This window comes from Emys orbicularis, chromosome 1 (assembly GCF_028017835.1).
Source record: "Emys orbicularis isolate rEmyOrb1 chromosome 1, rEmyOrb1.hap1, whole genome shotgun sequence".
NCBI lineage: Eukaryota > Metazoa > Chordata > Testudines > Emydidae > Emys > Emys orbicularis.
This window is the reverse complement of record NC_088683.1, coordinates 128,301,769-128,797,858: the sequence shown is the minus strand read 5'-3', so window position 1 is coordinate 128,797,858 and position 496,090 is coordinate 128,301,769. Positions and strand designations below refer to the sequence as shown.

The following is a 496,090-nucleotide window of genomic DNA, read 5'->3' as shown; positions in this document are numbered from 1 at the left end:
ATGGCAGCTGGTAGAAACAACTGACTTGGGTATACTACAGTGCAAGATGCTGTACCATGCTCTTACTTTAGGAAGAAGGGTAGCTGGCACACAGGCTTTTCTTCTAAATAAATCAGCATGTCACATAGTCAAGTTTCATCTACTAAGAAAAGTATGAAGGCCACAGGTGATGATGATGATGGCTGGATCAGAACACAAATATCATGTGAGTACTCCTTACTTACATTCGTAACTGCTGACCATTTAGCGGCATAGAAATAGAAATAAAATATAGAGCTTCAAGGTGATTACATAGCAAGTATAATGTAATGTAATTACTAAGTAAAGACATGGTTTATTTCTTTCTTGATATATGATGATGATTTTTAGAGTCACCTGGTGTAATTATTTAAGTAATCCATAGGATCAGTTAATAAAGAGTACTTGCATGATATTTTGTCTGTCATATTTTACATTTATATGGAGATTGCTGAGGTTCTCAAAGCTTGGTGTCACACTGCTGAGATCCAGTGACCTCTGGGATGGGAAGGCAACCATTTCACAGCACTTCATAATAGCTGGGGGAGGGAAAACTTTGACCAAAGATGCTGGAGCAAATATCTGCATTTATAAAAAGGGCTTACAGATATTAAAAGTCCTCTCAGAGCAGACAGGACTGACTTTTATAAGGTCATCCGAAAGATCTCTGCAAAGACTCCCTACTCTTGAATACTATAGAATCTTCAATGGTCACAAATGCTCAAGTCCTTTGTTTCCACCTCTTATCTGAAAGCCAGCACGTCCTGCAGCACAGGGTCTCCTAGCACCATATTGAGGCATTGATTCAGTGCTGATGCAGAAAGAAAAGTGCCACCTAGAGCCTTGCAATCTGACAGGACCTGATTACAAGTCAGGTTCAGATGTGAAGACAACCTGACTCTCTCAGACTTGGGTTGGGTTTTCTGATCATCTCCTGCTGCCTCTGGGGTTGGCAGCTCAGTGGCGGCTGCATGCCCTGTTCCCACTGACTGCTGCCACCTCGCTGCTCTCAGTGTTGTGCAGAGTGAGTGTGACAGCGAGTCACAGCACCTCTCACTCCACAGTGCACACACAAAAGTGAGGCAGGAGCAGGGCACATGGGCCCACGTTGCCAACCCCATAGGTAGGAGACAATTGGAGACAGATTGCAGTCACAAGATGTGGGGAGCAGGAAGCTTCCACCAGGCCAAACCTCAAGGATGAGGCCTACGTTAACACAAGTTTGGGGGAAGTGTTAGAGTCATGTCTGAAAGCGGCTTGACGTGAGTTTGGGCCAGCTGTGGGTTAGTTGGGTTCGGGATGGGCTTTAAAATTAGGCCAGAGCAGACCTGTACTGCCATCCTCACTTCTTGCAGCACCTAAAATTTTATGGCAGTTTCTCATCTTAAAATTTACTCAGCCTGAGATCACTATCTGATGTGAACTTCCTCCTGTCTATACTGAAGAAGATTTTAAGTCTAGAAGCTGAGCATTTAAATGTCAACATTCAGCATTAGTTTCTGTTATTTGTAAAGAAACATCAAGCAGAAGTGCTTATCGTTTGTATCTGGGCATTTTCTACCTGTCCCATCCTAATGTTCCATAAATATTAGGCTGCACACTTAAAATATTTATGTGAATATTTAATCACATGAAGAGAAATCCTGCATGTTCTATTAAAAACAAACATACTGCATAAACAACCCAAATAAATAGCTACACATGATTCAGTAAAAATACTTTGCTCTTCTGAAGTACCTTCCATACAAAATCTCAAACAAATGGGCCCCAATTCTCCAAGGCACTTTAGCATGTGCCTAATGTTAAGGACATGAGCAATCCTATTGAATTAATTAAGGTATTGATACACTTCAAAGTAAGGCATGTGCTTAAATTTCCTGCTGAATTGGGGCCATAATTTCATTTTAAGCTTCACAACAATCCTGTGAGGTAAGTGAGCTTGTTACATGTATTATATGCTATATTAATTATCTTTGTTCTGCCCTTTTGACGCTTACCCAACCCCACCTTTCCCCTGCAATAGCCCCTTTGAAGCCTCATACCCCCTCTCTAGAGAGGTTTTAATAAACTTGCATGAGGTGGTCTTTTAGGTCAAGATATTCAAACGTGGACACCAAAATAAATGGCTGGATATTTTCCTACAGCTGAGCACTCAGCAGAGATGGCGTTCTGGACTTTTAACAGAAATTAAAGGTTTGGGTGACTTTCTGTCCAAACTTTTACCAAATTTTAACCCGTTTTAACCTTTTAATGGCGGTTCACTAAATAAAAAAATAACACTGTCATTTTAGGTACAATACTATATTTAAGTGCTGACAGCATGGTTGATGCTGCACAAGAAACACATGAAGACAGTCCCCTCACCATGATTACAATTTACGAATAGATACATCTATTATAGTAGCACCCACAGGCCCCCATCAGGATTGTGGCCCCGTTGTGCCAGATGCAGTACAAATGCATAGGCACGTAGTCCTTGCCCTGACGCTCTTACAATCCAATTTGAAACAAGACTCCCCATGTGAGTGTACTGAACAAAAGGAGGAAAGAGGGAGAGGGATGATAACAAGATCCTGCTCCATAGAAGTCAATGGCAAAATTCCTATTCGCTCCAGTGGTACAAGTTCAGGTACAGGTTGACTGTTCAAAATCATTTGACATTCCCAAATGTTGTTCAGCCTACCAATCAGAGGACCAGGTCCTCAGCTGGTGCAAACTGGCATACCTCCATTAATTTCAATGGAACTATTCTGATTTACATCAACTGGAGACCTGGTAACCAATTGGTTGGCTTCTTGTAGGTGTTTCAGCAGTTGACCTGAGGAAACTTGTGGATAAATGCAACACTATAATCCTGAACTAGTGCCATCAATTCATACAACAGATCATCCTTTGATTCTAAACCAGACTATTGCAGCCACATTCACAATGATTCAATTGCTGTTACAAAAAAAAGCCATAGCTCATTGGCTAGGTATAGGATGATACGGTCAACAATTTCAATGCTTCTTGTCCACACCAGCAACTGGTGCTGTTCTAATAGTCTTCAATATAAATTAATGATACATTATCGTTAGCTCTGGAAGTACATTTTCCATAATGTACCCGGTACGTGCAGTCACAATGTATAGGCTGATGAAGAAAGGGGGACATTTATAGGTAGTGCCGATTGGGGAAAAAAAGCCAGTCTCACCATCCGCTATCAAGCAAGTTTTGTTACTTCTATATTAATCCATGTTTTATAGCTCTATCGAGATTGTTCTTTTTATTAACTATTTCATTGTGTTCTAAGTGCAAAATATCATTACTTTTACAAGAGCACAGCATTGGCAGAGAACAAATAGCTATCCTAAGAGGATTTACTTTGTAGCTGTTGGTAAATTTAAAGGATAGACATATATTTTTCATAGTTACAATGCCAGTGGGTCTCATGGCCCTTTCCCATCAAAATCTTTACTACTCTTTTAGCATGGTGCAACATCACAGCAGAGTGCATTTCATGGATGGGTCCTTTCCCAGAGTGATCCTATGGCATTTCAAAAAGCATAAAATGGAAGGAGATGCTAATTTGAGGGAGAATTTCTACAAGTCTACAGAGGTATATGTGAATTAGTGAACGATTTAAATATCTTATGTGTTAGGTGATGAACTTTCCGTTTGTTGGATATACACCTTACATATAAATTCTTTTCATTATGGCTTCTTTGAATATGTTGTGGCACTGGAACCAAGATCTTGAGCTGGTCTTGTCTACAGTGGAGCATGTGAGCCTGTGCAGTTTTCACTGGCATAATTGCCCCCGTGATCTTCCTTTAAAAACACTGCTTTGCTTTTATAGTTAGCAGTCTGCATTGCTCTAGTTTACGAAATGGAATTTGTGTGTGTTTTTGTATTATTTTTTGTTTATACCTTTTTAAATACAGGTTTGAAAAGATTGGGATACAGACACTTAAATATCCAGAGTCTCCAAGAGTTTCCTCTTGCTTCACCCAAGTTAGGTCTACGCTACGAGGGGGAGGGTCGACCTAAGATACCCAACTTCAGCTACGTGAATAGCGTAGCTGAAGTTGCGTATTTTAGGTCGACTTACCTGGCTGTGAGGATGGCAGCAAGTCAGCCGCTGCCGCTCCCCCGTCGACTCCGCTTCCGCCTCTCGCCGCAGTGGATTTCCGAAGTCGACGGCAGAGCCATCGGGGATCAATTTTATCGCGTCTACACTAGACGCGATAAATCGATCCCCGATAGATCGATCGCTACCCGCCGATCCGGCGGATAGTGAAGACGTGCCCTGAGATGAGTGAGTAACAGGTAAAATTTTCAAAAGCACCTAAGTCCCATTTTAAAAAATAACAGGCATTCAGGAGCCTTTGTTCTATTGACTTTAAGTGAGACTTGGGCTCTAGGGCCTGGATCCTCAAAGGTATTTAGACTCCTAAATTCTAGGAGCCGAAGTACATTTGAGGATCTAGGACAGGGGTCGGCAACCTACGGCACGCGTGCCAAACATGGCACGCAAGCCGATTCTGAGTGGTACGCAGCTCCTGTGACGTGGTCCCGGCCCCCAGCCCCACCGCTCTCCCCTGCGGGGGCAGGAGGCAGAAGCTTGGTTCTGCGGCAGCCACGCTTCCCCTCTCCCCCGCTTCTTCCCCCAGTGGTGCTTTCCTGCCCCACCTCCTCTCCGTCCCTGGCCAATCAGCTGATGGCCCTAGTGAGGGGGAGGGGGAAGAGCGGCAGCATGCACACAGCTCCGTAGGGGAGGCAGAGAGAGTTAGGGACGGAGCCTGGGGGAAGGGGGTGGAACAGGGCATATCCCTTCCAGTCCCCTGCCCTGAGCTGCTCAGGGCAGGGGGCTGGGAGCACCCTCACGAGCCGAGCACCCCAGTCCTCTGCCCTGACCCACACACACACACTCAGCCCTCTGCCCTGAACCCCCCCACCCCAACACACACCCAGCCTTCTGCCCTGCACCCTCACAGCCCCATCCCTCTGCCCTGAACCCCCACACACACTCAGCCTTCTGCCCTGCACCCCTATACCCCCAGCCCTCTGCCCTGCACCCCCCCCACACCCCAACACACACCCAGCCTTCTGCCCTACACCCCCCACACACCCCAGCCCTCTGCCCTGATCCCTGAACCCCCCCCCCCACACACACACACACACACACCAGCCTTCTGCCCTGACCCCTGAAACACCCACCCCCAGGTCTGGGGTCCCGGCCGCAGGCCCTACTCAGCCCGCTGCTGGTCTAGGTGAACAGAACCCCAGGCTGGCAGCGATCTGAGCAGTTTGGTGGCATAAGATCAGCATTTTAATTTAATTTTAAATGACGCTTCTTAAACATTTTGAAAACCTTGTTTACTTTACATACAATAGTTTAGTTATATAATATAGACTTATAGAAAGAGACCTTCTAAAAACGTTAAAATGTATTACCGGCACGCGAAATTAGAGTGAATAAATGAAGACTCGGCTCACCACTTCTGAAAGGTTGCCTACCCCTGATCTAGGACAATGTCACTTATGTGCTTTTGAAAAACTTAGCCAATATCTAGAAAAATGTCTGATTACGACCTAATGGTTAGAGAAAGAGACTTGGGTTCTTTTCCTCACTGCCATCACCAACTTGCTGTGTGACTCTGGGGAAGTTATTTAAGCACTCTGTAAAATAGGCTGATATTTCCACTCCAGTTTTTCAGAATGTTCTGAGGCTTGACATTTAAAATATATTCAGATCCTCAGATAAAAGGTGTGAAAGTGTAGTATTTGTTATTAATAAAGAGGGAGAAATCTTTCATAGAGTTGTAGAAATGCTATTCTGACCTGAAGAGGTCATTTAAATCAAGATACATATTTCTCGGTGTTGTAATTGTAGGGGTCCTGACCCAAAAAGGAGGTTGGGGGTGGGGGTCGCAAGGCTATTGTGTGTGGGGGGTGTTGTGGTACTGCCACCCTTCTGCGGTGCTGCTGGCGGCAGCGCTGCCTTCAGCGCTAGGCATCTAGAGAGCGGAGGCTGTTGGTTGGGAGCCCAGCTTTGAAGGCAGTGCCACCACCAGCTGCAGGACAGAAGTAAGGGTGGTAATACCATACTTCTGCGCTGCTGCCTGCAGAGCTGGGCCCTCAGTCAGCCTCTGCCACTCTCCGGCCACCCAGCTCTGAAGGAAGCAGCGCAGAAGTAAGGATGGCCTGGGAAGGTATTGTCACCCTTACTTCTGCGCTGCTGCTGGGGGGACGCTGCCTTCACAGCTGGGTGCCTGGCCAACAGCCACCATTCTCCGGCTGCCCAGCTCTGAAGGCAGCGCAGAAGTGAGAGTGGCAGTGTCACAACGCCACCCTAAAACAACCTTGTGACACCCCCCTGCAACTCCCTTTTGGATCAGGACCCCCAATTTGAGAAACACTAGACTCCTCCATGAAATCTGTGTAGTATAGGGTAAAAGCACACAAAAGACCAGATTTCACAGGGGGAAACCAGATTTCATGGTCCGTGACACATTTTTCATGGCCATGAATTTGGTAGGGCCCTATATATAGGCACTGTCTGAGCTGTGTCAGTACTTGCCTCTTGGCAATCCTTCCATATCAATCTGTTGCCACAAAACAAACCACTAACCTTTTGGTTTTGTAACTAAATCTGTTTCTTTTGGCATCTTGCATTAATTGTTAGTTCCAGAATTCTATATTGTGATATCACGTTAACTTTTAGGGTTTAACATCTTTTTCAAATTTAAAACAGAATACAAAGTTAAGACGCTTATCATTTGTGCATTTTTTTCCTGAGTAATAGACAAATGTGCCTCTTTTGAGACAGATTCTTAGTATAATCCAGATTTAGGGTAATCTCTTCTGTGAATATTGCCTTGATCACTGCGGCTAGTAATATCTACTTTGTAATGAGGTGGGAGTTGATATTTTGGAGGCTGGAAAGGCGGTAGAGACTGAGGCAGTCTTGAGGCAACAAAAGTTACATTGGGCCTGCAAGGTTGCTGTTGGGAAGAAGGTGGCACGGGTATCCATAAATGTGGTGAGGGTGAAACCTCCCATTGAAGTACAGGCGCTTTGCGGGGTTTCAGCATGTCCATTTCCAGGTCAACGTAGTCAAATAAGGGTCTTCCCTGAAAAGTCATAGACCGTGATTCAAGAATCTTCTTGTGATATTTACAACAACGGTGGGCAACAATTATCAGAGCCACCATGATGGTTGCACATAAGCTAATTAGCAAGACATTTCTAATCCAGGAATTGCTCTCTTCATTATATGTAGGGAAGGTACTGTTTAAAGTCAAGGATCCATTAAATGGCTTTGTAGTGGGCAAGCAGATTCCTCCATATGAAACATTCTCAACTATGTCAATTTTGTATTCTGGCAACATTGCCTCAGCAAAGTATGGGCTGACATTCCCATCAGGTACTCTTAGTTTATTCAGCACTTCCTGGATTTCATCTCTTGAGCACAGGCTCAGTGATCTGTTGGTGCTTGTACACAGAGACCTATTGTACCATGAGATTACAGTGGACCCAGGTCTGAGGGCAGTCAGTGTGATGTTCTTAAGACTGCTGGAGTTTAAATATTTAAAAAGCTTGTCAAGGAATAAACCAACCCTTTCTCTCTCTCTCAAGAATGAGTGGTAACTATTTTTCATTCTGATGGTATAAATATGGCATGGAATGCTGGTGGGCCTCAAAAGCTCAATGATGAGAGGTTCCCAAACAGTCAGACCCCCTGAATCTGTGGCAGATAGTACAAACTCCTGAGGTGAATATTGAAAATCAATACTGAGTGGATAGCCATACATGGCTTGGAGAGACGCATTAAACTGAAGCCAGCTTTCTGGCCCTGATGGTGAGCCGTCGACTGGGTTTATTCCAAGGGTCAACTGAGTTGAGTTGCCATCTTCCTGATCATAAAATGTGTCAGCGGGTACTGAAAAATGGAACTTGCATCCAATAGTTGCTGTTATGAATTTAATGGAGTTAACAACTTTAGGGAAAGTGTTTGTTTGACCTACAAAGGATGAAGTAATGGGGAGGGAAAGTTACAAGAAACAAACAGCCTGGCTGACAGTGAATGATGATAAAGAAACCTTGTAAAACTTATGGCAACTAATTAGTTTCATAGATTTTTTTATCTGGGGTAAGTATGCCCCTGCCCCCTCTCCAGTGCATCCCTTGACCCATCCTTTCTTGAGCACCACAAATGACTCTTTCCTATGAAATAGGTAACTTCTACCACATGCAAAATGATGCTTGTACCTATGCTGAAGATAGCTTGAAGTCCCTTCAGTCACTTCCCCTCTTACTGATTCATCAGGAAGCTATAGCGTTGCACTTGGGTTTCTATAATATCCGCAACAACTACCTTCCCTTTAACTAGGAGGGTCACTTAATCTTACATGGCAAGGTATGATTCAACCTCAAATATCTTCTTAGATGAAGAATGGCTCATGTTCATTAAAGCAATATCAATTTCTGAAAGATCTGGGCATCACATACAGACTTCATTAAAGTTTCATATTCTAGGACAGATGTATCCAAAATCTAAATCCCAGACTTGAACTACTTTTCATTGCTTTGAGTCTTCTCTAATTGCTTCTTATTGGTTTCAAGTTTGACTTTTTTTGGTCTACATTCTTTGTTTCCTTTACACTAATGACAGTAGTTCCTCAGATTTTCAACAGGAAAAGAGCTATTTCACTTTTTTTAATCTGCATTACATTGGGTGGCTATACAGGCTTTTAAAATGACTGGCTGACAACCACCTTGCAGGGCCTTTTGAACTTCCTTTCTGGGATATATGTCCTTGGTTGTTCTCTTTTGGTCAGCAACATAGGGACCAACAACAACTGGAGGCTTTCACTGAGGAAAGGACTTACCGCACTTATGGGTTGATTTGACTGATGCTATAACTTTGATCTGTAATGACACTGAAATTTTGTCGGTAGTATACTTCAGCTAGAATTTTGCATGTGTGTTTTGCCATGTATTTGCATGTAATTTTAAAACCACATCTCTCTCTCCCCCTCTCTCTCCATATATATATACGTATATAATATAAAATAATTATATGTAGTATATAAATTATTGTTACTTTCTAGTCAACATTACTACCTGGCTACTACAATAAAATGTGTTTTTGTATGAAAGGTTTAATAGAGTATTGCCACAGTATGCTTTGCAGTGAAAGCTGCATAAGGGATCATCACCAATATGAAGCCCCATTTCTGCAACCATTTTACTCCCATGGTTTCCAGTGCAATTTTGTTTGACCTTTAAGACATTGTCTCTACTAGGCAACCAATTTTGGCTGTTCTCACATGTGACTGCTTAAGATAGGTTTCATTTAAATACAATTATGTGACTTCAATATTGCATGCAAGTAGAAGCTATAGCTATAGTGGGGTACCTAGGGCATGTTTTAGGTGGGATTCTTGTGGATTTGGGCATTTCAGTGCCAGGGTTAGGCATAAAAAAAATCAGTGAGTTATGAGCAGAAAGGCCATGAGGTGCTTCCAAATGGTGGGTACAAATGGGAGAAGGGAAGAGGAGGTGGGAGAAGGGAAGAGGAGGTGGAAAACTGTGTAACACTCCAAGAGGGCAGGGAAGGAAATGGAGATAATATTCCCTTTTCTCCAGCAGTGCAAGTAGGGCACTATGGTTTGGAACGCCGTACCAGCAAGATATTTATAGCTGGTACGGCGTACTGGAAAGAGGAGCAGCAGAACGTGGAGCCGTTGGGCGGCCCCACACCTGCAACTCCTCCGGTGCAGCTGTACCGCCTCCAGCCCTTCCATGCAGGGTCTCCTCCGTTTGTACAGCAGCCACACCGGAGGACAGGACTGGGGGTAGTACAGCTGTGCCGGAGGAGCTGCGGGCCTGGGGCCGCCCGGTGGCCCCATGTTCTGCTCCTTTCCCCGCTGCGGTTCCTGGGAGAACCCTATGGGGACAGGGCTGGTGGTACAGCCACCGGAGGAGCTACTGGCATTCTGTTCCTTTCCCACTGCGGTTCCCGGGAGAGCCCTGAACCACAGGGCTCTCCCGGGAACCGCAGCAGGGAAATGAGCAGAACATGGAGCCACCAGGTGGCCCCATGCAGGCAGCTCCTCTGGCGCGGCTGTACCGCCCCTAGCCCTACCCCCAGCCTTGTCCTCCAGCGGGACTGCTGTACAGATGGAGGAGACCCTGTGTGGGGAAGAGTCAGAGATTAGATCAGAGGGGCAAGAGATTTTAAATTCCATGGTGGAGCATGAAGAAGTAGGAAGGAGATGTCTGAATTCTGGAAAGTGCAGGGAGGCAGAGAGATCTTGCAAGACTAGAAAACTATGTTCCAACTTCTGACTATGGCTGACATTAGAAGGGAGGAACCACTCTGCATTTGGGAGAGACTGAAGTTTGTTATGCTTGTGCTTTCCAAAGTAATTGTGTATATTACCTGGAGTTATGTCCTGAGGCACCTGTGACACAGAAAACAGAGGACGAACCCATGCAACGTGTGTAGATTGCAGTGATTCATATGTAGAGAATGGCAAGCTGCTTGTATCTTGATAGACCAATGAAGATGACATCTGTAGCAGCTCTGTGAAAATAAAATGATTAATATTTATTACCCTATTAGATGAGATATTCTGGCTTTAAAAAAAATTGTTTTAATAAGTTCCAGTGTTAGTAACACAGAGATAAGACTTTTTTTAGCCATGTGATTTAAAAAAAAAAAAAAATCGAGTGGAAAAAGTGTGTGTGTGAGAGGTAGAAGCCACAGAAGAATGGAATGTGAATTTCCCCATTTATGAGTGGCATCTACCTGATTCTGCCATTGATTCATTGTGTGGTCTTGGTCAAGTTACTTAACCTCTCCATCTTGATTTCCCATCCTTAAAATGGGGGTGATGCCAAGTGGCAACAGTGGTGTTAAGAATCAAATAATTAGTTAACATTGAATGTGTAAAGCCTTTAGATGTGAGGCATTAATTTATTTTATTATGCAGTGAGTTGATATTAAAGGTCCCTTTGGTCTCAAGTTGAAAATACGTATAGCCAAGTGTTCAATGGGAAGAGGGTAATGGGAGATTTTCTTGACTCTGGAGCACATGCCCTCCCCCCCGTAGACACTACTGACTGAACCAGGCACCAGGATGACTGCTATCATTGGATTAGAAAGATACTTTTGAAAAGCACCGAATGGCATGTCCTTTCAAACATATTGGTGGGAAAATCTCCCTAGGGTTGTGTTGCTCCCCTGTGGCCTTTGATAAATGACTGAACGCTGGCAGCCTCAATAGTTAGAGCTACAAATTTTCACTCCTAGTGCATCAAAATAGGGACTGAGCTTTACAAAAACCCTTTTGTGAAGGGCAGTTACTGGGTGGTACATTGAAAATGGCCAGACTGGCATAGGCACCCAATTCATTCCAAAATCTATAAATATTTTGACAACCAAAATGCTTCACTTAATTTTTCTAGTATTTAAGATCTGCCACAATTACCACTTGTAGTTTTTTTTACAGACAAATTATTATCCACAAAGGAAGCTGCATGAGCTGTGGCAGTGCAAGCTTCTTCAAATGGCCTCAGAAATGTACCACCTCAAGATCCAAGGTATACAGTCTGAGTCCATTCAATTGCTATCCCCTCTCTTCAGGTTGCTACAGTTAGGTGTTTTGATGGTGGATGTGGGCTTATGTCCGCTAGTATCAGGAAAGAATCCACCAACCCCCTTCACATTAGTCAGCATTTCCATAAATACCATGAATGACAAGACACAAACCTTAAACGTACCTTGTGCATTGTTGTACAGATGAGAAGTAGCATTAAATATAGTTCTCACAGATATTTCTGCAGTGTAGGATGGGATGTTTGACATTTTAGTCAACTCCAGGGTAAACACTGTGACGTTTGGCAAAATCATTCTGGTTCCAAGAGATTTGTCTGAATTTAAATCCTTTGTGCCACTAGGTAAAGCACTTGGGAAATGATTTTGTGTTCTGAGCTTGCTGCTGTCATAAGAAGTAAATATCTTTGTTGGTCTGGACAGCTCAGAGCTGTCAAAGCCAGCAAAATCTGTAGGCAGAGTAAGCAATGGAGCATTATCAGGATAGGACTGCGCTGTCAGACTTGTTTCATGAGAAGGTCCAGCATCACTGGGGAAAGTGCTACTTAAAATAGAGGAATCCAATATTGAGGTAACATAGCTTAAGTTGGATTCTCTATCCCAAATCAATGTGTCCATGTGGATTATAGAAGGAACTGAGGTTTCTTCTTCAGTAAATGGAAGTCTGTCTGTCTGTGGGATAGTCATAAAAGAATTAGACATGTATTCATAGCCATTAAATAGCTCTTGACTCAGATGGCTACCACCTGACAAAAGTAGAAACATGTCATCAGTGGGAGGTGTAAAACCAAATAACGTAGTCAGTTGTACTGAAGTCAATATGGATGCTGAAGGCAGCTTTTCTGGAGAGATGATTGCACTAGATGGTATTCCAAATTCAGGAAAATGGGGATAACCAAAGATGCCGTCCTCCTGACGGCTATAAACCGATGTCATTAATATTTCTTCTGGAAAATCTGTTTGAGGTGCTGTCTTAACAAGAGATACTTCTGGAGAGATTAGAGGCCATTCATAATGTGTCTCTGTCATTAAAGTGTAAATGGGTCTTGAAAACTGGCCTTTACCAGTTGGCTCAGTGATGTCAAAAGAAAGGACTGATAGAAAATGATGCCTTGAAGGCTCTGATTTGCCAGATTGCAAGAATGCATCCAACTCTTGCACGTGAGATTGTGGTTGCTCTAAGAAGAGTGGCATACTGGAAACTGTATTCTGCAGCCCCTTAAATTCTGTTGAAAGAGAGGTTGCTGTCATTATCAAAGAAGGTGAAAGTTCAGGAAAAGCAAAAGCAGAGAGGTCTTGAAAAATAGTCCTAGACATTGGTCTTTTACTCAGAAAGTTCTGTGATGGGCCCATTTCTAAGGCCTCTAAACTCACTTGGCTTGTTACAAAAAGTGGAATGAGATCAATGTAACTGGTGACAGCTGTGCTTGCTTTGTGGAAGGAAAACCAAGTCTGAATAGGTGATACCACAGTGTCTGTGTGTAAGTAAACAAGTGAATTTGGTGGCAAAGTAGTGAAGACCTCTTCTCCAGTTGGTTTCACCATGATTTCAGTCATTTTCAGTGTAGGTGTTGGTGTAACCATTAACTGTCTGCGTTGTCTTCCTGAACGTTTTCTTTCAAATCCTTCTCTTTTAATTATTCTCCAGCCTGCAATTTCATATCCTAAGAGCTGTGAGAGATGGTGTGAATCAACATTGTGTCTTAGAACTTGAATTAATTCATAGAGCATTGCAAAAACTCCACATCCAACGGGCCAATAGAGTCCTATGTAATGGCTTTCCATGAAGCTGACGTGTCTAATATCTTCAGCCAGTATTGTTAGGTTCCTTCTGCTTCTGTGTATCAAACCCTGATATGGATTTAGGGCCAATGAGGTGGGATCCAGATGGAGATATTCTGCCATGGTGCATACCAGAGAGAGGCGTTGCTGAACATCCAGCGATTCAGCCGCAGCATGGATGATGATCTCGGCAGAGGTGAGAGAACTGTCCCTTGTACATCTTTCAGAACTGATACTGAAAGTCCAAAAACGTAGACAGTAAAACTCCTTTTATCTGACCCCCTTTTATGTGATAAAGCCTAAATTCAAACAACAGGAAATGTCCCCTGACATACATCAATTACATGGGAAAACTCTACCTCTTAGCCAAGCTCCCTCTTATCTGGATAAATTTCAGGTCCCCATTCCATTCAGGCAGTATTTGTATATAATTACAGTTGTTTATATTTAGCTTCATGATCCCCTATTCTGATCTCACAATAAACAGTTTATCAACCATACTTGTCCTTTCCCCCTTTTCCCCCCGCCCCCCCGGGTCAGAACAGGTCCTGGCTCCTTTCTGGTCCTACAACAATGTGGTACTCATTTAGTCACCATTTCCTCCCCTCCCCCCCCCCCCCCCCCCGTATTTGCTGTTTGTTTATCTGTAGGTTAGGAAATGAAAATCTGAAAAGTATTTCTTCCCTTCCCACCTCTTAGCTCTCCACCCTGGTGTTGATTTTTTTAGACACTCCTCACCCCATATGTTCCTCTTAGACCCCAGCTTCCTTGATGATTACAGCCCCCAATCCAGTGCCCACTAAAGTCAATGGAAAGACTCCTTTAACTTCAGTGGGTACTAAATCTGGCCCTGTGTCTGCCTCCTTCCATTCAACCCACATTTCCTCACCCTTTTCTTCAGCTTCATGTTTCCTCAATAAACAAATCCTGCATCAGGTAGATGCATCCACATTTTTTTGGTGCTTTTGGCCAAATGCATTTGTAAGTTGCTGACATTAAGGATACTCACATATTGCCCTTGGGCATGTGACTTAAGCCAGTCTTCTTTTCTGGGATCAGAATGCTGTCCTGAACATGAAGGGTGAAATTTACATTGGCTTTTGGTGTTTTCTGAACACACCCATCTTCATGGGCGGCTACATTCAAGTGGTATTCTCCATTCTCCTCATTCACTGGCAGTCCTTGCAGTGTACTTGTGTTAGGATTGAACTCCAACCATTTTGGCAAATCTGCACCATTAGCCAACGTAATCTATTCCATAATAAGACAGAAGATATACTGAGTTCTAGGAGCAGCACATGGACATCACTATTGTAGCTGAAAATTATACAACAAAAACTTTGTGCAGAAAAGACTAAGCTAGTCAACAGAATCAGCTGCAGATGTTCTTAAACACAGCTGTAAGCTATCAATAGGGTTTTATTTAATTGGCAATTGGTTTTTTGTCATTTTGCTTTGCAACTTTTTATTAAGGCAAAGTTACAATAAAATGTTAACGTACTACATCATTTATTGCTTATTCAGGATCAGCTTAATAGTCAAAGAAACTGGGTAAAGATTCTGTTTTGCTGGCTGGGGAGTCCTCCTCCTGTAAGTACAGTAAAAAGGGTAACCAGATTTCTAAAAACCTGTCCTCCTCTTGGCCTATCTCTTGCATACATTCTTGGTGTGAAAGCTTTTCCATTACAAGGACAGTCCATATTTTACTATGCCACAGTTCCATTGGAAGAGAAGTCACGTTTTTGCAGTAGTGTGCAAGACGAAGTCTTGTTGCTAACAATAAAAAATAAATTTGTCTTTCTGTCTAAAATGTAGATATTGGAGCATTAAATGAGCAGGTCAGGAGATCTCTGGAAAAGCTGATGTTATTAATGTTTTTGAGACTGCAGTCAGCAGCCATGTTTGACATTAAAGACTATTTAGTGCCTAAAATGTGTTTTGGGTGTTTCTTTACTATATAATTAATTTAATTGTTATGCTGAAATCGAAGTTAGGTTTTAAAATAGTCTTATTAAAAATCCCTCTCCATGTAGGTACTCCTGAGCTGTATTGTAATTAACTAGACATTATTGCAAAAATCTCGAGTAAATAATGTATTATACAGAGGAGTGTATTTAACTCAGTATTACCTTGTACTGGGTTATCTTTCCCTGAAAGGCAAATGGTGGTACTGGGTAGTAAAATACTTTCCCCATAAAGGCTATTGTGTCTGGGATGCCTCGAAGGATCTGGATCTCCTCACATGTGTTGTTTGATTCCTTGGCAACCGCAGCAGGCATGATTCCTGAGAGAGATATCAGTGCAAGAAGCAGTAGTGTTGGTAAAACTCGCCTCTCCAGGGGCAGATGGGACCCAGAGACAAGAAGCCTGTCATCAGTACCAATGTGTATCCTCAAGGCATCCATTCTCACATTGTATGTATGTGCCTCTGAGGTAACCAGAGGCTGCTGCTTCATTGCATTTCAGAGCTGTAGGAGGGAAGAAAAAAACACATTTACAGTTAGTCCGCGTCTGCTTGTGAGGAAGCAGAGAGATTTAAAGCTTCCTAAGACTTAAATTGTGTTAATTAGAACCCACTTGTTTAATTCTAGGTGAGCAATAACTAAAATGATTGATTGGTTTACAGACTTCGAGCCACCTTTAAAAAGCCACAATACTCACTGTTACTGCTCAGCTCAGCTCAAAAGTCTTTACTGAAAACACCATAGAGCCACAAACAGCCCCTTATGCTTTTTAACATGGTTTCCTTTAGACACAACGATGCTCCCATTTCTGCCTCTGTCATGAGAAAAGACCACCTGGTCTCTAGGAGGTGAAATGCTAGACTAGGGCCTCCTGAGGGGGGCCTTCAACATATGGCTTAGAGAAGTGCCTGGGAAACTGCAGTGTAGTAACCTGACCTGGCAGCCTGTTTTTTTTTAATGGTAGGAGGGGGAAAGGCATTATTACAGGACCAGAGGCAGTTCAAGGGTTAGCATGTTGGTCCAGTTTCATCCCTGATGTCACCCCATTGAGGTTACTGGAGTAGCAGTGGAAATAAATTAGATCAATTGTTTTGAGGTACCTTTTTTCACTGGGGATAAAACTACTACAAGTAACACACAGCATAAAATAGTTCCTGCTGATGCAGATTACCTGGCTATGGTGGAACTGTCAATGGGTGTAAAAGATGTGCTTTACTTGTCCAGAGAGAGTTACAGTATGTTTGGTCTGTACTGGTGGCCAGGCAAAGCATATTAAAAAAATGGGTACAGGCACCATTCTTAAATGGTGTTTACAATGGTCTGTTAATGCCGTTTTCTCCCCACTGTAGATGAGATCTTTAGAATACCGCTGTGGATGGAAACATTGGTTAAGATCCTATCAGGGCTGACTCAGTCTTTCATCCTTTTAGTAAAGTAAGTAGTTTATTGTGTGGATTGGATGAAGGCTTACAAACTAAGATGTTGTCCCCTCTGCACAGGCATTCTTGCATCTCTGAAATGCAGCCATGGTGGTCGTGGCCACCATGGGAGTTTTCCTGCAGCCACTACAGACTACTGGGCAGAGATGAGGGAGGGGGCAAAGCAGCACCCAGGGGCTCCAGGGGAGGGCATCCGTCCTTCCCTCCCATCTTTAGTCACGGGACTCAAAGGGTGGGCTTCAGTTCCCCTTCCCTGGTTCAGCCAGAGGTTCCGGTGGTGGGCTTCAGCCTCTCCCTTCCCCCCACCCCCCGCTAAGCTGCAGGGCTAAGGGGGTGGGCTTAATCCCCCTTTAGCCTTAGGCTCTAGTGGCAGGATCCGTGCTTCAGCCCCCCACTGCAGGGCTCTGGGCTTCCACCCCCCAGGGTGGCAAGGCTTCAGCACCCCACAGCTCCAGCTACAGCACTCCAAGTTCGGGGCTCCGGGCTTCAGCCTCTTCCCCGGCTCCAGCCGTGGGGCTCCAGCTCTGGGCTTCACCCCAGGGCAGCGGGGCCAGCATTTCTTGCCAGCATGGTCAAGGGGCAAGGAGCAGGGTGAGCTTGGGGTGCAAGGCTATTGAAGGGAGCTTGGGGTAATGGGGGGGTGGAGGAAGCAGCAGGGCCCGGGGGGGCAATAGGTAGCCTGGGGTGGGGCTGGAGGAGACAATGAAGGTCAGGGGGAATCCACTGGGGGTCGGGGGAGGCAGCAGGAACCAGAGGCGATGGGTGGGGAGTCAGGGGCACCTAAATACAACTGTACACTATTTTTATTGAGTTTCCAAAAAAACCCACCCTACATAAATAAATTACAATGATTTTGGACATGCATATGCACATATCCATTTGTTTTTCCTAAAGTTAATTATATTTTAGGAAAATTTGTCAGAGCAGCCACCAGCAAGAGTTGGTGTCCGCACTCTGAGGCCACCAAAAAAATTGTTGAGAGAACCCAACCCACTGGCACTTTTCATGAGAGCACTGATGTGCCCTGTTGTCTTTGGCCAACGTTTTTGGTTTTTCATTGGGCTTTGTATCAATTGCTGGCCTTCCTGCCACCCTCCACTCTACAGGTGCCTGTATTTTAGCAATGGTATTCTCTGAAAAGCTTTGGGATCCTTTGAAAGATCCTGTATAAATATAAATTAATATTCATTCGTAGATAAGACCACAAAATCCTGTGACATGGAAAGGTATGTCCAGCTGCTTGAGCCCACAATGTGTTATATTTGTTATAGGTGACACTCTGTGCAGCAAAGCAATATTTATTTACTCTATTACTTAGCTGTATACGGCTCAGTGAATATGCTTGAGGCTATGTAGAATTACAGGACTCTTTTGGAATTAAAAGGATCTATGATCAAACTAAATGTTGACTGCAAGGGTTTTTTTTAGTTAAAGCCATGATTGGCTATGACTAAATCTAAAGTTCTCTTCTGTATGATTATGGTTAATTGTTTTGAGAAAGAAGTTGCGACACTGAACTCACTGTTTTTGCCAGTCTCAGCAGCATCCTTCAATAATCCCTTAAAACAATTTACTTTATTAGAAGTGATTGGGGGAGGGTGGAAGTACTAGTTAGACGTGAGACTTTTTATTTAAACTATTTAGCGCTTGTGACAGTTGCTGGCTTGACAAGTCTGGAAACTGAAACCCTGTTTATTTATAATTAGATATAGCATAAGCAGGTGTCCTCTAGAAGCCCTGACCCAGCAAAACACTTAAGCACATGCTTACCTTTTAAGCGTGTGAATAGTCCCATAGACTTCAATGGGGCTACTTGCAGGGCAAAAGTTAAGCACGCACATAAGTCTTGCAATTTTATAACGAGTCTCGCGATATTGGGTTTGTTTTTTTTTCTTAAAGTCCCAGCTCCTACAGACGAGATTGCATGAGAATCTCAGATTTCATTAAATAAATAAGACTCCTAGCCCTCCTGATTGGGGAGAACAGCCTGAAAACGTGGAGCAAGCATTTCCTAAAGGACCAGAAAACATAAGGCAACTAAAAAGAACTGAAAATGTATTTGTCTTAAAAATTAGATTGTTTTAAAGCATTCTCATGATTCGGGGCAGGGGGCTAACTTATGATTTTTGAATGCTTGGGATTGGTGATTCTTTGAAAGCTTTGCTATGAAAAAATATGCTGTTTGGTCTGTTGGGATGGCAATAAAAGCTGATCTACAGCATCACTAGATTTGTAATATTTTAAAACTTTTAATTTTGTTAAATGCCCAATTTTGTTTAGCATTGTAAGGCTACAATAGCTATGACATTGTGTTAGTATGGGTGTGGCTATGCACATGAGATGTCATATAAAAGTGACTTTGCAAACATCTCTCTTAATCCTGATCATGCCCAGTTATGAACTAGATATTTCCAGATGGCTCAGCAGACTCAGAATGAACTGGGTCTTGGCTGTTGCGTAAAAGTGCTGTGCCTCCTTTCTTAACTGATCTGGCTCCTGAGTGTTTAGTAACCGTTATGTAATAACATACTGGTCATCTATCCCCTCTCAAATGGTGGGAATTTTGTGAGATACCCTGTTGTCACAAGATTTCTGCCATTTTGGGCTGAATCCAAACCAAATCCAGAAAAGAGGCCCCTTAGAGTTTTGGACATAAAATCACAGAGTAGAATTCAGATCCAGAGATTCAAATCCAAACCCTGAAATTCAGGGAGGGGGGAGTTGAAACTGATGTTTCCCCTATTTTGGTCCCTCTTTAATTTCCATCTAATTAGTGACCTGCTAGAGCTGACTGTAGCAAACAATGCTTATTCTCAATTTCCTTTGTGTGTGGTTTCAAATGCTACTGAGCCATTCATCAGGAAATGTATAGACATATATTTACCCACATGACATGCTACCTCAATACTCCAAAGGCAAATATGCCAGTACCTTTGTATGAAGGTGGTAAGGAAGCTGAAAAGACAATCAAATCTCCAGGAGGTTGCCAGCAGTTCCTGCTGCAGTACAATCACTGAGCTCAGTTAGCTCATCTTTCATTTTACACTTAAATTGTAACAGTGGCACATAGGCCTGAATTAGGTCAATGCCATTTGATAAAGCAGAAGACAACTTGTACAAAGTGCTATCAAACGCAAAAGGAAAAAAACCCTCGTCTGTTCACACTGTCTCCTTCCAAGGCCAGAAGTGACAAAATGTCTCAGGTAAAACTGGCATAACCAGAAGCAAGTTATTTCTGGCCAAACTGGATAACACCAGAAACCTCATGAAATATTCCTATTCTCACAAGACGTCCTGCCCAATTTTGCAGACTCAGCTGGCTCAGGTATTTTAGATAAGGACGGCTAAATGTAATCCAAAGCTCTGGGTACTTATCTGAACCAAACTGAATTTTTAGAGTGTTCACCCATAAGTACTTGCAATGAAATAAACAATAAAATTATTTAAAAAACTGAACAAACCCATTGCTCCATTTCTAGATATGAGTATGCGCTGTTTTCCTAAGCTGTCAGCTTTACATTTTCATATGTGAGATTCTGAGAGAGTTTTTCACTAGGGATGAATCTTCTCTATCAAATACACTCGAGCTACACCACAATTTTTCCAAAAGCTTACATAGGATCAAAAACGAGAGACGAAAATAATGATTTCTATTTTATGGGTCTGTTAAGTTGTTTGTTTCCTGTGCTCCCCCACCTGTCTGGCTGTATCCATCTGTTGTTCTCTCGTCTTACACTTAGATTATGAACTCTTTGGGGGTGGGGACTGTCTTTTTGTGATGCTTGTGCATTGCTTAGCACTATGGGGCTGGAGCCTCTAGGTGCTATCGCAATACAAATAATCCCAAATTGACAAGTCTCACACTATTTGGTGTCTTTTTGAAAGCCCCAGTGGCTGGAACCAAAAGATGGCTTGAAAATCTTGGCTTTCATTTCAAAGGAAGAGTCTTGTCCTCGTGGCATATAGAGAAAAGCTTGAAACTGTGAAGCTAGTGTAGCCCAAATATTCAGAAACCAGAAGGTAAATAAAAAAATAATTCAAAATGTATTCTTTTAAAAAAAAATCCTCGTTTTGGGGGTAAGGAGGGCTGACTCACGATTTTGAAATGTTTCGGCTTAGCAAAACTGATAACCACAGGTCCCACAGCTGGATAATTAGGCTGGCCATTTCAAATTGTTTTGCAGTGACGGGACATTTAGGAAGACCAGTGACAATACTTTATCGGATGAATTGCACGGTATAGAAAAGCTGGAAAGTTTGTTCACCTGGTTCCTTCGACTTTCAGCATGTTCCAGGAGAGGCCTCTGCTTGAGTTGCCTGGTAACATATATAAAGGTACCTGCAGGTTGGTTCTCTCATTGCAAAAACTTTCTAAGCACGCTAATTCCTGTGAGAAATATCAGAGACGTTTTTGTTTGGATTGTTGCAATAAACATAATCCTGCAAGACAGAAACATAGTAACATTGACATAGATACATGAAGCACAGGGGCAGAATTTTATTTGCGTCTATGTACTGAAGATTTTCTTTTGTTTCTGAATTGGATAGAGTTCTCAGTGCTATAGGCTAGCCAGAACTAGCCCTAGTCAACACACCCTATAATGCAAGTACAGGAACCTTCAGGGCACTAGGTACATTAATCTTACAGTTATTTTTGCTCTACCTCAGTCTCCTTGAAAGTGTTTATTTTTAGCAATTCCTGATGTGCATGTATGATTTAGGTTAGTGACTTTCAACCTTTCCAGACTACTGTACCCCTTTCAGGAGTCTGATTTCTGTTGAGTACCCCCAAGTTTCACCTTGCTTAACTACTTGCTTACAAAATCAGACATAAAAATACAAAAGTGTCCCAGCACAATATTACAGAAAAATTGCTGAGTTTCTCATTTTTACCACATAATTTATAAAATAAATCAATTGGAGTATAAATATTGTACTTACATTTCAGTGTATAGTATATAGAGCAGTATAAACAAGTCATTGTGTGTATGAAATTTTAGTTTGTACTGACTTCGCTAGTGCTTTTTATGTCACCTGTTGTAAAACTAGGCAAATATCTAGTTGAGTTAGGGTGACCAGATGAGAGGAAGAAAATATCGGGACACCGGGGGGCAAAAAAAAAAGAAAAAGCAGAGTGCTGCCGGCGGAGCGAAATATCGGGACAAACAGCTAAAAATTGGGACGGTCCCGATTTTATCGGGATGTCTGGTCACCCTAAGTTGAGTTGATGTAACCCTGGAAGACCTCTGTATACCCCCAAGAGTTCACATACCCCTGGCTGAGAACCACTGCTCTAAGGACTTGTCTACATGGGAAAGCTAAGCTAAGGTAATAATATAAGCTAGATATGAATTTAAACTGATACACCAGAATTAACCCTCCACATCATGTGGACACTTATTCTGATATAAAAATGCCTTTTGTTTGGTTTTGCTTCTGTTGCTTCAGAAGCAGTTTAATCTAAACTGATAAAAAACACTCTTCCTTTGAACTGAGAGCATACACGGGGGGATTAGGCCATTTTATAACTATAGCATTTTACCTTCTCTGATATAATTATACTGATATAACTGGTAAAACTTCCTCATTTTTACCTTTCTCTTCAAACTCTCCCTCTGCCCCTCCACTCTTTCCAGTGTGGTGAATATGGGGGAGGTCTTAAAAATGGAGAGAATTTTTCCAATATTTTGAAATGAGTTTTTTCAAAAATGTCAAACTTTGACAAATATTTCCATTTCAATTTTTTTGAAAAAGAAACAAAAATGTGTTTTTAAAAAAAAAGAAAGAAAGAAATTTTGCATGAAACAAATGTTTTATTTTAGATTAAACCCCATTTTTTGGTGGGGAAAAAAACTTTGATAAAATTTCAACCAGCCTAGAAATTTGGGAGCTAAGCCATCTGGCATTTTCTTGGTTACGATCTTCACTGATTAAATGGTTTACTAAAGTGTATCTGATATGGGAGACGCACACAGTGTTGGGAAGTGTTTTATTATATTGTTGCAGCCTGCAAGCTTTTAATTTGGCCCTATGTGTAATAGGGAGAGAGGGTGTATAAACTAGTGGTTAGAGGAGACTGCAACCCAGGTCTTTGGGTTCTATTCCTCACTCTCACTAATTCACTGGCTGACTTTTTAACTCACTTAGTCTCTCCCTGTCTCGATTTATTATATCAATAACCTTCCCAAAAGAATTCTCAGAAACATGTATTTTTTACAATTGTTCTGAGCAGTCCTTCATGACCCACATGGCTGCTAACTGCCAGCTTTTAGCAACATACCCACCCTCCTTGATTTGCCACTTTGTAAAGTTCAGAGGGCTGAACTATACAGAGGTTTGTATAAACACTGCTACAGGATGGGAACCTGTATGCCAAGTTTCAGCCTTATGTGATTTTAAATGGGTGGGGTATGTACGAAACAACTGAAACAGGGCTTATAATGGACATGCTGACAGAACCTTATATATATATATTGCCTGGTGCGACGGGGCTCCACTTTATATTCATTTGGCGTTTCTGGCTTCCCACTGCAGACTTTCAAAAAGGTTGTTGTAATATCCTAGTTACGTTTCTGTCTCAGTTGGTGTGCAAATTTTAGCCCTGGTGTTAGAGGATGTGACTCCATTGGACAGCACTCCATCCACGGGCACCAGGTCTGAATTTAGCTCAAAACATTTGGTGTAATTTTAGGAGTTTTTTTCCACGCCCCTTCCCAAAGCCAAAGCTGTAATTTTTTCTCCTGAAATATAGAGGCTGCTGTTATTGGCTGTGCCATGGTTCCATTTTCATTTTGACAGTTCCTATCTCCTCTGCTGGGAAGAAGTGAAATCACATTTCCCATGAGCTGTTGTTTTCAGACCTTTCTGATGAACAATGTTACTTCTGGATGCTGGCCAATTTCTGAAAACCATGAGAGAAATAAATATCAAACAACAATATTTCCCCAAAGGTGACAGGTTCATGTAGCAGAACAGAGTGAAATGCAGCTCAGTAGCTGATAAATTGCTATAGAGTGACCTGCAAATAGGGGTTAGGAAATTGGACTTGTGCCCACTCCTCTTTTGCAGTTGCTTCTTTAAGATGTATAATAAAGTCCTGAAAGAGTTTTTAAAAATATCCCCTGGTTGTCTTACCTTAGAATTTCAGGTCTTTCTGCATTGGCAGAGTTTAGTTAAACTGTAACATTTCAGAAGCCATGAGAGGGGAGGGGAAGAGATTTTCAGCTGGACTCTTTAAGTAACTTTATTTTTTGTAAAAAGCAACAAAGAGTCCTGTGGCACCTTATAGACTAACAAACAGACATATATTCACCCACGAAAGCTTATGCTCCAATACGTCTGTTAGTCTATAAGGTGCCACAGGACTCTGTTGCTTTTTACAGATCCAGACTAACATGGCTACCCCTCTGATACTTTATTTTTTGTATGGTTTGATTAATGCATTTATTCAATCATTAATTTAACATTTGGGATGAAAGAAGCCTTTGTTAAAGGTCCATTCAATTACGGTACAGGCATTCACAATAAAAATCCTTGATTCATTCATAGATCCTTTAGCACAGTGGCTATCAACCTTTCCAGACTACTGTACCCCTTTCGGGAGTCTGATTTGTCTTGCATACCCCAAGTTTCACCTCATTTAACTACTTGCTTACAAAATCCGATATAAAAATACACAAGTGTCACAGCACATTATTACTGAGAAATTGCTGACTTTCTCATTTTTGCCATATAATTATCAAATAAATCAACTGGAATTAAGTATTGCACTTACATTTCAGTGTATAGTACATAGAGCAGTATAAACAAGTCATTGTCTGTATGAAATTGTAGTTTGTACTGACTTTGCTAGTGTTTTTTAATGTAGCCTGTTGTAAAACTAGGCACATATCTAGATGAGCTGATGGTACCCCCTGGAAGAACTCTGCATACCCCCATGGGTACACATACCCCTGGTTGAGAACCACTACTCCAGCAAAACCAGGAACGGCTGAATTTGACATACCTGATTGTGATGGGTGTCCCCCCCCCCTTTGGGGTGCCGCCTGGGACTGGGGTACCACTGAGCCCACCTAACCCACGAGTCTGGGTTCCCTTTACACTGTACTGCTATGCAGCCTGTCAAACCCTTCCCCAGGCTTCAGACTGCACTTTTCCAGCACACATACAGGTAAGAAAATAACCAGCTGCAGCTATACACACAGATGCTGAGATCAGCTCTGTATGGGAAGGAATTGCCCAGTACTCAAGTGCGCACCTCCCTCTAGAGGGTAAACCCAAAATTGTACTGTCTTGCGCTGCACGGAGAACTGAACAGCATAAACTCATGAAATTCGCCCTTCCCTCAGTGTGGAAAGGGATATACGTAGCTTTCTGCCCCAAGTTATGATTTCCACACACTGGCTTTAGACCAAACAAAACAAGTTTATTAACTACAAACGGTAAGTTTTAAGTGATTATAAGGGACAACAAACAGAACAAAGCAGATTACTTAGATTGTGTGTTTGTTTTATTTGCTAAGCTTAATATACCAAAGAAACTGGTTATAAGTAGCAAATTCTCACCCTAAATGTTGTTTTAGGCAGACAGTTTTGAAGGCAAGCTGCACTTGCCAGATAAAACACCAGATATTCCTTTCACAGGCTAGTCAACCTTCTAGCCTGGGCTCAGGCCTTCTCCCCTAGTCCAGTCTTTTTGTTCTCAGGTGTTTCCAGCAGTCCTCTTTCTTGGGCAGGGAGTCAATGAAGAACGAACCATGATGTCTCTCCCCTGCCTTAAATAGTTTTTGCATATGGCAGGAATCCTTTGTCTCCTAGTGTGATCCCCACTCCCGATCAGTGGAAAAATACTAGTATTATCATGGAGTCTCCAGTATCAGGTGACTTGGTCACATGTCCCTGCAGCCATAACTCAGAGGCTGCTTGTAGTGTCCCCAGGAAGGCTTCCTGGAGATTAGCAGCTTCAAAGACCTATTGTTTTCCCTAATGGTCCTTCCCAGCGAGCCATCCAGGCTGATTGCATTCTGTCTCATGGGCATTCCCCGTGTGTAATCACATTTGTAATAGATGCATAGACAATATTCCTAACTTCAGATACAAAAATGATACATGCATACAGATAGGACAATCCTATTCAGTAAATCATCACCTTTTCCATGATACCTCACATGACCTATCTGGTATAAAATACCATACATACATTTTATACCTATCTGGTATAAAATACATCATAGTTATAGCATAATCATAACAATATCTCTATGAAGAATATGGGGTGTAATGCCACAGTGATATTAAAAACTTTATAACAAACATTTCAGACAGTTTTTATCATTAAAAAAGCGCAAGCTCAGTTTTAAAAAAAGTCATTTATAGGCTATCTTGAAATCAAAAATATTGTAAGCTGTTTGTGGTAGGGGCAGACTTCTTGTTGACCATTTATACGAAGATGATTGACATTTATTTTCAACATGGCTTACCTAAGTGCGATGATGGTGGGATTTGGTTCCTGCCTGTAATCACTCTGCTCCCTTCCTCCTACCTAACTCAGCAACCTACTTGCTCCTTGATGATCTGCATCGTTTCCTCTTCCAAAAGTGCATCCCAGTCTCTTCTCAGTTGTGTGTAGCCACACAGATTGCCCAGGTAAGTCATAGTCAAAGAAGTGCTCCTCTTGGTGAGTTAATACAATGGTCTCAGAATTATTGGGGCTTACCAGGAGAGAGAGCCATAGCGGACTGCTTCCATATTATCAAGAAAATGGTGACTTACCTCCTGGCCTAGTTTCATAGTTGGGTTCTGATGAAATAAAAGAGTATTGCATGAGTAAAGGAGAAAATAATTGTCATATTTCAGAGTAGGCTTGGACTTCTGTTGTAAACAGCAGTGAACAGGTGGATGACTGACGTGGGCTACTCAAGGATCTTTCATCAGGGATCATCCGAACATGAAGGGGACCCTCAACAGTAGACCCATCAGAAAAAGGGCACTGTCTGTGGCCTTTGCTTAACATTGTTTTGGGTGAATCTAGTGCTGATGAAAGTAAGTGACTAACAATGGTCAGAGCCATGTATAACACAAGCAGGTGCTCTGAAAGCTTCCCCGACAGAGCTCTATCAATGCCTCTGTCTTGGCCACTTTCAATAATAGATACTAGCTGTTCTACAGTTGATTTATTCTTGAGCAAAGACTGTGAATTGTGCCCATTTGTGAGGTGTGGTTTTTGTCACGTTCACCAATAGAGACTAAGATGTGGCCCACCAAACATATTGTGACCTAAGCTACCATTTGCACCCTTTTTTCCACAGGTAAAAGGCTAGTGCTATAACCCATTGCACCTAGCCCTCAAATGGGAAAGGTTAGGGGGGGATGACCAGATGAGTTTTGACTTGCATAACTGCTTTTTGTCTGAAGCAGAATAATGGGATAACATCTTTGTTTAGGTCTAGAAAACAATTTCACAAAAGGACAACACTTCCCATATGGGGTCTAGATTTTCAAAAGTGGAAGCCTTAACAGTAGGTTCTTAAATCCACAATGAGGCACCAAATAAGAGGTCTGACTTTTCAGAGAAGCCGAGCATGCAACAATGAGGTCGGCTGGAACTCTGGCTGCACAGAACTTCTGGAAAGCAAACCATTTATTTAAGGATTTATGGATTTAGAAGCCTAATGTTAAGCTCCTACTTTTGGAAATCTTGCTCTTGATTCTGTGGGACTCTTTTTGCATGGTTGTGGGTGTGTGGTCACTTGAAAAATTAGGTATGGTACTCTTTGATACAGTGGCCACTATTAAAAAGCCATTTACCAGCAGTTACCACACCACAATAATGCTGTTATTTCCTTCTTAGAATATAGACAAATATTATAGCGGAAGAAGCAATGTGGTCTAGTGGCTGGGGCAGTGGACTGGAAGTCAGGGGAGCTGGGTTCTATTCTTGGCTCTGCCACTGAGATGCTGGGTGACTTTGATCAAGTCACTTCACCCCTTTGTGTCTCACTTTCCCTTCCCTGCCCTTTGTCTATCTTGTCTGTATAGATAGTCAGTGCCCTGAAAATTTTATAGTGTGATTAGAACAATAATTGTCTCCAATACCAGTGTGGGCAACTAGGTAAATTTTGACATTCTATTGGCACGGACTCCCAACGGCTTTTGAGGAAAAGAGTTTAACTCCAATCGTCCTATCGTTCATCCTGGTGCCTACTTTGTGTTCACACTCTGAGCTGTCAAAATGATAATTATCCTCATACATTTAATAAAATGAACTACATGCTTTTTGATAACACCACCATCCCTTTTATACAGTGAGTTCTCTTCACCAGTAGATCTTCAAGCGCTGTACAAAGGAGCTCAATATTATTCTCACTTTAAAAATGTGTAAACTGAGGCACCGGGAAGTGAAATGACTTGCCCCAGCAGGCCAGTGGCAGAGCCAAAAATAGAATCCAGGTCTCCCGAGTCCCTGTTCAATGTGCTACCCAGTGAGTCACTCTGCCTTATGTATTGCTATGGCATTAATCCTGACAGGATCAGGCCATTGGAAGTGTCTGTGATAGAGCCTGTATATCCCCAAACTGTGCTTCTATTTCTGTGTGTGACGATTAGACCCAAACTCCTTAGCTCATGGACCCGCTTGGGGCATGACTGACAGATTTATGATAGAACACAGTTTCCTCTGTTTGTCTGGCAGGGACTGATCAGGCTTTGTGATTATGCAGCTGACTTCTTGCTTGGCTAACACTTCCAGCTGGATTCAGAAGACAGGAAATGATTTAGCTAAAGGCTTTCAGTGACAATTAACAGAATTCCTGCTGATAATTTTTCCCTCCAGTGTATTTTTTTTTATAACAGGCTTTCAGTAGCTACAAAGTGCCATTGTGTAGATGGGTGCAATACAAATATTTGAGTACTTTTATAAACAGCCTTTCATTTATGTTTCTGTTTAAAATACTTTTTCATCCTCCAACTCCTCGCTATTCCAGTCAGTGGCCACAGCAACACTAACACTTGCATTTGTTACCAGACAGTCATCCTGAAGAGCAGCCCAGCTAGTGCTGACTTCCATGTGTCAGTTTGATATATAGGCTTGCTCTTAATTTCTGCTGTGCAGGTCAGCCTCATGCAAGAGGGTAGCTATTGCGAGATTAACCTAAATAAGTGTGTTATCTGGGAATCGCAACCTCTGGCTCATGATCCTGGATCGGGGCCGTTTCATGCCTACATCAGAAGTGTGCAGCCTGAGTTGTAAACTGCTGACTTTGGCAGGAGTGGATTTGGGATTCTGATATAGGACTTGTGGTGTATAAAGAAAGGGGCTTGAGCTAATGGTGTGGGGGTAGCAATGGCATTGTGAACAACTGAAATTGTGTTTTTAAAAAAATGGATTTCTATGGCACTGTCTGGGGTGAGGTGTTTGCTCTTGTGAAGAGGGAAAATGAGGCTTGCTATTATGGGCTAGCAATGTATGGCTGTGGTGGAGAAAGCAGCATATGGATCCTGGATATGCAGGTTAGAAAACTACTGGAGTTGGGCCCAGGACACTATGACATTCCGGGGTGCAATCCAGGCCAGGGAGGGACTGTCACCACTTGCCCTGCAACTTGGGTGCCTCACAATGCTTTGCTGCTGCAGCTCCCAACCTGGGCTGCTCACAAACAGCTAAACAGCATGCAGGTCACACCCTGAGTGTGTGTATAGCCACAGCCCTGGTCCAACACACTCTTCATCCCTCATTTCCTCCCTAAAATGTCTGTTCTGCGCTGACCAGCCCTCTCCTGGACAGTCCAGATTTGTTAAGTCTGTTGCCCTTCTAAGGGGATCAATATACAACAGTTTGCTTCTATAAATGGAGTTACTCACGCAGTCTAAAGACAACACAGCATTAGTTTTAATTAAAAAATAAAACAAGTTGATTTAAGTACAAGGAGAGAGATTTTAAGTGAGTATAAGTTATTAAAGTCAGAAGTGGTGACAAGAGAAATAAAGATAAAACACATCCTACTGCTAAACTTAACAAGCTAGACTTGGTTCAAAGTAAAATTCTTACCACATGCTTCCAGCAACAGGGCTGCCCAAACTTCAGGTCAGGAGCTCTCCCCAGAGTCAAACAGGCTGGTTTCTTTTGTCTTCTTAGGTGAAAGAGCGAGAGATGGGTAGGGAGAGATAACTTGGGGTGGTTTTGCCCCTCATTTTTATAGTTCAGTCACCCTTGTAATGCATTTTCCTGTGGGTTACCCCTACATAAAGTGCATTCCCGCTGGCAGGACAGAGACAAGGCATCTTGTGGTGAAAGAGGTTTCATGCAGCTGTTTGCTAAGATGTGAATGTTTGTTCCTGCCCGCCTTCCTTGACAAAGCAAGGCCACTCGGTAGGTGATTGCCCCATCAGTTTTGATGACACCTGGCTAGAGGTGTCAGCTTTGTCTTTGAGAAACAGGTTTACCCACTCCTCAGACTTGTCTGGTAAACACACTTCAGTCATAATTTCAGCTTAAGTTCATGAATTTACATTGGCCACAGAGGCATGGTTGGGATCCAAACCTTTTTAAAGTTTGGGACTTTTCCTATCCAAGGTCTTATTTGGCTCTTTAAAAAGAGACTGACCAGCCACAAAGCTTGGATCCCTTATTTGCGTTTTGATTTGGGTTGGGGAGGAAGCCTAAGAAATTATGCAACTGGGGAATTGACTGCAACAGTCCAATTTTTAACAGAACCATTACAATTCTGGAAGTAAGGTACAAGTGAAATGGATATTGACAGTAGGGTAAATTTACCCCTGTTTGGAGATCCCTATTTTGAGAGCTTAAGAGGTGCATAGGCTTTGTGCTGGGGGTGTATTTCACCCAATAATGTTTATTACAATATGGTTCTCTGAATAGGAAATCATTAAATTTTTTTTTGCAAGCATGATAAAATATTTATTTTAGGCTTGTAATGTGGTTTAATTAATCATAATTTCTTTATTTTGTCATTAACACATTATGAGGAAGTGCTGTATGTAAAAATGACAGGGGCTTTCCTTGTATGTATATGGTGCACAGGAAAACTGTTTTTGCTTAACTTCACACCAATTTGAATATTGAGGGTTCAGATATTCAGCTTCCCTTAACCTGACCATTATGGGATTTGCATTCTGTGTAGAAGGAACTGAGAAATGAAGCAGAGATGGGAGGGGTAGAAGATAGCACAGGCTTCCCTTCAGCTAGGAAAAAAATGTATTTAAGTTGAGTTACTGCTGTAAAAAAATACTTTTAGATAGTTGGAGTAGGTGGGCAGGGAGGTGAGAGAGATGCTGGTTTTGAAAATTAAACCATTTTTAAAAAAAGAAACCCAAAATAGCCTGTGCGATTTGCAAACGCTTGACTTCCACAAGGTTCCCCCATCCCTAATTATAAGTGATATCTGGTTCATATTTGTGTTGCTATGTATTACATTTGTGGCTTTGTGTGACACTGTTTTGTGGTTAAATTCTAGCTATTTTTAGGTTTCTGTTTATCTAGAGGTTTTATGGCATCCCTCCCCATGGTGTCTGAGCACAAATAGGTAAGCACAACAGTTGTAGCCAGCCCTTATGTGGCAGAAGAGTGGGAGGGCTAGGAGTAAGAAGACCTTGTGCCCCCACCCCCTCTAACATGGCCTACATAACGACTGCCCAGAATCATAGTTCCTTCACTCAGAGGAGAGGGTAGAAGGCAGAGTTGTGTCAGAACTGGCCAGCCACACAGAATGAGTTTGCTGATCCCCTTAAAGGGAGTGGAAAAATACTCCCCACCCTGTCCCCCACAGCACAACAGAGATATAATAGGACAGCTTAACCCTTTGTTATTAAAACAATAAAACAGTCTGAAAATACTAGACTGTCCCTGCTTGATGATAACCTGTTTCTCTTTAGTCACTTTGGTGTAAATCCTGTGCTCTTTACTTAGGCCAAACTCCTGTTGGCCCTGTATCAGGGATATGTGCCACATATGCGCTACTGAAAAAATTAAATAAAGGTCCAATGATCACAGGATGTTAAAATAACCAGATTCATAACTGAACTGTGAATCCAAATAACTACACGCAGTACAGTGAACCCACAGGCTGCTGATATGGGAAAACAATGAGGACTAAATCTTTGGAGGTGACTATGTCAAAGGTCAAGTTTGAAGGAAAAACTGTAATGGCTGAGCTAATTACTCCCAATATTTTAGTCATAAATCTCCACCAAATTCCAGAGGAACCATGACAATTTTTGTCTCTGCGTGCAAAGATTGCTTGGATATCGATGCTTATTGGGGAGCTACCCAACTGCAGTGCTAAATTTAATAATCCTTTTTAAAAGAAGGCTAATGATGTATCATACTCCCATTTCACTGGATGCAGCTGGAAGAAGGAGACTAATTGGCAATGCATTCAGCTGTCTGTAGCTCTCCAGGCCTGCCTATACCCATCCTTGCTCTTAAACGCCAGGTGCCGTTGGAGTAGAGTGTCTGTCTAAAACTCTGAAAAAAAACCTTTACTTTTTAATCTCCTAATCATACACCAATGCTTCTTCTCTGTGTTTGTATAAATATAGGTGTAATAGAGATACACACGCTATGGAGTGTGTGCGTGCGTGCACGCGAGCGAGTGCTTACATGCTGAAGGGAGGATGTCATTGGAATTTGCACCAGTGTAAATAAGAGAGGAATCTGACACCCTTGTTAGGTTAATCCTCATCTTCTGAAATTACCATCTCGTCCCTCTATAGCTGGTTCCTAAGGCACAGTAGAAGGCAGTGTGGGCTAGCTTGCTCTGCCAGGATAGCAGCAATATTTCTTTTATGCAAATAACAAGAAACCAGATCCTGCAGTCCTCACTCAAGCAAAACTCCAATTGAAACAAGTGTGAGAGGTTTTTTGCTTGATTCAGGTCCACAGGGATTGAACCGGATCACAGGATTTTCAGCGCTCTTCCATTTCTGTATGTTGGTCTCTCTTCTCTGGTTCTGATCTTCCAAACCATGACTGGGGTTTCCACCTCAGTTTAGCTGCTGTCAATTTACAGACCTCTTTTATGTCACTTGTGGCATTATGGACGACCTAGTAGAATTCTTCAACATCTCCAGAACGCTTTTTCCTGGAATAGAATGGCTACTGTTTTAGACCCCAGAGGTGGCTGAGTGATCCTTGTGTATACCTCGTGAAAATCTATTTTCAGTTAGCCTAGGGCAACACAATTGAAACCAACAGAATTGCACTGGTGTAACAGAGAGTAGAATTTGGCAGACATTTTGTAAACCAGCTTGGAAACTTTCTGGATGAAAGGTGTTCAATAGATGTTGGAGAATTCTATCAGTTTTCCTAGTAAGGATTAGGTAGTGGTAACTGACTACTGAAAAAAAACGGTAGCTTTTGTAGCAACGAGTCTCTATTCAAGCAACAGTTACTGATTTTTTTTCCAGATAGGTTGAAATAGAAGATGATGGTGACAGATAATTGTTACTTTTGCTTTGTAGCTGTATGCTAAGATTTCTCCAGTTGATCGTGTTACACTTCACAAACTCAACCTGGCCTCACAAGTTAAAAGACATTTGAGAGCTGATCCTGCCCTCATTTAAGTAAATGGGAGTTTTGCTATTAATCGGAACAGGATTGGAACCAGGGTATTGTAGGTGGCTTCGTGCCAAGTGATATAAAAAAAGGGAGGGGAGGAGACATCCAGCTCCTAGAAGCATCTGCCTGCAATTTTGTGTAGGCAAAAGGCAAACCAGTATGTCTGTTGCTTGAGTTAATGAACCAGTTGTTGGAGTTGTTTATACAAGAGGGTTCTCTGAGCACTTACTTTTGCTTATATATGGATCCCATCTGCTAATCTGGTGGCAGGGCAACAAAGGCTGGAATGAGAAACAAAATGTCTATGTTAGAAATATTCGCTGTGCATTCCTCAGTGCCTCCAGGCAAAGATCTACCTGTGTGGACTTGATTAGAGGACTGAGGTTTACTTGTGGTGTGTATGGAGCTTTAAGAACCATGGTGCAATGGTGGTAGTGCAGGGGATCTGAGCGTGGGATTCAAACTCTCAGCCCCTTGTTCCCAGGCCATCGGGAGGTTGGAGGACTGCACTCTTTGCAGGAAAAGGAGGACCCTTTGCTGCATTCTATCCTCCTGTCTGACTGACACGGGAGTGGCAATGACCAGCTCCAGAGAGAACTGTGTCCAGGCATCTTTAGCTGGAAGGCTGGCTGTCCGGATGCAATGCTGAGTTGAGAAGGTTGAGTCAAAAGGGCACAAGAAATTATTTTATTTTGACTTTCTGAAGAATGCTTTTAAAGGATGTGTGTCAATCAGAGATATACAAGAACCCTTTGCTTTTGAATGATCTTAAATAAATAAATAACAGCACAAAACAAAATATCATCTTCTTCGAGTGATTGCTCATATCAATTCCAGTTAGGTGTGCGCGTGCGCCGCGTGGAAGGATGTCGGAAACTTTTACCCTAGCAGGTACCCGTCGGGCCGGCTAGGAGCCACCTGGAGTGGCACCGAAATGGCGATCTATTAAAGCTGCTGCCAGCCCGACCCCCTTCAGTTCCTTCTTACCGCCTGTGACGGTTGTTGGAACAGTGGTCTCTTGTCTCTTCAAGTGTTCCACTTATCCCTAGCATTCCACTTATCCCTCTTATCCTCGTTGTAAACAGTTAGTAGTTAGTAAGTGTTAATCTTTCTTTTATAGTGTTAAGTGTAGTTTAGCTGTTAAAGGGCGGTCTTGTCAACGACTGCCCTGCGGGGCCCTGGGGCATGCCGTCTCAGGGCTTCAAGCCTTGCAAGTCTTGCAGCAGGCCCATGCCCATGGGCGACCCCCACGACTCCTGTCTTAGGTGTCTGGGGGAGGGCCATCAAGCAGATAAGTGCAAGATTTGTAAAGCGTTCAAACCCCAAACGCGTAAGGAGAGGGAGTTCCGTCTTAGACAACTCCTCATGGAGTCGGCCCTGCGGCCCTCTCAAGACGCGGGCCCGAGCGCCTCCGTGCGGAGCACCCCTCCGGCGGTATCGGCTTTGGCACCGCAGAAGATCCCCCACTCATCTCAGGACCGGCGTTCTCCCGGGCCACAAAAACGCCCACCTCAGCACCGCTCCCATTTCCTGGTTGCGACCAAGAAGCAAGCTATGGGAGGACCTTCTCGTAGAATCGAGACAGTTGTCACGGGCCCGATGGTGCAAGACCCTGGACAGACTTCTGATCAAGTCACCATGTCTCGATCTCTTCAGACCCCACCCCTCCACATGAGACGGTGCAAGTGGAAGAGATCATTCTTCCTTCCACGCCGGACACCTTTGAGGCAGCGAGAGGCCTCATAGAGATGACAGCTCCAATTCGGGTCTCGGTGCCATCCAAGGGCAAGCCAGCGACATTCCGGCTGTCAGACCCCGGACCAGCATCTCAGCGTCCCGGCGCCGTTCTGAGTCCCGGCACCGCCCCAGGTCTTGGTCTGACTCACGGCACTGGTATGACTCTTGGCACTGGTCCCGCGGTCTCGAACCTTGGAGCCGCTCACGCTCGAGGTCGTTTTCAACTGCTCATACATGGTCCCGCTCGAGGTCCAGATCTCGATCTGTGATCTCGTGGCACCGTTCGGTCTGACGTGCTGCGGGTTCCCGATCCCCGGGTCAGCGATCGCCATGGCGGCACCGCTCTCTGACTCGACACTGATCCCGGTTGCGGCACCTCTCAACATCGCGGCACCGCTCACCATTGCAGCACCGCTCACCACTCCGGCACCGCTCACCGCCCCGGCACCAGTCTCCAGCTCAGCACCGCTCAATGTCACAGCACCGCTCGCCAGCTCGGCACCGCTTACCAGCTCAGCACCGCTCACCATCGCGGTACCGGTCGCGGTCACAATCAGCCTCACGGAGCCGATCACCACGTAACCCACATCTGCCAAGAGACTCGGTGCCTGCGTTGATCCACTCCCGCACCGCCCCTCCTTGGCCATCGCAGTCTAGATCTCCTTCTGGCAGGTCGGAGAGAGCATCTGGGGTCTCGGACATTCCTCACTCTGGCCCAGGAAGCCTCGGTCAAGTCCCTCCAGCGACCCACTGGCAACCCCAGTGGCAATTTTGGACACCCTGGGCATACCATCAAGCCCAGGGCGCTCCCCCAGTTGCCCGGCCACCGTCTCGCTCGAGCAGCAGGCCTCCTGAGGCAACCCTTAGCTGCCCTCCTCCTGACACAGATCAAACTGTGGATCCAGCGCCTCCGACAGAGGCTACTCCAGCTCCCCAGGAGGAGCCTCCCATGTCTGATCAGGATGTTCCATCCGCACCTGTCCTGCCTGTGGAGTCATCCCCATCCTCTCCTGACGAGGCTGTGGCTGGCACGTCCACGTCTGGACCACCTCCTATGGACTTTAGGGTCCTCCAGGAGCTGTTGAGGCATGTTGCCCTCAATATGAACCTCCAAATTGAGGAGGTTGTGGAGGATGAGGACCCCATGGTGGACATTCTAGGCACAGAAGGGCCCTCCAGGGTGCCCCTTCCCATGAACAAAACTATACAGAACAATGCAAAGTCCCTCTGGCAGACCCCTGCCTCCATCCCCCCCACAGCTAAAGGGGTGGAGCAAAAGTACTTTATTCCCACCAGGAGTTATGAGTATCTGTTTACCCACCCTGCCCCATGTTCGCTGGTGGTAGATGCGGTAAATGCCAAGGAGAGACAGGGCCAGCAGGGGCCTGCTCCCAAATCAAAGGATGCGAAATGGCTGGACCTTTTTGGGAGAAAGGTTTATTCTACTGGGGGTCTCTCGCTGCGGATCGCTAACCAGCTGGCGATCCTCAGTAGGTACAATTTTAATTCTTGGTCTGTGGCCCTTAAGTTCCAAGATCTTCTCCCAGCAAAGGCTCGTACAGAACTGGGGGCCATTGCTGAGGAGGGTAAGCTGGTTGCTAGGACTTCCCTCCAGGGTTCCCTCGATGCGGCGGACGCGGCTGCGCGTACTCTGGCGTCGGGAATCGCTATGCGGCGGAATGCCTGGCTTCAGTCCTCCGGCCTCCCGCCTGAGGTCCAGCATACCATCCCTTTCAATGGCCAGGGCTTGTTTGCAGATCAAACTGACTCCCGCCTGCATACCTTAAAGGACACCAGAAACACAATTAAGTCCTTAGGTATGCATACCCCGGTTACCCAGAGGAAGCCTTTTAGGCCACAGACCACCCAGCAACGTCCTTTCCCTCTGAGACCGAGGCAGGACCCTTCTCGTCAGAGGAACAGATACTCCTGACGTAGGCCGTCTCGTTCTCCCTCTGGACAAGGACAAGGACAATCTAAGCCACCCCCGGGCCCTAAGCGCCCATTTTGAAGGTGCGCCAGAGGACAGACTACCAGTTCTCACCCAGGACAGTCATCCCTTTCTCAATCGTCTATCCTGTTTCTACCATGCCTGGTTCCATACTACCTCGGACTGTTGAGTCCTCCACACGGTGCAAACGGGATATTCTATCCAGTTCCATTCCAACCCGCTCTCCCACCCCCCTCCCTGTCCCTCTTTAGGGACCCTTCTCATGAGCAACTCCTCATCCAGGAGGTTCAGTCCCTCCTCGCCCTGGGAGCAGTGGAGGAAGTTCCTCAGGAGTTCAGGGGCAAGGGTTTCTATGCCCGCTACTTCCTTGTTCCCAAGGCAAAGGGAGGCCTAAGACCTATTCTGGACCTCAGGGAGCTCAACAAGTACATCGTCAACCTGAAGTTCCGTATGGTCTCCTTAGTCACTATCATCCCTTCACTGGACCCTGGAGACTGGTATGCCGCCCTCGATATGAAAGACGCGTACTTTCACATTTCGATTGTCCCGCCTCACAGACGTTTCCTCCGTTTCGTGGTGGGCAAGACGCACTATCAATTCACAGCCCTCCCGTTTGGCTTGTGCACAGCCCCCCGCGTCTTTACCATGTTCATGGCGGTTGTGGCTGCTTTCCTCTGCCGACACTACGTACACGTCTTCCCGTACCTGGACGACTGGCTTATATGGGGCCGATCTCATCATCATGTGCAGTCGCAGGTACGCCTACGCCTGGACACATTCACTCGCTTGGGCATCATGGTAAACCTCAGCAAGTCCGTCCTCGCCCCTACTCATACAATAGAGTTTATAGGTGCGGTCCTGGACGCAAACTAAGCGATACGCCTTGCCTGCCAAGCCTTTCTTCCCCACTTGTGGGGTCACTGCGTAGCAGTCCTAACGGACAGCACCACGGCCATGTTCTACCTGAACAAGCAAGGCGGAGCCCGGTCATCACCGCTCTGCCAAGAAGCCTTCTCTCTGTGGGACTTCTGCTTAGTCCACTCCATCAACCTTCAGGCCTCGTACCTGCCGGGCGTCCAGAACGTCCTGGCGGATACTCTGAGCAGGCGTTTTCTGACTCGTGAATGGTCCATACGCCCGGACATCATTCATTCCGTTTTCCGCACCTGTGGGTTTCCCCGAATCGACTTGTTCGCTTCGCGGACCAACAGAAAGTGCCCAGCCTTCTGCTCCTCCCAGAGTCACAGCCCGGGCTCATTAGCGGACGCCTTCCAAATCACGTGGTCGGGACAGTTGTTGTATGCCTTCCCACCATTCCCTCTGGTTCACAAGGTGCTCCTCAATATCCGCCGGGACAAGGCAGATGTAATACTGGTAGCTGCTGCCTGGCCGCGTCAATGTTGGTACCCGACTCTGCTGGACCTGTCAATTCAGGCTCCTCTACATCTTCCTCTCGACCCCGACCTCATACCCCAGAACCATGGTCGTCTCCTTCACCCGGACCTCCAGTCGCTCCATCTCACGGCCTGGAGGATCTGTGGTTGAACCAGGCTGAACGTGCCTGTTCGGACTTGGTACGGCGGGTCCTTCTGGAAAGTTGCAAGCCGTCGACTAGGCTTACCTACGAGGCGAAATGGAAGAGGTTTTCCAGCTGGTGCGCTCAGCGGCAGGTGCTCCCACTCCAGGCTTCCATTTCGTGCATTTTGGACTACCTGGTGTCCCTAAAGGACCAGCACCTAGGCTTTGGATCCCTTAAGGTCCACCTTGCGGCCATTTCTGCATTCCACCCAGGTGCGGCGGGGCGTTCAGTGTTTGCACATCCAGTCGTGTGGCATTTCCTCAAAGGCCTGGAGAAAATCCATCCTCCAACGAAGCCACCCGTGCCTGCATGGGACCTCGACTTGGTCCTCTCCTGCCTTATGGGCCCTCCTTTCGAGCCGCTGGCCATCTGCTCTCTTCTCTATCTCTCCTGGAAGGTGTCCTTCCTAGTGGCCATCACTTCTGCACGTCGAGTCTCCGAACTATGGGCTTTCACGTGTAACCCACCCTATACCATCTTTCATAAAGATAAAGTCCAACTAAGACCTCATCTGGCCTTTCTACCAAAGGTGGTATCCCGCTTCCACATGAGCCAGGATATCTTCCTACTGGTTTTCTACCCAAAACCGCATGCTGACCTACGTGAACAGCGCCTCCATTCTCTCGACATTAGAAGGGCACTTGCCTTCTATATAGACCAGACAAAGCCCTTTCGTAAAACAGCCCAGTTGTTTGTCGCCATTGCAGAGCGGATGAAAGGCACCCCGGTCTCCTCTCAACTAATATCTTAGTGGATCACCGGGTGCATTCGTGCTTGGTCCCTCCGCCTGCTTTTACAGCTCACTCCACGAGAGCTCAAGTGTCATCAGCTGCCTTTCTGGCACACATTCCTCTCCAGGAAATCTGCAGGGCTGCCACATGGGCCTCAGTTCATACTTTCACGCCCACTATGCCATCATCCAGCACTCTCGGGATGATGCGACCTTTGGCAGAGCGATCCTTCAATCTGCGGTTCCTTGACTCCAACCCCACCTCCGAGGTAAGGCTTGGGAGTCACCTAACTGGAATTGATATGAGCAATCACTCGAAGAAGAGAAAACGGTTACTTACCTTTCTATAACTGTTGTTCTTCGAGATGTGTTGCTCACATCTATTCCATTCCCCCCCACCTTCCTCTCTGTCGGAGTAGCCGGCAAGAAGGAACTGAAGGGGGGTCGGGCCGGCAGGGGCTTATATAGATCGCCATTTTGGCGCCACTCCAGGGGGCTCCCCAGCTGGCCTGATGGGTAGCTGCTAGGGTAAAAGTTTCCGACATCCGTGCATGCGGCGCGCGCGTACACCTAACTGGAATAGATATGAGCAACACATCTTGAAGAACAACAGTTACAGAAAGATAAGTAACCGTTTTTTCCTCTCCTGGGTCATACTTAAAGGACAGATGCACTCCCTTTTTCTGTGACCAGGGCCGGCTCTAGGTTTTTTGCTGCCCCAAGCAAAAACATTTTTGGCTGCCCCCCACCCCAGCCCTGGGCTCTCTTCCCCCCCCCCCCCCCAACTGCACCCTCCTTCCGCCGCAGCCCTGGGTCACTGGTAACTCGCTCCCAGGGCGGGTCATTCAGCAGGAATTTTGGATGTGCACAGAACACAGACAGGATTGGTTCCCATATGGTTACAGAACTGCAGTGAAGTGGAACAATTTTCAGCTTGTGTGATTGGAGGATATCTGGATGCATATTATAAGACTGTCCCTACATAAATGAGGAAAAGTTGAGGTGCCTTTATTATTCTTTTGTTCCATTCTTTGTTTCTATGGGGAATTTGCCAATGCAATATCACTGTCTTCCTTTTAAACAAATAAAACTAAAACTAAAACAAACAAACAAAAAAAGGCAATGGCTGTTGAAAATAGCAATTCCAGTCCTAATAACCACTGGGAAGCATTTCTTGCTCAATTTATTCTACTTTTCCTACAGCAAGTTACAGTGGATCAGTATATTTGATTTGGGAGAAATGAAGTAACAGCTGCCCAAATTGAGCTTGAGCACTCCTGAATTTTGAGAGTGTTCAAATCTGGAAAAGAAAACTCAATTTCTGCTTCCATGGCTCAGAAGTGGAAATCCTGCTACGTGCCTGGTACTGTATCTAAAACTGCCCAGTCTAGTAGAGCCTCCCCTCCCTTACTTTTCATTTTAAATTCTAGTGGGATCCACGTACCTCCCTTGCTAGGCTTCAGATAGAGAGGGGCACTGTCCATTTAGTCAGGGCCGGCTCCAGCATTTCTGCCGCCCCAAGCAAAAAAAAAAAAAAAAAAAGCCGCGATCGCCGGCGGCAATTGGGGGGAAAAAAAAAAAAAGCCGCGATCGGCGGCGGCAGTTCAGCGGCAGGTCCTTCGCTCCTAGAGGGAGTGAGGGACCTGCCGCCCCCGAATTGCCGCAGGTGCCGCCCCTCTCCCTTGGCCACCCCAAGTACCTGCTTGTTAAGCTGGTGCCTGGAGCCGGCCCTGCATTTAGTCCACCCAATTCTTTCTTTGGGGGAGAGCCCAGGGCTGGGGCGGCAGGAGGTGCGGGTGCGGGGGGGAAGAGCCCAGGACTGGGGCGGCAGGAGGTGCAGGTGGGGCCCAGAGCTGGGGCGGCAGAGGGTGCGGGAAGAGCCCAGAGCTGGGGCGGCAGAGGGTGCGGGGGGGGGAAGAACCCAGGGCTGGGGCGGCAGGGGGTGCGGGAGGGGGGAGAGCCCAGGGCTGGGATGGCAGGGGGTGCGTGTGGGGGGAGAGCCCAGGGCTGGGGCGGCAGAGGGTGAGGGAAGAGCCCAGAGCTGGGGTGGCAGGGGGTGCGGGTGGGGGCCAGAGCTGGGGTGGAAGGGGGTGCGGGTGCGGGGGGGGGAAGAGCCCAGAGCTGGGGCGGCAGGGGGTGCGGGTGGGGGAAGAACCCAGGGCTGGGGCAGCAGGGGGTGCAGGTGGGGGCTAGAGCTGGGGCGGCAGGGGGTGTGTGTGGAGGGGGAGAGCCCAGGGCTGGGGTGGCAGGGGGTGCGGGTGGGGGCCAGAGCTGGGGCAGCAGGGGGGCGGGAGGGGGAGAGCCCAGGGCTGGGATGGCAGGGGGTGCGGGTGGGAGGAGAGCCCAGGGCTGGGGCGGCAGGAGGTGCGGGTGGGGGGAGAGCCCAGGGCTGGGGCGGCAGAGGGTGAGGGAAGAGCCCAGAGCTGGGGCGGCAGGGGGTGTGGGTGGGGGCCAGAGCTGGGGTGGCAGAGGGTGCGGGGGGGGGAAGAACCCAGGGCTGGGGCAGCAGGGGGTGCGGGTGGGGGCCAGAGCTGGGGCGGCAGAGGGTGCGGGGGGGGGAAGAACCCAGGGCTGGGGCAGCAGGGGGTGCGGGTGGGGGCCAGAGCTGGGGCGGGGGGGGGAAGAACCCAGGGCTGGGGCGGCAGGGGGTGCGGGTGGGGGCTAGAGCTGGGGCGGCAGGGGGTGTGTGTGGGGGAGAGCCCAGGGCTGGGGCGGCAGGAGGTGCGGGTGGGGGCCAGAGCTGGGGCGGCAGAGGGTGCGGGGGGGGGAGAGCCCAGGGCTGGGGCAGCAGGAGGTGCGGGTGGGGGCCAGAGCTGGGGCGGCAGGGGGTGTGAGCGGGGGAGAGTCCAGGGCTGGGGCAACATAGGGGTGAGGGAGGAGTCCAGGGCTGGGGTGGGGGGCGGCAAAAAACCTAGAGCTGGCTCTGTCCCTACCATTCACAGCAAGCTGCAGGTTTCAGTTCCATACTCCTTCTCCCTCCCTTTCCTGTTACTAACGGCCGAGGGAATGCTAGGAAATGTAGTTCTTTCCCTGCTCCAGGGCTGGCTCTATAGGCAGGGAGCTAACCAAGGAACTACGGCTCCCAGGGCTCCCTGTTGGTTCTCAGCTCCCATGCTGGATTCTTGCGCCCCTGCAAATATGCCGCCCCAAGCAACTGCTTGCTTTGCTGGTGCCTAGAGCTGGCCCTGTCTGTGACACCCACTCAGCAGAACAATGGAAGGGTTAGTGTTATGCCCAATAGAGCTGTAATTTAAAAGCAATTGTAACCTTTAGCAGAGGGGAGGTTCCCATGGTTCCTACCCTGCTTGCCACCTAATTAATACAGGAGTTTGGAGTGCTGTCCGCTTCTGTCTGCCCCATCACCTGCCACCAGTCACCTACTGCTGTTGGGTGGAAACCCAAAGTTGGACACTTCTCAGACATCATAGCAGGAAGTTGTGCTGTACTGGTGGACAGTCTATTCTGCAAAGCTGAAGGCTCCAGGTTCAAACTCGGATAATGCATAACATGAGAGAATTTATTTTGAAGCAGTGTAGCTTAGTGTAAAGGGGACTAGACAAAGCCTCAGGAGTCCTGGTTCTAGTCCTGGCGCTGCCAGTGGCCTGCTGTGTAACCTTGGGCAAATTACTTTATCTCCATGTACCTCCATTTTCTCATCTGTAAACTGGGGATAATGATGCTTTAAAGCATTTTGAGATCAACGGATGATAAATACTGTATAAGAGCTAAATGTTATTGTGAAGATCCAGAGAGTAGGGCTGGTTTGAAAATCAGGCTCCACGGTTTCCAACCTACCCAAAGGATGTCATGTTTTCAAAAACAAACAGAAAACACCCCTATATTCTCATGTTGGACAGTTACTAACCCTGACTGGGTTTGGCTGTGGAATTCTTGTTCTGGCCCCTCCGTTTCAGAGGAGTAACAATGCATAATTATATAGCGTGAGCTGCAGCTACATCAATGTAAATCACCCAGGCATGTTATCTCTCTGTTTAATCAATTATTTGTTTGTCATTTGGGTACAAGAAGTGCTTGGGTCAGTTTTGTTAGAAATAACTTGGATACACCTCTGTTTAGGAGCATTAGCATGAAATATCGCAGCATTCAGCAGGGGAGCTATAGCTAAAAAAAAATACATCTAATGTTCTTCATTTCCCCTTAATACTTCATGCACTGAACAACCAGCTAGCTGTGCACAACTCTAATGCAAATTGGTGCATGCTTCTGCACCTCTCCAGTTTATGGCCTTTCCAGTTAATCTTTAACTTTTAGAAACAAATGTACAGTTCTCCTGTTCTTGGTGGGAGTTCACCATGATTTGAATCCTGCTTTTCATTTTTTGGGATGTCTGTTTTTGTTATTAACCCCCATTGTATATTACTGATCATCACAGCTCCTTTTCTGTGGGTCAGAAACTGAATATTGAACAACTGGGGTAAGAACCTCCCACCAAGCTGTTACCGGGCCAAGTGAATTTAAATTGTTCTTGTTATGACTGGTAACCTAGGTACTTTGTGTTCTGAAGGCAAGGCTAGAGAAATCCCTCAGCAGATGAGTGTGTGTGTGTGCGCGCCGGGGATGAGCAGGTGGTATAACTGCGCTATGGAGCTGATTCAAAGCCCACTGAAGTTAATGGAGAAACTTCCACTGACTCTGGATTTTGGATCAGGCCTTAGGTGAATACTTCCAATTTCCCACGATTATTTCATAGTATTGGCAAGGAATGCATGAGAAAGTCTTAGATTGCAAGCTCTTTGGGGGCAGGGACCATCTTTTTGTTCTGGTTATACAGTGCCTGAGGGCCTGCTCCAAGACTAACACTCCTAGGCACCCTAGTAATACAAATAAAGAACAATAGTTTTAACTCTCAGGCCTTTCGGTAGGTGATGGTTTTATTCTTCTTGCATGGTAGACAACTAATGTTTAACTATTTTTTCATTCGTGAATGCATTGCAAACCCTATATTTCTGAAATCCTTGACCTCTCATGTATTAATTCCACAATTTGCTGTGTGATGATAGGTGAAAGGAGTAGCTGAGAAGTTTTCCACAATGTAATGAGTGACATAGCAGCTATTTTGCTGTTTGTCATGGCGGACATGGTGGCAAACATTTGATTCTGGGTGTAAAGAACTGAACCAACAAGTCTCTTCCACATTCCCTCTCCCTGGCAGCAGGAATTTTAAAATGAACCCTTAGAATACTGGGATGTTACAATATTACAACCAGCTGGTTTCCTAACTGGGAGGAAGGATAGTCCAATGGGTAGGGCTAGGACACCAACCTGGGACAGAGAGACCTGTGTCCAATTCATGCCCTGCCATGGATTTTTTGTGAATTTGGGCAAGTCATTAAGGCCTAGATTTTTAAAGGTAATTAAGTGTTGCTCCACTCCGCATTGTAGCCCCTAATTGACTTAGATTACTAGATTCCAAGGCCAGAAGGGACCATTGTGGTCATCTAGCCTGACCTCTGGTATAAAACTTCCCCAGCATTATTCCTAGAGCAGATCTTTTTGAAAAACAATATGTACCCTTAGTGTCATTTTCAAAAGTGACTTAGGCAGTTAAGAACCTGTCTCAATTAAGGCCAATGGGACTTAGGCTCCTAAGTGCCTCAACCACTTTTGAAGATGAGACTTAGGGTTCTAAGTCAGTTAGGCATAGCAACGCCTTACAGCCAGATTTTCAAAGATATTTAGGCACCTAAAGATTCAGAGAATCCCACTTTTCAAAGTGCCTAAGCAGGTTAGGTGCCTAAGTCCCACTGAAGTTAAGCACCTAACTTGCTTAGGTGTTGTGGGACTTTCAACTAGGTAACTATATGAATTTATAGGTACTTAAGTACCTTTGAAAATCTGGTCCTTAGTCTCTCTGTGCCTCAGTTCACCATCTCTGTATGTGTGTTAGCTAGCTAGCTACACGCGTGTGCTCACACACACGTGTAACAGCACTTCACTACCTGAGAGGGGTATCGAGATTAAATACATTGATTGTGAGGTGCTCAGTTACTGGTATGGCCCACTTTACTGTAGTATCCTTTACATAGTGCTCCCTTTTAGCTACCTAGGGGGTCACTAAGGGACAGGTATGTCTACACAGCAGCTGGGAAGTGTGATTCCCAGCTTGGGTAGATGTCTATGCATTAGTTCTGCTTGAGCTAGTGCCTAAAAATAGCTGTGTTCCTACAGTGGCTTGGGCTAGCTGCCTCAGTACAATCCCGTCTGACCCCAGGTACATACTTTGATGGCTAGTCTGAGCCACTGTGGCCACACTGCTATTTTTAGGCGCTAGCTCAAGCAGAGTTAGTGTGTGTGTGTGTGTGTGTGTGTGTGTGTGTGTGTGTGTGTGTGTGTGTGTGTGTGTACACCTGGGCTGGGAATCCTACCTCTCAGGCTGTGTAGATGTGGCCTAAGGGTCTATGGCTCCTGGAGTGAAGGTTCCTCCTCTCCACCCAGGCTGGAAACCCTCTCTCCTTCTCTGTCCTAGGTGGAAAGTGCCTTTCCCTGATGCCATGACCCATCTTCCACTTCAACAGTGTTGGGGGAGGGGAAATGGGGCTCAGAATGGCAGCTGTGGACAGAGGCTTCCTGCCACAGAATTATGGAGTGGCTCCAAAGGGGAGTTAATTCTAGGAGGTGGAATGAGAATGAGTGTATGGTATTTAAGGATTAGATTCTGGAGCACAATTTTGCAGCAAATTCCACAGCCATGTAATTGCAGAATCTACAGGGCTCTGACCGCTGCAATAGCTTATTCTTCCTTTGGATGCAATAAAAATAGGTTTGTTTTGCTTTTGTATTCGAATGCATACAAAGTTCCTCTAGTGCAATAAAGACCTTTAAGAACCAGAGTGTCTGCCACTTCCACAACAATGGAGGTGCTTTAGCAATTGCTTTACTCCCTTCTGCGATGTTGTATTCAGATAGATAATTGCTTATCCCTCGCTGCATTATTAGAGAGCCACCAAATAGCCCCATGTGGGAAGGAGAATGTTCTGAGAGTTTCCAGAAGCATACCGTTGCTACGGGAAACTGCCTCATGTATCTACATCTTAAGTATGTTTGTTTCTTTCTCTTGGATCTCAGAGAGGAAATTGTCATGTTTTAAACAGGAAAATTCAACTTGTCTTTACATCCTTGTCTTTACATTCATATTTTCCCTTAGAAATTAGCATTCTCCCATCCAGCCTGTGGGAGTAATCTCCCATCTAGCCTGTGTTCTGGCATAGACTAGCCCCTGCTCAACATTTGAGATTTATTGAGATCATATCTTGATGTAATATAGCTGCAGGCATTAGGAGAAGGCAACACAGGTTAAATCACCTCCTAAGTGAAATTCTGGGTGTAAAATTATGATCCAGTCACTGAAAAATCATACACTGGCCACAGTCAGAGACATGATACTGAAATAGATGCACAGACTACCTGGGCTGGTGTGGTGAGCCACTGAGTCTTACATTTCCCAAGCGCTGTCATGTGTAACCTTAATATTAAATCACGGTGTCAGTGCTGTAATAATTTAATGTAGCACTGATCAGGAAAGTTCAAGTTCCAACACTAAAGCTATGTCTAAATATATATATATAGCTCTTGTTGTTTTCTTCCTAAAAGCTGATACAGATTCTCCCATATGCAGATGCTTGTAAGTCTTTACTATCATCACTGACTATTTAATGTTTCATTTTCTACCCAGGGATGAATGTCACCTTCTGTATTGAGAAAAAGGAGAAGGAATAATTGATCCTAACTCCTACTGGGTGCAGATATAGCAGAATAAGGATTATTTGTCTTTCTCCACCAGTGGAGTAATTTATCCCCTCTGCTGCTGATTCTTGCTTTTTCTAGATTAATAGATGGGTGGTGATCATTTTAAATGATGCTATTTTACTGTTACCTTCATGTGTTATATAATTATATAAAACTTGTCTCTAAGTGCAACAATGAATAAAACCCAAAGCATTTTGCAAGAAAAGTTAAGTCCTCTGGATGATTTATCTTGTACAAATATTGAAAGAGTGGTTTGCTTCTTTAATTCATTAAGTGCACACCTCATTTAACCATTTAAATATTATGTAGCTAAAGGAGGTAAGATTACACCTTTCAATCTGCCAGGGCTCAAATGTATTACACTAGTGAAGACACCAAAATGAATTTTCAGTTTCTGGGTTTTCAGCTTTTTGACAAAAAATGTTGAGGAAAGCAGACACTTGCTGTAAAAACTTTTGTTTAGTCAAAACCTCAGTTTTCAGCTACCAAATTAAAAAAAAAAAAAAAAAAGTTTTGACTGAAGATTTTCACCCAGGCCTAAAGCATGAGGCTTTCATCAACTAGGTTGAATAGGCCTGTATAGTGCTCAATGTGGTGAAGGATAGAGAGTAATTAGGGACAATTCGCCACTTACAGCTTATTCCAGTGGCTCTCAACCTTTCCAGACTACTGTACCCCTTTCAGGAGTCTGATTTGTCTTGCATACCTCCATGTTTCACCTCACTTAAAAACAACTTGCTTACAAAATCAGACATAAAAATACAAAAGTGTCACAGCACACTATTACTGAAAAATTGCTTACATTCTCATGTTTACCATATAATTATAAAATAAATCAATTGGAATATAAAATTGTACTTACATTTCACTGTATAGTATATAGAGCAGGATAATCAAGTCGTTGTATGAAATTTTAGTTCGTACTGACTTCACTTGTGCTTTTTTATGTAGCATTTTTTAAAACTAGGCAAATATCTAGATAAATTGATACCCCGTGGAAGATCTCTGCACACCCCCAAGGGTCCATATACCCCTGGTTGAGAACCACTGTCTTATAAGACACTGACTTTAATTACATGGCAGTTGCATTTGAATTACAGTGATTTTACACCACAGTAATTGTTTTGTTTTTTGAAAACTAATTACCACTGATTCATATAACTGGAATATTAATTGCATTATGGAACTCATTATTGCTAGAGCTGGTCCAAAAATGGGAATTTTTGTATGAAAAATTTGTCCTTTTTTCCCATTGAAATATTTAATTTCAGTGAAAAAAACTGTCAAAATTTGGAAAATTTCAACCAGAATTATTACCCCTTTTGTTTTATGTGCAATAGACTATTTTTTTTATTTTGGGGGGGGGGGGGATACATTACAGTGTAGATGTAATGTAGTTAATCACTGTCATAGTTAAATTTTCTTCTACGAATTTAGTAATTACAGGCATCCTAAAGTAATTACTGTCATGGTATTATGAAGTGGCACTGTTCTTTCTGGATGTGGAAGTGATGGTTGGGGATGGATCAGGACTAGGGAGGAGACTGGTACCCCTGTAATGAGAAGCTGAAAAATGAGGATATTCCTTTTCTTTCCCTTCTCTGAGGAGGATTCTATTTGTTGCCCTTGTTCTAAGGGTTAAATCTTGCATGTGGTAGCTCCCACTTTTTGAGGGTTTCTAAAATGCTTATAAAAGAGAAAATTAAAACAATGTCTGTATATCTATATCTTATAAAGAAATAGTTCATTCTATACAGTCAAGAGAAAAGAAAACCTGAAAAAAAATCCCAAACCTCATTGATTGACAAGCCTCTTGCGACTGACAGTGGATTCTACGTGGTTGAATGCAAACTTTAATGTTACTATTGGCCCTCATTCTACAAGGGAATAATAACTTCATTTTGGTTTGCTTCCTGATGCTAGCCCTGCGGTTGTGAGCTGCTAGAAGGCAATGCTTCTACTTCCTGAATCCTCTAAATAAAGCGTGCTTTCTGCACAGATGCTTTTAAAGAAAGGGAACATTGTATTTTCTGCTTTGATAGATGTTTATGTTGGTTCTCTGAATGAACAAGGTTAGTTAAAAAGTAGAAAAATACTTGAACAGGTTTAAATATATTGCACTGGAGCATATCCTCACGTGAATGGTTTAGAACAGCTGAGAGAAGTTTATTTACATCACTATTGCTTTATTCTACTATTTGAAAGGTTTCCATTTTGTTTTGTCTAAACCCTTTTTATTTAGACACTAAGTTGGCAGTATTTTTCATTATTTCTGGGTTTGCTATTTTCAAGAAAATATTACAGTAAAACAACAAACTTCCAAATCCTAAAATAAAAATGCAAAAATTAGCATGTATAAATTCAATGTTGAGAGGAGCAAGTGAATCTGTCCCATATATTGCATAGACGTTATAATTTAGGGCAGGCAACTACTGTGCACAAGTAGTAGCAGACAAACTCATCCACACCCTCCTCAGCCCGGAGCAGGAAAGATTCCCTCTGAGTTGAGAGGGTTATTCATTTTCCATGGTCATTCATTACTTAGGCCTATTTGCCTAGAATGACAGTGATACCAGGCAGCCCCAGTTATGGTGGGAACTAGAATGAGCCCTCCAGAGACAATTCACACAGATAACTGAATTGGAGAGCACTGGACCAGGACTGAGGAGATCTGGGTTCCATTCCTGGCTCTGCCTGCTGGGTGACCATGAGCAAGTCACTTCACCTCTCCGTGCCTCAGTTTCCCATCTGGAAAATGAGGATAATGATACCGACTTCCTTGTAAAGAGCTTTGAGACCTAGAGATCATTATATTATCAGGTAGCCATAATTTTGTCACTCCAAAATGGCTTGGATATAAACTGACAAACTAGAGGTAAAAGATTCTATATTCCATTTGTATCTCTTTCTTGATCTGAATTATTTCCAAATAATGATCCTTGTAAAACTCAGAGCATTATTTTATGTGTTCCACGGGTTTCTTAATGGAATAGGTTTATACAAATCACATTTACCATGTTAAAATATTTATTTTTTCAGCAAATTAATCTCTCTTTATTCATAATTTTCAGTACTAATCAATACCAAGGTGTTGATTAAAAAAAAAAGACAAGTTAACCCCAAAAGGAGAAAAAAGGACAAGAATCAACCCACATAGCTATTTTTAAAATTTATAAACCAAGAAGTCATATAGAGCTGTATTCTGGCGTTAATTGTAAACAAAATAAAATAAAGCATTGCCAATGATAAATCTATTCATATGCAGGTAGTGCTGAATAATCTATCACATCTTTCTCTGACCCATTCTTAAAACAGGTCCTCTTGGTCATCCCTTTCTTTTATTTGTGCATCCAAAAATTCTGTAGCATTATCATAATCAAGGAGGACATAGATTATTTTTATGGTAACATTCACAGTGAGCTAGGCACCATGTGCCTGTATAGAAAGACATAATTGCTTACCCCTAAAAACTAAGACCACCTTGTCTTAAATCATGCTTAATTATACAGAGCTTGAGATAAATCTATTGAAATATTACAACGACAGCCCAAGCCACAACATTCAGATCTGGTTTTCAAATATCAAAAAGTTCTGGAGTGTTCAGAGTCTGGTTTTATTCTGACTCATTATGAAGACAGGAAATAGGAGCAAGATTTAGGGTCCAGAATCTAAACTATGCTCCACCTCCCTTCCAAAGCTCAGGGGTGTTTGGATTCAGGATTTTGGTCCTGTCTCATCTCTAGCTGTTAAACTATGCTTCAGCAACATTCCTTTCCAACTTTTCTCCTGCAGCTGGAAAGCAATATACTCTGTTTCCATTAAACAAACATCAATGCTGCTTATTGTATAAGCCTCTAATTGCCCTGGTCCGCTGTCACTTGAATGCTGTGTTTCTATAGTTTTAAACAAGAGGTGTATTGTGTAGGTGCAGGATGAAAGTCTTTTGAATTAAGTATTTTGCACAGCAATTAAATACCAGGCTTCTCTAAGGAACCTTTTCAGTTTATATAGGATGGAAAGGAAACACAAGCATCTTCCTAAGAGTGAGGAGGAGTTAGAATGTGATATCAACATATTTAAGTTTTGTTTTATAAAGTTTAAAAATAAAATTTTAGAGCTCATATTGCACATTTTTGAACCTAAGTTGAATGCCCAAATCTTGCATTTGGATGCTATTATTGACATTTAGGTAATTAAATGCCTATATTTTATGCCTAAAAGCTGATTTAAGCATTCAGATCTGGGATTTGGAGATAATGATCAAGCTTCCCTATGGCAAAATTGGATCCATGGTATTGCCATTTCTTTCCCCAGATTTCATATTAGACATCCCTCTAAATATAATCTAAAACTGCTCCTTGTATGAAAATAAATAATAGACTTTGAAATAAATTTGAGCAGGAAAAGACACTGACGCATACTTTCTGCAGGGTAGTTGATGCACTGAAGCACAGTTTATCAGCACTAACTGGTGACTTTTTTGCATCTGGGCACTATTTAACAGAGAAGCATGTATCTTTGCAACAAAGGATTATCAAAAGTGAAAAAAATGGAAAATTTGTTCTGTCTATTGACTCAGCAGCCTCACCCTCACCCCAAGCCTCCTCCCCTGAGCTACACGTCCCAGGGGACTGCAACAGGGATCGGGCCCGCCCTGCACTCACCAGGCGGCAGGAAGTGGAGCGACCTGACCCCAGCCCGCTCCGCTAGCTCCCAGCCGCACCTCCCGGTGAGTGCCAGGGGGCAGTCCCACCTCCCCCAAAGTCTGGGAGCCAGGGGAGCAGAGCTGAGCGGATGGGGCCGGGTCACTCCACCTCCCGCTGCCCCGTGAGTGTGGGGTCGGGCCCGCCCTGCAATCACCAGGCGGCAGGAAGTGGAGTGACCCTGACCCGGTCCCAACCCGCTCCACTCTGCCAGCTCGTGCTGGGAGGTGGTTTCCCCTCCTACCCCCCAAGCCTGGGGAGGAGATGGAGCCGTGGGGAAGGGGCATGGGTTGGGGAAGAGAAGGGATGGGGGAAGCGGGGGCAGGGGGGAAGCTGGAGCCCAGCATGCAGCATCCCCTTGGCAGAAGCTGGGGCTCCCCTGTTAAGCAGGCCCATCAAATCCTCACCCTGACAAGCCCCACCTCCCCTGCATCTGTACCACCATGATGAGACACCCTCCCCACTGAGCCTCAGCCACCTGCACCTGGACCCCCACCCAAATGAACCCCACCTCCCCTGCACCTAGACCCCCCCTGCTGAGCCCCAAACACCTTCACCTGGATCCCCTGCAGAGTCCCATTGCCCCTGCACCTGGAACCCCCCAATGAGCTTCTGTGCATCCAGATCTCCCACTGAGCCAACCGCACCCAGATTGCCCCACAGAGAACTCTCTTACCCCCACCTGGATCCCCCCACACTAAGTCCCTCTGCACTTGGATCCTGCTGCTGGGCTGAGCCTGCTCACCCAAACCTGGTGCGCCTGGCACAGGGGCAGGGCCCCAGGGTGTTTCTGAGGCAGGCCTGGCCCTTGCCCTGACACAGTGCAACCAGTGGCCTGTGCTCCTCACTGCCATGTTGGAGCCTCCACATTTATTTATTGACAAATAAAATTTGCAGAATTTTAAAATATTGTGCACCGAATTTTTAATTTTTTGGTGCAGAATCCCCTCAGGAATATGGGGTTCTGTGCCACTGTGATGGTGGGACTGTGAGGAAGGTGGTGGGCAGTGGGGCGGTCTATGCGCGGGGGGCGCTGGGCGAGCGGTGTGGTGTGCAGGGTGCTGTGCAGTTGTGGTGGAAGGCCAGCGGGGGAGGTCTCTGGGGTGGGGTGAAGGCTGGGCATAGAGATCTGTGGTGGAGGTCTCTGGGCGAGGGGGTGCTGGGTATAAGGGTAGGGCACTGGGCAGGGGGGCGGTGTGGTGCAGGCCCGCCCTCAAGGAGAAGGGGCATGCTGGCAGCACAGGGCTGGGCAGGCCAGTGTGCGTCTGGCAGCTGCAGGTTTGTAAACAGTGCCCTCCTGCTGGGCTGTGCGGAGCGGGGCTGCTCCCGCCGCGCTGTGCCTCATTGCCCCCAGCCCGCCCTTCACTCTGGAGACTGACCATCCTGCCCCCCTGCACCTTGCCCCATGGGGACCCACAAATATGTTTGGCGCTGGGCCCACAAAAAGTTAATCCGGCTCTGATTCCATCATCATCTTGGACCATATTCTCCTTTTTCTTGATAGGCTTGTTATGAAAAACATGTCAAGTTCAATTATATTTTTTTAGCCACCATCTTCAAAAAATTTACATTCAGAGATGAACACCCATTTTTGGAAGAGGATTAATGCTTATTAATGGTGCCATATGAGCAACCCTTAAATCTGAAGTTTTCTCGCCATAAATGGGCATTGGCAATGCCAACTTCTGTCAGGTTATTTTCCCCAGTCAGCCCTTTGACCAACAGATTTGACCCTATTTTGGAGAGAATCCACCTAGGAATATGAGTAATTTAGTCATCATACTGATTTAAGTCCCAATCCAGCAAAGCATTTAAGTGTGTAGTTAACTTTAAGCGTGAGTTGCCCAGTGACTTCAGTGGGGCTATTCTTGTGTTACAAGTTAAGCATGTGCTTAAATATTTGGAGCATTTGCCTTAACTCTTCCCTTTTTTAAGCACCTTTTAAGGAGAGTTAATTAGTGCTAATTATCATTAACTGTGGGCACCCTTTTTGAGGGAGTGGGGGGAGACTGCCAATTCATTTCACATATGTCACTGAACTGCCATGAGAGGGTAACAAGTTTCAGTCACTACCACCTACTAGGCCCAGATTTGAACAGTTAGCCTAGAAATGAAAGGAGATGGGCTCCATGCATTGGCTTTCTTGTTGAAAAAGAGACAATCCAATGTGCCCACATACTCTGCAAATCAAAACACAGCAGGTGGCACCACTTCTGTCCTATCAGCCTTGACTCTGCCCTAATAAGTAATTCCTTAGTATTAAAAGAAAAAAAAAGACTAAAAACTTAGTTAGCCCTCGCTCTTGGAATTCTTGAAACTCAAAATAACAGGATACTGTGTATATAAATACTGTGAAAGGGCAATTTACTCCCAGGGCCATTGTATGACAAGTTTTGGCCCAGAATGAACAGTAGTTGAGGTCAGGCCAAATTCTAAAGTTTTTATTCAGGAAAAACTCCCACTGACTTGAGGAACTTCAGAATTTCCTCTGCTATTAATAAACACTGATGCAGGGCCATTTATGTGCATGACACTTCACAGAATATAGAAAAGATAATCCCTGTCCTGGGGAGTTTACAATCAAATCAAATGTGCAATAATACTTAATTTGTAGCTGAATTATAAATTGGTGACAAACCAGTTTCAGTAGTGTCTAACTCAACGTTGTCCGCATCAGGCGTCATATTTTTATTTTGCTCACTTAGAAGAGCCTCCATAACTCCACTCTTTCAGCTTACTAGTCAGTTCCACAGTGAAGTCTATCTACTTCTGAAGGAATTTCTACATAATCTTGCTCCACCTATATATCACTCTCATTTGCCCCTCCTCCTCCAGTTCCCTACACTCTTTTTAACTTCCAAATTTTACTATTCTGTCTTTTTCCCGTCTTCTATCACTCTTCTCACTACTCCTAAAACACTATCCCAAACATCATCTCTCTCACCAAACGCTCTCTGGACCTGCAATTGGATCTATGTGGGATGGACCTCTCTGCCTGCACAAAGTCCTGTAGTCTTCAATGGGACTCTCTATGCGTACAAACCATGCAGATCCCATTGCAGGCATGGGCTCTGGGTTTGCAAACAGCTGTGCAAATTTGACTGCACAAATATTTTATAACGACTCTTTGAACACCTTGCATGTATATCATAAGTTTAACCAGTTCCCCATTATATGACATAGTGTGCCTACTGTCGGTCTACATTTCCAACGTTTTCTTGTCTTTTCCCTAAGGAATGTATGCATTGGAGCAGATCCTCAGCTGGTATAAGTTGTGATAGCTTCAGATGGAATGAAGACATTTTACACTAGCTGAAGATCTGTCCCATTATCTTTGATTTTTTTTTTTAAAATCTTTGGTGGAAGGTAGGCTCCATGTAACAGTCTAACATTTTAAAGTTTCATTACATTAGACTTTGAGACTGTCACATTTCTTTCCCATACCTGTTCCTATTTGTTTTATATTCCAGACTAGTTCCAAGCCCTTAAATTGTAGATTTGATCCTTTACATTGCTTCTATCTACTGCACATGCAGACAACATACAAATGCCAACTTGTGATGATGGTTTTTAAGTAAGTATTGTTAGGATATAGATATTCAAGCCTGTCTGCAAAAGCCCATACTTTAAGAATTTAGGTGTATTTTTATCACTTAGCTAGTTATAGAGGTATAAAAGAAAAAATCAAAATCACTCTCTGTATGTGTAAGGAACAGTCTAAGGCCTGGTTCTTAGGCTAAGGCCTTCGGCTAAGCAGCAAAGGCAGCCATAAACTGGGAAATGTATGGTTACATCCTTACATTCCAAACTAGTCACATTAAAATAAGGTGCTATTGGGCTGTTAATAATACAATCCTGTCCTAATATTCCTATCAACTCCAAAGAAAGGTAAGAGCCTAAAAGATGTAAAAAAACCCCTTAGTTTAATAGCATCCTGTCTGGCAAAAACTCGGTTATCAATAGCTGGGATGTGAAATCCTCATTTCTGTATTGTTCTATCACTGTAGTCTCCACTTCCCTATTGTTTGTCTGTATAATCTCTGTCTGGTTCTGTAATTGTTTCTGTCTGCTGTATACTTAATTTTGTTGGGTGTAAACCAATTAAGGTGGTGGAATATAATTGGTTAAATAACCATGTTACAGTATGTTAAAATTGGTTAGTTAAATTTCAGTAAAATAATTGGTTAAGGTATATCTAAGCAGAACTCAAGTTTTTAACCCAAGGCTAAGAAAAAAAAAGGGGTGGAGTGTTAGGATATAGATATTCAAGCTGTCTGCAAAAGCCCATACTTTAAGAATTTAGGTGTATTCTTATCACTTAGCTACTTATAGAGGTATAAAAGAAAAATCAAAATCACTCTCTATGTGTAAGGAACAGTCTAAGGCCTGGTTCTTAGGCTAAGGCCTTCGGCTAAGCAGCAAAGGCAGCCACAAACTGGGAAATGTATGGTTACATCCTTACATTCCAAACTAGTCACATTAAAATAAGGTGCTATTGGGATGTTAATAATACAATCCTGTCCTAATATTCCTATCAACTCCAGAGAAAGGTAAGAGCCTAAAAGATGTAAAAATAAACTTAGTTTAATAGCATCCTATCTGGCAAAAACTCACTTATCAATAGCTGGGATGTGAAATCCTCATTTCTGTATTGTTCTATCACTGTAGTCTCCACTTCCCTATTGTTTGTCTGTATAATCTCTGTCTGGTTCTGTAATTGTTTCTGTCTGCTGTATACTTAATTTTGTTGGGTGTAAACCAATTAAGGTGGTGGGATATAATTGGTTAAATAACCATGTTACAGTATTGGTTAGTTAAATTTCAGTGAAATAATTGGTTAAGGTATATCTAAGCAGAACTCAAGTTTTACTATATAGTCTGCAGTCAATCAGGAAGTAAGGGGGGAATGGGAACAGGGACTGGGGGTGGGGGAATTGGGATCATGTTTTGCTAAGGGGGGGATGGAAACAGGGAATGGGAACAGAAACAGGAACACAGGCAAGGCTCTGTGGTGTCAAAGCTAAAAAGAGGGACACTAAAAAAGAAAACTAAAATCATGCTTGCTAAAAGTTCACCCCAATAAACACTGAATTGTTTGCACCTTTGGACTTCGGGTATTGTTGCTCTCTGTTCATGCAAAAAGGACCAGGAAAGCAAAAGGGTAAAAAAAATAAGCCCCCTAACACATATGTAATACTAAAAGAAGACACAAAATGAAAAAACAATGAAAAATTGCAGAGGGAGGAATTTGGAATGTTATAGAATCCATTTCTTAAAATGCTAAATGGGTAAAGCTTTCTCTTGCCCTCATATTGAAGATTCAGCAATTTCCGATGTAAACATTTACATTAATAAAGAAGGAGAAAACACTTGGTTTTGTGAAGGTGGGAAGTTAAATGAGTGGAAAATAAAGTTGGCACACTTTCAGTTTGTTACTCATTCCCAAAAGGTTGGAGCCTCTCTCACGCAGATGTACGTTCTTATTACTTTGAAGTAAGTAGTTGATCATGATATTCATTTGACCACTAGGGTGCATGTCACAGCTTGCATCGAATATGGTCCTGCTTTATACAGGCAAGAGCAAAGGGAAAATAACACAATTTTGGGGCCTTGTGCCCCACTATCAAATTCTCATTGGAAATTTTTGTTTGAGTGGAGACTACAAGATTAGGTGTTAAATTACAGTCATCTTTTATTATGCTACAGGTCTTTCTGGAGCTCCTTCTATTTCTTAATCAGAATTTTGGCCATCCTTATTAAATCAATGGCAACTTTCTAGAGTCAGGTATTTAATTATCTGCTCCAGTAATTCCTCCTAAAGTGATCAGAATGAAGGGTAGAGGTTATTTTCTTTTTAAGGAAAACTTTATTTTTGTTTTTATATAAAATATAAACACAATGAAACAAAACATATATACACACATGCACAACACGGAAATAGCATATAAAAATTCCATGTACATTATCTGTAAAACCTGTAAACAAACAAACAATCCTCAGCTTGTACAGGTCATGCAGGGCATTAATTATTAAAGTGACTAAATAAATGAGAGCATAACCTATGCGCAGTGGGAACTATACTAAACTGCAAATGTATGCAATAGTTTCATGTGCGACCAAGAAGTTATTTTCAATAAAAATGATTCGGTGCCTGAGGTTTGCATCATATTAAATGGAGGATCAAATTAAGTGCATTGGAAATGCTGACGCCCGAAAACGAGACGCCCTGAAAAAAAGCAGAGTAGGAAAAAACTATACATGACACTACATTTCCTCTTTTCCCTCTACTCCACTCTCTCCTCCAGCCTGCCATGTTCTACGAGTTAGAGTGTGGGGTCAAACAGTAGGAAGCGATCCTCTCACTGGTAAAGTTCTGCCTGGGCAAAGTGTTGTGGGTAGGGGAACACATGGATAACTGGTGAAGCTAAGGTTTAAGATAGATGAGAGAGAGAGAGAAGGGGAAATCCGATGTCTGGGACTGGGGGCAGATGCAAGCAAGGAAATACAGCCCTGCAAACAACTAGGCACAGATCAGGCCACCCCAGCTCGGAAGGGCTCCTGGCACTGATGCCCCGGCAGCCCTGGGTGAATCTCCCCCCAGCTCAGGCACTGGCCGGTGCGACTGGGAAACACACACACACCTTGTTGCATTTCGGCCGCCTGTGTCTCCTCGCTCTCCCCCCAACGCTGCCGCGCTCTGATTGGCGGAGACGCCCGCGCGAGCCCCTCCTCCCGGGCGCTCAATGGGAAGCAGCCTTTGCAAAAAGTTCAGTGGGAGAGAAAAACTGCGAGCGCTTTAGGGCAGCGGCGGCAGGAAAGAGACCCGAAGAGGGGCTGAGGGAGGAAGACGAGAAGGCGGGAGGACGAGGGGAGAAAGCGGAGGCAGGAGGAGGGATCCAGGGGGACATCCCCCATCCCGCAGGAGAGGGAGAAGGAAATGAGGAGAGGACGGAGGAGTGCAACAGCAGCAGCAGCGCGGCGCAGATTTCCCGCAGCAGCGCGAGCTCCGCGGGCGGCGTGGTGAAAGGAGAAGGACACTGCTAGAGAAAGGAGGCGGCGGCTCAGGATCCAGGCTCGCCCAGCAGCTCCGGGCGGCTCATGCCAGGCTGCGGCCGAGGGGAGGCAGCTGCTGCCACTTGGCTGCTCCCCCTTCGCAGCTTTGCAAACAAGCGTCGGGCTTTGATCGCTGCCGGGCGGCCCCTCCCCCTCGCGTGCGCTGCGGCCCCCCCACCCCCAGGCTGTTCTGTGACCGGGGGAATGAACGGAAAATGAGCAAAAATGTCTGACAAAATGTCCAGTTTTCTGTACATCGGGGACATCGTGTCCCTCTACGCGGAAGGCTCAGTCAGCGGCTTCATCAGCACCCTAGGGTAAGGAAAGGGCTGGGGGTGTGTGTGTATGTGCTCAGTGTGGGTGGCTGCTCTCTCTGTGCGGCGCATGTAGCTGTTTTCTGGGATCTCCCCCCCCCCCCCCCCCATGTAAATGTCAGGCTAAGACATCTAGCTGCAGGACAGGGACCCGTGGAGAGAGCATTAAACATTGCAGCACAGGAAACAGCGGGGAGAGGAATGTGCTGTGTAGCAGCAACAACTTCACAACCTTCTGTAACGAGAGAGATAAAAGTAGGAAGTGATTTAAAAAAAAATGTTCTCGAAAAGGCCTGGGGAAGTAGAGCACTTTAGCAGCTTTGCTGGCAAAAGGCTGTTGCACAGCGACACTTTCTTTTATTTATTCTCACACCAGCCCTTCCCTCCTCAACTTGATTTACTAGCTAGAGCAGAAGCTGATCATGTTAGGGAATAAGATTAGCCCTCTCTGAAGTTCAAAATCAGTACATGGAAAGAAAGAAGAAAAAGTTTCTATGGATTTTTTTTTTTAAACAAGTTAGGCCTATTCTTTTTTTTAAAAAAGCAGCATATCCTTCTTGGGGCTGTTGTTACTGAGCCAAACCTGCTAATCACATACATTTGGCCAGTCCTGGGAGCATTCAAACTTCTGGAAGACGTATTCCCTAGCAGCTGTTTGTCACCCTTTTAATAATTAAACCACCAGCACCTGGAATCCAACAATCTATTATATTTAAATACCTCAGGGCAATGGAACTCACCATCATAGAGCCTTCAGGATTCTAGAACCAAGAAGCATTTAGAACCTTCTGGGTTTTAGTCTGTGTGAGTGAAATCCTGGTCCCATTGAAATGGCAAAACTCCTGTGGACTTCAGTGGGAGAAGGATTTTATTGTGTGCCTATGCAAAACTTCATAGACCCTGGATTCCTCTTGACCCACCTCTGAGAGCACCCTGAAGAAGTTGGTCAGATAACATGGTAGTAGAAAAGAAAAGAATAGAAATAGAAGAAGTCATAGGTTCTAAACTCTAACAACTTGAGTGTTCAGGTTCTGTTGCGAAACGGAAAAGAGTAATTTCTTACTAAAATCTTATGCTTAAAATATTAATGTAGGCATCACAAAATATGGAACTTGGCTAGGGTTTCTGATATCTCTTGATAAATAATGCCGTTAACATTTGTATCAAGTTGGTGTACAACAACAAGTTGATCCTGAAAACACTTATTCACTGCTTAATATTAGGCACCTGACTAGACCCATTAACTTCAGTGGAGCTATTCAGGTGCCTAGATTTAATCATGTCTTAGTGTTTGCAGGATGAAGACCTGAGGGCCTCACTTGGATGGTGCTGAGCACTTACAACTTCTGTTGAATCCAGTTGAAATATTGTCTGATGACTACAGACTCGTGTCCCAAAATTGCTCTGTCCTGTAAGGAGTGCAGCATGGGGGCTCTTTAAGACCGTATTTTAAAAAAATCCAAACAATACGCTTACATTTTGCAAGAACTTAGTTCACAGAGAAATCTAATTCTTTAAAACAAACACATTAGGAAAAGGGAATATGTTCATTATTTTTAACTGAAGCTACTAAACTTGTTCTAAACTACTTCATACATCATACTTTACAATTGTTAATAAAAGCATTCAGGGGTGAAAACTTTGAATTTCTTGCTCCCCTTTGTAACCAACTTGTTAAAAATTCTTCAGCTGCACTTGTCTAATTACATGTTTGTTTATCCATTTGGTGGTGGATTTGATTTGCCTAAAGTCTCTCTTCTGTTTTTAACATTGATCAGACATTTACATCCCTGTGGATGATTTTTCCTGAATCAATCTCTCTCTCTCTCTCTCTCTCTTTAAAAAATGACTTACTGAAGTAGCTTTTCTTCAGATTTGTCATTAACCTGAATGTTTTGGATCATCCTTTCAGTTTTATTTTGAAAAATATCCACTATTGAAAAACTCTATTGTTGATACATATAAAATGACATTGATATTACATTATTATAAAACCAACATTGTTACAGTGACATGTCCAAAGGCTTTGGTAGTCCACACTGATGTCAGTGCAAGAGTCAAAACAGTGCCAGTGATTTTTTTTTTTTTTGTAGCAAGTCCAAAGCAAATGTGTCCTTCCTTAATGATCTGTCGTTAGAAATGTCTTATGGATTGTATTAACCACAATGATTCCATTGGCACATATTGGAACAAAGCAGCTCCAAACCTAAGAGTTCCAGTGTGGGTTGTTTTTTAAATAGTGGCTATTAAACACCAAGCACTATATTCAAACTAATAGTTAAGGTCTAATCTATACCAACGGAAGATAAAATTCACTGTTAAGGCTGTGACTTCATCCTCTGCTAATTAACCCTCTTGTACCTAAGTGTTGCAGAACATATGTAAGATTGCTTATATTCTGAGACTCCTACACCAGGAAAATTTGTGGTGAAATAAGGATGGAGTGGAAGCTTTAACAATCAATTTCTGTGGTTTTTGTCTGTCACTTAGATGTTTGATGTTGTTATTGGAAGGCAGTTGGTGTTCAATGTCTTTCGTACCTTTCATCTTACTTCCTGTTCGCTCACTTAATCTGCTTGCAAACATCTTTCCATGATGTATTCCTCCATGTCTAAATTTTGTCTTTCTCCTTCCACTTACAACTCTGGTATTCATTTCACATCTCTATTTTGCTGACTCTTGGAATTTTAAATCCCATCTCAAAACTTCCCCTGTTTTCTGCACCTTCAAATAATTGGATGGCTCTTCCTGTTTTTGCAAGCTCTGTATTTCTTCTCAGTTAGGACCTCTTGTTGTTGAATTGTTTGTTTTATTTGTGTCATACAGCTAGGGCTGCAGGTTTGTCACAGTGGTAAAAATGTCACAGATAGGATGATTTTTCTGTTTGTGACTTTAATAAAGCAAATGGTGCCTCGCTAGGTGAGGTTTGGTGGCGGAGGGGTCAGATTAAATTTGAGTGAGTGGCATTGGGATGTTGGGTAGACCTGGGAGTGTTGAAGTTATGCTATACCCTGTAATATGTTCTGTGGCAGTGGTTGCAATCATTCCCTTTAGGTTGGTAGCAGCTATGCAGGGGTAGTTTCACCAGTAGTAGTTTCTGGGAAGAATTCTGCTAGGAAATCTGTCCCGCTGAAAGGGGAGCATGCTGTGCAGTGTGATTGTTTCTGAGTTCCTTTCCCTATTTACCCTCAGATCTTTCTTCCATTATCCAGAGCAACAGAGCCTCTTTCATATACAGGTGCTTCTTATGTGTCTGGAGGAAGTGGGGAGCAGGCAGTGGAATTGCTGCTCTCTTTACCTGACTGATTTAGGCCCTCATTTCCACATTTTGCTACCATTCGGACTGCATAGTAAATGGTAGCCACGTAGCCCAGTATTTTCAGAGGCAGTAGGAGAGGGAGATAAATTACCTCGTCACCCAGTGTCTAGGTTATTATTTAGTTCACCAGGTAGCCTAACACAGTTGCAGTAACTTTAAATCCAGCTCAAGTATACTGATTGTGAAGAAAAGACTTAGTTCTGTTTTATTTTAAGCTGCCAAAGGCTAATTGTTCCTTAAACAAAGCATGAGGGAGGCAGATCTATAAATAAGATGTAAATGTGCACAATACCTCTCTAAGCAGGGAGGTCTGTCACGTAAACGGACATCGCTCCTTACGGAGTTGAATGAGCCAAGTAAGTTTGTTTGAGGAATGGAAGTTTTAAGTGGATGCCTAATTCCACAGGTTTGTCCTTTTTTTTTTTGGCGGAGGCAGCACTTTCCACACTCCCATTTCCTCTGGGAAACTTTAATTAAAAAAAAAAAATTATAAATCCAAGGATGAGCGATTTAAGGTTAAGTTGGGGATCAGTTTAGTGCCTGGTACATCCTAGAGCCTAGAAAAATTTATTCTGCACTTGCAGTGTGGATGGAACTGATAAGCTAATGATCATGTAGGAGCTCTGGCACTCAGATGCAAATGATTGGTACAGTATAAGAACCTAAATAGACAGCTAGTTGTTTCTACCTTATGATTTTATTGTTACTTTAAAAATAAAAAGGAAGCCCTCCTATGCATAAACAAGAAGATCACATTGCAATGTAGTGGAGCTGGCCATGAACCAGAATTTTCATTGCATGGGAAAATCTAGCATTTTGATTGTATTTTTTCGTTCCAAACCAGAACAAAAGGCTGAAATTTCCCACAAAATGAAAATTCTGAACCATTTCAATTTGGGACCATCAAAATGCTTTGTTTCAATAATATTTCAATTCATTTTGTTTCCACTTTTATTTTAAGTACAATATACGTTAGACATATAGGTATAAATATAATATTGAAATTAATATTTAAATATAAAAGTGGAAATTAAATGAATTAAACCAAAAGTTTTGAGTTTGTCAAAATGAAATGTTTTGACTTTTCCTACTGAAATTTTGTTTAAATTGATACATTCCCATGACACATTTTGATTCTGATGAAACTGTTTTTTGACAGAACACTGTTCCATCAACATTTTTTTTTTTTCCAACCAGCTCTACAATTTAGATGAAAAAATCAGGAATTTTCCCCCCTTTTTTGTATTCCAGTGCTGCTTGGTGGCTTCTACAAAGATTGTGGCCCCCTTGTGCTAGGCGCTGTATGGACATATAATAAGAGACAGTCCCTGTCATGAAGAGCTTATAATGCAAGTAGCTAAGACACACAAAGGGTGGGAGAAAAGAAGTATTGTTATTATTGTCTATAGTTTTGGAAAGAGAGAATGGAGGCCCAGATTCTCAAAGGAATTGATTTCAATGGGTATTAGGTGCTGGTCACACAGGAAGTCTTTGATAGAGCTGGGAAATGAGCCCCTGTCTCCTAGGTCCTAGTCCAGTGCCTTAACCATGAGACCAGTCTTCAGTGTTTTAAGAGTAAAATTGGAATAGTATATTATGAACATTTTTATGAATGGCGAATTAAATTTCTGTAGTCTTCTGGTACCATGGGAAGAAAAAGTGTGTGTGTGTTAGGCAGACACTGACGTGGCTCGGGGGGGGAGAAAAAAAAAAAAGTAATGCCAGCTCCCAGCCTCCTGGATGGGAGATTTGGCTGATCGATCCATTAGTCAGAAATCCAATGGCTATATGCCTTGTCTTGCCTCAGTAATGCTGCTCTGTGCAACTGCAGACAGAAACCTCATGGAACATTGCTATGGAGTGTACTGCCTAAAAGGCAGCTCTTGGTGGGGAGGGACAGGGTTTACACCATTTTTGCTCTTCTTTAGGGGGTAACATTTCAGCATATGCATATTTTTTTTCCTTTAGTTTGCTGTTCTGTGTTGTCTTTACCTGCTTCTGTTAGCCCCTTGGGACAGATACCATACCTTTCTACATCTTTCATGAAGTCCCTAGCACAATTTCAGCCTAGGCTTTGTAAAACCCACATTTAGCATGATGTGGCTTTATTGAACCCAGGCTTCGTGCATAGACTGTATTTGTTGGACTCTGTGAGGCAAAAAGGTTAAGTAGAAAACTGAGTGTTAGTGGAAGAGTGCTAGCTTGAGTACTACAAAGACCATGCAAATTAAAATTATTATCGCTGGTGGTGACCTGGGGTGCTTAACAATCGATGTAGCATACATGCTATTCCCACTCCCTGCAATCATACTGCCTGAAAATGTGTGATTGGTGAGGCACATGTTGCACTGGCTTCTTTATTAATGAAGTTTTATTCTGCTTTTATGAACTAGAGAAATGTTAATACTTAGGATGAATGACAAATCAGTATCAGGTGCAAGTCTGGTAGTTAGTGATGTCAAGCTGTCTAGAGTGGCTCACAAGCCTGAGTGCCAACCTCAGGGCAAAGTGGGTGAGGTACACCTCTACCCCGATATCATGCGACCCGATATAACACGAATTCGGATATAACGCGGTAAAGCAGCGCTCTGGGGGGTGGCGGGGCTGCGCACTCCGGCAGATCAAAGCAAGTTCGATATAAAGCGGTTTCACCTATAACACGGTAAGGTTTTTTGGCTCCCGAGGACAGCGTTATATCAAGGTAGAGGTGTAATATCTTTTATTGGACAAGCTTCTGTTGGTGAGAGAGACAAGCTTTCGCACTTACACAGAGCTCTTCTGGGAACCTAACTCAGACTGTTAAGAAACAGATCCCAAACTGGTTGTGTATTCTGTACTTAGATTTCACCAACTAAGCAGCAAGTGTGAACTCCTCAGGCACTATAACAGCCTTAACATGGAGTCACAGTCAGTCCTCTTGGGCACTCCTTTATCTTGCCACCCAGGCAACCCTGCCTTTGTGATAGATGGTCCCTTACACCAAAAAAATCACAACACTATTTAGGTTACTTCCAGTTCCAAAGGACCAGTCACTTATCCCAGGTCAATTGCACTTCAGATCTCAAACCAAAGACAATGCTTGTAGCCAATCATATAATACTAAACTAAAGATTTATTAACTAAGGTTAGGTCTACACTATAAACTTACATTGGTATTACTCTGTTGCTCAGGGGTGTGAAAAATCTACACTCCTAAGTGTAGACCAACCGAACTCCCAGGGTAGACAGCACTATCTCCATGGGAGAGCGTCTCCCATTGATATAGCTATCACCTCTTTTGGAGATTAACTACACCAATGGGAGAAGCTCTCCTGTTGGCATAGCAGTGTCTTCACTGAACCGCTACAGTAGACCTGCCCTAAGAAAAAGAAATATTTACAAGGTGAAAGCAGGTAAACATTCTCACACAAATGAGATACAATCTTAGGTTCCAAAAGATAATAGTAGCTGCTATAATATGCAAGGTCTACATATCTTTTAGGGCTAAGCCAAGCAGCTTGGGATCCCTTGTTCAGACTTAGAAATGTTGCCCTCTCCGAATTCCAAGCAGCAAAGAGATCTCAATTTCTCCTTAACAAAGATTTTTATTCCCTTCCCTCAGTGTTCAAGCTATGATGGGACGAGGGCCTTTGCATGTATCCTCTTCATGGGTGTGGGGGAAGCAGTCAACAAAGTCTTTTTTCAGTGATGTTTGGTCAAGATGGTTTGACTGGTAGGCCTTTTGCTGGGGAGGAGACACCACTTGTGGTAGACTAGTATTTCACACTTGGTCAGGCTGCTTGGTTTACAGTCTTAGCAAACATTTTTGATAGTTACAGAGCAAACACTTACATGTTACCTTATAACATGGGATACAGATATTACAAGTAAGAGTAATACATGTAGCTTCCTACAAGCATTTCATAAAGTCTAAATACATTCTTATAACTCTAATACCTATTTTAACAATATCAAGTCACAGGTGAGCCAGACTGGTTTCCAGCCATGCATTTGTCAGTGTTCAGTGAGGCCTAGGGGCTTGGCGTAAGCTGGCACCTGGTCTGCCAGTGTCACAAGTGGTACAAATACTCAGAATTGCACCCATAATTTATTTTGCAGGCACAGTTTTATCAAGACAAACAGCAGCCCCAAAAAAAGAGGATGAGCCTCAACCCTGCTGAAAACATGAGTCTGGGGTCAGAGGGTGTTTTATTCTCCAGGCCCTTTGAGTCACTGCCCTCCATGCTGATGGTGCCAATGGGGGTGCTGGTTTTGAGGGTGCATTTTGTGATGCAGACACTTGTTTGCTAACAACTTTCTTCTCGTCAGGGCCGGCTTTAGGGAAAATGGTGCCCTGGGTGAACTTGTGTTTTGGCACTCCTCCTCCCACCATCACCCCTGGCTCCTATGGGCTCCACCCTTCCTCCCCCTTCCCCCCCGGGGCGGTTACCTATACTTCATATGGAATGCCCATCTACATTGAATGGACTTTCCTGTGGACATCTCCTAGGGTGACCAGTCAGCAAATGTGAAAAATCGGGATGGGGTGGGGGGTGGGGGTAATAGGGTAATAGGTATAAGAAAAAGACCCCAAAATCGGGACTGTCCCTATAAAATTGGGACATCTGGTCACCCTAGCATCTCCTGTGGTCCATTGTGAGTTAAGTGTCCCTTGATGAGCCACTTACTTTGACTAATAAGTGAGATGTGCTGGATAAGTACCTTGTGGGCGTTGCCCTAGGAGCAAACATTTGAAATACAGGTATAGATCCAATACTCATAACTTCAAATACAAAAATGATACATGCATACAAATAGCATAAACATATTCCGCAGATCATAACCTTTTCATAGACATCTTATGCCACATTTTGTACAAGATTTATTGCAAATGTATAACAGTAGTTGCAACAATGATCTACGTGGTCATGTTTTAATCAGATAACATCACAATGAGTAACTGCTACAACTAGCAAATTCCTAGGCCACTGTCAGCAGAAGTAAGAGTGGCATGGTATATGGTGTATTGCCACACTTACCTCTGTGCTGCTGCGGTGGCTTGTGGTGCCTGGCGCTTGGCCTGCGGCTCAAGGCAGGCTTCGCGCTGTCACGTGGGGGCTGCATCTTGCCAGAGCCCACAGCCCTCCTGCAGCCCTCTGGCCACTCCTGGCTCACCACGAGCATTTTGACAGGAAGTACCAAGCAGTAATAATAATACAAGTGTGTGTGCACGTGAGAGAGACAGAGAACGAGCCTGTGTGTGCGTGTGAGAGACTTTGTTGGGGGGATTGTGTGACAGTTTGTGTGTTGGGGAGTGTGAGACTGTGAGTGACACACAATCTGTGTTGGGGGCAGAGCCGTAACAAGGAATTTTTGCGCCCGTGGCAAGGGCCGGCTCCAGGCTCTTTGGCGGCAATTCGGCGGCGGGTCCCTGAGTCCCTCTCAGAGGGAAGGACCCGCTGCTGAAGAAGTGGCAGCGGTAGAGCTGCCACCGAAGTGCCACCGGTCGCAGCTTTTTTTTTTTTTTTTTTTTCCCCTCTGCCCCGCTTGGGTGGTAGAGCTGTGCCCCTCCGCTTTGCGCGCCCGAGGCAAGTGCCTCACTCACCTCGCCCTTGTTACGGCACTGGTTGGGGGACTGTGAGAGACAGAATGTATGTGGGTGTGAGAGCCTGTGTGTGTGTGTTAGGGAAGTTTGAGACAGAAAGTGACTGTGCGCTTACTGTCTCAAAGTGCTCCCTCCCTCCCCCCCCCCCCGATGTGGAAGTTTCCCTCCTCCTGGCCCGGCCGGCCCCCGCTGGAGACCAAGCAGCACAGCGCCAGAGGCAGGGAGGGACTCGGCTCCGCTCTGGGCAGCGAGCGGTGGGCTGTGCCACCAGTGACCGACCCCAGCTGCGCCACTCTGGGCTCCTGAGGCTGGGGCAGAGCCAGAGCCCTCAGCTGGCCAGCTGAGGAGCGAGTGAGGGAGGAGCCAGGAGGGCGGGAGTTTGGAGAAGCCCGAGGGCCCAGTGCAGGGGAGGGGCTGGAGAAGAGAGGAGTCTGGCCACAGCCAGCCAGGGGAAGCCTGAGCCCCTTGTGGTGCCCCCTGGCTATGGCGCCCTGGGCGTGCGCCCCGTTTGCCCGGCCCTGCTTCTCGCTGATATATTAAAGGTTCTAGAAATGTGTTGCTCTGCATGTCTTCCTATTGTAAAATGACTGGTCTGAATTCTGCTCTGATCAGTGGAGTTACTCTAAATTTACATCATGTAACTGAGAACAGAATTTGGCTCATTAAGTATTATTTTTCAGCTACCTGGTACATTGCATTTCTGATAAGTAACTATTCCTACTTAAACACAGCCCATAATATATACTGTACTAGATATTTGTATTGATTTTACAGTAATCTCAACACACACACAGATGTAAATATATAAATAAAACTCAGTGGCTTCCATTCCCTGCAATACAACACATTAATCAAAACCTATATCCATTTTAATGCTCCCATTTGAAGTAACAGCTATAGAACACTCTATTTTAACTTAGCCATCCATAATGAATTTCTTTAAATGCCTATCTGAAATATTCTATTAGTGGTGCCATCTTTAGTTAAACTGTAACAAAAAGCTTCACATAAAACTCTCTTATGAGAGCTGCGCAGGTGGTAAACTCCAGAGCTGGATTGTCTGTATCGGAGGTTTTTGCTCCCATACACTTTCAATGTATAGGAGCAAAGTATCAGACTTAAACAATAATTCTTATTTGTGAGAGCACCCACTATGTGTGGATGCTTTCTAAATATTTAAGTAGTACTGTCCCTGCTCTGAGGTGCTCACAACCTAAGGAAAGACAGACAAGTCTACAGACAGTAGAGGAAGGGGAGAAAAAGGCAATTGATTTATATACAAGTTGATTCAAATAACCATAAGCAGAATGGAAACAGTGGTAAGAGGGACTTAAATGAGGATAAGAGAAAAGGGTCTTACCAACACTTATAATTCTCAATAAGGTTACAGGAGATAGGGGGCCATAATCAACCTCTCCTTAGTCTTAGGACTAAGGCTCAGATTTTTAAAGGTATTTAGGGGTTGCTGTGTTCAACGTTGCAATGCGTAACTGATTTAAGCACCTAAGTCTTGTTTTCAAAAGGGATTTAGGCACTTGGGAGCCTATATCCCATTGACAGTCAATGCCTAACTACTTCTAAAAATCAGGACCTAGCTGCATTGTGCCTCTACCTTTCCCACACGCAGGGGGAAGAGATTTATATAAAACACTTCTTACTCTCATAGGTACTGTCTCGCCAGCAGGACCGCTTACAGGTGCCAACCTCATTGGGAGTCAAAGGTGATATGTAGAAGATTGGATCCCAGGGAAGGGTGGATTAATTACAAACCAAGTTCTACTTCTCAGTGTGGGACTCATTACTAACTTTATCTAAGGATTTAAAATCCTTAGATGCATATAAAACCTCCCCCCCCCCGCCCAGTTTTCTTGCTGTTATATGGAAGTTTGTGTTTGTGTCATGACTGCCATCTAGGTGGAGAGCAGAGATTGACCCGCTGATCTGTAGTGTTAAAAGGATGAGTCTTGACATGTTGAGTTAGTCATGCTTCTCACCAGAATCTGTTAGGCTTCTATCCTCTGTTGATTTGTCGCAGATGGGGAGATACGTAACACATTGAGCAGAAAGTTACATTTGCTTTGAAAAGTTAATTATTTCTTGCAGGGAAAAAACTCAGATGCACTGGTCTATATAAACATTACTATTATTTTATTATTTGTATTGCTATAGAACCTAGGACCTTAGTCAAGGACCAGGAACAGATTATGCTAGGTGGTGTACAAAGACAAACAAAAAGACCATCCTGTGACGTTGCACTCTATATGATTTTATGAAAGTATGCTAATATGTGTGAATATAATGTAACTAAAATATGCTTCATGCAAAAGGTCTCTTGTAAGGTATCATTACAAAGCCTATAATCTACTGAGTGTGATCATCCTATTTGTATAAATGTATCATTCTTGTATCTGAAACTAGAAATATGAAATATAACTGAGGGCCTATTGTAATTATGCAAAATGTGGGCCATTAATGATGGTTTGGAATCTTGATGGCTCCCATCAGCCAGGACAATTGACTGTGGATGGCTCTGTTTGCAGGCAGGCCTTCCTGTGAGTCAGGCTGGGAGGAATGAAGGCTTGGGGTCTTAGTGACATGTGATCATGTCACCTGAACTGGAATCCATCTTTAACCTGGTGTTTTTCCATTGAGAAGGAGGGGTGGGAATCCAGAGGGACAAAGGATTCCCGCCTTATGAAAAAGATATATAAGTGGGTGGAACAGAACAAAGGGGGCTCCAATCATGAGAAATCCCCTAGCTACCACCTGAGCTGGAAGAAGGGCTGTACCAGGGGAAAGAATTGTGCCCAGACTAGGAAGGCATCCAGTCTGTGAAAGAAACTTATTAAAACATCTGAGAGTGAGATTTTTATCTGTATTCAGTTTTATTACTGTACTAGGCTTAGACTTGCGTGTTTTATTTTATTTTGCATGGTGATTCACTTTGTTCTGTCTGTCACTACTTGGAACCACTTAAATCCTACTTTCTATATTTAATAAAATCACTTATTAATTAACCGAGTATGTATTAATACCTGGGGGGTGGGGGGAAACAGCTGTGCATATCTCTCTATCAGTGTTATAGAGGGCGAACAATTTATGAGTTTACCCTGTATAAGCTTTATACAGTGTAAAACGGATTTATTTGGGGTTTGGACCCCATTGGGAGTTGGGCATCTGAGTGTTAAAGACAGGAACACTTCTTAAGTTGCTTTCAGTTAAGCCTGCAGCTTTGGGGCACGTGGTTCAGACCCTGGGTCTGTGTTGGAGCAGACTGGTGTGTTTGGCTCAACAAGACAGGGTGCTGGAGCTGGCAGGGAAAGCAGGGGCAGAAGTAGTCTTGGCACATCAGTTGGCAGTCCCAGAGGGGTTCTGTTATCCAACCCGTCACACATCCCTGCTCCTAAAGAGTGTACCGCCTAAGAGGGATATGTTGGGGCACAGAGGGAAGGAAAGTGGAGTGGCAGTTCATGAGTTTTGGGGGGATGGTAGTACATTTTAGTTATGCATTTGTTCAGTTTTTGTTATTTGTACATAGATGTCTATCATTAAAAATAGATTGAGAAAACAAATAGGAAAAAAATTATGTTCTTTAAACCTTCATACACACCGATTATAAATCAGATTCCATCTAATTATTGGAGCTGGTAGCGTTACCTACACTTAAGATTGCCTAGCGCTTCCCATTATGGATCCTGTTTTCAGTTTCCTGTAACTTTGCAAAAGTTTGACCATTTGGGCTGAAATCTTTCATACCAGGTGTTTTGACTCAGGCTGATTTTTTGTGTGTGTGTGTGTTTTTTTGTTTTGTTTTTTGTTGAAAAGTTTTAACTAAAATGCTTCAGCCATTTCAGAGAATGACATTAGGAAAAAATACATTGTTTGTACAATGTTTTGTTCTTTTTAACATGGGCAACCCCATTTTTTTTTTAAAGAAGCTCTTTTGCTACCATGCTTTGGAGCAGTCTTGAAATTTGGCTGAGGTGTCGTCCTAGCGTCAGGGACGGGCCTTTTGGAATCCCCATGAAAACTTAGCCAAGTTATAAGCCTCTGACAAATTTCAGTTTGTACGTAGAGACTTGTTAGAATTTGGCCGCTAAATTCACCAAAGATTCTGTCTGTGGTGAATATGCTCCAGACACTCAAGCTCCTATATGCTGACCAGACTGCACCAGGGCCGGCGCAACCCATTAGGCGACCTAGGCGGTCGCCTAGGACGCTACAATTTGGGGGGCGGTGACCGTGGCGGTATTTCGGCGGCGGGACCTTCCGCCGCCTCTGTGTGGGGGGGGGTGGCATTTCGGGGCGGGACCTTCTGCCGCCTAGGGCGGCAGAAAAGCTGGCACCGCTCCTGGACTGCACATTTCATTCCTGCAGAACAAATGAGCACACTCCATCCCAGGGCTACAGGGGTAGAGCCGGACTTTCCCTGCCATTGCTCCTCTCTGCAGCTGGGAGGGCCACTGTGGCATCAGACACGGAACTGAGAAGACAGACTGTCTCTCTTGGGCTCTCAGTGCTCCCCCAGATGGGGCCTAGGTAGCAAATAGGAAGAGAAGGTAGCCACACTGGAATGCTGAGGGGTGAGTGTGTGGAGGGAAGGAGAAGGGGTTGAAAGAGGATGGGGGTGGGGGGAGCAGAAGGGGAGGGTGACAGCTGGTATGTGAAGGTGGATAGTAGTGGGGTGGGGGAAGAGGAGGCAGAAGCCACTGTGTGTGTGTGTGTGATGAATAGGAACAGAGGAGCAGGGAGCCAGTGACTGGATAGGAACAGAGGAGAGAAGGGGAGAAACTGGGAGCTCTACATTGCTCTGCTGTCTAACAAATAGCTATGAACCCACTAGCAAAGTGTGTGTGTCATCCCCTTTTGTGATTAGTCCACATAGAGGATCTAAAAGTCCAAACCCCGATGATGACCCAAATGGGGGGTTCAAGATGGTTCCATGTATTAGAATTTGTGGGGGGGGGGTTTCCCCAGGCTTTTCTATATTTGGAAATTACATTAAAAAACACCTACATTAAAAGAATGTTAAGGTTGCAAAGTGAAGCTCTCAAAAGGTAGGAAATGCCAAAGTTAAGGTAGCCCATGCAACCTTAATTTGCCCCCTTGTGCATATGCATTATGACACAGTCTTTAATTACATGATCACATGTTATTTTTCCACAAAACCCCTACCTCATTGAGTACGCAGGGTGGATAATGCACTCGGAATGAATCAGGGTTGTGTAGTGAAGGAGGCTGTTGTAATCTCAATATAAGAGAGTTTTGGACTGACAGGTTTGTAGGAACTTCCTTTAGTTTGATGGCCACCACATGCCAAATAGCACACTGTTGAAACTGAGGTGAAAATATTTTGAAACCGAGGGAGACTATAAAAACATGTTCAAATGTGATTTCCAGTGTTTATCACATTGAACTGGATTTACTGTAGCTCCACTCTGTACAAAGAAGAGGTTTCAAGACAGGAATTGACTTTTGGTCTTTGACCTCCTGACATATAAAATCATTATCACAAAAATAAAACTGAAACCAGACAACTATAGTGAATCACAGAATATAGAAACTTGCTAATGATGCATGTTTGGAGTTCTTATCTTGATGTTTTTCTTTTAATGGCTTATTTGACTTTGAAACAGTAGGTTTTTTTTTTCCCCCTGCACTTGGTACACATATCTAACAAATGTACTAAAGGGAGCTAAAAACGTACACGCATAGGAGAGTAAATAGCTCTTAAATGTACTGTTAGCCCCAAATTTTCAACCTTGTGAGCCTACAATTAAAACCTAGTGCCAGATTTTCTCTGTGCCAAGATCTGTTTATGCAGTTGTGTGTAGTGTGGAGGTCAGGTAGGCAAAGGTGGTTATAAGTCACTCAGGTCACACTCAGAGGCTTGCTCTGTGAAAGGGGTCACCAGTACAAAAGTTTGAGAACCACTGTATTAGTGGGACTCTCGCTAGCATGCTTGGGCTCTGAAGCCTAAGAGAGTGGGGTGGGGTTTGAGAGCCTGACTTCCAGCTTGAACCCGAACATCAAAGCAACGTCTACACAGCTATCTTTAGCATGCTAGCCCAGGCCCCCACTAAGACAAGTCTGTTGACCCAGGCTGTGAGACTTGCTCCCAGCAGCTGTGCAGACATACCCTTAGCAGCTTTTCTGCCTCCCTTTATCCTAGGGCTGAACCAACCCTTGGTATAAGAGTACCTACAGAGACTGTTCTGCTGGCCCAGGATTGCTGGAGCACAGTACACTATAGCCCCACATCCTTTATCCCTAGTTGTATCCCAGGAATCCCTAGCTACCCTTTCAGGGCAGGTTTTGGGTTTGGGCTGAACATCTGGTCCCTAAATTCACCTGCAGCTCAACATCTCTGAAAAATCAGAGAACTTGTTTAGGTGTTTAAACTTGAGGCACTTAAGTTTGACATATTTGGCCAATTGGTTTTAGAGAACTACCATTTTCAGTGTTGCCAACAGGATTGTCTCACAAGTCCTGTCGATAGTTGGTGTTTTTCTTAAAGCCCCAGCTCCTGGTATTCTTGGGATAGCCTCAGCTTTCATGTAAGAAAAAGTAAGCATCTAGCTGTTCTGACTGTGGAAGAACGCTTGAAAATGTGACTCCTAAAGGTTCAAAACCCAGAACCCAAGTAATTCTTATTATTTTTAAGAATCTCATGATTTTTAGCTACGCTCCTGGGTTTTTTGGGACTTGATTTATAATATTGGAACCCTTGGGGTTGTAAATGCTGCTTTTTGCATGACCTTGCTGATAATGTTTTTTAAGTTTGCTGTATTGAGATTGCCAAAGTGTTATCAAACTGCTTCAGACTAATTGACCAACAGTGCACTTTGGCCAAGTAGTAGGTAATTCCATATTGCTTTTTTAGTACAATAGGATTTAGAAAATAATTAAATAGGAAAATAAAACTGATGTACTAGGAAGGACTGGAATGGAAATCTGTAGGGTAGTCAGAGCAATGTGATTTAAAAAAATCAGACCGCAAATTCATTATTCTAACAATAAAATAAAAATAACAAGACTATCCACAAAGTTTTAAAAAGGATTAAAAAAATTCACGTAGAGTGAAAAGGTTAACTGCTTATTAAGAGTATTCACTTTGATGCCTTGGACAAATTCCAACTTGGGTAATTGTGTTTTGCCAGTTTAGAGTCTATTCTTCAGTTTCAACTGAATGCATTCTTCTTCACTTCCTATCCTGAACTGTGTACGTAACTCCATAGACTTCAGGTGAATAACTGCTGTTATTTATAAGTGAGAGAAGAATCAAGTCCATTAATGCTTGATGTTCCTCACCTATATCTATGTTTGTAAATCATGAGTAAATGAACAGAAGTTTGAATTACATTGTTCTAAGACCAGTGCAAGTAAGAACAGAAAAATTAAAGGAGGGAAGGTGTCTGGTGCTCTTCAGGTCAAATACAGATCTCAACAGGCCAATCTTAAAAGTAAAGCAGGTTTCTAAAGTAATAAACTGAAGACATCATAAATGTTGCTAATTCTAATTTCACTGTATCATCAGTCAAGGTTAGGGATGCAATGAATAAAAGAATTTCAAATCTCAAATTTGACTTAATTAGTCTTTCAGATATTTTAATGAGTCAAGTTGTTTATAAAATCCCTTTGAATATAATTAAAAATTATAAAACATGCTTCCAACTTAATTTATTTTGTTTTTGTTGGCAGTGTTGAGGCAGGAATTTTATTATTATACCAGACTACAGACTGTGTGTATTCTGATTCACAGCCATAAAATAGTGCCAGAGTCACAGAAGTTAATTTTTTACAGGTGTGCTGCTTAAAAATAATAAATAAAAGCTGTTTAAGGCCCTGTATCGTTAGAATACATCGACTTACAAATTGTAAGTAAATTTTAAGACAAAATTTTGGAAAGTCCTTTCCTCTTTCACTTATCTGTCAAAGATCTGAGTTAAAAGTTCTGTTTTTCCTGCTAGAGTTACAGGCATTACTAATATATAACTTAGGCCTCGATCCTGCACATTGCACAGGACTTTTGTTGACTTCAAATGGGAGTTATCTGCAAGGAGCTGCTACAGGATTGGGTTGGCTGCTTGCTCAGTTTATATATTAGTGGCCTCTCTTGCAACAAACAAACAAAAACCCACTAACACTTCTGAGGTTTTGGTATTCAGGTCTTGGCAGCTAAAACATTTTTGTTTGCCTGTTACATTCGTAATTCTTAAATCTAAGTATGATTCTCTGTTGATGCATTTGGATCTCAGTTACTTCATATTTTGTGTGTAATAGCCATGAAATAGTTAATCCATTATATGCAAAGTTCTGTGTTACACCTTTGCATTTGGATTAAGATTGTACGTTTAATCTATAGGAAGTGCTTGTACCAGGTTGGGGCTGCTTTTATAATCATCACCCATGAATATAACTGGATGTTGGAGAGTCCTGATTCTAGCACTCTAAAGTGCTGATTTAAAGGGGCGAGGAACTATCTCCTGTCATTTGGTTCCTACTGTTTTCAGGAAGACAGTATTTCCTATGTTCTTTGTGTTTAAATAGGATTGCATCTGCAAAGTATCTGCTTCCATCATCAAATTCTTCTTCTAATGGAAATAATCTCTAGACCCATCCAAATTGGCTAACTGGTGAGGTCAAAAAGAGATAATGTTACTGTCTTTGATACCCGAGAGAGTCACAGTGAAAATTATTGAGCAATCTGTAATTTCTATAAATGAATGTTGAACACAGCCCCAACTCCCAGTCCAAAATGTTACTTCACTGTTTTAGGATATCTGTCCATCCATCCAAGGGTTTATACTGCTGCCCATCACCATAGTATTTGAGTGCCTTCCACATAAAATCAATAGCAAAGTCCTTAGTACACTTCATGAAGTCTCTGGCACTTCTCCCTTTATAGGGTAAGAACTTTGCTTGGAGTAGTGGTTTTTTTGTGTGGGGCGGGGGCACTGGGGTTGATAGGAGTTTTGAGAATAGAAAGGCGTGTTCATAATGAGAGTGTCATTTATAGTGGAAAGGCTTTCTCAAAGAGGAAAGTTTCATAACATTTCCTAAAGATGATCAAACTCTGGATTTGCCTGGTCCCTTCTGGCAGATTGTTCCATAGCCAGATATCCTTGACAGAGAACATTTTGTCCCCAGCTCTCATGTGCTTCGTCCTTGGTGTTGCATTGTCCCATAGGAGTGCAGCTGCTGCAGAGGTTCATACTGTGCTTCATTTGTAATGAAAGAGGTGCCGGGGCTCAAGCAATGGTTTACTTTCATAACTGATGTGCTAAGCCCAGTGGTGCTGGGGCTATGAACTGCCAAAACTAGAGGTGCCAGCCAGGGCTCAGCTCTGGCAAGCCCTGGCACAAATTAAGCACTGGGTTTGTAGATCAAAGTTAGTGTTTTGATGTAGCTGGGGCGTGATATATTAATTGCTTTGAAAATTGGAGCCAGGGCCTCACACTGGCATTGGAAGCCAGTGGAGGGACCTGATGTGCTCATGGCAGCCTGAGCCACAGAGAAGATGGGCAGCTACATTCTGTATCAGCTGGAGCATGGGCGTCCTCTTCACGTTCAGTTTGATACAATGACTATTTCCATTTTGTAGAGCATGTAGTAGTAGCCCCTCCTGTCTGGTAAAAGCTAGTGAACATGGCTCCATTTCATACTCAAATATTTTTCAGGGTTTTTTGAGCTTTGGCATATGTGATGGGGCCAAACTCAGTCAGGGGTGGCAGGGCAGATAATACAATCTGATTAGGGTGGAATTTTCTTTGAATTAGTTCAATATGTATTCAGTTGATCTAATCCGTGAAGTATGTAGAGAGCTCTCTGCAGTGGTTGATGGTTAGGACTGGTGTTTGGATTGTGCACCCTGGGTTGATTAGCGGGTTCACTGTGTGAAATAACTCTGCTGGCTGTGATTCTGCCACGTTCTATCTGAAGGAGCAGAAGGCTTGTTTTTGCCTCCTTTACTGCAGTCCTGTAAGAGTTGTTTGGTGCTGCTGGTGGAGGGGTTCAAAGTGTCTTTTGTGCCATTGGTATTTTAGCTTTCTGCCTGTGCACTTCATCTGCCATAGTTCATCTGTGAACCATGGTAATCTTGCTCGGTGTGGGGGGAGTGCATGGCTTGGGCCAAAATGTTGGTGGTACTGGACATCAGGTGAGTTACTCTCCTAGGGCAAGTTGAAAACCTATGGGAGTTCAGGAGTCTTCAGGGGTGGACTATCTTTTGTTGATCACTACCCTAGTGGGAAGTAGGGAAGGCTCTGACTTTTGCTTGCATGAGGTGGTGATAAGGCCAAGAGAGTGGTATGTTGGTCCTAGGCTGAAGATAGGGTCCAACATATGTCCTGGCTGCATGTGTAGGTTCAGACTGCTTGGGAGAATCCCATGGAGGCCATGATATCAAGTACTACTGTATCATTAAGATTATCTATGTAAAGGCTGAGGTCTGGGGGATTCCAGTACCATCATGGGTGGCAGCTCTGTAAGTTCATCCAGGAAGCTGACAGAATTGTTATCTGCAAGTCTACACACCACTAGGAATCCTAGGTTCCTCTTGTCCTTTACCTCACAGATCATATGGATGTACTCCTATGTTTTTGCTTCTGGGATGGAAAGTCTTCTGTAGCTGAAGGGGAGCAGGACTACTACTCTACTCTCCCTCCTTTTGTATGGTGCATTCTGAGGTCTGTTTTGGCTTCTAACATATGGAATATCCTGGGAAGTCTATCTGTGCTAGGATAGGCATTGAATGATGTCTCAGTGATGCAGGCATGCCCAGGTGTTCAATCCAAATGAAATCATGGCTGGCATATTGAAGATGTTTCTCCCTGTCTGTGTGAAAATGATAGTACTGAGTTGGCTCTAGGCCTGGTTATAAAGGTTTATGTTCTCTTCTGTTTACGATCTGATTGGGAAGGGTGGAGTGGCCTGTGGGAGCCATTTATGCTCCGTGATTTTTCTGGGCTGATCCATGCCAGCCCCATGATAGGTTACATCAGCTTTGAGGTTGCTCTAAGATATATCAGCTGTTAATAGTCCCCAAGTGATTGTGTCCGCTGGGGCTTGCTGGAGTGCACTGTGGTCTAGCTTCATCTCTGCCCCTCTTGTGCAGCCAGATGGGGGAACTGGCACCAGGGTAACTTGTACCAACCGAGAGCTCCTTCACAATGGGAGAATTCTCGGCTGGACAGATCAAGCTGCTTTTGGGCCGCTTTGCAGTGCCAGAGAAATGCAGAAGAGGATCTGTCCTGAAACCTTGGCAGAATCTTCTTAATGTGGTTTCCAGTAATTTTTGCATAGAATTAGTGAGCATAAATATTATGGTATCTCTTTCCTGTATTGGGACTGTAAGTACATAAAAATCTGTCTTTATGGCACTTTTATATAAAAATTATAATTATTTTGGTTCCCTTTTTGTGGTGCTTTTAAAGTCACCCACTACCTTTAACAATTTAAATAAATCAGAATGCAAAATAAAATAAAACCTATTCAGACTCTGTGCGTGCACATGCGTGTGTGTAAAAAAACAAAAAACAAACCAAAAAAACCCCCACCCACAACAACAACAAATGTCCAACCTTATCCACAACACCTACACTTGCTAACATGAGAGCAGGTGCAAATCACATAAACTTAACATTACAGTGAAAACAAAAAAGTATTCAGTATTGGCTTGCAAGACCCCAAAATCAACCTCCATGGAGACAGAATATCAAACATGCTGTCCTTTTATGGAGTTATTCCTGCTTCCTGGCCTTTCAGAATTGTTTGTAATTAGAGTTTCACCAATTTCAGTTATATTAGGCCAGAAGTCCTCTCCCAGAGTCCTGTTTAGGGCATTGCACTCATGTGAAATTCATAGGTGAGTGGAATTGTGGCATTAGAGGTTATTCATCAAGAGATGAGGCCTGATAGTTTTCCAAACCACTAATTGATCTGAAAGGAGTGAACTAGTCCAAAGTACACCTTAACTATTTCATTAAATCAGGCCAACAATATCTCACAGGTAGTGTTATCAAATGTAGCTTACAGAATGAGCTTTGGAGCGGAGCCCGGAGCTGGAGCGTGGAGCAGCTCCGGAGCAGTGGAGCTGCAGGTTTTTGCCTGGAGCTGGAGCAGAGCCGGAGCACAGCTCCAAAGCCCTGGCAGACATCAGTATGTAACTGTGTCTCAAACTCATCGCTGACAGCGAGTCATATAGCCTGCAAACAAATGGTGTGTCAATGTTGTACTGAGGCCTGCAGCCAAGTCAGAGATCCCACGTTGCCTGAAATAAGTTGGCAATCACCATCTCAGAGACGAACATTTGAATTTGGCTGATAATAGAATAATAAACATTTGAGAGGGCTTTCTTAGCAGGGGGGCCAAACCTTGATTGACACAGCTTGACTGACACAGTGCCCTCTGACAAGGGGCAGGTGGAGGTAATAATAATTTAGCAATTGAACTGTTCCATGGCAGTGTATGAGAGTATTCAAGACAATATATTGCAAAGTTGCTGGAACAATTTGTATCGTGGGGGTGCTGAAAGCCTTTGAACTAACAGTAAACCCTGTATATGATGGAAATCACTTCAAGCCAGGGGGTGCAGCAGCTCCAGCACCCCTAGTTCCAGCATCCTTGATATGTTGCTTTCTTGGGGAGAAGAAAAGCTTGTGTAATCAGTACGCAAAGCTCTGCTGCAGAGAGGGCTGAATGGCTTTTGATTATGCAATGAAATCTAGAAGAGTGATTAAAACAATCAGAGCTGATATTGGGTGGGGTGACTTTAGCTGCACTGAAGAGATAGTACAGCATAGTTTATTTTTTGGGTACACATGAATGACTTGGGGAATTGTAACCAGGGTGATTAGAAGGCTTTTAATCTCAATGCTCTAAGCATTTGTATAGCTACTTATAATGGTATCTAGCAGTCCAGAAAGGGGTGTGGAACTGTAAAGAGAGGATTAGAATAGTTTTACGCTTCTGAATATCATTGCACAATATTAGATTGACTTCCACAAGGCTGTTTTTAAAGGGGGGCTGTGTACATTAATTAGCTTAACTAGAAACTAGGTTTAAGCTTTGGTACACTCTTTTGGCCTCTTGTTTGTAGAGAAAGGATCCAATAACACTGCAGCCTTGCTAGCACCATTAGGTGTGACTATGGAAACCAAAAGGGTGTGGATTTCACCCTTTGAGTCCTAAGGTTGAATGCAATTGTCCTTAGGAGTACATGTTGGAATAGAGGAGCTGAGTTAACTAGAATAAGTTGAAAAGTGGAATGTTCCCCAAAAATATGTCCCTTAATTTTTTCATTGAAAAATTCTGAATTTTGACATCTTTAGACCAGCTCTAAGAGGAGTTGTTGTTGTTGTTGTTGTTTTTATTGTGTGTTTGTACAGTGCCTAGGACAGAGGGGTCCTGGTCTATGATTCGGGTCCCTAAGTGCCACCATAATATGAATAATAATAATAATTAATAAACTCATTTCTTGCCTTCTGCTCCTCTTTCCGTCTTTGCTGTGGTCCTGTGGCCCTCTGCAACCCAGGTCTCTCTCTCTCCCTCTGGTGCCTCTCCACTCCCTACCTGTCCCATGTTATGATCATTGCTCTCCTTCCTTCTCCCAGCAGGTAATGAACCTTCCACACTCTTCCTGCCTCCTCTGCCACTGAGTGCTTTAGGGCTCTCTGCCAGAGTGTCCCCTTCCTTGGCCTACCCTTCCCAAGCAGAAAACCTCCCCTAGCTGGTTTCCAATTTGAGAGCATGTGGGCACCAGCTGTTGGTCACAGGTTGTTCACGATGGCAGGCCAAGCTAGGAAAGCAGGTGGCTCCTTGCAAGGACAGCTAGGACTCTGTGTAAGGGATACAAATAAATTAACCCTGTCTCTCAGTGGCTAGAAAACTTCCTTTCTGCTGGCCCAAACTAAGCTGGCCAGTGTTTAAATAGGTAGCAGAGTGAATGGAGAGTGGGAAATGTGCTTTTCTATGTATGCAATAAAAGGAAACGTAATATACTGAGTGAAATAAAAAGCTTTCCCAGCACATTACCTCATAACATTTTTTTTTTCATCCTGTTTCTCTGTTCCAAGCCCTTTTTGGAAGACCTGTGCTGATTACTAATTTCTTAGGAAACACTGAGAATGTTCACGTTAGAGTTTGGCCTGGTGACAGCTTGCTAGTTTTGCTGCCAGCTGTTTGAGGCTCAAGTTTCTCAGCTACAGTAGTGGGGATCTGGTGCTCGGTATAGGATGAGGGGCCTGTGAGCATCACGCTCCTCCAGGCTACCGCAGTGCTTAAAGTAGATTGATGAGAAGCTCTCAGGTCACCAGCCAACAAGGAGGGGGAGCTCTGTGTGAGCCCTGCTCTGCCAAGTTGGGGAGAGGAAGGGAAGCTTTTGCTTTGATTTAAGTAGATGAAGAGGAGCTGTGCTCCTCTTGCTCCTGTTTGCCTTAGCCCCTGGCCGACGAGCCAATTGGAGCGGCACCCTGCTTGCTGTCGAGGGTGTGGGAACAAGAAAATGGCTGGGAGTAATGTTTTGCAGAGTAAGACATTTGCCATGTTTCCAATGCTGGTTGTGCAAAAGGCCTGAGTCAGAACCCCCCAAGTTATGAGATTTGGTGTAAAAATAATGGAATTTAAAAATAATAAATTCTGAGTTTTTTTTCCTTTGGTTTTTGAGCCTCTATGATGCACTTGCTTTTCTGAACAACCAGGAGGGCTTGAAACTTTAAAAAAAAATCTAAAGCTGAGATTCCTACGTATTCACTTGACTCCAGGAGCTAAAGCATTAAGACATTCTCCTAGGGCTCATTCACATTGACTGTGGGTCAGCCCCCATCAGATGCTGTTGGTTTTTCCTTTGATTTATAAAATATTTTAATTGGCATAGATAAAGACAAACTGGACTGTAGGCAAATACTCATTAGAGCGTGTTTGAAATAATAATGTGTTCAACTATATAAATCATGATTTCAACAGGGAGAGGTCAGAGTCCTCTTGAAGGACCTCCCAGGTTTGGGGCAAGACTTGGGAGTTTAAACCTTTTGAAACCTGTGCATTTGATGTGGACTGTGCCATCGGTGTTAAGCGGAAATGAGTGCATAGCACTAATATACCGATCAGCAAGAATAAAGTGGACTCCATTCATTCATTTACTGTACCACTGAAGTACAGGCTTTGCAAAGGATGCCATCTTACTTCCTCTTTGGTTAACCCTCCAATTAGCAGTGAGCTGTTAAAGAACTCCAGGAGTCTCTCCAGGTAGGAAGTGATTATTTGCAATCATCTGTGGTCTCTTTGGAGGCCAGTGTAAACACTTGTGAAGAGGGCTGAAAGTGTTTGGGTTTGAGTCGAAAGAATGCTGGAAAGCCAGAAGAAACATGAAAGCCTTAAAAACAAGGGGCCAAATTCATCCCTGTATAACAAAGCTTATAGTGAAGCTACTCCTTAGTAGTTGGTTTTTGCTTTTGGAGAATTGACAGCACAGCCATAGCATCATTGTTCTGCACAGTTAACACTGAGCCATAGCATTGGTATGCTACCTGGTAGTAAAAATGCCTGCAACAAGTCAACACTAATGCTCTCATTATTGCTAGCACGAGTGGAACTGCTAAACCATTGGTGGGAGAATTGCCTACAATTCTTAAAGGGACACCCATTAACTTGGAATCTGATTAGTTTAAGAAATGAGTTGCAATCAGTATTTATTATGAAACCTGCCAATATGTCGTCATGAAAATGTATGGTATTTAAAAATGTTCTGTCTCACCAGTTGCTGTGTGAAAGACCCACACAAACAGCAGCCGAGACTGATTAATTAAGTCTCTGTTGCCACTAAACTTTTTCCTTCCCCTTCTATTTACCACTGTTGGTAACCAATGGGTGCCATAGTGCAGTGGCTCTGAACCTTTCCAGACTACTGTACCCCTTTCAGGAGTCTGATTTGTCTTGCGTACCCCCAAGTTTCACTTAACTTAAAAACTACCTGCTTACAAAATCAGACATAAAGTGTCCCAGCACACTATTACTGAAAAATTGCTTACTTTCTCATTTTTACCATACAATTATAAAATAAATCAATTGGAATATATATATATATATATATTGTACTTAGATTTCAATGTATAATATATAGAGCAGTATAAACAAATCATTGTTTGTATGAAATTTGTTCTGACTTCGAGAGTGCTTTTTGTGTAGCTTTCTGTACCTTGTACACCCCCATGTTCATCCTTATAATATGATTGTGTGGTATCTAATGCAAAGTTTGTCATGTCGGGTGTCTTGAGAAGGCTCATGATGTACTGAGCATTGTTGTTATGGTAATTTTATAGTAATTGTTTTTATAGTAACGTTATAGGTTGTAATTTCATGTATATTAATTATGAGGCTGAAAATGTGTCCTCGTGGCTTAAAGCAAGCCCAGGCAAAAACTCCCCAAGAGCAGAGGGGAAATTCACACCTCATCAGGGTATGTATGGGACAAACCCAGCCCAGCCTCACAGGAACAAAGAACACTGGCCTAGGCAACAACAAAGCATCTGTTGGACTCTTGAGTGAGTCACCCCCCTTCCCTTGTTCAGTTTGGGACTGTGATGAGGTAATGCTCACCTGACTCTGAAGTGTGGGGAGGGGGGCGAGGCCAAGAGGGAAGAAAGGACATGATAAAAGGGAGAGATGTTTGCCATGCTCTTCCTCTCTTCCACCTCCAGCTACAGACACCACACCAAGCGACTGAAGTGCTGATCAAAGGGGTGAGCCTGGCTGAAGAGCAGCCAGCCAGTCTGTGGTGAGAAGCCTCTAAGTTTGTAAGGGCATTGAAAGTGTTAAGATCAGCTTAGAATGCGTTTTGCGTTTATTTCATTTGACCAAATATGACTTGTTATGCTTTGACTTATAATCACTTAAAATATATCTTTGTAGTTAATAAATCTGTTTGTTCTACCTGAAGCAGTGCGTTTGGTTTGAAGTGTGTCAGAGACTCCCCTTGGGATAACAAGCCTGGTACATATCAATTTCTTTGTTAAATTGACGAGCTCATATAAGCTTACAGCATCCAGTGGCCATTACTGGACACTGCAAGACGGAGGTTCCTAGGGTTGTGTCTGGGACCGGAGCTATTGGCTAGTGTCATTTGGTTGCACAATCCAAGGAACAGCTTACATGCTAGAGCCTGTGCGTGAACAGCCCAGGAGTGGGGGTTCTCACAGCAGAGCAGGGTAAGGCTGGCTCTCAGTGTCGAGGATTGGAGTGATCTAGCAGACCACCAGTCCAGATAACACCAGGGGAATGTCCCAGTGTACCCTGTTGTAAAACTAGGCAAATATCTAGAGGAGTAGATGTACACCCTGGAAGACCTCTGCGTTTCCCCAGGGGTATGCATATCCATGATTAATAACCACTGTCCTAGTGTAGGCAGCTGTCTGCTGAGAGCAGATCTGGAGGACATAGTGTTTAAAACACCAGCAGCTGCCAAAGCCTTTCCACAACAGCACCCCCATTATTGCTGCCACCAGCAATTCTTCCTATTGTGGTGGGAAGATTTAAGAAAGGATCTAATGTATAATCAGTTAGGTCTTGTTTACAGGAGAAACAGTGGAACTGACTATCTACAAATGTACAAAACAAACTAAGGGTGGGGGAAGGGATGGAGGTCCCTCTAATTTTGTTGTTACAGCCATCTTAGGGGTTACTTGTATAACAGGGGGATATACAGATATATATAATTTTTTTTTTTTTACCTGACAGAAATGTGATTTTTTTAAGAGTATGGTGTTCCTCTAGTTGGGAGCTGCTCTACAGGGATCAGTATGACTGGTCTCTTCACACTTTGAATGACTATCGGTTGCTGAAGACTAAGAAGGGCTTTTTCTTTAGTTCACCAGATCATTTTGTGGTGTGAATTCCTCCACTTGCACATTTTACTCTTCTGCTCAGACTAGGAGGAGAACCGACAGCTCTGTATGAAGGTTATTTCTGTGTTCCCAAAGGGGACCGTTTGTCTAGAGCAGGAGGAGTAGGAGTTCTGGCTTTTGGGAACTACTCCGGCATGTGCCTCTGACATACTGTGTGTGTGTGTGGCTGTCAGTGTTAGCCTTACAGGGGTCTTCTGAGGCTAAACTAATGTTTGTAAAATGTTTGCTGTGATTATTCATTATGTATTTCAGCAGTGACTAGAGGCTCCATTGTGCTAAGCCCCATAGATCTATTAAGAGACAGTCCCTGACCCAAAGAGCTTATGGTTTAAATAGAAAAGACAGGAAAAAGGAAGGATTTTTATCTCCATTTTACAGATGGAGAACTAAGGCACAGAGAGATTTAGTGACTTGCCCTGGGTCACACAGGAAATCTGTTGCAGAAGCTGGATTTGAACCCAGATTTTCTAAGTGCTTGAATAACAAGACCATCCTTCCTCCTTCATGCCTTAAGATCATTGTTCAGTGACCAGGCAGAGAGAGGCTGGTTGTGGGTGGAGCAGAGACCTCTGAGGACTGCTCCAAGTTAATGGGAGAGCAACTCTGAAATGATCTGGAACAGCTCCCAAAATGATCTGCCAGTAGGAAGCAGGCTCACCTTACTTCAAGAACAAGTAAACAAAGTCTATGTAATTTCTCCACTGTTTTTCGCCTGGAAGGCGATTTTTTTTTTCTGACGCAAAAAAACAGGAAAGCAAAGAGAATCTGCAAGTTACTTGGCACAGCCATTAAATTTTTTAAACATTTGTCATTGCAAGGCAAAATTTTAAAAGTCTTGTTTAGGAAATTGAAACGTGTTCATGTGTGGGGTTCTTCTCTTTTTGAAAAGTGTGCATAACTCCCATTCACAACAATGACAGCTGGGCATATATATCAAAGGATAAATAGACCTCTTTCAGTGGATTCTTGCAGCAAGTCATTGCCCATGGAGGCAGAAACAAATGCTGAAACCAGAAGTCGAATTACATGTTTGGTACTGCTTTGGGATTGCTGTTCGGTTAAGTTGCAGGCTTTCTAATTCATCAGAATGCCAGGCTGGCTGAAACAGACTGCCAAACTCAAGAACCTGTGTCTGCAGGGGACCCCAGGCTCGGAAAGGTTCTTGTTCCAAGTGCTAAGGCCCAGATTTGCTCTCCCCATTCCTGGCAAGAACAGTGCATTCCGACAAACCGAAGAGAAATGAATCTGTAATAGAGCTAAAAAATCAAATATCTACAAATCATTTACAGGCATCCTAGCGGCCCTATTTCTAACACTGGGACGTAGCAGGTATTTTGTTCTGAGATAGTGTTGTTATAAGAAAGAAAAGTAGCACATTAGTCCCTTCACTTGTACAGCAAGATTTTCAAAGGAACTCAAGTGTGTTAGGCACCCAGCTGGAAGTTGGGTGAACGCAAGAATGGCCAGACTGGGTCAGACCAATGGTCTGTCTAGCCCAGTATCCTGTTTTCTGACAGTGACCAATGCCAGGTGCTTCAAAGGGAATGAACAGAACAGGGCAATTATCAAGTGATCCGTCCCCTGTTGCCCATTCCCAGCTTCTGGCAGTCAGAGGCTTAGGACCACCCAGAGCATGGGGTTGTACCCCTGACCATCTTGGCTAATAGCCACTGATGGACCTATACATGAATTTATCTAATTATTTTTTGAACCCAATTATAGTTTGGCCTTCACAACATCCCTGGCAATAAGTTCCACAGGTTGACTGTGCATTTGGTGTACATCCTTTTGCTTGTTTTAAACCTGCTGCATATTAATTTTATTGGGTGACCCTGGTTCTTGTGTTATGTGAAGGGGTAAATAACACTTCCCTATTCATTTTCTCCACACCATTCTTGATTTTATAGACCTCTATCATATCCCCCCTTAGTCTCTTTTCCAAGGTGAACAGTCCCAATCTTTTTAATCACTTCTTGTAAGTAAGCTGTTCCATACCCTTAATCATTTTTGTTGCCCTTCTCTGTACTTTTCCCATTTCTAATGTACCTTCTTTGAGATGGTACTGCACGCAGTATTCAAGGTTTGGGGGTACCATGGATTTATATAGTTATGATATTTTCTGTTCCTTTTCTAATGGTTCCTAGCATTCTGTTTGCCTTTTTTTGACTGCCGCTGCACATAGAGCAGTGAGGTGGTAGTTTACAGATGGTACAAAATTACTCAAGATATTTAAGTCCAAAGCAGACTGCAAAGAGTTACAAAGGGATCTCACAAAATTGGGTGACTGGACAACAAAATGGCAGATGAAATTCAGTGTTGATAAATGTATATTGGAAAACATAATCCCAACTCTACATACAAAATAGTGGGGTCTAAATTAGCTGTTACCACCCAAAAAACAGATCTTGGAGTCATCGTGGATAGTTCTCTGAAAACATCTGCTCAGTGCAAGGCAGTGAAGAGCCATGTCCCCTACATGTATTCAGAGCTGCTTACTTTAGGGACAAAATTAGATTTTTAGACTTAAATTTTTACTAGATTCCAGATTTTTTTTTTTCCAGTGTCAGCCCTGAAAACTCAGTTTAAAATTTATTTCGCTTTGTCTGTGTTTGATTTCTGTTGTAGAAATCATTGAGCACAATAAACAGAGGACTCCAAAAGATGCTTATAACAGAGTTACCTTGGTGAGATTAGGAGTGCACTTTAAGCAACAGTGTACTTACACCCTGGCCTCTCCGGTTTTGTGACGCACCTTTGTGTCAGTGCAAAGCCTTTCTATTGTTTCTCTCCTTTGGCATGTACCTCCTTTTTATATTATGGGTTGACTTTTTGATGTTTAAGTGTGAATGCCTTAATTAACACATGAGGTCATTTTTTGATCAGTGAACAGATTATGGTATTTCTCAACAGGACCTTTTGAGTACATTTATTTTTTCAGACCTTTTCTATGCAGTTTGTCATTGTAAACCCTATTTAACGAATCACAGCCTTTCAATTTCTTCCAGGTAACATTTAATACTTCAAAGGAATTGTTTGAACCTGGAGTAGATGTTTAGCAGTTACAGGCATACTGCTTTAGGAAATGCCTAACAAAAATAATTAATTCTCCTAATGTGACTGTCTGGGCTGGTCTTGGAATATTTTTCAGTTATACTTATGTTCTCTCTCTATACCCAAGTTCTCCTTGCAATCTCTTTCTGAATGGTTAGCCATGAAACAAGATTTAGGGTAGGATTTTTTAAAAAGCTCCTATGTCATTTAAGAGCATAAGTCCTATTGATGGTCTGTGTTCCTAAATCACTTAGGTACTTTTGAAAATCCAGCCTGTAATTTAACAGTGGTCACAATCTTAAAGTAACTGTATATCTTCAGTAACCTCTTCATATTGAATGAACAGGGTTCTGTTTGTCACAACGTGCATGTTAGAAGTCCTGTGTTACAAAGTTATCATCGGTAACTGTAAAGAGGTAGAGCAAAGGGTACATACTCAATTTTGATTTTCTCATTTCCAGATACTTGCATGATTAACTAAGCACCCTTAACATTGTGTCCACATACAGCCAAATCCTGCAGTTCCTAAACATGTTTTGTAGTCAGTAGGAATCTTGCTTGTATAACGACTGAGTAAAGGGATTGCAGCAGTTAGGTCAGAGATTTTTGCACGTGTGTCTTAGAAATGACTAAAATAGATAAATGATTTGTAGAGTTCCACAGGTGTACATGGTGCTTTGCCAAACGCACACACAATACAAGGATCTGCCTTGAAGAGCTTAAACCCTCCATCAAATACTGTATGTGGGACAACAATTCGAGAAGTCATGTAGACACAGTCCATGAGCAGATAACGTTTATTGAGTTATATATGGACAATTATATATCCATTGAGCTACAATATATTTCAATAGTGCAATATAGAAAGGCTTTAAGATCCCATTTTTAAAATGTTGGCTTGGAATTACTCAGTTTCCAAGTTCAAATGTAATGAGAATTAATATTTTTTGGCAATCTTTCCTGCAGATTTCCAAAGTTTTGCTTAGGTTTAACTCGCAGCTTAGGTTTAACTCACAGCTCTTGCTGTAAGTGAGGAATAGTTTAGCAACCTTAACTTAAAGTTAACAGAGGGGTTTTTGCTCGGTGTTAGTATCTTTTGAAACAAACCATTTCAACTAAGAAATATACCCATGCATTATGAGACAAATTTGATATGTTTTCAGGGAAGACTTAGCAGCTTTGTTTTGAGGGACATGTTCTCAGGGCGTAAGCATGTTAATGTGTGTGTTCTTTGATCACTGCAAATCTGGTGATGACACTATGCTCTGAAACTGCGCGGTCATCAGTCTAATCCAACTCCGTGTTAGACAGATGTTCTGTTGGTAGAAGAGTGCCTGAGGAACTTCTCACCCATGCCCGGCATCCACAGATTACACTGCACAGGATAAGATGTCAGCATTCTTGTTAAAGCTGGGAGAGGGGCCTACTAACGTGCTTCCTGGTGGTCCACAGTCCCAAGAGTACATGGTCAGATAGGGTGACCAGATGTCCCGTTTTTAAAGGGACAGTCCCGTTTTTGGGGATTTTTTTCTTATATAGGCGCCTGTTACCCTCCACCCCGTCCCGTTTTTTCACAGTTGCTATCTGGTCACCCTATGGTCAGACAGCTTGGGGATGTGTGCAAGCACCCGCCCCATCTGCATGTAAGCTGAATTTGGCAGCAGGTGTGTTTGTAGGAGCTATGCCAACCATAACCATACTGCTGTGTGCTAGCAGACTGGCTCCCAGACTCACCACTTCACTTCATTTCCGCTTTCCTCCACAGTGCACCTTTTGGTGAGTTAGAATCGGGGAGTTTTGTCATTGCCTTCAGTGGGGTCAGGGTTGTACATGTGCATTTGAGATTGTAATCTTCTGGCCAATGCAGAATTGTTCTTTGATCTACACTTAAATTAGATGGGGCAAGACTCTATTAAATGTCCCAAGTGATGGGGCTTCTACAACTTCCTTTGGGAGACCAGTCCATGAGCTAATGGATCTCACGGTCAGGAAGTTTTCCTGGTATTCATCTTAAACTTTCCATTTTATAATTTCTAAATAACTTCTCATAATTTCATCCTAAATAATGTATTTTCCTTTGTGGTTTTTAGACCCTTCAGATATTTGTAAGCTGCTATTATGCCCTTCTAGTAGGGCAAGATTTTTTGCCCTTTATTTTTTTAAAAATAAGAATTCTTCTTCTTTATGTTACAGGAACGTTCTTTGGCTTCAGTACATAGTAAAATGGATTCTGAAATAGTTAAATTAAATTAATATAAATTTACCGTATATGGTCCTTTTGGTGCAAGGGTTTTAAAATATTGTACAAACATTAATTTACAGAATCCTGTAATATTGACAGGTATCATGATTCCCTTGTACATATGAGGAAGCAGTCACGAAAATTTAAGTTACTTACCCAAGGTGTCATAGTAAGTCAATGGCAGAATTAGGGCTAGAATCTAGAATTCTGATTCCTGCCTCCTACTGTAAACATGGCATAACACTACCCAATTATTATTAATTAATTTATATTCTTCATTTACATAATGTTATAAACATGGTGCTGAAAATAGATCAAGTCTAATAAACAAATCCCTGAACATTTTACAGTCTAAAGGCATGAGTGGGTACAGCATAACAGAATGACTTTAGGATGTTATAGCTGGAATTGTTCATGGAACAACTGAAACATCCTGCTTTTTCTCTGGTACACAAGTTTACAGGAATAGTGACTGATAACAAGAATGTTTAAATTTTACTTGCATGGTCAAATAAGAGAGAACCTCTAACAGTGGCTGCTCTTGCTCTATTCCACACTTTCTGTTTCTGCCACCTTGTTTCCTTGGTATTCGATATGCTTTTGCAAGTCACTTTGAATTGTAATATCTCAGTATGGTAAATGCAGTTCTTAATCTGGCTCAGATACACTACGCTTGTATTGCTCTTTTATATAGCAGAAGGTATATGCTTAATGATCACCTATTTAAGACACTTTGACAGGTGCAGGATATTTTTAGGTGTGTAGAACTTTCTGTGAAGAGCTGGCATTTATTTAATAGCATGTTGCAATCTGGGCTGTAATAAATTTGTATTTGTAGCAGTTTAAAAAAAAATGCTTCCAAAATAAGTGGCATAAAATTACTAAAGTCGGAGGCAGCAAAGACTTGCAAAATCAGGTTCTCTAGTCTATTTCCTGTGCAGTTTTACTCAGACATGTAGTCTATGTTGTCACACTGTCTGGAGTGGCTCACGACTGAGAGTGCCTACATCAGGGCAGACGCCCCAAATTGGTGGTATGTTTGTTTTATAATTCGATTTCACCAACTCAGTACCAAATGTGAACTTCCAAAGTTCTACAATAGTCTTATGGAGTCACAGACAGTCCCTTTAGACACTCCAGTCTGTCTTGCCACCTGGGCAAGATGGACTATGTTAGAAGTGGTCCAATCATCATACACAACGACCACTTGCTTTGAAATGCACAAGAATTAGCACTTTGCTGTTAAAGTTCTTCATTTGCCTTACACAAGGTTTCTTTCTCATTTGATGGGTTATTTAGTTACATGGGTATATATAATGTAAATGTTTGCTATTACATTATAACCTGTAATAATGTAATAGCAAACATTTAGTTAGGTAAGTGAAAACAATGCATACAGCATCCTATTGGTTTTCATGAAGTTTAAACACGAAATATATTCCTATATGGTTAACAATCTCTCTGATCTATATTAAAACACAAGTGAATTGGCCTGGCTTCCAACTGTGAGTTTGTCAGTTCTCTGCTGACACCTAGGCTTTGCCCAGAGCAGGCACTTGGCTTACCAGCATCACACACACATTTCTCGGATGAGCTTGTATGGAAGTCTTAGAATGGATTTTTGATAGTTAAATCTGTGACCAGGAATGCTAATCTGGAATATGTTTGTGTGTGTGTGTGGTTAACTACAGACCTTGGTGGAGGGCTCTCATTGTAATGTGTTAAGGTATGGAAATATACAGTTAAGTCACCAATATAATGTAATTCTGTCCTATAGTGACACTAGGGGAGAGGGAAGATAATTATTTTTAAAAATCAGTTTAATTTAATTGGGAATGGTTATTGCTTGGTGTGACGACAGGGCAAAATTAAGGTGGTTTGGCAGCCTTAAAACCTACAAAGATTTTAGGCTTCACAAACTTTTACTGGAGGCTTACTTTGAATTTTTCAAAACAACCAGAGGCCCTCACTGCTCTACTCTGATAAAAAGCCCAGTTCCATTGGTTGCCCAAGGCCCAGCATGCATTTGAGCAGTTGAAGCTTGCCTTCACCACCACTCCAGTATGGCCCACCCAGACATGATGCAAGTTTTCATTGAGGAAGCTGATACCTCTAGTACGGTGATTGTGGCAGTCCTGTCCCAAAGGCACGGACCCAAGCAAACACTTCACCCCATCGCATACTACTTGAGGAAGTTTACCCCGATGAGCAAAAGTATGAGATCTTGGACGAGGAGCTCCTGACAGATAAGACCACTTTCAAAGAATGGTGATGCTACTTGGAAAGGGCCCGTCATCCAGTTCAAGAGTTTACCGGTCATAAAAACCTGGAGTACCTGCACAAGGCCAAGGCCCTAAACCAGTGACAGCTCCAGTGGGCCCTATTTTTCTCCTGGATCAGCCTTATCTTGACCTCTGTCCTGGAACCAGAAATTGCAAGGCAGATATTTCCAAAGAGATGGCTCCAATCCAGGAGGCCCTGGTCTGGAGTCAGCCCACATTGTAAAGTCACATAATTTCCTCAGTGTGACTTGCTGCCAGGACCTGCTCACACTCATCTGTTCTGCTTCTGTCTCCAGAATTCCACCCAATGCGTTGGCCATTATAAACATAAAACCAGGAAGGGAGCACGTTCCTAAGGAACACTGCAACTTTGTTTCCCCCGGACCTGCCAGAGTGGCAGTTCTTCAACTGTGCCATGCCTCCACCCTGGCAAGACTCTTAGGGTGATATAAAACCTGACGATTAATGTCCTGTTTCTTCTGGTGGCCCTGAGTGTGCCCCAGAATAGAGTACTTTGTAGCTTCCTGCCAGGTACATGCTTGCACCAAGATCCCACTCCAGAAACCTTCTGATCTCCTCCAACTTTTGGACACTATATTTCGGCCCTGGGGGGCTATTTCCTTGCACTTTTGGGGGGAATTACCAGGATCCAGTGGTTTCATGACTATCCAGACAGTGGTAAATTGCTTTTTCTAGTCCCACTTCATTCTGTGCATGGATTTACCCTTTTGGGGGAAACCGCTTGGCTCTGGATAAACAATGTAGTCCAGTTGCAGGCTGGAAGATTCTGTTGTGGGTGGGTCGGCTTTTGTGGCCTGCATCATGCGGGAGGTCAGACTAGATGACCATATTGGTCCCTTCTGACCTTAAAGTCTATGAGTCTATGAGTCTATCTTCCTGGCCTCCCAGATTATGTCACCTGTGACGGGGGGCCCCAGTTTACTGCCTGCTTCTGGCACAAGGCCTTATGTTTATTAGTAGTCCATGCACACCTATCCCCTGCCTACCATCCTCAGTTGATTGGCCAAATGGAAAGAATCAACCAGATCCTCTAACAATACTTACGATGCTATATCAACCATCACCAGGATGACTGGTCTTCATTGTGACCCTATGCTCAATTTTAGTACCATAACACAGACCATGCATCCATAGGCCCCATCCCCTTCTTTATCAACTATGGGTACCACCCCCAATTTCACCCACAGTTAACCACATCCTCCCCCAACCACATCCTCCCCCAACCCATCTATCTTAAACCTAGTACAACACATCCATCACATCCAAGAGGAGGTGAAGGGACACCTTGAAAAGGTGAGGGAACACTACAGGAAGCACGTAGACAAGGGTAGACAAAAGGACCTCACCTATTCCATAGGACAAAAGGTATGGCTTTCTACAGAACACCTCTGCATGGACAGACCCTCTTGGCCCATACTGGCTTCAGCAACAAATCAACCTGGTCACCTTCAAGCTTCAGCTCCCTCAGTTGCCCAGAGTCCATCCTGTATTCCACATCTCACTTCTAAAACCATACACCGAGAACACATTTTCCCATAGAGCCCAATCACCACTCCTACCGGTGCGAGTACAGGGTCAGGAGGAATACATTGTTCACTAAGTCCTCGACTCTAAGATCAAGATCAAATTATGGTGCCTGATAGATTGGGAAGGCTATGGCCTAGAGGAAGTTGGGACCCAGCTGAAAATGTTTGTGATTCCACCCTGTTTCGGGCCTTCAACAGGAGCCACCCTGAATTAGGCTCCTGCCTCAGACCATCTGGTATCCTGCCTGACTCTTGTTCTTGATACTTGGTTTTGATCTCCGGTTTCTCTTGCTTCTGACCTCCCAGAATCCTGACCCAGTTGACACACTCATCTCATGACTGTGGACTCTGCTCTGACTACTAGGCTTGGCTGCCCATGACCCAACTATGACACCCCTTTAAAAAAAAAAAATTAAAAATAAAACTCATGGCAACTTCAAAACAACAAGTGGTTTTAAATCAAAAAGTCAATGTTTTGAATTGAAAATGTCAAAATGAAAAGTTTTGACTACTTGGCGCTTTTTTTTTAAGCAAAACATTTTGCCAAAATTGACATGAATTCACAAAATGTTTTGGTTGACCTGAATCCCCATTTTTTTCCCCAAAAAAGTTTTTATCAAAAACTTTCACCCAGCTCTAGTAACAGGTTCCCTATGTGAAGGCGACGAGATTGCTGCTGGTTGGGTAGGTGTTCTGTGTGTTGGGGTGTGGACGGTGATGGGGGTAGGAGTGGAGCAAAAGAGGCCCTCTATATGGGGAAAGTTTGAGGGCAGATTCTTCATGTGTGAGAAGGGGTTGAGGGCAGGTTGTCTTGGAGACGTGTCTTGAACATGGTTTGTCCTTGGCTATGCTTGTAGTTAAAATGTCCAGCTCCACCTGTTGCGGACACACGTAGGCAACAATGTCCTCTCTTCCTGTGCTGACAAGGCTTATGCTGATTGGAAAATGAGTGAAACCATAACGATAAGGGCTAAGAGAGTGAAAGCTGAGCAACTGAGTGAGGAGGAGACTTTTAGTCTGTCTATCTAAAGCTCTCTGTCTTTGTGTACCCAACTGTTTGAGGAGCAAGATTTACTACTCAGAGTACAGTAAGTAAAGGTATCAAGCCTGCCCCCTGTGCATGTTCCTGGTGATTTTTAATAGTCATATATTATTTGATGCTTATTTATTTTGTTGACCTTGCACAAAATAAGATGGAATTAAGTAATTTAATCTTTGTTTTTAACAAAACAACATTCAGCAGAGCTTTGAGGTCAAATTCTTCTATGTGTAACTTCAGTAGTTTTACATCAGAGATTAATTTGGCCTGTGAGATATCCGAAGAGCTTAGGAAAAGTTTCTACAATTCATCATCTTCTTCTTTCTTCTTTTTTTTTTCTTTGCATAGAACTTTTTTTTACGTACCATGTTGTGTGGAACTCTAAGTCCCTTATGGCTTCCAGAATGTGTGTGTTTCAGTAGCAGTTTTAATTAACTACACAGCTACAATAAAAATTCCTTGGCTCTTTCACATCATCCATAAGTCCCTTAAAGTCTCCTCTGATGTGCTTACGTTAAGGATGTGCCTTCAGTTGGTAAACAGGATGTAATTGGCCCTGTGCATTTTGGTAGATCATGAAAGAACTGCCACTTCCCCAGCACGTGTTCCTTACCCCCAACCAACCTGCCCCTCTCATCATTAACCATTCCTGCTCTTATTCCCATTCCAGCTCCCCCCACCACTCCTTCTTGCCCCTCTCACATACACCTCCTCACTCTAGCTGCCCCATATGCATATTCCCTCACCTTATTATTCCCATACCCCTACTCCTGCTTCAGACCCCACCTCTTAACAGACTCCACCTCTTGAAACAAAATTCCTCCCTTCACATATCCCTGCTGAAATCCTCCTGCTGCCCCCTCTTGCTGCTTCCCCCAATAGTGAGACGGGATTTCACTCCGGACTTGTGTCAGAACTCCAGGGGAGAAGGCGGTCCTTGGAGGTGGGGGAGAAGATTGGAACTGTTTATGTTAGGAGAATAAGAAGGGTTATAATAAAGGTGTTTGAAATAATGAATGGTATTACAGTAGCTGGAGCACTTCTGTTCTCATAGTACAAAAACGGCAGGACACTGAATTTGAGAAGCAGCAAAAATAAAACTATAAAAGGAAATACTTTTTCACACAGTGTGCAGTTAACCTGTGGGATTAATTGCCACGAAACATCGTTGAGGTTGAGAGTTTAGTCGAATTCAAGATAGGATTTGACATGCGAGCCATATCTACACTGCACTTTTCTGCTGGCACAGCAATGTCAGTCTGGGCTGTGCAGGGGTGTGAGCTCTGACAAATGTAGCTGTGCTGGCATAAGGCCCAAATGGAGTTTTGCCAGTATAAACTTTGTTCACAGTAGAAGCGCTTTGCCAGTATGCTATACCAATATTCCTGTACCAACAAAGTGCTCCTAGTGTAGACATGGCCACATCTGGATAATGAGAACATCCCGAGTTACAGTAGGTAGGATTTAAACAAATGTCTGGAAGGGATGTTCTTGAGGGTATAAGCGAAACCCTCACTAATGGGGATTATGAAAGAACTCTCCCTGTGGGCAGGTTATTCCATAACTGCCTACTGCAGGCTTCTTGAATCTTCACCTGAAGCATCTGGTCCTGGCCACTATCAAGACAGAATGCTAGGCTAGATAGATGAGGGCTCTGATTCAATATGACAGTTCCTATGTTCCTAAAAATGACCACCACCTCCCTAAAGTCAAGGAATGGGGAACCATTGGAAACGGAAGAGGAAATCTCCTAGAGACTTTTGCTTTATGGACAGCGAGGAGTATGTTGTATCTTCTAGGCATATAGATTATTATTTTCAATGGTTTCCATCTTTGTGTAGCCTGGTATTGTACACAGTAGCATGGAGTACCGTAATGCAATAGAGGCCAATTGTACTGAATTCACCAGATTCGCAAAAGAGTTTCCCACTGAAATAAATAGGAAAACTTCCATTGACTTCAGTTGCAGCAGGATTTGGACCCAGGATAAGAGATCCCCATTATATTGTTGCTTTCAGAATCTGATTCCATAATGGCTGAATGCAGGGGTGTAAGTAAAGGTCCAGTGTCATAACTGTTGTCTTGTCTTCCAGAACACTGATGGTATATTTTAGGCTGCACTGAATTACAATACAACTTAATGACTACAGTTAAAAAATGGGTGTACAGCATTCACTCATAGGCATTGTACATAAACCAGATATTTATTATGTTCAAAAAGAACGTGCACAAATAAAAATCATGCCATAAACATGCAGAAGATTCCTTTGTCTCCTATAAGTAGCCAACATGTGCAGAACTGAAATGGAATCATGTTGTACCTGCTATGTACTGTATTACAATATACAATACAGTATTGTCTGTTTCCAGTGAGCAAAAGAATAAAGCTATTAAGCTTTTTTAAGCTTGCCAAAAATTCTTTGATGATATAATGGCTAAAATAGTTACTTTATAACTTAGGTGTAGAAACATTTCCATATATTATATGGACAAATTGGAATTTAGTCCAGGTTTTGTGTGCTGTTGTAAGATGTTTTGCAAGAGAGAAAGTGGTTAATGGTTAAAGCGCTGGACTGAGATTCAGCAGATGTAGGTTCATTTCCCAGCTCTGCTACAGACTTCTGTGTCATCTTGAGCAGGTCACTTAATCTTTTCATGCCTCAATGTCCCATCTGTAAAATGGGAGTGATAACACTTCCTTTTTCCTACTCTGTATCTCTCTGGTCTGTTTAGACCGGGGTGGGCAAACTTTTTGGCCCTAGGGCCACATCGGATACAGAAATTGTATGGAGGGCCGGGTAGGGAAGGCTGGGGGAGGTTATGCCTCCCCAAACAGCGAGGCATGGCCTGGCTCCTGCTCCCTATCCAGCCCCCCAGAATCCTGACCCTCATCCAACCCCCGCTGCTCCCCACCCTTGACTCCCCCCCCCCCCCCCCGGGACTCCCGCATCCTATCCAAACACCCCTACTCTCTGCCCCCTGACCATCCCCCCCGGGACACCCGGAACCCCCGCCCCTATCCAATCTCCCCTGTTCCCCACCCCCGACTGCCCCCCTGGGGCCCCCCTGCCCCCATCCAACTCTCCCTGCTCTCCCCGCCCCACGTTACCTGTGGGGTGGGGGGAAAGGGGGGCTCAGTCCTTTCCCTGTGCGTTTCCCCTGCTCGTTTGGCTGCTCTCCCTGGCAGTCGGGCAGGGCTCGCTCCCTGTCTGGACTTGGCTGCTGGGGACAGGGCTAAGCATGCTGGGAGTGGAGGGGGGCTCTTGCTTGCTCTGTCCCTGTCCCTGGCAGCAGGGCCCAGGCCCCTTGACCGCCCCCTGTAACCCACCCTGCTCCCCACCCCCCTGACTGTGCCGCCCTGGAGCACCAGGTCTGGCGGCGCTATAGCTGTGCCGCCCGGCCGGAGCTGCAGCCACACTGCCCAGGCGCTGGGGGAACTGTGACTGTGAGGGAGACAGGGAGGGAGGGGAGCAAAAGGGGAGGGGCCAGGGCTAGCCTCCGTCCCGCGGCTAGCCTCCGTCCTGCTCACTGCGCTGCTGGGGGGTTGGGCTGGCTCCTCGGCAAGCCTGTCCTGACCCCGCTCCCTGACAGGAGCTAGGGGGTCAGAGGGAAGGGTCCTGCAGGCCGGATGTGGCCCGTGGGCTGTAGTTTGCCCCCCTCTGGATTAGACCCTAAGCCTATCGTGACAAAAGGGACTTTTTCTTTCTATGTGTCTGTATAGCACGTGAGAGGCCCTGATTGGGGTGGGGCCTCTAAGCAGTCCAAATAATCAAGGTCACTGAGGTTTGGGATAGAAATCAGTTATGCAAATTTATTTCTTGCACTCTCAGAATACCAATCCAGGCTCATGGCGAAAGCCCACCCATAGGCAGCTGCGAGATGTAGGAAGCTCCGTTGTTGTGAGAGTGGAAATGTAGGGTTGGTTCCTGTGGAGTCCCTGTTCCTATTCACCCCCTTTACTCCACTCTTAACAAGAGTCCCATCACACTCCCATCTATTTTAAAGGAGTTAGGGTCTGAGTCCCCATTGCCTACGCCCTGTGCATGTTGACCAGTATAAAGTGGGTGTAAACCACAACTATTCTCATTTGCTAATGTTTTACACGTACTTTGCATGGGTTTGAATGTCTGCACAAGGTGTGAGACAATGGTGAGTCGAGCCCTTTGTTTTTCTCTGATGGAACACCAGAGAATGGCTCTTTTGTTAAGAACCAGGAGGCCTGGACCAGAATTAGAACGGTGAACATGGCTCTTTCTCTCCAGGTATTTTCCCCTTATTCTTCCAAGCATCTAAAGATTTATTCTGTAATCCCTCCATCTCCTTTCATGGATGCTGTACCATCCATTTTAGGTACTCTTACGTAGCCCCCCATTACCATACCATCTTTGCACCTAAACATCTTTAATGTATTTATCCTCACAACACCTCTGCAAGGTAGGGAAATACTACTATCCCCATTGTACAAATGGGGCCCTGAGCCCCTGAAGAGCTTACAATGTAAATAGCCAAGACAGACACAAAGTGGGAGAAAAGTATTAATATAACTATAGTTGCTTTGTATCTGGGGAGAGACTAAATGGCTTGCCCAAGATCACGCAGGAAGTCTGTGGTAGAGCAGAACTTGAACCTAAGTCTCAGGCTAGCACTTTCATCACTGGGCCATCCATCCTCTCCTTTCCCGATTTGGGGAGGTTGGGGCACTTACATCAATGTCTAGCATAGCTAGTGCCCAAGAATCTTCATTCCCGAGGAATGGGCTTCCTAGACTGGAAGATCTAAAAGATTTCCGTTTGAGAAATCATTATATTAAAAATAGTTTGAATTATGTTTGAATGGAGAGAGAGCCGCCTGCCTGTCATATGCAGTACAGTATCAAACTAACCAAGAGTATTGCATGTGTAATTGAGAAATCTTGTATGTCGCTTGAGGGCTAATTAATCCTTGGTGCAAATCCATTTACATTAGGGACGATTGTGGTTGCTAATTACTGTAATACAACTTTATGGTATTTATCTTTATGCCTTCACAGAACATACAAAAGAAAGTGACTAATATTAATTAAAGTGTACTTTCTATTATGTTTCAACGCCTTGATCTTGAGAAGTGCTAAGTGCCCTCCACTCCTATCAACAAATGGCTGTTGAGAGTGCTTGGCATCTGGAAGGAAGTAGTCAGCACCCTGCAGGATCTAGCCCATAGCTGCGTATTACTTTGCTTTAATGATGTGGCTCTGTAATGGAGAAGGTAACAGTCTCTCTATAGTTAATGCTGCAGTTGAGGTCTTATTAGATGAGCATCCTTGAAAATCATACCCCAAATCCCCTTCTTATGGTGCTAGTTCTGAAAACCATGGAGAAAATGTTGCGTTAGTTTTGACACTAAAATATTTAGAAATAGCTTCTTTAAACATTTTTGCAAAAACAGTAGAACCACAGAGTTACAAACACCTTGGAATGGAGGTTGTTTGTTATTTTGAACAAAACGTTATGGTCGTTCTTTCAAAAGTTTACAACTGAACAGTGACTTAATACAGCCTTGAAACTTTACTATGCACAAGAAATATGCTGTTTTTAACCATCTTAATTTAAATGAGACAAGAACAGAAAAAGTTTCCTTACCTTGTCAATTTTTTTAATCTTCCTTCTTTTTTTAGTAGTTTACATTTAACACAGTACTGTACTGTGTATGTATATATATATATGTATATGTATATATAAATAATTTTTTGGTCTCTGCTCCTACCTGATTGCATACTTCCAGTTCCAAATGAGGTGTGTGGTTGACCAGTCAGTTCGTAACTCTGATGTTTGTAACTCTGAGGTTCTACTGTACTCTAATGTTTCTGATCTTCTATTCTGAATTCACTTAATCCCACAAAATTTGATCCATAGATGGATTTGGACATTGGCTCCTACAAGTCATTTCAAAGGGCAGAGATAGTACAATGTTTATAGAATAAAACATAAAGATCCTGTCCCCTTTTATCCCTCCGTGACCAGAGGAATCTAGTGATGGTCTCGTGCTAGAATAGAAGATATTTTGCAGCAGAGGAGGCCTTAAATTCTGCCCCTAAAGTCCTGGGGGCTTCCTGCACTGTAGCTGGGAACGAGCCTCCGAGCCCGGGTAGACAGACTCATGCTAGCAGGGCTGGAGCTAGCACACTAAAAATAGCAGTGTGGCTGTTGCAGCGCTGGTGGAGACTCGGGCTAGTCAGCCAAGCTCAGATCCAGGGGGAAGGGGAAAGGTGGGCTTGAGCTCGGCTGGCTAGCCTGAGCCTCTGCTAGTGCTGACACATCCACACTGCTATTTTTAGCCTGCTAGCTCCAGCCCCGCTAATGTGAGTCTGACATACCCTTAGCTCTGTATTGGATGCTTCTGGGAACTGGGAGCCGGACTTCACTCCCTCAGGCATCTGCACTTATTGGTTTGCAGTGTGATTTTTTTCCCCCACCTCCTCTCCCCCCCCCCCCCCCCTACTCCTAACTAGCACAGCTATTCTAGCAAAACTTTTAAGTGTAGTTTGGGCTCTACTGTCAAATTGCTTATTGAACATTAGCTGTTGATTTCCATAGTTATTACTCGTAGTTGTTTTTTACTTTTGTTTTTGGGAGCAAAGATAAATCTGAGCAACCTGCTCTCTTGTTCCATATGCCAGTGAGCTGCTTGTTGTTGTATTGTTTGTATTGCTATAGTACTTAGGACCCATCGTCAGTGACCAGGACCCCATTGTGCTAGAGGTGGTACAAACGCAGAACAAAAGACAGTCTGCCCTGAAGAGCTTATAATCTAAGTGTAAGAGAAGAGACAGCAGGTGGAGATGGACAGGAGAGTACAAGGAAGCAATGAGACAATATTGGTCTGTGTGATAGGCTGTGATCTCGGCACGCCAGCAGCCTGGAGGTGGAAAATGCATGTGCATATTGAGAGGTTGCTCCTGCTCCCATTGTGGCCAGTGGCGCAGCTCCCATCGACTTGAGTGGGAACAGAATCAGGCTCTTCGTTTGAATGAACCAGATATTTAGGCTTGTCAGGATCAGGTTTTAATCGATAGGTGTTGGCAAACGTTGTTTTCAGCTGATACACTGATACCCATGAATATTTTTTTTCATCAGTAACAGTTGGTGTGAGTGCAGCCTCTCCCTGCCACCGGCCTGTGCCTGCAAGAATCAGGTGTCACCAGCCCTGCCGCACAGAGAGCCTGTCACAGCCCCGCTTGCTCACTCCTGTGACAGCATGGCTGCCTAGGGCGCCCCTGCTGCAGGGCCGGGGACACCTGATCTCTGCAGGCGCAAGGTGTGGGGAAGGCTCACTCACTCACCAGCCAGACGTATGGGAGCCATCCCTGGGGCAGGAACCTCCAGGGCTGGGGGGGGGTCCATCGTTGTCCTTGGTGGGGGTCTTTGCTCTGGGCTAGGATTGCAGCATCTCCACATCTTGTGCCTTGGAGTCTTGGGCCCTTCGGCCTTGCAGGGAGCCCCCTGTGTCCCCACTGTCAATGCCGCTCTGACGCTAACCTCTGCCCCTTCCCCACCTTAATTTCCAATAACTCTAAAAATAAAAAGTTTTTAAAATCTTTAAAACTCTTAAAAATAAAACCCAATAAAATAAAAAACCTTAAAGATAAAAGTAGATATTATTCATCTGAATTAGAAAGAAATAAAAAATGAATTTTGCCAAGTCTACAGATATTGCTTTGTCTGATGCCTTCTCCCAGAAAAGCTCATAGAACTGCTATCAACTACTGATAGGGTAGCAGAGTTTACTTAAATATGATTTTCCTGTGTAATTGTTTTAAATGGGGCAGATTATTTACACTAGACTTCCTGAAGGCAAATTGAATTTGTTTATAAAGAATAGTACTAAGGTTAATGGTTTTTCTATTAAATGGGCTTATAGTCATTTAAAACTCTCTTGTTTATTTCACTTGTAAAATGTCACGACAGCCACTTTGTTTTTTGAGTAAACATATGAACCCACATTAGCATCTGAAAATATGTTCTTGTTGTCTGCGACCAAAGATTCAGACCTGTATTTCACACCGTTCCAATTAAAGGGGAAAAATGGAAATTTAAAAAAACTAAAGTATTAAAACAAAAAAATCAGGAAATCTTAACAGTGTAATCAGCCTGATCCTGCAGTCCTTTAATTCAAATTGCCAAAGCACTATTAGATCAGGTTCAATAATAGGTTATATGCATTTAAGACTACGTTGTCTTGGTGGCACCAATTTATGTATCACTATCAATCAGTCTAGGAGATGAGTCAAAATAATGTCTATGCTTCCTATGTGCAGAACAGGTGGCATATATAATGTATGTAATAGTTATAGTTAATTTGGTGCTTGTAGAAATTGGTTATTATGAGTACTACTTTCAGAGGGAATAGTGTCTAATGGTTAGAGAAGTCAGTTGAGAGTCAGGATCTCCGTGTTCTAATTCTGGTACTGCCACTAGCTTGTTTGTGTAGCATTGGGCAACTCACATAAGATCTGGTTAATCGATACAGGGAAGATAATAATTGGCTACCTCATAGGGGTGCTGTGACTTCCAGTTCCCTGATCTTTATAAAGTGCTTTGAGATCCTCAGTTTATTAATTATTTGTATTACTGTAGAGCCTAGGAGCCCCAGGCCTGGATCAAAGCCCTGTTGTGCTAGGTGCTGTACAAACAGAACAAAAGACAGTCTCTGCCCCAAGGAGCTTACAATCTAAGTATAAGGCAAGAGACAACAGATGGATACAAATGGAGGAGTGCAAGAAAAGAATATACCAGAGAGAATATTGGTCAGCATGATAGGCTGTGGTCTCAGCACACCAGCGGCCTAACTTAACATATGTCCCACTCACTACAGAACTGCACAGAATTATTATAGCTTTTAAAAGACAAAGTTTATTTTGTAAAATATAAAGTTAAAACTTCAAATTTTCAAGTCATTCATATTTAAAAAAAAAAGCCTCCTGGCTAATAAAGATAAAAGCCATTTTGCCTCTTCTGTGTCAGAATCATTCAATTTCTCTTCACAGATCTGGGTTCTATCCCACCATAATGTACAAGGCAATATGTTTGGGTAGTTAATAGATACCATTCATATCCGCTTAATTTTGGACAAATCATTACTCCTGAGGGCATTCTGTGCCGAAAATTCTGTGCACAATATTTTAAAATTCTGCAAAATTCTTCAAATTGTATTTGTCAAATACATGTGGAGGCTCTAGCATGGCATTGGGGAGCACAGGCCACTGGCTGCACAGAGGTGGGAGATCATTCTGCAGCTCCCTCCCAGGACACAGATTCAGCAGTGAGGCTGCACCCAACCCTGACACAGCACAAAGACCTGGCCTGCCCCTGAAACACCCCAGGGCCCTGCCCCTCCGTGCCAGGTGCACCAGGTGTGGGCAGGCAGGCTCAGCCCGGTAGGGTCCAAGTATGGAGGGGCTTAGTGTGTGGGGATCCAGGTATGGGTTGAGAGGGTTCTGTCTGGGGCAATCTGGGTGTGGACAGTTTGGTGGGGATCTGGATGTACAGAGGCTTTTGGGGTGTTCTCGGTGCAACGGTAATAGGACTCTGAAGGGGGTCCTGATGAAAGTGGTTGGGGCTCAGCAGGGTGGTCTGGGTGTGAGGGGTTCAGTGGGCGGTCCAGATGCTGGGGGAGTGGGGCTCAGTGGGATCAGGATCCATGTGCAGCTGGTTGGGGCTCAGTAGGGTTGGGATCCGGGTGCGGGTGGCTTGTCTGGGTGGTCCAGGTGCAGGGGGAGTGGGGCTCGTTGGAGGGGGGTATGCTCTGGATAAGGCTTGGTGGGTGAGGATTGGGTGGATGGGGGAGCAGCTCCCCATAGAGGGATCCCTCCCCGTGCAGCTGAGGCGTGATGGGCGCAGGAACGGGTGGGGGAGTTTGCAAAGCTTCCTGCAGCCTGGGGAGAAATCTGGAGGTGGGTGTGACGTGGCCCCGGATGCCGGGAAGTCCCATCCTCCCCTGCCCAGCTGGGACTAGCAGCTGAGCCTAGCGCACGGTAAGAGCCACCAACCAGGTCTTCCCCAGTCCCGCCCCCTGCCCCACAGTGATTTACCTCTCTGCTGGCTGTCCTGGGCACTCGAAACATACTGCTGGGGAGGGTCACATAACTGCTTTTGTGGCTTCCCTTTGCTTCCCCCTCAGAAAGTCATTTTTCTGCAGGGAGGCAAAGAAATCTGTAGGGGACATGAATTCTGTGCATGTGCAGTGGCGCAGAATTCCCCCAGGAGTAAAATAATGTAATATCTTTTGTATGACGCCTCCCTTCAGATGCTCTCATTGTGATTGTAGACTATATGTGTGCCCTCCCGTTGCCTCTAGTGGTTGGACAATCAGACCTGCTCGAGTGTATGTTGCCATTTGGCATTCAAATCGGTGCGGTCTGCAGATCATACAGAATGTGTGAAGTGTTACTTTTGTATTTGTAAAGGGCTGTCCACAACCTGTCCAACATTTCACTATCCTGTGAGTTTATTGGAAGAAAGTTTCATCATCGCTTCCCCCGGGAGCATTTGGAAGAAGTATTGGGCAGCAACAAGTCACCAAAGAACATATGTCCCAGTCATGTAAACAACCTCCTGAATGAACTCCTGCATCAGCAAGGAGCCCCATTGCAGTTGATGAATTTAAAGGGGCCCTGTGTGGATGTAGAGATTGCATGGAGTTGCTTGCAGAACTGAGGCCAAAGTTAGCAAGTTGTACTTTAAATGTAGCGCTTTAAATCCTTTTCTTTGTGCTGCAAAAATAGATACCTCAGCCTTCCTCTTCAAGGCCTAATCCAGAGCCCATTGAAGTCAGTGGGAATCTTTCTATTGACTTCAGTGGGCTTTGGATCAGGCCTTGGGAGCTTGGCTCTGAGAATCTGAGAGCTGCCCAGAGACAGACTGTTTGTTTATTATTCAGGGTTAATGTACCACTGAAAATGAAAGCTAAGAATTTTGCACATAATATCAACATGCACATTGCAATGAAAGGAACTTTAACCAGATTTAAAAGAAGTGGGATCTGAAATAGCTGCTTTGAATTAGTGCTATAAAAGAAATCCTCTTATGCAAGGGGAGAGCACAGATATTTGTTCTTTCATTGTGCTGACATAATAAAAGTTATGCTTTTTTTTCTTTTCTTTTCATGTTAGTGACTCAAAATGGAAATGTGAGAACCCTGATACCCTTAAGTGTTATGGATATGTCTACACAAACATACATATGACAACAGTGAAAATAATATTAAACATGTTTGTTTTTCTAGGTTAGTGGATGACAGATGTGTGGTTCAGCCAGAGGCAGGTGACCTTGCCAACCCTCCTAAGAAGTTCAGAGGTAAGTGAATGAGAGTAGTTTTAATTTCACACATGGGGCTACAGCTGGATTTGTAGTTTATGGAACGGATCCACATTCTACTCTCTTGGGCAAAGATTTGCATTACAACACAATGGAAGTCTCCAAATTTGCCAGTGCTGTAGGACTGGGTCACTGACTCTTGAAGTTGCAATATAAATGAAAAATTAATGTACAATATAAGAAGGTAAAGAACATTAAGAACAGTTGGGAAAATATTGGGAGAGGGGTTAATTTTCATTTAAACTAAGGCCCATTTACACTACTCTAGCAGTCTAACATTTACAGTCACTTTAAGATCCCTTTATGCTTCTGAAGTGCCATTAAGACTCCGGTTGTAAATAGGAAGCAAGTACAAGATGTTCACAACTACCAGAAATGGCTGATTTCTTGCGCGCGCGCGCTCTCTCTCTCTCTCTCTCTCTCTCTCTTTTTTTTTTTTTAAATAACAGACAACAATTTTCTTTTTAAAAAAACATTTCCCTCTGTTTTTTGTCCAGCTCTACCTATAACCTTTCTTACTTTTCTCCACTTCTCTGAACATACACGTATGGATTAAACTAATATTTTTGGGAGGCTTTTTCCCCCCCCTTATGCTCAGTTTTCATGCTAATATAATGTGTTGGGGGGCGGGGGAAGGATGCATTGGCCAAATGCAATTTCTGTTCCTTTAAAAAAAATTATTTAAAAATGAATACTTTAAATGCAGCTCTGTGTTCTGTGTGCATGTGGTGGGAGGGAAATAAAACCTTTTAATGCCTTGTCCACACTTGAAATTATCCTCGATTTCAGCCATCGATGTAACTGCACCAAAGTAAACCCAAAGTTTCCTGATACAGAATCCTTTGAAGTCAGTAGTAGGTGCTGTTAAAAGAGGGGAGTGCTACCTGGAGTTTATATACCCTTATGCCCCTGCACCCTCCACCTACAGCCTGTCTCTGTCTTAGGGTGACCAGATAGCAAGTGTGAAAAATCAGGATGGCTAATAGGTTGCCTATATAAGAAAAAGCCCCTAATATCAGGATGGTCCCAGTAATTGGGATGGTTCTGATAATATCAGAACATCTAGTCACCCTGCTCTGTCCTGCTCGCCTCCTAATCACACAACCCAGGCTCCTGCCACCTTCCCCTGCCCCTCCTCCTCTTCTCCTCTCCAATCTCTCCCACCAGCTTCTATCCCCATCCCCTTTTTCCTGGCTGCCTGGGCCCAGCACGGGGGAAGCATTGAAAGCACAGGAGAGAATCTCCTGTTCTCAGTTCCAGTACCTGGTACTGCAGCAACAGTTGCAGAGTCAGCCCGTGCATCCCTAGAATGGAGCATGCTCAGTCGATCTGCAGGGATGGTGCATGTGGAGCCTGGTCAGCACAAGGAGCTGAGAGAGGCTTGAGTATGCTCAGTGAAGACGGAATCTTTGCTCAGTGAAGACGGAATTTAGCCACCAAGCTCTTAAATCTCTGCTGAGCATGTGCAACAATGTGTTTTCTCTAATCTCGTTCTCAGAAACGGCTGAACCATTTTAACTGAAACTTAAAATAACTAAATCAACCTTAGGCAGACACGTGGCATGGAAACTTAAGCCTGAATGGTTAAAGTTTGGCAAAGTTATAAGCAACTGACAATAGGGTCTAATAACATGACGTGTCGGGCAACTTTAACTATAGGTATTGCTACCTGCACTGGCAATACTGTTATCACTGGTGGCTGAAATAGGGATGGATTCTTAGGAGCCAAGGAACCGTGAAAGAGTTTCTAATATTGCTCTTACTTTCCGAGAGCTGGCTCTGAAAAAGGTATCCTGGGGGACCATGATCGTTGTTTTTCAGTGATGCCTTCTCAGTTTTGCTCAGTTTGCAAATAACTCTTTTTTTGTTTTGTTTTGTTTTTCTACCTGCCATACAGTACCTCTCCTATAGCGTTCGCACAGTTCAAAATTGAGTACAGCTGCAGGCCTGAGTTGAAAGCATGTCCCAAAATAGTATACAGTTTCATTGTTGTATGTGTGTATACTTTCTCTTTTAGGGTGAGTGGTGGCTGCATTATGTTTCTGTTTCAGATCACCTGGGATTGAGTATTGTTCAGTTAAACAAAGCTGTGGTTGCCTTTCCTTTTGGGGCTATTTAAAGATACCATGTGCCAAATTCTGCTTTCAGTCACAGTCGTGTAAATCTGGAGTAACTGCACTGATGTCAGTGGAGTTACGCTAGGCTTGCACCAGCATGCATGAGAGCAGAATTTGGTCCCTTGGGTGTTTCCTGTAGTCTGTTGTCTATTCAAAAGAGCTTTTTGTATCTTGTGGTTGAATTAAGCCTGATTATGTAAGGTGCTGTGGGCTCTTATTTCCTATTGAAGTGAAAGGGTATTGAGGGCTCTCAACACCTTAATGGAGGTGCTCAGCACCTTAAAGGATTAGCCTTCTAGTGGTTATGAAAGGTGCTGGACTGCCAGCCAAAAGTCCTCTGTCCACAGAACAGGTACAATGTGGGCAGCAGACGTGCAAGCTTCCTTAAACTGCAACCTCAAACATACTTTAATTAATTTAACATGTAGTTATCTCCATTGGGAAATAGTTTTAGCCTCCAATAGACTACAATATGCAATAGACCACAATTAAAAACACTTACAGCACAAATTTGGCAGCACTGAGGCACACAAGGCCCTTCATTGGTATCATAGAAGCGTAGAAATATAGGGCTGGAAGGGGACTTGAAATCATCAAGGCCAGCCCCTGCGCTGAGGCAGGACCAAATAAACCTAGATCATCCCTGACAGGTGTTTGTCCAACCTGTTCTTAAAAATCTCCAGTGATGGGGATTCCACAGCTTCCCTTGGAAGCCTATTCCAGAGCTTAACTACCCTTGTAATTAGAGAGTTTTTCCTAATATCTAGCCTAAATCTCCCTTGCTGCAGATTAAGCCTTCTTGTCCTTCTTCTTGTACTACCTTCTGGTCATGGAGAACAATTGATCACTGTCCTCTTTATAAACAGCCCTTAATGTATTTGAAGGTCCTCCCTCAGGCTTCGTGTCTCAAGACTAAGCATGCCCAGTTTTTTTTTGTTACCCTTTCCTCGTAGTTTAGGTTTTCTAAACCTTGTCTTTTTTTTAAATGGAGATATCTCATCTCCTAGAACTGGAAAGGACCTTGAAAGGTCATTGAGTCCAGCCCCCTGCTTTCACTAGCAGGACCAAGTACTGATTTTGTCCCAGATCCCTAAGTGGCCCCCTCAAGGATTGAACTCACAACCCTGGGTTTAGCAAGCCAATGCTCAAACCACTGAGCTATCCCTCCCCTGGACACTCTCTCCAGTTTATTCACAAGTTTCGTAAAGTGTGGTGCTCAAAATTGGACACAGTACTCCAACTGAGAACTCACCAGTGCCAAGTAGAATGGGACAGTTACCTCTCATGTCTCACTTGTGACACTCCTATTAATACCGCCCAAAACGTATTAGCCTTTTTTGCAACTACATCACATTGTTGACTCTCATTCAATTTCTGATCCACTACAACCCCCAAATCCTTTTCAGCAGTACTACCACTGAGCCAACTTTCCCCATTTTTGTTTTTGTGCATTTGATATTTCCTTCCCATGTGTAGTAATTTGCACTTGTCTTTATTGCATTTCATCTTGCTGATTTCAGACCAATTCTCTAATTTGTAAAGGTTGTTTTGAATCCTAATCCTGTCCTCCAAAGTGCTTGCATGCATAAATACTTCAATTGACTTGACTTTTCTGTTGGTTTGTACCCCCCCCCCCATGAGGCATTTAAAATTTATGAGTAAATCAAAGTTTCTTTTCTGACTTTTTCCACCCCTATTTTGATATATTCAGTTTGTTTCAATTCTTTTTCTCACAATGTTTTTCCTTCAGTTCGCTCTCTTCCTTCCGTTAGAATCCCTTCTGTTTACCCTGATTTTCTTTCTCCATCCAGCCCTGCCCCCTTTCCTTTCTCCCTCCATCCTACTCATTCCTTTATCTCTCCCTCCACCATTCTCCCCTTCGCCCTCTTCTCCTTGCCATTTCCATTTTGTCCCTCAATCTCCCTATTGTTTCCTCCATTACCCTCCTCCTCAGTTCAGGGCCGGCTCCAAGTTTTTTTTGCCGCCCCAAGCAAAAAAATTTTCCTCCGCCCCCTTACCCGCCCCATTCCAACCCCTTCCCCAAATCCCTAGCCCCTCCTCCTCCCCCGGGCGTGCTGCATTTCCCCTCCTACCCCTCCCTCCAGGGGGGAGAAGCGGAGCGGCGGCCCGCTCGGGGGAGGAGGCGGAGGTGAGCTGTGGGGGGGAGCGGTTCCTCTGGCCCCCCCAGGGTTACTTCCAGCAGCCCTCCCCATGCCCCCGCACCTCTGCAGCTCACCTCCGCTCTGCCTGCTCCTCTGAGTGCGCTGCCGCCGCTCCGCTTCCCCCTCCCTCCCAGGCTTGCCGCAAAACAGCTGATTTGCGTGGCAAGCCTGGGAGGGAGGGGAGAGAAGCGGAGCGTCGGCACACTCGGGGGAGCAGGCGGCAGTGGAGCAGAGGTGAGCTGGGGGGGGAGAGGTTCCTCTGCCCCCCCCCCCGATTACTTCTTGTGGTCCTCCCCGTGCCCCCCACCGCCGCAGCTCACCTCCACTCAGGGCCGGCTCCTGGCTTTTTGCGCCCCAAGCAAAAAAAAAAAGGAGCCGGAGTGCCGCCCCTTGAAAAGTGCTTCCCCAAGCACATGCTTGGAGCACTGGTGCCTAGAGCCGGCCCTGCCTCAGTTCTCCCCCTTCCCTCATGGCTCTTCATTGCCACCATTTTCTCCTCAAAAGTCTCTCGCTGCCTCCTCTCTTCCTCAATTTAACTGTTGCCCCTCTCCTTGGCCGCCCTCTGTTCCCCCCTTTCCTTCTTCAGAACCCAAAGATTTGTAAGCAATATGATTTAAATATCCCTTATCTTCCCAATTGCTCAGCTCTCAGCCTCATGTAATGTTGTATGACAATTTCACTAGATCTCCAGTCACTATAGAGTCTTTCAGGGCTGAATTTCTCATGTAAAAAATGGGCAGGGAAAAAACAACCTATGTTTAAAACCATAACCCTTTTCAGACCTCTTTTTATAAACATACAGAAGCAAAAAAAGGCATGAGCTATTTCTTTTTTCTTTCTGGCTCCCTCATTGCAATGGCTGGGTGAGCAGGGGTCCTGTTACACTTGCTCGCTCAGGTAATATTGCCTGCTGTATTGAGCTTCTGGGCTGTTGGATTTTGTGCCCCCTTTCGGGGTCACATGGACTATCAAGTGATATTGGTTGCATCCTCTGAGAACTCTATCCTGCATTTGCTAGGGAATGGCCTCAGTAATATAAGTGGATGTCTTCCAACTCTTGATGTCTATGACTAATAAATGACTGTTTTTTGTTTAAATAAAATAAATCAATGCTATTATTTAAATATAAAAATACTGTAGCTACCTATCCATCCTAAAACTTCTTTACCCCATCTCACTTTCTCAGGCACCTACAGATGACCAATCTCTCCGTCTCCTTGCATCCGTTTTCTAAAAGGATCTTTTGACAATCCAAAGCTTAAACCACTGTTTCAGGAGAATTGTAGAAGAGGTGGTTAGATTTATAGTAATCCTAGATTTAAAGGTGACCCGCAAAGGAAAAGAAAAATTGACTTGTGCTCTTTTTGGAGTTTATATGATTTCGGAAGTGTGTGTGTGTGTATGTGTGCGTGCGTGCGGGTGTGTTTCTTTAGAAAAGGTCCCCCGCTTGTTTTTTTACTTTAGACATTCTGATTATGTCTAGGCTGGAGGATTTAATAATGGCTCGAGAACTAGTAAAATGGTGACATCACAAGAGTGAAACAAGTGAAAGTTGAGCAGTTGAAGTGGCATGGGCTTTTTATTTCTACTGTTTTTTGCTCTGTTTGTTTTTTGTTTATTTAACTTCAGTGACTCAATAGCCTTTTAAATAAAGGAAGCTTTCATTCAAGTTATGTCTCCCACTTCCTCAAATAACATGGTGAGAGTTTACAATAAACAACCCTGAAGGTGCCCAGAGGTACTCCAACAAAACCAGGAGAGACAGTGCTGTCAAGTGGGTAGGGCAGTGGACTGGCAGTCATCAGGAGAGCTAGGTTCTATTCTTAGTTCTGCCACTGGCCTGCTATGTAATCTTGGGCAAATCAGTACATTTTTCTGTGCCTCTGTTTCCCCTCCTGCCCTATGTCTGTCTTGACTGTTTAGATTGTAAGCTCTGTGGGCAAGGACTGTCTTTTATCATGTGTTTTTGCAGTTTTTAGCATAGCGGGGGCCCAGTCTTAGTTGGGATTTCCAGGCACTGCCATAACACTAATATTATATATTGTTTATTACTCAGGGAAGATCTGACTTGACACATTTCTTTTTTTTTGTATAATGTAAGAAATGAGCAGGGAGAAACTTAACCAACCAAAAACATTCAGGTTTTTTTGACACGTTATCAAAAAGCAAAGCAGGCGCACAAGCCAAGTTTAAATGAAAGAAAAATTCCTTTTATAGGTCACCTTTAAGGCACAGGCTTGGGACTAAGGAGAATTGCATTCACTTCACAGCTTCACCGCAGTCTTTCCTATGTGACCTTAAGCAACTCACCTAGTGCCTCCTTTCCTATACCAGGGAGAAAATAGAATTTCCCTATCACAGAGGGAAGAGAACAGAGGGGTATTGGGCAGATAAATTCATTAATATCCAGGTAGTACACAGATGCTGTGGAAACGGGGGGCTATATAAGTCTAGATGGGCTCCCCATGTTCTCTTCCCCATTTAGTTTATCTGAACCGTGCATGGCAAGTTTTTGTCAAGTATTTCCTTCTGTAAGGATTGACTTTTTTTTTTTTTTTCATCTTGATAGGTGAGTAATTAACACAGAGCATGTTTGTTCTGATTAAAATACACTTTTAACATCAAGTGTAGACATTCTGACTAGAAATGATATTTAGGAGTATAACTGTGAAACAGCTGGATGACAAATGTCTGTATTTAATAAGGAAATGGTGTGATTGTAGCAGCAAATGCAAAAATGCTGCAGTGACAGCTCAGAACATGGCACTGCAATTTCCCTCTTTTCACCTATTGGGTTGTGTCAAATCTTGAGGAAGTATTTCAATTGCACTACTGTTGAAAGGTCACGATGTTTGCAAGATTTGTTCATGTGATTTTTGGGGAGATCTGCAGAGTATGTCTTTGCATTATAAAGCAATGCTTACCGGACTTCAGAGTTCAAAATACCAGTGCTGCCAAATGCCACTGGTGTCCCACCTTTTAGAGGAGTCTCTGGGTTGGGAGCAAAGTTTCCCCAGGAATCCTTGAGTTCTATGAGTTTAAAGAGCCAGGTCTTCTGATCGCTTTCTGCTGCTACAGAGCTTTCCCCTGGTGAGTGAAATCTGCTGGGATTTTTGATTCCTGGCTTTTTTTTTTTAACCACTCTGAAGTTTTCTCTTGGGAGGATAAATGCTGCCATAATGGTCAGTAAAAATTTGATTTCACATTAGTGTCATGTTTCTGTGCTATATAATAAAGACTGTACACTGTAGTGGAGACATTGCATGGAGTTGTTTGTTTACACAACTTAAGAGGATATGGATGGGGAGTAATTGGGGCCTGGAAGCAAAGCATACAAGATGGTATTTGTTCAGAAAATACCGGGCATCAGGGATATAAGTGTTGTATAAAGTGTTCTGAGAATGAGAGTTTTTATAATTTTATAGAATATAGGTTGTTATGGAAAATAATAGCTGACTTTGATCTAGAGGGCAAGCCCTGGATTCTCAAACTTACTTTTTCAACCTACAGTATGATTTATTGGTATGTAATGTTTTGTATTTGTTGTTTTTCTTCTTCTCAGAGTTCAAAGTATTGTAGAAGTTCTACAAACAGCTGTCATGTACCCTAGTTTATATATTGTGGTTTTCATTGTAAATATTCCCACTTCAAACTAAAGCAAACATTGCTGCAAGGTGGCACGGTTTGCTTTGGTAATGCCTGGTAACTCTTTCTTTTAAGGAGCAGCCGCACAGAATTGAGATTAGATACCCAAAATCCTCACCGTTTTGCTAAGTGCCAAGGCAAGCACCACCACTGTTGGTTTGAATATAAATCCAGTTTTCGAGCCCTTGAATGCCCAAGCAGGGCCTATTGCTAGGAGAAAAAGGGAAAGGAGAAGTTTCAATGAAAGACTGAATTTAATATAGTGTGATGTCTGCCATCTTGGTCAACATATCAGGGCTTGAACCAGGGATCTCCAGAGCTAAAAACATGCGCTGCTACAACTCAAACTAAAGAGCCGAGGCTCCTTAGTCAGCAATGTAACAGACTCTTATCCACTAGGGATCAGGCATAGAGGGGTGTGCATAATATACGCTTACCAATGGGCTACAGTAGTATCAGAAAATTAGTGTCAACTGAGATGGGCTATAGTTGAGTAAGGTTGTGACAATCCGGGCCCCAAAACATCAGACATACCTGCATTTTAAAAAATATAAATAAATGAGAACTTATTTTGCTTCCCTAGGAAACATAGGGACTGCCTGAGCTGTACTCGCCTCCTTCCCCCTTGTGTTCATGCTGTCCTTGGATTTCTTGCTGTGTTTCAGTTTTGCTGACTATTCACTTGTTGAGTGTGAGAGGATGTGTAAGGTGAGCCAGATTCTGTTCTTGTTTCCACTGTTGGAGAACTCCACTGAGTTCACAGCAGTGAAACTGTGTGGGATTTGCATCTATATCTAGTATAGCCTAGAGATAAATTATGAATTTGACACTTGGATATCACCTATAAGTCTCTAGTGATGAAACAGGATGTACTTCCTACTACAAATAATGCGTATGGGACTTTCCATATGTATTTTTTACAGATTAATAGGCTATGCTCGGGAACTAGATACTGGGTAACTGCAGATGTGAACCTCTTTATGGTGCAGTGTTATCCAAAGCTGATCTAAATCAGTGGTTAAAAGCAGCACATTGCCTATCTTTAGTTCCCGAACATCTCAGATGCTGACTCTTGTTCATTTTTTATTTTTTTTTATTTTTCTGATGGTAACAAGTAATTACCTACCTTTTAAAAATACGCAAATATAGAAAATATACAAAAATATATAAGCTATATTTTTCAGTAAATTAAATTGAGACATTTAGGCACTGATCCAGCGTAGTATGAAGGTATATGCTTAGCTTGGGCATGGCATATGCTTGTTAATATTGAAGTACCTGGAGCTACAGTCCTAATTGGGATTGTGTGTAGTTGTGGGAAGAAAGCATTTTTGGGGGTAGGGAGAGCTGGGGAGAGTCTTTGAGGCAGTTTATTTTGAAATGATTTTTGATGAATATGCATTATGACTGTGTGAGCACCTAGGTATAAGTGCAGTAATGAATAAATAAGCAAACATGCCCATGGACCAGGATTCTCTAGTCTGCTAGGAAACAACTTGTACCACATAAGCAGTGCAAAGTGGCCTTAAAACTGCTAGTGAAGAATTCCCACTCTGCAGAAGAACTCTCTGCTGGTGTAAAGGAGAGGAAGTGGCTCTGATTACTCCAGCACCAGCTGCCCCCTTGTCCCTGACATAACTCCCTCTCCTTTCTCTTATGTGGGTGACTCGGGAGGGCATGGGGGAGCAGAGCTCTATTATTCTCAATCCTCCACTGAAGTAAGATCCAACATCAATGCCATAAGTCAAAGCTACCCTTGTACACCTCCTTTGAAAATCCCGGTGGTAGGTTATTAACATTGATTCAGAAATAGTTATAAAATTTGATCATGTCTCACTATTATTTTTTAACATTTTAGTTTAAATTACCCAGCGTTATTGAGTGGGGAGGTCTGCGTTTAGGCCCACCACCACACACAACACCCCATAGGGTTTTATTAGCTCTCAAGCAAAGTGTTTTTTTTTTTTAATTCTGTCTGTAAAATTTTCATTGAAAATTGATGCTTTTTTCTGATTGATTTTTATATGCTGAGGGTGAAACACCAATTACAACATTTGCTGTTTAAAACAGAATTCTTCCGAGCCTAGCTTTGATAACGGTTGATGATAAGAGTACATAGGAATAAAAATAGTTAAATATTTGTTGTTCTGAAGAAAGTCAGACTTGGGCAAGTCACTTAATCTCTCTGTGCCTCTTTCCCATATATAAAATGGGGAAAAAGTCCCTTTCTCCTGCCCCTTTTCTGCTTTGTCTATTTTGACTGTAAACCCTATGGAGCAAAGGATACCTCTTCTTATTATGGATTTGTACAGCACCTAGCATAAAGGGGATCTATTCTTAACGGAGGCCTCTAAGCTCTACTGTAATTTACTAGTACTAGAGAATACACTGTGCTGTGTGACGTTGGCTGTGCTAGTCTGCTGAAAGAGTGGTCCTGTGGTTAGGACACTGACTTTGGACGGTAGAGCCAGAATTAAATTTTCTGCCCCACCACAGACTTCCTGCGTGACCTCAGACTATTCACTTAGTCTGTCTCTCCCTCAGTTTCCCATCTGTGAAATGGGGCTAATGCCAGATAGAAGTTCTCTGTCTCACAGGGATCTTGTGAGGATAAATACACCAAAGGTTCTGAGATGCTCATATCATATTGTTAGAGGGGCTGTGTAAGATAGGTCATTACTGAGGTCAGTAAAAAATGTTTATTGTGTATGTGACTGCGGTATTGTCGTGTATAGTCAGTGTATGTTTTCCATTTTGCCTAGAGCAGCAAAATGCCCTGTAACCAACCCTGCTACCATGGAGTAATGAGCAGATACCATTTGCGACTTTTATATGTAACATTCTATCTCCACTAGGTGTTAAGAAACCTTAGGTTGGAGAGCAACTTTTGTTCCTTTGATACCGTCTTGTTAACCAACCTTGAGGAAAGTACACTTGGAACTGAACACAGTGTTAAAATTCCTAATATTCCTTGCATCTGAGAGGCCATAATTTTTTATTTTAGCACTGCCAAGAGGATAGGAGGAGCAGATCGCTGAAGTCAAAAAGTAGGGCACGTATTCTCAGGGTTTCAGACGTCACACATGTTCAGTATCTATCTATCTATCTATCTATCTATCTATCTATCTATCATCTCCATACCAGAGCAAAGAAGAATAAAGGGGAAAAAAGCATGAAAGCTTGCACATTTCTTGCAGGCTTATGGCCTACAGCCCTGCATTGGGTGTTCAGAGAACCTGCGCTGAGTGGGAGGGTGTAGGTGTCATTGAAAGATTTATGGTTGTCTCAGCTATTTCCCCCACATTTATGGTTTCATTACTGTCAGAATGTTTTCAATCTAATCCATGCCCAGACATTGTGGTATCTAGGCATTGCTGGAAAAACAAAACAAATGAACCCCACCCAGACAAATAAGGGAAGCATCTTTCAACATCACTTTTTTTATAGGTATTTTTTTCAATTTTCTGCAGATTGCCTTTTCAAGGTGTGTCCTATGAACCGATATTCTGCACAGAAGCAGTACTGGAAAGCTAAACAAGCCAAACAAGGAAACCATACAGAAGCAGCCTTGCTTAAGAAACTACAAGTAAGAGGTTATCTGAATCTGTAGGCGGTGGTAGAATTACAATAGAATGAAACAACAACAAATACCTGGAGAATTGTCTTGATGAGTATTATGCTACTATAGCAACCCTCCTTATGTACCCCTTCATCCACCCTCCTACCTCCTTGACTGGCAGTGTTGCCCTTTACATCCTGTCTGTCCTGCCTTAGATTGTCAGTCCTTTGGGACAGGGATTGTATCTTTACTCATTGTGTGAAGCACTGGGGACGCCCATGACATAATATTCATTTATCAAATAACTGACTTAATAGGAGCAGCCCTTTCTTTTAATTTACTGTGTCATTTTAGGTCTGAATTCTAGGAGTCAGGCAAAGGGACATTTAGAGAACCTTTTTCCACACCTTCAGCCTGAAATATCTCCAGTAAGGCTGTTTTTATTGCCTTCAGTCTAGGTGGTGGCACTTTCTCACCTAATTGTCATTGGACACTATACACCTCCTCCTTTGCATCAAACACTGGATATGAGGAAAGGGTTCCTCTATCACTGAAAAAGGGTCTGCACAGACAACAAAATCAGAGGGATGATGCTGGCTGGGTGAAACGTGATTACCTGTAGACATAATTTCACACAATGAAGGGACAGCATTCAATGCTACTTTCTAAAAGCAATGAAGAAAACCTCCAATGGAAGGTGGTGTAGATAGAGCAGGAGACTAGGAGTCAGCACTCCTTGGTTCTATATCCACCTCTGCCACTGACTCTGTTTGACCTTGAATAAATCACTTTAAACTCTGAACCTGGAACATGTAGTTTGTGAGCTGAATGCTTCACTTGAGCAAAGTCCCATTAAAGTCAGGGGGTGGGGGCGGTCTGTGTGGTTACAGCAGCATGCCACACGTTGTAGAATCAGGGCCTCAAGCATCTATAAAATCACTCACTAAAACTTACACAGTATTGCAAAGATTAATTCTTTAAAGTTTTTAAAAATATTTTTGAGAATCTTGGGTGAAACATACTATATAAGTGGCATTATTACTGTGCAATTCTTTTTCCTGTAAGTTACTTCTGATATAACCAGAAGTGTGTTGGTTTATACTGACAGGTTTCAGAGTAGCAGCCGTGTTAGTCTGTATCCGCAAAAATAACAGGAGTACTTGTGGCACCTTAGAGACTAACAAATTTATTAGAGCATAAGCTTTCGTGGGCTACAACCCACTTCTTCGGACCGAAGAAGTGGGTTGTAGCCCACGAAAGCTTATGCTCTAATAAATTTGTTAGTCTCTAAGGTGCCACAAGTACTCCTGTTATTTTTTTGGTTTATACTGTCCATATATTTTATGCTTTTTTAACATTTCAGATCTTAAAGGAGAAGATGGGAGGGTGGAACTGCTTTTTTTTTCTTTTTCTTTTTTCCCCCCTTTCCAAAATTCAGGATGACATAAAGCACCAGGAAATATATTTCTTGTTATTGAACTTCTAAAATAGCATGCAGCTAGGACATGATCCGTAAACTATGAATCATTTTATTTTGGGGAATATAAGCCCTGAATGATTGTATGGCATCTGTGTGTTTATAGTGCACAAAATTATGATGCAGCAAGAGACTGGTGCTAAATTGTTTATATCAATAGTGCAGTAACAGCTGTAAATTGAAGAAGGCATTTTTAATGTGATGCCATTTCCTTTACTTCCTCACCATCCCAATAGCTGAATCCTAATATTGATTTCCTATTGAAATAAATGATTCTTTTACAGCATGCGGCAGAAATGGAGCAGAAGCAGAATGAATGCGAGAACAGAAAGTTGTTGGGCGAAATCGTAAAATATAGCAATGTCATACAGGTAAGCTACTGAGATGCATCTGCATTCTCTCAGAGCTGAAAGAGAAACAGATGTTTCATGTCAGGGGTTATTGGGAACATGAAACTAATGTTGCAATTCTGGTTGTCACAGAGCAGATAAACAAAACTTGGTAAAAGGTGTTATACTGTGTTTTTCTTTTTTTAAAGAATACCAGAAGGAGTGTATGTTCATTTTCTAATGGTGTGCCACGATAGTATTTATCAATATGTAGTTATTGTTACTTCAGTCTGGAAAATGGATGTAAATATACATTTCCATGATATATGTTGATATCATCATTGAAAAAGTGCTGTGCAACTTCATCTAAACCACAGGAGTCATTCTTCCTTCTTGACATAAATGTGAAAGATGTTATATTCTCAAGCTAAGTAAAACCTTTTCTTAACATACGGGGGCCTATAGTTGAATGATCTCATTAAAGGGGTAGTGACATTAAGAACAGTCCCAGGGAAGAGGGCAAGGGGCACCCGGATCTCTAGCGATGAGTTTCAACTGGCCTGACCATTGTATCCCAACTCACTGTTGTTATACTCTGTATCTAAGAGATGTTGTGTAATATGTCATTGGAAAGCTCATAACTCACCTGCTAATATCATTGTGTAATGTTAGGTGCAAACAACTGATGCAAAGTTACGGACATAAACTGAAATCATAATTCATAAAATGTGTTTGCCAGTCAAACAGGAGTTACTCCACCCTAAGCAAAGGAATGTAGTTTCACCTCTAGGCAGTTACTTCTAAAGTACTTTTGAAAGATCATGGAAATATATTTACAAATCAGATCAACACAGTTATCAAGCTAACAAGTGGGGGGAAGAAACAGCATGGCTACACCCCAGCAGGGAGGAGAAACTTTATCTGAGCTATAATGATGGAGGAGGGGGGTTCTAAACCTCAAATAGTAAGCAATTGAATCAACGGATTGAATACAATTTTAGTGTATCATATAAGGAGGGCCCTACCAAATTCATGGCCATGAAAAACACATCACGGACCATGAAATCTGGTCTCCTTCTGTGAAATCTGGTCTTTTGTGTGCTTTTACCCTAGACGATACAGATTTCACTGGGGAGAAAGTTTCTCAGATTGGGGGTCCTGACCCAAAAGGGAGTTGCAGGGGGTCACAAGGTTATTTTAGGGAGGGTAGCAGTATTGCCACCTTACTTATGTGCTGTCTTCAGAGCTGGGCGGCCAGAGAGTGACGGCTGCTGACTGAGGCAGGCAGCAGCGCAGAAGTAAGGGTGGCAATACCATACCATGCCATCCATACTTCTGCACTGCTGCTGGCGGCGGCTCTGCCTTCAGAGCTGGGCTCCTGGCCAGCAGCTTCCGCTCTCTGGCTGCCCAGCTCTGAAGGCATTGCTGCCGCCAGCACCAGCACAGAAGTAAGGGTAGCAGGACTGCAACCCCCCTTACAATAACCTTGCGACCCACGCCCCCAACCTCCTTTTTGGGTCAGAACCCCTATAATTACAACACTGTGAAATTTCAGATTTAAATAGCTGAAATCATGACATTTATGATTTTTTAAATCCTATGACTGTGAAATTGACCAAAGTGGACCCTGAATTTGATAGCTCCCTAAATATAAGGCCTTTTATGAATGCTTGTAACAAACTGGTGATTAATATGATTGTAAAATGTAGGTATTAATACTGTAAGAGGAATTATGGATATTTATTGATATTATGTTTTAAAGTGTGTGGCTGAACAAAGGGAGGAATAGTTCCTGCCCAGACAGAAATGGGGTTGGGGGAGGAGGTCTAGGGAAAGCTATTTACCTGTCTTCTATGTAAATTAAGCATGGTAGGACCAAAACAATGGAAGCCCCGTTTATATACCAGGGGAAGCCCGCAGGAATGGAAGAACAGCATGAGGTCAGCTTCCTGATGGGCACAGCATGGGGGGCACACAGGAAGGCTTCCTGCCTCCTGAAGCAAGGTCGTTGAATTTTGGGAGATACAAGCAAGGACAGGAATCTGTTTTAGGCATCCATCATTAGGCAGACACAAGAAGCCAGCACTCTTGAAAGCTGTGAAAGATGGGTCCTTCACCCCACTCACCCACTCACACTTGGTTGAAGTCTCTGGAACTGAATATAGGTGGGAAACCTGCTTAGGCAAAGAACTTTCACCTAGGAGGACAAGGGAAACCAGCCCCTTGTGCTTCTGAGAAAGGTCCTGACTGAGGGACAGTCTGCCACAGCTTGGAAGAGAATTGACAGATGAAAGAAACAACTTGAGCAAAGCCTGTATCTTGCTAGGTTAAGTTTTAGACTTTTAGATGCCTATTGTCACTTTTATTTGCTTGTAAGCCTTGCTGACTTTATTCCTTTTACTTAATCTCATTTAACTTATGTCCTATTGTAAAATAAAACAAGTTTATTAACTACAAACCAACTCAGTGGTGTGTTTAAAGGGAAGGGCGTATTCACACCAGTTAAGTTGTTAAACTGTGATGTGTTTTTGTGTCTGGAGGAACAAATGAACCATATTATTTCTCTGACCTGTGCAGGGGAGAGCTGGACATTGCAGAGCACATGGTTTTGTGAAAATATGGGACTGGGAGTGTGTTGGGGTCTCCTTGCTGGCTGTAACCAAAGCTGGTGGAAATTGCTGGGGGGCTGCTGGGATCAAAGGTGCTGAAGCAGGGCTGTCTAGTACACAGACATTCAGGGTGTGACCTGCATGCTGGTAGGCTGTTGGTGAGAGGCTGAGGTTGGCAGCTACAGCAGCAAAGCATTGTGAGGCACCCAAGGTTACAGGGGGAGGGTGATGGTCCCACCCCTCACTGGTCTGGATTGGCACCTTGCACTGGCCAGACTGTGAGCAAGGTGTATATACTATATGCCACATAAGTGATCACTACACTGTTTTCTTCTGTTTTCTTTAGGATCATATACAGTAAATATTTCCTTGGTTTATTCTAATGTACTTCAATCTTTTTTCTAGTTCGATTTTTGTCTTCGTTTATTTGTTATGAAAAATTGCCAAAAGCTTTTTAAATAAACCCCTGACAGAAAGGCAGAAGGAACCCTAATTATTTGTTTTATTGACAGTTACTGCACATAAAAAGCAACAAATATCTCACCGTCAATAAGAGGTTACCAGCTCTCTTGGAGAAGAATGCTATGCGGGTGTCTCTGGATGCTGCAGGGAACGAGGGGTCCTGGTTTTACATCCAGCCGTTTTGGAAGCTGAGGAGCGAAGGTGACAATGTAGGTGAAAATACTGAATCTCAACTAAGTTGTTTAGGGAGAAAGCAAAGGGATGCAAGAAGAAGAAGAATTTCTTAGTTAATGGCATAAATCAGGACTCAAAAAGCACACAGAGTTATTTCTAAACAATGTCTTTGCTGAATATACAGTACATAAATATATAATGCCACCTCAAATGCCAGAGGGAAGATAACGTCCCGGGTTTGGTTCTACACTGGTGATGCACAGTGGGTAAGAATGTCAGCTGGTGTAAATTGGTGTAACAATGACATCAGTGGTGCTACACTGATTTACACCAGCTGAGAGTACATCCTGTTGCACATTGGGGGGGGGGGGAAGGAAGATGATATAGGAAAAGAGCCCGTAGATTCTGAAATGAACTCACAAAAAGCAAGAACATTCAGCATAAAGGGCAAAATTCTGTTCTCAAGTCCATAGAGCAGATCTCTAAAAAATATGCTGCACTTTTTCCATGCATTGAACTTCTTATGCCCTCTCAGGAAAACTTTGCCTAACTCCGAGAGGGAATTGGATTTGATAATCAGGTGGGTCCTTTCCATCTCTATCGAGTATGATCCTACTATTGAGTCCAGGCGAGTCTTGCATGTTAGTTAAAGATAGAATGTAAGTAGAGATCATGACTGCAGATCTAAGAGAATTGTGTCCTAAGCTTGAAACTCACTCCTTAAATCATGATCCACATCCACTATGCCAGTTCAGATCCACCTCTGAGAGGGCCAAGTTCCGGATTTGGCAGCTTCACATTGCAAATCTGACTGGGGATTCCTGGGCAGGCTCTTCAGTTGTGGAGTGCTAAGCAAATCTCTCATCAGCAAAAGCCACGTACAGTAGTGCTTTCTTAGACCGCAGTAGTTTCTTATGAAAATATACTGGAGGAAAATGTTGATAAAGTATGCTAGAGGGAGTTGTTACAATGTATTTGATTTGTCTGATAGGTCACACTGTAACTCAGGGGTAGGCAACCTATGACACGCGTGCCAAAGGCGGCACGCAAGCTGATTTTCAGTGGCACTCACACTGCCCGGGTCCTGGCCACCGGTCCAAGGGGCTCTGCATTTTAATTTAATTTTAAATGAAGCTTCTTAAACATTTTAAAAACCTTATTTGCTTTACATACAACAATAGTTTAGTTATATATTATAGACTTATAGAAAGAGACCTTCTAAAAATGTTAAAATGTATTACTGGCATGCGAAACCTTAAATTAGAGTGAATAAATGAAGACTCGGCACATCACTTCTGAAAGGTTGCCTACCCCTGCTGTAACCTTTGATTCAGATTTTCCCATTAATATATTTAGATGCAAAATTTAAAAATAATATAAACCCAAGGCTGGATCCTTGATTTGGTTATAGGTAATACATTTAAATTCAGTTTAAGAACTGTGAATGACACAATGAGGATGACATTCATATTTTATTATATGATAAAACTAAAGCAAGCATGTTTTAAAGAATTACAGTCTAACAACTGAACTCTGCATTTATGCTCACATTCCTAAGATGAAAAGACACTAAGGGGTGATCAGTCCCTTGATGAAAGAATGGGTGTCGGGTACTTCCTTTAAGCTCTGTATGATGGTGTATGGAACGCTCCATAAATTGGAAGCTACCCTATTTATAGTAAATTATAATATATTAAATCTACCTTTTTACCATGTGTGTTCTTCAGCTGCCGTATTTAATTATCAGTACCTCAGAACCAAAATATCATTATCTTCTTTTTTGGCTATTAATATCAAACAACATTCTAATTGTCATTTGCGTCAATCAATATTCCAAAAGATCCAAAAATTCCCCTACAACACTTGCTAAAACCGGTTAAAACAAAAACATATTTACTACATGACCCAAGGTTATGCCTTGAGTCACTACTATTAATACCTTTTTATTCACTCATACTAACAAACTTAATTTTAGGTCTAAAGTTTAGGCTTCATATTAGCTAAAGGCCTATGCCCTACTTGCATTTCAACACATTTTCAGTTAGCATAAGTAAATATTACCCTTGTGGTTTAGAATAGTGGCTGCTTAGCATTGTGAGATTTTTCTTTTTAATAATAATAATAATAATAAAAAAATATTTGTAATTTGATCTTACACTGACTTCTTTGGAGCACTTCCATAGATATTTGGCACCACGATTGAACCATATTACTTAATGCATTCTAGCAGTCTAGTTTGGATTCATTTATTAATATCCAGTTAGGTAGATGTTCTAGAAACTGATAGTAGTTTTGTCCCAATTCTGCAGTCCTCCATCAAATAAAGCTCCATTTGACTTCTATAGGAGATTTGATTGGTAAGGACAGAAACTGCTCTGATTGAAATGAATGGCAAAGTTTGCACTGACTACAGTTAGTGCAGGATTAACTCCTTATTGACTGCTGATTTTGACTCTCTGCCAATTAAACTTGCTTTGTGTGTGGTATTGTGATAAGCCAAGGGAGATAGATATGCACAGCCACTCACAGTTGGTGCTCAGAAGTCTGCAGAATAGTGGCCTAATCCATCTGTCTGATCTAATTATAGTAGTATCTCAGTAGGTGAAGTTACTCCAAACTCCTATTGGACTTCAGGGTTGCTCTAAATTACCACAGCAGCAATGGCCCCCTAGGGGCCATTTTGCTGGCCCAAGATTGCAAGAGTACAATGTGTTCTGGGCGTGGCTTCTGCCACTCCCACCACATCCTCTGCACCAGGGGGCTGGGCAGAGGAGGATTGCATAGATCTGGTGATTGCTCTTTGCAAGAGGAGGCTTCAGATTCCCTGTTAAATCAGCTTTCCATAGCCTTTGCATCCTGAGATCTGGCCCAGAGATTATAGGGACATAGTTAGGCTCTCATTAAAGTCAAAGGATAGATTCTCATTGACTTAATGGTGAATTGCATCAAACCCTAGAAGATATCTATTTGGGTTGGAAAGTGAAAGAGTTTAGACAAGGGACTCGTTAATTAATTACTGCCACAAAGTGAAAGTGGGAAATAAAACTAAACCAGTTCAGGTATTTGTAGGAGTTACAGTTCCTTTCCAAATCTGTGCCTGGGTCAGCACAGCTGTGTGCCACTCCTTACTTCTGGCCCTCCCACCCCCATATAAAATCAGATGTTAGCTCTCATGAATAATACCTTTTTTAAAATGGGATGCTTGATTATGTGTTCTCAGTAATTTTGTTGTTGTTATAATCCAGCTATACTTTCAATGGATTTTGAAGTCCTGATTCAATTCGGCAGGATACAAGCCTGATGGTTTATTTTGGTTAATGAATTGTCTGATCTTAACTTCTTACATGGTGTAAGTAAAGTCTGTATGAAGCATGGCATGCAGGAATGTATTGCATAAGTAATGCACTTTAAAGGCACTTTTTTCATCCTTGTTTTGGATTCCTTTAGTAAACTTTCTTGTTTTGGATCTGCTAGGATTTTGACATGTATTCTGAGCATGATGACACCTTGTTTTGTTACCAGTATTTATTTAACTATTGTTAAACAACTTGAAACTTGTTTTCACCCCCCCCACACACACACCACCAATGGGCCAAATTCATTAGCTTTGATTTCAGTGGAGTTACATGAAGGATGAATTTGGCCCAATGTGGTGTCAATTGCATTAAGTTAGCAAATGCAGAAATCAACTTTGTGTGTTTGTGTTCCAAAAAAGCATGGCTCTCTCAGCATTGCTCAGGACACGGATCACAGTTTTTAGTAGTCACTTCCTAGTTTTTGCCTATATGCGTGCTTAGACTTGCTGTGAACACCAAAACCAAATCCCAGAATCAACACCAAAGTTTGAGCAGGGCTAATAGTATTATTCTACTTGGATTTAAAGTATTTCCTTTGTTAGATTTGAGTAGAATTCTTGTCACATAAATCTGTGGTTTTTTAGGTTGGAGACGGTTTTCCATGTTGTTTCCCCCAGATCTGGCTGTTTTGTGCAGCTCAGGCAGTGCACAAGAGCTGGAATCTGGCTGTAGCTGACTGGCTGGCAATTCCTCCAGTAGGGAGGGATCCGTCAGTTGGCATAGCTGGCATCTGTGATGACCACCACCCATTGTGTAGGTGCCTTTCAGGACAGGGGGGCAGACCATAATTTGATTTTCAGTTGGTATATGATCCTTTAGGGCCCATAGCCAGCTGGGGTAAGTTAGAGTACTCCTTAGGCTGCTCTAAGTCAGATCAGGCCTGGGGTTGGACCACAGCCACTCACTTAGGCTGATCTGATGTTGCCCCTCCCCGCCCCCCAATAAACCTCAAAACAAAACAAAAAAAACCCTGGCCCCAAGCCTCTAAGGCTGTTGTGAAATCAAAGACCTAATGATGGAGAATTTTGATTGATAGCAAGGGCTGGAGAGGGATCTTCCTCACAATCTCTGGACTATTTTCCCAAGTTTTACCTACCATCTGACTGGCAGTGCATGGGAACGAAGAGCAGTTAATGCAGTTTTTATCTGGATTGGTTTGTTTTTACAGACATGGAATTGATAGGTTCATAGGGCCACTTTTCCACCCACAAATGCCTGCTGAATCAAGCAGCAAGCTCACTGAGAGTGCTGAAACTTGTTGGGATGACACTTTGAACTTGAGCCGCTCACTGGGGGATGTACTTGCTTATCTGGTTGAAAAAAATTCCATGGTCTCTGAATTGTCCTCAGAATAAGTTGGCCAAGCAAAGGTCCAAGAGCATCATCTGAGCTGAGCCCTAAAAAATGGAGCATTGCTCCATTTTATTGGATAATTACATGTGACTAAATTGACATTTATTTCTGGCCTCCAGATAGTTGTGGGAGACAAAGTTGTACTGATGCCAGTCAACGCGGGGCAGCCTCTGCATGCCAGCAATATAGAGCTTCTAGATAATCCAGGCTGCAAAGAGGTGAGTTCAGCAAAAGAGGGATAGTTGGCAATTCAGAATGTGTACGCTTCCTCCTTTTTTGGTATGCTCAGCTCCCGCATGGGCTAAAAGCCAGCAGCATACACCAACTCTAACACTGTTGATACTACCCCTGAGAGAATGGCCCAGCTACTTGACAACCTAAAGGCAAAACATGCCTGATTCTGCAAGGCACTGACAGCTTCCTGGGAGTTATTGGGTACTTGACACTCTTACTGATGTCAATGTGTGAGGCAGGTGTTTAGCACCTCTCAGGATCAGGCCTTTAGGCTCTCCTGTTAGTAAGCACTATAACCAGTCATAAACATTTGGGCCACTCTATATCCATCATCATCATTGTCACCCATCATTATTTATTAGTGTTACTGTATTAGATGGGAACCCTCGTCATGGACCAGGATCCCATTGCCCAGAACAAAAAGATCTTACTGTACCGTTTTATGTATTAAAAAGACTAAATCCGTGTTAAAAGAACAAACAAACCCTCAACCTATAGGTGTGTATATATTTTTAACAGGTAAATGCTGTTAATTGCAACACAAGCTGGAAAATAACTTTATTCATGAAATACAGTTGCTACAGAGAAGACGTTCTTAAAGGAGTAAGTATGAGTCACATTTTTGTAATTTTGTTTGTATTGAATTTTAAAATTTGGAACAATTATGCCATATTCAGGTTAATTGCACCTAGGAGAAATATTACAAAGAACTAGAACCGGAAAACCACCTTACAGGAATAACCATAGCTATCTTGCATTATCTAGGATCCTCCACCAGTGTCCCACACCAGTCCTACATAAAAATGCAAAGGAAGAATACTGGCTTACTGTTGAATAATCTTAAGTTTTTATTTGTATTGTAGTATATCCCAAAGGCCCCCATCAAAATTGAGGACCCCCAGGGCAAGATATGGTACAAACACATGACGAAACCTGTGCCTTGAACAGCTTACCCCTTAGTTTCAGCCAAGATGCAGAAAGCGGTTGTAACAGGTAGTAGGAGGGAGTGGGGCATGAATGGTGGGAGCACCGGTTATAAGATGCTGCTGCTATAAAAGTGAATGTTGTGCACAACTTGAGGGCTCTGAATCGCTTAGTTTTATTTTAAATAAATTAATATCAGCAGTCCCCACGTGCTCCCTAACTAGCTATTATCAACTGGCAATTTCATGGTGGCAGTGGGTTTTGAGGAGGAATGTGAAGGAGGAAAGAATAGGTGCTTACAGAACTGTTTGGGGAGGGTGTTTCATGCTTACAGGAGAGGTGGAGGACAGCAGGAAGATGCCTGTGGAAGAAGCAGATGCTGGAGACTGGCATTGTTAGCATAGCAGAGGGGGCAGGACACAGGAGCAGTATAACACACATGAACAAATAAGTAGGGAGGGGTCGACTTGTGAAGTGAGGGCAAGAAGATAGTCTGATGCAGTGGAAAAGGGGAAACCGCTGGAGGGATTCAGAGTGAAAGAGGGTTTACGACAGGCAAGGATGTTGACCTGGAAAGGTGGAGGGCAATGCAGGTGCCAGGGAGTGCTGAGAGGAGGATGTCGTAGTAGTTAGGATGGGAGGTGGTGAGGCTGGAATAAGAATTTGAGCTGGGTGGGCGGAGAGAGAAGGTGGAAGCTTTAAAAAGTTGTGGCGGAGGAGGAAGTAGTGTGACTTCAATGCAGCTTGGATGTGTGGGGCAAAGGAGAGGGAGGAGCCAAAGTTAACACGGAGTAGCAGGGAGGACAGAGAAAGCACAGGGAGTGTGTAAAGTTTGGCGGGGAGGGACCAAGGTCCTGATCTTCCTCCATCCTGGAACCTTATGCAGTAATCTACACTTGTTCCGAGGCCACTTGACATGATGCCAGATCAGAATTTCTAGAAGTTTACATGCATCTGGCAGAGGTGTAAACGACCACACAAAGTATAAGACTGTGGAGGATTGGATCCAAAGTTCAGCTTTAGTCAGCTTTAGTTCCAATTGACGGTAAGACATCCATGAGGAAACGTCAGGGAGAGACATGCTGAGATGAGAGAAGGACAGGTCAGGAATGGAGCATAAAGATGGTAATTGAAGCCAGGTGAGCCAGTGAGATCCCCTAAAGAAAAAGTGGGGAGAGGACAAGAGGGCCAAGCCCCCTCTCCACTACCAGAAGTGATGGGGGAGAAGGAGAAGGCCCCATTGAAACAGACGTTGCTGGAGCAACCAGATAGGCAAAAGGAGAACTGGGAGAGCACAGAGTTGCAAAAGCAAACGATGATAGGTTGTTCAGAAGGATATGATCAATAGGGTCAAAAGCATCGAAGATTTCAAGGTAAATGAGGATTGGGTTGAGGCCTTGCGATTTGGCAAGCTCTGCAGTGAATGTGACTCTCCATCACCACAGCACCAATGCTCAATTCAGCATAATTAGCAATCTGTGTTAGAAAAGGCCTAGGACAGGAATAACTGGGTATTGCTGTCTGTGTTGAGGTGCATTGGCAGAACTGTGTGAAGGGGAAGCTTGTACAACCCCTGGCTACAATATGCCTTATTCACACTTCTAGAGTATGCTGTCAGCTATTCATTTTCACCAAGCACTATTTTTGATTAAGCATAGTTAGAAAACCAATTAAAAAAATTCCTTAAACTTAAAAATTACCCCAAGGTTGATGTGTCATCTTTTCATTGTCATGCTTTGAAATAGATTTTATTTTCATTAACGTTTCACAGGGTTTCTATAAGAATAGACTTGCAAGTCAATAGCCTGTCTACAGCCTACAAAACCAAGACGTCTTCTCCCCTTTCCATGAGGCCCCAGCAACAGGAAAAAAAAGTCAAAGGTCCCACTTACACAAGTGAAAAGTAATGTGGACTCTGTTGACGCCAGTGGATTCATATGGCTCAGATTCTGGATTCATATGGATCAGACTCTGGCCCAACATTTCCAATCATCTTGTCTTCCATTTGGTAATACTTCCCTTTCCTGTTCCTTTAGGGGGATGTTGTTAGACTCTTTCATGCGGAACAAGAGAAGTTTCTGACCTGTGATGAATATGAGAAGAAACAACATATTTTCCTTCGTACAACATTGCGTCAGTCAGCCACTTCTGCAACAAGTTCTAAAGCACTGTGGGAAATAGAGGTATTTTTGCCTGTTATAAATATTTTAGGATGCAAAGGGCAGCACTCAGTAAAAATGTATCATTCCTGGCCATTTGGTATCACCATATACCTCCCAGTAACTTTTCTTGTTTTTATGAAGCAGTGTGTGTAGGATGAACACTTAAGAGATGCTTTATTGCTACAGTCATGTGGGGGAGAAGATGTTTTCTTGCTATATATATAGCTGCACAGAAGCAAAGTAATGGAGGGTCAAATTCAGACCTGGCATAAATGGTGCAACTTTATCAAAGTCAATGCAGTGACACTGCTTCTCCTGAATCTGACCCAAGATAGGTATATATGGAATCTCATGGGATGCACATATTTGCCATTAATGACACATGGCAATAGAGTACGGCCCCGATTCAGCAAATTGATTGAGTCCATTTCTCTTCAGCAGAGCCTGTGCTTACAGTAAGGCTTTGCTGAATAGGAAGGCTTTGCTGAATTAGGGCCTAGATTAGCAGGAGTTTTTGTTTTTGATAGAAGAATAGGGGCAATTGATATGTCTTAGAACCTTACTTCCACAGTGTGCAAGGATCCCAAACTGCTAGACAAACGTTACACTGTGAAAACAAAAGGCTTCTTTCTTGGTCAAACCCGCATTTTTGCCTGGGTAGGGACTGCAGGAGTGGGCCCTGCATATCTAGGGATCACTTAACTCATTACTGAGAAAAAAGGCAACGCCAAACTGGAAAGTAGTAAGTAACACTACAAAACAGTGGAAGACGTAAAGGAAAGAATACCCTGGCCAGCTCAACTGACACTGAGGAGATTTGGCCAGACATAATGTAATTATCCTAGTGTCCTATATCCAGAACACCCTGATAGTTAGCAAAAAGGTGCTATGCAGTTTATATTGTTTGTATTGGTGGTATAGCTGTGTTGGTCCCAGGATATGAGAGAGACGAGATGGCTGAGGTAATAGCTTTTATTGGACCAACTTCTCTTTCAGCAACAGAAATTTTTAATAAGAGAAGGAGACACAGTGTAATCTGCTTTTAGTAATGCCCATGTAAATGTGGAGTAGTGCCATTTACTCTGTTGGATTCAATGGAGTAACTCTAGATTCACACATTATAGGCGGCAGGTTTCTTGCAAGCAGTGAAATATAAATGTAAGTAGTTATGATCCGTGGCAGATTTAGTGTAATCACAGAATTTCACCCTGTAGTAAAATATTTTATCATTCCATGATGAATTTACATTGTACAGAATATTAGCTATTAAGGTTGCCAATTTTGGTTGGACATATTCTTGGAGGTTTCATCACATGACATAATCTTTAATTTAAAGATTATTCTTTAATTTCTGGAAACTCCAGGGCAATCCTGGAGGGTTGGCAACCCAATAGCTATAGTAGAATTAGTATTTCAGCATAATGAAGACAGCAGTTTCTCTGAATGGGCTGTATTGTCCATGAGGTAGGTATTTTTGTGTGGTCCTCATGATGGCTGGTATGACTAATAATCTGTATTTCTGTCTGTAGGTTGTACATCATGATCCATGCCGTGGAGGGGCAGGACAATGGAATAGCCTGTTTAGATTTAAACATCTAGCCACTGGGAACTACTTAGCTGCAGAGGTAAGAACAGCATCTAAATAATTGGAAGCATGTAACAAAACTGGATGTGATCCCCACATACCAGGCAACCTTGTGCTGTGCATTCTTCTAATTCAGAACTGCCAGTATTTTCTCTATTACTGGACAAATATAAGCTGGTTTAGGACAACTTCTGTCTTTAGTTTCAACTGTGTCATTCACTGTTGGGTCAGATTTTGTCACCAGTTACATCAGTGCAAACCCTACTGATGTTGATCGCTATATTTTGATTTAAGATGGTTGCTTTTTTTTATTTCGGTGTTCTTGCTTCCACTTGGTCTTGGGAATGTTGTTAGGATAAGTCAAATATTAATTTTTGCTGGCCCAGACAGCTGCATACAGATTAAAGCTTTCTGAGTTCAACTGAACACAGGATAATTACTGAGGCGGATCAAAGAAATGGGAGAAGGGACAGTAATGCAGCTTCTGTATACTGTGCTGACAAAGGAGAAGCCCTTAGGTGTTTTTTTTTTTTTTTTTCCCCCTCTCTCTTTTGGGTTGAAAAAGATTTCCATCACGCTAATGAAAACTAGGGGCCAGATCTTCAGGTGATTTAAAGTTAATGGAACGACATCGATTTACATCAGCTGAAAATCTGGCCCGAGGTATCTTAGAATTGTGCTCCATAAGAGCTTGTCTTGAGGGACAGACTCGTTATGTCCAAATATCCTGGTATTTGTATCACGACAATATGTCGTCATTAGACCTGGTTGAAGTTTTCTAAAATTCAATTCACTTTGAATTTTGACCAATAACCCCCCGCTCCCACAAAAAAATCCCTCCCAAACACCTACCAGAATGTTCCACAATTTTTTTATTTTTTTTTTGGGGGGAGGGTGAGAGCATTTTTTAATTAACTTTAGTTCTGATGTGTGTTTTGCCTGCCACCAAAAAGCAACAAAATATCTTCACACACACACACACACACACACACACACACACACACACACACACACACACACACACACACACACACACACACACACACACACACACACCTGCCTCCCCTCCTTCCCTTCCCCCAAAACAAAAACCATCTGGAAAAATCTGGAGGAGATCAGTTACTGAGAAGCTTCCTCAGTTGTGATCCTGAGTTTGTCTTATTGAAGTAGTTATGAGCTTTATTGATCATGTTTATCTGCTCCATTTTAGGCCTGGTTGTACATGTGACATTGTACTGATATAATTTAAGATATGATTTTCATATTGATCTGGTTAAACCAGTGCAGTGCTATGTGTGGACATTCACATCAATTTAAACCTGGCTTATAGCAATTTGGCTTGTGCTTGCAAACTAGCTTGTGCTTGTAAATGTTCACGTGCAAGCTATACTCATTTAACCAGTTTTAAACCAATATGAGAGAGTCCACACACACACAAGTTGTACTGCTTGAACTAAACCAGTATAAGTTAAGCCACTTCTCTGTTTGTAGACAAGTCCTTATATCTACACACTACTGCCATAACTCCCAGAATCCTGTCATGACATGCACTGAGTTCAGAGTGAAACCAGTTGTGGATGATCAGGAGCATTCTCATATCTAGTTATTGCCAAACCAAGGTCAAGAATACGAAGAGTGTTCTCCCCGGGACATTAAGATAACAGTCCTATTTTTACTTTAAGAGCTGTTGAAGTTAGTAACCTTTTAAACAGCTCTGATATAAACTGTGCATAGTATAACCGGGACTCTGGTAAACCTAAACTCCCTGTCTGGGTGAATGTGGAGCAAGGTACCTGAGACAGATATTGCAAGCACCTGCAGTGTCTTTGGGGACCAAACTGTATTAAGTTTATGGATGGTTTATGTATCATTGTGGACCAGGGATTGTATGCAACTCTGGGGAGGGTTACCACAGCTCCTCCAGGAACTACAAACAGCAGGGGGTGATTAAGGCTAATCATTGACACTGTGAACATCTCCAGAGAGGTACCACCTCTGGGTTGGCTTGCAGATACTGGGTCTTCCAAGGACCAACAGACACAGAAGGGGTTTTTGGTATAAAAAGGCTGAGTTTAAATTGGCACAGGGCTTTTTTTGATTCAGTAAATGGGATTCTCTGTTCAAGGGGGGGTGGGGAGAAACCTTTGCAGAAGGGTTGGAAGGACTTTGGCTTACAAGGGCCCATAAGGCTGATGCGTGGCCCCTGGTAAGCTTTTAGCACAAGTATGGGAACGTTTTTTTATTTGTTTTTGTTTTCTCTGTACTGGTTTTTACCCTCAGAATAAACGTATTTTGCTTTGTGAAGGCTGTTTGGTTACTGGTACACACTATTGTATCTTCTGGAGAGAGGTTAACCACAGGTGCTGGACCTTGGTCAGATCTGCTGGGGAAATCACAGTGAAGTGCAGAGGGACTGAAAGTCTAAATCCCTGGTCTGGAGGGGGAGAGACATAAGTCTCTGCCCGAGATAGGTGGTGGCTGGGAGTCTGAAACCTTAGCCCTCAAGGAAGACCAGGAGGGAGATCAAAGGTGCAAGTTAATCCTGAAACTGTGACATATATAGTGGCAGCATGTGCTGTCTACGACAATGGGGAATTGCCAGTAAAGTGCCAACAGCAGCACTGAATGCAAGCCGTGTAGAAAGGAAAAGCACAGAGAAAATCCTCATCTTTTCAGGAAAGGGATAGGAAAAATAGAGATGTGGGGGAAAATAGGTTATGAACAGCTTAAAAAAGTCAGCTGGTGGAGAAATGCAAAGAAAGGCAGCTCAACGCTGAGGAATGGACAAAGGCACAGCTGGTCAATCTGATCTACTGATATACTTTGAGGACCGGAAAAGGAATGATTCTGAAGGAATACAGGGAATGCCCAGTCCACTTGCAGAGAATCCAGTGGGCAGGGGGAACTCTTGGAGACACCTCCCTAAAGGGAAGCAGTGAGGAGGCTGTCAGAGGCTGCAACCGTGCTGCATCCAGACTGAAGGCACTGCTGCGGTAGGAATTGTGGACAGACTGACAGTCAGAGCAAAAGAAGCTACAGTTGGAGAGGGACAAACTGCATCTGGAAGCCCAGCTGCTTGTAGACTGGGAATGAGAGAGAGCAGACCAGGAGAAGCAGCATCAGCATGAGGAGAGAGAGAGAGAGAGGAGGACCACTAGGAAGAGGGGGGAGAGAGAGAGAACGAGCGTCAATAGCAGCTCAGTATGGAGCGACTGCACCAGCAAAACTCTGCTCCAGTAGGTGGAGGTAGACTCCACGTGCCTATTCCAGCTGGGTTGCCTCCAAATTATTTCCCTGCTTTAGGAAGGGGTAAGAAGGATGGATTTCAAAATGGGGTGTGAATTGAGCAAGGTGGGGCAGGAGGACATAGTACGGTATCTGACTCCATTGCTGTCGGAGAAGGCCCTAGATGTTTTCAACCATACGGACATAGGGGACTGTGATGGAATATACCAGGCCCTGCCACACCCCACCCCACCCCAAAAAAGGGCAGTGGAGAGGGTCCTTCAGGCTGCCTAGAGTGGCTGACAGCTACAGAACCCCGGGCAGGGCAGTGCTGCTAGAAGCTGGGGAGAGCGAGAAGGAGCCCTGAGCTGGTTGCTGGGACTCCATTAGGACAAGGCCCTGTGGTCAGGGTGAAGATGGTGCGGGGCCATGGGGAAGTGGTCCAGGGAATTAGAGAAGCCGTGCAACATAGTTAAAGGGACTCAGCAGATGGCTGCGATCTACAGGGTTGGTGGGCTGGGAGCTGGAGTAGTGGGTGGGCCCGGGTCTCCCCCAGCCCCCATTAGCCAGTGGGGGGAAGTGGCCTGTACATTGAGGCACCCCAGAGGGGGAACTGAACTATAGTGGCCCAGCTGGAGAGATGAAGCTAGGAAGCCCCAAGAGGGGGAAGGTGTTGTCCCTGCTCTGGGATAGAGCAATGCCCCAGGGTTCCCTCCCTGAAAACAAACAGAGAGAGTGTACACGCGTGTGAACTCGGCCGAGCGGGAGCTCACAAGAGGTGAGTGCACCCTGTTACAGGGAATATAAAGATTAATTTATAGGCGTATAAACTAGCCTTGTTGCGAAAGTTTAAACTGACCCCTGAAGCATGTAGGAGAAGGTTTCAGGGAGTTTATATAAAAAAAAAAAAAAAAAAAAAAAAAAGAAAGAAAAGGGGCATATCACCTATGCTGAGGTGTCAAACCAATTAGGAGTTGTGTAACAAACTGGGGAACTGGTTGGGGGTTTACCATAGTCGATGAAGCATATGAATTAATGGGTTTAGAACAATTCCACAAACTTTGACACTCCCACCCCCCCAACCTAAAAATCATTGTTAACAGACAAGGACCCTAGAAACGAAACTGGCTGGGACATGGGCCAACCAATATGTGGATAGTTGACCTGAGTTTGATTAAAAAATTCAAGCAAAAGCTGACCCCAACCGGGACCTGAAGGAGAATGGACTAAACACAGACTTGGGGGGAGGCAAACCCTAACTGGGTCTCCAGAAAGGAATCTGGGGATCTGAAATGGTTTTATTGCAACAAGAATAGTCATAAGGCGATACACTATATGGGCCCGGATAGACCAGGGGCTGGTGGTAACCCGCAGTGCTGGCAGGTGGCAGTGACCCCACCTATAGCAGAAGCAGATCCGGCCTTGATGGTTCAGTCAGTAAATCCTGACTCTTTCAGCCCCCAAAGGGGACTCAACAAAACATTCTTTCCTGATTGAGGTGGTTGGGGAAAAAAGCCGAGGGATACTGGACTGAAGTAACTCTGGTGCTCCCAGAGATGGTGGACCACCAACTATCCCTTATAGACTCTTAACTATTCAGGGATAATGGGAACTTTCTTTCCAAGTCCTGGCAACTCAGATCTATCTGAAACTGGGTGACAGTCAGGGACCTAAGGATGTTGACGTGCACTCCCAGCTGCTGGTAGAGGTCTTGTTGGGGAATCCTGGCCCCAAGCCACTTGTTTTCTACTTTTGGCTGTGAGTAATTACACTGCTCTACAGCCAAAATGCTTCTGAAATAAATGTAGTCAAACTTTACTAATTCTGGGTCACTGAGAACGAAAATGATGCTTAAAATTGTTGATTGGCTCTAGTTTTCAAGATCTGCTATTGGGTCAGTATATACAACCCTTGACTTGGGAATGGCGGAGGATAAGTGAGTTATAAAGGGAAGGGATCTCAATTTAAACCAGAAATGACTAAAATACATCTTTGACTGGATCTATGAATAAATCTATGACTGGGTTTGGACAGTACTTGCTTTTTAGGCAAAACAATGAATGATGCAATCTGAAGCTGGTATTGCGTCATACATGATATGAATTGCATCATGTTATTCCTAGAAGTCATGGATGATGCAATCATAACGAAGCTTACATCACTCTGCTGAACAAATTGCCCTATATCAGCTCTAGAAATCATACAGTGTCGTGCTCTCTTATTTATCAGTGTTTGATTTTGCAAAGGGACACATTTCAGTTTAGCCAAAGTGAGCAGAGATGCCTCGTACTTGTGTGAACAGTGCAGATAACTTCTGCTATGTTTGTGGTGAAGTGACTTTTGCATCACAAAAGCGCAGTATAACCACTATGGTTAAGAAAGCCTATCACCTTTATTTTGGCTGCAAAATTGGAGATCAGGACAAGAGGTGGGCCCCACACATATGCTGCAACACTTGTGCAACAAATCTTCGCCAGGGGTTGAACAGGAAAAGGAAATCTATGCCTTTTGCAGTGCCAATGATTTGGAGAGAGCCAACAGATCATACCAGCAATTGTTACTTCTGCATGGTGCCTCCAGTTGGGAAAGGTGTGTCAAAGAAGAAAAAGTGGACTGTGCATTATCCAAACATTCCATCAGCTATACGCCCAGTACCCCACGGAGAAGGACTGCCGGTTCCTGATGCACCAGAATCATTCTCACTTGAGTCAGACGAGGAAGAGGATGAGGATGAAACTTCTGGTCCTGAACCATCAATGTCACGGGACCCACATTTTCTCCCATCCTCCTCCTCTGAACCACACCTCATAACACAAGGTGAACTGAATGACCTTGTCAGGGATTTGGAACTACCCAAGAGTAAGGCAGAGCTGTTGGGCTCCAGACTACAGCAGTGGAATCTCCTGGCAGGTGATGTTAGGGTTTCCATGTTCCGTGACCGTCAAAAGGATCTTGTCCCATTCTTCTTCATGGAAGGTGATCTTGTAGCCTGCAACAACATCGATGGTGTGATGGCAGCCCTCAACATGGTTCACGATCCAGATGAGTGGAGACTGTTCATTGATTCATCGAAGACGAGTCTTAAAGCTGTTTTACTGCATAATGGCAATGTTTTGCCATAAATTCCAGTTGGTCATGCAGTCCATATGAAGGAAACCTATGACAACATGAAACAACTTTTGAGGTGCATAAACTATGACCAACATCAGTGGCAGCTTTGTGGCGATTTGAAGGTTGTTGCTCTCTTGCTTGGTCTGCAGACTGGATACACAAAGTACTGCTGTTTTCTCTGCGAATGGGATAGTCATGCAAGCGATTCCCACTACATCAAGAAAGATTGGCCACTCCGACAGTCATTGGAGCCTGGGAGGAAAAGTGTTCAGCATCCACCACTTGTTGAATCAAGGAAGATTTTGTTACCACCCTTACACGTCAAGCTGGGTCTGATGAAGAACTTTGTCAAGGCCATTGACGAAACACAAGCAGTTTTCAAGTACCTCCGTGGAAAATTTCCAAGGTTAAGTGAAGCTAAGATAAAGGAAGGTGTCTTTGTTGGTCCTCAGATTCGTGAACTTCTTCGAGATGATGCATTTGACCATGCAGTGCGTGGCAAGGAAAAGACGGCATGGAAAGCCTTCCAGTTAGTGGCAATAAATTTTCTCGGAAACAACAAGGCAGACAACTACAGGTTGTTGGTGGAAAACCTCCTCAAGGCATACAAAAGCCTTGGTTGCAACATGTCACTAAAGATACATTTTTTGCACTCTCATCTAGATTTTTTTTTTCCACCGAACTGCGGAGCAGTGAGCGACGAGCACGGCGAGCGATTTCACCAGGACATTGCAACAATGGAGAAACGCTATCAGGGCAAATGGAGCCCATCAATGCTTGCAGACTATTGCTGGACAGTGACAAGAGATGCTCCATTAATGAATACAAGAGACAAGCCAAGAAGCGCCGAGTAGACCCTGAATAGGACTAAACTATGTACAGAATAGTTTTTTGCCTTTTGTTTCATAATAAATTTTATTTATATAACCCTTTTGCTGATTTTTAAAGTGTTACATAAACAGGACAGGTGAAATATTATCATGTAAAGCAACCATAAACACATGAAAAGACCTAGGTTTACAATTTATGATTAAAACTCTACTATCTACACAATATACATAGATATAAAATGTAAAAACTTAAATATCTTAGAAACAGTAGCCAATCAGTTGTTTTAATTGTCATATTTGAATTCAGCACATCAAAATACATAATAAATAGCACATTTTATCTCTGAAGCAGACGACTTCTCAAAAATTGTAGACCAGTGTTACACAACAGCTAGGAGCACCAGAAGCTCCCAAGAAGTGGGGGCACAACCGATACCCAAATGGTGGCCCCTCCCCCCCCCCGAGGCCCTGCCTGCCGCTCACTCCTCTTCACCACCTCCCAACCCCCCCTTCCACCTTCGCTCGCCCTTATGGCAGGCAAAAAGTGGTGGAGTCATGGCCCACTGGACCCTCCATTCCAGCACCCCTGACAACAGCTTTTGGCTTGGACTCTGATCTGAAAGCCGACAGGTGGAGAGGCAGCTCTGTGCTGCTGCCTGACACTGTGAGTGCATGCCCTAGGGCTGAGCTGGGTCCTGCTGATAAACTGACCTCAGAGGAGGGGAAGCAAGTCCCAAGGAGCAGGCTGAGCCTAGCCTCCCAGCTTCTGATCTGCAAATCAAGCAGGAACAATTGAGTGACCCTACTCTAGAAAAACCTAGGGTGGCTGCAGCTGACTCCCTTATCGCCCTGGGACGGGAGGGCACTTAGAAATGTTTCTGGGGGATCGGGGACTGTTCTGTAGAGTGGAGGTCCCCCTAGGAGTGTTGAGATTGTTGGTAGCACCACAAAAGTACTGACTTAGGCTACTCAGCCTAGCCCATGATATATCCTTCTCAGGGCACAGGGGAATACATGCACTTACTCCGGGATTTCCACTGGCCTGGGTTTTTGAGTACAGAAATATTGTAAATCTTGTGACTTATCCCAGAGCATGGGGAAGGGCCAGGACAAGGGTAAGGCTGCCCTAATCCCTCCTTCCCATTCTAGAGGAACCCTTTCAGAGGGTTGCTGTGGACATTGTGGGCCCCTTAGCAAAGTTACCTGGCTATGGAAAAAGTGTATTTTGGTGCTAGTAAATTACCCCATCTGCCCACCAGAAGCACTTGCCCTGTCCTCTATAGAGGCAGAAAATGTGACTGATGCTTTGCTAGAAATATTCAGCTGGGTCAGGTTTCCCCATGAGGTTCTGACCAGAGAGTGAAATTTGTCTGCCCTACTTGGAGGTCTTTGGGAGAAATGTGGGGTTCAGCACTTCTGGTAATCTCCCAACCCCCCCAGACATAGGGGCTGGTAGAGAGATTTAATGGAACCCTTAAAATGATGATGAACATTTCTGCGGACTAACACCCTGGTGACTGGGATAAATGTTTATCTTACCTGCTATTTGCCTATCATGAGGTTCTCTAGGAATCCACAGGATTCTCCTCTTTCAATCCACTCTATGGGAGGAGGGTATTGTCCTCATAGACTTAATGAGGGCTGAGTGGGAAGGTACATCCTCTCTGGAGTGGGAGTCAGTGGTGGAATACCTGTTCGCCTTCAGGGAAAACTCATTGAGATCATGAGGGTCACCTGAGATAATCTAGCTATAGCTCAGGAGAGACAGAAAGTCTGGTATGACCGAAGCACATGTGCTAGGACATATTATACAGGGGACCATATTATGGTGCTCATTCCAGTGCCAAGGAATAAACTCCAGGTAGCCTGTGAAGGCCACTTTAAAATAATCTAATAGCTCAGTGAAGTGAACTATGTGGTGGAGCTGTCTGATTGCTCACGCCAGATCCAACTGCATCATGTGAATGTGAGGAAACCATATTCTGACAGATGGAGCATCCTCCCCAATAGATCTGGTGGCAGGAACAGGGGCCAACCTCTCCCTAGACTGTACATGCCCACACAGCAAGCAGTGATCACGAGGGTACTGCAGGCCAATCACCAGGTGTTTTCCAGTAAGCCTGGATGCACCTCGCTTGCTGTCCATCAGGTGGAGATGGACCTAAGGGTCTAATTAAAAATTCATCCTTTCAGGGTTACTGGGAAAACAGCCCAGAACTTGGGGGAAGAAATCGCTGACATGCTAGAGTTAGAGGCGATCCAGTGATCAAGTAGTCCCTGGTCATCCCCTTTTGTATTGGTACCTAAGAAAGATGGGTCAATGAGATTCTGTGGGAATTATTGAAAGCTCAATACCATCACTCTGTCTGATGCATTCCCCGTACCTAAAACAGACGAGATACTGGACTAGTTGGGAAGAGCCCAATTTCTGACCACAATTGACCTCACTAGAGATTATTGGCAGGTGCCTTTGGACTCCGATCCAGGGCTCAAATTGGCGTTTTCCACCCTAGGAGGGTTCTCGGAGTTCCTGGTCCCATCTTTTGGCCTCAAGGGGGCTGCGACTACCTTCCAGCAGCTGGTAGATCAGTTATTGGATGGGGTGGATGAGTTTGCCCTGGCATACATAGATAATATTTTTAACTTCAGCCAGACATTGGAAAAGCCCGTGACCCATGTAAGAAGGGTGCTGCACAGCATTCAGACAGCGGCCCTAACTATAAAGATGGAGAAATGCAAGGTGGGCACAGCAAAAGTGGTATTACAGGAGATTTGTCCCTTGCTTTAGTACTCTGACTGCTGCTGTCACTGATCCGTGTAAAATAGAGAAGCCAGACAAAGTGTCAACAAGCCGTCTGTGATCTGAAGGAAGCCCTTAAGTACAGACCCGGTTCTGGTAAGCCCAGACTTTAACAGCCTTTTATGGTGTTCACAGACACCTCTGACGCAGGGTTTGGGGCTGTGTTGGTGCAAAATGATGAAAAGTGGGGAGACGCCCCATTGAGTATTTGAGCAAGAAATTGCTTCCCCAACAGAAAATACCATTCAACAACTGAAAAAGAATGTTTGGCTACAGTGTGGGCGCCCAGGCAATTCCAGCCGTGTCTATTTGTCGACATTTAACTGTGTACACTGACCACTCATCCGGTTGCATGCGATGGAAGGGACAGATGCCAAGTTGCTATGGTAGAGCCTGATGACCCAAGCTTATGATGTGGAAGTGATTCATGGGAAAGGAAATGCAAATTTGGTCTCCAATGCTTAATCCAGAAAATAAGCCAGTGGGTACCCCTAGGGTACCAGACAGACACCTTTGCTACTAACTGCTACTTTATGGGGGAGCTGTGACAGATACTGCAACCGTCTGTAGTGACCTTGAGCAACCACATTGTGTGAAGTTTATGATAGATTTTATTGTATTGTTGTGGGCCAGGGATTGTGTGCAACTCTGGGGGTGGGGGAGGGTAGGGTTAGCACAGCTGCTCCTGGAGGAACTAAAAACAGTCGGGGAGGGGGAGTGATTAAGGCTAGTCGCTGAAAGGTCAAACACATTTAGTGAGGTACCCCTTCGTTGGCCAGCAGATACTTGTTCAAACTGGGTCTTCCTGCGACCACCAGACAAAGAAGGGGCTTTTGGTATAAAAAGGCTGAGTTTAAATTGACACAGGGCTTTCTTTTGATTCAGTAAACAGACAGGACCTTCTCTCCAAGGGGGGGCCCCAACCTTTGCAGAAGGGTTGGAAGGACTTTGGCTTACAAGGCCCCATAAGACTGATGGGTGACCTCTGGTAAGCTTTTAGCACAAGGAACATTTATAGCATAGGGAATGTTTATTGTTGTTTCATATTTTTCTTTGTACAGCTTTTACCCAAAAGAATAAACGAATTTTGCTTTGTGAAGGCTGTTTGGTAACTGCTATGCACTGTTGTAGCCCCCAGGGAAAGGTTAATCAGAGGTGCCCGACCCCAGTCAGACCTGCTGGGGAAATCACAATGAAGTGCAGAGGGACTGCAAGTCTAAAACTCCAGTCTGGAGGGAGGGAGATGTGGGTCTCTGCCCAAGATAGGTGATGGCTGGGAGCCTGAACCTTGAGCGGGTGCCCTTGAGGAAAGCCAAGGTGGAGATCAAAGGTGCAGTTAACCCAGAAACTGTGACAATCCCTTTGCAGCTTGCTGGCCAGTCTCACTCCACTGCACAGAGTGCAGCTGTCTAGCTTGTCTGAAGCCAGCTGGCTGTATTCTATATTTATTATTTCTATTACAGTGGTGGCTAGTGCCCCCAACCGAGATCAGAGCCCTGTTGTACCAGGTGCTTTGCAGACATGTTGTAAGAGACAGACCTACCAGGAAGAGCTTGCACACTAAATAGACAAGCCTAGAGTAGAAGAGAGGCATTTCTTCACTGCCCTTTTGAAGATGGGGACCTGAATGGAAATTTTCAAGTGCACTTTCAAGAGTGCTGGCTGGCTCTGCTTTCATCTCAGATGTCATGTGTCCAAAGGTTTTAACAAGGGCATCCTAAATCTTCAGGTAAATGGGGGTGTACGGCAATGTGTGCTGAAGCGGAGTTTAGAATCTTTAAACCTCTGTATTGGCTTTCCTGAGGAAATCACTGGCAATAAGGTTCTCAATATGGAGAGTAGCATAGACGCAGTGCAGTAACAGCTGGAAAAGAGTTCAGGTTGAACAAAGGTTATGCACTGTGCCTTGAAAGCAGCATTAACTACTGCATCTGTGAAGTGTAAAAAATATGCTAGTGGAGATATTAAAGGTAAAGCTGTAATAAAAACCTGTGAACCGCTTTTTGTACAGTTCACATGTCAGGCACGACACGCCAGCCAGGCATCCACCTCAAAGATTTATAAACAAGCAGGCAGACACGTAATGTGCGTGAGGTAACTTTTAAATCAGTGGGCAAAGCTTACTGAGTGCTTATCTGTACTCTTGCAGCAGAGAGAGATTACTCATGCCATGAATTAGCAACCCCGTCACATGCTGGCATCACCTGTTTTTGTTTAAGCCTCTATGATAAAGATATCTAGCGTGGAATAATAAACACAAACAAAACAAAAATTCATGACTAACTTTAAACTTTTTTTCCTCCCCAGCCTATTGATACAAGTTCTGTCACAGTTGAGCTATTGTAAATCATGTTTCACAACTGGTGTTTACTTGTTGCATCCTTCTGTACGTCGGTTTGGTACGTCCCTCGGAGGGCTCTGCGGTAAAATGTGGGTGGATGGGAATGACTCCCAAGTGATCAGTGTTCAGAACTCTGATCCCTGAGGCCCAAATGCTCCCCAAACAGTGAAATAATAAAGCAGCACTGAGCCAAAACCCCTGCTGGAAATATCCAAGGGTGAAATCCTGGCTCCACTGAAGTCGAGGGGAATTTTGCCATTGACTTCAGTGGGGCCAGGATTTCACCCCCAAAGAACTGAGCCAAATCCTCATCTGAAGTCAGAGGAGCTAGACCAGTTTGCACCAGCTGAGATCCAGCTCACAGAATTTTATTCTGATCTTCATGGAGTCAGTGGTGTCTAAGGTTCTTTTCTAGTACTGGATACAGCACGGATTCTGCAAGTCAGTTTTAAATTATTCCCTCCCCTCCCCCCCGCCCAGGTGACCAGATAGCAAAAATCAGAATGGGGTGGGGGGGGGGGGTAAATAGGTTGACTATACAACAAAGCCCCTAATATTGTGACGGTCCTGACAACATCTGGTCACCCTACCTCCTCCCCAGATGGTTTGTAAAGTTAGGTGAAAAATTATGATGTGTCAATTTCCCAATTTTTGTAGTTCTTTCAGGACATGTATCCAGTGTAGAATGCTCCCAAATCTGTCTCTGTTGGCTTGGAGCTGGCGGCATTCAACATGAACAGCATTTCAGATGCTCTGGGTTAGGACCCAGGCAGCTGTGTCTTTCTCATGACCAAACCTAACCTTTTCGGTATTCTAATCACCAGGATAAAAGTCTCTTTGAACTGGTGGTGGCTTATTGACTGTGCTAAGCTAAAACACACACCTCTGATACTCGTGCATGTGGGCCACTGGTTCTGTGATTACAAAACTGAGAAATCTCTATTGGAAACTGTACCGACACTTGCTTTTTGAAGACTTTAAAGGCACCAAGCTAGAGATTCAGGGTTAAGACTATCATTTCATATTTAACTTCTCCAGTGGGACTCATGCATTACCGCACTAAAATGAACATAAGTACTTGTACGAATATCAAGGCAGACCCTGTTCAGAGACCTCTGGGTAGACAACCATAATACAACGAGACATTGTAAACGCAGACCAAAATCACAAGACATCCTGGAATTTGTTAGGAGACTTCCTGATAATTCTCCTTTACTTTGTTGAACAGAATGGGGCTTTTGGATACCATTGCCAGATCTGGCAGTAACGGTGTCTTTTTCTCTGCCAGAGCTATATTCTGGTTGAGTTAAGCTAAAGGGGTTAAATTAGTAACTTTGAATTTTATAGGATCTTAGAAATTCAAGATAGAAACAACCTGCTAGATCATTAATCCATCCTCTTGCAAACGCAAAATACAGTCTTCAGATTATTATTTTAGTTATATTCCAGTAGCACCTAGAGGCCTCAACTATGATCAGATCTCCACTTTGCCAGGTGTACAAACTCTGAATAAGAGACCACCTGTGCCCTGAAAAGCTTATAGTGTAAAGAGATAAGACAGACAAAGGGCTAGCAGGGGAAACAGATGTGAAATGACCTGCTCAAAGGCCAGTGGTACTGAACCCGGATCTCCTGTCTCCCAGACCAGTGCCATGTCCACTGCGTCAGCAAAGCCCTTAAGCATGTGTTTATCTTTGAAGTCAGTGGGACTTAAGCACATGCTTATGGGGGCAGAGGACTCATCAGGTATTAAATTCATGTGACTGGGGTCTTCACTCATGCAAAAATCCCATTGACTTCAGGGGGAGTTTTGCATGAAGACTGTAGGATTGAAGCCTTGATATTAGCCAAAAGATCGCTTAAAATTTGCACCTATAAATAGTATATATGATGATATCTATATTCCTCTGTGAGAGCTATGCATATCGTGGTTGGTTTGATGGGTTATTGAGGCATATATTACCATGTTCCATAGATCTCTTTGATTATTGGGCTATGTTGCCTTTTTGATCTTCTTGGGCAGATTTTTATTTGTTTGAGATACTTTATGGCATCCAAGTACATAAAAGTATGAGTGTCCCATAAATACAATTTATTACCCCTTTATTGCTGTTGCTGTTTTACATTTAAGTCAGATTCTCAGTTATAACTTCCCATATTTTACTTTTGATACCTTATCACAAGGATGCTGGAAATATAAGTACCAAGGGCCAAATCCTGCTCTCTGGCACACCAGAGTAATTCCTTCCAAGTCAGTGGAGTTGCACCAGAGATGAACCTGGCTTGTTATTTCTCACTCAATACAGGCTTAGGCTTGGATCCTGCAGTCTGATCCACCTGTACAGACACATGTGCCCATGTGAAATTCCAGTGACTTCAGTGGGACTTTGCACAGGCATCTTGGTGTGCCTGCGTGGATCAAATTCAGGATATGGGCCTTGAACTGGAACAGTCCAAGAGATAGAGTTGTGTTCTGAACTACAGTCTAGCTGGAGGAATCGTTCATTACAAATACCAAACCACACAGAGTATGCTCAGTTTTGAGGTTCATTGTACACGTGCAAATTGGGCCAGTTTCTTCAAAAGGTTAGCTGTGTTTCAGGGTCAGCTGTTGTCTAAAGTATGGGTTCGTGTTCAGACTAGGTGAAGTTTGGCAGCTCCTGGGGTTTGGGTTTACGGGCTTGTTTGGAGTTTCTCTGAGTTTCAGATTCAATCAAAACTAGTGAGTTTCACAAAACTCTGTTCTAAACTACTTGCCAGCAACCCTTGCATCAGAAGTCATTAAAAGTTATTCACATTCCTCTTTCTTTCCGAGGTAATTTCCCCTCTCTCCCTCCCATGTACTTATTCTAAATGTCTGTAGAGAAGCTTGTGTCCACGATGTTTGAGAGAAGTTGATAGTTCATTTTCTCTTGAAAATGAATTTGAGAACTGCTGTTCTACATCCATTAAAACTTATTCCTGTTCATATTCTGTCTCTCAGTTAGTTTAAAAAAAAAAAAAAAGCTTTAGTAAACCATACAATATAATAAATGTATGGCCTTTATGTGGATGGTCAGGGTCAAATGAATCCTGCTGTATCAGTATTAAAGTAACTAGAGTGGTACCAGATGTGAGTTTATGCCAATGCAATTTAAAATGAAAACTGATAGAACACACCACATAATTCAACAACACATAATTAACCCATGAAGCAAACCATTACAAGGTATTGAGGAATGTAGTAGGCTTAGAAAAAGAGTTAGATATCTTCTAGGAGTAAGATCCACCACGCTAGCTAGGATAAAAACATAAAAGGGAGATCAGTCCTCATGCTTTAGGACATAAGCAAAGATTAACTTCTTGGAGTAATGCAGAAATTTCCCCATATGTAGGTTATTCTGTAATGGGTTTTCTTCTCTTTCTTTTGAAGCAGCTAGTGCTGGTCACTTTTGAGACAGGATACCAGACTACCTAGTCCAGGAAAACAATTCCCGGGAGAACATGCAAAGTCCATTAGCTTTGACTTCCTCTCGTCCAATTTTTGGTAAGGGGAGTTTGAATTTATGTCAGGGATCTTCATGCTCAAGATGCCAAAAAAGAGGCCAGTCTTTGCTGGCAACCTTCTTGCCCCCTTTTTCAAGGCACCGTGCAAGCATCAGCCTTTAGGTACTGTCGTAATGGTAGAAATGCTTATACGTCTGTTACATGGATAAGGCAGATAATGAAGACTTAGTCACGTGGGGACATTGTGACATGAAGCTTGCCACAAAGCTTGGATAAACAACTGTTATTGGTACGGAAGTGAAACATGGATGCTGAGGAACGCTGAAGAACACTGGGTTGACTTTTTTGATTCTCATTGTATTTGTCAGCTGCTCCATATTAAATAACAGGACAAGATCAAAACCAAGGATATTTGAAGCTGAACCCAGCAACCATCAGCACTAATTCGGTTTCGACTGCTTTCTTAGTATTGCCATATTATTAGAATGGCAGACCAACAAATTCCAAAGGAACCAAGGAATGCCACTACAAGCCCGGTGATCACGTGGGTGACAAAAGTTTCAGGGACACAATAAGATTGCCCATGATAGACATCGGCTAAATATCCAGCCAGGTCACCTTAAAGACCTAGCTGGAGATTGATCAGGGTGGTGCTCAAATGACAAGGATGCCATGTCCCCTTGGGATTTGCCATGATTAGTAGTGAATTCTGCAAAGTCCCTTATCTCAATGAAGCAAATCACTTGGAATGAATAGCTTTATTTGAGCGTGACTATAGATTATCTTTATCTTTTTCTTAGGGTACCTGTCAGTTTTTTGCAAACAAGGAAAAACCACCACCAGATGGCAGTCCACACTCAATCCTTAACTCATCAGATAGCCACCACACTGGAATAATTGTTTTTTTTTAATTTAGTTTCATGATCCAACACAGTAGAACTCAGTTATTTGAAGGGTGCTTCAAAATCTGCTCTTTATTAAGACAGTGGCTTTATGTCCTTGTTAAAAGTCAATATAATGTTCCGATAAATGGTATCAGTTGGGTCTTATGATCAAAGGGAGTGCCAGAATTACAGTGTGTATCCAGCACTCTGCAGGGTGTATCTTTTTAACTGTCTCATGGGTACAAGTTTTTTTATAAAAGAAACCACAATATATAAGGAATGAAGAATAATTTAGTTATGCACATAAAGATGAAAGAAGTACACAGACTAAAGAAGTGAAAATGGATTACTGATTTACAGAGGCACTTTGACCTGTTCTGCAGAGCTCATGAACCCTTGATTATAACTCTTTAAAGAGACAATGTTAGCAACTACTTTGCTCGTTGAGTTTTAGTCTCTGTTGTTTCGAGCTTATAGATAATAATTGGGACATTCAAGATCCCATGTTACTAAGAACCAGATTTTTAAAGCGATTTAAGCACCTAAAAATGCCAACAGGTGCCAAGTGGAATTTTCAAGAGCACCTAAGCAAACTAGACATCTAACACCCATTTAAATCAATGTGAATTAGGCACCTAGCCTATTTTTGGGCACTTCTGAAAATCCCACTAGGCACCTCTCTGCATCTTTAGATGCCCAAGTATCTTTGAAAATCTGGCCCTAAGAGCAAGGGCTTTGTCTAAGTGTGCTTAGCCAAGTTGTATTGTGTAGTGAGGTGTGTACCAGTATCCTACCAAGTTATTTCCATCCAGCCCAGTGTTGGATGTATGTCAGTGTTGCTTGTGTGTGTGTATATATGTATGTGTGTATATATGTGTGTGTGTGCTTTAGAATGCAAGGCATTGTAGAAGCATTAAATATTATGTTGATTGTTATTTAATGGTTATAACAACTTATTTTCATGAATGTAAGTGGTTATTTGTTGGTTTTTTCCTTTCCTGTCTGGCACTCATTGAATTTTGCTTTATTTTCCGGGTAGCAAAAACTTAGAGGATTTGTCCACTAATTCTTTTCTTTTTAAAAGATGACCTGAGGATTTTTTTTTAAAAAATTGGACTTTTCCTTCCTCGTGATGTATGAAGAAGATCCGGAAGGATTTGAGAGGCTTTTTTTTTTTTTTTTTAAAGGGTTTTATTTCTGTTTGTTTTTCACTGTAGAAATATCAATAATGTCAAATCTGGTCTTCCCTAGTTGTGTTGAACGATAACTGGAAGGTATAAAGGATACTTAGGGTGAGATCTTAACCCCCCAAAGAGGTGAATGTGTTTTTTTCCGTGTGATCGATATTGAGGCTAAGGACCATGAGGCTGTTCTAGCTTATGCTGTGGGACTACCCTCACATACAGGAAAGTGCAAGGGGAGCTTGCACTTTCCTCCCCCTCACATCCTGTGCTTCGCAGACTTTGGATGGAGCTGAGAATCAGAACCCATGGGGCAGGTTCTCCACCATGCCCGAGTTCCACTAGGACAATAGGGGACGGGGCGGGGGGACTGTATGGAGCCAGCTGTGGCTTCCTGATCCTCAACCATGCTTCCCCTGAACAAATTAGAGCTTCGTAGGAACAGCTGCAGTTGATGCCACTGGAACAAGGCCCCCATCTTAAATCAGTGGAAATTTGGGTATAGCAGAGTTGTGCTCTGCTACTTCCCCCTTCTTCCTGAAATACCCCTGATATGCCGCCTCCTCTTTCTTCTTACACCAGGGATTGGGGAAGAGCTGGCACAGGATGGATTAGAGCTAATTCTGTTCCAGCTTTCCACTGGCCTATTGTTTATCTGCACAGGGGAAATTCTCCATTGAGTGTCTCTGTCCAATTAATACCACTTATGCATCACAAAGTAGCTTTAACTGGTGTTTTCTCCCTGGACACTGCTCTGGTCTGTTTAATATGTTTTCAAAGCAGTGCCTTCAATCCAACTCTTCTTCAGCCAGGAAGAGAAAACAAGGCTTATTTAAAAAAAATCCCCCAGTAAAGGCTTTGAGAATTTAAACCTACTTCCAAGGAAGATTGTCTAGAGTATCGTATCTAATGATCAATCAGGAACTCTGTGCCAAATGCTTCAGGGATGTTGTACAGAATCTATTTAAGCATAGACATAACCAATATTTCTCCAGAAAGTTAATATAATAACAAAAGTTCTGTTGAATGTGTGCAAAAGTCCTTTGGATGTATTGAAAGCGAATCAGTGTACTGTTAGCAGAGAACAAAGCAAGCCTAATGAAGATGAAAGATTTGGGAAGTGTATTTTTTTTTTCTTTTAGCATGTTGCTCCTGTTGATTGGGTACAGTGTTAATGAGTTGGATATCAAATGAAATGGAAACTGCTTTGTGTTTGAATGATCTCCTTTCATTCTTTGTCAGTGTTTCCATTAGAAATCCCGTTTTTAACCCAGCCATTAAAATGCTTCTTGAGTTGAAATTTGGCAACTTTGTTTTTTCCCCGGATAGACATTTTAAATGTTCTTTTCCTTTGAAACAAAATTTGGTTAAAATCAGTATGGCTTTTTATCTTCCCCTTAATTAGGGAGCATCTCCAAATAGCCTTTTCAGGCACTTTAACTGTATTTCCCTGTTTTTAAAAGCAACTTATTTTCTAAATGTGAAAATTTCAAGCCACTCATCTGCAATATAAGCTGAAATATGTAATTTAAATTGCTAGATGTAAAATATATCTTATGACACAGAGATGCAGGAAAATGGCAACAAAATATTAACGAGACATTAATATAGCCAACAATATGTCCTTAGCAGAGGATTCAAGATGATTCACACCCTTAGGAAACTCAAAAACTTTATTTTGACTACAGTAAGTGTGATGAACCTCCAGTTGTCAATGGGGGATAGAGCTTGGGACCTTCAGCACTAGGTCTTTTACCATTTGATCTAATAGAGTAGCTCCCTTAACTGGTGGTAATAGCAGGCTCTTATCCTTTCTATGGACAAGCTCCTATAGGTAACATACAACGTGTTTGGGCACAGTATTACATGCTCCTCTAAGCAAATGAAATGTGAAGGAAGATGCTCATGTGGGTAAGGCACTGGGCTGGAATTCAGGAGTTCAAGTCCTGGCTCTGCAACTGACTTCCTGTGTGGTCTTGGGAAAGTCACTTAAAAAGCACTGTCTCTGACTCAGTTCCCCATTTGTGAAATGGGAGTAATAATGCCTTCTGTCTTTCACTCTTGGTCTGTCTTACCTATTTAGATTGTAAGCTTTTCGGGGTAGGATGACCTTTTACTAAGTGTTTGTAACAGTGCCTAATACAGCAGCCCTGATCTCATCTGGGGCCCCAGGGTGCTCCCACAATATGAATGATAGGTCATCTCATGGGCCACCACTTTGTGAAAGTCTCTACCAGCGCACACTGTCAACAGGTGTTGAGTATGGGAACTTCAGCACCAGCATCAGATCTTTTCAACTGGAGCGAAGCTCTTATCCTTTACATGGACTAGCCGCTAGAGTGAGACATCTCACACTTAGCCAGCATGTTACATAAGACATACACGGGTCACAGTCTGAGTATGTAACACTGCAGATGACAGTATTTACTAGTACTGTCTAGATTTAAAAGAAGGTATTACATTCTGTACACTGTGAATCCCTCTTATTGTAGATGCTGAGCTAGTGAATTCTGTTTCATTGAAACTCCTTTTTAATTGTTCGATCCTGTGAGGTGCTGAGAGCCTTCAGGTGGTGCTGAGCACCCTCTCTTCCTTGGATTTCCATTCAGTAACCACTCTCAAAGCTCTCGTCCCCCTGCAGTTTCAGCTCCCTAGTGAACTAGAATCAGTCACAAACTGTTCCAATGAATTACACGGTGCAAATTGCAGTTACAATTACCAGCGTGCACATGCTCGTAGGACCATATTCTGGAGGAAAACTCTCACAATGCCTATTGACGTCAGTGTGAGCTGTGTGCGCACACTTGCATCAAGGCAGAATATAGCTCATCGTGCTGTTTTATGAAAGAAATGAAACAGCTGTACTTCATCCACTCCATGAGAATCTGATGGTTAGAGGTGGGCTGGTTGTTGTGCAGAGCTGGGTCTGATGAATCTGTGACTGCTTAACTACATGCAAAATCTCCCCCATATGCGTGCATCGCATCCACACTGATTCCGCTAGCTCTGAGTCTGCAGGAGTTGCTGCAGAGTGCGGCTTTCCTTATGACTGCTTAGTTAACCCTCTTTATTTGGGTATGGCACAGGAACCAGGATATGCCCTTAGAAGATGATTGCTCTATAGTTACTTGTGCATTTGCTGGGTCAGTCTTTAGGTATGGAACTGAAGTGGCACAAAGCTTGCCACATAATGAAACACATTTTCTAGTCTTTCTCTTAATCGATTTTCAATAATTAGAGGTCTGAAGCCCAGACTATTATTTTGTGGTACTTTTTTATTTATTTATTTATTTATTTATTTCTCGCATAAGCTAAAAATGCCCAAGTCTGAAATTGTTGAAATACAAGCTGTGGAGGCCTAGTATGGTTGAGTTGTTCTGCATTACAAAAGGAGCTGTTGGAAACATACTGTACCTACTTCAAAAAAGTAGCACACAATGAAGCTGTTTAAATAATGATTTATACAGTCCCGCTGATCTGAGCTATGTAATTCACAATACATGGCAATCATACTATATATTGGCTGCATACTTCTCCTTGTGCTGGCTGTTTTGTTGAAATACAGTTCTGTATGCTAAAGTAACACTGCAACTGTAACAGCTCCATTGACCTGAAAATGCCTGAAGGATGATTTAGCTCAAGTAGGGCCCATTTTAGTTCTGTTTTCATATTTACAGTCTAAATATCTGCAGAGAAATTCTGGATTTCTACAATAATGGAGGGAATTTTTTACTAGCATTCTATTTGCGATTCTATTGTTTGCTAGGCTGTTTGAGGGACCCTGAAAGTGTATTTTATAAATCAGGGAAAGGAGTGGATTTGAAGCATTAAGACTTTATCCTAACATAACTTTGTGGTGGTTATTATGGCTTTTGTGGTAGTAGGAAGAATACTGTAATTAAAGATGCACCTCAGATTTTTTTTTTTTTTTTTTAGTCTTCTGTTTTCATTCGATCAGTTCAAAATTGAATTATTCTGGAAAGTTTGAGCATAATCTGTTTAATCATTTTTAACAAAGCAAGTGGGGAAAATATTTTACTGGTTTTTATTGTTTTTATAAAAAAAAAGCCTAGTTTTTCTGTGCAGAAGTAACTCAAAAATGGCAAAATTGAAGGCCCCAATCCTGCAGTGTGATCTGCCCAAGTAGACTGCTAGCCCCATGGGGAGCCCCATAGACATCAACAAGGCTATGCAGATTAATGTTAGCTGAAGAATTTGCTCTGTATTTAAAGTTTTCTCTGATTCCTCCAGTACCAAAACTAAAAGTTGAGCCAGTTTGCTTTTCTTTGTGTGTGTTATCAACAGAACTGTTAACTAAGTTCTGATTGTAGGATCAAATTCTGCCCCCAGTTACACCTGTGCACTTTTGTTGAAGACAGTGGAGTTTGCATAGGTGTAATAGTGCAGAATGTGGCCTGAGAACATTTATTGCTCCTGATGGTGGACCAAGCGGGAAGAACCCATCTTGACCTCGAGAATCAGGTTGTGTTTTTGGAACTGGCACTTAAATTAATCTTATTTAAGTTGTTTGTTTCAAGTTCCTTGGGGCAGGGACCATCTTTTTGTTTTGTGCTTGTAAGGCACCTAGCCCAATGGAGTCCTGGTTCATGACTGGGCTCCTAGGGGCTGTCACAATACAAATAATAAATAATAGTAATAACATTTGATTTGGAGTAAATGCGAGAAAAAAAAAATCTATTGTCATGCTGTCTGGTGTGGCTCACCACTGAGAGTACTATCCTCAGGACAGACTGTCAAAAAACAATGCACAAACTCCAAATTGGTTGTGTGTTCTATACTTAGATTTCATCAACCACGTAGCAAATGTGAACACCTAAAGCGCTGTCACAGCCTTAACATGGAGTCACAGATGATCCTTTTGGGCACCCTGGTCTATCTTGCTGCCCCGGCAAGCTTGCCTTTTGTGACAGATGGTCCCTTACACCAAATGTCACATCAATATTCAGGTTACTCACAGTCCTAAAGGACCAGTCACTTACCCCAGGTCAATGGTACTTCAGATCTCAAACCAAAGGTAATGCTTGTGGCCAATCCTGTAAACTAAAGGTTTATTAACTAGGAAAAATAAATTAGTTATTTACAAGGTTAAAGCAGGTAAACATACACACACAAATGAGTTACAGCCAGGTTTCAAAAGGTAATAGAAGCTGTTATAACATGCCAACTCTGTATGTTTAGGCTAACTCAAGCGAAACAGCTGAGGACCACTTGTTTATGCTTAGAAATCTTCACCCCTCAGAGTTCAAGCAGCAGAGGAATAAAGTTTCTTCTGGTCAGGCATTTTTATTCCCTTCCCCCACTATTCGAGCTGTGATGCGACGAGGGCTTGTGCATATACCCTCTTCAGAGGTGTGGGAAAGCAATCAACAAAGTCTTTTGTCCCCTGATGTTCCACAATGCCTTGTCTGGTGTCTATAGGCATTCTTGTGTTGGGGAGGAGATGACACCTCTTGTGGTAAACTAATATTTCACACCTGGTCATGCTTCTCCCCTGACTGTAGGGGGTTTACAGTCTTAGGAAGCATTTTTATAGTTACAGAGCAAACACTTAAATATTTATTGTAACATGGGATACAGATATAAGTAAGAGTAATACATGCAGCATCCTACAAGTATTTTATGAAGTCTTAACACATGTTCAAATACATGCTAGAGTTATAAAAAATACTAACACACAGGTGAGCCAGACTGGTTTCCAGGTATGCATTTGTCAGTTTTCAGTGAGGCCTAGGGGCTTGGCATGAGCTGGCAACTGGTCTGCCACCATCACACCTATAACAGCACAAGGTCATTTTGAATAAGTCTCTTATATTTAGTTGTTTGGTTGTTCAGTTGACTCTCTCATTCTTATAAGAATGGTCATAGTGGGTCAGACCAATGGTCCACTTACCCCAGTATCCTGTGTTCCAACAATGGCCAGTACTTGAGCTTCATGGGAAGTGTACTGAGCAGGGAAGTTTGGAGAGATTCACCCCATCTTCCCCTCCCTGCTCCTGGCAGTCAAAGACTTATGATTGCCTCAAGCATGAGGTTACATCCCTGACTGTCTTGGCTAATAGCCATTGATGGCATGAGGTGCCTGAATCAACAATTATCCTCCATGAACTTATCCAGTTCTTTTTTTGAACCCAGTTATACCTTTGGTCATCACAACATTCCCTGGCAATGAGTTCCGCAGGTTAATTGTGTGTTGTATGAAAAAGTATTTCCTCTCCTTTGTATTGAACCTGCTACCTATTAAAGTCATCCTGTCCCCTCTGTTTTTTATATTGTGGAAAAGGTGAAATAACCCTCATGATTTTATAGACCTCTATCACATACCCTCTTAACTGTCTCTTTTGTAAACTGAACACCCTAATCTTTTTAGTCTCTCCTTGTATGGAAGCCATTCCATGCCTTTGATCATCTTTGTTTCCCCTTTTCTGAATCTTTTCCAGTTCCACTATATCTTTTTTGAAATGGGGCAACCAGAACTGGCCACTGTATGCAAGGTGTGGGTGCATCATAGATTTATATAGTGGCGTTATAATATTTTCTGTCCCTCTCCTAATAGTTCCTGGCATTCTGTTAGCTTTTTTGACTGCTGCTGCGCACTGAACGGAAACTTTCAGAGAACTATCCATGATCTCTTTCTTGAGTGGTATCAGCTAATTTAGAACCCATTGTTATATATGTGTAGATGCAATTATTTTTTCCAATGTACATTACTTTGCACTTATCAATGTTGAATTTCATCTGCCATTTTGTTGCCCAATGACCCAATTTTTTGATATCCCACAGTAATTCTTTGCAGTCAGCTTTGGACTTAGCTATCTTGAATAATTTTGTATTGTTTGCAAACTTTGCCACTTCATTGTCTGACCCTTTTCCAGATCATTAATGAATATGCTGAACAGCACAGATCCCTGGGGGATTCTACTGTTTACCTCTTTCCATTGTGAAAACTGACCATTTATTCCTACCCTTTGTTTCCTATCTTTTAACCAGTTACTGATCCACAAGAGGATCTTCCCTGTTATCCCATGACTACTTAGTTTCCTTTAGAGCCTTTGGCGAGAGACTTTGTCAAAGGCTTTCTGAAAATCCAAGTATGCTATATCAACTGGATCACCCTTGTCTACATGCTTGTTGACACCTCAGAGAATTCTAACAGATTGGTGAGGCATGATTTCCCTTTACAAAAGCTATGTTGTCTCTTTCCCAACACATTGTGTTCATCTATGAGTCTGATCATTCTGTTCTTCACTGTAGTTTCTACCAATATGCCTAGTACTGAAGTTAGGCTTACTGGCCTGTAATTGCCAGGATCACCTTGGGAGCCCCTTTTAAAAAATTGGGGTTACCTTCGCTATCTTCCAGTCATCTGGTACAGAGGCTTGTTTTAGTGATAGGTTATGTACTACCATTAGTAGTTCTGCGATTTCATATTTGAGTTCCAAATTTTAAAGGATGCCTTTTTGCCCCTAACTGCCTCCATTACTCTGCTGCTTAACCAGGGTGGTATTCTTTTGGTCCTCTGTCTGTCTTTTCTAATTTGGGTTATACGTTTAGTCTGAGCCTCTATTATGGTGCATTTGAGTAATCCCCATGCTGCTTGCAAGCTTTTAATCCTTGTGATAGCTCCTCTTAATTTCTGTCTAACAAGCATCCTCATTGAGCTCCCCTTTTTAAAGTTAAATGTTACCGTGGTGGGTTTTTTATCACCTCTACCAGGATGTTAATTTTAATTATATAATAGTTGCTATTATCGAGCAGTTCAGCTATGGTCACCTCTTGGACCAGCTCCTGTGCTTCACTTAGGACTAAATAAAGAATTGCCTCTCTGCTTGTAGGTTCCAGGGCTAGCTGTAGCAACAAGCAGTCATTTATGGGATCTAGAAATTTTACCTCTGCATCCTTTCTTAAAGTGACACGTACCCAGTCAATATGGAGATCATTTAAATCCTCCATTATTATTGAGCTTTCTGCTTTTGTAGCCTCGCTACCCTCCTGTAGCATTTCACAATCTCCATCACCATCCTGGTCAAGTGGTCAGTAGTATTTTCCTTCTGCTGTACTCTTATTGTTCAAGCATGGAATTTCTAGCTATAGAGATTCTGTGTTACAGTTTGTTTCATTTAATATTTTACCTTATTTGACTCTGTGCTTTCTTTTACATATACTCCCCCACCAGTGTGACCAACTTTGTCAGTCCTATATATTTTGTACCCTGGTATTACCATGTCCCATTGATTATCCGCATTCTCCCATTCCTGTTTCTGTGTAACAGAGCTATCTGGGAGTTCTAGTTGGGACGTTATGGGGAGCAAGAGCTTGAGACAGGATTTAGAGTGGGCATCATAGCAGGAAGAAAACAAGCTGTTAAAACAGACTTTCAAGCCTGTCATGCTGGCTAAAGGAAATACCGAAGTCAGACAGAGCAGCAGAGCAGTCATTTGGTCAGTAATCTTACTGTGATATCATACCATAAAATCATGACATCATTACATAGGTAATTTTCTAGGAGTTCTAAAATAGTATTGGTTAGCACTTTCCTCTCCCTCTCAGGCCTGTGCACTAGGATGTATGGCACAAGGGGAGCCTGGCTTTACAGGGGGAAGGATATGAAAAATATAGTATCAATAAAATGTTTAAGAACTCAGTAAAAACATTTCTACAGTAGTTTTCTGTGAAATATTTGGCATATCAGAAATCATGATGGTGTGGTATAAAACGGTTTTACTGACACTTAATTTGGGTTGATCTATTAAGTTACACATGGCTTCACCACTTTGGTAATTTTGGGTATATCTACACTGGAAAACGCCCCCCCCCCCCCCTCCACCAGCCTGTGGCATTGAGTCTCTGCACCAGGCCTACAGACTTGTGCTTGTGCTATGGCACTAAAAATAGCAGTGTAGATGTTCTCACGTGTAGTGGAGTTCAGACTCTGAGACCCACCTCCCTTGCTGAGTTTCAGAGCCCAAACTCCAGCCTGAGCAGGAATGTCTATGCTGCTATTTTGAGTGCTGTTGCCTGAGCCAAAGTCTGTACACCTGGATTCTGAGATTTTCTGCCATGGGTGTGGTGGTTTTTTGCAGTGTAGATGTACCCTTGGCTACCTCAAACTTATGCCAGTAAAACCATTATACATACTTATAACCTTCATACATGCGCACCCACACTGCTCATGCTTAAAACTGACTTGTTTAGATAACTATATAATGTCATCTCAGTATTTGCAATGTTTCACAGGTATTTTTAATACTGGGGAATGCTGGAAATACTGAGGTAGAATTGTTTCATTATCTTTCTCGAAAGTTTTTATGTGCAACCATAGTGTGTAGGTATTTGTCTGGATTTATGTCTACCTACATAAACGATCATCTCCTTGCCTATGTCCTCCAATGCCAAAAGTTAAATTGTATTAAATGCTGTTAAACAATAATACTTTGTGTTTATTATTGTGTAGCATCTTTCACCCAAGCGTCTCGCACCACTTCACAATAGTTTAATGCATTAAGCTTCACAACTCCACTACGACGTAAGTAAGCATTATCATCTCCAGTAATAATGGCTAAACTGAGTCCCCCAGCAGTTAAACACTGTCCACTTGACTGTCTTCAGTGCAAAAGAATGTGTGTTTAGTGTGCTCTCTCTCTTTGTAAAATTTTAGTTTTACCTCTGTGTAGTTAGTCAAGGGCAACCCCAGGTAGGAGGTGAAGAGTTGAGTTTGACTGGCTACATTGAGATAAAAATTACCCGTGCCTTGTCTAGACTAGGATTTTACACAGTTAGCTCTATCTCGATGGAAAATCACCCCTTTTTTTGCAGTGAAGATGTAGCCAGTGGAACTGAACCCTGGAATTTTGATTTGCAGATGCTGGCTTTAACCGCTGAGCCAATGTACATAATAGGTGACTGAGCAAAAATAGGATACTTACTGAGTATAAAATCAGTGTAAAAATAATGAAACAAAGTTATAATGAATGCTTTTCTTTTTCAGCTTAATCCACACTATCCAGATGGGAATACTGAAGGAAAGGTCATGGTAAGTGGAATGTTTTCTTTAAATGTACTGCAGGATATTTTGTTGTATTATCAATCTAATATAAAGTATCAGCCCCGGGTGCAAGGGATATTTTTGTTTTACTCACATATAAAACACAAATTATTCAGACTCTTGGTGTCTCATTGTAGCCCATCAGGGTACTGGGAGGTGTAATTCATTAATGTTCGTAAAGTGCTTTGAAATCTTTGGGTGGAAAGTCCTATAGAACTGCGAAGTGGTGGTGGTGGTGGTATTTGCCTATTCACCTTTTCCTATAAGGCCGAAACATTTTCAATTCTCCGTAAAGCAGGAGAAGGAAAGGGAAAAAGAAGAGGGTCACAGAGTATTGAAAAGGTTATGGCAGCACTTTTGATTACCATAGCCTCTATTAGAGTAGATTTCCTGCTGCTTTGAATTCTGCTACCACCAAGCTTGGGCTCTCTCATCTACTGTAGAAACAAAAGCACAACTAAGAACTATTTGTTAGGAAAAGTTTTCTCTTACTTAATAAAAATGTGTTTGGTTTCAGATGGCAAATGGAACACTGTGACATCTCTATACTAGATTGGGGACTGAGTTGTTCAGGGATTGGTAACGGGCTAGGGTGTCTTTCATGTCTAAGTTACTTGGTTGAATCCGGTGTCATATCGGCATGTACCAGCTGGTAATTGGTATTAACCAGTTGATACTGCCTGGTGGTTGCATATGTGACATTAATTGGTTGTCTTAATTCTTCTCAAAGTAGACAGATTTCCACATTGCCCTTTAGCACTGGGCTCTTCGGCAAAGAGACCAAGGACAAAATAAACTTGGTTATTTGTTGAGTTCTGAATCTGTGCTTAGAGCTGTACAGGTCACAGAGCAGACAAAGTCTCGGTCCAAAAGGAGCTGACAGCCTAAGGTCTGACTCTCAAACATTTAATCCAGTGCATGATACGTACTGGCAAAGTCAGTGGGGCTTTTTGTAGCAGTGTTACTCCCAAATGTGTTTGCAGGGTTGGACCCTCATAAAGAAGTTTATAAGCTAATACATGGAGCAATGAGACTGAGCTACCCTAGCATCCCTAGAGATTTTCTTCAGATCACAGTAAAGGCACAATAGAGAGTGTAAACGCTTTGGCTTACAGATCCTACCCCATCCAAAGCAGAGCATATAGACGCCGTGGGTATGTCTACACTACAATCAAAAACCTGTGGCTGACCGTGCCAGCTGAGCTAAGGGGCTGTTTAATGAAGTGTAGACACTCGGGCTGGTGTCTGGGCTCTAGGATTGGCAGGGTAGGAGGGTCCCAGGGCTTGGGCTGCTGCTCAAGCCCGAACATCTACACCGCAATTAAACAGCCCCTTAGCCCAAGCTCTGTGAACCTGAGTCAGTTGACACGGGCCAGCTGCGGGTTTTTAATTGCAGTGTAGACATACCCTCTGTGGCCTAGTCTTGCCTAGGATTTAAAGATGTGATAGATCATGTTAGCTAGCTCGATCTAACTCTCAACTTCTAAAACTCTAGTCACGACAAGGCAAGTTGTATGTTAGCACATGCTAAGGTGGTTGAGTTAAAGCCTATTGGGAATCTGTTACCAACCAATCCAAGTGTTCAAAATAGTCAGTCAGTCCTGTCTCGCTCACCGGCCACAAATCATGAGACTGACTTAAAAACCACAAGGTTTTAAAAAATAAATATGGGGACCTTTTTATTTGCCTCTTGTTTTTTAAGCCTTTAGGGAACTCGTTTTCAAGCTTTTCTCTGTGCTAAAAACTTTTAAAAATGATTGCTGAGGTTCTGACATAATCACATGACTCCAGGAGTTGGAGCTATAATAAAAATGCTCAATGCTGTGGGGATTGACAACACACTTCCTGATGTATGGCTTTATTGGTAACTCAGCAATACTAACTCAACATAAACCTCAACCTCCTCTGTCCTAGTTACCTCTGGACCCTCCTTCCCTTTATATCCAGGTTGGAGCTAGTTGGCCCCATCTGCTAGCATGATTCAGCAGTAACTACTTTGAATCTTAGTGCAAGCAACTGAACCTAGTGTTTCTTAACAGAAGAACTGTGCATTCTTATGCAATTTTCCATTCTGCTATCCAGTTACACTGTGGCAGTATTGGCAACTCATGCTTTTATCCTGAGTCTTGTGTTAATTAGTGTTTTTTCAAAGCCACAACTCCTGCAGCTAAGAATCTTCTTTGTTTCTTTCTTTTTTTTTTTTAAAGATATATTTCTAGCCCTCGTGGTTGTGGAGAAAAGTCTGTATATGTGAACCAAGTGCACCCTAAAGGCACAGAAACCTAGAAGTCTAATAAAAAGAACTCAAATTTTTTTTAAACAGCTCATGATTTTTAAGCCAAACGTATTACCTTTTTGGGCTTGGCTTATGATTTTTGAGTGCTTACCATTGACAAAGTGGGCATGGGGAAGCCTGTTCTGTTGCTTCCCAGGCTGTAGCTTCTAAGGTAAAATAAAGTTAGAGGTCTATGGTCTGTAGGTTTGTCAGTTTGGAAGCTTTTCCCAATGTATATAAAAAACGAACCAGAAGTAACTCACTCATCCCTCTATGCAATATTGGGGTTCATTTTCCAGTGCTCTAATAATTAGAGCTCTGCGCTGGTGACAAACAAGCACCCTATTTGCAAGTTAGGCACCCCAATTCCATTGGATTTCAATGGGAATGGGGCACTTAATTCTCTTTGGATAAAATTTTCAAAGTGCCTAAGTGACTTAGGAGTCTTAAGTTCCATTTTTCAAAAGTGAATCTGACACTTAGGAGTCTCAATATTACAAATATATTACAAATCAATAAGATTTAGGCTCTTAAGGGCCTAATTCACTTTTAAAAAGGGAGTTGAGTCACTTTGTCTCTTTTTTAAAAAATGTTACCTTTAGGCTCTTTTGAAAATCCTGCAAAATTGCCTAGTGAAGAAGAGTTTTAAAAATCCTGTTTTGGTTTCTGGTAATATTTGGCCTTACAATGAATAGGTCAATACACTTGTTACATATTTTTCCCCTCCAAAGCCCAAGAGACTATGTAACATGAAGGTCTTCCTGTAATTTAGAAGCCTTTATTAAATGCTGCCTTCTCCAGCTTTTGAAGATTGGAAGGTTATAATGTATAGTGCATCAAAAAGTCAGCGCTGTATGTTACAGCTCCCATTTAAATTCAGAATTGGTGTATTATGCTGCAAAGAAGTCTGTTATTTCCAATCACACAAATGTACAGCATCCACAGGGACACCATAAACATTGGGAAAATGTCAAGAACAGCTGGGAACCTGGGATTCATTAATTCCTTTCCCTTAAAAGGCTGCCGCCTTTGGAAGGGTAAACTAACTCCCTCACAAATGAATCTTTGTGAGATAGCACTAACCCTAAGCATTTCCAAACTGGCATTTACTGATGTTGTGATTTCTTGGAGGTGATTAATATTTATTTATTTTTGCTTGAATAAATAGGGCATTTCTGCCATGGAACCAAAAGGCCAGATCCTCAGTTTGTGTAGTTTGGCATAGCTCCATGGAGTTCAGTGGAGTTAGGCTTTACACCAGCTGAGGATCTGACCCAGTGAGTGTTTTCTTTCATATATAATTCCCAGGTGGAATTTTTTAAAAAATACTGTGTCTCTAAAGGCTTTTTCCTTTTGGCTTCCAGCAACTGAGCTTGTTTAAAAAAAATACTCTCTTAATTAAAATTTCATTATGTGTAATGCAAGTCATCTGGTTTAAACAAGTGGAGCAGTATTTTAAAAGGCTCAGCTAGGAATTAATTTGGTAATAAATAATCCAAAAAGCACAATTTAAAAATAAGTGTCTTTAGCTTTAAAATGGTAGTGTGTCTGTGCTTCTATAAAGCCAGCAGTCAGACCACTTGAGAGGCTCTGCACTTGCAGAGAGAGAGAGAGAGAGACACACACACACACACACACACACACACGGATGTTGGCACTTTATTATTATTCTGCGGTTGCACACAGGTCTGAATCAGCTCTGAAAACGCATACATTGTTTCTTACAGAATGTCTCTGGCTCCTAACAACAGAATTGCAACGTGATGTCTCTGCTAAAAATGGGATGACTCACAAATGAGTCAATAGGGAAGGTGTTATAGGAGGCTAACTGCCGTGCTGTCTGCCAGGGTTCAGTAAAATGCAGGAGCCAAGGGTGGCCATTAATTTACTCTACTCGTTTTTCATATAGAATTTTTTAACTCGTCTAACCTAAAGAGTTCTGTTCACATTACTGCCATATGAAAATGCTGGTTTTATAAGAGCCTACTAAACTGGGTTAACATATTGAGATACTACATTGTACTGGATTTAACAGGCATTTTCAGAAGTCTGGCTGTTAAATTTAATTTCTACTGAAGTCTGTAGAGTATTCATACAGGAATAGGGCATTATCCCTGTCTTTCTCTATGCCACAGGAGGTGGATTTACCCATTGGAATTGTAGATTGGATTTGCATTCTAAAAGAAAAGATCTTCCAGGTCTGTCGCATTTTTGCACTGTTCTGTGCAGTTAAAATGAATGCTGCTCCATAAGTGAAGCCACATGCAGGTCTCCTGAATTTTAGGTATAAAAGACGCTGGGGATAGGATGTAGTGGAATAGTGGGGTCTCTTGAGATCTGTGGTGGTGCATAGTTACCAGCAAACCATGCTAGTGGCTGTGAAGTAAAGTAGTCTAGTGGGCACTTGGAAATATCCAGGTATTGGGAAGGAGAAGTCTGATTTTGCCTGATTTATGTTACCTCTGGTTGGACTATAGTATTTGGCTCCAATTACATTAAATTTCTGTTTCACAACATAAACGAACATTACATGTTTTAGAAAATTCCTTCCTGTGTAATGTGTTAAACCAATGGCAGTAATCCAGTAGCTATGAGATTTTCTGTATTTTATATATAATCTACTGTAACTGGTTTAAAAAATATGCATAGTGTGCTGAAATTTACAAGTCATCGAGATTTTGTGCTGATGCTCTTTTTCAGATTGCATGCATTACAGTGTTATCCTTTGGTTAGGAGTACCGACTCCATAAAGCTCATTGCCATCCATGACCTCCTCATCTGTCACTCCTCCAATCTCGCTGTACTCAATGAAACTTGGACCCCCTGAAATGCTGCCTCTGCAGCCACTCTCTTCTCACACACCTCACCCCATGACTTTAAAAACAAACACATAAACAAAGATTCCCTAGCAAGGGTGTTAGGCTTTTCTTCTTCCACATTTGATGCTTCCATTCCCTCCCTTTCCCCACTCACTGTCCTCCACTGAATGGTACACCAACTGGATCTCCTTTCCCCTACCCATCTACGTAGCTAACTCTGACCACCCCTACTAGTGCCTCTTGGAGTATTCTCTATATTCCCACACATCCAGACTGCCACTTTTTCTTTTCTAAGGGCAGGTCTACACTACAGCTGGGATCAACGCTCTGAGATCGATCCACCAGCGGTCATTTAGCGGGTCTAGTAAAGACCCGCCAAATCGAGTGCAGATCGCTCTCCAGTTGACCCCTGTACTCTATCCCCGACGAGAAGAGTAAGGTAAATCAACAGGAGAGTTTCCCCCTGCGGTGTAGACCCTGCAGTAACTCGACCTACGGTACATTGACTCCAGCTACGTTATTCACATAGCTGGAGTTGCATAGCATAGGTCGACTTACCGCGGTAGTGTAGACATAGCCTAAGATCCACCCTTTTCCTTTTTCTCCAGAGACCTAAAACTCTGGTCCAGGTTCTTGTAATGAAGACATAAAATGACTATAATCTCTTCCTCCCTACCCTCCTTACCACCCACATCACCTCCCTCCAATCCATTCAAAACAGAGATGCTGAGATCATCTTCCTTACCTGCCCCTCTGACCATATCACTACCCTCTCTGCATCCATCTTTGTCTCCCTCTTCTCACTGCATCTAGATCAAGCTTCATGTCCTCACCTTGAAGGCCCTTCACAATTCTGCCCCTCCCTACCTGTCCACTTGTCTTTCATTCCAGTGAAGGTCACTTCATTCACTTATTTGCCAATTTCTCACACGTACAAACAAATAAAATGCCTTCTTCCATGCTGCCCCTTTTGCACGAAATGCCCTTTCTGCACTGATCGATAAAACTGACAACACAATAGGCACTGGATGCCCTGGAAGAAAGTGCAGCTACAGGAGGATTTCTGCTTCTCTCCCTTGTTTAAAGCAATGGGATGTAGTGTTAGTATTTTCAGGCTTGATAGAAGAAGTGAATATTGTGCAAGGATTTGAAAAGTTTCTTCTCCACTGGGCTATGAAGGGGAACTAGTTTTATCAGATCTGGTGAAATTCATTGCTAATTGTGATGGGTAATCAACAGGCAGTATCAGTAATCAAAGCACTACCCTGATTCTCTCTTGCTGTATAGGTCTTATCAAACAGCTAATACAAAGCAAGTGTATCCTTTTTATATTGCTTAGCACATTCCTTGGTTAGTGACACACTAGAAATCACGTTAATCACATTTCAGATCTCCACTGTCTGATTCTCTTCTTTGACATCCTTGGCTCTCCTCTTTTTCTCTCTTCCACACCATATATTTTGTGTGCCTGATGTGCCAGGAATTGTTAATCTGAAACTGATTGCAAATCTTTGGTAATATATATAATTTAAAGGCCTGATCCTGCAGCCCTAACAGAAGGAGTAACTGTTACACAGACCAGAAGTCCCATTGACTTCAATGGGGCTACATATGTGAATATGGATTACTCCTTTCAGAAAGGGTTTGCAGGGTCAAGCCCTGGGAATTTAGCATTTTGGGCCACATTTACAAAGATGCAGATAGGCATGTAGTGGGTTTTAGGTGTCTAACTCTCATAGGTTAAAAAACTGGGCATGTGTAGTCTTGAGAAAAGACTGAGGGGGCCTGATAAGTCTTCAGATATGTTAAGAACTGTTATAAAGAGGAGTGGAACCTCCGTGGCCACTGACTGTAGGACAGGGAGAAGTAGTAATGGGCCTCATCTGCTGCAAAGGCGATTCCGGTTAGATATTAGGGAAAACTTTCTAACTGTAAGGGTAGTTAAGCTCTGGAATAGGTTACTAGGGGAGGTTGTGCAAATCCCAGCATTGGAGGTTTTAAGACAGTGGTCCCCAAAGTTTTACCTCGTGCCCTCTCCCTTACTCCTGTCCGTGTCCCCTCCCCCTGGGGCCAGGAGTGGGGCTGTGGCTCCGGGATGGGGGGACGCAGACAGGGGTAAGGGGGCTGGGGCTGGGAGCCAGGGGCGCAGGGCAGGCGTGGGGCTGGCAGCCGGGGCCCTGCCCATTGATTCTAGGCCCTGTTTCTGTTAGATGAGCTCCCTCAATTCCATGGACATCAGTAGGATTTGGGAACACACAGCACCAGGCAGGATCCAGCCCCTAATATGCTGGCAGTTTACGCTGAGAATTTTAATAGGGTCCAGCTGGCTGGCTGTACCACTGCCACTCCATGCAGTGTCAGGTTGATTTTGAATGGAGCAGCTGCCTTGGCCACTCTCATTTATCAGGTGCTATGATTATGACCACTAATGGGAAAAGAAAATGGACTCTTAAAACGGCAATTGAACTAATCTTTCTTTCTCTTTACATTTTGATTTTCATCCATTCTTTGCTTTTATCTTTGGCCCCCTCCAAACTAGTGCAGTGTAATTACATCTGATGGGAGACCAGGGTCTGCAACTACAGCAGGTTTTTGAAGTGCTGGTGTCAAGTAATAATGTACGTGGTACTATAGTCTCTCTGCAGTGTGTGACCTGCTCCTGTTATAATGACTTTCTGAGACGCTATGTCCACAGGGCAGATTGCATCCTCTGTGTTACATGCTCCAAAGCTGGCCCTAACACATCCTCACTGGAATGTAAAAGTAAAATTCAAATGTATTACTTGTCCACAAGGTAATTGGAGAATTTATAATAGGGCCCAGTGCAAGCAAAAACCCTTGTGCCTAATCAACAGAGAGACGGCGACCTTCCTGCTTCAAAGAAGAAACGGCAAGCAGGGGAGAAGATTATGTATACTTTGGTCTCTGTACCACATGGAAATGACATCGCATCTCTCTTTGAACTGGATGCCACCACTCTTCAGAGAGCTGATTGCCTGGTTCCAAGGTAAAAAAAAAATAAAATAAAAAAAAAAAATGCTGCATTGATAAGGTTTCTCTCTAGCATTATACTGGTGAGTAAAGCAGAAAAATCAAACATATGCTAGTGTTGTTCCTCAGTTGAAATTGAGGAGCCTTCCCAGATAAACAAGAGATGTATAAAACATGATCCTGCTGCTGTGACTAGATAAAATAATTATAAGGATAAAACAAGTAAGACTTAAAGGGAGACTGTCAAGATATAAAAACAGTGGTGCAAATGTTGCACAGGTGTAATTGAGAGCAGAACTGGGCCCAGTATGCTGCTTGAAAAAAACGTACCATTAATAAATCTGAGAATCATTCCCAGTAAATAATTTATGCAATGAATTTTGCTTTGTTTTCTGTGCATGCACTGCCCATGACACAGCATGGTTTCTTGGAATGTATTTGTTGTTCAAATTCATTGAACAAATAGTTTTTGAGGTTTTTACTGCAGAAATTAATTGTGAATATTTGAAATTTGAACAGTATTGCTTAATTGCGATTGGTCAGATAAGTCATAAGGGTTTTTTTTCTGTTCCATGATTGAACGTTCAGTCACTTGGGGGACAAATTCTCCTGTGTGTCAATTTAAAATTTGGTTTCTGGTAATATTTGTGTATGCAACTTTGAAATTTGTTTTCTGTGCTCCTTTTTCCTAGCACAATTCACTTGCATGAATATTCACAGACTGTGAACATGAAAAGGGAGACTGAAAACTTGGCCAAAGTGAATTAATGTAAAAAAGTAGAATGAATAGTCACTGAAAAATGTTTGCATTAATTGCCCATCTCTAGTTTCTAACAACACCACAAATTGAAAGAATTAAAAAAATCTAATTCATGCTGTTTGTGCACTTGATTCTCAGTTTGACTGATATTATAAGTGCTTATTCATGTAAGCAAACTTATCGAAGTCAAGCTTACTCACATGAGCAAAGGTTTTCAGGATCGAGCTATTAGACTGTGACTATTAATGTGTTGCCGTTCTTTGAGGGTCACAACTCTGCAGAGGACTGTTCAAATAAAAGAAAAAACATGTTTTCATACTTCGTTGAAATTCACAGAAGTATTTCTGTTCACACTAGATTTTAAAACCTTCCCCTCATCATCTTTTCCTTAAATAAAACTTTACTCGTGGTCTCTCCGTCCTATTGTCTCAAAACATTCTACAGAACAACGAAGTGTGTCGCTTCCATCACTTTTTCTCCAGACCTGTTGTTTTACTGTGTTTGTCTTTAGGAACTCTTATGTTCGGTTGAGACACCTATGCACTAATACTTGGGTGACCAGTACTAGTATTCCTATAGATACAGAAGAAGAGAGGCCAGTGATGTTGAAGGTAAATATTGATACAAGTGTGCTAACTTTCCAAACTCATTCCTATAATTGTCTGTGAATGACTTAACTTCCCTACATATAAAGATATATAATAATTCAGAGGAAGATAGAGGATTGCTCACCAAAATTAAACTCTGTTGAAAAAACACACTATTTCAGATTGGGACTTGCCAAACAAAAGAAGACAAGGAAGCTTTTGCCATCGTATCGGTTCCTCTGTCTGAGGTCAGAGACTTGGATTTTGCCAATGATGCCAACAAAGTTTTAGCATCCACTGTTAAAAAGCTGGAGAATGGAACAATAACACAAAATGAAAGGAGGTCAGTAATGGGTTTTTTTTTTTCAGATCACTTTCATATAAAATGAATATGTATGGTATCCAAACACCACAGTAATGGACACACTAGTAAAATCTAGATAGATCGGTAGGAAGGAAGGTGGTTAGGGTGCTAGCCTGGGGCTTGAGACTGGCTGTGCCACAGGCTCCCTTGATGACCTTGGACAAGTCACTTAATCTCTCCTGTGGCTCACTTCTCCGTCGGTGTAGGCACTGCCCTACCTCACAGGAGTGTTGTGAAGATGAAGGCATTGAAGATTGTGAAGTGCTCAGATACTATGGTAATGGGGGGGCGGGACTTAAAATGATCTAAAATAGATAAGGAGAAATAATGTGAGTTTCAAGATTTACCTAGATTATAGAGCAAACTTTAAACTGTTTGCATTCTGTAACATCTGCATCCAGTGAGCCTGATTCTCGTTTACATTAAGGACCTTTACCCCACTCTGGCAGTGTAATTTACACCCCCTTTACGCTGCCAGAATGGTAAATGAGTGTAAATGAGAATGTGGCTCAACATCAACTCCTCTCCCTTCTATCTATAACCCCCTGTCCTCTTTGTCCCTCCTACTTTCCATAGTCTCTTCTAAAGGCTGTTCATAGAGGGTCTGCCCTTTGCATTCATCCATACGTCAACTTCAGTGCTACTGGAGTGTCTGCTCTTTACACCCTCCCAGGAATTAAGAGACTTCGTTGCACGTTGCTGCCAAATACATCATACTGCTGGGGGTGTAGTATGTTAGTTATTTTCAACGCTCCATGGAAAAATTAAATATTAGACAGTATCTCTGTGCACTGTTTAATTTGTAACTTTCATTCACAGCTTTTTATTGAAAATGTTAATTTTTTTGGTGATAAAATTAAGCTTCTGTCGACTATTGAATCAAGAGGTTTTTGTCAATAATAAATGGAACAGAAGGTTCAAGAGTAGATAGATAGATAGGATAAATCTATTTATCTATCTAACATGGCATGCTATAATGGCCTAGGCATTGGTAGTTAACCCTAAAGAGCTGACAGGCCACTTCATCACTGACTAGAGCCGGAGAAGCACAAAGTAATTAATTGGGGTGTAATGTAACAACAGTGCGTCTCACTATTAGCCTTGTGACCGTGAAACATTGAGATTCAGCATCATCCGGTAGTGGGGCTATTGCTGTGATATAATGCTGAAAATATTTCATAGTGCTTTCTGGACGCTGGCATTATTTGTGTGTCTCTGTGATTTCCTGGGGAAGAGTAGTAGTCCTCATTCTTCCCTTCCCTGTCCCTTTCTGGCTTATAAAGGTAGGGATCCTGCCAGTACCAAACAAGTTGCTCAGCCCTACATCTGCACCCTTCACCTTTTGCTGCTTGGGCAGCACTCGTGTACTGTGAGCCTTGTTCTGCTCAGACCAGGTTCCAAACAGGTTGATGTACTCCAGGAGATCTGCATATGGGCTGAGATTTTCAAAGCGGGCTAGGAGATTTAGCACATGGTTCCTCTTGAGAGTAATAGAAGTTGTGTGTTTAAATTCCCTAGTCTGTTCTTTTTTTAAATCTCAGCTGAATATCCACATGCCTCTAGACCCTATAGTTTAGAAACCTGGGTGTAGGATATATGTACTAGGCCAAATTCATCGGACACTTTGGAGGTCTGTGGGTTTAGCTGCAGGCACAATTTAGCCCACTCCTTGTTGAAAGCTTTTATTTTTCTTTCCTCTGCTTTCCCTATGAGCTGGTCACAAACACCCAAGGTTTAGTTACTGAGCCCACATGGGATCTTCTTGGCTTTTTGCACAGCTGCTCCTGGAAAGCCTGTAGCCCTTCTCAGGGATGTTTGTTAAAGTGGGGTCTGTTGTCCATTTGAAATTCAAAGTTCCATCTATATATGTTCTGCCATATACATGTACAACTTACTGTTGCCGTCTGCCTCCTCCAGGATGGAGAAGCCATTTTCTAGTATTAGAAGTACCCCTGCCCTTTTGGTGCTCTTTACCATCACCCTTTCCCTTTAGCAGGGAATGCAAGACGTGGTCTTTTGCAAATCCACCTTCAATACCTCCTTGGCTAGTAGGTGTACAGAATAGGAGGTGGATGCTTGCATGCTCTTCGCCTGCATGCAGTGCTTTCTATCTAAAGTGGCCAGCATTAGTGGTTACCTGAAAAACTAAGCTGCATATGAAAACATCTTGCTGCTGTCGCTGGTGTATTTGTGTAGATTACTTGTTTCTGGATACTGTCCATCAGTTCAACTTGCTTCCTGTTTTGTTGTGGTTCTTTAATGCTTTGGTAAACATCCTTGTGATGGATTTAAGCCTCTGCTGATCCAAAGTCTTGAATCCTTAAGCACATATCAGGCTGGGCTTTGCAGTGGTTGAGGTTCTGTTGTGCCACAGAAAGCCTGTTCTAAAATGTATGGATTTTTTTTTTTTTTTTTAATGAATCCTAGCAAGTGTTGAACTGTATAGTAAGGATTTCTCTACTCGTTCTAGGTTTGTAACCAAGCTGTTAGAAGATCTCATTTTCTTTGTTGCTGATGTGCCTAATAATGGGCAGGAAGTTTTGGATGTGTTGATCACCAAGCCAAACCGGGAAAGACAAAAATTAATGAGGGAACAAAATATATTGGCTCAGGTATGTTTTGGATATTAGCAGTTTATATATGTACATATGGGGGAGCTCCTGAAGGAAGATGGTTGTTTAATTAACGAGGCTACATAGTCCTTTGTTAACATCCACTTGGGATTTCTAGGTGTTATTAGCCGCACAGGGCTCACCGATTGTTGTCTAAATGAAAAAAGGAAACATTTGATGAGGGAACAATTGAATATAAATGGCTATATTCTGTTCTGAGCTACGCCTGTGCAACTCCACTGCATTCTATGGCTATAAGAGAGAGTAAAGTCTTGCCCAAGGATGATAAAGTTGAAACAAATTTCCTACTCTAGTCCCCAGTACTGTAAATGACTCCACATCTGGTGAACCTCTGCATTCTCATGGAGCTGGAAGGACCCTAGTTCATGCTAAGATCTGTGCACTTGTGAATCAGACTTAATATTCTTTTAAAGTAGCTTCTTGAATAAACAATGGTGAAGAGGCTGGAAAAGAGGAATAACAGAATTGTCCTCCCCTTTGACTGTAAATTTATCCACATTTTTTCTGCACGATGTCGGTGAGTAGTTCGATGGGACAATGTCACTGTTTTAATGTCTGAGATTGTCGTCCCCCCGCCCATCACATTCAGTCCTATGTAGATGGCAAGAGTGGTGCCCTATTTCTTACCTGGCTTAAGGTACTCCTGCGACATTTAGTGTAAATATGAATAGAAATGGCCAACTACAGTCATACAGAAATCTCGGTTTTGTTCTCACCCTCAGTGATTTTAATTCTGAACAGATATTTGGGATCCTCAAAGCTCCTTTTAAGGACAAAGGAGGAGAGGGATCGATGCTGAGACTTGAAGATCTAGGAGACCAGAGATATGCTCCATACAAATACATGTTAAGGCTATGTTACAGAGTCATCAGACATTCCCAGCAGGACTATAGGAAAAACCAGGTCAGTTGTAGCCAAGATATTTTCCCCAAAATTGTTACAGAATTGTATACTCTAGGTCTAACCCTGTGCTCTGTACTTGTATTTGGAATCCCGTTGTATTCCAATGAAACCACTCTTGTAAGAAGGGGTTGGTGGACTGGGCTCTGTGTGCATTAGTATATAGCAAATCAATCATTAAAGCATTGACTTCTCATGCTGAACAATGGTATTTTTGTTTAGGAATTTTTATGAGACCAGTGAACAGCTTTGAAATGTTATGGTTTCATTTCCTGGGCACATGCTCCATACCATTTCTTCCTCTTTATAAGCTCCACAGGTTCAAACATGAGAATGGGACTCCCAGTTTGTGGGTCTCTGCTGTATCACTAAAATTATGCTCTTGGATGTCAGACTAGAAAGTGGGAGAGTTGCATGGATTTTTGAATTCTTCTCACTGCCAGATTTTTGAAGCAAAGAGTAATAGTGGTCTCGGAAGCAGGACAGATTCAGTCAAGCTGCCCAACCTACCACCGCAGGGTGCCCTTTATGAGTGGGAGAAAGTTCAAACCCACTTGGTCCAATATTTTTATGAACTAGAGTGGAGAATGAGTCAACCCAAGGACTTTGCTGGCATGGAGGACTCAAGATAGTGTTGAAATGCTGTGTATGACTTCTATGGTTCCTTTCTAGAGCCTTTGAAAATATTTCTTGCCTCTAAAAACAAGAAGAAGACTTCTTCAAAATAATGTAAATCCCAAATTTTCCTTTTATTTTTTGTGCATTTGGAGCTGGGGGAGGGGATTGTAGAAGACTCAGAAGTGTTGGCCACCCCTAAGACAACTAATTTTTTCTTGGCGTACATTATTCAGTGATCCCAGATTTACTTCACTTCATGCCACTAGTAAGAGATGTGGTTTTGAGTATCAGTTGGAAGGATCAATTGAGCTGATCCTAAAAGAAAGATACTGCTTCTTACAGGCTGTTGTACATGTCATCCTGAGGCTTTTTTATTTTTCAGGAATATATTGCCAAGAACTTCTGCATCATGCAGTCCCAGATTGGTTATGATATTCTGGCAGAAGACACCATCACAGCTTTGTTGCACAACAACAGAAAACTACTTGAGAAACACATCACCTCTAAAGAAATAGAGACATTTGTTAACTTACTCAGGAGGAATCGAGAGCCAAGGTTTGAAGTAGCCCACATACCTTTCTTCTGTATTGATAATCTTTTATTCTTGTAACAGCTGTGAATCTGCCTTCTATTTGCTTAAATTTTTCTTAGCCCTGGCAGAGGAAAAATAAAATAAACCCACATTGTGTATAAATTGTTACACTAGAGAGAGCAGAAATCCCTGCAACTCTCTTGGTTTCACCACTGCTTCCTGTCCGAGTGTAAAATAAATGGAGTGTCTAATGAAAAAAGTAACTTATTTTCCAAATAAGACGTCCAAATGTAAATATACAGTAATAATGTAAATGTATGAAGTCCATGTACTGAGGGCCAAATTACTTTTATGGGAGCTATTTATAGTACCGCTGGGGGCTGTTGCATTGCATCACTGTAATTACTTTGCATATATCTGCAGCCATATCACCTGAAGCTGTGATCTCATCACATCCCCCAAGCTAAGCAGTGTTGGGCTTGGTCAAAATTAGAAGAGGAGGCCATATTGGTACTCCAGTTCCCTGGTTCGTTGTTAGAAGGGAACTGTGCCTTGTAAAGGGTCCTATTGACCTTGTTTATTTAAGATCTCTCGTCACTTTTTGCAAGAGGAAGGATCTTAATTTGATTGGCTGAATTTATTATTTGAATGCAAAACCTTCAGTTGGGCTTATACCTTAGGTGCAAAAACAATTCAAAGTTTAAAAACACACCTGACAAAACAGTTCAGGATGACCCACTGTTAGCAGTTGGGTCCTGCCCCACAGCATTGACTCATGTGGAAAGTCCCATACACTTCCATGGCCTGGTTTGCATGAGATGAGGTATGCAGAACTGAGCTCCACAACACACACACTCACTCTCTCTCACTCTCACACTCTCAGCATACAATCAGGGTATGTACTTCCCACCTGCCAAGCCTAAGTAATTACTTTCTGCCTACTCACATTTCCACCGCATTTTCAATCAGATGCAGTGTTTTTTTTGTTTTGTTTTGTTTTAATTTTTGCTATAAACTGTTATGTAATGTTGCTATGCACTGTTACTTCCATCTTAGCAAGTAGCAGGTAATTAACTTCATTTTAATGGTGGAGTAACTGGTTCCTGAATATGATGTACTGTTGTATTTAGACCTTTCATTCAAAAATACTTTATGAACACAAACATTCTAGAGTTCAGAAAGCTTTTGGTAATGAAAGTGTAACCCAGGGGTAGTCAATTTATTTTTTGTCAAGATCCACTTTTCTTGGTCAAGGTATAGTCAAAGTCCAGACTCCAGAAAAAATAATAATTGTAATAATAAGTAAATAAAAAGATTTTGGGGTCTGTTCAAAAGCATCTAGCAGACTGGATTTGGTCCACAGTCTGCTTATTGACTACCCCAGTGTAACCTATGGTAACGCAATGTGGCAATCTCTCCCCCTTTAGTGGCTAGACTACATAGAGAGTTTTATGAACCGGCTACTCGCTTCAGGCTAATGGGCCTGGTCCGGGTGGCAGAGGCTCATGTTTTCAGATAGAGGTCTTGGGTTCATTCCCTGATCCTCACTAAGTGACTGTGGGGCAGAAAGCATTTAAAGTTGCCTTAAACAGGTAGTTGTGGATTACTGCAGCATAGGGGATTCCTTGGATGGCATAAACACAGCTCCACCTGTTTTGTCAGTCACTCCCCCATCCTTGGTATTTAGATTAGGGGACAGTAAGTGGCGGGTGCACCAGGGTGGGTAGGTGGTCCACTGCGCACAGCACTCCTCTTGATCCTGGGCCAGTGATGAAGTCCTTAGTGGAGTAACCCCACTGGCACATCTCAGAGCATCCTTTAGGCTGCTGTAAATTACAATAGGGGCTGTTTGGGTCACCTTTGCCTCACTCGCCCTGAGCTGCAGGGATTGAGAGCTCAGCACAGCTCAGGATTGATCTCAAGATTGATCTTCAGCGGTTAGAGGTTGTAATAATATGAATAAACAATGATCAAGATTTGAATACAGCCTGTATTTAGATAACTCTAGCACTATGGGCTCCCTTGTGGCGAATATTTCAGAGATGGGCATTCTAGAAAAACCGAAGATAGATAGGTAAACAGATTTCCTTTGTGATGCTTCTGTGTAATATTTTGTTAAATTTGCTTTTTTCCTGTCCAGATTCTTGGATTATCTATCAGACCTGTGCGTTTCTAACACAACTGCCATACCGGTAACTCAGGAACTGATCTGTAAATTTATGCTGAGTCCAGGAAATGCTGACATCCTCATCCAAACCAAGTAAGCAGCTGTAACTGAAACATACTTGTCATTGTTACCTTACCTTTCTTGCCACATTGGTAACAGGGTTTATGTGTAGCTACAGTATGCGTTATTTATTTGAAGGCTGGTTTCAATGCAAATAGACAATCCCTTGGAATGCTCCATCATCCCAGAGGATATTGATGAGGAGGAGGTCTGGCTCTACTGGATTGACAGCAATAAGGAACCACATGGCAAAGCTATCAGGCATCTGGCCCAGGAGGCTAAGGAAGGCACAAAGTCTGATTTAGAAGTCCTTACCTATTACAGGTAAAACAATTTTTTTTACTATTCAGGGAACCTGATGCTACTCCTATTGAAATCAATTCGGGGGGAGGGATAGCTCAGTGGTTTGAGCATTGGCCTGCTAAACCCAGGGTTGTGAGCTCAATCCTTGAGGGGGCCACTTAGGGATCTGGGGCAAAATCAGTACTTGGTCCTGCTAGTGAAGGCAGGGGGCTGGACTTGATGACTTTTCAGGGTCCCATCCAGTTCTATGAGATAGGTATATCTCCATATATTATATTATATTATTAATTGTCATTGTGTGAAATTGGAGCAAGGTCAGATCTATGGTCTGTTCAGAAACTGGAACTAAGTTTGTTTAAAAAAAAAAAAAAAAAAAAAAGGAAGGATCACAATTTATTCAGTATTTTCCAAAGAGTGTTGAGGCTTTGATGCATCCCTGTGCTCTCAAAATGCTGTGGTTTTGGCTCCTCCCTTTTCTAGCAAGTGGGATTACACAACAGCTACTTCAGTATACTCCTGCAGACAAGGTGTGCTCTGAGCTGTTGTCCAGAAGCACAGAGAAATGAGCACCATCAGCACTTCCCGGTCCCCGCCACTGGAAGGCAGGGGCATGAAACAAAATCTTAAATGTATTGAAAGTGAATAGTTCAAGGGTTTTATCCCACAACCGCTGTTCTGCGTGTGGGACTTTCTTTGAACTCCAGTGTGAGTTGGGCATAAAATTCAATGGGGATAGGAGCCTAATACTAGTGTTTGTAATGGCAAGTCAGCTTCTTTGCTAACAAAGGGGCTGTATTATTTTCATTATGTTATATTGGAATGGCATAGATCAGGCTCCTGAGAATATATTCTCAGGTACGTTGCTCTGTGCCATTCAAAGAAATCTAAGGTACTACTGAAAGTGTACCATTATTTTTATTACCTTAAGGTACCAATTAAACCTCTTTGCAAGGATGTGCCTGGATCGTCAGTACCTAGCCATAAACCAGATTTCAACACAGCTCTCAGTAGACTTGATCCTACGATGTATGTCTGATGAAAGCCTCCCTTATGACCTCCGGGCTTCTTTTTGCCGTCTTATGCTGCACATGCATGTTGACAGAGATCCTCAGGAGTCCGTAGTACCCGTTAGATATGCCAGACTGTGGACTGAAATTCCTACCAAGATCACAATCCATGAGTAAGTTTAAAAAAAACAAAACACCCCAAAGCATTTTAAATGGCTCAAACCTACTCAGAGTAAAATTGTAAGTGGCTGTAATTTTAATGCAACACATGTGAACAGATATTTTGCTGCAGAACACAAACCATTAAGCACTATTAACCCTGGAGATTTAAAAGGGTCACTTTATTTGTAAGTGCGTTTTTTAAAATGCATTATGATAAGGGAGATGGAATGGCCTTTTCCTGGGAACTACAAAGCGTGAAGCCATTACATTCAGTTAAATATTACACCCTCACTAGGCTGAACCTTAGTTTTACAATTAGAGCTTTATTGTGGCTTTAAAGCCACAACCTACAGTCAGTTGAAGCAGTTCAGAGGCAGTAGCCTCAATCCAGGAAAGCGCTTAAGCACATGCTTCATTTTAAGTATGGGAGGAGCTCCATTGACTTCAATGGGAACTCTCACCTGCTTGATTGCTTTGATGCACTGGGGCCTTTGTGTAGGAGGCAGGCACAGTAGTTCTGGGGGGCACGAGCCACAGTGCAGCAAATACTGCTGCATTCTTTCACAGGGTGCAGTGTCTGCTCCCCCTCCTTACCAGCTCATTTCTTTTTTTTTGGGGGGGGGGGGAGGTGGATTGTGCAAAAAGGGGAGTTGATCATGGATTTAACTTCTTACCGTCTTTTCTACTATCACCACTGTTATTGAATCCCGTAGACTGGTGCCACAAGTGGAGGGAAGATTTGTTTGCATCCTTTGCCTGCCACCCTGGTGCACACAAGCAGGACTAACTGCAATCTAGCTCTTTTCTGTACAAATAAGGTTAAAATAAGGTTTAAGCATCATGAATAGTTGGGGGATTTGGTTATTTTTTACATTACAGCTCATCGTATCCATGGAAGAGGTTACTTTTGCTTCTCTCTGTTTTGCCTAGTAGGTATGATTCTTTCACAGACTCCTCGAGAAATGACATGAAGAGGAAATTTGCTTTGACCATGGAATTTGTAGAAGAGTACTTGAAAGAAGTTGTAAATCAGCCATTTCCTTTTGGGGACAAAGAGAAAAACAAACTTACATTTGAGGTACTTTTCAGTTAGCTTTGTCACAATTTATTGTACCCCTTGAATCAAACAATGAAGCAGTAGAGCATAACTGTTAGCTGTATTAACCAGGTTTTCTTTTGAAAAGAAAAGTTTAAGAACATATTTGATTATACAGTAGAACAGGGGTTTGGACCCCTCAGGGGGTCGCGAGGTTATTATATGGGGAGGTCGCGATCAGTCAGACTCCACCTCAAACCCTGCTTTGCCTCCAGCATTTATAATGGTGTTAAATATATAAAAATGTGTTTTTAATTTATAAGGGGTGGAAGGCATGCTCAGAGGCTTGCTATGTGAAAGGGGTCACCGGTACAAAAGTTTGAGAACCACTGCGAGTAGAACCTCCCGAGTTATGAACACCTCAGGAATGGAGGTTGTTCGTAACTCTGAAATGTTTGCAACTCTGAACAAAACATTATGGTTGTTCTTTCAAAGGTTTACAACTGAAAATTGATTTAATGCAACTTTGAAACATTACTATGCAGAAGAAAAATGCTGTTTTTAACAATCTTAATTTAAATCAGTGGTTCTCAAACTTGTGTACTGGTGTCCCCTTTCACATAGCAAACCGCTGAATGTGACCCCCCCTTAAATATATAAAAAAGTGTTTTTAATTTATAATACCATTATAAATGCTAGAGGCAAAGCGGGGTTTGGGGTGGAGGCTGACAGCTCGTGACCCCCCATGTAATAACCTCGTGACCCCCCCGAGGGGTCCTGACCCCCAGTTTGAGAACCCCTGATTTAAATGAAACAAGCACCGAAACTGTTTCCGTACCTTGTCAAATCTCTTTTTAAAAAAACTTTCCAGCATGCTTCCAGTTCCAAATGAGATGTGTGGTTGATTCATAACTCTGAGGTTCTACTGTAGAATGTTCTTTAAGAAATATCTTAATACCCACTTCCTTAATTCCACTCTTTTTGCTTCCCACTTTTGTTTTATACTGTAGTGTTGCTGTGTGCTGTTAAACAGCTGCAGTTCCTCACCACACCAGAGGTGGCTGCATTTCAGTAGCAAATGAAGTGATTTGTGTGTGGGAGAGGTGTATACATACACTCTGTGTTAGTTAAGAGGTTTGAGATCCTTGGTGAAAGCAGTGGCGTAGCCAGCTTCTAAGAGGAGGGGGAGCAAACCTAAAAAAGGTACCCCCCTTGACTCCTTCTCTGGCCACACCCCCCTTGGCTCCTCCGGCCGCTCCACGCCCCCCCCCCCCCCTTGGCTGGCTCCTCCGCCCGCACCGCCCCTCCCCCCCCCATGGCTCCTCTGGCCCTGCCGGCCCCCCCCCTTGCTCCTCCGGACGCGGCTGCCGGCCCGCAGCCAGCCTGCGCCCCCCCCCCTCCGGTTGCGGCTGCCGGGCCGCCAGCCTGCGCGCCCCTCCTCGCTCCTCCGGCCTGCAGCCAGCCTGCGCCCGCTCCTCCAGCCACGGCTGCCAGCCCGCAGCCAGCCTGCGCCCCCCTGCTCTTCCGGCCGCTTTTGGAAAGGCGCCGCTTTTGCAAAGTATGCTGAGGGGAAGCGGCTGCTTCCTCTGCACCCCGCTAGCTATGCTACTGGGTGAAAGGTGCTGTATTCTGTGTCGGATGTGATAATAAAGGACGTGTATTGCACCACATAATCCTGTCCTTTATTACTGTCTAGCACACCTGACCGAAGAAAGGTTACGTAGGATTGAGTCTTCTAGAATCAAATTAAAGGACACTTACAGCAGCCCTAGCTTAAACTACCTCTGGCCATGCAGCACTGCCTTCACTCTACATTTACCTTACCACAGTCTGACTGCTGTTTCAAGATGCTTCTTCGCTGCAGCTGTTGCCATCTGGAACAGCCTTCTGGCATCTCTCTGCCTCATAGACTTTCCTTCTCATTTCTTTTCTCAGATGGAACTATATCTCCCCCCAGCTCTGCCTAAACCTCATGCTGTTTTCTCTCCTGCTTTCATTTAACCAAGTAATTGCATTATCTAACTCTGAAAAGCATTTGACAATTAGGGGCCTGGTCCTGAGCCCATCAATGGAAAGACTCCCATTGAATTCATTGGGCCTTGAATCAGGCCCATAGTCTGTGTGAAAGACAAAAGGACAGGACAAAATATAACTGTATTGTACAGTTCAACACCACTAATGTTGTAGAGGTTGTCTTCATCATGATGGTTTTTCTTTTCCTGCAGGTGGTGCATCTGGCTCGAAATCTCATATACTTTGGCTTCTATAGTTTTAGTGAGCTGCTCAGACTGACCAGGACACTGCTGGCTATTCTAGATATTGTTCAGGGTCCTATGTCGTCATACTTCGAAAGACTAAGCAAATTTCAGGATGGAGGTGAGAAAAAGCAGTGAAAAGTTTTTATTAAAATGCATTATTCACTATTTGGGAAGGAAGCAATTTAAGCTATATGTCTTTGATCTGTCTGTACACCCATCCATCCAACTATGTGGACAGCATATGATTTCAGAACACATAAAAATGATCAATTTAAAAGAACTTTTAGACTGATTGACTGATACAGTGTCACATGGGATACTGAGGCCTGGTCTACATGGGGGAGGGGATCGATCTAAGTTACGCAACTTCAGCTATGTGAATAACATAGCTGAAGTTGACGTACTTAGACCTATTCACTGCGGTGTCTTCAGTGCGGTGTGTCAACTGCTGCTGCCCCCCCCGTCGACTCTGCCTGCACCTCTCGTGGAGTTGGAGTACAGGAGTTGACAGGAGCGCGCTCGGGGGTTGATTTATCGCGTCTAGTCTAGATTGCTGCCCGCCGATCCGGCGGGTAGTATAGACATACCCTGAGGCCTGGAACCTGATTTGGAACGGTCAGCTCCGAACAAGTGGAGGGAGTAGCAGATTTCTGGGTGTGGTGCAAGCAGTTGCGTGTTTATACCACAGGCATTTACCAGTCAATGAGGAAGATGCTTGTCCACTATTAAGTGAGGTGCTGGGCTGGCAGCTGTTAGTCATAGTATCATAGAAGGAGCAGATGGAAAAGCCCTATTAGCCATCCTGTCCGTCTTCCTGCTGATGCAGGATTGTTCCCTAGTGTACACTTCCTTGTATTTTGGCTAGGTCAGAATTTAAATGCCCTAAACAATGGGGCTTTCACACCTCCCTGAGGAAGAGTATTTCACAGCCTCACTGTCTGAGAGTTAAATTTTCCTGTTCTTAATTTTATTAGATTATTTGCACGGTCTGTGTCACCCCCTAAACAATTCCTCTTCCTCCTTGATGTTTATACTCTTCAAATATTTATAGACTGTTATCATGTTTCCCCCTTTTGTCATCTCTGAGCCAAGCAATACATATTTAGTTCTTTTAATCTTTCCTCAGTCTCTGGTGTTGCTCTTCTCTGAACTGCCTCCTATTTGTCAAAGTCTTTCACAGAATGCTGTGCTCTGTACACAACGCTATATTATAGGTGGAGTCACATCAGAACTTTACAGAAAGGGACTATTATCTGTGACTTGTGGCCGCAATTTGAATTGGCTGTTTTTGCTGACATGTCGCATTGCAAACTCACTTCTAGAAATGGCCCTAAGGAACAAAGTTTTTGTTTCTAGATCCAAACTTTCACAGAGTTTGCAGGAGCTGGGCACTCAGATCTGTGATTTTTAGGTCAGTCTGATCTCTATGCACGTCTGTAAAGCTGGGGTCCCACTCCACTCATTGTCTTTACTCACCACTATCACCCATGGCTCTGTTTCACCAATTCTGTTTTCTCCCCCCCATTGACTGTATGTGTTTCAGGCTACTCTGGAGGAAGGAAAGTTATTTATTAAGCACAGAGGGTCAGATTCTGCTCTGTTATGCTGATGTAAATCCAGAGCAAATCTGTGAAAACCCAGAGCTACCCCGATATAACTAAGATCAGAAAGTCAGGAGTTAGAGCAGTGAAAGATACGAATAAGATCTGTGGAAATAACACTGCATCTATGGGAATAACAGGTACTGATGATACATATATCAGGGAACTGGGACTATTTAGTCTGCAGAAGAGAAGAATGAGGGGGGATTTGATAGCTGCTTTCAACTACCTGAAAGGGGGTTCCAAAGAGGATGGATCTAGACTGTTCTCAGTGGTACCAGATGACAGAACAAGGAGTAATGGTCTCAAGATGCAGTGGGGGAGGTTTAGGTTGGATATTAGGAAAAACTTTTTCACTAGGAGGGTGGTGAAGCACTGGAATGGGTTACCTACGGAGGTGGTGGAATCTCCTTCCGTAGAGGTTTTTAAGGTCAGGCTTGACAAAGCCCTGGCTGGGATGATTTAGTTGGGGATTGGTCCTGCTTTGAGCAGGGGGTTGGACTAGATGACCTCCTGAGGTCTCTTCCAACCCTGATATTCTATGATTCTATGATATAGTACACTTCAGTATAGTGCTATTTAGAGAACAGTGAAAGTTGGTGGAGGAGATCAAACATAGGTGGGGTTTTTCCCCCCACACCTATTCCACTGAATTAAATCTATGCACAACACCTAGGCTGGTTCATTGGATGCAGCACTGTTCTGTAGTAATGTGTCACATGCCATTTCCTCCATCTTTATCTCCACTTTCTTCAGCAAGAGGGTGCTGGACAAAGTGTTTTGGTCCCTGTGGGTAGCCTCCACCTTTGTCTGTGCTGACCCTTTTTAGTTTCCTTCTTGGATGTAGTTGTTTCCACAGATGTAAGTCTGATGAGCACTGCAGATAGACTGTAGACATGTGCAGCTGTGGGTGTAACGGTGAACCTGTGTGTGTGGGACTAGCACTGCCTTGAAAAGGACTGACTTCTTAATGGTGTTTGTTGGGACATGACCCCTACTCTGCCCTCCCCTGCTAGTCAAGTGGCTAGGAATCCTGTCTCTTCTGAGAGAGTTCCTTGCCAGTTTGAGCTGGTGTCAGTCTGTTCTGCATCCTTAGGTGCATCCTGCAGGGTCATTTGGGTGTGCTGGCATGGCCTGGAGATTTGCAATAAAATCTTGCTGTGTAGAGAGAGTTGTTCTTAGGTTGGAATAGCTTGAGAGACTTTCTGGACATCCCACACAGCCATTTCTAGAAGATGAGAATGTGCATTTTCTCAGGTTGACCATGCCTTGCTTCCAGTGGGTGTCTGCCCCTTTTCTAACTTATGTAGCCACAAGAATATGAGCTGCACATTAGTCTCACTATTGATGTGCAGAGTGGTACTGAATGTGGAAAGGCCTTTACCCTTTGTGTAACCTGGCGTGCTCCCAGGCAGCTCTGCATTTCTCCCTTGGTCCTGTGGATGTACATGCTTTTGGCATGGACAAAATTAGGCCCTCAGGGTACATATATTGTGGGAATGCTTTCCGAGAGTGATTTATCACTGGCCATTGAGTATTCTCAAGGGCCATGTTCCAATAGATGCATCTCTGAAGATCTTAGTGCAGCAAAAAAGGAAAGTGCTTTTTTAAAAAAAAAACCCAAACCCAAACAATCATTGTTAACTTTAGCAAAGATTAAAATGAAAAAGGGAAAAGTAGAAAGCAGTTCCAGGTATTGTAGTTGTTGACATTCAAAAGACAGCTGGTGTGGCTGACATGTCAACTACTTATAACTTCTTCATAAGTTGGTTTCTTGCAGTAGCTTTCTGATGAATGAATGAATTGGATCCAGGTGCTAGGTCCTCAGCTGGTGTAAATTGTTGAGTTCATATCCTAAAACTCAGGATCAAAGAGTCACTAACTAGGTTGTGACATGATACTCTCTTCCTATGAATCGTGTCAGTAATATATCTTGAACATTAAGGAGTCCTTAAGTATGCATTGCAAAGACAGGAAGTAATGGCCCAGAAGCAGTGGAATAGCTGCTTTTTCTTTTTCTTTTTTCCACATGATTCTGTGTCTTAGTCAGAGACATGAACATCCCCACTTTTTCCATCCCAACCCTCTTTTCCCACCCTTAGAGGTCCATATAAGGAACAACCTCGGTCCTTGCAACCATGGAGGAACTGACAAAATTTCATCAAAGTCCATCAGTACAGCTTCCTGGTTGGCTAGAAGGATTGCTGTTGAGCACTTATTCCTCCTTTCTACGCCCAGTCTTAGGGCTTGTCTTCACCACCGGGGTAAGTCGACCTAGTTACGCCACTCCAGCTACGTGAATAACGTAGCTGGAGTCGACGTAGCTGAGGTTGACTTACTCTGGTGTCTTCACTGTGCTGCGTCGACGGGAGACGCTCTCTGGTCAACTTACCTTACTCCTCTTAGAGAGGTGGAGTATCGGGGGTCGACCGGAGAACCCGCTAAAATTGATGGCAGAGCGTCTTCACTAGACCCGCTAAATCGACACCCGCTGCATTGATTTCAGCAGCCAACAAGACAAGCCCTTATAGCTGTAGGATTGGTTTGATGCTATTGGGAGTCCTGCTTATGGAAGGGCTACTGGAAAAGGCCTATATGGGCTGAGCATGCAATCACCATGACACTCTCACTCCTTTTTACCCCAGGGAAAAGGAAACCATGGACCCTGTTCCCCATTACCCTGCACCTTGTGCAGCTATTTGCACCAATGTGAAAATGTGCTTTTCTGATTTAGTATTTTACAGCTACTTTGCACTGGTGACTTTGCAAGATGCAGGGCATCGGAGAATCAGGCCCCAAGAATTGAGCCGAGCCCTCCTGTAGAGAAGTGCTATCATGAGGCTAAACCACCAACAGGGTTATGTTGTGATTTATAACCTGAAGTAATTATTTTTAGGGGTTCCATTCCCCTTTATACATCTTCACTCTCTACCTGTTATAAAACTGAAGTGTCTGGATTCATCTGCCGGTTTTTATCTGTACCTGCCCTGCCTTTTAATTCTCACTTTGAATTTATAATACCCATTTCTTAACTTATTAAATAAAAAAAAGTCAGCATTACACTAGAAAACAGCCCAATCTGCATTTCCCGGCTATAGGAAGATGTGTTGGCAGCTTGACTTTAGAAAACACCACATTGATTTTTCAGTAAGCGTTTGATCATACATTAATAGTATATAAACATTTAAAGGATGGGTTGTTCCTTGCCCTTATTAACAGTGGAAGATCTCTGGTGCCAATAACAAGGGACAGAGACAATCCCAGATCCTAAGCTCATGGGAGTACAGGTACTGCTCCCTCTCTGCATCCAAGGGAGCTTACATCCCTCTCAAAGGGGCAGGGGGATTGCCATGACTCCCCCTCCACATGGAGCTGTACAGGGTTTGTGCAGTCTGTGCACCCACCATGCAGGCAGAGACGGGGTTTTGCTTTTGAGGCACGCTTTGTACCCCATGTTACCCCTAGGGATGTGTGCTTTGCACAACTCCTCGCTCAGGGCTATGCCTACCTGGACTGCAAAATTTGAGCCTTACGTTAATCCTTTTTAAAAAATACACGCTAAATATTAAAAACTAGATAAATAAAGGTCCCTTATGCAATTGTTAGGTTTTATTTTGGGGGGGCTAATCATTAGTTTTTGAGATCTTCAAAAGTTTTATTTAATCCACCCAGTCACTAATCATAAATGTCTAGGCTATGGCTGTAATGCCGTAAGAATGCATGGTTCGTAATTAAAGCTTAGAGCTTTTACTGTAGCACTAAACCCCAGCTGTGGCACAGCACTGAAATGCCAGCTTTGATACCTGAAACTGACAATTTAACAGCATAAATAAATTTATTTAAATTTTAACATTGTCTATAGGTCCAATCCTACAGCTCTAATGCAGTCAAAACTCCTGCAAGATAAGAGTACAGTGGGAGTTTGCCCTGGATTATAAATTCAGTCACTGCCTTATTGTACATTTACATTGCTTGATCTTAAATTGATTCTTCACTTGACGCAAGGTTTTGACAGTAACTACACCCAGTTGGAAACTGATTTGCGGGTCCTGTGATAGTAGGTTTTGAGAAGAGGTGTGACCAAATGGAAAAGGTGTACAGCTCTGATTTTTTTTTTTACCCTGTTGTAAATCCAAGGTGGAAACTCTAAATTAGATCCTATTTCATATTCATATCCTATTTGACTGTAGAGAAGAGTGGTTAGATTTTATCTCATTAATTAGTATTGATTTCTAAGAGGGACTGACTAGCCTAAGAATTTGATGATGACAGACAAAGCATGCCACCTCTGCATCACTCATCTGAATATGTCCTAGGTCAATAGGGAGAAGTTTTTCCCATCTGATCCCAAAAGACCTGGAGCAAAGAAAACAACGTAATTACTTATTACTGTTTGCTTTACCGTAGTGCACAGGAGCCCCCTCATGGACCAGGCCCCCGTTGTGCTAAGTGCTGTACAAACACAGTACAATAAATGGTCTTTGCACCAAAGAGCTTACAATCGAAGTATAAGAGGAGACGAGACTGATTCAGACAGACTGACAGGAGTGCAAGGAAGCAGCAAGACAGCACTGGTCAGTAGGAGAGGCTTTGGTGTCAGTGCAACAGTGGCCTAACCGGTGTCCAGTTTTTTGTAGGCATCGCAGCAGGAGGATAATGGGTTAGTTTTGCAGATGTTGGAGAGCTTTTCCTAGGCATGAGGGGCAGCATTGGAGAAAGCACAAAGGTGCTTGTTTGAAAATGTAACAGGTGACCAGTGGAGCCTGGCATCGTGGGCCAATCACAGTGTGTAAAGCAGCGGGAGAGCTCCACAGCCACTACTGCGTCCCTGAGACCTCAGCAGCCCTGGCTGCTTTTACACACCTTCCATGTGAAGGGTAATGGCTGGTGGATCTGTATGTGGTGGGTCCACTGGTACGCCCCTCACTCCTTTCCTCCACCCCTCCATGGCAGGGCACATAGACCCTGCATTTCCCCACCCCCCAGATACATCAAGATGAAGCAATGTAGAGAGCCCCTCTGACTAATATGGTGCTGGCTGCTCAGAAACCAAAGCAAATGAGCAGTATTAGAATAGAATAGAGGGGATTTGGACCCCACATACGGACTCCAGCAATCCTGCCTCGTCTCCTGCACCTGGGTGGCCTCTGCCATCGAGGAAAAAGGGGCTGGATTTCATCCAGGGCCTGTTGAATTGATTAGATGGTTTCTAAGTCTTGCATATATATCCATTAGCTGCTCCTTTTTATTGTTAACAAGTCTAAACATCATTTTGAGGCAGGCTTTGATTAGCAGCACTAACAAGACAGTTCCTACCTGTCAGACTGGAGAGATAATTTATCCCAACAGTTTAAAAAAAATGATTCAGCAGACTATTTGAGGATTAACTCTTGGGAAATTTGGGCAGGCTGATCACAGATTTCTATAATGCAGTAATTGCTACTTATTTGACTATTATTTGGACAAAAGAAAGCCAATACAAATGGGAGTTACCTCCCCTCCCGGTATGTTTGATTTTCTGGAGTGGAATATTTCTCTTTCATAATTGTTTTTTCTGCCACTAGGCCTGTGCCCCTATGTGATCCTAGAGCACCCTCCTTTTCCAGGGACCCCACACAGCATACATTTACCCATCTTACCAACTAGAAGGCCCACTGAGATTCCCATGACCCTTTATGACTTCAGGGTCAGCATGCTATGGCAGAGATTAAATTCCCTGCCTTCCCTCCTCCCCTGTTGAAAAGTTGAACTTTGGCAACACTTTCTGGTTTTCTGGTCCACGTAGTGGAAAAGGAGGTCCCACCACAAATGGCAGATCCTCACAAAAAGGGGAGAGTTGGTGGAGTTTCTTCGTAGCCAGAGTAGGTTGCTAGCAAACTGGAGGTGTTTGAGGTGTATGTGTTGTGAATATATGGAGGAGATCCAGTTTTATTGGGGAGTTGGGAGCTGAATGTGGCCTCACGTGTATTTTCAGATAGGGCCCCATGGAATGTAGAGCTGGCCCCACTCTCTCCCCTTTAACGTTATGTATTATATTTCTAATAGGCTATCCTGAGGTCAGCTAGTTATTGAGGGGTAAAGTATGGTTTAATGAAGAAATAAAGTGTGCTGTTCGTTTGTTTATGGTACGTTCTGAAGCCTTTATGAGCAAATTCTATGGAAAACCTGTAAAAATTAATACCTCTTTCACAAATGGAGCTATAAGACTTTATGTTCCTGGCAAATAATATATAGCTCAAAGGATTCGAAATAAAATGTGCTCCTTTAAGTATCAAAGTGGTGTTGTTATATGTCTCATAAATGGCTATAACTTTTCATGCACAAAAAATTAAATTACATGAAGAAATGCAGCCAGATCAACAAAGGCAAAGACATTTAGAGTTAAAGCTGCTATGGGGTTTTTAATTTATCTTATGGTAACTGGTCATTACAGCACATGTGGCTCTCTGCCAGAGGACCCCATAGTTCTGGCGACTGTTATATGCCCCAGGCTAGTTCTATATAAATAAAATTTAAAAAGCATACACTGAATCAGTATTAAGGGTCTCAGGAATCCACAAAAACAAGGGCATTTGGAGTTAACTCCTGTTCCAGCTGTAATTCACCTAATTGCAGAGGCACTTACTGGCTAAGGGCCCATTCTTGATGCTGGTTTGGGCCTCCTGTGAAGCACAGTCAGCCTTCAACTTCTGCCGCTGACTTCTGTGGAAGTTGTGGGCTCTTAGCAGTTCATGTGATCAGGACCAATGTAGGGAGGAGCTGCCTCTGCTGTGATCTTGGTTAGAGTGGGGAAACAGGCAATCCTTTGGAGTCATGGGTTCTAATATTCAAGTGATATCAGATATCCAGACCTCAGAATCTAATCTGATTATCCACCACAGCTCAATCACCTCCGGAACCCCCTTTTTCCTAGGCCCCAGGGGCTCCCTTTCTCCACCAGCCTTCATCTGTTGCAGGAGTGAGAGAGGAAACAGCTGAGACATTTAGGGATGCTGAGTGGCTGCTCCCCCCATCTTCAATCTTCAAGGGGCAGTGTCTTAGATCCTTCGGTCCTGAAAGAGGCTCTGGCAAGTGGGAGGAGGCCCAAGCCTTGATAGAAGAGGGACAGTAAAACCTCTAAGTGTTTAGTATCCCTCCCATGGTTCTGACAGAATCTCATGCACAATACCTAGGGAAGCTGGTGTCAGGCTGCAGCTGAGCAGCAGCCAGAGACTTTTTTCCATTCTAGGAATGGACCATCTGCCCCCTCTCTGAAGGAAAAAGGATCTTTTGGGCGGGGGTGTGTTCTGAGTTTTTTGGTATCTTTTGTGACTGTCAGACAACACCAGTTTTCAACCTTTTTTCATTTGTGGACCCCTACAAAATTTTGAATGGCGCTGCGGATCTCTTCAGAAATCTTAGACCTAATCTTAGGACCCCCAGGGGTCTGTGGACCACAGGTTGAAAACTACTGTCCTACAGAGAGAGAGTTTTCTGGGTAGGAATGGGTTAACCAAAAATGCAGAATATAAGTAATTTCAGGATGATATTCAGAAATATTTGGCCCCACAAACAGGGATGATATTTGGGCTCATTGGGAAGTTTATTATCCCGTTTACCCATCCTTTCCTCCCAGTCTGTCAGTTTGGGTGAGAGATGAGGTGCCTAAGCATGAATTTTCTAAGTAGCACATGCTGCCAGGTTCTTATCACACTGCAATGGGAGTGCAGATATCCAGAGGACATAAGCACCATGGCAATACAGAATATATTTGTAAGACCTCAATATGTTTGGCTGTACAGTACTCAGTAACAAAAATGCGTCCCGGTTTTCTGAGGTAAAAATGTTTCATAGAGAGTTTGGTGTTATGTGAGCAGTGCAGAGGCGTAGCGAGCGTCCTCCGACCGGAGGGGGCCCCGCAAGGAAGGGGGCCCCTAAAAGTGGCAAAATAAATACCGCATTCCAGTTTCTGCGTTGTAAGGGGCCCCGCCCAGACCGTTCGGAGGGGGCCATGTTCTTTGTTGCTACGGCCCTGGAGCAGTGTCACACAAAAATAAACAAATTTGTCTGCAAAACCACTCATTTGTCCTCCCTTTCTCTCCCCCCCCTTTTTTTTATAAATAAGATTGACCGATGTGTTGCCCTTTTACTGGACAGGTTAATGAGCAGTTGTCGAAGTGATTGGCCCAAGTGCATTTGTTCTCCATCTGATCATTAAGCACCAGATTTTAAAAAAGAATCCATCACCCAACAACTCCCATTTAGGCACCTAAATAAAGATTTCCAAAATTGTTCAGCACCCAGCAGCTCTGTGTTCTTACTGGGAATTCCTCGCTGCTGAAATCTGTCTGAAAACTTGGCTGTTTTTTAAAATGCCTTATTGAGAGCTGAACACTCTTGAATATTTCGCTCCAGCAGTGAGTGCTGGAGCACTTTTGAACCCTAGGAATCCAATCTTACTTGTTAATGGCCAAACTTCCATTGATTTTTATAGCAGTGGGAACAGGCTCAGTCCCTTTGTGACTGGTACAAGAATAGAAATATATAACTGGTAGTACTAGGTATTACATTTAACCATGTTTGATGTTTTGGATTGAGTCTTGTGTTCAGTCAATGATATTTCCGCAGAAAATATTTTCAGGCTATTTTTTTGTAAAGTATCCTCAACAGTTTTCTATTTGCTACCTTCTAAGGTTTAAAATAAACTAAGGGCCAAATAGTGATACCCTTCCTCATGTGGAATAGCATCTTTCGCCAGGAGTGGTTCCACTGATGTCCAGGGAGCTACTTGTGCAGCAAGAGTACTACTCACTCTGAGTAAGGGCATCATAATCTGGCCCTAAGAAACATTAGGGTAGGTAAAAGGTGTCAGCTAACCGTGGAGACTGAAGTCCATTGTTTATTTACAGCCCAGGTATGGCATAGGACACTGCTCTCTCTGAGCTTCCTCACACTAACCCATATACCTCATCTACATGTACATCTACTTCATCTTCCATATCAGTCCTAGCCTCACCACTGAGACTGCCAACAAGGGTTCCTAATTGTGCCAGTTGTGATGCTCCTTGTAGTGTTGTTGCTTCTTGTCCACTGGGAACAGGACTGAAGCCACCACATAGCCACTGGCTGGGAACAATATTAAGACACGGCATAGTTTGCCAATTCCTTTTCTAGTGGCTTTTCTCCCTGAATATAGCTTTGTCATTTAACATCCATGCTATATTGCATAGCACCTAGCCGTTTGTTTTTATTTTGCTCTTAGAATTGTTCAGACCAGTACATTATTTATCAGGACATATGTTTTATGCAGGCAGTGAGGTGTCCTATTATCCAACATGTCGATTGCATGTTCTTTATAACTTAACTCCTCTGAACTCTCTCTCGTCTCAGAGAGGCCATTGTGTTGTCTGTCATGCCAAATTGTATGAGCTTATGTGCCACAGTTTTGTGACAGAAACTAATATTTATGAGGAAGTTGTGATCACTATAATACAATGCAATGAAAAGGAGGTGCGCAGTTGTCTTTCCAAAAGGTGACAAGCATTCTCTCTCTTTTAAGCCCCTCATTTTAGTACCTGTCAATCTGTAACTCCTTTAAAGGAGTATCAGAACCTACGTTGATTTCACTCTTTCATTGTACTATATATTGGTGAGTAGATCACTTATCACTAACTCCCTGGACATATTCTACACTAGAATTGTGAAACCATAAGAGGATGCACTTGGGGTTCTTGACAGTGCAACTCTGGGTAAGAGTCTCACAAAATACATTTTGTGCTCTTTCCTGAGAGGCATCTGCTCAGTAACTCTCAGGATTTAGCCCAATTAGTAACAGTGGAGGTGGTAGGTTAATTTATTATTTATTATTGTATTGTGGTAGCACCTAGCACCCCAGTGTGTTAGGCGCTGTACAAACACTTAATAAGACACAGGCCCTGCCCCCGAGAGCTTACAGTCTAAATAGACGAATGAGACAAAAAGTGGGAGGGGAAACAAAAGCAGAGAAATGAAGTGACTTGCTAGGAATAGAATAAAGGGCCCTATCCACTGGACCATGCTGATTGTATGTAACAGATCTGAAGTACATACCTACTCTTGGTTCAAATTTTCTACAGATCTGATTTACCCCTTCTTCCTTCTAAGGCAGATACTGTATTTACGTTGAGTGGCATGTAGATTACTGTGTTTAGGTCTCTTGGAGGAGACCTCTAAAATCAAGTTTCTGTCTACTCTTCATGGATATTCCTAAAGCACAGGTTCCTCTGAGTGTCTTGTGCACCCTCTGGTGCCCCCTTGTTGTGCACTGTATGTACTGGTTGGCAGTCACCCACCATTTGTGGGACAGTTGTGTTTCAGTGGTGGTCTGCATCTATATAGCTTGTGAAATATTTGGGGTTCTTTCAGGTTGAAAAGTATAATTAATTGTTCTAAGTGCCATTTCATTTTCATTCCAGGAATTTTCTCCCCCAGACCTGCTGCGTGCTAATTTAAAATATAATTGCTGATATCTTGCCATTTGCTAAGATGCTGTATGAGATTGAATTGCCTGTTACTCCCAGCCTTGCCGGTATTGTTGACAGAAAGAAAACTATATTGGTTAAAGAGGGTCTTAGCCATTGCAGATATAAATACTAAAATTGATTAAGCAAGCTTTTTCCCACTAAAAACACTTTCTGCTGTATTAATGAAATACAACAAAAAATGACAACGTTCTTTAGCTGATCTTCCTCTAACTTTCAGTCGCACAAAGGTTGATGTTCAAGGAATGTTTGGGAGGAAGGAGTGTAGTGAATCCAGTGTAACTTTTCCTTTGTTATAGGTTCAGTTGTGACGCTGCCTTGCAGCCCCCTTATTCTCTTGCACTTCCTACCTCTGTTGCTAGTGCATAGGTGCTGACTCCAGGGGTGCTCTGGGGCTGGAGCACCTACAGGGGAAAAAATATTGGGTGCTCAGCAGCCACCTGTCAATCAGCTCCTCCCCCCAATGCCTCCTCTCAGCTGTTCGGCAGTGGGTGGGAGGAGAGGAGTGGGAAAAGGCAGAGTGAGGGCAGGGCATGCTCTGGGGAGGGGGGAGGGTGGCGTCTCGGGAGAAAGAGGGGCCTTAGGACCAATTAGGGGTGGAGCATCCCAGGGGAAAACTGAAAGTCGGCACCTGTGAGTCGGGGCAGGGAAGGAGCAGCCTGTTTTATTTTCTTTGGTACTCTTATAATTCCCTTCACTGTAGTATGGAGTTCCTCCACAGTATATTTATCCTCACAATAGCACTCTGAGGTAGGGAAGTGCTATTACTAGCCTCACTTTTCAGACCAGGGAATGGAGGGAAAGAGATGCTAAGTGAGTTGCCCCAGGTCATGCAGGAAATCTGGCAGAGTAGGAATTGAACCTGGGTGTCTCATGTCCTATCCATATCATCCTAACCACTGCACCAACCTTCCTCGGACAAATGTGGGGTATCTTCTCCCCTTCCACGTGGGTGGGTGACGAGTGAGCAGAAGTGGGGATTGGGCATAATCTTGATTCTGTTTCTCCTCCCTCCTCCCCCTCTGAATGTACAAAGCAGCACCGCTGATCTGTTGCAGATGGGGAAGTGATTACTCTTCACTCTGGAGTAAGAGAGGAACCAGCCCACACTGTGACTGAGTCACAGTTTGATTTCTGGTCTGCTCCTGACAGAGTACAACTATGCATTGCCCTTCATCAGAGCTCACGGGGGGGGGGAAGTCTAATCCTATATGGCACAGTACCTGGGCCTTTGCTATTTCAGCAGGATTTATTTTAGAGGTTGGAATGACTGAAATATACAGAGAATTTCCAAGCAGAAATTGCACACGTATATACTGAATACCTACGTTCAGTGGATCCATTCCTGAGAGGAATGCCAGGCGCTTGCAAATCCCATTGAAATCAATTAAAAGTACCTCTCAAAATTTGCTTTTTTAGAAAGAAATTGGGATTGACATAAAAATCTAGAAGACTATCTTCTTGTCACTTCTTCAATTTATGCGGCCTAGTTCTTCACTCTGCTGTACTGGTTGTATTGTGCTGTAACTCCACTGACTCTTTTTATGCAGAATTCATTAACTTTCCAAATACCAATGAACTTACTGAATAAACACTCTGACTCACTGATGAATGGAGTTCAGAAATCTCCATTACTAACTGGGAAAATTTTAACCTCCATATACATTTTTCAAGTAATGATATGACAGGTCACCAAGGAGTGATGCAGTCCAATGATCTTGTACCGTGGTCTTTAATTTTGTTGTTGCTCTATTTCTTAAACCCAGGGGATACCGAATAGTACTACAACCGCACTTCACTGTTAGCAGACTATGCAGCTGAAAGTACAGGGTGTTATGAATGAGATCATCTATTTCACAAATTGGTGGTAAATACTATTTAAAAAAAAAAATCCCAACTTAAATGGAGCCACTTCAAAGGTCAAGGGGCCTGATTCTCCTCTTCGTAAGCCTCTTTTACACTGATGTAACTACATTGTAATCAATGCAGATAAACATTGTTTAGCACTTTGTGGGGAGGTGATCCTAGTCTCATGTTTCATGCAGTTTAAAGATCAGTTCTGCCAGATATGCAATTTCCAGCACCATGCAGTAGCCAGGAGGATATTTGGAAAGATTTTTATTACCTTGCTTATGTGTAGGCAGTTAGGAGGATCTGCCTGTGTATGACCCTGATGTTAGGATTTAGTCTTCAGTCTGATATCCAGTGTTTTTCTTCCTAGCATGATGCAAAAACGGTCAGAAATTATTTTGCCCCCTTAACTTGTATGGAGGTGAAGGAGTATTTTCAAAAGCCCAATTCAGACAGATTGCACACCAGACTGAATGCTGAACGGGACCTGAAACGTGACACTAATCTGTCTCATTCACTTTGAAAAAGCAAATTATTTCTTCTTTTTAAGTCAGGGTTAAAGGCCCCCTCTTTCCTCACATACAATATATGAACTCCATGAATGGTGGCAAAAAGGCATAAAGGGAGGATATTGCTAGCAAAATATAATAGGATGTTGACCTTTTGCAGCAGATTATACAGAAAGAGGGTTATTGTGATGTTGCAGTTGCCTGGTGATTAAAGTATACAGAAGACATTCAAGGAACTACTTAAGCCTTCCTCTGTCAAATTAGATCTTCTCTTCCAGCCTTTGGTTTGCTTTTGCATACTCTAGGTATTCCCACTTATCATTATCTCTGCTTAGAGGGGAGAATCTCTTTCCACTGTCGTCTCATTGTCTTATCCATTAGTCATATCTCTGAGTTACGAGTTATGAAAAGACTAATTCACACTGGTAGGAACCATTATGTCCTGTCCAGAGCAAGACCCAAATTCCTCCTCCTCTCCCTCCTCCCCCATCCTAGAATGAAGATAGTCATTCATTCATAGAACTGCTGTTCATGTCAGAAGTCAGAGTAGAAGAAGAACAGCCCAGTTTGTTTGAACAAACAGCATCCTCATGTGGTGGTTGATCCAACTCCTAGCAGAGTCAATAGAATGGATGGTTGAACTGGGCTCTTAGGGCTAGATTAAACTGGAACGCTTAGCTCTGAGGAGAGTGAGTTTCTTCCTCGGAGGAGCCCAGGCAAGGAACTGTAACTGTAGAGCAGCAGTTCTCAACAAGGGGTCCAGGGCCCTCTGGAGGGCCGTGAGCAGGTTTCAGGGGGGCCGCCAAGGAGGGCCAGTGTTAAACTTGCTGGGACCCTGTGTGGGGCTGAAGCCCAGAGCTCCCAGCCCTGCCACCTGGGGCTGAAGTTGAAGCCTGAGTAACTTAGCTTTGTGGGGACCCCTGTGGTGTGAGGCCCTGGGCAGTTACCCTGCTTGATACATCCTAATGCTGGTCCTGGCTTTTATAGCAGAAAAACAGTTGTGGCACTGGCAGGCCATGGAGTTTTTATGGTATGTTTGGGGTGGGGGCTCAGAAAGAAAAAGGTTGAGAACATTTTGACATTCAGGTCAGGCTATAAGGTCTGTCCCTTTCCCAGGATTTTTCTGAAGTGGGAAGGTTGAGCAAATAGGGCTGAATGGTGGGAGAATGCGGTTTGAACATTGGTTCAGCTTGTAGGCTGTGTACATTTTATGGAGTGTGTGTATGTGCTCAGAGCCGTGGATGGGAGTATGTTGAGTACATCCAAATAAATGTTCCAAAATGGGTGTTCTTTGGTGTTCAGAACACTGATTAATTTAAACAGAGGGAGTAACTGTGCTGTAAGTCAAGCAATTATTTTCTATCTCTGTTAAACAATTCAAAAATTTTTTTATATGCCCCTATAGATATAGATGTACACAATAACTAGTTGATTGGTAAGGTGATCAAATGGCCCAGGCTTTTGGTAATAGGGGACAGCATACAAAGCTTTTTCTACCTCTAGGTTACTGGTTAAAATCAGATTAGGTCTGTAGAGACCAAAAGTCCTTACAAACTGATGGCTTCTTAGTGTCACGTTTAAAATCATTTGTTGGTCTCAGTCCAGTTCCTAAGGTGCAGGTGTCTACATCCCAATCATTGGAGGTTTGTAAGAATAGGTTGGACAAATACTTGTTAGGGATGGCCTAGGTATACTTAATCCTGCCTCAGAGCAGGAGGCTGGACTAGATGATGACCTCTCGAGGTCTCTTCCTGCCTTACATCTCTGTGATTCTACAATTCTGTTACCAAATCCACCATCTCAATTGGCAACCTTGTGGAAAATCTTGATGGAGAAGCCCAATGAGAGTGAGCATGGAAACTGAACTATGCACACTTCTCCTGAGGTGTTCCCTGCAGAACAAGGTGATGAACACATTGATGGGGTGAGTGAGTGTTTGGGGAACCTTGTCTCTTGGCCTTTCCGCTGGCCTGCAAGTATGTCCTCTGCGGAAGGGTGATGTGGCAGATATATTTGGCTCCAAAACCATAAATACTTTGACTTTACTCTTTCCCTCTTGTGCAGCTTTAGCTGGAAAGAGATGATTTAGTCCTTAGTAGATTTATTAAGATTGTTGGGATATTTTTGCCACATGAACCTTTCTTTCAAAACCACACACACTCTTCACCAGTTGTATGATTTTTTTTTTTTTTAATACCTAGGAAACAATGTTATGAGGACCATCCATGGTGTGGGAGAGATGATGACACAAATGGTACTGAGCAGAGGATCTATCTTTCCCATCAGCGTACCTGATATACAGCCAAGCCTCCACTCGAGCAAGCAGGCCAGCCCAGACAGTGAAGATGTGACTGTGATGGACACCAAATTAAAAATCATTGAGATCTTACAGGTAAAAAACATGATGGAAAATTACAAAGCGACTAGTTAATTTTAATCTACTTTATTCAGTTAGGCCAAATTCTGCGACCCAATCTTTCTCACGTTGAGTACCACCTTTCTCTAATGGTCGCGCCTCAGCATGGAGAAGGATACTGCTCAGTGTCTGTAAGGGTGGCAGAATCTGGACCTTAAAACTATCCCAGAAATATTCTCTATAGCAGTGGTCCTCAAACTTTTGTATGGGTGACCCCTTTCACACAGCAAGCCTATGAGAGTGACACCCCCCCTCCCCCCTTGTAAAGTAAACGCACATTTTTAAATATATTTAACACTGGTATAAATGCTGGAAGCAAAGCGGGGTTTGAGGGTGGAGGCTGACAGCTCGTGACCCCCCCCCAATAACCTTGTGACCCCCTGTTTGATGAGAACTCCTGTTCTAGAGACAAAGGATATATTTCCAGATTTACTTATACTTGTTTTACATCAGTATAATTTAATTGACTTCAGTAGTTACTCTTCATTTACACCAGTGTAACTAAGAACAGGACTGAGTCCAGACACACCGGAGAAATGCGGGGCCAGACATTCTGGAAGCCCTCTCCAGATGTTCACTGGTGGAACTGAGAACAGAATTTGGGTCAGTGTCATTTTATCCTAGCCATTCCATGAGGTACATCCACTAGCATATGTCCTTAGGGTTCTCACCTTGTGCTGCTGTAAGTTATGTGCCACACAGAGTCTATTATTCTGCATATTAACTCCCACGTCCTGTAGGCACACACGCTCTGTAGAAATTTTTAGTATTTTTTGTAAATTCTGCTATCTGTTGATACAATTTGTCACTTTTGAAGCTTTCCATTTATACTGAATGTTTGTGAAGTACGTCTTTTATAATTCCTTAATTATAAGTTGCTGAAAGATGAGCAATTGTTAGGTTATGCTTACTGTAGCATACATTTGTTCCAAATGTGATAGACTGCATATTTCAGAGCTCATAAATGAGCATAGGGTAGTGCTAAACTGCACTACTTTAGGGAGAGCCCTGAGAAGATATTACTATCCAGAGTGTCACTCCCACTTCCTTTCTCTCTCCTTATTCTGAGACGGGCAGTAAGCTATGACACCGCTTTTGGGATGCAGCTTACTTTCCCTTCATACCTGGCCGGCTCTGTCCGTTGGCACTTGGGAGGGCAGAGCCATGGTTCCAGTTTCTTCCTGCCCACTCCCCACCTACATGCTCAAAGAAGAAAGAATCAGGTGAGGCAGCCCCTCCTGTCCCTTCTTCACTCTAGCCTCTGTCTGAGCAGGTCTAATGCCGTTCCACAGGGAGTTGGAGAGGCCATACCCTCCACCGTTCCTCTCTGACATGGCTACGTAACACTAGGGCACAATCCTGTCATATACAGGAGAACCTCAGTGTTACGGACCCCTCGGGAATGGAGGCTGTTCGTAACTCTGAAATATTCATAACTCTGGTTCTAGATCCAGCAGCTGACACTCCAGGCCAGGATTCAGCAGCAGCTGAGCTCCCTACTCAGCCCCAGCATGAGTTTTCAAGCTTGGCCCCCTCCGGGCAGGTGGGGGTGTGTGTGTGTGGGGGGTGTGTGTGTGTGTGTGTGAGAGAGAGAGAGAGAGAGAGAGGCATGTCCCCCTCGTAGGGGGGTGGGAGAGGAAGGGGATGGTGAAAGTTGCGCAGACCCCGGGGCTGCTCCAGCTGCCTTGGGCTAGCAGCCCCAGCGTCTTTCTGTAAGTGGCTGCCCTGTGAGTGGGGGTGGGGTGGGAGGACAGGCAGCCCAGATGTGCTTACCTTTAAGATGCAATACAGGCACAATACAGTACTTGCTGGTTTTTTGTTTTTTTTTTTGGTCTCTGCTGTTTCACGTGGTGTCTGGTTGACCAGTCAGTCTGTAACTCTGATGCTCGTACCTTTTGAGGGTCTACTATATACTTGTGTTAACCCCCCTTCACACCAGTTTTATACCACAATACAGGCACAATGAGGGTTAAGCACACCTAAAACAGGAAAAAAATGTATATGGCTCCAAATCCTGCTGCTCTTACTCATGTGAATATTTTCACAGAGCCAGATTCTGATCGCAGTTACCCTGGTGTAAATCCAATGAGCAAGTTACGTTTGTTTAAAAAAGTAAACCTCAGAAATAATCCTTTGTCTTTAGGTATATATTCACCACAAAGTATCCTCAAAAAGCAAATTCTGGCCAGGATATCACCACTAGTATTTTGCACTGAAAGATAAATGATTTGGCTTTAGTGTTTCCATGCAGCTTTGGAATAGTCATCTGGTACCATGGGCAGATCCCAGAGCCCCTGGACAAGTCTGAACTGACTAAGATATTCACGGTGAGGGAGGTGCAGCCTAAATGCAGCAGCGTGGTGTGGGAGGCCAATTCCAGGAAAGAAATCACAAAAATTACCATTTGAAAAACATAGCTGTTTTATTTTCAGTAATGGACTTGAGCCCACTTAAAATTAGCTCCCTCCCCTCTCACAAAACAGATTAGAGAGAAAAAAACTGTATCTTATTTTAAACTCTTGTCTTGTAGTTTATCCTTAGTGTTAGACTGGACTATAGAATATCCTACATGCTGTCTATCTATAAGAAAGAATTTGGAGAAGACAGCGAGAATGTTGATAGCTCCACCATCTCTCCACCAGACACACCAGGGCTTGCCTCAGGTAACTACTGCTGTTGTATTGCAGTTTATTGTTGCGGTAATTTTAGTAAGCAATGAACAAAACTACTTCAGAAAGCTGCACGTCACTCCAGATTGAAAGCTAGAGGGGAGCCCACAATAATGGATATTTGCTGGGCTGCTGCTCTCTAATTAAAATTTGATTCAGTTTTCCTATGACGGTGATTTATTATTCATTTGTACGCTTCCCAAAGGTTTGCTACGTGACAAAACAAATGAGAGTGAGATCGGACCATGGAGGATGGAGTGGGGATGGATAGTTACGCTTTGCTCTGTTTTTCTTTCTTGGGTCTTGTGTGCCTTGTGGCAGAACTGAGGTTTTCAGAGGGCTTTAAATGGGGGTGGGGCTGATGAACCATTGGCAGAGAATGTTTATGGATAGAGCAGTGGCACAGAAAAAAGCCTGGAACGGTCTATGAAGAGATTTGAAGCGGGTATTCTGGTTTTGCTGACACAGCTGAGGGGGTGGGTGCAAAAGAAATGGCAATTCACACTAATTCTTCAACAGGTTTGTGTCATTGTCTGCTAATTTGAGGGGTTGGTTACATCAAAGAAAATATGAAAGATGCAGCTTGCAAAGTCTTTGGGGGCATGGATCTTTGTTCTATTTGTACAGCGCCTAGCACAGAGGGTACATGACTGGGGCTTCTAGACTACTAGGCTACTGCAATACAAATAAGAATAATTAAGGCCTGATCCTTCCTTCTTTATTATGGCAAAATTTCCATTGACTGATTCAAATGGAGTTTTGCCTGGCCAAGGACTCCGTAGTTGGGCCTTCAGCTTCTTGCACATACTTAAACAGAGACAATAGTTTCTTTAGCTGTGAAAACTAAATTATGGTCATGTGCTTTTGGGTTTTTTTTTTTTTTTTTTTTTTTTGCAGCAATTGTTCCTGACATAGATGAAATTGCAGCTCAAGCCGAGACAATGTTTGCTGGCAGGTATGCTTTCTGAAGGTTATACATCTGTCTGTATGTGCTCAATAATGCACAACATCTTTCTATCCAGATTTTTGTTTCTAATTGACTAGGGTTACCATATTTCAGCAAGCAAAAAAGAGGACGGGAGGAGCTCCGCCCTAGCCCTGCCCCCATCCTGCCCTAGCCCCGCCCCTGCCCCTTCCACTCCCTCCCACTTCCCGCCCACCTCAGAACTCCCGACCCCTCCCCCCATCCTAACTGGCCCCCTAGAACCCTACCCCCTACCTGTACCCTGACTGCCCCAACCCTTATCCACACCCCCACCCCCAGACAGACCCCTGGGACTCCCACGCCCCATCCAACCACTCCCCACCCCCTGACAGCCCCCCCCCAGAACTCCCGACCCATGTAAACCCCTCTGCTCCCTGTCCCCTGACTGCTCCGATCCCTCTCCCCACCCCTGCCCCCTGACAGCCCTGCCCCCAGAACTCCCAATCCCCCCCCCGCTCCTTGTCCCCTGACTGCCCCCTCCTGGGACCCCTGCTCCTAACTGCCCTCCAGAACCCCACCCCCTACCTAAGCCTCCCTGTTCCTTGTCCCCTAACTGCCCCCTCCTAAGACACCCCCCCCCAACTGCCCCCCAGGACCCTACCCCCTACCTGTACCCTGACTGCCCAAAACCTTATCCACATCCCCCCATAAAGCCCCCCCCGAACTCCCGACCCCCCCCGTCTCTTGACTGCCCCCTCCAGAACCTCCCTGCCCCTTCTCCGGCCCCCTGGCCCGCTTACCCTGCTGCTCATCCCGGCACGCTGGACAGCAGGGGAGGAGGAGCGGGGGAGGAGCTCCAGACTGCCGGAGGCGATCTGCGAATGCAGGGAGGGAGGGAGGGAGTGATCTCTGCTGCAGGGGAAGCGGAGGAGGGGCTCTCTCTGGCTGTCGGAGCCCCATGTAAGTGGCACCATCCGGCCGGCTGCCCTGTTAGCCGCGCGCGCTCTGCATGGGGGGGAAGTCCGAACATTTACAAATTCCCCCCGGACGCTATTTTTAGCTCAAAAAGCTGGACATGTCTGGGGGAATCCGGACGAATGGTAACCCTATAATTGACGATTTCTGTTTATTTTTTTGTGTATCTTCCTCTCCCTTCCTCTCCTTTCACTAGTTCCTGTTGTCACATAACATGATCTCCTAGAGAGGAGGTGGTGGGAGTAATAGCTACCACTGCAGCATAGATGTTAGACATGGGCCAGGGCCATGAAGTTCAGATCTGGGTTCCAAACACCCTAAAATTCAAGTGTGTATGGATCTGGTTTGGCCAGTTGTGGGATCTGGATTGGACACTCTACCCCCAAAGTTCAGAAGGGTTTGGATTCAGGTTTTTGGCTGGTTCCCATCTCTGTTGGGGCTTGTCTGCGTGGGAAAATTAAACTGGTATAAAGGAAGGCGTGGATTTGAAGCACTATAGTTATACCGGTATAACTGTCTGTGTGGATACTCTCATTCCAGTAAAAAAGTGTTTTTCTGGTTTAGTTTTGTCACTTTGGAAGTGGTTTAAGCTAAGCCAAAAACCCCACTTTTATTCTGGAATAAGAATGTCCACATAGGGGAGTTATGCCGGTATAACTATATCAGTTTAACTCTGTTGGTACACTTGTATGAGGGCTTGTCTTCACTACGCCCGGATCGGCGGGTAGAAATCGATCTCTCGGGGATCGATTTATCGCATCTCGTCGGGACGCGATAATCGATCCCCGAATCAACGCGCGTACTCCACCAGCGCAGGTAGGAGTAAGCGCCGTCGATGGGGGAGCCATGGCGGTCGATTTGCCGCCGTCCTCACAGCAGGGTAAGTCGGCTCGGATATGTCGAATTCAGCTACGCTATTCGTGTAGCTGAATTTGCGTATCTTAAATCGATTTCTCTCCCCCCCCCCCCCCCCCCCCAGTGTAGACCTAGCCTTAGTATAACTGGAAACATTTCCTGTGTAGACAAGCCTTTAGACTCTAAAGATTTTCCCAGAGCTCAGGAGAAGGGGGAAAGATGTCTGAGATGGGTATTCTTAACTTTCCTCACTGAGTATGTCCCCTATGTGTTCTTAGTCTTTGCCAACAAGAGGAATGTCTTCAGTCCTGTCCCTGAACTCCCATAATGAAAAACAACACACAGTTCTGGTGTGGCTCTTGGCACCTGTATCTTTCAGTTGAACACTTAGGCCTGGTCCACACTAACCCCCCACTTCGGACTAAGGTACGCAAATTCAGCTACGTTATTAACGTAGCTGAATTCGAAGTACCTTAGTCCGAACTTACCGCGGGTCCAGACGCTGCAGGCAGGCTCCCCCGTCTATGCCGCGTACTCCTCTTGCTGAGCTGGAGTACCGGCGTCGACGGCAAGCACTTCCGGGATCGATTTATCGCGTCTAGACAAGACGCGATAAATCGATCCCAGAAGATCGATCGCTTACATCCGGACCAGGAAGTAAATATAGACGTACCCTGAGTGTGAATGGCTTCTTGGAAACATTATTTCTGCTTTGATATGCTAAGTGTAAATCTGCTTGCTGTCCTTCCAGATTATAAATATGATCCAGAAATATGATGCCTTTGGCAATTTTTACTGGCTTTTTAAAGTTCATTTTTCCTACATTAAATTTTAGTAGCAGCGGATAGGGGAAGGAATAAAAAGGACAGAGCCAAATTCATCTCTGGTGCAACTCCATTGACTTCGGTGGGCTTGTACCAGCGATGAATTGGTCACCCAGATGTAAACTGACGTGTTTGCAAAATGGAGCTTAATCACAGTGTTTGTTGCATTTCATACGTATTTACTTGCAGCCAGTACTGGCCATTCTGTTACAAGCATCAGATTGCCACAAAGAAAATAACCCTGACATTGAAGCTCCCATAAAATGAACTAAAATGGGTTTTTAATTTACATCTCACAGTTTGTCCTGTTTGGTTTTAAGAGTGCCATCGAAGAGTGAGTGTGTGTGTGTGTGTGTGTGTTTTACACCACAGGTTTTAACTTATTTGGGCTTTTGCAGAAAAGAAAAAAATCCAGTGCAACTTGATGACGAGGGGGGCAGAACATTTCTACGAGTCCTCATTCACCTTATCATGCATGACTACCCTCCTTTGCTGTCAGGGGCCCTACAGCTGCTATTTAAGCATTTCAGCCAAAGAGCAGAAGTTTTGCAAGCATTTAAACAGGTACAGGTCCAATGGTGTTCCATGAAATCTACTGTGCGAGGAAAAAGAAAGTCGTCTCAAAGTCTAGTAGTCTCACTTACACTGCCAGTTACAGTATTAGAATGTCTCTTCCTTATAAATTGAAAGTCCAAATTCAGCCCCCTTGCTCCATGGGAGCTGCACCTCAGTGAGCCAAGCTCGAGGTGTCTCAAGTCAGACACCCAAAAACAGAGACCCCTGGAATTGGAGCTGCTGTTGACAGTGTAGCCCTGAGTGACTTGCCCAAGGTTACATAGAACAGCAAGTGAATAACAGAGCCAGGCAGAGTACTCAGTTGTTGTTCTGGCTACTAGATAACACCCTCATTTCTGTATAAATATTTAACATGTTAATAGATTAGGGTTAAGAAACCTGATGTAATGGATAATAGAGGACTCTCTTGGTTATGGTGACTGATAACTTACTTTTTTTTAGGTCATTTGATGCTTATTTCAGGAGTTCACTAGCATGTTGCCACCTCATTATGTAAAAGGTGGAGGTTTTTCTTGTCATAAAACCAGGCAAATGATAAATAGCTGGAAAGCCTTTGTTGTAATACTTTTGCGGAGTTGCATACTGGCCTCCCGCCAGGATATTAAAGTGGGACCATGCTGATTAGGTGCATAAATAGCTGCTATTCCCAGTTAAGTGAGAGTTGCGTACCTAATTGTTTTTTGTAAAAGAAAGGAAAAGTCTAATTGGCAAATAAACAAAAAAGGCTGTGGAGGAAATGGAATGTGAATGTGTGGACAAGCAGCACTCATCAATTCAGTAGGATAACAAGGCTGTATGCTGTTAAGCAAGCAGACTATGAGAACTTCAAGATTATATTATAAAATAGTGAATATTTGTCTGCGAACAGCCATTAAAAAAATATATTATCCATGTTCTTATCTGCCATATGACCATATTAACTTGATGTGGCATTTTCTTTTACATCAGTTTGATTTCTTAATGGCGGTTATTGGGTTATACAGGGATCATTGTTAGGTCAAATTTTGTTTAATCTCCTCATTAATAATTTAGGAGAAGGAGCAAATAGCCTAATAAGAAACTTTAAAGATGATACTAAATCTGAGGAGTTATGAACACCAATGAGCAGAAAGAAAGATTAGATATATGGTCAGGAAATGAAAAAACAGATTCATCTGGAAAAATGCAAGCAGTCATAATGGGGGGTAAATGATGTGAGACCTGTCAAGCATCAGTGCTGAAAGAGACTTAGGTGTGGTTTCCTATAGGTGGTAATGAAAAGTAGGTCACATATATTTTGTTTTTTCCATTTTTAGTCAAAATGTTGATGAAATTTATAACTGACATTTCAATATCTGGAAAATGTTGACTATCTCTACAGTTCACGTTTGGATCTCTTGATTTCTTGTAATGTCAATCTTGTCTTTCCATGAAATATTATTTACATGGGATAAACTGCTTCTTACTATATTCTTTTAATACCAGAATGAGCATAATCCTGGTGTCCCCGTTAGCTCTGCCTCATAGATCTCAGGGGTTTATAGACAGTTGTTTACATTGCAAACATTTTGCAGCGTGATGATAAAGGAAGCAGAATGTTTTAAACATTGTAACCATTTTGCTTCGGGCAAAACAGTCTTCAGTGGCAATAACTTCAGTTTGACTTAAGTATGTGATTTAGGGCTTTGCTCATCTGGGGCCAAAGAGACTAAGGATGGAAAATTTCAGTTCAAAAGATGATGATCATTTCATAAGGTCATGAGGGAGTGAAACCAGGGCATTAAAATGAAAACTATTAAACAAACTTGACTGTAGAGGCTGCAGCTGGCTCTGCTGTAATATAACTGTGGATTACTGTGTTTCCAGGTCCAGTTACTGGTGTCTAATCAGGATGTGGACAACTACAAGCAAATCAAAGCTGATCTTGACCAGCTCCGACTGACTGTAGAAAAATCTGAACTGTGGGTCGAAAAGAGCAGCAGCTACGAGAGTGGGGAGCTAGGGGACAGTCAGGCGAAAGGGGGTGAAGAGCCGATCGAGGTGTGTTTCTAAAGTCCTAGGCCACCTGTGTTCCTATATAGTTAACATATTATTAAACTAGAAATTCAAAATGGTGCTGCTAGCAAGCAGGTGATATCCAAAATGCTGGGCAAGCTTTAGTATTAAAGAGGGGGAAAAGACAAAACCGAAGGTGCTTTAATAAGAGCTATATTATCTCAGAGGGAGTCTCCTTCAGTTTGGTCCAGCGGGAGTGCCACAGATCTGGTTGTGACATCACTGCTGCCGTGCCGGTGATCCAGAGGTCACACTTTCATTATTTCAATGACTTCATTGCAAGCTTGAATAGGAGGGGAAGAATAGACTTTCCCCAAAACTTTGGCCAACCCCAAAGTGAGCATTGATGTGAGAAAGGGGAAGGAGGTAAAGGACCCTTATTCAGTCATGCTGGGCGGTGCTACACTTCTATCCAGATCTCGAGTCTCATGTAGTTACCTTAGATACAGGGGATTATAGAAAATATTTTCAGAACAAGATGATGGAACCAACTGCCAGGCAATGCAGGGTGAGGCCCAACAATGATGCCATAACCACAAATCACACAGGGAAAATTATAAGGGGTGTGAGGGGGAAATAATGATCTCTATGAAATAGAGCCTATGCTGGCATAGCTCCCTACTGTAGATACTATGTACGCTGACAGGAGTTCTTCTGCTTACTTAGTAAGATCAGCTCCCCAAACTACTTTAGCGAACTGTACAAAAGCACTCTTCTTTCAGCTCAGATGTGTCTACGCTAGGTGTTCTGCTGTCCCAGCCGTGTCACCTTGGGGTGTGAGTTTTTCACACTGCTCTCAAACATGGCTACGTCAGTGGAACTTTATGGCGTATGCCAGGCCTGAAATTCAGTGCAGGACACTTGGCCACCCTTGTCACTTGAATGGAAGAGACAACATTTAAGTCTTGTCTACACTTGTAGATTAATTTGGATTAAGGTAGCATGTGAATTTAAAAGTTCAATAGCTATTTCTTAACTCCATATGTGGATGCTCTTATTCTGGAATCAGTGTGCCCATACATAGTTATTCAGGAGTAGTTATGTAGAAATAATTATAACTCCATGTATAGAGAAATCTTTAGGCACCTCAGAGTTCCCCCGCTCTGCCCCTGCTCTGGCTTCTGATAGGTTTGATTGTTGCCCTGAGTATGTTTTGGGGAACATTAATTTCAAGCATTATGTATATTTTAGGATTATGGGCCCAATCCTACAAGCTTTACTCATGTAGTGAGTAAGCACTGCTCACTGAGGGCTGAACTGTGCCACCCTTACTTGTATGGAACAGTAACATGCCATCCGTAGTCCCACGGAAATTAATGAGCCTATTTCAGTAGCAAAGTATAAGTCAGTGTAAGAGTGGCAGAATCTGGCCCTGGCTCAGGGCTGTAGGATAGGATCCTATAACTGATGATACAGTAGTAATTGCCTGTGAATTTTACAAAGAAAGCAAGGAGCCATTTTTAGAAATTCCCACTCTCTAACAGCACAGCTATTCAGAATAGAACATAGATTAGTACAGGCTCTGTGACTTCTTTGCTCCCTATGGGAAAGCATGACAGAGAACGTCTATCACAGGGCATAATGAGGCAAGATATGCAACCAAATGCCTCTGATGTCCCAGTGGTGTGATTATCTCTTGATAACTACATCCCTGGAATACTCTTACAGGTTCAATAAACAGTTTTTTATTTTGTTAAGAGAGAGGATGGATTTAGTTTAATGCTGATCAGCACTTCCAGATAAGACGTATAGTTCTCACGGATTATAAAACTACTTTGAGGAAAAATGCTGATAAACGTAACAGGTAAATTAATCTTGGTTAACTAACAGTCCCAGGGCAAAGGACAGTGGTTAAATTATAGCAAAGAACCTAAAATATCTTCCACAACATCAAGCCAAACAGCTAGTAAGGAGGCAACATGCATACTAACAAACCCTAAACAAATAATAGTCTGTTGTTGTTGCAAAGATCAACACAAACATGCCAAATAACAGTGCTGACATTGTTAGGAACTGTCATGAATGGCCGAGCAGCATAACTGCTCCTTGCTCCTCTAGAAATTAAGACCAGACTGAATTTATTGAACTCCTAATTGTAGCAGCCAGGTAAAGAAAATTCAGAAAGAGGTTTCAAATTCAAATTAGTTTCTGGGTTTTTTTTTAATGTAACTATTCACTAAAACATTAGAAAGTTTGAGGACAGAGGGAAACTCAGAATCCCATCTGCTTCATTCTCTTCAATGTGATTTACAGTAGTTTCCGCCCTAATAGTGATACTGAGGCGGAGTCGTGAGACCTCCACCACCTGTTTTCTTCTAGATTCAGTGCCCTCAACATCATGGCCCAATCTTTCAGACCGCCGTGCTGCCAGACTAGAAACACTGAACAGAACAGGTGGCACAGAGCATTACTGCCAATTCACCCAGCAGGAATACTTGCTTCAGTATCCTCTCTCTTTATTGGAATGTGGGTGGAGAGAGCAGTGGCTGATGGCAACTGCTTATCGACTGTAAGTCTTAAATTTATGGCTTCCCCTTCTAATCACACACAGATGGGGCTTTTGAGGAACCGGTGTCCCCAGTTTAGGCTTATTAGCAATGTTATCCCAAGTAAACCTCCCAGCTCAACAGGAGGGTCACGTTTTCCGCTTTTAAATCCATTTCCACATCACCCAGAGATGAGTGTTGAAGCGTCATCTCTACTGGAGGAACATCTTCAATCCTCATGGTGGCAGGCTGGTGCCAGATTATCAACCTCCATGCACCTTAAATTCTTCATGCTTTTGGAAAAAAAAATCTATTTATCTCAACTACAAAGGTTGTCTTCATCTTATTCTCCAGATCTGCTGTGTTACACTCACTTAACTTCAGTCTGTAATCTTTCCAGGCGCATTAGAAATAGGGTTGGACCAACTACTATCTATCTAAGGTACTCATGGCTCCCATTGTTGTCTCATTTAAGCACTTTACAACCTTTAGTACGTTTAACCTCATAACACCCCTATGAGGTAGGGAAGTGCTATTATTATGAGGAAATGAGACAAAGTAAATTGTCCAAAGATCACACAGGACATTTGTGGCAGAGGAAGGAATTAAACCCAGATCTCCCGAGTCCCAGGCTTGCACCCTAGCCTTTGGACCATCGTTCCCCTACTCTATACTTCCACTTTGCTCTTACCTGTTCTTGTTGCTCCTCTTCATTTGTTGTTGTTAAAAAATAGTTCGCTGATATTCAGTCAACTGCACTAAAAAACATTTGTGGTTGTGTTTAAATTATAGGAACCGAATATTTTAAGCCCAGTACAGGATGGGACCAAAAAACCTCAGATTGACAGCAATAAGAGTAATAATTACAACATTGTTAAGGAGGTTTGTATACCTACAAATGAGGTGCGGTAGATTCATATTTGTTTTGATGGCACATTATATCCTTTACATTTGAGTTTTGTGGGGGGGCTTTGGGTTCTTTTTTTTTTTTTTTTTTCTTTCCCCAGATTTTGATTAGACTCAGCAAACTCTGTGTCCAGAATAAAAAATGTCGGAATCAGCAGCAGCGATTGCTGAAAAATATGGGAGCTCACTCGGTGGTGCTGGACCTCCTGCAGATACCCTATGAAAAGGTTAGACTAATATATACTTATAGTAAGTATAGGAAGTCACTGATTGGACAGTCCTAAAAGACCTGATCCAAAGCCTTTTGAAATCACTGGAAAGATTCCCATTGACTTCAGTGGGCTTTGGAGCAGACTCAAAATCATGATATCCTAATTCTCTACTTTGAGAATAAGGAAGCCGAGCTGAATTTTTAAGCATGGGAGCCGAAATACTGAGGACATAATTGAAAACATGAATATTCATCACCTCAGGTACTCCAAATAAAGGTGGTGTCTTCTCACACTTTGAATAAGAGATCCTGTACTACAGCAGTCATTTTGGGGGAGAAAGGACAGGCATTGACTAAATGGAACCCCACAGCAGGATGCACAGATTTGGGTGCTCAGATTGGCACCGTACATACATAACATGGGCATTTATATGTCTCAGGACCAAACCGTGTAATCCTTATGAAGTCCCTGCTCTTGCTAAACTCCAGAGTTTTGCCTCAGAAAGGATAGCATGATTTGGCCCCGATTTACTGATCTGACCACCAAAATGAAGGATCTCGATGTCCTTTTCAGGAGCCCTTGTTTGAAAACTAGGTGCATCCATCTGTAGTAAGCACTAAAAAAATGTCATGAATCCATTTGTGATCTCCATTTACATTATCCTGAATTTGATGATCTGCTGTTCAGACTTTGACACTGGGTTCAGTTCTCTTCAGTAGGGTAGTAGCTGTAACACTTGTTCATAGAATGGCTCACCACATGCTCGTTAACGTGTTATTCTAAGTGTAGAAAATAGGTGCCTAAATCTAGTCACCTAAATGTATATTTAAGCACCTAATTGGTCTGATTTTTAAAAGTCAGTGGGAGCTACGGGATGCACTGTACTTTTGAAAATCAGGCACTTGATAGGAGCCTAAATATGGAATTAAGAGCCTAAATTTAGGTACTCATTAGAAAATCTTGTCCTTAGCTTTATTATTTTTGATGTACTCTATTTATTATATTATCTAGTGGTAGAGCCAAAATAAAACCAAATCACAAACAAAAACGGGCAGACAGGAGCACTGGGAATTACAGCACGTCATGCCACTCTGGAGAAAAGTGGCTTCAGCCATTCTTGCTAGAGGGAGAGTTGCCATCTTTGGAAGGCACAGGAAATTGGAGGAGAATTGGTACATTACTGATCAGATTGTGTTGTGGAGGTTTAGCAAATATGTTTTATTTTTTTCCCCTTTTGATGTTTGATGTTTTTATCTGTAGACTGATGAAAAGATGAATGAAGTTATGAATCTAGCCCACACTTTCCTTCAGAATTTCTGTCGAGGAAATCCTCAGAATCAAGTTCTCCTCCACAAAAACCTCAATTTGTTCTTAACTCCTGGTGTAAGTATTTCACATGATTTATTGTTTAAAATAGATTAAGCTGATTTTGATTCACTGACATGTAATGCCAAATAAATAAATAAATACATAATTTGTTTCTTTTGTTTCTTCTCCATTAATTCTCTTTCCCTTTCCTACTTCCTTCCTTTTTCTTATTGTGATTCTTTGTACTTGCTTCTAAAGAGATCCATTTCTGAAAGTGAAAAGCAAAATTGCATTTATAATTTACTGAGTGTTATCTGCAAGCATGATGTCTCATTGTCAAGACAGAATATCACACGTGGCTTGATTCTGATCTCACTTGCACCTCTGTAAATTAGGAGTAACTCCAGTGAAATCAGTGGAGCTACTGTGATGTAAAGCAGTGTGAATGAGATCAAATCAAGCCCACAGTATTTTACTCCTACATTCAGAGTGCTGCTGCTGCCAATATCATTTTCCTAGCCCGTCACTTTGACCATATCACCCCGTTTTTATATCCCTCCATTGTATCTCCCTTCTCTTTGGTATCATACATAAACTACTTTGTCTTCACTTTCAAGTCCCTTCATAATCAATTCCCACCCTACCTATTGTTTCCCATTCGCTATCGCGCAGTCGATGCTAACCTCCGATCAGCCCAGGATGTCTGTCAGCCTCCACTGCCCAGCTTGTTAAATTTTCAAACAATCACCTTTGTGCTTTCTCCCATGGGAGGCACTTCCCGTAAACATCCACAAAGCTACTTCATTCTCCACCTGCCAACCCCTCCTCAAATTTCTCCTTTGCCAAGATGCCTACAAAAGATGACATGGGTTAGATGGCTAGTGTGCTGAGACCACAACCTATCATGGTGACTGGTATTGTCTCATTGTTTCCTTGTACTCCCCTGTCTATCTGTATCAATCTCTTGTTTTATACTTCAATGATCAGCTCCTTGGGGCAGGGACTGTCTTATTTTTTTATTTATTTTGTGTTTATACAGTGCCTAGCACAATGTGCCCTGGTCTATGATTGGGGCCCCTGGGCATTATGGTAATACAAATTATTATTATTATTATTAATTTTATTTATTTATTATTTATTTATTAACTAATACATATTTCTCGTGTGTCCTCCTTCTTCAACAAACCTAAAACTTGACCTCTTGTTTGGACAGGCTAAGATGTGAAAAGTGTGGTATTAATTCACTTCCCTCCCCTTTTAGTCAGTCTCCTCTTCCCATCTATCTCCCAAATGTTTTGATTTGTTTCATTTGTTATTAGCGAGCCATGCATTGTCATGCAGAGCCAGGATCTTTTCAACTTGCTGGTTGAGAGGCCTGCTGAGCAAAACCCCACTTTTGTTAGAAATAATATAGTCATATTAGAAGTACAGAATCTTGACAGGCCATAATGGCCTAAGTACATCCCCTAGAATTAATATGGCCCATTATTTATTTTTTATTTCTGTGTGAATTTAGTGCTGGTAAAGGGTGCTGGGCTGAGAGTCCTGGAGACCAAGAGCTTGATTCTCAGTTACCCTAAAGTCCCTGTACAGTGCTCTAGCAGCGTATAGATCCTTAAAGTGGGTATGAATTTAGTTTATGACAATTTTAGGCCTTTTTGCACTTTGGAAAAGTAGCCTAAAGGAACGCCAGTGTAAATAAGAATCAGTCCCTGAAGCTTCTGTTTACCCATTGAACAGGCACATGTTGGGGATTCTGCCATGATGCCCTTTCAGTGTGCCTTTACTCTGACCTGGAGACTTCTGATCCCCTCACCCAGTATCCATTCTCAGTCCATCATATAAACTAGCTCTGCCATTCTGATGAGGCTGTTTGATTTAAATCTGTTTAGCTGCTTGAAGCTGAAACCATGCGGCACGCCTTTATGAACAATTACCACCTGTGCAATGAAATTAGCGAGAGAGTAGTTCAGCACTTTGTACACTGTATAGAGACACATGGCCGACACGTGGAGTACCTGCGTTTTCTGCAGACAATTGTAAAAGCAGATGGCAAATATGTGAAGAAATGCCAGGATATGGTAATGACAGAGGTATGTTTACTGTTCATATTATATCTGTTTAACACACATACTAATATTCTGAGGTTGCTTTCCTCTGCTGTTAATGCCAGTGAAACATGCTGGCATTATATGTTTAGAATTTTAAATGTTACCACTAATAATGAATATTTTAGCATACATATTTTTGAGTTAAATCTAATTTAGAAAGGCCATCTGTATAAGTACTAGCCGTAAAATGCAAGAGCTACAGTGATGGTATGTAGAGCTATAGTTCTGGGACTTGCAACAGAGAAATATTTGAACTCCATACTCAGATCTTCATTCTCCTGTGCTGTATCCCATCTACCCAGCAAAATTTACCATTTTGTGGCACTATATTCTAACAAAACGTGCTCCTGCTTACATAGATTCATCCAAACTTTGTTATAATCATTTTGTGGAACTGCATTACAATCCCAAAGGCCAGATTCTGATCTCAGTTCCATTGGTGTAATTCTGGAGCAACTCTGCTGAAGTCAGTGGAGTTACTGTGGATTTACCCAGAGTAATGGAGTTCAGAATTTGGCCTGGTAAATTTTACTGTGTAGACCAGCTCTTGTAGGGCCAAATCTTTATGCCATTGAAGTTAGTAGGAAAACACCAATTTGAGTTCTCATGGGAGCACGATTTGATACACATAGGGGCGGACTAGGGTTTTGTGGGATCATGGGCCAGAGCAAGTGGGGGCCCTCCCTACCCCTTCCGCCTGCAGTCCCCCCTGCCCCTCCACGCTCCAGCTGGGGAGTTGGGTCAGGGCGCGGGGACTTGTCCCGCTCCGCCTGCCCGGCTCTCCTGCCAGGGAGCGGGGTTAGGGTGCGGGGGCTTGCCTGGCTCCATCCACCCAGCGCTTCACACACTTATTCATGCATCTAACTGTAATTATGTGAACTTCATTAACTTCAATGAGACAACTCATGTGAGTAAAATTAAATATGAGTTTAAGAGTTGGTAAGATTAGGGCCCAAGTCTTATTTTCATTCCTTTGCAATTTTTTTTCCTCTTGGGAAAAGAAACTTAAGGAAGAAAACAGAGATGAGCTGTAGTCATGATCTAAGTAGAGTTGAGATGTACAGAAAATTCTCTTTACAGCAATAAAGAAGAAAAACTTCTAATTAAGAAAATAAAACTTCATCCTACATGGATAACCTTTAATGAATTCTATTTCAACTTTTTCAATTTGACTGAAGAGTTTTAACATGTAATATCAATTGCAAGCCTTTGATTTATGTAATTCAAACAATTCTTATGCATTAGCGCTTTTAGAGTTCCTTCCCTCCTACACTCAGTATCATATAGGTTTTGAGCTTCTCATCATACACAGTTTTTCTTTCTTTTTTTTCAATTTAAATATATTTTGTTAGTGATGAGAGATATTGCCATATTTCCTCTTCAGAATGATTGCATGATGAAAAGAACTTAGCTCTGACATTTGGATCACAATTCCTTCAGGAATTAGCAAGAAAGGAACCATTTTGAGGAGAGGGGTAAAAAGATGACCATTGTGATTTTAGGCAAATGACTTATCTTCCTACGCTTCAGTCGCCCCATCTGTAAACTGGATGTAATGATACTTACCTAGCTCAAAGACTCCTGAGAGGCTACTGTTAGGGAAGTGCTTTGAGGTTCTTGGATGAAAGGTTGCCATAGCAGCACAAACATTATTACAAAAAAGAAAACAGGACTTATTTGGGGCCCTTTGACCCAATCAATGGATCAACAGAGCTTTCTAGTATGTCTTTGTTCCAGAATGATGTACATTACAGAATGTCAACAGCTAATCCAGAACTGATCATCCTTGTTGATATTTACCTAGACTGCTTAGTTGTGACTTACTCATATGGGACAAAGTGCTGCAGCATTTTCTCAGTCACAACTGTGAGTGGGAATTTTGTCTGACCTTATGCTGGAGGCTTCTTAGAGTTTCTTTAGCGAGGACATTCAAATGTATAATTTTATGCTTGGATCGATGTTTGGTTCCCTTTCCAGATCACCTTTAAACTGGAGGGGAAATAGTTGGGTGGGTAACTTGGAAAATAAGGTACTTTTCTGCTTCCATTACTTTTATGATGATCATTTTGTTCCACTTGCACTATACTTGCTGATGCAGCACCCTCTCTTTTCTGTGTGTTGTTCATGTCTTCACATTGAAAGTTCCCTCACGGTCATGACACAAGTAGCTCTGTATTCCATTGCCTTATCCAACATCTTGCTTCATGCATTTAATAAATTAATCTCATTTTTCAGCAACTGATCGTTCTGTACACAGTGTAGGGGATATACGGCATTCAAGGCACATTTTAGCAAGTGACTCTGGGCCAGGTTTTGTCTAGCTCTTAAATGGGGCAGCATGCAAGGAATCTGTAAATGGCTTATGTAAGGGACAGATACTAGACTTGGCTGACATACGGAAAAATATTCCCATGAAAAATTTCAAAGTTGTTTCCCTCTTGCAGGATTTGATATGGAACAATTTCTTAATTATTTTGTGAATTTTTTTTTTTAAAAGGTCAAAATTTCACATTTTTGAATTTTTATTCCCTCCATTTCTCCCTTCTTTTTCATTTTTGTCACTTAGAACAATAAAATAAATGATGTTTGGGTTATTACTTTCCCCCCAACTTTATCATTTTTCCTTTTCTCACTCTAATTTTTCCAAAACTGAAGAAGTTTTAAAAACTTTTTCAGTTTTGGAAAACTTAAGATGTGGCAAAAGGGGGTGGGGAGAAAAAAAATGGGTGGGGAAAAAACCCTAGATGACACTAATTCTGTTGCATTCAATGATTAAAGGAGAAAAAATTAAAATTCAGAAAATTCTGAACTTCAAAATTTGAAATTTTCAAGTTTTGATGAAAAACTGGAAAATTTAATGAAAAGTTATTTTTTTTTTTAAGTTTTCTTTTTCCAAAGAGCCTATTTTTCATCCCTGCCATGTGCAAAAAATGTCAAATGAAAAATTTCAGGCAGCTCTACCAGGTACAGTTGCCACCCTTGCACTTGGGGATGCATAAGGGCTGCCCGTCTCTCCCCCCCCCCCCATCTCCCCAAAGGGTGCATTATGCCCCAGAGGGGATGGGGAAAATGCAGGGCTAAGGCCATGTATGCACTCTATGCCAGCTGGCTAAGTAGCACTGGCACAGTAGAGGGAGTAAGCTGCAAGCCCCCAAGGGATGTAGTAGCAGATATATTGAGTGCATTGGGAGAGCTCAGAGAAGAACTCTGTCTACTTGGAACAAAACTTTTCCCTGAGATCCACCAGGATTTTGCTGCACCACATGTACCCTGACTCTGGGATGTGTCTACCTGGCATGTCTGAGCCTTCCAGGATGAATGAGTTACTCATATTACTCACATCTCAGATATCTATAGCTGCAGCCTTTTTTTTCCTTTTAAAAGGAATCACTGGCCTTACATTAACAATACTAGGATACAGATGGTCTCTAGTACATAGAGAAGGGAAGGATAGTTATGTGTTTAAGGCACTGGCCTGAGACACAGAAGACCCGGATTCAGTTCTTGTATTTGCCACCGACTTGCTGTGTGTGAGCTTTGGCATGCCATTTAATCTGTGCCTCAGTTCCCCATCTATGAAATGGGGATGATAATACTTCCCAACCTCACATCAGTGTTGAGGTTACATTAACGTTTAAGTGACGCTTAGGTGCTCTGATGGGAGCGGTATACATACTTAGATAAATGTAGACATAGAATCTGGAGTAACTCTGTTGAATTTCACTCTGAAGGAACTGACTTCAGTGGAGTTATTCCAGATGTATGCAACTGAGATAATGTACGCTCAGTTAGCCAAATTCTATTTTTCCTAGTGCTCTGTATATAATCAGATAGAAATTTTGCACATTGCGAGACAAAACGAATCATTTGAAAGTGAACACAATGTGGGGCACTTGAGCAGTTGGGCAGACTTTCATACTATCATTTCAGCTGATCAATGGAGGTGAAGATGTGTTGATATTTTACAACGATAGAGCATCATTTCCAGTCCTCCTTCAAATGATGTGCTCAGAGCGAGACCGAGCAGATGAGAGTGGACCCTTAGCCTACCACGTCACGCTTGTGGAACTGCTAGCAGCATGTACCGAAGGAAAGAATGTATATACGGAGATCAAGTGCAATTCACTCCTGCCACTGGATGACATAGTGAGAGTGGTAACCCATGATGACTGCATACCAGAGGTAAGCCTGACGAGACAATGCAGCAACTGAAGAATTATTATAAATAGAAAAACATTTGCAGAGCTTCTAAAAAACAAATAGGTTGAATATTTGTCCAGAAAGCAGTCTCACCTGGTCACCTGTGCTGTTTGTTAAGCTGCACAAATGAGAGAGTAAATCAGAACATTTTCCAGAAGTAAACTGTTACATGAAACAATACGATGATGGTTGAGTTTGCCATGCTAAAATATCCCCACTGCATGAGTTGGGAGGTATGAGGTGAAGTCCTGTCCCTGTTGAAGTCAATGGGAGTTTTGCCTTGGTGGGGCCAGGATTTCATCCAGGGTGTCAAGTGCCTTTATTCATAGCAACTACAGGCTCAGTCTTGTGAACACTACCAAGCATAGTTCAACACTACTGTGAACTAAACTGTAAACCATGTATACAATAGAAACCACTTCAAGCCAGGGGGTGCGGCAGCACCCCTAGTTCCAGCACCTGTGTTTCATAATTCAGCAGGAGCTGGCTCAGACTCTACACTTTGGTTGATAAAGTCAGCGGGACTTTGCACAGCAATTGGCCCATGAGTTATTAGTTGGGGACTGGGGATCTATGATCTTTTTACAGGATCAGGTAATTTGACAATAAAGAAGCACATCAGACTTTGTGGTCATCCCTATCACAATAAGATATTTTCTTGGTTGAAAATATGTAGATTTATTTAAATTGCTGCCATTAGTTTAGGGGAAAAAAACAGCTTTTCTGTTTACTGCATTAAATTTATTGTCTATTATCCCTACTTTGGACTGTCGAAAATGATTTAAAAAAGTATTATATGTATGTTACATCCAAAGTACACCGCTACCTTGATATAATGTGACCCGATATAACATGAATTCGGATATAACATGGTAAAGCAGTGCTCCGGGGGGGGGCAGGGCTGCGCACTCCGGTGGACCAAAGCAAGTTCAATATAACGCGGTTTCACCTATAACGTGGTAAGATTTTTTGGCTCCCGAGGACAGCGTTATATCGAGGTAGAGGTGTATGTTAAAAGAATATTAAGATTACAAAGCCAAGCATTCAAAAGCTAGAAAATGCCAGAACTAAGGCTGCCTGTGCAACCTTAATTTGGCCCTCTTGTGTGTTATGGATTATGACACAGTTTTCACATGCTCACATACTATTTTTTCCACAAGACCCCTGTCTCATTCAGGGAACAGGATGGACAGTGCTCATTTAATGAGCAGCTCTTCCATATTTTGTTTTATCCTCATTATTTAGTATGTGGCTCTAGGCCTTATTTACTGCATTAACATTCTTTTAATCTAGGTTTTTTTGTATATAATACATATATGTTCATTCACCTCCTGCATATATGAAAGGGCCATTTCTCTATCCTTATTCTCCTTAACGTGGCTGTTACCTTCAACATGGTCACGCTCTCATTTTTTGTCTGGACTTGGCTTCCATGCCTCTTGCTGATGGTCTCTTCTTCATTTCCTTTAATGGCTCCTTATCCTTCCCTCTTTCTCTTCTGATGGTCCCTCCATGGCTCTTTACTCCATCCCCTACTCTTCCCTCTTGGCAACCACCCTGTTGATGTACCCCAACTTAGCCCTATCTGTCCAGTCTTACATTTCGAGTAGCCTTTCTGTCAGGCACTGTAGATCTCAAACTCAAGCCCACGGGGCTGCTGAGCGGGAGCTGCACCACCACACTGCACAGGCTGAGGAGGGAACTGCTGCTAATACCCCACCACCAGAAACTGACTCAGTAGGGTCAGATGACTAACAGCAGAATGTTGATTGGACCCCGCTGGGTATAAAGCTTCCTTTTCCTGTCCCATCCCTTGTCTGAGCAACTAGACACTAAGCCTGTTGCTTCCCAGACCTCTGAGACCAAGTCCCAAGCCTTGTTCCTGCTTCCTCACTCTGGCTTTGATCCTTGGCATTATCCCAACCTGGACATTACTCCTGGCTCAGACCACTAGGTCAGATCACCCATGTTAGGGGCCCTGACAGCTTGCTCAGACCAACCTCAGTCTCCTCCGAGACTTATCATTGAATCCCTGGACTGAGTATGGACATCGCAGGGGTTCTCGCCTTGCCATCGCTCCAGGGCCCTGAGAGTCCACAGGAGTAGATTGTTGCCCTCCAAGCAGAAAACCAGAAATTGAGGGACAAAGTACAACAGCTGCAGATGGGAAATTGTTCCTTGCAGGAGCAAACTACAGCACTCGTGTTGAATTTTTGGGGTTCAGCCTGTCAGTGGATGAACCCTCAGGAAGTATCTGTAGTTCAGGATTGGGCCAAATCCTGGAGCATCCAAAACATCCAAAGGTTCATGGGGTTTGCCAACTTTTACAGGAGGTTTATTCCAAACTTCTCAAAGGTCATCGCCCCTGTAACTGGCATCCTCTGTAAACCTGCAAGTTTTCACTGGGCCCAGAGACCCGCTAGGCCTCAAATGCCTGAAGATAACTTTCACATCTGCTGGATGTCCAGTTGCCATCTCAGATTCCTTCTCTCCAAACTGGGCTTATCTTTCCTCCTAACACATTTTTTCTCCCTCTCTTTGCAATTCTACTATTCATTCTGTCTCTTAGGCCTGCAGCCTTTGTCTAATCTTTACTCTCCTCTGAATCCTCTTGCTCCTGCTCCCAGTCCAGTCTCTTTTGAGATCCTGTAAGTTCTTCCTTTTTAACATCACCTAAATCTACCCCTTTTCTCTTTGTCCCCCCCATCATTCTCAGGTCCTCTTTTCTTTATCACTGTAACCTCCTGTTTGGCTATTCGGCACATCAACTGGCACATTTCAGTCAGTCCAAAATGCTACTGCTGACATCATTTGCCCTTTACTCTTCTTCAAATTCTGCATTGGCTTCCTGTCTTTCTGCATCTCGTTTGTGCTTCTGTTCCTCACCTGCAAGATTGTATGTAATTTTGCCTCCAAAGACATTTCTGCTGTCCTTTCCACCTACTTCCTTTCTTGTTTCTATTACTCTTCCCAGTCTTCTCACCTTACTGCTCTTCATCTCTTCCTCTGCCAATCACCCTTTCTTCTTCAGCTCTCCCCCTTGAGACGTAAGCAGTCCCTCCTGTCTTCTCTTTATTAATAATCCCCACATCCTCCCTTGTCTAAACTGGTGTCTGTTACCTTGTCCTATTTGTCCTGGCTTAGACTGTAGGCTTTTGGGAGATTGTCGTAATCTCTCTGCAAAATGCCTTGCAAATAAATGGCATTATATCATAACTTAATATATTGAGTGAGTTGTACAGAAAGGCGAGCATATATCATGTGTTATTGTGAGCAGTGAACCACTTTGTTAAATTCCAAACGCAGTAGTCCTGTTACTATGTTGCATGCAGATTGTGAGCATTCGAGGAGTTGAAAGAGTTGAAAAGAGAAAGCAGGGAAGGTGGCATGGCTGTATGCAAATAGCAGACTGAACTTTCTGTGAAATGGCCTTACAAAGTTTCCTTTTCTGCACATTCCAAAGACTCTAAATACAAGAGACCCTAGAGCATTAATCTGCCTAAATTTTGAATCCCCATTTAGTGTTACAGGATGATCTGGTAGAGACACCTATTATTAAGGCTGCCCATCACTTTTGCCATTAATAGTTCCCATTTTCAGTTCCTTGTATCTTTGCCAAATTTGCCATAAGAATTGACATTTTCCATCTTTGTGCTCTACCTCAAGCTGCAATTATTTTGGTAGTTTCCACAAAAGTGGCTGAAACGCCCAAGGGAAAATAAATGGTTTTGCCAATGTTAAATTTTTCCAACCGTTTCTTTGAAGTGCTCTGGTGCCGCCAGGGTTTGGATCAGGAGCTTGAATTTAACAAGCAATGATCCTGTCATCAGAAAGACGCCTTTTGTCGTCCCCATGAAAATACACCCAGATTTGGCAGTCAGAAGCCTCTGAAAATTGCTAATGCTCAGTAGAGATTTTAGTGGCAAACCTCTAACATTTCATCTGCATTGAGAATGCTCCAGCTCTACAAATCTCCCTAACATGCCAGGTGCATGAGCATGTTCCAGGCACAGAGCTAGAGTTCCAGTTGGCAGGATTATGCAGCAATAATAGCTACAGCTGCCACCCTCTGCTTGGGCCTAGGTGAGATGTACTATGGACCAGGAGGAGACTGAGTTAGTCTTATTTCTTCTCCTGACTGGTATTAATAATTATTTGTACCTTACACTCCTTTTTTTTTTTTTTTTTTTATTGAGCCAGGCTTCATAACTCTTCGGGGGGCAGGCAGGTATCATTCCTCCATTTTACAGCTGAGGTAACTGCGAGGTTGCACAAGGACACTTCTAGCAAAGCTGGGTATAGAACCTGGGACCATATTCAGTACTGCCTCCCCTAAACGATATAGCATAGAGCGTGCAGCAGGACTTTAAGTTACTTTTGTGCATCCTAGATTCTGGGCTGCTTAAGGGACCAGCCAAGACACCAGTATAAGCTAGAGCGGCTAGCAGCCCTAACTTAGAGCAGTGTTACCTAGTTGCTTATGGGCTTCTCCATAGCCCAGAATTGCTGAAACGCCCTGTGGTCTGGCCACTCCATTGCTTCCCCCAACATTGGGCTCTATGAGGTAGATGAAAGTCAATGCTGATAAATGCAAGGTAATGCACACTGGAAAACATAATCCCAACTATACATACAAAACAATGGGGTCTAAATTAGCTGTTGCCACTCAAGAAAGAGATCTTGAAGTCATCATGGATTGTGCTCTGAAAACATCCACTCAATGTACAGCAGCAATCAAAAAAGCTAACAATGTTAGGAACCATTAGGAAAGGATAGATAAGACAGTAAATATCATAATGCCACTATATAAATCCATGGTGAGCCCACACCTTGAATACTGTATGCAGTCCTGGTTGCCCCATTTTAAAAAAGATATATTAGAAATGGAAAAGGTACAGAGATGGGCAACAAAAATGATTAATAGAACAGCTTCCATGTGAGGAGAGATTAAAAAGACTGGGACTATTCAGCTTGGAAAAGAGACAACTAAGGGGGGATATGGTACAGGTCTATAACATCATGATGGTGTGGAGAAAGTGAATATGGAAGTATTATTTACCCCTTCACGTAACACAATAACCAGGGGTCACTCAATGAAATGAATAGCAGGTTTAAAACAAACAAAACGAAGTACTTCTTCACACAACACAGTCAACCTGTGGAACTCGTTGCCAGGGGATGTTGTGGAGGCCAAAAGTAAAACTGGTTCAAAAAGGAATTAGATAAGTTTATGGAGGACAGGTCCATCAATGGCTATTAGCCAAGATGATCAGGGATGTAATCCCATGCTCTGGGTGTTCCGAAGCCTCTGACTGCCAGATGCTGGGACTGGATGACAGGTAGGGTGACTAGATGTCCCGATTTTATAGGGACAGTCCCGATGTTTGGGGTTTTATCTTGTATAGGTGCCTATTTCCCCCCCCTCAGCCCCCCCCCCCCCAGCCTGATTTTTCACACTTGCTGTCTGGTCACCTTTAACCCCTTTTCTGCCAGTGAGGGGCAGCTGTCCCATCACAGAACTCTCCTAGGGAACAACTCTGCCCTTCATTTTAAAGCACTAGATTAGGATGCAGGAAATTCTGAGTTGTATTCATAGCTCTGCTACAGACTTCATACGTGATATCGGGCAAGTGTGTCATAATGCATATGCAAAAGGAAGTCAAATTACAGTTGCATTCAAACATTTTACACGCTAATGGCTTTCATTGTCACATTTTCATGAGGTTTTTTATATTTGCTGCTCTTACAGGTGAAGATTGCATATGTGAACTTTGTTAATCACTGTTATGTGGACACTGAGGTGGAAATGAAGGAAATCTATGCTAGTAACCACATTTGGAAATTATTTGAGAACTTCCTTGTTGATATGGCAAGGGTAAGTTTTATGATGCGTTGCATATTACAGTTTGCACATTTAAGATAGCTGAATGGGCAATAACTTTTCTGCTTGAACTTCATATGTTCTATTAACCATATTTTCAAATGGATGAGACAGTGAAATGAATGAAATCTTCTTTAATGGTGCATAATTTCGATTACAGTTTTCTTATTATTTAACCTGTTTTATCTCAAGCACTGCCATCCTTTTAACAAGGCACATCAGAACCCTGGAGATATTTTCATTTTTTTAAGATAAAGGTATAAACTGGATTTGGCTGGGTTGTGGGTGTGAGAGACTCTGTGTATATCAGCAAGATCAATTTCATAATTACTGTGGGTCTAGGAGCATTTATTACACATCGTTATACGGGTCATTAAAAATGCAATTGTCCTTGGTGCTCCTGTGCTCTTAGGATGGTAGGGCTCACAGGGCAAGAGACTATATCCTTGGTTGGTCACCTCAGCTAGCTGATTTATCCTACTGCCATCCCTGTCTGCCCTTTTTCATGTGCGGCTTCTTGAGAAAAGTGGCAAGTATAGTTCCACACTTTTTCAAGCTCCTAGCTCTTACTACCTAAAAGAGTCTATGGCATCAGGCTATGTGACACTGTCAGTTAGTACTCTAAGCATTATGTGAAAGCCTAGGTTTAGAGCCTAAAGGCGTTTCCTGGGCTATGTCTATACTACGGACCTCACAGCAGCACTGCTGTAGCACTACAGCTGTGCCGCTGTAAGGTCTCCTGTGTAGCCACTCTGTGCCGGCGGGAGAGAGCTCTTCTGTTGGCATAATTAAGCCACTGCCGCTCATTGGGGGTGAATCTATGGTGGCAGGAAAGTATGTACCGCTGACACAACGCTGTCCACACTGGCACTTTTGTCGGTGAAATGTACGTCAGTCGGGGTGGCTTTTTTCACACCCCTGACTGACAAAATTTTACTGACAAAAGCGCTAGTGTAGACATAGCCTTGGTGTCATCGTAGTTGCCATTTAAGTACATTAAGAATGGTCATAACTGATAGTCTCTGCTTACAAGAGGCCTAGGAGGTAGAATAACAGGTGTTTTTGCAAGTTTAGGAAGATTAAAATGCACTAGCAGAGACATGGGGAAGCTTGTGTAACCCAGTGGTTTAGTGTGTGTTACGTGCCCCCTTTCTAGAGATTGAGCCGCATAAGTATAAGAGCCTACAACTAATGCTAATGGAGTTACTCCTTTAGTTTAAGTGGTAGAGGTCCAAGCTTTTAATGCTGAAGGCCCTGGATTCAATCCCTGATGCAGAACAACTGTTTGGAGGTGAGAGCTGTTCTGCTTTTACAGCACACCTCTAAACTGGGTGCCTGGCTTTGTCCCTTACATTTTATGGCACTAAATTCTCACTCCTTGTGTTTTCTTTAGTTTAAATAAAAAAAAGAGGTGAAAGAACCGCAATTGAATTCTGCAGTGGGCTTTCACACCAAAGTAATAGTGCCTCATGAAATAGTTTCTTTGAAACCTATCAGCAGAAAATAGCACACTCCTGTAGTTAGCACGATTTATAGCCTAGAGAAGAATAAGTTCAGATATTTGTGCAGTACAATAGGTGCTCGAGTCTCTTCACCTCTCTGTGAAGCAGACAAATAGATTTTTATTTATTTATTTTTTTGCTAAGTGTTTCAGGGAACAGGATAATGTGACCATGTCTGCGTGCTTCTCTCTTTTGGAGAAGGCCATCAGTAATGAGACCTCTGCAAACCCTACACAGCTGCTGTCTGTCTTGTTTCTGTAGCTGTTCCTACAGTGAGGCCCCTTCTGGGCAATCCAGGCTCAGTTGAGAATGAAGATCAGAAACTTCGTTGGAGGGGATTCTGGGCTTTAACCTCTCTGACTTACAGCCAGCAGCATTTTCTTCTGCTTAATCCCTTTCCCACAGAGGGGTTGCTCTTATCTGACATGGTGCAATTCTGATCCTCCAGTAGCAGCATCCACAAACCTCTCTTTGCTTTAGCTCTGTAATAGGACCATTTTTATAGAAGCAGACGTATATAGGGAGGCACTTCTCTACACATTCTGCTACTCCAACCCAGAGACTTTCCTGGGCAGAGACCACCCATCGCGTTAAATTGTGCCAAATGGTATAGAGGTACAACGCGTGGCACTATCAAGCTCATTTGCACTTTGTCCTCTAATAAGAGAAATTAAACTCCAGATCTTCAGAGGGGAATAGTGAGTGTGTTGTTAATGCATTGTGCTGCCTAGCCCACCAACCGTCCCTATATTCTTTTTTGTGTGTGCCCTTTCCCCTCCCTTCCCCCCCCCCCCCGAAAAAGAATGGCAAAAGGGCACTTTTGTGTTGCTCTCCTGCAAAGCCCTCTGGGTAGCTGCCTAATTAGTTCCTTTCATTTCCTGGTTAGTAGCTCCTTTTCTTTTTCCCCATCACTAAAAGAGCATGTCAAAAATGCTCTCTTCTGTTCCAAGCTTCAGCCAGGCCCTCTGGGTAACCAAATTTTCTAGATTGTTGAGTGTATTTGCTGAGACCTGCTTTTCGGGGCTGAGGCAGTGTCCACATGTTGCAAATACATCAGCTTTATGTAGCCATCAGGACTGTTAGAAGGCTCTTAGCTTCATGAAAGGATATTATGGCAGCTCTCAAAATAGTTAGAAAGAAGAATCCTTTGATCCTCTATGTTCCCGTGAGCTAAAAGAGCTGCCATTGGGGGGAGGGAGGGAGGGAGGGAAACGCTTTTCTTTTAGCTGCTACAACTGCCTGTCAGTGGTGAGTCTGGGAACTAGGAGTCTGTGTTATTAGAGAGCGCTGAGGTGGAAGATGGCTAGTGGTATCCTCCGGCTGGATTTCTTTCTTTTTCCACTTGAGATGTTGACCAGTTTTGTTATCGGATTCAAGATCCAATAAAGGGTGGATCATAGGATTGCCATTCTGTTATGGGACCTGTGATGGAAGAAGATGGACCCCTTCAATGGCTTTCCAGCAGTGTTTTTTTAGACAAGTGAGGGGGAAATCTTCAAAGCATTTTGCGATTTAGTTTTGGCAGTTGGTAAAATTGCCATGCCAGCACCGTGCAGCTCCCTGTATTCCTGTTGGGATCCTGAACGTTGAGCCTTCGAGCTACTGGTTCCAGTAGAAATTGGCATGCAGCTTAGTTAAAAGCAGGAGCACATCCAGATGGATTTAGGTCTGTGATCTTTTCAAAAAGTGTTGATTAGTAACTGAACCTTCGTTTACCTCCACTAGAGCGGTGGGAAAAATGTCACCCCTCTACTGACAATAGTGGGTTTATTATCTCAGTTTTATGCTATAGCTACTGTTGCTTTTCTGTCTACATAACCATTCCCGTTCTTGCTGTTGGGGAAAAAACACTACACACGCTCCATGCCTTGCTATTCTTATACATTACAATCAAGCAAGCCTTTTCCAGGGTCCTTCATGCCTAAGGGTCTTACCTTGCTCTCTGAAGACTCCCCTAACTGACTCATGCCTATAATGTGCCTTGTATTGTCCACTCATATGGTGTTCTACTCAAAATGTATTTGTATTACAGTAAATTGTTTTTTTTTAAGTAGTGTCCCTATGGGTGCTCCACTGTAGCTGTTCTTGCATTCCTGTGCTGCTGATCAGAGAACTTTGATAGCAGTGTCCGTTCGGCCCACATATGCATTGTCCCTCTCATTGTGCTCTGCCATGAGGCTAACCAGCATTGGGTGAGCAAATCCTCCACCGTTCCTTCTCAACCACTCCTGGCTAGAGACGGTGCTTTTAGATGTCCATTTATTGGATCATTAACCCACTAAATACTTGCTAATCACTCTTTTAATGTCTTGTGTTGCTATTACTTAGGGCTTGTCTATACTACCTGCCAGATTGTCGGGCAGCGATCGATCCAGCGGGGGATCGATTTATCGCATCTAGTCTAGATGCGATAAATCGACCTACGAGCGGTCTTCTGTACTCCACCAGGCCGAGAGGCGCAGGCGGAGTTAACGGGGGAGCGTCAGCAGTCGACTCACTGTGGTGAGTAGATCTAAGTACGTCGACTTCAGCTACGTTATTCACTTAGCTGAAGTTGCGTAACTTAGATCAATTCCCCCCCCCCCCCCCCCCACACACACACCCCAGTGTAGACCAGGCCTTAGTTTCCTTTGGGTTTCTTTTTCTTTTCTTTTCTTAACATTTATTTTTTTATTTTAATTTTTATTCACCCCCCTCCCTTGTCCGGGGACCACCTCAGAACAGGGTATGCCCGGTTCACCGGGCTTTAAGAGGTGTCTCAAATTCAAAGAGGCCATCCCGGTGATGGATGGACACCCTCATTGTGTTTCTTGCCTTGGGGAAAACCACATTCCCTAGAAGTGTGGTTTCTACCAGCAGCTGAAACCGTGGTCCCAAAAGGACTGAGATCTGAGACTTAAACTCCTAATGGAAGCAACTCTCCAACCATCTTCAGACCTGCATCAAGATTCACCCAGGCAGCAAGAGTCTCTTCATCACAGCCCTCTACATCTAAGGGTAGTGAGCATACAAAGGCAACTATGAGCCACTCATGCAAGGCTTCTAAAAAGAGAGCTGTGAATCCCCAGAGCAAGCCCTGAACTAGCCGAAAAAGATCAGCAGCTCGTTTGGTATCATCAGCACTGACAGCACCGAAGCCATCCAAACATGGATGGAGCACATTGGGCTGCCTAAGGACCCAATGGGCATAGGCAATGAAACATTACCGGTTGGCCGAGACAAGGACAGAGACCTTGCTTTGGGGAAGACTCCATCGGTGTGGACAACAGCATTGGTACCATCAACGGTACTCTAAACACCATTGGATCATTTAACCCAGACTACATCACCAACTCTATCGATCTAGTTATCCCAGCACTGAGCACCCCTACTGGTTCTGGTACCTAGGCACCACAAGACTTCAGATACTCAAGAGACCTTACACTATCTGACATATCTGAGTCTCCTTTACTCGGTACCGGGGCTGCCTCGGACTCCAGATTCCCCTTCGGCATTATGCTGTGCACCCCTATTCTCCAGAGGGGAGTCAGACAGTGAGCAGGAGGAGGTGGATTCCCATCGCTCCCTCCATGCACCTTATAGTGCTCATTACCAATCTGGACCTCCTCAGCCGTACCGTCAGTCTGATTCTCAGCTTCCCTGGTATGGACAACAATGATTGCCACCATCCTAGTGGCCTTATTGGGATCCATGGCAGGCATGTAGACATCGTGCCTCCCGAAGTTCTAGCATGGCCCACTAGGAACCTATGAAGTGCCCTCAAGAGGTGATGGAGGAACAGGAGGCTGATATTGAGGAAGAAATTACACCTTAGACCAACATCTCATCTTCCTCACCAGATGAGGCAGTGATGCCCCCTCCATTGTCCTTAGCAGAAGGTTTTTTTTTAAACTTTTTCAAAACCTAGCTAAGAGGGTGGCTGACAACTCCAAAGCGCCAGCCTTCCATGAGGGATACTGCTCTGGAGTCACCTAGAGTGGACCACCCATTGGGATGCTACTTGAAGAAGAAGTTACTCACCTTGTGCAGTAATGATGGTTCTTCGAGATGTGACCCCCTATGAGTGCTCCATGACCCACCCTCGTCCCCTGTACCTTGGAGTTCTTATCATGGATTCTGCAATAGAGAAGGAACTGAGGAGAGTTCGCTTGCGCAGTGCTGGTCAGTCTTGTGGCAGAGCACAAGGGAGAAACAGCACATGTGCAGACTGAACGGATGCTGCTACCAAAGTTCTCTGATCAGTAGCAAAAGGATGCAAGCACATCTACGGTGGAGCACCCATAGGGGACACATCTTGAAGAACCATTGTTACTGCACAAGGTGAACTGGCGCGAGAAATTGCAAGCCCGTTAGCGATAATTTTTAATGAATCTGTAAACTCGGGGGTGGTACCGTTGGACTGGAGAATAGCTAATGTGGTTCCTATTTTCAAGAAGGGGAAAAAAAGTGACCCGGGTAACTACAGGCCTGTTAGTTTAACATCTGTAATATGCAAGGTCTTGGAAAAAATTTTGAAGGAGAAAGTAGCTAAGGACCTTGAGGTCAATGGCAATTGGGACAAATTACAACACGGTTTTACGAAAGGTAGATCGTGCCAAACCAACCTGATCTTCTTTGAGAAAGTAACAGATTTTTTAGATAAAGGAAATGCGGTGGATCTAATATACCTCGATTTCAGTAAAGCGTTTGATATGGTACCACATGAGAAGTTATTGGTTAAATTGGAAAAGATGGGGATCGATATGAAAATCCAGAGGTGGATAAAGAACTGGTTAAAGGGGAGACTTCAGCGGGTCGTACTGAAAGGTGAACTGTCAGGTTGGAGGGAGGTTACCAGTGGAGTTCCTCAAGGTTCGGTTTTGGGTCCGATTTTATTTAATCTATTTGTCACTGACCTCGGAACCAAATGTAGGAGTGGGCTGATAAAGTCTGCGGATGATACAAAGTTGGGAGGTATTGCCAATTCGGAGAAGGATCGGGATATCCTGCAGGGAGATTTGGATGACCTTGTAAACTGGAGTAATAGTAATAGGATGAAATTTAATAGTGAAAAGTGTAAGGTGATGCATTTAGGGATGACTAACAAGAATTTTAGTTATAAGCTGGGGACGCATCGGTTGGAAGTAACGGAAGAGGAGAAGGACCTCAGAGTCCTGGTTGATCGCAGGATGACTATGAGTCGGCAATGTGACGTGGCTGTGAAAAAAGCTAATGCGGTCCTGGGATGCATTAGGCGAGGTATTTCTAGTAGGGATAAGGAGGTGCTGGTTCCGTTATAAAAGGCACTGGTGAGACCTCATTTGGAGTACTGTGTGCAGTTCTGGTCTCCCATGTTTAAAAGGGATGAATACAAACTGGAACCGGTACAGAGAAGGGCCACTAGGATGATCCGAGGAATGGAAAATCTGTCGTATGAAAGGAGACTCGAGGAGCTCGGTTTGTTTACCTTAACCAAAAGAAGGCTGAGGGGGGATATGATTGCTCTCTTTAAATATATCAGAGGGATAAATACCAGGGAGGGAGAGGAATTATTTCAGCTCAGTACTACTGTGGATACGAGAACAAATGGATATAAACTGGCCGTTGGGAAGTTTAGGCTTGAAATTAGACGAAGGTTTCTAACTATCAGAGGGGTGAAGTTCTGGAACAGCCTTCCGAGGGAAATAGTGGGGGCGAAAGACCTCTCTGGCTTTAAGATTAAGCTTGATAAGTTTATGGAGGGGATGGTTTGATGGGATAATGTGATTTTAGTCAATAGGTCAATAACGTGCCATCGCTGGTAATTAGTAACAATGATCAATGATGGGATATTAAAAGTTACTACAGAGAACTTTTTTCCAGAGGGTTTGGCTGGAGAATCTTGCTCGCATGCTCGGGGTTCAGCTGATCGCCATATTTGGGGTCGGGAAGGAATTTTCCTCCAGGGTAGATTGGCAGAGGCCCTGGAGGTTTTTCGCCTTCCTCCGCAGCATGGGGCAGGGGTCGCTTGCTGGAGGATTCTCTGCGACTTGAAGTCTTTAAATTATGATTTGGGGACTTCAACAGCCGAGTCAAGGGAGAAGATTATTCCAAGAGTGGGTGGGTCAGCTTTTGTGGCCCGCATCATGCAGGAGGTCAGACTAGATGATCATAATGGTCCCTTCTGACCTTAAAGACTATGAGTGACTTGTTCATCTTCCAGCAATGACTGGTGCTGTTTGAAGTCTCCATAAACTTCCTTTAAACACTTCTGACTATATTGCTAGAGTTTCTGGCTTACAAGGTTCATGTGCTACTACAGTACTGCATAATCAGAAGGATGGATGGCCTGACCTGGGATACAGGTCTTTATGCTCTTTCTAGCCCTGCCAATGAGTTTTTCTCTGTGAGATTGAGCAAATCACTTACTCTCTCTGTTCTTCAGTTCCCTAGCTATCAAATCTCCTCCCCCACCAAAAAAAAATCCTCAATTTTTTTTACCATAATAAATGTATGCCGCATAAAATGATGAATGTTGTACAAGAATGTTATCTTCTAGGATACTGTACAGAAGTTGAATCATTCCACATTCTTTTACAGCCCATTAATTGGCCTTAAGAAGTATTTCAGTTCAGCTCCAACCCTCTCCCAATGTCCTCCTCTCCCCTCTTCTCCTTCTTCCTTCCCTTTTGCACATCTCTCATGTCTTACACTTAACACTGTGACATGATGAATCTACCATGTAGCTCACCTGGCAGAGTGGGTGGGTCTTTGACTGTTTTTGCAGTTTGTTCCTACGGAGGCTGCTGCTGGCCTCTGCTGACTGAACAGATAGGATTTTGCTTTTGTTATGGCTGTGCTCGCTTCGTACTTGTCCTTTTTTGTTTGCTTGTTTGGTTTTGGGTTTTTAAAGTTTTTAAAAACTCTTCCTTTGAAGGAGCTCCATCGTTCTCATCTGGCTGTAATAATTGAAACCAGCTCCAAATTCAGCACCAAATGAGATCTTTCTCACTCTTCTAATATAGTAGGTTTATCTTTCCATCTCTCTCTAAAGTCTCCTCCAACTCACCTGGAGGAATGATCCTTTTTCCTCCTGAGTCTGTCTAGATACGTAAGGTGGCATGTGATGTGTGGGCCTACAGTAATGACCAGTGTTATCCAACAAACTCCTTTGTTTCATGGTGAGGGAAAGAGTAGCCAACTCAACTGGAGGATCTAGTTCAGGAAAGGTAGGGATCAGGAGGGAGTGGAGCTCCCAGGAACAAAGATAATTAAACAGAATACAACTTGACCACAAGGTAGGTATCTTGATAATATATGTTTAATATAAAAATTAACATTTTTGAAAAAGGATTAAATATCAATACTGTGTGTGTGTTTCTCTTTTAAAATGTTAAAAGATCACAAGTAAACAAAAACTAATATTTTCATTTTCATTGTAGGTTTGCAACACAACTACAGACCGGAAACATGCAGACACCTCTTTGGAGAAGTATGTCACTGAACCAGTAATGAACATTGTGAGTGGCTTCTTCAGTTCTCCATTTTCAGATAACAGCACCAGCCTCCAGGTAAGAACAAGGGAGACTGCAACAAATATGTAATTCAGATCATTAATGGAGTCATCTTCTACTCGCTGGAGGGGAGTGCTGCAACTTTCTTTCCTCCTTTATTTCCTCTCTCACTCCTCATGATTCGCACTAACAGTGTAACGCCTCCTGTAAATATGCTCTTGACAAATCGTACTCCTGATGACCCTGATCCAGCAAAGGACTCTTTCTCCACAGAGCATCACATCTGACTTTTGTGACTTCATTGGGCCTTTGCGTGACTATCTCTTTGCAAGATCGGGGCACTTTTGTTTGTGTTTCTAAAAGAGGAAATCTTTGTGGCCCAAGTTGGAAAGTTTCCCACATGTTTGGAACCCAAGAAATCTCCCCATTTTTTTCCTGCAGTATGCTATTTTGTTTAATATCAATGGGAATTTTGATTGAGTAAGGACTGCATGGTTTGACACACTCTATAAGAATGCCAAACTGGTTTATTTTGCATCCTGTACTGAAGAGTGACGATGGTTTAATTGAGTTCTAATTTGAGTATAGAGGCTAAAAGTCATGCATGTAATTTATGTGGCGCATAACTTAGACTTAAAATCATCCTTATAATTACCCTAAAATTAGCTGTTTACCTTTTTGTTTTCAGACACATCAGCCAGTTTTTATTCAACTGCTTCAGTCTGCTTTTAGAATTTACAACTGTACCTGGCCGAACCCTGCACAGAAAGCCTCAGTGGAGTCATGTATCAAAACTTTGGCCGAAGTGGGTATGTGCCAAGTTTTTATTTAATTATTCTTTACTGTGTTTTAAATAAGCCTGAGTTGCGATCCATCCATTGTTTTTTGGGTTGTAGCATCCTGGAAATCAAGGCACTGATAATACTAGAAAATTGTGTTATAATTTCATAAGAACAGCCATACTGGGTCAGACCACAGGTCCATCTAGCCCAGTATCCTGTCTTCCGACAGTGGCCAATGCCAGGTGCTCCAGAGGGAATGAACAGAACAGTTAATCATCAAGTGATCCATCCCCTGTTGCCCATTCCCAGCTTCTGGCAAACAGAGGCTGGGGACACCATCCCTGCCCATCCTGGCTAATAGCCATTGATGCGCCTATCCTCCATGAATTTCACAATGTAAGTCTCAGAAGCTCTGACTTTCAAGTCTCATTTCTTCCCTCTCTTATACCCCATTTGAATCTGTCCCATTCAATGGGGTTGTTCAGGTGAATGGTGGTGTTCAGTAGTGTAAGTGAAAGTAGAATTGGACTCCAAGCAGGTGGTATTCGTCTACGCTATTACATTATGACATAATCTTCTCATACAGAAATGATCTTAAACTGTGTCAGATCATAGGCATTCATAATCATTAAGGCAATACCAAATTCACGGCCATGAAAAATGCATCACGGACCGTCTCCCCACCTGGCAAAATCTGGTCTTTTGTGTGCTTTTATCCTCTACCATGCAGATTTCACGGGGGAGATCAGCGTTTCTCAAATTGGGGGTCTTGACCCAGAAGGGAGTTGCAGAAGGCTCACAAGGTTATTTTAGGGGGGGTAGCAGTATTGCCACCCTTACTTCTGTGCTGCCTTCAGAGCTGGGCAGCCGGAGAGTGGTGGCTGTTAGCCAGGCATCCAGCTCTGAAGGCAGCGCCCCACCAGCAGCACAGAAGAAAGTGTGGCAATACTATACCACAGGGGTAGGCAGCCTTTCAGAAGTGGTGTGCCGAGTCGTCATTTATTCACTCTAATTTAAGGTTTTGCGTGCCGGTAATACATTTAAACATTTTTTAGAAGGTCTCTCTCTATAAGTCTATATTATATAACTAAACTATTGTTGTATGTAAAGTAAACAAGGTTTTCAAAATGTTTAAGAAGCTTAATTTAAAATTAAATTAAAATGCTGATCTTACGCCGCCAGCCTGCTCAGCCCCCTTCCAGTCTGGGGTTCTGTTCACCTAGGCCGGCAGCGGGCTGAGCGGGGCCTGCGGCCGGGACACCGGCTGGCAAGGGGCCGGCAGCCGGGACCCCAGTCCTGGGGGGAGGGGGGGGGGTTTCAGGGCAGAGGGAAGTGGGGATGTGGGGGGGTTCAGGGCAGAAGGCTGGGTGTGTGTGTGGGGGGTCAGGGCAGAGGGCTGGGGGTGTGTGGGGGTGCAGAGCAGAAGGCTGGGTGTGTGGGGGGGTCAGGGCAGAGGGCAGTGGGGTGTGAGGGGTGTAGGGCAGAAGGCTGGGTGTATGGGGGGGGTTCAGGGGTCAGGGCAGAAGGCTGGGTGTGGGGGGGGTTCAGGGGTCAGGGCTGGGGGTGTGTGGGGGTGCAGTGCAGAAGGCTGGGTGTGGGGGGGGTTCAGGGGTCAGGGCAGAGGGCTGGGGGTGTGTGGGGGTGCAGGGCAGAAGGCTGGGTGTGGGGGGGGAGTTCAGGGGTCAGGGCAGAGGGCTGGGTGTGTGTGTGGAGGTGCAGGGCAGAAGGCTGGGTGTGTGGGGGGGTTCAGGGCAGAGGGCTGGGGTGCTCGGCTCGTGGGGGTGCTCCCAGTCCCCTGCCCTGAGTGGCTCATGGCAGGGGGCTGGAAGGGATATGCCCTGTTCCACCCCCTTCCCCAAGGTCCCGTCCCCACCTCTTCTCTGCCTCCTCTACGGAGCAGCGAGCATGCTGCCACTCCTCTCCCTCCCCCTCGCAAGGGCCATCAGCTGATCGGCGCAGGGAAGAAGAGGAGGAGGGGCAGGAAAGCACCACACTGGGGGAAGAAGCGGGGGAGATGGGAAGCTTGGCTGCTGCAGGACCAAGCTTCTGCCTCCTGCCCCCGCAGGGGAGAGCAGTGGGCGGGGGGGCTGAGTGGGGCTGGGAGCTTGGACCGCGGCAGGCAGCAGCGTGCCACTCAAAATTGGCTTGCGTGCCGTGTTTGGCACGTGTGCTGTAGGTTGCCAACCCCTGCTATACCATGCCACCCTTACTTCTGCACTGCTGCAGGCAGCGACTCTGCCTTCAGAGCTTGGCTCCCAGCCAGCAGCCGCCACTCTCCACCTGCCTAGCTCTGAAGGCAGCGCCACTGCCAGGAGCAATGCAGAAGTAAGGGTAGCTGTACTGCAAACCCCACTCCCTACAATAACCTTGAGACCTTCCCACAACTCCTTTTTGGGTCAGGACCCCTACAATTACAACACGGTGAAATTTCAGATTTAAATAGCTTAAATCGTGAAATTTATGATTTTAAAAATCCAATGACAGTGAAATTGACCAAAATGGACCATGAATTTGGCAGGGACCTAATAATCATTGTAGACTCCATTCTGTGGTAAGGCACAGCCCGTAGTAGTAGGTGGTGTATAGCTGTGTCATCTTTGGAAACATCCCAGGGAAGGAATTGTGGACCAATCAACCAACATTCCCTCCTTTGCTCCTGGGAGATGTTAAGTTATTGCTCGCCTGACTCTCATGCTAGCTCAGTTGTTCTGGCCAGTGAGTTGAAACCAAACCCTGAACTTCCCTGATCACTCTTTACTCTCCTGCTCAGGGAAAAGAATAAGCAGGTGCCTTTACTTACTCTTTCACAACACTGGTCCAGGTAGCCTGCCTAAAGGTGTGCAGTGGATTCTTACTGCTCTGCCTGTACACATACTCCAAATCAGAATTTGGTCCTTAAGTCAACTACATAATTTAGTAGTACTGAGCTAGAATTCATTAAGGGCTAGAGTATTCAACCCTTACTCACTTTGAAACCAACGAGACTACTTGTGAGAATAAATGCTCACCCACAAAAGTAGCCCCAATCTAGCCCCAAACAAGTAAATGCTCCAGAAAAAAAATCTATTAAACAATTAATCCATAACCATTAGAAATTTTTTAAAGGAATTAAAATATCATGTTGTCTGTGTCAAAGGAGAAGACTTTAATTTTTCTTCTGTAGGAGTTTAATCCTAAAGAAGAACTGTCACAGATATTTAGCTAGCATTGGCAAAGGTTCAGTTTTAGGATTCAATTTCCACAAAAACAGTATTTTAAAATCTTTTACTTTGTCATGGAAAAGACGATTTGATGTAGATATTTTCTAAAAATGAGCCATTTTGATTGACATTTTCCAAATTCTTTCTGTTTTGAAATCTGCTCAGCCAAAGCAAGCCCAATCAGTGCTGTTATTCTAACCGCATTTTTGTGGCACTACACACTTTGGCCTGGTCTACACTTACCCCCCAAGTCGAAGTAAGGTACGCAAATTCAGCTACGTGAATAACGTAGCTGAATTCGACATACCTTACTTCGAATTTACCGCGGTCCACACGCGGCAGGCAGGCTCCCCCGTCGACTTCGCCGAGCTGGAGTACCGCAGTCGACGGGGATCACTTCCTGGTTCGATTTATCGCGTCCACACCAGACGCGATAAATCGAACTCGGAACTTCGATCCGCAGCCGTCGAACTACCGGGTAAGTGTAGACTAGCCCTTTGAGTAGTTTTGAAAGCAGCTAGACAACTTGTGGACAACATGAATAAGAAGGGGAGGGAGGGACAGAATCATGATGTTAGAAGCTTGATAGATATAGTTGCTTTAATTTTTTTAAAAAGTTATAGTAAATAACCCCACCACTCTGAGATGGTCTCTTGGACGTTTGCTGCGTCTGTAACATTGCAACAACTGACTCTAAATTTAGATTTCAGATTTATTTTACAGTAGTTTCATTTAATGCTTTTGCCAAAGCATCTCATTAACATTTTGTGTGAATTAGTCTAGCAATTTAGCAGCGTACAATTTTTATTTGTTGTGCAAACTGGCTTAATTATGGATCCATCTGGCAGGAGAAGTTAAAAAGTTGAAGATGTTCTTTGTTCCTTATCCCACTGATTTTACAGCTTCAAATAAAGGACCCAGTCCTACAAACCCTTAACTCATATGACTAATGCTCACTCATGGCAACAGCCCTTCTCTGCTCCCCTCCTGCACTCCTGGTATAGGCCATCAGAAAATTACTGCCTTTGGGAACTAGGAGCAAACAGGGAAGGAACTAGGGGGCTGAAGGATTTTTGTGTCATAATGTCCCCTCGTGGATTAGTGTGTTACCAGTTGTTCAGATCTGTACCTAAAGTCAAAATCCAGCCCACTTAAGTCAGTGTGCCACTTCATATCTACATGGGTACATAAAAGGTTTAGTGTTCTCTTGTCTGTGGCTCTCTTTTGTTTTTTTTCCGGGAAGGCTTATGTGCTGCAAGTAGCAGATGTGAGGTTGACCTTGACTTTTCTTCAAATTGGTGGATTTTTTCCATATCTTGTGGAGTTCCTACATTCCTCTATTGTACTGTAATCTATTGTATTCTGTTTTCTCATATATCTTGTATTGCATAGAGATATTTAAAATAACCTGCTAGATTGTGCTGTTCTAAACTGGAAATCCAATAAAACAGAGGGCCAGATGTGGGCTAACCCTTGCATTGGTACATGAGGGAGAGGAGGATGGCTCAAAGAACCTCCCTCATACTTTGGCTTCTCGCACATGTGCTGACTGCATCTAAAGCCCTTGCAAACCTTCAAGGGCAGTGGATGCTCAAGGCTAGCTTCACCCAAAGGGGTGGGGAAAAGATGAGGCCATGGCTCATACTACTACTGTGGGGTTGAGCTGGGCTGCCACTGAGGAGCCTCACACTGTATCCTTCTTAGGGGCTTCCTTAAGCACAATCCCTCTTGCAGCTCCTACTGGGGCAGGGAATCTCTGTACTACCTTCTACTTAGGGCAGGGGTCGGCAACCTGCAGCTCCAGAGCTTCATGTGGCTCTTTGGCTGCCCCCTTGCAGGCAGCCGTTTTTTGAGGGGGTGTGAGGTACAAGCTCTGGCCGGGAGGCGCTTACCACAGGTGGCTCCTGGCCGGCAGCACAGCAGGGCTCTGGCCCCATGCCACTCCCGGAAGCGGCTGGCTGCTGGCAGGTCTCTGTGCGCCCCTTGGGGGGAGGGGAGCAGCGGGTCTCTGTGTGCTGCCCGTGCCCGCAAGCACCACCCCCGCAGCTCCCATAGGCCAGGAACTGGCCAATGGGATCTGTGATGATGGTGCTGGGGGTAGGGGCAGCATGCGGTGCTGTTTCCCCCCCCCCCCCCCGCCAGGAGCATGTAGAGACGTGCCCAGCAGCCAGCCGCTTCTGGGAGCAGCGTGGGGCCAGGGCAGGCAGGCAGCCTGCCTGAGCCCTGCTGCACCACCGGGCAGGAGCCACCTGTGGTAAGCACCTCCCAGCCAGAGCCAGCACCTAGCACCCTCTCCTGCATCCCAACTCCCTGCCCCAGGTCAGAATCCCCTCCTGCACCAATCTCCCTCCCAGACCCTGCATCCCCTCCTGCATCCCAATCCCGTGCCCCAGGCCGGAGCTCCCTCCTGTTTATATTCAAATTCAAATGGCAAAAGTCACATTAAAAGTATTGGTGAGATTAAAGTTATTACTAATGTTCAATCGTTATTAGTTGATAAATTCTAACTCTACAAGTAGCTTTGCGTGTGATGTGGCTCTCGAAATATTTTGGTCAAAGACAAAAACAAAAAAAGGCTCTTCTTCTTTGAAAGCTTGCCGACCCCTGACTTAGGGCTATGTTCAGGGGCACAGTCTGGCGATGATGTGCCTATTTCCCAATCTGCAGGGACATAGTATTTGGGGAGTTAAAATATGCATGAAAGCATTGTTGTTGTTGTTATCTTGCTGTATTTGCACACCTAAAAGATTGTGATGGATGAGGAGGAGTTTTGATGAGGAGTGAACAAGTGAAAGCAAAGGGGGGGAAAAATTAGAGCTTTTCACTAATAGCTCTGTATATACATTTAGCTAAGATTTAAACCTAGTGTTGTGTGCAGAGGTTGTAGACATGGTGCTAAATCCTGCTGGCCTTTCCTATGTGAGTCTGATTCTGTGCTAACTGAAGCCCACACAGCCAAATTGAAAGCTGTAGGTTTGCATGAGGGTAGCTGAAGACAGAACTTGGCCTACTGGAGAAGGACTAGCTGTGAAAGTAAGGGAAGCTAAGTGAGACAAATTCTGCCTTTACATAATTGCTATACAATCCCATTGAAGACAGTGGAGCAAATCCTACATACTTTACTCATGTGGATAGTCCCATTGACGTCAAGTACTCCTGTAAGTCAAGGATTTGGCCCACTGGGGTTGCACAGGGGTCACTGCAGTATTTAGCTAAGCATAGCCAGATTTTCCAACTGTTCAGCACCCACACTGGAAGCCAAATATTCAGAAGAACTCAGCATCCACTTAGGCACCTTCATAATGCTTGGTACTCAGAAGCGTCCATTGTGGTGCTTATTTTGTTGCCTAGATAGGAGCTTGAACTCTTTAGGAAAATCTGCCCCCAGATGCAGTTGTGGAGCACGTTTGAAAATCTGATCCCTAGTGATAATGTATATTGTACTCCTTTTCCTGTATGCTGCTCCATCAAGCACAAAATTCTGCTGCATGTCCACATGAGATAAGATAAAGATTTCTTCGTTAATACAAATAGCCGTACCAGGCTTGACTTTAGGCTAGATATGTGAGCACTCTCCTATCTGTTTTTTTTTTTTTTTTTAATTGAGTGTTTGACAGTTTCAATGTTAGGACCTTCATGTTTCACAGCATGGTTTTTCTGAAAAGATTTTGCCTATTTCAGACCAAAGGTGTATTGGGCGGATTTATAGCAGGGACCAGAAGTTTTTGCTGGAAAATAAATTTAGTGTAGCATTGAATGAACAAACATAATTTTTATTTATTTCCTTTTGTGGTAGCCCTGGGTTCAGAAATGAATCCCAGCAGGTACAAAGATCATACACAGAGTTCCCAGGATATCAAAGATCCATGTGACGATACACTTTTAAAAGCCCTGTTTCAGAGTAAGTTTAAGAAATGTACATTCTGCTCAGTGCTGGCAGGTGGATGTAAGTATTGCCTTAAGAGTTTAAGATCATTACATCTGTCGTCTTATGAGCACTGCAGGAATGTATGTGATCTTCCAGGCCAACAAAAGGCAAGGTGCAAAAGCTAATTTCTTATTGCCCTGAGACTTCAACTCCTCTTGACTACCAGGGAAAAACTTCATAAGAGTTTCAGGCTTCACTTACTACTTTTGTCTCCAGGCAGATTTATCTGCCTTCAGTTCAGAAAGGAGCTGTAGGGACTTGTCTCCTTTTGCAGACCTTTCTCAGGCTCTACCCTTCTCACCACTGATACTTTGTGTGCGCTTCTTAACGCCACCTGTCTTTAGCCATCTGTCCATATTTCACTGTCATGTACAGTTATAGTGCAACATATACAACCAAAACCCCCCCTAAGTTCTGAGCTCAGTTAGACTGGATAGTTGCTGGGCAACTGAACCCGCTCTGCACAGTGACTGGAGGTGAGGGCTCTGTGTATCTGTGTTCTCATTGGCACATCTTGAAGTAAATTAACTACCGTATTTTATATAACAGCTTCATCTGAGTAGACTATTATGGGTATGCATACCACAGTTTGGGAACACCTGCCCTAAAAAATCTGGAGGGCTTGAGGCCAGTCCTGACTCTTCGTTTAAAATGCAAAAAAAAAAAAAAAAAATCTTGTGAAATATCCGTTTTTCCACGTGGTAACGTTGCAAGATGTCACCCATCCTCACGCCAAAGGGACTGGGCAGTAGGCATCCGCTTTCTGGTTACAGTTTTCTCATGTTCCACAACCCAGTCGTGTGCCGATTTACTCAGGTAAAGAAAAGCATGTCTGGGTAATAGAGCCCAATCCTGCTCCCATTGAACTCAGTGGCAAAACCCACATTGATATAATGGTGTGGGATCAGACTCTTAGTTTCCAAGCTAAACAATGTTCCAGGGTCCCTTTCAAATAGCCAGCATTGCTGCTTAGTTAAGCAATGACTGTTAGTGCATCATACTCCAACACATGCTTTTTCTGCTGCTACGAGATCAAAGAACTGCAATATATTGAATTACATGCTGGCTAAACCTGAATATATTATCCCCATTTTCTATAAAGTATCTATTAACATTGTTCTGTATTTCTCCACCCGCAGGGAATCAAAGATATTCGCTCTAGAGGCTTTTTATACAGCAATTTTGCATTGCACACAGGATGTCTGCTAATCTATTTATAAAGGTCCTCGTTATAGCTTTTTATTGTAAAGGTTTTACTTATGCCATATTCCTTGTATGCATTTTGTCTACATCTCAGATAGAGAACGAGGTGTAAAGGACCTTTCAGTAGCAGGACCATGACTTTACCATTACCATCGTGACTGAAATTAATGGGATTACTCACACAAGCAAGCAGTGGCAGGATCAGTCCCTACATTTTATTACTTCACAATAGCGGAGGTCAAAAAAATCTTCTGGTCTATTTCTTTAGCACTTCCAAGCCAAGTGATGTCAGTCATTACCAACTCAGATTCTAGGACAATAGGTGGTAAGATGCTGTATGAGAGAAACAAAGAGAATTCCAATTCCCATCCTATTGGAGCAGTGGATGCTAATTATAAGAATGCTATTTCAGCTCACTGCAATTCCACTATACTGGTATATAGAATCTGGGGAAAACCTGTAAGGTTTGCATACATGTGCTGTAAGGTGTTTTTCTTCTACCATAAAAAGTTACAAATAGGAAACATTAAACTTGGAATCTAGGCTCAATATTATTGTCTCTTTTTGAAATGATTATTTGTGTGTTAATACCCATACAGATGGACTGTCCTAAAATAATTCCTTCACCTCAGCAGACTTCATTTTACTTCCCATTTGAGTTTTTCACAAAATGGAGAAGGAAGAACACTCATCTTCCATTTTCAATTTTTTTTTAGTTCAAATCAAATTATTATAATATTGTTACATTTCTGACAGCAGGGAGAATACATTTCAGACAAAGCACATATTTTATTCTATTTTAACTGTTTGTGTTTCCCTAATTGCAAGAAAAATTCAATGATGATCTTTTTGTGAAATGATAAATATTTTAACTTAAGTTTTCAGCTGGAAGAAAATATATGTGCTGCCAATGAAAGGTACCAGATTGGCAGCCTTGTGCATTGTCTACACAAAGCTTTTATTTCCTGTAAAAACTTCCTACCATTGCTACCATCAACGTCTTTCCAACCAGATTTATTTATTAAGCAGTCAGTAAATGATTAAGGAGCTGGCGGGACTGATTTATGAAGCAAGATTAATTGAACTAAATATGTATTGCTCAGTTAAGTGGCAACAGGGCTGGGTGGGAGAACACAATAGCTGTCTGTTTACACCCCGTAGGTACTGGTAATGAGGGAGCGGGAATGTTTAGGGTGGTACAAGGGGGTATAATTACTGTAAAAGATAATGGGATAAAAACCTCCTAACTGTGAGAGTTTTTAGTCTGAGGAATAATCTTCCTAGGGAAGTCAATGGTGAGAGCGCCGTCCATGGAAATTCTGAAAATTAAATTGGACGTAGACGTAGACAAGATGGTGTAGTGGAAGAACAGTCCTTAACCAGCAGGGGAATGGAATAGATGTCCTACTGTGATAGGCCTGGTCTAATTCCAATTTCTATTGTTCTGTGAAAGAACCTACATGTACATATTATTTTTCAAATATAGACACCCGGCTTCCAGGCCAGGTTTAGCCCTGTTGCTAGTGAGTACAGAGTGCTCTTTTGACTTCAAAAACAAGGTGTCCAGTGGCACCTTAAAGACTAACAGATTTATTTGGGCATAAGCTTTCGTGGGTAAAAAAACCTCACTTTGCCCACCTGCACGTGGGACCTGAATTTAGCTATTGCTTATAGTGACTGTAATGCTCACTCTTTATTTTGGGTCCCATTCTGCCTATATACCCAAGCAGTTTGCACGTTGAAGGGAGCAGAGAAACTGGTGCATTGAGTTCACAAGAAACCATTCCAGAATTTTTACATGTTGGTCTAGCTGAATGCATTGTCAGCGTCACTTTTTTCAGCTGGCATCATTTACTCATTGGTCTTGGTGCTGGACTGTGTTTGTTGCTAGTGGGAATGTGTGTGCACTGGTGCAGGGGTTCTCAACCTTTTTCTTTCTGAGGCCCCGCTATAAAAACTCCACGGCCACCAGTGCCACAGTAATTGGTTTTCTGCATATAAAAGCCAGGCTGGAGTTAGGGCAGGACAATTGCCTGGGGTCCCATGCCACAGGGGCCCCCATGAAGCTACATTGGTCAGGCTTTGGCTTCAGCCCTGGGTGGCAGGGCTCAGAGCCCCAGACTTCAGCCCCATGCGGTGGGGCTTTGGCTTTCTGCCCTGGGCCCCAGCTAGTCTAACACTGGCCATGCTTGGAGGCCCCCCTGATACCTGCTTGCAGCTCCCCAGGGAACCCCGAGACCGTGGTAGAGAACCACTGTGCTAATGGGAGTATATGTGTGCGCACCAGCCTGGGAGCTAGTCACATCTGTTTCCCAGCAAACCAGGCTTCCTCAGACAGTGAAGAACACCCCGAGTTATTAGAGGTGAAATTCAGCCTGGTGCAGAAGTGGGACTGAGATGGTATATAGGCCTGTGCTGACCCTCTGCACAAGAGTGAATTACACTCTAGATGAGCATATGTTCTAGTCCACTGTGGTGGGATTGTGGCTGGGTACACAAGTGACATACCAAGCTGCTTGTGCAATCACACAATCGATTGCATCCTTTCCCCGCACTGCACATCAGTCACCCCAAGGGCAGGATTTAATCAGTTTCTGGCCTCATCTTCTTTTGATTCTGACCCTGGTTTGCAAGTTGTTTGTCTGTTTTCCAAAAGTATTCCAAAGTGGAGCAAAACCAAACATGCTTTTAAATATTTTATTTTCATACTTTAAGGGAGATTGACACGTTTTGAAGAGGAAAGCAGCCTACAACACCTAAATTAAAAATAAATATTTATGTTCACATTTGTTCGTCAGCTTTCCAAAATGTAAAAATATGTTTCATGTTGTTTTAAATAATGAAATGTGAAACAAATGAAAGATAAACTTTCTACAAGCTGCAAGGAAATAAGAAGACAAAGCCTTTGTTTATAGCTTAGATTTCAACAATGCCCTTTGACAATCAATACAACTCTTAATTACAAATGGAATTATACATATAAGAACTGTTCAAAACAAAGGAGCATTTTTTTCTGGTTTTCTTTGTGATAGTTTTAATTAGCTGCAACTCTTTGAACAATCATAGCCCTTGACTGCTATTCAGACACTGATGGAAGTTGTTAACTTCAAATAATATCTGTGGGGATGTAGAAGTACAGGGGTTCCCGCACCACATGCTCCGCTGTTAATATATTCTCAGGTATATTGGAATTCTGCATACCTAATATTTAAGTGCAAATTAACATTATCCCATAACTTTCCAGTGATTGACATGATAGGGAAAAATAATCCAGGTAGAACAACATGCAGAAACAATAACTACAAATAATGGCCAGTCATACATTGTGCTTTTCTCTTAATAACCACGTACCCCTTCTCCAAAACAAATAGAAGTTGGGGGTGCGGGGGGGCAAACTGGGCTGCCATGTGAAAGCAGCTTCTCTTGACACTGGCGATGAATGGGTTGTGCAGCTGCTGGGAAATGCATCTTCCCATATTTGGCACAACACCACTACTTAATTCCCCAAGGCAAACTCTCTTTTAAGGAAAGTGTCTACCAGAGATGCAAGTCTATTCAAGGGGAGCTGCACCTCCTGCACCAGTTTGGCTCAGCTGCCTGTGCTCCAGACACAAGCACGGGTTAGGCATTGGGATATGCTAGTGTGGAGTCTTGCAGAGTCCTATTGAAATCAATGGGTCTCAGCACTAATAGGTCCCACTGCAGCATTGGGGATGTGGAAGGTAGAGCAATCTTGCTCTAGTCCAGAATATCATTAGTTCAGTTCCATACCAGGATTTGGGTTTATTCCAAGTGCTGGCATTGCAGTATAGTACTTGGGGAGAGGGGGAGGTCCCTGTTGGTCTTCAGAGATGCATTGTCCTTGCCAACGGTAACGGGGCGATGACTCACCAGTGCGGTGCCTCCTGCTGGTCATCCTGGGAATTAGCTCTTGTCCAGGTCCGGAGCGCCGTCTGCTGGGCGATGTCTTGCTTGCCGCTGGCCCTGGTGTCCCTCCCGGACCCTGGTGCCCCTTCTCTCAGGGTTCTGCCCCCTGCAGTACACCACAGTCTCTCTGGGTCTCCCCTCCCCAGGGAACCCCCAACCCATTATCCCCACCTCGCCTCAGTTTTGGGCTAATGCTAGTCACCATCTAGCCCCCGCTCACTGGGGCGGACTGCAGTATAATTGGCAAGGAGGGTTTGGACCTGCTGCCTCTGCCTGCCCTTGGGCTGCCCTCTGCAACCCCAGTACCTTTTCTGGCCTTTAGTAAGGCCTGCAGCCTGAGGGTTTTCCAGGCTGGAGCTCCCCAGCCCCGCTGGCCTTCCCCCAGCCCTGCTCCACTCTGGGTACCTTGCTCAGCAGCCAGTCCCCTCCCTCTCAACAGCTAGAGAGAGACTGACTTAGCTCCAGCCTAGCAGCCCCTTTATAGGGCCAGCTGTGGCCTGATTGGGGCATGGCCCCAGCTTAGGCTACTTTCCCAATCAGCCTAGGTTTTTCTCTCAGCCCCGGCCCTCTCCAAGGCTGCTTTTACCCCTCCGGGCAGACCACCCCGCTACACCAACGTATACCCTGATACAATAAAGCATTTAAATGCCTGCATAACTTTAAGCATGTATGTAGTACTTTTGAGGCTGATGCATACGCACTGAAGTCAACAGAAACACTCCCACTGACTTCAGTGGGGTTTGGATCAGGCGCAGTGGTACTTCTCGCATGATCAAAGCTGTACATGTGTTTAAATGCTTTGCAGGATCAGGACCATGTTCTATCTCTCAGTAATGTGTACTAACTATGCTAGAAAACATTAATCTTATTACAAAATGCTTTGGGAATACCTTGAGTATCAAAGGAATCAAACACTTCAGAATTGCTCACTCAGGTTTTAAGTACTTACTTCAAAGGCAATGTTGGTGTAATAAGAAAAATAGGCAGCTTTTAGTTACTGGTTTATTTACCTGAAGAACACTAGCAATCTAGAATATTTTTTCTGTTGCTCAGACATTTATTAAGGATAACACTGTGCTATGGAAATTAAGTAAAGTCGTAAATAAAACTAATAGGCAGCAAGGGGGTGATTCCTAACTTTTCAAGCACGTCAGCAAATCTGCCTCCTATTGTCGCTGTGTCTACCTGACATTACTTGTTGAACCTCAAACATTCCACACAGACACTTAAAAGAATGCCACTCTGGTCCATTGCAGCATGGAGGGATCTGTGTAACCCAGATTTCCTGCGTAGAAGATAGTACATCAGAATTATTTATGGCATTCCCCTTTTTTTGAAAAGGCCGTCACAATTAACATGGCATTAGCTGAACTATTGGTGCCTTGTAGGAACTGGTGCAAGATTTCTCTACCTCTTACCTTCAAGCCTAAAAATCAACTTGTATAGTTCTTCGGCTATTTATTAATTATTACTCCTTTGCATTGTGGTAGAACCCAGGAGCCTCAGTCATTGATCAGGACTGCATTGTGCCAGGCATTGTACATTATGATCACATAAAGGGTAGAAGTGGACGGGGGGAACAAACGAAGCTGGAGTCCTTTTATATGTCTAAGTAGTTTAAGTGCATAAAACATGCAGGCAACACTGGGATATATGGGGTACATGCATATCTATATCTAAGAAGACTAAAAAGAATTTTCAAATTTACTCTTAAATGGATAAGTAGCTACTGAAATAATAATTGCTAATTTTGCTGCTGTTGCTAATGTCTTTGTAATTGATTTCATCTGAATCATTTCAATTGATTCATTCTTTAAAGCAGAGGTGTACCTTTTACCTATGAGAAATAAGAAATCATGGACCAGATCTTCAGCTGGTATAAATTGGTGTAGCTTTATTAACTTAAATAGTGCTACACTGATTAACACCAGGTGAGGATCTGGCCCTTATTTTTAAAGGGTGAAATCCTGGCCCCACTGAAGTCAAGGGCAAAAGGCTCCTTGTATGGGATCTGGATTTCACCCAAAATGATTTACAGAGGACCCGAAAGCATTCTTTATTGTAAATGTTGTCTTCTGCTTAAAGCAAAGAACCGTGGGATTGCAATTCCGGTGGATTTAGACAGCCAGGTAAATACCCTGTTCATGAAGAGTCATTCCAATATGGTGCAGAGAGCGGCCATGGGATGGAGAATGTCTGCCCGCAGTGGACCTCGTTTTAAAGAAGCTCTTGGAGGGCCTGCCTGGGATTACAGGAATATAATTGAAAAACTGCAGGTATGGTAGCAAATGCCTGATGCTGTGTGTGTGACCGTGCGTTTTGTCTAGATATGTTCGTGACAGTAAGAACAACCCAAGGACAGAGGGCAAGGGGCACTCTGATATCTAGCAGTGAGAGTCAGCTGGCCTGAGCAGCTCAGTATATCTCAACTCGCTATTGTTATAATCTCTGTCTAAAAGGTGTCATGTAATATGCACACTGTTTTGGTGAAATTTGGGGCTGTGGGAGTGTGTTGGGGTCATCTTGCTGTTGTAACCAAGCTGGTGGAAGCCTGAGTGGGGTTGGGGGTGTAGACAAGCTGCTGGGGTCAGAGCTGCTGAGCCAGGGCTGTCTAAGCACCCAGATATGCAGGATGTAACCTGCATCCCTCTTCCTGATGTGAGCATCCCAGGTTGGGAGCTACAGCAGCAAAACATTGTGAGACGCCCAGGATTGCAGGGCTAGTGGTGACACAGCCCCTCCCTGGTCTGGATTGCTCCCCTGAACCCTGATTGGACCATCACAATGTTGTATACACCTATTCAAAGGGAAGCCAACACCTTGGGCCTTGCACTCCTATGACCTAATTCAGCCCCCACAGGAGTCAATGGGAGTCTTTTGCCCCTGGGCCATTATGATTGCCAGAGCAAAGCAAGACCAGCCAGGTCTTATTTCTCATGACCATGCCCCTACTGCAGGTACAAAAAGTTAAGAGTGGTGTAGGAATCGCTACAGTGCTTCTGTATCACTGGAGGATCCCCCTGTGCTGGGAGACCATCCCGTGGTGTGAGATGTACTGGCTTTAGAGACACTGTATACTCCAAAGAGCTTAGAACCTTGTCGGCGTGGTACAGTAACGCACACTAGAGGGTTGTGGTTTCTAAAGCGCGGCAGCGTGTTGTGCACTAACTGGCCCGGCAGTCCTGCTGGCACAGACTAAAAGTTCCCTGGTGCACGTCAACATGATGCTCTTTGGAAAGGGATTATGTTAATGTGCACTAGGGAACCTTTAATGCACCCCGGCAGGATCTACATGTGCCAGTTAGCATGAAACACATTGGCACCCTTTAGAAGTCACACCTTTCCAGTGCACATTGCTGTGCCTTGTAGACAAGAGGTAAGTATAAAACTAAGAGACAACAGGTGGATACAGACAGATAGGGGAGTATAAGGAAAAAAAGATGCAAGGCAGGGGCTTCAGCACACTGGTTTCCTAACCATTGTCAAGTTTTTTGTAGGTACCATGGTAAGGAGAGTTTTGAAGGAGGGCAGTTAGATAGTTCTGTGGAAGTTTGTGGGAAGCTGCTGGCAAGTGTGATGGGCAACAAAGGAGAATGCCAAACAAGCACCTCCAGGCTATGTAACAAGTGGGTGGTAAGACTGGCACCATGGGTTGATGGGAGGCGGGATGACAAATGACAACAAATATTTGTCCGATATTTCATTCACATAATATGAAATTCATCAACTAAGTCATTCAAGTGTCATTGGACCAGCTTTTGCCATAATTGACCTTCCTCTTCTGCTTCTTTATTTAGGATGTAGTCTCCTCCTTGGAACAGCAGTTCACCCCCATGATGCAGGCTGAATTCTCAGTGTTGGTTGATGTATTGCATAGCCCTGAACTTCTCTTTCCTGAGGGGAGTGATGCAAGAATAAGATGTGGTGCTTTCTTGTCCAAGTAAGTGGCACAGAAAGCGTCCTGTTTATTTTTTTTTCTGAAAAGACGACAGAGATAACATTTTCAGAAGCGCCTAAGTCCCACTTACAAAAGGCACTTAGGAGTCCAAGTCTCACTGATACCCTTTATTTATATATATTTTTGTTACATAGTTTACGTGTCCCATTAGTAAGGGAGTTGTATGTGTGACATGATTAAAACGAAAACCCTTGCGGCTTGCTGAAATTAAGACAGTCTCAACAAATTTCTGTTTTCCTAATCACCATTTATGTTAAATTGCCCCCAAATACGTTGCAAGGTCTCAGACATTCCATGTTAGAAGGGTGTGTTTTTAATTCATATTCTTTGGGGGCATGCTGAGCTACCTTTTGAGACAAAGTAAATAAATCCTTTGGTTTTATTTTAAATTGCAAACTCTGAAATAGCTCTTCTAAATGTACATTTCACTGGTGCCTTTGCATGGTTTTGAATTACAGGTGGTTTTATTTGCAGTTTGGGCATTGGAAGAGAGCCGTTCGGTTTTGCTTTATTAGTCCTTTAGTGAGATGCCCTATTTGCCCTTGAGGAACTGTATAATTTAGAGGTAACTTGAGGGCACTGAAAATTTGGCAGGTTTCCTGATTCCTCAGCTTTTTGCACATTCTGCACAGGTAGCATTATATACTTCATATGTTTCTCCCTTCCCCCCCCCCCAAAAAAGACTAAACGTTGCATTTTTTGTCCCTTGTGTCAAAACTTTCACTGGAAGTTAATGGGAATTTTGAATGAGTAAAGACTGCAGTATTTGGCCTATGGTGTACAAGGAATACATTTTCTTTTAAATGATCTACTGTTGCCCAGTGATACTTTGCAATGCTATATAAATGGCACTATTAATATGCAGTCATTTTAAAATTATGGTTAATAATAATATGACTTACATTTAGACCATGATGAGCTCATCTCACGAGCCTGGTCATCACTTGAATGGGAGACTTCCAAAGAAATCCTGGCATGCTGCAGGAAGTGATATTAGTAGTGAACCCAGCATGATGATAGGGGGCATGGTGCTGTGGCTGATTCTCTCTTTTGGATTAGATGTAAATGATGCTTTATGCAAGAATATGTATATTCGCTCCGGTGTTTTTGCTTAATTCTGATTTGAGCAATATTGTTTTGCCTTCCTAAACTCCTATTGCAGTTTTATTTGGATGCAGAATTCTACTTTACTTCCTGCCCTAAACTGCCCTGCAGAGTTCCTGTGTGCACTTAAACAGCTGCTGCATTCCATCCAGAGGTGACTGCATTTCTGTGCTGAGCAAAGTGATTCTATTACAAAAATTTTTGTAAATTACTTTGGATCATTTTGGGTGGAAACCACTCGATAATTGTAGAATAAGTATTATTACTACCATGAAACTTAAAGTTCCTTTTGAAGTTTGTAGGATAAATGATGGGCACTGCAGGTAACGTAATAATTTTTAGAAAAACATAGGCCCAGGTGGCAGAATTTGGATCCTGGTCTGGATTTCAAACCCTCTAAAATGTAGGTGTATTTGGATCTGGGATTCTCTTTCTGCTCGTTACTTAGGCACCTGCAGCAAAATTCGGTGCAGACTCCAAACACCCTCAAAGGCCAAGAGAGTTTGGGCTGGGGCCCATTTCTTTTTCATGGTACCTACCCGGTCTACTTGTATTTCCTTCAGGAAAAATATGGTAACAAACAAACAATTTCTGTATAACGTGCATGTTGTCTGGCTTGGAGATAAGGTGCAATACTCTATATAAGGTCTAATGTTTTACTTTAAGGTTGATTAATCACACAAAGAAGCTAATGGAGAAAGAAGAAAAACTTTGCATTAAAATTCTTCAGACATTACGGGAAATGCTCGACAAGAAAGACAGCTTTGCGGAAGAGGTACTGCTGCCCTTTTAATATTAAAAATAAAACTTTCATCATGGCATTTTCAGCAGAATGTTATAACTCTGAACTCCTCACATGTTACAGGTAATACATTGTCTCTGAAACACAAGTTACATCATAGAAATTTAGTCCCCTTTTCCTGACACTCCTGGCCCGTCGCAGTCCACGTGTTGACTAGAGTCAGTTTCAAGTGTCCAATTCATCCTTTCTCCCTCCCGCCTGGGATCCCAGCCCTTTATAGTCAGTAAGCATTTTTGCAGCTGAAGGTGTGGTAGGAAGTAGGTAATGTTTAATGAGATGTACCACCTAGCGGGGGGAGTGGAATCGACTCTATGCTCTCTACAATGCCTACTGATTTCTGTATCTGCTAACATCCCCCTTGTTTAGCTCCAGAACTGTTTCTTCTCTCAACATCTAGGTTTCCAAATGCCCCTTTGATCTTACATGCACCTTAGGGTCATGGTGACTGGACCCTGGTTTTCATAACAATTGGTCCATGGCTAGAGGTTTTAAACTCATTCAAAATCCATCTGTCTTGACAAATTTTTCACGTATAGTTGTATAGTTTCCTCTCACTGGTATTTCTTATCATTCATTCTTGATATTAATGCTACTTTATATTAAAATGAATCATAGTGATTAATTCATCTGTCACAGAAATCATTTATGTTTGTCAAAATCAGCACCTATAGTCAAGTATATACACTGGAATCACTTTAAGAAAAATTGTTGACCTCATTTCTCCTCTCCTTGCCCCCATGCGCCGATATGTTCAGATTTTGATGATATGCTGGTCATCCATTTTACAGTACCTAGCAGAATTATCAATCAGGATATACCAGGTAGTTTAATTTTGAATATTACGCTCCTAATGATGAAGGGAAGATTTTGTGTGTAGCGAGATGGGTACATATTTCTGGGTCATTTGGATTTTACACCTTAAGTTCCGTGTCTCAGTACTGTCATAAGACAACAATACTTCAGTTTCTTCTCTTATGGTAGATAAGGCACATATGAGAAATATGGTGTATTCACAGTGTATGTGTTTTGATTATACACTGTTTTGATTTCAACATATGTCACACAAAAAGAACATTTTGCTCAGGCTCTAGGCAGCCTAGTAGATAGTTTAAAAAAACAACAACAACCCAGTCAAACCAAGACCTTTCTCTTCACAAAAACAACCCATCCACAAAGAGTGAATTTACCTCCTCCTCACCTCCTGCAAAGAATTTTGCTCCAAGAGCAATGCACTCAGTCCATGGCAGATAGTGATTTGTTTTAGTGTTGTAGCAAAAGTTTCATGGCTGAATCAGATATTATTATTATTCATTCGTATTCAAAGAGCCTTAATGCTTACATCCCCATGAGTAACATGTAAAAACAAAATTTCCTTTTGAAACTGTTCACATTGGGGAACTATGCTAAGCCTTTCCAAAATAGCCACATACCCACCAGAAAATAAGACCTCAGGAAAAAGAAGGAAAGAGAAGACAATACCTTACTTTATAGATGTTCAGCAAAGGCTTGTCTGATCAGATACACCTTTTACCCTGCCCTGGAGGCTGAGCCACTGAGATTAAGGCAAACCACCAGAGGGAGTAAGTTCCACAGTTAGGGATCCTTTAACAAGACAGCCTGGCTTCCAGTCCTCAAGAGTGCACATCTGGGACTTCAGCAAATGCAGCTCAGTTGTGCATTGTTATCTTGACAGTGCATAGGGAGATGGTACATGTTAATGGTTTTAGGGAAAAAATAAAAGACTGATATCCCCGCTATCCCCTAAATGCTGTTCTTTCTGAGACCCATGAATTTTATAGTGGAGAAGGATAATAAACCAAAACATGTGACTTACTGTATGGTTTTGCAAGTCCTTTCCTCACTTACCACTCTTGGGAGTCATAGCTTACGTTATGGACTTCAGAAAGGCTAAAAATAGCACAGTGAGCTGCCTTTCTTGTGTACTTTTCCAGCTTTCCATGAAACAGTACATTACTGCATGCAACTGTATTTTGTGTGATCGAAATACTGAAAAATACAGAATTAGGGTACATGGGGCCAAATGAACTTTTGACAGCAGAAGGCCTGAATGTACGTTAATCATGAGTCTGTATTTTGTTCTGTACTGTATTTGGAGCATTACATTGGGCACAAACTATAAACTTTCAGGTAAAGATTATTGCAGAACTTCTCATGATTAGAAGCCGGGAGAGAATCATAATGCAATCTATTGATCAGTTATACTTGTGTGGGCCCCATTACTTTACTGTCTGAGCCCCTCACAATCTTAAATATAATTATCCTCACCTTACCCTCGGGAGATAAGATGTTATCATCACCCCTATTTTATAGAGAGGGAACTAATGCACAGAGAAACTAAGTGACTGTCTTTTTAAAGGTTTCAGTGGTAGCCGTGTTAGTTTGTATCAGCAAAAAAAACGAGGAGTCCTTGTGGCACCTTAGAGACTAACAAGTTTATTTGAGCATAAGCTTTCGTGGGCTAGAACCCACTTCATCAGATGGCTGAACTTTGTGACTTTGTCCTCACCCACAACTATTGCAGATTTGGGGACAATTTATACGTTCAAGTCAGCGGGACTGCTATGGGTACCCGCATGGCCCCTCAATATGCCAACATTTTTATGGCTGACTTAGAACAACGCTTCCTCAGGTCTCGTCCCCTTACGCCCCTATTCGACTTGCACTACATTGATGACATATTCATCATCTGGACCCTTGAGGAATTCCACCAAGATTTCAACGATTTCCACCCTACCATCAACCTCAGCCTGGACCAGTCCACACAAGAGGTCCACTTCCTAGACACTACAGTGCTAATAAGCAATGGTCACATAAACACCACCCTATACCAGAAACCTACTGACTGCTATACTTACCTACATGCCTCCAGCTTTCATTCAGACCACATCACACAATCCATTGTCTACAGCCAAGCTCTAAGATACAACCGCATTTGCTCCGATCCCTCAGACAGAGACAAACACCTACAGAATCTCTATCAAGCATTCTTAAAACTGCAATACCCACCTGGTGAAGTGAAGAAACAGATTGACAGAACCAGAAGAGTACCGAGAAGTCACCTACTACAAGACAGGTCCAACAAAGAAAGTAACAGAACACCACTAGCCGTCACCTTCAGCCCCCAACTAAAACCTCTCCAGCGCATCATCAAGGATCTACAACCTATCCTGAAGGACAATCCCTCACTCTCACAGACCTTGGGAGACAGGCCAGTCCTCGTTTACAGACAGCCCCCCAACCTGAAGCAAATACTCACCAGCAACTACACACCACACAACAAAAACACCAACCCAGGAACCAAACCCTGCTACAAACCCCGGTGCCAACTGTCTCCACATATCTATTCAACGGACTCCATCATAGGACGTAACCACATCAGCCACACCATCCAGGGCTCATTCACCTGCACATCTACCAATGTGATATATGCCATCATGTGCCAGCAATGCCCCTCTGCCATGTACATTGGCCAAACCGGACAGTCTCTACGCAAAAGAATAAATGGACACAAATCTGACATCAGGAATCATAACATTCAAAAACCAGTAGGAGAGCACTTCAATCTCTCTGGTCACTCAATAACAGAGTGGCAATTCTTCAACAAAAAAACAGACTCCAACGTGAAGCTGCAGAACTGGAATTAATTTGCAAACTAGATACCATCAGATTAGGCCTGAATAAAGACTGGGAGTGGTTGGGTCATTACAAAACCTAAACTTAATTTCCCCAATACTAATTTCTCCCTACTGTTACTCACACCTTCTTGTCAACTGTCTGTAATGGGCCACTCTCTTCAAACGTTATTTCTCCTCCCTTGGTATCCTACAGTTAATTGATTTATCTCGTTAGACTGACTTATCACTTGGTAAAGCAACCCACATCCTTTCATGTATTTATACCTGCTCCTGTATCTTTTACTTCATACATCTGATGAAGTGGGTTCTAGCCCACGAAAGCTTATGCCCAAATATATTTGTTAGTCTCTAAGGTGCCACAAGGACTCCTCTTTTTGTTGTTGTTGTCTTTTTAAACTTTCTTTAGAAAATTTAAGAGCTTGATTTCTTTTTATTCCCTCCATCCCCCCCAAAATGGCTTAATACAAATTGTATTGGGACTATAGATGTTCATATACATTCACTTCTAGAACACTAATAAAACATAGCAAGCTAATGAGGTGGTGGTATGTAGTAGGCTGGTGCTTCTGAAAAGACAAAGAATGCTGGGAGGGTTTATGGCAAAGTTTCCCAAGATGTGGGACAATACCCATGGGGTGTCATGGAAGATGTATACATTTAAGCTGGGTATGCCTTTACCAACACATGGTGAAGTTGTGGAGGGGTTGGATGGGGAGGCCTGTCAGTTTCATATTCCTGAAAGGAAGCTCCCCTTTCAAAAGTGTGGTTTGGGGAATTACAGTAATAATGGGCTATAAAACCTCTTGGTCATTGATTTGACTTCGATAGGTAATGACAGAAAGCTGTTAACACCGTAAGTCTCAGTTCAACACTTGGTGAATCACTAGCAAAATTAGTGCCTTGCTGACTGGGCATGAAGACTGAAGTCTCCTTTTGCTTCTTTAGGCAGTCTTTCCAGGGCAAGGTTGCAAACTTTGGTAAGGCATTATGGGAGGAAGCTTGTGCTACCATTGCCCAGGCTGCGATTGTGTGGTGGATAAAAGTGGGCTTTGATTTCCACAAGTTTTTTTTTTTTAAAAGAGAGAAATAGATTAAAGAGAATAGGATTTTGTATTCGCTCTGTCCTGTCAAAGTTTTGATTTGAGTTCAGTTCAAGCTGTGTGTGAAATCTGAGGTCAGTTCTTACTGCAGACACAGTTCCATCTCTGCTGTTGAATGGGTAAAATTTTCAAAAGTGCCTAAGTGACTTAAGCACATAAGTCCCATTACCGAAAACACCTAACTGACCTAGGAGCCTGGTCCCATTGACTTCCAAGGGAATCCTAAGAGTTTGGTGCTTCTGAAAAATTTACCCTCTGGATTATGTGAGTATGTATTGTGGCAAACCCAGGACAAACAGCTACAAAGGGGGTAGTAATCAGTCCCAGGGGGTTAAAAAGGCCTCTCCCAAGCCACTGAAGAGAGAGAACCATGGGGAAATAAGGTTCAGCTGGGCAAGGGGTTACTAGGGAACTAATTAGGTTCAGCTGGCTCCAACTGCTTGGGACCTTTTTAAACCCTCCCCAGCGTGGAAGGGGGGGGGAGAGAGAGTGAGAGAACCAGGGAAGCTGCCAGTAAGTTAGGAGCAGCAAGGCTCTGAACCCTTCCTGCAAGGAAGGCCGCACTCTGTCCCCAGAAGGGAAGATAAACAAGCACAAGGGGCTGACTGAGAACAGGAATAGCCAAACCCTGTGCTACCTGCAAGGATTTGCCTTGCCCAAGCCTGTGTCTCCAAGGCTAAAAAGGACTGAGCCTGCTGAGGAGAAGAAGGTACTTTGCCACACTATATGTAATGTATTCATATCGTGATATTATATGTGCTTACTGTGATATTAGTTAACTGACGGATATGTTTAACAAATGGTAGTACATTTTGAAATGCATGGTAGAATGGTAGGAACCAAACATGCAACTCTCACTTACGCTAATAGTTCCCACTAAATTTAATAGTATTACTTGCATGAATAAAGACGATATGCAGAAGTAAGGGCTTCTTATGCTATGGAACACATTTTATACTGTTTTTCCAGGTTTAGATGTTGAACCACAGTATGAATGAAAAATAAGAGTACTGTTTAAGTATCAGTGGGAAGGAAAAAACCTACAAGCTGTTTAATTGTCTATCAAAAATATGAGTACCCCTACTTTTTTACCTTTTTTGGAATACTCCTGAAAATGATTGCCCCACTTCTAAAACGTTTTCACTGTTTCTTTTTCTACCACGCAACTAGATTTCTAGCTCTATGTGGTGAAATATTAAGATTTCTTTATTCATCTTTTAGCTACACAATAGGCAGGTCTACTCTACAGCTGGGATCGACCCTCTGAGATCGATCCACCGGCAGTCGATTTAGCGGGTCTAGTGAAGACCTGCCAAATCAACAGCAGATCGCTCTCCAGTCGACCCCTGTACTCTATCCCTGATGAGAAAAGTAAGGTAAGTCGATGGGAGAGTTTCTCCTGTCGACCCTCTGCGGTGTAGACCCCGTGGTAACTCGACCTAAGGTACGTTGACTCAAGCTACGTTATTCACATAGCTGGAGTTGCATGGCGTAGGTCGACTTACCGTGGTAGTGTAGACATAGCCAATGTTTACAACCCTTTGCTTCTTGTTTTAGCAGTGACAACAACAACAAAGAAACAGGTTAGAAATCTTTTTACAAATGTACATTATTCCCTTTAGAATCTGTAGGTCACCTGTTGTGGTAATATTTGCTGCCTTTCTAAGGGCCTGATTCTTTTCAGTTGATATCAGTGGCAAAACTCCAATGATTTAATTAAGAGGCACATTCCAGATTCTTCCCTCATGTACATGAAACCGAAGGGAGTTGGGTCCCTTTATCTGTTGGGGAAAATGTCTCCCCATATCCCTTAGTAATCAGTTGGTGTTCCTGTGAGCTACAGCAGTATCCCATTGTTGTTGCTGTTGTTTAAATCAAATAAGCTCTTAACTTAACGTGCACTCCATGATCTAGTCTAGTTCATTCTAGATCACTTTACTTATTTGCATGTATTGAATTAAGCAGTATTCAGATAAATCACAATAAATGTAGGCAAAAATCAATGGAAACAGGAATAATTCTGAAAATGTCAGTCTGTTGTGTAGTGTAGTGTAATTTAAAGAGACTTTATTATTTCAAGTGGCAGGGTGGGGAGGAAGGGAGAGGAATTCCCTGACCTGTGTTACTAATAACAGTTTGGATTAGCAGCGCTGCAAGTATTTAAAAAAATCAAATTTAATTTTCACCACTTTTATGCTGTTTTGTTTTATTTGTGCTCTCCTTTAAGAAAGACGGTGCACTAGCCAATTTCAGTTTTATTTCCAGTTAGTGGACCAAAAATTGCTCACTTTACTCTTTGATTTAGCTCACTGTGTTTTTCAGATAGTTTGCTTCAGTGCTGGGGTTGCAAACGCTATAGGGAATATTTAAATCCAATCTAAAAACTTCTCATTGAAAATTCAAAAACCCAGTGATATTTATTACTATTGGGTTTTGTGAAACATTTTAAAACGTACTGTAAAACACCCTAAACTGACAATATCCCTTTAAGGTCTTTCTAACATAAAATCTTTTTGCTGTAGAAAAAGAAAATATTGGATTTGGAAACGAGAAAGTATTTAAATATGTAAGAAGTCACGAGCAATCAGCAATACATTTATAAGCAACTAGAGTACACCTTGAGTGGGGTTTTAGAACATAAGGTAGAAGGTCAAATGACTTTTAACCACCTAAGAAGTACAATGAAACTGTAGAAATTCACCACCTGGATTGACTTTTCTGTTGTTATCTAATGGAGTTTATAAATGAAAGTAAGGGAAAGCATCAGACCCGTGCATTTATTGGATATCATTGGCAGAGGGATGATGTCATTGACAGCCAATCAGAGAGGACCATTAGTGATCAGTGTTCAATAGAGATTTCATAATATGCTGACATCAATGCAACCTTCTACTTTAATGGTTTCATAGGTCACCTGCTTGCTGATTGTTTCCTGCCTGTCATCATCATATTGCCTCATTCTAATCTGGAAAGTGCTTACAGATGTTGACTGATTCGATGGAGTTTAATGAAAAACTGAAAAGATTTGGCTTTTAAATGCATGGCTTGGTCCAAAACCCTGTTGGGTTCCTGTGTGCTTGTTCTAGTGCTTGTAGCTTGTAGATGAAATTTATACATTAAAAGTCAAATTATAAATAAATGGTAGGGGCCAATGAGGACCGATACAGACATCTGGATTTTTTGGACCCATAACCATGCCTTTACCTATCTGTTATAAACATTAAAATATGATACAAGGCAGGGCATTGAAGAAAAGGCTCAAAGGTTCAAAGAAAAGGCTGAATTTCTTCTATATGCCTATTTCTCAGCACCACATGAGCCTATGGCAGGGACCAGGGCTACCCAATGAGAGCCCTTCTCTTAGATGAATTACCCCAGTGGCTGTTGCAATAGGACAACCCCAAGGGTGTGTGGAGTGCCCTGTGGGCCCCGTTCTGCAATCCCATGCTGGCTAGGAAGGCTAGTGTATGCCTTTACTTAGACATTCAAGAAGCCAAGGTAGTGCATGTGGTATGTCGATTTAAGCAACAAGATGCGACAGTTTGGTTGGGGCCGTTCTGACATTCAGGATAATTCCATGTGACACAATGATGGCTTATACAAAGTTATGTGTTCTGCAGGGCCTGAGGCTGAGCCACTGTGTTAAGACGGAGATTTCAGTCTCTTCTGTTGCAATGACTGAACAAAGCAACTAATTTTAAGCAGCAGTCATGTGAGTGTGTTGGGATACATATGACCAAACACAAAGTACTTTCAAATCCCCTACATATGGTAATTTCTCACCATACCCACATTGTGGCACTTTAAAAGGAAAAGAAATAAAAAGTACGGAGAAACAAATCAACACAATTTGACTCTCTCCCCTCCCCCCCCCACTCTAAGTTCCAAGCTGTAATAATTAAGGAAACAGATACCGCAGAGTATGTGATGTTTGTGTATTAACTAAGTGTTGTTGGCCATGATGTCATCCACTGACATCATCCACTGAAGCATGCTGTCATTGCATATTTGTGTGTAAAAATGTGCCAGACACACACTCACTCACTCACTCACTCACTCACTCTCCTCTCCCTCCCTCCCTCTCCATGGTCTGCAGTAATCTTGCCAAACCTTGTGGCATTATGTAACATATAGTGTTTGGGACCATTACAGTAGACTACTGCACTACTGTATTTATAAGGTAAAGTCCTTGAGTGTCCTACTGGACTATGTTCATTTCTTTAATATTTATAGAGATGTTTATTATTTGTCCATTACAATAATCTCTAAGTGCATCTTCATAATCTTTGGGGGGAAAACTCCATAATGACAATTTTGTTCTTAGAGGCAGTAATAATAGACAAGCCTCCTTGCTCCCCTTAATATATGTCCCTTAAAACCTCCTCACTGAACCCAAGATTAAGCAGATGTTTGAACAAATTGATGAGGTTGGCACTGACCTCCTGAAGGTCAAGAAATACAGCAGGCTCTGGTGGAGCTTAGAGGAGGCAAGCGCTACAGCAAAGAACTTTGCATCAAGAATGCTCTACAGAGTTAAAAGCTAGGAATGGTCTGCAGAAGCACCTCTGCTAATCTAATAATTAAGAATGGTGCCCAGAGAGAAGTATTCTCATACGGTAGGTAGCCAGCTCAGGGAATATGTAGGGCTTTATAGATTAAAACGAACACTTTGGATTATCCTCAGAAATGCTTAAAAAGCCATTCTTCTACTTGGAATCGGGTAAGGTGCTCACTGTGGCCTGCTTCAAGGATAGCCTCAAGCAGAGCACGTTGTGCTAATCCACCCGGAGCTGACAAAGGAAAGAATATTTGCCCGGTCCATAACTGAAATGAGAAGTCAGGACCACAACCCTGCCAACCACGGATAGCAAAAGGCACATCTGGCCCCTATTGCAATGGGCGGCCCTGATCCAGCAGAGCACTAATGCACATGATTAACTTCCAGTACATATATCCATTGACTTCTGCTTGTGTGCTGACACTTAAACAGATGCTTAATTGCTATTTTGCATCATCATCTGTGATGATTTTGCCTCTTTTACTATAACTGTTAGTTGCCACTATTATCCAAAATATATTGCTCATTTCCAAAGAGTTAACACTACTTGCACCCTTTCAGCAGCAAATAATACAGTAAGAAATAATGCTTCCTGATCTTAACTTTTCCTCTTTCTGTCCTAAAAAACTTGATGTTTTGGGGTGGGGTTTTTTTTTGGCATTCTCTAAAGTTGTAACCAAATCCAGTTGTAGGATACCATGTGCAATATCTTTCTCAAGACTGAGAAAACATATGGATGTAAATGTGCTGCTTCCTATAGACAGTAATCTCTCAACCAGACATATTCTATTCCTTTCTCATAATATATTTGAAGCTGTTAGTCAGAACTGTTTCAAAATTACAGTTATTAATCTCCAAATTCTGACCGTTATAAGATCCAAAAGAATTTGGAATTTATCTTCTTTCTTCTCCACATATAAAGTACATTTCACCCCCATGGGATTGTAAAATAAATTTGTTGTTGTTTTCTGTAAACTCTTAATTTTGAAAACACCATCGAAAGCACAAACAAACAGAAGTTGTTTGATACTATTTCCAGTTTTCCAAGCACCTGTGTACCAAATACTGCCTTAGGTTGCATACACACAGATCCCATTGATTCAAGATACATTACATATGAAAAAAATAGGATTGGGATATTTGTAAGTGCATTCCTATCTATGGAGGATCCAAAACCCAGTAAAGTAGATGGACAGACTTCAATGGGTTTTGAACCAGGCCCTATTACTCCTGCTATTGATTAGAAGTCATTGGGATAGGGGAAAGCTGTTAACCGGTGAAACCTTCACCAAGATTTGGGTAAAATCCAGTTCACCTTATTTATGTATATAAACTCATGGACATCAACACGACTACTGTGTTAGAAACACCAATGAGATGTTTGCCCCTTTTTTCTTCGAATGCTAGTCGTAATAATTTCACTAAATACTTCTAGTTGTCTGGAATTCAAATAACAGGCCCACCATAGCTAGTTAGATCAAGCACTGCATCATCAAAGCAATTGCAGTTACAGATAAATCAATTCCAGAAAGAATCAGACTTCTCTGGCAGGGTTGTTTTTTTTAATGGCAGATGTATGAAGCATCTAAGTGTTTTTAGGAAGCTAGAATAAATTCCTAGCGATGGATTAGGGGGTATAGGGAGGTGAGATGGTCAAAGGAGCATAATAAATTAATTTATAACAAGGCTCTGTAGTTTAGCACATGGACCCTCCCCTCTATATGTGTGAAAATAAATAGTATATATTTTGATACCTTACTCCCTTTCAATTTCTCTTTCTCGTGAGAACTGCATTACCTGAAATGTGGAGTTAAGTTACTTGGTAGGGATTTTAATGTGCACGATATGTGGTGTTCTAAAAGGAATAGATGTTGCTGAACACCCTGTGAACGATCTTCTGTGCATTAATGCTCTCTGAGTCACTGCAAACAATGGAAATGTAATTTCCTTGGCCACCCATTTTTAAGTGATCGTGGCACTTGTTTAAAGTGTCATCACTGGAGACTTGAGTCCTCTGGTGATTAGGGTGACCAGATGTCCCGATTTTATAGGGACAGTCCCGATTTTTGGGTCTTTCTTATATAGGCTCCTATTACCCCCCCACCCCGTCCCGATTTTTCACACTCGCTGTCTGGTCACCCTACTGGTGATTCACAGAACTGGAGCAACACAGGCAGCTACAGCACAAACTTTCCCACCCTGCCTTGCTAAGGTGCCTTCCAGGGAGGGACCACATTATGGATATGGGGACAGAACCAAATTGCAGACAACCTGGAGTTTGGGATAGCTGTGGTTTTACCTGTACGTATAAAATTAAAAGAGAATAAAAGCCCCACAGGGCACATTCAAAGTTAGGGCTGGCGTTGTCCCCTGAACATCTCCTGCATGCTTACTTCCTTGCCACCATGTGAGTTAACCTCTTCTTCTAGATTGCAAGCCAGCAGAATGCTGAGGAGGGCTTTCATGCAATGGTTGCCATTAAAAAAGTCCACATTTACTAGCAGCTACCATGCTATGGTATTTGAGTGACTGTAGCTATTTTCCTTCGTGCACCATTTCTCTAGCCTTACTATCTCAGACACCAGTCTGTGGCAACTGTGGACTTCTACAGTATGACCCCGGGGTCTCTAGGAGAGGCTCAGCTATCTGTCTTCGCACCAATGGACTCATTTTACAGTCAAATGTCTGCAGCACACAGAGGGTGAGAGAGGAAATGTCTGCTCTAATTTTCAGCTCCCTTGGGAGGGGAGGGTGGATGGGTCTTGTTGACTGTCACAAATTTAATGTTGCTGTATTTAATAGGTTAGCGCAACAGCCCTGTTTGTACTTCGCAGTTGCACCAGATATAGCAGTGAGCAGAATTTGATGCACTGTATTAAGGATAGCCAATGAATATTTATGATAGTCCTAGGGAGCCAGTAATAAAAATGAAATCGGCATGATGCCACTAGCTCCAAATCTTTGACCTGTTTTAAGAGGAAGTAGAATAAAAAACAGGATAATGGACTTACGATAGTGGAATGGTTAGTTAGGGTTGGTTAGAGCAATGAGAACAGTTAAGCTTTTGTCACTTTTGCAGAAGTCTCTGTAGTCTGAGATGTATGACTCAGCAGTATGCATTCAGGAATCTAGTTTACATGGAAAATCTCAGTTTATCGTATTTTTTTTAATTAAATAAAAAAATGTACCTCTCTTTTAGATGTCGGGGTAGATTGTGCCCTTGTCTTACTCAGCCAAGCAGAGGAATAAGGAGGAGCAAGGCCTCCCTCCATCCCACCCACTCCTTTGCTTGTGCTCTGATTATGAAGCACAATCCCGGCTCTCCAGATACTTCTCCTGCAAGCAAATGGGTGGGATGGGAGCGAGGAGGCGGTGGGGGCCTTGGCTCCGCTCACTCAGGGGATGTCTACACTGCAGTTAGACACCCGGGGCCAGCCCATGTCAGCTGGCTCGGGCTAAGGGGCTGTTTAATTGCAGCGTAGACATTCGGGCTGGAGCCCAGGCTCTAGGACTCGGTGAGGTGGAAGAGCGCTCTACACAACAATTAAACAGCCCCTTAGCTCGAGCCCAAAGCAACTAGCACTGGCCAGCCGTGGGTGTCTAATTGCAGTGTAGACACACCCTCACTGCCAGAGTTACGCAGACAGACACCAGGTGATCACCACCTTTTAAATAGCTGCAGGAGCTCACTCAATGCTCCCAAGCAAGTGAGGAGTGGGGCTGCTCCTGGGGCACAGGCCCAAGAGTCTGTCGAGCCATAAATGATTGAAAAAATGAAAAATGGCTATTTTCTGATTGGTTTCCCGCGTGTGTAATTTCAAAGGGGTGTGATTTCACTGATTACATTTGGCCAGTGCTTAGTCCATAATGTAGTTTCAAAAGCAAGTATATACTGTATTTGACTTTGAAAAGCAGCTGTTGTGCAAACCCAGTAAGTGCTTCTGATGAGGCTTTCCCCCTGTCTGTTTGGCCTGGGAGGAATGCCTGGATGATATTGCCAGCTGGGTGGGTCACAGCTGCTTTGTCTTCAGTCCCAGAAAAACAGAAGCCTTCCGGGTGGTGGTTCTCTCTTGTTTTCATGTCTCCACTTACTCAGTTTTGCCAGCCCCAACTGCTCAAAAATCACGAGTCAGATTCTTAAAATTATGAGATTGGCTCAAAAATCATGAGATTGTAACAAAAAAGTAATATCTTTGGGGTTCTTTTTATTTGCTTTCTGGTTTTTGAGCCTTTAGAGTTCATGTTTTCAAGCTTTCCACCGCAAGCACAAAGGATAGAAACTTCGTGTTTACTAAAAATGAAAGTCGAGAATCTCTTGTAATCATCTGACTTCAGGAGATGGAGCTTTAAGAAAAATGGCAAATTTCATGAGACTCATGATAAAATCCTGTCAGGTGGCCACACTGCTTATTGAGGGCTAAGAGTCTTGGTGTCATTTTATTCTTTGCCCTTTCTGTGAAAAAAGCCAAGGTTTGAAGGTATTCTTTAACTTCGTTGAATTGTGCAATTTGCACAGGTTCTGCTTCGTTTATCGTGTTGACAGCCTTTCACCAGCAACACACGTCCTCATGACAAGTCCTGATTACTGCAGGTACTTCCCGTTAGGGCTTCACCATTGTTCGTCGCTTGTTCCGAATGCAGAAGTGCAGTTGCTCACGGCCTTGAGCATGTTATGCTGACTTGCGTGCTTTGCACTGGACACCTGGGAGACGATAGCTTGACTTCAAATTGGCATGATTGTCAGGAAAGAAAATTTATGCTACTTCCTGTGATTCAGAAGCAGCAGCTGAGCTGGCATTTGGGGTAGGGGAGAGGACTATGTTGCCCTGAGACTTGCCCTAACAGAACTTGGCAGAATTCTGGTCTCCAAGAATTTGGTCTCCAAGGGGCTACAGATGTCAATAGCAGCTCTCCTTCAGACTTCGTTTCCCCCCATCTTTTATACTCCTTTGCCCCCTCATCTGTGAACTTTTTCTTGATTTTTGGACACTTTAATTGGCTTCAGTGGCTTTTTTTGTTTCCCAGCTTTTCCTTCTATCAGCTCCTCTCCCAGCCATTTCTGGGGTGGGCCTGTGAGACATTGCAGCAGGTTAGACTCTCATTACCCCGAGTGTGTCAGGGGAGAGATGTTATCCCCTTGTTTTCAAATGACCCCAGTGGAGAGGGAATGGAGTTCTCAGAGGATGGGTAGGCAGCAGCTGCAGGGCTCTCACTCGCTATCTCAGATGTTCTCAGCAAGGACCATAAAGGGGAAGAAGCATGATGGGAATGCCCCTCAGCTGGCTTCCCTTGCCGAATCAGACTGCCTTCTATCCCCACCCCAGTCGTCAGGAAAGCACCAGATCTCAAACCCTTCTTCGCCATTTCTCCCAGCAGGTCCCCAGGTGTCTCACTGGAAGTGGTATGTGCTGGATGTTCCTGGCCATAGGAAACCTGCCAAATCCCAGGGGTGCAGTTCAGTACCTCTGAAAATCCGGCCACATGTTTGAGCGTGGATTTAAATCCCTGCCTTTAGGTCACCTCAGTGTGAACCTCTCAGCATTAAAATAGGGCTTAGAGGGGATCATAGAGCCTTGTGTGAGCCCTGTGCACTGGCGTGAGTTTTGCCCTCTTTGATTGGCCCCAAATATCTCAGTGCAGCACTAGGCCCTACACAGTTTGTGTTTTTTGTGTGTTTTATGGCCTGGAAAACATCACTGAAGAATGGAGTATGAAGTTTCAGCGCAGTGGATTATTTGAAGAATACTATGGTAGCGAAGTTTGTTTTGCTAGCCAAAGTAGTAATCGCATTGATTCATTGTTGGCAGTGCAAGCGCGTTAGCTGTGATGGTGTAGTGAAAGCTAACATAGGGTTTGTACAGTGGGCTGTTCTCAGTTGTTTCACACTCTTTATGAAATGTTTTCATTGTGGTTGGAAACATTTTATTCTCAACCTTCCTATATTAATCTGAAAAAATCATGATGAAATAAATGTTATTTTCAGAAAGCACTGTAAAAAGTGAGAACTGAGCAACTGTTACTGTCCGTTCGTTTCTTCCCCTCCCTCTCTCTCCCCCCCCCTCCGAATACTTCAATGTTCTTGCAGTAAATAAAGTTATATGCAGGAACAGCTGTCTCATATCTCCAGTTTTCTTATGTGGGTTTGGATCTTTGTCCTGGTGCCATGTGAGCTAATGTCTGCATGAAAAAAACAGCAAGAGAAAGAGTCTGAGAGATTTCCTTGGATTCTGATGTGCTTTATTCAGAAAAAATAATGTGCAGTACAGAAATCTAGTCAAAGCATTGCCTACTTCTGTCTGCGTGTGTGCAAATAACCTGCTACTCCACACACCTAGAGAGAGTGGAGTCCAGAAGAAAATGATACCTTCAGAACACATGTTCCATATACAGACCTTTATGGATTAGCAATAGGTGGGTTTATTGGTTAAGGTTGCAGTCTCACCTGATGCATTGAGAAGTTATATACAGGTGTTAACTATCTAGGATCCTGACCTAGCAGTTATACACTTGTGTATCTTTACTCACATGACTTAAATGGGGCTATTTACATGAATAAAGTTGGTATTTGTATATGTTTTTGCAGGAGCTTGGCCTTATTCAATATCAAGTACTAGCACATTGGATAGTATGCTAAAATATAGATCGTCTACGTTTAAAAACAATAAGTTACTATGTGATATAATTTAATACATATAAAAACATTATTTTTGAAGATAACTATACCATGTATTTCACTGCATAAATAATTCCCGTCACTTTTATAATTGCCATTCTCTTTACTATTTTCCCACACTTCCCCTTTTTTCCCTTTTCTCTTTGTTTTGATCTGATTTTGTGACTGAAGAAAGACTGTTTGAATATAGGAAAGCAAGTGTTCAAGGGATAATGTTGTCTTTTGAGCCAGCCAACAGGTTATGGCTTCTGTGTAGGTAAGTTCAGTACTTTGATCACTAATTTGTCAGTTTTCCACGTGAGCACTATGTATTGGGGTTTTGCTATTGGGGCAGCTGGAGCACTGTCCTTCTCAAAACCGTAAGGTAATAAAATTAGAGTAAATTCAATGTGCTTTCTCAAAACCCTATGTGTCATTCAAAGATGTTAATTTAACATTCCAGCTTCTTCAGATGAAGTGGGAACTGCTTTATTGCCCTAGACCAGTGGTTCTCAGCCAGGGGTCTGGGGCCCCCTGGGGGGCTGCGAGCAGGTTTCAGGGGGTCCACCAAGCAGGGCTGGCATTAGACTTGTTGGGGCCAAAGGCAGAAAGCCAAAGCCCCACTGCATGGGTCTGAACCCCAGTGACCCAAGCCCCTCCCCCCGGGCTGAAGCCGAAGCCTGAGCAACTTAGCTTCGTAGGGTCCCCTGTGGCGTGGGGCCCTTGGTAACTGCCCTGCTTGCTACCCCCTAGCGCTGACCCTAGCTCTTATATGTAGAAAAACAGTAGTTGTGGGCCATGGAGTTTTTATAGCATGTTGGGAGGGACCTCAGAAAGAAAAAGGTTGAGAACCCCTGCCCTAGACTACATATTGCACACATTCATTTCCAGCAGGGGGCTCTAGAGTAGCAGCAGGAAGAAAACTAATAGTCTGTCAGCCACAGCAGTCTCCAGAAGTCTCTTTCAGAATCATCTTTAATAGACGAGCACATGTGCAGCTAAGACAAGTTGTGGTGTCCCACCTAAGATTTTGACCTAAAGCTTTCCCCTGTGAATCAAAACTTGCTATTGGTGAGCATAGATTCGAAGGCCAGAAGGGATCACTGAGATCATCCAGTCTGACCTCCTGCATAAGACAGGCCAAAGAACTTCCCTGAAATAATTCCTGTTTGAACCAGAGCACATCTTGTAGAGAAACAGCCAATCTTCACTTTAAAAGGACTAGTGATGGAGAATTGTAAATTGCTCCAATCTCTCCACTGCCTATTTATGGCTTGATTAAAAATCACGGGCTTAAACCCATGCAGCATTTAATTATACTTTTTCCACAATGAGGTAGATAGTTGATGATCTGCTTGGGGAAGGACTGGTGGAAACCTCCATCTCTTTTCTCACCTGTGCTTTAACTAGCTACAGATAAGCTGCTTATTTTGAGGTGAGGTTCCCTTTGGAACTTGTCAGTGCAGCACATTAAACAGACAGAGGGGGCACTGCTGAGCAACAAGAGAAATTTCCTGCCTTAGTTTCCCTTCCACAGGGCGAAATGAACTTCCTCCATGCTACAGTCTGGAAATGGAACCTGAGCCTCCCATATGGCACTGCAGAACTAATAGGACAGCTGGTGTGAACCCCTCTTTTTTTCTCTATAAATCAAGCGTACACTATGCCTCTACACTTTGTGAATCAAAGATTCATTGAAAAAATGGTAGAAAGCCTAAATAAGTACTGATTTTTTGAATGAATTTGGCTTTTTATTAGCTACATAAATTCTTCCAAACTTGGCTCCGGTTGTAAAAAGCTGTGGGGTTTTTTTCCTGCCTGAAATACTGGCATTTATGAAAAGACTCACTTCTTCTCTAGTGGCATGGACTTCAAAGATCCTGCCTGCTAAATTGGTCTAACTTGAGCTAAAGTGTCCTTTCTCCTGGAAGAAGAATTTAGGGTGATACTGATTCCAAAGACCTGCAGCTGCAGCAGGTAGTTAAAATGACCCGATAGGAAACATACAGGGATGCATATACAACCCCGCCTCCCCCTTCCCTTTTGTAGAAGCATTGTTATCAGGGAGGGTATGATTAGGATGACCAGACAGCAAATGTGAAAAATCAGGACCGGGGTGAGGGGTAATAGGAGCCTATATAAGAAAAAGACCCAAAAATTGGGACTGTCCCTATAAAATCAGGACATCTGGTCACCCTAGGTATGATGGCTACAAGGTTCTGATTTGTTAGATGGCACACGGTGTGAAACATATGCAGGTTGGGGTGCTCATTAACTACTCACGTTGCTCAATCTCTGTCAGATGCAGTTTATATTTGGGGACAGTTCTGCAGCTAGTGTAAATCAGGGGAATTCCATTGATTTTAGGTGGATCTAGCTCTTAATTTCCCACCTGGGAAGGAGAGTGCAGCATCATTCATATTTTTTAAAAAATATTAAGCAGCAAATATTAGCATCAGGTCCGGTGGTTGAAAATCCCTCCAGGTAGATATTCCCTGTGTTGTGTGCGTGGGCCCATGAAGAGGAAGAAGGCACTCGCCCTCATCCCAGTGCACTCGGCTGCTAGTTAAGATTACAGCCTGGCCTTCCCGTGAGCAGTAAGCTGGGAGAGCAGCTATCCTGCCCGCTGGTGCTCCACAGCTCTAATGGGGGGTGGTCTGCTGGGTCAGGGGTTTGCCAGACTGCTTCACAGACACAGTGGCAGGCACTAAATGCATGAGGTGTGTTCATGGTGCTTCTTTCGGTAGCAGCAGTAAGCTGTGCTGCACAATGCGTTCCCTGTAGATCCTCTCCATCAGCAGGATGGCTCAGAGCCCCTACATGAGGCCAGCGTGGTGCTGCTGTCCCCTGCGGTGGTCTGGTGAGTAAGGGGCAGGGTTTTGCCCTTAACGTTATCTATCTCGTAGCCAGCTGTAATCTTCTGTGCCTTGTGAGTGATTTAATGAACTGTTTTGACTTGTAGAGGAAAAAAAGTCCCCTTCTCATTTGCTGCTGCAAAGGTCCTAAAACATGTGACTGTACATGTGAACGCTGTGTGCGGATTGAAGCTGCAGGGCATGATTGGAGGAGACGCTGACTGCCAAGTCGATGAGGCGACTGAGAGTGCAGTCCTTCTCAGCCAACAACAGCATGTGATTATGTAACGCCTGCAGTGTCTGGCACTGTTCTCCACTGGAGACACATCACGTGTTGTGCAATGCTCTTGGCTCTGAAATTCAATTAGATTGGTTTGAACGATCGTGAGTCTGCATGAGATAAGCTTTTAGTGTTATACACTAGAAAGCAAATGGGTTGATTAGCTGCACATGAATTGATAAATTGCTGTTAGAATTCCAGCAAGGATATTTGCATTGCATATACATCATCATGCCACCGAGAGCTGAAATTAAGCATTATGTAATTTGGCTGAACAACAGCAACAACAAAAGGAAATAAACAATCTCCCCCCCCCATCCCATAGATTGCAGAAGAAAATGTCTTGTTACAGACTCTTACCCAAAGGACTTGGATCCTCATACTGTATGCCATTGCATTGAAGAAGCAGTTCGACAGGCTGGGAAACTGATTTTGTCCTGTGCTTGGTGGATGATTGACGGTTTGGTAGTTATGTTGACAGTTTTGGCAAGGGATGTTGGTTTGCAGACACTAAAGTTTGTGAATGCAGGTGGCCTGCTAGCGTTCTTCATAAATTATTTTATAGGTGAGGCTCCCTCGTGGCTTTACAAAGTGCTATCTCCATGAAATTGCAAACATTTCTGCCAATAAACTTCTTACCTTCTAGCAAGGGGCACTGAAGAGAAAATGTACTGTGACTGCGGAGAAATGAAAGTAACCAGGGCACGGGAAAACAATTTTTTATTTTATTAACAAGCAGTTGAAGAACAAATTGACGTGACAAAGCTGATGGCACAGGAGGTGATTTCCACAACCCCCCCCCCCCCCACGTTCTCTTGTTTCAAATAAACTTTGAAAAGTTCACAAAAAGAACAGGAGTACTTGTGGCACCTTAGAGACTAACAAATTTATTAGAGCATAAGCTTTCGTGGGCTACAGCCCACTTCTTCGGATGTAGCCCACGAAAGTTTATGCTCTAATAAATTTGTTAATCTCTAAGGTGCCACAAGTACTCCTGTTCTTTTTGCGGATACAGACTAACACGGCTGCTACTCTGAAACCTTTGAAAAGTTCAGTATGCTGCCCACCCTCCCACCCGCCCCGAAGAGAAGCTGATGTTTGTCATCTGACCCTTGGAAGGAGTAATATAGTTGCATGGGAGCTGAGAGGAAACTGAAGGCTCTGAAATGTTAAGCAGTGTGAAATTTTTTTTGCCTTTCAAGGGCCACACTATACAGTTGATGAGCCGCCAGTTTGCAGGGCAGCCAAAGCACACTTTTTGAGTATAAGAAGAAAATTGGTCTTGTCCACTTTGTAAAAATCTGTTTGGGATAGGGATTTTCTGTGCTGATCTTGCATTTGGGGAATTTTCAGTGGGATGATTCCTTAAATGTATAACTTTATTTGAACCCTACCCTCCAGTATTGTATTTACAAGTAGCAGTCACGGGAGTCATTTTTTATTAACTGGCAATCACTAATCATCATAATTGTGATGTTTCATGAGGATTTCTCTTTCTATCAGTAACTTCTTTTTCTGTTCATTTCTACATAAGCAGTTAACATGCTGATGTGTTCATATGAATAGCAATGTAACTGTATACTTACTTACTTAAACCTGGCTTGTAAAAGCTGAGAAAAGATCTCTGGCTTTCTCTGGTTTCTTAAAAGTCAGTATAAAAGATATTTTTATGGGTGACCTACCACTGTTTAAAAAAACAAAAAACAGAAAGAAGCCTACATAAGAATCATTTTATATAAGTCAGAATAAAATAATGTCAATTATGGTTCAACAAATTTCATATGCTACACCTCTGCTAGCCAGCTAGTCTTAAATTTAATGCCAGACTGTATAACTGTGTTTGCTACTGAGTTGATTTAATGAGTTGGTGATGCAGTTAGTGACTGCTCGTTATCATCAGAGAATTTAACTTGCTGCAGCAATTCAGAAAATAAATGACTGTAGTTCGGATTGGACTATACCATAATTGAGTTGCGATCTTTCTCTCTGTGTGCCTTTTGGGTGACGTGCAGTTACCATCATTGTAAATTAGGCTGGGCTCCTTGGGGACTATTTGGAATCTTTTTGCCAAGCACTGCTAATTAAGGAGGAACATTTGGGTGAGCTGGCTTGGTGGCTCAAAATACCTTGCTCTTTGCAGGCTATCAGTGGCTTAGGAACAGAGGCAGCATCCCAATGGGTAGTCAGTCTAAGATTTTGACAGTTGGAGGTTAAAACGATGCATCTTCTCAGAACAAATCACCACTGCCTTAACAGTGGGTTATTAGTAAGACTCCACTTACTATACAATAGAGATTTATATATACAGTACAATGTTATATGCTGAAATTTGACCAGTTGCATTGCACAATATATAGTATTCAGGAACATTAAAGGTACTGCATACGCCAAACGTAACTATAGCAATTGAGAAACTGATGTAACAGGGTGGTTAGACAAGGAGACTGGGAGTCAAGATTCTTAGATTCTATTTCCAGCTCTGCCACTGACTCATTAGGTGACTTTGGACAAGTCACATGGTAACTTTCATACATTTCAGGTTACCATATGTAAAATGGGCATAAAAATACCTACTTTATCTCATGGCTATTGTAAGGCTTAATTTGTTTGTGAAGGACCCTCAAAATCCTTGGATTAAAAGATTCTCCCAAAGTGCATTGTATTAATAATAATAATAATAATAATAATTCTGAAGTTTATTATTTTATTGTTAATATTAAATAGTCTTTTGGGGAAGCCAAATATCACATGCAAGAAAAAATACAAAAATTGCAAGATATTTGTATAAGATTCTTAGAACTCAAGTTCTTTTTACTATATCATTAAAACATAGATGGAATTGAGTTGTCTTGGAAGAGATCACGTTCCCTCCCCTTCCCCCTCCCCCGAACAGAAGCAGAATCTGGCTCTGAATGTTAGTGCTTTGGTGCCGTTGCAGGATTTTAACACAGCGCAGGGTCTCCTGGAGGTAAGTAATGAATCTTTAAAATTGCACACTGAGTTTTGGGTATGTGAACCCTGTTTTAAAAAAAATCTGCCAACCTACAGAGACTTTTAAAAATAGCCCAAGTCCACCAGGAATTCAATTAGAGATGCCTGCCAGCTGCTTCCTCTGCCTGGGACTAGCATATTTCTAGCTACTCTGTTCCTCTGGATGTTCCATACAGACGCACAGTCGCTGTGACATGACTGAGGAACAGGCACACAGATTGGAGAGAGTGGTGCTCAGATGTGGCCCCCTCCCCCACCTGCTGCTTGGGCTGTCCTTTCACAGTCACGATTTGGACTGTGTGATTGTGGTGCAATGTGGATGCTGGCTGAGCAGCTACTGCTGGGACAAGCACTTTATTCTCATGCTCTGTGCAGGGACTTTTTGCAAAGCTCTTTGTTTAGGCCCTCTAGCACTGCATCTTACAAAAAACACAATGGGAATCCCAGCCCCGTGGATTTATATTCTGGCGGAGTCTACAGACAACGTACAACTTTACCCCCCTTTTGCTAAAACACGTAAGTGCAGACCCCATGCAAAACAACAGGCTTCTTTCCCCATAAGGGAACGTGCAGATTTTAGTGTATTTGGCTAGAAATACATAGATTGGGCTTTCCTTAATAGAGTCTGTATTGCTAAGGCATTGCTTCACACCTAGTGACGCATCTTCAGAAAAATCTGTGCCTACTTACTAAATTACACGTACTGCCTTTTGTTGTCAGTAGACTTTTTTTTTTTTTTTTATGTTCTACTGGAGCTGGCTGCAGATGTGAAATTGCTGGTTAGATAATTCAGCTGTCCAGTTCCGGGGAAAAAGTATCCAGTAATGGCATTTGGATGTAATCTTTTTATATCCTTCTGTCTTACCCCAGATACTGTGTGTGGGGTAATGGATCTGGTCTGTCTGCAGGATTTCACTGATTCTGCACTGTGTTGCCTTCTTAGGTGTCATTTTACTTTGTGATTGAGAAGCATATGGTTTGACTGTAGCAGAAATTCTTATGGGGGGGGGGAGGAATAATTCCGTGTATTATGGACCAGGATGTAGGTGGTCTAGCCTAGTAGTCAGAGCAGGAGTCAGGCCTAGTGGGCGAAGCAGGTGTCCAGGTTGGAGAACGAAGCCAAGGGTCAGCACCAGAATCAACTATCAATTACCTGAGCCAGGAGTCAAGCCAGAGTCAGAAATCAAAGCTGTGGGTCAGAGCTGTGGTCAGATGCCAAATGCCAGAGCCAAGGATCAAGCTAGAATCAGGGTCAGAAGTTGGAGGCTAGGGTTAGAGCAAGGACTGGTAACGGATGATTGGAGTCAAGGAGTAAGGGCAGGAAGTGGAGGAGAGTCAAGGATCAAGCACAGAGCAGGAGCATGGTGGGAACAGGAGCGAAGGCAGGGATGAAGCAGGAGCCAGGAGTGGAGCAGGAATGAGGAACAGGACTGGGTGCAGCAGGCAGGCACAAGCAGAGTCTGATGCAGCCACCGCAGGAAATTGCCTTGTTGCTCAAACAAACTTCCTGTGCTGCCTCCTGGCTTTAATAGCATGGTTGGAGCCAGGCAATCCTCCAATCAGGGTTCCTGGGAGTGGTGCCTTGGCTGAGGTGATAGTCCTACTAGCTCCTCGGCCCACCAGGTTTCAGCAGATACCGGGTGGAAGCCAGGATGCAGCAGCTGTCTGGGGACTCTTAGGCCTGGGTTAAAGACCTGAGACATCACACCATGGTACAGAGCGACAGTCCTCCAGTGACATAGTCACTGCACTTCGTGTGTTTGTTTTTGAATCACATAGTCACAGAATCTTTGTATTTTCTAAGTCTATTATATTATGAATCCAGGGACAGATACTGCCATCCTTATATTGTGTAGTACCCTACTCCAAGAGTGGTCCCATGGATTTCAGTGCGATATTACTCATAACCTGATAGCAGAACTGGGCCGCCAGAGAGCAGAAGGTACAATATTATGTTTGGCTGTCAATTTCAGTATATTTTTAATTTTGATGTAGGAATCCAGACTTAGGTTAGTTCACTAAAGATCTGAATGAAAGCTTGTTGAAATCAACTCCCGTTGACCTCTTTGGGATTTGGATCAGGCCTTTAGTCTCCATTGATGTAAACAAATATTTGTTGTTAAGATACAGGATTATTTTATTTTCCTGAAAGATTTAAATTAGGATAAACATGCAGTCTCCAACATTGTCCTTAATTTTTTTTTTTAATCTGTAGTTAGCTAATAAGTAAATAAAGCCAATGTTTTGAGAAGTGTAACTGCAGAGAGCAAGTCACTGGCGCTGACAGGTTTCAAAGTGTTGTAACTGGTTATATAAGACACTAGAGATTGTTTGATGTGATGCTATTTCCAGATGGAGCTGGGATTGCATGTGCCGGTGCTGTATGCTGCCAGACAAAAATCACAGCAATTTACCCTCAAAATAATTATCACCTACAGCAAGTCTAGAAGCTTATGAATAAAAAGGAGTGGGATTCTTTATCTAAGAAAACACCAGCTAGTGATCTGTTCTCTCAGCTAATTCTGTTAGCACATCTACACTTATTAGAAAACCAATGCAGCTGCAAGGAATCGTGGGGCAAAATATGGAAGGATTCCATGATTTCTGATTACAGTTGACTGTTGGAAAGCTCTCCAAAAAATGAAATGAATGCATGTTGTTTGAATATGAAATACTCTAGATACACACATCTGCAGTTAATTGAATTGATTATGTTGAACTGACATGCATGTATCTGAATGAGATCATATTAAACTCAGGGCTTGTCTCCATTTACTGGGGGATTGATGCGCAGCGATCAATCCACTGGGGGTTGATTTAGTGGGTCTAGTGAAGACCCGCTAAATCAACCACCAGTCGCTCTTCCGTCAACTCCAGTACTCACCTTATGCTTCTCGTTCCGGTGAAGTCGATGGGAGAAATTCTCCCATCGACCCAGCGCAGTGTAGATGCTGCAATAAGTCGACCTAAGGTACGTCGACTCCAGCTACGTTAGTCAAGTAGCTGGAGTTGCATAACTTAGGTCGACTTAGCCCCGTAGTGTAGACCTGTTAGTGTTTCCTTCTTAGTTTATAAGCAGCAACTCCGCAGGCATCTTCTTGGTTGCATGCTACATATTGCCAGAGACAATTGACCAGCATAGTTTTGTGCATGTAGATTTTGCAATCCTATTGGAAAACAATATTCATTAGTAGTGTAAATACAAACTTGTGTTAGCCACATGGGCTGTCCAGCAGACCAGGAGCTGTGGGTACCTTGTACCATCACAGTCCTCTTTGGGTGGACTTTCTGTCACCTGATGCCTTACACCACCTTAAACCAGGGCTGAATCTGGCTGTATATGTGTAATTGAATACCAAATACAATAGGTGTCTTTTTTTTCTTTTTTTTTTTTTCAAGTGAATATTAATGATTGGCAAAAGAGGAGACAAATGACTTCTCTGGCTGAAAAATTATTGCATATTTGAACCAGGATCAAGTCCTGGTTCCCTTATGTATCCCATTAACTGAAGTAAGACGTGGTTTTTCAGAGCACCCACCTGCTGGCTGGAATGATATTTCAAAGAGAAGATTAGAACTGAGTGAATAACTGATTTTTTTTTTTTTTTTTTTTTTTTTTTGATTCAGTGGCCGAAATCTGGGGGGGAAAAAATTCATTTCAGTTCAACTCAACACGGAAATGTTTTGGTTTCTCTGGCTGAAACAAAAAAAAAATTGGGGTCAAACAATCAAGCTGAAATGAAATTTGTTTGATTTTTCATTTTGTTTTATTATCATGTATTTTATACATTCACACCTTTTTAAAAAAACAAACTAACTAGCAAGATTTCAAATAAAACATTGGAAACAAAAGGTTAAAATGTTTAATTTCAAAAATGTAAAAAAAAAAAAATTAAAACTTTTTGAAAAATGGGTGGGGTTCTTTTCCTGCTGAAACTATTTGCCTATTGTGACCTGAATTCGCTAATAGTTTCAGTCAATCTAAAAATGCATTTTTCGGTGAATAAAGTATTTCTTCTTAAAGTAGATGCAGCCGTGTATTGCACTTAGGTGCGTGTGCACAGCACACCGGGAGCCAGAGAATTTTGACTAGCGTGACCTGTAAAGGGGTGGTGCTTGTGCCTTGTAGTGGTAGCCCCTCCCCAGGCTATCTGAGGCAGCGCTGCCCTAACTCCCCACCACCACCAGTTCCTTCTTACTGCTCATGGCTGGAGTCAGAGCTATGGGTGGTTTTCACCTCACAATCTCTCTATTTTTAGTGAGGTTTTTTATTTTTTAGTTGTATATAGTTAGTACCCTTAGCATAGTGTTAGATAGACGTAGTGTTCATTAAGTGTAGTTTAAATGTTTCCCTGGTGATGGCCTCGCCAGGGTTTTAACACTGTCCATCAGGTAGGAGAGCGATCTGCAACAACGGTCCCCACAGGCGGTGCTTGCTGTGCCTAGGCGAAGCCCATGTCAAAGAGCAGTGTTCAATTTGCAGATCGTTCATCGAATGGACTCAAGTGGTGAGGGGTCTTCACCTGAGAAGTAGCACCTGCTCAAACAGGCTATGCGGCCTGCTTCGGCACCAAGGCCCTTGTCAGATTGGAGGTCGCTCTCGGGGTTCTGAGAGTGCTGCCACTTTGCATCCTGGAGCTGGCGCCTCTCTGAAGAGACAGAGGAGTCGTTCCCTGTTGAGTACACCGAGGAAAAGGTTGCATTAGACTGACCAAGCCTGCTCCAGGTCCTGTGGTGACTCGTCTCCTTCCTTCAGAAGAAGCACGGATTGGCACGGGGTGAATGGCAGTACGCGGGATGGAGCAGGTCCCATCAACTGCTCCCTGGTACTATGCAAGGAGGTCAGAGACCCTGTATCATTGACTCCAGTTCCAACCCTGGGCCATCCATTGACTCTGATACTGAGGAAGGTGATGCTGGCACTGGCTGTTTCCATGCTAGCAACGTATTTAGCAGCAATGGACCTCCTCTGTGTTTCTGTTCTGACCTCCCATTCGGTCCAGGACTTTGCCAGGGCTGCATCATTTATATCCCTGTTGGCTGGGCCCCTGAACCTGTGAATCTGTCCACACCATATCAGAGATCTAGGGCTACCCTACAGTCTTTGGGGGGATCAGTGCCGAGGTGCTATGGCAGTCAACAGTAGCAGCAGTATTGTTGGCCGTGCATATTTGAGCAGCTTTTCCCTCCCCTGAGACAATAGGGATACCCCAGAAAGGGGCATAGATCCCATAGGAGGAAGCAGTCAGATCCGAGGTTTAGCCAATCCACCTGCCCTCCCCTGGCGCCCTTAAAACACCCATTTTGACTTCTTGGACTGGAGCAATGTTCCATTCAGTGCTCCTTTCTCCCTATCCCCTCTGTTTGGGAACAGACTGGCCCACTTTCACAGGGGGACTTGTTCACCACCAACAACTGGATCCTAAGCACTGTCAGATCGGACTATGCCATCCACTTCCCTTCCATCCCTCCTTTCCACCCTCCCTCCCCATCCCTCTTCAGGGGCTCGTCTCACGAGTTACTGCTGCTCAAGCATGTTCGCTCTTCGCTGGATTTGGGAGCAATGGAGGAGGTTCCACTGGAACGGGTCATGGCTTCTATTCCTGGTACTTTCTGGTGCCCAGATCCAAGGGAAGGATGGGACCCATTCTCAACCTTCACGGCCTCAACAGATCTATCAGGTACATGAGGTTCTGAATGGTCATTCTATTGACTACCCTTCCCGTGTTGTTTCAAAACAACAGGTTTGTTGCTCTGGACCTTCAGGATGCCTACTTTCATGTGGTGATTTTCTTGGGACACAGAAAATTCCTTCGATTCATTATGGTGGAACGTCATTTTCAGTCCATAGTGCTTCCATTTGGCCTCTCTTCTACTGCTGGGGTTTTTTACCAAATGCACGTCATTTTGATGGGGTATCTGAGGAAGAAAGGAATCCACAACTTTCCATATTTGGATGACTGGTTACTGAGGGGCAGGTCCAGAGAGGAAGTTCTTGCTCACATTGACACTACGCTGCGTTTGCTCAAACTTTTGGGTCTCATTCTAAATACCGGGGTGTCAACTTTTGGCTCACACTCAGAAAATTGAGTACATTGGGGTGCTAATAGATTTTACGAATTCGAGGGCATTTCTGCCAACCAGCCGTTTTCAGGCGATTCGCCACCCTTGCCACAGTCTGCAGTCTCAGCCTTCCAAGACCTTTCTGATGTGCCTGAAACTGTTGGACCATATGTCCACTAGCACGCAGGTGGTCCAATTTGCAAGGCTGTGCCTTCGCCCCTGCCAAGTATGGCTCAGAATGGTTTACTGTCATACTCTTCATTCCTTGGACAGATTCCTCAACTGGTCCTGGACTCCTTGCAATGGTGGATACACCCTGAGAAGAAAAAGTTTGGCAAGGGCCGGACAAAGTGAATGCCCTAGCAACCAGGTCTGTTGTCACTGATGCCGCCCTGATGGGTTGGGGACCACACCTGGGGTCTCTGAAAGTCCAAGGTCTGTGGTCCGAGCAGAAGTCCTCGCTGAATATCAAGGTGCTGGAACTTCGGACCGTCTACAATACATATCATGCTTTTCTAGACCATATCAGGGGCTCAGTGGTTCACATTCTTACCGGCAATACCACCGTGATGTATGATGTGAAAGAGCAAGGGGGAGCATACTTCAGGATGCTCTGCCAAGAGGAGATCAGGTTATGGCAGTTCTGCATCGAGGAGAGCATTACTCCAATAGCCAACCTCTTGCCAGGGGTCCAGAATCATCTTGCAGACCATCTCAGCAGGAATTTTCCCCCGAGTCACAAGTGGTCTCTGAAGACAAGCATCCTCCGGGTTATCTTCGCAGCTTGGGGCATCCTGATGATTGACCTGTTTGCTGTGAGGGACACAGAAATGCAATCTGTTCTGCTCTCGAGGGGGCCTCAGTCTAGGCTCCCTGTCCAACACTTTCCATCTCAGCTGGCAGTCGGCTCTCCTGTACACTTTCTTCCCCAATCCCAATCATCCCACAGGTCATCCTCAAGTTGAAGTTGGATTGGGTCAAGCTCATTCTCATTGCCTCAGCATGGCCGAGGCAATGCTAGTTCTCTGACTTTTCATGCTAACAATTCAGCCTCCCATACCACTTCCTTTCCATCCCGACCTACTCAGAATTATGGCTGCACCTTACATCCCATGCTCAGCTCCGTGCATCTCACAGTGTAGCTACTTCAGGGCTAAATGAGGAGAAAGAGGGGTGTTTGGCAGCTGTTCAACATATCTGACTCAACAGTAGAAAGTCCTCTAGCAGAATGGCCTGTTCTGCAAAATGGAAGCTGTTTTTGGTGTGGTCGTTGGCCCATGGAATTCAACTGATGCTGGCTTCTAACCAGGACATCTTGGAGTACCTGCTGCTCCTTCAGTCACTGGGACTTGCGCTTAGTTCATTGAAAGTGCATCTGGCAGCGATATTGGCATTCATCTCCGCATTCAGGAAAGATCCAATGCCTTGGGACAGGGCTTCTTCATCTCCATCCTCTGGTCCAAGAGCCGGTTCCTCTGTGGGACCGTAACACAGTCCTACTGGCTTTTATGAAACCTCCATTCAAGCCCCTGGCATCTTATCCTTTTCCACTTTTGTGTCAGAAAACTGCATTCCTGGTAGCAATAACGTCTGCAAGAAGAGCGTGCGAGTTGCAGGCTTTGATGACTGAGTCTCCTTATACACAATTCTCCAAAGATAAAGCGACTTTACGACCACAGCCCAAATTTTTGTCTAAAGTGGTTTCTCAGTTTCATTTGAACCAGATGGTATATTTACCTGTGTTCTTTCCTAAGCTGCATTCATCTCTATGTATTGGATGTCAGGTGATGTCTAACCTTCTATCGGGACAGAACTAAACCATTTCATGCTTTGCCTCGCCTGTTTGTGTCATATCCAGATGATATGAAGGGTCAAGGTGGTCTCCTCACAGATGATCACTAAATGGATAACGTCCTGTATCAAGACTGCATATGAAATAGCTTTGGCTACATCTCCTCAGCAGGTCATTTTACGGGAGCGCAAGCAACGTCAATAGCGTTCCTCAGTGACATCCCAATGCTGGATATTTGCAGGGCTCCTAGATAGTCATTTATCCATACATTTATGAACCACTGTGCCTTTGCCACATCTTCCAGGGCAGATGCAAGTTTCAGTAGGGTGGTCCTGCAGTCCTTGTTTAGGTAGACTCTGAGCTCTGCCTTCTGGGGGGTACTGCTTGTGAGTCACCCTTTGTGGAATACACAGCAGCATGTACTTGAAGAAGAAGAAGAAGAAGAAGAAACAATTACTTTCTGTAACTGAGGTTCTTTGAGATGTGATGCAGATGTTTATTCCACAACACACCATCTGTCCCCTCTGCATTGGAGTCTTTGGTCATTCGTTGTGAAGGGACTGAGGGGACTCAGGATGGTGCCACCTCATATAGCCAGGGCATGAGGCACAAATGCGCCCCCCCCCAGGTACTGGTAGGCAAAGTTCTCTGGCTCTGGTGTGCTGAGCATGCACCCACCTAAGTGGAATACATGGCTTCATCATATCTTGAAGGACCACAGTTACAGTAAGTAGCAGTTTCTTGTCTGAAAAATTTTGACCAACTCCACAGTAGATAGCTTAGTCTGGCTCTTTCTCCAGCTGACAAATTGATGTCCTCCCATGAATCTGGGTCAGAGGTTGCCAAAAGCATTGTGCAGCCTGGCCGACGCAGCAGGAAATTTTGGTGTCCTTTCCTGTATGTAATAAAAAGGGAACCTAGATGCTTGGTGAGATCTAGGGCTATTGTGTGTTTTAATGTATGTATATGATTTAATGTAAAATGATTGGCTTCTAATATAGCAAAATGACACATTGTGCTGGGTTTTTATAGGAAGAAAGGGAGTGGTGGCAGGTGTGATCACCTTTTTGTACTACCGTAATGGAAATTAGTTTGAGAAGAACTCGAAACTGAAGTTTCCACATTAGCCAGGATATTTCAATACCGTACTGTCTGGGTGTATCAATCCACTAAAAAGACTATTCTTTTGTGTGACTACTTGGTAAAGGAGGCTTATGTGGGAACATAGGAATGATGAGACTGGCTCAGATCCAAGGTCCAGCGAGTCCAGTATCTTGTCTCTGATAGTGGCCAGCACCAATTGCTTCAGAGAAAGGTGCAAGCACAGGGGAAAGCCTGTCCCTAAGGAAAGTTTTTTTGTTTGTTTTGTTTTTCCTACTCCTTGATGGAAGCGTTATTTAAACTTTGGCTGCATCTTTTGCTGCTTATGCTGGATTGGCCAAAATCCTTTAGTCCTCACTTAGGCGAAACTGTCAGTTAAGTAGGACACGAGGGCTGTATCTTGAGAGAAGCTGCACACCTGCAACTCCCTTGTCTGCAGTAGGAGCAAAGAGTACTTGCACCTCTCAGGAATAGGCCTAGAATAAGGCCTGCAGGAACTGACAATTTTCTCATCAATCTGCTTTTGTAATTTGCCTACAGTATGAAATTCTTATTCACGTGTCAGAAAACAAATCACAGGCATTCTCTCCAGATTCATCGTTCGTTTTGCAACATTTTTGAGGAGGCTAGTATTCTAATGCCACAAAGTTGTTTATAATATTTAGCTTATACACCTCAACTAGCGAGGTATCCATGGTAACTGTCTAGCCTATACGTGGTACTCTAGTCTGCCTTCCCACACAGGTCAAGGCACACACATTCCCGGATACTGACTCAATTTATTGTGCCTTAAACATCAGGCAATTTTAACAAGGAACTGGTTCCAAATTAACGCATATAATTTCATATTTAATTAGCAGCTTGAGCCTCTGCATTTTGCTAGCAAATGTAACATGCAAAGCCTCTGCCATTGTAAATACATCTGTTGCCCAGACCCGTTCAAATTAAACACAAAACTGTGCTGCAAATATTGTTAGGAGTTTTGCAGCAAGGAAGTTCAAACGTAAAGCTGCTGGTGTGCCATTAAAGAACCTCATAGCCATTCTGAAGTGAACTTTAAAACAACAGCACCCCATTTGGGGCTAGATCCTATGAGGTGTGGAGTGTCCCCAGTTCTCATTGACTTCACTGGAAGTTGAAGGAGCTCAGAGTATTACCTACATGCATGTTTTGTATTTCCCTCCCAATCATTGTTGGGGAGGGATAGCTCAGTGGTTTGAGCATTGGCTTGCTAAACCCAGGGTTGTGAGTTCAATCCTTGAGGGGGCCATTTAGGGAACTGGGGTAAAAAAAATCTGTCCGGGGATTGGTCCTGCTTTGAGCAGGGGGTGGGACTAGATGACCTCCTGAGGTCCCTTCCAACCCTGATATTCTATGATTGGCAAGAGAGCCATGTGTCAGTGAAACTCTGTTCCCATTCTGATCAGTGTGAGCCTTTTGCCTGGTGTCAATAGTGCTCATCTGTGGTATACAAGGCTGCGTAAAATTGGAATGCCACATTTGGGACTTTTCTACGCTGTCAATCTTCTCTAATCTCCAGCCAGTCCACTACCCTCCACCCATCTTTTCCGTCTACTCTGGGCTGCTCTGTCAGTCCAGTCCTCTCCCTCGTTTCTGAAATATGCATTCAGGGTGGGGAGCTGAGTGCGCAGAGGGGAATGTTCCATGCTCCGTTTAAAATACAAACACTCCTCTAACTGGAGCTCCGCTCCCCTTCAGCTGTGTCAGACAGGATAGGGAGTGAGGATGACTGGATTTACTAAGAGAGTGTAGTTGGTCATCAGGTTGCAGGCGTGCGGTCTGCCTACGTAAGTACAACTAGAGGGAGGTGAGGAACAGCAGAAGATGGCTAGGTTCAGGAGGGGCAAGGGAAAAAATTTGGAAGAAAACAAAGCAGGAGGAATTCAATCCAAATCCCCATCCAGTCTTGTACAATGTCCCTCCTGCACCTCCTTATAAATCTGTCTGTTGTCTGGCTAGAACTTGGCAGCTTTGGATATAACAGCAAGAATGTTAATACTTTCATGTATAGCACCTTATGGCGGGAGAAGGACGTTAAGTATGTAGGCAAAAGCGTCTGGATAAGTGACATTCAACCTTTAGCAGTCAAAAAGCCACTTCATCATCAAATGGACTCATGGAGAGACAGAAAAGAGTTTAACATGCATAGGAAACAAATGTGCATAACAAAGTCATTACACAGTTGTAATTAATCAAAAGAACTAAATAAAGGTGACAGTCTGGACAGTGTTATTTAGGACTGAATAAGAGGCCTGGCATTCATAATCTGTCACCAGCATTGAGAAGTCTGATGCTGTGTCTGTCTCTTCCATTCAAAGACATTTTTCAGTGTGTTTCAATATCTATGGGGACTATGTATTTTGGACTTACTTGTACCGGCAGAGAGAAATCAGCTGTAGTAGGTGGAAGAAACCAGGGAAATGTAATGTCTGACAAGCTTAGAGACTTACCCACACTCAACTTTTCACACAAGTATCTGGGTACTTTTGTTTCCAATTGCTATGTATTATTGCGGGGACGTCATAAGATGTCTCACTCAAACCCACAAATGCTGGGTTGTGAAAAGCTGCATGTGGCTCCAAAGCTGAACGATTGAGTGCCGCTGTCCTGTATTTACTCACCAGTACCTAAGTAATAATGAAAGCAAAGATCGACACTATGGGGTTTGGTTTTGTTAGCTCATTAAAATAATCTGTTTTGCTTGTGTGTAGCAGTTACTCTTTTTCTGATATTGTTGTGCCTACATGTTGCAGCAGATATGGTACATTATCATGATTCTCTGTTCTGAACACCTTGGCACAGTAATTAAAAAAAAATCTTTTATTGTTACTGCATTGTACTGTACTGTGTATAAGTCCTTTGGATCGAATACCACACACATAGACATGATATAACAAGAGTGTTGGAAGGGAGTGAAAACCTCCTTTTTGTTAATATATTAACTAATATAACTCTGGATATTGTCCAATCCCTCTTTGAATCTTGCTAAATTCTTGGCCTCAGAAACTTCCTGTGGCAATGAATTACCCAGTCGAATTCTGTTTTGTGTGGAAGAGTATTTCTCTTTTTTTCTTTTTTGATTTTCCTATCTTTCAGTTTCATTGAAAGTGACCCCTTCTTCTATTATTATCAGAGAGAGAGAGAGAGAGAGAGAGTGGAAGTTCTGATCTAGCTTCTCTACACCATTGTTTTATATACTTCAACCATGTCCCCTCTCACTGGTCTCCTTTCAAAGGTAAATAACCTAGTCTTTTCCATTTCTCTTTGTGTGAGAAATGTTCCATATAATCATCATTCTCATTACCTCTCAGAACCCCCTCAGATTCTGTAATATCATTTTTAAGATGGGGTGACTACTACTCCACACCCTATTCCAGGTCACTGATTTAGAGCATAGAATTAGAATTTTTTTGGTGGTATTCTCCATCCTCATGAAAGCTCTGACCAGGTCTTCCACAGCAGTGTTCTTACTATGTATTGATGAGAGGCTATATTAAGGCTAACAGGTTTTGTTAGTATATTGTAATAAGAATAGGTATATAGGTTATGGAGCCTAACAGACTTCAGTTGGATGTTGGTTAGTATTCTCCCAAAGCATTGACTGAATGAACTGTAAGCAATATATGTCTCAACAGTTAGCTGAACTGGAAGGTTCATCTTGGGTTTTCAGTCGCTGTTGTGGCATTTATCACAGAGATGTCATAAGTGGTGATGTCAGTACCCTTGCAACATTGTAGGCAATGTCACATTATAGGGTCTCCAGGTCTGGATTCTCCCAACACTTGGGTTGATGTGTACAGTGTTTAAACGACTCCATAGAAGGCTATAATGGTGTGCAGTTTCTTGGCTATACGCTGAAACAATCATAATGTACAATATCTCTTTGGAATCAGCAAGAATTTGTGTATTGAATAGTAACAGCTCCATAACAAATGTGTATTAAAATGTGTTCTGGTAGAACAGCTACCATACATGTGCAGCAGTCTGATTTCTGTCATAAATAACTCAGCAGTTTTAACAAATATTAAATGCTAAAAGAGAGAGCTTAGTATTATGGGCTAACAGCTTGCATATTAAATTTTATATAAACATGAATCTGTCTTTTAGCTGTGGGAATACAAAAAGCTAATACAGCCAGATGAAAATGTATCTCTCTTCTCCCCCCACACCCCTAATTTAAAACTGCTGGTTTAATTTCAACCACATTTTAAAACAAATTCTTGGGGTAATGACATTGATTTCTTTAGTTCAAGCTAGAAAACTTCAGTGGCTGATTTTCCTCGGCCTATGAAAGCTGGCATTTAGAAATGGCTGTTGTTCCTGAAATACCACAACATCTAAGAGACTATTGAGTCTTCGTGTGACAGCCAATATACCTCTGAATAATATTAAAAACAAAATGTTTGTTAAATGTCTCAGTTTCATTCTGCAGCTCCAGTTAATAAAAAGGTTTATGAAACCTCTGCTGTGGATTTATGCCACAGAGAGTCAAAATTATTTCCATGACACACTTCAAAAGACTTTATTAGGTTTATTTGTTTAAAATGATGAAATGCTAGAATCCAAGAGTAGGAAGCTAATATCGGAATCTAACTTAGAAACAGAGGATGAAAACTGCTTCACAAAGATTTCACAATGAAGAACTTTTGCTAGTAACAATGCCTTTAATCTAAATGTTACATCATTTGAATGTGAAGCACTGTTACCGTGCGCCCTTTGCTGTGCTAGGAAATGAAGGCACCGATGCCAAATCATTGCAGCTTTGTGAATCAAATGCAAAAGTCAGGTCACATCCTAAGGCATTCAGATTGCCTCCTGCTAGTGCTCTACTACCATTGATTTTAGTGGAAGTTGAGGTACTTCAGCATCTGGTCCTAGAAGAGCAACCAGCCCTACACTCCTGGAGGGCAGCCATGGCAATTTGTATTTCCCGTATCATAAGGAACAGCGGTCTAAGATATTTCCCAACCTTAGTCTCCCAAATGGCAGCCCATCAAGCTGCCATGAAACTAAAGGGGGCCAGACCTCAAAAAGGAAGTTAATTGTGAATTTGTTTAAATTCCTTCCTTTTCCTGATGTCTCATACTCACTTTCTAAAAGGCCCCCCACCTTCTATGGTTTGATGGGATGGTCTTACCCCATAATTCTAGGATGTCATTAAATCTCAGTTGTTTCGGCCCCATCGTTGGCTCTGTGATGATTTACTGAACTGCTTCTTGAGCAGGAGAAGTGGTGCTTTGCCGCCTTTGAAACTGTAGCCACGTGTCCTTCTGTCCATATACAGTACCAAGATCTGAATAAGAGCCAGATTGCTGACCAGGTCATGCACCAGTGAGGATCCAAGCCTCTCGCAGTGCACAGGATCAACATCTCTCATCCAGGACATTCCTGAATTCATATTCACTATTGCCTACCTCCAGCATTCAAAATAATGCGTCAGGCTCCAAAAGTCATGAGATTGACTTAAAAATAGTGAGATTTTAAAAAATACATTTTGAGTTCTCTTTATTTGCCTTCTTGTTTTTGAGCACATAGGGTTAATATTTTCAAGCTTTTCTCTGCAACCATGAGTGCAAGAAACTTTGATTTTATTTTTCACGTTGTAAGAGCTGAGATTTTCATGTAATCACGTAACTCCAGAAGCTGTGGCTTTAAGCAAAACACCAAATGTTGCAAGACTCGCAATAGAATTGAGAGCTGGCAATAATGCATACCCAAGCGCACTACAGGAGGAAAGTTCAAACTACCATTGCTTCATCAAGGACACTAATTCTAAATGTCTTTAACTCATAGTTGACCCCTATGACAGTTATTAAAGACCATGGGCCAGATTTAGTGCTGTATCCAGCTTATGCCGGGTACAGTGAGGTGTATCCATCTGGAAGCTCGGTACAGCTCCCTGATTCTCTGCCTGCCTCCAGCCCCAACTGCAGGTTAGAACAGTGAGCACATTGCAGTCTGGCCACTCCTACTTCCCCACCCCTCTCTGACCCAGATATGCTTCCTGTGCTCAGGGCTGCAGTGAGGTCAGCATAGGTGCTGGCTGTACTCCAGGGGGGAATTGCCTATCCCCTGGTAGTAAGTTAATGAGTCTCTGGTTCCTTTGTGCTGCCTGCACAGTGCAGAGGGAGTGAAGTGGCAGTGAGATTGCGTCCGTATCTGCAGTGTACTGCAGCGTAACATCCATTACCTACAGCGTACTGCATTGTTCTGAGGCTCTGTCCACACTACAATTTTTAACCCACCGTGGTTGGCTCCGAGCATGGTATGTGCACACATACCTGTGGTTAGAATTCTGTTAGTAACCCTGGCAATTTATGGTGTTCCTTCCCAGCCAGAAGCCTAGACTGGCATGAGTTTGCTTCCTTTAACCATTTCAGCACAGTTATTTTTATAGTGAGGATGGACAGGAGCTTCTAAATATGTTTATGTAACTGGTTCTGGCCAGTTATCCTCCCTTTTAGTAATCTGAGAACATCCCAGAGTGCATTTCTGTACATTCTGTTGGCATTGCTCTGTGTGCATGTCCTTCAGGCACTCAAATAAATGGGGACTTATGCTCCTAAGTCACTTAGGACCAGACTTTTAAAAGCATTTACATGCCTAAAGATGCAGATAGGCCTCTAAAAGGCTTTTTGGAAGTGGCTTGATTTCAGTGGGATTTAGGGATATAGACATTTCTGAAAATCCCAGTAAGCATCTGTCTGCATCTTTGGACTCTTAAAAACATTTGAAAATCTGGTCCTTTTGAAAAATTTAGCCAGGATCTCTAACCAGTTTAAAAAAAAAAAAAGATTAAAAACTGTAGTGTGGACAGGATCTTTGTGACTATTGCATATGTACATATTTTTTAAATGGTCTGTGATTTGTAGGAAGGAGGCTCACTAACAGAAAAACAGATGTCTTTAAGGTCTCAGTGCTGACTTAAGAACAAACGTCTATCCAATAGATTCTTTTGCAGTGTAGTGAACTTTTGATGGTTAGTCCTCCAGTTAGTATCTCATTGTAAATGGCATAGAGCTGCTCTAGCTGAAATAACAGCCATTAACCAGGTACCTCTGTAAATATTTGGGAAACTATTAACCATTAGAACTGAATGAATCTCCCATAATGAAACCCCAAAGTAGGAAAAAATTTAGTATTTAGTTACTGAACAAAGCCAGTGCTTGTGCTAGGTTCACTGAAACGTTTGCGGGGGTTAATGAGCCTGTGCTTTGAAAAAGCAAGCCTGGGTTACCAAAACTTGCAGTTTTCTCGGAATGAATGAAATTTGGGGAATTAGAACCCATGAAAACCAATCCTGATGAAAGTTTGTACCAACTCCTGCAAATTGAAACTGAGGTGTTATATAACTCAGTGGAGCTAGTGAGTGGGTGAAATTGACACACAAAGGTGCCCTCTGAATCAATTAGTATCAGCAGGTGGAGATCATAATGTATCTGATTCAAAGTAGGGTAGACAATAAGTACTGTCTGCCTTGTGAAGCTCCCACTGCTAAGCATCCATTATCTAGTAGATCCAATATCTATAGTACTTTAGCATTGAAGTTCAACAAATAGCAATATACTGAAACAGAATAGTGTGATGGAAACACTTTTTAGGTACTCCTGTTATTTTTTCCAAGCTACCTATCTAATTTTATCCTTAAATGTCAAAGCACAGTAGTGCTCATAAGTATGTAGCTGGAAATTAAGTGTGTGTTTTGGTAAACATTCACATTGCCAGGGCACTTAGGCGTAAATTTTCCTAGCAGGGCATGGAGAGTTCCTCACACAAATCCTGTTAACAAATAATAGGATTTGTGTGGAAAACTCCCTGTGCATCACTTTGAAAATTTACCCCCTGCAGTACAAGTTAGATGATTTTAGCCTTCAGAAATTATGCATTTCAGATCCAGTCTGTTTCTACAGTATATTATTGATGCTACAGACACAAATGTGTCTCTGAATAAATCTTGATCAGATCTCAGATGGCTTTCTGTCAGTGATTTAAAAACTTGGGAGAACATCAAATATGAACTTATTACAGTGCATCCTGGTATTTTAGTGTCTAAATGGCAAATATTTAAAAATTGTGTAGGTGTAAAAATTGACCTATTTTATATATGCAAGGGTTATGATTTCACAGAGAAATAAATGTAATCATGCAAGCAAATGGATGTGCAACTATGATTAACAATAACATTTGATGGACTAATAGTAAAAATCTAGACTCTACAAAGTCAGTCTATTATTTTGAATGATCCAGTTGCAGCACTGGGTGCAAATAAATCTGAATGCCCCAGTGTTGAGGTGCACTTATCCCTAACTTATATTCTATGCTGCTATATTTATATTGGACATATTAGTCTTTTTATAATTTAGTTTATTTTTAATAATATTTTTGTGTCACTTAGTTTAGTTTGTATAAGTACCCCAAGAGTTCAGGCACTTTCCTGAACTTCTTGGGTCTGCAAAATTGGGCTTAATACCAGGCAAGAACCAGTTTTCATGCAACACATCTAGTGCTCCCTATCTAGACTAGATGTACCCAGGCAGCAGCATTTGTTTTTGCAATATTTTGGCACTTCTGTTTCCCTTCTTAACTGGTACCCAGAATTGCAGAGGCAAATAAAATCAAAGAACAAATACATCAATAATAAAATCGAAATGTTAACTATTACTTTTTTAAACCACAGCAATTTGGTTTGAATTCAGATTGAGTTTTGAAAGAAGGGGTAGGGCATGTTTCTGGATTCTTATTTTACCTGAACTGATTCACTCATCCCTACAATAGCTGTAACCTCAGCTTTAATCATTTAACATTTCTGATGTAGGCAACTTGGATTAAGACAAGTGGGATTTAATACCAGATTTGTGTAGAATTAAAACAATAGTATGTTTAGAATATGGAGCATCCCTACTTAATGAGAGAGAGTTGAGAGGGGTGGGTCACCAGTTCTCCTATGCTAGGAGAAACTGTGTAATAAATTCTGGTGCATATTTTGGATGTTCTTTTTATGGTTATGTAAAAACTTTTGCCAAAGCAAAGTACAGGCCTGCTCCTTCTACTGAAGTCATTGCCATAACGCCCTTGCTTTAATGGAGGCAGGACTGGACCTGAGATGTACATGATCTGATTTTTAAAAGCACACTCTCCCCATAGAGAATGAATGCCTAGGTGCACAAATGTTAGCTTTCAGGTATCATACATTAACTATCAGTGGAAACGTATCAGTGTCGCCCAGTCTATTACTGGTGGAAACATCTTGTTTATAAAACAGAATCTGTGTTTTGCTGGAATCACACAGGATAGAATTTTTCCACTGGTTTTTACAGATGGAGATCAGGGGACCAGGGTTAGGACTTAAAGATTCTATTCATGGCTGTGCCATTTACTTGTATGTTATTGGACACCTTTGTGCCTCAGTTTACCCATATCTGAAATGGGAAGGTAATTATGCTTAGCTACCTCACAGGAGTGTTGAATCTTAATGAAAAATTATAAAACTTTGAGAAAGTTGGGAAATGGGAAAGATAAATATTATTGTTATTACATACACAAAAACTCTGGTTAAAAACATTTAGGCTGCAAAATCAATCGCTCAAAAGTTAGGAGATGCCAGATTTAAGGCTGCCTGTGCAAACTTAATTTGGTCCCCTTGTGTGAAAACATTATGTTACAATCCTTACATGATGAAGTATTTTTTTCCACAGGACCCCTGCCTCATTCAGTGCACAGGATGGTCGCTGCTCACTTAATGAGCAGTTGTTCAATACTTTGCTTTCTCCTCATTGTTCAGTGTGTGGCCCCAGGTCTTATTTACTGCAAATTATTCAAACCCTGCTCTGAAGACAGAATTGTTAATTTCCTCATGGGCTTTTCTATGGTGTTTGTCACTATGGTATCTGAGTGCTTTATAAATATTAATTAATTTTCTCAACACCCCAGTGAGGTGAAAATGTGGTATTCTCCTCATTTTACAGATGGAGAACTGAGGCACAGAAATTTAAGGTCAGAAGTATCCCAATTTGGATGCCCGATTTGAGACACTTAGGACCTGATTTTTCGGTTTTCTTAGTGATATACAGCACTTCATATGTTCAAAGAACAGAGCACTCAGCACTTCTGCAATAAGACTCAGGGTCTGAAGTCAGGAATCCAGAAAATGCAGAATGTGCAGTTAGTGATCGCATGTGAAAAGTGTGGTTTAGGTGACTTGCCCAGCATCACAGGGGAGCCCTGTGGCAGAGGCAGGGATAGAATCCAGATGTTCATGACCTTATTTAACAACATAGCCATGAGACCATTCTTTCTCTTCCAGCAATCCTCTGCTTCATTCACTACACAACTTTCAATTTCTGGAACAAGTGTAGCAAGGGTCTAACAGACAACAGCCTCTTTGACTATTCAGCCCTTATTCATCCCCAAAGCAGGACCATCCTGTGCACTGAATGAGTAGTTGTAGGTTGCCATCCTATATATGGATGGACATGAGAAGGGGATGGAACAGTTTATCGGGGGTTCACAGATATTTCCTGACAGCAGAGGAATGATGGGACTCAGGAATCTTGGGGAGTGTGCAATAGTCTTTTCTGCCCATTGCCCACAGGCTTGACCCCTTCTGCCCTTTCCCTTGCAACATCTCCCAGCTCTGCCCCATCCCTTCCAACCTCTTCCCTATCCTTGACTCCTTGTCCCAGTCCCATTTTCTTCACTAGCCAGTCCTGGTTTCTACTTCTCAAGCTTCTCATTCCAAGCCCAGTCTTGTCAGTCCCAGTTCCCCCTCCAGCTCCTTATTTGATTTGTTTCCCCCCTCCACCCGCTCAACATTTCCCATCCCCACTGACTCCCAGTCTTACTTCCAGGGCTCCTCATCCAATCCGTGTCTCCTCCCCACTCCTGACACCTTGTCCCAATCCGTTTGCCCATCCAGTCTGTTTTTTCCCGTTACCTCCGCTCCTCATCAGATCTGTCTCCCCTCCCCACACAGCATTGGCTTCCAGTACCAGTCTCCCCCCATCTCCTCATACAGTCTTGGTCTGTGTGTGACTCAGTGACGCCCAGTCCCCCACACCATTGTCCTCTCCAGCTTCCAGCCCAGCAAGTCCTAGTCTTCCCCCAGCTCCCAGTCCCAATCTCCTTTACAGCCAGTCCCAATCCCGCTGCAGAACAGCTAGTCCCAGTTTCCCTCTCTCCTCTGTCAGCCTCCAGCCCGAATCATGCCTCCCAGGCTCCTGCTCTAATGTACTCCCTCTGCCCCTCCACCTCTCCCAGTCAGGCTCTTGTCCACTCTGCATTCAAACCAGGTATTTTCTTCCTCAGCATAGCCCTGGCCCAGCAGGGGGGAGCAGTTTCATTGAGAGCACAGGAGAGACCGTTTTCCTGCTCCCAGTTCAGGTGCCTAGTCCCAGACTCCGCGCAGCCTGCAAAAGCCCAGTTCTGCAGTTGCAGTGAAAGTCCTGCTCAGCCTCGGGCTGGAACATGCCCAGTGTGGATGGAATCTTTAGGGAATTTAACTACTAAAATCTAAGAAGTCTCTACTGAGCATGTGCGAACTGTGATTCCTCCCCCCCACCCAGAGGTTTATAACTTGACCAAATGTGGGCAGATTTTCATGGGGAAGGCAAAAGGCACTTCTTTGACACACAGCACCCTCTCTGCTGCCATGCCCCCCCACACACACACACACATTTCAAATCCCTGTTCTAGAGCTTCTCAAAGAAAAGGCCACCAGAACTTTTTAACATGGATGAGAACACAGTTAGTTGTTTTAGACACAACTGGAGTGTTTTGGCTGAAGTTTTCTAAAGAACGTTCCACCTGCTGCAGACACCCAGTATGGAAAATTGAATGGTTGGGGAAAGCTATCAGCAATTGAAAACTGTTTCTTATAATGGGAGGTGTTGGGCAACCTTAATAATAGGCTATGCCACTCATCTTGCCTACAGTTACTACAGTGAAGGAATGGCAGCATATGTATAGGGTTCACTGAACCATCTTGTTTTAGCCAGACTTTAGTAGGAAAGCAATTAAAAAATTAGGCTTACAGGGTTAACTATTCTCTTTTACAACAGTAATGAGAAGCATAATGAAATATGGACTGAGAAAAATAAAATTTGTACCTACTTGCTTCTATTGAATCCATTTTTCCCTTTTGGAAATATTTTTCCGTCAGTCAGTAGCTATTTAGAGCTCCAGTAAAGAAATATTTGTAAATTGTTGTTGCTGTCTTGTGTCCTCATGCCTTTTCCCTTCAGTAGCTTTTGTTAGAAACAATGCAGGGGCATTCACAGATAACAATAGGACTGTTATGTTTTATTGCGTTTCTTCAAAGCTGTGATCAGCCTATTTTAGCTATTCATTACACAAGAAGTGAGGAGTCAGCTGAGTTCTGTTTATATACCACTTCCATGTATTAATAAAAGCTACAGAAGAAATTCCATTGTAACCAGCAGGAGGGAGAATCAGTTAGGCAGGATTTGGGTCCAAAGTGTGAAGAAATACAATAATGTGAAGATATCGCTGCACTATCTGCTGTTTTTGGACTCTGTGCCTATATTAGGAGTTGTGGTAATGTTTGTTGCAGACTGCTAATTCAAATTGCATTGGTGATTGTGTGTTTTCAGTCTGCTTTGGTACTGAGCAAGGAAACTGTTACAGGGACATCGATTGCATGAAATGGTTGGTTGTCTCGTTAGCTTCCTTAACTTTCTGCATCCACATGACATCCCTGTTTTTGACTGACCCATTTTAGTCTGCCTACAAAAGCCCACTATACAACCAGGGCTGTCCCAGTGCATCCTGGGATTGTCCAGTTACCTATTCCATAGTGTGCAGCACTTTTGCTGGGAGCAGGGACTTTTCAGCAATTTCTAAAATGGTGCCCCATGGAGTGAAGCTGTGGGAGCTTAGGGGCATTCTTGGAATTCTGCATATCTCAGAGTTCCCCAGGCCCAGTCAATATTGCTACACTGCAGAGAAACAGTGCTTGCTCTTTGCACTGGCAGCTTATTTCATAACAGAATGGATGGCATGGGAGAGTCATGTGACTGTTAAAGGTCAGAAATGAGGTAGGTGAAACTCATGTGGAGGCTGAAGATCTCAAGATTGCAATCATATGGGACAAGCTCGAGGCTGCATTTTTGTCACAGCTGTCACGGAAGCGAGGGATTCCATGGTCATCTTTCTTTTCAAACAAAAATGTCCTTGACTTTTGACATTTTGAGAACCGTGAGAGCTGCCAACTCAAAGCCTGAGCTTTGTGGGAATCTGAGAGAGAGGGAGCGAGAGAGCGCCAGAAAGCAGGGACTCTAATAATTAAAGCTAGTAGTTTGTCATAAGAAGTGGTGTCAAGGATTCTGTGATTTCTGTGGGGAGGGAAGTCTTGGAGTTACTGTGACACCAAGTACCCCTGTATACATACTATTGTAATAATCTTCGTACAAGATATGCTTTATGAGGTATCATCTGAAGACTAATAACTCACTGATCATTAATATTCTTGCAAGATGTATGTATGCAATGGGTATTAAGAGTTATGAATATATGCTGGAATTCTAACTAAAGTGTGTGTGAACCAGGTATGTCGGGGGTGATGTTAAACAGATCTGTCGTAAACAAAGGAATGTGTTTATCTCAATTTGTGTATAAGTAGTAAAAAGGGTCCTTGAGACAGCATGGGCAGGAGATGGCAGGAAACAGGACAATTTGGATTTCAACAAACACAAGTGGGGGAAGAAAGAGCACGGAGCCTCCTTCATCACCAGACTCTGTCGCCTCCTCTATTACTTTGTTACTTTGAAGGGTAACCCTCAGAACAATCCATGTCAAAGGTTCACTAGAGTATAAAAGAAAGAGGTAGAGAAATTCTCTCTCTTTCAACTAAGATGACAAAGGCACCAGCACCTTTGGAACTCTGGGAGAGATCCTGACCAAGCAAAGGTCAGGCCCCATCTTGCTGGAAGACTGTGGGTGAGAAAGGCCATCTTTATCAAAACTTTGAACTGAAACTTGCCAGATTAAGTTTTAAACTTCTAGGTGTGCCTTTTCACTTTTATTTGCTTTATCTCTTATACTTGGATTCACTTAAAATCCTCTTCTTTTGTTAATAAATTGTATTACTCTTAATTATAAACCAATTCAGTGCTGTTTAACTGGAGTTACCAAACAGCTCAGCTTAAAGTAGCAAATTGTTGAATATTGACTCCTTACAGTGGCAATGGATCTTAGTATCTGAACCCTCCACGAGAGGACTGGACACACATTTTGGAAAAATTTGGGACTGGGGGTGCGTTGGGGTCACCCTTCAAGTAGTAACTAAGGCTGGTGGAAGCCAGAGTCTGACTGGGGTGTTGCTGACTGGCTGCGGGGGGTCAGAGCTGCTGGACCAGGGCTGTAACTATACACCGACAAGCAAGGTGTGACCTGCATGTGAGTGGCCCAGGTTGGGAGCTATAACAGTAAAGCATTGTGGGGCACCCAAGGTTAGAGGGCAGGGGGTGACAACCCCTCACTGGTCTGGATTGCACCCCAGAATGTGACCGCTGCAGAGCTGCTTTCAGAAGTGTCTCCATAGCATTGCTCTACTGCTGTCTTTGTAGAGGACAAGACAGGTAAGAGAGGATGAAGAAGAGGCAGCAGTTGCTATCTCCCGAGCAATAGGACTGCAGTTGTAAATCATTCTGAATTATTAGTTAAATGTTATTACATGGGCTTAAACAGTTTTTGTTTTAGAGTGAGGATGTTTTGATTGAATAATGAAACACATGACTTTTGACATTGTTTTTTAAAACTATATATCAATGCCTTTTGGCATTCTTTCCCATGACTGCACTGTGACTTTTGGGATCACTTACCATGGCACTTTATTAGTCGTAAGTCCATTGTATGGGTTGCTGTCTAGGATGTTGCCCCGAGACAAGTAGTTAGTCAAGTGGCCTGACACTGTCCTTTTCCACTGTATGGCCGTTAAACATTCTCAAATGTATTGCCCGTTCTGGAACAAGTCCCAGTCTATGGAGATGGGAACCTGGAGTGTCTGTGAGTAGCTGAAGTTAATCGGAATGAAAGAGGACACTTTTTACTACCTCTGTGTAAAGCTTTGCTTATAAAATGAGAAATTCAGACCCTATGGACTAGGAAATAGCTATTGTTTTGTGTAGGCTGGCTACATGTATAGAATATTGCATGCTGGTACTTGCTTGGTTCTAACAAGTCCATTGTGTCTGAGATGTGTATAGCAATGAAGTCCTGCAGAGTCCTGTGATTACTGTTAGAAATATTGCTGAGATAACAGAAACATTGAGTTGGGGCTTCCCAGCCATTCTGGAGGTATTGGTGAGATTCACTTGCCTCCTTTCTGCCTACCAGAGTAATCACAGGAGTATTATCAACTGGAAAGTCTACTGTCCCATTGCTATGCAGGTCCTGGAGGCCATTTCCTGTTTCACTGGTTTTCAAAAACTGGTTTGCACCAGAAGGCATGGAGAAGAATTTGTAAAAATTTAATAGTGTGCAGTGAGAATAGATTCTCTTTGTATGGCAATTCTTGGAGACACTGCCTTGCTTCCTTGGTTAACTAAACCAAACATGGATTACATCAGCACCTGTCATGATAACTACTGTCTCATTAAGAGCTTAGTTTTGTCTGAAAGTGTTTTTTGGGAGGATGAAGGCAAGATGAAAATGCCTGCTGAAAGGCAGTGACAAAGACAATGCCTGCATCCCCATTTTTAATTCCTCATGTCATGTTTTGCAGAACATTTTGTGATACAAAATGGGAGGAAAGAAATAGAGTATAATGCTTGATTATTGCTTTATATTTAGAAGTGGAGGGACAAGGAGGTACAGGAATACTTTTGTGACAGCTTATTTATCTAGTTCTTTGTTACCTCTCTTTTTTTGATACTTCAGATACAATGAGCTTCCTCTAATTGGTTAATACAAATGATGAAAAAGGTTTTATATCAATCACACACACACAACATGGAACTCTGGGGAGGAATATTCTAGAGAACAGTGTTTCCCAGCTTCTTCTGGAGGTAGTTCTGCTTCTATCCATTGTTTTATGCCAGGGGTTGGCAACCTTTCAGAAGTGGTATGCCAAGTCTTCATTTATTCGCTGTAATTTAAGGTTTCGCGTGCAAGTAATACATTTTACATTTACAGGGGCCGGTGGATGGAACCTCAGACTGGCAGCGGGCTGAGCGGGGCCGGCAGCCGGGACCCCAGGCCGGCAGCGGGCTGAGCAGCTCAGCCCATCAGCCGGTCTGGGGTCCCATCCGCCGGCCCTGCTCAGCCCGCTGCCGGCCCGGGATTCCGTCCATCCAGGCCGGCAGCGGGCTGAGCGGGACCGGCAGCAGGGACCCCAGGCCGGCAGCAGCGTGCCATGGTAAATCAGCTCGCGTGCCACCTTTGGCACGCATGCCATAGGTTGCCAACCCCTGTTTTATGCGATCCTGGATTACGTAGACCCGACCTTTGCTAACATATGATATCAGGATAATAGGAGTAATAGTTACTACACTCTGTTATGTCTCACTTCTTTGGTCAGGGCAGAAAAATTCCCTTCTTCAAGCCCTCCCATAAATTTCTAGTCATTCATACATCATCATTACAAATTTTCCATGTAAGATCAGTACTGTGTTAGCCAATTGCTTTTAACAATTCTGCAGACACGTTGTCTACCCTTGGACACAGGATTGATGACTCTGGCTCTGTACTCTTTTTGTTGTCCTTTATTATGAGTGGCTGTGGTGAGGCATACAGATTGGCACGGTAGTCTTTCCACCTGAGTTTATTATCGTCCCCCTCCATGAGGACTTAGCCATTGTGACCTTTTATTATGTTTGTTTGAGGGGAAAAACCGTGTGGTAAAAAATCTGACCACAGTGAACATAGTTTTTATATTATTACTCTCTTTATAATTCTCAAGTTCCATACATTTTGCTCTTGTATGTTCACTCGTCTCATTTAGTTTGCCTTTGAATCAGTCTGTTCAATTCCTTATGTTCTTTCCTACATTCCTCTGTCTCCAAGCCATCTTCTTTCATTCTTTATCATTAATTGCCAGCTCAAACACCTTCTCCATTAATCCAGGATCATATGAAACAAAGGATAGAAGCAGAACTACAACCAAAACAAGCTGGTTTCAGAGAAGGCCAAGGCACATGTGACCAAATCATGAATATTTGTTACATCACTAAGAATGCAGAGAGTACAGTCAACCATTGATCTTGTGCTTCATTGACTTTTCAAAAGCTGTTGATATCATTCAGCACAGCCATCTTTGGAAGATACTTGCAGACATGGAGATTCCAAAGATTCTCACTGAACTCATCACAAGTAGCTACCAAAAACAACAGGCAGTTGCATGAACAGGAGTCTGCGATAGTGAGTGGCTTTCCATTGTGCAGTGTGTGAGAGAGGTTTATTTTGTCTCCACAGCTTTTTAACTTATATGCAGGATTTATTATGAGGCAAGCCTGTGAGGTTTTGACAAAGTGGAAGGAGCTGGGATCTCCATTGGTAGACACCTCTTAGCTAACCTCAGATATGCTGATGACCTGATGCTCTTTGCTACAACCACCAAAGCAATGCAACAAATGTTGGAGTTTGTAAAAACAGTTAATGAGGAATATGGACTATTCCTAAATGCGATGAAAAGAAAATGTCTGTATATTGACATGACTACAGAAACATGATGCAAGCAGGTATCACAATTAATGGACAAGCTGTGGAGGAAGTAGATTAATTAAATTATCTGAGGTCATATATAGCCAGCCAAGGAAGCTGTTTCAGAGGAAGAAACTGTGGAAAAATCATGGCATCTCAAAATGTCTGACGGTGTGACTGGTGAAAAACCTATTTTTTTATGGGATGTGAATCCTAGGAAGTTAATGCTGCTGACAAGAAAAAAAATTGAAGCTTTTGACATGTGGTGCTGGCGAAGAATCATGCGTATCTCCTGGATTGAAAAAAGACAAATGCCTATGTTGGAAATATTATGGGAGAGAAGCAGACCCTGATGTCGGAAATCAACAGATGTATACTTGGTTGCATTAGGCGTAGAGATGGAAATAACTTTGAGAACGTTATTATGAAAGGAATGGTGAAGGGTCATTTATAGTAGGGTACAAACAGCGAGGAGATGGATGGATGGTGTGTGGAAGATCAGCTGCTCAGTGCTTGAAGTTAGTGAGGGATCATGAAGGCTTTAGAAAATTATCACCGATATTCAGACATGAATACATTTTTTACTTATTTTAATGTTTCCCAAACCATGTGTCCCAATCAGGCACCAGATCACAATGCCACTCATTCAAATTTGGCCCGGTCACCCCTCTGTCATGATGGAGGGGTGGCCAGACCAGAGTGGCACTGTGCCTCTGTGTTCCAGGCAATGCCCAGAGCGGGGAGTCAGACCCAGGTCCATGGGACAGGAGCCGTCACTGCGAGGGTGGGCTCGTTCTCTTACTCTCTTCCCCCCACTCCAGTGCCTCCCCTCTGCACTGGACCGGGATTAGGGTTGTGGTGCTGGGGTGGAGGGTGCATCTATGTAATGTTGGGTTGCAAAACAAGACCAAATGTAGTTGGCGGGTTGCCTTATTAAAAAGTTTGGTAACTGCTCTAGGTAATAGTCTAGGAGTTCATACAGCTGGGATATACAGTGTCAGACAATCTGAGTAATATAAAATGACTCAAGCACGGAGGGGTAGGAGACAGCACAGTCCATGATAGGTAGGACAAAGAGAAAGGAAGAACACGTATCTGTCTTTATGGATCCAAGTGAAAAATATAGGCCTTAAAGACCATGATTAAAATATTTTTTAAAACGCTTGATTTATTTTGAGTTTTTAAAAATAAATGTATTGAAAAGCAGCTTAGAAAATTTGCCATGAGATTTGTTAGGTAAAACCATACTTCTCTCAGCTACCATCCCCATTTGTATATTTGCTGTTTGTTTAAAACTGAGTTAGTAGAATATTACTGTGGCAAACAGCTTGTTTTCCAGAAATCAGAAATTGGCAGCTCCTGTAACATCTCATGCTATTTTTCATCCTTCTCCTAAAGGGCAACACTCTAAGGAAAATACTTCTAAATCGTTACTTTAAAGGAGACTATGGAAGTGGTATGAATGGGCCTCTGTCCGGCAGCTACAGCAAAACTGCACAAGTGGGAGGTAAATCAACAGCAATCATTTAAGAAAAATAAAATATATGTCACCCTATTTTCTACTCAGGTGCATGGTAAATGCTAAGGGGATTTAGTCAGTAAATAGTTCAAACAACTGTTGACCTGTTGGGAGAGTAGCAGCGCTAAACTGTGTTAAATTGCATGCACCTGTGTCAGACAGTTGGCTTGTGTTTGGCAATCCCAAAGTATAAAAAATAAATACACAGCTCAATCCAAATTCAGACTGGCTGTGTGTAACCGTATGCCAGAAAATCCGCAGCCAGTAGCCAGAGCAAAGCACAGAAGTTCTCCACACTGTCCTGGTGTCCCTCAAAACTCATGGAAAGGATTCTTGGCTTTACAGACCTTTCACTACCAAAGCGGTTGAGGGGTCTTCAAGGAGCATGATCTGAAGGTCTGTATGTTGACAGTAGTAATTTAAGCAGGGCATGAGGAGGGGACTGTGCATAGAGCCAGATCGCGATGCACCTTAATGCTACTTTTGCAGCATATACTGTATGTGTGCCTGCTTCTGTGGGCCGCATTTCCAGGTGCTGATCCAGATGTTCCTATATAAATGTCCAGATGTTGGCCCTATGGAAATATTTACAGTCGATACCCTGTGGACCAAATTCTGCTCTGTCAGACCCTTGCATACATATACTGTATGTGTGCAAGAGTAGAATCTGGCACTGTACATTTACATTGTGCATCTGTATGTTTGTACAGTTCATTTGTTAGTGGATATGGTGGTGATTGTGTGTGCATTCTGGTTAGCTACAACATAGATGAGTTCTGAAGTTTATATGGTCCAATGGAGAACATAAAACGTAGCTAGTATTGCTGAGACATCATATGGATAGACACATTCATAATAATGCTACTATGTCACTTGTATAGTAATATGGGTGGTTGCGGAGGGGCAGGGGTTTTTGTTTTGTTTTTTGCTTGCTTTTTAAATTATAAACACAGGTCCTATCAGGACTGGAAGACTTGTGGATGACTGGAGTACTACAGAAATGGTGGCATCATGAGCTAAGCAATGGAGAGGGAAAGTGATTTTCAGCCAGACTGCTTAAAACCTTTTGTTTTGTTTTGTTTTTATTAAGACACATTTAATTTAAGTGATTAATTAACACTTTGAACAAAGGTAGCCTTTTGTTCAAGATCAAATACCGTTGCCCCTGTGGTTAGTGTCAGCGCTCACAATAAAGATCCTTAAGACCTCCCAAAGGTTCTCCAGCAGAATCAGGGAAGACAGAATTTGACATTCCTGAAGGCTTATCTACACTTAAAACGCTGTAGTGAGCTGTGCGTTGTAGCACTTCAGTAGAGACACTACCTACATTGACAGGAGGGCTTCTGCCATCAGTGTAGGTACTCCCCCCTCCACGACCATCAGTAGCTAGGTTGACAGGAGAATTTTCTCATCGAAGTAGTGCTGTCTATACCAAGGGTTAGGTCAGTTTAACTGTGTCGCTCAGGGGGTGTGGATTTTTCACACCCATGAGCGATGTATTTACACCGACCTAATTTCATAGCGTAGACCAGGCCTTATCTTTTTAATGCCTTGTTTACACATAAGCTGTAACATTTTACTGTAGCAGTATAGCTAAAATGGTACAATCGCCCTAGTGTAGATACAGTTATATCCATATAGGTGTTTATACCAGTATAATACCTAGCTCTTATGCACCTTCCCCATAAGGGAAGGTGAATAAGCTGTACTTGTGTAAGGCACCTTTATACCAGTATAATTGCGACCAAACTGGGGGGGGGGGGGTTGTATTTTTTAAAACTATTTCCACCACTAACCAAAACAGTTTTATCACTACAAAATCTGGGTGTAGACTGTGCCTTAGGTTAAAAAAAAAAAAAAAAGTATCAAGATAACCTTTCAGCCCATGTTGATGATTGATCAAGAAGCAAAAGAGGACACACAGCTTACCTTTTAAAATATGCAGTAATGCAATGAAAATGCATTTCTGTGAACAAATCACTGAGGCTCCATCTTCTTTGTTGTTGGAATTACTCAGTGTTGCTATGGTTTTGATCGTATGTTATTTCATGTTTTTTATTCTTGGGGCCCAGCACTAAAGTCATTATTTATTCAAAATTATAATTTAAATCAATGATAAATCAGTTATGAGGTAGTTTATTTTAACATGTATACCACAAATACAAATATGAATGTACAGGATATATATTTGTTGTATTTGCAGGTGGCTTTTCAGGACAAGATTCAGATAAGTCTGGGATATTGATGTCTGATATTCAGTGCCTTCTGGATAAAGAAGGTGCATCGGAACTAGTCATAGATGTTATAGTAAGCACCAAAAATGACAGAATTTTCTCAGAAGCCATCTTACTTGGTATTGCATTGCTTGAAGGTGGAAATACACAAACACAGGTATTTACTTATCATTCATTGCTTTTGAAATGCACATAGTGTGGAGACAAATGAAAATAATTTTTGCAGTGACTTTTGTGAAAAGTTTCTCTCATGAAACAATGTATCATCATAATACAAATGCAAATATGCTTTTGCTAATAATGCAGTATCTCATGCTGTAGACTTAATAGCGGAAAACACTTTTTAACTTTCTTTATGTATGCAGTACAGTACTTTTTTAACTTGTTCTTTGCCTTATGGCCATATGTTGCTTCATGTTTGTGTTTCTGAATTTAAGAGTTTTGCAGTGGTTTTAAAAAAACATACCATCAAGTCAAAAATAGCAGCAAAATTAAGTTATTTTCTGAAAAAGTTTAAGGACACTTCTCAAAAGCCTCAAAAACAGAATTAATGTAAAAGTGAGTGGTTTCAGAAGACCAATATTCCATTTTGTAGGTAATGTATAGGTAATACTTTTAGCTTAAGGATTCTAATTTTTGTATTTTTGTCCTGCAAGAATGATGCATCTTAGCGAGCTGATCCATTCTGCTTCCCATTGAAAAATAGTATCCCTCTGAAAAAGTCTGTAGATTTGAGTTTGAGAAGTAGCATCTGACAAAGAAAATTTAAAGAAATTGTGTAGTTTAAGCTATAATGCCACATAGACATAATTATTATTGTTTTATTATTAAATGGGACTAATAAGTCACTAGAACTGTTAGAAAAATGGGAAATTTCACAAAATAATTTAACTTTCTTTCTCTTTTCAAAATTTAATATTTTGAAATGTGAAAAATTGCAACCTACTCAACACGCGGTCAAAATAGCATTGAAATTTCCCCCAGTTTTTCCAAAATTTCAAAATGTCATTGAAGTTTCAAAATTTGAAACATTTTGACCTGCTCTGTATAATAATTTATAAAAGAATTAGGTTCTCAGTACCCAATATTTGTTTTTGGTTAGTGTAGATCATTTAACGATAATCTAGAAATTAATAGTTTTGCCAAAACAGTGTATTTCTCCTTGTTTAAAATACTGACATCTAAAGGATACCTTTTCTTGCAGTATTCCACTTACCAGCAACTGAACGAGCAAAAGAAGTCAGAAAAATTCTTTAAAGTTCTGCATGACCGCATGAAAATTGCTCAGCAGGAAATACGATCAACAGTGACAGTCAACACTATTGATTTGGGTAGCAAGAAGAAGGATGATGATAGTGACCTAACCATATCTGCTCCAAAAAAGAGAGGTAAAGGGGATTTTCTCTAAAATAGAGGCAAAAGAAATGCTTTGTATATGAACAGCATGTTTAGCATCACTGATACCATACCTGCTTTTCAGAGCAACTACAGCAGACTCTCGGCTGCTGAAATAAAAGTAGCTGTTTGAAAATTGTCTCTAAATTATGGGCTAGAGCCTCAGCTGGTTAGATCAAAACAGCTCTATTGACATCAGTGGCGCTATGCCGATATACAAAGTCAAAGGATTTGGCCCTGTATTTTCATATAAACAGAAATAAAGCTGAAACGAATAGGGCTGTTTGTGAAAGACTTATTCCAGCATAAGAACTGAATTCCCAGTCTGTGGTTCATCCATTGTTCTCATTGTTCACTGTATGTGGCAGAAAGATGGTGGTTTTTTGTTTTAATTTTCTGTTTCAATGTTTGAGGTTTATTTGGAAAATGTTATTCTTTTGTGAACATTGCTCTGATATTTTTTTATATTTTTGCCCAGAGGTCTTTAGGGATTGAGTGCAAAAAAAACCCCAAACACGTGTTGTTGTTTGTTGTTTGTTTATTTATTAATGAATCAAGCCGGGGGGAAACAGGAATTATTGTCTTCATTTACAGTAAGGGATTCAACACTGCACCTGAAACAAGGTATGAAGGGGCAGTTAACAGAAGCGTCTTCTGCAACATCCAAAGCTTACTCTGTGTATAGAAGAGAAATGGACCCAGAAATAGATCTCATGGGCTCAGGAACAGATGCTACAAACACAGAAGAAAAGTCCACGGAGGAAGCAACAATGAGCCCTGCTATCACAATCATGCAGCCGATACTGAGATTTCTTCAGTTGCTATGTGAGAACCACAACCGAGAGCTCCAGGTATGGTTCTGTAGAATATGTGGAAAGATTGTGCATTTGACTTTAATTTTTTGTATTTCCTGAATTTTGAGTACTTAAATTTACCTTCTTTTTTATTTATTTATTTATTTTATTTATTTTGTGTGTGTGTGTGTGTGTGTGTGTGTGTGTGTTGAAATCTTCACCTGTTCGCAAGGTTTCAAGGCTGATTCCCCACTCTGGCACTTTGAGTGCAGAAGGTGGGGGCCCGCAAGGATTCTAAAAAATTAATACTGGCCACTCCAGGCTTGTATTAAACTCCCACGGTTACGGCTTTTCTCTGACTTTGGATGGGTAGATGCTGCCACCACCCAAGTGCAAAAACCCTTTGAAAACCCAGGTAGGCACACTTGGGAATTCCTTCCAGTGGGGTACCCTCAAGCCCCTTCACACACACCCTCCGGGGAAGAGCTAAGAAAGAAAACAAAGGAAATCAGCTGTTGCCATCAGCTAATTAAACATGTGCACAAACCTCTTAGGACACAAAAACTCAATCTTGTTCTTAAAGGTAAATTTTATTAAAACCAAAAAGAAAAAAACATCTGGAAACTAGATTTAAAAAAAACCCACTTACAAAAACTAAGCATCAAGAATAACCTTCTTGAGGTCCAGCTTAAAGGTTACAGGCAAAACAAAAGCATTTGGGGTTAGCACAGAGGAGTCCACAAGCCATAAAAAAATAAAAAGAAATAAACCTGATTGCGTCTTCCTAGGCATTTCCTGATCTACTTACATATCTGGGGGTTTCAAATGAGTAGTTTCTAGGTATGATTTGATGCTTTTTCATACCTGGCTAAAACTCTTGCAGCATAACTATAGCCCTGTTTTTCTGCTTCTCCCCGAGAACCACAACAGACAGACAAAGGAGAAGTTTTTTCCCAATTTTAAAAAGTTCTAGCCTTCCCATTGGCTCTTTTGGTCAGGTGTCCACTCTCTTCCTTTTACCTATGCAGGGAGACTTTTTAACCCTTTACAGGTAACGCAAGTAGAGAACTACTACTAAGAGGGATTTTATACCTACCTGGCTGGCTGGGTCCATAAAAGGGAGCTACTCTCTTCCCCCCCCCCCTTCATTTATCACACAAGGCAAGTGGAGAATTACCATTTAAAATGTAGAGCTATTCTGGTGTGGTGCCTGATCTCTCTTATTTTATTTTCAGACCTTCTTAAGAAATCAGAACAACAAAACAAATTACAACCTAGTGTGTGAGACTCTCCAGTTCTTGGACTGCATTTGTGGAAGCACGACAGGCGGCCTGGGCCTCTTGGGGCTGTACATCAATGAGAAGAATGTAGTTCTGGTGAACCAAACCCTCGAGAGCTTGACTGAATACTGCCAAGGCCCCTGTCATGAAAATCAGGTAGCTAAAATCATCGTTTTTTGGTGAGGAAGAATTTACCTGCGTGTCCACGGGCATTACATAACCCTTTCCTAGTCTTAATAATTCAGGACCTGATTCAAATGATATGGCTGGCTGTAGCATACTTGAAGACCTCACAAGGTTTAATATGCCTTTGAAAACGCACTTTTATCAGAGCTTGGACTCATTTTGTCTAATCAGGTCTTCTCTGTAGTACAGTCTCTCAGATATAGGTGGGGTGAAATCCTGGCCAAATTGAAGTCAATGAGAGTTTTGCTATTGGCATAATAGGGCCAGGATTTAATCACAACACCCCCCTCCCCCCCAGTTTGAGAGTCCTTTCAGGTTTTGAACTGTAAGTGTGGCAGCACATGGCAAACTCATTAGTAACCAAATAAGCAGTAAAACCTAAATCTCACTCATTTCTTAGCTTTTATCTGTGGTTGTCTCTCTGCAAGTTTCTAGAATATGACGACTGTAATTCATATAGTTCCCAAGTGTTTAGCGCAGTGTCCTACTGTACTTGCAAGACCAGCATCTTCAAGACTGGGTAGTGGTGATGCAATTCTTCAGTCAGATGTCAGGGATTTTCCAAAAAAAATACTCTCAGGAAGAGGCAGGTGTGAGGTGTTTGCTGCCATGCTTTTCTGTACTCAGCAGTTACTTTAAGGTGTGTTCCGTGTTTGCTGGCACAGATTTAGGGACCTAAGCTTGTTTGACTTTAAACACATGAATGGTCCCGTTGAGGACTTATCGTTAAGTATGTGCTTAAGTGCTTTGCTGGATGGAGTCTATAAAGTTATATACCTGAGTCTTCTGGAGGGTGTATTTTCCATGCCAATAGGCAGGGTAGAAAGAAAAAGTAAATGGTTTTACATCACTCTACTTGGCCTGGTTAAACGAAAGAAAAGATGTAACAGCAGATGTAATTTCACAACTTTTGTTATGGATTAACAATGGAGAAACTTGCAGTGGACAGAATTACAAAATAAAAACCTGTTCCTTAATGCTAAAATGGTTAGCTGTTGGATCATACAGTTAAATATTAATGTTACTTCCTAGTATATATCTTGGTTAACTACAAAGTATTTTTGTCTGCAATACTGACAATCAAGCAGCCTTAATTCATACTTCAAAAAAAGCTAAAGTACACTGAAAGTTAAATAATTATATTTGCTTAAAAACTCATGGGTCAAACTATTTGAAAATACAGAGATAATTAGAGCACTGTAAAGGGAAAGAAAAATGTGTTTTCAAGTTAACTTTTTATCTAGCTTCACAGAGAACACTGGTAATGGAAAAATATGATTGATTGTTTAGACTTCATTACCTAGACCTGCTGTGAAGTAACTAAGGAATGAAGTTAGGCTCTTTTACATCAACTGAAGATCTGATCTTGTGTATTTCAGAGGCAGATACCCAATGCTGTCATTTCCATCTCATTTTTCTCTTCTTTTTATTTTTAAGCCTTTTCTTCTCTAGTGTTATGTAATGTTGTTGTTTAAAAAAAAATAAAAATCCAAGAGCTTTTTTAGCCTGATGTTCGTTCTAGTTGAAAAGGGCCAGAACTCTAGTTGTGAAAATATTCAGAATTACCGTTGGCCACAGTTGCAAATTTCAGACTCTGTATTTAAAAAACAAACAAACAAGCATCCCCCCTAGAGTGAGTGTGTGTGTATATGTATGTATGTGTGTGTGTGTGTGTGTGTGTGTGTATCTATATCTACACATCTTGATAGATATATATATACACACACACACACACACACATAGAGAGAGAGAGAGAGCGCATCTGTGCACACAAATCATATAGTCACATAGGCTACATCTATACTACTGGTGGTAGCATGTAGTGTATGTGTAGCTTACCCGCTGCAGAGAAAAGTAGGTGGTGTCCATACCTCAGTGTGTACCTGTAACTAGACAGGTCAGAGAGAGGCTCTGGCAGAGGGGAGACAGTTGGGAAAGGCTTCACCAGCTCCCCCACCATTCAGAGTCTCTCCCCGATGCTGGAATGTTTCACTGTGGAGGGGGAAGAGCTCTAGCAGGGGGGAGCTGGTGGACCTTTCCCCGTGGCCAGAGTCTTTTCCTGAGGCGAGGAAGGGTTCTGGAAGGGGGGAGGCAGCAGGGAAAGGTTCATCAGCCTTTCCCCACAGAGGGGAAATACTCCATCAGCAGGGAGCTGGTAGAGTCTTTCCCCCTTGCTTCCCTCCTGCCAGAGACTTTTCCTACTGGGGGACGTTGTTCCCTGTGGAGGAGAGAGACTCCAATAGCGGGGAATCAGTGGGACACTGCAGTGCTAAAAAGAGCAGCAGGAGGTAGCAGGGACTTGTAGCAGGGATGGGTGGTGACATGTTGGCTCTACACAACAGAGAGCTCCTGCTCCATGGGGGTGATCCTCCCTCCTATGGCCAGCTACTGTTGCTTTAGGGGCACTTTGCACTGGCCATCGGGTACAATGCTGCTACAGAGCAGCCTAGGATCTGGGCCCTTGTTTTGAAAATATGCTCATATGTGTGCATCTCTCTTTTCTTTTCATTTTAAAAAGAGCTGCATTGCTACCCATGAGTCTAATGGAATTGATATTATAATTGCACTGATCCTGAATGACATAAACCCTCTTGGCAAATATTGCATGGACCTGGTGCTTCAGCTAAAGGTATGGAAAATATTTTTATTTATCTATTCAGCTTCAAGTAATAATAATAATAAATGCCTATGCAAGAGTAGTAGGCACCCTGACACTTACTTAGTCTCCTGATAGCATAATATACCCGGTGGCATTAGTAAACAAATTAACTCGATTCAGCTCAACTGAGCCAGTGACTCAGGGTACGTCTACAGTACGAAATTATTTCGAAATTATTCTATTCGAATTTTCGGAAGCAATTTTATACATTCGGTCTTGTGTGTCCCCACTAAAGCATGTGAATTCGGCGGAGTGCGTCCACAGTACCAAGGCTAGCATCGAATGTCGGAGCGGTGCACTGTGGGTAGCTATCCCACAGTCCCCGCAGCCCATTGGAATTCTGGGTTAAGTTCCCAGTGCATGATGGGGCAAAAACATTCTCACAGGTGTTTCTCGGTGTCTGTCGTCAGTCGCTCCTCCCTCCGTGAAAGCTACGGCAGACAATCATTTCACGCCTTTTGGGCATGCAGACGCCATACTGCTTTCAGCAGACGGCGCAGTACAGTGCACCGCTTCTCTCCTGGTACTATGAATCCACCTCGCATTTCCGCTCGTCTTTCTATGTAATCTCTAAGTATCTGCTCTTTCTCATCGACCGCTTCCGCTGCCAACTCTGCTCGGCCATCGTGAACCAAGCAGCACAGCTTCAGCCGCCAACTATGCTCTCCCACTCTTGCCACGCTACCGAGCTTCTCCATGTTGTCTGTCCTGGGCTCCCGCCTCCATGAAAGCTACAGAAGACAACCATTTTCCGCCTTTTTTCGGCTATTGTGAACCAAACAGCACCTCTTCCGCTGCCACTCTGCTCTCCTACATTTTGCGCCCTTTTTCCAGGATTACCCACTCAGATCTCCGCTGCAGTTTTGACCATTGTAAATACCTCACACGTTATCCAGCGGTATGTGCAGTACCTGCAAAACCGGGCGAGGAAGCGACGACAGCACGATTACTATACTGATGAGGACATGGACACAGACGTTCCTAGAAGCACGGCATGTGGTGATTGGGAGATCATGGTGGCGTTGGGCCAGGTTCAAGCCATGGAACGCTGATTCTGTGCCCGGGAAACTAGCACAGACTGGCGGGACCGCATAGAGTTGCAGGTATGGGATGATTCCCAGTGGCTGCGAAACTTTCGTATGCATAGGGCCACTTTCATGGAACTTTGTGACTTGCTGTCCCCTGCCCTGAAGCGCAAAGACACCAAAATGAGAGCAGCCCTCACAATTGAGAAGCGAGTGGCCATAGCCCTGTGGAAGTTTGCTACGCCCGACAGCTACCGGTCAGTCGGGAATCAGTTTGGAGTGGGCAAATCTACTGTGGGGGCTGCTGTGCTGCAAGTAGCCAACGCAATCATTGACCAGCTGCTATCAGGGGTAGTGACTTTGGGAAATGTGCAGACCATTGTGGATGGCTTTAATGCGCGGGGGTTCCCTAACTGCGGCAGGGTGATAGACGGAACGCATATCCCTATCTTGGCCCCGGCACACCGGGGCGGCCAGTACATAAACCGCGAGGAGTACTTTTCCATGGTGCTGCAAGCATTGGTGGATCACAAGGGACGTTTCACCGACATCAACGTGGGATGGCCAGGAAAGGTGCATGACGCTCGCATCTTCAGGAACTCTGATCTGTTTGAACAGCTGCAGGAAGGGACTTACTTCCCAGACCAGAAAATTACTGTTGGGGATGTTGAAATGCCTATAGTTATCCTCGGGGACCCAGCCTACCCCTTAATGCCATGGCTCATGAAGCCGTACACAGGCACCCTGGACAGTAGTAAGGAGCAGTTCAACTATAGGCTGAGCAAGTGCAGAATGGTGGTAGAATGTGCTTTTGGACGTTTGAAAGCGCGCTGGCGCAGTTTACTGACTCGGTTAGATCTCCGCACAACCAATATTCCAGTTGTAATTGCTGCTTGTTGTGTGCTCCACAATATCTGTGAGAGTAAGGGGGAGACGTTTATGGTGGGGTGGGAGGTTGAGGCAACTCGCCTGGCGGCCAATTTTGCACAGCCAGACAACAGGGCACGCTGTGCATCAGAGAAGCTTTGAAAGCCAGTTTCATGACTGGCCAGGGTATGGTGTGACAGTTGTTTGTTTCTCTTGAAGTTACCCACCCCCTTTATTTATATATATATATATATAAAGGAAATAAAGTCATAATTGTTTAAAAACTGTTCTTTATTATTTGTTGCACAACACATTGAGAGAAATCAGAAGGTAGACTGGGGGGGGAGGGGTATTGGGTTAGCGGGGTGGAGGAGGAGGGAAGGACAAGTCCAGAAACCAAATCAAAATTTCGGATATGCCAGCTTTCTGCTGCTTGTGCAATCCTCTGGGGTTGAGTGTGTGGGTCCCGTAGCCCTCTTTCCCCCCCCCCCATGTTCTTGGGCATCTGGGTGAGGAGGCTATGGAACTTGGGGAGGAGGGAGGGCGGTTATACAGGGGCTGCAGCGGCAGTCTGTGGTCTTTGTGCCTTTCCCGCATTAGATCCACCAGCATGTCAGTTTGCTCCCCCATGAGCTTGACCATAGCATCCTGCCTGCTCTCATCACGCACATCCCTCCTCTCTTAGTGTTCATATAACGCTTTACGAGACTCCGCAATTGTTTGCCTTCACGCATTCAGCTGGGCCCTATCAGTGCGGGAGGACTGCATGCGGGAGGACTGCATGAGCTCGGTGAACGTGTCGTCCCGAGTTCATTTTTTCCGCCTTCTAATCTGGACCAGCCTCTGGGACGGAGTAGATAGGGGCCGCGTTGAAACATTTGCACCTGCAGGAGGAGAAAAAGGGAGGGTAGTATTTTAAAAGATACATTTTAGAGAACAAAGGGGACACTCTTTCTCAGTGAAACAGGCAATTCATAGTACACAGCACATGTTCTTTTTGTACAAGGTCGCATTTTGCCTCTTATACTGAAGTGCCTGCCACTTTGGTGTGAGTAAGCCATCACACGCGGCCGGGCAACAGAATTCAGCTTGCAGGCAGCCATGGTAAGCCCTGGGGGCATGCAGGGTTCTGCTTCTTCCGCATTCATTTCAATGTTTTCAAACTGCCGGGCCCCCCTTCCCATAGCAAGCAATGCCTGGTGGGTTTGCCATATAAAAGGAGGGCCTGCGGGCTCGCTGGGATAGTCATTTCACACAACACAACACCCCCCCACCGTGTGGCTCCGATGAGGCTCTGAGCAGGGATAGCTCTTTAAACTAAATACGAACAGCCCAGCGCGGCTGGGTTTCCCCCCTGCCTCCCACCACGTGGCTCCGATCAGGCTCTCACTCACCAGAAGTGCCTTCTGCAGGGTCATGGTCCGGGAGCCCGCCTTGGGAGTGGGGGGAGGCTATTGGCTCCAGCTTTAAGAATAGTTCCTGGCTAGGGAGGAAAACGGATTCCCCACTTGGCGCCTGTGCACGGTCGTCCTCCTCCTCCAATAACTCATCCTCCTTGCTCTGTGCAACTCCCCCCTTGCAGGTGTCCAAGGACAGTGGTGGGGTAGTGGTGGCATCATTCCCCATAATTGCATGCAGCTCACGGTAGAAACGGCTGTGACCCAGAGTGCCCGTTTGCCTCCCTGGCTTTTTGGTACGCTTGCCTGAGCTCCTTGATTTTTGTACGACACTGCTCTGTGTCCCTGGAGTAGCCTCTTTCCATCATGGCCCTGGAGACTTTAGTTTTTTTGGAACGTAGTTCTGCCATAGCAGATTCGTCTCCCCAACATGCGATGAGATCCAGTACCTCCCGTTCGGACCATGCTGGAGCTCATCTGCGAATCCGGGACCGTGTGATCTCTTGTGATGGTGGACTCTGCATGGTCGCCTGTGATGGTGGACTGTGCTGATGGTCACCTGTGCTGATGGTGACCAAACAGGAAATGAAATTCAAAAGTTCCCAGGGCTTTTACTGCCTACCTGGCTAGTGCATCGGAGTTGAGTGTTGTCTAGAGCAGTCACTAGGGAGCATTCTGGGATAGCTCCTGGAGGCCAATAACCTCGAATTGTGTCCACAATACCTGTAACCCGGAAGTGCGATCTCAATTTTAGCACTACTCTACTTGCCAAGGTGAGGTACAGAAATTGGATTAAAGAGCCCTTTAAATCGAAAAAAATGGTTTGGTCGTGTGGACGGAATCAGTTTTATTTCGAATTAACTCGGCTAATTCTGAAATAACTGCGTACTGTAGACCAGGCCTCAGACACAGAGAAGTTCCTTTCTACCCACCATCATCTCCAGGAACTTACCGTCAACTTCCTCCAAAAACCTGATCAAATAGATACTGTATATCTAGTATGAAGATTCTGTGTTGCGGATATAAAATCTGATGGTGTGCTTCTCAAGTAATGTGACACGTAGGTATTACTACATATGAACAGAGCTGGTTGAAAATTTTTCGTCAAAAATTACAAAATGCCAGGAACAAGGTTGCCTGTGCAACCTTAATTGGGCCCCCTTAGACATCTGCATTATGATACAGTCTTTATTTATATGATCACCTACTATTTTTCTCATAGGACCCTTCATTGCACAGAATGGATAATGCTTATTTAATGAGCAGCTATTCGGTCTTCTAATTTCTCCTCATTATTCAATGCCACACTAATTTGGGGTGCCCAATTTGACACCTGAGACCTGATTTTTCAGTGTTCATAGCATTGTAAAGCACTTTATATGTTCTGTAAATCAGTCCTCAGGGCCTCAAGTTGGCCACTCAGAAAATGGGCACACAGTGACCAACTGTGAAAAGTTTGGTATAAGTGACTTACCCAGCATCCCGCAGGAGCTCTGTGGTAGAGGAGCTGTGGTAGAGGAAGGGATAGAATCCAGTTCACCAGTGCAGTATTCAACTGCCTTAACCATGCAACCATCCTTTCTCTTCCTGCAGTCTCCTGCCTCATTCACTGCACAAGTTCCAACTTCAGGAACAAATGCAGCAGGGGTCCTACAGACAAGTCTCCTTCCCTACACCACCCTGATACATCCCCAGTGCAGGTCCATCCTGTGCACTGAATGAGGCAGAAGTCCTGTGGAAAAAATAGTATGTCATTATGTAAATATTATCTCATCATGCTTGATTCCTCCTGCCCCGTCCCCTCCAACCTGTCTCTGTCTTCTTGTCCCAGGCCCATTCTTCTCATATACCCAGTTCCAGTTTCCACTCCTCTGGCTCTCAATCTCAGTCCCAGTCTCCTTGCCCAGGCAGTTCTAGTCTTACTCTCTAGACATCCCATCCCAACACCTATCTTCTTCCCACCATATCTTGTGCCCAGTCTCCTTGCCCAGTCAATCTCTGTTTCTCTCCCCCCCCCCCCCCCCGACTCTGTCCTTTCTGTCTCTCCCATACTCACACTTCCCTGTCCCCATGGGTTCTCAGTCCCTCTCTCCCTCCCCAGGCGCCTCATCCAATCTCAACCTGCCCTCACACCTTCTTTGGTTCCTTATCTCTGGCTTTGTCCCACTGCCTTTGCACAACTAGTGCCAGTTCTCCCCCTGTGCCCTGGCTCCTCATCAGATCTGTCTCCCTCCCTCCCCACCTCCTTCCTTCCACCCCATTGGTTCCCAATTTCAGCACCCTTGCTTAGCCAGGCGCAGTGTCTTCCCCAGCATCTCATCCAATGTGACTCCCTCCAGTCTATGGCTCCATGCCCAGCCAGTCCTACTCTGTCCCCCTCCTCCCGTCCCAGTTCCCCCCTAGGGTTCCTTGTCCAAATCTGCTCACTCCATCCCACCCAGGTCCAGTTTTTTTTCTGGGGTCTGTGGTGGGGGGCTTGAGAGAACAGGAGTTCCAGTGACTGACTTCAGCACAGCCTTCAGCAGCTCAGAAAGATAACTGTAGAGAAAGTCCTGCACAGCCCTGAGCTGGAACATGCTTCAACATGGACAGAATCTTTTGAAGATTTTAGTTGTAAAGGTCTAGCAAGTCTCTACCAAGCATCTGCAAACTGATTTTTTTCAGAGGCATATAACTTGGTGAAATGTAGGTGGATTTACATGTGGAAAACAAAAGGCCTGATTCTGCCACAAAGGCCACCCCGTGCCAAATTTCAAATCCCTACTCCAAAGCATGAGGGTTATAGAACTGCTCAAAGTAAAAGTCACCAGAACTTTTTAACATGAAAAAAACAATGTATTTTCCCCTTTTGCCTCATTCTTGAAAAAGGCTGAACTTTTTTGGCTGAAATTTTCCAAAATAATTCAGCCTGGGGCAGGCACCCAGCATGTCAAATTTCAGCCCAAACAGGCAAATTCATAAGCAACTGAGAACAGGATCTTTTAATGGGAAGTATTGGGCAACCTTAATAATAGGCGCATTTCCAGCCTTGCTTCTAGTAAGGGACCCCATTCTGCCTTCACATTTTCATACAAGGGACCTCCTGGGGTTAGCATAGTATCTCAGCACTTCAGAAACACATTTAGCCTCACAACACTCTTGCAAGGTGTAGATGTATTATTATCCCCATTTTATAGATGGGGATCTGAGGTGCAGAGAGTTTGTGACTTGCCTAAGATCACACAGGAAGTTTGTGGCAGAGCTGGGAGTTGAACCAAGGTCTGCTGAGTCGCAGTATAGTGCTTGAACTATGAAACCAACCTTCCTCCCTGTGGGCTGAAATTGATTTTAATTGGCGCAAGATCGGGTCCCAGATTCTCAGACGCTATGGAGTTACTACTGTTTAAGGACATGCTATTTTATCCCTGGGAGAGAACTGGGTGAAAAGCCGATAGTTAACACTCCCTCCAGGAGTCCAGGAATATGCTCAGTACTTGGTATTCAGATTAAATTTGAAGATTATGAAATGCATGAAATCTGTTGATTTTATAGCCTTTCGGGTAATTAATTATGTTTTAAAAAACAAAAAGGGAAGGAAATATGCGTCATAGGCAAAACCTTTTGTTTGGTACACTTTGTAATTACTTCTGCTCTCAATTGTTTAACAAAATGACAAAACCTGTGAGCTGGGCAATAAGCACAGGAAATGGGATCTCATTTATTGTGCACAATGCAGAATAAAGCTTTGTATTTGAAAGTCAGATATTTTTCAATATTTAAAATACCCCTTCCAATGTATTATACGTACTGTAGTTAGCTGCCCTCTGACTTCAATGTCAATGTGCTGCAAAGCTAGTTACTATGTCAATAACATAAAAGATGCCAGCAGTTTAAAATCGTATCCACTAAAAAAAAGTGGTCCTAGTAATACCAATTAAAACGAATGTAAGGATCATTAATCCATGAAATAGAGTTTACATTTGCACTAACTTGGTTTTGTATCTTTAGAACAATGCCTCTAAGCTTTTGCTGGCCATTATGGAAAGCAGGCATGACAGTGAGAATGCAGAAAGAATCCTTTTTAATATGAGACCAAGGGAACTGGTAAGAAAACTTCTGAATATTCATAAAACTTTTGGCTATATCTCACCCTCAATAAATCCTGTCATCAAAATATTTTGTAAAGGATCTGTGTCTAAACTGAATAGCAATAACCGCATATAGGGATATAGCGTACTAATTCTCCAAAGGTATTTTTGAAGGATCAAGCATGCATGATTTCATTCTTTACGACTTCATTATTTTTATCCATTCCAAGCACTTTTCTGTAATTGTTTCCTAACTAAATTATCATACTCCAGTAAACTGTCTTCAAGTACATTTTGTCAGTAGCTGTGAAATTAAGCTTGTACCATTTGTGATACCACACTAAGAAGAAAAAATGCACCTCACAGGCAAAACAAAAAAGTCAAAACCACGTTTTTTACTTTATCTTTGAATAGGGATAATATTTGTAATTGTCCCCCATGAATTTCTGTCATGGTGGAAAAGCTGGGGGAGTGGCCAGGTCCATCCAATATGAACAATTTGGTGACTGGAAAAACCATGATCCCATCCCGCAATATGATCTGTGTGGATTTACCCTTCTGCCTGTGCAGAACACGTTGAGTGAGTCAGGCTCCACTCCGCCCCCATTTCCGCTCCCCCAGATCTCATTGCAGGATCAGGGCCTATGTGGGGTACAAAGAAATGATATTTTCTTTAAACTCTCTGGAAGACCTTAATATCCCTGACCCTCCCAACATCCTGTCCCGGATTCCAACCTTCCCTTCCTCTTTGACTGCTCTTTTATACACAGCTTGCTGGTGAGCAAATGAGATACAGTATGTTGCTGCATGCTTCCAGCCAGGAATAGGTTGCAAGTGTCCTGCATTATAAGTCCCAACAACAAGGCACTGCCTGCAGTGTCCGCAATCTTTCTTTAAACATGTTTCAAAAAGCACTCTCTTTCGAGGCCCAGGATTTGTGTTATTTCTCACAGAAGTTTTGTTAGTGAAAAATGTTGTCATTTTGAGCTTCACAAAATGTAGTAGAAATTAATGGTTTTTTCCCCTAAAACAGATTAGATCAGCGGTCCATCTAGTCTGGTATCATGCCTCTGGCCTTGAGGCTTTGAGGATAAGCCCAAATAAACCATGTAATTGTGCAGTGTTGTACATGAAGAGAGAAATTCCTTCCTGACCCTTGCAAGGCCTTAGTTTATCCCTTGAAGCACATGATATGATTAGCTTGGGTTTTAAAAATGGAAATGGTGAATTTCACAAGCTCTTCCACACAGTTCATTGTTAGATTTTAATCTTAATTGTAGATAACTTAATTTTTCTTGCACTCTCTCCCAGAAACCCATTTTTATACCTGTTTTACTGCTGACTATTAGGGGGGGGAAAATCAATGCATGGATTCTTGGCACTACTGAAGTCAGTGAGAGTTTTTCCATTGACTTCAGTGGGCCAGGATTTCACCCTGTCAGCACATAAGATATTCAGAAGGTTTAAAATGCAGCCCTCCCTGTACAAAGCTTAAGAAAACAGGGGTGGAGTGGTACAAACTTCCCTCCCAACAAACAGCTAGGCCATGAGACTGTAACACAACCCCTCCAGGGCTGCTATTCCAGCCTATGGGAATGCTAATCACTACCCCTCTGTGCTCTGTGTAAGCATGGATCCAGTCACCCTACTCTGCCCCGTTCCCTGTGCCCCCTTGTATCAGCTTGTTTGGTATTAATGCAGAAATCCCATATGGTGCATACAGCTGGGGGAGGGGGGGGGGAGTAACCTGCACAACCTCCTCTTCACTATCTGTCTATCTAAAGTACCTATTGGGCCCCCATTACTGTAGTAGATGGGCACCTCACAACCTTCAATGTATTTATCCCAGCAACACCTCTGCAAGGTAGGGAAGTTTTGTTATGCTCATTTTGTAGATGGAGAACCAAAGCATAGAAAATATAAAGCCCAAATCCTCAAAGGTGTTTAGGCACCTAGCTCCTATTGGAATCCATGTGAGATAGGCACCTAAACACCTTTGAGGATTTGGGCCTTGTCCAAGGTTACACAGGAAGCTGTGGCAGAGCAGGCAACTGAACCTAGGTCTCCTGGACCCAGGCTCGTGCTCTAGCCATGAACCATCCTTCTACACTGGTATCCAAAACCCTCCACATCTGGATTAATTTCACCTGAAATACACAGGTAAACACCAGACTCGATTTTTACTGCAAACTTGGCAATTTGTCTTAAAATGGCAAAGAGGAAAACCAGCAAAGCAGAGTGCAAATAGTTGAGATAAGAATAAACCGAACACCTTCTCAGGTGTCTTTTCATTCTGAATGTGCTTTTTAGAGTACATCTCCTTCTTGTAGGACTTCACAGGCCCTGTCCAAATTTGAGCCGAGCACAGTGAGCAAATCTGAATGCAATTCACATTTTCCATAGAATTAAAATATTTGACAGCCCTTCAATTTTATTTGTTTTAAAGGTGGACGTAATGAAGAATGCATATAATCAGGCTCTAGAATGTGATGAGGAGGAGGAGGAGAATGGAGATATTTCACCAAAAGATGTTGGCCACAATATATACATACTGGCACATCAGGTATGTCTTTTGTTATTGTGTGTCTGAGTCCATAAAAGAGAAGCCTTAAAGGCTGCAAGATGTCATTAAATTCTACCCCAGATCTGTGTGCATTAACCATTGAAGTTTTGCCTATGTAACGTCTGCAGGATCGAGCTTATATAGGATATCATTTTCTCTAGAGTGTCTTTGGGGCCAGGATCAAAGTGTGTGTGGTTTTGCTGTGTGTGTGGGCTGTGCCCATGATGTGTGGGTACTGTTGAGATGTAAATAACATAGAATGGAGCAGGTAATGTACACTCAGTTTATCTTCTTTTGTCATTTCCTACTCTGGGAGTCTTTGACTCAGATCGGCATGTAAAAATAATTTATCTTAATTAAACCATAAATTGAATCAGATTATCATCAATTAGATTTTAATTCATGTCTTCTATTCTTATATGAAATGAATGTTAATAAAATATTAATTTTATTTTACAGCTATTAATTTATACAGGCAACATTAATAGTATGGCCATATGGGAATTTTGTTCCTTTTAGGATATGCTGTTGTTCCGTTGGGCTCTCTTATCACATGTCTTTTGTGCACTGTAAAGGTGAAATACAGATTTTTATTGGTACGCCACAAATGAGAGACAGTGAGATTTTTTTTTTTTTCCCTGTGGAAAAAGAAAAGACTGCAACTTTAGTAATCAAGCCCTATAATAAAGATGGTACAGGCAGATAGTACTTGCTGTTCCATGTTAGGGACCTTATCTTTTGTTTTTAATTATTTTTTATTAAAGCAGGTGCAGTTTAAAAATGTAGCAATATGGGAGTATTCTAAATAAATTGTCAGAGAATACAAAGTTAAGCATATTCCTTAAAATGTGAGTAATATTGAATAGAAGAAGAAAAGAGGACAGGTTATAATTACACTAATAAGGTGAGAAATGTAAATTATGTACATTTTTGTGTCTTCAACATGTTCAATGAAGGGCTCTCATTCCTATTATGTTATGGAGAGCCATGTTCTACTCTTACACTACCTGCAGTGCCCCTATTCAAGACAATGGGAATTTTGTGGACCTTGCATCTTGTATAATCATTTGCACCAGTGGGAACATTTTACACCCACTTTGTGCTTACCGTTCCTGGTATCAATGACTACACAAAGTCCAGGACAATGGGGAATGAGGTCTTGAGAATAGAATATAGGGCTAAAGCTATATAAGAAAAGATTGCTGGGATACTGCCCTGCCAGGGGCTATGCAATCACTACTAAGAAAGCAACACCAATTCCATATGTCTGATCTTTGGTGAGGCATTTTGGTCACATCCTGGATCTTGGCAACAATTTACTGAGCCCCTTCGTGCCCTGCAGAAGAAGGCAGGGATATCCGTTTGGCAGGAAAACCTATGCTTGATGTACAGATTTTACAAAACTGACTGATTTCCCTTCCTGCAGTTGGATATCCCAATAAACACATCTATATATTATTATGTGTACAGCCGTGCAGAACACCATACAGCCACATAACAGAGCATTAGACGACTAAACCATGCTGTTTAGCCCCCCCCCCGGTGTTAATGGAAAGCTATAATTTTTGGCACATGAAAACAAATCGTTGACTACCAAACTCTTTCTACATGTGTCCTTTCAATCACTCTGGGCTGGGCAGGATATGAACTTTTGTCCCTCATGAGTAAGATCATTGTTGCCTAGTTCCTATCCTGGCTCTGTTCTCTAAACACCCTCTAATGCTATCTTATATATAAACAGCTTACTGGTGACTGTACCCTCCGCTCAGTGTAGCTGACCTAATTTACATCATATTTCTTTGCTCTGCTCCTTGCAGTTTCATTGTTAGTTTTTTATCATTTTCACAATTGGTACAGCTTTTCAGCTTCTTCCGTGTGGCCACCTACTCTGGTTACAGCATCTGTACCATTCTAGCAGCAGAGTCTAGATTAGAGTTCCTCTTTTTACCATCACAGACTCATACACAGACAGTTTATTTTGGAGCACTCAGACTTTCCGTTTTTGTCGTTGCTCTTTTAAAGGCTGGAGTGGGTTCTGCATTTTGCCACCACGACATCCTTCCCTGCCCTTCCTGTGGTTGGTTTTACCAGAAGCAAAAGACTTTCTTGTAAATGTCTGACCTGCTATGCACAGAAAGATATAAATACATCACAAGAAAGGTTGAGGACTGAGTTATGGCCCCACACTGCAGTGCAAGACACAGAAGACCCCTTACTGTTAACTGTGCATCATCATGTTGGTCAACATTTCTTCTTTTCCCCACCCTGCCCTCACATCTCTTGTCTATCATCCCCGTCCTTCTCTGCAGACCCTGTGGGACTATTGTTCATCCTGGTTCCCTTCCACTGACTTCATCCCTTTCCTGGCACTACTGCTTCCCACTCTTCCTGTCCCGTGCATTGTAAGCAGAGTGGGGAACTCAAACCAGAGAAAACAGAACTGAGCCACCCCCAGGGGACCAGCATAATCTGCACTCCTATACTGGAGTGGGGGGCTGGTTCCAAATGCAGCCTTTCTGTTGCTCACAGCAGTACAGAGTAATGACGCAAATGGGTACTCGATATCGTGTGCTGGAAACCCCCCGTTATTACCAGATGTTTCACAAGAATCTACTGTGGCCAAACATTCCATTTGTCTGTGTCGTGTTCAAGCTCCTTGCTCAGAGCCAAACTTTGAGTTTTTCTCACTTACTTCTTTTTCAAGTTCCTCCAACACTCTTGGATGAATACCATCCAGTTCTGGTGAGTTCTTGATGATCAGTGTTTGTTCCAGTACCTCCTCTTGTCACACCTCAATCAAAGGGAATCTGCACGGTGTTTATAGTAATAATTTAAAATATAGATTATGCTAAATCAAGCTGACTTCTCTTTTGTGATATTAGAAAGGCTCTCAGAAAGGAGAACTCAGATAACGTGATGTGTCTGTGATGTGATGTAAATGTAGACTTTACAAAGGCTTCTGAAACAAGTAGCACATAAAAGTTTGATCTGTACACTGGCCCTTCTACGTCTGGAATGTCAAACCAGATAGTTAATTGGTTAAATGGTGCAACAAAAATGTCACAGTGTATAGCACAAAGAAACCATCCTGATTTTCACATTACTGGTTCAAGACTGCACAGCTGGCTATTAAAGGCTTTCAAAAGTTAATAAACTGAGCAAACTTTGCTGTTGGAGTCATCTAGGATAATAAAAACAATGAGGAGTCCTTATGGCACCTTAGAGACTAACACATTTATTTGGGCATAAGCTTTCGCGGGCTAAAACCCACTTCATCAGATGCATGGAGTGAAAAATACAGTAAGCCGTATATATATTACAGCACATGAAAAGAGGGAGTTGCCTTACCAAGTGGGAGGTCAGTGCTACTGAGGCTCCTGATCCAGCAAAGTATTTAAGCAAATGCTTAATATTGAGCCCATGCTTGAGTGCTTTGCTGAACTGGGGCCAGAGAGAGAATAACTATGAAACGCCACAATGTCTTTTTTGAGCAGATTATAACTTCCTAGAAAACAGAAGATTTTTTATAAGGTTAAATTAAAAGTTTAGTTAAATACCAAGGGAGTGCCAGAACTACTTTTGTAAATGCGACAATCTCCTGATGGCACCGAGACCTGATAAAAGGATGGTTTTCTCCCACCCCGTGTGATTCGAAGAAATTAACACTGCTTGATATCAATGCAGGTATGCAGCATAAACAAACATCAGCTTGAACCAAACAATCTCCTGATAGCCTGGCACAGTTGGAAGTTCCCTTTCATTGATATTTTCTTAAAATAAACAAAGGGAAAACTAAACATACAGTAGCAATTTGAGTTAATGGGTAACTCATACACATTCCCGTCTGGTGCTAATTATCAATGGAGTGAGGGAAACAAGTAATTCAGCCTTGTACATTTGAATTGCTAAAATATATTAGCTGTAGAATAAAGATTCCTTGATCAAACGTAGCATGAAATATCTAATCTCCTTATTGCCATGTTTACTATGTGTAATGGTAGATTAATAGGTTATATGCATAAAGAATATTTGTTAAATAGACAATTGATGGCCTGCATTTATATTTTGGGAATAATAGTGCCCTACAGTCTATTCAATAAAAATAATTAATAATTTTGTCAGTTCAAATAGGATTGGTTTGATAATGAGACCTTTATTAAGGAAAAGTTTCAAGTAGTAGTTGAAATTCTGGTTATCCACATAGTTAAAAATATAAGCAGCACACGGCCATATAAGGTTCTATGACTATCTACTTAAACATATTAAACTGTTATATTTCCTCCAGTAGATCTGAGCATAGCAGGGGCAGAGACCATCCTTTGTTCTGTGTTTGTATAGTGTCTGGCACAACAGAGTTCTGGTTCACAACTGGGACTCCTAGCTACAACAGTACAAATAATAATATTTCTGGAAATATTTAGGAATCACGTTTGCCTTTTATAGCATATTCTTTTTGAGGGCTTCAAATCACTTTAAAACATTAACTGCTTACATTTCCCCAACAACCCTGTGAAGTAGGATGCAAAAGAGGTGATGGCAACAAGTCATTGGGAAAAGACTTGATGGGAAAAGAAGCCAGGTTGCCTGATTCCTAATCCTTAGCATTAGCTGGTCCGCCTCTCATGCTAACTCAGTACCAGGTACTATACTAATGAGGATGAATTGGCATTCAATACATCAGAAAGGCATCATTGCTGGTATCTTATCATTCCTTAAAGGAGACTGTTAAGCCTATTTTTAAAAATATACTTTCCTGTGCTGCTAATAATATAGATTGTTAAAGCTGGGAGAACTTTAGTCATATGATTGGCTGTTTGTGCGTGGGGGGAGGTGGTATTGATTTTTACTGGGGGAGTTATTTTTGGTTTGAGGGTGTAGAGCAGCTGTTGGCTTTCTTGGGTTGGTAACACTTGAATTTTGGCAGAGGTACGTATAGCTTTGCATAGGCCCTTTCTTGTGTATGTTATACATATAAATAAATAAGTAAAAACATATTGAATACAGACAAATATAATTGTGTGTCAGGGCAAAGGAGAGTCACAGGTAGGAGATTGAAGTGATGGAGCTAAACAGGCTTTCCATGATTCAATGGCTGTGGAAGCTAAGGGGCATTATTGTGGTTGTGTACAACCAGATACGAGGTAAGATCACTCAGTGCATCTTGGCCTTTGGTACAGGAATCCAGGGTTTCTGAATTGGCTGTGCAGCCAGCAGTAGACAACAGAGCAGTGTTTCCTCAGGAAGGAAGTGTGACCAGAATCAGGAATACATTTGTGGTGAAATTGACTGACTGGGCTGAAAAGAAATGCTGCTGAAGAAGACAGAAGTGGGTTACTTAATGAAGCATTTAAAAGAACCCACAACAAGACCAAAACAAGGAAATAGGGTGGGAGAAGGGCTGTAGTTCCCACACTAAGGGTCTCCATTAACTGTGTGACACATGAACACCAGGTGATTCCAAGGAAAAGGGGTGGATGGGAGCCACGTGAGAGAGGAATGTGACTCCATGGAATGTCTTTTGCCCGCTCCTCACTAGTGTGTCAACATTCCCTCAGTACCATCTGTGACATAAGTAAGGCACTACTGAGGTTCACTGTGTTCCAGAGGCTTCCAGCTGTGAGGAACAGCCTTAAGTTCCAGCAAGAACCCCTTGGTTCATGGTACATCTACGCAGCCCATGGCAGTGAGCCTCCCAGCCCAGGTCAACGGACTTAGGCTCACAGACCTCGCACTACCGCGCTAAAAAACACAGTGTTGATGTTGCAGCTCGGGCTGGAGCTTGGGTGCTGACACCTAGAGTAGGGGGGATGGGCTTCAGAGCCTGAGCCCCAGCCTGAGCTGCAGCTTCAGAGTGCTGTCTACACAGCTCTTTTTAGTGTGGTAGCGCAAGCCCAAGTCTTGGGAGGCTCGATTGTGCAGGCTGTGTAGACGTAACCATGGAGAATGGCAGTGGAAAGTGCTCATAGAGTCATAGACGATTAGGGTTGGAAGAGACCTCAGGAGGTCATCTAGTCCAACCCCCTGCTTAAAGCAGGACCAAGGTCAACAAAATCATTCCAGCCAGGGCTTTGTCATGTCACATGGGACATACATACTGTATCAGTTCATCTTCCTGGTCAGCACTGCCAACTTTTGTAGATATGCTGGCTGCTGGTGGACACACCACCACCACTGGAGGGGAGATAACCATTTTGTGCCTTAATAGCCCCACTCCCCATTAGCAGACTTAGTGTTGTTGGGGCTGTGTTTCTGCTGACAGCTACCTGCTGTTAAATGTGACCCATGAACTATTTAAAATTGTTGTAATCATTTGATTTTTTTAAATAAACCTGTGCCTAATTTACTCTAAAATGTATCTGTGATATATGGGAGCAGGAACTCCAAAAATAAGGCACAAGTACAAAGTAACTGGTTTGCAGCTGGTGTAAATGAAGCTACCCTGATTTACAACAGGTGAGGACCTGACCCTTTTAATCTATAGGTAGCGCCAATTTTTGTACAGCCGACTATTTCCACATTTTGCAGCACAGTGTGAGGGTTCTCAAGACGTTTAATAGGAATGTCTCCTCCCAAACAGCTGTTTGTACGTAAAGAAAAGCATTGTACATACTTACAGGAGCATTGCTAAGTTTTTCGTTCAGAGCATGATCCAGTGGAGATGGCACTGGACTGGGAATGAGAAGATCTGGGTTTAGGTCGTGGCTCCGGCCCTGACTTTCTTGTCATCTTGGCCAAGTCACTTCACCTGTTTCCCCTCCCACCCTTTTATCTGTCTTGTCTATTTAGGTTGTAAGCTCTTTGGAGCGAGGATTGTCTTTCATTGCGCAGGGCCCTGATCTTTGTTGAGACAAATAGTGAAGAATAATAGAATCTTAGAATTCCACCAGTCCTGTGGGATGAGTTCCATAGAGTAACTCAGAATTCCTTTGAAAAAGTCACTCTCTCCCTGCAAGGCAAGTGGAATTTAAGGCTTCAGCACTATACTTTTAGTGGGCGTTTGCTGAGGCTTGCAGATTTCCTTCCTAGCAGAAAAGCATTAGCTGATCACATTGCCAAGGCAAGGAGCTAATGGGGACCTGTCCCAGGAACCGTGACTGTCAGGGGACTCGTATCCTGGGCTGCCAGACCTGAAACTTCTTGTGGAACTTTTATTTTCCGCATGTTGTTTTGTAGTTCTCATCCTGATGAGACAGTCTATGGCATCAAAATGACACTGGCTAATTAAATGTCAGCAGAATCAGAAGCTGTTGCAAGGCTTTTACACTCAGATTGCCAAGATTGAAACAGAAACCAAGGAGGCACATCACCCTCCCTGCAGCTCATTAGGAGGGTCTATATCTCTACCTTCAACCAGCTCCAGTGTATAGATCCAGTATGGAGGCTGCCACAGGGCCTTGACACTAATGAGCCCCTGAAAGCTTAAGCAAATGTCTGAGGCTGCCGTTCATTGGCAGGTAGAATCCTTGGCAACTTGTTCTGCAACTTTTTCTTTTCCTATTTTGTTGACATTGGCTTCCAGCTATTACCCCATCATTTAAGATCCAATTCCGAAATGGAATTGAATAACATGGGTCCTAGTGCCCCTGAGGAGTCCCACTGACTTCAGTGAAGCTCCTTGGGGTTGGAAGTGGCCATGCTTAGACCAGTGGTTCTCAAATGTTTGTACTGGTGACCCCTTTCACACAGTTAGCCTCTGAGTGCGACCCCCCCTTATAAATTAAAAATCCATTTTTATATATTTAACACCATTATAAATGCTGGAGGCAAAGCAGGGTTTGGGGTGGAGGCTGACAGCTCATGACCCACCATGTAATAACCTCGTGACGCCCTGAGGGGTCCCGACCCCCAGTTTGAGAACCCCTGGCTTAGAGGATCCCATTAATAGGCTTGGGTCCAATGGGTGGTGCTTACTTTCATTTCCCTCAAAATTTAATAAGGTCAAATGTATCAGTTGATATCACATACATCCTCTGTTTGGGGACTATATTGCATTAACATGGAGGTAGACATGATTAACCGGGCAGGGGGTTTCCTATCTCTAACTTCAGTTATCCTGTGTCCATATGATTTGTGGTTCTTAAGATCTCTGTATCTGGGAAATACAGTTTACTGTAGAATAGGGGCCCATAAGGCGTACTAGAGGGAATACCGCTAGTATTGATGTGTGGTTCTGCTCTGAAAAGTGGCTGTGTAAGATGCCAGAGAAACTTGCTGCTCGCTCTGTGTATCCACAGTCCTATCTGCTCACCTTAGTGACAAAAGTAGATAGTTTGTTACTTTTTTGGGAGAAGGAGCTGGATTTCCTTCTGGCTCCCCTTTCACCAGCAGAATTTTTAGCTGAGTTCCTACTGCAGGACCAGTTCCTTATTGGACCAGATCCTCAGCTGGTGTAAATTAGAACAGCTCCATTGCAGTCAACAGAGCTACACTGATTTGTACCAGCTGAGAATCTGTCCCATTGCCTTCATGTTCTGCTCTCGGTTACACTGAAGCCATACGGCCAGTAACAGTGTAACGAAGGGCAGCACTTATCCTGCAGAATCTTCATTACTGGTGGCAATCTCTGAACCAGCAAGAACACTGCTCAGCTTTCAGGCTGAGTTTGCAGAGGTGAGAGTTATAGGGAGAAAAATCATTCTACCTGTAAAGTGAACAAATCTGATCCAGAAGTCTTTGAGAGACAATAAATGAGGAACCCCACAGCACCATTTTTACAGTCACTTTTCAAAGTGGACTGCACTTTGTTACCATAAACCTCGGTGCATAATATTGTCTGCACAGAAATATATGTAATATACCACTGCCACTGCAGAGGCAATAATAGAAATATACATGGTATTGAATTGTAACCATACTGCCATAGATGAAGTCTTAAATCAGAGGCTGAGCTGGGACTCGTGCGTTACAGGTGATCTGCAAAGGACTTGCATAAAATGGGGTTATTGCCCTTTCGTGGGGAGTGCAATCATGTTGAAATTTCCAGCTAGCAAACTCTGGTTTAACAGCTGGCTACGTTTTCTTTACCTCAAGAATAAGATGGAAAATTACTTAGGACACCAGTAGTATCTCAGGGTAGAAACAGACACTTAATCATGGTGGCTCTTGCTCTCATGCATAGGATTGTACAAACTGGGGTCCAGTTTTTCCACCTGGTGTATGGCCAGTGACATTACAATGATTTTTCCTCTGGATCACCTGCTGAGATGAGGCTGACACATCCCGCATCATTGATTTGCTGTGGTTGCCAAGAGTGAGCATCAGTTGCCCACCAGTCTCTTCTTTCTATGTTTCTATCTGTTGATCATCATTTAGTTGCTGGCTAACACCAATAGCTCATATCTGATGAGTAGGACTAAGATGTGTCTGTCTAGGATGAAGGTTGCACCTCGACCGCTCACTTTCCTTTGCTTTCTTAGCATATGCTGCTAATTCATATCTGGCTGGTTCAAATATTGTCCAGATGACTGCAGTAAAGAGGTGGGATTTGGAAAGGGAATATCATCACATTTTGGTCCTCTCCCCATTACCAAGCCCTGAAAATAGCTATTCTGTTTTTTGTTCTGTTAAGTGGACGGATGAGGCAAAAGTCCAGCAGCACTATTTAAAATAGTGGGAAGGCTGTGCCATACTGGCTGCTGGAAGAAGCATCTCGTCTGCTCTCCTGCTCCTTTCTTTCACGTGGTCAACCCCCCCACTCCTGCCTCACCTTCCAGAATGTGCATAACAGTCCCCACTGGTGATTAGAAAAAGGCGAGTGAGTTTGGACAGTTGTGAATTCTCTTTGCAGGGCTCAGCTGCCTATTCTCCACTTTAATCCAATTTGTCTTTGGGCAAGAAAACTTTTGTCAAGAAGTAATTTTCTGTGCTTTGAGAAGTACCTGTTAAGGAGGTTGGGATACTAACAGGATTTGCCATATAATTTGGAGGACCCGAACAAGAGCATGGTCCCAAGCAGGAGATATCATGCCATAAGTTGCACTTGTCTTGCTGCCAGAGCAGGGGAGGTTGTCTGGCAGTAACCTTTTTCCTCTGCTTCCAGTCCCACGGCTGTAGAAGGCGGCAGGGCCATCCCAAGACTTAGAGAGGATGTGGGGGCCCCAAAAGAGCAGGGTGGTAAGCAGCTGCCTACTTTGCTTGTGTGGATATTTAAATTGCTTTTTTTTTTAGACTCTACTTGTTGGACAGCTGTAGATAGAGAGATTGCAGAGAAGTGCTATTTCCCATTCTACTTCTGCTCAGAATAAGAAACCAAAAGAGGAACATGCTTTCAAGCAATAGAATTGAGAGCTCCTGGAAGGGAGATGCTTTCTTTTCTCCAGTTTTTAATATATTGTCCTGGTGGCCTTCATGAGGAGGAGAGAGAAGCTCTTCAACTCTGCAGGTGGGGGATCCTGTGGGTAGGAACCTACCTCTGCTTGGGGTGGGCACTGCTTTCTGCTGGCTGGATGCTGCTCAGTGTACTGGGCTTTCAGATGAGCCTATAGTGTCCACTTATTCTGGGCACTTTGGTTCATTGGCCTCTCAAAGAAGTTGCAAGTGATTGAGGTCTTTCCCCTTGGAGTGGCTGTGAATTAGCCCTCCCCCCCCCCATTGGTAAGGAGGGGGTCTTCCCAGTCCTGTCTCCACTCCTTTGTCCTCCACCTCCCCTCATTCATTCTTTGCTCCTCCTTCATCTCCTAGGTCTTTCCCTCTTGCATCCCATCCACCTCCTTCACTCACATAGTTCACAGAGGTTAGTCTAAAAAGGCTGCTATGCTACGGCCTGATACTCACACTTCCTCCACAAATGAATTTTGTTTTGTCATGAAACAAATTTTAGCTACGGGCCTGAAAATAGTTTCCCACAAACTTTGCTAGTAAAAGGGGTGATGAATAAGACAATTTGCAGTTGGGTTTCTAATTCACTGAAGTATGTGGAAATAATTTTTCCTGGTCTTCATGCTGCTCTCATGAGGCATAAAAGAAGCAGAGGAAACATGACTTCAGAATGCTCAGAGTTACAAACTGTAGAGGTGCGGACTCACCCCTGCACCGCCTCCTGCTGGTCGTCCAGGGAATTAGCTCTCCAGCCTCTGGAGCGCCCTCTGCAGGCCAGTGATCCGCCTGTCTTCTTCTGGGCTCCCGTGTCCCTCCCAGGACCCCAGTGCCCCTTGCTCTGGGTGCTGCCCCCAGGCAGTACCTACACGCTAGATCTCCCCTCCCAGGGGACCCCCCACCCACTATCCCCACCTTGCCTCAGCACTAGGCCACTGCCAGTCACCAACTAGCCCCCGCTCCCTGGAGCAGACTGCAGTATAGGCCACTCATCACTGGCAAGGAGGGTTTGGACCTGCTGCCTTAGCCTAGCCCTGGGCTGCCCTCTGCAACCCCCAGTACCCCTTGGCCTTCCGCTAGGCCGCAGCCTGGTGCCGTCCAGGCTGGAGCTCCCCAGCTCCTCAGCCTGTCCCCAGCCCTGCTCCACTCAGGTACGCTATCCCTAGCTTACTGCAACCAGGCCCTTCTCTCTCTGCACTCAGAGAGAGACTGCTGAGCTTCTGGCTGCCCTGGCCTTTATAGGGCCAGCTGAGTCTGTTTGGGGCGTGGCCCCAGCTGCCGCCACTTCCCCCAATCAGCTCAGCCTAAAAACTGCTTTCTCCAGCCACAGCCCTCTCTGGACCTGAGCGGGGTTACCATCCCGCTACACAAACATTATAACAAGAATAATTTGTACTTAACTACAGTAGTCTCTCTCATGTGAGAATGTCAGTGTTTCACAGGCTTTAATTCTTCCTACCTTGTAGGCTAGATAATTTATTCCCATCTTACAAATGTGGAAACGGAGGCCCAAAGCGGTTGGGTGATTTGTCAGAGGTTACACAAGAAGTCTGGGAAAGTCAGCAGTTGAGAATCCAAAGAGCCTGAACTTCCAGTGCCTGGCTGATATCACAAGCTGCCAGGGGAAGATTGGCTCTGAACTCTTTCAACTACTATATACTGTATAATCATCTGAATTGAAAATCTCTTAATACTTGATTCTAGGGTCTCCCTTTGCTCAATCCCAGATGTTCCCAATGTTTGTTAACAGACTGTTTGCTTTGGGTAAAGTACAAAGGTGTTGCTCTATGAAACTGTAATGACTTTTGGAAAGGAAGCTGTCCTGTGCATTGGTGAAAGCTCTATTCAATTCTTATTGGAACATGGGGAGTTGAGAAGTCATCATTACTGTTTATCAGAGCCAGCTGGAATAAAAATTTCTGCTTAATTATGTTTAAGGTGATACTTCAGTTTTTCTTTCTTTCTTCACTAATGGCTCTGTCTTTTCTCTCCCATATACAATGAATTGGCCTATGAGCACCCCTATACTCCCATGTCCCATAACCCTGTGCCTCATTTTCTCTCTCCTGTCCTTTTCTGTTTCCTTCTTACCTTGTTTTTTACTCTTTTTTTGTTTTGTAGTCCTTTTTGTCTCTCTGGTTCCTTTCCTCAGTGGCTTCTCTTCCTCATTCTATCTCTCAGCAGAACGCTAAATGTTCCTTGGGTTGGCAGGAGGAACCATCAATGGTGATGCTGTGGTAACAAATCTTATGCAGCTTGGTGGCTCTATTGAGTTACCAAGAGGCCTGGGGAAAAAAGGGATAGCTTGCACACTGTTCCCTAGAGCCTTCTTCTTTAAGAGGCAGTGCACAAGCAGTAGCAGCTTTCAAGGATCTATCTACTTCTACTCACAGCTGCAGGAGCATTTTTGCAGTAGCAAGGTGGGACAGATCTGAGATTATGCAGTTTACTCTGCTGCTCTCATTTGATCCCTTTCACCCTGGATAAATTCTAGTGTTATGTAGGTTGGCAACACAGTCTGATTACCAGTGGAATAAATATGAAAATGTTTTATGAATAATTTAAATAGGAGAATTTTTTCCAGTTTATAATATCATTTCTTAATAGTAAGTGATGTTAAACATTATACATCCTAAATTATAAACACTTCTAGACACAGAAGCTGTTTTTGTTTATATTGGCTTAAGAACATAAGAATGGCCAGACTGCATCAGACCAATGGTCCATCTAGCCCAGCATCCTGTCTTCCGACGGTGTCTGGTGCCAGATGCTTCAGAGGGAATGAACAGAACAAGGCAATTTATTGAGTGATCCATCCCCTGTCATCCAGTCCCAGTTTCTGGCAGTCAGAGGTTTAGGGACATCCAGAGCATGGGGTAGCATCCCTGACCATCATGGCCAATAGCCAATGATGGACCTATCATCCAGGAGTTTATCTAATTCCTTTTTGAACCCAATTATACTTTTGGTCCTCACAGCTTCCCCTGGCAATGAGTTTCACAGGTTCACTGTGCCTTGTGTGAAGGTGTACTTCCTTATGTTTGTTTTAAATCTGCTGCCTATTGATTTAATTGGCTGACCCCTAGTTCTTGTGTTATGTGAAGAGGTAACACTCTCCACTCCATTCATGATTTTATAGACCTCTATCATATCCCCCCTTAGTCGCCTCTTTTCTAAGATGAACAGTCCCAATCTTTTTAATCTCGCCTCATATGGAAGCTGTTCCATACTCCTAATCATTTTTGTTGCCCTTCTCTGTACCTTTTCCAATTCTAATATACCTTTTTGAGATGGGGCAACCAGAACTGCACACAGTATGCAAGGGGTTGGTATACCACAGATTTATATAGTGGCATTATGATATGTTCTGTCTTATTACTTGTCCCTTTTCTAATGGTTCCTAACATTGTTTGTTTTTTGACTGCTGCTGCACATTGAGTAGATATTTTCAGAGAACAATCCATGATGACTCTAAGATCTCTTTCTTGAGTGATAACAGCTAATTTAGACCCAGTCATTTTGTCTGTATAGTTGGGATTATGTTTTCCAACGTGCATTACTTTGCATTTATCAGCATTGAATTTCATCTGCCATTTTGTTACCCAGTTTAGTGAGATCCCTTTATAACTCTTCACAGTCAGCTTTGGACTTAACTATTTTGAGTAATTTTGTATTGTCTGCAAACTTTGCCACTTCTTTGTTTCCAGCCACTTCTTTGTTTCCAGATCATTTATGGATATGTTAAATAGCACTGGTCGCCGTACAGATCCTTGAGGAATCCTATTATTTACCTCTCTCCGGTGTGAAAACTGACCATTTATTCCTACTCTTTCTTTCCTGTCTTTTAATCAGTTACTGATCCATGAGAGGACCTTCCATTACTATTCCTGTTATGCCTTGACTGCTTACTTTGCTTAAGAGGTTTTAATGAGAGAACTTGTCAAAGGCTTTCTGAAAGTTCAGGTACACTACATCTGCTGAATCACCCTTGTCCACATGTTTATTGACCCTCTCAAAGAATTCTAATAGATTGATGAGGCATGATTTCCCTTTCCAAAAGCTGTGTTGACTCTTTCCCAAGAAATCATATTCATCTACGTGTCTGATGCTTTTGTTCTTTACTGTAGTTTCAACCAATTTTGCCTGGCACTGAAGTTAGGCTTACTGGCCTATAATTACCAGGATCGCGTCTGGAATCTTTTTTTAAAAATTGGCATTACATTAGCTATCCTCCAGTCACTTGGTACAGAGGCTGATTTAAGTGATAGCTTACCTACCACAGTTAGTAGTTCTGCAATTTCATATTTGAATTCCTTCAGAACTCAAGCCAGAGTTTAAAGCACTCTTCCCCAGGAATTAAAACATATAAGATAAAATCTACAAAACTTTTATTCAGCACGTTTCCAGGGAACTGACTCTCTCAGAAGAACTCAAGACATTTTACCCAGTTATTTTGTAAGATACCAGGCCTGACTCTCATTAACACCAAAGCCCCTTTACACCCTTCTGGCAGTGGAAAGGGGCCTTAAAGTTGGCATAAATTATATTTACATTCTCTTTTGCACATTTGTTTTGCTATAGTGGTATAAAGGAACTGTAATATAAATTGAGACTCATGTCCACCATCTATATCAACCTGTTGTTTCTAACACCTATTTATATGACCCCTCCCACCTCACCAAACCTCCGTTAGAACCTGATGGATCCAAACCCAGTGAAATCAATTGGCATTTTTCAATTGATTTCACTGGGTGCTGTATTAGGCACCCAGTTAAAGTTTTTTTCTCTTAATTTTTTTTCCTCTTACTTTTTTTCTCTTACCAACTCTTGAGAGGCCAATTAAGTAAGACAACTCCCACCTGTTCATGCTCTCTGTATGTGTGTGTATATATCTCCCCTCAATATATGTTTCATTCTATGCATCCGAAGAAGTGGGCTGTAGCCCACGAAAGCTTATGCTCTAATAAATTTGTTAGTCTCTAAGGTGCCATAAGTACTCCTGTTCTTTTTGCGGATACAGACTAACACGGCTGCTACTCTGAAACCTACATTATCACTGTTATTACTATGGCCTTGATCCTACGGAAAGCTCTGCACGGATGCAAGGGGCTGCTGGCATAGAGTGCTTTACGCATCTGGCCCTATAAGTTCTTTACATAACAAATGTACAGGCATGAAGATAGAGCTATAGACAATGTTATGGTTTGCTAAAGTAAGAGACTTGTGCTATCTTGCCTTTATTCTCTCTCTCCTATTGGTCTCTGTCTTTTAAATGTGGACCTTGGCAGGTTGTTGCCAGTACCATGTGTTAGTTCATTTTATAATTATATTTTATATATATTCTAATGCCGAGGCTCCCCAGTCATGGGCCAGTACCCCATTGTGCTAGGCGCTGTATAAAGATAAAACAAAAATACAGCCGCTGCCCCCAAAGAGCTTACAATCTAGACAAGACAACAGAAGGATATAGATAGACAACAATCCTATGACTACTGAGATTGTGTGTGACTAAGAACATGTTACATTGAACCACGGTGCACAATTTTAAAATGATTTTCCTTTTGCTCTGTCAGGGCTCCTTAAATTGTGTCAGCACTTCCCAGTCTTTCAAGAATGTTCTTTATTAGCAGCACTCAAACCATCGTTGAAATCCCAAACCTATTCTTCAGATCATTTTGCCTCTCCCCAATATTAACTTTGGCCTTGTCAGTACCCCATTCAGCAGTCAATCAGTTTCAACAGTGTAGTGCACCAGTGTAAACCCTACGAGTGGACAAGAAAAGCCACCATTTATACTAGTTGAGTTTACCCTCATTTTAGTCCTACTCAGATTTGCACTCCTGCAGCGTTAAGGTTGCTGCCCACTGCCTGCTGAATCCCAAGTGTTGTTATAAAGCCTAGGAGCTCCAGTCAGGGCTCAGGACTCCATTGTGCTAGGCGCTGTACAAACACTGAAGAAAAAGACGGTCCCTGCCCCAAAGTGCTTGCAGTCTAAACCAAGTGTAGTCAAAGCCTTTGTTTGCCCAAGTTTTCAGAGAACCTGGGTGTTCTTCACATGCACAATGATCTGATAATGAATTATACAAAGGTTTTCAATTGGTTCTGAGAATGCTTCTCTCAAAACCATTAATGATCTGCTAATATATTTATTGTACCCAGTATTTCTGCTCACCTGACACAGTGACTCATTGCCATCACTAGAGATATTCAAGGCTACACTTGATATCCATCTATAAATCAATGATTGGGTATAAAACAGTCAATCCTGTCACAGCACAGAAGAAATGGGATAGAGGTTCCTTCTAGCCCAAATGATTCTGTGATTAATCTGAGCTTCAGTTATTGATACATATCGTGGGATATGTTTACAGTAAAATGTGAAAAGTTTAAAACGCAACTATAATAAAAGGAAAGTGCTATATTCTGAAAGTTCACATGGTTGGTATGAAACATTTCCTATATTGTGGGCAGTGCATGTTCTAATACATTTATAAGTGAAGCTTTTCATTATGTTGATGGATATTTGTGAATTTATAGATGGTTAGTAGTCACATCTTGCTGCAAAGCAACATCATTTTTAAGACTTGGACTTCCAGTCATAAGACATTGTAAACCAATTTCCAACTATTTTTCTATTATAGAGAAGAAATTCTTAATGGTTAACAGCGGAGGAGAATGGTCAATATAGAGGCAAAGTTTTTCTGTATTATAGCAAGATGAAAATTTGCTTCTGTTGGTAATAATTCATCACCCAAAGCAGTTCTCTCTTCAGTTGTGTTCATTCTGTCTCAAATTAAAGGTACAGCCAAAATAGAGGGCCATTGGAGATGGGAAATAAAAAATTATTTAATCACAGAGACACTTCTGTATGAGGAGAGAGTGTTTTTTTTTCCTTTGTATTTGAAAAGGAGACAAGAGAGGACAATATACTGATATATACAGCATGATAAATGGTGTGGAGCAGTGGTTCTCAAACTTTTGTACTGGTGACCCCTTTCACATAGCTAGCCTCTGAGTGTGATCCCCCCTTATAAATTAAAAACACTTTTTAATATATTTAATACTATTATAAATGCTGGAGGCAAAGCAGGGTTTGCGGTAGAGGCTGACAGCTCGCGACCCCCCATGTAGCCTGTTGAACTCATTTCCACAATATATCATTGAGGCCAGATCTTATTGCGCATAGGAAGATTTGAAATTTACTTGGGAATATGTTGGATTCTCCTTTATTTGAAGGCTTTAAATCAAGACTGGATAGCTTTCTAAAAGATATACTATAGCTCAAACAGCAAATATGGGCTTGCTCTAGAAATTACTAGATGAGGTTTTATGGCTGTTATGCAGGAGGTCAGTCTACATTATCACAATGGTCCCTTCTGGCCTTAAAATCTGTGTAAAACTATGAGTAATGAGAATATCCACAGTTGTATTAGGATAAAAAAATGCATAAGGGATCTAAACCCTTCTGCTTCGTGGCATAAAACAACCACTGATTGACGGATGGGGGAGAAATTTTCCCTATTGGCAGGTTACTCCATAATTGTCTACTGTGTAGTTACTTGCATCTTCCTCTGAAATATCTGCTTCTGACTGTTTTCAGAGACAGGGAACTGGACTAGATGGACCAATGAGCTGATCCAGTGTAGAAATTCCAAAGCTCCAGCCTAGGAGCAGAACAGCATTTTATTCAACTACAAAGTCATAGGAAATACGTTTTTCTGGTTGGGTTTTTGTTTGTTTTTTTCCCCATTCTCTTATTTTCTGATGCATCATTTAATATTTGTCATTTTTACTTTGTAAGTACATTCCCAGATTAAGAATAAATTCAATTTGTCCACTGGTTCTTGGCAATCTCAATGTACTGGATAAATTGCATACATATGAGTTGTTATTAGATAAAAAATGGAGGAATGAGGTTTGCAAATATCCTAATAGCCTAGCAATAAGCTATCCTTTTCAGACACAGATAGTGTAACATTTGTTCACACCTGTGTTACTGCTAGAATGGATTATTGCCCCTCTTTGGGGCTTTAAAATCTAAATAAATTAACAATCTGATAGCGTTGGCGCTTGTAGTTCCAAACTACATTCTGTAATGATCATTGCTAGTTTACAGCCTTGTTACATCAGCCACTTTGAGGAGGGTAGGTTTAGGTCTTATACTATGCCCACTATTTTTTTGTGGCTTAGTAGAGCACTGGACTTGGACTCAGGCGAATTGGGTTCTGTTCCCAGATCTGCTACTGTCCTGATGGATGATCTTTGGCAAGTCATTTCACCTCCCTGTGCCTCGGTTTCCCCATCAGTCAAATGAGGCTAATGATACTGACTTCCTTTGTAAAACGCTTTGAGATCTATTGATGAAAACTGCTACAAAAGAGCTATTTGCCATCTTCCATAGCAGCTCATCAGTTTTTAAAATTAGGTTCAAGTTTCTCATTCGGTAAAGGACTTGTACTATAACTTCATGAGTCTATTTGCTGTTGTCTCAATAACAACAAACGGTTTGCATTTAAGAAGACCTTTAAACATCTAACAAGACCTAAAGTACTTTATTGAATATATACCAGGGCTTGGCAACCTATGGCACACGTGCCAAAGATGGCAGGCAGCAGCGTGCCATTAAAAATCCTGCCCGGCCCGGCCCAGCCTGCTCTTCTCCGCCCTCCGCCCGCCTCCCTCCCACGGGGGCAGAAGCTTGGTCCTGCCTCTTCCCGCAGTGTGCTGGGTTCCTGCCCCTCCTCCTCCTCTCCGTCCCTCCCTCCCTGCCGGACGATCAGCTGATGGCCCTTGCGAGGGAGGGGATGGGGGAGGAGTGGAGTCAGGGTGCTTGCTGCTCCCGGCGGAGGCAGAGAAGAAGCGGGGGCAGGGCCTTGGGGAAGGGGGGGGTGGAATAGGGGCATATCCCCTCCAGCCCCCTGCCGTGAGCACCCCACGACCCCAGCCCACACCCCCAGCCCTCTGTCCTGAGCCCCCCACACACACACCCAGCCCTCTGTCCTGAGCCCTGCACCCCGCACACACCCCAGACCCCTGCCCTGAGCCCTGACCTCCCCCCCACACACCCAGCCCTCTGCCCTGAACCCCCTTCACACACACCCAGCCCTGAGCCCTGCACACACCCCAGGCCCCTGCCCTGAGCCCTGTACTCCCCTCACACACACCCAGCCCTCTGCTTGACTCCTTCACCCCACCCACAACCCCAGCCCTGACTCTGGCACCCCCACACATACCCAGGTCCCTCACACCACATGCCCTGACTCTTGCACCCCCCCACATACCCAGTCCCCCCCCCCCATGCACCCCCCCACATCCTGACTCTTGCAGCGCCCACATCTCCACCCCCACCCTGAGCAAACGGGAGCTCCTGCACTCCCCCCCACACAAACATTCCCACCTGCACCCCTTGCACCAAATGGGAGCTGCCCAGGTAAGCGGTCCACACCCAAATCTCCTGCCCCAACCCTGAGCCCCCTCCCTCATTCTAGCTCCTGGCCAGACCCTACATCCCAACCCCCAGCCTGCTCCTTCACCCCCAGCCCTGTGCTCAGTGCACTCCCACCCTCAGCTCAGTGCAGAGAGAGAGGAAGAGAATGGGCCAGAACCAGGGAGAAGGTAGGTACCCACTGTATATGGGCAGGACCAGGATCCCAGACCGGCAGCGGGCTGAGCGGGTCCGGCAGCTGGGATCCCAGCCAGCAGGAGCCGGCGGATGGAACCCCTGAGCGGCAGCGGGCTAAGCCGCTCAGCCCACTGCCGGTCTGGGGTCCCGGCCGCCAGCCCCGCATAGTCCGCTGCCGGTCTGGGGTTCTGGCTGCCGGACCCTTGCCAGCCGGGGTCCCGGCCGCAGGCCCCGCTCAGCCCGCTGCCGGCCTAGGTGAACAGAACCCCAGACCAGCAGCGGGCTGAGCGGGCCAGCAGCGTAAGATCAACATTTTAATTTAATTTTAAATTAAGCTTCTTAAACATTTTGAAAACCTTGTTTATTTTACAATACAACAATAGTTTAGTTATATAATATATAGACTTATAGAGAGAGACCTTTTAAAAACATTAAAATGCATTACCGGCACGTGAAACCTTAAATTAAAGTGAATAAATGAAGACTCGGCACACCGCTTCTGAAAGGTTGCCGATCCCTGATAGATACACTATATGAGTCATTTTGCCCAACATGGAGATGCAGCTGTCTCTGGGGTAGGAAAACATCAGTTATTTAACAGGACCAGGAGCACCACACAACAGCATATTGAAGAATAACTTATCCATTTGAAATCATGGGGGAAATTTAGAATGTAATTACCTACTTTGGAAAAGCAGCACTGTCCAAGGTATGCAGATTTTGTATCTGAACTTAACTGGGCAGTGCTGCTGTTCTAACTTTTTGGTGTCTCTGAAAAGCTCTCCAAAAAGACATGGACTGCTGGCAGAGTTGGCATTCATAAAACTTAGCTGAAGACTTGCTTATTTAAACTGGCTTTTTAACACCAAGTTATTTATGTGGTTATCAGCAAATGGCATTTTGGGTTATTATTTACAGAGAGACGCCCATTGGGATATGTTTGGAGGGTGGGTGTAAGTGGAGATGGTAAACCAGAGAACAGGAAATAAATCAGATGTCTTCTTTTTCTAGTTGGCTCGCCACAATAAAGCATTGCAGCAGATGCTGAAGCCAGGGTCTGATCCAGATGAAGGAGATGAAGCCTTGAAGTACTATGCCAATCACACAGCACAGATTGAGGTAAAGAATTGCTCACCAAAAGGGAAACTATTGTGGTCTGAGGCCAGTTTGCTTCCTACTAGAGCTTCTCCTTTCGATTTCTCCTGAAGAACAAAACATATTTAAATAGGGTAGCTTATTTTGAAAGGGAAAAAGCTGAGTAATATCATACTGGGAAAGGGAAAAAAGGCCTGGATATTCTTTAAAATTGGCTTGGTGTATTTCAAACAATTGTCCTACTGTTGCTCCCCTGTGGGATACGGAACATTTCTTGTTATGGAAATGATGACTGGGGATAGCAGCAGTGTCTTAGAGACAAGAATAGTAGCACGTCAGTCACATAAACCCTGCTTTTCAAGCTAAGGAGGTTTATGGATCAAATGAGAATTTTGGCTGTGGTTAAAAAGAAGTTTTTGAAATGGTGTGAAGATTCCGTGCAGTCTTTGCCTAACAGGATGAGGTGGGTCTGGTTCATCAGCTCCTTTCCATATTGTAAACAGCATTCACCTGTTGGATGGAAAAATATTTCATGACTTTGGCGGTAGCAGAAGGTGTAGAGTTCAAGGGTGGCAGCTTTAAGGGGACATGCCTGCGAGGTGCGCAGGGCTGTTATTTGGAAACTATGACTATCTGATGCAAATCTAGTTGATTAAGGGTGAGTAATTGCACGTAGACTCTCATGTCAAACCACATCCTTCTTGGGGTCTGGTTTATTAAAAGAAAATCACAGTTCAATGTCATCTTAAATGAAAGCCATACATTCCCCATTCTTCAAAGTTCTGTCAGCTCCTGCTGGGCTCACTAGCTCCTTCCCAAACCCAGTTTTTGCTCCTGGCATTTCCTAAAGCCTCTTCCTCTTCAGGCCTCTGCCCCTTGTGGCAGGAGGCATCAGCCAAGCCTGTGGAGAGCCCCTTCACAAATCCTCTCTCACCGTGGGTCTCATGCAGGTGTCTCGCTGTGGAGCATCGCGCTCACAACCCTCCTGCTCCTCTGGTTCTCTTTCCTGACTGTACTTAGGCTGCCCTTATATCCCCCCAGCTGGCCTAATTGCTAGTCCTAGGCCCCCATCACATGACCCTGGGACTGAGAGGTACAGGTGAGGTGTCACCCAGGACTCCCTTAAAGGGTCAGCTCACCCATGGACAGTGCTACAGTCATTGCGTGCGCGCACACACACACACACACACACACACACACAGTTTTGCTATCCTTGAGGTGAACATACATAAATATATTTCTCTTAAATATCAAACCATTTCAGAAGGGAGAAATAAGGCAATTTTTTGCAAAACAGCCACAGCTTTGGGGGCTTCCTGAAAGTGAGGATGTAAATGACTCTGAGCCCAACACTGCTTCTGTTGAAATAAGAGAGAGGTTTTCCAGAGCTCGGCTAATTGTGGAGTTCCGGATGTATATTCTCTCAGCTCAGCATACCCAGTTTGTTCAATTTGTAAGTCAAATGATGATTCTGTGATAGCGAGCTCTACAAAAAAACCTGGGATCTGAGATCCAATGTGTGTTTTCCGCCTATTACTACTTCACCAGTAATACAGGCTCCAGTCAGATTCAGCAAACAGTTTTAATGGAATGGAATCCAGCTCACTCTCAAGTAGCTCTGTTGATTCTGAAGAGCTAATAGTAGCAATATCTTGGGTTTTGTCAAGTAAAGGCAGGTAGGAACTGGCACTATCCGAGTAACAAGGTGCTCCTTTCGCATAGCCCCTTTCATGATTTACAACCTCATAGAGATGGGCTCAAGCTACAAAATTAAGTTCTTGATAAAATGCTAAACCCTTTAAAGTCTGAGAAAGTTTGGATGTTGAGTTTTGCTTTAGCTTATTATAAATATGGGGGCAGTTTGTAGGGCTCAGATTTAGAACATCCTCAAAGATTGGGGATACTTGGATCTAGATTTTTTTATTTGAGGCACACCTGTATAACCTCATTTTAAGGCAGGTTTTTGAAGGCAAAGACAATTTTAATATAAATTACTTATGTAAGTGTTTTTTAATATAGTGTGTTGGTGTAATTGAAATTTTTAAAATTAGTTCGAGACCAGTTTGTAAATAAAAGCAAACTCTGAGTCAGAAGGGAATCACAGTATGATTGAGAAGTCTCTGACCCTGAAAAAGACACAGAATAGAATCATAGAATATCAGGGTTGGAAGGGACCTCAGGAGGTCATCTAGTCCAACCCCCTGCTCAAAGCAGGACCAGTTCCCAACTAAATCATCCCAACCAGGGCTTTGTCAAGCCTAACCTTAAAAACCTCTAAGGAAGGAGATTCCACCACCTCCCTAAGTAACCCATTCCAGTGCTTCACCAACCTCCTAGTGAAAAAGTTTTTCCTAATATCCAACCTAAACCTCCCCCACTGCAACTTGAGACCATTACTCCTTGTTCTGTCATCAGGTACCACTGAGAACAGTCTAGATCCATCCTCTTTGGAACCCCCTTTCAGGTAGTTGAAAGCAGCTATCAAATCCCCCCTCATTCTTCTCTTCTTCAGACTAAACAATCCCAGTTCCCTCAGCCTCTCCTCATAAGTCATGTGCTCCAGCCCCCTAATCAGTTTTGTTGCCCTCCGCTGGACTCTTTCAAATTTTTCCACATCCTTCTTGTAGTGTGGGGCCCAAAACTGGACACACTACTCCAGATGAGGCCTCACCAATGTCGAATAGAGGGGAATGATCACGTCCCTCAATCTGCTGGCAATGCCCCTACTTACACAGCCCAAAATGCCGTTAGCCTTCTTGGCAACAAGGGCACACTGTTGACTCATATCCAGCTTCTCGTCCACTCTAACCCCTAGGTCCTTTTCTGCAGAACTGCTTCCTAGCCATTCGGTCCCTAGTCTGTAACAGTGAATGGGATTCTTCCGTCCTAAGTGCAGGACTCTGCACTTGTCCTTGTTGAACCTCATCAGGTTTCTTTTGACCCAATCCTCTAATTTGTCACATACATTTGTATTTACAGATTGTCCGTCATGATAGAACCATGGAACAAATAGTCTTCCCTGTCCCCAATATCTGTGAATTCCTCACTCGAGAATCCAAAAGTCGTGTATTTAATACAACTGAGAGAGATGAACAAGGGAGCAAAGTGAATGACTTTTTCCAACAGACAGAAGATCTGTACAATGAAATGAAGTGGCAGAAGAAAATTAGGAGTAAGTACTATCTATAGTTTCAAGGACTTTGTTTTAGAGCTGTAAGTCACCAAGCAAGTATTTTACGTTTTCATTTTTACTTGTTTCCAATCCCTTTGATATTACAAGAAAACATTTTCCGCACCCAAGATTGCAAGTCCCTGGAGATGCGCCACCTGCGAGAGAGAGAGATACATACACAAAGAAGAAATAATATGGAAAAGTGACTAATAAAATCATCTCTGGGCTCTCGAGACCAGAAATGAGTGGTGAAAACAGTAGAGTTGCACCCAATTATGCCAGATGGAATTTTGGCCCCTAATGTTTAACAAGAACATGTGTAGCTGTATACTTATACTTTCGAATATAATTCACTGAAAACATCTTTCACCTTGGGCCAGATCCTCAGCTGGTGTAAAACAATGTGGCTCCCATGAAGTTAGTGGAGCCCTGCCAGTTTTTATACCAGTCCTCTTTGCACTGAGTCATTATTTACTATTCCTGGAGAATGTTTTCTTAGTAATAGTACTTTGCATCCCAGCATCTTTTAAAGCAATTTACAGAAATTCAGCTGGATTAATTCCCAGCAGAACCCAGTCTGTGACTCCTTGGCCAAGGGGACATACCTACTCAAACTGTTTACAGCTCCCATTCCACTGGAGGGCACAACTCCAGCTGGCACAGGCAAGGAAGTGGGTGGCGCTAGTTTCAGAAGGGACATGGCTAGAACACAAAGGGTAAGCTGGCTGGTTCCATGGGTGTGTCTCCCAGAAACCCCGCACAGAACTTAGAGCTGCTCCACCAGGATGGAATTCATAGGGGAGGCAGAAGTGGTGCTACCATCTGACCTCCCGTAGGAGTGAAGTTGCTTCTAGCATCTCAGGAGGTGGCAGATGGCAGCCCTGTGCACCTTCCAGGGTAAATCCAGTCTTTTCACCAACTCCTGATAAGGAAGTGGGATATAGCTATAGATATCTAAGGATCTCTTCACCCACCATTAAAATGCAGATGCCTCAGAGGTAGAATACAGCAGCTCTTGAACAATTCACAGCAACATTACACAACTGATTAGGAAGGAAGTGAAGAATACCAGATATGGGCAGAACTGCAGGAGGATTTGGCTCGCCAGAGTGGAATGAATTAACTTGAAGCTTTTACCACCGCTAAAAACATGACTTTGGGTTGTAGTTTTTGTGAATTTAATTCTCAGGCTGTAGTTTCTATTTCAAAATAATTTTGCTCACAAAGTAGGACTGGGATCCCAGTTAAAAGAAACACCAACAAACAAACAAAAGCCCCTAACCATTGTCTGAGAGAGTGCAGACTTGGATTAGACCTCTGTAATGCTAAGCAAGCATAAATTAGGTTTTTTTTATCCAAAAGAGAAATTCCCACATTTCCTTTCATCTGTGGAATATTTAACAAGCCTTCCTATTATTTTGTTTGAAAATGCAATATACATTTTCAATCTATTGAATCTTTACCCCAGTGTCTGAGTTGCTATGTTATCGTACAATGCTGCATTGCTCGAAAGGAGAGGATGCCTCATGCAAAGGCTCCAGATCCTTAAAACCCAGAAGTTAACAGCCTAATTTTACCACAAGTGAAATCTTAATGTTTAGTCTGAGCTGACTCTAATTGTGGGTAATTAAAGCCAACCTTACTCTGAGACAAAAAGATCCAGTTTGAGGAGTTGTCTGTTTCTAGGAGTCAGCTATGTTCTTAGTCACTTTCAATAGTATGATAGCAAGTGAAGCCCAACAGCTGGCGGAAAGGTCCAGGAAGGTCAAGGGTGCCTTTTTCATGCGCACAGGAAATTCAGAGCACTCTAGGAGTCTTTTTATAATTTCCTAAGAAATACATAATCTTCAAATAGTTAAATGTCACATGTTTTAGAGATTTTTAAATACCATATATTAAGATATACTTCAAAAATGTTAATTCCAACCAGTACCGGATTTACCATGGCGCCAGGCCCACAGTCCAAAGGGGCCCCAGCCTGGCCCACTCTTCTCTGCCCTCTTCCCCCTGCTCTCTCCTGTGGGGGCAGAAGCTTTATGCTGCCGGCTCCTGCTACGGCAGGGCAGGCTCTGCCATGCCTCTTCCCCGGAGGGTGCTACGTTCTCTCCCCTCCCCCTCTCCCTGCCGCCGATCAGCTTTTGCAGGCAGGAGGGAGGGGGAAGAGCGGAGCCTCAGCATGCTTGCCGCTCAGGGGAGGAGGAGGAGAAGAGGCGGGGAAGGGGCTGGAATCGGGGCATACCCCCTCCAGCCCCCTGCCATGAGCACCCCCACGATCCCAGCCCACACCTCCAGCCCTCTGCCCACCCTGACCCCTGCACCGCCCACACTCCCCCAGCTCCCTGCCCTGACTCCTGCACCCGCTCACACCTCCCCAGCCCCCTGTCCTGCACCCCCCCCCACATACCCAGCCCCCCCACACCCCATGTCCTGACTCCTGCCCCCCCCCCCATATCCTCACCCCACCCCTCGCACCAAACAGGAGCTGCCCCAGGTAAGCGCTCCACATCCCAACCTCCTGCCCGAACCCTGAGCCCCCTCCATCATCCTAGCTCCTGGCCAGCCCCCGCACCCCAATGTTTTTTTACATTTTTTTTTTATAAAGCGCTCTTATCCTTATGCCTTTATTATTCTTTTGTTCCATTCTTTGTTTCTATGGGGAATTTGCCAATGCAATATCACTGTCTTCCTTTTAAACAAATAAAACTAAAACTTAATAATAATAATGATAAAAAGCAATGGCTGTTGAAAATAGCAACTCCAGTCCTAATAACCACTGGGAAGCATTTCTTGCTCAATTTATTCTACTTTTTCCTACAGCAAGTTACAGTGGATCAGTATATTTGATTTGGGAGAAATGAAGTAACAGCTGCCCAAATTGAGCTTGAGCACTCCTGAATTTTGAGGGTGTTCAAATCTGGAAGGCAGGTGCTGGATTCCCTTTCTGAATATTAGCTAAATCTGGAAAAGAAAAGTCAATTTCTGCTTCCATGGCTCAGAAGTGTAAATCCTCCTATGTGCCTGGTACTGTATCTAAAGCTGCCCAGTCTAGTAGAGCCTCCCCTCCCTTACTTTTCATTTTAAATTCTAGTGGGATCCACGTACCTGCCTTGCTAGGCTTCAGATAGAGAGGTGCAATGTCCATTTAGTCCACCCAATTCTTTCTTTGGGGGAGAGCCCAGGGCTGGGGCAGCAGGGGGGGCGGGAAGAGCCCAGGCTGGGGCGGCAGGAGGTGCAGGTGGGGGCCAGAGCTGGGGCAGCAAGGAGTGCGGGTGCAGGGGGGGGGAGAAGAGCCCAGGGCTGGGGTGGCAGGAGATGCGGATCGGGGGAGAGCCCAGGGCTGGGGCAGCAGGAGGTGCGGGTGGGGGCCAGAGCTGGGGCAGCAGGGGGTGTGGGTGCGGGGGGGGGGGGAGAAGAGCCCAGAGCTGGGGTGGCAGGAGATGTGGGTGGGGGGAAGAGCCCAGGGCTGGGGTGGCAGGAGGTATGTGGGGGGGAAGAGCCCAGGGCTGGGGCGGCAGGGGGTGTGGGTGGGGGCCAGGGCTGGGGTGGCAGGAGGTGTGTGGGGGGGGAAGAGCCCAGGGCTGGGGCAGCAGGGGGGTGCGGGTGGGGGGAGAACCCAGGGCTGGGGCAGCAGGGGGGTGCGGGTGGAGGCCAGAGCTGGGGCAGCAGGGGGTGTGGGTGGGGGAGAATCCAGGGCTGGGGCAACACAGGGGTGCGGGGGGAGCCCAGGGCTGAGGTGGGGGGCGGCCAAAAACCTAGAGCTGGCTCTGTTCCTACCATTGCAGCATGAGGTTTCAGTTCTACACTCCTTCCCCCTCCCTTTCCTGTTAATTGCGGCCGAGGGAATGCTGGGAAATGTAGTTCTTTCCCTGCTCCAGGGCTGGCTCTATAGGCAGGGAGCTAACCAAGGAACTGCAGCTCCCAGGGCTCCCTGTTGGTTCTCAGCTCCCATGCTGGATTCTTGCACCCCTGCAAATTTGCCGCCCCAAGCACCTGCTTGCTTTGCTGGTGCCTAGAGCCGGCCCTGCCCCTAAGTCCGCCCAGCAGGCTATTAATTGCTGGCAGTTCAGCTGTCCTTCCCACCACTGCCATGTGCTGCTCCTGCCCTCTGCCTTGGAGCTGTTTTTGGGAGTCTCCTGCTTGCTGTGCAAGGTTGGGGGTGGGGGGAAAGAGGGGTGCTAATGTCTGGGTGTCCCCCCTCTTTCTGGCCCCCTGCTATTTTACCCCACAGAGAAGTGGGGGACATGACAGGGCTCAGGACGGAGGCAGCTTGCTGGCAGCAGCTGCTATCTCAACTTGCTGGTCTACTTAAAAAGGCAGTGTACTTAGAGTGGGTCAGCGTACTTGAAGGGACAAATCACATCACACACACGCACGTACGTCTCCCCTCCCTCCATTCGTGTTGCCTTGTAGAGTGTGAGGCTACATTAACAACAATGTATTCACCCTTGAGGGCTCAGCCGAGTGCCAGTTCATCATTTGGCAGCAAGGCATTCCCTGGGAAATATCCCTCCCTCTCCCACCCTCTAACTTCACCACCTCAACCAAGCTTCACAATCATCATAGCTGTGAACAGTATTAAATTGTTTGTTTAAAACTTCTACTGTGTGTGTGTGTGTGTGTGTGTGTGTGTGTGTGTGTGTCTATCTGTAATCTTTTGTCTGGCAAAAAAAATTTCCCTGGAACCTAACACCCCCTCCCTCCCCAAATTACACTAATTCTTATGGGGAAATTGGATTTGCTTAACATTGTTTCGCTTAAAGTAGCATTTTTCAGGAACATAACTACAACGTTAAGCAAGGAGTTACTGTAGAACAGATCTATTTATTTAGGAGGGAGGACTTAGAAGCCTGAGCACTGCATGTAAAATACTAAGACTCCCTAGAACCTTATTGGCAGGGTTGAGCCTTCCCCTCTCCCTTAGGTAAATTGTGATTTTATGTGGTTTCAGTGGGTCATTTGACTGTTCTGTAAGGTCATAAAAAAACCCATTGCATTTTTGTAAGGGAGGGTCTGTGTTCCAGTATCTTTGACCAAAACATCCTCTTCCCTCTACTCCTGTGCAGCATACAGGGAGCCATTTGTCCACAGATTTCCCCTCTCCTTTCAGTGTCCAGTGACATGATTCCTTCACAAAAGGTCCAGGCCTCCAAACTTAACATAGGTAAAACTCTCATTAGTAAGCCCCAGAGGGTCGTAATTTAGAATAAAGAGTACTGGGATCCTTCTGGGTGGAAAAGTGCCATGTAAATAGACTATACTAGGACTATTAAACCTGTATTAAGTATTAATTTTTGAGTTCATTATGGATCCTGAATATTTATTTTTTACTTTACTGTTCTCCATTAAGCTGCCTTTCTTGTTTGCATGAAGCCGTTGCTCGTAAGCTCATGCATCTCCTTTTCATTTCTCCAATGCTGTTTTTCTCTCCTTCCTAGATAACCCAGCCCTGTTCTGGTTCTCCAGACACATCTCCCTCTGGGGGAGCATTTCCTTCAACCTGGCTGTATTCATCAATTTAGCAGTTGCTCTCTTCTACCCCTTTGGAGATGATGGAGATGAAGGCAAGTGATCCTTTTTTTTTCTTATACTAGTGAACATTTTCAGTTTTAAAGCAACACAAGCCATTACATCACTGCATCTTAAACAGCAATTCCTGTGAATCTCCTGCCTTGCAAAGCTCTTGAATAACATAATCAGCACAGTTAAGATTTTCAGAGTTCACTAGTCATTTTGGATACCCAGTTTGGGACACCTTAATGGGACCTGAATTTCAGAGGCAGGACGCTCAGCGCTTTCTGCAGATCAGGCTCTGATAAGATGTCTCAAGTTGGGCACCCAAAATCACAGGCACAGCTGAAAATCCTGTTAAATAGGCTTATTTTCTCCTGAACATTGTTGTATGATATAATATGAGTTGATTCTATGGTGTGTTTTTATATATTGTAGGAATCTCATGGGGAAAAAAATGTGCTGGAATTGTTAGACATAGTATTAATTGCTGCTATGGGTTTGGGCAGTTGCCAATGTGGTATTTGGTATCAGTCCCATGAAAAGGACAATATTGGTGACCAGAATTACAGAAAAAAACCTCTAGCAGTCATTTGGGTGCTATCACTAAATGAATATTAAGAAAAAAAAGAAATTTGCAATACTGGCAAAGGAATCACACAGTCATAAATTTGTGAAAAACATGAAACTTTTTTGTTCTCGCCTCAAATTTTTTGCAGAAATTCAAAGTTTTATTTAATCCTCTCTTGTGTCTTTGTATGTGTAATCTGGACTCTTTGCGAAACAAAAAAAAGCAACACTGCCATACATCAGAGAATATGTTTTAAAATATAAGCCTCGAATATAAGCCATGCCCCAGAGAATGGAAAGGTTTTCATTGATGTCAGAGGGTTTTGGATCTGGTCAATCATCTGCATCTCTTTGAAAACGTACGGAAATATTCAGTGGCCATTTAGGAGAGCATGATATGGAATGAAATGATTTTAAATGTGTTTCATTTGTCAGTTTTTGACTGCTGTGCTTATAAGGATAAAATAACACATCATTTGCAAATGATAGATTTAGTAGATAAAAAAAGCAATGATGTATTTAAAAGCAGTGATTTTTGCCTCTGCTTCATCATACATAAGAAATATATTGAATAATATATTCCATCAAATGACTACTGTAGACTTGTTTTTGTAGCCTAAACATGCTTAATGGGGATAAAGGGGACTGGATGACTCGAGATTGGTAACGGAATAGAGAGCCATTCACCTCTAGGTCATTGGTTCACATCCAGTCCAATTAGTAATGTGACTGAAAGTCACTTCCATCTGATGGCTCATGTGATTGGAGTGGGTGGAATCAGTCCAGGGTCTAGTGGATACATGTGCTCTTCCCAAACACCACTGCCATAATTGGCGCAAACAGATGGGTCTGGTTGGCAGACTCAACAGCGAGGCAAAGGATTAAAGTGGATTGGCAGGGAGACTGAACTGCCCTTTCACCCCCTGAGGTGGTCTCTGCAGGTTACAGCGCAGGCACATCAGCAGGGTTATGTAGGGAAGCTTTTAGAGCTGAGATTCCTCCTGTATACAGGGCCGGCTCTAGGCACCAGCAAAACAAGCTGGTGCTTGGGGCGGCACATTTTTAGGGGCGGCATGGCCGGCGCCAGAATGCCGCCCCTAAAAATGTGCCCCGGCCGCCCTAGCTCACCTCCGCTGCCGCTCGCGCGCCGCTACTTGCCATCCCTCCCAGGCTCTCAAGCCTGGGAGGGAGGGGGAGCAGCAGCGCGCAAATCAGCTGTTTCGCGCGCCGCGGCCGCTCAGGGTCTCCCCCTCCCTCCCAGGTTTGAGAGCCTGGGGGGAGGAGGCTGGGAAGGGGCGGAGTTGAGGCGGGGCCGGGGGTGGGGTAATTAAAAAACGGGGGGAGGCGGCCAAAATTGTTTTTGCCTTGGGCGGCAAAAATCCTAGAGCCGGCCCTGCCTGTATATACCTGCTCTGTACAGAGAAGATTTTAGTCTCCAATGCTCTCAATTTTCTAAAGTCTAAACTTGTTTCAAATGTATGTGTTCCAGACCATTAAAGAATAACAGAGAAGAAATAAAGAGTTAAAACTAAACCTTTTAAACTAAGACATATTTAGCTAATCTGAAAGTTTTACTCTGTAAAATCCTCTGGGCTGCAATCAGTAGGTATTAACACTTAGTTTGAACTACAAGCATGTCTAGTATTAGTTTAAGCAGCCCCAATAATCCAGTGGTTTCAGTGACAGTGCAGTTCACTTTTCTAAATCCCATCATTCCAGGCAATTGTAGATGTAATTAGAGATTTACTGACAATAAACATGGGTGTGGCCAAGCAGGAATAGTCATGAGACAGACTCCTTTCTCCCTCCTCCCCCTCCAAAGAAAACTAACTCTAGAGCCAGGGTTTATTTCACTCCCCCCCCCCCTTTCTCCTTGAGTAAATCAGCCCATAGCCATGTGTCTGAGGTGCTCGGGTTGATCTAATCAGCCTAAGAATGTTCTTTTAATTTACTTCTGCAATTCCAGCATCATATGATATAAATGAAACTGCTCTTCAGACAACGGCTCCTTGCCTCAACTGTGCATGTCTGCACGTGGTGTTACCAGTCCAAGTCCTGTTAAATTAAATTGATTGACCTGAACCGAGGAGGGGGGGGAATGACTTTTTTTAAAGAAATATTGAGGGCTTTGGACCTATCTTTTAATGAAGACCTCATGTCCAGTTTAAAGGTATATTCCAGATTTGTTAGTTTCCCATTCTAGTTGGTAACAAAATTATTTTACAGAGCTGGACTTGAACCAATTGCCAGCATATAAACACCTTATAGTCTGGAGAAAGTTTGGATGCACTCTGAATTTGGAGACCAGGGGCTGTCTCTGTTTTTTTCCTAATCCCAGTGATATTACTTAGCACTGGAGCTGTTGCCATTGTTTCTATTCTGAGTCTATTTTAACTGCCCTCTTCGCATTTCCCAGCCACCATCATTTCGCCTCACCCATGCTGGCTGTGCACTTGATAATGTGAAAAGTAAGTGTAGTATATTGACACAGTCCAAATATTTGACTATACTGTGTCATGGTAGGACATAATAGGATATTTCTGTATTTGTACAATCATTACACTAGAGCTAAGGTGCCCTAATGAGCTTTGCAAAAGAGAACTGATTGGCAGATCACTACAACAGACTGGCAAGTTGTCTCTTCCGAGCAATCCACAGATTTAATGAAGATTTTATTACCTACCCTTATTGGAGCTGTGTGAAATTAACCCTAATATGTTAACAGTATTTCCCACTATGATCATGCGAAGTTATGGTCAGAAATTATGTTGCATGATTCATTCACTTTGGTAGGTAAACTGGCCAAGGAACCAAGCTTTGCTCGGATTTGTTTCTTGACACATAACTGATTTTCCAAAAGGGTTGTGGAAGCAGAGACCGGGTTAACGTTTCCCTTTCTTCCCTCTCCAGGCACGCTTTCTCCATTGTTTTCAATCCTCCTTTGGATAGCAGTGGCAGTCTGTACAGCTATGTTGTTTTTCTTCTCCAAGCCTGTTGGTATCCGACCCTTTTTAGTGTCTGTAATTCTCAGGTCTATATATACAATAGGGCTTGGGCCTACGTTGATACTTCTCGGTGCTGCTAATGTAAGTACTTTAAAACTAGCATAATTTCCATTTCCATAGAAACAGGAATATTAAGGGCCACACTTTAAAAAAGCAAAGTCTGAGATCTGTGTACTGTTTCACATCTGCTTTTGCACACACATTTAGCACGACTGGGTTTATGATAGTTCTAATAAGTATCTGTTTAAGTTTCTGTTGAATCACAGCAGCTTTATGTTACATCAGAGCTGGGATGGGATTGGGTAGCTGCAACTAGTCCCCTGGCAGTCTCACTTGCCTTTCCCCCCAGCCCGCCTGCCCGCCCCAACATACCTGACCAAAGCTCAGGTGCAGTGAAGAATCTGGCCCTGTAGCTCTAACATTATAGTTCAGAAGTTTGATTGAATAATTTTGTAAAGGGTATTGTAACTAAAAATCGAGTTGCAAAAAAAAAAAAAAGACAGTCCCACAGCCACCAAATGTGGATTACAGTCCTATTGTTCATTTCATGGTGGCATTTCTACATACTGTAACGCTGGTTCAGTTCCAAATTCTTTGAAAAGATTTCCTTCTCTAATTGTTTTTTAATGTTTTATGACATGAAAGAAGCCCTAGCAACCTACCAATGACATAGAAATATATCACATAGTAACTAAGTACATTTTGCCGTGACCCCAGGGAACTGATCATTGTATAGATATACTTCATATATATACTGTTGCATCAGACAGGTATTGAAAGTACAAAGACCAAAAATGGCAAGTTGTTAGAGGCATACAGCTAAGAGGGACGATCAGCTTCTTAAGCTGAGCCAGGGGACTAAAAGAAAAGGGCAGGAATGCTATTAAAAATTCAGTATTTCACTGTAATCAAAACATTTCCCAAATCCTGATTCTGTTTAACTTTCAAGGGACAATATCAAGGTGCATACAGTGGTTGTCTTTAAAAACTTTACTATTTGGCCTTTTCAAGTAGATAATGCAAATGATGTGGTATTTGCATTAAACCCTAACTTCCCTGTAATTAGTAAAAGGAATACCTAAGAAATTGAGCAAATACTGACATAACATTTAACTACAAAGATAACCAAAAAGTTTTAAAAGGAATATCACAGTACACAGAGGTGCCGACTTTCTGATTCCCGGGGGGTGCTCGACCCCACCACTGTGCCCCAGGCTCCGCCCCCACTCAACCCCTTCCCCCAAGGTCCTGCCCCCGCCCCTTCTCTTCCCACCCCACCTGTGCTCCTCCTCTTGCTGCCCCCACTCCTCCCCCTCTGCCCCCCCCCCAGCGCCTCCTGCCCGCCTCTGAACAGCTGATCCTCTGCAGGCGGGGGAGGGAGGAACTGATTGGCAGGACCCGCCAGTGGGTGCTGAGCACCCATGGAGTTGGCACCTGTGGCTGTATATACTCTAAAACAAATTTTGGAGGGGAAAGAACAGAACCAAGAATTCCATAGTAAACAGCAGACCAGCTATGCGTACTTAAATCTGGAACAACTCCATTGACTTTAATGGAGTTATTCCTGATATATGCTTTATAACTGAGATCCAGTTCTGGCCCATGCTGTCTAAAACTTTTGGCATTGTATGCAGTGCTAAGATGCAGTATTTTTAATTTGAATGTATGCTATAGGGACCTGATCTTTTACCCACTGAAAGCAATGGGAGATTTGCTATTTACTTTAATGGGACAGGACCGGGCTTGAGGCTACCAAAATAAAGTCACTTAATCTATATCGAAAGTAATCTCCATTCTATGGCTTTGTTTTCTTACCTAATGTGCAAGCATGTGTATGCTACACATGACTGATACAGTGATATATATAATGTGAATGACAGTTCACCTGCCTTTGCACCTAAAGAGGGTTACCTCTGATTTTGCAGCACCCCTTAAGTATTCTATGTATTAAATATAGAGAACAGCTTTAGTAACACTATTTAGGTGCCCAGTGTCACGGAGTCCCGAGGCGATGCTCTGGAACTGCTCCCTATGAAGCCAGTCAGGACTCTGGGGAAGTCTCCTCTCTGTGAGCAGACTGTCTTCAGGGCAAGAAGCTCACACGGCTTCCACCCCCTGGGTCTGACCTTTGGAGCATTCAGCATCCTCTGCCCCTCCGTGCACTTCCCACAGCGAGTCTGCCCAGGCGGGTCCTGGGGAAGCCAGAGGGTCCTGCACCCCAACTTCGCAGTCAGACTTGATTCTTAGCCAGCCAGTAAAACAGAGGTTTATTAGATGACAGGAACACGGTCTAAAACAGAGCTTGTAGGTACAGAGAACAGGACCCCTCCACCGAGTCCATTTTGGGGGGCAGTCAGCCAGACAACCAAGTCTGCACTTCACTCCATGTCCCCAGCCAGCCCCAAACTGACTCACCCTCCAGCCCCTCCTCCTCTGGGCTTTGTCCCTTTCCCGGTCCAGGGGTCCAGGAGGTCACCTGATCCCTTTGTTCTCCAACACCTTCAGCTGGCACCTTCGTAGAGGAGGGGCCCAGGTCATTAGTTGTCAGGAGACAGAGTGTCGGCCATTTTCTGTCCAGACAGCATCACATCTGCCCTCTAGGGCTCTGCAACAATCACACCCCCTTCTCCCACCACCTAGATACTTAAGAACTGCATAGGGGAAACTGGGGCACCCACACAGTATTCAGAGAAAACATTAAGAACAGTCCCACTTCATCACATCCAGTCAATGTGAAAAAACTCCTAATGGTGGCTGCTCCAGAGTAATGTTGTTCAGTGTGTTGTGTGTGCCTTATATGACATTACATAGTGTCCATGTGCATATTTAGAATGAAGTGGAAGGGCAAGACAAGGGCTTTTGTGCAAAACAGCTCTGCAAACTGCTAGTGAAGTCTGGCCATCTGCACCTGTCGTCTCTTGTCTTACGCTTCGACTGTGAGCTCTTTGGGAGCAGGGAATGTCCTTTTAATCTCTTCGTACAGCACCTGGCATCCTGGTCCATGACTAGGGCTCTGAGGCGCTATCACAATATGAATCGATGATGGTAATATTGTTCTGATGTAGTAAACCTAGCCTTGTGATCTCCCCCCAGCTTTGTAACAAAATAGTATTTCTGGTGAGCTTTGTTGGAAACCGTGGCACATTCACTCGAGGCTACAGAGCCGTCGTTATGGACATGGCCTTTCTCTACCATGTAGCGTACGTCCTGGTCTGCATGCTGGGCCTCTGTGTGCATGAATTCTTCTATAGTTTCCTGGTGAGTATGTGCCGCCGGGGAGCGGGAGACCTTGCAAAAATAGAAAATACCATTACCCGTGCAGCTGTCTTTGATTTCTTCCTGACAATCATGCCAAATCATGGGTATTTTTAGCATACCGTTATGTGGCTGCCCGTTAGTAGCTACTGTTTTTGTTAGGACTTATTGCCTGTGTTGCAGAGGTCTACACATTTCATTCCAGAAAATCATCAAACAGCCTTCTCTTTGCCCCCATCCCTCCCCAACTCTACGTTTGTATGCTGTATCCTTTCCACTACCCTCTGTTTGTCTTGTCTAGTTAGACTGTAAGCTCTTCAGGACAGGAACTGTCTACTACAGTGCCTAGCACAATGGGCTCTCCTTAGTCAGTAGGGAATAAATGTAATTATTTTAATAAATTGATGGGACTGTTTTGCAGTTGGTGAGAGATTGGATGCTTCTGACATGTAGCCTGAAGACATTTTAAATATGTTTCCTTCATTTTCTTCAATTCTACTGACACAGGTGGAATTCCTTTCATAATACAATACCGGTGTACTGAAAGTAATTCCATACAAAATATGATCTTGAAACTCAACTCTTCAAGCCGAAGAGCATTAATAAAAGCCCTTTTTGATGCTCTTAAGTAGTTTTTAATCACTTCCATTTTATTCTGTGGTGTGTAAACCTTTTGGACAGATTTCATAAACCCCGGTACATTTCAATGGCTTTCACCTTTCATTATACTCAGATTTACATTTTTCTCAGTTTCCTGAACAATCGAGTCTGTCCAGTATTTACAGAGTTTCATATAGATCCTGCTTTCAACGCTAAAGGGCTTCAGTCCGTGCTCTACTAAAACCCCTATTGAAATCAAATTTTCAAAATCTAGTTCTGTGCTTACATAGATCCGTCCTATTGTCACGAACGTTAACAGGAGTTGTGCTAATATGTGAGGACATAAGTAGGCTCAGTGGTGTAAATTTTCAAGATGTGGTATGGACTCTCCGGATGAAATCTTGGCCCCAGTAAGTCAATTGCAAAACATCTATGGACTTCATTAGGGCCAGGATTTTAGCTGCTTTAAAATTAATGTGACTCTTGTTCCTGAAACAATATATAAGGCCTGGCTTTAAAAATGTATTCCTGAAGAGTCTATTATTTGTTATATAGGGTGGGATTTTTAAAAGTACCCAAGTGACTAAAGAGTACATGTCCCATTGAAAGTCCCCACCCATCCCACCTGTAACTCATTCATGCTGGCGAGTACTCACATTCTCAGTGTAAGAGACCACTAAACACCGTGTAACTAACAGAGAGATTCACCAAACCAGCAGTTAGTTTTAATATTGGAGATTTTTTTTTTTTTAACCAAAAGAAGTGTGAAATGTAAGCTTTGCATTTGAGGGGCATAAAACAGGCAGTAAAGTCTATTTGTGAAGATCTGTCTTACAGGGTCTTTATTTGGTATAAATTCAACTGTGATCAAACTTTTAAGTAACACCAAAATTATAAGCATAGCAAACACCCCAGATGATACAACCAAGTGTCCAAGTGACCTGTATTGATTTAGAGCAGAGGGGGGTTACAAGACATGAAAGCGGGTTCTGTTCCAATAGTGTAAAATCCTACATCCAGGGAGAATAAACAAACAGCAGGGAGACAAAATGGAGACTGTAACTGACCCCCTATACACAAGGCGTTAAAGAGAATTTATTTTAATTTTGCCTTTGTAATATTGTCCTGATGTCACTATGTTGTAATATGGATTACAGTAGCTGCCACCGAGGTGGTGTGGAATCAGGAACAGTCTATCAGGAGGGGAGGTTGTCCATGGAAGGATCTCAGTCCTAAGATCTAGACCTCACTGTGAAAAAGTTTTAAGAAATACTGATATGACTAAGTTTTTACTGGTTTTGAATGACAAACATCCATGATTCATTCATGGTATAATTGTAAACATTCCCTAGTTACTTACACATATATTCACTTGGTAGTGGAACTACTCAAAACTTATTTTTGTTCCTAATTTTAGGCTTCGTATATTATGGCATGAATGATGGTTTTTTTTCCTTTTTTTCCTCTATTATTAATCCTCTCAAGTATGTGGATTTTAGATCTCCTGAATTATGACTAATACCGTCTACTATGGACGATTCTGATAAATCATTCTGTGTCATCTCATAGCTGTAATCTGTGTATTTTGGAGTTGAAATACATATATTGAAGATAAGACCCAAAGAATTATAGAACACTAATACAAACCAGAATTATAAAAGAAAAAAGCTATAGTTTCTTGAAATGAATTCATCATTATTAATTGTTATGCTTAGGAACTTGACATTGAAAAAATGTTATCTTTATGTATATTCCCCTTAAAGTTAAATCCTAGCAACACAGGTTATGCTACACAAATAATACGAATTTTACAGGGTTATACGAAACAGTAAAATTATTTTTACTTTTTCATAACAAAGTACAGCCTGCTGACACATGTGTAACTTTAAATACCAAAGTAGCCCCGTCAGCTCAATGGACTTTAGGTTATTCACGTGCATGTTTGCAGAATCGGGGGCTTAACTGTATTTATACAGTAGATGGGCCCAAAATGCAAAATTTTAAATCTAGATCTGCACTCTTCTGCATACCGTGGGGACATTGGGATCTGGGATTTTGGTCTAGCCCATTATACATATGGGGGGAAACTACTAAGTTTGGATCCTCTTTCTGAATGTTACCGAAGTCTGGATCAGCCCATATCTGATGTATAGTATTCCTCTTAAGTTGGTTGTACAATAATGTGTGTTAATAAAGTTTATCATATGCCAAATTCTGCCCTCTGCCCACTGATATCAGTGGGAATTGTATGTGCACGTATCTGACGTCAGGATTTGGCCTAGGTATATTTCCTGAGTTGAGGAGGTGTTCCCAACTAGCATCTGCATATTATCATCTTTATTCGGATTTTCCTGTATTATATTTTTTTCTAGCTGTTCGATTTGGTGTACAGAGAGGAGACTTTGCTCAATGTCATAAAAAGTGTTACCCGAAATGGCCGCTCCATTATCCTTACTGCAGTGCTAGCTCTCATCCTGGTCTACCTCTTCTCCATCGTTGGGTTCCTGTTCTTGAAAGATGACTTCATCATGGAGGTGGACCGGTTGAAAAACAGAACACCTATTGCAGGTATTGCTTTTACCTCAAATTATCATCGTCCTGCTGAAATTTAGCATTTCTATGAGGATAATTCTGCTCCCTTTAAAGTCAATCCAAGGGTTTTTCCATTGATTCCAACAGGAACAGAATCAGTGCCATACGGCTTGTTAATAGATTAATTCTAGTAGGTAAAATTTTTCTCCATAGGTTTGTTTTGGACCTAGGCTCATCTTTTGAAATATTACTAAAAAATCACACAAGTTAATTCATTTACTTTGTTCCCATTCCAATTCACGTTGGAATTTTAATGAAACATTACACACTTCACTATTGTTCGAGAAGAGTAAGTCATAGCAAGTTAAATATAGCTTTTTAATGCATCTTGTACACGGAATGTATTGTTTTATGCATGGTGCCCTATGCTGATGTATACGTCTACTAAATCGGTTAAAATTGTATGACTGATTTTTTTATTTTTTTTAAATCCAGGTGGAAATTTATTGTTAAATCTACACCGTGTGTATGGAACTTTCATAGAACTTCTGTTAAATACACTGCAAGTTCTATACACAGACTTTAAGGGTAAAATCCTGGCCCTAGTAAAATCATGGAGTCAAAATTTTACCCTTAGACCAAACAATATGGGCTTGTGATTAATTCCTTTAGGGGCTGATCCTTGAATGCGCTGAGCACCTTATACCTAACAAAAGGCACTTGGCACCTAGCAGTATCTAGTCAATACTGCACATGCTCTGTACACTATCCAAACATTCATAACTTTGGTACTTTTTAAAGTTATTTCAAAACTAAATGTATTCAAATAAGGCAAAGCTCATTCAGGATACTGAGCATACCAAGGGAGAAGTATTAATAAAGCCATTTTGGAGCTATCTGACATTTCTTAACTACACCTTGTTTTCCATATTTGGATCACTTGAAAAGGTTGAGTTGGTTTGTATGTAACTTTAAAAAAAAAAAAAAAAAAAAAAAAACTTCCAGGCTGAGATCAAGAACTTGAAATTTAATTTCAGAAAGTTCCTGTGACCACTGTTGGAGACAAGATACCTGACTCTATGAACCACTGGTCTGATCCAGGGTGGCAATCCCTATGTTTCTGTGTTCCCCTTGTTGGGTTCTCTGGAGATTTTGTGTGGCTTGTTGTGTTCTTGCTAGCATTCATACATGAGAATCTAGTCAAGAAAATATACGGATGGCATTAGAAGATGTCAGGTTAGCAGAATATTGTACAGCAAAAATTCATTTAAAATGTTAGCTTAACACTCCTCAGATGGGAAAAAGTCAGAATGAATCCATTTTCACTGCTTAAACAGCCTACTATACTTTGGACTATTATTTGGAGTGAATGATTTTTGCCATCATTTTTGCTCCTTAAACTTTTTGCAACACTGATTTGAAATGCTGTAATTGTCTGCAATGCACAGGGTGAAATTGGTGTTTGATAAAATCAAGCTGATGTACACATTTACCCACTTTGGGAATGTTAAATTAGTGTTTTACTCAAACCCATACATATTTACAAATGAGTACCAAACTGTGGTTTTTATCCTTGAAAACTCCTAAATATTCTAGATTCATGAAGACTGAATATCAGCTCGGTGTCCTGCTTGTCAGCCTTTGTGAATAATTTATCTAATGGTTTTAAAACTGACATTATTTTCATATCTGATCGTTGTTTGAATACATTTTGTTCCAACTAGAAGTAGCAGCATTTGATGTAGATTCATTAATTTACGGAAATGTAATGGTGGAATAGCTGTGATGTACTGTAACTGTAAAATAGTGTGTAATTCTTCCTTGACATAGTTCTGAGCTGTTCATGCTGAATGCTTTCTTTCTGCCATGATCTAATTTGTTCTTCTTGATTTTTTTTAAAAATAAATCAAGAATTCATTTCAAGAGATTTGTGATTTTAAACTTTGTCAATGCGGTTGGTATGTCTAATAGATGTACTTTACAGCATATGCCTCTTGATCAATATCCTGCTTTTCATTTTGTCAGGTATTGGTGAAGTTCCTACCACAACTCTAACGTCCATGATGGAAACATGTGCAAAAGAAAATTGCTCTACTGCCCCACCTATTACCAACCCAGGTTAGTACAAAAGCCCCCCCCAAATGGTGATACATTTAAAGTAGAAGTGTTTGTAAATTACTACTACACAGGAGAGGTTTTTCTTGTCAGGAAAATTGACTATTGTTATTCGAAGTCAGAAGTGGCCACATTTTTCTACACTGAGAGATGTGCGGGCAACTTGCCTAGAGTGTGAGTGCTTCCCACACCTAATTTCCAAATATACGGACATTTATTTGTTATCAAAATCAAATTTTGAATCTTAATACTGATGTGTACAAATATCTGCCTTCTAGCTGAGTTCATGGATCACAAAAGCCAGCAGCTGATCAGCTTTATCCTTACCTTTAGTGAGACAGCAGCTGTTAGCTCCAATTTAGGATCTCATAAGTTGGTCTTAGTAATGCAGCATATGCCACTGAATGTCTGGATACACTTTGTCTGCAGTCCTCATCTCAGATGAAATTTAGCTTGAAAAGCTAAGTTGAAGGGACATTGTCAGCATGAAATCTAGTCAATTAAAAAAAAAACTTTAAAAGTAGTTTCACGTACTATAGCCCGCCACTACTAATGTGCACTAAGTGACTTTTAGTAAGTATGTTTTTCTCTCTCCTGTTACTGAGAGAGAAAAACAACTGAGGAAACTAACTATATAGGGGAAATAGTGAACTAGTTTGCTTATGAGAATGTCATGTGAGATTTGTCAAAAGCCTTACTAAAAATCAAGATATATTAAGTCTACTGCTTCCCCCCTATTCATAAGGCCAGTAACCCTGTCAAAGGAGGATGTTAAGTTGGCTATAACTAGGTGCTTACAAATTATTTAATTTGTTCCAATATCTTTCCAGGTATCAAAGTTAGGCTGGTGAGTCTATTATTCCCCAGGTCCTCCTTGTTCCTCCTTTTTAAAGATACTATGGTACTTTTTAAAGGTACTATGTTTGCCCTTCTCCAGTTCTTGGGGACCTCACCCCATGGCCCATGTGTTCCTGAAGATGATTGCTAATGGTTCCAAGATTGCTTCAGCTAATTCCTTAAATATCCATGATGAATTTCACCAGGCCCTGCTCACTTGAGTATATTTAACTCAAACCTTTTCTTCCCTATTCTGGCTTGTGTTCATTCCCCCTTGCTGTTAATATTCATTGTGTTAAGCAATAGTCACCATTAACCTTTTTAGTGAAGACTGAAGCAAAATAGGCATTAAACACCTCAGCCTTCTTGATGTCTGTTATTAGTTCTCCTTCCCCATTAAGAAGTGGACCTGCACTTTCCTTTGTCTCTCTTGCTCCTACTGTATTATAGATCCTCTTTCTATTGGCTGATGTTCCTGGCTAGATGTGACCCATTTTGTGCCTTAGCCTTTGATTTTCTGCCTACCTGCTTGTGCTGTTCTTTTCTACTCATCCTTAGCAACCTATCCATGTTTCCACTTTCTGTAGGATTCCTTTTTAATCTTCAGGTCATTAAAGAGCTTCTGATGGAGCCATATTGGCCTCTTACTGTTCTTCCTATCTTTCCTTCATATTGGGATAGCTTGCTGCTTTGCCTTTAATATTGTCCCTTTGAGAGTGCCAGCTCTCCTGAACTCCTTTTTCCCTTAGTTTTAATTCCCATAGGACCTTACCTACCACTTCTCTGATATTATATTATTATTATAATCACATCTGGTAGTGTATTATTATTACACTCTAGGAGGGAAGATTGACAAATATCTATATCGATAGTGTATTAGTGGCATAGGTCTTTGGGTTCAGGGACTTACCATCCATTGCTTTGCCTTTCTTTCTGCTAACCTTTATTTAAATCAATATTGATATAAGGCATTATCCGTAAGGTGAATTTTGGTTTACTGAACAAAGGGTTTTCAGTCAATCAAAGATATCTCAGAGCCCAGAGTGTGGCGCCTTCACAGTAATTTCTTATGTATACCATTTCAGTGAACCAGGGAAGCGGAAAATTGACATTTATTAAATTGTGTTATTTCTGAAATCCCCACACTAAAAATCAGCACATGGGAGAAACGCTGACCTTATGCAAGGCAGGCACACAGCATGAGCAAGTGCATCCCAAAGAGAGAGGGAAGAGTAGGGGCAGGAGAAAGGCCAGCCATGATTCTACTCCCTCTGCACCAGTCACGACAGCACACTGTCCTCTTTGAAAGCTGATCATACTGCCACTGCAGCATGGGAGTCTCAGGAGGAATTCTGGCTGTTGGTCAGGATTCCTATGACAATGCAGCCCCCCCCCGCTGCGCACTCTCATGCATAAGGCCCAACCTACTTCTATGTAGCCTGGCTGCAATGACTCAGCAATTCTGTGGCATACATAGGAATAGAACCCAGATTTCCAGGCCTATATTGCCCAATCCAATACTTTGAGGTCAGTGGGGGTCTTTCATTTACTTCAGTAGGCATGCTCTTAGTTCTTTGCCCTAACCCCAATCACTGCTAGAATGAGTCACACATAAGCCAGCCGCTGTTTAATAGCTGGAAATGATAGCATGACTTGGTTTATACGAGCGTATGTAGGGGAATGATTTCACAAGAGACAAACTTTTGAATGTACCTCTAATTCCCATACATCACTTCTCTCTGTGTCAGCTATGCACTTAGGGGTCCATTGAAGCCAGTGGGAGTACTCGCATGAGTAAAGAGTATTCTCATGAATAAAGCGTGCAGACTTGGGCTATTAGCTGGGTTACCTGTGGGAGAACAAATAAGGATTTTCACCACCTCTCTGTCAGGTTAAGTGTATTGCTGTCAAAAAAGCTATAATGTTGTGGCTTCAAAATTGATAGGGATGATAAATAATTACAGATGTAGAATGATGAAAGGTAAATTACTGTAGCAGCCACTTTTTCTAATAAACAGAGTGTCTATTGCTGTGTTGGGAGTGATCAGTTGATGCTTTGGTTTACAAGCCTTTCTTTGTTGTGGTTATAGGTGAGGAAGAAAAGGAGAATGGAATTGAGAGGACCTGTGACACTCTGCTAATGTGCATCGTTACAGTATTAAACCAAGGCCTGAGAAATGGTGGTGGTGTGGGGGATGTGCTAAGAAAGCCTTCCAAAGACGTAAGCATTTGTCTAACAGAATGCAAGTATATTTTCTCATGCGCCTGGTGAGCTCTGAAATCAACTTTTACAGGATATAGGAAATATTTGTATCTAGTCGACTCGAATGTCACGCAGATGACTTATCAAATGTAATTTTAACATACCAGATGGAATGCTCAATGAGAAGAGCAAAAGCTCAATGCAGTGATTTTACATGAAGAAGGCAACTCCAGGTGCTAGTTACCTTTCTGGAGAGCTGGAGCATATTATAACTTTCCAAGCAGTGCTAAGAAGTGTTGCCCGATTGGATCAGTTTCCCAATACAGTAGGAATCAAATGCAAACCTTTGAATGGGGTTGATTGATGCATATATGTCAAGACTCTCGGTTGTAGTATATCAGGTTTATGGTTAGCTGAGATTTAGTCTAGCATCTGCATTGGAATAGATCCTATTATTTACTCATATCAAGCAACATACTCTGCTAACAAAGGCAAAAGAGATTTTCAAATACACCAATAAACTTCCAAAAGTTAAAAAAGCAAAGGGGACTTGCTTTTGTTTTAATGCAATAAATTTAAAATAAAATCAATAACTTCAACAAAATGACATTTTCATTCAGAATGCACAGAATGTGCAAGGACACCATAACAGCCCCGTGGTTGGTGCTCTGCACTGCAAAGCTCAGGTCTAAGTTCACAAGTATGTTCTCTTGCTAACCAAACAGTGAGGGATGACGAGAATGCAGTGATAGAGCACTCAGCTTTGGGGGGAAAGAGCTCCTTGTGTTGATAATAGTAATCTAGGTCCTGATCCATAGTCCACTGGAGTCACTGCCTCCTGTCTGCCTTGATGGGCAGAGGGCCTTATGGTTCTCTTAAGAGTCCAATCCAGCCTCGCTCAGAAGGGAACCTTACTGCAACATGGAACCAGGGAACGTTGGCAGCAATAGAGAACTACAGAAAATCCAAAGAGGAGGGGATAAAAGCATATAAAGCCAAATCCTGCTTACTCTGCTCATATGAGTAACCCCTTTGGCTTCAGTTAGACTGCTGAAATGAGTAAGGTGTGCAGGGTTTGGCCTAAGACCTGCATCTGTGCCTTGCTTTACTGTAGCTAATGTTCTGAAAAGGTACCTGGTGGTTTAATATTTTAGTTGTGTGCTATTTTATATCACACTGAAACCTTCTTATTGTTTCAGGAGCCCTTGTTTGCTGCCCGAGTTGTTTATGATCTTCTATTTTATTTCATCGTCATAATTATTGTTCTGAACCTCATCTTTGGAGTCATCATTGATACATTTGCTGACCTTAGGAGTGAAAAACAGAAGAAAGAGGAAATCTTAAAGACAACCTGTTTTATTTGTGGTGGGTGCTATTGAGCTACAGTTGCATTTGGTGGGGAAAGCTCCATAAATGAGAGAGAGTCTGAAGGGCAGTCATCCCTTGAAAAGTAACTGTAAAAATGATAGAGTCGGATTCTACATTTCTTCCTTCCTGGCAGCAATTTACAAGTCAAAAGATGACTTTTCTAACAACTGGCTCTGTGAGTTCCACTTGGGATCTGAGAGTCAAGCTGTATTCATCCCACTGTTTGCACCGTCACCAATAATGAAGGCTCTGCAGTTGGAGCGCAGCTATTGATGTTGTCAAATAGCAAAACAGATAAAAATACAACACACTCTTCTGTAGCAGTACAGGCTCCAGGATGTTAATTGTAGCACAGCCTGTCCACTTGATAAGGAGATGTGACTCTGAAGAGACACAGGAGCAGATAAATTGAATAAGAGGTGTCATTACATAGAACTTTTCTGATTATGATTCGCCCTTGCTGGTGCAGAGAGATGCAAATCACACCTCCCCATTCTAAGAAGGGACCCTATACCCACTGGAAGATTTCACATGAGGGAAGCTTTAATCTCTGCTCAGGTCTCCATAGCAGAGCAGATTGGGGAAATTGTAACAGATTAAATAATTCCATGCATCCCTGTCCTCCCTGGGCATGACACTCAGCCATAGTTTTTAATCTATTGCACAAGTGGTTACAACGAACAGTTTTTCTCATGACTTGAGTCTCAATCCTGCAAAGACTTACATGCATTTAAGCACACAAGCAGCCCCTCTGAAGCTTCAGTAGGGCTATTCACATGCTTAAAACTAAGCATGTTCATAAATCTATGCAAGATCAGGGCCTATGTGGCAATACTACATGTTAACTTACACAGCTCGTATCTATAGTCTATTTTTTGCAGGATCAGAGCCAAAGCTTGTAAAGCACTTTATTCCTCAGGACAGAAGGCACTATAAAAGTGTAAGATATTTAATTATATTGTTGTTATTAAGAAGGAATATCATGAAAGAATAAATATGGGGCTGAAATAATTTTGTCAGAAATTCTTTAGTGGCTGGAGGTCTTGCATAGCAGTCACTGTTTGTAATTATAGCTTTTAAATTAACATCCTTTCTCTGACATTTTTCAGAGTTTATTTTTACACTGGCAATGAAGATAAATGTTGATCAGGTGGAATATCACGTTATGTTTTGTGTCTTTTGCAGGACTTGAGAGAGACAAGTTTGACAATAAGACCGTTTCATTTGAGGAGCACATAAAGTCAGAACACAACATGTGGCATTATTTGTACTTTATCGTTCTGGTCAAAGTGAAAGACCCAACCGAATACACTGGTCCTGAAAGTTACGTGGCTCAAATGATTGTGGTGAGTCATTTGCGTGAGCTGTGCTTTATGCAGTTGAAAGTTGTTCCTTGCAGATATAGCAGGGGTGTTTTTTTCCTTAACAATGAGAAGCTTTGATCTCTATTTTTAAAGACATTTTTATATGTCTGCGATGGACTGTAGCAAAGCCCAATCTCCATCATAATGAACAAGATAAAGGCTACAGTCTTTACATTGGCTCTCCTTCTCTGTGGGTTCCCCTCATTAGCCAAACCAGCCCAAAGAGCATGGATCAGAACATCTGCTACTGCTCCTTTGTCCAGGATCACTGGGCTGCTGTCCAGCAAAATAACCCCTGCTGAGTAACAGAATACAGGGTCAGCACTGAAAAGTAGCTCTTTCTCCTACTCCTCCACTGAACTATTAAAAAGACCAAGTAGAGCTGCTGTGGTGATCAGAAAAGCTGGAGGATGTCCTTTGCGGTGGCTTGCACCAGTTTAGATTCCCAGGGAATTACATTCCTGCAGCTGCCTGGCAACCTAGGGGGAGCCATTTGAGGGAGAGATGGCAATGTTGCCATGGTCACCCTCCCTCCAGAGATTTCCACTGGGAAAAGTAGATTTCACTCATAGGCCTGGTCCACACTTCGAACTAAGATACGCAACTTCAGCTACGTTAATAACGTTAATAACGTAGCTGAAGTCGAAGTACCTTAGTTCAAACTTACCATGGGTCCAGACGCGGCAGGCAGGCTCCCCCATCGACTTCGCGTACTCCTCTCGCGGAGCAGGAGTACCGGCGTTGACGGCGAGCACTTCCGGGATCGATTTATCGCGTCTAGACAAGACGCGATAAATCGATCCCAGAAGCTCGATTGCTTACCGCCGGACCCGGAGGTAAGTATAGACGTACCCATAGTCAGGAATCCAGAGCAGCCCCACCAGAGGCGGCTGTTCAGGAGATATGCCAAATTGGCACAGCCCTAGCTCTCCCTTCCAGATTTCCACTGTTGGCGTCTTCCACTAGGATCTATAGTAGCAGAAGCTGACCTATGAATATGACCAAGGATTGGTATATTTATATCCCAGAAAAGGATGTAGGCAAGAGTGTACCAGGCCCTGTGTGCATTTTTCATTCTCTAGAGCACCATTTCTTCTGATGACTGGCTGATCTTTTGTTGTTGTTAAAGCCTTTAATTAAATATACTGCTCATTCTCACTAGCTGACTTCACTTGCTATTTTAGTCCACAAATCACTTAAGTACCTGCTTAACTTTAAATGTGAGAGTAGTTTCTTTGACTCAAGTGCTTAAAGTTAAGCAGGTGCTTAAGTGCTTTGCTGGAATGGAGTCTTGTTGAATATGAGACATGTAATGGTGTCCTGAGATGATACGGGCATGCATTGGGCAGGGACAGAAGAGCAGCCATGTACATAGGAATTTCAAATTGTCTGAGACATCCCCAATCTCTGATTATGAATGCTGCAAGGAAATATTGAATCTGCACTTTTCAATAGGGTGGAAAGAACAGAAAATCAGAGTAAAACTATGTGCACTGCTCTGTGTGGATAAACCATTTGAACATAGTGGCAGAAGCCTTTAAAAGTTACCCTTTGATCTGTTTCCACTTTATCCCAGTGCAAGTCGGTATTTAAAATCATGGACTGACAAAATTACAGGTTAGAGAGTTCTCTCCTGTGCAGTTTCCTCTCTCCCCCTCCAACAATTTTTTGTTTTTAAACTTTGGAAGTATGTTAAGTAAAGTATTAATATTTATTCCAATGTGTGTATTGATATTCATAGTACATGTTAATCCTCTGATGCCAGCAGTTGGATTTTTCCAATGCAATGCACTAATGTATTTTACATTAGCCCTAATGGCGGGTGCTCCAGATTCACATCTCTAAAATATTAACAAAGGCATCAAACTACCTTTAACCTCAAGTGCTGAATTGATCAGTTTGAAAATCCCACTCCTGTGCTGAGAAGCAGATGGCTTAGCTTGTGGAGGAGTCCGAGTTTGTTACTGGGGGGAATTTTTTTTGAATGGGGAAGTATTGTTTGTTTTTCATAGGGGTATTTAAAAGCAATCATGACTTCAGTGTAAGGAGGCTGCTTCATGCAAGTGTCTACATACTGCTGACAATGGGAGAGAGCAATAACTGTAGGCCACGATCTAGGAGAGAAAGGAAGTTGGAGGTGGTTGGAAGATGTTGGGAGGGAGGGCAATTTATTTCTCTCAGTGTTTGTTGAAATTCAATTTCCCTGGAAACTTTTTGGCCAGTTCTAGTTAAAATGTCAAGCTCTATGCAGCCACTCCAGCGGCGCTCGCTGTGGAGGGAAATACAAGGGCTGTTCAAATGGATATGCAGCACTGGAGGGAGAAGTTCTACACCTCAGCACCATCAAGTTGCTGAGCACCCAGTTCAGCTAATTCAGTTGGTGCTGAGGAGCTGATCCATCACCCTCCTGGACCATGTCACATTTTTCCATTTACAGTCCGTCAGATGGTGATTTTTTGGACAGCTTCAGTAGCTGTGTAAAACAGAGAGAGAGGGATATGAACATAGTTATTAGCTGTGTAATGGGGTGAACCAAAACCCTGAGTCCTCACACTGATGAACTTTGAGAGATCATCTCCATACTTTGGGCCTCAAGCTGATCTCTAAGACTCAGACCTTTGGGGTATCATTCAGTGAATGCTGAGGGTTAATGGAGCTCCGCTTCAAGTAGCCTTCCTCCGCCCACCTCCCAGCAGGTATGGAATAGCACGGTATTATTTATTAATTTAAATAGCACTGGAAAGAGGATACTGGAAACATCAGTATTGCACAATCACTGGGGGGAAATAGACAACATTTCTGGCTGTGCTTGGACTAGAAAATATGATTGGTTGGTGAGACTGATGTATCTTAATCTGTGTGGTGACTGTCTTCCTTCTGTGTCAGTTGTCCAGTGCACTAGCTGTTGTGAGGTCTGGTTAGAGTATTGAGTATATACTTAGAAGTAAAGACCAGATGTGGTGGTGTTTTTTATAATTTGATTGTAAAAACTTGTACTAGGCTAAAGTTTGGCAAACCTGATGTCAAGAAAGAAGGGAAGTGTTTTCCCATGGCATTGAGCTTCATTTTCCCAATTCCTTAGTTAAAATGATAAAGCTATAGCTTGTCTGGTGGTGTTTTATACTCCTGTTAACTCAAAGCACAGGTTTGTAAGACTACTGCACAAGTGATGAACATGAAGATTAAAGCTTAAATTTTCAGGCCTTTCTTTTATGGGCATAAACTGCACCCCTGAAACTTGGACCTGCAAATAAAGTGGATGCAAAAGTTTGCTGCAGTAGCCATTGCATTCGTTCCTAGCAAATCAGGTAGATGTGAATTAAGCTACTTCATAGTTGTGGGATTAAACAAATGCAGACAAATTGTGCCCACAAAGTGGGAGACTAGACTTTCTAAAGCTAGCCCTGAAAGTTCTGTTCTGCAGGTGCACTGGCCACCTTTTGTAGCAAGTTTCATAATGGTTTTTACCAACTTCTCACTACATGTCATAATATAATTAGATGGTATAATTATGTAGTTATTGCTTATTTACACAAATTATGTAATGAATGTTATTAGTGTAATTACATAATTCCACAATCAGCTAAATACTGTTCTAAAAACCAAAGTGATTGAGACAGTCAAAAGCACAGACAAGGAATGTTGGGTTAGGCCACCCACCTAAAGTAAGGGAATCCACGGTGAAAGATTATAGGCCCTATCTTGCTCCCCTTGAAGCCAGTGAGAGTTTAGGCCCTTCATAGCTAGCTGTAATGGAATACTGCTGTAAAATATCCCATTTCAGCTTGGTGTTCATGCTCCTCATTCTTATCATGGACTTAATACTATTATGACTTCCCCCCAGGCTCATGCTTTGACACATTTGTTGCCAGAAGTGCAAAGCTATATGTAATGTAAAAACCAATGAAAAATAAGAAAGCCATTTTTTGGGAGTTCTCAGAACAAGTCACATCAAACATCCCACATATTCTTCTATAAAATCCCTGCCTCCCCTGTCTTTAAAGTTGAGTACTGCCACCTCCTCTGAGCAATGGCAACGTACTCCTGTTAGGCATGCAGCAATTCTCCAAAAAGGGCTGTAGTTTTAAAGTTTAATGCGCAGACACCCACTTGGTATCGTTAGATGAGGTATGACACAGAGCTGCCGAGCAGTGCTGTAAACCTGTAGGCAAGGTGAAACAAAGTACCCAAAATGAGTCTGTCATTTTTGCACAATTCAAGAAACACGACTAGTTTACTGTTTGTTAATTTCAACACCTTAAATGTTGTGTTTATTGGTCAAAGCTACCCAACAAGATATTAAGATTTGTATTGGTTTTGGATGGGAAAGTCCCCCCCGCCCCCCAGAAATGATGAGGCAAAAATGGCAAATACCAACATTTTATGATTTACTAACATAAAATGTTTTCACATTGGCTATTCTTAATTGTCAAGAAGCATCTCACAAGTCAGTCATTTTCCTCACACTGCAGGTTGTGTAGCAGTAGATTGCATGTCTGTAGTTTGTACAGCACAGGGGATAGATAATGTGAATTCCTACTGTAATACTTCTCCACTTGTAAGCTTTTTGTATATACAATGTAGCACCTAGTTTGCCTGCTAGAAAGTTTTAGTTTGTAATTGCCTATGCATGCACTACTAGCCTTTGAAATATTCTAGAAACCAGCCTTTTATTTCACTGACACTTATTGCTAACACTGACCAGTACATAACAATACTCACCTTCATATTATGAATATGCAGAAGCTATGAGAGAAGGAAGTGGCCTGACATGAAGCAGTGAAGGCAAAGTCACATCTCTGCCCTGAAGAGGGTTGAAGAGCATGTTACAGCTCTTATCAACAATGTGACAAACTCATTTGACCCTGCGTCACATCCAGGTGCGCTTATCAACATATCTAGTGGCTTGCATGTAGTAGCAGATGTTGGTGAAGAACAAGTGGACAGATTGAGAGGTGTACTTGATTGTGATGGGACATGGCGCTGCTTCAGTCCAGTCAAGAAATCTGGCATCAAAGAACATTTGCTGACATAGCCAAGATGACCAAATTGAAGTCTGGCAAGAAAGGGACAATCACAGGAGCTATCATTCCAGAAATTGTTTTCCGCAGAGCCCTTTCCTTAGCAAGATGCAGAGGTGATATTTCAATGGCAGTTGTTCTTAGTCACCCAATAGGACTTGTGTCTATACCTCTCCTCCATACTTAAGGAATAATGAGATGGACAAAGTTGAATTAGGGCATCAACTGGAAAAATCTGTGAGCTAAGAGCAGTGTACGGCAGAGATGCCATGGCTGGAGACAAATTTCACACATTCAGCTAATTGGCTGCTGAGTACTTGAGGCAAGTCCTGTAAGGATTTGACAAAGCTAATTTTGTAATCAACCTCTTTGACAGATGTGAAAACTGCAGAAAGACAGTGCTGGATCTAAGGTTGGATGCAAGAAATACCAGGTGATTGGTAGATGCCCTGTGCCTCCATGGGAAAAGCTTCTAAATGTGGCATCCAACAAGTAATCACTTATAAAAGTCTTCTGTGAATATTTCATTCAAAAATGCATCTGAGTGTAGGAGCACACCCAGAACAGACTCCAGCTTGCTGGAGGTTTTGCCTGTGGTGAAGTAGCAAAATCCATCACCAGTAGAGGTACTGAAGAAGCTCAAGACTTCTACAGTACTCATGAGCAAGCAGACAAAGATTTTTCTGCATGCTGTATGTGCCGATATGCTTTAGATCATCTGAGATAGATATTTTGATCCTTGCTGTTCACTACTTCCCAAAAATGGAACACCCAACCCATGGATAAAAACAGGCACCATTACCAGCACAGTGGACAAGTCCCACTCCATACCTGTGCATGCAATTTGTGACGCACTCACTCTTGACTTCTGCAACATAGTTTCTGCTGTATGTGCATTAACTGGATGTGTCTGTGTCATCCCTATTTGGTATTGAGGAAAAAAACATCTGTTTGATGTTGTCAAAAGAGAAGAAGCTTACCACCTCAGAGATCTTGTTAAGTTGGGAGAGAGTGACAGACAAGCCACTATTTCTGCAGCAAGGAATGTGGTAGCAGTGCTGTGTGACCAGAGTGAGACTCAAACTGCTTGTACTTTTTTGATGGCTAGACTGAGGCTCAAGTCACCGGCCCAACTCCCACCATGTGAGGTCAGTTTGGAAGAACATGTCAAAAGAGCATCTTGGCAAACAAAGAATTGGATGTCTTTGCACATAGGGGAAGCTAGATATTGGATCACCATTGCAGCATGGGTGGAAAAATGTTGATGAACCACTTCCTGTATTCTTCAAGGGCCCAATGGCATCTGAGCTTCTACAAGACCTTATTTGTGCCTATACCAATAAGGGTCACTGCACAATCAACTGTGTCTTTGTCAGAACAATTTTCCCTGCACAGAACTGTGTACATGCCAAGGCAATGAAGACTGGTAACTCATGCACTCTGAGACCGTAATGATGAACAATGCTGTTGACTAGAAATGTCACCAGCACTATTGCATTTCACGGTTACCTATACACATTTGTTGTTAGATTTTCGTTTTACCTTTTAGATTGTGACCTCAAAGCATCACAAAAGAAATCTAGTTTTATGTCTTGAAATAAGTCATTAAAAAAAACCCCACTTTCAAATATCTGCATTCCTTTAACATGTTGGTATAATTGTTTATCCCCATTTCTATGGTAACAGCACCATGTGACAACTCTCCATCATACCTCATTTGAAAGTAGACAAAATAAGCTTTCAGATGATATGTGAGGGTGTGGTGAGTGAGTCAAGGGGGTAGATTAAGTTGACCAAATTGGTGGTGTCTGCTGCTCACCTGTGTCTTCAGGCCTCAAAAGTGCCCTCAGATACTACTGCCATCAGAGAGGCTTGAGCCCCAAAGGCAGTTGTCAGGTGCTGCAGGGTGAACAAACTTCCCTTTAGAGGAAGTAGTTAAAGAGGAAGTTACTGAAATAGATGGAGAAAGAGAAAAAATATGTTCCAAAAGCCAGAAGAATGGGGTTCTCAAGGCAAGCCACATTGGAAGAGAAGTAGTTGTGGAGAAAGGGAAGAGCTGCTCTTTCCTTCCCAATTATATTTAAGGTTGTAATAAAAGTATATATATTAAAGGGGCTGCTTAGTTCATAGCCAGGGATAGTGGCCCCTCTGGGTTTAAAGTGTAACATCCATTGGGTAGTAATACTCAAAGCTTTGACTTCCAGGATTTCTGTACCTTGCTATCAATCACTTTTTCAACTCATGGGGCAGTAGTTGTCCTGTTAATTCTGTACACCACTCACTAGATTTTATTACACTCTTCGATTGCTAAACACAATCCAATGGCTGAGGCAGAGTCCTACATCTGAAACAGAGAAACTTTTTAGCGTACGGTGATACTGCACAACAAACTCAGGTCTGAAAGACACTTTGACTGGCTCAATATAAAAAAGCTGTGTTGTTCAATTCTCATACATACTAGTGCACCTCTAGGTTCCTGATCCAGTAACGCATTGACTTTAATGGGATCATTCATCTGCTGGATCAGGCCTAGGTTGGCTTTATGGGATACTAATAATGCATTTTACTTTGAAATCCAGCCTTCTTCCATAAAATTAAAAAAAACCCCACAGATGTTATCAAAGCCTCAGTGGTAAGAGAGTGAAACTTATGTATATATCAGAAAGCCATTCAACTTTTTGCTTAATTACTTTTTAATGACTGATAAAATGCATGCCACATTGAGTAATTAGTTACCGAAGTAGTTATACCAAATAGCACAAAATCCTGGTGTTAAATAAGATCTGAGGTCTCACTAACAGGGTAATTTCCAAGGAAATGCAGTGGGTTTTCATAAAATAAGCAATTAAAGGAATCTGCCTAATTTTCTAACTTATAGCTTGTTTTGAGCCTTACAAAACAGGAAAAGAGTTAGCGTACACAAACCCATGTCATAGAACCTAATAGAATCAGACCTGTGAATAAAGTTATAGGATTTGTTTCAGGTGGTCTGAGAGCAGGAGATTCTCTCATTTCTCTGTTTATTTGTATATTTCTGCAAGGAGTGAGTAAAACTCTCTCTCGGGGGTGGGAGGAGGGGAGGGGAGAGAAGGGGAACTCATCAGGCACTAGACTCGAGCAGTTGCAATATGTGGTCCCCAAATGCAAAAAAGGTATACTTGGCCCTATCTCCCCAGTTTAGCAGGATGTTATCCAGTTCAAGCATGTGTCAAGAGTGAGAGGCCACTGATCTAGGTTACTCTTTAGGGGTATTCCCCCACCTTGTACTAGATCCTTTCCCCTGAAAATAACCAGTCCATAAGTTCGCATTACTGTGCAGGGATCCTATCCTCCAAGATGCTAAGCATCTTCCACTTCCATCCAAGGTTCTTCAGTCAACCCACAAGTAGTTTGCTGACCTGGTGTTGTGAGACAGAACAGCTCTGCTTGGCTAGATGAAGAGTTGATTAGACATGGGCCCTTCAGAATATGATACAGGAGGGTAAATTGAGGGATTCCATAGGCTAAGTCTACCTCCAAACAAGCCTGGTTTTGGTGGCTAAAACTTATGCAAGTTATTTCCAGAAATCCAAAATTAGTTATCCACATGCTGTTGGAATTTAAGACAAAGGGCCTGTTCCCTTTGAAGTTAATATAAACTTTTATATTGACATCAATGGGACCAGTATCCAATCAGGCTCACCTACAGATGTCATACTAATTTTTCTGCAAATAGCTTTTGCCTTACACATACACACACCTCCCTTGCAGCATGGCACAGGCAGAAATCAAACCAAGAGTTTGTGGGGTTTTTAAAAAAACAAAACCACTTCCTAGTAGAAAAGTTAGCCCATTGCCTGCAGCTATAATGAACTCTTTAAAAATAACAGTCCTGAGATTTTTTTTTTTTCCAGGGAACAGAAACAGTGATTTGACATAGCCCATGAACAACTAGTCTTTTTGGTCCAACTGGTGGTAGAGTGGCACAATTCCAGGCTGTCTATTATTTCCTCTGCATTTGAAAGACTTTATCTAGTGACCAACACTAACAGCTTGTAAGGGGCTTACTTCACCTTTAGGCCTTCAAGACTGGTTCTGCAATGAGAAATACAGGAGAGCGCACCGCTGACATTCTCTGAGGCTAGGTCTACACTACCCGCCTGAATCGGCGGGTAGAAATCGATCTCTTGGGGATCGACTTATCGCGTCTCGTCAGGACGCGACAATCGATCCCCGAATCGACGCGCTTACTCCACCAGTGGAGGTGGGAGTAAGCGCCATCGACTGGGAGCCGCGGCAGTCGATTTTGCCGCCGTCCTCACAACAGGGTAAGTCGGATCTGATACGTCGAATTCAGCTACGCTATTCGCGTAGCTGAATTTGCGTATCTTAAATCGACCCCCCCCGTAGTGTAGATGTAGCCTCAGAGAGGTCCTCTATTTGGGAACTCACATCCCCTTCTCCTCACTCCCACTTCTTCCCCCCCAATCTGCCAGAGTCCAGGCAGACCTTCCACACATGGCAAAGCTCCTCTTCTTTAAGGCTGTGAAGGAGGATGTAGGCTGAGGTGGGCATAGTTATGGGCAGACTTGTTTATATTGTGATTCTAATTTATGGGATAAACATCCTGAGAGCTGGTTTGTCTCTGAGTTATCCCGAAGACAGAGAGAGTAGTACTTGGTGGTTTGGATCACTGCCCAGTGCTAGTGCTATATTTTCAGAAGTTGGCACTAAACAAGATTACATCCTTTATTTTCCTCTCTGTTGTGGGCAGAAAAAGTATATACAAAATCATCTCTCTGCGTTTAAGCTTACTGAATTTGAATAACTTGTGTCTCATTGCACCATTTATCTTTCAGGATCTGTATTATGAGTTGTGTGTCAGATTTTTCTATTTGGTTGCAAGGCTGGTTCATGAAATCACCTTCTCTCTCTCTAGTTTGGTGGATGTTTGTATGATAAAAAGCTAAGATTACATCATCTTTAATAAAGGAGAAGATATATAGCATGTGGAAATCAGATTACCTGTAGAGAAAGAAATCAATCAGGTTGGCAAATGGTATCTGTGGGACAAAGTGTAAAATGTTTGTTGTGTGCAATAGTTATTGCAAAAATTTGTTAAGATGGTTAAAAACGCTGTAACAAAAACAGGAACCTTTTTGTTCAATTTAAATGACAGTGATGTATTTTTCACATCATGAAGTCTTGTAATATTACCAGCACAATTGGCTCAGAGGGCATTTTGAGATAAAAGTATATATCAGATTGCAATTTGGATGCAGACAATTTATATGTAATAGAACCCACTACAGTCGCCCTACAAAATTCAGTTGATCAGGAATTGCATTACAGTTTTGAAAACTTGGTATCGTAGCTTTAAAGAGGCTCTAGAACAAAACAGGAAACTTTAAATGATATTTATTGAACCCCCTTTTTGTGTCCAGTATTTTATTTACATGGGATTAAGATTTTCCTGTTTTGAATTTCCTTGTCATGATTTCACTTGCAGTTCCCAACAGAATAACTCTGGGTACGTGAAACTAAACAGGTGGTTGTTCTCAACATGAAAATGTGACTGAATTGTTCAATATAGAACTGTATTTAAATACTGGTAATTTTTAAAACAGAACTGAGCAGTAGACAGTTCAAGTATCCTATGTTTGCAGAAAGAGAGCTAAACAGTATCAGCAGCTAAAGATTCACAAGGTAACTGTTTTTCTTTTATTGATCTATGTTTACAACATCTAAAATAGAACATCATTCAAGATTTGAGTGAGTTGATATTTTAAACCCAAGACAAACTTTTTCTAGTTTCTGAGCACCTCCTGAAGTTAGTGATTGGTATGTCCCAGGAAAACACCCAGTGCCTTGCAGGATCTACTCCAATGTAGGCATATTAGGCAAAACCATCGAAGGGACCTCTCTTTGGCCTTCATTTGTATGCAGGGACCTGTGGATACAGCAAATGAATGCATAAAATCTACATGGACTAGTGGCCTGCATAATTTGAAAATTTGACCCAGCATGGTTTAAAGTTTGTCATGTTGTTTGGTGTCACTTTTTTAAACCATCAAGTTTGAAGTAAACACAGGATTTTCTTCTCTGCTTTGATTGGTTAGACTAGAATATCTATGTCTGATGAATATTTTTTAAAAATACTATAGTTCTGTAATAAGTTCAATATAGTAAAAAGTTCTAAATAATTCAAAAACGTGTTGAATTTTAAATTTGATATTGCACTATGTCAAAATGGGCCCAAAGCCCAAAATTCAAATCCAGATTTTAAACAGTGTTTGGGAGTATCTCAATTTGGAATAACGCCATTGCAGTTAATGGAATTATATTGCAATGGCATTATTCCAAATTGAGATATAACCTGTGCAACTGAGAACAGAGTCAGGCCTTAAGTATCCAACAAAAAAAAGTCTTCAGGTGTATTTTTAAATTACCTAGAGATTCTGCTACAACAAACTGAGGCTACAAGTACCATCAGTTTTCACCTTTAAAATGCAAACTGACTGGGCAAGACAATTAAGGTTAAGTGTAAAGAATATACATATGCAACAAGTATGAAACCAAAAGATCTACTCAAAACTTTTTGTGGGATAGTGGATAGCAGCAAGGTTTTATACCTGATCTTTCTTCAACTATACCAAACCAGTACTTCCACTAGCTGGCAAACGTTTTTGGCGCTTCCTGCAGAAAGGCCAAGGACCAAATGAATGTACATAGAGACTAAACTACCTTTGTGATCTTTCCAGAGCACAGGAGATACCTATTAGAAGGACAGCATACAGAATGCTTGCACAGCAGTTACCCACACAAAAGCGAGAAAGTTTGAATCATGTCTCCAGTCTTCTCATTCTGGCACCTGCATGAGCACCAAGTCAATGATTTTGATTTTTTTTTTTTTAAGTAGGATATTCAGTACAATACAATAAATAATATGGTAGTGTGTGAAGAGCAAGAATGGCATGGAATGCACAAACAGAAATAAATATATAATAGGAGTCAATCTAACCAACCATTTAGTATTCACTAAAATGCTCTGTTGGAAATGGGTGGAGGGGAGTGAATTTAACAAATTAAACCTACATGATTTAACAACAGGACCAAGTTGAGTTGTAAAGGACAATTTGAGAACCCTATGTACTTTTACACAGAGATTCACATCGCATTACCTATTCTTCCTCTTTCTGGTGAGAAAGTTGAAATTAAAATGAATCATATGAATGGTACATTAAAAAGCTCTTAATTTAAGGATACGTGCATTTAATGCCAGAATATTGAAGGCACATCCATGTGAGTAAAGAGAGGGCTAAAGATGCATTGCAATTTCAGATGTAATAGTAAATTTCTGCTTAGTAGTAACAGTCTATGTCCACATACAGGCTATGATTTACGGTTGTGTTTTGTACCAACATCTGGTTTAAAAAAAAAATACATTTATCATCTAATGTCTAGACCAGATGTTGTTGCTTAATGTATAAAACCCAGGGATTATTTTAGAATAATTTAGTTAACTCTAATCCAAAGTGTTTCTCTCAAAACATACCCACTCCCCATGCCTGACAAAGCTGTAGATAGGTGCAAAGTAAATGTATTTGTCACATCTACTAGTAACTTCAGGAATGTAAAAGAAGCAGCAATTATTAAGTGCCAAATTCTATATTCAGATGATGTCACTGGGAGTTATGAAGATATGTACAGGTGATCAATCCTCAGGTTTAAGGTAGAGAAACAGAAACAGCAGAGGAGTGAGAAATGAACTCTGTAGCGATGCACCACAGGAAGGAGGAGGATGTAAGAAGATGGAAATTGGAGAGGAAAGGGAATCTAGAAGGAACTTGGGCCTTCTGTGTACGTAAAAGTTATGCTGCCAAAACTACACCCAATATCGTTAAAGCTGGACTTCCCCCCAACCCCACTGGATGCAGTGTACCAGTATGAGCATATTTATACCAGTACAGCTATTCCCATACAGGATGGGGAATAAGCAATGCCACTAAGGGTTAGAATTATACAAATGTAGGGCTGGAAGGGAGCTTGAGAAGTCATCAAGTCCAGCCCCGTGTGCTGAGGCAGGACAACCACTTGCCAAAAGCTTCCAGTGATGGGGATTCCACAGCATCCCTTGGAAGTCTATTACAGAGCTTAACTACTCTTATAGTTGGAAAGTTTTTCCTAATATCTAACCTAGGTCTCCTTTGCTGCAGATTAAGCCCATTACTTATCCTACCTTCAGTGGACATGGAGAACAATTGATCCGAGTCCTCTTTGTAAATAGCCCCTAACATTTCAAGACTGTTTATCAGGTCCCCCCATAGTTGTCTTTTCTGAAGATTAAACATTTTTACTTTCTTTTTTTAAACCTTATGTCAGGTTTTCTAAACCTTTCATCTCTTTTGGCTGTTTTCTAGAAGTGGGGTGCACAGAACTGGACACACTGCTCCAGCTGAGGCCTCACCAGTGCCCAGTAGAGGGGGACAGTTACCTCCTGCACCTTACATACGATACTCCTGTTAATACAGCCCAGAAGGATATTAGTCTTTCACAACTGCATTACACTTTTTGCTTGTGTTTAAATTCATGCTCGACAGTAGTCCCCAGATTCTTTCCAGCGGTACTACCACCGCCAGCCAGTTGTTGCCCATTTTGTGCATTTGATTTTTCCTTCCTATTTTCATCATCTTTGTGAAGATAGTTTGGAATTCTGATCCTGTCTTCCAAAGTGCTAGCAACCCCTCCCAGTTTTGTGTCACCTGCACCTTTTATAAACACACACATTCTCCACTCCAATATCCAAAGAATCATTGTAGGGGTAGAACTACTTTAGCAAAAAAAGTTACACCCTTTACTGACTTAATTATACCAGTACAAAAATGGTCTGTAGAGTTCAGATGCAAGGAGTACAGGAGTGTGCACTGAGGAGGACAGGGTATTTCAAAGTGGTGCATAATTAGTGGTGAAATGTTTGCCCACACAAGGAATGGATAGATTCAGTAAAGCCACTGCCTTGTGTGATTGTGATTAGTACAGTAGCCCAGTAGAGGTTCAGGGCCCCACTGTGCTAGGTGCTGTAGAAACATGTCATTAAGGTAAGCCCTGGATCAGAGTTTAGGATCATGACAAGAGGCAAGAATAGACAGAGGGTGGGAGAGGAGGGCAAAGCAGAATGTATTCATAATGCATAAGCATCAGTCACAGCTCTCTTGAGGCAGTGGATGAAGATGATAAAATACTGCAACACAGAGCCACAGTGGTTTGAGCATTGGCCTCTAAAGCCAGGGTTGCGAGTTCAATCCTTGAGGGGGCCATTTAGGGATCTGGGGCCAAAATCTGTCTGGGGGATTGGTTGGACTAGATGACCTCCTAAGGTCCCTCCAATCCTGATATTCTATGACCCATTTTCACAGAGGCTTCCTCCCAGCCTCCATGGCAGCAGAGCTCGACAAAGCCACAGTGCCATGAATTCTTGCCCCAGTTCTGTCCTGGACCCCCATCATGAGGATAGTAGTGGGAGGTATGGTGTTAGACCATTGGTAGGAAACCTCTTTAAGTACATCCACCCTGCACGGCACATAGCGTATGCATAGCTACATGCTGCAGTGAAGAGCAGGCTGTAGCTACACGCATCAGGGAAAGGCTGCTGGAGCCTTTCCTCACTGCCTCCCCCTGCCAGAGTCTCTCCCTGCTTCCAGGAAAGGCTCCGGCTGCTTTCTGGGGCAGGAAAGGCTCCAGCAGCAGGGAGTTAGCAGAACATTATACTGCTAAGGATAGCAGGTTAGACATGGGAGACTCTGCTTGGGCATGGAGAGAGCCACGTAGGGTACATACCACAAGGGTTCAGGCATATCTTTACTTGCCTGTCTACATTGCTATTTATACCTGTGCTAGGGGGTCATGCAGTGTATGTACTCTACACACCACCGTAAGGAGCATGCAGTGTAGACATTCCCTGCCTGAGTTAGGGTAACCCCTTAGAATTAAAGGGGGAACAATGCTGTTGGGAGTGGCTAGTCCCCTGGCACATCCCCAGCTCATTCTCTCCCACCTGCAGATCCTCAACTTTGTGTAGCACCTAGACAGGGGCTTCCATGGCGTCAAGAAGTAGTGTGAACAGTGTTTCAGAGGGTGGTGCCCTCTTCTTCCCCAGCCCCATGCAGAGCTACTGACTTCTTACCCTCCACTGACAGCAGCAGCAAGGATGATTGGGCCCATAGCTGGAGACGAGGGCAGTTAGAAATGAAACAAGTAGCAAGAATGCAGGGCTGGTTAGAACAAACGTACTGGGGTAGAGCAAACTACAAAGCACAGTAGCTGCAGCAGTCCACGTGCAGAGGAGAGTAGACAGAAAAGTTCTAACTTAATACAGCTTTGGGAGGGAAATACTGTATTCAGTTGTACAGAATATGATTAATACTGCACACGATGGCCAAGATTATCAAAAGTGATTTTGGTTGCCTCCATTTTTGGGTGCCCCAACCTTAAAGGGGCCTGATTTTCAGGAATTGCTGGGCACCTTCCCTTCGAAAATCTAGGCCTGTTAAGATGTCAAGTTGGGCCAAAAACAGAGGCATCCAGAACTCACTTTTGAAAATCCTGGCTATTGTATGCTTGCTATTGCTCTTTTAAAAAAAAAAAAAAAAAACCACACACACCAAACACTTTTTCTGTCACACATATACACAAAGTCACACAACACCACACTGAAATGCCTGGATAATAATCATGCAGTCCATTTGGTATTTTGGAATCAAGGCTATACTCTACTATAGTCCACAAAAAATATTTAATCAAATGAAGTTAGTAAAGCAGACTGCAATTCTAGGTGTTGATTGCAACCTCTCTCGTGACAAAAATATTTCTATTTTTCCCTCTCCCCCCAGTCCATGCAGTGAAGATACGGAATGGATCAGCACAGTGGTAGCTCCAACCATTAGTATAAAGATTTATCTGTAATTGCTGAGGTTTATTTTCCTTGAGTTATCATTCTCAGTGCATACAGATGCTTAACAGTTTGGAATTCTCTTCTCTATATTTCAGAGGGCAGATTGCTTATCAAATACAGACTTAACATTAAAGTGTCAAACAGGATTTGCAGAAAGCTATTTTGGTTGTAGTTTAGGGTGAATGTTTATCAAATGGTGGATCAGCTGAATCATATACGGAGACAAATTATTGACTGTGATTAAATCACAAAATGGTTATAGCACTATGTCATAATGCACAAGACAGTTTAAAGATTTACACTCCCTTTTTCTACATTGGCTGTAGGAGCTCTATAACTAGACATTTTAGGACCATATCTTGCCCGGGAATTTGAGCAAAGCAGGGTGCTATAAGGGCCAGGGCCGGCTCTAGGCACCAGCTAAACAAGCTGGTGCTTGGGGCGGCACATTTTTAGGGGCGGCATGGCCGGCGCCAGAATGCCGCCCCTAAAAATGTGCCCTGGCCGCCCTAGCTCACCTCCGCTGCTGCTGCTGCCACTCGCGCGCCGCTACTCGCCCTCCCTCCCAGACTTGAGAGCCTGGGAGGGAGGGGGAGAAGCGGCGCCCGCGCCGCGGCCACTCGGAGTCTCCCCCTCCCAGGCTCTCAAACCTGGGAGGGAGAGGGAGATCCCGAGCGGCCGCGGCGCGCGAAACAGCTGTTTCGCACGCCGCTGCTCTCCCTCCCAGGCTTGAGAGCCTGGGGGGAGGAGGCAGGGCTGGGGATTTGGGGAAGGGGCGGAGTTGAGGCGAGGCCGGGGGTGGGGTAATTAAAAAACGGGGGGGGGGGGGGCAAAAATCCTAGAGCCGGCCCTGATAAGGGCCTATATCTAGGTGTGAAAGGGACTTGCAGATCTATATCCGAAGCATAGATCATAGTCTAACTGAAACCTGCACTGCCTGAAGTTTGTGTTCATGCTGCGAGACATCTGATGGATCATTCCCCAGCAGTATTTCCTAATAATGGTTCTGATCATAAATATAGATCCAAGGTGAAATCCTGGCCCCACTGACTTCAATGAAGCCAGGATTTCACCACAGGAGTACAGAATTGGAGAGTTGTTTATGACTGTATAATGTTAGAGGCAGGAAAGCATTGTGTACCTAAAGCTGTAAGAGGCTTTGCCCATACAGCATCATAATGCCCCTTCAATATCAACTAATTAGTATGCCCCTAAAACAGTGAAATACTTATAACACAGCAATGCAGCATACCTGACTAGTATGTAGCGAACATTACAAAGACTACTGTAATAGACCTCAGACTTTAAAGCCAGAAGGGACCACCACGATTATCTAGTCTGACCTGCACATCGCAGGCCACAGAACCTCACCTGCTCACTCCTGTAATAGACTCCTAACCTCTCGCTGAGTTACTAAAGTCCTCAAATCATGATTTAAAGACATCAAGGTACAGAGAAGCCACACTAGAATTACACTAGTTTAAACCTGCAAGAGACCCGTGCCCCACGCTGCAGAGGAAGGCAAAAAAACCCCAAAGTCTCTGCCAATCTGACCCTGGGAATAAATTCCTTCCCGACGAGAAGTATGGTGATCAGTTAGACCCTGAGCATGTGCACAAGATCCACCAGCCAGACACCTGGGAAAGAATTCTCTGTAGTAACTCAGAGCCTCCCCATCTCCACCAGCCATTGGAGATATTTGCTGCTAGCAGTCGCAGATGCCATTGTAGGCAGTCTCCTCATACCATTCCCTCCACACAATTTATCAAGCTTAGTCTTGAAGACAGTTAGGTTCTCCCCCTCCCCCCACTGCTCCCTTTGGAAGGCTGTTCCAGAACTTCACTCCTCTGATGGTTGGCAACCTTCACCTAATTTCAAGACTAAACTTGTTGATGGCCAGTTTATATCCATTTGTTCTTGTGTCCACATTGGCACTTGACTTAAATAATTCCTCTCCCTCCCTGGTATTTATCCCTTGGTGTATTTATAGACAGCAATCATATCTCCCCTCAGCCTTTTTTTGGTTAGGCTAAACAAGCCAAGCTCTTTGAGTCTCCTCTCATAAGGTAGGTTTTCCATTTCTCTAATCATCCTAGTAGCCCTTCTCTGCACCTGTTCCGTTTTGAATTCATCTTTTTTAAACATGGGAAACTAGAATTAGACACCGTATTTCCAATGAGGTCTCACCAGTGCCTTGTATAATGGTAACAACACTTCTCTGTCTCTACTGGAAATACGTTGTTGCTAGATAAGTGCAAAGGTCAGTCAAGTATTTGTCTCTCAAAACACTTTGTTTATTTCACCGTAGCCCTAGGAGGTAAATAAATAACCCTTTGTAAAATGGTCATCATGACACATGACTTGTCCAGGATGCTGAAACAAGCATTAGAGCCAATTTCCCCAATGTAACGCCCTAACCACTAGACTGTGGGTATATCCCAAGAGTGTGGGTTATGCCCACAAACCAGCCACGACCACTTTCCCTCTCTAGCTAGATGGGTGGGGAGGGTCTCAGCTTTTTATTGTAACTTGGGATCACGGTCCGGGAAAAGCTAAGAACCATGCCACCTGCTTCCCAGGCACATCAGTGCAATAAAAGGCATATTGCACGTGACTGACATGACACTCCAAACTTGTGGTTAAGGTGGTCAGAAAACACCCATTACACTGGCTTCATTTTTTCTAGTTTTCCCCTGCCCTATGCATTTGCCAATTTTCTCTCACGGGTCTCTAGTTTTTAAAAGCTCAGCCCAGTCTTTCCTGCTGGTTGCTGGTGATCTCTCTCTCTCTCCTCTATCCCGCTAAACCAGAGATATCCCACTCCAGTTACTCAGGAGGTAAGGACTCAGCTCAGCGGGAGAGCTCAGCTGAAGCCAGTTGGCTGCACAGAGGGATGGTTCAGCAAAGACTTTGCCCAGAGTTTCTGTGCTTTGTTAAATCCCTGCAGGCTTTTCTCCTATTGAAGTCTTTAAATAAAAATAAAAAAAAAAGCCAAAGTTTTCCCCAAGTGAGGACCAAGGCGCCAACTCTATTTCCACCGAATAAGCCACAGGAGGGAGAAGAATGTTTCGAAAGCTTCATGAGGGCAGATGTGCAGAGCTTCTTCTGAATACATTTCCTCTAAGGGAAAGGGCTGGAGGCATCTCAAGCAAGGCAAGTAGTAATGCCTCCAAACACTACAGAGCCCCATGGGTCTGCAGTCAAAATCTGCAGTCCCTGCAAGCAACTGTGCCTCCATCCCATGGAAGGATTCAGCAAGACAGGGCAGCAGTAATGTCTGTTGAAGCACTGCTGGGAGTGGGGGTGAGATGCACTACTGACTCACCATGTCAAGTGTCTGTCCTGCTCGTGCACAGTCTCTTTGGATAGCACCACCTGCTTTTTTCAGCTGAGCTGAACAACTGAGGGAGTGGAGGCTACAGCTACTTTTTCCCCCAGCAGCCTTCCTGCCTGGCTGACATTGCACCCCAGGATCCCAGCATCTGGGCACGCGCACACACACAGACGCACACACACACTTACTTACATGGGCCCTGCTCCCTAGGGCACATAAGCTTTTCATTCTGTTTGTACAGGTCCATGATTGGATCTCCTAGGCCCGAGCACAATGCAAGTGGTAAAACACTGGCAGAAACCTGGCTTGAATTCAGCCCTGTTTAAGAAACCGTGTTTAAATTCTTAAGTTGTCCCTCTGCTGCCCAGCCAGATACAGATGGTTCAGACTTTCCAGCCATATAGTTTACGCTCTCGGAGTTTGCCTACATTGGACTTTATCTCAAGTTAATTTGTTGCCAATCATAAACTGAGCCCTAAGCTAAAGCACAAACATTTGTAGCCTGGAACAAATGTTTGCAGTGTCCCCACTGGCTGTTACAGACATGTTAACTGGCAATCTTTAAATGGAGGTAAAAGTCTATGTAGATACAGCCTATAGAGCTTGTCCATACTAAGGGGAGAAGTGTATTTTTTAAAATAAGTGATAGCTAACGCATGAGAGATACTAGTTTTAAAGTCCTAGGATGAAATCCTGCCCCCATTCAAGTTAATTAGATTTCACTCCTAGTGTAGACAGGGCAAAGGCGTAGTTTTAAGATGTGTTAGCTGGTCAAGGTGAACCTTAGGCTGAGCTCCAGAGACATTGATGTCCCAGAGCAAATGTCAGGGACCTACCTAGCCTTTACAAAAAAAAGTTAGCTGGCAAGCAATCAATTGATAACTCTAACGTAGATAAGCAGTCAGTGTGCCAGTCTTCCCGCAATTGCGTAGAAATTTCACTGTAAACCCTGTCTGCAAAGAAACCTCTGCAATTTGCATTTTGAAATCTTCTAGAGTTTTGTGATGCATTATTTAGTCTCCATTAGCAAGTGCTGTCAGTATGGAGCACTATAGCATCACAGAATAAGGCAGCATCCATGCCCTGGACCATCTTTTCACACTATCTTGTGATAAAACTTTGCAATTCACAGTGCACCGAGAAAGTGAGTTAATATTGACCAACAGAAGTAAACAATTCAGCAAGGGAATTTAATAACCACATGTGTTATGAGAGTCAGCCTATTCAAAGCATATATTTATAAATAAGTGACTGGTGGAACAGAATGTATTTCCTACTGTTCGGATGAATTCCAAATCCACTTAAAGTTTGGTGATACAAAAATGCACAGTTTGACTGTACTGTGGACGGGTAACATTAGCCTCTGTGTGTGGTCAGCAGCCAAAGAGCAATATTCTGCCTGCTCTGTAGATAGAGCTCTGAACTGCCAAATGAGAGACTCGTGTTCAGTTGTTTGACTCATCACTTCTTGGACTGCCAGGAAGTGCTGTGCAAAAAAGTCAACAGTTTCACTTCACAGGGTCACTTTTCCATGCAAATGCATCAGCTGGCTCAGGTCCTCTCACAACAGTCCAAGCTCTTGGTCCTCAACCGACCTTTTGGCTTGACTTTGTCCAAGTCTCCTAGTTTGTAATTAAAGCCACAGCCAGCTGAAATAGGTTTTGTTAAGAGTTTTTCCACAGCTTTACTGGCCAGGGCTGGCACACTGTAGAAGCAAAACTGAGGAGAGGAGGGGCTCTTAGCCCACTTTCACTGATCCTGGGGCTGAAGTGATTTAGAGCTGCTCTAAATTATGCCAGCAGTAAAGGACCCATAGGGACCACTGCCCAATCTTCAGCTACTGCAGAGTGCCATGTACTTCAGCCCCACCCCCCACAAAAACCAAGTCCTCTTTTTAGAGGGTAGGGGAGCAATTTGGCATGGGGGCATAGAACAGGCAGACTGAAATTATACCCTAACATTTCAAATATATATCATGTTCCTGGGACTATTGCAGTGCTGCATAGGTTAAAAACCATGAAAAAAACTGCCCTAAAACAAACCCAATAGCCACTTAAAAAAAAAAAAAAAAGAGAGACAAACCAAACAAAGGATTGTATTTTGGAGAAGCAGAGAATAGGAAGAACAATGGGCATTTCACAACACTGACATCAGTGCTCAGCAGTACAAGAGCAACAAGTCTGAAATGACTCCCATCTTGCCAACCTTGGTCAAGAAAGTTTACCTTGATGCTCAGCCTTAGCAAAAGGGAGTAGGTACCACATCTATTTGCTGTCTTCTACGATAATGCAGTATTGTGTTTCGTAATTTCAGATTCTTCAAGCGAGAGACACTAACAGATAAAAATATGACAGTTTTCCAGGAATATTCCAATCGAAACGGAGGTAGCTTCAGTGGTGTTTGCTGCCCCACTTTGGAATTTGCGTTCTGCAAATATTCTGTCAGACAAGTTTATGGACAGATGTATTCGCAAAGGCTTTGTCTTCACTACCCGCCGATCCGGCGGGTAGCAATTGGTCTATCGGGGATCGACTTACCGCGTCTAGTGAAGACGCGGTAAAATCGATCCCTGATCGCTCTGCCGTCGACTCCGGAAATCCACCTCGGCAAGAGGCGGCAGCGGAGTCGGCGGCAGCGGTCGACTTTCCCGCGTCCTCACCACCAGGTAAGCCGACCTAAAATACGCAACTTCAGCTACGGTATTCACGTAGTTGCGTATCTTAGGTCGGACCCCCGCTGTAGTGTAGACCTAGCCAAAGATAGGCACCGGTCCAGCAGTGCACTTTCACATGAGCTTGATTTTAAGTACAAGACTGTCCTTTCAGTTAAAGCATATGCTGAAGTTCTTTGAATACTAACATTAATTTTCCATGAATATTCTAATCTTGTAATCGTAAGTGTATACACCAGAATCATGGAACTGAAAATACCATGCAATCTGTGTTCAATTAAAGCTCACCAACAAAGCTGGTGAAATAAGATTGTGATTTGAATGAATTATCCACAGAAAAGTGAATTGTACATGCACAATAAATCATCATGAGATCCCTATGTTTACAAAGCACAGAACCAGGGAAGGCTACGTTTCACAAGCATATGTGACTGACAGCTATGTACTACAAAATGTAATGAAGCTGCACAGTCTTATTCCCTTTGCATTTTGTAGTTTTAGTGTGACAGGACCAGGAACAGCTGGACAGAACTTTATTAGAAACTACAGATTAAGTAGAGAAAAAAACCCTGAGGGTTTCAAGTTTACTTTTAGATTTTCATTGTGCAACCAAAATAAAAGTAGACTAGCAGAGTCTGTGGCTACGTTCCCCTTCACCTGCATGTTCTTCAAAGAGCAAAACCTAACAATATAAGCAGGACAGCTCTGGGCTCCAGAGCATCTTGGGTTGGTTTAGGTTCCAGAGTAAGCAGCCCTCATCTGTCTGGGGAAATAGATCTAGCTGGGTGGAGGGTCCCTAAGGCATCCTGCTACTGCAGGGTATAATGGGAGCCTGGAAGGAACATGCTCTAGAGCACATCTTGTTGTCCTTTAAAAAGGTGCCACATGCACGCCACTACACTTACCTGCTGCCAAATGTTACGGCTTTGATCTAACCTACTTGTGTGTGGAAGACAGAGCCCCTGTGATGTGACATGCCACCAGACATGAGAACCAGTTTCCCATTTAAGGAACACTAGACTGTAATCCTGCTCTAAAACTGCAGGACTTCTTGGGCTCCTCTTCCCATTCCCCACACAGGGCAGTATTCTCTCCCCCCACCCCCCCCCAATCCATTATTTCCTGCATGCATACTCCAGAACAGTGCAGCCATCCCAAATGAATGCTCAAAAATACCCTTTATGATACTCCACCCCATCTTCCATATCCCACTCATTACATTTTTTTACTGTGTCTAGATCAGTGGTGCTCCAACTTTTTCAGTCACACCCCCCCCCTTACCAGTAAATTAATCTGTCTGCACCCTTCCCCCTGCATTACTGCACAGTCAAGGATTCCTCAGCAGAGGAGCTTGGGCTGACGGCAGAGCTGGGGGCAGAACTGGGGATGGGGGAGGAGCTGGTCTGGGGGCAGAGAAGGAATGAGGGCAAAGCCTGGCTGGGGGCAGAGTGGAACGGTGGCTGGGGGTCGAGCTAGTCTGGGGTTGGAGAGGGAATGAGGGCAGAGCCCAGCTGGGTGCAGAGTGGAGCCACGTCTGGGTTTGGAACTGGCCTGGCAGTGGAGAGGGAGTGGGGCAGATCTGGGCCTAGAGGCGGAGCAGGACTTAGGGCTGAACTGGGCTAGGGGAGGAGCATGGTTGGGGGCAGAGGGGGGCTAGAAGCATGGTCGCCCTCCCTGCCCCACTCCCCCCACCCGCAGCATTCCTCTGTGTCACCCTAAGGGTGAGCACTGGTCTATATTTATAGACTGTGAGTAAACATAAAGGTTGGATTTCAAGGATAAGAAGGCAATATCTGTTTCTTTCTTGGGATGAAAAATCTGGCCTCATTGAAGTCAATGAGAATTTAGTCAATGCAGCCAGGATTTTTCCCTACCTGTTTTCTTTGCAGACAGAAAACATTTAATAGTGTAAAATATTGTAATTTCCTGTTTTAATGTTTCTTAATCTCTCGTGCTGTGCATCAAATGCAGTAGAAACCCGAATGATTCTCTTTCTAGAACATCAGACTAATAGCATTAGATAAACCCAGATTAACTTTTTTTTTTTTTTTTTTTAAATATATCCACATGTAGGAGAAGAATTTGGACTGGTTCCCTCGAATGCGAGCCATGTCCCTGGTTAGCAGTGAAGGTGACAATGAGCAAAATGAAATTAGAAACCTGCAAGAAAAGTTGGAGTCAACCATGAGTCTTGTAAAACAACTGTCTAGTCAGCTTGCTGAGCTCAAGGAACAGGTAAGTGTTTCTGAGCTGGGTAGAAAACGGACATATGAACACATGGTTAGAGAACTAGATTTTGTCTTGGGTCATGGTCAGGACCCTTTTGTATAAGAGACTTTTGTCTCAGAAAGGTTTTATTCCTGACTCAATAAAGCTTAGGGTAGGTGCACAGATATGGTTCTGGAAAGAATTTTTATTCTATTAACACAACTAGAGAACAGGTAAGCAAGAAATTGAATTTTGAAACCCTAACAGCCAGGTAGGGGGAATCCAGTTACTAGATAATATGACTGCAAAATTATAATGTTATATATTGTGGTAGAGCTCTGACCTTGTCCCCGTGGGTCCTGCACTTCTAGGCGGTATATGCTAGCCTCAGTGGCTCTCTGTGACCCTCCACATAGCCCTTCTCTCTTTAGGGCCAGGGTTACAGTCTACTGAGCCCTTTTCATCATAAGCCAGCAAGGAGGTTGGTGAGAGAACTCCCACAGTCTCGGTTGTCCCTAGGGCTTGTTTTAGAACAGTTTAGCCTCCTGTCCTGACAGGGGCCTGACTTCCCCTCCCAGGAGGTGTTCCTGTAGTGGTGGGTTGGGGGGAACCCAGGCCCGCCCTCTACTCCGGGTTCCGGCCCAGGGACCCTAATGGTAGCAGCTGTTGGCAGCCAACCTTTCACTGCCAGAGTTGCTACATTTCCCTGGGCCACTTCCCCACAGCTCTCCTGCTTCTCCTTTCTTCACCCTTACCTTAGGGCTCCCTTATCAATAACCTGAGGGTGTCTTCATTAACCAGCCCTTCAGCCGCACTTCCTCTCCTCTGGCTTCCTGGCTCTCCTCTGCCTGACTGGAGTGAGCCCTTTTTATAGTATCAGCGGGCCTTAATTAGAGTCAGGTGGTCACATTAGCTTAATAGCCTCACCTGACTCTTTGCAGGTTAATTGGAGTCAGGTGTTCTCATTAGCCTGGAGCAGCCCCTGCTCTGGTCAGTCAGGGAACAGAAAACTGTTAATCCAGTGGCCAGTATATCTGCCTTCTGCTATACCCAACTGCCCTGGGTCTATCACAATATATAATATTGCAGTCACATTTTTTGTTGAGCTTTGTATAGGAAATAGCTGCAAACTAGTTGAAATTGTTTTAGCTCAGCTCTCTGAAGTTACAGCCTATACCTGTTCTCCCACCCCCCGCACACGTAAGTCCATAACTTTGAAGTTAGAGGATACTTCAAAAGAAATCCTGTACTCAGTTTTTAATGATGAAAAAATTGCAGTTATTTTGCTTACATGTACTTTGCAAAAATGCCCTTCTAATGCTGTTGCACTGTAATTGCATGTGCTGCTGCTAAATAATAGTCAAAAACCTCTCATCTTTATCTCCCTTTCCACCTTAGATGACAGAACAAAGAAAAAATAAGCAGAGGCTGGGCTTTCTTGGATCAAACACACCCCTTGTGAATCATCACATGCCACCACACTGATACCATGGGGAGAAGCTGTGACTAGCCTTTCTTCAGTATTCCTGCTTGATTACAGAATAAAAAGCTGAGATTGAGAGGAGTGAACAGTGCCTATTGTTGCAAAGTTAAAAACAACCAAGTGCCAAGATGTTAAGTGGTTTAGCTCTGGGAACAATTTGTAACTGTTTTTTATGGTTGAAAGGGACCAAAACCTAGAATGCAAGAAATACAAGGGAGTTCTTCTGTATTTATTCTATGGGCTAAACTCTGCTGGGTTTACACTCTGCAACTCAATTGGCTTCAATTGGGACTGTATACAATGCAAATCAGGGCAGTGTTTGGCTGTGTTCTTAAAGTTAATTTAAGATTTCTTCTCAAAGTAATGGAATAACCAAGGTGCTGGGGAGGAGGAATAGTTTAACACCACAAATGCAGCAGCCTTTTTCAGAATCAATCGAAGTTATTTCTTGTTTTATTTACCAAATAGCAACATCTGTTATATTTGCTTGTATTTACTTTTTTTTTTTTTTTTTTTTTAAATATTACCATAAATGCATCAGCAGGAGCAGTTATAACATCCCTGCACGTTAACTTCTGTTAGAGGCAAAAAACTCTATGCTTAGACAAAAAAAAAAGTGGCAAAGAGAAACATTAGTGCTTTTGAATTTTAACTGTCATCATGCAATTTCTTATTTATGACATGGAGCACAATGGATTTACAGCTGTGGGAACTTGGAATTAATGCACAGAACAGTGACAGCATAACTAGAAGTGATTTTTCTCCTGGAGTCAGATGTTCTCTATTAATGTAGCTGCAAGTGGAGATTTCACGTATTATGATGTTAAATCATGTTTTAAATTCAAGCTTGAAAAAGGATTTAGAACAAAATGTATTTTAAAATTTGTATTGAGGTGACTTTTTTTGGTAAGAAGCTTAAAAATGACTACCTAGAAGGAATTGTAATGGTGTCATTACCTTCCATAAACACACCGTAGGCACTATTTGACATAAGTAAATTAGGACCATATCCTGCTATCTTTACTCAGTCCTAGTTTCAGTGGGAATGTTGCCTGGATTATAGATCTGTTCCTGCTTGCCCTTCGTGCATGGAACTCCCATTGATGTCAGTGGAAGATAGGATGACCAGATGTCCCGATTTTATAGGGACAGTCCCGATTTTTGGGTCTTTTTCTTATATAGGCTCCTATTACCCCCCACCCCCGTCCCGATTTTTCACACTTGCTGTCTGGTCACCCTGGAAGATGATCTTGTTGGATTGGGCCCTCAAGACAGGACTGTAGTGTCCAGCTGCAAGAGTGCACTTTTCAGCTATATTATTCTAGTGGTTTGAAAGTTACAAGGTTTGTTAAACTCCAAGAGACTTTTAGCCTTAGGGAGAGGTTTTCAAGGTACAAATGGGAGTGGGGGACTTAAATCCCTTTGGAAATCAATAGGTGTTAGGATCCAACTGCCCTTTGTGCCTTTGAAAAGTCTCCCCTTTAATTTTTAAGAGCAGGGTATTTAGCAGGCATCAGTAAGGGATTTAAAGAGGCATTCATTAGAGCTACTTGGGAAATAATTTCTCTGCCCCCCCAAAAAAAAAATTTCAGGGGCAAAAAAGGAAAATTAAACAAAAATTAATGTCAAAAGACTTACGGTTTTCAATCACTGACAAGCCAGTTCATTTTTAAAGCAGAAATTGATTTTTCCAGTTTTCATTAAAAAGCCTTTTTTTTTTTTTGGTCAAAAAGTTTGATCAGCTTTTAAGTAGCTCCAATATTCATTTTAAAAAAATGGGTAAATGTTACTGTTATAAAAGCAAGTCAGGAGAGAACTGGAAAAAAAGATGGGACTTTTCTCTCCTCCAATTACACACACACCACACACACACACACACACACACACACACACACACCTTTTATGGCTGTTCCTGGAAGCCATATCTTTCACATGGGATAAAGGGAAATTTTAGGGCCTCACTTACAAAAAGGGAGCTCTGTATGTGTCTTCAGCACTTTGACACTCTACAGGTCCTGACATGGGCTTAATTCTGAGAGGCACTAAACACTTCCAGGATCGAGCTGTGTATTTCCCTATCAGAAATGCACATCCCAACTTGAGCCTAGTCTGTGTGCAGTGGCATCCACATGTGTGTTACACACAATGTGTACCATCGTGTGCCACTTTACATGAATGAGCAGGATCCACAAGGGTGAAGTTTACCTTCTTCGGAGATCCTCAGACTATACAACTATGAGTTTGCACCTTATGATCGATCCATAAGGCCACAAACGGTTCACCCTGAGGGGAGTGCAATAGAAGCTCCACGAGGGGAGCCTCTTTTCCCTTCTGAGAGGCTTCAAACATGGAATAGTAGGATTTGGGCTTCACTAATTAAAACTCATGAACCTCTATCCTTAGCTTGTACAAGTAATATGCTGGAGCCCTACACTGGGGTTTGTAGCCTCCAATATGGCTGTCGTGGTGCAAACAACTAGTGTAGATGCAGTGGACCAGTGTAAACCATGACTTGCTTGAAACCAAGATAAGCTGCACCAGGGTCAGTTGTGGTTTACACCACTGGAATGCATTCATACCGAGGCCTGGTATACACTAGAAAATTAGGTCAGTTTAACTACCACAGTCAGGGATGGGAAAGATCCACACCCCTGGGCAGCATTGTCAAGCCAACCTAAGTCCCTGTCTAGACAGCACTAGGTTGATGGAAGAATTCTTCCATTGACCTAGCTACCGCCTCTCAGGGAGGTAGATTACCTACCCCGACAGGAGAACCTCTCCCGTCAGCATAGGGAATGCCTACACTGCAGTGCTGCAGCAGCGCCGCTGTAGCATTTTAATTGTAGACGTACAATCTCTTGGGCTATGTCTACACTAGCACTTTTGTTGGTGAAACATATGTCGCTCAGGGTTTGTGGAGAAAAAAACAAAACGCCCTCTCAACCGACAGAAGTGCCGGTGGACAGCGCTATGTCAGTGGGAGACGCTTTCCTGCTAACATAGCTACCGCTGCTCATTGGGGGTGGTTTAATTATCTCTCCCGTCGGCATAGAGCAGCTACACGGGAGGTCTTACAGCAACACAGCTGCATCAGTACAGCTGTGCCGCTGTAAGGTCTGTAGTGTAGACATGGCCTTAGGGTATCACTTCAGCTACACTGATGCAGCTACATCAGTGGCTGAAACCAAAAATTAGGTAAGACCAGATTTTCCTCTTCTCACTTTCCCTGGTGTAAATAATGAAGTCAGTGGAGTTCTAGTTGTAAGATTGGTATAAAATTAGAGAATCCCACCATATCATTTTTAATTCACTTTAGATTTGATAAACTGTATAAAGTAGTCAACTCTATTTCAATATCAATTCCCTCTTACACAGCCATATAAAGTAACATTTATTGGAACTAAAACACGTTTATGATTGTTATTTGTGGGGGGAAGGAGTGGGATAATACTGGAAGTAGCTGGCACTTGTTTACAGTTAGAAAACCAACCAAACGATTGCACAAGAAGGGAGGTTTTTGCTGTATGAGCTGGAAAACTTGAGAACAGACTTATTTGTGCACTAAATTCCTGATTGCAGTTCCAAGCTGCAAGCGCTCTCTCTACCCTCAGTCCCCACTAACATTTCCCTTCCTCACAAGAACTCATCTACTACAGCACCGCTGTTTAGAGGAGATCTAAAACTGGAAGAAAAGGAAAAAAAAAGTTGTAATAGACACCAGCTAATGTTTGCCCCAGTGCCTTTCTGATGTTTATTGCTTCTGAGACAGACCTCCTTAATCAATAAGAGTAGAAAATGCTACTTGCACAGATTGTAAATATCTTTCACTTGTGTTTGACATGCTTGCTACTTCTGCTGGAAGGTCACTGCAGCCCTTACTCACACGAGTAATCCTTACACAGGCAAGTAGTCTCATTAACTTCAACAGGGGACACTTACATGATTAACAATTGCAGGACCAATTTCCAGGCCTTTAAGGGTTAAAAAAAAAAAAAAAAAAAAAAACCAACCACCCCCCATTGATGAATTCATGGAAGATAATGGGGTGGGGGGGGGAAATCACTTTTATACACATTTGTATGTATATCTTTGTTTAATGAAGCCAAGATGTCCTATTCCTATGCAAGTATCAATAACATATTTATACAAAATGATTGAAACTATAAACATCTATGAACTTTCAATGCCTTAGAGGGAATAACTAAACTATTTGACAATTAAAATCTATGTATGTCCATTGCTGCTGACTAACTTTTTTATTAAAAGTTGTCATTTTATATGTGTTCGTTTCTGTATATTCCATTGCAGAGCCGTGTGCAAATGCGTGTTGCTGAATTAAAATCTTTTTAGAAGAGTTGGGGTGTTTGTACTGTAATGGTGTAGTCCAGGGGTCGGCAACCTTTAGCACGCAGCCCATCAGGGTAATCCCCAGCAGATTACCCTGATGTGTCGCGTACCAAAGGTTGCCAACCCCTGGTGTACTCACTCATGCAATAAATGTGCTGCATGTAAAAATATGTTTATTCCAAGTCACGGATTGGATGGCTTCACCCTAATTCCTCAGGGATAAGGCTCAAACCCAGCAAAGCAATTAAATGCATACTTAAGTACATGAGTCTTTCCATTAGAGTTAAAGGGCCAGATTATCAAAGGTATTTAGGTGCCTAAAGTTGCAGAGAGATGCCTGCTTAGGTGGTTTTGAAAATCCTAATAGTCACCTGTCAGCATCTTTAGGCACCTAAGTACATTTGCAAATCCAGCCCAATGTGACTACTCTATGTGCTTAAATCTAAGCACATCTTAAAAGGCCCTGCTGGCTCAAGACTCAGATCCCCACATCACACATACAACTTTTCCCTATGACATTAGCATACATGGGCACTTTTGTTCGGAATTTCAATAGAAGCCAGGGACTGAATGGACCATGAAACTGACCGTCATTCCTAGCAGTGGTTCCTCTACAGCATAAAGCAGGGGCGGGCAAACTTTTTGGCCTGAGGGCCAGTTAGGAGAGGGGGTTGTGGCCCAGCTCCCCCCTCCCCCCAGGACTCCTGCCCCATCCAACCCCCCCGTTCCCTGACTGTCCCCCCCGCTCCCTGTCCCCTGACTGCCCCCAGAACCCCTACCCCTGACTACCCCCTGCCGCCCCATCCAACCTCTCCTCTCATTCCTGATGGCCCCCCCTAGGACCCCTGCCCCATCCAACCACCCCTTCTCCCTGTCCCCTGGCTGCCCCCCTGCCATCCCATCCAACCCCTCCTTTCATTCCTGACTGCCCCCCCCCCAGGACCCCTGCCCCCATTCAACCCCCCTGTTCCCCTCCCTCTGACCACCCCAACCCCTATCCACACCCCAACCCCCTGACCACCACCCCAAACTCCCCTGCCCTCTATCCAACCCCCTCGCTCCATGCCCCCATACTGTGCTGCCTGGAGCACCAGTGGCTGGCCTGGCTGGAGCCAGCCATACTGTCGCCACCACACAGCGCCGAGCACTGGGTCAGGCCAGGCTCTGCAGCTGTGCTGCCCCAGGAGCTCACAGCCCCGCTCCCCAGAGCATTGTGCCGGCAGCAGCGGGGCAAGCTGAGGCTGCAGGGGAGGGGCCGGGGCTCGGGCTGGGCAGGAGGGTCCCGTGGGCCGGATGTGGCCCTCAGGCCGTAGTTTGCCCACTTCTGGCATAAAGGCACGTTAGCTCAGCAGAAGGGAAAAGCTTTCACTGCCCTGTCTGCTATACTTGTCCTGTGGATACAGGGCTTAACTATTCAAGAACTTGAGCACCATCACAACACTTACTGAGGTCAATAGGAATTGAAAATGCTCAGCACCTCACAGGATCAGACATATAGAGGACATCACTCTCCAGGGTTGTCAATCTGACATCTTTCATAAGCACTGAAAAACAATTGACATTTTTAGAAGATATATTGCATTTCCAAACTGAACTTCCTCGTTATGCATAGGAAGATTCATGGTCAGACATCTCTTCTTCTTGCCTGAGACTTCTATTGAGGAGATTCATCCATCAAATAATCAGAGCACATGAGATGGTGTAAAGGTCCCTTCAGAGTAATGATTGGTGGAAGGAATCTAATGTGATCTACCTGAAAGAGACACACCATAGAGATTCTTCAGTTTGAGATGTTTTATATATAAATGTTTGAAGAAACATATTGAAAAATAGTAGGTTGTTTCTCCCCATCAAAGAAAGTAGGCCAGAAAAAACAGCCAAAGAAGTTACGTCTGTGAGCTGGAGGAACTGGTATAAATGGAAGCTGTGGTCAAGGGTTAAGAGATGATGTATTGGAGCATAGTGAGGAAAATACCAATTTTGCTTCAGACTTAATTTTAGAAAAAGTCACTCTCAGAAAAGTGAGACAACATATGGATGAATCCAGTTTAAATTTAACAAACAGGATGGTTTCTGTATAATTTTGAAAATATCCTGTAGAATTCTTAAGCATGTGTAGAGCTCTGCTAGTCTAAAGGATGATTTAAAAATGCAGTAGAAAGGATATACTGTTTTACGGGGCTTTTTCATAAATGATGTCGTAAGAGTAACTGTGTTGCTCCAATTTAAGACTAATCTAGACCAAGATTTAAAAAATATTAATTTTAGGCTAAGCCCATACCGGCGCCATTAGGTACTCAAGGCTTCTGGAAAAAAAATAATTAGGCAGATGATATAGGTTTAAGAGATTAGCTTTAGGTTTCTATTTCTGAGAAATGTTGATCCTAAAAAGATCTCTATTTTGTTCACTATCCACAACTGTGGGCAGATTAGTTCCTCAACTTCAGCCACACTGACTTCTTCAGTGTGGTTTAAGGAAGAGTTAGGCTCCTCGTCTTCTACAGTTATCGTTGCTGTGATAAAGGGTGGAATATCATCTTTGGAACAGCCTGTCTGTCCTCTACAGACTGCAAACAATTTTATTTTTAAGTAAAGAAAACAGATTCTTAGATCTACTGACCTTTTCTTTTTCCCAGAAAGCCTATAAGAACCACTGACCATATGATTCCTGTTTCATACAATCATAGACTGAGCATTCTGTATACTTCCTTCATGAAATTTACTGAAATAGGTATGAGCAACTAAATAAATTCAAGCTCAAAGAATTTTAAATTAGAAGCATGCTGTTATCACTTCATACTTGCCTATTCTATCTGTACTCTGTACTTTTCTGGCTTCAAGCAGAAAGTTGAAATTTCTCTTCTGCCTTGTCTTTATAACCTTGCAATGTCAAAGTTGCTACAAACAGACAACTATTACCTTTCTCTTTACACAGAAGAATACTCTATCACCTCTCTCAGCAACCACTCAGAACGTATAGAACACAACATTGAGATTATTTGTCCAGGATTTCTCATTTAGAATGTTAGCATTAAGGTAGAACACTCACCATCATGTGCTCATAAGAACATAATAATGGCCAGACGGGGTCAGACTAATGGTCCATCTAGCCCAGTATCCTGTCTTCCAGCAGTGGCCAGTGCCAGATGCCTCAGAGGTAATGAGCAGAACAGGACAACTATTGAGTGATCTGGCCTGTCAACCAGTCCCAGCTTCTGACAGTCAGGGGTTTAGGGACACCCAGAGCATAGAGTTGCATTCCTGACCACTTGGCTATTGGCCATTGATGGACCTGATTCTTTTTTGAAGCCAGTTATACTTTTAGCCTTCACAAATCCCTTGGCGATGAGTTCCACAGGGTGACTGTGCATTGTGTAAAGAAGTACTTCCTTATGTTTTAAATTTGCTGCCAATTCATTTCAGTCAGGTCACCCCGGTTCTTGTTACGCAAAGAGGTAAAGAATACTTCCTTATTCACTTTCTCCACAACATTCGTGATTTTATATGCCCCATAGACATCTTTTCTAAGCTGATCAATCCCAGTCTTTTTAATTCCTCCTCATGTGGAAGCTGTTTCATACCCCTAGTAATTTTTATTGCCCTTTTCAATGCTTTTGCCAATTCTAATATCTTTTTTGAGATGGGGCAACCAGAACTGCATGAAGTATTCAAGGTGTGGGCATAACATGGATTTATATAGTGGCATTATGATATTTTTCGGTCTTATCTATCCTTCTCCTAATGGTTCCTAACATTCCTTTAGCTTTTTTGACAGCTGCTGCACATCGAGCTATCCACGATAACGTCAAGATCTCTTTGAGTGGCAGCAGCTAATTATGTTTTCCAATGTGCCTTACTTTGAATTTAATCTGCCATTTTGTTGCCCAATCACCCAGTTTTGCAAGATCCCTTTGCAAGTCTTCAGAATCAACTTTGGACTTAACTATCTTGAATAATTTTGTTCGTCTGCAAACTTTGCCACCACACTGTTTACCCCCTTTTCCAGATCATTTAAGAATATGTTGAACAGCAATGGTTCCAATACAAATCCTTGGCTGACCCTACTATTTACCTCTCTCCACTCTGAAAACTGACCACTTATTCCTACCCTTTGTTTCCTTTTAACCAGTTACTGACCATGAGAGGACCTTCCCTCTTATCCCATGACTGTTTGCTTAAGAGCCTTTGGTGGGGGGTGGGGGGGGGAAGGGGCTTGTCAAAATCCATTGACACTATATTAACTGGATCACCCATATCTACATGCTTGTTGACACTGTCAAAGAATTCTAGCAACAAGTTTGTGGAAGGCAAGATGCTAATATCAGGTATAGTATTTCTTTCCCCTTCCTTTATCTCAGCTTATCTTTCTGCTGTTATACAGACCACAGTAGTGTCTTTTGAGGACATATATAATACAGATTTAAAGTCTGATAGGAGAGCAAACAGTCTCTAAAGGAAAATATTTACTAAATCTATATAGGAATACATAACTGTACTTATAACCCTTGAAACAACTGTTAGAATTGTCAATTTTCACAACACTTTTGGGGATACTTCCTCCCCCCCCAGGTTCTGTACTTGTTATTATCACTAGTTCAAACGCAAGAATATAATTATGTGCATGTACATAGATTCCTCCTGGAGAAGAGCCCCAAGGGAGTGTTTTACCCTTTTCAGGCTCTGTAGAAGAGTTTCCAAGCTTTCTGTGTGGCATGCAGGCTCCTTAAAGTCTGGGGAACAAGCGATAGTCCCACAGCTGCCTTCAAACATCCTCCAAGTCCTTGCAATGACAGCCTGCAATTTGCACAGCCCGCAGCAAGTTCTAGTCTGCTGCTGCAGTTGAGAGGGAGCCTGCACTCTAAATTCAAGAAAGGAGTACAGTCTAGGACCACAGTCCTTACAACAGACCCTTCTAGTCCTTGTGCTGTGCCATACCGGATTCTTTAAGTCTGATTCCTCCTCTTCATCAACTCCTCTCTCTCCCCTTGGTTCCATTCTCAGAGAGCAACTCTGAGTGTTTCCTGCCAGGCATATGGAAGTCACCTAAGTGGCTTCAAACAGCTAACGAGCACACCTAGTGCCTTCCACACCCAATTTCAGTATTATTCTGGCCCATCCTGCAATCACCCTACCCAGCTCCAACAAGTCCCCAAAAACAAAGGCAAACATTACATATCCTCCCCCACTGTTTTTCCACTTATTGACACCACTAAATGCTGCAATGCAAGCACCTGGGTTGCACTTGCACCATAAAATGCCTTTATTTACAATTATAAACCATTTGTCAGTTAATACAATATATAACAAACAGGAATTTCTTAAGCGCTACATGCAGCATGTCATAGCACATTACAAACAATTTTCAGACTTGGCTTGATTTTAAATCTCAGTAAGATCTGTTAAACAAGCAAATTTTGAAGAAACTCAAACTGGGAAGAGAAGCAGACCGACAAACCTAGTCCTTGATCCTGCAATTGGATCTGTGAGGGTAGACTGCTGTGCTTACATGAAGCAGCATTGGAATCTGATTGATTTTGCTTGCAGATTGGGGGAGGGGGTGAGTTTCATCCAGGTGGATCCAGTTGTAGGATTGGGGCCCAACTCACCAGACAGTATTTTTTTTCCCTTCTGGCCCCCAAACTTTGTGTTATGCATTAGCTCCCAATAACATTTGATATGAAGGCTCAAAAATCCCTTTCTGAATCCAGCCCTGTCACTTTAGGCACTTAAATCCCAGAATCAGGTCCCATTGGGACTTCGTGAATCCCACTCAGCTGCCACCAAACCCTTTAGGCACCTAAACTCACTCAGTGCTGGAGTTCCAAAAAGATGCCTATGTTTCTAACTCTGAGCACGTGCACTGCCACCTCCCTCTAGATAGCTGGACACCTAAGCCCCAGAGCCATGCACAAGATAGTCATCCCTCTGTCTAACTCGCTTGCAGGCCCAATCCAATAGGCATTTTCAGAGGCCACTTACCAGACCAGGCCATGCACGAGGGCTCACACAAGACAGCTTAGGGTTGCAAAGATGACAACCTCCCTCATTACTTCTAGCCCAGTGGTTCAGGTACTCACCTGGGATGTAGGAGGTGAGGAGGACGCCCCCGCCCCAGTTCAAGTCCATCCTCCAGAGTCATTGGGTCAGAAAGAGAGCCTGAGAATGACTCTGTAGTCTGGTGGTTAGACCACTCAGCCAGGAGCTGGGTGACCCAGGGTTGAGTTCACCTGCTCCAGTGATACTTTACGTAGCCACAGCAGAACAGCTTCAACAGAAGAGACTGACGGAGCCCCACATGAGACTATCCCATAGCTCAGTGATGAGGATACTCATCTGAGAAGTGCATATCTCTGTTCAAATCCCCCACCATCTCCCTGAGGAAAGAAGGGACCTGAACTGGGAGTCTCCCACAGGTGAGTCTCCTATACCCTGAGTTGGGGGACTGAGGGAGGTTGTCCTCCCTGCCCCTTGCAAAACAAAACAAACAACCTAACTCCAAGGGAGGGTTTGCAGGGGAGAATCCCAAGCAGAGGGAGGTGTCCTTCTGCAGCTCAGATTTAGGCATCTATTTCCACAAAAGAAGCAGAGCTTAGGACACAGCCCTCTCCTTGGCGAGCTTACGTGGGGAGCCACCTCGCCTGCTGGCTTTTGTGACCCCTAAGTCACCCATCTCCCTCCATTCCTTCCTGGACAAAAGGTGCCAAACTCAGGCTTTGTGAATCCCAGTGGTTTTCTAGGCACCTGGGGGTTAAGTGTGGCAATGCTCAGTGTCCCCACACCTACGTTACACTTGGGGCTAGATTCGCAGAGGAAAACTGTGGTCTCAGGCAGGCTGTCATAACTTTGTGTCATCAGGGCGGGTGCAAGGATGTTTTGCACCCTAGGTGAAACTTTCACCTTGCGCCCCCCCCTCCCTGAGCCCAGTGGCAGCTCTCCACCCCCCCCCCCGAGGCACTCCCCCACGGCAGCTCCCCACCCTGAGGCGCCCCCCCCCCGCAGCAGCTGCCCCCCTCCGTGGCAGCTCCCCCCGGCCCGGGGAGCCGTGCGGCAGCTCCCCGCCCCAGCTCACCTCTGCTCCGCCTCCTCCCTGAGCACGCCATCGCCGCTTCACTTCTGCCGCCTCCCAGGCTAGCGGCGCCAATCAGCTGTTTGGTACCGCAAGCCTGGGAGGGAGAGAAGCAGAGCGGGGCGGCGTGCTCAGGGGAGGAGGCAGAGCAGAGGTGAGCTGGGGCAGAGAGTTCCCCTGCGTGCCGCCCCCCTCCCCCCACTTACTTGCTGCAGGCGACCCTCCCCGCGCCCCCCTGCCCCAGCTCCCTCCGCCTAAATGCCGCCGCCGACTGGGGCGGCTGAAGATCCGGCCGCCGCGGAAGGACCCGAAATGCCGCCCCACAAATGCTAGCGTCCTAGGCGACCGCCTAGGTCGCCTAATGGGTTGCACCGGCCCTGTGTGTAATTGATTTAAATAGCTGTACACTGAATGCTCTTAAAATGGAGATTATGAAATTCCAGTCAATTACAAAAGGTTTAAAGATATTACTAAGTGCCATGGCATCAAGTAGCCCTTAATTTTGTTCATTTGGGCAAAGTTACAGTGACCTACAGCTACACTGAGAGGTTCAGGACACTGAACCCAGAGCAACTCTGAAATGAAGTATTTTCAGTCCTGATCTGGGCTCAAGCCACAACATTTGGCTTCTGGTTTGTATTTTCATATTTGAGGATATTGGGATTTGGTTCAGGTCCTGATACAGTTATTTGTTTAGTTAGACAACATACCCTAAAAGGACAAGTTTTAAAAGTGGCCTGAACTTGACTTCTAAACTTTTACTCACTATTTGCTAGAGGGGTCCAATTTCTTGGTGTCTCTAAAAAAAATAAAAATTGAGAGAATCAGATTTTGGTGATTTTACTTGATCGGCACAAACGATTGCAGTCTGTATGCACATTCTAGAACATTCACATACAGAACTGAAAGCACAGATTTATAGGTGGTGATTATGAAGGAGGGCAGCCTTCGGTAATCCAAATTCTGACACCCCACAGGTCAGACAGGTCAGACCTAAACAGATGGAGAGGAAGCATGAGATTCAGGTTCTATTTCTGAACTGTGTGACTTTAGGCAAGTCATCTCTCCCTGCCTTGGGTCACTCAGCTGTGAAATGGGGATAGGAAAAGGGGCACCACTGCCTCCCAAGCAGCCCCTTGTGGTGGAATGTGTCTCTGTAGTGGCCTGGCCTCACTTATCCCCTCAGTGAGGCAATTTTAACAGCCCAGTCAAGGAGAAGCCAAACACTCTACAGCAGCATCTCTCCCTTTAGTAAAGCCTCCCGAAAGGAGCACTTATACGATCGTTTAAAGACTCTTACTTTGGAGCACAGATAAAATGGAAAAGTCCCAACACAAGAGTCTCTAGATTCCAGCAGCTCCTTCTGCTGTAACGTCTCAGGCTTCTCTGCTGCCTGGAGAGCCCTACAGTCTTTCCCATGTAAGCGCAGGGTCTCTCCGAGGCCTCCTTGCCTAGGAAGTTCTGTAATCCCTTCTCTCTCTGCCTTAGGGATACCGCTTCTGCCTAGTTCAGGCTTGCTGGGAGTTCCCCTTCCTCCAGAGCTTCCTTTCTCCTCAGCAGTCTGCTGAGCTTAAGGATCTATTTGGATCATCGTTAGCCTCCATTCCCTGGCTCGTCTCTCTACCTGGAGCCGGGCCAGTTCTTGCTACAGCCCAATCAACTGATAAATATTTTTCTTCCATAAGGTGCTGACCTCCTGCAATTCTGTTTGGCACTTTTCAAGCTGCTCCCATCAGCTTTGGGGCTGGTCAAGAACTTTCTCTCCGCCCCCCTCCACTCTCGTTACTCAAGCTTCCAGCCCTTAATTCCTTTCACACTTGATCTCCCTGTCCTGGGCTGTTCTATTTTCTGCTGCATGAGGAGTGAAAACCACCCAGTCTCACTCCAGAATTATTGGCCAGGGCAGAGACACCTGTACCCCGATATAACGCTGTCCTCGGGAGCAAAAAAAAAATCTTACCGCGTTATAGGTGAAACCGCGTTATATTGAACTTGCTTTGATCAGCCGGAGCGTGCAGCCCCACCCCCCTGGAGCACTGCTTTACCGCGTTATATCCAAATTTGTGTTATATTGGGTCACGTTATATCAGGGTAGAGGTGTAGTTGACCACCCTGGTGCACACCTGACCTCCCCAGCCCTGGAACCCCAGCTCAACTTCTTCCATGGGGTAGATGTGACTCTTGCCACATACCAGAAGATTTTGGTCTACTTTGTTCACCCTTGCCCCAACTTCCCAGACAAGGGTGTATCCATAACCTGACTTCACCAGTCCCTTGACCATCGCTTCTCCCAACCTAACTGGTTCCACGTACAGCTGAGACCCCATAACTTTCCAAGTGGACTCCCAGACCCTTTTGCGGCTGTGGTAATAGGCTAGATAATCATGCACCATGACTGGACATCCTGATCTAATATGCTCAGGCTGGCCACTCCTGAGGCACACCTGTGGGCTCCCCTGACCATCCCCACAAGTGTTGCCACTAGATTAGAGGACTACCTAGGCCCGCAGTAGCTCTTGTGTATCCCCCCAGATTCTGGTGTATCCCTCTTGAGAGCTTCCCTGGGCCACCCCCCGTTGAGCCTCTGTAAATTTACCATGTCGTGTAGGCTGCTTGTCTTCCTCCAGCATCCAAAAAGGCCTCTGCCCATTCAACAGCTTCCCCTACTGAGGCTGCCTGAAAGTGCCTGACCCAGCTTTGGGTTCCCAGGCGTAGAATCTTTAGGAACTACTCCAGGACAGTTTGGCCCTGGATACTATCCAGAAAGCTGGCCTTGGGGCACAGCCACCGATCCACAAGTACTGTAATGTCTGAGAACCCCTCACAGAAACCATTTCACACAGTCAGTGTATATATGCCTCTAGAGTCAGTCCCAGTCAGTCCAGCATGACTGCCTTCACCACTGGCTAGGAGCTCGCCTGTTCATTGCTTACTGTTGGTAAGTGTTTTGAGCCTCGCCTGTCAGGAACGGTGCTATGCAGTCTACCCAGGTCAATTCTTCCCATCCCACAGCACATCTCCGATGTCCAGAGAAAGGTTTGGGGTTGTCCTCCCAATTTCACCAGGCCTGGGATCAGCTGGCCCAAGGTCCCATTATAAAGAAAGTTGCCTGACATCCCTTGGCCCAACTGCTTTTGTAACCACCCTTGTTGGAAGTGGGCCTCTTGCCACCTCTGCTGAGCAGCAATTTGTGCCTCCTACTGTTTCTTCAGGATCTTCATCAATTGCATGATCAGAGCCTTGGTCTGCTGCTCCTGTTCTTTGTTGCCACTGTATTGTCTATTGCTATCTTGTTACTAACAGGCAGATCACTTCCTCCATTTCCCCCTTAGCCACCCAAATGTGGTGCGGGTCAGGCACTATTATGAGTTCAACCTTCTTTTCACTGGGCAAAGGTCCACCTCACTCCCACTAGTATCAGGGGCTGATGGAGTTGCTCACATTCTCCATCATGTGACATAACAGGGCTTCTTCCCAGCCTCCAATCATACACTGCAACACCCAGTCTCCTTTAAGTAGGTTTGTTATCCATAAATAAGCAAACAGACAAAAAAAGACCGTCCCTCAGCTCACCCTTAGTCCTAGAGTTTCACGGCCTCCCCTCCCAAGGGTCTCTGGTGATCCTGCTTCTGTCAGCCTCGCAATCCCAGCCAATCCTTATTCAGCCAGCTCTTCTGGAACAGCTGCTCCAGAGCAACCTTCCTAAGCTTCTGGTCCCTTGCTCCAGGGACCTGTCACATGTGTTAGTTCCATTCTTCAATGGTCCCAGGCAGAGCTTGTCCCAATAACTCCCTTTCTTCCTGTCCTCTGACACAGGGCCGGCTCTGGCTTTTTGGCCACCCCAAGCAAAAAAAACAAACAAACAAACAAACAAACAAAAAACCTGCGGAGCGGCCAGAGCGCGGGTGCAGGGGGACCGGCTGAGGGGTGGGGGAGAGGGAGCAGGCGGGAGAGAGAGAGAGAAGGGGGCGGCCAGGGCTACAGCAGGGGCGCTGCCACGCGGCCCCTCCCACTGCGCCGCCTCTTGCCGCGAGGGCTCCGCTCCGGTCGGCGGGGAGGGAAGGAAGAGGACTGCCCTGCAGGGCGCTCTGGTTCTCCGCGCCACCGCCCCCTACAGGGCGGCCAGAGTGGAACAAAAAAAAAAAAAAAAAGCGGCCATGCCGCCCTAGGATTGGGCAGAATGCCACCTCGAACAATCTGCCGCCCCAAGCACCAGCTTGCTCAGCTGGTGCCTGGAGCCGGCCCTGCTCTGACAGGCCTTTGCAGTTCCATCCCCTTTGATCAGCGTCACTGGCTACAACTGCTCTGACACAGCAGAAGTGGATCACCTCTGCTTGCAGGGGTTAGCTACCCTGGGGTAGGGATAATAATGCTTCTTACCAAGGGTTTACGAGATCTTAATTGATGAATATTTGTCAAGAGCTTTGAGAGCTTAGATGCAAGGTGCTATAGAAGTACAAATTATTATTAAGAATGAGGAAATACTGCAAGGAGGGAAAGAAGAAATGGACAGTGGGATTCTTATCTTTAGGGCAAAGCCCATCTTCTCTTCTCCCCCCCCCCCCCCCCGAGTTGGAAGATGGTCAGATGAGCAACTCAGATAGTGGTTGCATTGGTGGAGTTTAATACATTTTTATGTAGTGTTATCAGTAGCCAATGGACTATTTATGGACGTCTTTCTAGAAAAGAGGATCTACATCAACCAGAAGCTTGGGCTTGGTGCAGAAGTTACTGGGTGAAGTTCTATGGCCTGCATTATGCAGGAGGTCAGACTAGATGGTTATAATGGTCTCAGAATCTATTAACTGTATTTTTAAGAGTTTGTCCAGGGTGCCCCATTTGGGATGCGTGCTCTTTTATGTAGTGACAGCCAATCTAAATAAGGAAAACTACAAACTGATCTGGAAATTTACAGAGCACAAGCGATCTTGCAAAATTGTCTGTGGTTCCTGGCTCAGGATGGGTTGGAAATATGACAAGACTAGCCTCTCATGTTAATATGATACTTCTGCTTCCGGGCTTAGCTCAAAGCAGGAGGTGGAGGAATGCATGAGAATGGGAAAAGAGAAACTAAAGCAAAACCTAATCAAACTTGTTTTAAACTTGAAATAAATAAATAGATTCAATAGGGACCATTATGATTATTTAGTCTGATTTCCTATATATCAGAGGCCAAAGAACTTCACCTGGTAATTTCTGCATCAAGCCCATAACATTTGTTTGAGTTATAGCCTAGGTTTCCAAAGACATCCAGGGTTGATTTAAAGACTGAGTGATAAAGAATCCACCACATCCCTAGCTAAATTCAGGTTTGGTTCAAACAAAGTTCCAGTCCAGGTGCTGTACCTACTTAAGCATTATGGTGTGGCAAACCACCACATATCATAAGGAGATCCCTGGCACTCTGCACATTTTTACCTGACTGAGAACTCCCTTTCAACTAAAGGTTCAGAACCAGAGCCTCTCAATTCAACAGATCACCTGGCAGAGCTCCTGTGTCCTTTCCAATGAGTTTGATTTTGGAGACTTATCTCCAAGTTACATAAATTGTGATGGGGAGGAATAAAATGTCTTCCATATTTACAATATATGGCCTACACAATCAGATATTGCAGTAATTTGGCTCATAAGGATCTAGATACATAGACATTTCCTAATGGTTAGAGCACGGCACAAGTCCCATTCCCTACTCAACTACTGGCTGTGTGACCTTGAGACAGTCACTTCACCTCCCCCATCTATGAAACAGGGAAAATTATATTGCCCCACCTTTGTCACTGCATGGAGATTCTCAGATGATGGTGAGTAGTATTGTTATTGCATGAAGAGGCAACCAGGCCTGGATCATAAGTGATGGTACCACAATGAAAAAAAAACAAGGACTAGTCTGCTTATTCAGAACTTGAAGCAGCTGGCTAGTACAGTTTACAGCTCTTACCTGGAGAGTCTGTTCCTTGAATAAAGATGTTATGGTCTTTATGGAGGCAGAGATTTGTTGCTCTCTCTAATGGGATGTGCTAAACCAGAGTATCCCAGCTATAAAGGCAGCGGCAGCTGAGTTGCAGCTCATAACACAGCTACTAATCAAGGTCCCGAGTCTCCTCTCAGAAACACAGGCACAGCTCCTATTGAAGCCAGCGACAGCTTCCTGCGCACACACCTCTCTGAAGGGAGAAATTATCCCAAAAATCAGGGGAGCAGGTTTTCAGGATATAGCCTCATACTGCAAAGGTGGTTGTGAGGGACGTAAGAATCCTTGACGATAATTGGATTCTCTGGATCAAAGTATGCCAGCCAGCATGTGTTTGATACAAGAGCCAAGTTTGAGCCCCAGTGAGGAAGCTGCAGCCCCTGCAGTCCTGAGGTGGATGAGTGTGCAAGCATCCTAGATTTTACCTAGCTGAGGTAAAATCCATTCAATGGTGTCTGACCACCACCGCCTCGTCCATTAACACTCTTGCTTCTAAAAGGTTTATCCCCAAGAACATAAAAGACAGACTGAAAAAAAGTGAGTCCAAGTGAACAAACAGCTACAATTACCTGAGGTCTAGCCTTCTTCAAAGTACATTTAGCAAAAAGCAGCACTCTGTACCCATACCCTTCCTCCACACATAGCAGTGCTGAGACTTCAGACATTTGTGATTAATATCTCCTGCCACCCAACCTTATATAATGAAGGCCCTAGGCTTTGCCCATGTCTCAACCTTGACCTACAGGGACCATCTCCAGGGAACAGAGCTACCCTCTCACCCCCAAGCTGAAGCAGGACATGGGTCTCTGCTGAAACTGCCAAGAAAGTGGTTATTTGTGGTGGGTTTTAGCGATGCCTTCAGAGAACTGGACTGAGACCATCAAAATCAGTTCAGGCAGGTCATCAGATAGCCATTAGATGCCAAGAGCTTTCAGATACTATTAACCCAGGCTGGTGACCTGGATGCAAAAGGTTTGTTATATTTTTCAACATTCCCCTGAATCTTCTGGTCCCTTGTTATTTGTATGTATTAGTGAGTTCCCCCACCTCCACCCATGAAATGTTCAAAATCCATATGTGTTCTCTGGAGGGACGCAAAAAAAGGCCTGCTCTAAAGCCTATTGAAGTCTATGGAAGTCTTTCTATTGACTTTGATGAGCTCTGGAACAGCACCATAACAAGCAGCAAGAGTTCTGCAAGATTCCTGCCATGGAACTCGTAAGATGCGACACTCACACTGGTAACAGCTTCATGCCTCGTTTATGGATGGCGTTTGCAGACCTAAGAGTTCTGAATGCAGTTTACTCTTGACCCAAGGAAGCTCAGTGCAGAATGCAGCCTTTGACTTTTCACTGAAGTCCCACTGAACCTACGTTTTTATCCTGTGTTACAGTGGACTGAATGAGGCACAAGGAGGTCAAGTGATTTGCTTAGGGTCACCTGGTGAGAGAGTGACTCATCCTGGCTCCCAAGCCTTTTTTCCAACACCCAAGGCTGGCTGTCAAATTAGTAGAGCACTAAAGGAAACATGCTGTACTTGCTAGGACTAGATCAAGTACTTTGCACATTGCATTTGTGAACATCAAATAACGAACTGGGACACAGGAATCATTCACAGGGTGGTGAAACTGGCTTCAGAAGCCGCTCCTTCCCTGCCAACATCTTCCCCCTCCACAGCCCTTCCCTCTGTGACTGCCTGATAAGCAGCTCATTGACAAGTGGTGGGCTGGGATATTAAGGGTAAGTCAATTCTTATTACAATAATAGCAGCTTGCACTTCAATAGCTCTTCCCTTCTAAAGATCCCAAAAGTCTTTCACAGAAGTATTATCACCATTTTACAGATGGGAAACTGAGGAAGGCACAAATCAATAAGGCTGACTAGCCCAAGCTCATGAAAGGCCTGATTCTGCTCCCTTAGCCATGCGGAGTAGTACTTTACAATGTATGAGTCCCAGTAGACTCTGCGTAAATGTGGCAGATTCAAGGATAGAAATGAGGGCCTCAGCAACCTGCGCTGTGCTCTAACCATTAGACAACATTGCCTCCCAGCTCAAGATTGAGTTGTGATATCACAGCTGAATGCTAGAACGCTTACATCATGCTACGTGGAGGGAAGGGCCATAAACACTGTGCTACAGAACTATATTTGGAAGCTGTATTTCAGCATCCACATGGGTACCGGGGCAATGGGTCTTCTATTGTAAGCTCCTACAACTCAGTAAAACTGTACATTTGATTCTACCTATAAAGCAAACCTATGGTAGATGTGAGCTACCTTGAAATGCACACCGCTCTTGTTCAGACTGCACCTCGGGCAGCATGTATTGGTGAAGCCATAATCTTTAGGGAGATTCAGCAGGACCGTCAAAATTTGTTTTTAGAAGAGCTAGAATTGCTCATTTCGCTTGCACTCTTTCACACGGATACCATTTGAAAAGTAGCAATATTGTGATTATTACCATGTGATGGCTGTTGGGGGGCAGAAGTGAGTTGAATGCAATGGTCTAGGTTCATTTCTTAGGCCAGGGCCAGATCACAATGCCCTTACACTGACTTGTGCCTTATTCCACAAGTAGTCCCACTGACAGTTGTGGGACTACTTGCAGAATAAGGTGCTACCTTTCCATTGCAAGTAAGGGTATAAGAATCTTCCCCATGTGATTTCTACATTAATCAACACCAGCATAGCTGGCTCTAATTGTTGCTATTATTAGCAGTACTGGTAGGAAGATAGAGGATTGAACAGGCCATGGAAACTCAACTACCTTCTCATGCCTGGAGAAGATCCCTTCTATTAGGGGTGAAGCACAGACAATGCAATGGGGAGAAGCTACTGCAGCCACCGCCAATGCTGCATTAATTTCTTTTTAAAATATAACACTACTAGTATAGGCTCTAGTGCAGGAGTCTCAAAGTCCCGGCCCGCGGGCCATCTGTGGCCCGAGAACCTCCGCAATGTGGCCCACAGAAACTTTTTTAAAAGTTCTTTCATCCAGCCCTCGTGGCTGCCGACCAAGGGGGGGGGGCGGGAGGGAAGAGGGCAGGAGCAGGGCTGGCTTTAGCAGGTGCAGGGCCCCACGCCAGGATGCGAATTGTCTTGCACCCCCCCCCCCCGCCCCGACTCCACCCCCTCCCTGCCCCATTGGATCCCTCCCCAAATCCCCGCCCTGGCCCCACGTCTTCCCCAAGCACTCCGCATTCCTCCTCCTCACCCCTCCCTCTCAGGATTGCGCTGATCAGCTGTATGGCGGCGCAAGCGCTGGAGGGAGGGGAGAGAAGCAGGACGCAGCTTTCCCCCCCCCCCCTGCTCCGCCGGTAGCCCCGGAAGTTGCGGGGCCCTCTTAGGCGCGGGGCCCCATTCCGGGGAATCGGCCGAATCGGCTTAAAGCTGGCCCTGGGCAGGAGAGACCCATTCAGCCACACTGCTGGCTCCGTCTGCTGCAGGCACTGCCCTCTGCAGCTCCCATTGGCTGGGGGAGAGGGACAGAGATACCATCACTAGTCGTCGGGCTTAGTCAGTTGGGGCGGCATGAGTGACATTATTGGCCCACTGGGAGGATTTGAGGTCTGGCACTGGACCTAAGGTAAGTTGAGTTTAAGACCCCCTGCTCTAGTGTCTGCATTTTACTAAAAACCCCACACAATACAGTCATTAGTTGTAAGCCTTGACCTGGCTCTGATCTGTGAACTGTATATTTTAAAGAATTTGAGTAAATTACCTTTTCCTGTTATCCTTAGATTAGGAATTTCAGACTTGGCTGTTCTGCCTGTTCTTTTATGATCCCCACCGTACAGACTATATTCATGATTCTGCTCTCACTTACTACAGGTTTGATCCTGCACTACTGTCAATGGCAAGACTCCCACTGACTTCACAGCAAGAGTCAGTGGAGTTATAGCCATGTAAGCCTGTATGAGTGTTTGCAGAATCGGGCCCAACATCTGCAGTTACAAGCATAAACTGCCATCCATGCCCATTCGTTTGAGGTGCCAGGGAGCCCTCAAACTTCGTGGAAGCTCCTAGCACCAGTCCCCATAGGATAGTCTGATATCCCCATAGGATAAAACTTAAGATAAGAAGCAAAATCAAGAATTGTTGTTTATTGGATCCAAGTTCTGCTATAATTGTTTTGTTTTATCACAGCATCCACTACCTGTGTGTCAGAGAGTGGTACAAGCTGTATGAAGAAAAGGACAAGGATTCTGTTCTTAAATCCAACTAAACTTGACTACGGTGGATAAATATGAAGTACCCATCCTTGTAGAAAAGAAACATGTACTTAATGGATTGCATTTGAGAGGAAAGGGAAATCAGTTTAACAATGATAAATTCTTCCCCAACAGTATTAATTGATAATGATAAATTCTTCCAACAGTATAAACACTATTTTATTTGGTAAAAATTATATATCGGACAACCCTGTGAGCAATTTACAGTCAAATTTCCTCTTAGAACTTTGGGGTATTTTATTCCTTCTGAGTTTGTGCCCAATCTGGTGGGCAAAGCATCATGGATCACAGATACCATTTGCCTGGGATCAGTGTGTAGACACCACTTAGCAGTTTCACTTTGTGCTACAGCCAAACAGTATTGCCAACCCCATGCATTCAGAATCGTGACGCAGGCCACCCAAGACTCAAGATATATTTTTAGAGTCTCAACAATATAAGCCCAATAAATGTGGGGGATCTTTTTATTTACCTCCTGGGGTGTTGGAGTCAGGGTTCATGTTTTCAGTCTTTACTCTGCAAGCAGAAGGGCTAGAAGTTGCCTTAAAAGGAAAAGGAAGCTGAGGATGTCAGGTAATAGCTGATCCCACCAGCTGCTGAAACTCTAAGAAAACACACCAAAAGCTGCAGCAGTTGGCAAAACTGGCAAATGCAGGTAAACTAGATGTAAGCTCTTCGTGGAAGGGAGTGTCTCTTTCGGTGTGTTCAGACAGTACTTGGCACAGTGGGGTCGTCATCTCAGTTGAGGCCTCTAGTTGCTACTGTAAAAAGTATATTTTTTCCCTTGTGGTAGTGCTCAAAGGCCCCAGTCGAGACCAAGGCCCTATTGTGCTGGGCATTGGCCACGCACAGGAAGATTGTAAGCTCTTTTGGGCAGGACTATGTATTTTTTTCCACTGCCACCAATTTGGGTGGGAAGTGAGCACACAGGTGCCCACTCCCATCAAAACTCTCCCCAGATCCTTTGGAGGGTATAGGTACTCCCCTCATCATAGTGCTCGTCGGGCAACAGCCCTTTGAGATAGCAGCAACCTTTTCTATCTAGGCAGCCACTGCTGCTGGCCCTGCCCCAGTGAATGAACCTACTTGAACAGGGGGTGAGACTTCGAACTATGAAGGTAAGAATGGCCATATTGGATCAGATCAGTGGTCTATCTAGCCCAGTATCCAGTGCTAGATGCTTCACAGGGAATGTACAGAACAGGGCAATTATCGAGTGATCCAGCTTCTGGCAGTTGGAGACTAGGAACGCTCGAAGCATGGGGTTGCATCCTTGACCATGTGGGCTAATAGCCTTGATGCACCTATCCTCCATGAACTTCTCTAATTTTTTTTTCGAACCCAGTTGTACTTTCGACATTCATAACATCTAATGGCAATGAGTTAAACAGGTTGACTGTTTTAAACCTGATGCCTATTAATTTTATTGGGTGGCCCCTAGGTCTTGTGTTAGGTGAAGGGGTATATGATGACACTTCCTTATTAATTTTCTCCACATCATTCATGATTTTATAAGCCTCTATCATAACCCCCTTTGTCATCTCTTTTCTAAGATTACCAGCCCCAGTCTTATTACTCTCTCCTCATATGGAAGCTGTTTCATCCCCTTAATCATTTTTGTTTCCCTTCTCTCTACCTTTTCCAACTCTGATACCTCTTTTTTGAGAGACGGCAACCAGAACTGCACTCAGTATTCAAGATGTGAGTGTACCATGGATTTATGTAGTGGCAACCAAAAAAAAAAAAAAAGTTATTATTTATCCCTTTCCTAATGGTTCTTAACATTGTTAGCTTTTTTGACTGCTGCCGCACATTAAGCAGGTGTTTTCCTCAAAAAAAAAAAAAAAAAAAAAAAAACAACAACAACAAAAAACAAAAAAACCTATCCACGATGATTCCAAGATCTTTCTTGAGTGGGCAGCTAATTTAGACCCCATCATTTTATATGTATAATTGGGATTATTTCTTCCAATGTGCATTATTTTGCACTTAACACTGAATTTTATCTGCCATTTTCTTGCCCAGTCACCCATTTTAGTGACTCTTTGTAAGTCTTCACTGTCAGCTTTGGACTTACCTATCTTAATTAAAAGGAAGTGGGTCAATTAGTGACTCTTTAATGGTCCAAAATTAATGTTAAAAATAAATGCAAGCAAGAGACCAAGATCGGTCATTTACTCACCTTGGCCCTAATGTCTTAAAAACTTACACTTACGTGGGACTTGGGAGTGGCCTGCAACTATCTAGGTATTTAAACACCATTCATCCCTATTTGTGGCACTAATTTCACATAGGCCACTGAGCATCTGGGAAGCCAGTCACTCCAGGTTAGGGTCAGCAATATCAGAACCGACTTTAAAAATATATCTAACCATTTTTGGTATCCACTTCATTATAGGTAGATATGAAGATGGAAATATATTTTTCTAATACTTGGGTCTGGAATTGGGGTTCAGCTCTTTTATATTTCAATGGATCCACAAAATTAATGCAAGAGTTTCCTATGTGGATCATTAAAGTCTGATACAATAGCTGCTTCCAGATTGCATTCATGTAAAGTCAAATTTCTGTTTTCTCTTGCCCTTCCCTTTTTTGTGTATTAAACTGACTTTAATTAAATTCATGCACTGATGTCTACATGTGAAGTCTTTTCCCAGATTGCTAAAAATTTAGCCTTTTTGAGAGTAATTGTTATTACTAATTTCCTTCCTATGTTCAAATATTTTAAGCTCTATACATGCAAAGCTTTCTTGGCAAATAAATAAAAAGAAAAACAAGCCTGATGCACAAAAGCAGGGATGGAGGCTGTCCCATTAAGGGGATTAATAAGAACTCTTAATATAGCTTTAGAAACTATGTGTTTATTTAGATGAAGGATGTCTGTTGAATAGTAATCTTTTCCTATGGTATATTTTAGGTTTACGAAAACCTAAGTTATTCAAAAGCATTTGCATGCAGAGGAGATATCCCCTGTAAAGTGCAGGGGATTTTTGAGTCTTAATATCAAGGTTAGCACAATGCCAGGTTTAGCTTCCTAATACATAATTGGCCATTTCTTGCTAAGGGAAATAATTAAGCTGCTCATTATAATATACATCATTATGAAACAATTTTTATCCTTTGTTTTTATATACAATAGAGTCTAAACCCTTGTGAAATGCCATTAAGCCTACACTTTACAGTTTGTCATATTGTTCTTGCTTACAAGTATTACAGTAGCACCTGGACCCCAGACTAGACCAAGGCCCCGTTGTGCTAAGCACTGTTTACACCCCTAACAAGACAAAGCAAACAAAGGGTGGAGAAAGAAATATTTCGTTCTCCCATGTTACAAATGGGGAGCTGAGGTCCAGAGAGATTATGGAAGAGAGTCTTAAAGATAGTCAGGTGCCTAACTCCCACTTAAATCAATAGGAGTTAGGCACCTGAATACTTTTGAGGTTCTGGACTTAAGTGACTTGCTCAAGGTCACATAGGAAGTCTATGGCAGAGCCAAGAATTAATCCCATAGTCCTAGGAGTCACAGTCCCTTGCCATAAACACAAGACCATCCTTTCTACCATATATTTTAGGCCAAAACCTGTGCCTTTGTCGGGGTCCGATCTTGCAAGATGCTGAGCAACTTCCTCTCCTATTAAAATCACTGGCAGTTGAGGAGATCAATATCTCACAGGAGGCACTCAGCACCATGCAGACCTGGTCTTTGTACTTATGCAAAGTTCCCATTCATTTCAATCAGCGCTTCACCAGAGTGAAGATTTAGGGCTTGATCCTGCCTCCACTGAAGTCAACGAGAGTTTAGTCTTTGTCATCAATGGGAGTGGGACTGGGCTGCATGCTCTGTTTCACCTAGGATATTAATTTCTAATGATGTTCTTAGTTTAATTCAGACTAACTCCCTTCTTCTACTTCAGCACCTCACACAGGTCGGCATAGGAAGTGCCGTACTGAACGGCAACATCGTCCATCTAATCTGGTACCATGCCTTCGCCAGTGGCCAGCATATGCTGCTTCAGAAAAAGGTGTAGGAAGCCAGCAGTAGGCAGATGTGCATTAATCTACCCACAGGGTAAACTTCCTAACCTCCATTAACTAGAGCGTGGCTGGTGCCCTGAAGCATGGAGTTTAAATACTCCTTCCAAATACTTTTTGTTATAGCGAGAATTACAACAACTTTGGATGCAGTAGCAATATTTGTAGGAGGCATGTGGTAACCACCAAAGGACTATCAATCATGTTTATATAACAGACGCAGCTCCTAGGTGCTGGCACTCATCTATATATGCGAGAGACCCAACACTTTATGAATTGGTGTGCTAGTACAGTATATGCCAAAGGCAAAACTAAAATACATCCATGTAAAGCAAAGAACCAGAGCAGGTTTATCACCTAGTTGTAAGCTTCTCTCTCACAAACTAATTAGTTAAAGCAAATTTATTGAATCCACCTTGACTGTAAAGTCTCTGGTGAAACACTTTGCAATAGAGAGAGCCTGGTATATTTTCCCCCCAAAACCAGCAGCATAGTGGTATTTAAACATGGAACCAAAATCCTGGTGTAAAGGAATACTTAATTTCATCTTCAAAGCACACTGCAACTATCAATTAATCCTCAGGAACCTCTGTGAGGTACTTAAGGGCCTGATCTAGTGTCCACTAAAAATGAATGGAAGTCTTTTCACTGACTCTAATGGGTCAGACTCCTCGTTGTACAGATAGGGAAACTGAGGCAGGGGTTAACCCATTTGCCAAAAGCCACAGGAGAGATTGTTTTCAGAGCTAGGATTATTGATGAAGACTTCCTGGCTTCCTTTACTAGGTTCTGGCCTCCCGCTATCACTGGGATCATGTATTTTTAAATAATGTTCTCTTAATTCTATCATGGGAAGATCACTTCTATGTTTATGCAGCATCTGCTGGATTGAAATGTGTTTGACAGAGTTTAACATGCAGGGCTTCACCCAAGTGAAGGAATAATTGATTTCTTTGAACCTTCAGATCATCTTTCAGTTTTTCCTAGCTAATTTTACCAAAAAGCCCAATCCATATGATTTTAGAGCCTAGCTCCAAATCCACTTCAGTCAATGAAACCTTTCCCTTACTTTTTAGGAGTGATGGTATAGACAGTATATTCTGAAGTATTCAGGTGGAACTAGCTCATGCATAGAGACAGTCAAGTTATATTTTGAAATTGATTTGATTGTTATATTTGTAGCATGAATTATAAGCAAAGATAAGCATTTTCTGATTATTTGCCCAATTTATAAGGCTGGGTGGTTATTTCAAGTATATGAGCCCATTGACTGTTGGAAATCTTTTCCCAGACTCACGTAGGCTTTGGATCCTGCCCCATGCACATATTTGTCAAATGATTCAAATAAACTGCTGGCAAATAATTCCATTTCATTATTTGCCCTCAGCTCTATTCATTAACTACATTTAAAACAAGTTTGTGACTAGACAAGCATGCCAGAGAGAGAGAGAGAGAGAGAGAGAGAGAGAGAGAGCGCCTCAAACAGCAAGCATTGCTCAAAGCTATTTCTACTCAGGAGAGGATGTGAGAGATAGAGAACAAACCACACGTGACAGATGTTAGTCAATCGCTTAATGCATTACTAGAAGGCACTCTGATACGATGGTGATGAGTGCAGCATAAGAACCCATACTGAGTAGAACAGAAGGGTGGCATTAGACTCTAAGAGGAAGGGGGTGGGAATAGGGAAATAGGTGAGCACCTGTAGTATTATTTTAAAGGATGTAGCAGAAATTGCTGTGACCCATGCTTCCCAGATACTCTCAGAAACACTGCACCAAGATTTCCCCACTGAGTGGGAAAGACTTTCCTCCTCACCCACAGTGCCAAGCGGTGACCAGAGAGCCACAGTTTAGCCCATGAAATTATCCTGAATATTTCAGTCACTTGTTTAAACAAATACAGGTCAGAGCCTCAGCTGCTGTAAGTGAGCAGAGATCCTTTGAAGCCAATGGAGCTATGCCAATTGGCACCAGCTGAGAATCGGGCTCTTCTTGTTCTCCTTGAATTGCATCTGGATGTGTTTGGAAATTTGTCTCCAATGCATTTGCACAGAGAGGATAGAAACAGAATAGGTGGAGGCTTGAAAACTGCGCTCTGCTGAAGAAGCCAAAGCACCACAGAAAAGTGATGGCTTAGGTCTCATTTAGGCATTTACTTTCCCCTCCCGGATTCGGAAGGTGTTAGATTCACTGCGATTTCTGATCACAGGGTTCTTTGTTGGGTGCATGTGTGCAGTGGTGTGTTTCTAAATCTGGTCCAACTGGACACTGCCAGATGGTACAAAAGCTTACCGGAATTTCATTTTCAAATAAACCACAAACTTGGATGAGCTAATGTTGTTCCACATAAAAGCCACAAAAACATGACAAAGTGATGGTGTTTCAAGTAGAGAACATAGAGAGAGAGAGAGAGAGAGAGAGAGAGAAAACCAACCACTCTCATCTGAAAGAGCTCTCATACAGAAGCTATACATGCCTGCCCATTGTTTTGGAAAATGCTTACTTACAAGGGAAAACGGCACTGTAGCATGGCTATAGTTTAAAAAAAAATTCCTCCCAAGCTGGTGTCTGCACAGCAGAACACTGGCAGAATGACACAGAAACAACATCTGGTCATAAACCTTGTTTTATTTTTAATGCTCATGAAAAACAGATCCCCAGAGGCAGTCAGAGTGCTCTTTAGTCCCAGGACAGCTACAACACAGGCAGGAGGAAGAGCATGCATCCCACCATTACATTGCCACCGCACGCGGGGAAATGGGGTGGGAGATGAGAGGATCTCTGTTCCCCTCCAGTCTTGGCAACCTTAAGACTTGCTACTAGGAGCTAATGATAGTAGATTCTATGCCAATATCTACCCACTGGGAACAGAATTGAGACCCCTGACTCATTTCACATACCAACAGCAGTAACAAGTTTCAGATTCTATTGCCTTAATTGGATTTAAACCAGCGGGTTAAAGGCAAAAGGGCTTTATATCCATTGCCCAATTCCCTAAGCTACCCACTAAAATATTTTAGTGCATAATTACTATCCCCCAGAAGCACCATAGCCACCCACATGCATGTGAGAAGAGGGCTTTTCTCATGGCTGTGTTCCTGTTTGTGTGGGACAAATGAAGCAGCCAAGGAGAAAGGCAGGGGCCTCCAGGGTCTTTACCAAGGGCCTCAACATGGATGGTTATGTTCCTTTGCCAAATCACTGTGGAGGTTGGAGCCTGAAAGCCTCTGTCCCTTCCCTGGGAAAGGGCAAGTTGTGCCTGAATTTCTTGTCTCCTGGGATGAACTGCTGGTTTGGCAGTTTCCTGTGGGACCACCTACGTCACAGCTACCACAAGAAATTCCACTAGCCACATGTAAAATAATAAGAACTTTGTTTCCATTTTAAAGAGTGTTTTACTAGCGAGCAGCTGCTGTGACCTGGCCCTGAAGATACTGCCATCTGTCCGCTTTTCATACCCACATTCAGTTCTCCCCAAACACCACACTTTATTTCAGCCTAGGCCAGCCCCACAGGGACAGTCTTTTAAAACTAAAACCAGGAATCTCTGCCCATGAATCCGTTAAATAATGGTAAAATTAACAGCGTTTAGTAGAAAAGAGTCACGGACATGACCCTTTTTAAGGGTGGACCTGATTTTTTTTCAGTCCCCCAAGCCAGCCCCACCCAGTTTGTGTGTTTTGTCCACCTGTTGCAATGTAGATTATAGAGGACTCTCATTTTGTATTCTATGTCTGTACAGCACCAAGCACAAATGGGGCCTGGATAAAGAACAAGCAGTGGAAATTGTTATTAACTGGGGAAGGAGACTATAAGGAGAACTTTGATGAGAGATTAGCATGACATTCAACAGATTCCACCAGGAACATTTAGAAAATAAGGGTGGAAGTTAAATCAATAAATACCCCTTTTAAAAGAAGATCAGAACATTAAAGTAGCTACCTTTATATTGGAGATCTAATACAAGTTATGGCACCAGTTCTGCAAACACTTACATGCTTAACTTTACACACACAAGTAACCCCACGGAAGCCAACGGGACTACTCACATCACACACTGAGATGTGGGCAGCCAGGTGTAGTGGTCAGAGCAGGAGCCAGTAAGCCAGTTACCAGAGCCAAGGGGTTGGAGCCAGAGCCAGGAACTGAAGCCAGGGGTTAGAGTCAGGGAGCCAATAACCAGAGCTAAGGGATCAGGGCCAGAGTCAGGAACCCAATCTAGTAGGGAAGCAGGACTAGAGCTGGGACCATTACAACTTCAGGTATAAACCTTGAGCAGCCAGCCCTCAGTTGTTGCTGTTGGGCTTCAGGGCAGGCTTGCCGACTTCTTCAGTGAATCAGGCGGAGTAGTCAATCAGGCAGCCCTGCTGTGGCTCAGGTGTGCTCATAGGCTGCCTGGAGACTGGGCAGGCACAGCTGCAAGTCCTCAATCCTGACAACTCACATGAGGTACTAGCCTGAAACATGGTCTGGCCAATTGCACAGAGAATGAGATCTATCCTGGAGTATACACACTAAATGTTTTCCCTCTAGTGCAGTTTCTAAAATATGGGCAGCCAGGAGCTTAACCAGGGAGGGTACTGTCAGGGATGAATCCGCAGGAGTAGAGACTGTAAGAACCACTCAGAGCCACTGATTCTTGGACCATTTCAATCCCTGGAATATGAGACCTTTAAAAAAATCTGTCTTTCCAGTCCTTAAGGCAGCTGCCTGTTATCAGCAAAGACATGATGATGTTGCTATTTTTTCTTTACACTTTCAAGATTTGGGGATAGATTTCAATTTCATCTTTATAAATAACTTTCTATTTCACACTTACCTGTTCGTTTTCTGCCCTAGTTAGAATCAATATTGCAGATAATTATCTGTCGGAGCACTTATACATCACTTGGAGGTGATTAACAAAAAAGAGAGTCTTTTGCTTTATTTAAAAAAAAATGTTTTCAGTGAATTAAATGACAATGAGAAGTAGTAGATCGATGGTGGCCAGAAACCAAAGAGCTATCTATCCACAGCCTGACTCCTCCACACCACCCCACAAGTCCTGGGCTTCAGTGACCACCTCCCATGGTGATTATTTTCTTTTCCTGCTGCTTTGGTCCTGTCATCCACGCTCAAAGGCCTTCACTGGCTCACTTTAAATGTCAGCATTGAGTGCAGTCTCCACATCAGAGCTGCCAGACCTTGGTCTTTGTTTCTACCTGCATCCCAGACTTCGCCAACTCTTCTCACTTTGATGCTTCCTTTCTCTCCTAACATTTGCTCCCTTGTGTCTTCTCTTCATGCTGTCTGAAGCCCCCTCTATCCCACAAAGCACCCTCCCTCTCCACCTTCACATCGCTCCTTAAAATCCATTTCTACTTGCTGGTTTGCCACACCTGACCTCTCCCTGATGTGTCCAGCCCTATAGAGATCTCTCTCTTTCTCAGCCCACATTAGCAGCCCTGGGTTTTCTCCTACGCAACACTAGATGAATACCTATAACAAATGTGCTCATTTTACTGGTAACCTGTCCTATCTCCCTTCCATCTGTTCCCTCCATCTGTTGCATTCTGCCATAACTCTATACTGTGAGCTCTGCTTTACTCAGGGACTGCCATCTTTTCACCCATTTGTACAGCATCCAGAGAGGTGGGGCCACGATCCTGAACTGGGATCCCACACCTCTAATGTCACACAAGTAGTTAATAATAAATTAGCTGAGAGGACAGTTCAGTCCCCAGGGTCAATCAGGCCAAGGTCTTTCCACAAAAGACCCCCTTTGAGGCCCCCCACAAAAGAGTCAGTTTTAACAGCAATTTGGTAATGTAACTGCCTGAACACTAGGAACAGGGCTGAGAGCAGCAATTCATTTCAAGGGGGTCACTAAATAGCAATAGTTAATGGTTGGGAATCCCACGCTAGTTCAGTGAGTTTGCGGCAGACCCTCCTGAACCCCCAGATAAGCCCCACTGAAGCTCTTAATGCAAAGTGGAAGTGATCTGGAGGGTATTGCACCCACCCTCTGCAGAAGGATGGATTCCTCCCAGAATACGCAAGGTAAACACTGAGAAATGCACCTTGCTCGGGAGCATTCACTTCACTGGCATGGGATTCGACAGGCGTAGGGGTAATCTATTTGTGTGAAAATAACCCTCTGGAATATAGGAGAGATTTTTTCTTACTTTTAAGGGGAAATGCACATCTGTGTAAGGCCCTGCATATAATTTCAACCTTAAATACAGGGCCTGAATGGGACTTAACTGGTGCAAAGGGCCTTGTGCAGGCCTTCTGTATAGAGATGAATTCTATTCTTAATGTTTCTTTTAAGCTTTCTGTTTGTCTGCAGTTACAGTGTAAGCGATCATCACCGTTTTTTCTTGTCTCCTGTCCAACCCAGTGTAACCACTATTTTTCTATGGTCCCAATCCTCCAACTGGGCTTGTATCGGTGGAACCCTCCACCCATATGGAGCTTCACTGGGGTCTGTCCGAATAGCTCCACCTGCCGGATCGGGGTCTTTCTTTGCAGTATGTCTGATATTTCATGTGTCTGAAAGGGACAGGCAGTTACACCAAATGAACCACAAATCATGCTCCTTTTCTTCTTGTATGCTAAACTTAAATCTTGGATAAGATGGGTAGAGCAGTTGCTCAATAGCTCTCTCCTGTGTTTTGCATGTTAGCTAACAGCTAATCAATCATAGCAACTGTATGAATAAAGTATGCGCCCTGCTTCCCTCTTTGCCAAGTTGCTTGGGGTGCTATACAACATAACTTTTTCTTTTCAAACCCAGGTCAAATCCTCAGCTGGAATAAATCAGCAAAGCTCTTTTGAGTGGAGCTATGCCAATTTACACCAGTTGAGTTTCTGGCCCATGAAATAGATTAAAAAATACACTCTTGTTGTTGAAACAGACCAGAATATTTAGTTATTACTATTATTTATTATTTGAATTAAAATAGTGTTCCAAAGGTCCCAATCAGGGCTGGGGACCCATTGCACTGTACAAACACATGAGTCCCTGCTCCAAAGAGTTTACTGTCTAACTAGACAACTGATGGGAGGAGAAACAGAAGCACTTGAAGGTGAAGAACCTTGGCCAAGGCCAGCAGGTCAGAGCTGGGAACAGAGCCCTATACACTTCCACTGCAACACAAAAAAAAACCCGGCAGCAAGTCTCAGAGCCCAGATCAACTGATTCGAGCTTGCATGGCTCACACTACAGGACTAAAAATAGTGGCATAGATATTCCCACCACAGGTGGGTTTCAGAGGCTGGTCTCCTGCCCCACTGCTCTTTTTTTAGCCCTGTAGTGTGAGCCCCACAAGATTAAGTCAATTGACCGAGGCTTGAAAACTCACTGTTGTGGGTCTTTTTTTGCAGTGTAGATGTACCCCAGGTCTACTGACTATCAGATCACTGGTGCCTGAGATCCATGGGACTGCCCAGCCACCCTTATGTGACATCAATTTTGAAAAGGCTTCACAAGAGTGATGAACCTGAGACATGAAATTCAGATCAAGAGCTGGATCCAAATCTGGGGCATTGTTTGGAGCTGAGTATTTGGTTCAGGCGCATATCTCCTTTAGGTGTGTACAGGTAGCTATGATTCTGTTTCCTGGGCACTGAATACACATTATATGCTCCTTGTATACAGAAACAAAAACATTAGAAGCCAAATCTATCCATCTATCCCTAATCCCTACCTACCTAGTTAGGCAGCTTCCATTTTTGTAGTTGATGGAGACTGTACATAGATTCATAGACTTTAAGGCCAGAAGGGACCATATTAGACCATCAAGTCTATAGAACTTCATAAAGAAGAATGGAATGTTTGTAATTGTTCCTAAATTGTTTGGTTTCTTATATGAAACACAGTTCAGAGGAAGTCTCAGTACTAACCTGCTGTAATGCCAACCAGGGACTCGGGTGTCCAGATGTCCCGATTTTATAGGGACAGTTCTGATTTTGGGGTCTTTTTCTTATATAGGCTCCTATTGCCTCCCACCCCCATCCTGATTTTTCACATTTGCTGTCTGGTCACCCTACCAGGGACAGCTAGAGGGAAGAGGTGTCAATTTCAATTTGGTATGTTTAGAAAAAAGGTAAAGGCTGGCACCATATCCTTCATCGCACACACATATAGCACAGCTCTAATAAACACCCCTTTTTTCAGAAATGGGCCTGCAGTGCAAATTTGAATTTGGATTTCAAATGCCCCAAAGTTCAGGAGTGTTAGGATCCATGGGTTTCATTCAGGCCATTGTAGAAACAGAAGCTATGAAATTCAGGCCCAGGTCAAGGTCTGGATTTCAAACAATAAGGTGCTTAGATCTGGGGTTTTGTTTCTAAGGCCCTGTCTACATTAGTGAAACTTGCACTGGTGAAAACTGGAGATATGTTGCACTGGTGGAAAGTAGGGCTTATACAGTTTAACTGACTCTTGCAAGTCTTGCAATATTTGATGTTTTCTTAAAGCCCAAGCTCCCGGAGTCATGGGATTGCAGGAAAATCTCAGCTTTCCTTGAAAATAATAATAATAAAAAAAAGGAGCTAGCTTTCATGGTTATACAGAAAAGGTTGAAAAAATGAACCCTAGCGATTTAAAAACAAAAAACAAAAAACAGAAGGCAAATCCCCCAAATAATAATTATTTTTAAAATCTTATGATTTTGAAGCCAATTTCATGGGGGTTTTTTGGGAGGGCTGAGTCATGATTTTTTGAATGCTCAGAATGGACAATACTTCTTACCTCGGTGCAAATTTTTTGGAAAATTTTCATAGATAGGACCTATTTGGGTATGTCTATGCAGCATTTTGGAGCGAGCCGGAGAGAGCTGCCCAGCCCCGCTCGATAGACTTGGGCTAGTGGGGCTCATGCTAGCGCTCAAAAAAAATTGCTGCATAGACAGTGCTTTGAAGCTGGGGCTCAGGCTCTGAAGCCTGGGAGCTGGGTGGGCTTCAGAGCCCAGGCTCCAGCCCAACCCTGACTATTTACACGGTTATGTTGAGAGGGCTAGCGGCCGCCTGCCAACCCCAGCTGGGAGGCTGGCTCCCAAATGCTGTGTAGACAGACCCTTTATTTCTGCTTTCACTCACGGGGCTTCTCCAGTGAGAATCTTCGCAGGGCTGAACGTGCTATTTCAATGGGCCAAGTCTGGCAGTGACTAATTATTCAGCTCACCATCTGAAGGCCACCACACCCCGGCGTGGGCTGCAAACCTCAGCATTACATAAGGAGGAGCTCTGCAGCTGCTGCTTCAAAACGAGACTGAAAACTTCCCAAATGGAATCCCCTGCTGCCAGGAATGAAGTTACGCCTCTCCCACCCCCAGCTACAAGCCCTATCAATGGGGGACAGGCACACTAGGAACTTACTAAGAGGGTGCGGTCTCTGAGGGAATCACTGCCCAGCTGGTGCTACTGAACAGCTCATTCTTCACCTCGTTGCCAGGCACTACTCGTAATAATAAACTCCCACATGCCTGTGATGTTATCTCTTGCTCAGCTGCGCTAGGTGGGAGCTGCTAGCTAGATGTGCCAGCTCAAGTGAAGTGGCAGCCTCCCAGCGCCAAGCTGCCTGCCCAAGAAAAACCACATAACTGTTCCAGTTGGGGGATTACAAAGAGAATGGGCCAGTCAGGGGCAGTTTTCTCATGCTGTTATATAATAGCTATGACAAAACCAGAGCAGCAGAATGTTAATGTCTCAGACACCTTGTTTTCTATGTTACGCTAGTCGCTTGCCTGCCTGTGCTTTGATTTTAACTGGCTGATCAGTCCTGTTTATTTCATTTCATTTCTTTTGTAAAATGGTTGCTCTCACAAGAGTTCCTCTGCAACCACACCAGGGCTTTGAGCCTGCAAACACGTACACATGTACACAACTTTTCTCATGTGAGTAATCCTGTTGACTCCAATGAGGCTACTCCTATGAGTAAAGCAGTAAGTGATGCTGCAAGCATGCAACTGTAGGAGACAGAGCTTTATTAAATGTGCCGAGAGGCCAGTGTTACATACTGAGGTTCCATTGTTTGTCTAGGAGCAGCCAGTCCCACACTTGAATTTCAAGCCTTTGGTCCCTGGCCAGTCTAGGTCCCTCTTGAACAGCGCCGGCGCTTCCATTTAGGCGACCTAGGCGGTCACCTAGGGCACCAGGATTTGGGGGGGCGGCATTTTGCCACCCTCGGCGGCAATTCGGCGCCGGGGGTCCTTCCGCGCTCCGGGTCTTCGGCGGCAATTCTGCGGCGGATCCTTCACTCGCTCCGGGACCCACCGCCGAAGTGCCCCGAAGACCGGGAGCGCGGAAGGACCCCCCGCCGCAGAATTGCCGACGACGACCGGGAGCACGGAAGGACCCCCGCCTAGGGAGCCAAAAACCCTGACGCCGCTCCTGCTCTTGAAACCTAATTCTCCTTCACCGGTTCCATCCATCAGACTGTAGGATTGAGCCATGCCTTAAGCAGTATCTAGAACCGCCTTGAGCAAGAAATCCCTCTTTTTATTAAACTCTCTTTACAACACATCCTGGTCCTGTCCGGTAACTGTGGAGGACCAGGAACTCGATAACCACACCACAATCTCGAACTTGCATTCCCCCATCACTGATGTTTCTTACTTCTCGGGCTCTGGAAATAAGATGGCTGCTTGAACTCTCTGGGGAAGCTCTCAGCTGGTGTGGAATGGTATGATTCCATTGTTGTCAAAGGAGCTCTGCCAGTTTGCACCAGCCGAGCAGCCGGCCCTCTGTTTCTAGTCAAGATGGGATTCCTACGCAATAGGGAAATATTTAAATTTCACTTTCCTCCTCCCTCTCCTCAAGGAAAAAAACAACCACCACCCATCCTATTTCATTTATTTGCTTTTTGGATTATGAAAACTTTTCTATACATATTCTGGCTGCTGTAATGTAAGCTGTGGCCCAGACCAGTGCCCAGAGAACTCAAGCATGGGGCGAGGAGAAGGCAGCACAAACATGGCTTAAAACCAACCTTCCCCATTACACCGCACCCCCCACCGCCTGACTTGCACCAAGTGCTTCTCGCCTGGACCTCAAGCCACACACCATTTTCTCTCACATTTTTTATTACTATGTTTGAGGCCTGTTAAAAATGAGGCTTCTGGTTCTTGATGTCATCCCCTTCATTCCTCTTGAAATCATTCCCTAAAGTGTATTCTCTAAAACCGACAGAGGTTAAGCAAGTTTATTTGGAACCTGCACAGCTTCCTCCTGACCAGTAGATTTTCCTTGAGCCAATTTATTTTTATTTTAAATCATGCTTATTCGCTGCAACCAAGATAGTTTATATGCAGCCCAACATGTGTTTGCCGCTGGTAATGTCATTCCTCAGAACAGTTCATTTTCCCAAAACAAATACCAGCCAGGGCAGTGTATTTAACTGAAACGTCTCTCTTTTAACTCATGCCATTTCCAGTGGGGCCTCACCCAAACTCCATTGAAATCACTGCGAGTCTTTCCAGTGATTTCAATCGGCTTTGGATCAGCCCCGTGCTTCTGATTCAGTTAACACATATTGATGCCAACAGGTTAGTCTGTGTTATTTAAGACTGTGCGCTAGGAAGCTGCTAGTTTCTAATCCCCAATGGAGCCAAACTTCAGTGCGTGACCCTGCACATGACACTTGCCACCGCATTCGTAATTTTTGGGGCAGGGGGATGGAACAGCAGGAGCTCGGTGAAAACTACTAATGCTGAGGTACGCTGGGTAAATCTTTAAAAAAAATAAAAGAAATGCTTGTTATCACCTCACTATGTCAACATTTTGATGATTTCAATGTAAACAGTTTGGGTTTTTTTCATATCTTTTCATATCTGTTTAATATCTTTATTAATGATCTGGAGGATGGTGTGGACTGCACTCTCAGCAAGTTTGCAGATGACACTAAACTGGGAGGCGTGGTAGATACGCTGGAGGGTAGGGATCAGATACAGAGGGACCTAGACAAACTAGAGGATTGGGCCAAAAAAAAAAAAACAAAAAAAAACCCTGATGAGGTTCAATAAGGACAAGTGCAGAGTCCTGCACTTAGGACGGAAGAATCCTATGCACTGCTACAGACTAGGGACCGAATGGCTAGGTAGCAGTTCTGCAGAAAAGGACCATGGGGTCACAGTGGACGAGAAGCTGGATATGAGTCAACAGTGTGCTCTTGTTGCCAAGAAGGCTAATGGCATTTTGGGCTGTATAAGTAGGGGCATTGCCAGCAGATCGAGGAACGTGATCGTTCCCCTTTATTCGACATTGGTGAGGCCTCATCTGGAGTACTGTGTCCAGTTTTGGGCCCCACACTACAAGAAGGATGTGGAAATATTGGAAAGAGTCCAGCAGAGGGCAACAAAAATGATTAGGGGTCTGGAGCACATGACTTATGAGGAGAGGCTGAGGGAACTGGGATTGTTTAGTCTCCATGAGAGAAGAATGAGGGGGGATTTTATAGATGCTTTCAACTACCTGAGGGGGGGTTCCAAAGAGGATGGAGCTCGGCTGTTCTCAGTGGTGGCAGATGACAGAACAAGGGGCAATGGTCTCAAGTTGCAGTGGGGGAGGGCTAGGTTGGATATTAGGAAACACTATTTCACTAGGAGGGTGGTGAAGCACTGGAATGCTTTTCCTAGGGAGGTGGTGGAATCTCCTTCCTTGGAGGTTTTTAAGGCCCGGCTTGACAAAGCCCTAGCTGGGATGATTTAGTTGGGAATTGGTCCTGCTTTGAGCAGGGGGTTGGACTAGATGACCTCCTGAGGTCCCTTCCAACCCTGATATTCTATGATTCTATGATTCTTATTTGCCGACATATTGACTAACATGACCAGAGAGCAAAGCAAGTATCTGTGGTTACTTTGTGTGTAATGAATGCAGAAGCCATGAGGTCTTGCAGAACTTAGTCAGCCTTGATGCCATAGTGATTGGTCACCAGTAACGCTCATGGGACCTGGCAGTGGTGGGAGTGTATATTCTGCATGAATTCTTCCTTCCTGAACTCACTGTAACCTACCTAACATGGTGCCTCACGACCTTTGCCAAAGGAGTTCAATAACACCATCACTTCTGCAGCAACACCCCCTAAATATTCCAGGCTTAGGTCCACATTCCTTCTTATCCCAGGTAAAACTTCCACTGACTTTAATGGGAGGGTTGTCTGAGTCAGGATTGCAGTTCAGGTCCTTCTTGTTCTTCGAGGTATATATACACAGAACTTCACATTCTGCTTCAATAAATGAAATGCACTCATACTGTATAATTAGCCTACAGGCCAGTGTAATCTTCAAGCGCTGGTTTCCTCTTCTGTTTGACAATTCACTATAAACAATAGTGTAATCATAAACTTAAGCAGATTCTTAGGATAGGGGATTCTCTTGGGAGATTTTACCATCCTGCAACTCTTCCAGCTATAAGTGTAGCTGCCCATACAAAGTCAATAGTCTCCTAATTTTCTTTAAAACTGATTGCAGAATTTGTTGAAATAGACCACGGGGTGTTATGCAAAAGAAAAGTCCAGTTGCCTTGGGAAACAGATAAAGAAAAAAAAATGCAGAAGCCAAATTGGAGCAAATGAAAAGATTTTATTAGAAATGCAGTAAAGATAAAAGTCTTTTTAAATCAGAGGCATAGATTTTTACTATCAGAAGTCATAATTTTGTATTTATTTTTTGCACACAAGAACCTAAATCTGGAAACAGCTATCTTAACAAATAGGATACATATGAATGTGACACAAACAACCAAAATTAGATTATAAAGCTTAATTTCAGTTAAAATATCAAAGGATATTGCTAAATAAAATGGATCGGCCAGCTCCTCGGCTGGTGTAGCTTTACCGGCGCAGCACAGAGTTACACCAGCTGAGAATCTGGCCCAGTGTAAGTTTGTTAAAATTCCTGACCCCCTGCTATTAGTAACACTTTAGGTAAATGAAACTGGATGAGTTATTTTAAAAACTAATTCTTTTTTTTTTTTTTTTTTTTTTTTTTTTTTTTTAACCATGTATGTTGCTTTTTTTTTTTTTTTTTTTTTTTTTTTTTTTTTTAAAACAACTAGACTTGGATAGTGAAAGTAGACCGGACAGTTTCACTCTCCAGTCTGTTTCAGTTGCTGGTTCTTTTATGCTGGCCCAGTGCTCTTGCATTTGGATTCACTTCACTGGGGCGGGGGGCGCAGAATGTTTAAATTATTTAAAAAATATTTTCATTGCAGCATTTTTAGAAACATTTCATTAGGGCCAGATCCTCAGCTGGACTAAATTGGTGTTGCTCTGTTGAAGTCAATGGAGCTAGACTGAGTCACATCAGTTGAGGATCTGGCCCTTACACTATCATTGGGCCATATACCCAAGAGGTGTTGAGCATCTGCAGCGCTCATTGAAGGCTCATCAAGTTTTCTAACTCTTCCCCCCATTCAATCTCCCCCACCCCCAATTGTTTAACACAGTCTAAATCTGGGGCAAAAAGTACTTGGCACTGCCCTTTTAATATTGCCTTCTGTTGATTTTAACATAACGTGCCAGAAAACACCTGGAGATCCTTTCTATACATATGTGTAACTCCAATTTAAGTCCACACGAGTTGCATACACATCTTTATGAGCTGACGACGGCCCTGTGTCAGAATCAGGGCTATTTTTCAATGAGGATTTGCAGCACGCTGCAGAGCATCATCACTTACATGACCAGGAAGGAAGAGATGGAAACTCTCTTCCCCTCAAAGCTCCCAGTGAAATCTATGGGAGCCATGCAGATGCATGCCAGGCAAAACTGGATCCCAAACTGACAGGCTTCTTTAAGGGAGAGCTCACTACTAAGACCATTCTAGCTGTATCCACCAGGAGCAGCTGAGTATAGGGAAAATATTCAGTATAGATTTCTTTTAGGTACAGTTTTGGCAAAGGAGAACTCCTGTGTTATATCCGTATTCTATTAACTTTGGAACTTTTCAGAGAAGATTCTCTTTGCACAACTGAGTGAAACTCAGATGAAAACTGGCTTGCTAAAATATTCCATTTCTAATATAACCAGGGCCCTCAATGCTGCTGAGCTCTGGCTTAATCCGTGTCATTCTCCATACATCCAGTAACTTGAGGTCAGCACAGTGCTTGTCATTCATAATAGATCTGACTGAAGGATGTGTGTGTATTCAAGTCACCTTCTGCAGATTATTCCCCCAGCTCACTTTCTGTTCCCATTTGTCTGCACATTAGCAACCCAACCTTCTAACATTTATGCAATGTGCTAACCTGGAGACAGTGGCAGGAATATCGGAGCGCAAATGAGCATTAACTCCTGTCAGCTGAGAATCCAGTTTTTGAAGTAGACACTAATTTGTGAGTTTTGATGTATCTCAGCTCATACTCTATCTACAGTCAGTCACTTTAAGCACACTTTAATAGCTGTGCTCAAATGTAGAAGCTTCACGGAATATGGAAGCATTATGTTAACACATGAAATATGCATTATACATATCTCCTTTTAAATAAAACCAACCCAGAATACATTTAAATGAATCTTTTAACTGTTTCTTCAGACAAAGGCATAACATTACACACACCAATACCCCCCCCAACCAATACAAACCTTTGTTTATATTTGTATATATTTGTATAGACTGAACTTTCAAACTACAGATTTGAATTGTACAAGTGGATAAACATTAGTGATCACTGGGAATTGCAGGGGGAAAAATGCTATGGTAATAACTATAGACTTGACATAAGAAGGCATCACAATTAATAATTCCAGATAACTATAGCACCTGTAGCAAGCGAAGGTAAGCACATGTTAGTAACAGATACAGCTTTGTAAAAATGTCAGCAAAAGTTAGCTAAATATACAGTTCCAACCTGTTATAACTGGTCAGAGATCTTTGATTAACAGAGTAAAAACATGGAGTTCTCTCATGATTTATGATACAGGAAGATGCAGGGCCAGATTCTTGAGTTTACCAGAGTTATGCTGATTTACCCTAATTGATGATCTGGTCCACACACACACACACACACACACACACATATAGAGAGAGAGAGAGAATACGTATTATAGAAAGCCACAATGTACATACTGGCAATAGTGTTCTGTCTCCTTAAGGAGGTTTTTAAACTTCATGCTTAAATAGCGCTTTACTGTTGTTCCTCAGTGTCTCCCTTGAATACCCCCCTACCCACACACTTTACTAATATCTAAAAACATTTTCCAGACATAAGCATGTGTGGGTGTATGGAGGGAGTGTATGAAAATTTCAAGGGGACCTGACATCCCAGGCTTAAATATAGAATATATGCATAGCGGCTTCTAACACACAAACATAATGGTTTCTGATTTTAGAAGCCCCAAGGCAACATTATACAATTTAGCAGACACAGTAGGTGAAAAAGTTAGTCCTAGTACTTAACTACAGTTTCCAGAGCTCTTGTGTAGCTCTCTGTTTTAGGCAAAGCTCCAAGAAGCTGCCCTCACAGAGCTAAATGGAGCTGGCAAGGCTCAGATGTTGATCACGTGAAGGCACAGTCAGATAGTGGGCTTGCTTACAATGTCTGTATGTTTCGGCTGCTGTGTTCCTCATCTGTCACGTAAAGCCAAATCGTGGCAGTTCCCCTTCCTCCAAAGTCTAGTTTCATTTTAGTACTAGTGGAGGAGGATTGTGCAAATCTCAGCGTTTTATGGCTTATAAGAAACAGTCACTGCCTTGGTTCATGGTCAGTTTTAGAATGTGACATTTTGCTAAGTATTATGCTATGTATCTCAGTTCCTTTTTTGTTGTCCTTATTATAACTCCAGTATTTGCATAATACATCAAAATGCCTCAAACCCAGAGCAAAGCTGATGCTTTTTTATATGTTATGCATGAAACATCCCTGCTTACATGTGTTCTGGGGACTGCTTGCATGACTAAGGGATTAAAGAACCAGGCCCCAGCCTTATGGAAAAGTCCAACTGAATTTAATAGAGAATGAAGATCTTAAGCTTGGCAATAGAATGCAATGGAGAATTATACCCCACCGCTATAGTTCTGTAAAATGGTCTGAAACAGGCTATAGAAAGATCTCATTCTCCATGAAATTTTCATGTACAGTAAGGGCCCATTAGCAGTATAAAGGGGCCATAAAGTGACCACAAATGTAATTTATGCTCTCTTTAAGGCCCGTTTATACTGACAGAACAATGGAAAGTGGCGATAGTATAAATAAGAATCAGGTCTACATTTTGAGAGTAGACTATATAAACCTTTCTCAATTCCTGTGCAACCATATTGGTTTAATCACTATCCAGTTTTAGTGGGCTTTTCCAGAGGATTCATTACCAGGACTGATTTTTTTTCCTTCACACCTCTTTGATAGTTTGCAAGAGCTTTAGGTCCCAATCATCCTCCCATTGAAGTCCAGGTGAATTTTTGCTTCCTATTCGCTTTCACTGGAGCAGGATCTGCCACTTTCTGAAGACTCTAGATAAAGAACTTCTTATTTTTGCTCTATCAAAGTTCTCTGGATTTCATGTTTGGAACAAAATGCATATTGTAAAACCACGGCCAGGAGACAGCTGGTTCAAAATAGCTCCTGTGGCTGTTTCCTGGTATGACCTCTAGGTTCTGGATGTATGATAGATAGAAGTTATAATTTGCTAGTTCAAAATAGCTATTAAGCAGTAAATATGTTAATAATATACATGATCAATATTGGGTTTTTTTCCCTTTTAGAGCAAAGGGTTAAGCTCCAATGCACTGTTTAACATTCTGAATTTTACTATGTAGTTTAAAAATATAGGTGGGCTGCTATTAGAATACACAGAGTTCTAGGGAACAGGCATTTTTTCCAATACATTCATTGTATTTTCTGTAGCCACCCTCAGATCTTTCACAGCAAATGTGTGTTGTCCCTCATCATTCTGATGGATTCAGTGGTGCTGAAGGGTGCCAACCTATTTAAATCATTGGATTGTGGCTGGAGCCCTCTATGCAGCAGGTCGCCTCCCCCTGCCGCCCCTTCACATGAGGGAGGAGGCACAGGGCGCAGGACCTAAGAGATTGCAGTGAACAAAAAATGAAAACAAGGGATTGGGATGAAGGTCAAAGGATTAAAACTGACAGAGCTGTAAGAACATAAGAAAGGCCGTACTGGGTCAGACCAAAGGTCCATCTAGCCCAGTATCTGTCTACTGACAGTGGCCAATGCCAGGTGCCCCAGAGGGAGTGAACCTAACAGGCAATGATCAAGTGATCTCTCTCCTGCCATCCATCTCCATCCTCTGACGAACAGAGGCTAGGGACACCATTCTTACCCATCCTGGCTAATAGCCATTTATGGATTTAGCCACCATGAATTTATCCAGTCCCCTTTTAAACATTGTTATAGTCCTAGCCTTCACAACCGCCTCAGGTAAGGAGTTCCACAAGTTGACTGTGCGCTGCGTGAAGAAGAACTTCCTTTTATTTGTTTTAAACCTGCTGCCTATTAATTTCATTTGGTGACCCCTAGTTTTGTATTATGGGAATAAGTAAATAACTTTTCCTTATCCACTTTCTCAACATCACTCATGATTTTATATACCTCTATCATGTCCCCCCTTAGTCTTCTCTTTTCCAAACTGAAGAGTCCTAGCCTCTTTAATCTTTCCTCATATGGGACCCTCTCTAAACCCTTAATCATTTTAGTTGCTCTTTTCTGAACCTTTTCTAGTGCTAGAATATCTTTTTTGAGGTGAGGAGACCACATCTGTACACAGTATTCGAGATGTGGGCGTACCATGGATTTATATAAGGGCAATAATATATTCTCAGTCTTATTCTCTATCCCCTTTTTAATGATTCCTAACATCCTGTTTGCTTTTTTGACCGCCTCTGCACACTGCGTGGACATCTTTAGAGAACTATCCACGATGACGCCAAGATCTTTTTCCTGACTCGTTGTAGCTAAATTAGCCCCCATCATGTTGTATGTATAGTTGGGGTTATTTTTTCCAATGTGCATTACTTTACATTTATCCACATTAAATTTCATTTGCCATTTTGCTGCCCAATCACTTAGTTTTGGGAGATCTTTTTGAAGTTCTTCACAATCTGCTTTGGTCTTAACTATCTTGAGTAGTTTAGTATCATCTGCAAACTTTGCCACCTCACTGTTTACCCCTTTCTCCAGATCATTTATGAATAAATTGAATAGGATTGGTCCTAGGACTGACCCTTGGGGAACACCACTAGTTACCCCTCTCCATTCTGAGAATTTACCATTAATTCTTACCCTTTGTTCCCTGTCCTTTAACCAGTTCTCAATCCATGAAAGGACCTTCCCTTTTATCCCATGACAGCTTAATTTACGTAAGAGCCTTTGGTGAGGGACCTTGTCAAAGGCTTTCTGGAAATCTAAGTACACTATGTCCACCGGATCCCCCTTGTCCACATGTTTGTTGACCCCTTCAAAGAACTCTAATAGATTAGTAAGACACGATTTCCCTTTACAGAAACCATGTTGACTATTGCTCAAGAGTAGAATGACCATTTAGCCATAGTGGAAATACGGCACAGGCAGCAGATGATCAAACTTCCCATCCTGCATTGCCACTCAGCCTCATGTGGAGTGAGAGGGTTGGTCAGTCTCCATGTCTATTCAGTCCTTGGCCTTGCCACTGAGAGTGCTAGAGATACCAAAGGGTGCCGGCTTTAGTGGTAGCAGCTCTCACTCTTTGAGCGAACCCCTTTAAAACAGTTTAACAAAACCCTTTTCACAAAACTAAAATAATTCAGTTATTCTCACCCCCCACTACTTCTTCCCTGGCCAATAAAATCCCCTGGACATTTGGTAAGACACCAGCCTGGATAAAGGCATCTTTTGAACAATGGGAGTAAAATGCTTGTATTTCCCACCAAAAATTATAGGTAGCATTTTCAAAAGTGCCCAAATGAACAAGACTGAGATTCCTGAGTGCCTAAGTCCCTTTTGAAAAATGTTACCCCACAGCTGAAACGGAGCAGCCCTGAGAGCGAGCTGTCAGGACTGCTGTGGTGCCCCATCCTCTGGATCTCCAGGGGCCCCCCATTTTGAGGGGTGAACCCTGCCCTCTTTTCGGTCTCTGGACTGTGCTGGAAAGGAGGAAAGGTTACTTCCACATACGCGTCTCCTTTGGGACGCTAAATATTCCCTGGAGTCACATGCAATGGCTATTCAGATGTATGGATCAAGCAACTCCCACTGACATCAATAAGATACTTTCCACTAACATCAAGGAGAGATGGATCGGTCCCCAAATGGTGGTGGTGGTGGACCCCGAATCAATTCTTTTGATTGAATTCCACTGTACCTGGCTTCTTCCCAAGGTTGGCATTACCACAGCTTTATTTGAAGACCATTTGGGAGTCAGATTTGCTGTTTAGAGTGCACCAGTTTACCTGCACAGTTAATGCTGATGCAAGATTGTACCCCCCCCCCCCAAGTACTTGTGCCTGTAGGTTTGTGGGCACAAAAAGGGAGGCCAGGTTGAGGCTGGTCTCAAAAATATTACACTTTTGGAGTTAACATTTTTCATAAGTGGTGAAGACCCAGATGCCCAAAGGCATTTAGGCACCTAATTCCCACTGACTTCAATGGGTGGTAGGTGTCCAAATACCTTTGCAGGTCTCAGCCTATGTGACTTAGGAGCCTTAGTCACATTTTCAAAAGTGACATAAGCACCTAGGAAGCTTAAGTCTCATTGCAAGTCAAGGGGACTTATGCTCCTAAGAGCCTAAATCACTTTTGAAATTGGGACTGAAGCACATAAGTCATGTAGGCACTTTTGAAAATGCTACCTCTTAAGTTATTCTCCCTCCCCTTCCTACAGAAGCTGTTGTACAGTTTTGCTGATACACAATGATGGCTTTATTGCACCCAAATGGTGGAGTCACTTCAGTCGGGATGAGGGATCTCTAGATATACAGGGCAAGATTCTCCACTGCCTTGGCCCTTGCCCTTTGTGCATCCGTGCAAATGAATGTGTGCAAAGTACTACCAAATCAGAAGTCTTTGTTCACTCTCAGAAGTTTTGTATCCACTTTACAGAGGCACAAATGACTATACAAGGAGCAAATCAGTAGAGAATCAGGCCCATAAACTGTAAAGCACTTTTGGATCCTAACTTTTGGGATACAAACCACTATTTAAATGCAGTTTGCAACGAATGATTGATTATCTTCACCACCACTCATTAGGAAATCATTGTGCTCTTGTACTCGTAGATTATGTTCTTAGGACACTGGCAATACCTTCTCGGGCCCCCCCCCCTTTCTATTTATGCAGTGATATATCTTTCAGAGTTTTGGGGCCAAATCCATCCCTGGTGCAACTCTATTGTCTTCACAGGAAGTACACCAAAAAGGCATTTGGCCTGCTGCACTTGGAGGAAAGTAGAACTGGAGTAATTGGGTAAACATCCTTTTTGTATGCAGTGCTATTACAATCATGTTGATACAGGCTTTCCAAAAGCCACTAGCTATTTGGGAGCTTCAGTTTTAGGTGTCCAGCTTGAGGGACCTTACATTGGTCTGATTTTCAGAAAATGCTGAGCATCACTCCTGGAAAATCAGGCCCCTTTAAGGGATCTCATTAGGCCCTTTTGAAAACCTTGACTAGAGTTTATACTGTTACCAGCAATAGATTCTCATTTGTTGCTGGTCTTAGTTTGCATTTGGAAGGGTCTCAACCTTCCCTCGCTGCTCACACATATACAGTAAATCCCAGTAATGATAATATGGGATATCCAAGAGCACAACTCCCTAAGCATGACTGGAATAATTTCACTTAAACAGTCTGGACCAGATCCATCCTCAGCTGGTGTAAATCAGCATAGTTCCATTGAAGTCAATGGAACAGACAGATTGACACCAACCAAGAATCTGGCCCATTGTTTGTTACCATATATAGCTCAGCAGAGGAATCCCAGTAATTATCAAAACTGCTTTTGTCTATGCCTATTAAAGATGCTCTTTGGAGACTATTTGTACAGCCACACCTTTAGAATTTTTGTGATACATCTAGCTCTTCCCACAAGTGCCCTTGGCAATAGCGGCCGTAAAAATTGCTCTTCAAATGACTGAAAAATATAAATATATTCATTAAAAATGTGTGAATGGTCGTCTTTGTCAAAAAAATCTTTAAACACTCATCTATTTGCAGTTTCTACGGTGGTAATAGCCTGACATTTGTTATTCACTCTCTATAAAACAAACCAAAACCACCCCCCTATACTTTCTGTTGTTGGATTTCAGTACCAGTTAATGAGTGTAACCGAACGCCCACAAAAAAGACCTGATATCTGTGTTTCCACATCACAAAGCATGCCAACAAACACACAATGGCTGTGATCAGATTAAGAACCATCTGCAGTAGCAGATACAGATTGAAAGTGCTAGTGACACTGGTACAGTCAGATACATCCTGGTAAACGAAGGTCCTACTGAGGGGATCTGAAGTGTCCAGTTTGCACTGGCAAGAGTCGAGGACGGCATCACAGGTAAACTGTGTAATCTGTGAATAATGATGTGCAACAAAAGCCACTGCCAGAACACAGGTAATCAGACTCAGGGTGCTCAGTAGAAAGTACATCAGCTGAAATAAAGCAAAAAAGAAAAACATTCTTTTCCAGCTACACAGAGAATGGGGCATATAACCAACACATGCACCGATTTTTCCAGTGAAAGTGTGCATTTGAGGGACGGTTTATACATTTCATGCTCATGAGTTGCAATAAATATGTAATTCTGGGTTGATGCCGACCTGTGGGTGCTAAAAGCAGTTGCAAGTACATCAGCCCTCCAAAGGCATATTTTACTTACTTCATATGAGGGTTGGAATATAATTTTTAGAATAGACCTGTTAAAAATAATATCAAGGAGTCTAACTTTTTACAAAGCTGCATGCTTAATGGAGCAGGGTGCACTTTTATGGTATTGTTCATGCCGCTTTGACTAGAATTGCAACAGCCACATATTCAGGTAAGGTAACTTGGTGTTGCTCTGCTGAAGTCAATGGAGCCCCAGCGATTTATACCAGCTGAGGCGCTAGCCTCAAATATTTAATGGCAAGCGGTGGTGCTTACAAAAGTGCTGTCATTATGCCACTGACATAAAGGGTCTCTTAAAATTACAGGAACAACTTTGTGCATGCATCTACTCATGGCTATGTTTTGCACACAGAAAAGAATCAGACTCGTGCAGGCATATTGGACAGCTAGGTGTCTAATAACCTGAGTGGGGACTGCAAGGGCACTTCGCTTGAACTCATCTGAGGTTCCATGTGGAAAATAATGATTACTACAAAACAGGCACACAAACTTATAAGAGTAAATTTGTGCCTCACACAGAGGCCCCTTTGGAAATCTGGCCCAGGAAGGTAAAAGAGAAGATTTCAAAGGCACAGAAGGAGGTTAAGTTCCCATTACTCTCTAAGGCTGCCACTTGCATGGAATAAAAAGGATAGAGTCCTTCTTTAGTCCCAGAGGGAAATGTAATTATTTGGGGCCTGGTCCTGAAATCTGCTCCATGTGGATGGAATTCTGATATCACTGTGAGATCATTCAGAGCCCCAATCACTTCAGGTTGCAGGAGTGGAGCTTTGATTATTATATGGTATGGAATTTCCTGACATTTGAGTTCTGGATCTGGCAATTTTTGTATTGCACTCACACTACTTTTGGGGAATATATATATTCAAATATAACTGTGCATGGTGCCAATATCATTTCTGGTTCTGCTGAGCAGGATGGAGACATTTATTTCTCTTGGCTTCTTACCTATCTGTCAGCAACATGGCATGGTTGGGAATTTGTTATTTTAAATAAAGAGGCTTTTTTTTTTTTTTTTTATTAAACCTCTGCACCATAAGCAAACTGTCAATACATAAGCATTTTTTATTGCCGTGAATCTCTAGGGATGTATGTTTTGATAAAATCCACTCTCTGGGTATATTTGTCTTTGATTCACACTGTAGATCTATCTTCCCCTACATGTGTCAGTTTGGGGGAAAATATAGTAGGGCTATAGGAGATATCAAAGCAATATATCCCTTCTGTCCCCAAAATAACTGAATTCAAGATATCTAGATCTTCATTTAGAAGCCATGGCTTCTATTAAGTTTAATGACTCTCCCTGCAGCCTTAAACTTAGGGCAATTTCTAAATGAAGGTGGCTTTTATTAAATTTAATTACATTCCCCCTGAAGCTTTCATGGTAAAAGGCCCACAGTAAAAGTGAATTTACAAAATGAGGACAGCTCCTATTAAAAACTGCATGGTAAAGGGGGCAGCTATTAATTGAGGGCAGCCTCTACACAAAGATATATGGTAATTTATGAGCATGTGATAATATTTCAAAAGATGACGTAAACATTTTTAAAGGGAAAAGCATGCTGGCAACAGATAATTGCATTAATGTTGATATTCATGAGGGAACCAATTTTGATCGATTATCCTGATGTAAATGTGTGGCAACCCCACTGAATGGAATGGAGAGTAGAATATGACCTCATTACATTAATTTTTAAGCCTGTATGTACCACGGCTCTGATTCTGCATTGATTTGCACTGCATGCAGATATCAACACCTACAAAAAGTGAATGGAAAATGGCATCAAATCAATAAATAATCTAGACAGTACTTCTGGTATGGTCACATGTATTTGCATGTTATGCACCAAAATAAATACATTAATTAAAATGATGCCATACATGAAGGAAATCTGAGGTTTCCTTTCAAATGCAAAAATCTCCAGGCAGCCCCTGTAGCAATCAGCTGAGATGCACAGAGTCATATGGGGCCATTAGGCAATTGACAAATAGCTATTATCCTCATGCGGTGTTTGCAGAGGAATTTCCTTCGCAAACAGATGAAAATGAACACATTTCTAAATAGCAAAGGTGAGTCCAAAGAAAGTGCTGCCTGGGAAGGAGCACAAGGCAGTGAGTGCACAGATCCCATCAGCAGGCTAATCACATGACAGACCCAGAGGCAACTCCAAAACAGCAAATACAACTGCTTAGGGAGTTCTGCCAAGGAGCTGGAATTTGTCCCCGGAAAAATGTTTTTCACCACTTGAGAGATATACAGGCCCTGTGATTGCTATCTAAATAGAAGGAGAAAGGAAGGAATGGGGGAAGTGACATACCATGATTAGGTACAGTGAATGGCAGGTCACATACATTTTCCTACATGATGAACCCAAAGGAGGAAAGGTTTTAAAATATTTACTGATAAGAAAATTATATTTTTGTTACATGTCAGGGAAATAGACAACAACTCAGTTAAGATGCATTGTGTCCTGCATGGGAAAGTCCTGTACTCTTAAGGATTAAACCAGTCAGATTCCATAGAAAGTACTCCAAAACCCTGCAGAAGTTAATAGAGAGCCCTTTCTAAGAGTTAGAGCAGCTTGAACTATAAGCCCATGAAGAAGGGCTAAAGGATATCAGAGCCGCACTTTATACCAGTGTAAGAGCTATCTGGTGCAGGTAGCTCTGCCTCCTGTGTCTTTTCAAATCTTCCCCTTGACTTTTATTCATTTTCCTTTTCCATTTAATTCTTTCCACTTATTATTCCACACCAGCACAATAACAAGAGCCTTAGAAATAAAAGTAATCTGGAGAAAAGCTGCTACAACACTCCCACTGGGAAAAAAAAATTGGCATGCCTCAGAGTGAAATTCATCTTCATGCAGAGGGTCAATATGAGGCCAATGGACGCCATAAATACCACGCAAGTGCTGTTTTGAGAACTTAAATGGGATATCAGTGGTGCGTAGTCCTTGTGCTGCTCCTATGCATAGGGGTGGATTTCATCCTTGGAACACTGACTAAATGTCTGTGATACCTGACACAATATGAAGAAAGGCTACATAGTTTAGATGGGTTTACTATATAGCTTTGGTATGTGGGTGGGTGGGCAAGTAGGGGTCTTCCCCCAAGCCTTTTAACTTGCGCATGCACATGCAGTCAGCATCTAATTTTATGGTAAGAGGGGAAACTGCATACTAGGTGGGACTTGAAATCAATCATAAAATGTCAGAAATAGATACGGTAAATCCCTATTTATCTGAATCCCTTTAATATGGAATTCTCGCTTATCCTGATAACTGATGTTTCCCCTTACCCAGTAACCCCCTCAGTTTTTGAACCCTTGAGCCCATTTATCCAAGTGTCTTTGATATTCCCCAAAATGTTGCAGATAAAAATAGACTCTTACCTGAAAATAAAGTATTTATCAGCACATCTTGACCTAGAATTCCTCTTTTACACAGACTGCAGATATGCAGGGTATAGTATAAATCCTCCTAAGCATTTGTTTGATTGTTGGCATTTTCTAGACTGCCAATCTAAGGGTTACATTTTTGCAAATTTCAAGCACAATCTGGCTTTCTTTTATATGGGGAAATTATCCAGTACAGCAGCTTGTGATTTTTTATATATCTCAAGATTAAAAAAAAATTATACTGTACCTTTATGGCAAACTGGAAACATGTCTTCTCCTCAGGCTGATATGAAACACAAAGCATCACCATTCCCACTAAGGCCACCACACAGACCTGCAAAGGTGTAGATTTAAAGGGACAATGTCAAGATAAAGATCTTATTTTTCCAAACAAAAATGTCCTATCTGTATTAGCAGTACCTTAAAATAAAATAAGTTTTAAAATGTAATAACCTCGTTGTGGTACTTATATGGCCTCATAGCACCTGAGTGCCTCACAATCCTACAACACCCCTCTGAGGAATGTTTATCCTCACTACACTCCTGTGAAGTAGGGCAGTGCTGTTATGTCCATTTTACATATGGGAACTGAGGCACAGATAGGCTAAGTGACTTACTTAAGGTCACAGAGGAAGTCTGTGAATGAGCAGGTCTCACAAGTCCAAGGCTAGAACTCTAATTACTGGGACATGCGTCTTCTTCAAAATTTAGCTGAAAGTTTTCAAATTTGAAATCTTAAAGTTAGTCTCCCTCAATCCATATTAAGGCATCTAAATTAATGGCCTGGTTGTCAGGGGTGTTGGGCACTCACCACTCCAACTGGAGTCAATGGAAGCTGCTTGGCTCACCATTTTTGAAAGTCAGGATTCTTATTTAGCGGGCTAAACGTTTAGGGCCTAACTTTAGGCGCTCAGATTTTGAAACCTTGGCCTTAGTTTATATGGCTCCATTTATGCTTGTTGTTTACATTTTGGACTTCATTCAGCTAATACAGCAAAACTAGACAGTTTATTTATTTGTAAAATTTAACTCATCACAACAGTTATAACTCAAAAAGGGAGAAATTCCATCAAGCCTACCATGGGCTTGGCTATTGGTTTTACATGGAAAGTGCTCAGATACTAGATAGAGGGATACTAACTTTTGGGATAGCATTCTGGATAGTCCTGTGTAGGTAGAGAACACACAGGATCCAGGCAAAATTTTGCCCCTACTACTCCTAAAATTCCATGTCGGCCAGCTAGTGTGTCCAATGACATTCCACAGATATATCTGGGGTAGACAGGAAAGTTGGGGCATAGCCAACTTGCCATGCTCCTTGAACATCTGCTACTAGCAGGTGCAGATGAGCAGAAGCAGCTTGTTTTTGAAGCATCCGTTGCTTAGTGCGCTCCCTGACGTCCCATGGGCCACTATGCCTTATTTGCCCTTCACAGGCAGAAAGGTTCAGAAAAACCTTCAGCTAGTTGCTCTGCTCCACTTACCTTTTCCAGCACTCTTCCCAGGAGACATACCAGAATGTAGTCTTTTGTTTAGGGGCTTGTCTATGCACAGGAGTTTCACCAGTTTCCATTTTTTTAAACCAAATTTGGTTAAACCAAAAAACAAACAAACCCAACAACCTTGTTTGGACTCACTTATTTTAGTTTAAAAGAAGCTTATTTTGGCTTAGCTTAAAACCTGTCCTAATCAATGTAAACTTAATTTGATATAAGCCCAGTGTAGATGGATTTAAGATGGATTTGCAAAAGTTAAACTATTCTTCTTCACCTTGTGCCATCAATCGGGGGTCACCTTGTCCCATCAAGTCTTCGTCTCCAAGTGTATTTTCCAAACCAGCCTTCTTCATGCCCTCCTTCAGTATCTCAACCCAACCTTTCTCTAGGTTCTCCTTGTGATCTTTGTCCTGGGACTATATCTCATGTACTCTCTGGCCAACATATCCCACATCCTGTAGTCTCACATGACCCAGCCATCTCAGCTGATACTCTCTCAGCTTTTCAGCAATAGGGGCTATGTGCATCATGGCTAGTACTGTTCAGTTGTGTAACCTATCAGTTCTCGTCTTATCCAGATTCCACCGGAGCACTCATTTTGGCAGTGTGAAGTAATTGTTCTTCTCTCTTCCTCATGGGCCAACATTCAGACTGTATATCATGGCTGGCTTAATCATGATCTTATACACTTTGTTCTTTAGTTTACTTGGCATATTCTTATCACAGAGAATTCCCTCCATTTATACCAAAATGCACTTCAGATGGCTTCTAACATCCACAACCAAATTCCCATCATGACACAACACTGAACTGAGGTATTTAAATTGTTGCACAGACTTAAAGCTAGATGATATAGAGTTAATTGGTTTCTTGTTGTCCCCCTTATTGAAATGTATGTATTCAGTCTTTTGTCACCTGATTCATAAGCCATTGTCTTCTAATGCAGCCCTCCATAGTTTGAGGCCCCTTTTCAGTTTGTATTTATCTTCATGGCATAAAACTATCATTGGCAAAAAGCATGGTGCATGGAATCTCTCCCCTAGCCTTCTGTATCAAGGGGTCCATTACAATCACAAATAGGAATGGGCTAAAGGTTGTTCCTTGATGTAGACCTATCCTTACAGTGAAAGGCTTACTGTAGACACAGCTGCTTCTCACTACTGTTGTGCTACCCTCGTATGTATCCATGATAGTCTGAACATATGTCTCTGGCAGATTGTGTGACAGAAGGTACCACCATAACAATTGCCTAGGAACTCGGTCATAAACCTTCAAATCCACAACACTCAATTCCTTGAGTTTCTCCTGCCATATTCAGGCTACAAGTCTTGCATACATCGTTGACCTTCCTGGCATAAACCTGAATTGGTTGTTGATTACTTGATGCTCCAGCTCCTCCTGATGTCTTTTCTCAATGATTCTCTCCAGCCATTTCATCATGTGACTCATTAACTTGATGAGTCAGTAATTACTACATTCTGGCACATCTCCTTTACGCTTGAAGATAGGGACCAATGTGCTCTTCCTCCATTCATCAGGCATTTTTCCAAGATGGAGAATTAAGCAGAAAAAGTTCACCATCATTCCCTCATGGCCTAATGCTTTAAATGCCTCAACTGGTACACTGTCTGATCCCACGGTCTTCCCCACTTTCATCGTCATTAGCGCTGTCTGAGTCTCCACCATGGGGATAGCTCTTATGAGGTTGTTGCTTGAGCATACTTCCCTCAAGGGTTTTTACATGTTGTGGTACTTATCTTCCACCAGCACTCTTTCATTTTAATCTCTGACAGACTTCACAGCTCCCAAGTCCTCTGCTCTTCTTTGCCTGATCTTGGCTAATCTATATATATTCTTTTTTTCCCCTTCCTTCATTAGTAGTCCTGCGTATAACACTTTAAATGCCTAGCCTTTAGCTTCTCCAGCTGCTGTTTTTGGCATTTTCTTTACCAGCTTGTATTTCTCAGAACCTTTCACCATTCTTATTTTCTGCCATCACTTAAATCTGCACATTGTTGGACCACCACCACAGCTCCTTGCCAAGAAGTTTCCCTTTTTTCATCTGGCCATGGGTAGCTTGTGAACTTTCTGAGATATGTTTGGACATTTTCCCCCAAGCCTCATCAGTTCGGTCATGTCCAATCTCTGTAGAACCTCATCCTTACATCTCTAACTTCCCTATCGGTGAGCCTCCACCACTTTATTCTTTCTTCCACAACTCGTCTTTTGTCCCCCACTAACCTTTTCACTCAGAAGTCCATTAGAAGGAAATCTATGTTGCTCCCCAATCTGCTGTCCTGGGATCACTTTACAGCCTCTCGTGTGTTTGAGATCTCTTCCTCTTGTCAGGAAGAAATTGATCTGGGACCTATTGGAACAGCTCTTGTACATAATTAAGTGCTTCTCCTTCTTTACAAAGCATGCATTGGCAACAAACAGGCCATGGGCTCTGGCTAACTCTAAGATTTTCTACCAACTTCATTTCTGGTTCCAAAGCCTTATCGTCTGTGACAATCGTCATAGCCCTCACTGTGTTCTACCACATGTCCGTTGAGATCTGCTCTGATAATCAAGTACTCAGCTTGTGGTACTTCATTTGTCACTTGGTCCAGCGCTATCTGGAATTCCTCCTTTTCCCTCAATTGTACAATTTCTGTACGTATCTGCATGTAACATGAAATATTTGTTTTCTGTTCAATGCCATTCTAACGTTCATTAGCCGGTCACTCTTTCTTTGCATTGCCTTATCCTGTAATATTTCTGCTTTGATTATTCCTACTTGCTATTGAGCCATGATACTGAGCCATATGTTGTAACCCTCCTGATGTTCATGGATTCCAACCCCTTCCATTTGGTCTCTTGTATACAGACAATATGCACTCTTTCTTTTCAAGATCTCAGCAACTTCTCTAGATTTGCCAGTCACTGTTCCCACATTCAGGAGAACCACACATAGTTCTTTAGCTCATTTCTTTAGCCACATGCACCCAGAACATGGTAATCTTTTCCCATTTTCCACAGCTGTCGAGCAGAGCTGTCTCATATCACTTCTGGGGGATGCTCTAGCATTGTACCGATATACTCCCTGAAGATGAAGACCATAGAGCATGTGTGCGTGGCACAACTTTTACAAACTAGCTGGCTGGGCCTGATGTTCTCACTTTGAAATTGGACTCCCTTCTCATAGGTGGAATGCCTACTACAGCTAATGAGCTCCATCTGTTTGGCACAACCTAGTTATAAGGCGCCAGACACCAGCCTTTCAACCCAAGTCTTCAGTTGAAAACATCTCCACCATGAGAAGGCAAATATACCACACTGGCCACATGAGGCATTTCCTAGGGAGTGAGACCTCATCCTCAAAAACCACCTTGACATGAACATGACAATTCTTTAGTTTGCACCACTTTAACTAACTTTATTTAAGTCAGTGTTGCTTTGCATGTAAATACACCTCTACCCAGATATAACGCGGCCCAATATAACATGAATTCGGATATAACACGGTAAAGGAGCACTCCGGAGGGGTGGGGCTGCACGCTCCGGCGGATCAAAGCAAGTTCAATATAACGCAGTTAGATTTTTTGGATCCCGAGGACAGCATTATATCGGGGTAGAGGTGTAACCTCTAATCCTCCCCTCTGATTTGTGATAGCATTTTATTTTCTGTTTCTCCTGCATGAGCCATTGTGTTGTGTTTAGGTTTCTAACAATACAGGAGAAAACTAATTTTAAGTATCTTGGACAATATTTGCAGGCCAGATCCTGAGATGTGTTGACCACCTGCAATTCCAACTGATTTCAGTGGGCCCCAAGTGCGGATAGAATTTGATCAGTGATCTCAGGGTGAGTTTCTATTTATATCATAAGTAACCACTGTCATCTCTCAAAAAGGATGGTTTAGGCTTGTAGGGATAGGATCCTGAATCTAAATACCACCTATCCTCTATGTTACAAGACGTCGGCTGGTTTTTTTATGTCATTAGCAAAGGCTGCAGAGTTTAACAGTAGTCGGCAACATTTCCTGTATGCCTGAATAGCATGGGTTAGAGCAGAGGCTTTCAAACTTTTCATACTGCAAACTACATCTTAACAAACAGCACATCTCTATCTGTTTGTGATTGCATTTCAGCCCAGTGGCAATGACAGTAATTGCTTATGCAGAACAGTAATAGGAAAGTATTTATGTACTGTCACGGTCTTTATTAGCAGTATTATTTATTTGCAGTAGCACTTACTACATGCTAGGCACTTTTCAGTCATTTACAAAGGACTGTACCTGCTCTGAACTCAGAATCTAGTGCAACAAGTATTCTTTTTTTTAAATGGAATTAATTACACTGTCTGCTTTTGCTCTTCAGGGTGGGCTCAGCCCTACGAGTTATTCAGCATTCCTGTGAGGTGATTAAAATCCTCAACTTCAGTGTTACTTCAGTGAGAGAACTTAGCACCTCACCAGAAAGCTCACCTAACCCTAATCCTGCAGGATCCAAAGCTAGAACCATGTGACCAGCTCTCCATGGACCTCCAGCTTGTACGCTATAGAACCTATAGCAGTGGCTCTCAGACTTTCCAGACTACTGTGCCCCTTTCAAGAGTCCGATTTGTCTTGCGTACCCCCAGTTTTCACTTCACCTAAAAACCACTTACTTATATAAAACAAAAACAAAAAACAAAAACAAAAAAACAGACATATAAATACAAAGTGTCCCAGCACACTATTACTGAAAAATTGCTGACTTTCTCATTTTTACCATATAATTATAAAATAAGTCAATTGGAATATAAATATTATACTTACATTTCAGTGTATAGTATATAGAGCAGTATAAACAAGTCATTGTCTGTATGAAATTTTAGTTTGTACTGACTTCGCTAGTGCTTTTTATATCGCCTGTTGTAGAACTAGGCAAATATCTAAATGAGCTGATGTACCGCCTGGAAGACCTCTAAGAACCCCCAGGGATACACGTACCCCTGGTTGAGAACCACAATACTCACACTTTCATCATATCAGTAAATGAAAGCGGGGGAAAGATAAGACATTTTTAAAAACTTTACTGCTGCCTAACAGGCTAAACACACCATGAAAAATGTACTCCCAATGCTGCCGCGTGTTCTTGGTACATGCTTTTTGAAGTTTTGATGTCCCAAAGTTAACCCTTTTACCTCTGATGTTCGTTGCAGCCTCTGTGCTCAAGAAGAATACAATGGCATTCTTTGGCATGCCAACATTCAAATCCCACGATTTTGGGCCTAGGCACAGAAGACGGAGTGGTCACCCATAACCGTGGGATTAACATTTTTGTTTGTTAAATTAAAAACAAAACAAGTCCTCCAAAAGTAATATCTGCAGCATCTCACACACTCAGTATGATCTCAATTGTAGTAACTCACCTTTTAGTTCTAGAGAACCTACATCTTCTGTAATTATATTTTTAAGAGCCTGACCCAAGGTCTATTGAACTAAATGGGATTCTTTTAATGGATTTCCATGGGCTTTGGATCAGGTCCCAACAGACTGAATGATTTCAACTGGTCAAGTTTTTCTCCTAATTTCTAAATAAATGTTTAAAATAATCTGATTCTGAAACCTTTGAATGGAAGTGTTCTATGTTTGTTTATGAAATTCCCACGTCTTAGGTTAGCCCTTGTCAGATGTGAATCTGTGATCCCATCTTGTGACTTCCTTTAATCTTCTCATTCAAAGTCTCATTTGGTTTGGTGGGGCCTACTGCAAGTTCTTTATGTATCCTTGTTTTTGTTTGTTTTGATCAAGAATGATATGGGGCGGGGGAAGAGAAGAGAAGCCAAGCTCACTGGTGAGCAAGCAGTGAGACAGCCAGAGCCCCTTGGATGATATTACATCAGGTCTGTATGACCGTAGGATGGATGGTATACAAGACCAGGACCATTACTCCTCCCCCCCACTAAAATCAATGGGAAAACCTGCATTGACTATAATGGGAACACGATTTGGCTCTAAGGTACTTGTTTCTCTTTAATCCTACGTGTTTATTTTGGGGGGAATTCTCTCTGCTTTCCCAGTGAAACTAGACTGGTGGGTTTTGCTTCTTCTGGACCAGATCCTCAGCTCATGTAAGTTGGCATCACTCCAGGAAAGTTACTGGAACTGCATTGGCCTACACCAGCTGTGGAGCCGGACTTCCGTTAGTAGTTTCACAACCTGATTTTCCACACACTATCACAATGCTATTGTGTTTGAGTTCCCAGCACTGCAGGGGGTCATCTGAATTGGAAAAAAATACAAATCCAAAAATTTGTAAAATGGTCTTGAATGAAAACATTCCTGTTTATGCTTTAATGGGAAAACAAATACTACCAACTGTTCTTCCATCAATTTCCCTTTAGGAGGACAGTATCTCTGAACACACAGCGGTGTCCCTCCAGAACGTGTGTGAAGTAGCAGACTTACCCGTAAAGTTGTATTTCATGTCATTTCTGTAAGACATGGTTAAGTAGTATTGCCTGAGAACATTTCTAAAGAAAGCATCAGTGTTATTTACTCCTTTGCATGTCATGCGTATTTATGTTCTGGTCCTATGACTTGCACACAGTCTCCAATTTATTTGTTTTCTTTTTATTGCTGACAGCAATAATTAACAGGGTTGTCGGGGGGGGGGGGGGGGGGCGAAGAACCTTTCTTGGCACAATGGTCCTGATCTGCGCTCACTTATGCGAGTGTAAATTTGACACCGCTTAGTACAAGCCAATAGGATTACATCAGTTTGAAACTAGTGCAACTGAGAGCAGAACGAGGCTCTGGTTCTGTTTAACATGATATCTATGATAAATTAGGATTCTTTTACAGTAAATCAAGTCCTAAAGAAATAGGAACTCATCCAAATCCCATTAGGTCAGTGGCAAAACACCTACTGACTTGAACAGCAGCAGGATCTGGCCCATCTTCAGAAATCTTTCAATACGAAGAAGTATCATTCAAAAGAATTTCTGTCCTGCATACACTTTGTAGGATTCCTCTGGGATCTAAATAATATACTAAAGGATAGTTGGAGAGCACAGTTAATGGGCATTTATAAAGGATTAAATCAAGTCAGGATTCAGGCAAGGTTTGAACAGGATATTTTAGAAGGCTTAAGTATTATTATTATTTTTTTTTTAACAACAATAGTACATTATTTCTGTTAACCAAAGATATGAAGAAGAGGGAGCTGGCAAGGACCTGATGTTGATTGGTAAACAGAATAACTCCTGCCCAAATCTTAGATTATTGGGGATTACTACAAATATCTAGTTTACATTTAAGTTTTGAAAAGGTAGACGGTCTCTTTGAAGCAAACTTGAGTACAGAACAGTTAGAGAGAAAACCATTTACATGTTTCTCTTTGTGTGTTATTAAAAGATCAGTTTTGAATTATGCCGATGAAGTGCAATAGAATAAACATCTTTTGGTAAATATTCTTAAAGACTCCTTAAGTGACTATGTTCTAGCAGGGGTGTGTTATGGATGCTGCCAATGTTGATTATAAAATAGCATAAGGAAATCCGACATTCTAAGGTTCAATAGCCATTGCAATATCCCAGCATGAAACAGACTTCCCATGCCTTATTGACTAAATATAAAATGCAAGATGCACTAGCCTTAGCACTGGGTTATCATCAATCAATATGCATTTGTTACACAAATAAAACAGATTCCGTAAGAATTATGGAATAGCATTTAGGAGTTATAAGAGCTGATCTAATTATCTGACTAACTAGGAATAAGCACTTCAACCCCGTGCAAATTTCAGTCCGAGTTTATTTCAAGTTCCTATTTCAGAATTTTCCGTGTGACCTAACACACCCCTCGTTGAACAGATAGCTGCATGAAAGGAATTTAAAATTTAAAACAGAAGGAGTTTAAATTTCAAAAAGTACTGCCTAGAAAAATACCTGGATGCGATACAGATGTACTTACAAAGGTTACAGGTTTAATTTTGGTTACTACATCCTCTGACATACCAAAACATTTCACACACCACTGAAAATAAATATTTACTAGAGCTGATTGAAAAATTTTAAAAAAAATTATTTGTGGAAAATGTCAACATTCTTTTCATCTAGCAGGTTTCTAAATGGATCCATTTTAATTGTTTTTATTGTGTTTTTAATCAAAGTTTTAAAACAAAACTACTATTAGAATGGTTATTGAAATTGTCTGTTTACCGAAAACAGGGATAGATCCTGTCGCCATTGAAGTGAACAACTTAATTCTTGTTGATTTCAATGGGAACAGAACCAGCCCCTATACTGGAACCTAAATACAATTACTTAGGACTAGACTTGCAATGATTCCTTTCCAGGATAGCCCATCGCTTGTAAGATATTTGGGACAGAAACTGTCTTTTCATTGTGCCCAGTGCCTAGCACTGGAGAACTTGTCCCTGATTGGGAACTCCAGGCAATACCACAAAACAAATATTAAGTAGTGATAATAATACTATGGTGACTGACAAACTACGAATACCCACTTTACGTATGCAGAGTAGATTCCATCAAAGTATGCAAGATGCCACTCTTTACGTAGCTTAGTCATCTAAAAAGTGGAACGAAAGCAGTGAAAGAGTAGTCTTTCCTCCAACCTGCCGCAGCAAAAAGCCAGCAACACCAACTTCATTTCTCACTGCCAAAATAAAGGCACATGCTGAACATCCACACCTGTCTTCAAAGGACAAAGGTTGATTGTTTTCCAAAAAGCATAGCCAGACTGGCGGCAGCAGAAGCACAAACATCCTCCTGCTTTACATGACTAATTGTCATCCCTCAGACCTATTACACTCATTGAACTAACCATGGCAATGAAGGGTGAGAAAAATATGGTCTGCAAAAGCAAAAAAAAAAAAAAAAAAAAAAAAATTAATGCACAATCCACTTATTCCTTATGGGCCAAATCCAGAGGATTTTATTTTGACCGAATTCCCATGGAACTCATTGGTGTTTTTCCCAAGTAAGGCCCACAGATTTGCCCTCCCTATCCAATCACCCTTATTTTAAGTTGCTTGTAACTTTCTCATACTTTAATCACACAAGGTCTCAACACAAAGATGGAGAATAGATAGATAGCAGAATACAGTCTGGTAATGATGAAGATGTTGATGTAATATACCTAATTGGGGGAAATATGAACATGTCAGAAATAAATTGCAGTTGTGGTTTGCATTAGTTATTGTCACACTGATATATTAACGTGGTTTGCTTTATTCCTACAGCTGTCCAAACCATGGATTGTGCTAATCTGCTCTTTTTTCTGCCTAGTACATTATGAGGGGGTTTTGTTGTTGTTGTTGCTGCTGCAATTTCAGCCAAAATGTGGCCCTAAAAACAGGTAGGCCTCTCAGTCAAATGATGTATATTTGCCTTCCAAGAATTTCCTACAGATTTTGGAAAACATATGGTGCTGATTTGGGAGAGGCAGGAGAGCTGAAAAGGTCTGAAAAGAGATTGAGAAAGAGGAAAATCTGGTTCAAATGAGCATATTGGGCCCTAACCCAAGACATATCTGGAAACACTTATGCAGGTGACTAATTTTACTCATCTGCTTTATTATATGGTCTGGTTAGCAGGAATTAGAAAATAACCCTTGTAATCAAAAGAGCAAACAGAGTGAAAAGCAACACATTTGTAACCTGTGGAACTCATTGACACAGGATATCACTGAGGCCAAGAGGATTACACATTTTTATGGATAATGAGAATATCCAGAGTTATATTAAATAGAATGCACCTTTTTAAAGAGGAATAAAAACCCTCATGCTTCAGGGAACAAGCCAACCACTAATAGATGAAGTTAGGAAGAAACTTTCCTTCTGAGCAAGTTATTCCATAATTACCCACTACAAGTCACCTCTCACTATCTTAGATAGGACATCTTTCTTTGAAGTATCTGTTACTTGCCACTATCAGAGAGGGGATACTTAGCTTCATGCCATGGCAGTCTCGGATGACGACCCAATGTCTGTTGTTCGATTTAAGAACACTTTCACTGCAGATTTGACAAAACACAAAGAAGGTACCAATATAAGATTTCTAAAGATAGCTACAGCACTCAACCCAAGATTTAAGAATCTGAAGTGCCTTCCAAAATCTGAGGGGGACGAGGTGTGGAACATGCTGTCAGAAGTCTTAGAAGAGCAAACACTCTGATTCAGAAACTACAGAACCCAAATCACCAAAAAATAAAATCAACTTTCTGTTGGTGGCATCTGACTCAGATGATGAAAATGAATGTGCATCAGTCCGCACTGCTTTGGATGGTTATTGAGCAGACCCTGTCATCAGCATGGACGCTTGTCCTCTAGAATGGTGGTCGAAGCATGAAGGGGCATACAAATGTTTAGCATATCTGGCATGTAAATACCTTGCAACACTGGCTACAACAGTGCCACGCGAATGCCTGTTCTCACCTTCATGTAACATTGTAAATAAGAAGTGGGCAGCATTATCTCCCATAAATGTAAACAAACTTGGTCAGCCAATCGCTAAGACAAACAAGAAGTAGGACTGAGTGAACTTGTAGTCACTAAAGTTTTACATTCTTTTGTTTTTGAATGCAGTTATGTAACAAAACAAAAAAAGTCTACATTTGTAAAATTGCACTTTCACAACAAAAAGATTGCATTACAGTACTTGTATGAGGTGAGTTGAAAAATACTATTTATTTTATCTTTTTTTTACAGAGCAAATATTTGTAATAAAAAATAATAGAAAATGATCACAGTACGCTTTGCACTCTGTGTTGTAATTAACATCAATATATTTGAAAATGTAGACAACATAGATTCATAGATTCTAGGACTGGAAGGGACCTCGAGAGGTCATCGAGTCCAGTCCCCTGCCCGCATGGCAGGACCAAATACTGTCTAGACCATCCCTGATAGACATTTATCTAACCTACTCTTAAATATCTCCAGAGATGGAGATTCCACAACCTCCCTAGGCAATTTATTCCAGTGTTTAACCACCCTGACAGTTAGGAACTTTTTCCTAATGTCCAACCTAGACCTCCCTTGCTGCAGTTTAAGCCCATTGCTTCTTGTTCTATCCTTAGAGGCTAAGGTGAACAAGTTTTCTCCCTCCTCCTTATGACACCCTTTTAGATACCTGAAAACTGCTATCATGTCCCCTCTCAGTCTTCTCTTTTCCAAACTAAACAAACCCAATTCTTTCTGTCTTCCTTCATAGGTCATGTTCTCAAGACCTTTAATCATTCTTGTTGCTCTTCTCTGGACCCTTTCCAATTTCTCCACATCTTTCTTGAAATGCGGTGCCCAAAACTGGACACAATACTCCAGCTGAGGCCTAACCAGAGCAGAGTAGAGCGGAAGAATGACTTCTCGTGTCTTGCTCACAACACACCTGTTAATACATCCCAGAATCATGTTTGCTTTTTTTGCAACAGCATCACACTGTTGACTCATATTTAGCTTGTGGTCCACTATAACCCCTAGATCCCTTTCTGCCGTACTCCTTCCTAGACAGTCTCTTCCCATTCTGTATGTGTGAAACTGATTTTTTCTTCCTAAGTGGAGCACTTTGCATTTGTCTTTGTTAAACTTCATCCTGTTTAACTCAGACCATTTCTCCAATTTGTCCAGATCATTTTGAATTATGACCCTGTCCTCCAAAGCAGTTGCAATCCCTCCCAGTTTGGTATCATCCGCAAACTTAATAAGCGTACTTTCTATGTCAATATCTAAGTCGTTAATGAAGATATTGAACAGAGCCGGTCCCAAAACAGACCCCTGCGAAACCCCACTCGTTATGCCTTTCCAGCAGGATTGGGAACCATTAATAACAACTCTGCGTACGGTTATCCAGCCAGTTATGCACCCACCTTATAGTAGCCCCATCCAAAACATATTTTAATAAATGGTATTCTGTTATTGTTTAACAGTACAATTAAAATTGCAATTAATCGTGATTAATTTTTAAAATCATTTGACAGCCCTAGTTTAAAAACAAAACACCACACCATCATCCAGATCCCTATGCTAGGAATATAAATTTTCTATTAAATTCTACAGTATAGTTCAAAACAACAACAACAACAAAAACACACACCTAGAAAAAAGTTATTGAAATTATAGAGCACTTTTCTGTAATTATCTTTGTTGTATTATGTCTGTTAACCAGCAATGAGGTTGTTATTTCTCCCAATTTAAGATTAAATTTCCACAGTCAATTGTATAGGCTCACAACATTATGTAGCTATTAAAACCAGCAACCACAAAAGTCGTCTGTAGAAACTTAAATGTGAGTTGCTATAGAAGACTTTTGTGGTTGCTGGTTTTGAGGGGCAGCTTGGTGTCTTTTCACACTGCCCAACGAAGATAAATGTTGATGCAGACATTTATCTTGAATCACCAGGTGATAAATTTTAACCGTACTGGGGGCTCACTCAAGGACCATGTAAAAAATTAACCGAATAGGGGGTGGCATGATACACGTGCACCAAGTCTGTGACTGTGTGGCAAGCATACCTAGGATTGTCAAAGTATATACTAGGGATGTGTGAACCAGAGTGAATAAAAGAAAAACCTAACTGAAATTTTTGCACAAACAAAACCCATATCAGAAACTCTGTGGTGATTTGGCAAAGATTGCTTAATTTTCTGTTTCACTTCCAGCTGGACCAGGAGTGCCAAAACATAGTGGTCACCACTAAGTCACTGTTTACTGTACTCAGTTACCACACAAAGGTACTGAGCAGAGATGCTCAAAACCAATTCAAATTTTATAACGAAACTTTTGTCAAATTTCAATTTTTAAACTAGGATAACATTTTCACCAAAAATTCCCAATGTTCCTTTCCCTCCCAGCTCTATTATTGAGACATGGCAGCTATTTCCAATTTACAATACAAGCAGATGCTGTGGTTACTCAGATACCAGTGCATGGTAACTGCTGGTAAGTACTGTCGGGCCATCACTGTACTATGAGGAATACAGCACTTGAGGTATTTCCAGACCAGACTATAAGCAAGTACTAGAAAACCCAAAAGAGCCTCTTTCACAAAATGTGCCCCATTTTGCACAGTCCAGAGGTTCAGGTGATTTGGAGAAGGTTAATTTAAACAGCCAAATTTCTGGGTATTTATCTGAAGCAAATCCCCCTCCCCCCAATCTTTGATGTTCATCATGACCAATTAAAGATGGCCTGTATTAAAAAAAAAAAAAAAAAAAAAAGGATACCTGTATGGCTATGATATCCATTAGCTGCCTTGACTGTGCCAGTTTTAACTGTCACCTTTATTAAAGATTGAAAGTGGTTTCTCTAATAACTAGTGAAAGTTAAAAACCCAGCCAGGTTGTACAGTAGGTAAAGCATGACTGAAAGCCACATCCACAACTGCTAATAGAATAGGTGTCCACAGCAACAACCAACCCATCCCCAACAACCAGCATGGGTCCAGAGCTGACAAGGAAGTATCTCTCTTCTCTCATACTTGGAGAAGGGAAGAAATTTCAGTGGATTTAAATGGCTAAACCCAACATCCCCCAGATCGGTATAGAATGAGATCAAATATTTCCTGCTCAAGCTGCTCGTACTTCTTAATTATTATCTTTTCTATGGAGGACAAAGTTGTGGCCTGAAATTTGGAAGGCCCATCACTGAGAAGCCAATGCAGATGACTCATGCACAGCAATGAGGAGGATCCTGTGTTGTGGCCTGGAAAATCCAAGGCAGAAGGGGATGACTATGGTTTGTTCATATGAATTTGTATTTTCTTATACTGGTGAGACTGTACAGATAATGATCCTTCTGTGGGAGCTGTTAAGGGTGTAATGTATGATTTAGATATAAATAGTTTAAATAAGAGGAATGGTGGAAATTATTCACTTTATATGATCAGTTTAAGTTGCAGTACGCCCTGTCCAGTCTATACTACAGCAGAACAATTAACATCACCTGTCTAGCTAGCCTCAACGAATCAACATGACAATTTTAGGGCCATTTTGTAACTTACATTGCTTTATAGCATAGTAAAATCCTTTTCACTGGCACACTCCAGTACAATAATTTTTTATACTTTTATGACCCCTTTTGCCCAAAGATCTCAAAGCACTTTACCAACAATTAAGCCACAAAACACCCCTGCGAGTTCAATACGTATCATTGTACCAATTTTTAAGCTGGAGGGTCTGTTCCTCATCCCCTTTGTAAAGAAACTTTGCACTATACCAGAAGCACAAGTTGACCTTAGAGCTGCACGGCATTCACTGGGCACTGTGGGTGCTGGAGTGGTGCAGTGACCTTAGAAAGGGTCAAGGAACAGACACTACTCTACATCCACCTCTATGTCCTCCAGCTCAAAGGTGAATCATGGTCCTCTTTGGGACACCTGAGGATTGAACTTTAAGAATCTGAAGACGGAGAGATTAAGGGTTAGTGGCCTGATTTTCAGAGGTGCAGAGCACCTCAATTCCTATTGAGCCCAGCAGGTGCTCAGCCCCTTTGCAAATCAGGACACCCATTTTGTTGCTTAAATATTGATTTAGGCAGCTAAGTTTGGCAATGAATGGCCAATGAAAGCATCAATGACAGAGGCAAGAATAAAATCCCAAGTCCAAAGTCAGAGTCACCTGCTTTAACCACTTAAATTAAATTAAACATCCCAATTATCAGAGTCTTAGAGGGATATGCAGTGCTGGGAGATATTTTTTAAAAGTCTTTTCATAAATGGGACTGGGGCCAGCTCCTCAGCCAACCCAATAATTGGCCAGTTTGACTTGCACAGCCCTCTGATTCTTCTCCATAAGGTGCCTTCTCTCTCTTTCCCAAAAATCCTATCTCAAAACCAGTTTCCACACTCCTCCTTTACTGAGCTGTTTGCCACATGCTTTGATGTGTCTTTATTTGTTTTGTCTTTCCTAGACTGTGAACTGCCTGAGGCAAAGAACATGTCTCATTCTATTGAAGGTTTTATAAAGTGCCATATACATTTCTGGCACTATAAAAAATGAGGATGGATAACATTCATAGAATGTTGCAATTAAAACTCTGTCTAGCTTTTGCACCATAAAAACTTGCATCAGTCTTGCTCCACTAGCCCTCAACCTAAAATCAATAGAGCTCAGATGATGGAAGCCAGACCCCCCACAGGCTGCTATGAACAGGAATCAATAAGCCAATGGCCACCATATTGCTAAACATGAGGGAGATTCTGGGAAGGAGGTGGAGTTCTGGGATGATGGGGGGGGGGGGGGGAGGGAAATGTCCTGGTGTGGAACAAGACCATGGAAAAGGTTAAGAACGACTGGTCTAGGTAGTTTAAGGTCAAAGGTCAACCATCTTGAAGGAAAAAAAGAATGGGGGAGAAAGGGTAGCAGCTTAAGAGTGTTGTCAATGGTAAGTATTTTCAGCCAACAAGAGTGCATTTGTCAGCAGAGCAGAGAAAGAAGTTAAAGATAAGGGAGGGGAGGAGATGAAAGAATAAAGAGGCAGGGGCAGGAGAATCTGGGTTTGAGAGGCTAAAGATGAATAGGCCTCACTTTCATAGAATAGGGTGGAGGAGAGGGTGGACTTGGAGGTCAGAGATGGGAAGGAAAGGAAGGAATTTATGCCTAAGAGCCAGTCTTTAAGAAGTGTTCAGCTCTCACATGGGGCCAAAATAAGTCGCCAGGTTTTCAATAGAGATCAACTCATTGGGTTCTGAGCTCTTAAAATATTTCCCATTAAGAATCACAATGGGAGCTTCAGGACACTGAGCACTTTTGAAAATCTGATCTTTATCGAAATGCCTAGATGGGAGTTCAACCCTTTGGGGGAAAAATAAATCTCCCCCCCCCCCCAGTTGAAAGTGCTGAGTACTTTAAAAAAAGGTCATAAGTGAGTAAGAGGAGAAGGTTTTATGCTTTACATCCAGAACACACATACTGTTTCTTGTGTGTCCTGAAGAGGGTTTTTATTTTTTTGTGAATTCCACAGTTTTCTCTCTCCTCTAGAGCATCTGGAGATGGGCAAGGCCAGCTAATATGAGGTTTTGAGAACTAATGAGACTACAGTTCTTTTAAGATCTGCTGCACATGAGAAAGTGTGCTTGGGAATCTCAATGGACCTGACCCTTCTCCAGTTTTACTCTGGCATAACTCCATTTACTCCAGTGGATTCAGTCCTGATTCACACCAGTGTGAATGAGAGGAGACTTGATTCCAAGAGCTTTAACAAGCTAGAAACAAAAACAATGTTAATGACAATTCTCCTGTGTCCAAACAGATTAACTGGAACTATAAACAAGAGCCAAATCAGGTTTTTCAGAGCAGAAGCTGAAAAGAGCTGTTCTATTTTCTTTTATGGACCACTGTAAAGTAGATCTTAATATTGAACCATAATACACGATAAAAGTGTATAAACAGATTCATCTAGAACTGTAGTCTGGGAAGTAGTTAGGTATCTGGGATTTTCAAGTGTCCTAAAAAACCCAAATAATTAAATAGGCTTTTTAATTCTCTTTTTAAAATGGGGACACCTCAAAAACTGTTGGACAGCTCTGATAAGCATCCCTGACTCCAGATAGTTCCAATGAGGTTTGGAGAAATATCTTAACTGGATTGAACATCTCAGGGGAACAGGCTTGCTTGTTCTGTGAAATTTCTGATACTTCCTACTTCCGGTTATGGCGGAAATACTGTGAGAATAGACTTTCATGAAGAAATTCACTATTTGTGCTTCTAGTACTGACTGGGATCTGGGTGTGGAGAGGCCACAAGGAAATGAAAATTAACAACAACAAGAATACATAGTGCTTCTATAGTGCTTTTTCATCAAAGCAAAAAGATGGATGGAGAATTATAATTCCCATTTTATAGCGGAGAGAACAGAGAAGTTAAGGCCGAGAGCCTCAGAGGTATTTAGATGCCTAATTCACATTGATTTCAATAGGAGTTAGAGGCCTATATACATTTGAGGATCTGGGCCTAAGTGACTTGCCTAAAGTAATATAGCACATCAGGGCAGAACCTAGCAAAGGATTCAGCACTCCTGGCTCAGTGCCATTTCTCTTCGAGAGCCCTGCTTCCAATGGCAGAACGTTTATCTGAATATTTTCAAAATTGCATAAAAAGGGGTTCAGCTTGAGTTAGAGCCAAGCTCTGAACAGAGGTTTCAGTCACCTCCTGTTTTATCTGAATTGATTTACCTGGCTCTAGCGATACAACAGGTACATTCTGGTTTTAAAGGGAATAGGTCATTGAGACTGGTAACTCTGCTTTTGCTCTCTGGGCACAGAGCCCAATAGTGCCTAGAACTACATTAAGCTCAGTGGTTTCTGCCCATTAACATTTCCTTTGGTTTCTAAATAGCATCCATTGTATTTCAAATGAAACTCAGCTGAAACTGCTAAGTTTCACCTGGTTTCATGTTGAAATAGTTTTAGTGTGATGCGGCTAAGTGCATCACTTCCCTCTCTAGCAGCTAGTCCACACAGAAGGTAAGAGCCTACTATTGCTACTAATCCATAGTGTTACTTGTTTTGCTCAGCAGTAGAAGCCTGTGCTTTTAGTGTTATGGGTCCCAGATTCCGTCCACACTGATTGCCTATGGGGGGGGAATGTCACAGTAGCCGCAGAACCAAAAAACAGCCCAAGTTTATTCAACAGATTTCTGGAGTCTTATCACAACAAACCAAGGCCAAGTTTTGAATTTGTAATGAAACCTGAATCCACACTAGTTTTGCCTGGTTTGGTTTTCACTGGGAACATTTTGCTCTAGTTGCTTCACTAGACAAGTTCCCTTTCATTCATGCTAATGGACTAAAGCACTTTGACACACTGTTCATAACTGAAAATACTTTTGCCACTAATAAAGCAAAAAATCAGTCAGGATCTATTTAACACATTAGGAGTTTTCCTTCATTTTTCTGTCATACTTCAACAACAGCTAGGGGGTTACATTCATTCCGGGTGTAATTCTGATGGAGTTACACAGGGGGTGAATTTAGCCCACTGTCTTTAACTTCATTAAAAGAGTCTTGATAATATATTTTACAGTTCTTAAACAGCTGGTGAATCTGAACACTAATCAAATCCTTTGAAAAGAACACTTGAGTGGGATGTTACTAAAACAAGCACACATTGATATTTTACACCACCACTTTCCGTTCTGCTGTGCTGCCAAGAAAGGCAATGTTGCTCATTTCTGCGTTAATAAAGGAGTTCCAGAAAGATGCACTTTCTGCTACAGAATAGGAGTATATTTGTTTTATGAGCGAGACACACTCCATCCCATGCCCATATGCGTGATCTCCAATCTCTACACTGGCCTAATACCAACCAAAAAGACTGTGAGCAGGATATCTGCACGCAGGGCGTTCTAACACAATGGATCTCCAACTGCTCCAGTGCATAGTTCTCAGGATATTCTGTCCTACAGACCACCGGCAAAGGCCCTGGGAGCTACACTGACAAACTTCGCTCTGGCTCACGGGTTCTCAACCTTTCCCAGCCAGTGTCCCAACAAGCAGCATGCATATCTGTCACAGTGCAACCATATATAAACAAATAATGGCACAACTTCTCAGCTACCTCTTTATTTTTTAAACTCTCATGAACCAATATCTTGAAATCCTTTGCATCAGCTCCCACACCACTCCTGACATCACTTGAACTCCACTTAAACATCATCTTTCCTGGCTGCTGAGAATTACAGATCCAACTTCTCAATCTCACCTCTCTCTTCCAGTGCCATTCCCCACCCCACTCCACCTGAGCCTGGCTGCTGGGAATGGAAAACATGTGTATCTTTCCTCCCCCACATTTGGTGTGTGTGTTTTCTCAGTAGCTCTCAGACACTTGTCTCTCCACTTCTCACTCTCCCTGAAACACATGTATCAGAAAGAACATTCTCATGGTCACCACACCATTCAACTCCAAGACCAGGCAGTGTGAGCAGAAACCCAATCAGTGGCACATGTAATTGTGCTGGTAAGGAATGTGCCTACACCAAAACCTGCTGGTAACCAAACATGGTGGAACAACCCACAGACTGAGAGATGCAAGTCTAGCCAACACATTATTATTTATTACTCGAGCTAGATTCTTAAATTGGCACCCATTACTTTAGTATCTTTAGGTCTTCAATGTAGCTGGAAAGGTTAAATGATTGTAAAGCTCAAAGCAAAGAGATCCTAAGAATTATGTAGCCAAAATCTTGTGTTCCCAGGGTCTGTGGGAGCTCTGCCATCACAAGGTCATACGGGTTGATGTGTGCAAAACCCAACAGTTTTAGTTCAGACTTGAGTTTTGCTTTGAAATTTTAGGTTAACTCAAAGTGTAAACCTACCAATTTTTGCCTGGCTTCAGGTTGAAGCCATGCAAAACAACTGAGCTTTGCATTATTTATACCCAGCCCACACCCATCCAAATGTCAGTCCAAATTCCTGCAAACAGTTCATAAATCGTGGCAAATATTACCTGAATTACGGGTTGGTCACAAAACCTCAGTGACCATTGGCCTGGCTGGGGACTCCCTCTGGAAGGGTAGCACAGCTTTATGTGCTGATTCTTGGGTCTACACTTTTTTTTTTAAATGTTGGCTGCATACAGGAAAATCAAGGAGCATGCTCAGCAGCTGTAAACTTGCATGCCCTCACTGACTTCAATGGAGCATTGCCAATTTACTCCAGCTGGAGATCAAGCCCTGAATCTTTGTGGGTGTTTATCTGTCCTTCTAATGAAGAGGTTATTCAAAATTTGGGAGATCCATAGTGTGGATCTGAGAAGAGAATTTGACCATCAGTGTTTGCAGAAACTTTAGGACATGTTAACTTAAAAAAATTAAGTGGAAATGTTGCATGCCCTAGTTTGTTGTTCCCCTTCCACCCTCCCCTTGTAATGGAGCAAGTCCTATTGGAAATTTCTCTTCTGTCAGTGAGGATAGTATTGCACCCTGCAAGACATAACTGAACTTTTAGATCTATATTTTGGAAGAAGAGAAAGAAAGGGGAAAGCGCTAATTAAAAGGACCCATTATCTGTTTAGAAACTAAGGTCCTGATCATTCCAACTTTTTCAGGATTGGGCCTTTGACTTTTAGGTCTCAGCAATCCTTATCAAATTATCTCTAACACAAAGATGTAATTGTTCTGTGCAGCAGCTGGATTAATACAATAAACCATAACAATTCAGGTCAAATAAGCCTCAAATCATAAGGATTTATGTTTATGTGGTACACGATACACTGGTCTACTGCATCAAGAATCTTTTCTTTGTTAAAGTGCCTAAATATGTATTTACTTGGTGGAAGATTTTATGGTCTATTGGTTTAATAATGCTCAGAATTAGTACAAACACATAAGAATACATCTACTTGAAATATGGTCCTTTGGGGGGGAAATAATAGGCATAGCAAAACATATATAATATACACCCCAACACAGAAATGTTACCATAGCCACATGTACTGTCTCTCTAAAAATTATTAAATAAAACAAGGCCAAATCCTGAGAGCTGCTGAGTGCCCCCAGCTCCTAGTGACATCTACAGGAGCATCCTGTGCTCAGGATTTGGGCTATATTTCTAAGCTGATTGCGTGTATGTGCATGATCATAATAGACTTATCAGGGACCCCACCCTTCACTCCTGCCACTGTGTTTTTTGTGCCAGAACTGCATTAGACAAGGCTAGCCTGTCACTCGGAACTTTGAATTTCCTTGCTTTAGCTGGCTTGTGCCACACCCTTCAGACTTTACAGACTTACTTGTTTTGCATTTCATAGTAACCCTTTAGTCCCAAGAGCCACATGTGGTGTGTTTTATGGGAAAGAATTTGGGATGTGGTGGTGGGGGGAACGAAAGGGGTTAAGTTACAGTCTTTTTTTAACTCATCACAGTGTGGAAGCTAAAAGAACAGCCAGTTCTTTTCTGACACTATTATAAATACATTGAATTAGAGGTTTATAATTATACTTTCACCCTCTTAAACCTGACTAGTTTTTTTGGGGGGGGATATCAACATAAATAGTAAACATTTTTTTCAGCATTACTAACCATCATTTAATAGCAAACAGGTTAATAGGTAACATAATATACATCTGGTGCACAACAACCCTGTATTTTATTCAAGGTTTTGGGGTGTTTTGGGGAAGAATATGAAGGATTATATTATACTGCAACAGCAGTTTCCTTGGGAAAGTAAATTAGACATATAATTGCAGGAATATTTATAGTTAGTTTAGCTCATATATGGTGTAGGACATGCAGTTGGTTAGTCTTAAGTGTAGCATCATGCAGATTGCATTAATGTTGGCAAATGCACTTTATGTAGAAACAGACTTTATGCTTACAATTATCCCAGCCCAATATGGAGTGTCTCTGACTAGTAAAGAAGAGCTGATGCCTGCCATAATGAAGCCCAGCACTGTTATAGAGATGCCTAACACCAGCTGCAACAAAGCAACCAGCAGCGGGAAACGGCAGCCACAACAAGTGTGGGATTCCTCCTCCTGGCCCGTTTTGGGATCCCCCTTGGCTTTCTTCTTCATTGCTGGCTCCTGCTGCTTGGCTGGATCGGTGCTTTTCTCCCCTTCAGGTGCCTTCCCTGCCTGGTTCTGGTTTTTAAGGGACGTGTTGTTCTGAGGTTTCTTCTCCTCTTTTCTCATGTTGATGAACTTTTTTTTTTCTGGCTGATGGGCGTGTTGAGGTGGGGATTTTTTTTTTTTTTTTTTTTTTGGTGTGTGTGTGTGTGTGTGTGTGCCCCTGAAGCTTCGCTTTGTGCTGGCTGAGTTGTTCCTGGTATTTGAATCAAGGAGGCTGAACAAATATGGAAAACATTTGGAGCAGATTGTCAGAGCTTCTAAATGCCACATATAGCCCAGAGAAGAGGGGGAATCAAGGGGGGTAGTGAACTGCCAACATGCAGAAGCAGATTGCCTGTGCTGGGGCTGGCTGTGCATATGAGAACTGTGCATATGTAATCATAATCACTGCTTGTGTGAACTTAATTAATATGCAGGAAACCATTGTCTAGGTAGGGGCTGCCTGAGCACATGGGGGATTGATTTGATTTGTGAGTGTGAAATTAAGGCACAAGCTGATCACCACACTACAACTGCGTTATTAGCACACAGAAGCTAATAGAATAAATCAGTGGCGTGCTGTGCACACAGTATGCAAGTGTGTGATTTTTGCATGCAAAAGTCTACTACCTGTGTGTCTAAGCGTGTGTGTAGATGTGAGGAGACTATGTGTATATAAAAAGAGTGTGTAAGTGACATGAAGAAAATTCAAAGACAGTTTCCTGGATTTCAAGCAATCCAGAATTTGCCATAACTTTAAAAAGCAAGGGGAGGTACCGAATATTTAACAAATAGGAACACTAGGGACTCATCTTAAAAAAACATGTACTCCTTTTGCATGCATTATGGAAAGTAACAAGAACTAGCGACTATGTGCAGGTATTGACGGAGCATAAAGTATTTATTGGTACCTTAACATTTACTAGGGCTACGCTTCATTATTAATTAATCAAGGAAGGAGCATTATATCACCCTATTACCCCATCGCACTCTCTTATTTATGCTTATAGGTAGAATATATACAGAAGTGTACAGGTGAATGGTATTTTACACACACACACACACACACACACACACACACACACACACACACACACACACACACACACACACACACACACACACACACACACTATAGGCACGGTCCTGCAATGGAATCTGTGCAGGTGGGCCCCTTGCAGAGCCTCACTGGAGGCTCCATATGGGCATGGGAGTCCGCCCATCCACAGGGATTTCATTGCAGGATTGGGGCATGTAACATTAAAGGGATGCTTGAGGACCTTGTATGGTCAATACAGGAGTATAGAGAGCTAGGTAATGAGCATTCTATTAAAAAACAAAATCTATGCTTTTACCACTGAGAACAAAGTGCAATATTTCTTATATGGAAAGAAATCATACAGCCATTTAAATTATACATAATTGCTCAAAATATAGATACCACACTGATATTAGAAGTATCAAACTATAACATCCTGATCCAGCAAGCAAGCCCTTAAGTAGGAGTTCAGCTAACTTCAGAGGAATTACTCAAGTGCTTAACATTAAGCATGTGCTTAAATACTTCACTAGACTGAAGCCTAAGTATGTAAAAAATGACATATTGGCCAAAATTCAGCCATCACTTGCGTCCTGTGCAACCTGGCCCCTTGCCCGCAAAGCACTTAAGTGTGTAGCCGAGCAGTACTTGTGAAACCAGCAAACACAAGGGGCCACATTCTGCTTCCAGTACACTGGTGAAAAGCCATTTAAATCATTGGCATAACTGATCAGAATTTTGGCCCAGCAGTTAGAGAAGAGAATGTTTTATTAGAATGAATGATAAGAACAAATGGGGAATTTAGAGGAAGGGAGTCATCAGAAAGTGTGTGTGTGTGTGTGGGGGGGGGGGGAACCAACACAACCATCTTGGAAGGATACAAAGTCATGCTGGAGAGAATAACCAAAATGTTGAAGTATCCAAAAAGGATCTTACACATGCTGAGGTTTCATCAAGGAAATCTTTCCCTTGATATATTGGCAATATTTTCTGGGAAACTACACTATTTCCAGCTCTTTATGGCATTTAACAACAATGAACTGTGTTTGCTGTATTAATAAATTATGATGTCACCTTGTTTTATGGGTAAAGCAATATCCTCTTCAGATATTTATATTATAGGTGTACAAAAGAAAACTAGTCATGAAGTGATTTCAGACACTGTACATGCACATAACTCACAAGTGACATGAGTTCTTGTTTCCTAAATGAAGGATTAGGAAATACTCTTAAAACAATAATAATGAAAGAGAAAATGAGAGAAAAAATTGGGAAAGTTATCCCCAAATATTTGTCGTCTATCAAACTAAGCTTTTATATCTTCTTAGTGACAATATTTTATAATAAGCATTGCCTATTTCTTTAAAAAAAATCATGAAAATACTTTGCACTTATATCATGCTTTTCACCTGACATCTCAAAGTACTTTACAAAAGAGGGTCACTATATTTATGCCATTTTATAGATGGGAAAACTAAGGCACAGAGGGTTTAAGTAGCATTCTCGGGGTCAGACCTAAAGTCAGGGCAGAGCTGGGAATTTCCTGACTTAGGTTTCCTGATTCCCAGTTTCTTTCCGAGCTAGTGGGTGAAAAAAAAATCAATATACAGTTAAATAATTTATTAAATTGAATTTAACAGACCACTAATCTATAAACACAAGGAAATATTCTTTTGGAGTTTTCTGAGTTCCAGTTCCTCAACTGTGGGCAATCTGTGCTTGGAGAAGGATTCGAAGAAGCAGGCAAAAGTGGAATAAAGCCATGCTGATCTTGGGGGAGTAAGTTAGAACAGCTCAGAACTGCTCATATTTATGTTGGTTGGTAATGCACGTAAGGGTTTTTTCCAGAGTTGGTCATGACCAGAGATGACAGAGTTGGCTAAACCAGGAATCCCCAGTTGTCAGGGCAACATTATGTTCTCTTTGCATGGTTGCAAAAGTGTTGCAAAAGGAGTGTGTTGGAGGTGGAGGATGTAGATATATTTATAATTTATTTACATATATTTTCCCCTTCCCCTCCAACTCAGATCTGAAGTGAGGTTTCTTTTTCAAAGAAAATGTCAGTAAGATTTTCAGCACCTGGATTCAGGTAAAATAGCTGACTATTGAGAATATTCTTCTAAAGGGGCCAAACCCCACCTGCTTTATTCATGCAGACAGTGCTATTGATTTCAATGGGTTATTCATCTGAGGATTTGCATAACTGACTGTAATGACTGCTTGCTTGTCTACTGAATCAAGAATCTCTCTCTCTCTCTCTCCCTCTCTCATTTTTAAATAGGTGCCTATATATATATATATTTATCCAGTAAGTATCTTAAAAATCAGGCTGTGCTCTCCTGGCTTCGGACAGTACTTCAACAAATGCAAATTGTGCAAAGAGAATTTTGGTGGGGATTTTCAAAGGGGCTTATGGGAGCTAGGACCCTTCCCATCTCCCACGGAAAGTCAGCTGGGCACCTAACACCATTTGTCCCCCTTGAAAATTCCAGTGTTAGGGCCTATTCCTGTAGTCCATATGCAGGGAGAACTCAATGGGACGTTTTGTTTGCATGAGGACTGTAGGGTCAGGATACGTGATTGTGACTGATGACACATGAACAGAATAGGCTATAAAGCTCACCTTGTTACAAGCAGTTTGTTTTGCTGTAAGTACTATTGTAATGTTATTTTTCTTAGGAAACTAAACAAAATAGTTCCCTTCTCAGCCAATCACTTCAGACTGGGTATGTCTACATGACACCGACTCTCAGAACCCAGGTCAGCTGACTCAGACTCACAGGGCTTGGGCTGCAGGGACATAAAATTGCAGTACAGATGTTCAGGCTTGGGCTGGAGCCCGGGCTCTATGACCCTCCCCCTTCATGGGGTCTCAGAGCCCAGGCTCCAGCTCAAGCCCAAACATCTATACTGCAATTTTATAGCCCCACAGCCTGAGCCTTATGAGCCCATCAGTTGACCCAGGCCCGCCACAGCTGTGTAGACACACCCTTAGATTAGGGTATGTCTACACTGCACACTAGGCCTAGGCTCTGACTTGGGTTTGATCCCTAGCCCCCCTTCTGTCCACACACAAGTCGGTTTGACTCAGGTCAGCAAGCACTCAGGTCCTGGGTCCTAGGATACTGCTAGGAGGGTGGCTCAGAGCCCAAGTTCCACTGAGACTCGGGTCCAAGCCCCAGAGGCGTAGCGAGCGCCCTCCGTACCCTCCGACCGGAGGGGGCCCCGCAAGGAAGGGGGCCCCTAAAAGTGGCAAAATAAATACCGCATTCCAGTTTCTGCATTGTAAGGGGCCCCGCCCGGACATATGTTCGGAGGGGGCCACCGTTCGGAGGGGGCCACGTTCTTTGTTGCTACGGCCCTGCCAAGCCCTGAAATTTAGCAGTGTGGATGCAGGTCAAGCCACAGACCTGAGTCAGAAGGACTACGTAGTGCAGTATGGACATATTAGCAAGGCCTGAGTCCTGCAACTCTAAACCCAGGGTTATAATGCAGTGTGAATGCTCAAGTGTGGGCTTGGAACACCAAGTCCAACAAGCCCAGGTCACACAGACCTGGGTTTACAATCCAGCACAGACATATCCTAATTTACCTCTCGATCAGACGCAACATTCTATCGGGACACAGACACTTCTCTCATCGTTATGAGCCTAATTCTGATCCCCCAGTCATGCTGGATAGCACTTTACTCACAAGTAATCCTGTGAGCTTCGGTGGGTCTATCTGTGGAGTAAGATACTCTTGTTGAATAGTGAGAGGAGCAGAATCTGGCCCAACGTGGGAATTATTCAGATACATTCCACTTTGCAGTCCGTAGGTTATATGACAAATGTAACAGTCAGAAAACAGCTGACCTGCTTTCATTGGAAGAGTTTTGCAACTCCTATGTATATTAATCAGCTGTTAAATAAAGCTACTAGATTATCTTGTAATTTAAAAATATACTATATATGGCATATTTAGACAGTCACTATAACTGTAGCAGTACACCAAGATGTATTTTGTAAACTTTACTCTGTGATAAAATCCTTGAGTGGGAAAGTATATCTAGTAGGGGATTTTTTTAAAAAAGAGAGTTAGATAATGGCTACAAGATGGGGAAACAACAAGGCCCTTTTTACTGTTGTACACTCACCACTTCTGACCCAGTCCTGCATTTCTTGCACACCCAAAAATATTGAGTTCAATAGGGGCATTGGGCCCAAGCTTGGCCCTTCATTATTTATAAACACTATCATATTTGTTAATTGTTCTTGATACTGTGCATCTAGTGGAAAATCTGTTGTAGAAAAATTCAGAGCATTGCATGAGCATGTTAGAAATTAATATAGTTATTTGTAGAAATCTGAAGATTAATAACATGGAACTTTCTAGATTAATTGTAATAAAACCTTCTGTATGTCACTTGGATTTTCTCTACAACAGAAGAACAACAGTTACTGATTTATGCACAAAGGCCCTGATTCAGCAAAGCACTTGAGCAGAGGCTTAACTTTAAGTGTACATTAAGCACATTCTTTAATTAAGCATGTGCTTGAGTGCCCTTCCAAATAAGATGTTTTTGTGAACTGAGGCCACAGATACATGCTACCATTTATCTCGGGGGATGGAACTCTAATTTTGGTGTGCTTTACTGTGATGTCCCACAGCTTTTTCATATCCAGATATTGTTCAATGTAAAACATTGTGCATCTTTTATTCTTTACTATGCCAAAAGAAAGCATGAAGACAACAACCACAACAAAGTCAAAATGACCCTCAGTTTGCAACTTCTGACTTATTTTTCTCTTGTCCAGAATGTAAGTGTCAAAATACAGGTTACAGCTGGGCTTGCACTGCTATGACACAGTCATTCCTATTTCTCCTCAGAATTACAAGGCCACTGATGTAGATATATAATTCCAGAAATCACTGATTTTTTTCTCCACTACAGTATTTTTCGCTGGAAATAAATCCACTCACGGATCTCATATGTTAATAAAGAAAGATATTTATACAGATATTTTTAAAAACAATTCTCCAAGAGAGCCAAATTAGTCTCAGAGTTGCAGTCTGGAAATTCCACATAACAACTAAGGGCTGGATTGAGAGACTTGACTTGCAGCCCTGAGGATGGCATGGTGTGCGTAGCTGTGCCGCCCCAGGAGTAATTCCAGAAAGGAATTGTGACTCAGAGGCACCCCTCTGAGTCACAGTTCTCCCATAGCTCCTTTGTACTGTGCAAACTGTGGGTGGGGGAGAGAACTATGTGGCATCTGGCAATGGGCTAGCCCAGCATACTCTCTCCTTCACACTCAGCTAGCTCTACCCCGGCTCACCCAGAATCCATGGCGCCGCCTATTCCCCACCCCCACCCTTTCCTTCTACTTGCACATGCAGTGGGAGAAGCAGTCCTGCTGAGCCTGAGCCAAGCAAGCTACGTGCAGCTGCCCAAGGGAATGGTGGAATTTATACCCTCGTACTTCCCTACATGGTACCTTAGGGCAAGAGCTTATATATGGGGCCTTGATTGTTTAACTAACAAATACAATAAGTTTCCAGTAATGTTTCTTGGTATGAATCAATTATAAGTATTTCCACCACTCAGAGTATCAAAGGGTAGAGATAGAAGAGACCTATTAGATAAATTAGTCCAATTCTCCGAGACAGCAGGAGCATTCCCCACATGAAAAATGGAGAGAGAGAGAGAGAGAGAGAGAGAGATCAATACCCATATTTGCCCTAAAAAACAAAAGATTTTAACTTAGACTTCTGAAGACTGTTGTCCATTGATGAATGATAATAAATAGTAATTAATCATAACTAGCTCTCAAAAGTGTCTGAGGAACAGTTAACTATAAAACAATAATGTTAAAGATGGGTCAGAACTACAACATTTGAATTTAGTTAGGGAGGTTTCAAAAGTTTGGGGTTGTGTGGATGTGAGATTTTGGTTCAGATTTACCATTCTTTTTTTTTTTTTTGGTTAGTTGGTTGGTTGGTTTTTGTTTTTGAATGCATCATATTCCCTTTTAGGATAACTCAGAATAAGGCTGAGCTGTGCAGTGTTGTATATGGGACAGGATACTGGATGTGAAAAGTTGTGGAAAATGACTTGTTTTACAGGACACCACAATCAGAGTTGTATGCCCAAATGATATTTGCCTAAACAGTGTCTCATTTCAACTAATATTTTTCATACACTATTTATTCCATCAGACCAAGTTCAGAGGCAAGTCTACAAATGTAAAGAAAGTCAGAGGTGATGTAGTGTAGACAGCTGCTGTGTAGACAGCACCCCTTCACATCACTATCTAGATTTAAGGGAGTCTAATGTACAACACCATTTGTATCATCTCTGAATTTGGGCCTCATTCTTTGAAGTGTATTTACAGAGGATAATGCGTCAAAGTACATTAACAAGATACCATGGCCATTAGACTTTCTTGCCAGGTGCTAACTATTATTTGGTCAAACAGGCAAATCCTCTTATTCATGTTCTCCTGAGGATAATGGATCTACTATACTGTATGTGTTTACAGAGACTGAATACAAATACATTACAAGATATAAGCTCCCTCAGCATTTTGAAGGGACAGATAACACCCATGAGTGGAAGGGAAACTGGCATGCGACCTTATGCTCTGACCTAGCAGAAACGGGTATTAAGAGAAGGAATAATAACCACACCCTCACTTTTCATTAATGACAGGGATAAAGTGAAGGAAATTGAGTCTGCAAGAGAAAGAAAACAATTGCTGAAAACACAAAGCTGATTGGCACAGCTGTCACTGACACCTATATGAATCAGTCTCACTAATGCATACATTTTAGTCACCTCATGACATAAATGTATACCCTTGCTTTGCCATTTAAAGGCACGTCATTCCTTTTTTAAAGGAAATTTAATGTTCATGCTGATATGCTGGATGATACTCCAGGAGACACAAGTCTTTTGTTTATATGCCAAACAGGGAGCAGATATGCAAGTTTACCCACATCTATGAATGGACTCAGGCAATCCAAGGACCTGGGCAAAACCACACGGGGCCCCCTGATTGTGGCCCCAGACTGTTATCAGGGTGGCTGTTTGCTGGAGGAAACAGTCTTCTTCTGTTAGGTTGGGGCCACCCTTCTCCCCAGCCCCACAGTTCATTATCTTCAAGGGCTAGAGTCCATCCCTGAGGTGGGAGGCCTCAGCTCCCCACTTCAGCAGAGAGCACTGTGGGGGCAGAGGGAGGGTTACCTCATCACCCTGGCACACTCCCCTGGTGTTTTTTTTGGGGGGGAGGGGAGGTCCCATCTCCCCAGAAGTCAGCTCTGGTACAGTGATGTTAGAGGAACCTACTCCCACCCCACAGAGCTCTCTGCTAGGATGGAGGCTTCCCTGGTCAACCAGTGGATGGAAGGAAAATAATAGTGACAAAGCACCTAGGGAGGTATTGAAAGTTGTTGAAGCAGTTGTGAGAGGACTTACACTGGAGGTGGTATAAGGAGCTGATGGAGAGCAAGGCTGGATTAAAGCAATCCTGGGAGAGAGAGAGAGAGACACACGCACACGCACACACACACACACACCATGACCTCCTGTGGCTCTGTCTCTGGAGCCTTGTTCTACAGCATGGGGACTTAAGAGTGGTGGTGGCAGGAACACACTCCTCCTCTCCCACAGAGGCAGGGCCAGCAGCATTGACCGCAGCATCTCCCCCTCAAGAGGCACCAAAGATCTCGCTGCCCTTGGAAGAGCAAGGATCCTCTTCCCCACAGTACCCAGAGAAGCAGCAGAGGGTCCCCTTGCCAGTACTTGCATCCCAGCTTCGGAGATGTCTGCTTGGATGAGTGGTTTGGCTGCATTTTTTTTGGCCATAAAGTTAACACTCCAATGAAATTATTTTAAGGCACTTTACCCAACTTAGAGCTATTGTTTCAGGGTCTCTGCAGACATCACTGCGTTGGTTACACTCAGGTCACATTTTCAGGGCTTTCTTTGAAACCATGAGGGGTGTAGAATGACATGGCTCCAGTAGCTGAAGCCCTAGGCACAGGTCTATTGTGCCTATGCTTTAATGTGGCCCTGAGGGGAGGCTGAGAAGGGTGCTGCTCCAAGGAAAGGTCTGAGGCATGGCTAACTAGGGTATGTTCAGAGCTGGTTCAAGAACTTTTTATGAAGTACATGGAGATGTGTAACTTAAAATCAATTCTGTTTGCTTGGATGCTATGGCAGTGGGGTCATAGAAAGGATAGAGAAATCAGAAGACAAAGGAGCTGCAGAGGACTCATTCATAGCAGCAGACAGCAAACACATTCAGCATGTCCCAGTCAGCCTCTTGTAACAAAACTATAAAGGCATATTTAGGGGCAGATGAGAAAGTGTCACTGGGTTAGCATTGCCCAGTGTATACACATTAACGAAGGTGCTAGCCCTGTAGAACACAGCATCCATGCCAGTCTTTATTATAGTACTAAATGCCAATGTAACACATTTGCAGGATATATTGACATTTGCAGACACTCGCCACTTCAGGTCTTGCACAGGGTCTCACACTGGTGTTTTGCTAATATCACTGAATTATTCACAACCTGAATGCCAGGTAGAGAGAAGATTGCAGTTCAAGGTCCTATTTACTCACACGTGCAGAGCGGTACACTGTTTGTGATTTAGATTATTTCTCGAATACACTGCCTACTTACACCACTTGCATGGTCCAGCTTACAGATATCTCAGATTTATGGCTAGAATTTGCGGAAGGGTTCAGTACTTAAAATTAGAGACAGATTTTCAAAAAAAAAAAAAAGCTCAGTTCCTAAATTTCTCAAAATTAGGCTCCACAAGTGGCCAGATTTACAGACGAACTCAGTGTTAGATCTGTTATGTCTGGACCCAGGAACTTGCCAGGTCAGACACCAACAGTGAGCTAAGTAACCTTCTAGTTTATTCAGCTGCTGAGTTGCTTCTTGCTCCGCCACACTCTACTGCTCCACAACTAAGGATCTTGATACATACAGACATCCGTTAGAGGTTAGGCATGGAACGTGCACAATTACATCAGAATTCTGCCGATGGCATGGCCAAGGACTAGTGAGTGTTGCACCCAGACCCAAGTAGATTTATTTGCCCACATCAGCCCCCTGCCAAGGGAACTATGGAACTCTGCCCCACCCCCCTGAAGTACTGTGACTATGCTGGTGTCTTCGAAAACAAGAATGCAGAAATCCTCCCCCCACATCAGGACTCTGATTGCCGCATAGAACTCCAGCAAGGGGTGAAGATACCATTTGGGCAGATCTATGTAATGTCAGAGCCTGACTTGGTGGCATTGTGAAAATACCTCCCGGGGACCCGGGCCTAGGGGTTCATCTGCAAATCAGCCTCACCAGCCAGTGCCCTGGTCCTTTTTGTACAAAAGGAAGGAGGGCAGCCTCTGTCTCGATTACCGATCTCTACACCAGGTAACAATCTGGAACAGTTACCCACTACCCCTAATCCCTGTGTTGTTGGACTTCATGGGGGTCACCACCTGCATAGTCACTGAACTGGATCTTCAGGGAGCTTACAATCTCATCCATATCTGAGAGGCGGACGAATGGCAGACTGCCTTTCAAACCCACTATGGCCACTTTGAATATTTAGTCATGCCATTTGGCTTGACTAATGCCCCAGCAACAATTCTAGCCCTTTATTAACAATGTGCTACGAAACCTACTAGACCAGTTTGCATTGGTATACTTAGACAATATATTGATCTTCTCAAACTATCTGGACCAACGCACCACTCATGTCCACACAGTCTTGAAGAGACTACGACAACATGGTCTCTGTGCTTAACTCGAAGAATGCATGTTCAATCAGACCTCGACTGAGTTCCTGGTTTCATCCAGAAGGAATCAAGACAGACCCACGCAAGGTCCAGGTTGTCCATGACTGGGCAGCCCCCTGCAATGTGTGCAATCTACCATGTTTTCTAGGCTTTGCAAATTTTTACCAGCAGTTTATCTCAAATTTTTCAAACAAACTGAGCCCCTCACTACCCTACTTCAGGAAATGCCCAATTCTGCTGGTCGCCTGAGGCCCAGTATGCGTTCAAACAGCTAAAGCTTGCCTTCACCATTGCTCCAGTATTGGCTCACCCAGACGTGATGCAAGTTTTCATCGTGCTGGCTGATGCCTCTAGCTCAGGTATCAGGGCAGTCCTCTCCCAGAGGCACGGACTCAAGCAAGTACTGCACCACCTTGCCTGCTAGTTGAGGAAGCTTACCGCTGCTGAGCAAAACTATGAATTCTTGGACAAATAGCTCTATTCAGTTAACACTGCCTTTTAAGAATGGTGACACTACTTGGATGGGGCCCATCATCTGGTCCAAGTATTTACTGATCAGAAGAATCTGGAGTACCTGCATAGGGCCAAGGCCCTAAACCAACGACAGCTCTGGTGAGCCCTATTCTTCTCCCAGTTCAATTTCACCTTGATCTACTGCCCTGGAACTAGAAATGGTAAGGCTGATAACTTGTCCCGAAGGCATAGCTCTGATCCACAAGGCCCACGTTCTCAAGTCCCGTAAATTCCTTAGTGTGACCCATCACCAGGAGCTGCCCACAAACATCCAGTCTGTCTCTGGAATTCCACCAGACAAGATGGCCATTATTGACTGAGAACCACATGACATCCAGGAGGGGATCACAGTGCCACAACTCCACCCTGGCAGGACACTTGGGGCAATATAATACCCAACCATTAACGTCTTAGTACTTCTAGTGGCCCTGTATGCATCCCACAATAAAGACTCTTGTTGCTTCATACACCAAGATCCCATGTCAGAAACCCTGCAGCCTCCTCCAACCCCTGGACGCCCAATCTGACCCTGGGAGGCCATTTCCTTCAACTCTGTGGAGGAACTACCAGAATCCAGTGGTTTCATGACCATCCTGAGAGTGGTAGATCACTTCACTTCCCAGATCACGTCACTTCCAACTGGGGCCCCAAGTTCACTGCTTGCTTCTGGTATGAGGCCCTATGTCTATTAGGAGTCTCTATGCAACTGTCCTCTGCCTACCATCCTCAGTTGAATGGCCAAATGGAAAGAATCAACCAGATCCTAGAGCAATACCTACAATGCTACACCAACCATCACCAGGATGACTGGTCTGCACTATTACCATATGCTGAATTCTCATGTAATAATGCAGACTATGCATCCACAGGCCACAGCCCTTTTTTTGTTAACTATGGGTACCACACCTGATTTCACCCACAACTACCAAAATCCTCCCGCAACCCATTGGCCTTGGACCTAATGCAGCACATCCATCACAACCAAGAAGAGATGAAGGGACACCTTGAGAAGGGAAAGGAGGACTACAAAAAGCATATATCCAAGAGGGTCTTGTCAACTAGACCACTAGTTCCTTGACCTGTATCGGTTTTGGTGACAAATCAACCCAGTCACCTTCAAGCTCCACCTCCCTCAGTCCCTTAGAGTCCATGCTGTATTCCATGTCTCACTCCTTAAACCCTACACTGAGAACATATTTCCCCATAAAGCCCAATCACTGCCCCCAGCAGCGCAAGTAGGAGGTCAAGAGGAATACATTGTCCAAAAAGTCCTCAATTCCAAGTTCAAGCAGGGTAAATTGTGGTACCTGATTGACTGGGATGGTTAGAGCCCAGAGGAATGTACATGGGAGCCAGCAGAAAACGTTCATGCTCCCACCTTGGTTCGGGCCTTCCATAGGAGTCAGGCTAAGAAACCTGGACCCATGTCGCCCACACAGCGCTCCTCGGGGAGTGGGTGATGTCATGACTCCTTGTCCTTGAATCTGGGCTCACAGAGGAAGCCACACTTCAACCCTCCACTTGGCAGCCTGCTGACCACTGCTGACCCAGGACCCATGAAGCCCAGCCCCAGTTTGAGGCTCCACCTCTGACATCCTATTGGCAGAGTCCCAGAGCAGCTGATTGGTCCACTGGGCCTACTTAAGCCACCAACAGGAACCTGCCCAAACAGCTGGGATCAATACCTTATGCCTCCCGCTGCTTGACTTCCCAGTATCCCAGCCTGGCTTGACTCCTGACCTCTGACTCATGGTTCTGATCTCAAGTTTGTCTCCTGCTTCTGATCTCCTGGTATCCTGACCCAGAACTGTCCCTTGACTCCTGACTGTGGACTCTAGCTCTGACCACTAGGTCTGGCTGCTAATGACTGGGTCTTGACACATATTCACTTAAAGACTTCTGGTGCTAGAGGACAGTTTAAAAAAAAGCAGCTGCAGCATGAGCCCGACCTCTGCATCACCATTGTTAGATCTGTTACGTCTGGATCCAGGAACTTGCCAATTAATACGTGGTCAGAGAGCTAGGTAAACTGCTGCACTGTTTCTTGCTCCACCACACTCTACTGCTCCACTAATAGGGATCTTAATACATACAAATGCGCTGTAGTACTTAGGCATGGAATAGGCACAATTACATCAGACGATACAATCAGCACATTGGGTGCTGAGCTCTTTCAAAAATCTGCCCCTAATGATGGGTGCTGAACACTTGGAAAGTTAGGGTGAAATCTTGGCCCCACTGAAGTCAATCAGTGTTTTGTCACTGACTTCAAAAAGGCCAGGACTTCACCCTGCACCCTTGAGCTCTTTTGAAAACTTAGCTCCATGCCACCCAAGGCCTTCCTGGAAGGCAGCAGACTCAAGTATAAGAGCTATCTCTGTTGCCAACTCCTCCCGGGTTGGTCTTAGCAACTGTGCTGTTGCCCACATGTGGTGCAATAATTTTCAGTCCCACAAAGACCTTATTAATCAAATTCAAACTGATTTATCAGGAGTAAACTCTTTGTTCCTGCATTAGCCTAAATCATCCATAAATTACTCTGAAAGGGAAAAAAACGGTTATGTCCTTCATTATAGGTAAAACAGAGGCCTTGGGTGATTTAGAGTACATTATGGTTGCACAGCAAGCTTCATCTTCTCCCCTTAGACATATACCAACCCCTGCCCCACACACTCCACCTCTCCAACGATCATTTCTGCCAGACTGAGCACATCAGCAACCAGGGCATCTCTTTTCCCCTTCCTCTAGTCTAGTGTTTCTCAACCTTTTCAGGCTGGCAACCAAACATTGTCATGATCCCTTTACATTTACTATAAAAGTAAAACATTATCAGTGATAACGATGAGTAAGGCCCTACTTGAATTGCAGGATGATTGTAAAAAAAATATGGCGGCTGAGTTGCGGACAAGCCATGGAAAATTGTGGAAAAATAATAATGGACCTTATTATTTGCGGTAATAAAGCCCATTATCACTTTACTGCGATTTTCCACTGTTGGCCGCCCAGGGCTCAGAGTAGCTGCCCAGGGCTCAGAGAGTGGGGACTTCTGCTGTCAAAATTGTGGTGGAAGCCTAATATTACAGAATCCACAATTTCTGCAATATCGCAAGTTAAGTAGGGCCTTAATGATAAGCCCGTATAATGTATTTGTGGGTATCTCAAGAGGTTGATTGAGAATACTTGACTTTGAAGGGTAAGCATTTACTACTACTCCTTTTCCTCCTATAACAAGTACTACAACTACTACATTTGACCTCACAAACTTTGAAGGTTTAGCAAGCCCAAAGATATTCTGAAAATGTTATTTTCTTTGCTTTATAAAAATGTATTGCCTGGGGATCCCCTTGATTGTCTTTTGTGACCCCTCCAGGGGTCATGACCCATCAATTGAGAAACACTGTTCTAGCCTGACAAACCCTACAGCACTGAGGCATCCCAGATTTTAGAAGGATCAAGGCTATCGCTGCCTCTTATACCCTACCCAAGACCACCATTGCCATGGTGCAAATCCCTCTGCCTGTGTTTGAAATGGTCATCTCTAAATCCCTCATCCGTAGTACCACAGCTACCCAATGTGATGTCTGCTCCCTCACAAGGGCGGCGGGGGGGGGGAACACGACCTTTTAAAACTCCTCCAGTTACCAAAAAAAAAATCAACGGATGTAGAACATTCACTGAATTAGTTAGTTTGTGTTTCTAAAGCACTGCCCCTTACTCCTGCCTAAGTACACTGCCCACAGGGAGAGCCATGGGGACAAAACTAATTTCAGACACCCCTTTGACCCAACATGTCCAGCCTGCTCCATTGGTTGGCACAGGAGGAGGTGGAGCCATGGCTCTGCCTAAGCCCCACCCACTTGCTCCCAGGAGGGAGTGTCTTGGGCATGGTTCCCAAGTTTTCTCAAATATTGGGAGTAAGATCTTGGAAGCCTGAAGTCAGCTGTGAAAGGAGGGAGGATCCCCCCCCCCTCCCCTGTGCAGCTGTTTTAGGGCTTGGCACAATCTATCCCTTAATTTGTTAGTAGTAATTATTTAGACTTTGTGCATTTCTTACAGAATAAACTAGTAAGTTACAGCAGTAACCATTTTTTAAGTTAATACTTTGTACTTACATAGCACCTTTCATCTTTCAAAGCGCTTTACATACATTAATTATTCACTCCTCCCCACACCCCTTTGATCTAGGCAAGTATTATGATGCTCATTTTACAAACAGGGAAAGAAACATAGAAGAGCAAATTCTCGCCCGCTGCTAAACTCATGAAATCCCATTGGCGTCAAGGTGGCTTCGCAGGTACAACGGCGGCAGGATGTGGGATATAAGGGCTATGACATTTGCACACGGTCATAGAGTAAGTCAGTGGCACAGCCGGGAACAGAATCCAGAATACTTACTTTTAGCCCTCAGGAGGAGGGAGGGGCACAGATTTTGGGCACGTACTGTCTCTGGAATATGCTGTCGATTCGGGCTGTGCATGGGGAGAGTGTGTGATGCTGTTTGTGTAATTGGTGAAATTGTGAGACAGTGAGAGGTGCCTAGAAAATAATGTGTCCAGTGCTCCAGGTGCAAAGAGAGGAGCAGATCAAGAATCTGGTTTAGTGAATTGTTAAATACTTGTATAATTAGGATGCAAATATTGTGGATGAATCAATCAGGTGAAGGGATAAAGATTAAGAGTTGCTATTGATTTATGTGAACATTTGTCTGCAGAGAAAAGACTAATGCCCTTCTTTTTTGGTTACAAAAAATAACTAGTGTATACTGATCCTGCTTTTATTGAATGTTGGTGTAATTTTTCAGAATGACTGACAGAGTCTGATTTGAAGATGAGTTTGCTACGGCAGTTGTTATTGCTGAATAGCAGAGTAATTTCTCTTGCAAACTCACATACTGATGTTATTTGTGTGTTTGGATTACAGTGATTATGTGGGGTTGCTGGAAATGCACTCGGCAAGTTTTTTTTCAAACTGAAATCTTTTTTTCCCCTTCTTCCCCTCTTTTGTTTGTTTTTTAAAAATCCATTTAAAATGGCTTAGAAGTGCAAGGAATATTGTCTTTTAGACAGAGCAGGAGCAGGGCCGGCTCCAGGCACCAGACGAGAAAGCACGTGCCTGGGGCGCACATTGTAAGGGGCGGCATTCCGGACAATCTTGGGGCGGCCAGCCCAGCCCTGAAGGGGCACGGACCCTGACCGGGGGGGCAGGAACTAGTGATCCCCGCTGCTCATCGTGCCGCCGGGCTCCCCGGGACGCGCCACTCCCCGCCGCCTGCACCGGCCTCCGCCTCCCGCGCCGCTCTGAGCCCGGCCCGGCCGAGCCGCCTTTAAAGGAGCGGCTGAGCCAGCACCTCCTGCAGCCCCCGGGCACTGGAAGGAGGGAGAGTTCTGCGGCGGCCCGGCGGGCAGCGGTGGCAGGGACGGTTCTGCGGCGGCCCAGCAGGCACCGGAGGGAGGGAGGATTCTGCGGCGGCCCGGCGGGCAGCGGAGGGGCGGGCCCCACTGATCCCGGTGCCGTTTGCACTGTGCCGAGCCCCGCTGCAATACCGGCCCCACGCGGAGGTCGCAGACCCCAGCCAGCGCTGCCTGTGTTGGCCCCCTTGGAGCCTGCCCGGCCGGGAGAGACACCCCAAGGCTGGAGGGGGGAGCCCCTCTCGCCCGGCTGCAAGCGGACTGCAGCGCCTGGCTGCCCACAGGCGGAGGGAGCGGGCGGGTGCCGCCCTTCACCCCCCTGCAAGCCGCCTTGACCGCCCTCCACGCGCTCCCTGCGGCTGCCGTTTGTTTTTTTTTGTTTTTTTGCTTTGGCAGTCCGGCCGTCTTTTTTTTTTTTTTGCCTGGGGCGGCAAAAAAGCTAGAGCCGGCCCTGAGCAGAAGGCTGGGAATCAACATGCTTAGGCTCTGTTTCTACCACTAATCTGGCGTACGGCCCTGGAGAAGTGCAGCAGTGTTTTAGTAGGTGGCACAGAGTGCATGGAGTTAAGAGATTGGGCTTCTATTCTTGACTGCCATTGGCTCATTCTGTGACCAAGGGCAAGTCATTTAGGGCCAGATCATGGCCCAGCCTTAAATGGCCATGGAGGAGTCATAAGAGGGAATAAGACACCACACAAACTCCTACATGGCCAACTATATACTCTCACTGGGATTACTTGAGTTGAAGGAACAAGTAACCTGGGAAGGAGGATATGAGGACTCTTAGGCTAGCTCAAGACCAACTAGAATATAGAAGCAAAATATCACTGCTTGGTTGATATTATTGTATATTGGAGGACAAAAGGGAAGAGGGCCTGAATGCAACCCTGAGAGTGGAAGATATTTTTCCTGTTACTGAAAGAATTAATTCTCAGAGATGTAAAGTGACGAAGATTTTCCAATGTTATGGTCATTTTGTTACATTCAACGCTACCAAGAGAATTGGTGGGAAACTAACTGTGTTCAAAGCCCTACAGAACACAGGAATCCCAGTTAAAATAGCACAGCTAAATATCAGCAATTAGTAAAGCTGATTTTAAAATGCATCATTTTAATCAGCTCCAAACTATTCTCACATCAACTCAGTATTACCTGTCACATGGCTATACTTGGAAGATTTCTATACTGATTCCTTACCCATATAAATCCGAGGCATCAATGGGTAACAACCCTGAAACACGTGGGATTGTATATTAAATAAAAGAAAACCATGTTAACAAGACTGAATTTTTAACCCACTAATAAATCCAGTAAATTTAGAGATGTAATTGCCTCAATCTCTGTCCCCACCTGCTAGGTTCTCTGCCCCTCTCACCCTGATTTCCCATGCACTTATTATTACTGAGATTATTCATTATTTTCATTTTTTATATTACAGAAAGGCCCTCATTCTATTCTATATAGGCTCTTATAATGTGCTCATCACCATAGTATCTGAGTGCCTTCCAGTAGGGCATTAAGTAACATGACTAACATCTCTCGTGTGTTTTCTTTCTCTCATCCTCTCCCCATGGAAAGAAGTGTGTGCAACGGAGTGGTTTTTTTTGGAATTGTTTTTATATATGTGGATCTATGTTTATGTTAGAGAAGACAAGGTCAAAGAAATATACCTTGCACTTGGAGTATAAGATAGCAAGGTTTGTGATGGTTCCTAGGGATCTTTGTTCCACCACCTCAGACTGACCACCAACAAAGCTTTGTCTCTCCTGCATAAGCTTTGCCCTTATGGTAGAAAGCTCCATTGTGGCAGAGGAATGAAGTTGTTGACCACAGGCATTGTCCCAGAGGGATATACTACGCACTGACTGTACAGATACATAGTAAGAGACAGTCCTTGCCCTGAAGAGCTTGCAGTCTAAATAGAGCAGACAGACAGAAGTATTAATATCTCTATTTTAAGATGGGGAACCAAGGCAGAAAGTAACTGTCTTCAATAGGACTACTTATGTGGGCAGGTCCTGAGCATCAAGCCCTAAGTAGCTAGCCAAGGTCACCCAAGAAGTCTGTAGCAGAGCTGGGACTTAAACCTAGAGCTTTTAAGTCCCAGACCAAATCTTAAACCAGAAGACCATCCATTCTCTGATGCAAGCCTTCTTTCTGCCCACAGTATAAGTAAGTCGTTATTCTGTAGCCTCTTTACTTACATGATCATGACATCGACCAATGTGACATACTATTTGGACACACATACTTTTACAAACATCAGTTAGCTAAAGTGAAGATCTCGGGAAGTTATCAGATAATACAGATATATTGATATATAAGAGGAATACCAGTAGGTTATTCAGTCACAGAACCTGACCCTACAAAGTACTAAGTACATTCAGATCTGATTCAGTAATGGACCCTTTATACAGAAGCTTCTCTGTACACAAAAACTTTAATTAGTGAAGAATAATGGCAAAAAAAAGACCTGTAAACCTAAATGTTCCTTTTCAAAGACAAGCCGTTATCAGTTCTTCACATGATTTGCCTCCCTTGTTCATGTAAAAAAATGATACAGTTAAGATTCATGTCAACAATCATGTGTGAAACCTTGATGAATTTCAGCCAGAGACCAATCTCAGACACTTCCTATTAAAATGTTTTCAAAGAAACCAAACAAGCACTACACACAGTATTCAGAGAATAAAAAACTACCACTCTGTGAAACTTCAGATGGTAATGCCACCTCCCTTTAAGATGGGGAACCAAGGCAGAAAGTAACTGTCTTCAATAGGACTACTTATGTGGGCAGGTCCTGAGTAGAGAAAAAACAGAAGTGTATGCTCCATTTTAAGCCCATTTCAAACAGCAAACTTGATTATGCACAGGCAACGTTAGTTCTGACACTTCCTAACTTTTTAGTGCTTGACTTTCCAACCCTAACAATGTTCTTTTAATATAGTGTGTGTGTGTGTGTGTTATTTCCTAGGTTTTTTTAAAAAGCAAACAAAAAAAATAACAGGAATTCTATTATGTTGCATCATATTGACACCTACATGGCCATCAGCAGGGTTGGAACCTTTAAATCCAGTACACAGACCTCTGCCACATGAGCTGACGGAATAACTGACAGAAGTAGTAAGTTGTCATCCTTTAAGTGGACCAGCACTAGTGGGGGGGATGAGACATGCACTTTGCCAGTGGATTTCATACATACACCTCTACCCCGATGTAATGCTGTCCTCCGGAGTCAAAAATCTTACTGCGTTATAGATGAAACCGCATTATATCGAACTTGCTTTGAGCCGCCAGAGTGCACAGCCCCCCCGGAGCACTGCTTTACCGCGTTATATCCGAATTTAAGTTATATCGGGTCGTGTTATATCGGGGTAGAGGTGTATTTGCTGACAGAAGAATGGTGAAACTTAGCAACCTTGGGTTCCATTCCAGGCTGTGGCGGGAAGTATGCTCTAGTGGGCACAGACTTCTGCCTGTTTCCCTCCCTCAACCCCCAGCATGACCCTTTCTGTCCTGTCCTCTTCATCCTGCCCCTGTCCTATCTCTTCCCCACCACTGGTTCCTTGTCCTAGTCCGATTTTTGTGTTCCCAGTCTCCATTCCTCCATTCTCATCCCAGTCTCCTTGCCCAGCCAATCCTAGTATCCTGCTCGCTCTGGGCTTACCGGACAAGTCCCTCTCTCCCATCCCCATCTCCTTGGCTGACCAGTCACAGATCTCCCTCCACACTCCAGCTTCTTGTCAGATTTGTTGCCCATCCTCCTGCCCCCATTTCTCCTCCTCACTGGCTCCTAGCTCCAGTCACTTTGTCCAGCCAGTCTGTCTTCCTCTCTTCCTCCACCTCCAGTCAACTGGCTCCCCATTTCCATCACTGGCTCCCAGTTCCAACCTCCCCACCCTACCAATCTCAGTTTCTCTCCCTGACCTCCTACAGTCCCAGTCTCACCAGACTCATTGTCCTTATCTACTCCTTTCCCTCCCCAACTAGGTCCAGCTTTTGTTCCCTCTACATTCAACCCAGGTGGCTTCCTCCTCCCTGTTGCCTGAGTGCCAGCTGGGGAGTCACTGGAGCACAGGAGACACAGACTCTCTGCTCTCAGTTCCAGTGCCTTGGCCTCACCCCAGCCTGGAGCAACCATTACAGGGAAAGCCTGACTTCACCCATGCAGCCCTGGGCTAGAACATGCTCAGTTGCTCTGTAGAGATGGGGCATGCACAGTCCAGTCAAACATAGGAGCGGTGAGGGGATGCAGCGTGCGCAGCCACCCTGTGGGCATGGTGCACATGCAGGCTGGTCAGTCATAGGAGCAATGAGGGGCTTGAGTATAAATGGAATCATTGGCGATTTCAGCAGCTAAGATGGAAGAAGTCTCTACTGAGCGTGTGGGAACTGCAGGTTTTCAAAGGCTTATAACTTGGTCAAATTTGGGCAGATTTTGAAAAGCCCTACGCTTGGCACAAAGTTCACCTCCCTGCCAAATTTAAAGTCTCTGCTCCAACAGCTGTTCAAAGGGGGGGGGGAAGTCACCAGCATTTTTTAACATGGGCAAAATGTATTTCTCTATAGCCTCATTCTCAGAAACAGCTTAACTGTTTTGGTTCAAATTTTCCAGAACAATTCAGCCTGAGGCAGACACCCAGCATGGAAGATTTCTGCAAAAATGGTTTGCCAAACTCTAAGGGTATGTCTACACTACGAGAGTAGTTCGATTTTAGTTAAATCGAATATGTGGAATCGATATTACAAAGTCGAACGTGTGTGTCCACACTAAGGACAGTAATTCGACTTTGTGAGACTTTGTGAGTCCACACTAACGGGGCAAGCGTCGACATTGGAAGCGGTGCACTGTGGGCAGCTATCCCACAGTTCCTGCAGTCCCCGCTGCCCATTGGAATTCTGGGTCGAGCCCCAAATGCCTTCTGGGTAAAAAAATGTGTCGAGGGTGCTTTTGGGTGCCTGTCGTCATCCGTCCGTCACTCCCGCCCTCCCTCCCTCAAAGCGCCGGCGGGAAATCAGTTCGCGCACTTTTCTGTTTAGTGACAGCGCGGACGCCACAGCAGTGCGAGCATGGATCCCGCTGCGACCATCGCTGCAGTTCTGGCAGTTCTCAACGCCTCGCAGCTTCTCATCCACCTTTACCAGAGGCAGCTGCTTATAAATCAGGAGAGGAGGCTACGGCACCACCGTGAGGGCATGAAGTCGGAGAGTAGCTCCGAGCTCTCAGAAAACACGAGACCCTGCGCCCAGGACATCTCGGTGTCACTGGGTCTTGTGGATACTGTGGAACGGCGATTCTGGGCCCTGGAAACAAGCACGGACTGGTGGGACCGCATAGTGCTGCAGGTCTGGGATGAATCCCAGTGGCTGCGAAACTTTCGCATGCAGAAGGGGACTTTCCTCGAACTGTGTGAGTTGCTGTCCCCTGCCCTGAAGCGAAAGGACACCCGGATGCGAGCAGCCCTGACTGTCCAGAAGCGAGTGGCCATAGCCCTCTGGAAGCTTGCAACGCCAGACAGCTACCGGTCAGTCGCGAACCACTTTGGTGTGGGCAAGTCTACCATGGGGGTTGCTGTCATGCAAGTAGCCAAGGCAATCGTCAAGGTACTGCTATCAAAGGTAGTGACCCTGGGAAACGTGGAGCTCATCATAGATGGCTTTGCCGAGATGGGATTCCCAAACTGCGGTGGGGCTATAGATGGGACTCACATCCCTATCCTGGGACCGGACCACCAGGCCAGCCAGTACATAAACAGAAAGGGATACTTTTCAATGGTGCTGCAAGTACTGGTGGACCATCGGGGACGTTTTACAAATATCAACGTCGGATGGCCTGGCAAGGTTCATGACGCTCGTGTTTTCAGGAACTCTGGTCTGTTTAGATGGCTGCAGGAAGGTCTTTACTTCCCGGACCACAAAATAAGTCTTGGGGATGTGGAGATGCCTACAGTGATCCTCGGGGACCCTGCATACCCGCTAATGCCCTGGCTCATGAAGCCCTACACTGGCGCACTGGACTCAGAGAAAGAACTGTTCAACTACCGGCTGAGCAAGTGCAGAATGGTGGTGGAGTGTGCTTTTGGCCGTCTCAAGGGGAGATGGAGAAGCTTACTCACTCGCTGTGATCTCAGCGAAACCAATATCCCCATTGTGATAGCTGCTTGCTGTGTGCTCCACAATCTGTGTGAGAGCAAGGGGGAGACCTTTATGGCGGGGTGGGAGGTTGAGGCAAATAGCCTGGCTGCTGATTACGCCCAGCCAGACAGCCGGGCGATTAGAAGATCCCAGCGGGACGCGCTGTGCATCAGGGAGGCTTTGAAAGCCAAGTTCCTGACTGAGCAGGGTCTCCAGTGACTGTTTAGTTTGTGGACACAGATGCTGAACCTGCCCCCGTTTCTTTACCCAGTTACTGTTGACTATCCTTCCAAGTTACATACCCCCTTCAGCACCTTCCCAACAAATAAAATCTGTTCCATTTTGTTAATGAACAACGTTCTCTTTCTTACTGTTTTCGCGAGAATGTTGTAAACCGGGGACGCAGACTGTGGCGGGGGGCGGGCTTAGTGTTCTGATGCAAATGATGCTTCTAAACTCCGGGAATGACAGGCTCCGCAGTGGTGGATTGGTTGTTTCAACGGAGCCTGCCAGCAGTCCTGGGCGGGACTGCGTGTATGTGTCGGCCAAGTGACTTTCTGGCAGGGGGCGGAGGGTTACAGACCCCCTGCTGCGTGGCTCTGTGATCCAGGATAAGGACCGCGGCATAAGATCTCTAACTGCCCTCCCCCGCCACAAAGTCACAGATCAACCCCCCCGCCCCCCAGAACATGAAAACCACCTCCCAGACTGACGAGGGTAACTGGTGACTGCACTGTGTATGTGTCCTGATGCTGGACCTGCCCCCGCCTCTGTAGCCTGCTAAAGGTGACTGTCCTGTCCAATTAACAAACCCCTTCCCCCCCTTCAGACAGAATCTCCTCTAAAAGACAATCTTGGAAACAGTACTTAACAGAAACAGATGTTTTATTATGAACCGCACATGAAAAGGGGGGGGAGGAAACTTGGACGGGGGCTTGTGTCAGATGGGTAGGAAAGGACTTTTCAAACTTTGTGGAACGAGAGCCTTCTATTGCTACAGCAGTCTGCAGGGGTTGACTGAAAGTTTTAACGGCCCTTGCCGCCCCTCCTTCTTTGGACTTTTGGTGAGGGGGGTGTGGGACTTTGTGGCGGGGGAGGGCGGTTAGAGATAGACTGCAGCGGGGCTCTGTCCTCCTGCCTCCGGTCTTGCAGAACATCCACTAGGCACCGGAGCGTCTCCGTTTGCTCCCTCATTAGTCCAAGCAGGGTTTGAGTAGCCTGCTGGTCTTCCTGGCGCCACCTCTCCTCCCGTTCCATGACTGCTCGGTGCATTTGTGACAAGTTCTCCCTCCACTGTGACGTCTGGGCTGCCTGCGCTCGTGAGCAGTCCATAAGTTCATAGAACATGTCCTCACGCGTCTTCTTCTTCCTCCTCCTAATCTGCGCTAGCCTCTGGGAGTGTGATGCCAGGCTGGGTTGGGAGACAGTCGCAGATGTGTCTGTGGGAATGGGAAAAAGGGAGTGAATTCCTGAGACAGATAAATGAAGTTGCTAACAAAGAACATAGTCTTTCTCTGTGAACAACACCATGCACTGCACCTTTCACATGCGCACTCAGGACAAGGTCGAATTTTCGGCCCTCGCCTTCAGTGCCTGGGGTCTTGCAGTTGCGATCTGAGAAGCGTGGCAGGACACCTCTACTTTTGTAGCAGGAAAACATGGTAAGCCGTAGACTTGTGGCAGCTTAAAACTTTAATAGTAGCACTGGGCTCCTTTCGCACTGAAAGCAATGCCACTCTCTGCTGGCAGCAATCAGGGAAGCATGAGCTCTGCCCCTGTCCCACCACCTCGCGGCTGTCCCAGGGAAAGATCCCTGTATGCTGCCCCTCTGCCGCCTCCACCGCGTGGCTGTAAAGCAGTCCCAATACTAACATTCCCCTCCCTAATTTAAAGCAGGGCGTCATGTGCGACATCACGCTGATGAGGATCTCGGAGAGCGACAGGGGACGGATGCTTCGGGAGAGCATGCAGAAGCCAGGGCCGTATGCCACCATGCTCTGCCGTGCTATGATCCCAGACTACTTGATAGAGTCATGGCGTGGGAACGTGTCTTACCACGGTGGACCTAACAAGATCGCCCTGCCACGGAACCTGATGCGCAGGCTTGAGCAGTACCTCCAGGAGAGCTATGCTGAGCTCTCCCAGGAGGACTCTCTGTCAATTCCCGGACATATAGACCGTATTTTGGTGTAACTGTACTGGAAGGGACTACAGAGTGGAGCGTCCTGTGGTTGCCTAATCATGAAAATCCGGACATTATTTGATTTTTTATACATAGTTGGGACTAAATAGTTGCCTAAGGCAAAGAAATCATGAACACCCAATTGCTGATATAATTAATATTCCTGTTGTGTTATAAATAAAAGTTTCTATGTTTAAATGAGTGAATGAAAACCCCATTGTTAACAATATAAATATTCCAGTTATGTTAAAATTAAATGTTTAGATGTTTAAAGCACTCACTGCTTGATCCTTCCCCTGATTCGGTGTCCGGGGTAACGGATGGGGACGGTTGGTAGGGGATCTCGGTAAGGGTGATGAAGAGCTCCTGGCTGTCGGGGAAATCAGCGGTGCAAGCGCTGTCGACTGCCTCGTCCTCCTCATCTCCTTCCTCATCTTCCCCG

General features: G+C 43.2%; 2 protein-coding genes across 4 annotated transcripts; one reads left to right on the top strand and one right to left on the bottom strand.

The window, feature by feature from the left end:
• Window positions 1-59,125: 59,125 nt before the first annotated feature.
• ITPR2 (inositol 1,4,5-trisphosphate receptor type 2) lies at window positions 59,126-395,705 on the top strand. Of its 3 annotated transcripts, XM_065418887.1 has the most exons (58): window positions 59,126-59,217; window positions 107,438-107,508; window positions 118,924-119,039; window positions 120,774-120,860; window positions 123,940-124,098; window positions 128,892-128,990; window positions 129,526-129,609; window positions 131,967-132,113; window positions 133,622-133,717; window positions 161,542-161,580; window positions 165,601-165,603; window positions 169,548-169,699; window positions 170,955-171,054; window positions 171,213-171,373; window positions 173,865-174,006; window positions 174,769-174,930; window positions 175,928-176,100; window positions 178,218-178,337; window positions 178,443-178,628; window positions 179,536-179,787; window positions 180,710-180,854; window positions 183,038-183,188; window positions 199,732-199,922; window positions 202,477-202,609; window positions 203,513-203,570; window positions 206,593-206,758; window positions 208,616-208,789; window positions 212,083-212,172; window positions 212,298-212,423; window positions 213,669-213,791; window positions 215,609-215,809; window positions 219,758-220,009; window positions 225,777-225,902; window positions 234,811-234,939; window positions 235,571-235,691; window positions 250,008-250,198; window positions 251,720-251,862; window positions 253,651-253,759; window positions 303,909-304,017; window positions 306,233-306,420; window positions 307,468-307,651; window positions 308,253-308,509; window positions 309,688-309,888; window positions 312,437-312,547; window positions 319,854-319,949; window positions 322,380-322,496; window positions 343,444-343,551; window positions 346,507-346,699; window positions 352,135-352,260; window positions 355,688-355,863; window positions 358,876-359,040; window positions 362,010-362,205; window positions 364,195-364,287; window positions 367,212-367,342; window positions 368,524-368,689; window positions 369,878-370,038; window positions 394,086-394,247; window positions 395,619-395,705. In XM_065418887.1, exons 1-58 carry the CDS (start codon window positions 59,126-59,128, stop codon window positions 395,703-395,705), a joined length of 8,097 nt encoding a protein of 2,698 aa, XP_065274959.1. The 3 variants fall into 3 exon arrangements, with proteins under 3 accessions (XP_065274959.1, XP_065274950.1, XP_065274967.1); XM_065418878.1 differs by lacking the exon at window positions 165,601-165,603 and having other exon boundaries at window positions 161,542-161,586; XM_065418895.1 differs by lacking the exons at window positions 165,601-165,603; window positions 319,854-319,949; window positions 322,380-322,496 and having other exon boundaries at window positions 161,542-161,586.
• A 47,842-nt stretch (window positions 395,706-443,547) lies between these two features.
• On the bottom strand, window positions 443,548-470,658 carry SSPN (sarcospan). The gene is made up of 3 exons (XM_065397401.1): window positions 470,344-470,658; window positions 447,793-447,879; window positions 443,548-443,913 (listed from the first exon to the last, which is right to left on the bottom strand). The coding sequence occupies exons 1-3, from the start codon at window positions 470,656-470,658 to the stop codon at window positions 443,548-443,550; spliced, it is 768 nt and encodes a 255-aa protein (XP_065253473.1).
• Between the last annotated feature and the right edge of the window lie 25,432 nt (window positions 470,659-496,090).

What these genes read in the sequence shown, in the direction of transcription:
- SSPN (XM_065397401.1), bottom strand. Translation starts at nt 470,658, where the DNA reads ATGAGAAAAGAGGAGAAGAAACCTCAGAACAACACGTCCCTTAAAAAC. An exon ending in CATATTGGGCTGGGATAATT is followed by an intron (nt 447,880 to 470,343) that starts GTAAGCATAAAG and finishes ACACCTTTGCAG; the next exon opens with GTCTGTGTGGTGGCCTTAGT. An exon ending in GTTTCCAGTTTGCCATAAAG is followed by an intron (nt 443,914 to 447,792) that starts GTACAGTATAAT and finishes GCTTTATTTCAG; the next exon opens with CTGATGTACTTTCTACTGAG.
- ITPR2 (XM_065418878.1), top strand. Translation starts at nt 59,126, where the DNA reads ATGTCTGACAAAATGTCCAGTTTTCTGTACATCGGGGACATCGTGTCC. An exon ending in TGGAGATGATGGAGATGAAG is followed by an intron (nt 352,261 to 355,687) that starts GCAAGTGATCCT and finishes TTCCCTCTCCAG; the next exon opens with GCACGCTTTCTCCATTGTTT. An exon ending in TAAGAAAGCCTTCCAAAGAC is followed by an intron (nt 367,343 to 368,523) that starts GTAAGCATTTGT and finishes TTATTGTTTCAG; the next exon opens with GAGCCCTTGTTTGCTGCCCG.